This window comes from Alligator mississippiensis, chromosome 4 (genome assembly GCF_030867095.1).
Source record: "Alligator mississippiensis isolate rAllMis1 chromosome 4, rAllMis1, whole genome shotgun sequence".
Taxonomy (NCBI): Eukaryota; Metazoa; Chordata; order Crocodylia; family Alligatoridae; genus Alligator; species Alligator mississippiensis.
The window spans coordinates 94,683,774-95,260,489 of NC_081827.1; the positions used below are offsets into that span (position 1 = coordinate 94,683,774).

The window sequence follows — 576,716 nt, forward strand, 5'->3', positions numbered from 1 at the left end:
ATCTGCAGTGATCCACGAGGGGCAGAACTATTAGCAGGCTTAGCTCCCTAGCAGCTGCTATGCAGTGATTTACTATAAGAAAAAGATCTTTTTTCCTTCGTTCTGCCTTTTAAAAGCAAGGTGTGTATTATAGTCCAGGATGTAATGTACGTAAGAAAACATGGTATATTCCCAGCCAGATTTCAGTGCAATTATCTTTCTGTAAAAAAATAATATAAATGGCATTTTTTTTCCAGAAGAGGAATAACAATATGCGGTTGTAGAATAGGAAGCAGGGCTCCAGATCTGAGACGCAACAGTAACAAAAAAAGGGAGGATAGAGAACATACACTCTGCATCTCAAAACATGTATTTGAAAATAGCTTTTAGAATTAGACATTAGCCTTGTCATAACTGCATCCATTTCAAACTTGGAGATCCATTGTTTATTCCAGAACCATATGGTACAAGGCAAATGTTCATGATAAAACAGCAACATCTGCAGTAGCTGCCACAGTCCCAGATTCAAAACTAGAGGTAGTTAGTGCCAGGGTCTACAAGTTCCCTCAAGTTGAGAGTTTTCCAAAACATGTGGCCCGTCTCTAGCTTTTTTCATTTAGCATTAGATGATTTGACTGCCATACTGCTGCATCATTGTACACATGAATGATTACAACTGTTTTGTTCAGAAAAGTTGAAATACACACTTTATTTTTAAAAATACAGTTCAGACTTGCATACAAGATAAACCACACCCCCTCATCTCTCGGTGCTCACACTGCTGGGGTAGCTCCACCATCCACCAGTTCCATAGTAAACCTGAGAAAAGGAAACAAGCCTCAAAACAAAAAAACCCAAACCTTTTTTTAAACAGTCTTGCTACAATATCCTTTGTCTAGGAGTTGGGGGGGGGGGGGGGGAGCCACACAGATTTCTGATCAAAATGCAGAAGTCTTAATATCTGCAGACCAAAATTCCCTGATATTTTTGGGCCCTCTTGATAAAAGTGTTTTGGTAACTAACCAAAAGGTCTGTATATGTTTGGATTCTACATGGATTCACAGCAAAGTATGCTATAAAACTATGGAAGGCCACCTTCTCTTCATGAGTGTGTAATAATGCAAGTATCAGTTAAAGTCTAAGCATCCTAACAACTTACAAAAGATGTATGTACATTATTTGCATTAAATTACTAAAAATAAGTTTAAATTTATTCCATTTCCTTTCACTATGAAAAATTCTGTACAATATAGAAAGACTTTTTAAAAAGCTCATATGAACAGTAGCAATAAAACTGCAAGAAGATATTCAAGTTCCATGCATACGTTTCAAGATTATACAACAATTCTGATGTTTTTATAAGAAAAATATTTAGTTAATCTTGTAAAAAAATACAGGAGTATCTCCCTGTTAGAAACTGTGTTAAAGATGGTGAAAGATACGTATTTTCAATTATAAAAACAAATGCAAGAGAATGCAAGTAACACACTAAACTTTTTGTTATGGCCTTCTCATTTTCAGAGAAAGGCCAGAATGGATGTAAACATTAGATTTTGTAACTAATGTACTTGAGGTCTTCTCAAGCATCTTCTTTCGTATTGAAATAATGGATGGCATTTCAAATGAGCCAAGTGCCGAGAGGGAGGGGTGAGGACAAGGGAGGAAGAGACAAGGGTGAAACAGATCTCCAGAAAAACTGACTGTAAAAAGGACTTGTGGCAGATGCCTAATTTTGCACATCTTACAGAGGCAAAGTTTCCCCTGCAGGTAAAACTGTGCCCCGTTCAACTCAATGATAACTCCAACTGACATCAGCAGAGCCAGATTATCACTCTAGGTACTTCGCCTCAGTAAGGCTGCAAGAGCAGGACCAACGGCACTGTGCTACTGGACAACAGCCTGTAATGAAGCGACATGTTCACATCAACTTTCAGCTAGGACACCAATATTGATTTGGTATTCAGCACTGTCAAAAGTAAGTTACAGCAGTGGTATAACTGAAAATATCAGTACATACATACAATAATACATTATACAATCAGTTATAGTAGCTAAATGATAAAAAGTATGGGGTAGATATAGCTACAGTCCAATCCTGGCTATGGTGACAACACTGTAGTAGTATTAACGGTTGACTATATTTCCTTACAAAATTTCAAAGCCTATGAGAGTGGCATTCAGTAAAATTAGGTAAATTATTCAGTATGTCATTAAATTATGTAAATATGCAAAAGAGGAAGGCCTCCTCCTTTGAGGAGATTTGAAATAGCTAGAATTGTAACAAAATCTCACCCTGCAACTTAAATACCATTAAAAAAACAAAAGGCAGTGGCAGAAATACAAACTCTTCACAACAAGCATGAGAATGCTTTTATCATGCTTTCCACAACAATAAGCAGGAGAATAACATTACATTACTTATTATTTCTATGAGTGAAACCCAGTTTTACTCGGTATAAGAAGTTACAAGTTTGCAATTTCTAGATAATATTTTGTATTAAAATAATTAGTATCATCAGCGATCCTGTATTTTCCAGCTACTTGGAAGCAAAACTCAATGTCATATTGTAGACAGGGTTCTCCCTTTCACAACAACATTTAAGACTGAAGGAAAAGACCATTACTGACACGACTGTAAAGTAATGGCATTGAACACATCTGACAGTATGTATATAAAAATCTTTCTTACGGAAAATACATTTGTCCTGTTTCCTTTAGTTTATAAAAGGCACTTCATGTATAGCTAAAGCTCTGCTAAAATAATTATGTTAGCTTTCCAGTTAGACAACAGATGTAAAGCCTTGTTACCATGAAGATAGAAGAACACTCTCTACAACTGTTATTACTGCAGATTTATCTATTAAATATTTTAGTTAGGTTTTGCATCATACAATATTTATTTAAAAGAAAGTATTTTTTCTGAATTCAAGAAAACAAAAATAGATCTTCATACGCTACTTCCGTGTTGGAGAGATGATCTCTCAATAGGCTAATATACAAAATATATTATGCTCATACCAACAAAATTAATTTTGTATAGACCTTTCAGAAGTGAGTCCTCAGTCTTTTATTTTCCTCTCGCAGTCTCTCAATTTCAGCTACTAGACTTTCATTTACAGAGTATCTTTCAAGTAAGGCATGCATTTCATTCTAGAGGGAAGGAAAAAGAAAAACAAGTATTCGCCATCATCAACAGCTAACATTTCCTTTCCAATATTTATTCAAAGCATTTTCCCTTTAACTCTTCTGAAAATTCATTTAATGTTGACAAGGTGGTAATATACTCTTTTCCCTTAAAAAAGTGAAGCATTTGATAAGTCACTAGTATGACATTTTAATGCTACTATACAATATTTCCCTCTTTAATTCATTATGCACTAGTACATATTAAACCAAAGTTCATCTTTATTTCACTTTAGAAAGTGAATATATTCTTCATCTGCCATAAAAATGCAATACTGATTACAGATTTTTTTAATCAACCAAGGAGCGAAATCTTTAAAGCTCTGTAAGTTACTTCAACTTTGAAAGTACTTACATGCTGAAACATGATGACACTCCTGAATTTGAAGCTCTCCAAGTCCTTTCCCCCTGCCCCCTCTACCCCAGAATATTTCAACATAACTGTGATAGCATGGGAGAGGGTGCTCTCCAGGGAGCTGGAGAATAGGAATCCCTGAATGCCTCTCAGTCCCCAGAGGTTCCAAGGATAGCAATGGGACGAGGATAGAGCAGAGTATTATGGGATTCTAGAAGACTGATACAGACATTTCAGGAGGCACTTCAAAGATGTTCCTCACTTTTTGCAGGTCATTTTTGAAGCACTTCAGCCATTTTTAAGTGCTTCTTCAGCTGTACACATCTGCACCCTTACTGTTTGGAGCACTTCAAAGTCACTTGGAGTGCTTCAAAACACATCTGTGCAGGGCCTGAGAGGTACGAAACATTCAATTGCAAGATATTTCTTCTATTTGACCCACCAACTCCTCACCACTGTTCAACTTCTCAAAAAAAACCCCACAAACTGCTGACCAAGTCTCCTTCACATATTTGTGGAACATCTACATCTGAAATCTTAGTTGTTTTTAGTTGCATTTTGAATTAAACCAGAGCCTGGTTCAAGGATACCTATCAGTGTATATAATCACAATTCCCAGCAATAATCACTGATGCATATATGATTAAATATTGTAATGATTGTTAAAGAAAACTCCTGCTGGAGAGCCTATCAATCTTTATTAAATATGATCATTACCATCTCTCCCTTCTCCCCTTTCATCTGTTTTTGGCTTTCACTTATTGGATCCAGAACTGTATAACGACCCCACTCTTGCAATTCACTGTACCTGTATAGAGACCTATTGATGTAAAATGGGACTCCACAAAAGGCCGAGGTATACCCAAATAGATCTTAGTCAGATGTAGCCTAAGATTACAAACTCCTCATGGTTATGCCAGCACCTCAGAACACCACCATGTACCTGGCCACTCAAATAACAAAATGCCCCCTCATTCTGATTGTTAATTCTCTCTCTTGATTCTACTCCAGTATAAAGCAGTATAAATGCATCCCGTACCCTACCATGTTCTTGTATGACAACTTCATGCCTGATCACGTACAGAATCTCCCTCCTTTGGTCTGGAAGTTTGTTTCTTTTTGCCCATGAACCCCAAATTAAAAAGGACACGTTGATGGCAAAAGACAATTGCTTGCTTCGCCCCAATCCTCCTTCCTCCCACTCGAAAGATCCCAGTCTAACTGGCAAACTTAACAGATAACACAGAGCCATTAAACAGGTTAGTTCCTCCAAACTGCAGCAGAAAACACTAGGGAAAAAGGTGAAAGAAAAAACAAGTCCTTTTTAGTTTTTTCTTCCTCTTTCATTAATGAGGAGAAACATTACTTTGGGCATGTCTTCACTGAGGTGACAGCCTGTTCGAGAGACTAACTCCAAGCGCACCCTATCCAGCCACCCCCACATGCATGCTCCAAATACACTGGCAAAGGTGCTTTGTGATTGCCCCCAGAGGCTATTCTCAAGCACATCAGAAACTAAGGTCTGAGAACAGCCAGAGTTGCCCCTGGTGCAACCTCACCAGCCTATTTTGGGAGTTGAAACTTGTAAGTAGGAGTGGGTGGGTGGGGAATGCCTGGGACCCTTCTAGCCAGGAGTTGTTAAGATTCAAGACTTGTTTTCACCTATCTGTTCAGAGCAAAAGAGCCAAACTAGTGGTCTGTGAATGTCAAAGTTTAGCCCAGGTGACCTGAATAAAAAGAGGTGGTTATATGTTGTTTATATTATAGTAGTTTATGAGCTTCAATTGTATTCCTAAGCCACAGGCCAGTATTTCTCTTCATGGGAATATAGACATGGTAAGACGCAATTTAAAAAAAAAAGCATAATGCAAAGGCAAACACATTTGCCCCCCACACAAGTGTTTTGCATTACACTGTGCAGTCAGCACTAGCTGAGAGCACAAAAATAGATCTGCTTTTATTAGCACAAAGCACAGCCAGAGAAGGGGAAGGAGAGTGAAAGGAAAAACCAATGCTAGTCAGTTTCTCTTTGGCATCTCATTTATCAAAAAATAATTAGTTAACTTAGTTTGTCTTTTAATAGCTTATTAGATTTCAATATCTAAGGTTTGTTCAGCCTGAGAAAAATCAACACAAACTAATACGCAGGTGTCTTCCCATTCATTTCTCTTGTACATTTCTTTATTTAGGATATAAAGGAATATGCTTGTTTTTGAGTTTTGACCATAAAGTGAATGCCACACTTCACACAAAACACAAAAACTATCATCTAAATACCAATTCACGTTGCTGCTTGTACTTACTAACTGCACATGAAACTGTTTGATCATCTCCACTTGCAAATTCACAATGTCTCGATGGCATGCTTCTCTGGGGAGACAAATAAAAAACCCAAATTATACCTTATCTTCATTGTCAATTTCACAAAGACTAATTCTCTTTTCATTCCGAAGTACATAAGCTGCTCCACTTGATCCCCACCACCGTAGGATATCGTAGAAACAAAAGCGGGGACTCTTACTGTCCCCATTCCTAACTGGTGCAGAAATACCAGAGTTATGAAATAATTCAGTATAGCCTGTATCTGTTCACATCACCCAATTTCAGCAGACCAGTTGTTGTGATATATCACTATTAAACCCTTGGGGGGAAAAAAAAGGCATGCAACAGCAATATAAAACATTTAAAACCTTGTCTCTTTGTTGATTATAGGACAGGGAATGTCAATAAAATACATTTGGTATTTTCATCTGCGCATTACAGGTCTCTCTTAGATTTGTATTGTATTTTTATTCAATTTAAATTTTAAGCTCTGTTGGTCACACAGCACTATGCATAACAGAGATTCTCAATTCAACTGAAGTCTTTCACCTTTAATGGAGTATAAGAAGATTTTCAATATCAATCCATAGTCTGGGAAGGTACCTGCTTATTGCACCAGTGTTTAGAAAACTAATTATGCAACAAGCCATGTCAAATTTGTCTTAAATCTACTGAATATTCCAGATTATGTAAGCATAAACCCAGCACAGATAGTCTAACTGAAAATCCCTTTTACTAGTAAGTAACCTTACTTTTTCTTAGAGCACTCTCAGTGCATATTCCTTATTGCCAGGGCTTTCTCTCTTCAAAAACTGTACTGGGAGATTACTGTGCACAGCCACCAGAGACTCTCATTGTTGGGCCCTAACTGAAGTTATGACTAATTGGAGAAGAAATTAATCCTATGGAATGATGGTGCAAGAGCTTTCCACATGACCCCCAATCCTCAGCACTTGGGAGTTCTTAGCAACAAACTTTGAGCTGGCAAAAACTTAGGAGTTTGGAGGAAAGTACTGGAGCCTGTTGCATCAAAATCTAATGCAAAAAACAGCTACAGTCAATGAAGTATGGATCAAACCAGTCTCCCCTTCCTAGCCTTCCAATCCCTGAGTTAATGGACAGAAAATATGAGACTAGAGAGGGGTTAGGCAAAATACAGCCCATGGGCCAGACCCAACCAACTGATTGGATCTCGCCCACAGCTGCCCTTCTGGTGCTCCGCACGTGGCAAGCCCCGCTCAGGGCAGCCTGCGCCTGCCAGCTCAGCCCTGGCCAGCATGCACAGCTTCTGGTGAGGCTGGTCTTGGTACGGCTGCTGCTCGGCTCCCCTCACCTCCAGAAGTGGCTCCTCCTCCTGCCTCTGTTGCAAAAATATCAGGAATGCAGCCACATCGGGCCACTTATCCACCAGTTTAACTATTACTATGTGGTCAACACTTTAGAGTCCACCTGGCCAAACTAACTCTCAGAGACACCAAACCAATGGCCTCCTTCAGGGATCAGAACTGGCACCTCTTTTTTGACCTGTACATTAATGACCTGCCTGCAACTGGCTCACAAAAATTTGACTGTGCTGATGACAGTGCCTTTGCCACCCAAGCTCATGACTTTTCAAGTATGGAACTCATACTTAATGGAGACATGAGACTGATATCAGAGTACTGCCTAAAGTAGAGCCTCAAACCAAATATCTCAAAGACCGTCTCAAGTGTTTTTCATCTACATAATGCCAGTGCTAATTGTGAACTCACTATCCTGCATTATCAAATTTAGACTCCTGCTATTGCTTGCAACATAGAACCATTCATAAACTATTCAAGTTTGACCTAAAAAGATAGTATCTAACATTTGGTATGTCCAGTAAGTTGGGCTATAAAAATGTCGGGGTATGTCTACATGGCACTATGAAATGCAACACAGATAAACCAAAGCTAGTTCTGAACAAGCCAGTCTGGGTATCTGAAGCAGCAGAGCTATATCTAGGTGATGTTCTGCCTGAGCTGATTAGCCCTGTTCAGTAGGCTATATTAGCCTGGGCTAATTTGGATATACTGCCCTTGGTAGCCAAGCTAACTCATTCAGAGCTAGCTCAACTATTTCTACATGGCACTGTATCATACCACACATACTTATCCAAAAAGACAGAACCAAGGCATGCATGCACTTCCTATACAAAACAGTGATGCTAAGTCTCTCTTGTCTCCAAGTCTCCATCCTCCACAGTAAAATCATAACCTTTCTTTCCCTACTCAAATATATTTCTTTCACTTCCAGTGGTAGGTGGCTAATCCTTACCTACTTGCTAACTCACTTATCTGAAGCAGAAAAAGGTTTCTCTTTAGTTGGTTTAAATTCTAACATGACTCCCTTAGAATTTCCTTGAGGTGGAAGTACAGCCATTTTCATTAAAATTGGGGATAGGATGAGGGAGGGGAAAAAAAAAGATTAAAAAATAGGTTTGGCAAGAAATCAAAAAAGTTACTTTTCTTACGTTATCTTCTCTACATTAAAACAAAATCTACAGCATTTTTTCCTCTTCAATACAAATAAAAGGAAATATTTCTGGGGTAGGTGGAAGAACACCAAGACAGAAAGAAATATTCAGTCTCATGTCATATATAGCTTTTACATGCCACATGAAAAATATTGAGACACACTAAAAAGTGTTTTAAACAAACAACAAAAAAGAAAATAAGAAGATATGGGGTAACTGCATTTTTAATAAGAGGTTAGATTGTGGATTGGTACAGGATGGTTTTGGTGGGTATGATCCTAATCTCAGTAAGGGGGCTGGATTGGATGACCTGTGGAGGTCCCTTCCAGCCCCACGTCTCTATGATTCTATTACTCTATTTATACAGGCTTGCTATAACAGCACCTAGTGTTTGATCACATTGGACCAGGAGTTCTGAGAAGACTACTGCCATCACCTATAAAAAGGGACTGACTGAGAGCTGTTCCATGTTGGTAAGTGCATCAAAACAGCTATTCCAGTGTAGTTATTTCACTGTAAACCCATTTCTGAATAAAAATGCCTTTCTAGATTGTGGGAGGAACAGCAGAGGCAGGTGGGGGAAGGGCTGGAATTCTCTTTGGAAAATTCTTTTCGGGCATATTGATTCATAGATGTTAGGGTCGGAAGGGACCTCAACAGATCATCGAGTTTGACCCCCTGCATAGGCAGGAAAGAGTGCTGGGTTTAGATGACCCCAGCTAGATGCCTATCTAACCTCCTCTTGAAGACCCCCAGGGTAGGGGAGAGCACCACCTCCCTTGGGAGCCCGTTCCAGACTTTGGCCACTCGAACTGTGAAGAAGTTCTTCCTAATGTCCAGTCTAAATCTGCTCTCTGCTAGCTTATGTTCATTATTTCTTGTAACCCCCAGGGGCGCCTTGGTGAGTAAAGCCTCACCAATTCCCTTCTGTGCCCCCGTGATGAACTTATAGGCAGCCACAAGGTCGCCTCTCAACCTTCTCTTGCGGAGGCTGAAGAGGTCCAGGTGCCCTAGTCTCTCCTCATAAAATTGAATCTAATCAATAAAGTTTGTTGTCAGTCCTACCATGTGTTTTTAAAAACCCTACCTCTCCCTTTCTTACATATTTTTGGCCCTGAAATAGTAAACAATCGACAGGATTAAAATAATAATAATAATAACAACAATAATAATAACAACAACAACAACATTTTAAAAATTCAGCAGCCTTACTGGCATCTGAATAACTATCCATTGAAAGAAATGGTGAAGTTCACAGTCTAAGCTATTCCAGTCTCTTTGCAAACAGTTGTCTTGGTTATACTCAGGGTCACCTTGCACTTGCTTAGATAGGACTGTGTGTCATGTTAGCCAACAAATTAAAAAAAAAAACCAAACTATGGAGAAGGCACAGTTTCTTTAAAAATGATTACTGGTCAAAACAATTAAAACTGAGACAGGGGAAACAATTAGACAGGTAGCAGGGGAGAGCTTTCTGACTAGAAGAATCACTGGACTCTTCCAATTTCTCCAAAAGAAAAACAAAGCTGGAAAATGACACCAGACAGTGAAGTACAGGAACTATTTTTTATTGTCATCTAGTCTGTCATCACTTACAAAAATCTAGAATTTCAAGAAATTTAATATATTTGTGGCTCACTTTCCTATATTTTGTGCCAAGCAGCAAAAAGCCATCCCTCTGGCTTGCCTTGGGATGTTTTGCTTCAGTGAAGCAAAAGAACTTTCACTAATGGCTCCACATGCAGGAATAAATCAATGCCAACCAATGTTCTTCATTTTCGATATTGGGTATTTCTTTTTATGTAAAGCTGCTCTTGTAAGATTTCTCTCAATGCTGCAGTCAATAACTGATTCCACAGCATTGTAGTTATCTAGACTTGAGCAAAGCTCAAAGCATTGCCTTAACAACTTACTTCCTTGTAAGTAAAAGAGCCACACTAACAGCTCAATATGTTTTCACCAGAACACAAAAGCAGAAGTGAAGTAGAGAAACTCTGATGGGATCCTGGTCACACCTAACCTGTCACTTAATTTTTTAAAAGTTTCAGATATCATAAGTTCATTAGATTCAACAATTTAAAACTACACATACAGAAATTGTAAAAAGGATAGCACTATAAAGCTTAAGACATATTAGGTCTGATATAACTGCCATGAAGTCTATAGGGCTGGCTGATGTTGTAGTGGTGACAGGCCAGAAAAAATGAGCAAGGCAAAGATTTTTGTGGATGATATCTTTTACTGGACCAACTGTAGAGCTCGGAGGGACACAAATTACACAGGTGGCCCAATAAGAAATAACACTAACAAAAATCCTCACCTTTTGCACTATATCTATACTAGCTTTTACATTTATTTCAGTATGGAATTGCATTGGATCCCTGGGGACACTTTCGCACATGCTCAGAGGAGGGGCTTAATTAGCTCCAAGAGCTGCTCTAATTAATGCCGCACAGCATCTCCTGTAGCAGTGTCCCTGAGCTTCAAAATGATGGTGGGGGCACTTAAACTAAAGCTTGTCAAAGAAGCTTTAGCTCAAGTACACCTGCCACCATTTTGAAGTGTGGGGACACTGCTACACAAGATGTGGAGGCTGGCTGGAGCGCAGTAATTATCATGCTCCAACAGACTTGATTAAATTGAGTCTGCTCACACGCGCTGTAATTACAGCACATCGGGGCAGCCTCCACCCTCATGTACAAGCACCCTAAGGTACCAAAAACCCAATATCCCAGTGATATTCAACCTGATATTCACAGGCTAGATGGGTCATATCCAGCCTGTCCATGGGCTGGATCTGTCCAATAAACTCAGTCTAGCACTCAGGATGGATGGGGCTCAGGCCCATTCCAAGTGTGTGGTGAGCATCCCAGCCCTGACCCAGACATAGTGGGGGAAGGGAGGGGTGTGGTGTGTTCCTATCCAGCCATGCAGCAACAGCCCAGTCCTGTATCAGCTATGTGGGGGGAAGAGGACACAGTCGGGACCTGGTCCATAAATGTGGGGGCAGTCCAGGCCCAACGCAGCTATGCACCAATGGCCCAGCCTAGTCCCTATCTGGCTGCTATAGAGGGGGAAGAAAGAAGGCATCCTGGGCCCAATCCATGTGTATGGCAATGGAATGGCCTGGCCTGCCCACAATCCAGTTGCAGGGTGGGGCAGTGGGAGGAGGCATCTCAGGCCTGATCTGGCCACAAGTGCCTTGTTTATTTTGACAATTGGAGATGGGTGGCAATATTAATTGCCATTGCTCCCCTACTGCCAAGCTTCCCAACCTGTGGGGAGCCCCACAGGCTGTATGCCCTGGCTTCACAGGCTGGATTTAACCTGCAGGTCAGTGGTTAAACACCCCTGCCTTATCCCAAAATGGTTAATCCCCAAAGGAAAAGCTCCTATTCCTAGGCAAGTATTAAAGAATAAAAGATTCCATGGTACATTAAAAACTTCATTAAACTGAAGATCTCAGCTTACCCGAAAAGTACTCAGATAGCAAGCCAAGCAAATAAATTATGTTTCTGAGTTGCTCCCCCGAGTAGAAGCCTCACCCTAATGAAGTAGTGGAGCTACTCTCACAAGATTACATGGATGCTTACAGGTTTGTCACTGACACTATTAGGTTAGGCGATGCATAAACACGACTATTAGACAGCTTGCTGACCAATGAAAGATTCAGACCCCATTTATTGCAATATAAATAAAAAAAATAGAATTATGATCCTCTAGAACAGAACTGTTTGTTCTACAATTCAGAGTTTATATGTAAAGTTACCTTAAACTGTAAAATCTAATTGAAAAACAAGGTCAATGAAAAAGCTGGCTGTACGTGGATTTCAATACCTGAAATCATCCAGAGTTTCCTGTATCATATTTTGAATGAAATTAATTTGAATTGATGTCAAGGGTACATTTGGTCTATTACTTCCAATGGTGTCTGCTATTTTTTCAGATAATGAACTGGCAACTCCAGCAGAAACAGCTGATGTTATCTTTGGACCTGTAAGTAAATTAAGAGTATAAGAATGATTCTGGACAATTGAAAGTTTCTGTTATTCTACAGCGATGGTTCTCAAACTTTTTTGTGCCAGGACCCACTTGTAAACATCAATGGCCAGTCCCAACCCAGTGCCCCACACTCCTGACTTGCTGCCTCCACTCCCAAGCCTCAAACTCTCAGCATGTGGGGCCAGGGGTGGGTATGTGGAGCAGGGTGGGGGGGTGTGGGTATGGGGAGCCCCAAGCAGCCCCTTGCAGGCTGGAAGTCTGCCAGCCTGCAAAGGAAAAGCCAAAAACCCAATATCCACAGTTTCCCACGTTTTTCTCCTGTAAAGGAGAACCCATTTTTAAAGTTTGCTCGTGACTTTTGTATATTCTTGCTAACCACCTTTGGGTTGTAACTCACAGATTGAGAAGTACTGTTCTATAGAACATGCGTGTACTGTTAATATTATGGGTAAAACATTCAAATATATTTAAGTGACCTGGGAATCGAAGGGTCAAAGAGAAAAGTAATTATGTAGCTAGTGATGCCAACAGGTGGCTAGCAGGATATGAAAAGTACTTGTAAGCACTAGGTGCTTAATTCCATTTTCTTTCTTCTTTCAACAGTTTTCAAATCAGGTGTCACAAACAACACTATGTGTATAACTGGAGAGATTCCACCTACTTACTGGTTGAGGTAATACCATTCACCGGCGAGTCATATGTTAGATGTGTCTGAATATTCTTTGCTAGCTTCTCATTTCCCTCAGGAGTCTTGACAACAGTGGATGCTGGTGGAGGGTTTGAATGTCCAGACTCAGCACTTGATGATGAACTAAATTTTAAAAGCTTATATATAAAAAAAGGGGGGAAAAAGCAGTAATTACAACTCCCCAGGTACACTTGATGACTGTTTATATTTTAAGATCTATTACTTCTTTTGTTGTTTTTTTGAATGCCAGTGTCAAATAAATTTGGGGTTTTTTGTTTAAAAAATAAAACAAATAAACAAAAAAACCCCAAGATATTCTCAGGGGTGGCCTTGAGAACTTAACTTTGCATTGGAATTAAAATTATGTAACAGACTTTATGTTCTAAGTAAAGACAGTGGCCACATACAGAGATTTTTCCCCTTCTTGGTTACTATGAGTTAGGCAAGAAATATAATCTAGTGCTCTTTAAAACCAAGAAATGAGAACACTAGACTATTTAGCAACTGACGGATTAGTTTGACTTTAGCGTATAACTTTATACTGAATATTTACTGGTGAAATGAACTCAGGTTCATTAAAGCTTATACTATATATATTATCTTTGATTTAGCTCATCTTTGAGATGCAACTCTATCCTGCCTTCTATACTGCCACAGCCTTCTATAGAAAAGCATGTAAACTTCTATCACATATCCAGAGCACAGGATTATAATTAATTTGTTTTTTTATAAACTGATATGTAAAAGGTAGATCAATAGTTATATCTCTTCTAAAGTTGCATAAATAAAAACTGTAAGCTTAACATGACATTTAAAAGTTAAGTTTTTAGTATCTTGTAGGCCTGCACAAATAAGAAAGTATTCGATTTGGATTCGCCAGTTTGGAGGAGAGTGATTTGAATCACTCTCCTCCGAATCGGCGAATCCAAATCGAATCCCCATTCAATTCAGCTGAAGCAGCTTTGAAAGATTTGGTGCTGATCCGGAGAGATTGGGTGATTTGGATTGGCCAGGGAGCGGCAGGCACAGCCAGGCAGCTGCAGGTTCTCCCACAGCTCCTCCAGCTGTGCCTGCCTCTCTCCAGGTGGGGGGAGCTGCTGGGGAAGCCCCCATGGCTGCCCTGCCTGGCCCCATTCTCCTGGTACTTAAAAAAAAAAAAGCCCCGCGCTCACTAGCTGCAGCAGCAGCAGCAATTAGGGCCTCTGAGGGCTTGTGACAGAACCCTCCCACCCGCACAGCGTGGGGCAGCGGGGATCACCCCCCCTCGCCACACACCCATGTGGCAGCTGCCTCATGACACAGGTGCCGCGTGCTGTCTGGGAGCTGGGACCAGTGAGTGTGGGGCTTTTTTTATTTATTTTTTTTGTACCAGGAGGCTGGGGCCATGCAGGGCAGCCAGGGGGGCTTCCCCCACAGCTCCCACAGCCTGGGGAGAGGCACAGCCAGAGGAGCCACAGGGGAACCCACAGATGCAGAGCTACGCCTGCCTCTCCCCAACTGATCCGAATCTCTGAATCTTTTCCGTATCGATTCAAAGCATCTGAATCGATTCAGAGCTTTTAGCAAGTCTCCCGATTCGATTTGGATTCAGAGATTCGGCCCTCAAATTGGGCTGAATCTCCTTCAAATTGAATTCGTGAGCAAAGCTTCGCACAGCCCTAATATCTTGAACAGTTTGGCAAATTCACCACCAGCAAAATGCTAGTTATAACATATCATAAAGGCTACAGAAAAATACTAAATAAAGGTTACTTGTGACAATTAATGTCTAGTACCTGTTTGAATGATTCTCTAGATTCTTGTATCCCAAGACTTATTTTCTTAACTTCAGCATCTTGATTTGAATGTTCATCTTCTTCTTTAATCGGAGATCCCACAAATACATGCAATGGACTACAATGTGTCCCTGGGGCATTAGAACCCGCAGGGTTTCTTTTTACAGGAAATGTAGTGTTCAATTGCGGGAGGAAATCCAAACCAGAAAGGTAAGATTGAAAATCCAAACCTGAAAGAGAAACAATCTGCTTGCATTGATAATAAATTTATGAATGTTACTAACAAGCATAGAAAGCAAACACACATCCTGAACTGCTGATTACCTAAAGGAATCTTTTTCTTAGAATATTTATGGTGGGACATTTCGTGGTACACCAATTATGCCTGTAGGGCTCCAATTTGTCAATGCATTATACCAGATCTGTAAAAGTGCAGTTATATTAATGTTTGCCCATGTATATTGTTTGCTTTCAGTGAAGTCATACGACTAAATTGATAACAAGTCTTGGAGAACCAGATTTATTTTTAATCTAGGCTATAAACAAATGTACTACAAAACTGCTTACCATCTCCTTTTCCTGGAACATCTTCATTTGCTTTATAAGTAACAACATCTACAAAATATTAGCACAAATAAAATTAATTTAAATAAATACCAAGTAAATATAAATTAATAATAGTTTCTGTATTTCATATTCCTGCTTCTACATTGGTACAGTGCCTGGATTCATGCAGACTCACAGCTTCAAAGGGATTTCACAAATTTGCAGGTCCATGTTAGTGTTGATGCATATGTTTATAGAACTTGGACCAGTAAGCCATAAGCACAGGCTTTAACTTTTCTTCACAAAGATATTCAGTTCTCCGATGACTTTGCCCCCTATTTGATCATTATGTTCACATTTTTTATATGTGCATTTCTAGCAAGTTTAAAAATTAAAGTGGACTTCACACTCCGGACTGCTTGGAAAACTTAGTTCAGGGCTGTGGACATTAGATCCACCTCTAACAGCAATTTTTAAAATGATCATTTTTCTATAGTATTTTCAATAGACATCTGACATGACATCCTTTAATATTTTCTAGATGGAAAAATGCAGTTCTCATTTTTAAAAGCACATGGGAAAAGATTTTCATCTCTATCTGCCTACTAAAACGTCCTGTTTTCTAAAGTATGCTAATATTTAGTATCCTGTGTTGAACGTGCAAGACTAAAGGCATTAATCCCTCTCTGCCTTATTGGAAGAGACGTGGAACACAGGAAAACTGCTGAAGGATAAAGCAAGAACTCATCTCCACATTGTCTTATTGTATTTTCCATATGATCAACTTACCATCTCTAATGGGAGAAAACATGTCACCTAAACTATTTCGTCCCAAATCAAAGTTAGCCATCTCAGCATTCTTCCCTTGATCTGTTTCTCTTGATGGAATTACATCCAGACTGCCACTACGAGGAAAACCTTGAGAGGACAACATTCAATTAGGGATACTGTTCCTCAAATAAATTAGTATTTTTAAGCCTATCTTCCTTTACACCAAGCAGTTAATAGAAATTTACTCTCAATAATTTCACACACACACACACACAGATATTTTACCCTATTGAAGCCAATCCTGCAATAACTCCAAATAGAAAACCAACTTATAACTTCCATCCATACCTTCCTCTACCTGAGATAGTAAACCTATAACCCTCCAGGCACACCCTTGAAAGGAAATAAGATATAGTTTGACTTTAAGAATAGGAAAACTTGTTAATCAATACAAGTGCTGAAACCACACTTTTTCAGTAGTTCTAATGCATTTTCTTCAGGTATCAAAACAAATATTGGGACAAACATGAAATAATAAACATCCCATGCCAGAAACTATTCTCATCAGATTTTATAACAATGCTTATCAATGTTAAAGAGCAAATGGAGCAGTCAGCTCTGATTTTCAGCCATGGAATCCCCTGGCAGATGTTAGAATAATGGCATAATGGGATCTGATCCCCGATTCAAACAACAGTGCACACTGCCACACACACGTGGTTTGCTCTGCAACTCCCTTTGGAGCTGTGGCATAAAGCAACCAATGTGTGGAGCAATGTGCACAGCAAGCCCCGTGGCTTGCCCCAACCTGGAAATTTAAAATCCTTTCCCTACACCTCCCAAGGGAACAAATCTGTACTTAGCTAGGCTATTGGGCAAAGGGGAGGTTTAGAAGTCACCAAAGCAGGAGGGAGCCCCTCACCTGCCCTGGATAGAAGCTCTGCTCCTAACCCCACCTAGGTTGCAAGGTTCCCATTAAAATAATGTTGCAATTGGGATCAGTCCCTGGCCCAAACAATTGCAGGTCCTGACATGCACGCTGGTATGGCACCAGAGAGAAAAGGTAAATCAGATTTTTTTTTTAAACCTGGATAAAACATGCTTTTCCCTCTCGGCTTCAAACAGGTGAACACTGACATGGTATTACAATAATATACACATACAATTTACCATATTTACTTGAATCCAAGATGAGTCATCTCTGTTCCCTTTCCCCAATAGTGAGAAAGAGAAGCCTCCTTTTAAATTTGAGTATGGCCCAGGCCAGATGGCTGTTGTGGCTATAGCTCCAGCCTTGACTGACTCCTGCCCTGGCCCCAGGGAGACCATGCATTGCTGGGAGGACAGGAGCATGGGGAAGATCACAGTGGCATAGGAACTGCATGGGATTGGGCTCTGGCACTGACTTGGAGCTGCTGCAGCTCAAGACTCCAGGATTAGGGCTGGGAATGGAGCTGCTACTATTGCCTGGCCAGGGCCACAGCTGGAGCTGCTGCCTAGGGTAAACACTGGCAGGGGTAGGCACAATGGGAATAGGCACAGGGGTGGGGGCAGTGGGGGAGAGGGTGGCAGGAAAGTGGCAGGAGAAGACAGGCAAACAGGCACTAAGGGGCACAAAGAACAAAGGGCAAGCCGTCTGTCCTTCCCCACTGCATACTCCCATGCCACTGCTTTCTTCACCTTAGCAATGGGAGGGGATGAATTTAAAATAACCCCCCATTAATTAGAAATTTATAATCTTCTATTTATAAAATCATTATAATTGTTCATGTACCAAATCTAATTATTGGGGGTCATCTTACATTCAGAGTTGTCTTGAATGCAGGTAAATGCAGTATATTAAAAAAACCCCAACCCATTAGCAGGTATCTACCATGTAAAATTTCATTCCAAAGAATTGAAGTTTGACAACATAACATGTAACTGAAAATAGTCTCATAACTGAGGGTGTCAGGCCACATTAAGAAGCAGTGCTGTTAGCCCTTCCTATACCATATTTTCTCGAATACAAGACAAGGTTCCCCTCCACCCCCCAATCAGCATGTGAAAGAGTCCCTCATCTTATATTTGCAAGCAAGGAAACCTCATTTAGTACATTGTCTCTTATTAAACTACTGCCAAAAGTAGCATGCACTCAGCAATAGCAACTTATGAAGCTGATTTAATATAGCCAACACTGCATATGACCATAAAACACATGGCCTACACTGGACAAACTGGTGGGAACCTACTGCAAAGACAGGTTAGTGCAGCCTATCTAAACAAAACATATGTTAGTGCCCATTGCACGCACTTCCCCTCAGCACCAACTCTACTGCAAGTCATGGTGAACCACTGCACTGCATCAGATGCAGCTGGTAAACTCAGACTGGTGGGACAGGTGGAGCATCCCATGGGAGCAGAGGGGGGTGACAGGTTTGCAGCCAACCAGGAGCAGGGGGGTGGGGGTGTGCAGCCTCCCTGCTACCAGCCAGAGTGCCCAGCCAGCTGCAAACTCCCCCCCCCCCCCCCAGCTGGCTGCAAACCCCACCCTGCTCTTGGCTGGCTGCAATCCCCCCACCCTCCCATGGGATGCTCCACCTGCCCCCCCCCCCCAGTCTGAGGTATCAGCCATGCCTGCACTGCATATATTTTTACTTCCTCTTCACTTCCACAGCTGAGCTGCCTTCTTTCCCATTTCCAATGATTCATGTTTCTTCACTAGCCTTAAATGTCCGGCAAGCATCACCAGACGGGGTCCCAAACAATTCACCCAGAATTCCTCTGTCACCTCCTCTCTCAGACCATCGCATATGATTGTGGCTCCACTCTCCATGAAGTGGAGCTGGACCAGGTTGCCTTGCATCTCATCTGCATATACATTTTTGGAGGATCCCAGAACTCACAACAAAAGCACCTAGTTCCAGTCATGAGTGTGGGGCTAATTAGCACATGGATCCTTTGTGGCGGGCAGGGGTGGGAGTTATCTGAAATAAACACACATACTGATCAGTGCTGAACTGTGAGGTCACCATGGTTTGAAACAACGTCGACTCTGCTGGGGCCCAGCCTAGTGAACTACAGGCAGTTCTCGACTTACGACATTTCGAGTTACAATGTTTCACACTTACAACATCTATAAATTGGCACCCTGTTTCAACTTTATGACATCAGTTTTGACTTTACAATGCTTGACCCAATGCGACACCACGCGAGTGAACAAGTTAGCTGGGTCGCTCATCTCCCTGGAGAACATCTGTCCAAACTTCCTTGGACACTTTCTTTAAGAAAGCAGACAAGACTCCTGATAAGACTCCAGCCAAGAACCCTTCAAAAAGTCCAACCAAGAGCCCTTCAAGAAGTCCAGCAATCACCCCAAAGAAGTCTTTCCAAATCAATATGCTTGCTATTTACAATATAGATACATTAATGTAGCTATATTACTCAACTATAATTAATTGAGTACAAAATTCTGGGATATTTTTGGTGAAAATAGGGTAGCGGGCCTTGGTTCAGGAACCAATCCCCCATTTATAACATTGTTTCTTATTAGAAAATTGGTTCCAAGTTACAATGTTTTGACTTAAGATGCGGTTTTCAGGAACCAAATGCGTCGCAAGTCCGAGGACTGCCTGTATGTGGTAAATCATGAGTCTTTTGTCTTTAGACTAATATCATGCATAGTTTATACAAGTAGGTACAAATGCACTGCTTAAAAGTGTGTTTATGGGGTACCTGTGCTAAAAATTGCAGCAGTTTCAAAAAAGGCAAAAATGCATCAGTTCTAAGTCTATGCATACCTATAATAATTTTATACGTATTATTACAAGTATTTTTATTTCAAAGTCAGTGTTTTCACACTGCCCCTACTTCCATGCCCACAGAGACAGCACGGACTACCAGTAAGGAGGTGAAGAATTTGGGGGGAAAGGGGGGAGGGCAGAGGGGGATACCTGATTCCCCGGATTTATTTTCCCTGCTTTAGCACTGGGAGGGAGACAAATTCAAGGCAAACTTCCAATAATTAGATTCTATACCTGGAACATTATAACAAATTGATCATTTTCCCCTATACAGAATCTAATTATTGGGGGGTGGGTCATCTTATATTCAAGGTTGTCTGAGATTCAAATGAATACAGTAATTAGCTACTCGGTGTACAAACCAACCTCCCTGAATCTAAAAGAAAAGTTTGATTGATAGTCTGTTGATGAACAGGGCAAAAACAATTCCTAGAGTCTATCTATCTTCAAGCACTTGTATACAAGTGACATTGTATACAGTGATCCAAATGGACTCCACAACTCTGCAGATAACTTTAATCATGTTCACAAGTTTTTGCAGAACCAGGCCCATCCACTGTGTCAGATTCTGATTCAGTTTGACTTAATTTTGGCACAACATGTTCTCTGGCCCCAGATTCTTTTCCTCTCTAAACACATGTATTCCAAAAGTCCACATGTGAGAGATTTCTCCTGCTAATTTAACTCGTATCTTCACCCAAAGAAGTCTCCATTAAATGTAAACAGTTTTTTGGTACATACTCAAAGAAAAATAGGCTACTTCAAAGCATTATCCCATTCCCAACTTCAAGTATTAATTTTCCTTTTAAAAAAAAATGTTTACTTTTATATTATGATTGGTTCTATTTGCGTGCTAGCAGTCAATAAAATATTTAAAATAGGGAAGATAAATGCTTTTAATAAGTGCATGCTGTAACTGAAATCAGATTCTCCAGTCTATGCAGTAATGCTGATTAGTGACACTTCTTGGGTACAATGGAAGGATTCTACTTCACCTCCTGTTTCACTGCATTCCCAAGGGAGGTCATTAGTCTGAGTCCCTATAGACTGCAGTGGCTTATTGCTTAATTAGTGTTGTTAAACATATTTCTCCTCTCTTAAAAAGAGAAAGAGTTTAGTCGCATAAAAGTTGCTTCATTAAAAAGATCTTTTGAGTCTTGAAAGCCCTTGGAATAGTTTCAAGATTTGAGAATATTTTTTCAGACCTAAAATTTACTGAAGTTAAATGCAAGAAGAATCTATATCCTAGACAGTGATGGCATTTATTTCCTTTAAAATTTAGGGTCAGAACTCTTACAAACAACTTGCTAATTAAAAACATTGTGTTTATTTAGCACAATATAATGTCAAACTAACACACGTTAACAAAACATATCCCAACAGCTATATATCTACATGCCATCTAACTATTTCTGTTGTGTAAAAAAATAACTATAAAGAACATCTTGCATTTTTAAGTGCAAACTGCAATTGCTTCTCAGCACAGGTATGGGGCTCAGGTTTAAAAGATTAAACCTTCTCTCCTTCCTACAGTTACTGTGGCCCAAAAGGCATTTGTGGATATAACATTCTTAACAAAGAAAAGGTCAAATACAAAATAATGTCTTAAAAAATCCTAATATGTTGCACAGCAATCTTATTCCTTTGTTTCCTTTATACTGATTTCTGATAAATGGATTCTCAAACAAGAGGCAAAAAAATTCAAAACTCAGAGCCATCTCCCTGGGAGATTTAGTTAGCCCAACTCTTCCCACATTCCCCACCTTTCTTCTTTGGCAAGTCCTAGTGGGTGGGTAGGGAAACAAATCATCATCCATGTCTTACAAAACTGGAAAAAAGACTGAGGTAGAACAAGTCCCTGCTAACAAAAAACAACCATCTCTGAGGAACACCTCTCCAAGGGAGCTCACTAGGTGAAGCTTTATAATTGCAGTTAGAGCCCAAACAGCCCACAGGTGAACTAAGCCCTCTTACCATTCCAAAGCTCAACAGGATCAATTATATACAAAGGATCCTGTGACTGCCAATTACTTCAGGCTATATATAGCTACTCTATGAGAAGCACATGCAGTGTCAGGGTGCAAGGTCAACATTCTGGCGATCAAATTGCAGCTACTCCTAACTTTATGAAACATCGAATAGTTTCATAGTTGTTTTGATTTTAAGTAGACTGGAAACTTTTACATTCTTTTGTTTTAAGATTCGATAATGGTTGTTTCACCAGCGACCTAAGTCAGCAAAATACCTATTTCCTGTACAAGACTAAAACAGAAGTATATTACAATGAAAAGCAGGATGAAAAAGTGCCAAGTCAGTACTTATATTTAGAAAATGCCAGAAGGAAAGCTGCTAATGCGAAGAATTGTTAGAATGTACCTGAACCAAGCACAGAATCCTAGAAAATTAGGTCCAGAACTGGATGTCACCTAGTCCAACCACCTCCTCAAAAAGGAAGAACACCCTTGCCTAAACCATCCTAAAGAACTGTTGACCTAACCCAGCTCATCTACATGTGCTCTATACTGCGGAATTGACAAATCAGCTCCACAGTAAAGTGTCACTGTTTATACATGCACCAGTATTAGGGCACAGTAAATTAATCAACTCCACCATAAGACAGTACTGTCAGGAACAATTACTCTGCTGTAAGATGGTACTAAGTGCAATGAAACACACATGTAGATGGTGACAGGGGATAGCTGGGCATGAGGGTGTTAAAGTGTGGGAGGTGCCTGCCATATGGCTTTGCACTACAGCACTTCCATGCCCCAGCCAGCCCCTCTGTTGCCACCCAAAGCCCAGGGTTGACCCCCTGAACCTGCTGCCAGGCCAGGGCTCCTCTGCTCCAGCTCAAACTGCTGCACTTGGGAGCAGATGACTGCAGATGAAACTGCTCCAGAGTTTATTGCATTGTATTAATTTCACATGTAAATGCACCCACTGACACAAAAATAATTTCCAATAAGAGAGTCCAGTGCTTAACCACTCTCGCAAAGAACATTCTCCCTGATACAAAACTTAAAATATCAATTTAAGTCTATTAGTTCTTGCTCTGTCCCCTGTGAACCCATAAAATAGTCAACTGCCCTCCTCTTTATAACAGCCATTTTGTTTTGAGGATTTATCAAGTCTCCCTCAAGTCTTCTCCTATGAAGAATCCCAATTCTCCAAAGCTTTCCTCAAATGTCGTATTTTCTCCTCTAATCATTCTTGTTCCTCTCCTCTCGATTCTTCAGTTTGTCCAGAATCTTTCTTCAAGTGCAGTGCATGAACTGGACCCAGTTCTCCATGTGAAGACTCACAAGTGTTGAAGAGAGCGGAAGAATCAATTCCCATTTGGATAGAACTCTTCTGTTAACAAATCTCAGTATGCTATCAGCTTCTCCCCCTCCTCCCGCCCCATCATTAACCTATTTACTTGGATACATGCACCCCTTTTCCCAAAAATTAGCTATTAGAAATTGGGGTGCATATCTTAAATGAGAAAATGCAAAGAACAGAAGCTTGAATTTTGTGGAAACAGAACTGCCTGGCTTCACTTCTGCAGCTGGGTGGGTTGCCATCAGTGCCTGCCAAGATGGCCGAGGACCCACGTGGCTCAAAAACTGGGGCTTGGCAGTTCAGTTTCAGAAGGATCCCTCCCCAACCCCACCCCTGACTCAGCAGGCACTGTTGGCTGAGCCAAACTGTCTGGCCCTGCTTCTTTTACCAGGTGGGCAGTCAGCAGTACCCCCTGCATCCTTCAGCTAGGAAGTTAACAAAGCATCCACAGGTTTTTGATCCACCCTGCCCTACTAGAGATAGAGTATTTTCATAGGAAAAACATGGGCAATTATCACTGTTTTCAAAGAAAGATAGTTTCCTCTTCATTCCACCTTCCAAAAAAGCAATATATGCATCTTATTCAGGAGTGTAGGGCACATGAGAAAACAGTGTATGCCATGGATTCAGATTCAGCTTGTGATCCTATATAACCCCCAAGTTTCTGCAGCACTATACCATCACTAGTCATTCTGTACTTGTACATATGATTGTTTCTTACTAAGTATAGTACTTTTACTTGTCTTTACTGAAGTTCATCCTGTCAGACAATTTTACCAATTTATTAGGGTCAGTTTGAGTCCTACTCTTGCTCTCTAAAAGTGCCCCACTCAGCTTGGTGCCAACTGCAGATTAACTAACTGTGTATTCAAGTCAATTCTGCAAGTCATTAATGAAGATACTAATGCAGGACCCAGGGCAGATCCTCAGGGGACCCAATATGATATTGTGCTCAAAGAATAATTATTGATTTTCAATTATGCAATGAGTTATACACTCACCTTATAGCAATTTTATCTAGACCTTAGCTTATTTAAATAAGCATAGGTCTTAAAAATTATTTATAAGACTGTCATGGGGACAATATTAAAAGCTTTACTAAAGTCAAAGTATCACATCCGCTGCTTCTTTTTGATTCACAAAACTAGTCACCTTGTTCTGGAAAGACGACAGGTTGGTAAGGCATGGCTTGCTCTACACAACGTACACTGGCTGTACTTTATCACCTTGTTATATTCTAGGTGCTTTCAAATCAACTGTTTCATGATATACTCTAGAACTTTGCCCATCTTTTTTTAAGGGAAGACCCAGGATAATCTCTATGCACATTTCTCTTCTTCTGTAACTGCTCTTTTTAGCCACTGGGATGTGCTGTGGCACAAGGTGCAGGTACTGGGAGCTGGAACACTTTTCTGTGTTCTCAATGCTCCCCCTGCTGGTAGCCAGGAAGCATAAAGGAGTAGGAAGCTGCCAGACAGAAATGCGAAGGAATAAGGGAAAAGGCATAGGAAGAGATGCCAAATAGGGAAGTCAAAGCAGGAGGACTAGAGGAGAGAGTCAGAACAGCAGAAGAGTTTCTAAGCACTAAACATACTGCTACAGAACATGAAATAAACCCAAAGTTCCTGAATATCAACAGTCAATGAACAGCTCTTTGCCAGTCGGTTTCAGCCAACATCTCCATTCCCTTTCTAGCAGTTAGGCCTATACTCCTAACAGTTGCTCAGTTAATTCAAATGGTAGAGGACTGTGCTGTGGCTCTAGAACCCACTCAGGTCAATCATCAATGGGAAATTAATGTTTTCAAATGACAGAATGAAAAAAAAAAACAAAAAAAACCCTCAAAACAAATTACATCTAGGAGAAAATTAAGCTTGCAAGTTAAGAATCAGAAGTACCAGAACTAAGATTACTTGTGCCATCTAAATTCAGCCTCTTTGTGTATATACACATTAAAGGTGGTCTTTAGCTATGTCCTTTTCTTTTTCGTGTCCTTGTGACAAGGTATTTGGCAGAATTCACAGATGCATCGGAATCTGACAGGCTGTGCGATGAGCACTTCTGCTATGGCCTCAAACTTGTACCCTCTGAGCTGTCAACCTTGCACAGCAACTGCACCTCCCCAGCCCCCTTTAACTTACATGATCCCATACTATTATTTCTGCAGAACCTCTGCCCTACTCACTTAGCAGAACAAGGTAGTCTGAAAATGAATTAAGGTTAGGTAACAAGCGAAGCTGTTGTTTGTAGTCCATTTCCTCATTCATTTCAGCTGTTAGAAGGCATTAAATAAGTCAAGAAAATGTAGGAAGACAGTGAAATGGCCTTTTGGAATGACTTTGCTAGATATATTTACACACCCATATGACTTATTATGAAGTAATGACAAATCCTTTTTCCTCTGAACTTTCCCACTGCAGTGATGGTCAGCATACAAAGTTTTGCTCCAACATCTTTTTCCACAAGCTCAGAATATTCTTAAACAAAGAGGAACTTGATCCTTTACCTGCTTTATCCTGAATGATATCTGCTCCTTTGCTCTCAGCTGTTGAGGTAGGCTGTGGTAAAACTGTAGCTGGTGTATTAGAAGAAGAAGTTTTAATGATCCCAGCATTCTGAATTCCTCCAAGGCTACTACCTGTTTTGACATCTGCTCTTTTGGATGTGGTCTTACTTGAAGCACCTTTACTAAGGCTGGACTGAAAAAAATAAAGAATTAAAAAAATTACTAGTGCTTTCATTTAAATTCTTTCTGCTTAAAATATGGATACATTTCACAAGATATTAAAATATCAAGATTTGTCTAAAATAGATTTAAACCCAAGATGCTGTTTAGAAGTAAGTTTAGAAGATTAAGAAATCTTAAAGCAGTTCTGAAAAGTGTCCTGAACATAGCAATATATGCACCAGTTTAACTGCTTGATATTATTCTAACTACATGGAATTAAAATCAAAAGTCGCTGAGGGGAAAGAAACAGGAAATGAAACAATGCAAGTTAGGATACCTCCAGAAATTAAGACAAGGATTCTTAAAGCGGGAGTCTATTAATTGTCCCCCTGCCTGGCTCCACTCAAAGTAGCAGATATACTTTTTCCCTGGTTCAAGCCTAGAATCAGGGGGGCACTAAGGGTGCGGATAAACATAACACTTGAACTGTTCCAAGAACATGACTGATAGGAAACTGGTACTCAATTGTATCAGGGCAGATGTGTCCACATGTATACTGCTAAGGGCACTGTGGTGCTGTTGAACCACCAATAATGGGGCGCTAGCGAGTACCCAGCCCAACTGCAATTTTCTGCTTCCCCTTCTCACTAGCACTAGGCTCAATAAAGCACTTTACAGAAATCTATGGATGGTACCCTGACTGGGAGTGCCTAGGTTTTTGTGTAAGACAGTGGAACTACCTGGATCCCTGCTCTGAGTTCTTAGGACCTGGCTATGGAGCTGCAAGAGCTTTTATGGCTTTTAAAGAGTACTTTCCACATGCACACATACGTACACACCCACCCACCCCCAAACCCCTGAAGTCACTAATTAATTTACTTCAATTCTTGTAAAACGACCAGGGCAAGTGCATCCCAGGCCAATTTGGAGTGCAGGCTCTGGGAGGCTGCCCAAGGACTCCGTTGCCACCAGTGGAAAGAAATGGGCCAGCTCTTTAAAAACAGCAGAAAGCTGCTCCCAGAAGCTCCAGCTAGGGACACTGCAGGCAACAGAGACTGGTGTAGTAGAGCTCTGGCTGTGTACCAAAGTTGCCAGTTGCTGAGCAGGAGTTGAGGGGAGGCGAGGAGCAGTGCAGCGTGGGATGCCTGGAGGACTGACCACACACTAACTGCAGAAAGCCTAGTGATCTCGCATAACACTAAAACGGTTCACAGAGAACCAATTAAAAATAATACTTAATTATCCGGGTATATTTTGAAACAGTTCAGGAGGCATAAACAGTTCTAAGCTGGCTTGTATGTCTGGACACGTGAGAGTTAAACTGTATCTAAACTGATTGAAGTGCTATGTCGATCTGCACCATAAACAGTTAAAGACTCCAGTCTAGAGAGAAAATAGGGGACTGAGCAGCAGCTGAAGCTGGAAGCAAGTCTCTGATAGAAGAAAAGAGATAGCCAAAGGGGCTAAGTCTTCCAATCCAAAAAGATAAGTGGCTAGGCTGAGGGGAACTTATTCAAAACCTGCAAAAGATTCTAACGTTCATACATGTAGGCCTTCCTTGTTTTGACCAGTACCTCTAGCTACTGTGCTCCTGTTGACCATTAAATCCTACTTTGTCATGAAGAGACTGAACTGTGCCATTGCAAACTTCCTGGTTAAGCTCCCAAGACAAAAGATTCCAGCAAGGGCCAAGTCAAATTGGCACTGGAAAAAACAAACCCATGGGTGCTAAAGTCTAGGGATCGGTCCAAATGGTAAAGCCATGAGAAACTCCTAGGAAAGATGTACTTAAAAGAAACTGCAAACTGATACAAAGCATGACATGTTCTGATCTGTGACAGTAATATAGGCACACACAAGAAGTTGAAAACTAAATTACACTAGCTTTACCATTTGAGAACTAGAAAAGCAGAGAACAGTTTCCTGTAAAAACAAACAAACAAACAAACAAACAAACAAAAAACCCAAAGGAAAAAAAAAAACCCCAGAAAAATAACCCACCCCTGATTACTGAAACTGCACTAAAAACACATTCTGGACACTGTCCAATTGCTTCAGTTCCTCTTGCTATATCAATTCCCATTTTTGGCATCCATTATATATGCAAAATTAAAAGTATAAACATTTCTTTTGTAGGTTCTAAGGATGTGATTCCTTTTTATTACCCTAATTAAGAGCCACAAGAAAACAAATGTTTTACCTTAGAAAAAGTACTACTGAACTGCAGGCTTAAACACTTCACAGATGTTTTGTGAGCACCAACTGTTTTTACTGGCGATGTCAACTTCCTTAAATCATAATGGTAGATCTTTCCACGGGAAGATCCAACAGCCAAAGTAGTACCATCAGGCATGAAGTCTATTGCTGTCAGAGGAGCTTCAGCTACTAGAGTTCTCAGCAGTCTTCATAGAGAGAAAAAAAAAAAAAAAAATATATGTGAAGAAACTATAAGCAACTTGCTATTGACATGGTTAAAATAATGGCATTGAAAAAAAATACAGCGAGTTACATACATGCAGGCTTTGGTAATTCAGCTACTAGTCTGTAAATTAACTTCTCTCCTAGGACTTGCTCAAACATCCATTGAAATCAATAAAAAACACCTCGTACTTCAATGGATATTAGAGCAGGCCTCTAGTACATGTATGTATTCCATATTACCAAGATATTGCACTTTTCCTAAATAAAGGGCTATTAATGGAGTATAATCACTCCCTTTCTAGAACATTCTACCCACACATATTCTGGACATGATCTGAATTCAAAACTAACAGCTTCTTTAAATCACTCGATCACAGACTTCTCTGAATTTACAATCTACTGGAGATCCACTGATAAAAAATGTTTATAAACAAGTTACTTGACTCACTTTTTACTTGAAGTATCATAGAGAATGATCCTCTTATCCAAACCTATGGTTATAAATAGCAACTCATTGACTGGAGAAAAGCAGATTTCTGAGCTTGGAGCTTTATGAACGTTTTCAAAATTATGGCAGGGGATTTGACCATTCACATCCCACAAAGTTACAGTTCCACTGTCAGAGACGCTGCCCAATAAGGACTTCTTAAAAGAAGAATATTCCAAGTGTCGAATAGGCTGCAAACACAAATGTACATAATGAAATACAATAATTCTCAAATTCATACTATATATTAAATTAGGGGTAAACAAGTCTAAATTATTAGGCCTTATCTGCTATAGGAGCACAAAAGCAGGGTAGAAATTATTTTCTGGTTGATATGCTGATTGGCTTAGATTCCATTCAGAAAATAAGGGCCAAGGCAGCAACAACAGAAACTCCTGGGAAGAGTTCCTTGATTTTAAGCAAATACTCCTTTATGATGAAAGGGATTTTTTTTTTTAAAGGCTCGTATCTTAAACTTAACCTAAAAAGCATCAGCTCATCCTGGGAGACTGTCTTACACAAGTGAAAAGCAGTACTATTTTACTAACTGCTCTCCAACCAAGACTATGACACTTGTAATTCCCTTTCATTGATTAATAGCTAGATTCCAGGGATGCTGGGTTATTTGGTAAAGCATTATGATGAAGAAGAAATTATAACTACGGGATTATCATGCAGGATTTAGAGCCTTAAAAAGAGAGAAGAGTCAAGTACAGGTTTTACTAGTTATGTTCAATGATATTTACAATGCCCCCATTGTGCCCAAGACAAGAGAAAAATCAAACATCAAAATATAGTCAGTTCTCATATTTTCATTTTGTTTGCAAAGTTTCCCCCTCTGCCACAGGAACCTCAAGGCTGAATGCCTGACTATGAAGAAAGCAGGTGAAGGTCACATGCACCACCTGCTTCAGAATGTATATTAATATGTATATATACTATCTCTAACATTGCGAGATGTTGATTCATTGCTGTTTTGTGTACCTACACCGATGATGGCTGGGCTATCTGTGGAGATTGATTAGTCAAATTAATAGTAGGTTCAAAGGTTAAAAGTACAATAAAGGACATTCCAGATTCAACTATATGGTTTTAATGTTAAAACAAAGAGAAATTAAAATCGGGGGGGGGGGGGGGGGGTCATTAAAAAAGTGTTTGCATTGCAAAGCAAAACATTGAGAAGTAGGAAATACCAAACCTAAGATATGATGCATCAGGGGTTTATCTCCTTTCTAATACTTTCTGTTAACAATAACTAATATGACTTGTTACCCATATAAATGTCTAATCCCCTTCACAGGCTAGCTCAGTTTTTGGCCTCAACAATATCCAGTTACAAAGATATCTACTGTGTAATTACATATTGTGTAAGGGCATTTGTACACACCACAGGAGTTTACTTCGGTTTAATTCTCCCTAAATTGAAGCAGTGGGTCTTTAAAAACACTGCTTCAATTTAGGGAAAAGTAAACCCCCCTGACGTGTCTGGCCTGACCCTTACCTGCCTCTCCAGTGGTGGGGAGGGGAGGACAAGCTGCCAGCAGGCCAAGCAGTCCCTGAGCTGCCTGGGGGGTGCTTCCCTCCGCAGCAGCGCCCCCCAGGCAGCACCTGCCCACAAGCACTCGGCCTAAGTTGCCCCAGAGGGCACCACAGCTGCAGAGGGAAGCACCAGGCCCCTGCACAGGCAGACAGGCTCCAGGGAGGAAAATAAATAAAAAAAAAGGATCAGGCTTGCCGCTTTCTTTTTTTCCCGCCTTCAGTGGAGTCTGCCTGCACAGGCTGCCGCTGCTGTACAGCCCCTTAGATGCATGGGGCCCGGTGCTTCCCTCCATGGCAAACCAAACCACCTAACAGATGTTTTATTTTGCTGCGTCCCAAGTCATTTAACATGCATTACGCCACCGAGACATGCAAACAGTCCACCATTAAAGCGCATTACGCCACCAACAAGTGCAAACAGCTGCACCATTAAGCAGTACAAAAGGACATTAAGCCGCTTTAAAAGGTCAATTTTGTGACGTGTACAAATGGCCTAAGAAAGCACTTCCTTTAGTTGGTTTTGCATTTGCCAATCCTCCCATTACATTAAATGTCTTGTTCTTGTGATCAGAAACAAGGGAGGAGAGAAGCCTCCAACGGACCTTGTCTAATATTTATAATTTTATATAGCCTTTTCAGTTCCTGTCTTACTCATTTCCCTTCTCCCATACACAATTTCAGTCTTTTCCATCTCCCTTTTTCCTACCCATAACCACCCTTTTCTTAACTTTATCCAAGTACATGATCTCCACCCTAAGACAGGGTGTCAAATACCATGCACAGCATTCCAAAAGAGGATGCACTACAGATTTTTATCATGGCACTGGAGAAGACACACTCCAAGCCAAAGTCTTCACTGAATTCGCTAAAATGATGCCCACGTTGGCTTATCAAGGTGGTACAATCGATATTTGGCTCCTTATAGGAGCCTATAAGTCAGGGGTGGGCAATTGTTTGGCTGGAGAGCTGCTTAATGACTTCTAGTAAACTCTCAGGGGCTGCAAGGATAGCCCTGCCCCTTAACAGGTGTCACACCCCTTGCTTGCCATCTTGGGCCTGGAAGTCCCAACTCCTAAACCCTGACCTTTGCAACCGGAAGTCCTTCCTCTGGAGTGCTGGAAGCCTCACGTGGAGGCATGGAGGTTGCCCAACCCAATGACACATGGGACCTGTCTGCAGTGCTGGAAGCCCCACGTGCTGGCACAGAGCTAGCCTAGTCTGTCTCAAAGGCATGTGCCAGTGGCCCGGGCCAAGCAGGCTCCTTGCTGCCACATGCAGCTCCCAAGATTCAGTATGAGCTGTGTGCCACCAGGGGGCTCTGCCTGCCATGAGCCATAAGCACCCTGAAGGCCTGCTGCTTGCTGCTGCTGCTGCCAGTGGGGCCTGTGTACTATGAGGGAGGGAAGATGTGTGGTGGGTGGGGCCACATCCACCTACAAACCACACCACTCCCCACCTGACACCCACATGCACCATCAGGCTGGGCAGGCTCCATGCTGTCATGTGCAACTCCTGGCTCTCCTTCCAGGAGCCGTGCACCAATCAGGCCGGCTGGGCTGGCTCCATGCCAGTACATGGGGCTCCCAGCACTGCAGGCATGAGGTCCCCTCCCCAACTCCACGTCTGTCTAGTCATGTGCCATCACACTCAGTGCCTCCACACGAGGCTCCCAGTTGGAGTGCCAGGAGCCCCGTGGAGATGGAAGCATAGAGCCCACCTGGTCCAATGGCACGCAACCTCTGAAAGTCCACCTCCCGCTGGCTTTCAGAGGGGCAACTGCAGGCTGGCAAACTTGTTTTTGGAGGGGCCCCACAGGCCAGATAGAATGGTCTACCAGGCTGGATCCAGCCCACAGGCTGTATTTTACCCACCCCAGCTATAAGTTATCTAAGCAGGAATTTTTTGTTTCCTATCCAAGGTGTAACAATTTGTGGTGATCAGCAAAGCACTTCATTAACCATCTTGCTGCTCATATTCTTAGATGGTGGCATAGAATGTAAATAATTTTACTATCAAGATTTTAAGAACTGGGACCCCAATTCAGCCCTGATAGTAAAAGGATCTTTCATTCAGGAAGGAAAAGAACTAACAGCTACAAAGAAGGTGTTTTAAGAACAATGGTAATTAGCATTTCAAATAATTTAGTTAGGTATGTGGTGGATTCTCCTCCAGTTGAAATCTTTAAATAAAAATTAAGCATCTATCTAAAAAAGATACACTTGAACTCAACTTAAAACAAGGAGTTGCAGCCTTGATATATTTGCCACATGGCCTAAATCTGTGTGACCTGTTTAATGTAGGAAGTCAGATAAAGTCATACATAATTCCATTGACTTACATGTTAACCATGTGTTTAAGTAGCTTCATATATTTCAGGCCAGATAAGCCTTTTAAGGGGGCTAGCCCCCTTAAGGAGCTTATTGGGCCTGAAATATATGAAGCTACTTAAACACATGGTTAACATGCAAGTCAATGGAATTAATCACAAGCTCAAGGTTTTGCATGTGATAAAATGAAATTGCTGAGTTGAGGGCCAGGTGCTTGTATAGGCTTCTAAAAAATAGGTAAGTAATTTTCACAACTGCTGAGAAACCAGCAGAATAGTTTCTATGTGGAAAGTCATGTTTAGCAACACAATTTTGATACCCAATTCTTTAGGGGAAAAAAAAAGTAAAGGCCTTGTCTGAACTACAATGAATAATAAATAAATAAAGTTTATACTTCGGTGGGCAAAATACGGCCCGTGGGCCAGATCTGGCCACCAACTGATTGGATCCAGTGCGCAGCTGCCCCCACAGCGCTATGCATGGGGCTGAGCCCTGTCCACTCCCACCCACAGAAGCCCACACCACACTTCCTCCCATTCCCACCGATGGCCCCAGCCAGTGTGCACAGCTTCCCAACAGGGCTGCTTCCAGTGTGGATGCAGCTACCCAGGTACTGCCTGGCTCCCCCCTTCTCCAGCAGCAATTCCTCCTGCTCCCAGTGTGGATGCAGCACAACTGCAGACAGCAGGTAGCACTGGGAAGCAGCATCAGTGGCAGTTGTGAGGACACTTGCTGGGCAGCAGATGCCCAGCCACATGGAGTGGCAGGTGTCAAGAAAGCTGCAGCTGGGCAGCTCCTGCCTCAGTGTGTAGGACTCCAGATCCCAGACACATTCCACCCACTCTGTCTGCCCGGTGCGATGAGCAGCCACCCGTGAGCAGCTGAGTGGGTTGAAGATGGTTGATTGGGAGCTGAAGGCCCGTGCACCAAGGCAGGAGCTACTCAGCTGCAGCTTTCCCCCACTTGGCTGGACATTCGATTGCCCTGCACACATCCCCACAGCTTCCCCACGTTACCTGCTGCCAGGAATGGTGCAGCAGGAGGAGGAGAAGCCACTGGAAGTGGGGGAGCAGAGCAGTACCCAGATGGCTGCCACCAGAAGTTATGTGCGCTGGCCACAGCCAGGACTGGGATTGAAATCACAGGATGATGACACAGCCGCGATCTGCTCCTAGCATTAGGGATTGTGACCAACCCAACCCAGGAGGGGGGTAAAGCACAAGTCCGTGAACTGGCCCCCACCCGAGCACAGGCACATACAGGCAGCCTCAGTACAGCACAACTGTGGAGTAGTGATGCCCAGCAGCGCAGGTCAGCCTAACCCTGTCACAGTCTGTCAGAGCTACCCTGAATTATAAAATACCAGAGAGCTTCACCTACCAAACTTTCTGCAGGTAGTATGCATGGGAAGAAAAATGCAAGAACCAAGACTGAAAGCTTAAGTAGCAGTGTCTGGGTAGATGCAACCCCCAACTAACTTGCATGGAAGGCTTGTAGAAATGTATTACTAGTGCAAGGTGCTGGATCAGCAACCATGCACAATGAAATACTCTACAGATATGGTCACTGTGCCATAACTATGACTGAAGCAGACTGTCCCTGTGGAGGAAATGGTCGTTCAAGCCCAAGCATCTGTAACATCCATGCCAAGATGGCTGAACTTGGAACATACCTAATAAAAATGTTGCCTCATGAGCCGCTACAAAAAAAGAATTTAACCACAACACAGACTTTAGTGTACAGATTTAAAAAAACAAACAAACAAACAAAAAACCACATATACCCACCGCTCAAAATTAGCTAGCCTTAGAAGAAAAAAGCAACATACCATATTTACTTGAATAGAAAATCCTGATTACATGACAACCCCCCCTGCAATAATTAGATTCTATGTGTGGAAAATATATACATTTTCCATAATTTTCCAGGTATAGAATCTAATTATTGGAGGTTTGCCTTGAAGTTGTCCCCCTCCCACTGCTACATCAGGCAAAGTAAATGGAGGGAGGGGTCAGGTAGCCCTTCATTTTCTACGTCACCCGAACATTTTCCCCTGGCAGCCCCTTCCCCTCCTTGCTGTCAGACCCTGCTCTCCCTGAGCACATGGAAGTGAGGAGCGTATTTGAAAATAATAACCTTGAAATTAAACATGGCTGTAGCAATTTGCATTTACTATCCAGTAGGGGTGCACCAATAAAGATTCCTGGGTGATGTTGATAGCTAATTATTAACCAGCCATATTGGCCAATACTGATCCCATAACCATTTTACATGAATGCAGCTGGGCAGTGTGGAGATCAGCACCCTGCAGGAAAGTCTGTGGAAGGGAAGGGGAATGGGAAGAGAGAGAATGAGGCCCCCATGGTGGAGGAAGGGAGTGGAGCAGGGGCAGGGGGCACTGCCCAGCCAGGGAGGTGAATGGGACCCGGGGCTGCGGCGGGGAGTGGGAGAGAGCCGTGGGTGGCTCATCCACAGGATCAGTGTCCTGACACTTAGAAATGGCAGCAAGGGCACTTGAACTAAAGCTCACTGAATGAACTTTAGTTCAAGTCCCATCACCACCATATTTAAGCGCAGGGATGCTTCTAACAAGAGCAGAGCTGAGCGGGGCAAGGACAGATGCTGGCTGCTTGCTGTGGGCTCAGGGCTTTCTGCCCTGCTGCCTTTGCCCTGGAGGCTTTGCATCAGCTGCACATCCCCTGCCCGCCCAGCAGCAGAAGGCACAACTTTCTGCCCTTACTGCCACCAGGCGGGCAGGGGGTGTGCAGCCAGCATGGGGCCCCCAGGGCAAAGGCAGTAAAGTGAAGACCCCCCAAGCCCACAGCGGGCAGCCCACATCTGTCCCAGGCATATATCTGGGAGGGCATATGCCTCCCCATCCTTCCCCCGTGGGTGCATGCAGCAGCAGGGAGCCACTCCCCACCTGGCGGCCCCTGAACAAGCCGCCCTGCCCTGCCCCAGGTCCTATTCACTGCCCTGGTTGGGCAGCACCCCCAGGCCCGCTCCCTCCCTCCCTGTGGGGGCCTCGATCTGCCCCCCTCACACCCTTTCCCCTCCACAGACTTACCTGCAGGATACTGCTCTCCATGCTGCCTGGCTGCATTCCTGGCCACGTGCATGCTGCAGTTGCATGCAAGCACGCAGCATCCGGGGCCCCAGGCAGAAGGCACATTATATTTATCAGTAACATTATCAGCTACACCAGCCAAAAAAAGCCAATAGCCGATAATGTTAATTTTCCTTTTATTGGTGCCAATCCAATATGGCACCAATATATCAGTGCACCTCTGCTACACAGGCACTTAGTTCATCCAGAATTGATTCTCATTACCTTTTTTCCCCCCTGAAACTGCTGCAAGTTTTAGCACAGGTAGTCCATATACACACTTTTGAGCACTTTGGCATCTACTTATATGTAGTACAAACTATGCATATTAGTCCAAAGCCAAAGGCTCATGATTTACACATGAGCTCAGCACCAGGAGAGTCAACAGCATTGTAAGTCATGGTGACCCCACAGCTCAGTATGTGTGCATACTTCAAATACCCCCCACAAAGGATACACGTGTTAATTATCCCCATTCATGACTGGAACCACGTGTTCTTGGATCCTCCAAAAATGTATATGCAGATGAGGTGCAGGGCAACCTGGTCCAGCTTCACCTCATGGGAGGCAGGGCCATACTAATCATATACAGCAGACTGAGAGAATGCTAAGAGATGGATTCTGGGTGAATGTTGTGGCTCACCGTGACTGGAAGAAAAGTCAGTGGTGTGGGGGACTATGCCACGCTGTGCTCAATAGGCACTACTATACGTCTGATTCAGAACAACCTATTCTTGCGGTATGTTTCCATCAGTGTGTTTGTCCAATATGGGCCATGTGTTTTACAGTCATGCTCAGTGTTGGCTGCATTTAAATTGACTTCATAGTTGGTTTCCACAATATATTTAGTAAGATTTTGTTGTATGCAATTATAAGACAAGAGGTTTTTTCCCCTACATGCCAACATGGGGGGAACCTCACCTTGTATTCAAGCAAATATAGTAATTTGCAGGATACATGGTGGATAAAAGAAATGAAGACAAAAAAAATCACCTCAAAACCCCAAACAATTCTTAAGTCATTGATTGACCTTACACAATCATACAATACTACTGAATATACTAGCCTTTCATATTCCTTTAGAGATGCTACGAGTCAAAAAAATAAAGTACATTAATTGTGAGCTCTGCAGCCATGGACTTTTTTCACTATATAAAAAGAATGGAAGCCACCACACAGCTTCACAAATTAACCAGCTGTTTAAACAGCTAAACTAAACCCTGTTGCTAGGAGAATAGTCCTAGGCAATCAAGACCTGAACAAACATTTTCTTTCAAAACAGACTGCAATACATTCTCACAACAGCAAACAGATAAAAATCTAGTGGCCTTAATGAAATATTAACAGTAAAGACTTGGGATTAGGCGGTCTACATACAGCCTGGTGCAAGGGCTTAACACTAATAAAGCATATAGATGTGTGAAGTCAAGATCAATTAACAGAAAATAGGACAATTCTCAGATGAAATACAAATTGTTCGTACTATTGAATGATGATGAGAGACTCCATCAAGTCTAGAGCCTGTACACTCACAGAAATAATCTGGCAATGAGACTACATTCCATTATGGTGAATCAGACAAAGACAAGCTGCTTTTATAAGTTTAGTGTGGCCTCACATACTCCAAGCACATTGCTTAGCCAACTGCAAGAAAGATATGACTAAGGATAGGTGACCCTTATAAAGCCGAAGAGCCAGCACCAGGATCAAGAGCACAAACACTGTTTACCTGATAAAGTTTACCCTTACAGGATTGGGCCCTTACAATAAAACCTGTTGAGGTAGGGTCTGTATTTTTTGATCTCTAAAAGCACCACAAAAGCTTTAGGTATCTGTACAAATTAAATTTTCCAAGTCTCTAAATGCCCCAATTAAAAATTCAAACTAAAAATAAAACTAGATAAGTAAGTATATTAGAGCAAACGTATTCTGAAGGATACGAATTATGCAGATAAACTGGAACATTTAAATTGCCATCGTGTTACATAATTCCCAAGCAATTCCATTTTTACATTAAACGCAGCAACCAACGAGAGTACCTCATTAGGAAATTTTATAGCCCCCTTAGCGAGAGAGAATACTAGCTCTATGCAGGCAATTATTTTAATTTAGTACTTGGAACATATCCAGTTATCCTAAAGATACTGTCTGGCCTCACAATAGATATCTTGATTTAATCTATCATGGAGGTTGCTATCCACTATGCTGATCACCCTCAGGCATTCAGTCAGGTTCATCTAGAAAAGCAATATGATCTATCCTCAGTGTAAAATTAAAGTATATTTGAACAAACACCAGCTAAAAGTTTACAGATATGGCATCCATTGAAAAGACTTCTGTACAGTGCAACCAACCTGTAGGTTTTCTAGCAGCCTGTCAGTGACTCAGATCCATGCTTCCCATTTTCATCATTATGGTCCTAACGACAACACATTGTCCATTAATTATCGAAGAAGGCAAGATAGATTTGCACCTTATAGACTAACCAAAAGAGATTGTGCTATTTCTCTCTCTCTCTCTGTGATACACACAGCCACTAAAGCTTGCTTCATCAGATGCATTAATTATTGTCCAATATAACCCCCAAAATGAGCCCCATATATAGCCTAACTACGACAACTATAATTACACAGCTGGATGGCTGTTAAGAGAAAACTGATTGTTGGGGGACAATTTTCCTGCAATTAAGTGACAGATAAATGATGCAAAGGCACGATAGAAACTGAAATGCTCTTATAATTTTACATGCCATTCCTCTAACACAATGCTTAAAAAGACTGTATTTTCCCCTAAAAACACAAACACTTATCCAAAAGATGTTCTTCATTAAATTACACTTGTTTGACAGTAGGCATAAAAGATAAGTTCACTGCCAGCTCAATGCCAGCAGAGAAGACTGAAGTAAGAGTTGCAGCAGCAGAGCTGTCAATGCACAAACTCACTGGTACTTAGGAAATGTGACCCAGGAAGGAGTTACAGCTATAGCAGAAGTGATGATTCTGTCCACTCCCCAGGCAGCCTGTAAATCTACTCAGCACGCATAACATAAGCTGTTTTGTGCTCTAGGAACACCTCATGTCTCTCCTAGCTACTCTAACTCCTGACTATATCCTGAGACTGCCTCCACACTGAGGACTACGATGACACTGGCGAAGGGCCATTTTGGTGCTCACTCCTCACAGAAATTCCTTTTATGACAGAGGGATTCCCTCAAGGAAATTCATCAGCTTTGCAATCTCTGTAACCCTGGAGAAAGGCATCACGAGTCTAGTACTGGAACCCTTCAGTAGTAAATGAGTAGCTTTGTGGTGGCTCTCTGAACAGAAATTAATTTTATCGTAGGTGTATTCAGTCTTAGTTACTCACATTAGTAGCTAAAAGATTTTACTGCTCCCTCTTATTTTATCCTACTTCAATAGGTGCAACATTAGATTTAACTGTAATTGGTTTAAAAACCAGAATAGTTAGGCAAGTTCCAAGTACAGTTATACTCTTTCCACAACTCATAGATTCATAGATGTTAGGGTCGGAAGGGACCTCAGTAGATCATCGAGTCCGACCCCCTGCATAAGCAGGAAAGAGTGCTGGGTCTAGATGACCCCAGCTAGATGCCTATCTAACCTCCTCTTGAAGACCCCCAGGGTAGGGGAGAGCACCTCCTCCCTTGGGAGCCCGTTCCAGACCTTGGCCACTCGAACTGTGAAGAAGTTCTTCCTAATGTCCAATCTAAATCTGCTCTCTGCTAGTTTGTGGCCATTGTTTCTTGTAACCCCCGGGGGCGCCTTGGTAAATAAATACTCACCAATTCCCTTCTGTGCCCCCGTGATGAACTTATAGGCAGCCACAAGGTCGCCTCTCAACCTTCTCTTGCGGAGGCTGAAAAGGTCCAGTATCTCTAGTCTCTCCTCGTAGGGCTTGGTCTGCAGGCCCTTGACCATACCAGTTGCCCTCCTCTGGACCCTCTCCAGGTTATCCGCATCCTTCTTGAAGTGCGGCGCCCAGAATTGCACGCAGTACTCCAACTGCGGTCTGACCAGCGCCCTATAGAGGGGAAGTATCACCTCCCTGGACCTATTCATCATGCATCTGCTGATGCACAATAAAGTGCCATTGGCTTTTCTGATGGCTTCGTCACACTGCCGGCTCATGTTCATCTTGGAGTCCACTAGGACTCCAAGATCCCTTTCCACCTCTATGCCACCCAGCAGGTCATTCCCTAGGCTGTAGGTGTGCTGGACATTTTTCCTCCCTAGGTGCAGCACTTTGCATTTCTCCTTGTTGAACTGCATCCTGTTGTTTTCTGCCCACTTGTCCAACCTATCCAGATCTGCTTGCAGCTGTTCCCTTCCCTCCGGCGTGTCCACTTCTCCCCATAGCTTTGTGTCATCTGCAAACTTGGACAGAGTACATTTGACTCCCTCGTCCAAGTCGCTGATGAAGCCATTAAAGAGTATCGGTCCAAGGACCGAGCCCTGCGGGACCCCACTGCCCACACCCTTCCAGGTCGAGACCGACCCATCCACCACGACTCTTTGGGTGCGGTCCTCTAGCCAATTCGCCACCCACCGGACTGTGCAGTCATCCACATCACAGCCTCTTAGCTTGTTCACCAGTATGGGGTGGGATACCGTATCGAAGGCCTTCCTGAAGTCCAGGTATACAACATCCACCCCTCCTCCTGTGTCCAGGCGTTTCGTAACCTGGTCATAGAAAGACACTAGATTGGTCAGGCACGATCTGCCTGCCACAAACCCGTGCTGGCTTCCCCTCAGCATAATTTGCCCTGCCGGGCTCTCACAAATGTGAGCCTTGATAATTTTTTCAAAGACTTTACCAAGGATGGAGGTGAGACTGACTGGCCTATAGTTGCCTGGGTCCTTCTTCCTCCCCTTTATGAAAATGGGGACCACATTAGCTCTTTTTCCAGTCCTCTGGGACTTGGCCCGTGTGCCACGAGCGTTCGAATATTCCTGCCAGTGGCTCTGCAATGATGTCGGCCAGTGCCTTCAGCACCCTCGGATGGAGCCCATCCGGGCCTGCTGACTTAAAGGCATCCAGTTCTTCCAAATGACTCTGCACCACCGCAGGATCTACGTATGGAAGTCTGGCGCCTTGCTGCTGCCTCTCTACAACCCCAGTGAGAGACTTGTCGTGCCCCTCACTTAGGAACACTGAGGCAAAGAACTCATTGAGGAGTTCAGCCTTGTCCCCCCTGTCTGTCACCAATTGTTTCTGCCCATTTAGCAGTGGTCCTATTCCTCCCTGGGCCTTCCTTTTACTCCCAATATATCTAAAAAACAATTTCTTGTTGTCTTTTACTTGGGTTGCCATCCTCAGCTCCATGGTAGCTTTGGCCCGCCTAACTGCCTCCCTACAAGCACGAGCAGAGGAGGTATATTCATCTTTAGCGATCTCACCCTGTTTCCACTTTTTATGTGCTCCCCTTTTGGCCCTTAGGCTGCCCTGGATTTCTCTGGTCAGCCAGGGAAGCCTCCTGGCCCCTTTCCCTTTTTTGCCTCGCTCGGGGATTGTCATGCTTTGTGCCTGAAGGATCGTTTCCTTTAGGCACAGCCACCCTTCTTGGGCTCCCATCCCTTCAAAACTCCTACTCTGCAGTGCTTCCTTGACTAATCGCCTGAGTGCATTGAGATCAGCTTTCCTAAAGTCTAGCACTTTCACCCTACTAGTTACCTTACCCACTCGCCGTCTTATGTTGAATTCTATTATTAGGTGATCACTGTCTCCCAAATGGCTACCGATCTGGAGGTCCCCTATCATGACATCCCCTGTTGCCAATACCAGATCCAGTATGGCATTCCCCCTAGTGGGACCATGCACCTCCTGTGTCAGGTGGAGGTCCTGTATACAGGTTAGAAACCTGCGTGAGCGATGGGACCTTGCTGTCTGCGTCTCCCAGCAGATGTCCGGGTAGTTTAGGTCCCCCATGACTACCGCCTCTTTAGCTTTTATGGTCTCCGAGAGTTGCCTCAGGAGCCCCGCATCTATTTCTTCCCCTTGGTGTGGGGGTCTGTAGCAGACCCCTACCACCAAATCCCTTTCTCCCTGTCCCCCATGTAGCCTAACCCACAATCCTTCTACTTCCTCAACCTCGGATTCTTGATGAGGGTTGATGTATATTGCTCACTGACAAAGTGCAATCCCCCCTCCCCCCTTTCTTCCCTGACCTGTCCTTTCTATACAATCTATAGCCCTCAATATGTACTGCCCAGTCATGGGATGAATCCCACCAGGTCTCTGTTAGCCCCACTAAGTCATAGGTACAGCTCCTTTCAAAATAACTTGGTTGCACAGAAGTTAATGGATGTAGAACCTGGCCTATGAAATCTTCAGTGCTTGTGATGCTAGGCCAGAAGGTAGCAAGATCATAACTGAATATTTAACAACTTGGATTATACAGGTGACAGTTTTTCCTACAAGCATTAAAAACTAAGCAATTCTGATTTTGAAATAATGGAATCAATCTAGAAGCCCATCATTGTTTTAGAACTAATACACAAGTAAAAGCTTCCTTTCTCTTTCCTACAAACACATTTTTAAACCCAAAAGACAATAACTGGGTATTAACCTTTTAAAAGGCTACTGAAGACTGCTGATTAACGAACAGATTAAGTATGAGAGACAGATTTTAGATTTATATTTAATTTACCAATGTAAAGCTTTACAAAACAAGAGTTTATTAGCTTAAAATAATTTAAAATAAAACATTTAACATTAAATAAAATGTTATGCTCCATAAACAACATGTTATGCTCCAACCCCCTTGAAAAAATACTATTCTGCACACATACTGTACCTGACTGCCACCATGACCAAAGGGAGTGCTGGATAAATTGGTAGTTACACTGTGTAGAATAATTTCACCGCTCAGAGATCCAGAAGCTATATAGCAGTCATTCCAATTAAATTTAACACAAGTTACTTCATCTTTGTGATCCTGAAAGAGAAAAGAAACACTAACTAAAATACAGTGCTGCAAAACATTCTAGCAGAGAAAAGATTTTCTTCTATGCTTCTAGAGAGATTTCAGCTTCAAGCTTTCCTTTTCCAATATCTATAAGAAAAGAAAGCTTTAATCCTGAAATACTGATAGCTCTTTGTAACTTCAGTATCCAAAAATCAAGCACATGTACAATTGCATCTTTACACTACAGTAACAAAAACTGAAGACTAGTAGCATATACTCATTTTGGCATGCCAAACAAATGCTTACATTTTTCAGGAGATTGCATTATAATCTAATTAAGAATAGGTTCAAATTATAATGTTAAACCAATTGAACTATAAACACATCCAACAGTTGAAAAATATATTCCAAATGTAATTTTTTTCAGAGACTTTTGGGTGCTTTATCTACTACTGCCAATTTCTCCCACTAATGCCTTCATTATCAAATCATTACTTCTTTGTAAATCAGGCTAATGTGTTAAGGTGTTACATCTATGATTCTATGATCTTCAGCCCCAAAAGAAGTTTAAAATCTGCATCAATTACTTAGTAAAAGCTGCCCCCCATACTGCAATTAAAAAATAATTAGGTAAATCCAAAATTAGAACATAAGCCTTGCTTTAAGATACATCTCTCATTAAGATCTTAGTCTGGCAAACACTTACACAATAGCAGTGAATAGCAACTTCCTTTGTAGTAATCCTCTTTACTTCAAAGGGACCTCTCTAACATACTTCAAATTGGGCGCCTCCTTCAGTGCTTTAGGATCAGTGGTGTAATATGGCACAAAACATCTGGCATGCAGTTCTCAAACTGGTTTGTTTTATGATTTGACTGTTAGTTTCTCCCAGTGTCAAAAATTTTACTTCAAATATTTTGAAATCAAAGTTTGCTATACAGACCTCAACAATGCAAGAGACTTGTACACATGAGCAGTCCCACTAATTTTAACATAACTGCGTAGACTGCGTAAAGTTAAGCATTCATGCAAGCCTACAAGATCATGACTTTAAATCAGTGTAAGCAAACAAGGCGTCAGCTAGAAAAACTAAATGTTCACAACCAACAGTGAAACCTAAAATCTGGACGTCTATATTTTTTCCTGTGAAGTACCAGATAAATAATAGGAATAAAAAAAAGTATTACCTTAAGGCATCGATGTAGTCTTTTGAATTTTAAATCCCAGATATTAACAGTATTATCAAGGCCTCCACTTGCAATATACATAGAACTGGAATTTAAGCACACGCATGTCTGTTGTGCCTGATAAAAAAATAAATTCAGAGGAAGAAAGAGCAAGGAATTGTGTCAGTTTATATAAGCATCCTTATAACATATAACCTCAACTCTTAACCTATATAGGCCTATATGATTTCAGCGAGGCAGCTGGTATATTTACCAGACCAGTATGCTAATGAACAAATATTAAACCTCGCTCCCTGTTATTCCCTCTTTCAATTGCAAGCTATTGTTCATGCTGTTTCCCTTTATTTCAAAATCTTTTTTTCCTTATGCTCCTATAGTATAGCTCAGAAGCATCAAAGATCTGGCCTGGGACCACACCCAGCCCACAGAGTCTTATCATCCAGCCTGTGGTGCTGCCTCTAGGTCTCTGGCGGCTCACACGTGCAACACATACTGGCCCTGCCCCTGTGTACTGCATATGGCTCACAGAGTCCATCTGGTGCAGTCTGTACATGGTGCAAGGCCAGTCTGGGGTGTGCGCTACATGCACCACCTATGCCAGACTGGCCCTGCATATTGGATCTGGGGCTGGTCTGGATTGGGCCTACAGAATGGCCACCCATGCAGGATCCACTGTGATCCCTACATTCAATGCATACCCCAGAGCAGACCCACAGACTATGTGTGGGACTGGGCTGGCATGTGCTATATGTGGTACATGGGGCTGGAGTTGGCATGCGTGCTGCAGGCAGCCACATGCTGTTGGTCCATGGCATATGCTGCACGCAGCACTTGCATCAGACCAGCCTCACAGGCTAAATCCAGTACATGGGGCCAAGTCTATGGGCATGATACAGCCTATGTCCCTCATCCAGCCCACAGTTTGACACCACAGTGTAACTTCCCAAGATTATATCATATACTTCTATTCAGGTGCAAGACTTTTCTTTTATATTTCATAGATTTCATAGATATTAGGGCTGGAAGGCACCTCGGAAGATCATCGAGTCCAGCCCCCTGCCCAAAGGGCAGGAAGTCAGCTGGGGTCATAGGATCCCAGCAAGATAAGCATCCAGTTTCCTCTTGAAGGTGTTCAAGGAAGGCGCTTGAACCACCTCTGGTGGCAGGCTGTTCCAGACCTTGGGGGCTCGGACAGTAAAGAAATTCTTCCTTATGTCCAGCCTGAAACGGTCTTGTAGTAGTTTGTGACCATTCGACCTAGTCGTCATCCCTTGGGGCGCTCTGGCGAACAAACGTTCCCCCAGATACTGGTGGTCACCCCTGATAAACTTGTAGGTGGCCATCAGATCACCCCTGAGCCTGCGCTTTTCCAGGCTAAACAGCCCCAGGGCTCTCAGCCTGTCATCGTAGGGTCTGCTTCCCTGACCTCTGATCATGCGCGTGGCTCTTCTCTGGACTCTCTCAAGCTTCTCCACATCCTTTTTGAATTGTGGAGCCCAAAACTGGACACAGTACTCCAGCTGCGGCCTCACTAAGGCCGAGTACAAGGAGAGAATGACGTCCCGGGATTTGCTTGAGAAGCATCTATGGATGCAAGCCAGCGTTTTGGTCGCTTTACTAGCCGCAGCATCGCATTGCAGGCTCATGTTCATCTTGTGGTCAATGATGACCCCCAAGTCTCTTTCTTCCATAGAGCTAGCCAACATAGCACTGCCGAGCCTATAAGGATGCTGCGGGTTTTTTTTCCCCCAAGATGGAGAACCTTACATTTATCGGCGTTGAACACCATCAGATTCTCGTCCGCCCACTTGCTGAGCCTGTCCAGGTCAGCCTGGATCACCCGCCTGTCTTCTGGTGTGGATGCTTTGCCCCAAAGTTTGGTGTCATCGGCGAACTTGGCCAGTCCGCTTCTGACTCCAGTGTCCACATCATTAATGAAGATGTTGAACAGTATGGGTCCAAGGACAGAGCCCTGGGGGACCCCACTGGTCACAGGACACCATGATGAGTGACTTCCATCAATTACTACCCTCTGGGTCCAACCCCAGAGCCAATTTTCCAGCCAGCGGATCGTGGAGGACCCAAGGCGACAATTGGCCAGTTTCTCCAAGAGGCGATTATGGGAAACCATATCGAAGGCTTTTTTGAAGTCAAGATATATGACATCAATCTCTTCTTCCTTGTCCAGGTGATAGGTCACCTGGTCGTAGAAGGAAATGAGATTGGTCAAGCAAGACCTACCCGCAACAAACCCGTGCTGGCTATCCCTTAAGATGTTGATGTTGGCCAGTCCATTAAGGATGGCCTCTTTAATAATCTTGTCTAAGATCTTCCCCGGGATAGAAGTCAGGCTGATGGGCCTATAGTTAGCCGGATCCACTTTCCTCCCTTTCTTGAAGATAGGCACCACATTGGCCTTCTTCCAGTCTTCGGGCACTACACCGGAGCGCCAAGAGTTTTCAAAGATCCGTGCTAGAGGCTAGGCTATGATGCTCGCCAGCTCCTTGAGTACCCTGGGGTGAAGATTGTCAGGGCCGGCTGACTTGAAGGTATCCAGCTTCTCAAGATGTTCCTTCACAAAGTCAGCATTAATGGAGGGCAGGGGATCACCCTCACCCGGACTTCCTGGCCCTGTAGCGGGCATGGGCGTCCCATGGGGCTGATGAAAGACTGACGCAAAGTACCTATTTAATAGGTTGGCTTTTTCCTGGGCGTCAGTTGTCAGTTGCCCCATCTGGTTCAGCAGGGGTCCAATGTTGCCCCTGCTTTTCCTCCGGCTCCCCACATATCTGAAAAAGGACTTTTTATTGTCCTTGATGCTCAAAGCTAGCTGGAGTTCAGTTGCAGCCCTGGCTTTCCTGGTCTGCTCCCTACAGAACCGGACCAGTGCAGAATAATCCTCCTTGGAGGTGACTCCCGTCCTCCATCCTTTGTAGGCCTTTCTTTTTAGCCTCAGGAGGTCTGCTAGGTCCCTGGAGAGCCAGGGGAGCTGCTGTGCCCTCTTGCTGCCTTTCCTCCGAGATGGAATAGACTGTGTTTGTGCATTGAGGATCGCTCCCTTAAGGAGCAACCACTCTTCTTGAACTCCCCTCTCCCTGTGGTCACGGTCCCTTAGGGCCTCACTGACAAGCCTCCTGAGCTTGTCAAAGTCGGCTTTCCTGAAGTCAAGGACTTGCATGTTGCTGACTCGCTTGCCAGCTTTTCGGTGGATGGTGAAGGTGATCAGCTCGTGGTCGCTGTCGCCCAGCTTCCCATCGATCACTAAGGTTGCCGACTAGGTCATCCCCAGTAGCCAGTACCAGATCGAGCAGCGCCTCTCGTTGGCCCATAGACTTCTTGAGTCAGGTAGAGGTCATCCACGCACGAGAGGAAGCTCTGCGACCGCTCAGATTTTGCTGAGCGATCCTCCCACGAGATGTCGGGGTAATTGAAGTCACCCATGACAACCATGGTCCTGGAGCAAGCTGCCTCAGCCAGTTCCTGGGCAAACTCCTGGTCAAGCTCAGGACTTTGGGTGGGAGGTCTGTAATAGACTCCCACCATTGTGTCCCCTGTACCGTGTTCCCCACGGATTTTAACCCAGAGGGTCTCCAGCCATCCACCCTGGTCGCCAATATTGGCTTGCAGGGACGTGTAGCTTTCCTTAACATAGAGAGCTACACCCCCGCCCCTTTTCTCTACACGATCCCTCCTGTACAGGGTATAACCATCTATCCCCGTGGTCCAGTCATGGGTAGAGTCCCACCAGGTCTCCGTTATCCCTATGACATCGTAATTGTTTGCACTGAGCAGGAGGACGAGCTCCTCCTGCTTATTCCCCAAGCTCCTGGCATTAGTGTACAGGCAGGCAAGTGCCCCCTGGGGGGCTCCTTCCTTGCCCACAGATTTTACCAGGGCTGGGGCAGGGGTGGGCTCCCTTAAGTGCCTTGACCAGCTGGCTTTGCAAGGATTGCTCAGCGGGCCAGCAGTGGCGGTAGTGCCCCCGTCCCCCAGCGGGCTTAGTTTAAAGCCTGGTGGAGCAGGTCAGCCAGTCTATAAATCAAAATGTGTGTGAGAGAGTGTGTGTGTGTGTGTGTGAGAGAGTGTGTGTGTGTGTGTGAGAGAGTGTGTGTATATATATATATAAATATAGATATCCATCCCTAAATGAATGCTGCAATGCTATCTTTCCAAATTGATATTCTTTAAACATTATACAGAATATTATAGTAGCAAGCATTATCCCAGGTCCACAAAGTGCTACTTTTAAAAAATAAGTGCTACAGCGCTGAGCTTGGAAAAAATGTCACTCAATGACAGATCTACATGAATTTATGATTCAGTATTACCACCTTCCAGATTCTCTTTGTACTTCTTGGGACTGGTAAAAGTGTCCATTTATTTACCAGCATATTAATCCAATCAATAGCATCATAAAATTAAAAAGGATTACATTTGCATATATAAGATACCTTGAATATGACAAACAACAGACATTCATACAAATATTTCGAAATTACATACTTGGGTACCAATAACTCAGTTTTTACACACTTCCTAGATATTCAGGGTCCCATGAGCCTTACAAAAGTTACTGTAGTGGAGGACTCAAATAGAATATACCTTATTCAACAGTCACCCAAGTCAAGGTTAGGATATTCCTCTAATTGGGTCCCACTACCCAAGAAAGTAAATTTTAGTGTATATACATACATACATACATATTTAAATAATTAAAAAGTAATTAAACAAATTCTCAAAGTTGTCCTACTGAAACCAAGATATTATTGGCTGCTTGCAGTCAGTAAGTGCTATATTCCAACTTAAGCACAGACAATACGGTGGCGGTGAATACCAACCTCAACAACATTAAATATAACTGGAATTAAAATACAATTGTAAGATGGTGTAACATCTGCTTTGCACTCTAAGACATAATGCATATTAGTGTGGGGAAGAGAGGGGAAGCCAACACAGTTTTAACACTTACCCCTTCAGCTAGTTCAAAGAGTGGAACAGGTTTACCCTTACAGCTTGAGACTACTATTTTATCACCACCATCAGATGCCGTGACCAGAAAATTATCTGAAACAGGAGTTACGGACAACAAAATACAAATCATGGAACTTCATACCGCTGCCAGCAAACAAGTACACAAGTATAATAACAATCAGTGTAACTGTGCAAAAGGTTACTTAAAAGTCAAGTTACTATACCATTAAATACACTTTCAATTGGAAACATTTTCTGATTTGCTTTTGGAACAGGGAAAAATATAAAGGATAGAGCACTTCTCATGCTAATGCTCTTTTATGGAATTTCATTAAGCAACTGTTGCATAACTAAGTTAGTCTGTTTTAGGAAAAAAGTTGTCTTGTATATCCCCCCAACAAAACAAGGCAAGAGGAGGGGAGGAGGAGCATATCTGGAAATGCACCCAAAGACATGGTCCTTTCTGCCTCCCCAGCAACTCTAGCTACCGTTAAGGTTCAAAATGTTTTGTTTTTATTAGTAGTATATCTATAACTCTAACAGAAAAGCCCCATGCAAAATAGTCCGACAGTTTCTAGAACATGCAAGATTAATTTCTATTTTTTTAGGGCATCTCCTTCTGGATAGTAAACTGTATACCTTTAATAAACTATTCTGTGCTTAGAATTCTGTAGCTTAATGTTTTAGATAGCTTTTGATGCAAGTCATTAAGTAGCATCAGATTAGAGCGCAAGTACTGCAATGGGAATTTGTCATTATCCCACTGCCAATTTTAACATGTAATAAATTTTGACTAACCTTTTGAGTCTAGAGAAATAGCAGAGATCTTTAGTTTGAACTAACTAACATTAGAGTACATTAGCAACTGTTTCAATATCCATGACCCCTATGCCAATGTGTTTTTCACCTACAATCACTCATTAAGGGAAAAAAAATATGATCTGGAGCCAATGATGTGGTAGTGACTGGGATGAAAATGTAGCTTCTCCATTAGCAATATTGTAACACTCCTTTTAGAAGCGCAAACCTAAAAAATAGCAAAATGGCCTTTGACAGTTCTTAACAAGTTGAGAGATACAAACTTGATAGAACAAGAGCATAAAGTTATATGCCATCTTGTCTGTCTTACCAGTAGATATAGGCAGACAAGGTTCCTTGGGTGAATTTGATATCTTTTATTAGACCAACCCAAATGGTTGGAGAATAGTTACTGAGCAAGCTTTCGGGTTCAAAAACCCTTCGTCAGGCTAAGGAAGCTGCAGCAGTTGGTGTGTGCTCTTCCTGGATGGAATGAAAAGTAAAGAAGCCAGGGCTGGGGAGTCAGTTGCCAGGCAGATTGTAATGTATCAAAAATCCAATGTCTGTGTTTAGTCCCTGATCTCTAGTATCCAGCAGGTTGATGAAATGGAGCTCATAGGCTCGTCTCTGGGATGTGTTGTGTAAATTTCCCTTGAGGATCAGGACTGAGAGATTGGAGAGAGAGTGGCCCTCCTGTGAGAAATGTGCCCCCACCGGTAATTGGGTGTTTCTGTCTTTGATGGATTTCCGGTGTGCGTTCATTCTGGTGCGCAGTTGTTGTCTGGTCTCTCCTACATATCCTCCATCAGGGCATTTGGTGCATTGGATGAGGTATACTACATTCCTGGAGGTGCAGCTGTGAGATCCTGGGATGCTGATGGCTCTGTTGTGGGGTGTAGTAATAGTGGAGGTAGTGGAGATGTGGGGGCAGGTTTTGCATTTCTTGTCATGGCACAGTCTGGATCCTTTTGGTGTGTTCTGGGGTTGAGGAAGTTTGCTTCTGGTGATGAGGTTGGCGAGGTTCGGGGCTTGTCTGAAGGCTAGGATGGGTGGCTCTGGGAAGATCTTTTTAAGAATAGGGTCTTTTTCTAATACAGGTTGCAATTTTTTGAGGATTTTCTGTACAGGTTCAAGGGATGGGTGATAGGTCATAACCAGCAGTGTGCAATTTGTGGGTGTTTTTCTTCTGTACTGCAGCAGTTCTTCACGTGGTATCCAGGTGGCTCTTTCAAACGTGCAATCTACATCTCTGGAGGAGTGTCCTTGCTGGGTGAAAGCCTTTTTAAGATTGGTGAGGTGGCAATCCCGGGTGTTCTCTTCAGTACAGATGCGGTGGTATCTGAGGGCTTCACTGTATATCACAGCTTTTTTAGTGTGTTTCGGGTGATTGCTGGTTCTGTGCAGATATGTATGTTGGTCTGTGGGTTTCTTGTATAACTACAGACCTTGATCCCTCGCTATATTGTTGAATTTTTTGGTGAAAAGGGGAGTAGGATCTTCTTGTAGTTCTTTGTAGTAGGTGGGGTAAACCAGCAGATAAAGGAGGAGCCATAGTCATCCTAAACCGTGAGGATTACATAAAGGAAGCCAACAGACAGCTCTCTGACACCACCTACTACAAAGAACTACAAGAAGATCCTACTCCCCTTTTCACCAAAAAACTCAACAATACCATCAAATCATTTCCACCAAGATTACAAGAAAAACTACAGACCTTGATCCCCCTGCTACCTAACCCGGGGACTTTTTACATGCTCCCTAAAATCCACAAACAAGGGAACCCTGGCAGACCTATCATATCCAACCGTGGGACCCTAAATGAGGAAATATCACGTTTTGTTGAATCCATCCTAAAACCGCTTGTCACCCACAGAGCAAGTTTTGTCCAAGACACCACAGACTTGCTACGGAAACTTAAAAACATAGACCACCTTCCCAGCAACACACTCCTAGCCACCATGGACATTACCAGCCTATACACCAACATCCCACACCAGGATGGCATCCATGCCTGCCTTACATATCTACAGGAACAAGATTACAACCCAGAATACAGACCCAAAGATATCACTGAGCTTATACACTTCATCCTCACACACAACAATTTCACTTTTAATAATCAACACTTCCTCCAGATGATGGGAACAGCTATGGGCACTAAAATGGCCCCACAGTATGCCAACCTTTTTATGAGCCACCTGGAAGAAGACTTCCTCAAGAACTGCGCTATCAAACCCTCGCTGTACTTACGATATATCAATGACATCTTCATCATTTGGAGTGAGAACCTGGAATCTCTAATTGAGTTCCACCAGAAACTCAACAGTCACCATCCCTCCATCCGACTTTCTTTAGAATACTCCAACACCAACATCCCCTTTTTAGACACAAGGATCAGTATCCAGAAGGGTAAAATACAGACCACAGTATACAAGAAACCCACAGACCAACATACATATCTGCACAGAACCAGCAATCACCCGAAACACACCAAAAAAGCTGTGATATACAGCCAAGCCCTCAGATACCACCACATCTGTACTGAAGAGAACACCTGGGATTGCCACCTCACCAAACTTGCTCTGTGGGTGACAAGTGGTTTTAGGATGGATTCAACAAAACGTGATATTTCCTCAGTTAGAGTCCCATGGTTGGATATGATAGGTCTGCCAGGGTTCCCTTGTTTGTGGATTTTAGGGAGCATGTAAAAAGTCCCCGGGTTAGGTAGCAGGGGGATCAAGGTCTGTAGTTTTTCTTGTAATCTTGGTGGAAATGATTTGATGGTATTGTTGAGTTTTTTGGTGAAAAGGGGAGTAGGATCTTCTTGTAGTTCTTTGTAGTAGGTGGTGTCAGAGAGCTGTCTGTTGGCTTCCTTTATGTAATCCTCACGGTTTAGGATGACTATGGCTCCTCCTTTATCTGCTGGTTTACCCCACCTACTACAAAGAACTACAAGAAGATCCTACTCCCCTTTTCACCAAAAAATTCAACAATATAGCAGGGGATCAAGGTCTGTAGTTATACAAGAAACCCACAGACCAACATACATATCTGCACAGAACCAGCAATCACCCGAAACACACCAAAAAAGCTGTGATATACAGCGAAGCCCTCAGATACCACCGCATCTGTACTGAAGAGAACATCCGGGATTGCCACCTCACCAATCTTAAAAAGGCTTTCACCCAGCAAGGACACTCCTCCAGAGATGTAGATCGCACGTTTGAAAGAGCCACCTGGATACCACGTGAAGAACTGCTGCAGTACAGAAGAAAAACACCCACAAATTGCACACTGCTGGTTATGACCTATCACCCATCCCTTGAACCTGTACAGAAAATCCTCAAAAAATTGCAACCTGTATTAGAAAAAGACCCTATTCTTAAAAAGATCTTCCCAGAGCCACCCATCCTAGCCTTCAGACAAGCCCCGAACCTCGCCAACCTCATCACCAGAAGCAAACTTCCTCAACCCCAGAACACACCAAAAGGATCCAGACCGTGCCATGACAAGAAATGCAAAACCTGCCCCCACATCTCCACCACCTCCACTATTACTATACCCCACAACAGAGCCATCAGCATCCCAGGATCTCACAGCTGCACCTCCAGGAATGTAGTATACCTCATCCAATGCACCAAATGCCCTGATGGAGGATATGTAGGAGAGACCAGACAACAACTGCGCACCAGAATGAACGCACACCGGAAATCCATCAAAGACAGAAACACCCAATTACCGGTGGCAGCACATTTCTCACAGGAGGGCCACTCTCTCTCCAACCTCTCAGTTCTGATCCTCAAGGGAAATTTACACAACACATCCCAGAGACGAGCCTATGAGCTCCATTTCATCAACCTGCTGGATACTAGAGATCAGGGACTAAACATAGACATTGGATTTTTGATACATTACAGTCTGCCTGGCAACTGACTCCCCAGCCCAGCCCCTGGCTTCTTTACTTTTCATTCCATCCAGGAAGAGCACACAGCAACTGCTGCAGCTTCCTTAGCCTGATGAAGAGTTTTTGAACCCGAAAGCTTGCTCAGTAACTATTCTCCAACCATTTGGGTTGGTCTAATAAAAGATATCAAATTCACCCAAGGAACCTTGTCTGCCTATATCCTTAGACCAACACGGCTACAACCTAAAACCCTACCAGTAGATAAGCTTTCATACAAAATCAAAAGGAGTGGAAGCAGAATACATACAGAACTGTTCTCACCCCATTTATTAGAGCAGATTATTATTCACTGCCCAGATCTACAGTTGCTAGAGTAACCATTCCCTTTGAGACAGACCTGTCTTATAACCATTATGGGACACAGGATAGGGATTGGTATTTTAAGAAAACAAAAATAAATCTAGAAGACCTCTCTACTGTTATGGTAAAAACAGACTCATGTTGGAATTTTCCCTGCCAATCTACTGTCAAACTTCATTTTAGATTAAAGGATATTATAAAAGGGGAAAAATAAATATTCTCCACCACCCATCCCTCCCTGCCTCTCTCCCTCCCCCCCCATTTTTGTTTGTTTGTATGTTTGACAGAACTTTAATAGTCAATTCCCTGATTTCTTAGTCAGCTTTCCTTTTTGTTTGTGTTGATCTTTTACATAAAAGCAGGAGAACATTTATTAAGAAAGCTTGTTTGTAAAAACACAAATTGGCAAGGGACTCACAAGCAGCAGAGGATTTGAATGAACTTTCATGGGTTTTTTTGCAGGACAGGAGGCGAGGAAAATGCAGAAAAATGAAGCAGCGCTATTTAGACTTCAAGTCAACTACGGCACTTTAAAGCTCTGAATTAGTATTTGTATCATATTAAATCAGTCCTTTCTTCAACATCTGCACTGCTAAATGCTGTATTTAACCTTGATGATTATAACCATTGCCTCATCTCTATCCCTGCCATACTTCATCTCAGAGGTCAGACACATTTAGAACTTTGGGGAAGTAATTATAACTTGCCAGCCCACTATTTTTTGACATCCATATCATATATCAATCTCTTCCCAACACAGTGATGCCATGAAACTAGCTGATCTGTTGGAGCTATTAGTATTTTAGAGAAAATTCTCATACAGACCTTCCTAAATATACCTAATCTACCTATGTATACCCTTCCAACATAATCAAGGCTACATATAGTCCCACCTATCACAAAAGGAGTCTGAAACAAATGTGAAAGGGACTACCCAAAATAGACCTGAAACCCTGCGTGTACAATGAAGGAGTGATCTGTGGTAACATTCTCTGAGGAAGAAACTTGCATCTCAGGAACCTAACAAATACTTGAGACTTGTCTGCAAATTGCAGATCTTTCACTTAAGAAGGCTTTAAAATTAAATTTCCTACTGGACAGAAAGTTTTCGGTTTCCATTAAATACAGTGACAGCCAAAGATCATTTCTAATACCCACAGCCTGGCTTGAAAGATTAACATTTGGAAGCCAAAGCAAGTGTTCTATAATCAACTTCATATTACTTACAGATTTTTTCTGCTACCAGTAGGTTCTGTCAGCTTATTTATCACTGAAAACTACTGCACTTATTTTCAAGGCAAACAATTAAAAAACCCTTAAATTTCTACACTTGCGAGGTGACTCAAACATAGTATCAGTATTAAAAATAGATTTTCCCCAGGATCGTTAAGAAATTATTCAGAGGAATCCACCAGTATAGTTTGTTTTTTTCTGTAGCAGCTAAGCCGTTTGGCCTTATATTTAATTTGGTAGTTTATTCCCAACCCTTAATATTTCTGCCTAAGCATGCAAAAAAATATTTGCTTAAAAAGATAAAAGCAGTTCTTCCAATCAACACTAAATGAAAACTGACACCTACAAAGTGCTTCAAACCAAAAAGTTCAATAAAATTTTGCAGAACTCCCCAGACACCGTATCAAACCGATAGAGCAAAGGATATTATTACTGCCCCAACAAAGTGAGCTGACTGTAGGTGAGGAAGAATGGGGGTTGAACTGCTCCACCACTGTGATAGATGAAGAATCCCATATTTTAACATCGTCTCCTGCTGAAGCGAAGCGGATGCTTTCCTGCATGGCTGCACCTACAGGCATAAACAGAAGCGTAAAGAAAATAAGATCAGCAACAGTTCCTTGTGCTGGTTAAGATTTCTATCTGCAATCGCTAGCATAATTTTCATGATAAAATGACAAGACAGTGAGCTGAAGACATTAACTCTTATGCTCTAGATGCATCTTATTTAGTCTGTAAGGTGCATCTCTACCCTGCAAACTAACAAGTGAACTAACACAGCTAACTACCATTATGCAACCAATCTAAACAAATGGAATTTGTTGCCCCAAAGGTTAAAATACATTTCAGATGCAGTTACTTTCTATGGTACCATACCTAAACTTTTTGTATATTGCATGTACGTTGTATATGCTGAGCCTGTCAACATACTGTATCCCCCAAGTAAAACAATCGCTGTTTTAGGAAGTCAGAACCAAGAAGGAAAAAATTTTTTCCTCTTAAGCAAAGTGTTCAGAATCAGTGTCCTCATTTGAGAGACACATCCCAACCTTTGAGTATTAACTTTCAAGGGTGGAGGGAAGCGAGTGTGACATGTGAATAAATAAGTTATTAGCAAACAAAAGGTCACGAGTCTATGAAGCTACCTGGTTACCATCTGAAAACTCTTCCTCGGGCAGGTTGGGTCATTACTACAGACAGCTTCCCCATCCTTCCTTGCTTTGACCAAATGAGCAGCGGGGAGAAATACTGCTCCTTTGGTGGCTTCACACCAAGCCATGACGACTCGAGCCCCACAACAGCACATGGCACCAACCAGGCTAGAGCCCAAACCAACCCTCCAGGACAGGACACTTGGACCCTGGGGGGGGTCCTTTTTCCTCCACCTTCAGTCACATGATGTGGAGGGAGTGGGGGGAAGAAGTCCCCCCGTTTTGGTGGGGAGGTCCGGGGCACCGAACCCAGTCAGCGAGCTCTTGTCAGACGGCCCACAGGTGTGAAAGGTTGGTGACCGGGGAGTGGCGGTGATGTTATCCGCCACTTGCCTACTGCCCCGTTTCTGGGCTGGGGGGGCTGGAAGACGTGGCCCCGCGTGCTCGGCTGTGCGGCGCACGGCTAGCAGGTGGCATCGCACTGGCACGGACCAGGGCCAGGCACTGAGGTGGAGGAGACCCGGCGGGCGTCACGCGCGGGTGCCACCCAGGGGCCGCCAGCCCCGCCCTGGCAGCTGCTGCGGGATCGCCCCCCAGTCGGGCCGGGCGGGACGTACCACTTCCTTCCCCCGCCCGCTAGCACAGTTGGAAACAACCCTCCCCCCCTCCCGGGGCGCGCTTTGGAACCGCCCGAGGCGGCCGGCGGGCAGTACGGACCAGAGAGGGGACCAGGTCCGGGACACCCACCCGCACCCGAGACCCGCCAGGCCCGGCCTCCGCTACAGCGCCCGCCTCATGCCGGCAGCCCAGAGGCGCCGTGGACTTTCCGCGCCTCTTGCAACTTAACAGTCAGTCCCAACAGCCACCGCAGCGCCCTTTTCCCGTCCGGCGGCTCCGGCTACGGCGGCCCGGAGGGGCCACAAGGCGCGCGATTGCGTTCGGTTTCCTCGGGCGGTGGGGGTGGGGCTTCGTGCGCACTGGGGGCGTAGACTTGCCCTGTACAATGTCAGACGAGACTCGGGCCGCGGCCCCACGTAGCGCTGAGGCCAGGCTGGGATTAGGGGGCAAAATCCTTTTGGGATCGCCCCGCCGTCGTCCCACCCAGGGATAAGGGCCCGACTGCCGCCTCGTGCTGTTCTGCCAGCGCTGGGCCGGGCGCGAGGGGAGGCTTTCCCGCAGTGACAGTCAGGCCTGAGGAAGGTCTTGCATTGGCAGCGTGTCCGCCTTGATCCCAGCCACGCGGTCGGTCCAATTAAAGCCGGAGCCGGCCCTAAAAAATCCTTGCGTCTCGCCTCATGTCGGGACCCTTGCGGCTACACCACCACTGCGGGAATAAATTAGTCACCGGCGCATGAAGGCGGGGTAAAGTGGCACTGCAGAGGAGTAGTTCTCCACTTTTCTAGAGGCCAGGCGCTCTCCTCAGACTCCGGGGCCCCCAGAAAGTGGGAGCTCTGAGCTTTCCCTTATTTAAAAAAAAATTGACTATGGGAAAAATACTAGAGCCAAACTCGTGTGGCAAAGAACAGCTTGGGTGCTGCAGGTTCCCCTTTGACCCCGTGGTGAGGCACCCTTGAAAGGGGCTCAAAGCACTAAGAGTCGCCACAGGCTGGGGCTTGTTGCCCCTTGCGCTGCAAGCCGCACACGTGTCTGAGCACTAGCTAGCATTTGGCGCAGTCGGACTACAGGCCAGCAGGACCCCCTCCAATTCCCAGCTTCCCTCCTGCCCTCCTCCCGCTGGTAGCTGCCAGCACTGTCTGTCGCAGGGGAGCAGACAGGGAAACATTAACCGGCCTGCCCAGATGCCACTGCTGGCTGCTGATCTTCTGGCTGAGCCCACTCACAGAGCAGCAACAGTGGCTGGTTAACCTTTCCCTGCCTGCTCCCCAGGACAGACGGGGGAGGCAGCCACAAGTAAGCAGGGATCTGGGAAGGGCAGGGTGGGACAGGAGGAGCAATGGGCCTGATCTGGGCCCAGTTGGAAAGGGGGACAGGTGGGGTGTTTACACTAAGGTGTACCCTAGAGGGGTTGCACCTTAATGTAACACACAAGCTGGGCAGCACTCGCATGGATCAGAAAGAAACCACACACCTGGAGTGGTGTACCTTTGAGCCACTTAACAAGTGCTGAAAACCAGTTTCAGGCATTAATGTTTGGACAGTCCAGGTGTTGAGCGCTCCAAAAGTCACCCAAAATTACCATGCAACAACGCCCTTGGAGTCTGACTCAGAGAAGCATAAGCTTCCACAAGCATCAGCCTACTTCCTCAGATGCTGTCTCCTATGAAATCTTGCACCTCTCCAAACCAGCTAGACTAAGGCCTGCCTATCTTCAGCAAAAAATAAAATCTCAAACTTAAGTCTTGGTCTTAACTTTGCCATTTAGAACCATTTTTAATCATCCTATTTTCAGGATTATGAATAGGAACTGCAGGCAGCATATTATTTCCAATAACCAATCATGTAACAGACTTTCTTTGTATACCCTGACACTGGTGATCAATGTTTCATTGCCATTGGCTTTTACAAGATAAAAATTTTATTTGGTAAACTGACAGCTGCCAATTCCTCACATGAAATGCTTCATGAAATGCTTCAGTTTTAATATTGCCTTTGCTTTCTAGCTATAAGCGGTATATTCTGTAGGAAGAATGTCAGGAAGACTGCCACTGCAAGGCCATTAAATATAAAAAAGGAGCAAAACTAAATGTTGAACATTCATTTAGACCTTAGCTTCCTTGCCTATGGCTTTGCTTTCAAATAAGTCTTTCCCTTATAAATGATCCTCAACATTGTTAAGTATAAAATATGCCTGTTGACTCTTGCTGATGAAATGCTGATTTATCTGGTTCATTTCTTTTTTCCTAGTCTGTGTAAGAGAGCCAAGGTAAAAAAACAAACAAAACATAGCCCCCCCCAATCATATTACCAGTATAAAAAATGCCATTATTTTTCCTGACAGTTTTTAGCAAATGTGTCTTTATTCCTTACATCCATCATCATCACTGATCATTGTTCATGTTTTATATCCTGTCCTGGTAGATCTTCTCAAGGGAATCCTGTAGCATTAATCAAAGATATTTTACTTTGTTTAGGATAAAGGCCTGATTATTCTGTTTCATTGATGTAAACAAAGAGTAACTCTAAGTCAGTGGAGTTACACAGATGCAAACAACCTGGATACCTAACTCAGATGTTTAGCATTTTGGTCAGGATAAGGTTGGCGAATACTTACACTCTCAGAAGTGCCCCATCCTCAGACTTGAACCAGTCCATAGCATCACTTGAATAGATGGTATGGAAAAGGTTCCCTAGGGAGCTTGTGCTTGCAAGAGGTTGTTAACATAAGAATTGCCATTTACTGGGTCAGATGATGGGTCCATCTTGCCCAGTGTCCTGTCACACAGGAGCAAAGTGGATGCTGAAAAGGAGAGTGAACTGGGTATGACCAGTGTTTTTTCCTTTTGTTACTCTTACCATCTGTGGCTGCCAAGGGGCATTGAATCCATTACTACTAGTGCCAGATTTTGTTTTGCACCATCTTCCACAAAAATTTCAAATTACTACATTGTGTTCCTTTTGTGGAGCCTCTAAGACAATGGTCTCCAACCTTTTTAAGTAGCAGATCACCTTTGGCATTTAAAAGCAACCCAAGATCTACTGTGTGCTACCATCACCCCTCCCCCGCAGGTAAATCTGTGGGAAGGGAAGGTAGGGAGCAGGTCAAGGCAGAGGGAGGAGAAATTATTTGAGGGCGTGCCTCCCCAGCAGGTAAGTTCCAGCAGGCCAGAACCCCACTCAACTTACCCCTGCTCCTGCCTCTGCAGCACTGTCCTTCACCGCAGGGGGCCTCGATCTAGGTCCCGCCCCTTCCCTTCCCCACAGACTGACCTGCTGGGCTGGGGCGCACCCGTGCATGCACGCAGGCACTCAACCCCCCACCCAGGCCTCAGATTGACTCCGAGAGGCTCTAAGATCTACCGCAAGAGGTTCCGAGATCGAGATCTGCTGGTTGGTGACCACTGCTCTAAGAAATCAATGGAAGCTGACCGCTTATTTCTACTGATGATATATTAACCCCACAACATGCTGTTTTATTACATGCCAGCACTGTCCCAACTTTGAGGGTTTTTTGAGTGCTATGTCGCTGCCTTAAAAGGAGCCGGTGGACACAGTTATTTAGCATAAAATAAAAGGCAATGAAGTCAACCTTTTCTTTCATTAAGGCAGTACATTCAAACTATAGGTAGCAATATATCATGGCTTATATAGTATATATTCCATACCTGCCTGGTAGCCATTCCCCATCAGGGTAGCCATGAGTGCTAATGTATAATGCTGTTGGCAGTGGTGACATGTAGGGGGTGCAGGTGCACCCCCAAGAGCATTTGTGCAACCCCTGACAGCCAGCATTCCCCGCTTAGGTGATGGGCAGGGGGGGCAGGCAAGAGTGCTGGTGTCCCCCTTGAGAGTGCTGGCCGGGGAGTGGGAGCACCAGGAGAGGCGATCCCCACGGTCCATCTGTGACTGATCGCACTGACCCAGATGTACTGTGCTGTGCCACACTGCTGGCGGTTCTGGGTTGGTGTGACACTTCCGGGTCCATGCAATCGGCCGTGCTCTCCCTCTTCCCTCAATTGCTGACTGGTTGCTGGTGGGGCAAGTTCCCCCCCGCCCCAACTTAGGAGGCACCTGTTGCCCATGGCTGTCAGCTCCATTTTGATGCCTGCAATATCCTGCAGTATGCTTTATCATATTAAATTATTCACCAATAGAACATTCTGCCCACTTGATTTTTGTCTACTATTAACGTAACAGTAAAGACCCTTGAGGAAGAGCAGTAGTAACCATAACAATCCACACTAATAGTGTCCTGTGTAATCTGAGTCAATAGAAACAAATTTGAAACAAGTGTGAATCTGCCATTCATCTTTGAAGGCACTACAAATCAAGACTTCTAATATTTTACACTTATCTCGATTATAGGAATTAATGGAAGCAGATCTTTTGCTGATATAAATGACTTCATTATAGATGCCAAGCTGAACCTAATTTTAAAAAGAGCATGATAATTGGTATTTTTTTTTAACAGTTCATTGTTTCAGGTAGGAAATTTAGGACAAAACTAATAGTTTTAAAGTGATTTAAATACTTTACTTAAAGATAAATACTTTACAATTTTGCAATTTTTGAAAGCTCAATTATTAAATTTTATGTTGGCACTCACAGTTATTCATATTTTTAAATAATAAACATTTTTTAAATATTTACATCGCTCTTTCAATATTATATCCATGGCCAGTTCAGCTTCTATATGAAGTGATGTTTATCTAAAAATCTTCTTATCTAAAAATCACTTTCAACAGGCACCTTTTTCCCCTCTCTGGAGCTGGTAATTCTCTCTTCTCCCTCTGTCAGAGAAATGTCACTTCTGCTTAGAGCTCAGATATGAGTGAACTTTTTAAAGTTCAGAATTCTTTCTCTACTTACTTCCTTCTCAATAACTTAATCCTCCCACTATGTTTAATGACTGGGAATATGTAAGGCTTACAAAATGTTTAAAACCCCTTTTATTTGTAAACTGAGCCCTTTTGAAATCTCTGAGATAATCAAGACACCTCTCTTCTTATTTCATTCTTACTAATTATTATTTGTATTATGGTAGCACCTATGAATTCTAGCCAAAGATCTGGGCTGCAACATGTCAAGCAACATGTACATATAAGGAGAAAGAAGCAGAGTGCCCCAGAGGGCTCACAAAGTATAGGACAAAATCAATGGATATACCAGGTGCTTTGATAAATCACAGTAGATAAGTATCTGCATTTTAGGCACCTAAATGCCTTAATAAATGTGATCCAAAGTTCTTAAGACCTTGGTATGTAAGCTTTGTCCCTCAAGCACAACAGAATTGTCTCCAGCAAGAATGAAGCTCATATATACAAGAAATATCTTTTCCAGTAATTGGGCCAAAACTGCAGAGCAATCTCCTGTGGGAAATAAGAATCTCCACTACTGCTCTAAGCACAAGGTACATTTCTTCAACCTTGCTTTTGGCCATGTAAACACATAGCACAATGTGCATACACTACATTTTAAAATAGAAATAAAAGATTCTACCCAATTTCCCCTGGGCAGAGGAAAAGGAAGAGGAAGAATTGCATATAAAATATGCTAGTTACCTGGGATTGAAGCCAGAAATGAGCTGCTCCCTCCCTGGGCCAGTACTTGAATCCAAAATAAGGGTTTCCACCCCTCACTCCCTGCTGCTGATTTAGGGGTGCGGGGGAACCTTGTTTTGGATTCAGGTAAATACAGTAATCACTGGATATGTTACTGGAAGATACTCAGAAAATAGGGGAATTGGAGTAGGACAAGAACCTGGAATAAACAGAACAGAATGTGTATGCATTCACACGCACACATGCACAAGTAGATGTGCACTCAACTTGAGCTCATCTTAGTCCCTAGAGCCTCCCATTGAAAATCAATGCAGAGATTAAATGCTGTAGTGTATTAACTAATGTGCAAAGCTTTCACCTCTGGAATTCTGTGTTCATTATTTACATCATAATTGGAAAATAAACTGTATCTGCCTATTATGGTCTCTCAGGAATGTTTGTCCACATGACTAAACAAGATCTGGGCAGGCTATGCCATGTCAGGAGGGCAAAATAAATCTGTTGATGTCTGTGCAATTATAACTTGACTTCTAAACAGCTCTATGTTGTGTGGTGGGATTGAGAGAATATGATAAAGACACGTCATGTGCAAACTGCAGTTTTATTTACCAAGAGTTTTCATTTCTTACTCTGTAAGAAATTGCACCAATGGCTGTGAGATCTATGTTGATGTCCTGGTCCCTGCTGCAGGTACATTATACTGCTCACAGAGCTGGCAGACACTTAACATACTCAGTATATGCGATACAGAGCTACAATAATAGTTCCTACATCAACCCTATTACTTACCTGTTGAGCAGAAGGCATGGCCTAAGAAAAAGACTTGTAGTTGGGGCATGCCTATGCTTTGGCAGCGTTGTGTATTGAAATGACTCTTTGAACTGTGGCAACTGGCCAGAAATTAGACAAGCCTTGAAGCAGCACTAACTTTCTTGGGGTTGACCCCTAGCATAAAGGCCACATTTACCCACCCTCAACCTTTATACAAGAAACAGCTTAACCAAGGAAATCTGCCTCCACCACCTTGTAATGACATAGGCCAGGTATAGCACACAGAAAGCACTCTAGAGCCGTAACCAAACAGGCAGAGCACATAGAGCATGGTAAAAATGGTAGGTCCTGCTCTAAGATAACCCTGGATGGTTGTGGTATCAGACTTCAGCACCGTAGGTTAGAGCGCTGTAACGAACATATGTACCACATCCCATTGCGACTCGCTGTAGGTCACATTCCACTGACATCCCATGGAGCACTGCAGCACCTTGCTCACCCCCCTTCGCAGGGTGACAATCTAGCTTAGGCCAGAGCTCATCTGCTCTGTCTGAGCATTAGTCTGGTTCTGCCCCTGGGCTATTGCTGACAGGGGTCACTGAAGCCCGTTTCCAACCTTATCACTCAGTGTGCAGATTCCATCGACCCCATCTAGCCATTTGTAAAGATTGCAGCTTTCGATTAAGCGACACTGGTCAGGCCACAGCTAGAATACTGTGTCCAGTTCTGGGCACCCCACTTCAAGAGGGATGTGGACAACATTGAGAGGGTCCAGAGGAGGGCCACCCGCATGATACGGGGACAGCAGGGCAGACCCTACAATGAGAGGCTACGGGACCTGAACCTGTTCAGCCTTCACAAGAGAAGGCTGAGGGGGGACCTTGTGACCGTCTATAAACTCACTAGGGGGGGACCAGAAGGGTTTGGGGGAGACCTTGTTTCCCCCAGCGCCCCCCAGGAAAACAAGAAATAACGGCCACAAGTTGTTGGAGAGTAGGTTCAGATTAGATATCCGTAAGAACTACTTCACAGTTAGGGCGGCTAGGATCTGGAACCAACTTCCAAGGGAAGTGGTGCTGGCTCCTACCCTGGGGGACTTTAAGAAGTGGCTCGATGCCTACATGGCTGGGGTCACTTGAGCCCAGTTTCTCTCCTGCCCAGGCAGGGGGTTGGACTTGAAGATCTACAAGGTCCCTTCCGACCCTACTTCTATGATTCTATGATTCTATGAAGTGCTGTGCTCTTTGCTGGACACCGCGTTTGCACAGGGGCTGTCCAAGATGTTTATCTTGTACAGTGTTGTTTTGAAGTGTTTGTATCCAGATCTGTCTGTTCAGCTTGACCCATGCCTCTCTGTCAAGATCATGCCCAATGGGAGACATGTTTGGTGCTGGTATCAAATGCTGTAGGAATAGACTTCAGAGTGGATTACTCACAATGATCATTTCATTTTCATTCACCCCACCCCTTATCTAAATTTAGCACAATGCACAAGGCCACAGTACCCAGCCTACTGGGCTCTCCACAGGCTCAGAAACTTGGCAGCAGGGGAGCGATTAGGATCTGTCTTGCGTCACTTGGTCTAATGCCCTAGAGTGCAGGGAATACATCTTATGTGTGCAGCCTGTTTTGAGTGTCTGCACACTGTGAAACACTGTCGAGGTTTTTAGTGTGACAACCATACAAGAGCACAGTAATCTGCTGGGACATATGGCATTGCAAACGTGGTGGTTCTGAGTACTCTCAAGTTGGCACCCCACATTGTGCTGGCTAAATGGCTTAAGGCAGCTACCCATGCAAAAACTTTACTACTGACCTTCCAAATGTGATGTGTATAGGCAAATGAACGGTCTAATATCACTTCTTCATAAATTGAGGTATGTTCATGGAGAAAGATATAGTTGCCTACCCAAATATTCAGTGTGCTCTTGGCACAACAGTTGTCCAGGTGGAACACTGATGATACTGATCTATTGATGCTCCCCACTAACCTCATGCCTTTGAAACACCCCCACCCAACCCCAATGCCACTGGCCCAGAAGGGAGCAGAGGCGCCAGGGTTGGTACCCCAACCTGTTGCTGGGGACTTATCAGTCTGTGTTAATGTACATTGAGTGGAACAATAAATCTAGTTAATTGAAAACTGGCTGCCCCATCCCTCAATATCATGTTGCTTTCCTGAGAAAGGCCAGCATGTTTACACAGATCCACCTGTGCAAACCCACACCCAAACATACCCCAAAAGACACTAAAAGCTTTTTTCAAGTCCCACAGCTGAAGTGTAACCAACAGTCGCAACTGTGGGTTTTTGCTGGCACACTTCCAGGCACTGTGGCAGAGCATCTACATATGAGCACCGCTGCAGTTAAGGTGCAGCAGGAATGGGAAAAATTCCCCCTAGCAAACCCCTCCCCCAATCTCTCCCTCTTCTCCCAGAGAAGGCTCATCCCTGTAGGCCCAGACACTTGGGTTCCCAACCCTCCCAGCAGGGAGATAAAACCCAGATGCCCAGGTTTCCCCAGCTGAGAGACAGAACATAGTCTCTGACACGATCAGTGCTGGCACTGGCAATGTGTAGGGGGTGTACACGGGTGCACATGCACCCCCTGAGAGAAGTGCTGCCAGCGACATCTGTGGGTGGTCACTGACCACCTGTCAGCACTCGCCACCCTCCTCCACTGCCACCGACACCGCTGTGACTGCCTGCGGAAGCTCCCCACTCACCTCCACCATGACTATCGCCACCACCACCTGTAGGCAGTTGCCGTGCCCCCCCAGGGGTCACACTTGGTACATGAGTGCTGGGTAATGAGCAGCTGCATGGCTTCCAGCCCCGGGCGGGGGAAGGTTCCAGACAGGGGACTCACCATAGGTTCCTCAGTGTCTCCCTTGTCTGCAGACTCTGCATTTGTGCACAGGAGGCCCGGTTGTGGAGCCCAAGTTGCTGGATCTAGGATAGTCGCCCAGGCACATGCAGAGCGCTGGAGACATGTGTAGATGGTGCCAGCAAAATGAGGACCAAATGGGACCCTCGATGTGGGGGGTTGGAATGGACAAGTTGGTGACTGCTTGCATCCATGCTGCCACAGTATTTGAATGAGCTGTCCAGACCCAGGAATGCAGTGCAAAGACCCAAGAACGAGGTCTACAGATAGCCACCTGCTGTCTGAGGGCAGTCACCTATACTGCTAGAGCACCCAGAGAGGTGCAACACCAGGATAAGGAGTTTATGCACAGGGCCAAAGACCACTTGGGATCCAGCTACAATGCCCCTAAGTGATGTCAGTGCCACCTCGCTGAGAGATGATAGTCCTCTTGGGCAGGAGTGATGGGAGAGGCTGCCCTCCCTACCCCCCTGGCACGGAGAGCCCCACACTAGAGATTCTTGACTGGGGCAACAGGAATGGGGGTCCCATGGGGGCCAGCCCTGGATGGCAGCCAAGGGGGAACACTCCACACTGTGCATTGATTGGGAGCCTCGGGACAGGATATATGGCATGTGGGAGCCACTGATGCACGGTCCAAAGAGCCAGGAAGGTGTCTGGCAAGGTCTACTCTGGGGAGCAGCAGAGTAGGAGGTGAGGGGGACCAGGCTGCCCAAGACCCAATGCCAGGGCCGGCAGTGACCCAGCCCACCTTCCAGGGCCAGCTCACTAGCCCTGGCCACTGGCATCACTGGTGTAGGTGCAGGCTCCCAAAAATGTTCCAGGCCAGTCCCAGAAGGATGTAGGAATGATCAGAACAGGGTGGGGAGGTACGAGACCCCCGATCCCACGGGGCCAGGCCACTCTGACCCTGGGTCCTGCTGAGGGGGAGCAGTACCATCTCTGCAAGGATACACAGCTCCCTGGGCTTGGGTCCAAGTTTTAGAGTGGGAAATGGTCCACAGTTTTTCTTTATTATGCACACAAAAAGTTTGGCAGCTGCAAAATTTAAAGAGGGGCATCATTTTCTCATGCTACATTCCCCCAGCCACCCCAAGGTTTCATGTTTGTTCAGTTGAGCCCTCATGGCTTTCCACACCCATCCTCACCTCAATGTCATAACCACCTGGTACAGCCAGGGAATTGCTCCACTCTATGTTAACTGAGAAAAAGTTTCCAAGTTCTGGAGCAGGCAACACTCCACAGGTTTTGTTTAATAAACACTAAAATTTTGGCAGGTTCAACATTTGATTAAAATGAGGCAAGTCTCTTCCTCAGGCCACATTCTCCCTCAGTCCCAGTGTGTGCCCCAGTGGAGGTTGGGGAGGGAGAGGGAAGGGGGACAGTGCCCAGCCAGCCTGGGTTGTGGACAGTGGTGCCCGTGATGCAGGAGCACAGGAGCCTGGGCCTGGAGACCCACAGCCCAGTGCCAGTGCAGGGGCACTCAAAGCCCTCCAGCCATACTCATCTGAAGAAGGCTGCTAGTCCACAAAGGTGAGGAGCTATGCAGCGAGGGCTTCACTGCTGCTGTGCAGGGCCAGTGCCACCAACGTAAGTGAGGAGGCTGGGAATATAGGCATCCGACACACACATGGAATACAGATATCTGGGACACACACACAGGAAACCCAAGTGTCTAGGACACTCGCATGCCCCCTCCCCCGAACCCAGGTGTTCAGGACATACAACCCCCACAAGTGTCCGACACGCACACACTTGGCAGGCATGGTGCACTGGGAGGTCACGTGCAGACAGCTGGCTGGTGGCACAAGACCATAAGGGTATGTGCCATGATGAGTCACTACCACATTAGGTCCAGGTGGGTGGTTGCAATATCCCCGCCAGTGAATCAGAGGTGGCTCAGCCATTCAGCTCTGCTTGGGAGTCTTTGGCAGCCCGGAGAACCCACAGGCATTCTGGGTGGTGTGCAAGAGCCCCTTTGCCTGATGGGCTCAGGCTGTGCAGGCAAGTTCCAAGCCCCCCACTCCATACAGGCTAAGGTGTTCTGCTTGCTCCCAATCTAACCTTGGATGGTTGGAGTAAAGCTGCAAAATTAGAGCACTTCTGCCTCAGGCTTCTTGAATATCTGCACTTGGCCGCAGTCATTAGGATAGTCAACCTCATTTCAGTCTGCATTAAGATTTTTGCTGTAATTTAATTCAATACTCATTATAATTTTTTCTCTGATCTTTCCATAGAATTATGAATTAGACTGACCAGAGATACGAGTGAAAATATCCCTAGTTATCTTTGGTATTCCAAAGTTGAAAATTAAAATCAGTAAATATTTGACTTCAGTATTTGCCTCTGGACCCTTTCACCCCATCTCTATCTTATTTCTATTTTAAAGAATGACCTATATCATACATTTCTCTCCTTTCATTAGATGACGTATTTAAGAAGCTTAAGTCAAAAAGCATATTTAACAAACACAAATGGAACTCTTTGTTATCCTAATTCATTTGGTGTATTAGCTTGTAATTCTCCAAATTAATTCTAGCTTTATCATCATTCTACTTGAGAAAAAAAAAATTCTTCTTTTGACTGAAAAGAGGATTAGGCAATAAATAATTATCTCTTAATATTGTCTCTTGATATAATAAGAATTTGTAGCATCCTTTATTGAAGGATCTGACTACACATTTCAGATGTTAGTGAAGTAAGTCTCAGAGTACCTCTGTAAGTTAGGGAAGTATATTTATCCACATTTGAAGATGAAGAAACTGAGACACAGGGAGACTAAAAGATTGACTGTCCCAAAAGATCATCTTTTCTCCAAGTACTACATGTGATCATGAAGTTGGAATCAAAAATGTAATTCTTATACAACAATCACATACACTTGAATAAAGCAGCATGAAACTACTAATTTCCATATTAAAAATGCACTAAATGACTCCAGAAATACTGGCAAGAAGCTAAATATTTGTGTGTGGGGGGCATATTCTATACATGCCTTGTCCCCTGAACATGATATATATATATAGATATATTACTTACAAGAAAACTATATTAACACTACACATACAAAACTGAGTGTTCAAAATTCCAGATATGTTAAAATAAAGCTTGTTGTTCAATATTAATCTGGCCCTCATGTACGTTTTACAATACGGTTGTTAATTACAAGATCATACCTTTTTTTTTTTTAGGATCCCTGCTTTGTTCATCACAGTATAGACAGTGCTCAAGGAAGAAAGCAATTGTTCAATGTTTCTTTTTATCCTTTTCATTCAACGTTCATTTACTTCCTTCATTTACTGTGCATCGTCCAAGGTTTTTACTGAATATGGAATATTTGATTTCCTCAGGGATTTCAAAGGTTACCTCTCCCAAGTAATTGGGTATTGACTGACCACAAGATGAATATGAACCAACAATGCGATGTTGTGGCTGGCAAAGCGAGCAAAACTCTGGTGTGCATCCACCCATGCATCTCAAGCAAAACCAGGGAAGTCATCCTCCCACTTTATTTGGCTCTGATGAGACCACTGCTGGAGTACTGCATCCAGTATTGGGCCCCCCACTTCAGGAAGGATGTGAAGAAGCTTGAGAGTCCAGAAGACAGACACTCATATGATCCAAGGCCTGGAGGGAAGGCAGTGCGAGGAGAGGCTATGGGACCTGGTACTCTGCAATCTGGAGAGGAGAAGGTTCAGGGGGGACTTGGTGACAGCCTACAACTTCATCAGAGGGGTACATCAGGACCTGGGAGAACAGCTGTTCACTAGAGCTCCCCAAGGTATAACAAGGTCTAACGGCCATAAACTTCAGGAAGGCCGATTTAGACTGGATATAAGAAAAAAATTCTTTATGGTGCATGTGTCCAGGGTCTGGAACAAACTGCCCCCGAAGGTGGTGCAAGCACCTACTCTGGACTCCTTCAAAAAAACAGCTGGATTTATTTCTTGCTGGGGTCGCTTTATCCCAGCTGACTTCCCGCCTATGGCGGGGGGGAGGGGGGAGAGGGGGAGCTGGACTCAATGATCTCATGAGGTCCCTTCCAGCCCCTAATGTCTATGAAATCTATAAAAATGAATTTATCCTTACAACACTCCTTTGAGATAGGGAAGTATTATTAACCCCATTTTACAGACTGACAGCGGAGGTACAGAACTGTTTCGGCCAAAAATTCCAGTGTGTCCCTAATTTTAAGAGCCTCAGTAAGTGGGCATCCAAGGTGAAATATCCAGGGTGTAATGATAATGGAAGTAGATACTCCCTCTATACTTAAGAAGCTGAAGAATCAAGCCAGACACCCTTCTCCCAAGCTCCAAGATTCTGAAGAAATTGGAGAAGGAGAGCATATTGCAGAAATTTAACTGTGTGTGGTTCTGAAAGAGATTTATCCTAACCTACTAAACTGTAAATTCCAGTCTCCGTGAGGTAGGGAGAAAAACACCCAAAAAACAAGCAATACAAAAAACAAGTAGTAGTTTACTTTGCAATTAATTTTATACTTTATCCTCTGCAATTATTGAAGACGTATTTAAATATGAGTTTTTTTCTTTACAAGCAGATTTTTAACTAAAGAGTTTAATTACAAACTAAAGAAAAATGTTGTCTCCGATGTTTCCTTCTGGAACCTGCATTGAATTCTTAATCCCATGTTTATGACAGTAAAATCTGCTGCTATGGATACAGTGATGTCAACATTTCAGCATTATCATTTTACTGCAGTGTTAAAAGGAGAAGGTAGGACAACAATTTTATTTCAACAAAAGTATCTTTAAAAGCAGAAGATATTTTAAAATGAATGTGCAAAGAATCCTATTGAATATTTCTTTTTTAAAAATAAATTTAGTAGCTGTGACAGGGTCTGGAATGGCAGCAGTGAACACCAATTTGCTCAGGAATAAAACTTTTTACTTATCCAGCAATTTTCATCTGATGCTGTCAAAGTGCTTTACAAATATTAATTATGCCTCACAAAAATCTTCTGATACACTTCAAGATGACCTCAAACATTTTTTGCTTTTATGAAGCATAAAGAAGCCTGAAAGGCTTTTTTAAAAAAGCTGTTTTTTTCCATTTTTAGAAATATGAGAAATGTCAATTTTTATTTTTTCTGTATTTGTTGAAGGGCTTGGTGGAGGACTGTAGTACTGCAGATGGAGTATTCACAACCTCTAACTGAGAGATAGCATTCTAGAATCTTTCCTCTAGACCATTTATTTTAGACTTTTGAAACAAACATGACAGCGTTATAATGGAGCTTTAAGCATTTGCACTAAAAATACCTTTCCTGTTTGTAGTTCAGGTCTTCCTTTCTTGTTATTTCTGATGTCATGATCCTACTAGTTCTCCTCTTATCTTTTGCATTACCGGATCAAACAGGGTATACACAATACAAATTTAAGGTAAAAGCACCACATCATTTTTTTAAAGCAATTCATAACACTCCATAACACTTGCATTAATGAAACTAAAAGGTGTATCAGCCTTTGAGGATCACCTTTAATTATCCTTATTATACCTGATCTGGAGCAGAGACTTGCACCTGTTTCCCACATCCTACAGGAGTGCCCTAACCACCAATGTCTCTCTAAGATTCAGTCTACACATACTTGTGCCACAGCACTGGGCGCTTTTAAAAGCCTATGACGCTGCGGCACATTCATTTGTGTAAACAGCAAAATGCACAACAGGGCTGATAAAATGGCAGTGGCACGCTTTTCAACTACAACGCATTTAAGGTGTTTTAGTTCAAAAGTGCACCACTGCCATTTTCTGTGCACTGACGTACATTTTGCCACTTGCGCACTGCACTGTGTTGCATGCAGTTGTGTATCAGCTCGCAAGCGGAGCAGGTCAATTAATCAAGTCTGCTCCGACACATCGGATCTCCAGGGCATCACAGCGCGAAAAGGTATGTGTATAAATACCCTATACAAGGAAGTTAGCACACAGTGAATTAGGGTGTGATTTTCAGCATTCTAGCTACTGTGCGCTAACTGCCTGGGTAGACATTTTTAATGTGCTGTACAAGCAAGGTAGCTTACTCCACAAAATAATTCCACCACAGAGGGTGCATCTACATGTGCATTTAAGCACAAGTAAATTTAATGCTCATTAAGCTAATGCACATTAAGTAATTTTTGGCAGATGTCTACACTTGTAGGGGCTTGGCACTAAAGTTAGTGCCAAGTCCCTGCAGCCAGGTCCGGTCCAAGGGTAATTGGCACCCCCACCACTTCCAGTGTAGAGGAAAATAAGAAAGCTGCAAGATGATATAGGAGATGGGGTTCATCTTTTAGGATGACGTTGCTAGCGGTATGCTCTTGTCGTAAGTCTGCTTGAGAGCTGAAAAGGTAGAAGTTGCGATTCTAGTGATCTTTCTTCTGAGATCTTTTCAGAGGTCTTTCTCCCCTTACCGAACCAAAGGTTTTAGACCAAGGAGGAACCGTAGCCAGTCAGGGTTGTTATTTAGAATGATGTTCCTGTTATCTTATTCTCCATATAATTTCAGCGCCCATCAAAATTTTGGTACCCTAGGTAACCACCTAGTTTGCCTAATGGTTGGACTGGCCCTGCCTGCAGCCCTGCCATGTGCTCCTAGTGGCTGGGCAGACCTGGCACTAAACTTAGTGCCAGGTCACATCTACATGTGTGTTAATGCATTTTAACTCATGTTGCCTACATTTGATACCTGCATTTGCCCTCAGTTTCTCCTGTTGGTGATGTTTTGTTTTACACAAATAACCAGCTATTCATTGAGCCAAGTCTTCTAGTATCTCTCACCATCTTCCCTCATTCAACCTTAAGAAGCCTTCCAAAATACACATATACATTTCTATGAGTTCAACTTTAGAAGTAGCTGATTTTTCTGACAAAAATCATCTCATAAAAACATGTCAACCTGTTCTAATCATTGTATCTATAATATCACTTAAGCACACTTAAATAACAAATTTGTGCCGCTGCTTTTTGCCCTGGTGCACACACCTGCATATGGGGTAGTGTGAGGAAAAATGCTTTGGGTGGGCCGGGGGGGCCAGGGCCAGCAGCTGGTGTCCCAGGGGAGCTGGGACACCGAAGAAACCCCGGGGCAGCAAGGAGGCTTACTTACCTCCTGCAGGTCTGGAAGAGCCGGGGGAGATGCGCACGCCAAAGACGCCGGCGCGGGCAATCAGCCGGGCCTTTATCCGGCTGCGGCTGAGCAGCGGGGGCGGAGGACGCATCCCGGAGGGAATAAGGAGCAGCCCTGCTGGGACTGCGGGGTGGTTGCTGAGGGGAGACCCCGAGAGGGAATCCCAGTGTGGAGGAGAGCAACCGCTGCTCTCGGCTGCTCCGAGAACGAGGGGCGGAGCCAGGGCAGGCTCCGAGGAAGCCGGCAACGGAACCGGCAGCAGGCTTGATTGCGGAGCCGGCTACAACGCCGGCAGTGAAATTGACGACGGTGCACGCCATAGGGCCAGTGAAGGAGCCGGCGGTGTCTGGGGCACCGAAGCCTCCAGAGGAAATTGACGGCAGGGAATGCTGCCGAGCTAGCAAAGGAGCCGGCGGCATTTGGAGCGGCAGAGCCAGTGAAGGAACTGGCTGCGCCACATGTAGCGGCGCCGGTGAAGGAACCAGCGGCAGCTGGAACAATAGTACCGGGGAAGGAACCAGAGGCATCCCGGGCAGCAAGGCCGGTGGAGTAACCGGCTACTTCGGGAGTAGGAGGACCAGGGCCGGGAAGAGCGGCCAGATTCAGGGAGGAGCCAAGGGAGAAGGTCTGAGGCAGCGACCCCGGCAGACGCCATAGTGGGCCGGAGACTTGTACGTAAGCAGGCAGGTTGGAGGTGAGACAGCGGCAGGCCGAGGGCAGCGGTGAGGCCAAAACAGGACAGAACCACAGGTGGTGAGTGGCTGGGGTGTAGGGGAGGACGCAGCCCCAAGACCACCCGCTAGGGACCGCGCCAACTCTGGTGGCTACCCCAAGGGAGGACCCCCCCACTGAGATTACATTCAAAGTCATGGCAGGCGAGTTCAGGGGTCCTCCCGACCTCAACAGAGGTAGCCTTCAGGACCCATCTGTAAGCCCGGGGTCCATAAAATCTAGGAACCGGGCGATGGCGGCGCGGGAGCACCTGCTAGAGCGGAGGCGGGTACACCTGGGTTGGCCCCAGCAGCCTTACCTGGAGTCCTAGGGGCCCCCCAGCATTCCAGCGGTGGTGATCCAGGCATGGTGAACCAGGAGCCTGGCCAGCAGCCAGAGAATGGCTCTGGCATGTGCAACACCCCGCTTCTTTTCCGCACACTTTTTTTATACTCAGATTTCCTGATATCTAAATTTGGTTTTGTATTGCAAATATGAAGCATAGTAAATGAAGTCATGTGTGCAGGGTGCATTTTACAGTGCCTCAAAAGCCTTTGGGGTGCTGCAAAATGCACATGCACACCCATGAAGACATGGCCAGAGAATCTAAGGGCCAAATCCTCCAAGTGATGCCTAACTGCTGCTTGATTTCAAAGGGAACTTAAGGTACCTAAAAATAACTTTGCAGATCTGGGCCTAAGTTTCTCGCTGAAGTCAACAAGAGTTTTGCCATTGACATCAATGGGGACAGGACTGCACTCTTATTATTCATATTTATGGGGGGGTTGAAGAAAACTAGAATCCATGATTTCTGATGCCCATTTCCAAGCCTCTTAGCATGACCAGACACAATACAGCCAATACCAGCACAGATCTTCCCCCATGCTGCCACCTACTTCTTCTGTTTCATTTGCTGCTTGTAGCTGAAACTAGTCATTGTGAGCACTTTTAAATGTGCTCTGGGGGTGGGGGTGACACTTTAATTAGAGCAGCTCCAAGAGCCACTCTAATTAAAGCACCACAGCATCTCCTGTATCAATGTCTCCGCACTTCATAATGGGAGCAGGGGCACTTGAACTAAAGCTCGTTCAACAAGCTTTAGTTCAAGTGCCCCCACTGCCATGTTGAAGCATAGGGACACTGATACACGAGATGCAGGAAGTCGCTGGGGCACAATAATTACCACGCTCCAGCAGACTTGATTAACTGTATTTGCTCCGACACACTGGAATTACAGTGCGTTGGAGCAGCCTCTGTGCTTGTGTATAAGCACTCTGTAATTGCAATGGTTTTTAGAGACAGAATAATCTTATGGCTTGAACAAAGGCTAGGAGTCACCAACTCCTAAATCACAATCTTAGATCTCACAGTCATTTGCTACATGGCCTTGGTTAACTGATTTTACCTTTCCATGTCTGTCTCCCTATATGTAGAGTTGGGATAATAATATTTGCCTCAATGCTGCCCCACAGAGGTCTTCTTAGCATTCTTTAAAGTTTCTTCAGCCCTTTAAAAAAAACAATATTAGCATTTATTTATATTTTCAATCTTTTTGTTAAGCAATTTAGAATGTTGTATGAAAGACACTGTATACAATACCTTTGTATTATACTTATGTTGTTTTTAAATTAGCTTATTTACAGATCAACCCCTCAACAGTGTATGGAAACATCCAATTACATGGCTTTAGGAACACTCCATTTCACCTTCAACAATATTTAAAAGTTTCACTGTTTAACAAAGATAAACAAGCCTGAAATTGTATCTAAAAACAGTTAAAAATGCAAGGATTCCAGAGCAGTAACTTGAGAGAGTTTTCTCTGTGTCAAGCTCAGAAACAGAACACCCATAGGTAATTACAAAATAGTTAAAAGTGTGCTGCTAAGGTAAAGTTTCATTGAAAGTTTTATGGAAAAATCAATAGTGTAAAGCTGAATGCTAAATAGCTACAAGGGCAAACAGGGCTTTTTGTGCTTATTAACATTTTCTAATCAATATGAAGTTTTTGAAAATCTGGAGAAATCCCAACAGAACACAGACTCTCTTATTCATAGATAAAACTGAATAGCCAACATTTAAAGTCTTTTTACTACAAAAAGTTCATATGAGAACATTATTTCTTGAAAAAGGAGATCACTTAGTTTAAGCAGCATAGAAAAGCAGGAAAAAAATCTTTTTATTTATTTTTAAGTATATTGGTATTTCTTGAAACATAAATGAAAAAAAGCCCAAATCATTTGGGGCCAACTTGGTCCCTGTGCTAAAATCAATAGCAAACTTATTCTTTGTTTCAGTAGGACCAGGGCTTAACTTGAAAACATGTGAAATTCAGTATTTGATTAAGTTACTAAAGAAAGAAAATTCAAGGAAAGAGAGATATAATCCAATTGAAAAGGCTTCCTCCCATTATCACACTTCCATTAGCAGGATCAAACATTGTCTCCAGATTCATTATTGACTGCAATGTTATGTCAAATGGAACCTGGCAAAAGACAGAGAAAACATTTATTTAACAGTTTGATAATGTTATAGATGGCAAAAACATATTTGTCAAAAATCAGATTTCCCAGCTACAACTAAGGGATGCATTTCCTATATTCATTTCCCATAAAAAGCATTGGACCCAATGGCACCCGTCCGGTAAAACCTGTGGAAGGTACTTGATTTATTTACTAGGAAAAAAAGAGAGAGAAAGAGAAATTGAGACATGATAGTCATTCTCTAGTATATAGAGTATTTCTTAGTTCTCTATTTCCATTTGAGGTAGAACAAGAAGCAAGCAGTGGAATTTGCTGCAAGTATTCTTCTAGTTAGATATTAGTGCAATCTTTTTAACCAACTGTAGAGTAGCAGGCTACTTAGAATCATAGAAAATTAGGGTTGGAAAGGACCTCAGAAGGTCATCTAGTCCAACCCCCCGCTCAAAGCAGGACCATCCGCAGCTAGATTGTCCCAGCCAAGGCTTTGTCTGGCCGGTTCTTAAAAACCTCCAAGGATGAAGAGCCCACCACCTCTCCAGGTAACCCGTTCTAGTGCTTCACCACCCTCCTAAGTGAGAAGGCTTTTCCTAATATCCAACCTAAACTTCCCTTGCTTCAACTTGAGAACACTGCTCCTTTTTCTGTCATCTGCCACCATTGAGAAATAGCTCCATCCTCTTTTGAACTGCCCTTCAGGTACTTGAAGGCTGCAATTAAATCCCCTCTCAGTCTTTCTTCTCCAGACTAAATAAGACCAGTTCCCTCAACCTCTCCTCACAAGTCATGTGCCCCCATCCCTTAATCATATTTGTTCCGCTCCGCTGGACACTCTCCAATTTGTCCACATCCTTTTTGTTGCCGGAGGCTCAAAACTGAATGCAGCACTCTAGATGTGGCCTCGATAGTACCGAACAGAAGAGAAGAATCACTTCCCTCAGTCTCCTGGCAATGCTCCTACTAATGCAGCCCACTATGCCGTTAGCTTTCTTCACACCAAAGGCACACTGTTGACTCATATTCAATTTATTGTGCACTGTAACCCTCAGGTCCTTTTCTGCAGAGCTGCTGCTTAGTCAGTTGGTCCCAAGTCTATAATGGTACACAGGATTTTTCTGTCCTAAGTGCAGGACTTCACACTTGTCCTTGTTGAATCTCATGAGATTTCTTTTGGTCCAACCCTGCAAACCTACCCTCCAGCATATCTATCACTCCCCACAACTTGGTGTCATCTGCAAACTTGCTGAGAGCGCACTCTATCCCATCTTCTAGGTTATTGATGAAAATATTGAACAAAACTGGCCCCAGGACTAACCCCTTGTACACTCTATTTGATACCATCTGCCAGCTAGACATTGAGCCTGATGATCCAGCCAGTTTGCTATCTATCTTACAGTCCATTCATACAACCTGTACTTTTTTAGCTTTCTTGTGAGAACATTGTGGGAGACCATATCTAAAGCCTTGCTAAAGTCAAGGTATATCAGATCCACTTCCCACATCCAGAGAGCCAGTCATCTCATCATAGAAAGCAATCAGGTTGGTCAGGCATGACTTGGCCCTGGGTGAATCCACACTCACTATTCCTAATCACCTTCTTCTCCTCCAAGTGCTAAGAAATGCATTTCTTGAGGACCTGCTCTGTGATTTTTCCAGGGACTGAGGTGAGACTGACAGTTCTGTAATTCCCCTGATCCACCTTCTCTTTCTTAAAGATGGGCACTATATTTGCCCTTTTCCAATCATCCAGGACCTCTCCTCATCGCCATAAGTTTTCAAATATGATGCCTAGCAGCTGTGCAATCACACAGTCAACTCTCTCAGCACCCTTGGGTGCATCCCATCTGGGCCCATGGACTTGTATATAGCCAGCTTTTCTAAATAATTCCTAATCTGCTCTTTTGCCACTGTTGGCTGCCCACCTCCTTCCCCAAGTGTGCTGCCAGATGCAGTAGTCTAGATGCTGACCTTGCTTGTGAAGACTGAGATGAAAAAGGCTTTGAGTACTTCAGCCTCGTCTGCATCCTCTGTCACTAGGTTGCCTCCCCCATTTAGTAAAGGACTCACACTTTCCATAATCCTCCTCTTGTTGCTGACATACTTGTAGAAACCCTTCTTGTTATTCTTCATGTCCCTTGCTAGCTACAACTCCAATTGCACTTTGGCCTTCCTGACTTCATCCCTGCATGTCCGAGCAATGCTCTTACATTCTTCCCTAGTTGTTTGTCCAAGTTTCCACTTCTCATACGCTTATTTTTTGTGTTTTAGCTTACTGAAGAGTTCCCTGCTAAGCCAAGTATGGTCTTCTACCATACTTACTAGCCTTCCTGCACATCAGGATGGCTTGTTCCTGAGCCATCAGTAAGGATTCTTTAAAGTCCAGCCAACTCCCTTAGACTTCTCTCCCTCTCAGACTGGCCCCACAAGGGACCCTGCCCATCAGTTCCCTGAGTGAGTCAAAGTTTGCTTTCTTAAGCCCAGGGTCTGTACTCTGCTGCTCTCCTTCCTCCGTTTCCTCAGGATCCTCAACTCAATCATTTTGTGATCACTGCTGTCCAAGTTGCCATTCACCACTACATTCCCCACCAGGATTATGAACGGTCCTTTCATAGAAGGATTATGGAATCCCTTTTCATTGGTGGTGTATGAGAACAGGATAGGCAAACATCTGCTAGGGATGATCTAGGTATATTTGATGGTGCCTTAGAGCAGGGGAAAGGATTTTATGACCTTACAAGGACCCTCTTCATCTCACCTGTCCTTGACTGTATTGGGGATGTGCCCTATAAATCTAGGGATCTTCACATACCAGTAGGAAATAGACCACAAAAGAAGGATCTGTTAATTTATTTAACATAATATATTCAATGCACAGTGACTACAGGACATTTCAAAATTATATTGTCTAGATAAAATCCTTCCGTTAAAAACAATCTTTCGAATGAAGGTTGTATTAGAGTGATTTTGTAGCCATGACAGTCTATGAATTATGTGAGAAGCAAGGATTTTTTGGGAGTGATATCTTTTATTGGACCAACTGCCTCTCTTTTGAATGAATGGAATTTTTAATCAATAAAGCATCTGCTCACAGGCCTCATTCAAGTCAGTGCACCAGCTGGTCCCTCTCTCCATAATTCATTACCATAGGAAAAGGAGCCACATTGCCAGGAAATCCCACTGGCAACAGTTCCCCACAAAGTTCCAGTGCCAAACTCTTAGGGGGCTCTCCCATGGGATTACTCTCAAGACAGTATTACCTTTCCAAAATAATATCAGTGGGAGTTGTGAGAGGATAACACTTTCCCCAGCCAATGTGAGACCACCCACTCCTCATTAGTCTTTTAAAACTAGATCAGCTTTAAAGCTACTGTTTAAAAATTGCATGCACCCACAAGATTATTTTTAACCATACAGTTTACATAGACATTAACTTTTGAAATTTATAACTGAATGTCCTTGGTGTTCTGCATCATTTCCCATGGACACCCAGCTATTTATGGAATGCATTACTTTTAAACAAATGAACTGATCCATCTTTTATTCTCAAAAGATGAACACTCATTTAATCCAAAATGAGTGAGTCAATGAAAATGGTCTTTGTTCTAATAAAAAAAACCTAATCCAATGCTGAAGCAAATGAACAAAGAAACAGAAGTTAAAAAAAGGAAGACTGGAAACCTCGATGAGTATCAAAATGTGACTTGACAGAAAAAAGGTTGGGGGGTTTTTTGTTTTTTTTTAAGCCAACTATCAGATGATCTCTCTCTTGTAAACCAGCATCAAAACTGCTTTGCTAGTACAAGGAGCTGTGGAACTATATTTCTGAGATGAGATTCAATGCTCTGGCTTTAGTTATGAGAAGAACTAGATACCTAGTTTAAAAAGAGGGTAAGGATAAGAGGTCAATTATTCACATAGAGAAAAAGAGGGGGATGCCTCCTCCATTAGTCATTAAGATGAGAGCAGATGCTGGACAAAGTCTTTGAGGATTAGTGGTGAGCTGGCTGGGTTTGGATGGATTTAAAGCTTCTTCTCTGATTTCTCAGCTATAACAACTGTGGTCTCTTTATTACCACCTGAGATCCACTTCAGATGTAAGTGGAATCAGTAAGCTTCTACCAGACAGACTTGAGAAACTGTAAAGTTCTGATCAGGCTATTGATAGTTTGGTAAGGTTTTATAGTGGCTTTTGGCTTTCTACTATGTTTCTTAGCCAGCTCATTGCCATGGCTGTAAGTTTACAGGAAACCTGAAAAAAAAATTAAGCAAGGAATGAGATCCCTAAAGAAAGGCAGAACACAGCTGGCTGCTGAAGTATTATGCCAAATCTGGCTGACAATTTTTTTTTAAGGCGGTACCCAATTTGTTTTTATTCAAGTTAATATGGCTGAAGACTTTAAAACTGGTAATAAGATTACAATCGCTATGCAGATGTCTTTTGGAGAAAAGGATCACTGCAAGTGGGTAATAGCTTGAGCACAATAATATCATAGACAGAAAAATGACAATCGTCCTCCCCAAGAATTCTAGTAGATAGGACAAGAAGGAGCCATAGAGAACATGAGGAAAACTTGAATGACTGGTAGGGCACAAAGTTAAATGTAAAGATATATGAATCTATTGTACTAAAGAGTGCTAGAAATTTAGTGGAGCCTGTGGTACGGATGTAGCTCTTGAAAAGGAAGGAGAAGGGAAAGATTAGGCAACTGTATTGCAAAGATGATGCTGTTTTTAGTTGTCTGATTTTTCTGTTGCATAGCAGCAGGGGGTCGTCGCTCACATATTGACACTATGTAGCTTTAAATCATGCAAATGTATATCTATTCTGGTTGTACAGATCACTAGTTAAAAGCAACAACAGGAGAGAAAATAGAAATACAAGCATCACTATAATTTGTATTTCAGTTGCTCAAAGAATTATGGTTCATTAAAAGGGGTTTCTGGTTTTGTTTTTTTTCAAATCAGCATATCATACCTCAGTAAGTGGCTGCAATAGATCTGGAACACCAGACAGCAAAGCTTTTACTTCACACAAACATTGCTTAACCATTTCCTAATGGTACAAAATAAAAAAATCAATGCTGTATGTTCAGTTTTCTTTGATGAACTACAATATAGTAGATTCTTTAAAAATCTTATTCAGTGTATCCAATTATTGAATTACTGCCTGCTAGGACAAAATGTTACAAATGTTTATGTTCTACTTGTTAACAGAGGAGAGACAACACAGAGCAATGGTTCCCAAACTCAGGGTTGCATGGCTTTACAAGACAGCAAGCCCCACAGAACCCCAAATATTCCCAAGCCCACAATTATCTAGAGCACCCTTAATTAACAAGTGCAACACCTCAGCTTCTCCATGGTGCTTGTTCCAATTTCCCTGTAGCATGTGAAAGCTTAACTTGTTTGTTCAGGGATAAGCTACCCCAGTCTAGCTTTCACCACAGGGCAAAATCAAGCACAGAGACAATTACAATAGAGTAGCTCAGGCATGGTAAAGTTTGGTCTCCATGAACAGTTGCTATTATTTTGATAAGTCACTGTCTCCTGATAATTTAGGACATAAGACTTTTCTCTTTAATTAACAGGGGCAGATATTTACTTTCCCTCAGCTGCTCTGCAGTAATGTTCCCTGTACTCTTTATTACCACACAGGGGGCACATCTACATGCCATTTACTGCGGAGTCACCTAATTAGCTTTGCAGTAAAAGTCTTAGCATCTACATGTGTGGTCCTATTAGGCCATAGTAAATTGATAAATGCCACCATAGGTTAGTACTTGGAAATACAAGCATTATCCTGCAGCAGCATTATTTAGTGTGCCACAATGCACATGTAGATGCTGATGGGGCTGGCTGGGGCATTAAGGTGCTTCAGTGTGGCTGCCTGTCAGCTAGCCCCACACTGGAGCACCCTTGTGCCCCAGCCAGCCCCTATGCAGCATGTTGAGCTAGGCCAGGGCAGCCCCGGGCTGGCAGGCTGATCCCCTGGACTCCCTGCCAGCCAGGGCTGTTCCAACCCAGCTCAGTGTACTGCAGTCCCAGGCACACATGTAAATGCGGCACCTGGGAGCAATAAACTTCAGTGCAAACTATGATGGTGTTATTCGATTGCATTAATAGCATATGTAGACATGCACAGAAAGAGCTAAACCAGGGAAGTTTACCACTGAATGAAGCAGTGAGAAACTGTCCCAGTTTAGGTTTCACTTAGCTCAGGTTAATGACCAGCAAAAGGAAAAAGTAATGTGCCGGTAACAGTGGGTAGACAAGATTCTTTGGGTCTAATAAAAGATATCACATTTACCAACTAAATAGTTGGAAAAATTGTTCTTTGCAAGCTTTCTGGCACAAACCCTTTTTCAGACATAGGGAGAGTCTGCTGGTGCTTTGCGTGCTCTCCTGGGTGGAATAGAAGCCAAAATGCAAAATGCAGGTCTGTGAAAATACAAATGCATGGCAGTGAGGATCAGAGGGAGTGGGAGACAATAGGTGTGAGACAGGTAGGTGTGGGGAGAAAGAGAGGAATTTTGAACTGGTGACAGAATGTAGCTGGTAAAATGCAGACAGGTTACCTGGGGTTAACAGATGGCAAGCAGGTTATAATGTGCCATAAATTCAATATCTATATTTAGCCCATGATTTTGTATCCAGGAGATTTATGAAGCAAAGTTCATAGGTTCATCTATAAAAGGTGTTTTGTAAATTCCTTTTGAGGATTAGAACTGAGACATTGGAGAGAGAGTGGTTGTCCTGTGAGAAGTGTGCACCACAGGTACTTGGTAGGGCTGTGCAAAGCTTCAGTATCTGATTCAATTTGGAGGAGATTCAGCCCAATTTGGTGGCCGAATCTCTGAATCAGGAGACCCATTAATCTCTCCGAATCGAATCAGAAGCCTCCAAATTAATTTGGAGAGATTCAGACATTTGGCCATAGGACTGTACAGGCAGGCACTAACTAGCCAGTGCCCGCAGAAGTAGCTGGGGGAGTAGCTTGACCAAGCAGCCCCGGGAGAAGCTGTGGCTTGTTCAGCTGCTCCCCTGGCTGCCTCCCCGCTCCTCCACCTGTGCAAGGCAGGCAGTCCTGGAAGAAGCTGCAGGGAAAGATGGGGAATGACTGCGGACCTGGGGGAATGATTGGGAGCTGGGGGATTGAACCAGGAACTGGGGAATCCAACCGGGAGCTGGGAGGGAATGGTCGGGGGCTGGGTTCGATTCCCCAACTCCCAATCATTCCCCCCACCCCCATGGCTTCTCCTGGGGCTGCCAGAACTGCCTGCCTCACCCCAGGGGAGGGCAGGAGGCAGCTAGGGGTGCAGCTGGATGAGCTGCAGCTTGAGCTGGCAGCCCCAGGAGAAGCCGCGGGGAGCTGTGGGAAATTGAACCAGGAGCTGGGGAATTGAACTGGGAGCTGGGGGAAAGCCCTTATTTCCCCAGCTCCTGATCATTCCCCCCAGCTCCCCAATCATTTCTCCCAGTTCCCAATCATTCCCTTCTGCCCCTGTCCTGGGGCTGCCAGCACTGCCTGCCTTGCCCCAGTGTGGGGGCAGCTGGGGGAGCAGCTGGACGAGCCGCAGCTTGAGCCGGCAGTCCCAGAAGCCACAAGGGCTGAGGGGAATGATTGAGGAGTTGGAAGAATGATTGGGGAGCTGTGAGGAATGATCAGGGGCTGGGGAAATGAACAGGGGCTCCCCCCCAGCTCCCGTTTTGATTCTCTAGTTCCCAGTTTGATCCCCCAGTTCCTTGATGATTCCCCCCAGCACCCACAGCTTCTCCTGGGGCTGCCAGAACTGTCTGCCTTGCCCTGGCAAGGGAGCAGCCAGTGGAGCACCCGGCCCAGCCACAGCTTCTTCTGGGGCTGCTGGCTCAAGCCAGGACTAGTCCAGCTGCTTTCCCAGCTGCTCTCACCAGCACTGCCAGCCTGTATAGTCTACGACCAGATAAGATTCAGCGCCGAATATCTTTGGATTTGGCTGAATCGAATCGGAACATTGATTCAAATCACCAAATTGAATCACTGTCCCTCTGAATTGCCAAATCCGAATCCGAAGCAAATACTTCCCACTTTGTACAGGCCTAGTAATTGGGTATTTTTGTCCTCAATAGATTTGCAGTGTGTGTTCATTCTGGTACGCAGTTGTTGTTTGATTTGTCCTACATATTTTCCATCATGGCGTTTCGTGCACTGGATGACATATATTCCATTTATGGAGATGCAGGTGTAAGATCCAGGAATGGTGCTGGTTCTGTTGTGGGATGTGGTTATTCTGGGAATGTTGGAGATGTGTTGGCAGGTTTTGCATTTCCTGTCATGGCATGGTCTGGATCTATTCAGTATGTAAGAAGTTTGATTCTGGTGATGATGTTGGTAAGGTTCAGTGCTTGTTTAAAAGCTAGGATGGGTGGTTCTGGAAAGATCTCTTTAAGAACTGGATCTTCTTCTAGTATAGGTTGCAACTGTTTGAGGATTTTCCATATAGATTCCAGGGAAGGATAGTATGTCATAACTAACGGTGTGCAATTCATGGGAAGAATATATATATAAATATTTTTTTTTTTTTTAATTTTTCATGTTGTATCTGGGTGGCTTTTTTAAAAGTGTGATCTCTCTCTCTGGAGGAGTGTTCTCTTTGAGTGAAAGCTGCCTCACACCTACTGTCTCCTATCTCCTCTGATCCTCACTGCTATGCATTTGTATTTTCACACACCTGCATTTTGCATTTTGGCTTCTATTCTACCCAGGAGAGCACACAAAACACCAGTACACTCTCCCTATGCCTGAAGAAGTACGTTTGTGTCCAAAAGCTTGCAAAAAACAAATTTGTCCAAATATTTAATTGGTCTAATAAAAGATATCACATTTACCTGAAGAATCTTGCCTGCCTATGGCTTTATACCAACATGACTACAACCAACAACACAGTAACAGTGGGTGAAACTTATCCCTTAGCAGCTTTTCAGTATCGGTTCATGTGTTCTCTACTCATGATAAGTGATTGCTCAATCAGGAGAATGTTTTAGCCCTGTTTAAATGATGGGTAAGCATCTTGACAGTAGCAGTAATAGTGCAGTTAGAGTAGACAGAGGAGATGGTCACTATGGAACAACTGTGGTATGGTAAAATTCTGCTTCCTGTTGACGATATAGGCTAAGTACAGACATCTGGAGGCATTTCCCAGCTCCCCCCTCCCTCACACCATGCCACAAGAGCAGCATCTGGGAACTTTTTTTAAGTCCCCAAATCAACTAACTGTCCCCTGCCCCCGTTTTCAGCGCCCCTTCCCTCCCTCCCCCTCCATGCTCAATAGTATGTATGTCCCCTTCCCTCCCCTGCCCACTGCTGCTATTCCTAGCTGCTCCAGGGACAGGGGAATGCCAGACCCACTCCTGCCCCATTCCAGCTCTGATGCACAGGAAGCTGGGCCCAGCAGCAGCAGTGTGTGGCTTCCCCGTTCCTGAGCCTGCTCCTGGGCTGGCAGGGAATAGGGACAGGGAGGAGGAACCTGCCTGCACTGCTGCTGCTGTCCCCTTATGAGCCCAGCTGGAGTGGGGTAAGAGCAGCTCTGGAGCATTCCCCACCACTGGGGTGGCCAGAGACAGCAGGGAGTGTGGTAGCAGTGGGCAGGGTGGGGGAGTGAATTAGAGGGGTGGGGACATGCCACTGAGCATGGAAGGCAAGTGAAACATGGATTATTACCTGCTTGGAGGACTTTAAAAATTCCCTGGCTGCTGCTCCTGTGCCATAGTCTGAAAGGGGAATGTCACTGTACCACTCCACCCCATCTAGATCTACCCCTATAAGTAGCATAGCAACTAGGAAAAGTTTGGGAACAGCTGGTTTAGTCATTCTTATATTTATAATGTGCCACATTCATAGGCCCCCTCCAGACATTATCACATGATTAACATATTAACTGTAACATTTCACAAGTTCAAGCAATTTAGCTTGTGATAAAAATGGTGAACCAGCCACAAAGGTGTTATTTGTTAAATGTGGAACACCCTGGTGGTTGGTTTGTATCATGCTTTAATCAAAATGTGTGGCATGCTAGTTTAAAGCATGCATGAGCAGACCTTGGATTTGGGATCCACTTCCTTGTGCCAACTTCCCACGCACCCTTTAAACTTGTCAGCATGCAGTGAACTCTGAACTGGTTCTCCAGTCTGGGGCTGCATATGTGCTCTTTAAATTTACAGGCACACAGGGAGCATCTCCCTGATACCAGGTTCCCCATGGGCCAGCAGATGTGGGATGGATGTGAGGGGTTTTATCCTGGTTCCCAACAGTAACATGTCCTGCCATGCCCAACCTTGAACATCTGGGATAAAATTTCTTAGATCCCATGATAAAATTAACACATGGAGGGGCTTTAGTTCCCAGAATCTTTAAGGGACTTTTTATAGCAACCCAAAACCCAATCTTTCAGTCCTTGCTTGGGCAAAACTCCCACTGGCTTCAGGAATGACTTCCAATAAATGCAATTCTGAGGCACGTGTATTGAAGATATTATAATTTAACAAGATATTTATCTAGTATAACCTATGAAAGAAGCACCTCTACATATTAGCATTCCAGACTGAGTAGTTCAGATCACTGGCTTATATACTAATGAAAGTTTGAACAAAACCCTTCAGCTAATCAGAAATAGTCACTAAAAGACAGCTCTGTCTACCTTCTAAAAACACTGTATTCTATGATTGGTTGAAACAGCATTTGTTCTCCAAGCCAGTTAGAATACAGCTTTTCAATAATGGCACACTGAGCAACTGTCACTGCTTCAGAGCATCCATCAGGCAAAATGACAGCATCTGCATCATTAATCATTTCATATAATAGATATAAAGAGAGCACTGTCACATGATAAATGTCTCCCATTTTGAAAATAAACGTCTACTTTGCCTTGGCATTTATCAAGCAGCAGTTATGCAGTGGCAACATTCTATTCCATTGACATTATCTCAGAGGCCCCACGTGGAAAATTCTGAAATTGCCTCTTTTGTATTTTTTTATTTTTTTTTTGGTTGCAGAACCATATTCATCCTTGCTAATAAAAAAGAATGAGCAACGTGACATACAGAAAATGAAAATTAATTCCTTGCCAGTTTTATCCTTACTCAAATAGAGTTATTTGATAGTTCTCTTTTTAGAAACCAAGCATTGGCCATTCTAACTTGAAGACGTAGTTATTTTTTGAAAATAACTTTTGTTTAGATCTACATGCCAGCATAATACAGTGGCCAACATTTGCAAACAGGTGCCTAACTTTTAGCCACCTATTACTGGATTTAGATGTCTGACAGTATCATCTTTATTTTGATGTGTGGCAAGCATCTTTGATATGCTTGTAAATTGCTAGATGCACATGTTTGTGGGACAGGGGCTGTAAAAATTATTAAATTAAAATTAAATGGCAGGGTGAAAATATTTCAACATTCCTTGAAATAAGTAAGGGAGGTCTGGTGTTTTTATGCCTACTTTACAACTTCCTTTCCATTTCCCCAAAAGTAAACATCCTAAGACAGTGACTCACAACCATGGTGCTGTAGAACCCCAAGATCTTTTTAAGGGTGCTGCGAGGTGCTGCTTAATGTTAGCACTGTTAGGTGTGCAAAAACCTACATGTGATTCACAAAGATAAAGCCAAAAAGTTTCAAATAGGAATCCATTCAGATAGGGAAACATTCTAACCTGTTGTGGTTTTTCTGGGTTCTTTCCAACAGCAGAATTGTTCTCTTATTCTTCTATAGTAAAATGACAACTGAAAGCTAAGAGCTGGGATTTTTCAAGCAATGCCTTGAATCTAACCAGAGGTGCCTTGAGTTTTAATAGGTTGAAAACCACTGTCCTGAGACATTAGCTGTATTTAGAGTCCTAAATATGCATCATTTGTCCTCACTTACTTGTGTTTTTTCATCCAGTTGCATTTTTGTATTATTAATTTTATTTTGTGTTGGAGCCATTTTTTTCTGGTTTTCATTTTGTATTTGTAAAGGGAAACTGGTAGATGCTTGCAAACAACTTTCAATTTGCTCCTTCAGATTAGATACTTTATCCTGTAAAGAAATAATTCTAAACAAAGAACATAACTTGTATCTGTTACCAATGAAAATATATAAGACTTTTATATTTGACACATGTATGTCGTTATAGTTGTTTCTATTAATAATTAAACTAACAAGGGTCAGGATTTTTTTTTCCAGTTTTTTCGGGTAGTTTCTTTAATTTCAAGTTTCATGCTGTATTTTGCACAACTGAAATTCTGAATGCAGTGGAAATAGGGGATGTGAAGCAATGCAGTACAAGGTCCTATGCAACTTACAAGAGGAACGGGAAGAGGTGATATTTTGAAAATAATTTGTAATTCCTTTTGCACAGCATATTCCATTGTTATTCTGCTGTCTTTTTGCTAGGTTGTGCATGCATGATCATAGACTAAAATGTACTAATTAAATTTAACTTTGTGATAATCTGGATTGGATTTAAAAGAATACCAGAAACGTTATTTTGGCTTGTGTAATAAAACTAGGAAATTCCTGGACTTTACAGAGCAGGTGATACTCTCTTCCTCTGGAACAGTTCTCCTCCAGTGCTTGATTTAATCAAATTCAATCTCTCAAACAATGGTGCTTCCATCATTTTCCCTGAACAACTATCCACAGCCTGATAAATTAATAGTTTCCTGATATTCAGCCTAATATCTATATGTATATACATTTTTTACTTTATTTCATCTTGTTAATCCGAGCTATTGTCCCTTGTAGGACCCAAAATAACAGACCACCCTTTTTAGTATTTATAGCTCTTAAATACTGATGAATGGTTGCTATATTTCCCTAGCAGTCACCTGGCCCAGCCACAAATTATATACTGTATACATTACACACACAATATAGCATGCAGTAACAGGACAAGGTCTGTGATTAATCACCTTGTCAGTGGAATCCACAAGTGGCCTGAAAATACATTGGCTGAATTGAAAGTCCTGATGTTGATGACCTTAACTTGCTTTGTATTATAAGCATAGAGCAGCAAAACCTGTGAAAAAAAGGAAATGTGTAACCTATAATGTAGTAGTGGTAGAGAAGACATTTAATTATTTATTTATACAATTTATTTGACAAAGTATTTCATTGTGACTATTCATGTGCGTAAGTTAAATCGATGCAAGTAAATTAAGTCTAAGTGACTGTAGAATTGAGGCCTTGGGGCAGCACTGGTTTCTTTTCATTACTTTTTCATAGAATCCATTCTATTGTAGGTGCTACCAGGTACATAAGTAAATAATTCCTGTGGTTTTGGAAGGTAATCATGCTACATAATGACTCCTTCCTCCTGGTTCCACAGTTACATTCTGACCCCATTCAAATTCCAAAGTTTACAGAGTCCAAGTATTAGAAGCCACATGACATGTACAGACATCCGGTCCATGGTATAATACAATCAAAGCATATCAAAAGAAGTGAGGGTACATACAGACATTCAGGGAGGTTAGGGGGCAGTTAAATCAAGTTTAAAATGGCCACCTAATCTAAGGCAAACTGGGATAGGGGGACTAGGAACAGTCAGCATGGATTCACCAAGAGCAAGTCATGCCTGACCAATCTGATTGCCTTCTGTGATGTGGTGACTGGCTTTGTGGATGCAGGGAGACTGATGGATGTGGTGTACCTTGATTTTAGCAAGACTTTTGATACAGTCTCCCACAGCATTCTTGCAGGCAAGCTAAGGAAGTATGGGCTGGATGAATGGACTCTAAGGTGGATAGAAAACTGGCTGGAGCATCAGGCTCAGAGTGTAGTAATCAATGGCTTGATGTCTAGTTGGCAGCTGGTATCAAGTGGAGTGCCCCAGGGGTTGGTCCTGAGGCTGGTTTTGTTTAATGTCTTCATCAATGACGTGGAAGATGGCATAGAGTGTACCTTCAGCAAGTTTGCAGATGACACCAAGCTGGGGGGAGTAGTAGATACACTGGAGGGTAGGGATAGGATTCAGAGTGACCTAGACAAATTGGAGGATTGGGCCAAGAGAAATCTCATGAGGTTCAACAGGGACAAGTGCAAACTCCTGCACTTAGGACAGAACAAGCCCATGCACCAGTACAGGTTGGGGGCTGACTGGCTGGGCAGCAGCTCTGCAGAAAAGGACCTGGGGGTTACAGTGGGCAATAAACTGAATATGAGCCAACAGCCTTCCCTCGTGGCAAAGAAAGCTAACGGCATACTGGGCTGAATTGGTTGGTGTGTTGCCAGTAGGTCAAAGAAAGTAATTATTCCCCTTTATTCAGCACTGGTAATGCCACATCTGGAGTACTGTGTTCAGTTTTGGGCCCCCACTACAAAAAGGATGCAGACAAATTGGAGAGAGTCCAGCAGAGGGTGACAAAATGGTGAGGAGACTGGGGCACATGACTTATGAGGACAGACTGGAAGAACTGGGCTTATTTAGTCTAGAGAAAAGGAGACTGAGAGGAGACTTAATAGTAGTCTTCAAGTACCTAAAGGGCACTTTAACTAAAGTTTGTTTGATGAACTTTAGTTAAAGCGCCTCCACTGCCATTTTTCAGTGCAAGGACCCTGATACACATGACGTTCCAGGCTCTTTACTTAGAGTGGCTCTTGGAGCCGTTCTAATTAAAGATCCCTCCTCACCCCCCCAACTCTCGGAACACATGTACGAACACCCTCAGAGAGCAATCTTTGCTTTGGTGGTTGCAAAGCTATTTCCCAGCAGTAAATGAACATTTTTGTTGAAGGTATAAGAAATGCTGAGAAATAGGGATCAGGCACTGTTATGTACTACATATGTAATTTCTGAAGTAGCACTGGTTATTGCAGTTGAATACACTTCATTTTTTTAAAAAGAAAAACAATTCTAATATAACTCCTCTTTCATTTAACAATACCATCATTTCCTTTTCGTTTGAAGATTTCTCCAGAAATGGAAGGTACCACTGAATACAAAGCTCCTTGTTTGGCGCATTAGTTGCCTTGATGTTTGTTGTACTCTCTTTGTCTATATCTGTGCTAAAGGAAACGGTGGATGATATTCTCACTATTGGCACTTTTTGTGGAGTTCCATCAGCTTCCACAGACATCTGAAAAAAATGAAACAAGAATGAGAATTTATAACTTATAATTTTTCCACCCAACATAAAATGTACTAAGCTAGAAGTTAACTGCACTCAACCTACATTGTTTTAAGTGCTACTGTCACTTCTGTCCCTCATATACTTATTAAGAAGTTCACATTCATTTTGCTCAACAGAGCTTTCTTAAAGTTCATATGTTGAGACATTTCCTATCATGAATAAACTAAGGAGTATTTGAAATTGAAATAAATCATTAAGACCCATGGGCTTCTTTAAATGCAATGGGAGGGAAGCCGTAATATGCACTGAGCTGCAGTACACTAAATACTGAGCATTAGATGGTCCACCAGAGCCATGTCCACACAGACAGCTGGCTCTTGTTGCAATCTGAATAGCTTCTTCCTAATGGTGAGGACTTTCTGGGCAGTTACCCCTGCTCCCTTATTCTGGGGCTGGATCTGTTACATAGTGGCATGTGTTTTTTCCCTCTGGCACATTCTGGGATACAAAGTAGAAGCCGGCTGAGACCAACAGGAATTATAGGTCTTGGGCTCAGACATTAAAAAGTGCCTTAATTCCTTTTATAGAACAATGATGCCAAGATTTTTCTGGCCAGCCAAAGTCATTTTCAAACTATTCCTGGCCAGTATGAACAAAACAGTGATAAAGGTCATCTTGCATGTGTGGCGGCTTGAGGTGAATTTAATATCTTATGCTGGGTGGCTGTGGCTATGCAAGTCAGCTGCTAGATTACTAAAACACCATTTAGTAGCAGGGTCAACAGCAGCGAGAGGATAAGGAAGAGGAGAACATTAACCAACTCCTTGTGGAAAAGCCTTTCTTGAATCACTTTCACTCAGTATGACACTATCCAGTCATGAAACAAGCACTGACTGTCAGAAGAGGATTTGCTGAAGGGCTAAAATGACTAGCGGTGGCTTCAGAATTTGAAGATGACAAGGGCTCTCTTGGAGAGCTATGCAGAACTCAACCCAGAGGTGGATAACCATATGAGAACTCCCTTAGGCATTCCGAAGTGTGTGGCTATCATCATCTGAAAATTCACCATGCCTAAGTGGTATGATTCAGTATAAGCAGATTATATTGGGAGTGCTGGGATGGAGATGTGCACTGCTCCTAAAAAGATATTGTTGGCATGGATAATAAGGCTTGCCAGTGTTCAGCAGGTTATAAATGGCTTTCACACATGGGGCTATCAAATTGTACCAGGGCAACTGAGGAGAGCCACGTTCTCCTTCATTGCTTCTTGTGTCCAGACTCTAATTTCAGAAAAAGAAACAAGCGCTTCTCCATTATGATCCAAGTTCTGGTTCATCATTGTGGTAGTTTTATCAACATTAAAGAAGAGTGGCCTGGAAAGGTTTGGGATGCAAGACTCTTCAGGAACTCAAACCTCTTGCATTTAATTTAAAAAAGATAGAAATGCTATCACTATGAATATTAATGATGTTGATTAATGGTGTTATTAAAATTAACAAGCAGGATTAACAAATAGGATTGTTCCTTGTTCAGTTCTTTGGCAAACAATCTTGTTTTCTTTTCAATTTAGAGATGTTTTCAAGGCCTCTTTTCAGTAATAGCACAAAGATGGCACACCACTTGCTCTTTCTGTGCCTTGGAACCTTTATATGTTGTCCTGGGAAGTCAGGGTGTTTCAGGTTGGCTAAAGGGTCTGATGATCTTCTGTTGCTTTTCATAGCATGTCAATGAGTTGATAGGTAGGACTGTCAGAGATGATGGTGGGATGGGCTGATTGTCTATTTGTAGAAGCAAGTTAGACATTAAATAACCTCTACTACAGGTAGTCCTTATAATAAAGAATAAAATCATCAGTTACATGTGTCACAACCCAAAGTTGTGATTTTTTGTTTGTGTGTGTGCTTCGGCACTGCTAAATTATTTCCTGCCAAATTTGTCGCTTTCTTTGCACGGTAGAGTTCTCTGCTGTTAGAGAACTCTGGTGCAACGGGGGATTTCCCGCTGAATTGCAGCTTCTTTGCAGGGTGCATCTCTTTCTTTCACTGTAGTGATGCACGTTGCAAAGAAGTTCCCGCCATTTGTATTAGGGTCCATGCCATGTTATTGGCCGACTCCTAATTTAGGCACACGTGGCGGCTAGCGATTAGCTTGCTAGCCGTATAAAAGGCTTGGGTAGTTTCCGCCCAAGCCGGAGGAGGCAGGAGAGAGAGAGATTCTATGTGAAGATCTCCAAGCGCTGTGGACCCTCGCGGACCCAGCGCGCCTCCCCTAAGCAGGCAAGAGAGGCAATGGAACCGAGCCTACGGAGCTTTCGCTTCTCGCCTCTCCCCGTCGCCAAGCGCAATCCTAGACGTATCCCTTTCCTGTAATTTCGGACCCCGCGGAGCCTAGCAAACTCCGGGGAAAACTTATCGGACCTGCGGAGCCTGAAGAACTCCGGGGAAACTTTCGAACCCAACTTAACCGGACCCGCGGAGCCTAGCAAACTCCGTGGGAGCAATTGTTTTGTCAGAGTCCTCCAACGAGGGTTCAAGCGGGAGCTGTGCCTGGAAACATATCCAGCCTACACCGATACCATCTTTGGGTGTAAGTAAACAATCTTTTCAATCAACCATTACACCTCCGTGACTAATTCTAACTCACGTGCGCAAGCCGCTTCGTGGTTTTCTCCCACCCCGCGTGCCCGGGCTGACGGCCACAGCCCGCGTGCACCGAAGACGGGTCCGGTACGACCCCAGTTCGCCCCCGGCTTGCCCATGGTGGCCAGAATGGGATCGGAATCACCGCCGCGCATGGCAACGAGGGCGGGATCGGGGCCCGGCCCGCACAACATGGACAAATATGACATGCTGCGGAAGGTGGCTCTTTTCCAGGTCTTGCTGAACCTCTGTCTCTTTCAAGCAGGTAAACAGATCCAGGATTTCTTCATAGCTCCACAGGCATGATATACTGTTTGTGTAAAGTAATTTTAGCTATAGTACACGTCTGTGATTCCAGAAGCATGTAACTGCAAATGGCCCAAGCCTGACTGTGAATAAGCATTTAAACCTCTGGTCAACACTAAGGTCACCCTCTGAGCAGTAGAGGGTAAACAGATCAACAGACCAGTCAATCCTTATGGAATGCAAAGTAGTGAGAGATAGCGGATGAAGAACTGTCAACTTAGTGTAAAGTACAGATGCACACATGAGAACACAAGTCCGAACTAACCTAGCATACAATAAACTCAACAGACTTTCAAAAAGAATAGATTATGCATTATCTTGCTAGTTAGTATTCACTAAGAATTGCTTTGTGTGGATACATGCTATTTCAATTCACATATATTAAGCTTAGTGTTAGCTATGCCATCCCCAGTATAGAAATCATGTTCTTCTAGGGTCCCTCTTGCTAAAAAATAATATTTGACATGCCAGTCATATGGGAATTTAGTGTTGAGACAGTAAACCAATTTCCTTAAAAGTTAATAAGTACAGTAGTGAATTTACTGCTAGACTAATGCTGCATATAATATTTAACTGCTTTACTTTTGCACTGGTTGCAGACTTGGAGATGACACTTTTTCACAAATAAAATAATTTAATTAGGGCAATTTGCTGCTCAGTCTTCAATTTTAGTAGGTTCCTCCCATAATAGGCTGAGGGGCCAGCAAGAAAACCACTCCCTGATCAAACATCATTCATGAATCAAAGCCACTTTTTAATTGTAAAGTACCGGTACTTGATTTAAAAGAGTGCAAAAGCACTTTGTTCAAGGATTATGTAGATCCATAGTTGGAAAGCCAAACAGTGAAGTCTTTCAGAATGCTAAAGCCTATTGGAAATGTTACCACCTCTGGACTTTAACAATGGGGAAAGCCTTTGGAATTTTAACATTTTTAATCCCAAGAAGTAGAATTCCGTCAGTATTTATACATATCAAGAATTTTTTAAGATATCTCTCTGTATTGAACACAAGTTTCTCAGTCTCACTTTATGAGGCCAAATCCTTGCCTAAACACAAAAGAATGGAAGTGCAGATAAAAGGGAAAAGGATACCAAAGTTATGCATGGTAGGAGTGTGATACGTCTGACACAGAAAGATACTCGAGCAGTGGACCAGGCCGTGAAGAGGGTCTGGCTCCAGTCAGTGCATCCATGCCCACACAAATCCTGTTTGCCAAAAATCACAGGCAATTTTGACTTCTATATCTATACAATTTTGCAATACCTAGAGTCCAGGCTATACAGCATGTACAGCTTAATTATGGACCTATAACACTTTATAAACCTTTTATAATGTGTAGTTTTACTGTATCACACAGGGCTGCTTGGCCTAGTTTGTTTTTAACTGTACTGCATCTTCTCTTCTTGTTTACATCCCATTAAACTTCTCTAAGAAATGACACCAGAGCTCCTCCTGTCAAACTGAAGTATTGGATGACATACATTAATATTTATCTACTCAACTTTCTCAAAATGCTGCAAACAACAAACTACTGTGTCTTTTAAATACTTCTAGTTCTATACACCGTCACTAAGCGAAATAAATTGTGAGCATGAAAAATGCAGTAGTGGGCATAATTTTAATTATAGTCTTTTTTTAAATTTTAATGCAATTTGTCTGTATTCTTTGTTCAATAAAGCTGAAAAACCTTCAACAGATAAAAAAAAAGTTACACAGATATACATAAGTGAAGACATCCTGTACATAACAATGCTCCTTTCAAAAAGTTGCCAACCTATTTGTACTTAAAAAAAAAAAAGGTATGGGTATCCAATTACAGGAGTAATTTTTAAAAAATAACTCATACAGTCTAGCAAATGATTAAAGCTTCTAAAAATGTTGTTATAAAAATCAATGAAGCTTAGAGTTGATAAAAAAAAATCAAAAAGCTTTATGCTTGTTAGCTATCTACAATAGTGATGCTAACACATGATTATGCTGCTTGCACCTGTCATGAACATGACAGTGATCTCTAGAGCTTATTATTCTAAGATAGTGTAATACTAATTATATCAAAAGAAGAGCCGACAGAGTGAAATAATTTTTGATATACGATGGCTGTTATAAATGTCACATACCATATATTTACAATTTATTCAGTGGCACAGTTAGCATTTTGTTGGGAACTGAGTAATGATGTGCTGTCCAACACTGTAAGAAAGTTCACCAACTCTAGAAAAGCTATATTCACAGAAGCAGTTTAAATCAGAAGGATAAGACAACACCTTCTTCCAGGCATTTAAGAATACACTGAACATGGGTAGTAAAAATAACCCATAAAGAATTACCTGTCATTTAGTGTTATAATGATAATTGTTATTCATGTTCAGGTGAGCAATGGGATGGGACTACTGGGAGGAAAATGATGATTAATTTTATATTGAGCCTTCAAGAACTGTAAAATTCCACAGGCATGTTACTATTATTATAGACCCTGCACTGACAAGTGTTCAAGTTTGCTATGGGTGGTATGAGTACACAGCTTTATTTATATTTGAGGCCCAGAGTGGATTAAGTACCATGTTTGTTTGCAGTCTTCAGGCTAAAAAGATTGACTGTAAAACCACCAACTCAGTTAAACTAATAAATATATCAGCAATTGTAACATATCTTTTAAAGGATGCTATGAAGGATTTTTAGATAAAAATATATACTACCTTTAATTTTTTTTTCTTTGAAAAACATGTTTCAGAATATTATTTGCCATATACCCAAGTCCAACAGGATAGGAAGTTTGTATGTTTTAATAACGTACTTGCATTTTATGGCATTTTGCTGCATGAGGTTTTGACAAAAGGATAAGACAGAAGTACTGGTCTTACCAAATAATATGGGCAATTTTTTAATCACATTTTTCCATTAAGACATAATCCTATATAACTACTGCTCTTTTTCAGCACTCAGTAAATAATGTGCATTCAATGTAAATCATTCTGGGGCAGTGTTGACTTCTAATCATCACTTAAATCCCTACACTACATATATGGACTTTAAGTGCTGCACAGGCCTTGTGAATTTCACCCTTATAGAAGAACTTGTAAGAAATAGCATACCAGAGTGCCCACAGATCTGAATTATTAGGACAGGAAAGTGCTACATCTGTTTCATGGAACTACATATTTAAAAATTACCTTTACAGGATCAGCCAAACTAACAACTGGTTTTTCCAAACACCGCAGCTCTTTTGGAAAATCATCAAGACAACATGTTGAATATAAAGGTAAGTGTTTTTTGAGGAAAAGATGCATTTCTGTCAAGCGCAGAACAATTCCTGTATCAAACACAGAGGTGAAGAATGCATCTCTTGCAGGTAATGATCCAGGTCCTGATTCAGAGACAGATTCGGGAAAATAGAGTCTTTATTAACTTGTCATTTGTCACTTAGAAATATAAAGCTTTCTATCACTGCTTCATAAGTATATAAACCAAAAAATATGTAATCCATTATTTAAAAATATTTGAATACAAATGTGTAAAAATACTCAGAGCCATGCTTGTATTATTTTCAGACCACATGTGAGGTTCTTGACAAGTCCCTCCTCCATTAGTGCACGCAGAACAAGTGCAAGGGTATCTCAGCCTGGCACTGTGTTGCTGCCATACAAACATAATGCAATGACCATATGCAGCTCATCAGCCCAAGCTTATTGCACAAGCACAGTGCCCTACTGATGCAACTTCAGTTCTGGATCTAGCATGATTGCAGCCCCAGTAATAGTGTAGCCTGTGTAGTTGCATTGGGCACATCACCCAAATTGCAGCTTCATGAGTATACCTTTCAAAAATGTATACTTAATTATTATTGTATTATATAATAGAGTATTAGTGTCTGAGGTCCACTAAAGGACCAGATCACTGTTGCACTGGTACAAACATAACCAAAGTACCATAATGGCCTTTCAGTTCCGTGACAGCATACAGCGCTTATCTTCCCTTCAGTGCTACAACAATAAAATAATCAACAACTAAAGAGGCATTTAAGAGCTGCTCAATGGGAAAAAGAATCCACCCCAAGGAGTTAGGTAGGGGCACAGACCGAGACAACAGTTGGGGATAACGAAGACCAACACTGGAGTCTGGGAGGTTATATCTCATCTGACCTTGAATATCAAATCACTGCTGATGCCTCCATAATTACAAATAGTTTTAGTGTCTAACATGACTATGTAAATAGTCATAAGAATTCAAATTTCAAAAGCCACTTTTAGTAGCAAGGCTAATATGCGGTAACACAAAAAAGAATCACAACATGGCAAAGCCTGATTCCATGTTCATTTACAGTGGCTTTAAACTGTCATATATCCACTGACTTCAGTGAAATCCTCCAAGCTTCTAGAAATAAGAAAAATGGACCATCTCATACCAAATGCAGGGCTTGTGCTGTTCAGTTGTTTTAAGTAATTATGGTAGCGAACTAAATGGACCCATGTTATAATTGGTTTGCTCTGCCTGCCTGTGGAGGCACCGCATTGTGTTGCTTCATTTTCTGTTTGATCCTTTTCACGTTGCATGTTTTCTTCTCTTTTGACAGAAGAGGCCAGAAGGTTTTTATAGACAACGTCATAGCCATCTGCAAATTCAAAAACAATTAAACCTAACTACAACCATCTTATTCAAACAAAAGTCTGCAAATTTATAAACTAAGAAGCCTGTCTCAAAATAAATAAATTACAATGCACACATGAAAGGGACTTTTGCATTATAATAGCTATTTCTGAATCTTAGACTGGAATTGGTTATCTATATGGGAAAATGTCACCTGTGACCCCAGCAGTATAGGTTTCAAGGGGAAAGGCAGCAAAGCCATTTCCAACATTGACTTAACACTCTGAAGAAAAATATTCTAACATCAAGGAACAGATTCTGTCTGGTCCTTGTGAATTCGGGCGGGGGAAGGGGTAGAATGGATGGAATGGAGCTCTGAGCTGGGGTTTGCCCAGCCTGCACTGGAGGGCAGGTGGGGGGATTGGAGCCCTCACTTGGGCAAACCCCACCCCAGAGCTCCATCCCATCCTTTCTACCCTCTCTCATTGTGCAGACAGCACCAGAGCTGGGGGGATTTAGGGGGCTAGGGGAGAGAGGCTGCAGACATGCAGCTCCTCCTAGATCGGCTCCAAAGTGGAGCTCAATCCCTCACCCCCCCAGCCTAACAGGGAACATCTGTTGGGTTGGGGCAAGGTTTGCTCTAACTCATGGCACTTTCTGTAAAGCACCATGAGTTACAGTGGGAAGCTGTGTGTCTGTCAGCACCCAAAGGTTTAGGGGAGCCACCCTTTTCTGTGCCAGCACAAAAACCAGGGGAATGGGCTATATTCAGTAAAGGAGTAATAGGAAATGGAATGCCTCTGCAGCTGAAAAATGTCTACTGCAAGCAGGCTTCCCATTTTTCCCTGGAGCAGTGTGACTCTCTGCCTTAGGCTGTACTTAACAGACACAAACCAATCCTAAGCCTTAAAGATAAATGCTGTCCTGCTCTGTATGCCATGAAGTACATCAACTTGATAAGGATTAAGACTAAAACACCCTTAACTCAGCATGTCTACACATGCTTATTAATGTGCAGCAATAAACTCAGGAACTCCCAGGCATGGGAGCTAATTAGTCTACATCTCGTGTAGACATGCCCACTGTGTCTCAAAATTATTAAGCATGATGCCATCCAAATGCGGGTTACTATTTGTTGATATGCTTTTAATTTAATCTTGCAATTTTATGTTATGTAATTTATATAGTACATTTTTATTAATCTCTTTACCTTATCTTTCATAGTTTGACCAAGCATATTTGAAGATCCTATTTATCTACAAATGTATTTAATTTATTTTCTCTTTTCTCATTCCAAAGGGGCCAATTTCTACACTTCTTGATCTAATGAAGCTACCATTGGCCTTTATAGCACGTTTTCACTGTCCAAGGCGTTGTTCCAAGACTTGTTGCAATATATTTGCTGCTCAGTAACGTACTATGTTTTCTGTTAACAGTTTCCCTCTCTGGAAAGCTCTGTCATTCCCCATATGATTTTTCCATTCTGATATTTTTAGCTAAACTTCTATTATCTTGGTTCCTTCTTTTCTGGGGCCCTGATCCTGCAGCTGAAGGCACATAGGCAGATTACTGGACATACATGAAATCCTGAAGTCAGTAGCCCTAAGGGGACCCAGCACTCCACCTGTTTGGTCAGAAGCAAGATAAGATCCTGACTTTTCATTCTCATTGGGCAGTATATTTTTTTGCAGTTCTTTATAAAAATATATCTTTAATAATTCTAACTCCATTTTCTTTTAAAATTTGATTAACCATTTGTTTCAGTTAAACAAAGCCTGGTATCATTCTGGTCTTTATGATGCACTGCTCATCAAATTAGATTAGCCAGCCCTGAAAAGTCATAAGCACATTGGAATCTTTAATAAAGTCCCAGATTACTTGTACAAATTAAACATGTCTAACACTTCTTATCTAAATGATCCTGAAAGATCTCTTCCTACAAAACTCAAATAAAATGGACAGGAGTTATGCCTGTAGTGTGCTTGCAAGACCAGACTCCTTACTTATTGTTTCAATCCTGAACATTTGACAAACAACTGCTGAAGAGTCTCCGGCAAGCTCCTGACAGCTCCTTTGCCAACCTCAATAAGAAAGTAACTGGTTGCCAACTGACAATTCAGATGGCAGCATCTGTACTCAGAAGGGAGTGGGGCAGAATGATCAGAAGGAGGATGGGCCTGTGCTCTGCTGCCATGGAGGCTAAACCATTAAAAACTTTAAGAGCTAGCTTCACCAGTCTTGAGATAACAAACTGGGACCCAGGAGTGAGAAAATCATGCACAGGTGGTACCTTTAGGGAAGTTATTACCAACACAAAGTCCTCAGATAGCACTGAAGTGTTTGTAATCCACACTGTGGAACACTGGAGACTGTGCAGTGAATTATACCCTAGTATTTTTGAGCATAATGGGGATCCTTGCAGCTGCAGATCTGGAAGCATATCTGAACTATTCTTGATTTTAGCAACATAGTTTTACTTTCTATTTCAAAAAGATATTTATTTCTGTAGAATTCCTGAGAGTTGGCAGATAAAACTATGAAAGATGGCCCTCCTAATTCTACTGAGAGAAAATGATTCCTTGTCAGCTGTGACCCAGTTTTTGTTAGACCTCACCACTACAACGTCTGTCAACCTGTTTTAGTATTAATTCTTAATGGTAATCTCCCAGACAAAAGTTTACATAAATTATCTGCGCATACAGAAAAATATGTAATGCCTCCATTACTCCTATTTTCATTTTTAAGGTCTTTTTACTGTCAATTGTAAACACAGAATGTATTTAAAATGTTCAGATTGCACATAAGTGCAAATGTAACCATTTCCTTCATTAGTGCCTCCTAAGCCAGTACTTTGCATGTTGTGTTGATTGTTTTAATTTCAATTCTCTCTAATATTTTGGCTTAGTATTTCCTTTGTGCATCTTCCATTTTCCTTGGCATTCCCTCTCTAAACCATCAGAACAAGCACCTGCAACACTTGCTAAAAGAAAAATGATCAGCTATTATAACCAAATGGAAGTGGTGCCAGATAATCAGATTAATGGAAGACAGTAGCATACAGCACATGTTTTTGATAAACCAATTATTATACATCTCTTCACCACTGGTACAGCAAACAGTCATTGCTCCACTTCACCAGCCTCTATTACACAAAATAATTCAATCTATGTCATTCACTGGTATAACTGAAATTAGGTCATTGGAACAGAATTTTATCAAACATCAAGGTTTCCTGTTTTAAAACATCCCTGTTTTGCCTTTGTATTCCTCAGCATCTGGAAAAAACATGATTCTACAATATCTTATTTCAAAAGTCTTTTCTTAAATTAAAAAAAAATGCCATTTTATCATTTTTAATGAACCTTGTTGTTTGTAAAATTATTTTAGAGGTTGGGAAAAAAAAACACTCCTATTGCTTTATCCCATATGATTTAGCAAACACAGGTGTTTTTAAACTTTATTTCTCAAGTGGAACTTGACTGTGAAAAGTTTGCTTGTATATTTCACCATTAGATTGATCCTAAGATCAGCAGTTACATGAGAACAATTCTATCCTGCCTAAACTGGAGGCTTGGACTAACTGACCATCTGCAGTTCTTCCCAGCATTAGTTTTCTATGATTCTAAGAAACAACCAATACAAAATCAAGACACATGATTTTTATGTAAGACTATGCCAAAAATTTACTAGACATGTATACATTTGTCTGGCCTCAAAACATAATGGTGGCTTTCTAACATACTGACCTCCAGGTAATGGGTCAGATTCTATTCCACATATTAACGGACTTAGGGCGTGTGTGACTAGGGACCCAGTGAACAGGGACTGCCAACACGGGAGCAGTTTTCAAGCAGTTGCTGGAGGCAAGAGGAGGGAAGAAAGAGGAGAGAAGCCAGGCCAGGCACCACATCCTGCCCAAGAAAGGTAAGTGATCCAGCTGCCTGTACCTTTGGTTTAGCTGACTGTTTGTTTGTTTGGGGGGGGGGGTGCTCTGAGAAGCTGGGAGTGAGTGCTAACTGCTGAGTGACTGTTGATTGTTGTGGGATTGCTGCCTAGGCCTGAGTCAGCCCCCAGGCCCAGAAGGGTATGAAAGGAAACTCTCCAGATGATCAGGGAGTCAGCAAACAAGAACTGCCAACAGGAGAGCAGTTTGCAGGCAGTTCACAGGCCAGTTCATGGGTAGGAGTACACACTGTGTAGGAGTACATGGTAGCTTCTGACAGAGACTTCAGGTAAGTGAATGAAGAGGGAGGCTACTATGGGGGTGGTGACATGGAGTGCAGCCAGGGACCCTGCCCTGCTGCTGCCTTTGGCCCGGAGCTCCTGTGAAGCCTCCACCCAGACAGGCCCCTTGGATGGTCAGCAGTGCCCTGGCTCCCTGTCTGAGGGAGCTGCCTGGCAGGACCTCTGAGGCCTGGGGGTAACGTGGGGGCCTGGGGTTCCCTGACCTGTCCCACATGTGCCTGGACTAAGGCCCTGGAGGGGCATGTGAGGAAACTCCAAGCAGAGATAAGTAGGCTGTGGGGGATGAGATTGATGGATACTTTCATTCTCTGCAGGACCAGACACCTAACACAGAGACATCATGGGAGAGTCCCAGGACAGCTGAATGGAGGATGGTTGCCTCCAGAGCTAGACAGCATGCGGCTGTGATTGCTTCCCCAGTGCAACTGGGGAACAGATACAAAGCCCTGGCAGCACTGTAGGATGATGCAGCAGAGGAAGCTGCAGGGGAAGACATGTCTGCAACAAACACCAGGCAGGCTGAGTGAAAACCAAGCAACTGGAGGAAGAGACACCAGGTCATCGTGGTGGGTGACTTCCTCCTGAGAGGCACAGAGGGGCCTATCTGTTGACTGGATCCCACAGCACGGGAGCCAAGATCCAGGACATCACTGCAAGGATTCCCAACCTCATCCAACCCTCTGACTACTATCCCATGGTCCTCATCCATGTGGGCATGAATGATGCGGCCAGTAATCCAGACCATGTCATGAGTGACTACAGGGCTCTGGGGGCCAGGCTTTGGAAGTTGGGGGCACAGGTGGTCTTCTTATCCATCATTCTGGTCAGCGGTCGCTGTCAGCATCAGGATACCTGCATCAGGGAAGTCAACCTGAGGCTCTGGAGCTGGTTCCATCATGTGGGTTTTGGCTTCTACAACCACGATCTGCATTTCTATGAGACAGGGCATCCTGGGACAAGATGGTCCTCATCTCTCTTCTAATGGTTAAAGTCCGTTCTCTTACAGGTTGGCTGATCTCCGAAGGGCTTTTAACTGGGTTCATCAGGGGATGGGGAAGCAGAGGATAAGGAGAACCTAGGATCAGCCCAGGTAAGGACTAAGGTAAGCACTAAGGGGCCCAACAGACATCAGGACAGGAGGGTACCAAGGGCACCCATCGAGCAGACTTAAATGTCTCTACACTAATGCTAGAAGCATGGGGAACAAGCAGGAGGAACGTGCACATCCCGTGATGTCTCTGCTGCTTGCAAGCAACAACTTCGACCTGGTTGGACTAATTGAAACCTGGTGGGACCCTACTCACAATCAGGCAGTAGGCAATGAGGGTTACAGGTTGTATAGATGGGATAGAGTGGGGAAAAAAGTGGTGGGTGTTGCTCTCTATGTTAAGGAACAATATACATCCTCTATAATCGAGATGGGATCAAAGGAGGGCCAAACCAAGGTACTGTGGGTCAGAATACAAGGGAATTGCGGGGAAAGGGACTAGGTAGTGGGGGTCTGCTATAGACCGCCACATCAGGAGGATGAGCTAGACTTGGAATTCTCCAGACAGCTCTCAGAGGCCATATGGTCAAGAGATACGGTTGTCATGGGTGACCTAAACTACCTTGACATCTACTAGGAGGAACAGTCAGCCAAATCTAACCACTCACGTAGGTTCTTAACCTGCATACAGGACCTCCATCTAATGCAGGCGGTATATGATCCCACTACGGGAAATGCCTTAATAGACTTAGTGTTAGCTACAGGGTATGACCTGGGGGCGTATCTGCAGGTACAAAGTAACCTAGGGGATAGTGACCATCAATTGATTGAATTCACTTTCCGGCAAAGGGTGGGTAAACTAACCAGCAGGGCTGAAGTGCTAGACTTCAGAAAGGCTAACTTCAGTGTGCTCAGGAGATTAGTTAGTGAGGCGTTAAAGCTCAAGAGCATTGGCAAAATGGGGGTCCAGGAAGGGTGGTCATTCTTCAAGGGAGGAATGCTATGGGCACAGGAGACAATCCCATTGCACATAAAAGGGGGCAAAGGGAACAAGAAGCCCTTTTTGGCTGAACAAAGAAGTCCAGGAAAACCTAAGGGCAAAGAAAGAGGTATACAGGCTGTGGAAACAGGGGGTAGCTACCAAGGAGTAGTATACTTTCCTGGCTTGCACTTGCAGGGAATCAGTTAGGAAGACCAAAGCAGGCCAAAGCAGGATAGTCCTCCAGTCATGTCTCAGAGAACTGGAAAAGGGGCAATGTGGTCCCTGTTTTCAAGAAAGGGAGGAGGGAGGAATCAGGAAACTATAGGCCAGTTAGTCTCACCTCTATCCTTAGGAAAGCTCTGGAAAAAATCATTAAGGATCACATTTGTGGGAGCCCAGCAGGAGAAATAATGCTGAAAGGAAATCACTATGGACTTTGCAGGTACATCCTGCCTGACTAACCTTGTTTCTTTTTATGTCCCCGTCACAAAATGCTTAGACGCAGGAGTTGAGGTAGATGTCATCTACCTAGACCTTAAGAAGGCCTTCGATACAGTATCTCATTCTGTTCTCATAAGTAAATTGACAGGCTGTGATGTAGACGATTACATGGTCAGGTGGGTGGTAAATTGGCTTAGGGGTCGCAACCAGAGAGTGGTGGTGGACAGGTTGATATCGACCTAGAAAGATGTGGGCAGTGGAGTCCCACAAGGCTAAGTCCTTGGACCAGTGCTATTCAATATCTTCATCAGTGACAGTGACTTGGATGAGGGCATGGAGAGCACCCAGACCAAGTTCACACATGATCCCAAATTATGGAGCAAAGTTAACACACCAGAGGGTAGGAAACAGATCCAGGTGGATCTGGACAGGTTAGAAAAATGGACAGAATGAAATAGGATGCTGTTCAACAAAGACAAGTGCAAAGTGCTGCACCTGGGCAAAAAGAACCACCAACACACTTAACGGCTGGGGGATGACCTTGTCAGCAGCACAAGCAGCAGAAAGGGATCTTAGAGTCATAGTTGACTCCAAGATGAACCTGAAGCATAAATGTGACCAAGTGATCAACAAGGCTAACCGCACTATCATGCGTTAGCAGATGCGTGACGAACAGGCCCAGGGAGATGATGCTTCCCCTCTATGCGGCACTGGTCAGGTCGCAGTTGGAGTATTGCGTCCAGTTTTGGGCACCGCACTTCAAGAGGGATGCGGAGAATCTTGAGGGGCTTAACAGGAGGACCACTCATATGGTCAGAGGCCTGCAGGCCCCACAAGGAGAGACAGAGGGACCTAGATCTCTTCAGCTTTCACAAGAGAAGGTTGAGAGGTGATCTTGTGGCTGCCTATAAATTCATCAAGGGAGGGCAGCAGGGAATAGGAGATGCTTTATTAACTAGGGCACTCCCTGGAGTAACTAGGAACAATGGCCACAAATTGAGACAGCAGATTTAGGTTGGACATTAGAATTAACTTCTTCATAGTAAGGGTTACCAGAGTCTGGAATGGGCTTCCAAGGGAGGTAGTGCTCTATCGGTGACTGGGCCCTCCTGTTATGGGGCAACCACCCGCTTTATCACCTGCCACGCCTTGATCTTAATTAATTAATGCATGTTAATTAGCGAGAAGCTGCCCATTTATTGCCTCGGTGCCAGGGGGCGCTATCTGGGGCTCCTTTTCCTCCCCTACACCGCAGCCCAAGCCTCGCAGGTGATACGGATGTGGTTTAATCTGGGCCTCGTTATAATTTGGCTCTCCCCTTGTCCTCCCTGGGCTTTCCACAGCCCTGTCTCGCTGCCCCCGCTCTCTGGGGCTGGGGTTCCCACACTGCTGCGGGTCCCCTATGAGGCCTCCTCCATCCCCTATTAGCCTCAACCAAACTGCCGGTTCAAACAGCAAACACACAAAACACAAGCCCCTCCGCTATAACAAAAATCCAAACTGCCCGGCTAAAACATCTTTCAGCTAATACATCATTCAATCCCTACCGGGGGATACTCCGCCCCTTAAAAGCATCAGGAGCTGGTCGAGCAGTCAGGCCTCTCCCCTTCGCTTGTCCGGCAGAGCTCCCTTCTGCCTTGGCTGCCAGCAGGGAACTGCCCTCCTGGCCTCAGACCTGGGATTTATGTGGGAGCCAGGCCCTGCCCCTTCTGGTCAGCTGACCAGGCGCAGGTGCGGCCAATTCCCTCCTTAACCGGTTGTCCCGGCAACCGGCACCTGAGTTCCTGCCTCTGCTCTGAGAGTAGCAGGCACCTTAGTGTCCTGCTACAGGTGTGCAAACACCGAAACCATTAAAGCAGTGCAAAAGCATTTAGCCCACTTTAAAAAGTGTTGTGTACACACACCCCTCGTTTTGTCTACACACAGCCCTAGCTGCTAATGTGTTATTCCATTCCACCCTGTTTGAGCCCCTGTAAAAACTGTTAATGCAGGAATTGTGTAGGTCCTCACCTTCTTGATTCTTTTTTGTGACTCAATCGTAAGGATAAGATGACGGTGGGTTAAGAAATGTCCTAACTAGGTTCTCCACATCCCTGTCTTACTATGGTTACTATGTAGCTCTGACTCACAGTGAGTACTGTGGCATTAGGAGAAAACATTAAGAGTCTAACTTGTCCTGCTCCTACAAGAATGGGCTGGGTCAGTATATGTGCTCATCTTCATGTCCTATTTACCATTATGTCAGGCAATCTTGCAAATAATTGCAAGACGGAATGAGATACACTTTCTACCAAAAATCATATGCGCTTAGATAGTAGATTAACTATTTAATTTGTAGATTTTTTCATTCCTTATTAAATGCTTTAAACTTGTTAGATATAAAGGAATACCAGACAAAAAGTCTTCGTATGAGGCAAGAAGATCCAAAGAAGCAAATTCTGGAATTCTCTGTTGGACTACATCCTTCACTTCATGTCCTTTAACAGTGTTCCTTCCAATTAATAGCTGAGAAGCAACAGTAGCTTCACTGACCTAAAATTAATATTGATTTTATTTAGCATCAGTTCACTGTAATATTTACACATATTTTAAAATGTGAGGTAAGCCCACTAAGAATGAAAAACTGAAACACTCAATATAGAATAATTTTAACAGAGATGGAAGGGAAATAGTCCATTTCTATCTGACATACAGTGCATATCACAGTTAAATAAATCATTACTGTCGACATCTTAATTACCACACAAGTGATTTCAAATCAGGCACCTTCACCTGGATGCTGCTGATGTCTACACATACATCAAATATATGTGCACACATCAGACACTGCAATTCTATATTTGCACTAAAGCGAAGTAGAAACAAACAGTGTCAGCTCTGGACAGTAGAGATTAAAAGCACTGTTCACACTGTGTACATTTTAGCTGTTCCAAAAGATTCTTGGCAGACGTCCCAGGATATTTAAATTCTTGTATCTCCTGTATTGTGTTGTCTTGACATCTGGTAGAAGTAGAATCTGATAAAATCAAGGACATAAAATTTCCCAAAATATCACACTAACCTGCATGGCTGCTCTTATTGCAATCCAGGCCTGTGCTTTGTACACTTCAAATATATGTGGAATTTTCTCAGTAGAAAGGTATTCTTTAGTAAGAGGCTAAAATTTAGGAACAATTTATAATCAGGTTGATAGGTTCATCATGTTAATATATATTTAGGCATGGAATCCTCATGGAATTATGATAACAAAGTTGTAGAAATTATCAACAATTATAAAGTCACAGATAATTTTATAGAAACAACCCAACTAATATTAACTGTCTCCTTTTTTATTATAAAATATTTGCCCACAACTCATGATTTTTTTTACATAGTTTTCATGTACATTTTTCTATTTTTCTCAGCCACCTTGAAGTTTTAGAAGGCAACTTCTCTCTGTTTTTTCCCCTGTACTTACTTGTCCTATGCTGCCCTGATAGTCTCATGTATGTGGCTACCATGCATTATGCTTGCATCATGCGTCTGTTCCATGCTGTCACTTATATATACACATCGAGAAATTACAGTCTGGTATACAGACATATATGCTTAAAATTCAACTGATAATCTCTGGCTTGGTCTCAGAATCACTACTTAATCAGTAAACAATCTGAAACTAAGATATGCTTTTGGGGTCTTTTGACCTTTATGTTTTCCTGATGGTTTTAAATCACTTTTACATATAACATCCACACTTCCAAAAATGCCACAAACCAAGTTAGCCAAAATATAATTCTGCTGTTCTACTGTTTATTAGTATTGCTTATTTGTTATTCATATTGCAGTAAGGTACACCACGTGCTAGAATAAACCATGTTTCCTGCTCTGAGGATGTTACTACTGAAAATATGCATTACATACCTTTATTTTGGATGTTCTGTTAACTTTCTGTGAATCCTCTTCCTTACATTTAGCCAGATGAAAATACAATAGTGCTATCTCCAGGTATGATTTCCTTATCAGCCTGAAAAAATGAGAGAGATTGAGTCACAGATTTTAAGATAAGCAGGAACCATTATGACTACTTCATCTAATTTTTAGAGGTGCACCAATATATCAGTCCAATATTGGATCGGTACCAATACAAAGAATATTGTCTATATCAGGTATTAGCCCAATGGGGCCAATAATTTGGCCAATAAATGCCTTGCTGTGTGCAACCAGAGCAGACCCAGCAGTGTGGAGAGCTGCCTTCAGCTGGTAAATCAGAAGGGGAGGGGTGAGGGAAGGGGTGTGGGAAGGGAAATCAACACCCCTCACAGGAAAGGGGCAGGGGCAGGCACTACCCAGTCGGGGCCAGAGGGAAGGCAAGGTATGGGACGGTGGTGTGGCTCGTGGGGTGGGGGCAGCTCCTGCCACTGCTTGCACACCAGGAGGGCGGGGGGAAATATGTGCCCACAGATCTGCATGGCACGGCATGGGCTGGACCTGTGGGGTGGAGCCAGAGCCAGATCCAGTGCTGCGTGGGGCATTTCTCAGCGGGGGCTGAGCTCGGAGTGGGCTCTGGCAGCACTGGGAGGAGGCTGCAGCCTCCCCAAATTTCGCCACAGCTCCGCTCCCAGCCCTGTGCTGCCATTCACTGGCTGGCGCAGCCCTGGCTTTTCCTGGTGTTTAGGTGGAGGCAGCGTGTTCAGCTGGGACTGCACCAGCTGGCAGGTGGCGGTACAGGGGCTGGGAGCAGAGCTGCAGTGAAATTTGGGATGGCTGCAGCCTCCTCCCACTGCTGCTGGAGCCCACTCCGAGCCCAGCCCCCACTGAGAACAGCCTAGTGCAGAACTGGCTCGAGCTGGCAGCTGCAGCCTGCCCTGTGCCGCACAGATCCGGTGGCACGTGCCCCCACTCATTATATGCGTGCTTTCTTTCCTCCTCTGTCATTTCTCAGCTTCCTGAGCAAGATGGTTCACTTTGAAGTGGACTGCAGCTTCATGTATGGTGCAGCACCATTGAAACCTGTTGCCAGCCAGCACTTCCCAGTTTGTAAGGTTGATACCACCCTTCTTAAGGTATGCTTTCACGGTGTCCTTGTAGCGCTTCCTCTGTCCTCCATGGGTCCTCTTACCATGACTGAGTTGAGAGAAGAGGACTTGCTTCATGCGATGAGTGTCAGCCATCTGCGCACAGTGGCTTGCCCAGCGGAGTTAATGTTTCATGATCTTTGCTTCAATGCTGGTTATATTGGCTACAGAAAGGATGCTGGCACTGGCATGGTTGTCTTCTTATCTAACATGAAGGATCTTCCTGAGGCATCGCTGATGGAACTATTCCATGGGCTTAAGATGGCTTTGATATGTCACCCACATCTCACACCCGTAGAGGAGCGTGGGGATAATCACTGCATTGTAGACCAGGATCTTAGTTTCCATCTGTAGATTTCAGTTGGCAAAGAAACTTACCAAAGGATACAGGACAGTGAATCCAATGCTCGATTTCTACATCAAGACTGGGAGAGGTGGCTGCCAAGGTATGAGAAATGCTCAACGTTTTCCAGAGGTTCTCCACCAATGGCAATTTGTAAGGGGAGAAGGACAGCTTGTGCTGGCGGAGCACCTTGGTCTTCCCAATATTAAGGGAGAGTCCAGGCTATGATAGGCACCTGAAAAAAGGTCAAGGGTGGTCTGCAGATAGATCTCAGTGTGCACAAGGATAACACAGTCCTCAGTGTACTGAAGCTCAGTGATACCAGTCTTGGTAACTTTTGTTTTGTTGTCAAGGCACTGCAGGTTGAAAAGCTAACTGTCCATTCAATACTCAAACCCAATTCCAGGAGGAAGGCAGTCATGGATGAGAATCAAAATCACAGCAAGATAGATGGAGAAAAGGGTTGGGGCAATGACACAGCTCTGCTTGACACCAGTACAGATGGTAAATGGGTCCATCTCCGATTCATTGCAAAGGACTGTGGTGGTCATCCCACCACAGAGTAGCTTGAGGATGCTGATGAACTTCAGTGGACAACCAAACCTAGCCAGCACCTTCCATAAGGCTTCACAATAGATGGTGTCAAAGGCCTTGGTTAGGTCAATGAATGCCATAAACAGCTCCTGGTGTTGCCCTCTCCTGGATCTATGATGCAACAAAAATCATGTCAGTGGTACCCCGTGATAGTCTAAAGCCACACTGGGATTCTGGAAGGACATCTTTGGCAAGGGGGAGGAGGTGATTCAGAAGGATGGGAGTAAGAATGTTTTCAGCAATGGAGAGGAAGGCAATGCCTTCATAGTTTCCACACACTGACTTGTCCCCTTTCTTGAAGATGGTCACCACATTCGCATTCTTTAATCGGGTGGAGCTTCCTCATTAACCCATATTTTGATAAGTTGGTGAAGTTTTTGCACTAGTGCTATTCCACCAGCTTCGGAGATCTCTGTGGGAATGCCATCTGGTCCTGGCACCTTATTGTTCCTGGTCTGAGTGATGGCACACCAGATTTCCTTGAAGGATGGGGAGGATCAGCAAGAGATTCTATTACTGGGTGTTGAGGGATGGACTTGATGATGGCATATGAGACATGAGATTCACATTTGAGTAGAATATTGAAGTGCTCCTTATAGCATTGTTTGATGGATACAATATCTGTGAGAAGGGTGGAGTCATCTGGGTATCACAAGGGGGTTGGGACACTGGAACATGGCCTGTGGATGACTTTTATTACTTAAAAAAAGCTTCTCATGTCATGTTGATTGGTGAAACTCTGGATTTCCATGGCCTTCACTTGCCACCACTGGTTCTTGATATCCTGTAGGCTCCTCTGAACAACTCTGAACAGTGAGTGATAAGCCTCTTGTTTTTGCTGGTTGGAGAGTTCATTTTGCCAACTGCAGAATCTGGTTCTCTTCTGATGGATAAGTGCTAGGATATCCTCATTATTCTGGTCAAACCAATCTTAGTGACTGTAAGTGGATGTATCATGTGCCTTGCAAATAACATTCTTACATTCTTCCCAATGTGCGCAGATGTCCTTGATGTTGTCACGTAGGTCAGAGAACCTCTCAGTCAGGCATTGCTGAAGAGACTCATGTCTACCTTGGTCTTGGAGTGCCTTGATGCTAAATCTCTTCCACATTCCTTTCAGTTGTTTACAGTGTTGTTGTGCAAGTTGCATGTCCATGATTGATCTGACTAAATGGTGGTCTGTCCAACAGTCATCTGCACCTCTCAGGACTTGGGTGTTATGGACATTGGTATGATCATGAGCTCTGACAATAATATAGTCAAGAAGGTGCCAGTCATTGGAGTGTTGGTCTTTCCAAGTGGTCTTATATCTGTCACTGTCTGAAGATAGTATTTTCTGATGACCAAGTCATGCGCTGCACATTTGCTGAGGAAGAGGATACCATTGGAATGGATTTTCCCCACCCCCTCTTTCCCAATCATGCCACTCCAAAGTTCAGAAAGTCGCCCAACTCTTGCGGTGAAGTCATCCATGGGGCTGAGCTTGTCTTCCTTGACAGAGGCAGTCAGGACTTTGTCAAGAGTGCAGCAAAACTGTTCCTTGTTGGCTTCTACATCATCAAGTAGAACTCTGGTGGGACCCCACCCATGACTGGGCGGTGGGCATTCAGGGATACACCCTATATAGAAGTGACAGAACAGAGAGGAAAAGTGGGGGGGGGTGGTCACGTTGTATGTCAAAGAGCACCTCACAACATCAAGGATCAGCTTCAGGTTAGAGGAGGGTCGGGCGGAGACACTGTGGGTCAAACTACAAGCGGGGCATGGCAAAAGGGACCTTGCAGTGGGTGTCAACTACAGACCAACCAACCAGGGGGAAGAGCTGGACCGGGACTTCTCCAGTCAGCTTATGGAGGCGGTTAGGTCAAGGGATGTTATTGTCATGGGTGACCTAAAATACCCAGACATTTACTAAGAGGAGCAGACAGTCAGGACTGACCGCTCGTGTAGGTTCCTGGCTGTATTACAGGACCTTCACCTTATCCAGGAGGTGCACAGCCCCACTAAAGGTAATGCCTTGCTGGACCTGGTCCTGGCCACAGGGAATGACCTGGTGAGGGGACTGCAGGTCCTTGACCACCAAGCGCAATAGCAATCATTGCCTGCTGGAATTCACTATCCAGTGGAAGGTGTCAAGGGCTTAGAGCAAGACTAAAGCCCTTGACTTCAGAAGGGCCAACTTCAGTGAGCTTTGGATATTAGTGGGGGAGGCACTGAGGGCCCAGAAGGTAGAGGACGTGGGAGTCCATGAGGGATGGTCGTACCTTAAGGGGATGATCTTCCAGGCCCAAAGGGTAACAGTCCCTGAGAGAAGCAAGGGGGGTAAGAGTGCTCAGAAATCGCCTTGGCTCAGCAAAGACATTCAGGAATGCCTGAGGACTAAAAGGGTGGCATACAACCAGTGGAAGGGAGGAGCTATCACCAAGGAGGAGTACTCCTCCTCTGCTTGGGAGTGTAGGAGGGCTATTAGGAAGGCCAAGGTAGAGATGGAACTCAGGCTAGCATCCAGGATTAAGGACAACAAAAAGTCCTTTTTCAAGTACATTGGGAGCAAGAAGAGGGCACCAGGCAATGTATGGTCCCTGCAAGACTCAAATGGTAATCTTGCAGCTACGCCAGACGAGAAAGCTGATATTTTTAACAGTTTCTTTGCCTCTGTTTTCTTGAACAGGGACCAGGACATCCCACCTACCAGAGGTAGGGACAATCTTGGGGATAGCTCTGTCAGGCCTTTGGTCAACGCAGATGTAGTTAGGGATCTTCTGGAAGGGATGGACATTTTTAAATCTTCAGGTCCAGATGCCCTGCATGCAAGGGTGTTGAGGGAGCTGGCAGGGGTTATCGCGGAGCCTTTGGCCTGGCTGTATGAGCATTCGTGGTCATCTGGCCAGGTGCCAAAGGATTGGAAAGTAGCTAATGTGGTCCCAATTTTTAAGAAAGGAAGGAAGGAGGACCCAAGTAACTATAGGCCCGTAAGCTTCACCTCGGTGCTCGTGAAGATCTCAGACAGAATCATCACGGAGCACATCTGTAGGGGGCCATCAGGGGAGATCATGCTCAGGGGCAATCAGCATGGCTTCACCAAAGGCAGGTCCTGCCTGACCAACCTGATTGCCTTTTATGACCAAGTAATTAAATCCTTGGATGATGGTGTCGCTGTGGACGTAGTCTTTCTAGACTTTAAGAAGGCCTTTGATACTGTCTCTTACCCCATCCTCATCAATAAATTAAGTGACTGCGGCATTGATGCCTGCACAGTTGGATGGGTAAAAAATTGGCTGATGGGGCGCACCCAGAGAGTAGTGGTGGACGGGTTGTACTCAACCTGGCGAGATGTGAGCAGTGGGGTACCCCAGGGCTCAGTCCTTGGGCCCGCACTGTTTAACATCTTCATCAGCAACTTGGACGAGGGGGTTTGTTACGCCTCAGCTCTGTATTCTTGGGCAACCCTAGCACAGGATGCAGTCTGTCTGACTCACAAGGACTCACCCCCCTCCCTCCCCTCCTCTACCTAAACGAAACTGATTAAGATGCAGCGAGAGACGCACCTAAGAACCTCACCAGATAAGGGTGATAAGAGTGAAACAACTGCCCTTGGTCTCATTTGCATCCGAGATGGAACCAGATGACCATTCATTTACATGAGAGATGGAGAACAGAAAGCCTGAAGCAGAGACTGCAGTGAATTCTGGGACCAGAGAAGCAGGAGAGCACTGCATGATGGGGAATCTGTGCTTCCAATGTTAATCAACCCATGTTCACACACACCCAGCTCAGCATTTAACAGACCAGTTCTAATCTGGATTTGCTAAGGACTTTCCCCCCCCAAGACACACACACACAGCTCTAAGTTTAATAGGCATCTCGGGCCGTACATTCCCCGGTCCCACTATGGGAGGCCTATTTAAACTTGATTGACTAAAACTCGGTTGCCGGGTTAGGGAATGCTGAGGCAAGAGACCGAGTCAGAGGGGTATGGGCAACATTTGAACAATGGTTAAGGGTTCATCACAGCATCCAGCCTGCTGGAGCCCTAATCACAGGTGTTGTCATATCTTTCCCGAGACGACTGGTGGGAGTCCTCTCCACAAAAGGTTATGAGCACCCCAATAATTGCTTTAAGTCTGTTAAAAGACTATAGTAAGATCTGGAAAAGTCATGCTAAGCTGAGGCTTGTGCACAACAAGTAAAAATCCAAAATCCTGATGCTGCAAGCTATCTATTGTTCCTGAAGAAACCATGAGACATCCCATCAGTATATCTGCCATCCATAGGAATCTCAAGCTGGCTCCCAAGTATTTGGGTTACTCCCTAATCTTAAGTGTTTCCTGATTACCAATCAGTTTCCTGAGATGGTCCAAACCAGATAACCCCTTGTCAATAGAAAAGACAATGATTTACACTACTGAGGGTGCTTCAAAGCAGCTGAACTGAGGGTATAAAAATCTGTAAGTGTGTGTGCTTAAAGAAAGAAAGAAAAAGAAGCAGCAGGAGGAAAGAGGGAGAAAAGGAAAGAAGAAGAAAACTCCTGTGCTGACACCATCCCCTGTCATTCTTGGGACGCTGGAAGAACAGATCATCTCTCTCTTCAAGGATTGTGCTACGGACTGTGCCTGTCAGCTTTGCAGCCTGAGTACCGTGGACTAGGTGAGACCCCAGCGTTCTCTCTCTTCTGTCTAGGCATAAACTTCTGAACCTGAACTGTATTAGTTAAGCTTGAGCTAAGTTTCCCCAAATACTTAGTGAAACCAGAGTAGTATTGTCATTGTTTGTGTTTATTTTTCTTTTGCATGTCTATTACTACTAGTACTATTATATATTTCATATGCTTAGCAATAAATAACTTTTATAGGCAAACTGGTAGTAATTGGGTATATTTTTCCTTCTCTGCTTCTTTTGCCTCCCGTGCTCTGCAGCAACGCTTCTTTTACCTATGCTAAAGATCCCTGTGAAGCCTAAATTATTGTGGGGTCTGCTCATCCAGAGGCCAAAGATTGGGACGTGCTGAGTTTGAAACACATAAGGGGATCAGCTTGTACAGGCTGATTGACCCAGTTTGACTCAGACGTGCCCTTATGAACTGAATGCTGGCCCATGAGGGTGTCAGCTGGACACCCAGCCGGATTCAGAGGGATTCTGTTTACCTGTGTGCTTGTGTTTGACTGCATTTTATTGTTGCTCTGATGAACTGATTCTTGGCATATGAGGGTGTCAGCCTGTCCATGCTGATCAGCCCGGCCAGGTCAGGTGTGTCACGTTAATTTGTGTGTGTTTGTGTGTATGATTGATTTGGTGACTGGAGGAACCCAATCCCATTGAGATTGAGTCCTGCAAGATAGCTCCACTGGGGGTGAGGGCTTGCAGAAGGGAGAAACACAGCTCCGTATAGTAACACAAGCAGCACATTGACAGAATCACCAAGACCCTAGAAACTATCCCTAATAAATGAGCACACCCCAAAGTAATGGGCAAATTTGGTAACAGGTTGAAAGCACATTGTCCAAGTTTGCTGACACTAAGTTGTGGGGTGAGGTGGACACACTTGAAGGGAGAGAGAGGCTGCAACTAGATTTAGACAGACTACAAAAGTGGGCAGATAACAGAATAGGGTTCAACACAGACAAATGCAGGGTGCTGCACCTTGGGAGAAGGAATCCACAGCATACATACAGGCTGGGGAGTTCCCCTCTTGAAAGCACAGAGGCGGAAAGGGATCTTGGAGTCATTATTGACTCCAAGATGAACATGAGCCGCCAATGCCAGACCGCAGCCAGCAAGGCCAGCTATACCTTGTCATGCATCCGAAGATGCATCTTAAGACAGTCCAGAGAGGTGATACTCCCCCTTTATGCGACATTGGTCAGGCCGCAATTGGAGTACTGTGTCCAGTTCTGGGCGCCACACTTTAAAAAGGATGTGGCCAGCTTGGAGAGAGTTCAGAGGAGGGCCACCCACTTGGTGAGAGGGCAGCAGGACAGGCCCTATGAGGAGAGACTGAGGGACCTGAACCTATTCAGCCTCGGCAAGAGGAGGCTGAGGGGGGATGTGGTGGCTGCCTACAAACTCATCAGAGGAGATCATCAGCAAATAGGAAGAGCCCTATTCTTCCCAGCACCACCTGGGGTGATGAGGAACAATGGTCATAAGCTGATGGAGAATAGGTTTAGGTTAGAGATCAGAAGGCAATATTTTACAGTTAGGGTGGCCAGAATCTGGAACCAACTTCTTAGGAAAGTGGTCCTCGCCCCTACCTTGGGCAAATTCAAGAGGAGGTTGGATGATCACCTGTCTGGGGTCTTGTGAACCCAGCATTCATTCCTGCCCGTGGCTGGGGGCCAGGCTAGATGATCTGATCAGGACCCTCCTGACCCTAGCTACTATGAAACTATGAAACTACAAGTGTGGGGGTGTATGCATTGATGACTGTAGCATACTGGCTGTTACAGAGCATGGGGAAGAGAGTCATAAGGTATTTGTTAATGCTCACAGGGAGTTCTGAAAGCTGACTAACAGTCTTGTTCTTGATGGCAAAGCCAACCCCGTGAATGCACCACTCTTCAAGCGACTTTCCTCTCCTTTCCTTCCACCTCCTTTTTTCTTTCAGCTGGCCTTCACCTGCCTAGTGGGTCTCACTTCAGGCAGCAATATTGACGTCAAGTTCTTTAACTACTACAGCAGTTTCTTTCAGGACACTCACTGTCCAGGGAGTCCATGAGAGTGCGGACATTCCATGTGGCAAATTTCAGTACTTTATTTTGTTGGTTTCTGCTGCAGGTAGAGTGATCCCACTGGATGCAGCAATCCAGCCAGGGGAAGGTTGAGACAGCCTATGTTTAGGGCACCTTTTCTGGCCTCTTCCCAATTCAGGATGAGTAGAGGGGATCCTAAAGAGAACTGCACAGTTATGGCCACAGCTGCCAAACTGTACTTCTGTCACAGTAAGAGCAAAACAACGATCACACAACCATTGCCAACATGAAAATTTGTGACTAGTTACTCCCAGAGATCACTGATCCTGTCCCTACCACCACTCATTCATTGGTGCAGGACTTGGTTTCTGGGAGATGTTAACATCCTTGGGAGAGGCCTGCGCATGACATCTTTCAATGTGGGGAAGTTAGTGCCCAAGTGACAAACTTGACAGGAAGAAGCCCTGAATCAAGTGGCAAGGATGTCCAAGACAATTGGAGACCTCCATCCCACTGCAGCCCTCATCTGCCTTCACAGCTGCAGAGAACCATCAGGCCCTCAAGTACACCTATTCCACCTTTGGCGTCTTCAGGAGTTAGTCTGGAACCTCACCTCAAACCTGTTCATCAGGGGAGATCCTACCAGGAACACAAGACTCAAGACGACATAGCTGTGAGGGTCACTGGAACACAAGCCTCTCCACCATGACAGGGTTACAGCCCAAGGAAAGGACAAAGGTACATTGTTCTGTATTGGATAATTCATTCTATACAAAAATGTACGTTAAAGCCCTTAAAACATTTGTTTTCATACATTAAACTGTATCAGTATTTCTTTAATATTGAAATAGAAGAAAAATCTCCAAAATGTGGAGAAGTTTTTCCTTTGTATATGAAAAGCAGAAAATTATGAAAACTCATATACACAGTTACTTACTCAAAGTTTTGATCATTTTGCAGGCTCACTTTTATGGCATGCAACAGGGTCTTAGCAGCCAGTGGTGACTTATTGCTACCTGCTTCAATAATCTGTCGTTCTACCCTGCCTAAAAAAAAGAAGATACAGATACATAGATAAAGCATTTTTTGCAATAAGTTATTATTTTCTCTACATGACAACTTGTATTTTCCTACAGGAAAGTAAATTAATGTAAAGCCTTTGCCTTGCTGAAGAGAAAATAATGAGCAGATACTCAGTTCATTGAGGGAATAGTCCAATTCCAATGCACTTTTACAACAAATTGTTTCTTAAGGCCTTCTTAAGACATAAAAATATGTTGGAAATGTAGTCAAGTTATGCAACCAGGATTTTGCCCACCTTTCTGGAAAAAAATTTCAGCTTCCAGATCTAATTCTCTTGTTACAGATGTTGTACAAAGCTCCAACGCTGCTTCTAAATGCCTGAGAGCAGGTAACCATTGTAATGGATCTTCTCTTTTAGATGTGCAAGCTACTTCTTGAACTAACACATGTCCTAGAAAGAAAAATTTTAGACAGTACAATGTTTTACCAAAAATCAAGAACATTTTTTCTAAAAGGGAATTCATCCTTGCAATAAGGACTGTTATATAATATTGAATCACAAAAATCTAAATGGCTCATGGATACAAATACGTTTAATGCTATATAAAGAGCTGAGAAATCTTGGAGGCCTTTCAACACAATATAATGTTAACAGAAGCAAATCTAGGGGTCAGTCCAGTGGCTCAGCTGTACCCTCCCTTTGGTTCTGAAGCCAAAGTTTAAAACAAACAGTCTTGTATTGACAGCAATATTTCTATTCAGGCAGCAGTGACAGAAACAACTGACTTTATTGCTCACTATCTGATTCCTTCTAAATTATTCATTCCACAGGTGTTAACAAACCTCTCTTCTTTTTTAATGGTCTTAATGTTGCCCTAATAAAGCTAGTCTCTCTTCTGCAGTTCTGCTATCTGAGCTGCTCCTGATGAAGTAGCTGCTATTTCACAGCCCTGCAGACTGTTTTCAAAAGCATTAACTCAGGTGTGGAAATATTAACTCAGGTGAACGTAAGGTCAGGTGTGGAAATAACTTCCAGTGAAGCAATGGATGCACTGTCAAGATGCTCAAGAAGACATGATTTTATTTTATGAATTTGAAAAAGATATACATGTAATTCTAATTACTACAGGACTAAAGAAATAACATCTTTTGATTATTTTGCCTAGTTTCTTGTTTTCTAATATGTAATATATGATATAGCACTAGAATGCATATTCCATTCCCATAAAGTTGTATTTATTTTCTGCTTCAATCTTAAACTGAAAAATATAGACCTAAGCCCCCACCATATTAGTAAAGCTTCTGGTTTCTTTTTACTTGGAGAAAAATGTGTTGTACTATATGCAATGATACACCACACCATCTGCCCCCTGTTTTCAAAATCATAGATGGGCCAATGAATGTTAACTAGATTTGCACAAACCATCTTGAGTGGCTTAGTTTACTTGGGAAACATGAATGAGGCAAAACCTATTCTCTAGTTCTATATAAAGGCCAATCTTCCAAGAACCTCCAAACCATAATGTCCCTTCAGATTTGAAGACTTCTTTGATATTTCCCCATGATTTACTCAGCACTCTACAAGGCTCACCTGGTCTCCTGCTCATAATATTGATTCAGAAGGAAAAAACTGATCAAATTAAATAATTTTTGCTACATAATTTAAACGGTGTCAGCTGTGAAAGATTTTGGTGGGTAAGTCATTAGATGTTGGGTTTTTAACTTCAGTGGCCGCATCTACACAAGATGCTGTGGCACCGTAGCATCTGTTGGCAAAAACTGTGATGCTGCCACTACGATACCGTAGCAATGCACTCCCTTGTTATAACACGTTGCTATGGCAATGTAGAGTCCAAAAATAACCATGCGCAGCCAGCACAGTGCAGTACAGGCTGTTACTGTGATGTCTTTTAGTACTTCCAAAAGGAAACACTAAATGACGGTGCAGGAACAAAGGCCCAGTATGGCCACATGTAAACACGACCAGTTTTGCTTCTTCTAAATATCCACAGAAGAACCTTTGGGATGCAGTTTTTATGAAGAAAAAGAAAAAGAAAGCTAGAGCTCCTTGGATTATATCAGCTTCATTTCACATTGTCAACACAAAAATATACATTTAGCCCTAAGAACAATATTTAGTATCACACACCGGCAGTTAAACCACCAAATACCTCTTGAATCAACAAGACTACATTTTTTCTCTCCCAAAGTGCAGAAACAGTATAATTTCTTAGACATAATACCACTGTGAGTAAAAGAAAAGACTTTGATTTATCCTCACTACAAACCGTATACAAGTTTCCCTCGCTTTATGTGGGTTCTGTATGTGCGAATTTGCCCTTATGCGATGACCCTTTTTATACCAAAAATCTGTTGTATGTGAGGTAAATTCACTCTTATGCGATTGGTGTGGTGGAAGCCTGCAGTCAGCTGCTTTGTGCAGTGCATTGTGGGAGTGATGTGCACCAGAATAGAGTCTCCTGTGTGGATCTGTGCTCCTTGCTTGTTGTCTGCGACACGTCTCTGTAGTTACTATCCCCATTATGGTAACGCTCAAGACCACCCTGTGCTTCCATGTACTGTCTGCTGTTGGTGAATACCAAAATTGTCTTCTAAAAGTGGTAGAAATGGGTCTGGGGGTTAGTACAGTCAAGGTCTTGGAACATATCCCTATCTGTTACATTGTAAAGTGGGTTCCCTTTATGTGAATTCAAGTTTTCCAGGAACGCATGTACAGCATAAAGCAAGGGAAAACCTGTACTGATATTTCTAGTCTATTATGATTCAGACACAATACTATAAGAAGATTAATAGGAAGGATAGAGAAATAACTTTGTTTAAAAGTAACTATGAATATCTTGACTTTTAAATATGTGGGTGTTTTTGTGCAACAAAAATGGTCTAATCATATAATTTCAACTTAATTTGAACTTTAAACGGATATTAACATTTTTTGTCTGAGAATACCCAGCACATTTCCAAATAATTTACAAACTATAAACTACATTAGCTAAAAGAGAAATTTTTGAGAAAATTAATCAGGAGCACATCTGCAATGGGCCAGCAGGGGACTTTATGCTTTGGGGCAATCAACATGGGTTCATTAGAGGCAGGCCTGTCAGACCAACCTGGTGGCCTTCTATGACCAGGTCACAAAAGCCTTGGATGCAGGTGTCGCGGTGGACATAGTCTTTCTGGACTTTAGGAAGGCCTTTGACACTGTCTCTCACCCCATCCTCATTAAAAAATTAGGCGTCTGTGGTGTCAACGCCTACACAGTCAGATGGGTCGCAAAATTGGCTGGAGGGCCGCACCCAGAGAGTGGTGGTGGACAGGTCATTTTCGGCCTGGAGAGATGTGGGCAGTGAGGTTCCCCAGGGCTCGGTCCTCGGGCCTGCACTGTTCAATATCTTCATCGGCGATTTGGACGAGGGGGTGAAAAGCACCTTGTTCAAGTTCGCAGATGACACTAAGATGTGGGGAGAAGTGAGCATGCTAGAAGAGAGCGAAAGGCTACAACCAGATTGACAGGTTACAGAGGTGGGCAGAGGTGAGAACAGGATGGGTTTCAATACAGACGAGTGCAAGATGCTGCACCTGGGGAGGAAGAACCAGCAGCATACCTACAGGCTGGGAAACTCCCTTCTCATCAGCACAGAGGCAGAAAAGGATCTTGGAATCACCAAGATGAACATGGGCCACCAATGTGGGGACGCGGTCAGGAAGGCTAACCACATCTTGTCATGCATCCACAGATGCATCATGAGCAGGTCCAAGGAGATGATCCTCCCCCTCTATGCAACATTGGTCAGGCTGCAGCTGGAGTACTGCACCCAGTTCTGGGCACCACACTTCAGGAGGGATGTGGACAGCATTGAGAGAGTCCAGAGGAGGGCCACTCACATTATCAGGGGGCAGCAGGGCAGGCCCTATGAGGAGAGGCTATGGGACCTGAACCTGCTCAGCCTCCACAAAAGAAGGCTGAGAGGGGATTTGATGGCTGCCTATAAACTTATTAGGGGAGGTCAATGGGGAATAGGGGAAGCGCTGTTTACTAAGGCGCCCCAGGGAGTGACTAGGAACAATGAATGTAAACTAGTTGAGGGTGGATTTAGGTTAGATATTAGGAAGAAATTTTTCACAGTAAGGGTGGCCAGGATCTGGAATGGGCTTCAAAGAGAGGTGGTGCTATCACCTAGCTTGGAGGTCTTCAAGAGGAGGCTAGATAGTCACCTGGCTGGGGTCATCTGACCTCAGTCCTCTTTCCTGCCAGGGGCAGGGGTTGGACACGATGATCCATTGTGGTCCCTTCCGACTCTACAATCTATGAATCTATGAAACTTGCTAAGGGGGACCAGCAGGCAATGGGAGAGTCCCTGTTCCCCTGAGCACTACCAGGGGTAACAAGGAACAACGGCCATGAGTTGACAGATTAGATTCAGGCTAAATATCAGGATACACTACTTCAATGTCAGGGCAGCTAGGAACTGGAACCAACTTCCAAGGGAAGTGGTGCTTGCCCCTACCCTGGGGATCTTCAAAAGGAGGCTAGACATCCACTTAGCTGGGGTCATTTGACCCCAGCTTCCTTTCCTGCCCATGGCAGGGGGTCAGACTAGATGATCTGCTTAGGTTCCTTCCGACCCTACCAACTATGAAACCAACTATGAAAGTAAAAGAACTTATTTTTTCATTAATAGCTCATACACAGCATTGGACATGGACATTATAACATATAACTGAGAGGGAGAACAACCTGGTCAATATTATTCCCTGCTCTTTGATATATTTGCTTAGTTATAGTATTTGTTCTCAGAGATTACTGCTCAGAGGGTTTTACACCCTAGAGACTAGGAACAAACATAGTCAATTCTCATAAAATCAGTACTATGCATGTCACTCAGCAGGGTATTGTCAACTTCTACTTGGAAAGAATATAACATTAATTTAAAAATTACACATTACACTAGGTAATGCTATACACAGTACTCAGCAAAGCAAAATAAATGGATATGTGGAAGCAAATTATATGGAATGCAGTAACATGAATTGTATAAAAATATAAGGTTCGTGTAACAAATGAATGTGTTTAAATTGTTATAACCATGGTACCTTGCTTGGGTAGTCTTTTTTGTTTGTTTGTTTTGCTGTCTGCAACATCTGTATCTATTGAAGATTTCAGAAGGAAATATTTCTCTTACATTTTTACAACCTCTTAATGAAAAAAATTGATACAATTCACACATTTCCAGCATATTTCTATTAGTTGGAAATTATTTTTTTTCAAATATTCATCAGAAATGTTACTGAAACAATGCACTTGATTTTTCTTACCAATTCTCATTTTGACTTTTGCTAGTAAGTTGATATGTGGCAAGAACAAATTTTTCAGAGGTAGCACTGGACTTGTCAATATAGTATCATCATGCTGCTGTTCCACTGATTCTCCAAGGGTGAACATCTATTAAAAGCATGTTTTATAAATCAAATTATTCACCAATAAAGCTAACCACACACATTCATTTTATGCACACCCCAAAAGTCCCCATTCTGTACATTGTGAAGCCAAGCCCTTACATGCCCTAGGAGCCCCACTGACTTCTTTAGTATTCTTTCATAAGAAACGCTGAAAGGCTTAATACTCCTGAACTGCTGGCTTAATTTTGACTGTTCTCTCTATAGATAAACAGGGACTTTTATGTCAGGTACTCAATGGCTGAGGGAAAAGCTGAAGAGTTCCTAATCATGCCTGGAAAACTTGGGCTCTGAAACCGGATAATGGCTATGGAGGCAAAATCCCACAAATGAGGAAGTCATCAAGAGACAGAACCCATTTGCTGCTCTGCTTCTGGAGATGGATCACTGATGCTTTTAAGTGATTTTTAAAAAACTCTTAAAGCCAATGAGAGGCCAAAGAGGAAAGCACAAAACTGCCATAAAGACAAAGCAAAGGGAACATACAGTTAACTGTAGGTCTACTGAGGTGTAACGAGTAGGAAAGCTAAAAGGAAGAAGTGATCCATGTCATCTTTGACACCCTTGGGGACATAAAAAATCTAAAAGTTTCAGCTTCTGCATGCCTGCAAGGAAGGAAGGAATTTCATCTGCAAATGCTTCATTTTCAATCCTATCCAAGAAAATGGCAGAAAACACTAAAGGACATATCTGCTTCCAGATGACAAAGAAAACAAATAGTATACTGTAAACTTCTGTGCCAAGTTGTATGTCTTTAGATGATTTTGATTGTATTTATGTTGAAATTCTTATGTTGGACCATTATCTTTACAAAGTATGATCTTGCAAATACCTATAGCTACTAAGTACTGCTATTTCATACAGATGTCCTGATTTAAGCAATCTCAAATTAAGAACCCAAATTGACATTTTCAAACCTGTCTACTTTAAGTTGGGCACCTAAATCTATCATTAGGTACCTAATGAGATGGCTCAGAAGCGTTTAGGACTAACATTTTTACTTCCATGCCCACCATGCAAGTTCAGCACTCTGAATACCAAACTTAACACTTCAGTCCAAGCACTTAGTCACTCCAGAATGCAAATGGGTATTAGAAAAAGCAGACTATTTCAGTCAATATCTTATCTTTGAGGACTCTGTTGGGCTAGGTACAGACATTCAAAAAGCCTGAGCCTGAATTGATTCAATCTTTGCAGGTTAGTTTAACCTGCAAAGCTTGAACCAATTTGGAAATGGATAGACAAGTCCCTTTCCATTCAAGAAATGCAGTTCATGCACCTGTTGATGATGCTGAGCTTTTCAATATCCCTCTCCCTGTCTGCAAACCTGATAGGACTGCAAACCAGCAAGGGGGCTGATAAAACCACAGTGTTATCAGCCCATTAGCAAACCATTGTGTTACCAGCTAAACAGCAAAACAAAAGCCTCTTGCGTTAGTTCAAGCTCTTCTTAAACAGCTTTTTCCCAGGAAGCTGCTCTATTGATTAGCTCCAAAACGCCCTAAGCATATACTGTTCTGTCTGCCTTTGTCCTGTCTGCCTGTCCCAGTGAAATTGGAGACACATACACAGATACCTCTCAGCATTAGCTAGCATACCACATGCCTAGGGTCAGTGGGGCTGGGGTCCATGCTGTGGGAGAGGGGAAGGAGGGAGAGGGAAATCCCTGCTTGAGTAGAGAGCGGCAAGGGAAGCCAGGCAGACCTTATTATGCCTTCAGTCTCCCCTGGAGCTTACGCTAGGGAGGAGAGGGACAGGGTTAGCCTGTTCTTTGGAGGAGACAGCACAGCCTAGCCCAGCCCAGTTGCAAAGCATATGGGTTGCTGGGGGACTCTGGTTTAACTTAAACCAGGAAGGGGTCTGGGACAGACGTTGCATACCCGGGTTTGACCCAAATCAGTTAAGTCTGAAACTACATTCAACTAGGTTTATCTTAAACCAGTTTCAGCCATTTTGAAACTGGTTTATGTGCACTGAACTTATGTTCTGTTACAGGTTTAAACCAGTTTCTGATCACTTAAACTGGTTTATGTGTAATGTCTGTCCCTAGTCTTGGAGATCAGTGAGAAAGGCCAATTCTAGCTACTGTGTAATCTGAGAGAAGCTCAATAGATAGTTTAACAAGCATGCCCACTACTTATGAGCTGTTAAAATAGTTTTCATAATGTGACAAATGAAAAGAGCACAAAGGGTTTGCAAATGCTGTGAAACGAATGTAACTCATCAACATAGCACTCACCTGCTTAACAGTAAGTTTGTGTGCCAGAATTAACAAATTTAATGGTTCATTTGTGGAAGAGTGATACTCTTTGTCATCCTCTGTATGTACTGCCAGTATGTCAGCAAGCAGAATCATACTTCTCACAAGTGTTAAAGCAGCTTGAGGGGAAATCAATGTTTCCTTTTGGAGCAAACTGATTATGTCCTATTTGAACACATATAATGTAAACCAAGTTAACCAACGTTATAGTTCATTTATAAGGACTCTTAATAAAGAATACAAATGTATGCTTACAGTCACAGGATTTAAGAGGCATTAGATTATTTTAAGCTTATTCAGTTGCCAATCCTCCAAAATTAACCTTACACCCCTTCCCTCCCAGACCTCTCCGATCCCATTCATGATCCTTTGGCCACAAAGCTTCAAGAGTCACCTATACATCCCCAGTCTTCTTTCACTTCATAAATCCTCTTCATACCACATGAACCCTAAATTCCCAGTCATCCTGGCAACTATTTCATTTGCACAAATGAAAAAAAAGAGTTAATAAAACTGATTCTTTGTTTGTATTCAAACCTGCAAACGAGGCTTAATGTCTGCCACTGGACGTCTTTCATGCAGGTCAAGTATAACAGCTTGCATCATCATTTCAGCTTGCGTATTGATGTCACCGAAGGCCTCAGCCTCTATTATTACTTCATTTATCAGGCTTACACATTGACTCATGTCATTTGCTAAAAGAAGGAAGGAGATTAATAATAAAAATAAAATAAAAAACAATTTTACAGTACCATTTCCTTCCATTGTTAAAGGTCACTGTGAAAAATTCCTGTAGAAGTGGCATAAAGGGATTCCATGTTTATTGTTTCACAGTTTTTCTTTTAATCAAATTTGTTCAGTTCACAAGAAAAAACATTTTGACTTCAAACAGTATTGCAAGTACACTCAACTGAGCTGTAGACTAGGGAGGTATCAATCCAAAGAATACAGATACTACAATTCAATGATATTCTCAATCATACCTGTGTAATACCATTATCATCTTCAAAATATGCTCTCAAAAGTATTACTTAGAGCAGAATTAGGCTCAGAAGCCCATGATGGCAACAATTATATTTAAATTAGAAATACCCCATTTCAGAGTTGATGTTGGGCTTGTAAGACTATAAGTAAGAACAACATCTTTTTATCTGTAAACTGAGCAAATTCAATCTGGATCAATGTTACAAGCCCTTGACAATATTTGTATAACTATTTTTCAGGGTGGAAGCAGAGGTTAATATACACTTGTTAAATTCCTAATTTTAACTTGTACATGTATATATAAAGCAACATTAACAGTAATACACATCATAATAGCGTAACCAAAGAAATATTAACTAACAAGCTCATCTATAAAACATAGGAAATCTGTGCAATTAGCAGCATCAAGTATTGTTATAGTTTCATAGTTGGTAGGGTCGGAAGGGACCTGAGCAGATCATCAAGTCCGACCCCCTGTCATGGGCAGGAAAGAATGCTGTGGTCAAATGACCCTGGCTAGGTAATCATCTAGCCTCCTTCTGAAGACCCCCAGGGTAAGAGCAAGCACCACTTCCCTTGGAAGTTGGTTCCAGATCCTAGCCACCCTGACTGTGAAGTAGTGCATCCTGATGTCTAGCCTGAACATTCTCTCAGTCAACTTATGGCCATTATTCCTAGTTACTCCTGGTAGTGCTCAGGGGAACAGGGACTCTCCCGTTCCCCGCTGGTCCCCCCTGGTAAATTTATAGACAGCCACCAGATCCCCTCTCAGCCTTCTTTTGTGGAGGCTGAACAGGTTCAGGTCCTGTAGCCTCTCTTCATAGGGCCTGCCCTCCTGCCCCCTGATAATGCAAGTGGCCCTCCTCTGGACCCTCTCGATGCTGTCCACATCCCTCCTGAGTGTGGCACCCAGAACTGGGCACAGTACTCCAACTGCGGCCTGACCAATGTTGCATAGAGGGGGAGGATCACCCCCTTGGACCTGCTCGTGAAGCATCTGTGGATGCATGACAAGGTGCAGTTAGCCTTACTGACTGCATACTCACATTGGAGGCCCATGTTCATCTTAGAATCAATAATGACACCAAGATCCTTTTCTGCCTTTGTGCTGACTAGAAGGGAGTTCCCCAGCCTATAAGTATGCTGCTGGTTCTTTCTCCCTAGGTGCGGTACCTTGCACTTGTTAGTATTGAATCCCATCCTATTCTCCCCTCCCTTCCATCGGGTGTATGCCTCCTTTTTAGCTTTCAGACATTCCTGAATGCCTTTGGTGAGCCATGGGGGCTTTTGAGCACTCTTGCCCCCACTGACTCACGTTGCGACTGTCACCCTTTGGGCTCAGAGGATCATCTCCTTAAGGAACAACACTCATCTTACCCCACCAACTCCCCTGCCCTCCAGGACCTCAGTGCCCTCCCAACTAATCTCCTTAACTCATTGAAATTGCCCCTCCTGAAGTCCAGGGCTGCTGCCTTACAGCAGGCCTTTGACACCCTCTGCTGGATGGTGAATTCCAGTAGACAATGATGGTTGAGAACCCGCAGTCCCCTCACCAGGTCATTGCCTGTGGCCAGGACCAGGTCCAGCAAGGCATTTCCCCTGGTGGGACTGCATACCTCCTGGGTTAGGTGGAAGTCCTGTACCTATATGAGAGGTCAGACCTAGTTGACTGCTCCTCCCAGCAGATGTCCGGGTAGTTTAGGTCACCCATGATGACCATGTCCCTTGACCTAACTGCCTCCGCATGCTGACCTGAGAATTCCCAGTCCAGCTCTTCCCCCGGTTGGGTGGTCGATAGTAGACACCCACCGTTAAGTCCCTTTCCCCTCGACCCCCTTGTATTCTAACCCAGATCACTTCAGTCTGCCCCTCCTCTGACCCCGTGCTGTTTGTTGAGGATGTGCATTATGCTCAAACACATGGAAATAAAAGAAACAGGATGAGAATGTTTTTATTTATGAACAACATATACTATCAGCAAGGCAAAGTATTTGAGCTTTGTTAAAAACAGAGATATGCAGCAGCAATAATCTTTTAATGATAAACATTCCTATTCAATTTATATGTATTAAAATATATCAATTTTTATAGCATACTTGATTCATCAAAATGTAATGACCATTACACGTAAGCATTTGTTTAATGGCTTGTGATTTATATCCTATAGGGATGACTGAACTCAGAATGTTTTCTTGGATTTACTGGATTAATTCAATGTAAATGCTTGTTTACTGATAATGTTGCAGGGGTTTGGGTTGTAGCCATGTTGGTCTAAGGACATAGGCAGACAAGGTTCCTTGGGTGAATTTGATATCTTTTATTAGACCAACCCAAATGGTTGGAGAATAGTTATTAAGCAAGCTTTCGGGTTCAAAAACCCTTCGTCAGGCTAAGGAAGTTTCAGCTGCTGAAACTTGCTTAGCCTGACGAAGGGTTTTTGAACCCGAAAGCTTGCTTAATAACTATTCTCCAACCATTTGGGTTGGTCTAATAAAAGATATCAAATTCACCCAAGGAACCCTGTCTGCCTATGTTTACTGATAATCAATTATAAGTTTGAACACAAATATTTTTGTATTTGTATTGCAATACTGCCCAAAGGTCCCAAATTGGTATCATTTTCCCAATCAAAATCTCTAAAAGCAAAGACAACAGTACCTTTCACATCACTAATGCCACGTATCTGTGCCATTACTGCAGTCACTAACGCCATGCGGCATTTCAACCACAGATGCGCATTCAGGTGCTCTCGTGCCACCATGCCATCAGGAAGCTGAGTATCTTTACCATAATAATCCTAATAGTTTCCAAAAAAGAAATTAAAATGTTAATGTATAAATAAACTACTTTAATATAAACAATGCAGAACAGTTTGTATTTAAGCTGATATATTTGTTAATATGATAGAAATTAAAATAATACGAACATAATAAAAAAGCCAGCATAGTTATGAGCAGGGATCTGGGTTCTCCATTTCCCATGTAAAAACAGAGTAACCCATGGATTTTACCTTTAACAGGAGGCAAACGCAGATTTTTCGTTTTGCCATTTTGCAACAAGCTCCCTGCAGACTGGTAGAGTTCCAGCCTGCAGGGAGCCGGGAAGGAGCAGAAGGAGGGTGGTCAGGCAAGGGGCACCACATGTTTGGTCATGCACATGGCCCCAAGCAGACCAAGAGCAGCTCCCACAGGTAAGTGTGGGGGTGGGGGGAAGGGGGATTGAGGCCCCTGTAGGGAAGGGAGCAGGAGCTGGGCAGGGCTGAGGCTGCTGCCCAGCCAGGTGGTGCCTGGGGCCCAAGGCCGGAATGTGAGGCTGCAGGGCCCCAGCAGGGAGTGGGATGGGGCTGTGGTTGGCTCATCCAGGGGAGGGGGAGGGCCGGCTCCCTACTGCTGTGTGCACTCCAGCGGGGGTAGGGGGACCTGTGCCCCCCAGATCTGTACACAGGGTAGGCGCAAACTATGAGCACGGGCTCCCACCCTACTTCCCTCCCACGTGGCCTCCGCAACTCAGCAGGCATGGAAAAGTGGAGCTGTGTGTGGATCTCTTTGCCACTACAAACTGTGTGCTGCCCTAGCAATGTGCCTCCTGCGCATGCCACTGCTTTGAGGAGCACAACCCCATGTCACTGCTCTCACTCCAGCCCCACGTGCAGAAGGTGCATTGCCACAGCAGTGTGGAGCTCGCAGCAGTGAGCAGCTTCTCCATGCAGCTCCACTCTTTTCTGCTGCGCTGGGTCATGCCCACCAGGCTGTGGAGGCCCTGGGGTAGGGAAGCAGGGTGGCAGGGAACAGTGAAGCTGTATGGAGAAGCTGCTCGCCGCTGAGAGCTCTGCACTGCCCTGGCAACACACCTCTTGAGCGCGGGGCAGGAGTGGAGCTTGTAGCAGCAAACAGCATCTCTGTGCAGCTCCACTCTTCCCTGCTGTGCTGGGTCATGCCCACTTGGCTGCGGAGGCCCCAGGGGAAGGAAGCAGAGCGGAAGCCCATGCCTGAAGCCTGAGCCTGCCCACATACATTTCTGGGGGGGCACAGGTTCCCTCTGCCCCCCAGGAGCATACGTGGTGGGGAGCCACCCCCTAACCAGAGACCGCAACAGGGGGCAGTTGGGATAGGGGGCTGCGGACCTAGGTCCACAGCCCTGGCAGCTGGGGGCCCCTTTCGGCAGGGCTGGGGGAGCAGGGCCTATGGGTGGGGGGCAAGGGGCACCAGCAAGGCTGTGGGGTGGAGTGAGAGGCATGAGAAGGGCCAGGGAGCTGGGGGGGGGGGGGAGACAGTGAGGGGCTGCAGCAGGACCAGGAGGGGTGTGGGGGGCCTTTAATTTTAATCACAGATTTGGGAGCTTTTATTAGAAAATTTGTGATTTTTATTGGAGAATTTGAGACTTTATCAGGGAAAACCAGGATCCCCTGGTTAATTAAAAGCTTAACTGGAGGTTTAAAAGAAACATTTTAAAATTACAGGTCTCTTTTTAAATTAGAATTTCAAACTAATGAAATGTAGCAAATAGAAATTAAACAGGTAGTTTGTGAGAAAGTATACAAATACGTGATATGGCTGCAAAATATGTAATGATGAAAAGTACATAATAAACCAAAGAACTATGTGATGAATAACATTTGTTACATATCTGTGATCGCCTCTCATGTATTCTAACTTCTGCTGGCCACAGAAGTGTTAGCAGTCATTATCTGTACCAATTACTGCAAGGCACCTTACATCTTTTTGTTGTTTAGTCACTGCTAGAGCAATAATATGTTGGATTCTGTCAAGCCACTGAAAGGTCACAACCACAGTATTGACCATTTTTAGAACCGAGAATTGGGAGTATTTATCAACTCCTTATGAAGTAACAATGGTCATGTACAAGCGTTCATTTCTAGTGGCAGAAACTTTTCACCATGAGAAATGATTCCAGGAGAGGGAATGGTACAAGCATTCAGCCTGCAAGTGGCCCCTTCTCCCCTGCAATCTACATTTGGGGAAAGCATAGGCTTCTCTAACCCTCCTCATCTCAGTGTAAGAAGCAGGAAGCAGGCTTGTGGCACCATTCCTTCTGCTCAGCTTCCAATACCTAGAAGCCAAGTGGACGGGGCAGCAGGGCAAAGCCTCCTGCCCACTACTCATACCAAGGATTCCGGGTGACTGAGAAACCAGAGAGGAGCAGCTGACACCTCCATGATTTCTCCAGATAGAGAAAATCTCCCTTGGAAGCAGTATACCCAGGAGTGACTTCTATCTAACTGAAGTCAGGTTATTTTTCTCCTGGAACCACGAATTTTGCTCTGGGAGAAAAAGCTGGAACATCTGTACACTTGTGGTCTCTACCAGAACAGCAATTCTTTTGGTAGAAACATAGCACTGTATGTGGTCAATGTGTACTGGTTTCTCTGGCTCTTTCAGAAAGATATTTAATACTTATTGTTTGCACCTAGATGACTTGCCTGTAGTGATATGAAACACTTGTTTATCTTGCAGAAACTAAATGTATGCTAAAAACTTGACAACAATTTAGTTTAAATGAAAAAACTTGGTTTTCTTTACTGTAATATGATTACTGTGAGCTACTGATATTAGATGAGATAGCATTAAGTTAATAAAACAAAGTTTTCTTCTGGCAAAACTTCCCTTTTTGAAAGGTTTAAAAGTAAAGGAAAACAATGATGCTGAGGTTTAGCACATGAAAATAGTATTCTAATTTAATGTATAATTGTCCTCATAGCATATTAAGTACAACTGTAGCTATTAAAACACAATATTTATTAAAAGTAACAATATAGACATATTGAATATACCTCAGTTTTCTCTTATGCTAAATCCAGAAGGTAATTGCAATTTGTCAGAACCACAGAAATTGTGTAGTAACCAGAGTTAATTTCTGACAGTTTAATAGTGATTGCTGCACTGCTCTGTTTTTCTGAGAGATCCAGTACCGTGATGAATTTATCGTTTTGAGGCAAGTCTTTATACAATAAGCAATCATTTTAAAAGTAGAATCTTTATCAATGTATACCAAATACCCTGTTACCTGTTTGCCTGGCTGAAAGTGTGTCATCTTTTTCTTGAAAATATTTGCATCTTGAAAAAGTCGAATTGCAGAAAAAGCCAAAGCAGCACTATGATAGGGAACATAATAAAAATCAAGAATTATATTAGCTATTTTATATTTTCATGTAATCATTTAATAATGTCTCTTCTATTTCTGACTGAAAATAAGATGAATGATGATCCAGATTTTGCTTAATAGCAAAAATTGCACAAAGAGCTAATGTTAAATGTACAGGAGATGCAATATAAATGGGAGTGAATACTGCAGAGTCTAACTTAAGACTGACATATCCTGATAAAACTGCATAACTCAGCAAGCAGAGTCAACAGCTCAAGTAACCAAACTCCCAATTTCAGGTCCCCCACTATTTGTTCTGTTTCAGTATTATCAATCAGGGCTGGCCCACAATTTTTTGGGGCCCCCTGCAAGGCATAGCTTTGGGGCCCCCTGACATGAAGAAGGCATTGGAGGCGGTGGGGGGAGCGAGTGCAGAGGTGGATTAAGGTGTACTGGGGCCCTGGGCAAGCACAAAATTGGAGGCCCCTTCCCCCCCATGGGAGCTGGGCTTCAGGAGCTGACCCCTTTCCCCTCCTAGTGCTGGTAGGAGAGGCTGGGTGGACCCTGCCAGGCTGGGGGGCACATACCCGCCACTTCTCCCCACTCCCCATCCCTGCTACGGCCAAAGGTACACATACACATGGCAGACAAGGTTCTTTGGGTAAATCTGATATCTTTTATTACACCAAGTAGCTGGAAACATTTTTCTAGCATGCTTTTGGGTTTAAAAGCCCTTGGTCAGACTGAGAAAGATCTGCAGTTGGTGTGTGCTCTTCCTGGATGGAACAAATAGTAAAGAAGCCAGAGGCTGGACTTCATGCAACCCAGTCAGTGAAAATGTAAATTGAGGAGTCTGGGTGAGAGTCAGTGGGTTTCGTGGAATCAATCCTTAAACCACTTGTTACCGAAAGACAGAGTTTTGTCCAAGGCACTAGATACTCTCTACGAAAGCTTAAAAACACAGACGACCTTCCCACCAACACTCTCCTAGCCACCATGGATGTTACTAACTTATATACCAACATCCCACACCAGGGTAGCATCCAAGCCTTCCTTACATACCTACAAGAGCAAAATGACAACTCTGAGTATAAATCCAAAGATATTACTGAAATTATATGCTTCATCCTCTCACACAACAATTTCACTTTTAATAACCAACACTTCCTCCAGATCATAGGCACAGCTATGGGCACCAAAATGGCCCCTCAGTATGCCAACCTTTTTATGAGCCACCTGGAAGAAGAATTCCTCAAGACTGCACCATTAAACCCTTGCTATACTTAAGATATATCAATGACATCTTCATCATTTGAACTGAAAACCTGCAATCTCTGATTGAGTTCCACCAGAAATTCAGCAATTATCACCCCTCCATCTGACTATCTCATGAGTACTCCAGCACCAACATCTCCTTTTTAGACACAATGATCAGCATCCAGAATGGTAAAATACAGACAACGTTATACAAGAAACCCACAGACCAACATACGTATCTGCACAGAACCAGCAATCACCCTAAACACACCGAGAAACCTGATACACAGCCAAGCCCTCAGATCCCACCAATTTTGAACTGAGAACACCCAGGATTGCTACCTCACAAATCTTAAAAAGGCTTTCACACAACAAGGACACTCCTCCAGAGATAGATGCACATTTGAAAGAGCCACCTGAATACCACGTGAAGAATTGCTGCAGTGCAGAAGGAAAACCCTCACGAATCGCACATGGCTGGTTATGACATATCACCCCTCCCTCAAACCTATATGGAAAATCCTCAAACTATTGCAACCCATACTAGAAAAGACCCAATTCTTGAAGAAATCTTCCCAGATCCACCCATCCTAGCCTTCAAACAAGCACCGAACCTTGCTAACCTCATCACCAAAAGCAAACTTCCTATGGCCCACAACACACCGAATGGATCCAGGCCATGCCATGAAAAGAAATGCAAAACCTGCCAAGATATTTCCACCAGTCCCACAATTACCACACCCCACAACAGAACCATCACCATTCCTGGATCTTACAGCTGTACCTCCAGAAATGTTATATATCTCATCCAGTGCACCAAATGCCCTGAAGGAAAATACGTAGGAGAGACCAAACAACTGCACACCAGAATGAACGCACACTGGAAATCTATTAAAAACCAGAATACACAATTACTGGTGGGGGCACATTTCTCACAAGAAAACCACTCTCTCTCCAATCTCTCAGTATTAATCCTCTAAGGGAATTCACAAAACACTTTTCACAGACGAGCCTATGAACTTCACTTCTTCAACCTCCTGGATACAAAAAAATCATGAACTAAATATAGAAGAAATACAAAAACAGAGAACTCTTGGTTCCAAAATTATACCTTTTATTAAACCAACTGGGAAATCACGAGAAAATTGTCCTTTTTTGCAAGCTTTTGGACCCAAAGACCCTTCATCAGGCTCTGAGAAAAGTATAGATGGTAAAAAGTCCCCATAGGTAGGAAATTTCATTTTTGCACAGAGAGAGCTGGAGATGGAAAGCTGTCCCCCTGGGTCCAGCTTTTACTTGTGATTTCCCAGTTGGTCTAATAAAAAGTATCATTTTGGAACCAAGAGTTCTACATTTTTATATTTCTTCTCATCTCAGACCAACACAGCTACCAAGTACATCCTTGAAACATGGAAGATGCTGAATTTTAGCTGATTTTGGATTTTAAACTTCATTTCAGAACAACAAGAAAGATTTTTACCTCCCCACCTGCCATCTGACACCTCCCCGAAATAAATTTTACCTAATCTAGCATACCAAAGAGCAACTCAGCACAACTATCAAAGATATAGCTACTACTGGTCCACTTGTGGGTCTGCTGCTGAGCATACCGGGGACCCCCCTCCCTCCCACACGTTCCTGTGGGACACTCCATCTTCCCCAGCATCTCAGCATTCACAAGCTGCCTGGTACATTGAGGTAGGTAGAAAAAACATTTAAAGCTGTGTGCATGTCCGAACTGTCAAATCGTTCCAAATGAATCAGTTTCCAGATTCGATCTGGAGATTCAGCCACCGAATCGGGCCGAATCGAATCAGGGACCAAAGCTTTGCACAGCCCTACTACTTACCCGTGCCTTCAATCTCCACTGTTATCCCAATCCATTCCTTTCAAACTATTCTTCTCCCAAAAACCTTCTTATTTGTTCTTGTTAGTCTGTCTTGATTATTTTCCTCCACAAAAAGAAATCTCTGTTTTCCCTGACAGTGTGCCATCACTGTGCAGGAAAGCACAACATATATTACACACACACACACACACACCTTTTGCAGCACACCGAACATTATGAAGTGTGTTGGAAATGCAGGTGTCATGTCTTCTGGGAGGGGAGGGAAACAGGGCAGAGGGAGAGCTGCAAGTTCCCCCTGCCTCAAACATAGATGCGCCCTCTTTCTTGGCAGCGAAGAGTTTTCTGTTGCTAGTGGGAGCAAGGAGGTGGTAGCAGTGCCTGCACCTGCACCACCACCACTAACACCACTAACCAGCAGCAGCATGACATTCTCCACCCCAATTTCAGTTCCCAGCATGAGCCTTCCAGTGCCAGAGGAGGAGCTGGATCTGGAAGCAGAGGAGCTGAGGGCCATAGCAAAGGAAATTCTGGGGAAAAAGGGGGAATCTGAGTTTGTGCTCCACACCCCTCAAAGTTCCTCTAGAGGCAGGTCAGATTCTCTGAAAGGCACTTTGGAGGAGGTTGTGGGGGCAGGTGGCTCAGCTCCTCCTGTTGTTATGTCTCTGCCTGGTGAGGAACAGGATAAGGCAGGATCCCCACCCTCAACCCAGAAGCAGGTGGGTAGCGTAGTGTGGGATCATTCTGAGGTGGCAGATGATCCCAGGTATACTACCTGCCAGCACTGCTGAAGACAGATCAGCTGGGGCAAGGACGTAAAACACTTGGCCACCACGGCAATGCTGCTGCATCTCAAGAAGCAGCACCCCCTTGCCCTTCTTCCTCCTCAGCCTGGCACCAGTGGGAGTGTGCCCAAAGGGAAGTCCCCTGCTTTCTCAAAGCCCCCATCCCTCCAAAGCAGAGGCAGGCCACCCTGGAGTGGTGGGGGAAAGCCCCAGATAAAGGGGGGGCATGTTGCAAGGGCAACCGAGGTCACCCAGAGCATTGGAGAGATGCTTGCTCTGGATGGCCAGCCCTTCTCCTTCGTTGATCATCCAGGGTTCAAGCGGTTCATGGCGCTCGTGGCCCCATCATACCAAGTGCCCGCAAGCACCATCTTTAGCAGGACAGTGGTGCCCTCCCTGTATGAGGCATGCAGGGAGTACTTGAGGGAAGAGCTGCACAAGGCAGGGCCACAGGTAGCCTTGCACTTCCATCCAACATCTGGATCAGCCAGGGGAGATATTACACCTACCTCTCCCTCACAGGGCACTGGTGCAATCAGTCAGGGTTTCGGTGGGCCCTCCTTCAAGTGGAGGTGATTGATGAGTTCCGCATGGCAAGGAAGATCATGGTGACCATGAACCGCATGGTGCAGGGGTGTTTTGTTGGGCAGGACAAGCTCACCCGTGGGTTCATGTTCACTGACAATGGGGCCAATATGGTCAAGGTGATGTGTGATGCCAACTTTGTTGACATCCGCTGTGTGGCACACAGGTTCCACCTCGTAGTCAGGAATGCCTTGGAAGGGGACAGGGCTCCTGGTGACGGCACGGTCACTACCAACCAGCTCATTTTTAAATGCAGGAAGATGTGGGCTACTTCCACTGGAGCATCAAGGGGGGAAAGATGCTGCAGGATAAACAGGCAGTGCTGAGTATCCCGCAGCACAAAATCATGCAGGATGTGGCGACTCAGTGGAACTCCACATACCTGATGCTGGAAAGGCTGGTTGAGCAACAGAAGGCCATTCATGAGATGGCCTTGGTCAGGGAGATTGGGATCAGTGGCCCGCTTAACAAAACAGAGTGGAGTACCATCTCCCAGATCTTGGTAGTCATCAAGCCATTCCTCGAGGCCACCAAGAGCCTCAGCTCTGGCGATGCCCTCCTTAGTCAAGTGATCCCCATAGTGAAGGAGCTTGAAATTGAAATGGAAACATTCCAGGGGATCAATGTTCCTGGCTGGGAGTATCAAAAAACGGCTGGATCCATTGCAGTCCAGTACAGTCCACGTGCTGGCGGGCATGTGTGACCCAAGAGTAAAGAGAGCATCTGCAGCAGCAAAACCCTCAATCATTGAATGGAGGTGCTGATGAACAGAGTCAGGGAAGAATAAGGGCAGAGGAAGAGGGACATGGAAGAGGGGGATCCATCTTCCCATGCCACCACTCCAACCACAAGCTGATCTCTTCCACCACAGCCATTGCCAATGTGGGCCAAGGGCCTGGCTTCAATGTTGAGGTCCAGAGGCACCAGACCCCACCATCAGACAAGTAGCATGGAGGCCTCGTGGCTACCTATCTCGCCAAGGATGTGGAGCTGCTGCACTGTGACCCCTGGGCCTATTGGGTAACCCACAGCCAGGTGTGGCAGGATCTGACCACGGTTGCCTGGGAACACCTGTCCTGTCCACCAACCAGTGCTCCAAGCGAGAAGGTGTTCAGCATTGCTGGTGATGTTGTGACACCCCACTGTACCTCCTTGGATTCTGGTTTGGTGGAGCAGCTGGTGTTTTTGAAGGTGAACCTCCCGCTGCTGGGGTTCTCCAAGCTCCACGTGCAGGCAGAGTGAGTGCTACCCTCCTCACTCCATACCTATTTTCTTTTTTTATTTGCTTTCAGAATCTTGATGTGCACTTTCACAGAAACCCCTGCACCACTCTGCCTGAAACCTGGCAGGCCTCATGCCCACACAAGAGGCTACCATCCCTACTGCATTCATGCCGCTTTGCCTTAACACACACACAAGTGATATGAGTTTTGCTTTCAATAGTTTGAGGTGCACTTTCACAGAAACCCCTGCACCTATCTCCTTGAATCTTGGCAGGCTTCATGCCTCATAAGGGGCTACCATCCCTGCTGTTTTCATTTGAATCTGAAAAAAAAGGACAAAGTTAAAGGTATTTTAGTGATCCCCCATTATAGTCTATGGCTGAGTCTCTGATTTGGCACCGAATCTCCAAATCCAAATAGGCCAAATTGAAAATCGGGACAGTGATTTGAATCACTGAATCAAATCACTGAATTTGCTTTGGCCAAATCCAAAGCAAATACTTGCTGCTTCGCATTGGCCTACTACCTAGCGGTGACTTAAATCCTTCCATAAGGAGTTAGAAGGCTGATCTTAGGGTCATATACCAGGACTAAACCAGGGAAAGTCTCTAGTAGTCACAGTTATGTGATGCTTGGGTCAGCTGCATCATCAGTTCATCCCCCTGGAGAGTCTGAGACCCCATAAACTTTTGGTCTTAAAATGCCAGAATGTCAGGTCCACGGCATGGTTACTATGGTCCAATGGCCAGAACTGAGTCCAGTGGTGGCCAGGGCTTCTGCAAGGTGTGGACCAATCTGAACTAAGAGTATAATAAAGCACTGAGCCACATATATGTGAGGACGAGTTATCCTATCTGTGTGTGCGGGTGATTGTAAGTGTGAGTTATCACATACAGGCACACTATATTGCATACATGCACTCCAAGACCTAGTATATAGGTCTATAAAAAAAAAACAAGCCCAATTGTTAAAAAATGAGTCTGGTCCCCAAATACCATGAGATTTTTATTTATTTTTTTTGAATAGTGAGTGTTAAGCTCTTTTTCTTTCTGAGCCTCTAGGCTGCATTTGAATCATGTTTCCAAGCTTTCCTCTACAATCACAATGGCTATAAAACTTACTTTTATAAAATGAAAGCTGAGATTCCTGTGCAGCAGTTGGACTATAAGGAGAACTCAATCTAAATTAGTATACCACAGGAGGTACATCATCTTAGATTGGGTGCACCATTTTTTTACCAAATTAAACTCTCCAAATGCCTGCACAGGTAGACATTTAGATCAGCCTAACCCCAGTCAACATAACCCCTAAGTTTAGCAGCTATATGTACACACTGATACCTTACGGTTGAAAAGAAATTTCTAACAACTGTTAGCATAGAAATTCCACATTTTGTATATAAAATGGTTTTTAGAACAAGGGAAAAAAATGAAAATAATTTAGGAGGGAAAATCTTTTCTAAAAAGATTCTTAGCCCCCATAGAATGTGCTCCTTTCAACAGCCATCTCCAGTTTTCTTCTGCATTGAAGTTATAAGCAACTTTACCACTAGTGCCATATTTTCACATTATGAGTTGAATATTTTTCCAGCCTCTGCTTTCAGTATTTTTTCAGCTTTCAAAAACTTCCTGAATTTTCACTACTTTTCCGTGATGATGCATCTTTTCTGCTCATGGAAACAAAACAACCTAACAATGGAAAAAAGCTTCAGTGCTACCATCGGTCAATGGTAAAGGCACAATTTCTTGTTGGAAGTCACAAAACTATTCCATGCATTAATTGTTTAAAAATTATGAGCCGGATTATTTATTAGCACTAGGGCCTCTTTTAATATTTCTGGCAATGTAAAGCTGCTTTAAAGTGAGAATACGTGTAATTTACAGCTACTTCAAGGCTTCTTTATACCACCGAAGCACTGCAGAGCCGTAACCTGAATGGGAATCATGCTCTAGGTGAATTTACTGCTTTTGAAAAGTGTTAGATTAACAGTCTTGGAGGACAAAGTCCTGGATTTATGCACAAAACAGACAGCACAGACTGCAGAAGTCTAAAATTATTCACATCTTCTTGCCAATGTCTGCCTACTTTGCATTGGACGGATAACTGGGAGAGGTGAGAAATTGAATTGGGTGCCTTTCAGACCTTGGCCTTTTATCTCTTGTGGTTCTGATTTTTGTGAGTGGAAATCTATCTACTTAGGAATTAGATGCTCCATTAAAGCAGTACGCAGTGAATCACAAAAAGTTATGACAAAAAAGATTCTTGTTGTAGAGCAGAGCTATCTAACAAATTGGGCCCTGAGTGCCTGGCATTGCCCTCTCTTGGATCTGCACACCAAGGTTAGCCTTAGATTAGCCCCCACCCAATTTCTAGTACCCAGGGGCCTGGTACCATATTTCCTTGGCCCTGCATGCTGGGATCAGGCACCCAATCCAGTGTGCTAGGTTCAGGTCTCCCCACAAGTGTGGAAATTTGACAGCACGGGATTGGTACCCCTGCTTGCCCATTGCCAAATTTCCAGGCCTGTGAGGAGCTGGATTTAGGCCATGGGCCAGGAGTTGAGCATCTCTGAGTCAGATGTTATGGTCAACATGTTGAAATTAAAATAAATAGGCTTAGGCAAAAAAAAAAAAAAAAAATCCATAAAAAGAAGTTGCAGAGAAAACGTGTTAAATTTACAGGAGACGCAAGATAAGTGCAACAGAATACTGCAGAAACTTTTTAAAAAGATTTATAACCAGTATCAGTGCATAAGATAGCAAACAGAACCATCTAAAATCTATACATATGCACTTAAGTAAAAGCAGCCTACTTTTCAGAATTGCTGAGTATCCACAATGTCAGTTAACTTCAGCTGTGAGCAAGCAGCATTTCTGAAAACTAGGCTACTCTACCTTAGAAGTTTAAATATTGATTTAGAATATATTTAGTCAACAAGCCTAGAATTTTTTATTTATGCCAGTTAGCTCTAATCATTTCATACAGGGTCAGATACCAATCCAAATCCGGATCAAAGGGATCCTCAAAAGCCCCTCTGGATTCATCTCTGGCACCAGGGTGAGCAGCAGTGGTGGCAGGTCCAGGGGCATTATGTCATCTCAGGGAGCCAACAGGGATTAACACAGCCATCACTTACACCCCTGCCACCTAAATGCATCCCAAGTGGGACCCTGTACCCTGGATTTCAAGGGTTATATCTCGCTTTCCAAACCCCCAAATTCCAAGTTAACCTGTGAGCCAGATGACACAGTTCCACAAGGCAGATTCAGCACATGGGCTGGATATTTGACTTCCCTGCACATGGTCTTCTTCTGTCCCCATCATCCTTGCAGCTTTGGCTGCTCAGTGGCTCAGCTCCAGCAGAAGACATGGAGGCACCTTCCTATTCTATGACCTAGTGTTTAAAGAACTGAACCTCTTCTGAATGAGCTGGCAGGACAGGGGTGGGGGGAGAGGAATCAAGTCTCCCACTTCCTGTGCAAATGCTCTAATAATCTGGATTTTGTGTCAAAGGTGTGCACTGTTAGAACCTTGTTCAGTTAGAAGAGGGCTCAGGCACTTGAGTTCCAGAGAGAAGTGTGAGTTAACATGGGCTAACACCTCTGGGCTTACTTTTTCCTGTTGTCTAGTTCTAATACCTTCTTCCTCAGCATCTGGGCTCTCTGAATTGTCCTTTGTGATTTCTAACTCTCCCAGTAGACTGTATAAGGAGACTATGGGCACCTGTACACATGCTGGACATCTGCTCGAAAACATGCTAATTAGCAAGTGTTGGAACAGACTTAATTAATTGAGTCTGCTGAAGCGTGCTAATTAGCATGCTCCAGCAGCCTCTGTGTCATGTGTATTCAGCATCCCCGTGCTTCAATATGACAGTGGGGGGTGCTTTAACTAAAGGTCAGTGAATGGCTTTCAAAGGCACTCTAATTAAAGCAACTGCCCCCCCACCCACTCCACCCCAGAGCACGTGTGATAACGTCCTATATGCCTAAACCTATTTCTTTGAATCACTCCCCTGAGGCCAGGCACCTACTTTTTAGATGCTGCCATGTACAAGTGCCTAAGGAGCAAATCGGAATATTATCTGTAGATAGACAAGATCTTTAACTAGGAAACAGAGGTGGCTGCCATGTTTGCCTGAGATCAAGCAAAGGTAAGGCAGAGTAGCACCTTAGAAGCAAACTGGTTCAGAAAGACGAGCTTTTCTAGCATCTTCCTCATACCATCTGACAAAACAAGCTGTTGCTTACAAAAGCCCATGCTTCTCTAAACCAGTGAATCTCAAAACCTGCCACCCTGCCTTACCTTCTACCTAGCTAGGAAATACGAAACTTCACATAATGGGAGTTCAATGGATTGCTTTTGCGGATAAAGTTTCTCACAGGCATAAAGGTTTTGCAGAGAAACTGTAAAGTGGAAGTTTCTCCAGATGAAATTTTTGTGACTCATTTTTCCTGTCAACAAGAGTAATGTGTCTATATATTTCCCTTGACAAAATACCTACATCACTGTATCAGCACTATTAGAAAATGACAAGATGATCAAAATCTGGAAACACAATTGCCTCTAACAATTTCACCACTGCTCAAACATTGCACTAGATGCATTTCTATAAAATCATGAAAAGTTTCGATTTCCAGTCAGGCAGGAAACATTCAGCTTTCCTGAGGAAATAATCAAAATATTCATTGATGCTGGCAGACAAACAGACAGACATGGAAAAAAAACCCAGTGCTTTACCAGAAGAGGAAGCATGTTGGTTTGACTCAGCTCGCCTAATGCTTGTATAGATCACACACTTCAGCAGGGTTTTTCAGTGCTTTTATTTAATAGCTGATTCAATCAGCTATTAGTTAAAAGCATCAAAAAGACCCGCTGAAGCATGCAGACGTTGGGTGGGCCAGGTCAAACTGGCATCGTGACGCCTCTTCTGGCCATGTGTTGCGCTCGGCATGGGGGCGCACCGAGCTGAAAGTAAAGTGTTGTTTCCCCCGCCCCATATCTGTAAGCAGCCAAAATGATCAAAATCTGGAAACACAACTGCCTCTAACACTTTCACTGCTGCTCAAACATTCAAATATTGCACCAGACACATTTCTATAAAATCATGAATAGTTTTGATTTCCAGTTGGGCAGGAAACATTCAACTTTCCTGAGGCAATAATCAAAATATTCATTTGTACTTGTGGCAGATACCAACAGTTCTCATGGACGGCAAAGAAAAAAAGGACTTCCTGCCTGCCTGACTACTCAAATGGACAACTGAAGCTTTGATATCTAAGTTCCACTAAACACTCATCACCATGTATGGGAGCCCAGAAGACAGCCCATGAAATGGATATGATAAACAAGGACTTTTAAGAGACTGTAAAAAGGGCTGTATATCTGAAGCAAGATGTAAGCAAAGAGAGACACCACACTTAGAATATGTTTACATAGCAAAGTGCAGTGCAGTGGAAAGATTTCCAAGCTAGCTCAGCTACTGAAGTAGTATAGCTGCATTAGCATTAACCCAAGAAGTAGGAGTTTTGTCTGAACAAAGTGCCATACTAATGCAGATGTACTACTTCTGATATTTAAACTAGCTTGCTTAGATTACCTTGCACAGTCTTAGCAGACTGACAAAAGCTTCATAAAATCAACATATCAATCAAAAGCATGGAGAGGTCATTGCCCACTGGTTTTTTTTTTTCTCTTGGAGAAAATTACAGCAGCATTAATCTGCCTTGACAGGACTAGCAAACCACACGGATTTCAGAAGAAGAAACGTAGGACTGTAGGCAATCCTCCGGTTCTCATTTCCTATCTTTACTAATTGCCTTATTAAACCCGATACAACGTAATCATAGCCCTAATGCCTTGATTTTAAGGAAACCTCCATTGTCTTTTAAATAAGCCAAAGAAAATTCAGCTGAAAAGCCATGCAGCAGTGCTATCCTAATGCCTTCAGTTAATTAGTGAATGTCTGTACAGTATTCTGAAGATGGAGTGTTAGATGAGTACATAGTACAATCAGTATTATTCTATATATTGAGGCAACAACTGTGCTCTTGGCAGGCTGCGACTAAACTGCATGAGAATATAGCTGGACGGTAGGCAAGTGTCAGAATACTAGGAAGGTGAGTCGCATGACCAGTATGATGATACTGGAGAGAATGGAAAAATAAAGTAGAATACTGGAGATAAGTCTACAAATGGTTAATCTGCTAAATTTAAGCCTCTACTCAGCAACCTACTCCACCTCAAGTATTCTTAGATTTTTCTATTAGACAATTGTGTTAAATTATAACATAAATTATACATTATAATAAACTGAAGATTGTATTAGACAAAAATACTGTAATAGCATTATAATTCCTATAAAAATAGATTCATCTATATGATTTCATACTATCAATTATAATAAACAAGAACATTCTCCCAAATGAACCATTAGCATCATATATAGAAGAATATACAGAAATGTCTATAATGAATTAATACATTTAGTATGTACCATATATTTCAAGTGCAGCAGAACTATTTTATGCAGATTTATAAATTCAGGAGTAATGTGAAAAATCTAAATTCCACACATTTTTATTAATTCATTTAAAAAATATATAAGTATATAGTAATGCAATTAATACCCAATGCAACTTACTGAAATGTATTGAAGGTTAAATTAGTACAAAGATATTTATATATAAAATAAAGTACTAAAGTTAAAATTAGTGAAAAATGTTCTCTTAGTTCAATGACACAGACACTTTAAAATTAAACAAGGTTCTATACTGCCAAGAGTATACAGCATATATTAGAAGCATATCAAATGTAGGAAGATACTTTCTATAGTGCCTAGAGTATCCTGCATACATGAGAAGTACACCAAATGTAGGGAGGCATTTGCTAAAATTTTCAGATCCTTATTTCAACAAACACTGAAGACCTGACTTTTTAAAAAATACTATGCAATACAACATCACAAACATGCTGAACAGGGCAACTGCTGTATGATTTTTTTAAATAAACAAACCAAAAAATAAAAAAAAGTAGGCTCCAAAATGCAGGCTGCCATACACACAGTAAATTACTGTTCTTACTTTTGGTCAGTTTCTAAGGTTTGAAATATTTGAGCATCTTTGAAAGCAGAGGTGATTGAAAATAAGGGCTGTTGGGCTTGAGTTTTTTTAATCTTACATGCTACAAGCTGCAATGAATTCTGGTCATGATGTTATTTACCTGAAAGCTGCTTGATGTCTCTGCTGAGAGATAGCTGCAACTTCAAGCTTTGCCTCAACAACAATTTCTAATTCTACAGCAGAAAACTGAGAAATCTTCCTGTCATATTCATTCTGTATGTTTGTTACAAGATGGTTAAGCTTTTTCTCAGCTTCTGTCAATAAAAAACACTAAGAGCAGAATATCACAGTATGTAATTTCAAGAAATAATGCAGATGAAAAGTTACTTAAAAAGTATTCTACTCTGCTATCATCTGCTGTTTTCCATATTTTGAAATACATAATCATGAATACAGTATTCTATTTCTATAAGCAATTTCCTTTTTTGCAGTTATAAATTCAATATACTAAATGCAACACTACATATTTTTCTATGCTTGGTGCTATTATAAATTATGACTACACACATTACATCTTGCAAAACACATTCTACTAAATAGCATAACAGTATTAGAGAAATCAGTTAAACATTTTATTCCTTTCTTTATATAATAGTCTTTATATACTAGTATAATAGGTTAGAAATCTTCAATTGTAAAGAAAATGAAATTATTTTTCATGTTGGAAGAAACCTTCTATTATATTCTAACTTTTCTGAAATGTATGCCTATGGCTAAGTTGTTCAAAAAGTCCCTGGTGGAAGAGCTGTATCGTGCTTTACTTAAAGCGCTATAAGTTAGAGCATCAGCAACCCAAACAGACATTCACTGTTCAATCAGTGGGGGCTCAGGGCCTGCCCACAGTGGCCACTGGGGGCACTCCCGCACACCTCCCAGGAGGCGGCTGGAGTAGCCCCTCTCTCCAGTTGCAGCCCCACCTGACCTCCAAGCTGGTGACTGTCAGCAGCGGCTGGAGGAAGAGAGACTTCTGACCCCTCTCTCCACAGCCCTCCCACTTGGGCTGCGCTTTGGAATGACCCGAGAGTGGCAGCTGTAGAGAGAGACCCCAGGGGCCCTTCTACTGCAGCCCTCCCCAACCCTCACCACCAAGCAGCAGTGGTCTGGGCAGCTGTGGGGAGAGAGACTCCAGAGCTCTTCACCCACAACCCACCCCCTGCCAAGCTGTAGTGCACTATGGGGTAAGGGCAGCTGCGAGGACAGAAACCTCCTTTCCCCACACCTTTGTTCCCATCTCTCCCCTGCTCTCTGACCAAGCTGCAGACTGGGCTGGAATCAGAAGCTGTTACTGATTAGGGTCAATGACACTGGAGGAGGAAGAGCCAAGTTAGGTTCAGGCACAGCAAATTAGCTCTGCCCAAGGCTACAGCAGAGACCTACATAATGGTACCTGGGATGGCAGTGATCATGCTCTAAGTTAACCTATGATGGGATCTGAACAGAAGTTCAATAAAGTTCTCCAACAGAAAGCATTTTAGATTTGTACACAATCATCAAGGGTTAACTTAAAGTGCAATCCACCATTTTTAAAGTGCTCTAAGAGCCATGAACATGTGTTCAGTTATAGCTTTAAAGTGCTTTCTGCCTGCTGAATGTGCATTATATATAATGTCTGTACCTAGCCTATAGTATGTATCCTGAAAGTTCAAAAGTGGTCTATAGGCCCCCAGAAATAGAGCTGCAGGAGCTTGGAAAAAACAGATTCAAAAAATTTATTTTTAAACAAACAACTTGTGAACCCTAAAATTTTAGGAAGAGTTCAGTTAAAAGTCAAACACTCAAAATATGCAATGAATTTCTAAGATGAACTCCGCAAATCAACACAACAGTCTCCTACTAAAAAATCTATTCAAATGGAAATAGTGCAAGATTCAGAATTGTCTTATGAAATTTAAATGTTGTGCAGACTCTGAAAAGAAAAGCCCAGATGTAACTCATCTGAAGTTTATATATGGCATATTTTTCAGTATGTATCTACAATACTATGGCTTAGTATTGTATAAAATGCTATGATTTAGTACAACTTGGGAACGCAAATGTTGCTTAACTGGTTTACCACCCCAGTTCTATCTTATACCAAATGCTTCTAAAAAAACATAGTTAGTATATGTGGGATAATCTCTCTTTACATTGGTGTTTATTCTAGGTTAAACCTGAAGCATGAAGTATTTAACATGCAAGATAAGTGACTGGCAATTAGAGAAGCTAATTAACAGTAGCCTGATTTTCAGAATAAAGGGCTTTATGAAGAAGATAAAAAAAGTGCAATGAAAGAATAACCCCCTGACACTTTCACTAGAATGACAACTCATCTTTATCCATTATTCTAGCTTTTTTTATTGAGTTAGCTGTATTCAAGCAGGCAGCATTTATGGTAAATGGATGTCAAGGACTCAGTAAATTATATTAGAAAATGTGAAACCTTTTTTTACCTAGTCATATTCCTTATGTTGTAACTTCTCCAAATGATGATGGAATTATTCTTGCTAATGCCAGGTGCTACAGAATTAATTTCTGTTTATCCATGGAACATATTGTGCCTTAAGCATGCTCAACAGAGTGAGTCTCTGAGAATGGATTCAACCCACAAATCCAAGCCAGTCCTTAATCTCTTTGTTGGAAAAATCATTTTAGTATCTGGTTGTAACAGTATTTTCTTATGTTGTGGACATATGTTTTGCAGGAAGGAAACTGTCACCACCAAAAATCATTCAACAGAGCAAACTGAACATCTTTGATTTTACTTACGATCACTAGCAACTTGGATCAGATTAGAACCACTGACCTAGAAAAGATTTTTGAACAAATTTCCAGTTCTGCAAGTGATCTAATCCCTTCTAGTAAAATGTCTGCAACAATGAAAATATTTGTTATATTTTATGAATTATTTCCTAAGTTTATTTTTCTAATAAAAATTACCTTGAGCATGGCCATGTTTAATTCATCTTTACATCTAACAAGTTGCACAGTTGTGATGTTTTGTTCCTGTTTTCGTGAATTCAGTTCAGCATTAACTGGCAAATGAGATTTGTAAAAGCAAAAGGTGACAATTAAATTACAAGTGAAGCTTCAAATGACACAGGAGTACAATTAAGCAAATTACTCTCAATAATATGAAGAGTGTATTCTCTTTTCCTTTTCATTCAATATCTAATAAGTAATCAACAATTTTCATATTGATTCAATATGAAACAATTTTCATATTTATTCTATTACCATGTCAAACTTTTTGCATTTCATACCTATGAGTTGCACTTATAGGTCTCTAAGTCTGGAGGTTCACGGACTTAGGGAAAACTGTTGTCTTAAGAGGAGAAGTGTTAAATGCAACTGATGGATTTAAATACCTTATCTCATCCTAGGGAATGGACATTAATGATGCTCAGTGCTGACTGTATTCTTTATGACAGAGACTTGGGTTCTAATGAAGAGGGACTTGAGCCAGTTGTAAGCAACAGAAATGTGTGTTTTATGGAAAACTGCTGGTAAATCAAGGAGATTTGAAATGAGGCATGACTGCCTAAAATGGCAAACTAAATTGCAAAAGCTAGACGATACAAATAGGAAGATGAAGGAACACATGAAAAGGAGAGACAAGGACAGGACACAATATGGAATACTGAGGATGTATACTGAAGTAAAAGTCTGCTGGAAAGACCACAAAAGATGAGAAGACAGGTTGCAGAAGGATATTATTATAAGAGATTGCTCCTGGGAGGAAAGTGATGCAGAAATCTGGTAAGGAAGAGATGAGTGATAGTAATATATTGCCAGTCACAGAAAGATGCTGGATCTGGCAGTTAATGATAATGATGATGATGATGATGATGGATGGGGGGCTGGAAATAGGCAAGATTAAACCCTCCCTCATGTAAAGAACCACTCCTGTGATGAAAATAACAAGTCCGTGTCAACAAGGGAAATTCGGAATACTACATATATTTAAAAATCAAACTGAGGCAAACAACCCAGGAACAAACATCTGACTTTGTCCATGCTATTGTTCATGTATGTAACCCCTTCTTTATATTAATCTATATAAAGATTATCCATATAATCTGTGTAATCTCTATACTCATTTATATAACGTTGTCTTTGAGCCACAAGTTGTTTTTTGTGTTTAGAAAGGCTCTAACAAATTTTGAGGACTACCACAACACACATAATTAAAAGAACCAATAACTGAAGCAACCTAAATATGTAGAAAAAAGTACAAGACTTATTGAGCATTATCAGGTACATGTTTAGTGTTGAGGTATTCAGAGAGAGCCATTCATTTCCCTAGACGGAAAACGGATATCATTTAGATGAAAGTGATTGAGACATGTTAAAACAGTACGAAGCATTAAAAACCATAAGAAAAAGAAATAAAAACCATTAACAGAAGTATGAAAACATATAATAAAAATGAAAACTAATTTGAATAAAATCAAAATATGAATTTTAATTTTAAAGTTTGAAACCTAAATGTTTGAATTTTCTAAAATAAAATATTAAGCAATTTTCATTTTCAGCACAATGAAATATGAGTACTGTTTAAAATATGTCAATATAATGCAGATACAGCTGTTAAAAGTGATAAACATGTACATATAACAAACTGAATGACGAATGATGGGCAAACTTTTCACCTCTTATTCCTGAGTCTGTGCTTCTGCCTGGCTTTTTACAACTGGTATTATCTATAACATAGGTTGTTTTCATCACTTCTTCAGGAATACTATTTATTGTTGCAGAAAGACGAATGATGAAATGCATTTTGGCCAATGTTAATTTATTCATGAGATTCTTGTTGCACATTGAAATCATGGCTGGAGGTAGGTTCCAATTGAAAATGTCTTCTAGCACCTACAGCAAAATTAATAAATTGAATTAACATGAAATTACATGGTATTTGCATTTGAAAACAGAAATGCCATAACTCTATTTATAATGATGTCTGTGAAGATACAAACAGATATGACTAGAACAGAGTAATAAGATGTTTGCCACTTTGGAAAAATTGTTATTTCTTTTCCCTAACATAATATGCCCCATGGAAGCATATGCCAGAGCTTTGCAGGCCAGTTTCCAACTGGAGGAAAAATGAGTGAGTCTAGGTATACTCTACTAGGGACAGACATTTAAAAAGCCCAAGGCCAAGTTGATTCAATCTTTCCAGGTTAGTCAACTAAAAGTGAATACAAAAGTGAATGCTCTCCCCAGGACACCATAACAGGGGCCGCTGCCCCATCAGGGTCCTTCTCCCCTCGCTGCTCCAGCAGTAGGGGAAGGGGTGTGGCCAGACATCAGCCTGCATGGCCCCCTGAGGCAAAGGGGCCAGGGAGGCAGTTTACTGCCCCCCTCCCTCCCCTTTCCTCCCAGTGAACCCCTGCCAGGGTCTGCGTAGCTGGGGGCAAGTGACAGAGGCAGTGGCCAGGGCTACCAGACCCCAGCTGTGGTCCCTTGGTGGGAGAGGGGATGGAGAGGGAAATAAACCCCCTCCCTGCTCCCTTCACCTCAGGGGGCCACACCGGGCTGGCATCTGGCCACCCCCAAGAGAGCGGCGGTAGGGAAGCTGCAGGCACAGTACGGCCCTGTATACCAGGTACCAGGCGCTACCCCTACAGCTTCCCCACCACTACTGCCTGCCCAGTGGCTAGCTGCAGTTTGGCAGCACCTACCAGTATAGCCAGGGCAGCAGTGGGGAAGGCATACAGGTAACACCCTGTGCCTGGTACATGGGGCCATGCTGTGTCTGGGTAGGAGAAGAGCGAGCATAGCATGCCCAGGTCAGCACCCAGCAGCCTGCAAGATGCAGGTAGTAGCGCTTGGGAGTAAGGTGGCAAATCTGTACCGGGTGTGCTGCTGCAAGGGCCAGGGCCAGCCCAGGCGCTGTACTCCAGTGGGTAGAAGGAGCCACAGGCCAGAAGCTGCTCCTCCAGCTGCATGCTCAGCTCTGCCCCAGGCTAGTGCAGACACACTTGAGCCGCTTTTCCCATCTCCCCCTAGCCTGGGTCCCTCTGTTTGGCAGGGCTCGCATCCAGGATGGAGCCACCACCGCCGCAATCCCTCTGCATGTCCCCACCTGGGCTTGGCGCCGTTTTGCTCCCTTCCCTCCCCCACGGTCTGGTCTTTGCTCGTGGGCTGCCCCAAGCGAAACGCCAGCCCCAGTAGCTGGGAAGGTACAGCAGGATTGCCCCCTGGCTGAGAGGGAGGCTCTGGGGGTCCCGGGCTGTGCTGAGCCATGAACAGGGGGGAAAAGCTTGACATACCCTGGCTGGGTTCCATGCCAGTGGGACGGGAGAGGGAGGGGGGAATTAAACCCCTCTCCATCCGTGTTCGCTTGAGGCTGCTGCCAGGGCTGGCCACACCCCGCTGCTGCTCCAGGGGCAGGGGAGGGGGAGGGGAATGCTTTACAGGGGCTGTTCCACCCTGGTCAGGCAGACCCCAGCTGGCGTCCTCCAGGGGAAGAAGGGAGGGAGGGGGGAAATAAACCCCTTCCCCGCCCCCTTTGCCTCAGGGGGCCATTCTGGGCCACCTGGCCTTGCTCCCACCCCTGCTTCAGCTACAGAGCAGAGGGGCAGGGCCAGCTCTGGTCTCTGGAGCAGACAAGCTTTTCTGGGCTGAAAAGCATGCTGGGATGCTGGGGGTCTCTGATTTATCTTAAACCAGCAAGGGGTCTGGGACAGACATTCCATAAACCGGTTTGACCCAAATCAATTAAGTCTGATACTACATTCAACCAGGTTTATCTTAAACCAGTTTTGGTCATTTTGAAACTGGTTTATGTGCACTGAACTTGTGTCCTGTTACAGGTTTAAACCAGTTTCTATTACAGGTTTAAATTAGTTTTAAACTGGTTTATGTGTAACTTCTGTCCCTAGCCTTAGTGTTACTTTGTTATCACTACTACTACTATTATTATTATTAACACTGCATACAGCAGTCTTTTGAACAAAGGTGATCACAAATAACCTTTATTTCAGAAATCTCAGCCCCAAATCTAAACTCTGCCCACAAAAGTGACCCTCCTTAGAAAGGTTAAGGCATGAAACAAACTGCTATAATTTGCACCATGTCTACCTGATCCCCCTCCTCAAGAGAAAGCCCCAAACTAAACCTGCAGCACAAAACTAATAATAGAAATGTTCTTCCCACAGGATAGACAATAACTCCTCATCTGTAAATGATTCTTTTTTATTATTCATAATAATAATAATTTGTAAGCATCCCCCCTCACAAGCCATGGCCCTCTGAAGTGAAAGAATTATTATCATCCCTGCTTCTCAGATAGGAAAATGGACACAGAAAAGTTGTGACAGAGAAAAGTGATGACTTGACTGCAGCAGAAGAATGCCCATGGAATCAGAGGGTCCCTTCCGAGATCTGCTTACTAACACTCTACAATGCTTATATATGGTTTAAAAAGCAATGTATAACAGCTCTGTCTGTTGACCTCATAAAATAACATTTCTGCACAATACATTAACACTAGGGATCAGCAGAAAGCTGTCCAATAGAGAGGTGAATTCCTGATCTCATTTAAGTCAATGGCAAACTTCCATTGCCTTAAAAAGATGGGTGAAACCCTGGTTCCATTAAACACCTACTTCTCATCTACAAAGAAAGAAAAACACAAAGATACTTTTTGGGGGCAATTATATAGCCCTTTCTTCAAGGGCTACACACTGAATAGAAATAGTTTAACTGAAGTCACAAAACACTCAAGTAATTTAACAGCCTCATACTAGATGAACCTTAGAAGCAGGAAAGCTTAAATGCCTTCCAAAAAATCATATACCACAGCACAGCAGACCCAAGAAAGGAGAGATCTTGAGCCAGTGTTTCAATTATCAATTGAAGATTGCACATGTACCTTCAAACTGACATAAAACATTTTTAAATAAGCTTTTTAAGGAAGGGAAGCTGGCCAGTTAGAAATCTCACTTCTGTCTGCTACACTTTGATTATTACAAACAACACACAAACTAACTGTAAATCAATTAAATCATGGGGGGAAATAGTTTTTTTCTCTCCTCAGTTTGTTTACAGTACATTTTTTATAATCAGTCTGCTTCATTATTTCTCCTGCACATTCAGTTAGTCATTTTCCCCTGTGATCTGTGTAGGTCTTTCATATAGCAGTAGGGAGACAAAGTAAAAAAAAAAAAAAGTAGAAAATGAATCAACAGTTAGCATGCATCTTTCATTAATATTAGGCATGACTATTCATTAAGTAGATTATAGATTTTGTGACCTTTCCTTTTTTTTCCCCCCACAATAGATTTCAGCTGCCATTCTGCCATTAAAAAATCTTCTGAAATAGTATTGAAAGGAATAACAAAACTAGAGGAAGTTCTCAGTAGCATAAGGAGGTATATATGCTAGAAATCAGATCTCATAATGGAACCTAAGGGGGTAGTCATCTACTTTGGTCAACTCACAATCTTTCTATGTCACAATGAAAAAAAAGTGGGTGATTATAGCACTAACTTATTTCCTGAGCAGTCTGTTGTGAAGTTTAATATTAAAGTGCTAGAGAATGTCCCTTATTATAATAATAAAGGGAAGCTTTTACAGTGAATATAATAGAAAATGCAAGGTCATATAGAAACTATATATTACAAAATAAACTAAGCCCTACAGTTCCTGAAATGTTTAACTGATGCCATAAAGGTACACAGTCATGCTCTGTTTTAGCATTTTAGCTCTATGAACATATCAAGCTGCCCTGTATGCACTGCCTCGACCAGAAGAATTGTAACAACATCTGCATAGCTCTGTTATGTGAGTGTTAATAACCCCACCCTGACTAGGCTACCTGCAGTATCAAGTGGGCATGGCTCCATTCCTTCTGGTTTAGGAGGCAGAGGAGCATGGTGTGCTTCAGAGACAAAACTTTAGAGGGGAAGGTGTTTTCTTACCTGTAAATTTACACTGGACAAGAGTGATTTTGATGGATCAAATTTCTGAAAGACCTGTAATTAAACAAAATGTAACAATGAATAATATGTGAACTGCTACTTAATGTAAAGGGTGGGGGAAGAAAACTGATGTAGCATTATTGTGTTAATATAGTATGTTGTTAGGCAGGAATTCAGGAAAGCAATTAAGTCTTAACACTTAAATGAGGCTTAAGTGCATGTACAAGGCCTGTCCTGAATTGAGATGATTTTCAGAATGAGAGCAAAAAATACTACTATATAGCAATGATTTTCTTTAAAAAGTGTATATGTATTATGTTTGTGCCCTCTAGGAAGTAACAGTAGTATATTATGCTTGAAGGAAATTCAGTCTGTTAACCCATAACCCCATGGAGTTTGTGTGAAGGAGTCATTAGCACCCTTCTAAACTCTACTGCCTAGGGTGTGGTACTATCTAGAAGCAGGCAGGACTCTGCCAGCACCAGGATTGGGGTTGCAGTGGCAGGAGCATGGAGCTGGGAGGTGCAGAGCCATGCAGGCATGTGGGCTATGACTTCCTTCTGTAGGCCTCTACATTTCCACCCTGGGGAAGCAGGTGGGGAAAGAGGGCTGCTCTGTGGGGCTGGAGTCAGGTCAACAGTGGTGGAGGGCTCTACCCCTCCCCTCCACCCCTGGATGGTGGTCTGCAAAGGAAAGCCACAGCCCCTATGCCTCTTCACCTCCCAGCTCCAAGCTCCTGCTGCTGCAGACCACGTCTTCCAGCCCCCTCCCTGCTAACCAGAGCAGGGATAGAGCCCAAGTGCCCTGTCTCCTAGCTGCACCCCTGCTTGCCAGCCTTCTAATGGTAAATCAGAACTGTGCAGACAAGAAACGGTATTAACCCTTAACATGAGACTGCTCATTCTAACTTTAGTACCACTTAACTTTCCACATATTTAGTATGGTCTAGGTGTAACATGCAACTTTACCCTTACTTTGCATCCTACTTAGTCCATTTCACTTCTTTGCAATCACTCTCTTCCCACTATAGCTTGTATGAGTTTTTCACATTGCAACCAGGGAAGAAAACACTTTAGAACAAGAGGACTGTCATATTACTATAAAACTTGCAGGGAACTCAGAGCCACTTTGGTATATAAAACTATTTTTTACTCATCTCTTGGGACTAACCAAATTTCAGATGAAAACAGTCCTTCTAAAGGGCTACAAGCTTCTCCTGTAGTACAACTGCAAAAAATTGTTGTATTCAAGAAAATACACTGTGTCTACATACGGTACATATACAGTATATATTACACACACATAGATATACATATATATGGAAGCTTTGCAAGTGACTAACTTAAAAGAAAGTTAAAATTACAAATAAAATATTCCACAATCAGAAAATGACAAAATCAATTTTGTGTACACATTTTTCACTCTGCTGGCTTTATAAAGAAGGGTGAAAACTGGGCCCCACAACAGAATTTTGACTTAAATACAATTAGGATTTCACTAAGAGTCTTTAATTATATGATCACATATTATTCTTCTATATCACGTCTGCTGTACTCATTGCATAGGCTTCATAACACAAAGTAACTGAATAAATGATTCAATATTTACCTTGGACTTTAGAATATCTTCGTATTCATAGATTGTAAGGCTAGAAGGGACCTCAGAAGATCATTGGGTCTAGCTCCCTGCACCAAGCAGAAAAAATAACTGGGGGTCAGGTGACCCCAGCAGGGTGACTGTCAAGTCTCCTTTTGAAGATTTCCAGGGTAAGTGATTGCACCATCTCTGGAGGGAACTTACTCCACAGTCTGGACACCCTGAATGTGAAGAAGTTTTTCCTAATGTTGAGCTTGAATTGGTCTTATAGGAGTTTGTGGCCATTACTCCTAGTTTTTCCCCTCCCGTGCCCTGGTCAATAGTTGCTCACTGAGCCCTTGATGTACTCCCCTAGTGTAGCAAAGCTGCTACCAGGTCCCGTCTCAGCCTTCTTTTCTTCAGGCTGAAGAGTCCCAAATCACTCTGCCTTTCCTCCTATGGCTTGCCATGTAAGACTCTGATCATACGGGTGGCTCTTCTTTGGACTCTCTCAAGTTTGTCCACGTCCATGTTAAAATGTGGTGCCCAGAACTAGATGCAGTACTCCAGCTGTGGTCTGATCAGTGCTGAGCAGAGCAGAATAATCACCTCCTTGGTTTTGCTGGAGATGCATCAATTGATGCATGCCAGAGTATTATTTGTCCTACTGGCTACAGCATCGCACTGCCAGCTCATATTCATACTGTGGTATATTATTACCCCCAGGTCCATTTCATTCATGGTGCTAGTCAATTTGGTGCTGTCAAGCCTGTAACTGTGTTGAGGGTTGCTCGTCCCGAGGTGGAGCACTTTACATTTCTCAACGTTGAACTTCATCAGATTCCAATTCGCCCAACTTGCTGGCCTGTCTAGGTCTGCCTGTATCTGTAGTCTATCTTTAAGCGTGACCATGCTTGTTGGTGTTGTCCACGAACTTGGCCAGTGAACTTTTCACCCCCACATCCAAATCGTTAATAAAGATGTTGAAAAGTACTGGACCAACCACTGACCCCTTCGGGACACCGCTGCCCACTTCTCACCAAGATGACACAGATCCATTCACTACAACTCTCTGGGTCCTATCCTGCAGCCAGTTTCTCACCCACCTGACTGTCTTGGAGTTAAGCCCACAATCCTCCAATTTTTTTACAAGGACATTGTGGAATACTAGATCAAAGTCCTTTTGGAAGTCTAGATATACTGACCCTACTGACCATTTCTGACCCTACTGCACAGTAGTTCATTGATACTGTGCAGGGGCATAGGTCGGCATGGTGACATAGTGTCTTGTGTAGACATGCCTAATGTGGTGTACTAATTGGTACTTTCTGTAGCAACAGTACACAAGGGAGCAATGCAACCAGCATCACATCTAGCCATCTTTGACTCCCCAGCCTAAATGGCCAAACAACGAGGTCTGCTGGAGCCAGCTTTTACCATGAATCTAGAGCAAAGCTCTCTCAATAACACAATGAAATGACTTTACCATTCTCCCTCTACACCCCACATGCAGAGAGGTAATACAATGAAATATATATATTACATAATGTATTATAATATATTACAAATTGCTTGTATGTAATAGATATAAAAAGATCTCTGTCTCATTCAATGCCAGATATCTAAACTGCACACTGAAAGAGGCAAGGACATTAGAAGCTTTTAGGAAGTAGAAATGGCTATGCTGCATGTGAAAATTTTGGATCTTTTTAATTTTAAGAAAGAGAACCAAATGCTATAGATTAGTAGCATAAAAAGGTGTAGATCATTTAAAATGTATGTATATTACCATATTTTTCCCCAAAGGTCTGCAGCCTGTAGGTAGTTTCCAGGGAGTTCTTTCTCCATGATTAAGCAGACTCAGTTCGTTTAAGGCCTCCGTAAAAAATCCTGAATCTGTAAGTACTTTAAACTGTAAAGAATAAAGAGACTAAGTTTTAGATTTGGGGATTTTTCTAAGCTATTCCTTTTATTCACATTAAAATATATTAAGTGAAACTGCCAAGTAGATTTGATCCTTTAAGAATGACAAAATTAATGGAGAATGTTTTCTGGTAGAGAGCAATCCTGTATGTCTTAAGGCCTTGTTACACATTGCACTTTGAACTGCTCAAATGCTGACTGATGTTAGTGCTAGCTCAACTTTGGAGCAGGCATATCTAAAGTATAAACTTCTTCTCTGACAGTCTCCCACCTGCACAGCTGTGACTTGTCACTAGAAGACTGTGTAGTGGGGGCTGGAGTCAAGCACCTGCTCCAGACCCATAGCGCCAGCCAAGGCAGCAAGGGACTTACTGGGGTGGGCCTGGAATAGCAGCCTGTTCCCAATGCACTGGAAAAGGGTTCAGGAGGGGAAACAGGAGATGGGACAGGCCCCAGAGGCACGGGACCAGGTGCCCCAGGGAGCCTGTTCTGATTGGCTCGGAAGGTGGACCAGGCCATTTAAAGAAGAGGCCAGATGGGGGCTCTCAGTTAAGAGAAACCAGCAAAACCAGGAGCTGCATAGATTGGAGAAAAAAGAAGATCTAGGCAGCTGAACTGGTGGGAGCCACCAAGGCCCAAACGAGCTCTGAATGAGGATCCAAAGCTCCTCGGGAAAAGATAAGTAAAGCAGACAGCAGGCAGTGTGGGTCTCTATGGCCACACTAAAGACAAGGCAAAAAGGGAGACATTCCCCAGAACAGCCAGCAGAAACCAGTAGAGTGAGGGAGGATGGGACCCAGTGGGACTGGTGCCAAGGCAAGGGAGAGATTTGCCCAGTAAGCATGAGGAGAAGTGAAAGAAGAATTCAGGACTGATTTATGCAGCCTAACTAAATGGCGATACAGTACTCAAAGAAAAAGTGATTATTTTATGAAATTTGAATGAATTTGAGTCCGTGATTAAGAAATAAGCCATGATTTATTTTATCAGTGTGAATGAATTATAGTTGAGAAGGAGAGGCACAGAGGAGACTGACTAGTGATTAGGAACAGCCGCACAGCCTTTACCTCAGCATCTCCAAGGGAACTGATTTTGTAAAGCCTGAAGTAAGGTGGAGGGGAAGGCCAGGGGAATAATAAATAAATTGATCTAAGGACTACTTAAATGAGTTTCTAAGTTTCATAAGGGAAAGCATTCAGCAAGAGAAGAAGCGCCAGTGAGCAAAAGACTAAAAAGATCCAGGAGTTCAGAGACTGGACCCTGATAGGCATCCCCATTACAGATGAACTGGGAATTTCCATCACAGGCCTAAGAGGAAAGGGGCAGGGTATACGAGGAGAGAGGCAGGGTATAGGGAAAGTGAAGCCCTGTGATGGCTTAAAAAGGGTATTTAAAGGTTTGCTTTTTGGGAATTGGCTTATGGGGGGGGTGTATGTATATATATATATATAAAAGCAAATTGCCCGTCAAGAATGATGGGCGGGGCAGTGGGGGGGACAGAGCCCTGTGTCCACCTCCCTCCTTCATCCAGGCCTGTTTAACACATTCCCACCCACCACTTGGGGTTTGGCTCTGCTCCCCACCTCCCCAGCTGTGTCAGGTCTGGGCCCACTCCTCCTCTCATCCCCCACTGGGTCAGGCCCAGACCTGCTCCTCCCCTCCCCCCGCAGCACATCAGCCCCGGGCCCACTCCTCCCCCCCCGGCCACGTCGAGCCTGGGCCTGGGCCTGCTCTTCCCTTCCCCCACAACCATGTCGGGCCCAGGGCAGCTCCCTGCCCCACCACCACTTGGTGTCTGGGCCCTTTCCACCTGCCACCGCCACCTCCAAGAAGAAGGGGGGGGGCAAGGCCAGCAGTGCTGGCCTCACCCTCAGCTCTGTGGCGGCGCTCTACCACTGCCTCCTGTCCAGAACGCTCTTGGAGTACTTTGACTGGTTGTTTCAGACAACCAATCAGAGTGCAAATGAAGTGTTATGGACAGACAGACTACGGGTTTTATAATATTATAGATAGATATAGATATATATCTATATATATCCATGCATTAGAATGGTTTAGGATGGGCAGCAGGGGTTAATTGATTTTTAAAAGCTTGGGTCTCACACACACAGGTTACTTCAACCTTCAGAAGCCAACAGCCTGTCTAACACAACAAGACCAATGGATATACACGCAGCCTGAGAAAGTGGGGGCATTTACCACACTGTTCCATAACATGAGATGCTGTGGCACCAACGCACAAGGCCAGAGAGGGGGGCCTAAAATTCCTGTTTTGGGAAGGGTGTGCATGTGATGAGCTTGGAATGTGTGGATGAAACAGTGTGATGACCACAGAGAGACTGTGGGAGCACACCTCCCACACTCCTGGAAGGTCCCAAGCAGGGACCAGCAAGAAGAAAGCTGTCAAACCCCAACGAGAAATGGTTGGCCCAGGAAGGGCCACAGGAGCTGCTCACCAGCAGAAGGACGGCTCAGCAATATCAGAAGAATGGCAGATGAGTCCCACATAGCCTCCAGCATGCTTTAAAAACACGTGCTGGCTGTGTGTGCGGGTACAGCTAGCTGCTTCTGGTTTAACTGGAAGTGGCAAGCCAGCTTTAAAAGAAAACTGGCAAATAGCTGTGAGGAGGGAAGCCAAGGAAGACCACCAGCAGAGCAACAAGCCGAGGAAGACCGGCGAAGGCAACCATGCCCCCATGCCAGGGAAGACTGGCACCAGAAGAGCCACACCAGGGAAGACTGGTATCAGGGCAAGCAAACCGGGGAAGACCGGCACAAACTTGGGAGTCAAGAAAAGGAAAGCAGCTGGCTGTGGGACCAAGATTGGCCTGGCGTAGGCAGTCTACCCCAGAGAGTGGACAGACGCCAAGCAGGAGAAGGGACTGGCAAACAGGACACTGGAGCAGGACCCAGACTATGACGTTGCTGAGAAAGTCACATAACCAGGAATAAAGATATGGTACCAGAAAATGTTGAATCATGAGTTCATTAATAACACCATTTCCTTGATAAATTGCAATAAGACTTTATTAAGTTAACTGACTGATTATTAGGATTGACACAGAATTGACATAAAAGGACTTTGAGCTTTTATGAGGTAACATCTGGTTGGTGAATGGCTAGGATGAAAGAGGAGGTAGGAGCCCTGAGGAAACAGCCATTACTCTCACCTGATGAATTTAACCTGGGGAAGCCTCCCAGTCAAAATAAATAAAATCCAAGTTGTGGCAGGAGAGAACGTAGGCCAGCAAACAGGCATATCAAGATAAATACTGGCTGTAGAACAAGACCTCAGAGGCAAGGACTAAAATCGTAGTGTGCTTAGTTACATACTGCCAAATGAGCACTGGTACATAGTGGTGCATTGGCAAGTGTACAGGGCAAGACATTAATAGATAAAATACAGGCACATCTTTAGAAGCCCAGCAAATACAGGCCACATAATAGCAGGCTTGGATCCAACGTAGTGCTGCTGATTTCCGAATGCCAAAAATGACTTGGGATGAGAATCCAGAGTTGTACACAGAGACCTTTGAGAGGGCTGCAGTGCAGATGGGCCTAGAGAGATCACTATGGGTGAGTCAGCTAGGGCCCTGGTCATAGGGAAAGCCCAGGCAACTTACCAAGCCTTCCCCAGAAAAGAGAGGCAGGGGATTACACAAGAGTTAAAGCAGCCATATTGTACTGCCTTGAGATAACTCCAGAACATTATAGTAATTTATTTAGATCAAAAAAACAGAAGGAAGATAAAAGGCCCAGAATACTTTTACAATTACTTAGAGACTTAATGAATAAATGGCTTAACCCGGAGATCTATGATAGAGAGAAGGTAGCATATCAGAATGTATTAGAACAGCTTTTAAAAGATCTGGAGGAAAATACCCAGAATTGGGTGAGGAGACACCTCCTGCAAAACTGCAAGGAAGCTTTGAAGTTGGCAGAAGCCTTTGCATTTTCTGAAAATGAGTCTACTAGGGAAAGGATTTTAACAACTATGGGAACTCCTTAAATTGGAACAAGGGAAGGAAACAGGAGCCTAGTAAAGGGATATCCAAAGAAGTCACATACTATAGATGGAGACAGAGTGGACACGTATCCAGAGATTGTGGATATGGGAATACTATAAAGGGAAGGTCTAACAACCTACATAAAGAACCCCGCAACCATAATAGAGAGTTTGAGGAGAAAGAGGCCATGGATTGTAGCTATGGGGCCTGTGAAGAAATAGCAAAATGGGAAAAACTGGTGGTTGCAGTGTCAGTGGGAGGAAAACCTATAAAGGCCACACCAGACAGAGGATGCACTCAAACCATGCTTTGAGCCAATCTGCTCCCACATCATTTACTCCAGAGGGTATGGCCAGTGAAGGTGAAATGCACACATGGGGAATCACAAGAATATCGACAATATATACTCCCCATAAATATATTAGGATTTCAGAGTAGGGGTAACCTCTGACTAGTTTGTGACATGACTATAGGATGGAATTGGAATCCAGTACATGAGAGTAAAATGAAAAGTAAGACAGTGAAATGAAAGACCGGAGGAAGAAGGCTGGTTAGAGGAAGAAGAGATAAAATCATCTGAAGAAGGGGATGTGAACTTCAAAGAAGTGGCAAGCAGGGCCCAGTTTCAGGAAGCCCAGTCTAAGGAGGAAGAATTCCAACAGATTATGAGTAAGGAAGTGGCCAAGATAGACAGGGAGGAAGCAAGACTCAAAAAGATGCCAATTAGAACCTTATTATAAGGTGAGAAATGGTTGCTTTATCGGGTAAAGAAAAAGCAAGGGGAGGAAATAGAACCACAGCAATTGAAGGTTCCTAAAGTATTTAAGGAGGCTGTGTGGAAGATGGCCCACATAATTCCCATGGTGGGGGGAGCAGCATATGGGTAATGATAAAACAATAGCATGTATATCCTGTTGGGGTTTTTTTTGCCAGGTTTATATGAGGAGATAGCTAAACGATGCACCTCATGCAGGGACTGCCAACTAGCTAGTGATGCCAGGCCACCTAGGGCACCTTTGCAATCTACGCCCCTCATCCATAGCTATACTCTCAAAAGAGGTTTTTATATCATGGGACCATTACCAAAAAGCAGGACAGGATACCAATATATCCTCGTCATAATTGACTGTGCCACTAGATAACCTGACGCAGTTGTATGTGGCTACAGGGACTCACATGAGGGAAGAACTCCTCAAATGGATATCCTGGGTTGGGATTCCTAAGGAAGCGGTGACTAATCCAGGCACCAACGTCATGGGTAAAATCTTATAGGACACTTATAAAGTCCTTGGAATTAAAAGACTGCAGACCTCTATTTATCATCCGCAAACAAACGGATTAATAGAGAGGTTAAATGGGATTATTAAAAAAATGCTTTGTAGATATGCTCAAAAGGACCCATGTAGATGGGGCTTGTGGATTGAGAGACGTAGCACAAGCCACCACAAAATTTTCACCTTTTGAATTGGTCTGTGGTCACAAACCAAGGAGACTGATGACAGCCTTAAAGGCAAGCTGGGAACAGCCCCCTTCGTAAGCTACAGAAGCTAGGGCACACTGTCAGGACTTGCAAACATGCCTACAATGGCCCAGGCAGGTAGCTCTTGAGAATTTGCAGGAAGCCCAACTAAACAAGAAGATAATTACGATAGGACTACTAAGGAGCGTGAATTCCAAGTAGGTGACTGGGTGCTGGTGATGTAACCTATCTCAGCCAGTAAATAGTTAACTAAATGGCAAGGCCCCTTTGAGATAATCAGAAGGGCAGGGCTTGTAGATTATGACGACCAGGACATTCGCGTAGGTATTACGACCAGGACATTCGCGAGAAAGACAAATCTTTCATGTAAATCTGTTAAAAGTCTAGAAGGGAGTAGAGGGCTGGTGGGCAGAGACAGAAGAGGAAAATATTGAGCTAGGACCAGAAATAACTCAGAAAAACAAAAAGGGCCCATCAGAGAAGGAAGTAAAAGTTGAAGAAAGCTTAGAGAATGGACAGAAAGGGGAAATAGTTCAGCTTTTACAAGCTTTCAAAGATGTGTTTCGGGAGGAACCCAGGAAAGCAAGGGGAGTAGACCACCATATTCACATTTCCCCAGGAACTATAATTCGAGAACAATGGAAACCAGACCCCATCATTTATGTGGGGTGCATGACAAGAATTAAAGAAAATGCATGAAAAAGGGATAATAGTGCCTTCTAAGAGTCTATGGTGAAGTCCTTTAGTAACCGTACCCAAACCAGATAGGACTTTACATCTCTGTATAGATTTTAGGAACAAGGCATCTGGGTCCTAAATCCAGAGCCAACACCCTGCAGAACTGTGACCCTACCAGACAGACCTTCACCCAAAGAGTCATCTAACCTCCCCAACAGAATCAAATCATCAAGTCATGTCAGGAAAGCAACAGAGGTCAGTGATAGTCCAGCACAGTGGTAGATATAAAGTTCAGGCCTGGTCACAGGCTGGTAAGCAGGGGCTTAACAAGGAGCTACAGCTATAAATTGCCACTACATTGCTGGTGAGCCAGGACAGGCTTCTATTCCTGCTCAAGGTGGAGCTATGCGACAGATGGTTTGGGGTGTGGGGGGCAGGAACATGAAGCTGTAAAACAAAGAGTTAATGGGATTGGGGTGAGTAATAAAGTGGAAGGTAGACAGGAAAAGGGGTGAGGGAAGGGTGGTAAAATGAAGAACATCACTGAAGGATAAAATAAAAAGAGGTAAAAAAAGATAATTTAAAAAGAAATGAAGAGGAAGTAAACTAAAGAAGGTCTCATGTTTCAAAAAATTGGGATCTGAGATTAGGGCGTGGAGGTGCTAACTGTGCTTCCCAGGATGGATGGAAGGTGGGAGCAGTGAGGGAAGGCACTTTTTTGGGGAGCTACTGCCCTTTCCTCAGGGGGACCTGATCCAGCCCCCTACCTTTCCCCCTACCCATCCCTCCCTAGACCTGATTCCTGGACCTGTTCATGCCCTCCAGCCTGGCTAGCTGACATGTGCTTTGCAGGCTGTTTGCAGAGACTTGCACCCTTTAGAGTGGGAAGGTCATACCCCTGGGGGCAGGAGAGGGAGTTGGCTTGATGTTGGAACCACTTCCTGGGCAGCATAGATCAGGGGGTGGAAAGTTTATCTACGTGAAACAGAAGGACAGGGGAGGGGACACTGCATCCTGGGATGCTAGAGGTCTGCAACTTGGGCAGCTCATCTGTGGAGAGGGGCCACACATTGCTGGAACATGAACTGGGTAACATGGACCAGAGATAACCCTGCCCTGGAATGGCTTAATTTTAAGCCACCTAAAGTGTGCATAAAACTAGTGTTAGGTGTTAGTGTGTGGACAATCCAGGGATTAAGAGCTCCAGGAGCCATCTACAATTAGTGTGTAACAACACCCTTACACTGAGTGACACCCCAAATGTTAAGGATTTCACAAAAAAAATGAACAAATTTACTCTAAACCTGAAAAATATCTGAGTTCGAATTTGGTCTGGTTAGAACTTTGGTGGATAGTTCAAATCAAGTCAAGCCAATTGTTATTTCAATTTCAATTTACTGATCCCATCCCCCTAATTGTTATTACAATTTCCTTGAATCATCCAGGACCAACAACTATTAGCTTTCACTTACAAATATAGTTGTTTTTAAAAATCCACTCATCTCCAAGACTAAAAAAACTAAAAAGGGAATTTTAGTGAAATGGCAAACAAATGTATTACCAAAGCTGTGTCAACCTGATGGAATTACTGGTGTTGATGATAAATGAGGACATAAACAAGACAGAATAAATATATTCACATTCATATATTTATATTCATATATGAGCCATATTTTTTTTAATGTTAAAAAGAACAAGAGAGGAGTAACACAATTTTTGTCAAAGAGGAAGCTAAGAGCAGAAGGGAAAATGTTATATTCATATTTTTAAGAGGGTGCTAGCCAGCTGGGGAATTGCTTATTCATTCTTTGTTTACAGTCTTTGTTTCCCTGGGACAAACTCTCTACCCACAGGAATCAATGTAAAGAGTCAGCAAAACAAATATACAAATAACCCTGGGTCTTTTTCCAGACCCAGAGAGAGAGCCCAGGCTTCCCTTTCTTTCTCAAGTCCCACCAGCAAACTCATGATCTCCCAGCTTTCCTCATGGTCCTTTCTGTAACCCCCTGAAGAAAGGCAACCCTGGCGTGGTGCTTGGGGCTTGTCCAGGAGCCAGCCCTCCTGATTTCTCCTCCTAGCTGTATGCACTGTCTGATGCAGGGATAGTACTCTGGTTTGGACTTTTGCCTCCAGCCCTGCAGCCTTCCTCTCTTGCTCTCTGGTCTCTCCCTAGCAGCTTTTTAACTCCCTTTTAAAAATCATCACTGTCAGCTGACCCACTCTATACAGGCAGGCTTGTAATCACCCTCTGCCTGCTTCCAACTGAGCTGCAGCCCCTCAAGGTATACAGTCTGCTACAAGGGTGTTCTTAACAATGGTGCATAAAATAGATATAATAAATAACAACAATGAATAACAATTACACTCATAAAGTACTCTAGCTCCAACAAGATGCATATAGAGATAAGTAATAATGGACAACAGCTCAACTATAAGATTTTCTTTTCCAGTTCATAGCACCATGAGACATACTGAGCAAAGTTAAATCAAATTAATTTAACAATAAAGTTATATAAAAGGGTTATTCAAAATATAATGCATTAGCCAGAAAGTCTGTTTGATTACCTTGAGGATTCTTCCTTCAATACATTTAACTGGGTCCCGACAAATTTCGGAAACAAAGTATTGATACAACGTGAACAATGGCAAAACCTGGAGAAAAATTATAGGTCAAGTCATAAATGCCAAAAAGCATGCAAGTACAGAGATACAGGACTGCAAAACTGTTCATTACACAAAAACAAACATATGATGCACAGCTGGTCATTCAGCTGCAGCAGTGGAGGGGATGAATTAAAGAGAACCCCTTAATAATTTATAATTTTTCCACATATAGAATCTAATTACGGGGGGGTCATCTTAAATTTGAGTAAATGTGGTAATCCTTCAATTCCTAGAGCACTCTCTTCCATCTAACCGAGGGGTGTCAAGCTCACCCTGTGCCCTGAGAGAATTGAGGCAACAGGGCTCCCTGTGAGCCAGATCTGTGGGGCAAAAAACAGCTATGGGAGGACCTACAGAGACCAGTGGCTGTGCAGCTGCACTCTCACCAATGAAGCTGGATGAGTGACTGTGGCAGGCAGAGAAAGTGGCCATAAGGCTAGGTAGCAGTAGGGCAATTAGATTTTGTCAACATGGCCCTTGCTGTCCCTTCCTGTTGCCAACAACCATGTCCAAAGGGGCACTGGGCCCCAGATTCTGCAGGGGGCTCTGCCCCCTGCTAATCCCATTCCCGTATTCCCTAGTCTGCCAATAGCCCAGGGGGACTGGATGGAACAGCTCTGTAGGCCAGATCCAGCCCAAGGGCCATATGTTCAACACCCCTGCTTTAACCCAGTAGCAGAATTCAAGATTTCCCTGAAATTGTCCTCTTAAGCTTGGCAGTGTTTGCTCTGCTAGAGGAAAGTACACCTGCTTGAAGGATCAAGTTGATCCTTCATAACAATTTTACATTGAACGTGATGGCTTACAATTCATTCTTGTACATTTTTAGTGGTACTCACCATTAGATTTTGCTTTGAGCAATGCAATTCAAACATAAGAAAGTACAGACTTGCAACTACACTGGGTACATCAGCTCTATAGCGATCAGAGAACAAGTCAACGCCAGGGATAAGTTTGTTTATTTCATACTGTGCAAAGTTGCAGTCAGCTGTCGGATGTGGAAGTGATGCATTGAACAGGGTCTGAAAATAATAAAAATGAAGTATTTTTTTAAATATACATCCAGTCATGAAACACAAGAAAGGAATGAACAACCCCCAAAATTCAGTCAATGTCTGTTGATATAGCTGGTTCTAAACAAAACCTTGCAAAGTCTTACAGGAATTATGAATGTTTATAAATCAGAACTTTGATAAGGGAAGATGTCTAGTGTCAAAGAAATAGTGGGGAGCATCAGAAATCATAGTGGAAAGAAGAGAAGCAAATTTAAATCTGAAAAAAGAACCCACAAAGTATCTGTTTGTCTAGACATTAAGCAAACAAAATTATATTCATACTTAATGCTAATCTGTTTTGCTTGGTCAAGAAACCATGGAAGTGGTATTCTCCCCCATCGCTTGCTCTGACAAGCAGGATGACTCATCATAATCTAAGATTTGCCTATTCTTTAATTATGTTTTCTCATCCACAACTTTCTGATAACCTATACTGCCTCTGAGCAGATTTGTACAAAAATACTTTTGCATGGTACTGGAACAGAGATTGGTATTTTCAGTTATCTTTTAAACTCACAGATAGATGGAGAGAAGTTACCCCCCCACAAAAAAATCAACCATCCAGATATCAGTTAAGAGATGCAATTGATGAATTTCCCCCAGCCCTCTGTTCCTTTTTTTTCTTTAAACTCTGTTCTAGTTAGGAGAATAAAACCTGCTAAGCAAGGCCAAGAAAATGGACTTCCTGTGAACTGCTTAAGGAAGCATCAAACTGGACAAGCTGAGGACAGAGACCTACACAATGAGAAAACCATGAATAGTGATTACCAGGAATTTTGGTTTTCTCTGTTTAAAAATCCAAAATTCTCTGATCCCCCCCGCTCCCAAATTCTATAATTTTAAAACCCCAAATCCATGTTTTTCCATGATTAAAATGAAACGCCATTTTATATATTCCATTGTGTATGTATACATATATGTATGTATGTATAGGTATCAGTTCAACACAGTGTTTTATTGATATATTTACAATTTTAAAGCAATGCGAAAGCCTACCAGTGCTTCAAGCATAATGATAAAATAAATTCTAAATACCTATATATTTTGGCATTTGGATTTTTTTTTTTTAATCATAGAAAATCAGAATTCTCCCTGCCCCCTTCACTCACGAGGATGCAGGTCCAGTTGCAGGTGCCCCCCTACTCTTTTGTGGTGCTGAGTAGCCCCGATATGCCAGTGCCCCTTGCTTCCAACCCACAGCCCCCCAGCCCTGCTGCTGCCCCTCACTCCTGACCTGCAACCCCCTGGCCTTGCTGGTGCCCCTCACTCCCAACCAGCAGACCTTCATCCCCGCCAGTGCTCCTCACTCCTGACCCACAGCTCCCCACCTCTCCACCTCCCACAGCCCTGCTGGTGGCCCTCACTCCCACCCCTCTGCCCCCTACCCCCAGACCCCATCCCCCAATGTGTGGGGAAGGGGGTAGGTGCATGGAGCAGAGTAGGGATGTGTAGGGCAGGGGCAGTATGGGGCAGAGTGGGTGCCAGGCCACAGGCAACACCATAGGCGATGCATCGGAGGGCATGGGGGAGCATGTACTCTACCTGATCTGGGCACCCACACTGAGGCACAGGGCTTCAGCCTGGCTGGACCCGCACTGAGAAGGAGCCACCTCTGCAGCTCAGCAGGCAGAACCTGGCAGGGGAGGACAGAGCAGGGCTGTGAGACTCATTACTGCTGCCACCACTACCGCTGGGACCCCTGCACCAGCTGCACCACCACCATCATAAGGAGTAATAGACTGAGGGGGCATGCTGCCCTCACTTTCTCCTGCTGCCAGCCACTTGCATGCTGGGGTGCAGCTCTACCCCGGAAGGGAGGTGTGGGGGACAGCATGAGCAGCTTGAGGGGAGCAGCGGCAGTGGCCATGGCAGCAGGCCATGGCAGCAGGGTACAGCAACAGCCCAGCATGCAAGCTGCTCCGCGGTGGGAGGAGGTGAGGGCAGCACAGCTCCCAGCTCCATTACTCTGCATTGCTGGCAGTGCAGCTGGTGTGGGAGTCCTGGTGGTGGCAGCAATGAATCTCACCACCTTGCTCTGTCCTCCCACACTGGTTTCTGCCCACTGGGCCACAAAGGCAGCTCCTGCCCGGTGCTGATCCAGCCAGGCTGCAGCCCCATGTCACGGTGTGGGCACACAAATCTTGGGGGTCATGTGCCCCCCACAGCCCTCTGATGCATTCTCTCTGGCACCTGACCCTTCCCCAGGACTGTGCACAGTGGTAGGGAGCCAACCCCCACACCAGCCTGCCTCCCAGATGAGCCGCTCATGGCTCCATCCTGCTCCCTGGCTGGGCCCCACAGCTGTGCATTCCCACGCCGGCCCTGGTCACTTCGCACTGCCCCAGCTGGGCAGAGCTCCCAGTCTCAGCCAAAGGCACCAACCCTGGCTCCATTACCTCCCTTACTGTAGGGGCTCAACATGAGCTGCCACCACTGCCTCAATTTGTCCCCCCTCCTCCCACATGTTGCCTATGCCCCCCACCCCACCATGCACTGCCTATGCCCCTTCCATAGACTTACCTACAGGTAACTGGGGGAGCTGCTCTCCATGATGCTGCCTGGCTATATTGCTGGCCACGTGCATGTGTGCAAACTCACACATGCATGTGGCATCCCCTGAATCCAACTGGCCTCCTCCCACTCCCCCCAACCCCAAGCAAGGGAAAACCCACAGTTTCCAATGTTTTTCTCCTTGAAAGGAGAAAATCTGCTTCTTTTCCATGGTGAGAACCTGAACCCTTGGTGATGACCTACATCCTGTTTGTCAACATCTTTGCTGCCATGGATTGAACTGCAAAATAGTATTGTTTATGACAAATCCCTTCTGAAGTGTTTATGATGCCATAATTAGGCTAGAAAATGTCCATCTACACATCCATTTACTCACTACTGAAGTACACAAAATAGTTCATATAAAACTGGGACAATCATTAGGGTAAAGAATAAGAAAGAAGATGCAAAATAAGGTTATAAAATAATCTCCCAAACCAAGAGAGTAATTATGAGCTTTTTACCTGGTCAGCTACAGTGACAATGCACTGATTATACTTTGCAACACACTTCCAACAAGCAGCATCCATCCCAACTAGAAAGGCTGCATCTCAGCCATACACAATGATTGACATTATAATACTGTAATAAACTGATTACTGTTATTGCTTTCTAACAGATGGAATCATGTGTTAAGCTTTCCATCACAGGTGCTAATAACTACAAGAAAGTCTCATTAATTTAAATGTTAGGAACTGGTTTCTACTTTTGCTGATGTTAGTTAACAGGGTTGTGCATGGGGCCTACCTATGCGGAAAAGTTATAGAATCTGGGCTTTAGGTCATTAAAATAATGCTGCAAATTTTCTTTTCTTTTTTTTGCTTTGAAGTAAGCAAGGTTCTTGAGGCTGCATTGGGCTGCATTAGCATAAACCCCTGTGGAGTCCAGTTGACAGCATAATTGAGATTCTTCTTTAAAGATCGCTTTTGTTAGTGATGATTCAAATCTCCATTCCTTAAGTAAATAGAGACACTATTTCTCCTGGTTTTATCTCCAAAGGCTTGCAAGCTTAATTTAAGGCTATTTTCTTTGTGAATAAAATCTGAATCATTTTGAATATTCCTGTGTCCTTTAAGAGAAACTTCTAATAAAGTTGAAATTTTAGCACTGACAGACAGTATTTTATACCACCAGAAAAAAAACATTCTGCAATGATTTTTTTAAAACTTTCTGTGCTTCTACTTAAAAATTTATGGCAATCTACGAAGACTGTGACAAGGGGCACCCTGCTGAGATTGATGGCATAAGTTCTTCCTGAGCAGAACATTTCAAGTGAAAAAAATCCATTTGACTGGCAAATATTTTAGATAAAATCCATTTGACTAGCAAGTATTTTATCTTCACTTTTCAATATTTCATTACTTCCCTGGGAGACCAACCTCTTCTTGAAATGTTAATTTTTAGGACTAAAACACATGAATGCTATTTATAAAACAAATAATGAATACAACTTAATGCACGTAAACTACTATCTGCTTCCAGTCTCAACCCTAAAGCCCCCCTTCATAATTTTACACAAGAATATTTTTACATTGTAGGCTATTTGCTGAGCTTTGAATCTTGAAAATAGTATACTATGTAACAACCCATGCATCTTGGAAACAAAAACATATCTTTACCTTAAAGAGTAAAGCAGAGAAAATGCAGCATTTTGTTCTCATTCTCAAATTTGATGGCAACATGTACCTGAGTAAGTACAACAAATAAATAAGAAATCTGAATGTACCCACTAATTTAATTAACAAGTGTTTCCCACTATTATCATAGCAGTATCTCTAGTAGCTCTTCAAATCTGAAAATAATTAGGCACATCATTTACTGCACTACTGGAGGGCACTTAGGTAATATGGTAATAAAGGTGCTATAATAGCTGTCAGAAAAAAGATAAATAGAAACAGAAACAGGTATGTGGCTATATAGTCTACATACATAGCTATGTACTTCACAAAAGATTAAAAACACAGCAGTAGTTCACTATTCTATGCACAGTATGTGAAAGATGCTTTAATCTTCTGCATCTTATGCAGAGGGACCCTCCCCATGACTCTACCCCATTATTCTGAGTAAAAGGGCCAGAGCAGTATAAAGGGGATGTAGAAGCTGTGGAGAGATCCCCCAGTATACACACAGAAAGGCAGCTGTAAGGCTCCCTCAAAACTTCTAGCATGAGGTATGCAGGCTGATTTAGGGATAGGGTGCTAGAACACAGTGCTACATACATTCCACTGGGACAGACTGCTGTCTATATTATATCTGGGACTGAAAAGGAAGGCCAGATTGGAAAGGCACAAAGATGGTTTAAAGCCACCTTAAACCACATAGCCTTTTTCCCTCTGGCTTGCTAGTTCTGCAAAGCACCTTTTTAGGCTAAACCTATACTGCAGGTTTGTACCCAAAAGTGCACACCACATAGTTTTTGTGAACAATACAACCCAGACTGAATGGGCAAATCTGTGCTGCATTTGGCACTAACTCTTGGCAGTGCCAATTATCCCATCCTGGGTATTATATAGATTCAGCTACATTGCTGGTCTAGGCAGTTACAAGTAAGAACTAAATCCTATTTCACTTTATGTGCCTCAATGCCGACTACATAGACCCATAACTGCAGTTCTTGGCCCATGCATGCAGTTTATGTTTCAGTCCTGAGTTTTAGCATACTCAGCAGAGCTGCACTCTTGCTGAGCAAGCTTGTAGCATTTGAGTATGCAAGTAAAGCACACGAGCCTACAAAATGTAGCCAGCCAGCTGCTTCCCACCTACAGGTTCGGCATTACCCAAACACTGTTCTAGCCTTCCTCTTGCAGGTGGTCCACTGGGCAGCCAAGAGAGGGGGATACCTGGGAGTCTATAAATGTCCCTAGGGGCAGAGTAAAGAATCATTGTCTTTTAATGCCTTGCAAATGTAGGTAACTGGACTGAAATATTTACAGTGTTTCATACTTCAGTTCAAATTTTATTTGATCTATGAATAATAAGAAAAGCAAGCATTTTATCCACTGATTCTGCCCCCAAAGATAAGGTCATAGTTCACATAGGAAAAACTAGAGAATTTTGAGATATCTATTGAAAATGAATATGGATGCAAATTTATTCAACCTGCAGCTTGTCATTTGTTTATGATATGTCTACAGCTTCTCCACATACCGTACAGAAGCAGTTAAGATCAGAAGGAGATGCTTCAGAGAGGAGGCTACCAATAAAGCATTCCCCTAGTGGGACACTTTCCTTTAGAGAGTATGCCTCCCACCAAGGTCCAAAATATCTTGAACCTTCTAGATATGCTACAAAACCACCTGACTGAACAGGTAGGAAGGCTGAACCAGTTAAAAGATTAATTTCGGGCTGGGGAGGACCAGTGTCATGAGGGATAGGAACTTTAACTGATATTAGACCTGGTGACCATTAATTATCAGGAGACAGTTGGATGAGAGAAGGAATGTCACTGCTTTGTCTGATTCTCCTCCGTAATATGTTTTTAAATTTATGTCAATGGCACTCAGAGCCCTGGATGGGGATTTATTGTGTAGTTTTAACATCTAAAGATATAAGTTAAAATATAAAAATACTTACTGAGCTATCTTAGCTGATAAAACTGCTGCATGCAAACACCCCCAAACTCCAGCCTCAGAAATAAATTTCTTGCTTAACGCTCTAAAACTTCCATCTGTAAACTCTCCAGTAACATTTTTTGAAAAATCACCTAACTTTTGCCAGTTGTTAAGTACATCAACTACGTTGAGTGTTTCATCAAGGGCTTGACACCAATATTTAAAAGCAGCTCTGTAACATAAAAAGGCATCCATCATATTGCTGACATTTTCCACAGTGGAAGATAAGAACAGTTATTTTGCCTTAGTTCCATCAGCTACAAATAATTCTAATTGAGTCAGAAATCTAGTTTCTAAGACATAATAAATACATTTTTGATCAAACCACAGGAATACATACTCCTGAGGTTAAATAGGGCTGTGGTAAGTGTTGCTTCCTAACAAAAAGTAAGCATGATTGATTTTGCAATTAGATAGTAGAGGTATATATACTGTTTAAAAAAAGAATTAAAAATATAAATAAGAAAGAAATAAGATGAATGAAACAGTGGGAATTAACACAGCAGAACTTATAAAAGAATTGCAGATAAAAACAGAGCACAAAAAATAAAAACAAAGCCACTCCATTTTCATATCTGCTATTTATCCAGTGAATAAGTACTTCTTGTTTCCAGCATAAACATGAAGATTTCCAAGTTCATGTAGAGCCTGCACCTTGAGGTCTCGCTGATTATTTATTTGGAGGACTTCTGTTTTATAGAAACAATTAGAAAAAAAATCTGTTATAATCTTAAAACAATTACACTTTTAAACAATTAACTTTGCTTCAGAAGTTTACTTACATTAGACCTGGTGACCATTAATTATCAGGAAACATGGTCAAGGTAAGAGAAAGAATGTCACACGGAGAGGATATGGCAGAACAATATTGGAATAATTTTGTTAAAAGTGAATCAGGATTGGAGAGATTTTAACTTTGAAAGTGTGACTTTGGTTCCTATTTTGTTTCCAATACTTCCAAATGAAAAAAGAGCATGTCATTTGGACAAACCTATTACAGATCTTCTAAACAGATAGGGCTCTCTTGAAAATAAGTACCATATTTACTCAAATACAAGAGGAGTTCCTCCTGCCCCCAACATGGGGGGGAAAAAGCCTTGTTTTAGATTTGAGTACCAGCCTGGGACAGGCAGTGACTCAGCTCCCACTGAGGCCCCCGAGCCTGGGACCAAAGACAGAGCTATGTCATTGCCTGGCCCAGGCTGGAGTGGCTCATTCAGCACAGGAGAGGGCTTGTAGCGAGGGGAGCACAAGGGGAGGGGGAGTGATGAGGGTGTGTACAGGGGATACTGTGCGTTTAGAGGGGGAGTGCACACAGGACACCATGCTGGGGTGGGATATGCAGGGGAGATGGCATGGTTGGGGAGCAAAAAGGAGGGGTCCCTTACCCACCACCACTGCTTTCCCTGCTACAGTAGTAGTGGGGATGAATAAAGGAAGATTCTCCAATAATTAGATTCTCTACATGGAAAACTAACAAAGTTATAATTTTTGATGTAGAGAATCTAATTATTAGGGAGTTCATCTTAAATTAGAACTCACCTTGCATTCTGGTAAATACAGCATTTTCACTACAAATGCAATTTTCTATCTAGTTCCTACTGGCTGAATACAGAAGTTTCTATGGGTTCTGAGAATTTTAAGTCAGATGGCTTCCTGGGAAAGACTAACAAAAAATTAAAAGGATATCAGTGTGGAAAAAGCATGGGCTGAATTCTCAATGGGTATAAATCAGTAAATTTGTTTTGGACAATACTTAGGAAATTATTTTCTTTAGGGGGAATGAGAGGAAGACACAGAGATGTAGATGAAGAACACCCTCTGAGAAGACCATCTGACATGGGAAAGAGAATAAAAAGGTATGAAAAAAGATATGGACACAGCTCTCTGGTCTACAGCTCTGAAGACTGGTGGAGGCTGTTTGTATTAGCTATAATAAAAAATTATATAAATGTCTTACCGACTGTCTTTTCATATGAGGAGATAACTATTGGGAGTTGTGACTGTGGTAACGGCCTGCTTTCAAGCATGCTGGGAAAATTAAACATTTCTTGAGAAAGGTCAGGTGGGGTTGGTAGAAATGTTAGTTCAGCTCCCTCACCAAATCGCACTTTTCTATTTGAAAAGCTCTGACTGGGTAGTCTGCCAAGGGGATCTAGGTCAAAAAAGAAATTTATATACCGAATATAGTTTGCCACACACAAATGTTTTTGCACCGCATCAGCCAATCAAACAATGTTTCCAAAGCATGATATGTACTTTTTCCTGTTTTTATATAAGCAGGTTAAAAGAACAGTTGGAATGGCAGCCTGAAATTAGAAGTGAATAAACACAACAGCAGGAAATGTCCTTTAACCCCCCCATTGTCCCAAAAAATCTCTTTCTGCAATATATTATTAATTAGCTCTAAATAAACTGAGGACTGCTGTTATGCTGGATTTAGTCTACATGCACACCAAGTAAGTTTTAATAGTATTAGGATTTGCCACATATTCCGTTCAAAGAGAAAATTTTCCTGAAACAAGAAGTTAGCAAATGAACACAACGCTAATCCAGAGGTCTACCGCAGATGTGAAATTGTCATCTCATTGTAATGTACATAGTGATGGGAGTTGGCCTCATTCCAAAGTTGATGTTCTATAGTCCCAGGAAGAGAAAAATGGTTACGTAATGTTGAAAAGCTGCCATTCTTCAAGACATGCTGTCATATGCATTCACATTTGGTGCATGCATGCACAAATGCAGATTCCTTTGGCTAGCAGTGTTGTTTGGGAGCTATAGCTCTTTCTCCGTGCCACTATGTTTCAAATGAAGACATTTAGGGTGTGGTGACCCCAACAAACCCTCAATTTCTTCACCAATATAAGCTATAGATGTTATCTTATATTCCACAGAAGTGTTTGTGGAGTGTCTGTCACTTTCTAGTTTGACGAGAAACTGTTCAGAAATTCTATTACACAAAAATCAGTATTTGCGATGGAAAAAAATTATTGAAATGTTCCTGATCAGTTTAATTGGTTTTAGCAGTAAACAAATCCCATTCCTCAAACAGCTGACCTGCAATTATTGTCTGCATTCATTTAAATCAAAAGGACTTCTTCATGGCTATGGAAATGGCTGACTCAGAGAAACATAAGACTTAAATTACTTTCTGTTGTCATGTGGAATTGTGTCCATGAATTTCGACAGTGTCCCAATCCATATAATCATATCTGTTGTTAAGTCTGGTCACTGATAAATCTCATCTGCAAAGTGGCTGAAGAATAGTTTTTGCAGCCAAATAAATCCATAGTTTCTTAAGCTGGCGGAGACAAATTTTGGTGGTCTCTGTATTGACACTGGATTTGGACCCAGCACCTATAACTTTGTTTTGGGCAGGCACAACCCTCAGACTGACCACAACACCTTCCAGTTCATAATAGGTGAATTTATTGATACAGAGTAATAACAGAAAAGCAACAATACAAACAATCAAACAATTCTATATCTACCAATCCTAGTGCTGTCATCAAAGTACATCTGGTCAGGATGCAGGCTCCACCCTGAGGCTCTTTCTCTTAGGTGTCAGCAATCTGAAGGTGAGATGCTTAGGCCCATAGCCACCCTCCAGTGGGGTGCATGAGACAGGCTGCTGGTATGCCCTTGCTCCATGGTGGCCTCGGGGACCCTTCCCAGGGAATGGAGATGGGGACAGGGACCCTTCCCAAGGAAGAGAAGGAGGGACAGGGAGGGATGCGACAAAGGGAGGGACCAGGAAGAAGAGAAGGAGGGATGGGTGGGACTCTTTGTTAATCTCAAGTCTCTGTTTTTGTATTCTCCTGCTGCCTTGATGACTCCTGATAACTCTTCATCCGTGGCTATCTCTGGTTTGTTGTCTCTTTGTGGTCACATGTCCACGTATCCTTCTGGTCCTTCTCCTAATTTGGTCTGTTCCCCAAAACCAGGATTTAGGCCCCCCTGCTCTCTGAGGCTTTGCTGCTGGTGTCACTTATCTTGTGTTATGGGACAGTATGGTACATATTTCTTTGGTTCCTAGGCTGTGTCCTTGTTGTGTTAGACAACTTGTCTGCCTTGAAGGCTGTGATCTTGTGTTATGACATGCCCCCTTCATTCTCAGGCTGTGTCCCCATTCATTGGCCTTGTTGTGCTAGACAGCCTGTCTTCTTTCAGGGCGATGAGAAGTAGTGTGTGCATGTCCCAAGCTCTTCAGAAATCCATTTAACCCCTGCTAACCATCTTGAACTCTTATAATGCATATATCTATACCTATAAGCCAATTCCCCAAAAACAGGCCTTTAAAATGCCATTTCTAAGCCAACGCCTGTTGCTTGGTTCTTGCATGGAAAGCAGTCAGTATTAGTCACCCTGAAATAGGACGCACAGGGAATTGCTTATATCCCAAGGAGAGGACTCACTATTACCAATTTTCCCATTTCAATGGAGGCACCATTTTCAGTCAGAAGGGCTTAGCTAGCTCTAATATATATCTGTTACTGTAGTTAACTATCCAGGCAGAGATATATGCAAAATGTCTCAAAAATTCTGGGATCTCTCCTGGACCATTTCCACTAAGATTTTGAGAATGTCTGCTGATCAGAACAGCAGTTTTCAAACATTTTATAATCATCAAGCTGAAGAAGAAGAAACAAGTGTAAGTATGACCTATGTATCAGCCTGCAGCTCCTCTATCTCAGGGCCCTGTTCTTTCAGAAGGACACCTAGGACACAGACATGGCTCCCAATGAATACTGCTGGCCAAAAGAATCTGAACTCAAGAGCACAGAGTGTACATACACCAAACATGGAATATATATGGACAAGTAATCAAAGAAAATGATATATTGCGCATGCTCTTGTTATCAGTTTTAAGATGAGGCATCCTTTTAAGGATGCCAGTTTTAAGATGTAAGCATCCTTACTTTAACAGATACTGCAGGAACATGTGCATACCTTAGTTACTCATGGAAGAGAGAAAGAAAAAAAAAATTTCCATTTAAGTGTACATTAGGATGGAAACTAGGGTGTTGTTAAATGTGATTTCTGCACTCAACTCCCTTTGGGTTTTTTTCACAATCCTCGGACACTTCCACTGTATTTTTTCCACATTTTTAAAGAACTGTTTCCTCTTATTATTGTTTGTAATCCCTTGGAAATGTCTTGAAATGGAAATTTGTTTCCTTCCTATTTGTTCTTTTTGTGTCTTTCTACAATGGCTTAAAACCAGTACTGAAAGAAATATAAGGATTCATTAAATTAAAGACTTCCCTGAGACTGACTGCAAAATGCAGGGCTAAGGAAACTGGTTGTAGCTGGGTGCATATGTCTGTATACGAGTTGAGCATGAAGTCAGCAAAAAACAAGAGAAGTAGTTGTATGTATGGCTCTGAGTTAAAGCTGAGAGGCAGAGCTTTTTTTGCAGTACAGTATATGCTAGAAATTTGTTAGATTTCTAAGTAATAAAAATGTTTGAGGTTGTTTGTTTCTACTGTGGACTTTGGGCATAGTCTCCATAAATGAACAGGACTCTATCACAGAAATACTTGCTTATATATTCAATGGCTGTGTCTACATGAGAAGTTACTGCACAGTAGCAATGGGGGGCCCTAACTGTGATGAGATGCTACTGCGCAGTAGTGTTGGAAAAAAAAACACATGCAGGGATGCTTCTGCGCAACAACAAGAGTTACTGCGCAGTCATTTAGTACTGGGTTATGCAAGTACTAAATGACTGCACAGTCCACCGCTGGTGTAGACACAGACAGTATTTCTTTGTAACAGGGAGCCAGAAAGCAGGCTCACTGATAGTAAACAGACAAATTTCTAGCCAGCTTCCAACATTAAGATACATTGGAGGCAGACATCTGGGCTGCTCAGGGGTCAAGAGCTGCAAACAGCTCAGCTAAGCAGCAGCAAGGGGAGGCAGGGTGGTCATTAGACCCAGAATAGAAACCCCTGTGTGTGGCTGCAGAGTCACCTGATCAGAAGGGGCAGGGCTTAGGAGGCACACAAAGCCAGTACCTGAGACCAGCCAGTCAGTCTGGCCCTGTAGACTTCAGGGTGAAGAACTCTGCAGCGAGATGGCTGTAGCAGGGTGACTAACAGAGATCCTGCTTTACCTGGGAACTGCAAGGAAAGAACTGAGAGCTTGCAGGGGACTAGGATCCAGGATGAATAGGATTTTGTTATACATCCAGTGGATTAAGAGTTTGTTACAGTCAGTGTGCTTATGTTTTCATTTGAGCTTTATTGGTGTACCCTTGTGACTATTGGGAAAGAGAAGATCAAATAGTGCCAGAGGGCACAAGAGAGCTTGAGCCTGCCAGGGGCAGGGGCCCAAACTGCAGGATGCCCAAGGGGTAGAAGGGTGTTTTGACAGGCTCAAGACAGGCAGGCAGAGGCCAAGAAGGCCAAAGCCTAGGTGAGAGAAACAGGAGAGGTGACCTGAGGCCAAGAAGGCCAGAGGCACACAGCCCAAGAGGGGCAGAGACTAGGGTCAGGGCCCCACAGCCCAAGAGGGCAAGGCAAAGGCTAGAGCTCAAAAGCCAGATCCAATACCATGGGTCTAAGCTAAAGGGCCCAGCCAGAGGAAAGGGGAGGAGGCCAAGAAGGCTGAGGCCCCAACAAGGGCACTGAGGCCTTAGGAGGCCTGATATTGGGCTGGGGCCAAGTGCCCACTGAAATGATTAATAGCTAAGACGAGTAAGGCATGGATCTAGCTGTAGGAGAAGTTGAAGACCACACATAGTCTTAAGGCTGCAGGTGCCCTTGGGCACAGATGGGCCAAGAGGGTTTACTTAACACTTGAGAGACAGAATTGGGACCAGCAGGCTCTGGGAGAGACCTGCTTGCCTGAAAGACAAATGGAGGCTTAATCTGGAACCCAAGGGCAGCTTCTCTATTACCCATCAACCAATTACATCAAGGCATGGCAGGCGGGAAGAAAAGGGGAGAGTTCCCAGGGAGCCAGAACAAACCAGTAGCCAGGTGGCCAACCAAGGGGTAGCACTATCACCCCAGGAGCCCGGTCCTGTTACACTCCTCTGAACATGAATGACCCAGCTTTGCAGCCAGAGTGCTTAGGTCAATAAGAAGCAACACATATCTATGAGAATAGAACTGATAAGATACAGAAGGGGAAAAAAAGCTAAGTTAAATTTTGGCTTTGCAATTATTTAGAATTTTTCTTAAATAACTTAAATGACTATTATCTTAAGCTCACCAGCAATTGTAACTGGATTTTAAAATGGATTCTTCTCACTATTTAATACTATCAATAGGTAATACAAGAAGTTACTTATTACAGAGGTCACCTGGAGTCATAAACATTCAGCTGTTGCAAAGAAAGGCAATGTAAGAATTTACCTTACCTTGTGTGTGCACAAGAAATAACGAGAGCAATTTTCTGCTGTGTCTAAGTGCTCTGCTGTGGTATTTAGATTTTTCTAGGGTTTCTCTAAAACATTTCAAGGTGTCTTTGACATCAAGAGGAACACAAACAAGGGCTTTTGCTTGACTGTCACCTAAAAAGTAAGTAATAGTTATGAACAATTTTACAACATGCTTTAGTTTATATCTAAGAATATAATGTAATATGATAATTTTGTTAGCTTATGAACACAGATCTAAAGCAACTTTACTTTTAAGCACTTAGAAGCAGTGCTTCTAAACTTAAACATTTTTTTTAACTTACAGGTGGCACTAAGTTAAGATTCCCTTACATTTGCCATTATAAGACTTTGTTTTCAGTTGCTTATAACTTTGGTAAAATATGACCATCTGAGATTAAATATACCATTCTGGAAATACACCTCCAGCTAAATATTTGGGGAAATAATGCTCTCAACCAAGATGGCTCAGTAATTTCTTAGAATTGAGCTACAGATCTGAGAGCAGACAGACATTCTTTACTGTATACTTAACATTATCTTCTGTTAGTGATTTTACCCAACTGGCTGAATTTCACATACACCCTACCACGTATGTCAAGTGAAAAAAAATCTGTTGTCTTTTTCTTTCACAATCAACTGCCAAAAATTACAAGCCTCCGCTACCTATTTCACCAAACTGCCTTAATTCTGATCCATGGGTAAGAGAGGTTATTTTCACTTTGGGTTTTTTTTCTGTTGTGACTGCCAACAAGAGTGCTTCTTAGTCTCAACTCTTGGAGAGGTTTTTGTTCTACGCAAACTTTTCTGCAGGAAACTGAACCAACACCATCATACTCACAACACATACTGTCATGCTACCAAATATGCAGATAACAACTGCTTTTCTTTCCTATCCTGGTCCACTTTAAATAGACCGAAAAGACTCTTAATAACATCACAACCAATGTGGAACATATCACCTTCTTAGCCTTAAACTGAGTCAGAAAAAAGCACTGAAGAGGTAGGGAACCCACCCACCTTTTTCATTAACTGGTTTTTCAGGGACTTGCATAGGGTGAAATAGAATCACACTTGGGTGTCTAAGTCCATTTACACACCTAATAGGTGGACTAGAATCTAGCCCATCAAGGCCAAGTAAAAAATTAATAAGAAGCAAAGTAAGAGTTTAGAGAAAGGAAGGATTCAATCGTGATGGAATCTATATCTAACCTGCATAAATAATTTTCACCTCAGGATCTGAATGGTCTTCAGGCAATGCCACTTTATTAACTGAAGTGATAACATGTGACTGTTTCGCAATGTAGTTTCTGCAATTTATCTGAAAAAGAAGGTTTATCAAATAATCACTCAATAATACATATAAATACAAAATTTTTAAACTTTGCTAGCTAACGTATAATTAGATGACTAAATAAAGAAGGCCTGATTTTCAAAGGTATAGAGCACCTACAACTATTATTAAAGTCAAAAGAAGGTACTCTCAGATTGCTTAGGCTAGGTACAGACATTCAAGAAAGCCTGAGGTGGAATCAATCTAAGTTATGCGGTTTTCTGTAAGCAGCACAGTTTAGATCAGTAGCAAAAAACCCCACACATTCGCCCTTTGGTGGGGGGGAAGGGCAAATCTCAAATTGGGTTCTGCCATTTCTAAACCATTCTATGTGTGCTGAACTTCTGTTGTGTTACAGCTATAAATAGATTTCTGATCACGTATACCAGTAAAAGTGTAATGTCTGTACCTGATCTTAAAGAACTATCTAAATGTGGAATAGTGGCCCTAATGTTAGGCATCCAAGTTTGAAAATGTAGGCCCAAGATTTTTTACTTAGTTAAATCTACATCTCATTTCTCATGAAGAGCTCTACATTGGCATGCTATATACATTTTGATATCACAGCATTCAATCTCTTTCATAAACCATTGAACTTATTGTTTCTAAGAACAGCTTCACTGTTCACAACTGAACTTGACCATAAAAAGTCCATTATTTCAAGTGGGCCAGACCCCCAGCTGGTGTAAAACAGAGAAGGTTTATTAAATATATCAGCTTACACATCCTGAAGACATGAACCAATATGCATTGGTAAAGAACCTAGCACGATGAGTCTCTAACTTGGTTGAGGCTTCATTGAACAAATGCGATAACAAGCGTTATTTTAAAATTAGTCTTTGTTATGCTAGATATTCTTTGATATTTCAAAAGCACCATTACTTTTATACTTCTTTTTCTGAAACATATTTACAAATTACTGTATATCTGATTTTAACACACTAAGTTTAGTTTTAAAAAAGTGTTTAGTTTGCGGGTGGGGGGGAAGGGTTAATTTTTTGCTACCCTGTGAGGTTTTTTGCAACCACCTACACTGGCAACTTCTGTATTTGCCAAATAAACAGAATCATAGCTTTGAGTGGAAGAAATCTGACCACCTGTATGTATGAGGTCTTATCTATGAGCAGATTTCTCAGTTCTTTTATTGGTGATTTAAGTATTCAAGATTTCCCGTTTGAAGTTTTTAGAGGCTAGGTACTCAGTTATATGGCAATGAAGCAACCAGGGTACACGCAGACATTCGAGGAGGTTAGGAGGGAAGTTAGTTTGTGTTAAAAATGGTTAGTCGATATAACTTAGCCTAGGTGCAGACTTTACAGTTAGATTCCTAGTTAGGCCAATCTAAGTGCAAACTATACTGAAAGGTTTGATTGGTCTAAAATTGACCAACCCAATCTTAGTTAACCATACCTCGGAGGTAGTCAAACTTAGGTCAGGTCCAGAGAGACTGATTTAATTGAATTTCTGTACAGTTCCCAGCGCAGATCCAGGACTTGGAAAGCCGGGGCTACACTTTTCCTACCCCCACCAGCATTGGGCTATTTTTAGCCCCTGGCCCCTCACCTCACTCCCAGACAGACACCCCCCACAGTCCAGATAGTCCCTCCCCCTGAGCCCACCAAAACCCTCATCCCATAAGCCATTCCCAGTGCCAGCCTTCCTGGCATTCACCAGTGCTGGGAGCCAAGGAAGGAAATAAGTCAGGTTGAGACAAACAACAGGCAGGAGCAGAGGGGATGGTTTGCCAGGTGAAGCGAGGCTGTTCATCTGGGGGTGGGGGGATTCAGGGGGCTAAAAATAGGCCCTGGTCCAGGGAAGGAGAAAGAACCCCCCCATCCGGACAACCACCAGCCCCCTCCCCCAGATCTGTCTGCGCCTCCCCCCACCCCAACTTACTTCAATCAGGCTCCCAGGATTGTCAGTAAAACCGGTTTGAGTGGTTTGTGAGACCAGGAGCAGTTTGGCAACATTGGGGGGGGAGGGGGAGGGCTGGTGGGGAGAGCCTCTCTATTCCTGCCAACCCCCCCAAGCCTGCCCATAGACTTTGTTAGCCCCCCTGATCCTGTCAAAGCCTCATGGAACCCAGCAACCTAGCTGGGGTCCATGCCTCCTGATCCCCACAACCCCCTCCACAGACACTGCTTATCCCCCGATCCCCCCCAAGCCCTCCCACAGACCCCACTTGCCCCGCTAATCCCACCAAATCCTCCAAGACTCCACCAAACCTCCTGTGGATCCTGTTTGCCCACCCCCCAGCACACTGCTTTCACCCCCAATTTGCCACAAGCCCCACCACTAGCCCCCCACATCCCAACTTACCCTAGATCAGGTGGCCATTCATTCCATCTAACCTCCATGAATGTCTGTACATACCCTTTATGGGCAAGGTTTAATTAATCAAACAAAGGTACAATACCAATACATACTGTCAGTTTAAAAGGATAGTAATAAGCATCTAAATTATGGTATTTTTTAATAACTCAGGACAGGACCTCCTTGTTCACAAGTACTGTACTATAACATCGCGTTATAATTTTCATTTTTTTCCATAACTTTCACATTGAAAATTACTGTTTGTTGTAAAAGAACATTAGTAAAAAAATATTTCTAATCTACTAAAACACAGTGAATGAAGCACTTTTTTTAGATTTAATTCACATTGGGCGTGTTTACACATGGCCATTTAAAATGGATTAGCCCAATTTAAGCCATATTAGGGGCGCGTATCCACACATGAATACCCTTAATGTGCCTTAAAATGGCAATTTTAGACTATGTGAGCCTAAATTTGATATCTGCCCAAACCAAGTATCAAATTTAAGTGGGATTACTTAATGCAGATTAATGCATGTGTAGACACATGACTCTCATTAAGGCAGGGAATTGAGTCCTGGGTCTGCCCAGGCACTAGGGGGCCAGCTAGAGCCTAGCCACATGGCTCCTGGCTTGGTGCCTCTCCCCACCCAGGGCTAGTTTGCCACTTGTAGGCAGGTTTTTTATTATTGGTGGGTTGGGAGGGTGGTGGAGGGGCACTGTTTGTTGAAGGAGAAGGAATGGGGGAGTGTGAGGGTAATAAAGTTTTTCTGTTTCAACCATGTGCATGTCCTGACAGTGATGCTGGGAGTGGACAGGGGGTGGGAGGGTGGGCAGTGGGGCAGGCTGTCTGGAGCAGGAAGTGCAGGGAAGGGGGTCATTCAGGGACTCCTGCAGCCAGTGCCCTGGCCCCTGCTGGTAGATGCACAGCTCTCCTAGGGCCTGGGCAAGGGTGGTTGGAAGAGGGGAGGGTGCTTGTTGGGACCAGCAGGGCCAGCACCATGGCCAGCAGGAGCATGGCATGCTGGTCATTGCTGGCAGGGGCTCGGCTGAAACAGCGGTGTACTGGGTGTCGCTGGCAGGGGCAGGGCGGGGGGTGGGTGCAGGGAGGCAGGGTGGGCAAGGAGGGAGCTGGCGAATGCTGCCCCCATGCTGGGTACGCAGATTCTGAGCAGGGAAGGGGCTGGTCAGGGATCAGAGGGCAGGGGTATGTTTCCAAGATGGCTGCTAAATGCTGGCACCTGGCTCTGGCTTCAGCATGGCTGCCAGGTGCTGGCAGTCACTGTCTGGAGGCTGGAGCTCCCCCTGGTGGCCGCAGGGGCACATGGCAAGGCTCAAGCAACCTGGAATTAAAGTTAGTCCCAAGCCCCACCACATGTAGACATCTGCCAAAACCCACTTAATTTGCATTAGTTTAACGCGCATTAAATTTAAGCCTGTTTAAATTTATGTGTAGACACACACAGTGAGAGTCAGCACCTAAAAACATAAACCGTTTACCTTGTCCAAATTATCAGTCCAATTTTTTATAAAATAAGGTTCAGGGCTATTTGGATCCCTGAACTGCTGTATTCTTTCCAAGAGCTGTCTTTGTGCATATACCAGCAGTGGAGTAACTTGTTCTGTATATCTCTCACTAAAAAACAACAAGTATTGTTAGAAGTCAAATTACAAATAATTTAAATGCAGGATCTAGCTTTCTTCTTTTCATAAGCCCCTAACTGTTACTTACTGTGTAATAATATTAAACTGCATGGCTATATGTACCAGGGCTTCCCATTTCTTCATTTTGTATAATAGTTCTATAGTTTTAAGTATCAGGTGACATATCCATTTCAAGTCAATCACATTCACATCATCAAGTGGAGAGTGAAGAGTAAAATCAGAGCCACCTTCTTCATCAGCAATGCCTCCTACACAACTTGGAACACAGAAATCTCCTTCAGGCTCAACAATCTATAAATTGAAAACATAATACACTCTATAAAACAATCATAACAAATGACTGAAAGCTGATTAAATTAACTAGTCCAGTGAATAGTTGCCCATTTTAAAGCATGCATACTTTCCATTCTGTCCATTTTTTTTTGTTAGGGGGTGAGGGTTGAGGGGCATGTAGACTTTTCCTCCCTTGGTCATTGGACATAGTACTTTTTAAACAATACTTTGTAAGACACTCCAGACAAATAATCTGTAGCAGGCACTTGAACTCTTTAGGAATATTATTATGAATCTGCTTTGTTAATTTAATGCTGATTTGCCAGAAAGTGTATACATTTTTTTTAGGGGTGTAGGTTGTAGCTGTGTTGGTCTAAGGACATAGGAAGACAAGGTTCCTTGGGTGAATTTGATATCTTTTATTAGACCAACCCAAGTAGTTGGAGAATAGTTATTAAGCAAGCTTTCGGGTTCAAAAACCCTTCGTCAGGCTAAGGAAGTTTCAGCAGTTGGTGTGTGCTCTTCCTGGATGGAATGAAAAGTAAAGAAGCCAGGGGCTGGGCTGGGGAGTCAGTTGTCAGGCAGATTATAATGTATCAAAAATCCAATATCTATATTTAGTCCATGATTTTTAGTATCCAGGAGGTTGATGAAATGGAGTTCATAGGCTCGTCTCTGGGAAGTGTTGTGTAAGTTTCCCTTGAGCATCAGGACTGAGAGATTGGAGAGAGAGTGGTTTTCTTGTGAGAAATGTGCCCCCACAGGTAATTGGATGTTTCTGTCTTTGATAGATTTCTGGTGTGCGTTCATTCTGGTGTGCAGTTGTTGTTTGGTCTCTCCTACATATTTTCCATCAGGGCATTTGGTGCATTGGATGAGGTATATTACATTTCTGGAGGTGCAGCTGTAAGATCCTGGGATGCTGATGGTCCTGTTGTGGGGTGTAGTAATAGTGGGGGTGGTGGAGATGTGTTGGCAGGTTTTGCATTTCTTGTCATGGCATGGTCTGGATCCTTTTGGTGTGTTCTGGGCTTGAGGAAGTTTGCTTCTGGTGATGAGGTTAGCGAGGTTCGGTGCTCGTTTGAAGGCTAGGATGGGTGGCTCTGGGAAGATCTTTTTGAGAATAGGGTCTCTTTCTAGTATGGGTTGCAATTGTTTGAGGATTTTTTGTACAGGTTCAAGGGAGGGGTGATATGTCATAACCAGCGGTGTGCGATTTGTGGGGGGGGATTTCTGTACTGCAGCAGTTCTTCACATGGTGTCCGGGTGGCTCTTTCAAACATGCGATCTGTCTTTCTGGAGGAGTGTCCCTGTTAGGTGAAAGCCTTTTTAAGATTGGTAAGGTGGCAATCCCGGGTGTTCTCTTCAGTACAAATGCGGTGGTATCTGAGGGTTTGGCTGTATGTCACAGCTTTTTTGGTGTTTAGGGTGATTGCTAGTTCTGTGCAGATATGTATGTTGGTCTGTGGTCTTGCTATACTTAAGATATATCGATGACATCTTCATGATTTGGACTGAAAACCTACAATCTGTGATTGAGTTCCATCAGAAATTCAACAATCACCATCCCTCCATCCAACTTTCTCTAGAATACTCCAGCACCAGCATCTCCTTTTCAGACATGATGATCAGTATCCAAAATGATAAAATACAGACCATGTTATACAAGAAACCCACAGACCAACATACATATCTGCACAGAACCAGCAATCACCCGAAACACACCAAAAAAGCTGTGATATACAGCCAAGCCCTCAGATACCACCGCATTTGTAGTGAAGAGAACACCCAAGATTGCCACCTCACCAATCTTAAAAAGGCTTTCACCCAAAAGGACACTCCTCCAGAGAGAGAGATCGCATGTTTGAAAGAGCCACCCAGACACCACGTGAAGAACTGCTGCAGTACAGAACCCCCCCCCCCACACACACACACACAAATCGCACACCGCTGGTTATGACGTATCACCCCTCCCGTGAACCTGTACAAAAAATCCTCAAACAATTGCAACCCATACTAGAAAGAGACCCTATTCTCAAAAAGATCTTCCCAGAGCCACCCATCCTAGCCTTCAAACGAGCACCGAACCTCGCTAACCTCATCACCAGAAGCAAACTTCCTCAAGCCCAGAACACACCAAAAGGATCCAGACCATGCCATGACAAGAAATGCAAAACCTGCCAACACATCTCCACCACCCCCACTATTACTACACCCCACAACAGGACCATCAGCATCCCAGGATCTTACAGCTGCACCTCCAGAAATGTGATATACCTCATCCAATGCACCAAATGCCCTGATGGAAAATATGTAGGAGAGACCAAACAACAACTGCGCACCAGAATGAACACACACCAGAAATCTATCAAAGACAGAAACATCCAATTACCTGTGGGGGCACATTTCTCACAAGAAAACCACTCTCTCTCCAATCTCTCAGTCCTGATGCTCAAGGGAAACTTACACAACACTTCCCAGAGACGAGCCTATGAACTCCATTTCATCAACCTCCTGGATACTAAAAATCATGGACTAAATATAGATATTGGATTTTTGATACATTATAATCTGCCTGACAACTGACTCCCCAGCCCAGCCCCTGGCTTCTTTACTTTTCATTCCATCCAGGAAGAGCACACACCAACTGCTGAAACTTCCTTAGCCTGACGAAGGGTTTTTGAACCCGAAAGTTTGCTTAATAACTATTCTCCAACTACTTGGGTTGGTCTAATAAAAGATATCAGATTCACCCAAGGAACCTTGTCTACATTTTTTCTAAAGTGTTGATTTCCATGAAATCTTTCAAAATATATATTCTTTAACAACAATCTTAGAAATGGTCAATCGATCTTACTCCAGCATTTCAAAGTTCCTCTTTTGTTCAAAACATCTTTTTGTTTGAAAAAATTAATATACAATAAAAATGTAACCAAAAACTGTCAAATATCAAAACATTTTAATTGACCCAACATAATTTTTTTTTTGCATTTCTGTTTGCATAATTTTTCACTTTTCAGTTTGGGTCAGGATAGCAACATAATATTCTTGATCTCAAAATTGCTTGCACAACGGTAAATCATTTCCCACCGAGCCCTAGTGAAAACAAAAACTGAAAGGAAAAAAAACTTGCAAGACTGATACAGACACTTATGAGAATCATTTAGCTCAGTGTCTTTTTAAGGTGCTTTTAGAAGTTAAAAAATACATTTCTCTAAAAGCAATTCTATTGGCAGTAGTTTGAAGAAACCAAAGCCAGTATAAGTGCAAGAAAGTATTCCCTAATGGACATACTATAACAATGTACACACATTTACCTTAAGAGAATTACCAGTTTGCAGTTCGTTCATCATATCAAGAATCGTATCTGATGCCAAATAAAATGGAAACCATATGGTGTTGATAAGAATACCTCTGGTAATTGGAAATGCAAGTGGGAGAGAATTTGAATGTCTGGCAATTACTTCTACTTCTTGGGTATAGTTCCAAAGTTCTCGGCAAGCATTTTGAAGCAATGTCCAATGGCCACCACGATGAGCAAGAACCTATACATAATTTTTCAAAATATAATTGTATTTTAGAAAAACAAAATTAAAGATCAGAGATTCATTCCTGTTAAAAAGCTTATCTTGAAGTGACCCTTTAAAATATGAGGTTTTGATAAAACTACTCAATAAACTAATAAATGCTAATATATTACTAATACTATTAAAATGCAAATAAATAATAATTAGCAATATTATAGAACTTTCTATGAACTTCAAAAAAAAAGAAATCAAGTAATTGAGCTTCACAGTGAAGCATAGAACTGATAAATCTCAATACACCGTCTTAACTTTTGAAGAAGCAGAGGCACAAGCCAATTTATAAGTTATAAGATTTTTTTCCCCAGCTAGATCTGAAAATTGAACCAAGGATCAGATTATATATGACTTTTTTCTGAATCTGACACCACCAATAATGAAGACTGACGCTCATTTGCACGTGGAATTTAAATAGTTCAGTTGATGTGTACAGCAAAATAGAAATAGCAGCTAAATAAGATTGGACTTGAGACGCATCAATCATTTTATGAGGTACCAACTGAAATCCTGGCAGAAAAAAGGAAAGCCTTTCCAATGAAAACTAACTTCTGCCATTGGTTCAAGTTTTGCTTCCAGCTACTTGGCCACAGAGCAGGGCTGCGAGCAAAGGTAAAAGCCCCTGTCATGGAGCACAGCTGAAGCTCCAATTCTGCAAGCCAGATCCAGCCCACAGACCATTTGGTTGTTGACCCCTGATATACAGTATATGAATGTTTTCCTTAGGATGAAAAATCATTGGACTTTCCCTATTTAAATGCTTTTAAGGAAATGGGGGATGTATTTATTCATTTTTTCAAAAGCTGTAGCATAATAGAAAACATCTTAATTCAAAGTTGTATCTTACCACTGCTCTTCTTAAATACAGAAAGGTTTTTGTGAAATGCTCTAACAAACTGGCACTGGATGCAGATTGGTCAAATTCTTTGGTGGAAATTGGAAGAGATAATTCTGAATTTGTCATTTGAGTTCGAGGAGTATCTACTTCATTCATTTTAACACTGTTCTCAGAAAATTTACCATGATCTGAAGGTGAAAAGTTCATTGGAAAATTAAAATTGAGTTATAGTTCTCAAAAAACATATGAAAATCCTGATTACCAAAGAGTTAAAGTTTTGTTGCACTTAAATGGTCAGAAGTGAGGAAATGGTAAAGCTAACGAGATAGTAGTTAGAACACCAGAATACGTTTTCACTGGGGTGGGGATGGAAGAACTGGTTTAAACAAAATAGTAGTATGCCCAAGACTTTCTTTGGGCTCCTAATCAAACTCACTTTTTTCTTCAGTTCATGAGCCTTCCTTCCCTGAAGAGCTGAAGCTTTTAGGAAAATGGCCTTTCATCGGCTTCCCAAAATTCCTCTGGTGGCAATTCGAGGGGAAGTGAGGGGAAAGGATTTATTTTTCCCTTTGTGTAAAGTTTAAATGTGTTAACAGAGAACCTGGTGGTTGATGCCTCAATCCAGCAAAATTAAGACTAAGATTAAGGAAATGCCAGGGGTGGACTGAACGAGCCAAAACATTTTCTAGAAGTGACTTCCAAGCCAACTCATATATCTTATATATTGTGATATCAAGTTGGATATTCTCTGAGATGCTTTAGGTTCCTTTTTAATCCTCCTAAAATAAGCCACAAAGAGTGGTAAAGATACCTAATTCCACCAAGATGGATCTCAACATAAACCAAAGGTACGTATGCCTCCCAGTTGCATATATTCAGCGTGTGCACTTTGTTATGGTTTTCTCTGTGTTGTGGTTTTGAGAAAAATACAGGAAAATAAATGGGTCAATTAACATGAAACTGTAAGATTATCTAATTAAGGGAGAAATTTTAGGTATAGAAACATGGAAATACTGTCCTTAGGAATGACAAATGTAAGGACGCTTTGTCATCATGGTAGATATTTGACTCACCTTCTAAGATGAAGGACATCACCACAGAGATGCGGAAAGGGACATGCAGTGATAGGCTCAAAGGCTGCTTACAGACATAAAAAATCATGCTTAACTTTAAACTCTGCACACCCCAGCACCAAACCCAGCACCTGCCCAGAACAGGAATTAGTTGGACCTGGTCTGCACAACGTCTGCATAGATCGGGCACTTCAACAGAGCTTTTTGGCACTTTTATCTAATAGATGATGAAATCAACTTTGGATAAAAGCACCAAAAAGCCCTGCTGAAGTGCCCAATCTATACAGACGCTGCAGAGCCAGGTACAACTAACGTGCTGTTTCTTCTGGTAAAGCACATTTTTCCCCTGCATCTGTCACCCATAAAATTAGAGAGAATGAGGTTTCATTGATTTATTTATACGCCACCCTTCCCAACAAAGGGTCAGAGAAGCTTACACTGAAGGCAAAATAATTTATAAAACAGTAGAATGAGCGATAAAACAGAACAACTTAAAAGAGAACTAGAGTATCAACATGAAACAGAAATACCCTAAACAATATCCCAGCCTAGCTTTGTTTGCTAAACACTTGCAGGGTCAAACTCTGGTGGACTTCAAAGAGGAGGGAGTTCCAGAGCTGAGGAGCAACTGCTGAGAATCATCTCCCATGTGTTTTCTTTTAAGTCCTATAACGGGGCAGGTTCCCTAACAGGATTGCAGTAACCTTTACAACTCCTTTGACTATGGGGTGAAAGAATACAAAGAAGTTTTAGTGCCCTGGCAGTATTAATTTAATTGTACAATGGGAGCGGAGGAATTTTATCCTGGATCACAGTAAACTGCATGTCCTGCAGTGCCAGACATACATGGCAGGACATGTGATTTTTGAGATCCAGGACAAAGCTCCCCAAATACTACTGCAGGTCAGCCAATACAGGGGAAGCCCCAGATCAAGGACCCAGTTCCCAATCCATGGCTCTGCTGGTACCTAGAATTTTAAAGATTCTCCAGGCAGCCCAGCACTGGGGAACTGGTTCCCCAATACCAGGCTACATGGTACGCCTCTCAAATTGCCAGACTACACAGAGCCTGGGATCACAATTTCAGACACCCTGCTGCTGATGCACCCTGGCACTGGAGAACCCCATGCTGGACTTCATGGCATGCTTTTCAAAGGGTAGGATATGGCTGTGTCCTGGATCCAGGGGTTGCCTGTTGACTACTTGTGTTCCTGCACACACGAAGCCCAAGATCAAGAGGGCAGCTTCTTGATCTCAGATACCCCAACTACCAGCATGTTCAGAGGCCATGTGTTCAGCCCAGCTACATGTATGCCTTTTGAACATGCTAGGGGAAGAGTCCCAGATCAGGGAGCAGCTCCCCAATCTCAGGCTCCCCCAATCCATCTGGCATGTTCAAAGGACACATATGCAACAGAGTTGCACATGGGCACAGGGAGCCCGAGGTCAGAGAGCAGCTCCCCAATCTCAGGTACCTGTCCCAGCATGCTCATGCCACCTATTCAAATTAAAGTATGATACAAACCAGCCACAAGGAACATCTTTGTGACCAATTTGCGATTTTATAACACCACAAATTGCACGCACATATGAGATTACTATTTATGCTACGATTAAAAGCATTAATGGAAGCAAAGGGAGAAACTCTTGCACTTTGAGAGGGAAGTGCATCTTGTAGAAGGCTCTTTTATTATTTATAAATGATAGTTGAGTTCCATCAACTACTCATCACTGACCACAAATCATCTGTTCAGGTTGTCTACTGACATGTCCTCTATACCAAAATGCGTTTTCAAAATTCCCCACAGTTCTGCAATAGATCACTGAAGGTTCAAGAGACTGGGCTGGGAAGCAATGCACCACAATTGCCAAGCTCAGTCGTCTGCCTTTATGTCAGTCTTTAGGATAGGATAGGGGTTCCACAGCAACATAAGTGATATGAAAGTGTTCTGTGACATTAAAATTTTGAAAAATATGGATCTATACCAAGAAAGTAAATTACAGCTGTTGTACTGTCTGATATCACGTGAACAACGTGTCTTGTATAGACAGACCTTTTATGCATTTTGAATGGCACTTCATTTCAATATACGTAGGTGTGATAAGCCTATGCTTGGCTGGTCCAGTTTCAGGCCTCAGCTACAAATTATCAGAGCTCAGGCTGAGTCATCCCTAAGGGGTACAGGTACAGGGCCCTGTCCACTTAGGCTTTATAAGCCCACAATGGACAACAACAAGCTGTTCAAGGAACAGATTTGTGCTCTTTGCCTGAAACTCCTCTAAGTCAACTTCAGCACTTGATCCTGACTTTGACTTCAGCTCTGCAACCCTGGCTTGTGACATCTGGCTCTGACCACTGGTCTTGGATCCTCCTACCTGTTATGGATTGCTTCTGTTGCAGACTGCTTCTGTTCCTGCCTCCTGCCTGTTACGGATTGCTCCTGTTCCTCTCTCTTGCCTGCTTCTGTTTGCTTTTGTTCTGGATTGCTTCTATTCTTGCCTCAGACCTCTCAGCTTGACCAAAGGCTTGCTCTGACTATGATCTCATCTCAACCTTTGACTTGATATCTTGGATTCTGACTGATACTTTACTTCTTTCAAATGCAGAATTCTCCCTGTTTGAAGAGGTAAGTCCTTTATTTTACAAAGGACCATCAGAAATTGGACCTCCTTTTGAAATACGCTCTTGTTAAAAGAGTCTTTAAATAGAGATGGGAATGGGTATATGGGTGTGTAACAAAAAATAGTATTATATAACCCTTTCTCCGTGATCTTTAACATCCAATGTTCTGAAATTATTTTGGACCAGGCATGTTGGAAATAAGTTAACCAATGGCTAGCCAATGGTCAAAGATAAGAATATGAAAAGCAGTCCTGAAGAAAGAGGTGAGTTGATGATGCACAGAAAGTCAAATTTTCTGGTTGGGAGATCATGGGATTTGATAGCTGTGGATGAAAAATGCTTCATCTTGAAGAGACTATGCCCCTTTGCTACAAGCTCTGGTCCCCTGTATTGGTATTATGAAGGTTGCCTTAAGTACATGTGTAGCCTGATGTGCTTTTTCAGAAGCCTTGAGATAAAAACTCCTAAAGATCTGAACATTGCTTTCAGGTTTTTAAGGGAGTCTTACTGCACCAGCACTTTATTATAAAGTACATTACAGCTTTAAAATGGCAAATCGTGTCAGTGGGAGTGCCCATAAAGCTAATCAGGAGGAAAAGACATAGTGGTTACAAATACAATTGCCCTAAAATCTGCTGTCCATGTAAAAAGAAGTCTTTGAGACAGGCTGGCCTTCAGCTAAGGTAAATGTAACTGATGTCTCTACTCCATTAGTCATTCATCAAAATGATAGTGCAGGGCACTCCAGTTTACATAGGCCTATTTGCTAGCATTTCTTTAACATCAGTGATTCTTGTCCACTGGTTCAGTGTTTAAATTTCTGCTGAAGAGATTCAGACAGTCGAGCTCCTTGTCTTTAGGAGCAGATTTTTGCCAGCTTTGTCAAGGCCTCTCATTAGTGGCTAACTACAAGGGATCGTGGTACTGGGTAAATGGAAAAATCAATCAATCAAAGCCAGGTGACAATGCTCAATGCCACTTATCTGCATGATTAAGATGGTATTAATGAGCCTGGCATCTATTTTACAATCAAGTCAAGGTCTAATAATTGTTTATTTATCAGATTTGCTAACTGGTTCACTACCAATGTGTGCAGAAAATGCAGAAGCTTGTACAGTCTTTCCTGTACCTTCTCAGTGGGAATTTTGTGAGTTGCTGCTACTTTCCACAGTAAATCCTGAAAAACTTTATAATCATCAGGAATTCAAGAAATTAGCTTAGGTATCACCACCTCATTTGGAAATAACAATGAAATATTACCTGAAGCAGGTTGTTCCATTTCATAAATCCCTTGAAGAAGTAGTGAAAGACCCTGTCTTTGATCTTATTTGATAATCCCTACCTAAAGTGCTATGAGGAAGTTAATATGAGAAAAAAAATAAGTGAGCAATCAAGTCCCCTATGATAAAGTCCCCCCCCCACATACAAAATGGATCTTGAAAGTTATAAAATGCCAGCAGCCAAAAATGAATGTTGATCGTAATCTAGATGATGCTTATATGAGCCAGTACCTTGTTCATGGTGTGCACACAATTGAGTGCCTTTTCCTGAGGTAAGAACAGAGGAAAAAGGGTCCTGGGATCTTATTGACCACAGTTGTTCCTCAGATTCAGAGGATGCCACAGAATAGTAGTATAGGAAGGGAGGTGCTGATTGGCTTCTCACTGATGGTACTTCTGTGCTTGGTATCATAAAATTAGACTGTGCTGGTGCTGAAAATGGGAAACTCAAAGGAATGAGTGGTGAGTATTGTATCAATTCCATGAAAAAAATCTTGTGGGATCCCAGTACAAAAGTGCAAGCAAAGCTATAGAAAGCAGGAAAGCCAACATGCAGAATTTTGGTACCAATCAGTGTGATTTTGTTAAAGCCTGTGCCAAAGATGAAGATACTTGTGGCTGGATGGACATTGGTACCAACAAAGAGCTGAATGCTGGTACCAGTACCAAAGACACATGCTGTTGAAGAGTGTGTACTACAGAAATTAAAATGGCATAAACAACACCTGGAGATAGCTGAATCAAATGCAACTAGACCAATACTGAAGGTAGTGCTCACTGCTGCCTTCTGATGTGGCTTCAACTGTGGGCTGGCAAAAGATAATCCACATTTTGGTGTGGTCCCCTCTCCCCCTTAGCAGATCTATGCTTCGTTCTATATTGATTTAGTAGGAGATTTCAGATATCAATAGGACATGCAAACATCACAATGTTTGTGGATGTGACCTTCCCAGAGTCAAAATAAAAATCTCATGTGACCATCATTCAGGAATAGCACAATGGTACAAGTATAGGACTGAAGGAACAACTCTGTGTTCCGGGTCATGGCAATGAATAGGGCAACACCAGTTATATGTGCGTGTCCTCCCCCCCTCTCCACCTCCCAAAAGCAGCAGCCCCAGTCACCCCCTTCAGTTATACTACTGGGCAGAAGATAGGCAATGCTTAAGCCTGCGACACCTGTGATCAGACATTAGGACCAGTCAGAACTGAATGGAAATTCAGAGAAATAAAAATAAATAAGATTCCTATGTTCCTATGTATTCTCCCCATAATTTTCCTGTCAAGATCTCAGCTCAGTGCTAAGAACTTCTCTTAACAAAGACTGTGGAAGACTATGAAGAGAAAATTCTACTGGCCAGTACTGCTACAAGTCCCCATTATTAGGAGGAAAAAAATCATTACTTTTGACCTCTGGGAAAACTAGGGGATCTCACCCAAACATCTCTGTAAGGAAGTAGAAGTGATTTGCTTGTGTTACATAATGAATCAGTAAAGAAGCCAGAAATAGAATCCAGGGTTCTTCTGACTTCCAATCCATTCAAACCGTACCATATTCATCCATATTTCTACCTATATGAGCTGGTTTGTAAATCCAGGCTTGTTAAATAGAGTAATAAAGAAAGCTAGGTTAAACAGATTCAGTTTCTTTATCCATTCCTAATTCTTACCAGTTATTCCTTTGGTGATTTCTGAATGTGATTTTTTAAGCAGTGGATAACTTGGTGCTCTTAAGTTTACATCTTGTCTTTCCCGTACCACTATGATACCAGAATTATTTAATGAGAAAATTTCAGGGTCTAGAACATCATAACTGCAGGTCATAATAAAAAAAAAAAAAGATTAAAAAAGCTCTAGGTACTGTGTTACAGCAGACTGACTGACTTACTTTCTTAGCTGATTTAAATGATACCCTACCCAGCAAAGGTTCATGGCAGCTTACAGTCAGTAGGGATCTACCCAAATCAAAGATGTGGGCAGCCGATTTTGCACACAGATCACAAGACCAGCCACCATTTTCATGGGCTTATTGCAGTGTCCCCCACCCCCACACACACCTCTGATTGGCCAAGGGGCCCCACTCGCCCTGCCCCTCACTATTGATTGGTTACAAGGACTGTCCATCATGTGGTCCTGCCCCTCACCACCTATTGGTGGAGAGGAGGAAAGGAGTGGGACTGCATTATACGCATCCCTCAGCTAATCAGTGGCAAGGGGCAGGGGCAGCAGCCATCTTGCCTGCTCCCCTTCATGCTCACTGGGGAGGCAGCATTTTATTTTTAGTAGGGGTTTTGTTTGGGGGTTTTTTTGCAGGTTTCATGGACATTGCCCGACTTCACAGACAATGCCTGATTTCACGATTTCTGTGAAATCCACAAAATCACGAACTGAGTAGGTCCCTAACAATTAGAGACAAAATCATTATGAAAGCAGGTAAAAATAAGATAAATAATAACTTCCAAATAAATATCCAAAAAATTAATTCTACCAAAATTTAATTTTGATCAGTCATTTGCATACAGGAAAAGAGCTGTCATGTAACCAAACTGACTATGCCATTGTAACTCATATTAAAAATATGAGTTAGGTGTTAATCATGCAGTCAATATTTTAAACATTACTGTATATATAATATTATACCTGTTCAAATGTTGTAAACTGCAAACTCCAATATTATGTTGATCTTCCAGCTTCTTCTTAAACAAACAGAACTGTGTAATTGCCAGATAAATATTCATCTGAGACCTCCAGGGCATCTCCTCAAGACATGCTTGATGGAATTTTTTTCGTTTTAAGTGATTACTAACAACTGGATTCAATAGTGTTACCAGGGTGTGAAAAGCTACTTTTTGTAACTCCTCTTGCATTTTCCTAAACAAAAATATGTTAACAGTGTTGTACGTTACCAGAGCTAGACCAGGGCTTTAAAGCAGTGCAGGAAGAGAAAATGATGTGACATGTGTACACACCGTTGCATATCAACAGCCTTCCACTACCTCATAAACATATTATGCCTTTCTACAGATTGTATAATACTGAACCAAGGCAGGCTACATTTTTCTTTTGCAAATACATTTACATCCTGATATATTCTACACTAGGGGTTCTCAAACTGTGGTATGCAGACCCCTGGGGGGTACGCAAGATATCTGTGGGGGGCACACAGGAGAAAATGTGTAATGACAGATTTTATTTTCATTATAATAATTGGCATTTAAGTGGTAAAATATAAAACATATGCTGGTAGGTGTACATGGGCAGGTAGTAAGTCTGGAAGGGGGTGTGCAATAAGAAAAAGTTTGAGAACCTCTGTTCTATAGCACACTAATCAAATCCTTCCATCTCATCTCATTCGTTACTCATTTTTACAAGTTTTGCTTGAGAATTTTGCTTTGTATTTGGAGCTACTTGCACCTCTGTAATTAAAATAGACCATAACAAAAATTATTATACATAAAAAGGAATCAGGATACACTAGATTTTCTTTATATCTAATACCAGTGGATTTTGGAATGTCATAAGCTCCTACCAAATTAAGGGTAGTGTCTCAAAACTAAAAAATAGGGCAGTCAAATCTATCAATATTTGGGCAACCTACTTAAAAATAGACACATGTAGAAGTTCTCATTATTTGAAAAAATAAGTTTTCAAAGCACAATACTGAAACTCACTGAAGTTATCATTCATGGACTGAGGAGGAGTCAAAATACCAAATTTGGTATTTATAAAATCTTTTTAAAGTATGATGTATAAGATACTTTTATAAGCCATGTTTCTTTGACTGATTTTGTATCTAAACTCCACAAGTAAAGGGCTTGTGTCTGCAGTTACGTGTAGAGAGGCTAATTCCAAAAGACGTTTTCCTGACAGAAGTTTTTTGAAAGAGGCATTAGGAGGGTTAACTCCTGATGTTGGTCCTAAAGTAGGACCATGGGCCTAGAAAGGTCATTGAGTCTAGTCCCGTCTTCTCATAGGCAACCATATCATATAATACCTTCCATAAATGAATTAGAAAAGCTCCTAAATGCAGTCAGAGGTGTTGATGTCAAAAAATACATAATTTGGCTGACTGTTCTATTGTGTCCCCCACAAACGATTAGAAACCTTCTCTGAAGCTCCAGTCTGAAGTTATTTAGGGCAACATGGGTAAAGAATAGGAAAACTTTTCCCAAGTTTCTCTGTAAATAAGGTAATGATACACTATAATAGAATCAAATAATTCTTCTTCCTATTCATCATCTTGCTAATTTTCATGGAATTATTTTATACAAAGATCTAATGATTTGAAGGTATCAGCCTCCTGTTTAAGAATACTAAATTTACATGAGTCTTACTGATCATAGTCTCATATATTTTAAGGCCAGAAGGAACCATTACATCATCTAGTTTGATCTCGTAGGCCTTTATATTTCACCCGGTTACCCCTTAACTGAGCCCAATAACTAAATTATGTCTGACTAACATAACTTGCAGAATGACATCCATTATTGATGGGACAACATAAGGAAATAGAGGATTTACTGTTTTCCTTAATAGTTTGTTCCAATTGCTAATCACCCCCACCATTAAAAAAAAAGTATCTTATTTCCAATTTGAAAGCGTCAAGCTGTAGCTTTCATCCATCATTCATATTATGTATTTTTTCCTAGATTAAAGAACCCTTCAGTACCTGCTATTTTCTCCATGTGAAGATGCTTTTATCCTTTAACAATGTCATCTCTCAATATTTCTGATGGCAAGCAGAAGAGACTGAACATTGAATGATGGAAATTACAGAAATTCTCTCCCTAGACTCTTGAAAACCTAAGCTTTCCAGTGCAACTTCAAAAATATTAGCCTTCACCTAAACAAGGCTTTCTGTTGTGATAAACTAATTTGATTGAGTTAACACAAGTGAAAAAATACTACTCTTCTGAACCATCAGGCAAGGCCTCCAAACATTCTCTGAATTTTACAATATTATTATCAGGATCCTAAAGCAGTTTTTTTCATAGGCTCTGAAGCACATATTACACCATTCAAGAGTCTCAGAGAAAAAGGTAATCTGTGATTTTGCTGTTATAGAAAACCCTTTCTGGATCTTGTTCATTTTTACATGAATTTAGAAACAACATACTTATTTATAAAATAAAACTTCTGTTAAAATTAATTATGCTTCTGTGGAATGAGCTCAGGGAATTATCAATCTGCAAATTTACCTTTGTGCTTCTGGAGACTTCCCTCGGATACTGCGGCGTTTCACATAATATTGTCTGAGAGTGTCCTTTCTTCTAGCAGGGGTAACTATTTCCTTTCTTGGGTTCTTCAAAGTTGGGGTTTCCGATTTCTTTAAAATAACATAAATATAAGGTCAGGATTCCAAGATTAACTCTGGGTGCTGACAGATGTACAGCTCCCCAGTCTAACTCATGGCACTTCACAGAAAACGCCATGAGTTAGACTGCCCCCTCCCCCTCAACCCAACAGATGTTCCCTGTTGGGTTGCAGTGAGGGGGAATAGAGCTTCACTTTGGAGCCAATCCAGCTGAGGAGCTGCCTGCCTGTAGCCTGTCTCCCCTAGCCCCACCCTCTCTCAGCTCCTGTGCTACCTGCAGGATGGCAGGGGGAGAAGGGGGAGAAGGGAAGGGGAGGGAGCGGAATGGGGTGTGCCAAGCCTGAGCTGGAGTGGGGATGAGTGGAGTCCCTCTGAGATGGGATGACTCCAATCTACCTGCCCCTGCTCCAGCTCAGGCTGGGCACATCCCAGCCTGCAGCTCCCTCCCATCTTGCAGACAGCCCTGGGGGTGCAGCTGGGTTGCATCAGCCTAGCCCTGCTCATGCTCAAAGACTTACAGAATTTAATGAAGGTACTCCACTTTGGAGTGCCTTCATCTGAACCCTCACTTAATGAGGATTAATTTATTGTGCAATTGGGCACTTTTAAAGCACTCTGAAGCCATGTACTTCTGTCAGAGCATGGCTGTAAAGTGCTTTCAAGGCACTGATCACATGACAAATGCCACTTCTATCAGCTCCCACAATTTCACTTATCGATATATTTCAATCACTGAAATCATCATTCTTTCTCCATCACTGTAAACATGAGAAGACCCACGATTAAGATGCCACCGGTGCTGACCCTCAGATGATGGTGCAGATTGGGGTGAGGCTACAGCTCCTAGGCCAGCAGGTGACACCAGAGGGAGGGGAGACCAGGCAGAGGTTCGAAAGAGCCTAGACCAGGGCAGAGGAAGCCCTGAGGCTCCCCCTGCCCCGGTACCCAGAGAAGCCAGACAATGGTGGCATATGGGTCCCTCTTTCCTGCCATTTCCCTGCCCAGCCCCATCAAGTGTCCCCCAGTGGTCAGAATCCTCCAGTTGTGGGGAGCAGCTGTACAGGCAGCCCCCTCCCTGTGCCTGCTCCCTGCATGCCCCCACCCCTTCCTATATGAGGACAACTGGGAACAGGAGCAGGAAGAGGGAACTTGCCTGTTGCTGTCTCTGTTCCCAGTCAAGCCTGGCACCCCACATAGCTGGAACAAAGTAGAAAGGGCTCAGGGGCTCCCCTCCCATTCTACACCTAGGTCATCCAGGGACAGCAATGGTGCCAGATAGATTTACCCAGAGGCGTAATGAGCAGGATTTGCACTCTCAATAAAAGCTGTGGAATGGGGGTGGAGAGAGGACAAGGTCCTACCTACTCCATGAATTCAAAACCAGTCCCTAGGTGTTGCTGCTGCTGCCATGGTGGAGTCTACCTGCAGGGAAGTTTGGACAAGATCCCCTGGTTTTCCACGGGGCCAAAAGTAATGATTGAGGTCCTCTTTTACAATATCTGGATGCTGCTGCTGCTGGACTCTGCAGGGGCGAGGGAGCCATTCTGGTGCCCAAACTAGGTTGGCACCAGGGCTGGTACCTTGCCTGCTCCCCAAATTATGGTACTGGGTTCATCCTTCCTGTGTCTGCTCCCCATCCAATACCACCCCATCCCCAGCTGTCCCTGCCAGGCCAGTGCTTCCTGCCATGCCTCACCCTCCCATCCCTGTCATTGTCTGATATCAGTACCTGCCTGGACTTTTCCAGAGACCCAGGCATCTGGGGCTATGGAGAACAGGAGCCACTGACATGCCTTCCACAAGATGGCAGTGCAAGGGAGATGCAACTGCACCACTGTAACCCCCTGGATCCACCTCAATTGTAAATTATTAATTTTGGTACTGTAAAATTTCAGACTTTATTTCTTTATTTAAATTGCAATAAATAAGAAAAAAAATAAAAAATTCAGTAAGATTGTACCAAGATAAGAAATTTCTAAAGAAAACCTATGAACACTGAGGGCCCTTGCAGTCCTATATTTCTAAAGAATCAGTTACATAAATCCCTTTTAAATACAGCAGGATGTAGACATTTTGGGACACAAACAGATATTTTTCAAAGACCACTAAAATTCCAATGAGAATATCTTAGCTGTTCACATTGTGGGAAGATAATGTCTTACAGGCTTTCACTTCTTTCTTTTTTTTTCACTATACACTAGCATTTGGAACCTCATTACAGTATCCATAAGTGATTTTTTTTTTTTTTTTTACAAATTGCTTGAAGATATGTAAGACAGACTTTAATTAAGCTATGGGAATATGTTCTTTCAAGAGACTACTCTATGGATGGTTGGGTAGAAACATATAATGATCTCTTATCTTTAACTATCAATACAGTGGACATTAGGGCCCCCTCTACACATGCAGGTAAAGGCGCAATGGGATCTAACGAGCAATTCTCACAATAGCACCTCCTGCCATGCCACATGTGTATGGCAGGAGGTGCAATTGTAAGATCATACATTAGAATACATTGTACCTTATTACTGGTGCAAGGGGACCCAATTTTGGGCTCCACCTGAACTAGCAGAAACAAGCTCCCACAGCGGGCAGCCCCATGCACCCCAGGTGAGGGGCTCCAAGGTGCGGGGGCATTCCACAGAGCCCCAGGGCTGGAGGATTGCCACTGCAGAGATCTCCCTGCCCCAGGGGTACAGGAAATCCCCAGGGCTGGAGGATAGCTGCTAAGTGATCCTCCAACCCTGAGGGTCTAGGAAATCCCTGAGGCCAGAGGATCACTACAATCCTCCAGCCTCAGGGTGCAGAGAGCCCTAGGGATTGCAGCTACTGCATGGAAACCCCCACACCCTGAGGATTGTAGCTGCCATGCTGGGCATGGTGCATCCAGCAGCAGGAAAGTCCCTGCTACACATGGAAATTCAGGCTTGATAGCAACCAGCTCTAAAGTGAGTACACATTTTCAAGGTCTAATTTTATAGCTGGTTGGAGCTTTTTATCTTGTGATAGTTACTTTCCACATGTAGCTGGTCTCCACTTAATTGTGTAATACCTGTAACATGTACAGTGGACCTAAAAGTCTTCTTCCACAGCTCCATCCTCACATATTAACATGATTTATAGATGACCTGCAACAACTAATTACGATAGGATTTTGTACTGAAAAAGTTAATTCTGGCTGTATTCCTGTGTAAATTTAGCTAATTTGAAGTAAAAACATCAATGATGGGAATTAATCAGGAATAGCTTTCCCTGTGAACAAGCCTTCAGAGTGGAACACAAGATGTACTGATGTATAAAGACCTATATGGGACAAACTGCTCTGTTTGGAAAATAATTTATTTCTGTGTACAAGGCTGCCATGAAAATGATTCATACCAGAAACTTGTCTTTTTGTAAAAAAGCTGATGACAGGATAGCCTTCAAAAACTTTGAAATTCACTACCCTGCCTTGTCTAAAATTGGCTTTTAGGGCATTAGAAAAGCCTAACTCTTTCCCCAGGCTTTTCTGGAGAAAAGGGCATGTTAAGAGTTAGAATTTGTGCCCCAAAGGCTAGAAATTGTTTCTTTCAATTTTTCATTTTCAGTTTGCTGTGTTTATTATTGTTGGTTTTATTGTGCTTACATTGTTCCTATACAGTAAAGATATATAGCGCTTAATAAAAGTACAACTCACTTTTTGAAACTCCACTACTGCTGTAGTGTACCGTTTTGTATCTTCAGATACGCTGAGCCCATCTCCTTCCTTCCCCGAAGTTCCTTTGATACCAAGAAGTTGGTGATTCCTCCTAATAAACATGTATTAATAATAAATCTTAGTAAGATAACAATTAAAGTATGTGGGAAAAACTAAAGCCCATGCAGTTCTTACTAACATCAAAGACAGTTGAGGGTGTTCAGCATCTCAAAGGAGCCCATTATGCTTTCTTAAAGATAGTTATCCTTTATAAGTCTTTGTGGATGCTATTTTTATATAAAGATTTATAGATATCTGAATTAATCCAAACATAATTTCTAATCTTCTATCTGAATTTAAGATTTAGGTTCTCATTAAATAAAGGGTGACTGAATGAGGCAATAGCCCATGGAAAAAATATATGATCATGAAATAATTAAAAAAAAATTTACCATACTGCATACACACGACAGGACTGAATTAAGTCACATATCTACCATATATATCAGCATTTTGAGTGCTTGATTTTGAAACCATATTAATGTTCTTTAACATGGGTTTATGCATGCAAATTAGCTATATCTGTAGATACAGACAGCCTTCTAGTAAGCCTCGAAATGTCATCCCATTATGTGAGGCCAAAAAGGCAAAAAAACAGTCGAATATAAACATCTGTGAAGCAGCTTGGTGAAAAATACATACATGCAAATGAAACTCTTACTGCACACTCATTGTAATTTCCTGCTCTGGCAACTCAAAATAGTTCCTTTGCTGCACTTTTCCTTTAAATTTGACCCTGCTTGACCAACAGTAGTGACCCATAGAAACTACTGGCTTATCACTATCACTGCCAAAACCATAATGGCTACATTGCTGGATATACCTGCTCAAACTGACACACTTGGGCAACTATTTGCGACAGAAGTGAGCTTTACTAAGACACTATCAAAGTAGAAGAATCTTCATACGTCCTCACAGTACAGAATAATTTCTGCAGCTGTGTAGTCTTCCATACCTCATGGGACTTACCATATTTACCCAAATCCAAGATGATTTGGAAAGCAAGATGACCACCCCACCAATAATTAGACTCTCTATATGGAAAATTATACACGTTTATAATTATCTATGAATAGAATCTAATTAGCAGAAGGTCAGCCAGAGAAAAGGGGCTGGGGTGTAGCTCTCTATGTTAAGGAAAGCTACACGTCCCTGCAAGCCGATATTGGCAACCAGGGTGGATGGCTGGAGACCCTCTGGGTTAAAATCCGTGGGGAACATGGCACAGGGGACACAATGGTGGGAGTCTATTACAGACCTCCCACCCAAAGTCCTGAGCTTGACCAGGAGTTTGCCCAGGAACTGGCTGAGGCAGCTTGCTCCAGGACCATGGTTGTCATGGGTGACTTCAATTACCCCGACATCTCGTGGGAGGATCGCTCAGCAAAATCTGAGCGGTTGCAGAGCTTCCTCTCGTGCGTGGATGACCTCTACCTGACTCAAGAAGTCTATGGGCCAACGAGAGGCGCTGCTCGATCTGGTACTGGCTACTGGGGATGACCTAGTCGGCAACCTAGTGATCGATGGGAAGCTGGGCGACAGCGACCACGAGCTGATCACCTTCACCATCCACCGAAAAGCTGGCAAGCCAGTCAGCAACATGCAAGTCCTTGACTTCAGGAAAGCCGACTTTGACAAACTCAGGAGGCTTGTCAGTGAGGCCCTAAGGGACCGTGACCACAGGGAGAGGGGAGTTCAAGAAGAGTGGTTGCTCCTTAAGGGAGCGATCCTCAATACACAAACACAGTCTATTCCATCTCGGAGGAAAGGCAGCAAGAGGGCACAGCAGCCCCCCTGGCTCTCCAGGGACCTAGCAGACCTCCTGAGGCTAAAAAGAAAGGCCTACAAAGGATGGAGGATGGGAGTCACCTCCAAGGAGGATTATTCTGCACTGGTCCGGTCCTGTAGGGAGCAGACCAGGAAAGCCAAGGCTGCAACTGAACTCCAGCTAGCTTTGAGCATCAAGGACAATAAAAAGTCCTTTTTCAGATATGTGGGGAGCCAGAGGAAAAGCAGGGGCAACAGTGGACCCCTGCTGAACCAGATGGGGCAACTGACAACTGACGCCCAGGAAAAAGCCAACCTATTAAATAGGTACTTTGCGTCAGTCTTTCATCAGCCCCATGGGACGCCCATGCCTGCTACAGGGCCGGGAAGTCCGGGTGAGGGTGATCCCCTGCCCTCCATTAATGCTGACTTTGTGAAGGAACATCTTGAGAAGCTGGATACCTTCAAGTCAGCCGGCCCTGAAAATCTTCACCCCAGGGTACTCAAGGAGCTGGCGAGCATCATAGCCCAGCCTCTAGCACGGATCTTTGAAAACTCTTGGCGCTCCGGTGTAGTGTCCGAAGACTGGAAGAAGGCCAATGTGGTACCTATCTCCAAGAAAGGGAGGAAAGTGGATCCGGCTAACTATAGGCCCATTAGCCTGACTTCTATCCCGGGGAAGATCTTAGAAAAGTTTATTAAAGAGGCCATCCTTAAAGGACTGGCCGACGTCAACATCTTAAGGGATAGCCAGCACGGGTTTGTTGCAGGTAGGTCTTGCTTGACCAATCTCATTTCCTTCTATGACCAGGTGACCTATCACCTGGACAAGGGAGAAGAGATTGATGTCATATATCTTGACTTCAAAAAAGCCTTCGATCTGGTGTCCCATGATCGCCTCTTGGAGAAGCTGGCCAATTGTCACCTTGGGTCCTCCACGATCCACTGGCTGGAAAATTGGCTCCGGGGTCGGACCCAGAGGGTAGTAATTGATGGAAGTCACTCATCGTGGTGTCCTGTGACCAGTGGGGTCCCCCAAGGTTCTGTCCTTGGACCCATACTGTTCAACATCTTCATTAATGATGTGGACACTGGAGTCAGAAGCGGACTGGCCAAGTTCGCCGATGACACCAAACTTTGGGGCAAAGCATCCACACCAGAAGACAGGCGGGTGATCCAGGCTGACCTGGACAGGCTCAGCAAGTGGGCGGACGAGAATCTGATGGTGTTCAACGCTGATAAATGCAAGGTTCTCCACCTTGGGAAGAAAAACCTGCAGCATCCTTATAGGCTCGGCAGTGCTATGTTGGCTAGCAATATGAAAGAAAGAAACTTGGGGGTCATCATTGACCACAAGATGAACATGAGCCTGCAATGCGATGCTGCGGCTAGTAAAGCGACCAAAACACTGGCTTGCATCCATAGATGCTTCTCAAGCAAATGCCGGGACGTCATTCTCCCCTTGTACTCGGCCTTAGTGAGGCCGCAACTGGAGTACTGTGTCCAGTTTTGGGCTCCACAATTCAAAAAGGATGTGGAGAAGCTTGAGAGAGTCCAGAGAAGAGCCATGCGCATGATCAGAGGTCAGGGAAGCAGACCCTACGATGACAGGCTGAGAGCCCTGGGGCTCTTTAGCCTGGAAAAGCACAGGCTCAGGGGTGATCTGATGGCCACCTACAAGTTTATCAGGGGTGACCACCAGTATCTGGGGGAACGTTTGTTCACCAGAGCGCCCCAAGGGATGACGAGGTTGAATGGTCACAAACTACTACAAGACCGTTTCAGGCTGGACATAAGGAAGAATTTCTTTACTGTCCGAGCCCCCAAAGTCTGGAACAGCCTGCCACCAGAGGTGGTTCAAGCGCCTTCATTGAACATCTTCAAGAGGAAACTGGATGCTTATCTTGCTGGGATCCTATGACCCCAGCTGACTTCCTGCCCTTTGGGCAGGGGGCTGGACTCGATGATCTTCCGAGGTCCCTTCCAGCCCTAATGTCTATGAAATCTATGAATCCTAAATTCTTCCTTTCCAGTGCTGAGCTGGGAAAAGCAGTAGTGTGGGGTAAGAGACCAAACCTCCACTCCTTTGTCCCCCCCTGTGCCTGCCCCATGTTATGTGCCCATTTACCATCTGCCCCTTGGTGCCTGTGCCTACTACCCCATCCCCTGTCCCCCACATAGCCTTCTCTCCTACCCCTTGCTCCTCACCCCCTACTCACACACCCTCCTTACCTTCTACTGCAGCTCTGCACCTCTGGGGCATTCAGCAGCAGCAGCAGCATAGCCCCAGCCTGGCCTCAACCCAGCCCAGCGAAGAAGTGGTGGCAGCTCCCAGCCAGGCCAGGACAGGGCTGGAGACCAGAGCCAAAGCAGAAGGCAAGTTGGGGGGTGGGGGGGGAGAGAGGAGAGGCAGTCACAGGCACAGGGGCAGGCTCCAGGCTCCCCCGCACGTACTCCACACTCCCCCCAGTCACTTGTCCCCTCTCCTAGCATTCTGGCCCAGGGCAAAAAGCTACCTTTTTAAGGAATCTTGCACATAGCCTGCCCACTCCAATACTCGCTGAAACTTCTCTTCATTCAGTGTTTGGTGTAAAACTTGAACAAAGAACTCCAGAAAACGAGGTTTCTTTTTGAATTTCAAAACTGCATTAAAGATAAAATAATACATAGTTATTACACATTTGCATTAATACTGCAGAAGTAAGGCAGCATGACACCTTAGAGACAAAATAATTCAGAGAGGCATGAGCTTTCAACCGCAACAGCCTACTCCATCAGATACTATAAAGCGATCAACTCTCCATTCAAAGCATCTGGTAGGTTTTTGCCTTGCCCCACCTTCTGTCTAACTTCAGATTAATACAGCTAACTACCTTTTTGTATCAATGTTGTGACTGTTTTCTGAATTCAGGTTGGTTACTGAATTATTACTACTTATGAGATCTCCCATAATCAAATGTATATGATGAAGTACATTGAAAAAGAAAAGAAATATGCTGGTACTGAAAATGGAATGTTTAATAGCATTCAATATATAATTCAGAAACTATTTTACTACCCAATTATAGATTAGCAGTAGCAAAACCTCATTAGGGGCCAGTTCAGTATCGATCACTCACGTGGCTCTATTTCTGTATAGCAGTGCCTAAAAATTAGGTGTCCAGTCCGAGGAGGGCAATCTAAATATACAAGTTCAGCCTCCTAGGTTCTTGGTACAGAAAATGGACAGATTTGAGCATCTCTGAAAGGTCATTCTCAAAAATGGAGGTTTCTAGAGGTAGCCAAGAGAAAATGCTATTATCTGAATTTCTACCTGTCTCTGGAACTTAGGCCCCATCCCTACCTCACAGGTACTGCACAGTTAACTGATTGTGCAATTACCAGAAGACCAGCTACACCTGCAAAGTAGCTATGACACAACAAAAAGCTCCAACCAGCTGTCAAGTTAAACCTTGAAAATGTATCCTAACTTTATAGCTGGTTAGTTCCGAGCTTTACTTTGCACATGTAGCAGCATCTCCCTTGCTGCTGAGGCCCCATCAGCTGACAGGGCACCCAGCTGCAAAGGTGCACCATGTCTAGTGAAAAATCCCTGAGCCCTAGGAATTGCAAAATCACAATCCCCAGTATTATGGTGTTCATGCATCCAGGGCTCCTATGACTCCAGGGTGTGGGGAAACCCCTGGGGCCAGAGGATCACCACAGGTCAATCCCCATATCCCAGGGGTGTGGGAAACCCTTAGGATCAGAGGACTGTTGAGATTTTCTGGCCCAAGGTTTCCTGCACCCCCAGGGTGGCAGGATCCCCCCCCTGCAGTGATCCTTCTGCCCCAGGAGTTTCCTCCAGCCCTGGGGGCTTCTTCACTGCACCCCTGAGGTGGGGAGACTGCTGCAGTGGCAATCCTCCAGCCCCAGGGGTTTCCCAGAACAGGGAGATCACTGCAACAGGTGTTAACAATCATCTCCCCTTTTTAATGGTCATTCCACTAATCAAGCTAACCTATTTTAGGGCAATCTTGCTGTCTTCTAGGACTTCTTATTTTATAGTTCCTGCTTCTCTGCCTCCTTGCCCTGTGCCTGGGACACTCACATTAATTTTCACTGGCCAACTGGGACCAGCCTCCAAAATCTGGAACTGTCCCAACCAAACCAGGATGTATGGTCACCCTGCGCAAAAGGTTCCTCACCGTTTCTTGGATCTACCACTTGGTATGTGTGTTGTGCCAAACAATGCTACTCTGGACTCCTTTAAGAGTCAATTAGACATTTATCTTGCTGGGATCCTGTGACCCTAGCTGACTTCCTGCCCCTGGGGCAGAGGGCTGGACTCTATGATCTTCTGAGGTCCCTTCCAGCCCTAATGTCTATGAAATCTATGAAATCTATTAAATTAAATAAATTAAATGTACTTTAAGAAAGTCCAAACAATTTACTTAAATTCCACTTAAGTTTTGTTTAGGCACCTAAAGAACCAAACTGGATAAGGCCCTAAATGACTACAAGACCTTTTGTGAACTTTTGTGGATTTAAATATAAATTTGAATTTTGTGAGTTAGTGAACAAGTGACATAAAAACATTGATAAAGCAGTACAAATGCATATGTATTTACTGAATGAGTAAATCACATGAATGATTCCTGCAATGAGAATAGTGGTAGCGTAGGGACCTACTCGCACAATTCTTATTCCAGATTTCAATTATGTTTTGTAAACTCTATATCAGTTTTATTATTGTGAGGTTTGACCTAGAAACTACTATGCAAAGCCCAAGCAAAAGTGAATGTTATGTGACAAATGCCCATGTGCAATGATAAGGAGGAGACAGTCTTAGATAAAGGAGGCTTGAAAACAAAAGCAGAATCAGAGAACTGGGTCAAAGAGCTCATTAAAATACTAAAAATCACGCCCCTAGGTGGGGAGAAAGTATGCTAATGAAACATACATGTATGTTAATGAGATATATAGCTAAAACACAGGTATAGAGACATGCTCAGTAAAGAACTCCTTGCGTCACTCCTTTATAACCAATTAGCAAACAAGGATGCTTATGAAGGTCTAAAATCCCTGTATGAAAGGGGCTTAGAATTAGAAATCTGGTGTGCTTGTTCTGTGAAATTATTCCGCTTGCACCTTTTACTGCTAGCAATAAATCTTCTTTATACTTTCACCCCTGGTATCTTTATTGGCCTTTGCATACCGGGCACAAACCCAGACTTGGGCTGGGGCACAACATTATCATTTGTCAGCAAGTTGTAACATTGCCACCTAGAAATTAAAAGCCAAAGAAACTACTAATCCTTATTTATGAAGTATTAAGAATGCAATGAATTATGTTACTTTATAGTTGTGCCTTACTCAATTCCTTGAATTCTACTTCTTTAAGAATAAAAAAGTAGCATAAACCAGATTTTATACCCTCAAATTTTAACTTTAAAAATATAATCAAACTTGATCTTCTTAATTAAATTCTTGTTTTATTAAAAAATGGCCTCGCTCACTTGGAAGTCATATTTTGCACTACCAAAAGGACTCTCTAGAAGAAAAATTCAGAAAACTTATACACTGCATCAAAATATTCATGTTCATGAGCTAATGAAAAAAGATTTATATTTTTAGCTAAAGTCATAATTTGTTGCAAATATTATATGGATTTCAGATACGAAGATATGAGGGACATTCAAAACTACTTTAGCTTCAAATAATAAACAGACAAAATGTTGGGGGGAAAAAAATCACATGCCCAAGAGCTTATTACAAACATTGAAGAAATAGAAATGAAATAAAATCAAAAGCGATCGCTAAGCTGCATGCAGACCCATGTGGACATTTGGTTCCCCAGAGACAATTAGCGGTGGTGCACCTTGTGCTGCTGCTAGTTTTCGCTGGGGGAATGCCTGTGCCACGCGTACTCTGGCACACAGCAAGTATCCCATGTGGCGTGGGAAGAGGGTGGGCCCGGCACTGGTCTGACCCCAGCAGCCTTACCTGGGATCCTGGGGGCCTTCTGGGGCTGCAGCCACATAGCTCCTGCCACGTGGAGCCTGGCCGACAGCAGAGTATGGCTCCGGCCGGCCAGGCTCCAGCTTTGCATGCTACTACTGCATGCTCCACTCTGCTTTTTTTTCCAGCTGTTTTTTGTACCCCTGTGTGGCGGAGCACAGGGTGCTCCTGCCACTTTAAGGGCCTGGAGCTGGCAGCCTCCAGGTGCCTGATTGCGGCACCCATTTTGAGGCCTATATAAACCAGGCAGTTTGGCTGCAGGAGGTCAGGCAGCAACATCGCCTGGCCTTAGGGCTGCTGTGTACGACCCGGAGGTAAGGGGGAGCTGCAAGGGGATGGTAGGAGGCTCCTGGTCCTGGGCATGACCTGAAACCGCACCCTGCCGGGAGTGGGTGGTCTGGTGGGGCTCTCAGTGGCGTGGGAGCCCCCAGGAAATGCCAGGCCAGTTACCACCCCGGTGAAAGGCGGGTCGGGGCGCCTTAATCCCTAGCTCCCACCACCACCGGGTGGGTGACCCCTGAGCTGGATGAGGGCCGAGAGGGCCAGTGTTATGAGGGCCGAGAGGACCAATGTTTGTGAGGGGCCCAGAGAGGGCGGACCCCGAGAGTGGGAGTAAGGTGGGCGAGGTGCCGCGGTTGCTCCTAGGAGGAAGGGAGTAGTGGCACGGTGAGGCCCAAGGAGTAGAGTGAGTGGCTAGAAAGACCCAGCCCGAAGGGGAGAGTCCCCTCGACTGGCCCATGCTGGGGCCAGGACCAGTGAGGGTCAAAAGAGCCGGGGGCCCACCGCGAGGGATGCCCAAGAGCCGGGGGCCTGGGGTCCCGACTGGCCTTGAGGTGGGCCAGGGCTAGGTAGCCGAAGGTTCCGGGGGAACCACACCCGAGAGGGGAACAAGGCTTCGGGTGGGTGAGGTAGCCCAGTTGGCGGCGGAGTGGCCGCCTGAGTAGAGAAGACCATAGTGGGGTCTTGCATAGAAGATTCTGGGGCCCAGTGCGGGGGCCGGTGAGGAAGAACACCATGATGCCATCTGCGAGGCTTGGGCTGCGGTAGTAGGGGAGGTCGGAGCCGCAGAGCGCCCCTGGGCATCGGGGCAGTCGAAGGGCAGCCTCCCGCTCAATTATCATCATAATTGAACTTATTATCATCAAAGGCGTGGCGGGCGAGATGAGCGGGCAGTTGCCCAGAGACAGGTGGGCGGGCCATGAGGAGCTTGGCCCTGAGTAGGCCTGCTGTCACGGTGACAGGCGGGCGGGCCATAGAGTTCGGCCCCGGGAGGCCCCCCTGTCACACCCTGGTTGGGGGTTTTTTTGCAGCACAGAGAACTGAATGTGTGGTATGTGGCACCGCAGCTGTGTCTGCCACACCGCATACAGCACAGCCACACACGTCTGGACGCGGTCTAAGACTTTTAAAGAAAAGATTTTAGAATTAAATCCAGTTGTCCTACCTTCTTTATAGGCATTCTTTGTTGACCAACAAGAAATTAAAGGATACAGCAAAAAAGGATCTTCTTGTCCTGTGAGATCAGATCCAGTACCTAGATTGATGATCAAATCAAATCCAAACCATCAGGACAGCAAGTAACAAAACTATATAAACTATTTCTTACTACTGAAGACTGTAAGACATCTTCTGTAAGCACATAATTTCTCACTATCAGAAGTGCTTTCAAACTTTAAAGTACCAAATATTTAAGAAAGACAATTGTTCTTTCCTTCTAATTTTTTCAGGAAAAGAGAAACAAATGTCCAGCTACAGATGAAAAAGGCTAAGGGCCAAATCCTAATCGTTTCTAAGTCTTTCTCAAAAGCTTGTACAAAATTTGCATGTCCTACCTTGGAGTGAAATGCAAATTTATTCAAGGAGATGCATAGCTCTCCTCTTCCTGCAATGTGCAGCCTAGTGTACCATACAAGGCCAAATCTAATCTACCCTGATGTAGTTCTCCTATTTTGGCCAACGGCAACCTTTCTAAATCCAGCCCGGAAAGAATATAGCTCTCTCCTATTCTTTCAGTAGGGCCCCCATACACAGCTGCATTGATATTCTAAAGCTAACTCTGAGGGTGATACCTACATGATATATTTCAGCCAAACAGCTCAATGATTAGGGCACTTATCCAGGAATGGGAGACCCAGATTACAGGTCTTCCTCTTTAAAACTACATTTCCCACTTCCTAAGAAAGCATCCTAATCACCAGGACACAATCTAGGAAGGGTCCAGAGAACCCTCTATCTCTCTTATTGGAGCTGGTCTACTCAGTAGCCAAGAGGGAAATAGTTATGCAGCCAAAAGGGAGTGTGGTTCTGTGGCTGAGAATCCATTGGTATGGATTCTGGCTCCTGCTCTTACTCTGTGCTCCCAAGTTGTTTAAATATGTTTCCTACTCATGGAAGCAACAGTTATGCTAGGTCACTGAGATCAGTAGTGGAATGGTCATATCAATGATCACAAGGCTAGGAGCCATGATAACAATGTCTGTCTTATCCTGGAAAAGAAGGTGGAGTTATGGAAATGTTCCAGCATTTTGCCTGCCCATCCACCAGTGACATGAGATGTGTGTGTGTGTGTGTGAAATTAAAAAAGATGAAGGATTTTTTAAAGGGATACAGAGCAAGGCATAACTAATGGAGATATAGCAAGAAAGCAATATGTAATTATTCCAGCCACTTTTTTGTTATTAAAAAGACTCAAATTTTTAGAGGCTAAATACATTATATGGCCAAAAAGGTCATATATAACAATCATTTCATAGTAACAAAAAATAAATAAGACAGAACTAGGAATGTATGGAAAGAATAAGAGGAAAGAAGTGGGAGTGCAAGGAAAGAAGAAAAAGCACAAAGAAAGAAGAAAAAGACATAAAGGTTTCAGGTGTTACAATACAAATCTCTTCCATGTATGACTATAAACTGGGTCTTGTTTAGTAGTTCCTATTAATTCAATTAAATTACTGTCTTTGTACTATGACTGCAAGCTCTTTAAGTCAGTCAACAGAAGACTGCATCTGATTCTCATCATCTTAAAAATGTCCATTCATCCATTAAAATAAAAGCTATAAGAATTTCAGTATGTTGACTGAAAGCACCAACCCTCTTAATACATTTGCCTACACTGTCCAAATGACTGAAGAAAATTAGTGCCCACCACTGATGAGAGCTCTTTAAATATACTGCTTTGGTTATTACATTTTGTACCTATAGAAAAAGGAATAGAAAAGATTGCCTTTCGGTTTTTTACCCCTATTTGCTAAATTTGAGGAGATGAGCTTTGAATAAGCATTTGGGATCTAATACTGGTTACATAAAATTTTAATTTGAGAAAATCTTCAAGAAAGCCTGAATCATTCTTTGTGCTAACCTAGATGGTTTCCCAGGTTTCCAGTTAATCAGGCAAACTCTACTCTTTTCCTCATTTCCCTCTTAGACAGTCATCAATGGGATGCTGCAAGTGTTGATCCACCCATAAGAATTTCTCACAAAGTGGCTTTTGTCACTATATTTGTTAATAACATGCTGTAGTGGTGAATATATTGTGCTAAACCACTTATCTATATTTGTTAACATAGCTGTGATCCTGGCATCTAGTATTTGTTATTAATGCAGTCAACAGGGACTCTTCTAGCACTTTGTATCATGTCCTTCATTCTAAGTCACCCTATCGAGGATTTTTAAATGCTTTTCATTTTCATCTTTTCTGATGAAAATTTTCTGTATTTCAATTTTTTTTCAGAAACACCCCCCTAATTTACTGACAAGCACTATATTTCAATACTAACCTAACAATCAAGCATTTACGGCACATACCATGGCTGATGAAAATGCATTCTACTGTAACTGACTCATCCACTAATTTAATTTTCCAAGGAGTTTATATGGTACAGTATCTTTTGAAATGAACAATTTAATTTTCAATTAACTTACAAAACTCATTAAGATCTTGCAACTTGTTCTGCATGAGCACAGGCATCTACATCTACAGAACAAGTTACAGGATCAGGGTGTAGATGAGCTACATGTATTTAATTGGATCTCTGCACTTAACTTTTACATTTGCTACAGAGCTATTTTCATGCATACTATATATTTGCTGCCACAGATATGGAAGGGGAAGACTACTAACTAATGGCGAACCATCAGTACAGATTCTATACTTAAAGCTTGACTCAGATTTCCATTTCAAAACCTTCTCTTAATCTTATAAAAATTTGGAAAACAAAAACATACACTTTAAGCCTGAAGATGTTCATGTTTCATCCACATTTTTTTTTTATTGATCTACCTATTTTTAAGTTGCATGGCATTGAAATGTTAAAATATATCTGTAACTCTTTCAAAAATACTTCAACTCTCCGGGGAACTTCCCTTCAGCGCCACAAAGATTCCCAACTGCGATGATAGTAGCTTCTTAGCAGCCTAGGCAGAGCCAGCCTTAGAGGTGGGCAGGTGATCATCCATGATGCCATGGTCAGGGGTACACCAAACATACACACAAGTGTGTGTGTGTGTGTGTGTGTGTGTGGGCAGCCAGTGCTCACAGCAGCACTCTCCCACCATCCTGCCTTGCCCCATACAGGAGGAGCAGTGTCCTGCCCAGCCCGCCCCCTGCCTCCAGCCACTGCTCAGGAAGAGCCAGGCTGGACACTCGTGGGCCAGATGGTGCCTGCTCCAGTCTGCCTGCCTTGCTCCCACACAGCAGCAGTGGTGCCTGCCCACCTGCCTGCTGACCTGGCATATCATGTTCCTCCACCTCCCTGCCCGACTGTGCCCCACATCCCTGCCCACCTGCCTCTGCCTGCAGCAGCACCACTGACTGGGGAAAAGGTGCCAAAATACAAGTTCGCCCAGAGCACCATATTCCCAAGGCCAACTCTGAGCCCAGACATTTACCAGCCGGTCTGTTAGGTCTGACCTTGGTCAGGAACCTCGATCTGACCTTGGTCCTCTTTCCTGCCAGGGGCAGGGGGTCGGACACGATGATCCATTGTGGTCCCTTCCGACTCATTTTCCCAAGGCCAACTCTGAGCCCAGACATTTACCAGTGATTTTAGATGGTCTGTTCGGTCCGACTTTGGTCAGGACCTCGATCTGACCTCAGTCCTCTTTCCTGCCAGGGGCAGGGGGTCGGACACGATGATCCACTGTGGTCCCTTCCAACTCTACAATTTATGAATCTATGTTGTCCAATCCTGCTCTGAACTACTGTCCAACTTCTGAGTGGCCACAGGCTGCAGGGCCTCCAGGCTGCACAGTACAACAGCCTCCACGTCGTTACACTGCTCCCTTCCCCCTTCCTCCCACTGAGCTTTGCGTTCCAGGTGCCCCCTGCACTGTGCTGCGCTGCATGAAGAGCCACCTGTGGCCCTACAGAATTCAAGGTCAGCCCTGGCAGGGGATTATTCTCTTTAGGAGTATAGTAGGCCTAGTACAGAGAAACTCTGCATACTGAGCTTTTCAATTTTTTTGTACTTGAGTGGACAGCAACTGTCAGATAATTTCTATGCTCCCATCCCCAAAGAAGAGTTTTGATATGCAGCTGAAAAGAGAAGGAAATGAAAATGTGACTTGTGTGTGCTTCCCTAGTTTCAGAGCCTCTCCAAAGAGGGGATTTTCCTACTCCAATATAGAGTAGTAGATTGCTTTCCCTATGCACGCATTTACCCTTTAAATAAAAAGAAAAGCAGTAGGCACAGGAAATGTTTGATACACAAAGAAAGGAATATTCAAATATGGCAGAAACATACTTTCAATTCAAGCAAGAGAGAGAGAAAATCCATACTTAATCTGATCCAGGATATGAAGTAGCTATATGTTTCAGATAATAATGACCAAACTTTCAATGATTCAAGTTTTCTAATGAACTCTGAAAGATTGTATCTTTAAAATTTAATATCTATATTGCCTCAATCCACAAAATTTTCTGCAACAGCATTTCTAAAAATAGTAGTTATAATGTCAAATGGGTAATAAGATCATTTCAGAAGGGTAAGGAGCACTTGCTGGTTTTAAATTTCTAATAATCATACAGGCTTGGGGTCATAAATAAGTGTGGTCCAAATAAAACTGAGAACTGTTGTTAGACATACCTCTACATGCGCTCGTCTGCTCCTTCAAGAAAGTAAGGGTCAGGAGAAACAGTTCATTATATTCTCAAACTAGATTGTACTGTAAATACCATGCAGAGAGTTAATGGCAGAGACTCTTTTAAAGGGATGCCTTGAAAACTTGTGGGGTCCTACGCAATGTTTGTACCATTAGGTGTGCAAATATGATTCACAAGCTAAACCTAAAGATTTCAAACACTAAGGAATCGATAGTGTTAAAAACATTCTGACCTGTCTTTCTAAGTTCTTTGCAACAGAAGAATTGCTTTGTTATTTTTCTATAGTAAAAACAAACAAACAAACAAACAAGTGGAAAACCAAGTGCTGGCCTTTTCCGAGGGGTGCTGTGAGCCTATCTAAGGGTGCCTTAAACCTAAAAAACTTGAGAACCATTGGTTTAAGGATGCAGCATAGAATTCCACTGTAACCAATAAAGAGAATGTTGAAACTTGTCTGAATCTTTTTTTAATCAGGAACGAGCTAATATTGGTGGAAATGTTAAAGCAATGCCATGTGTTACTGGAAGGTAAATAAGATGGCAAAAATCATGTTTTGTTCATTATGTCCCTTAATTTTCCTCTCAAAAAGAAACAAACAACCCACAAGTACTATTTGGGAAAAGCATTCTTTGCAGCAAGCCATAAGAAATCATAGAAAAGATAGAAATATTTTGTTAAAATATCTACCAGGTTTTGTCAGTTTGAGAAGATTGGATTCCAGAGCAGTTAAGTTTTCAGTTGCCTTTTCAACTGCGACGGCTTGTGATGTTTTCTTACAAGCACTCTAAGAATAACAAGTAATAAATGATTAGTATCTATTATTTATGGTTCATCCCTGGCAAAATTCCACTGAAGCCAACAAAATTACATAGAAGATGGATTTTTTTTTCCACCTCAGCCTTGAGAATTAACTATGGAATAACATTATATGTAATTGTGATTTACAGGGCTTTACAGACTATGCACTGAATTAGTTGAGTATAATAAAAATTTAACCAAAAGGAAAAACTAAAATGGTTTATGATCTTGTCAGAGTTGAAATCCCAGTCTGAGAGCCTGAATACATGGCAGCCTGTGCTACCTAAACTTGCTGCAGAAAAAAATCATATAACAAAACATTACTGAATGGCCTGATAGAAATAAATTCCCATGGGCTTCAAATTCTTCCTCACTGTCTGAGGACACATGCTCTAGACAGTCTGTTGTGGCTCACTCAGGTGGTTCCCCTGTTGGAAGGAAACTGATCTGTATTTGTTTGGGAACTGAAAGGAACAAGGACAGATCTTCTACCCATCTGTCAAGTTCTGATAGGGTGGCAAGCTGCTTATATTATATCTGTTCAGCAGCTGGCTGGCTCCTCACGGTTTGCTGAAATGGCCTATTCTCATCTATAAGAAGCGTTTTTATAAGGCTAAGTGGGCAGTTTTAAGGGTGTTCCCCTCCCTGCCTTAAATCCACTTCAGAGCTTAGTAATGTAATGGTTTGGCACTTTAAGTTTCTTCCCTGGCTGAGTGACACTCAGTTGCCTAGAAAAGAACCCATTCCCATCTCCTTCATGACAGCAAAGAGGTCACTAACTGACATATTCAAAAAGTCACCAGTGTCCCACAGAAAGCAGCCATCTTTCAAGAAAAAAAAAACCAACCTGGAAACCTGATTTTTCATTGAAAATAGTTTTGCTGGAAGTTTGTGAACTATGCAGGGGAGATCCCAGGAGTGGGGACGTTAAAGCCAGTGTAACCCTCCTCCTTCACGCAGCAACATGTAGATGGGAAAGATATGCTAGGATCCAGAAACCCATTTGGGAACAACAGAAAAAAGCAACTGAAGCAGCAGGACCACCTGGACGTTGATGTCACCAGTGTTTGACCAGTTTGTACACTAATCACTCAAAATACTCATCTCCCTGTGCCGACTGGGTGCTTGTTTGTACTCCTTCCTGCTTTCCTTCCACTTCTTTATTTCTGTTTCATTCCACCCTGCTCTACATGCTCCCCTTCTCTTTCTTTTATATGTTTCTATTACCTTATTTTTTCTCTTTTCAGTTAATTTCCGCCCAAAAAGCCCACATAAAGTTTAAAATAAAGAGAAAAACAAACAAAGAGCAAAATGTGGGAGAACTAACATGACATTTATATATCATTACATTGTTCATTCTGCTTCTGTGCTGCCTCTAATGTCTTCTGTATTTAAACTGTATGTTGTTCAGGGCTGGGACTTCAACTTGTTTATGTTTGTACCAACCATAAAGGAAGCCTGATTTCTATTGGGATCCTGAGGCACTACTATAATACTATTATTAATATTAATAGTATGCAGCTACAAATGAGGAATTATCCCTCAAATATCCCTGCACAGGCTAATTCAAGCAGAATTAACATTTAAAGTACCAACTGCTGTTCTGTCCAATAGAAATATTTTCTGTAAGGAATAACTTCAAGTATGAAAATTCATGCCATCATTCCAAATTTGCAGCACTGAACATAGGAGACAGCATCACTGGTGCAGGGAAAAGTGCTGACAAGAGTTTTTCTGGACCAGGGGTTGGCAGCATACAGCCCACAGGCTCTGCCTGGGGCTGGGCAAGCTGGAAGCTGCATCCACATCATTGCCATTTCTCCTGCCACCTGGCTACAGCCTGGTGCAGCTACCAGCCAGTGGGGAACTAAGTCAGGACTGGGCAGCCTCCAGCTGCACCCTTGCTGTAGGGAAGGGGGTGGGGGCAGAAAAAGGACAAGAGAAATGGCAGTGGCAGCGGTGTGGTCACAGTTCCCAGCTGCCCACTCCCAGCTCAGTTCCCCACCAGCTGGAAGCTGCTGCCCAGCTGCAGCATGGGTACAGGGGGCAGGAAGAAGCAGTGGCAGTGTCAATGCACTCCCAGCTGCCTGGCCTCAACCTGGGTGCAGACAAACCCTTCACACTGATGACATGCCGCCAAAGCCACCTGGCCCAGGCCAAACTGGAATCGGGGTTGTTCCAGGCCCTGGCTCAAAAAGGTTGCCAGCCCCTGCTCTGCACTGCGGAGCAGCAGCAACAGGATGCAAAGCTTTTCTAGCTCTATACACTTGGGATAATTTCATTTTCTTGAACTCAGCAGTTATTTCAATTTTTAATTTCCCAGTTCTCTGGATCATTCCTGAAGGTGAAATGTGAAAGCCAGTATACAACTATGCCAATTGTTTGGGTAAAATGAATTTCAACTTTTGGTGGATAAAAGTGATCCTCAGTGGATAGCCTCCCTGATGTGTTAAACTATATCCATAAATGACTTCAAGGGCCAGAGTCAAATTCTTCTCATAGGCACCTCATTGCAAACCTAAAAATTAGGTGTTCTGCCCCAGGAGGGTGATCCAAAGAGATTTATGAACCTAGGATCCCTACACAATGCTGAGAATTAGGTGCTTCCAAAGGCCAATGCAGAGTACCTAGATGCTGAGTAGGAAGGTGTCCACAGTCAAACAATAGGAAATACTATAGGCAAAGGGAGAGAGGGGTCTGAATTACTGCTGCTCCTAAGGCATCTAACTCAGGGCCTCCCAGAGGAGAGCTGTCAAGATCCCAAAAGAGAAACTTGAATAAGATGAAGTTTCAGCTCTAAAGAAACACTCTCCTCCTTCATTGCTGAGTTGGGTCACAGTTAAGTCAAAAGTGCAAGAGTCATGGAGCCAAAGCAAGAACAAATAAGAGGGAGCCTGACTGCACAACCTGAACATTTTAAATCAAGTAGTTGGTTAAAAACATAACACCAGCAACTGGGAAAAAGAACCCTAAATCTAGAGATCATACAAAGAAATTATTAGGAAGAAGGTTTAAAACATACATGGTGTGAACAAGAACTTTCTTTTGTATGTGAGAACAACTTTTGAAACTCATTGCCACAAGATGCTGTATAGGCTGATAATTTAACCAAGTTCAAAAGAGAATGGGAGAAATTGATAGAGGATAGGTCCACCAATGGGTATTAAACATTACAGTTAAAGGGTACAACCGTTATAGTTAAGGGTGCAGATTAGAACTTCCTAGGCCTCTGAATGCGGGAAGCTGTAAAGGAAGAGGGGAAGACAATAGATAAGCCTAGACAGCTATGTATAAAATATTCTTTCTATAAGATACGGGAGACTGGGCTAAATGGACCTGTGGTCTCACCTAGTATGACTGTTCTTATGTGCTTAACCCAGTATTACTCTCTCCCAGCATCATACTTTCACCACTAGGCTACATAGACAAATTTTCTCTTGCTTACTCTCCTTCTGGCATCATGACTATGACAGCCTTAGCTGTCCAATGGCCCAGCTTCCACAGGAGAAATGGAAGGTACCTCACTTTATTGCCTAAAGTCATACTTCTGGGAAGTAGCAGATGTCAGTTTGGGCCCTCTCAAGCTGAGGAAGTCTTAAAACCCAGGTCTCTAACTACAAGGCTATTGTGTGAAAGGTTTGAGAGTGGCTGTGAATGCCATGTTCAATGTTGTTGATATCAATCAAGTGCTAGGTATGCATTATAGATACTACATGGCTCAGGAACATTGACATTTTAAAGGTCTCTCATATTACCTGGATTGCAACACACATTAGGTGGGATTTAGGTTCTTAGATGCCTGATTTGGACAGCTTTTGTACATTCCAGGGATCTAGGGAAATTTTCAAGGCAAAATGGAGGCACCTAATGAATCTACCTACCTAAAGGTTTTTGTAGGTGTTGAAGCAGAGTTGCCTTGGAACACTTTTTGGAACCTAGGTGGCTACATTCCACCTAAATCCCAATTAGGATCCCATGAGAACAATAAGGAATTGGTCTTAAATTACTGCAGCCCTATATACAGCTTTTCATATCTGAATTATTGTGATAGGGTGCTCTTATACGAAAGAAAGTGATTACCTCATCTTCTGCATCTGTGTCAATGTGCATTTCTTCACCATCTAGAACTCCAGAGTGATCACGGGATGTTGTTTGTGAAGAATCCAACAACTTTTTCCCATAGTTAGTAATAATTATTGCTAGTTCATATTCTTGCCATGAACGTAGCACCTGTTAAACATCCATTCGTTAAAATATTTTTACATAATATATAACATTTAGACACTGTCCATCATTATTTATGACTGTCAAAATACATTAAAATTACAGGGTTAGTACCCAATTATTAAAATTCAGTATCTGTATATCTAATAATTAAGAAAAAGAGGTTACTTACCTGCGCAACAACTGACGTTCTTCCAAATGTGTTGTCTACATATTCTATTTCTGGTACGCATTTACCCTATTCACTGGAGATCAGAGAACTTAAGCCAACAGTATCCACTGGTAGCTCTTGCACCCTCCATGCCCTTGAAACGCCCAGTCTGAGGGTATGAAGCAGGGGGGGCAGGTCTGCACAACCAGCTGACCCTCCGTTCTTTCTCCAGTACTATATCCACATACAAAAGACTCAGCAGTAATGGGGAAAGGAGGATCGGTTGTGGAACAGCACATTTCTAAGCACTATGGTTATTGTACTGGAAAGTTACTTCTTTTTCTTCCTAGAGTGGCTGTCTATATCTGATTCATGTTCCCAAACCATAGTCAATCAGTGGAGGAGGACACTGTGAGCCTAACTAAATGAAGACTGCCAACAGCTCTGCTAAAATGAGTTTCAGATTAAGATGCCTGCAGGATGGAATAATGTTGGTTGTATCAATTTCAAAGCACCTGCCTTACATACATCAGAGCTTTAAGGACAAATCTGAAGGAAGGTGCAGAAACTTCCAGTGCCTTGTGAAATATAAAATAATCTGCCTCAGGTATTCTAGATTAGCTAATTTATAACACTTCAGTAAAACCAACATCCACTTAGAAATTCTGAGCCAAGTCTGCCCAAGTTCATCTAAAATATTTAAAATTGCTATACCATTGGATGAAAGAGTTTTTAGGGAAAAATAAGGAACTGTGTTGAGTTTAGATCAGAGTAGAATCTAGACAACAGGGCTAGTAGCAGTCACAGCAGGGCCAGTGGCTGCAGTGGGGCAGCAGCAGGGCAAATGGCAGTAGGCCAATCAATTATATACCATGTCAAAAGCAGCATTAGCAGTTGTGCAACCAGCAGCAGGGCAAGCACGGCTGTGTGAGCACAGCCTATGCTCCTCCCCTGGCACTGAGAGCCATGTCCAATGAAGTCCAGTGGCCCTCAATTCTGTGGCTAATTCCGGCCTCCAGCTAACAATGCCCTGAGATTTACTGGCTAGCAAGTACCCTAATGGTTTGGATGGAATGGCTCCATGGGCCAGATCTGGCCCATGGACTGGAGGTTTGACATTCTTGGTTTGGATAAAAATCTGATACTGCTTTCAAGAAAAACACAGTATTCCTAAGTACATAGGAACTGCCATTCACTGGGTCAGATCATCAGTCCACCATGCCCAGTATCCTGTGTCACAGTGGTAGAGGGTGAATGCTAAAAGGAAAAGTGAACAGGGTATGAACAGGGATTTTCTACTATTCCTCTCTCACTTGCAGTCTCCAAGTTTTAAATTATAGGAAGTTCTAATTCAGAGGCTGTATCCTTAACTCCCATGCTCAATAGCTACTGATGCCCCTTTCCTCCAAGAATTTGTCTAATCCTTTTTTAAATGTGGCTAAACTATCAGGTTCCACAACAGCTACTGGCAACGTGTTCCACATTTTAATTACATACTGTGTGAAAAATAATTTCCTTTTGTTAGCTTTAAACTTATTACCTACTAGTTTCATTTTGTGACCCTTAGTTCTTATATTGTGAGACATGGTAAATAATAAATCCCTATTTACTTTCTCTTCCCCTCTCAATCATCTATTTTCTAAACTGAATAGACCTAGTCTCTTTAGTCTCTCTTTACTGTCACCTGGCCATCTAAGACCAATGACTTAAAATGTTGTCTAGAATCTGGCAGAATCTTGTATAGAATTTCCAAAGATCTATGCCAATCAAAATAATCATAAGAAGAGAGAAGAACTTGATATTTCACTATGCAATGCTGCAAGCTTGCAGATGAATAGCCCTTTCTACTTACTAAATCCAGTCTTCTTTGGTTCTTTGTTCTTCAGAGTAATCTTTAAAGCCTGCTGCTTAGTTCTTTCCTGTGCCACAGTGGCAAATACAGAATTTGGAGCCAGATGAGAATAAACGTTCATATCTCACCGAAATAACTTGTTATCTTGTCTTTTTTCTTCATGTTGGTAGCATCAAGACTGGAGTTTGCCCTAGAGTTGCACTAATTATGATCCATCATTCATGGGTATAGTTAGTGGAATGGACTGAAAGTTTTATTGTGAAATTTCTGTGCTAACTGTGTTCATGTTGATACAACACTATATGACTCCGTTTATTTTGGGGGGGTTTATTAATATGTTTCCTGTTCCAGGTCAAATCAGCTAAATCAGTTCCAAATCATATTGATTAAGCAAAATGCAATAGTTCCAAAAACCATATTGATTGAGCAGGCAGAACTTAAATCATTCTAAACATTATGTATGGTGCAACAACTGGTGAGCATCCTCCATCCCAGGCTCTCACCCTGGGACTTCAGATACTCCCAAATCCACTGGCAGGCATCTATGTGCACAAACAAGCTCAGAGGTCCTGGGATTCAGATCCCCCCAGATGCTACAGGCAAGCATCCTCCATTCCAGACACTTTAGTCTGGGACTTCAGATACTTCCTACACTCAATCTTACCCCACAAGAGGTATGACTCAGTATACTTCATTAGCCTGTGCACAGAGAATGAAGGGTTAAGTGTTAAGCCCCATGGAGGATGAGACAAATTGGTCCCTTAGCATCAACAGGATCTTGAGTGGCTTTGTTGACAACAAAGGGGAGATTCAGGACACCCAGGAGCTGCCCAAAGGATATAAACATGTCAATGAAAGAGCAGACTGAAAAAAGGGTATCTTGGCAGTTCCTGGCCAGAAGAATCTGGGACTGAGATAAGTGCCTCCACTTGTTTTGGGGAGCTAGAAGACTAGATATGAAACAGCTGAGTATCTTTGGGGGTGCTCAGGGCTCTGTGAGCTGGATTGGAGACAGAGGGATGGCTTAACACCATTGGTAGGGACAGAAAAACTGGCTGGCTAGCCTTTGATCCAATCAGTGCCTTTACTGAAAAGACTGTCTGCTGTGCTGCTTAGAACTATGGGTTGCATTATGTCACCCCAACAGGAGGTGAGGCCTCTTTGTCAAGTGCGGAACTGGATGCTTGCTCCCCATGTCAGAGCCATGGACAACCTGGGAAGGTGAGAAACCAAAAGGCCAAGGTCTCAGAGCAGGAAGGAGCCTGGCCTTCCCCACTGTTCTAGAAGTCAAGCCTGGGCTGGCTTCAGGGGACTCTCTCAGAGACCAGACAAGGTGGAGAAGCACTGGGAGTGCAGCTGTTTTATCCAGTGATGAGGATGCTATGTGGGTTGGAGTGATTTCAGAATTTGATGATGGGGCGGATGTATTTTTTTCATAGATTCATAGACTTTCGGGGCTGAAAGGGTCCTCCCAAAATCATCGAGTCCAGCTCCCCTGCCACAGGCAGGAAGTCCGCTGGGGTCAAACAACTCCCACAAGATAAGCATCCAAATGCCATTTGAATGAGTCCAGAGTAGGTGCTTGCACCACCTCTGGGGGGAGTCTGTTCCAGACACTGGACACTCGGACCGTAAAGAAGTTTTTCCTCATGTCCAGTCTAAATCGGCCTCCCAGAAGTTTGTGGCCATTATACTTTGTTATCCTTTGGAGAGCATTGGTGAAAAACTGTTCTCCCAGATCTTTGTGCACCCCCCATTACATACTTATAGGCTGCCACCAAGTCCCCCCTGAGCCTTCTCTTCTCTAGACTGACGAGTCCTATGTCCCTCAACCTCTCCTCATAAAGCTTGCTCTCTTGGCCTTTGATCATGCAGGTGGCTCTCCTCTGAACTCTTTCAAGCTTATCCACATCCCTCCTGAAGTGGGGGACCCAAAACTGGATGCAGTACTCCAGCTGCGGCCTCACTAAGGCTGAGTAGAGCAGGAGGATGACATCCCTGGTTTTGCTTGAGATTCATCAGTGAATGCACACTAGAGTTTGGTTTGCTTTGCCAGCCATGGCATTGCACTGGTGGCTTATGTTCATCTTGTGGTCAAATCAAGAACCCCAAGTCTATTTAGGTAATGGTGCTAGCAAGCATAGCACTGCCAAGCCTATAAGTATGATGCTGGTTTGTCCTCCCAAGGTGCATTTCTCTGCATTAAAGGCTATCAGGTTTTGGTCTGCCCACCTTGCGAGCCTGTCCAGGTTGACCTGTATACCCAACCTGTTCTCCAGTGTCACTGCCTTCCCCATAGCTTAGTGTCATCTGCGAACTTTGCCAGTCTGCATCTGATGCCCAAATCTAGATCATTAATGAAAATATTGAAGAGTACTGGCTGGAATACTGAACCCTGAGGGACACCACTAGTCACCTCATGCATGGTTGATTTGCTCCCATCAACCACTACTCTTTGGGTCCAACCCTGGAGCCAGTTCCCCAGCCATTGGACAGTGAGATGGTCAAGGCCACAGTTTTCCAGCTTAGCCATGAGGACATCATGGGAGACCAAATCAAAGGCCTTCTTGAAATCGAGATATATGACATTAACCTTGTCTCCCTTGTCCAGGCAATGCATCACCTGGTCATAGAAGGAGACAAGGTTGGTCAGGCAAGACCTTCCAGCAATAAAGCCGTGCTGGCTGGCACTCAAAGTTATCTTCTGTTCGCCTGCTGCTGATGGAACCCTTGATAATTTTCTTCAGGATCTTTCCAGGGATGGATGTCAGACTAATTGGTCTGTAATTCCCTGGGTCTTCCTTCCTTCCTTTCTTGAAGATTGGGACCACGTTGGCTCTTTTCCAATCCTCTGGTACCTCTCCCAAGTACCATGAATTCTCAAATATCTTTGCCATAGGGCATGTTATGATGTCCGCTAGCTCCTAAAGGACTCTCGGGTGCATACCGTCCAGGCCCATGGACTTGTGGATGTCGACTCTTACGAGGTGTTCCCTCACTTGATCCCCATCAATTGTAGGCCCATCTTCTGCCCCCTGGATGCTTTGTATCCTATCTGACAGGGTGACCCCTTTCGACAGATGGAAAACTGATGCAAAGTAATCATTTAGGAGATTTACCTTTTCCTGACAGTCAGTCATCAGCTGCCCCATTTGATTTAGCAGGGGTCCAATGTTGCCTTTGTTCTTCCTCTGATTTCCCACATACCAAAAGAAGGATTTTTTGTTGTCCTTGATTCCCGTGGCTAGCCTGAATTCAGTGTCTGCGTTGGCTTTTCTGGTCCGCTCTCTACAGGTGCAGGCTAGTGCTGTGTAGTCCTCCTTGGTGATGACCCCCATTTTCCATCTGGGGTAAGCTTCTCTTTTTAGCTTCAGGAAGTCCAAGTTCCCTACTGAGCCAAGGGGACACCCTAGCCCACTGACTGCACTTCCTTTGGGATAAGATAGACTTTCCTTGTGCTTCGAGGATTACGTTCTTAAGGAAAAACCATTCCTCATGGACTCCCCTTCCTAAAGTGCCATGGTCTCCAAGTACCTGGTTGACCAGTCTCCTGAGTTTTTGAAAGTCGGCCTTCCCAAAATTGAGGATTTCTGTTTTACTGAGGCACCTGCCTACCCTGCGTTGAACAGAGAAAGTGATCAGTTCATGGTCACTGTCACCAAGTTTCCCCTCAAGTCTCAGATCATCCACCAAATCATCCCCTTTGACCAGAACCAGATCCAGCAGTGCCTCTCCCCTAGTTGGCCTGTAGACCTTTTGTGTTACGTAGAGGTCATCAATGCATGTGAGGAAAGCTACAATGACTGGTCAGATTTGGCCATGTCTTCTTTCCATGAGATACCAGGGAGGTTGAAGTCCCCCCTGACAACCAGACATCCGGAGTTTGCAGCCTCAGCCAGTTCCCTATTGAATTCTCAGTCCAGCTTTTCCTCCTGGTTGGGAGGTCTGTAATAGACTCCTACAATTATGTCCCCTTCCCCTTGCTCCCTCTGTATTTTAACTCAGAGGGAGCAAGCAACCAAGGGAACCCTCCTTGGTTGCTAAACTCAGTTTGAAGGGAAGTGTATTGCTCCTTCACGTAGAGCACTACACCCCCCCATCCCTCTTCCCAACATGGTCTCTCCTGTACAAGGTATAGCCTTCTATACCTACAGACCAGTCATAGGTGGAGTCCCACCAGGTCTCTGTTATCCCTACAAGATCATAATCATGGTCATTCAGGAGTAGGGCCAGTTCCTCTTGCTTATTCCCCAAACTCCTGGCATTTGTGTACAGGTAGCTGAGCCTGCTGTGAGAAGCCCTGGGCTTCCCTGTGCGCTGGGACATGACTTTTCCTTGGGCTGTGTTCAGAGTGGATTCCCTTGGGCTACCTGGTCTGTTACTACTGTGGCTGTCGCGACCTGGACTAGAACTGTTAATTGATTGCCCATCCCCCGACGATATTAGTTTAAAGCCCTGTCAAGTAGGTCAGCTATCCTGGCCAAAAAGAGCTTCTTCCCTTTCAGGGTGAGGTAGAGGCCATCCCTCTCCAACAAGCCACTGCTTCTCTCCCTAAAGTGTGGACCGTGGTCAAAGAAGCCAAACCCCTTGCAATGGCACCATCACCAGAACCTCCTGTTGACCTTTCCGATACATCTCTCCTTCTGAGGCCTGTGACTGGGAGGATCAAGGAAAAAAAAAAAAACTGTGTGCCCCCCCAGAGCCCTATAGTCACTCATGACCCAGCCAGGATTGTTCTGAGCCGCATCATTTGTGCCCACATGGATGAGTAGCATGGAGTGATGGCTGCAGGGCTGGATGAGTTTGGGGATCCTCTCAGTTACATCCCGGACATGAGCCCCAGGAGGCAGCAGACCTCATGGGCTAAGGGGTCAGGGCAGCAATCACTCCTTCAGTCCCCCTCAGGAGGGAGTCACCCACCACGATTACTCTGCGTCATCCTCTGGGCACAGTTACTGCTGGCCCTCCATCCTCACATGCTGAAGCCAGTGGCCCAGCTGACTCTGCTGATGTGAGGGGTTCAAAACAGTTGTGCAGCTCCAGGGGAATGGTCACCCTGGTGCAGTGCCTCCTAGGGCTGGTGACTACCTTTGTCCAGGCAACCCCTGGCTGAACTCCATAGCGGTTCTTCACGTCTGCCATGGAGTTGTCAGCCATCTGGTGGAGAACCTGGAAGCCATCCAGGGGCTCCCTGTCGCTTTTTCAGGCTCTGGGGCCCAGGAGCATGGCCACCTCCCCTTGTGGGGTCTGCTCCCTTTTGGGGTCTCTGGCGTGCCAGCTGGAGGAGCTCCAGGCCACAGTCCAGAGACTATGCACCATCAAGGACTATGAGCAGGAGATCAACTCCTACTAGGAGGCCCTTCTCCCCCGGGAGGCAGAGGGTAGACCACAGTCTCCCTCCAGGACAAGGGAGGACTTGAGGACCTCCCTCACTGTCCAGCCCAGGGCTTGGACCAAGGTGGCCAAGGGCCCCAAGGCCTGCCACTCCAAGGCCCCTGCCCTGCTGGAGCTTTGCAACAGGTACGAACCTCTTGCAGCCCCAGCAGAGCCTGCTGAGTTGCCAGCTCCTGCAGGCAACACAGGCACTACTGTAGCTACCACCCCCATTCTCCCCACGACAAAACACAGTGTTTGTCGTGGGAAACTCCATCCCCAACTCCTTAGCCCAGGAAGTTTGCTGCTTCCCGGGAGCCCGTATCCGAGACATTGCGGAGAAGATCCCTAAACTCCTCCAGCCCACTGACCACTACCCTATGCTCCTCATCCATGTGGGCACCAATGACATGGCTCAGAGCGCTCCCAGTTGGGTCATGAGACACTACTGGGATTTGGGAGTGAACCAAAGACTACGGCGCTGGTGTCATTGGGAAGGCTTTGGCTTCCATGACCACAATCCACTCTTTGGTGAGAGAGACAGTGAGCTGCTGGGAAGGGACGGCCTCCACCTCTCTCTGCTGGGGAGGAGGCTCTTCTCAGCCAGACTGGCTGACCTGCTCCACCGGGCTTTAAACTAAGCCCCCCGGGGGATGTGGGGTTACTGCCACTGCTGGCCCACTTGGCAACCCTTGCAAAGCCAGCAGGCCAGGGCACGTAAAGGAACCCACCCCTGCCCCAGCCCTGGAATGAACTGTAGGCAAGGCCAGGGCCCCCAAGGGGACACTTGCCTTGCCTATACACAAATGCCAGCAGTTTGGGCAACAAACAGGAGGAACCTGTCCTCCTGTTGAACGCAAATAACTATGTCATAAGGATAATGGAGACCTGGTGGGACTCCACCCATTACTGCGCCACAGGTACAGACAGCTATACCCTGTATAGGAGGGATCAAACGGACAAAAGGGTATAGCTCTCTATCAAGGAAAGTTACACATCCCTGCAAGCTGACATTGGCACCCATGGTGGAAGACTTAAGACCCTCTGGGTTAAAATCCATGGGGAACACAGCACAGGGATACTATGGCAGGAGTCTACTACAGACCCCCTACCCAGGGTCAAGACCTTGACCAGGGAATTGGCCGAGGCCACGTGCTCCCAATGTATGGTTGTCATGGGAGACTTTAACTACCCAGACATCTCGTGGGAGGAATGCTCAGCCAAATCCGAGTGGTTACAAACCTCTCTCTCATGCATGGATTACCTCTATCTGATGCAGGAAGTTTACGGCCTGATGAGAGGTAAAGCACTGCTCGATCTGGTACTGGCAACCAGGGATGACCTAATCAGCGACCTAAAGATCAAAGGGAAGCTGAGTGACAGCAATCACGAGCTGATCACCTTCACTATTCGCCATAAAGCTGGCAAGTCAGTCAGTAATACAGACGTCCTCGACTTCAGGAAAGCTGACTTTGACAAGCTAGCTAAGGAGGCCTGTCAGTGAGGCCCTAAAGGGCCACAACCTAAAGGGGAGGGGAGTTCAGGACGAGTGGTTGCTCCTCAAGGAAGTGAGTCTGGATGCACAAGCAAAGTCTATCCCATCTCAAAGGAAAGGCAGCAAAAGGGTACAGTAGCCCCCTTGGCTCTCCAGGGAACTAGGAGACCTCCTGCGTCTTAAAAGGAAGACCTACAAAGGATGGAGGACTGGAACCACCACCAAGGAGGAATACTCTGCACTGGTCCGGACCTGCAGAGAGCAAACCAGAAAAGCCAAGGCTGCGATGGAACTCCAGCTAGCTACAAATATCAAGGACAATAAAAAGTCCTTTTTTAGATTTGTGGGGAGCCGGAGGTAAAGCAAGGGCAACATTGGACCCCTGCTTAACCAGATGGGACAACTGACAACTGATGCCCATGAAAAAGCAAACTTACTAAATGGGTACTTTGCGTCAGTTTTTCACCAGTCCCATGGACGCCCCTGCCCACTACGGGACATGGAGGCCAGGGTGAGGGAGATTCCTTACCCTCCATCAGTGCTGACCTCATGAAGGAACACCTTGACAGGCTGGATACCTTCAAGTCAGCTGGCCCTGACAGTTTACACACAAGGGTACTCAAGTTGCTGGCTAGCACTAGAGCTCAGCCACCTGGCACAGATCTTTGAGAACTCCTGGTGCTCTGGTGAAGTGCCTGAAGATTGAAAGAAGGCCAATGTTGTGCCTATCTTCAAGAAAGGGAGGAAAGTAGATCTGGCAAACTACAGGCCCATCAGCCTGACCTCTATCCTGAGGAAGGTCTTGGAAAAGATTATCAAAGAGGCCATCCTTAACAGACTAGCTGATGGCAATTTCCTGAGGGATACCCAGCACGGGTTTAATGCAGGTAGGTCTTGCTTGACCAATCTCATTTCCTTTTACGACCAGGTGACCTATCCCCTGGACACGGGGGAAGAGATTGATGTCATATATCTTGACTTTAAAAAAGCCTTCAATCTGATATCCCATGATCACCTCTTGGCAAAACTGGCTAACTGCGGCCTCGACCTCACCACAATCTGCTGGCTGGGAAATTGGCTCCGCGGCAGGACCCAGAGGGTGGTGGTTAATGGATGTCAATGATCGTGGTGCCCTGTGACCAGTGGGGTCCCTCAAGGCTCTGTCCTAGGGCCTATACTCTTTAACATCTTCGTCAATGATGTAGACATTGGTGTTAGCAGTGGGCTGGCCAAGTTCGCCAATGACACCAAACTCTGGGGTACAGCATCCACACCTGAAGACAGGAGGGTGATCCAGGCTGACCTTGACAGGCTCATGAAATGGGCAGATGAGAACCTGATGGTGTTTAACACTGAAAAATGCAAGGTTCTCCACCTTGGGAGGAAAAAACCTGCAGCATCCTTATAGGCTTGGCAGTGCTACGCTGGTCAGCACTACAGATGAAAGGGACTTGGGTGTCATGATTGACCACAAGATGAACATGAGCCTTCAATGTGATGCTGTGGCTAGTAAAGCAAGCAAAACACTGGCTTGCATCCATAGATGTTTCTCAAGCAAATCCCAGGACATCATTCTCCCCTTGTACTCGGCCTTGGTGAGGCCACAGCCGGAGTACTGCATCCAGTTTTGGGCTCCACAATTCAAAAAGGATGTGGAGAAGCTTGAGAGAGTCCAGAGGAGAGCTACATGGATGATCAGGGGTCAGGAAAACAGACCTTATGATGAGAGGCTGAGAGCCATGGGACTCTTCAGCCTAGAAAAGCACAGGCTCAGGGGTGATCTGGTAGCCACCTACAAGCTTATCAGGGGTATTCACCAGGATCTGGGGGAATGTCTGTTCACCAGAGCACCCCAAGGGATGACAAGATTGAACGGTCACAAATTCCACTGCGACCAATTCAGGCTGGACATAAGGAAGAACTTCTTTACTGTCCGAGCCCCCAAGGTTTGAAATAGACTGCCGCCGGAGGTGGTTCAAGCACCCACTTTGAACGCCTTCAAGACATTTGGATGTTTATCTTGCTAGGATCCTATGATCCCTGCTGATTTTTTGCCCCTGGGGCAGGGTGCTGGACTCAATGATTCTTTAGAGTCCCTTCCAGCCCAAATGTCTATGAAATCTATGAAGTAGGCATCCAGTTCCTGCTCTCCCTCTCTAATGGTGCACAGCCACTGCACTGTTGCCTGGAGCTCCTTAATCTGGCAATCCAGGTCCTCCACTAAAGAAAAAAAAATGGAGAACGTGCAGTCTCAAGAAAAGAAATAGGATGTTTCCGCTGCTACTGCTCAATAATGGATGCTTTTTAAGGGGAAAGTGATCTGAGAAGATCAAATATGCAGAGGATGTAGCAGACTTCCATTTAAGCCCAAGAGTTATGTTCATAAAGCTAAGGGTGGGGGTGAGACTATAGAAGAAGATACCATACCAGTGGTCCTACCCAAAAAATAAACTGTTTATAACTATCACAGGCCTACCTGCATGCTCCTTTTCCAATGCATACAAGGTCATACAATGGTATTTTTCAGAAGTAAGATGGCAAATTCCCTTTCCAAACACTAAAGTCTGAAGACTGGCTCCTGCAGAAGTTGGGAAGACTTTATTGGAGCTTGAAATTATATATTGGGGCAGGCTTTCTAACTAATATTGCAGAAGTTGTCTGCATTGACTTTGAGGCACTGATTAAACCAAAAAGCAATGATACAGGCACAGCAGAAATAGTTACATCTCCCATGTGATAAATATTGGTTCTGCTCCAAGGACTGAGAGAGCTGGTACAGGGAATGTCAGTGTCAAAAAGCACTAGTCCTGAGGTCGAGGGCTTAGCCACTACTACTATTTATAACCCTTTGAATAGTACTAAAGAATTGGACAATGTTCTTAGCAGGTTCTAGGAGACGCAGGACTTGGTAGTGTAATACTTCTTTACCAAGAAATAGAAAAGAAATTTCTTTGACCTGTGGTAGAGGGGATCTGGTCCTTTGAGGAGAATTGCAGAAATTGACTTCTGCCAAACTGGGATAAGGGAACACTAGTTTAAGTGAATCAAAGCAGCAGCAACATTCCAGGAAACCAAAAGGGAGTCTGTTAAGGCACTTTAAGCTAAAGACAGCTCAGCACTAGAAGAAGCCTGCCTTCTCTCAGAGTCACAGAAAGACCTCAGACTTATCAGAAAAACACATTTTTAATCTAGCATCTCTAGATTGGCAGTTCTTAAAGAGAGAAAAAAGTCCTACAAGCACTACATTATTCTTTAATATATGTATATAGCCTGAGTACCTGCAGCTCCAATGAAATGAAAAAAAATGCAGATGTGAATGATCTCTGAAAATCAGGACACTTGAATCATGGCCTTAAATATAAATGAGTGAGTGACATGAGGCACTTGCATTTATAACTTTGGTGCTAAATAAGTTCAGTTAGAAAAGAATTTAAATTAGGGCTGATGTCAGTTATTTATATGCAAAACAGTTGATCTTCTAACATAGTAGAACCAGAGGATGTACCACTGTCATTTCCATGCCAAGTTTTGTGTTTCTTATTAGGCACTCCTTTTTTATTAGCACTATCAAAAAATTAACACCCCATTTTATGATCACAATTAAGGTATTTTAAATGTATATTTCAATTAATTATAAAATGGAAGGTGCATGAAATCTAAGTATCACACAGTATAAATTAAAACAGGTCACTGATTTCATCTAGTAAGAAATAAACAAGATGACCCCATTCCTCAATAAACTACTTAACAAAACTTCTGATTTGAAAAATATAACAATGTGAAAACAGCAGCACTAATATGTCCAGAAATATTTTCAGAACACTGTTTAAGTCATGTTCAAGAATGCCAAACTTCCTGTTAGTATTTTTAAGTACAGTTTAGCACGATGAAGTTTTATGTAAAGATTTCTAGTGTTATCTACTGGCACTGTAGTCCATAGTCATAAGTATAATAAAATAAATACCTTGGCTGTGTAAAAGGAAGAACATGCTATCATATGCTGAATACTCTCATAACACCCTGCTTGTTTCCTTTGTAAGGTACTAATTGGGAGCTCTTGAAGAACTGTCAGGCATTTAATGAGAATCTGAAAATACAAGGATTACAATATCATGTCCTAAATCTACATACCCTTTCCAGAATCAGTGCCCAGCAATGTAACTCTTTACTATAACATTTTTAAACAGTTTACAACGTACATGGAGTGAAATCCTAGCCCTGCTAGAATCAATTGTATGGCCTGGATTTCAGCCATTAACTTTTAGTAATAAATAGTGAGTTCTGCCTGAAGTAGTATATACACAATTAAAGATGCATGGTAGGAGTCCTTTAGTGTTTTAATTAGCCAGAAATAAAAGACTTTACAGTGCGACGATGAGTAGATGATACGGATAAACAAATCTACTTAAAATTGTTTTTGAGCTGGTCACAAATGTAAATGAAAAACAAAAACAAGTTTAAATACTTTTCAGATTAGTTTTCTTTTCTACTTGATTCTAAATATCAAAGACGCATTTTTCTGTCTTGTTTAACAGATATGGAAACCAAATTACTATCCATTTGAATGGGGATCTGAACATGAAAAGCAGTTTCCAATTGTTGCCTGTGCTTTTTTTAAGGTATCATAGCAAATAACTGCTTAACCAAGAGCTCATCACAAGTAATGTAATGAAATCTATTTTGCTTTTCCTAATTGTTTCCATCCTCTCTCGGATTTGAACACAATAATCATTCCTGACTGCTTTAAACTATGTAAATTGGTCCTTAATATAAAATCCATGTTTTCTATTTGTTGGTCATGAATTTGAAAGTCTTTGGATATTGCCACAATATATTTTGCTGAAGACCTGATGGGATTTTAATAGTATTACTACTAAAAACAGAAATAGAGGGAAGGTACATAGTCTTTTATAGGAAATATGCAAACTCTTGGAAAGAAATGTATTTTTAAAAGGAAACATTTCTCCATTGAAAACTGAAGGGTATTCTTGAAAAATAAAATCAACTTCAGCCCCAGAAGGGAAAGGACCACCTAAATATCAGAGACAAACACTTAAAAAAGAACTCTGCAAACACTCCCTTTTGTTCCTTCACAAGTGGTATTTGTAAACACAATATGGTTGGAAGTTATGGCCAAGATTCTGTCATAGTTAGACATATATTACAGCACTCATCTCAGTGCAGTTACTCTTCACTGATATTAGTATACCTGAAAACACTGTCCAGATACATGGATTTATAACTTTATGGGAGTGCTCAGAAGTTATAGAAATATTAATAACTTCCCTTTTGGTAGCTCATCTTTAGTTCATTTTTTGTACACAGTTATAAATTTGATTGTACCCCTACATTCAGGCTAGGTGCAGACATTCAAAAAGCTGGAGGCAGAATTGATCTAAATTATGCAGTTTTCTGTAAGCAAGGTAGCGAAAAGAACACACATTTGCCATTGGGGAGGAGGAGCAAATCTTAAACTGGGTTCACCATTTTTAAACCAGTCTATGTGTACCAAACTTCTGTTCTGTTACAAGTATAGACCACTTGTGTGCCGAGTGTCTGTTCTGTTAGGTTATCTTCTCTTCAGCAACACCTTACAAAAATCAGTCGAAAATGATTGTCTTCCATGACTATCTTATCCGTGTGTCCAAAGATGGCTGATGAGGCCTATCCAAGATCGACAGACTCTACTACATCTCAGACATGTGTTTCCACATGGGGTGGGTGATGCTAGATTTTTGATTTGGTCTGCAACATGCGGTTTCTGCCACTCCTACTTTTTTACCTCCTGTTGTTGTCATGAGGTTTCAAAGTACTGAGATCCCTACAAAAAACTCTTCCTCCATTTGGGCCAGTCCTGGGCAATAGTCTCCTATGAGTTAACATTGATGTTGCATTGTTTTTAGTTGGCCTTGAGAAGATCACCTGAAGCTACACCTGAAGCACTTTCTCTGCCCTCCTCTTAAACATACACCTTGCTGAGCTAGGAAAATAAAAGTTGCTTTTGGAGCCTGGAGTCAAACATCCAAATGACATGGCTGACCAATGAATGTCAGATGATCCTCACCTCAGTACTTGTAGTGTTTGCTTGCAGAAGGATGCTAATGTTGGTGCATCTGTTTTCCCACTGGATTCAAAAGACCTTCCACAGACAGCATTGATGGTACTTCTCCAATGACTTAAGACGTCTCCTGTACACTGTCCATGTCTCAGCTCTGTACAGCAAAGTGGGATCACGACTGCTTGATAAACCATGAGCTGGTTTTTGCTTCTGATGTCAGAATCTTTAAACACCCATTTCTTTAGGCATCCAAAGGCTGCACTTGCATATTTGAGGCAATGTTGGATTTCTTTGTCCATGACACCCTTTTGAGAGAGATGGCTTCCAAGGTAAAGGAAATACTCAATGTTCTCCAGAGTCTCACTGTGGATTTAGATTGCCAGAGCTGGGGACTGTTCCTTAGGAGTGTGTTGGTATTTTAGTCTTCTGGATGTTAACTGTCAGTCCCATTTTCTTGTATGCCTCAGTAAAGACAATGATGATTGCCTGACGATCTGCTTCTAAGTAAGCACACGCTACAGCATCACCAGCATACTGGAGCTCAATGACTGAGGTTGAGCTGGCCTTGGTTTTGGCTCTCAGTTGAAATTAAACAGCTTACCATCCATTTGGTAATTTAGCTCCACTTCAGCTGGAAGCTTGTTGGTGGTCAGATGTAGCATCATGACAAGGAATATTGAGAAGAGTGTTGGAGTGATGACACAGCCATCTTAACTCCCATCTTAACCTCAAAGAGTTCTGTGATAGATCCATTACTGAGAACCACTGTTTACATACTATCATGGAGCAGGCAAGGAATACTACTAAATTTCAGTGGGCATCCATACTTCACAAGGATCCTCCACATCACTTCTAGGCTAATAGAGTCGAAACCTCTCATGAGGTCAAATAAAGGCCATGTAGAGAGGCTTATGTTGTTCCCAGACTTTCTCCTGGTGCTGGAAAGCTGTGAAGATCATTGTCAGTTGTGCCTCTTGGTGCCTTAAACCCACATTGACATTCTGGGAAGAACTCTTCAGCAAGTGCAAGGAGACAGCTCAGGCAAGTTCTTGCAATGATCTTTCCTGAGGTGGACAGCAAGATGATTCCTCTATAGTTTCCACAGCCAGACCTGTCTCCTTTCTTGAAGATTGTCATAATCATGGTGTCCCTGAGATCATCGGGGATTTTCTCATCATTCCAGATCCTTAAGATGAGGGCATGAAGCTGTGATGTGAGCAACTCTCCCCATTACTTAAAGATTTCCATGGAGATTCCATCTGCTCCAGATGCCTTGTCCTTCTTCATCTGCTTGATGATTTTCCTCACCTTGTCAAGGGTTGAAGGGATTCCGAGATCATCTCTGACTGGGTGTTGCAGGATGGAGTTGAGAACACCCTCATCAACAATAATCTTGATTGAAAAGTCCTTCAAAATGTTTCTTCTAATGCACACTGATGGCTCCGCTTTTCTCAATCAGGTCTTCTCCATCCTTAGCTCTCAAGGGAGTTGGTCCCTGAGTGCTCAGACCATAGACAGTTTTGGTGGCACTGAAGAAACCACATATTGTGGATGTCAGTGAGATGTTGAATCCCCTTAGCCTCGTCTTCCCACCATTTGTTCTTCATATCACGGGTCCTCCTTTGGAACTCTGCTTTGCCTTACTGGAGGTTCAGTTTCTTTTGCTCGGAGGTGATGCTGTTTTGCTAAGCACAAAGGGCATTGCACTTGAGATCAATCAATTCTTGGATCTCCCAGTCAATCTCATCAAACCAATCTTGACGTTTCCTGGTAGAGACTCCAAGTGTCTCTTCACAGATGCTAATGATGGTGGTCTTGAGGGCACCCCACACACTGCTGACATTCTCCCATTGTTTTTGATTGGAATTTACCAGTTTTTCATTGAGGAACTGGTGGAAGAAGACTTGCTTGCTTGGATCCCCGAGTCTTTCAATATTGACCTTTTGTCAGCATTGCTTCTGCTTCAGCTGTCATTTGCTGCAGCAGTTTGAGTGACATATATACCAGTTTAGTTATGTATATACAGTTTATATACCCATTTATATATATAGGCCAGTTTCCAATTGTGTATACTGGTAAAAGTATACTTCACCTGGGCACAATGTTGGTCTATCTTTTGTTTACCCACTCAGAGAATTTGAATTCAACTATTTCTTTTCAAATGATTTTACCTGAACCACTGGCACTGAAGAAATCTTGTGGTAGATAATTGGAGCAAGGAGACTATAACATTGAACAACAGCTTGCAGGGCATAATTTGCGTCATTTAACCAATTACTGAGCTCAATTGCCACAAGCATTCTCTTACATTCAACTAATCTAGCGACCTGCAAAAGAATAAAATGTGTATTCAGTTATAACTTTAAATTACCTATCCCAGAAGGTGGAAGAAGAAAGTTATTTCTATAGTTTAAATGGCAGTATAATGGTATAGTAAATACGATGTCTGAATTTAGAATAAAGCTTACAGCAATCCTTAGAAGGAGTGTATAAACAAATACAGCATTGTTCATGACATCAAAGAAAATTGTAGCTTTAACCTAATTTTATCCCTTGAGTCTATTAGTCTATGATGTCAAAAAACTTGTACTTCAAACACAGAACCACTTTAAACAGAGCAAGAAGAAACCATATCATGAAAAATCAGTAAAATTGTAAAGTCACATGCCATCCACTCATAGCTAATTAGTGGGAGAAAGCATTAACCTTTTCTTGTTTTGACATTTTAGGTCCCATTCCTCCAGCCTTTGCATGAGTAGACCCAGTGAGTGAAGTGAAACTAAAATTGAAGTGAAAGTTTTATAGTTTCTCAAAGGAGCAGAGTTGATAAATCTTTGTGTTATTACCTTCAAGAAGCAATACCTCACTCTTTGTTAGGGTTGGATAGGCAGGAATGAACTCAGGCTATTATACCCACGACATTCTATTAGAAGTCTAATACTGAAGAAAAAGCACAAGTGACAAAAATGTTTATAGCAAAAAAATCCAGCAGTACCCACATACCATAAATTAAATGGTGATTTTGCATATTTTAGGACTTGATCCAAACGCTGTTGGAGTCAATGGGCATGTCCACACATGCAGGCACATGCACTTGCAGCAGCCCAAATAGCAACAGCACAAATTTGTGCCAGAGATTTGTGCCTCAGCACGTGTGCCTGAACATGCACTTTAGTGTCGGGCAAATTGTGCCACTTGGGGCAAACTGTCCCTGTCCAGCTCCTCCTGGATCTTCAGCCAAGGGGAGCTAGAGGCTCCCCAGCAGTATAAAAAAGCTGCATGGTGAGTAGCTCAAGGCTATTTGCTCTCAGGAACTTCTGGGAGACCTCCTGATCAACCTCCTCCTGGCCCTGACCAAGTGGGCCCTGTACGTGACCAAGGAGGCTCTGGCCAGGAAGGTGCCCGGAGACTGCAGGGCCGCTTTCCTCTCACTTGTCTGTGCACGTCTCTGGGCAGAGCACCAGTGGGCGGTGTCCACTGGCTCCTCGGATGCCTTTGACGACCAGTGGGTGCGGCCCAGGGGGCTCTGCTCTGTGTCCCCCTCAGGCACACTTATTTTCACATTTTGACCCTTTGACAACACTCCTAACCTGTTTTTTTTTCATTAGTTGTCCCAAGTATTTTGTTGCAACATTCACCCATTAGTCCCCATACAATAGGGGCTACTTGTCAGCCAGGTGGGCCTTAGGGCCCACAGTATTTGAATGTTACAAATAGACAGAAGCTTCTGGAAGAGGAGCCTCTTGGAGGAAGTTGGCCATGCCCCTTCCTGTCCCAGGCTGCTGCTGCTGCTGCAAGCTTGGTCACAGAAGCTTCTGGGGAGAAGATGGCCAGGCCTGTTCCTGCCTTTGGCTACTGCTAGCTTGTTCTCAGAGCTTTTGGGGGTAAGTTGGCCGCACCCCTTCCTGCCTGGGGCTGCTGCTGTTCCTGCCCCACAGTGGCAGGGGGCAGGGTCCTCTGCTGGATACCACTAACCCCCGGGGGGAGGGGGCACCACACTGCACCACAACCCAGCACCACACCTCAGCTTCTGCACTCCTGTTCCAGCCTGCTGCCCAGCCCGCCACCAAGCTGCAGTCACGGGACAGCCTGGGAAGGAAGCCTGCACTGCCTATGGGCCTCCCCACCACCATCACTGCCAGAGCCTAAAGGTGCCTTCCTTGGCAGGCCAGCCCCCGCGCCTTCACCTCCACTTTCATCTGAAGCACACCCTGACTGGCTGAAATGGACAACTACTACCACCGGTGCTGCTGCTGTCATCTGTTCTGCTGCTGCCCCTTCTCAGACCTCACAGACCCAGACGGGGACTGCATGGCCACCCAGGCTATGGTAAAGGCACTGAAACAGAGCCTCCTGCACTTCTGGGCCAGCTGCTAGTGGGCCATGTCTGCACAGATGGCCTTCAGGCAGAAGAATTGTTGTCATGTCTTCTGGTGCCCCTGCTCTGGCATCTGGGCAGCTATCACCCAAAAGATGTGCTCACTGCGGCAAGTGGCTTTGAATTGTCAAGTCATGTCCTCTTGGCCCAAATGGCCAAGTCAGCCACCTCATCTGCCCTCCAGCTATGTCCTCAGTGCTGGCATTGGGCAGGCTCCTCTGCTCAGGTCTCACCAAGAAAGATCCTGGTGTTCCCCGTTTAAAAATTGCACATATTCTGATAACAACCTAAATTATCGCATTAAAATACTACAAATTAATGTTCTTCCAACTCAACTGGGGGCGGGCAGGAGTTCCCCGTGGCAAAAACTTACCAGCCGGTGAATGGCCACGCTGCTCCCAAAAGCAGCTGCGGCACTCCCAGAAGTGGCCACAGGGCTTCCGGAAACAACTGTGGCCTACATCTGGTGCTTGCACTCCCCAGCCAGCGCTCATAGGGGGGGCACCAGCGCTCCTGCCTGCCCCCCCACCCATCACCTGAGCGGGGAGCGTGGCCTGACAGGGGGTGCACCGGTGCTCTCAGGGGGTGCACGTGCACCCCCTATGCATCCCCACTGATAGATCAGTTGGGCAATGTTTTATTGATATATTTACAATATTAAAACAATTTGGAAGACTACCAGTGCCTCTATCGTCATAATAAAACAAATTCTAAATATCTACAGGTTTCCCTCACTTTATGCTATACATGCATTCCTGGAAAACAGCGCACAACTTGAATTTGCATAAAGGGAATCCACTTTACAATGTAACAAATAGAGATACATCCCAAGACCGACTCTACTGACCCCCAGACCTATTTCTACCACTTTTAAAAGACAATTTTGGTACTCACCAACAGTAGACAGTGCACACAAGCACAGGGCACTATCATAATGGGGATGGCAACTACATAAACACATGTCACTGACAATGAGCGCGGAGCACAGATCCACACAGGAGACTGTATTTTGGTGCATGTCACTCCCACAATGCACCGCACAAAGCAGCTGACTGTGGACTTCCACCACACTGATCACATAAGAGTGAATTTACCTTACATATAACGAATTTTTGGTATAAAAAGAGTCATCACATAAGAGCAAATTCGCACTTACAGAACCCACATAAAGCAAGGGAAATTTGTATGTACTTTGCCATTTACTTTTGGTTTTTTATCACAGAAAAATCAGAGTTGCCCCTGCCTCCTTCTCTCACCAAGATATAGGGTGTTGAGCAGCACTGATATGCCAGTGCCCTGCCCCTGCCCCTCACTCCCAACCCACAGCCCTCCCTTCGCCACCCCAGTGCCCCTCACTCCTAACCTGCAGCTCCTGCCTGCTCCCACTAGCTCTCTCCCAGCAACAGCTTTGTCCCAACACCAGGACATGTATCCAGCTGCTGCTTTGTGGCTCTGACCAGTGAAAGCCCTTGCTGTTCTGCCCCATGCACCTGTGTCCAGGCCCCAACGATCTCCACGTCATTTCTGGGAAGCCCTCGACTGGGGCTCAGGGACTGGGCTGGGCAAGCCCCTTTCCTTCCAGGCTAGCCTACCCCTGCACAGGCTGCTCTAGCAGGGCAGAAGGGCTCTAAGCCTGGCTCTGACAACCTCTCCTACCCAGACTGCTCCCCCACCCCCAACCCCCATCTCTCTCTCTCTTCCTCATACACACCCCTGCTGCCACATCAACCCCTCCCCCCCAGCCCATCACACACCCAAGTGGTTCCTGGGACCAGGAGCACCCCCAGGCTGGAACCACATGTTCCAGTGCCAGTGTGAGCACGGGGCAGGGATGCAGTGTGGCAGTTACCCCTGCAGCTGAAGCTCCTGCCAGCAGGTCCTGTCCCATCTGGTGGTTGGGGATGCAGGGTATGAGATTTGTTGGGGTGAGGTGGGGTTTGGGCGGGGGGGAAGGTGTGTGAGGGTGTGTATAGGGTTTCTGGGGGTGAGGTTTGTGGGAGGTATGGGGTTTGTGAGTGGGTACGTGGGTGTGGTTTGAGGGTGTGGGGTTTCTGGATGGATTATGGGGGTTGTTTGTGGGGGTGGAGGATTGTGTGGGTCTGGGGAGGATTGTGTGTGGGGGGACTGTGGGGTTGGCAGAGGAGGGGAGTGCTTGGGAGGAGTGGGTCCCTTGTCCCCCCCCCCACACAGTGCACAGGCCCCCCACTTTCCCCCTCCCACCACTGCAGCAGCAGCCATCCAGGCACTCAGGGCCTGCTAGGGGCAGAGCCCCCCCCGTAGTGCGGTGCAGCCCCAGCTGGAGACCCGAAGCCACCTGTGCCACATGAAGCCAGCCCAGCCTGGGGGCACATGCCTTGAGGCAGGATCAGGCCACTCTTGCTGTCACCCAGGGTCCCAGCACTGCACACAGAAGCCCAGCACACTCGGGCTGGGCTGGGTCCTGCATTCAAGTGCCCTGCATGTCATCGGGCCAGGCTGGCTCCATGGAGCAGGACCTGGCCTGGCCCAAGGGCATACAACTCTTGTGTGCTGTGCTGGGACCCCAGGTGACAACAAGAGAAGCCTGGCCCTGCCCAAAGGTACATGGCCTTGGGCCGGACTAGCTCCATGTGGCCAGATGGTGTCAGGTCTCAGGCAGCTGGAGCTGCACCATGCCAGAGGGGGGCTCTGCCAGTAGCAGGTCCTGAGCACCTGGACGGCTGCTGCTGTTTCAGTCAGCGGGGGGGGGGGGGGGACGACGACTGTGCGCTGTGCAGGGGTGGGGGGCAGCTGGGGGACCCACCCCTCCCAAGCAGCTCCCCCCACCCCCACAGTCCCCTCTACCCCCATGTCCCTACTTAACAAGGACAAAGCCTGGGTCTGAGCCACTGCTGCAGCCTTACCCCACTTCTATTTGCCAGTAGGGGCATGGGGAAGCCATAGAGATGCTCTGGCCAGGTGCCAGAGCATCTCTGTGGAGGACCCAGCCTCTGGTTGCTTCGGAGCTCCAGGAGCATGCCCTGTGCTGCTTTTTCCCAGCGTGTTTCCCGGTATCAAAATTAGAGTCCTTGCTGAAATTTTTTTGTTCTCAGTGTGCCGTTTGCGGTATTTCAAACTGCTTTGAGAAACTGCAACAGGCACAGGCTTGCTCATCTGGACGCAGCAAATGAGTCTTTCCATTTGCTTCAGTTGGCTTTGGATCAAGCTATGAACGAGAGAAAATCGATTAAGAAAAAGCCTATAGACCAAAGCTATATAAACATCTGCTAGCATTAACATAATTTAGAAGAGTGTTTCTGATGACTATCAACTTAGGGAAAACTGTATCAACTTAAACTGCAGTGCAACAGTCATCTTGGAATTTCGAGATCAAGCTGGTCAAATCAAGAAAATAAAATCAAGCTCCACATATTTTCTAAGCCATACATACTTGTTCATTGTACAGTATCTCACTGAAACGAATGGAATCACAGAAGAGTGCTCCTTCCTTAACATGAATGTCATTAAGGATAAATATGTTCCTCAGAAACAGGTGCAAGAAGAATGGGGAAGCCTGAGATACAGCATCAAGAAATAACCTACAAAATGTAAAAAAAGGTAAAATAATGGTAAAGCTACATAATAATAATAATATAGCTATTCCATATACAACGTGTATAACTTGAGAAAATACAAAATCCAAATATGACATCACCATTCACAAGGATTAGACAGCTGCTACCAGAAAGGAAATTAAATTTACGTAGCCCTCCCTCTGTTGCTAGCACTCAAATAGAAAGTAAAAATCTCCTGCTTGGGTTTATATCTGGCTTCTAGTATCTTGCAGACTTTTCTGGGCATTTTTCCCCTTTGAACATAATAATACCACTGTCGTATTATCTTTTGAGGAACTGAAAGTTATTTCAAAGATCTGAGGGGTTGTTTTATCATCATCATCATCATTTTGCAGCAGTTCCTAATGATTCTACTAAAGAATCAGAATAGTTCTGGGCTAGATACCACACACACACACACACACACACACACACAAACACACAAACAAACACACACACACACACACACACACTCCCATCTCCTGAAGAGCTAAGTTCTCCTAATAGATTCTTTTTTCTTAGTGTTGTTCAGTTCCCAACACAGTGTTTTTGTATTTCCTCCAGATACATGTTTTCATGGTGTTTCTGGAGGAATTGTCTTGTTTTCAATCCTTTGCCTTGTAACCTCCAAAGTCTGCATCTTTGTTCTCTAGGAAGTACATCATCAGTTTCCCTTCCTTCATTACGCCTCCTAAAAGAAGACTGAAAGTCCAGGAAGAATGTGTGTAGGCATGTTCACATAGTCAGCCTTACAATGACACCACCAGGGATTTTAGTACAGGGAGCAGCTGTTCTCCTCTCCTTCCAATTTCCACTGCAGTCCCCATTAGCCATTACTATTTGTAGGCAGTCCCAATTAGATTGCCTGAGACCTACCAGTAAACAAATTGAAAATGGTCTCCATGATTTAAGGGACTGATCCAATTCCTGCTGAAGTCCATGGACAACTTTACATTAACTTTAATGGGAGATGGATCTGGACTTAACTGAAAAAAAAGAAAATCTCTAGAAAAATTCTAAGCAGCTGTTCCAAACTGCAATCTTCATTTGATTCATACAAATCAAATATGAATAGGTCTTATCTTCAGAACAAACAACCTTAGGGTGACTATAGATGTGGGCTGACATGTTCTAATAAGAATGTTCCAGCATAGCCTCACCACATGTATTAAGCCCCCTGTTTCAAAATTGTCACAGGGGTGCTTTAACTAAACCTCTTTGAATGGGCTTTAGTTAAAGTGCCCCTGCAGCCATTTTGACATGCGGGGGGCTTAATACACATGACAGTGAGCTGTTTTCAATTAGAGGGGGATCCTGGACAGCTGCTCTAATTAAATGGCCCCTCCCCCCATCCAAGCATGTGTATCAGCAGCCAATATGGTTTGAAACAAAAATATGCAACATACATAAAACAGATAAATAGGGACAAAAGATGAATGAAAAAATTTATACAAATAAATAAAGTAATAAATTAACACCTAAAACCTATAGAAGTAAAAAAATCTAACCACATTTAAAATGTGGCTTCAAAAGTTTATGAATGGTATTATATGACAAAGTTGCTTGCAACAGGAGAAAAGCAGTCTCTGTTCCAGAAGGTATCTTTCAATCCTACGTCTTGTGTGCATTTTTAAAGTTATTCAGACACCTAATTCTCATACAAGTTAGACACCCAAGAGAGTTAGGTGTCTGAATATCTTTAAAATTTGGCCTTATGCTCTTGTCTTTAAATGGGAATTTTTTCATTTATTTCTATGGATTTAGGAATAGGTCTGGTTTGATGTGGAAGCGGTAATATAGCAGTTATAATATAAAGAAAGACGAGTAATACAAAACTTGAGGGAAGATTTTTTTTCAGAAAATAGTTTTTGTTTTAACAACACTATTCAAAATTGAACAAAAACACACTGGTTGTTTGTGATATGCTCTGGATTCAAACCAATAAACCTTCAAAGTTCTGCAGCATTTCTGCAAACTCCAAACTTATAGATTTTAAAACTACTTTATTTCTCCTCTACAGTCATGCCAATATTTTCCTATTAACACAATTAATAAAAAGAGTTCATCTAATGAAGATGATGATGTAAAATTCAGATGTTTTGGATTACTGAATATTGACAAACTATTAATATATTTTAACCTAACTGCATTTCTTTTCTATTACCTTATATATATATATGTATGCCAAACACAATTTGTCTTTTTTTATCTTGCAAATAATTGTTTTTATTTCCTTTTGTGTTCTTTCCATGAAGTTTTAGTAGACTTCCTTACAAGGCTGAGTTAAAACCTCTATAATGTTAAAAAGTGTAAAATATCAGTCTGTTTTCCTTTACCATTTTGGAGAGGCTATAAACACTAGAGACATTACTGAGACCCTGTTCCTTCTAATAATGTCAAGAACATCAAGAAGTGACAATTCTGGTGTTGTATATTCTATACAGGAAAATAAGGCAATCAAATTTTTCTTGGGAAAAATTTTGCCCAGTTGTCTTATCTGAGAAAACATCATTATAAATAATAGTAGAGGTAATAGCTATAATGAAAACTCTGTTATTTTGATCATATATATTTTTATGACAACATTAACAATTGTCAGCATTCAGACTGAGAGCATAAATAATAATTTATAACCTGTTACTTTATAAAATAAAATAGTGCACATTTACAATTAATTGTTATTAAAAAAAATCCTTTTACCAGTTACCTGTTCAGAGATATAGTAAAATTGTTACTGGAAAAAATAACTGCTGAATCAGCAGATGGTAGAGATGGAGACGAGACAAAATAATTCCACGCTGGTGAGAAAGCTTTCTTGGCTAATGTATAGCTGCCAGTCTGATAGGCAATCTACAAAATATAACGTAGGTTTGAAATTATATACTTTTCATAATGAAGTTGTTACATTCATGATTATAATGCTTACTAATAATAGTTAATTAAATAAAACTATTGATCTTGGGTGTTTTTATATAGTGAAGCCAACTATGACAGCAGTAACAAGAAAGTCTTTAGAATGTATAATCTTTTGTCTTTCCAACACTTCAGGGATGTTTATACTATCTTAAAATATTCTCAGAATCATATCTGAGCAACATACATCTAAAACTCATCTGATTCTATAGGACTTGCAGAGCCTTTGGCTCCTGACAGATGTTACACTTAAAGTATGATTAACTGGTTAATCACATCTTAAATAGTGACCTAATCATGTTCATTCAATTAATGGTGTGATAAAACAAGCAATAAGCCACAAAATGCATTTAATAACTCCACAGTGTTATTACACAAAATATATGTAATAATGTTGGGGCTGGATCCCATTATGACTAATTGAATATGCAACCAGTACTCCCACCCTTCTGAGCACGCTGGAGTCCTTCAAGACTCCCATGTGCTACAGAGGCTGGAAATTCTGGTCAGGTGACTGGGGGCTCCCAGCTAAGGGAGCTCATGGAAGCCCTTAGCTCTTATGTGCTCCCCTAGCTAGGAGCACCCATCAGCTGATTAGGGCTCCCAGCAAGGGGAGCACAATCAACAAATGGGCTCTCCCAGTTGAGTGAGCACATTGGATCAAGGGCGCACTCTCATCCTGGGCTCCCCCTGCACTAGCAATATGGCACAATGCGATCTGATGTTCAATCCCATAATTGCACCTCCGGCCATGTATGTGTGGTATAGCAGGAAGTGCAATTGCTGGGATTATGCATCAGATCTCACTGCACCTTTAATGTTGATAAGTAGCATTTGATTCAGAACTAGAATAAAAAATGGTGTGATAGAATGTTGGCCATTCCTCTTTGCAAAGTCTGTGTGAAAGTCACTGTGGGTGGTACTAATCCACCCTGACTCTATTAATCCACCCTGAATTTCCTCAGTAGCTGCTATGACTGCAGGAGCCAGGTCAACAAGGATGAGGGGATGCAAATTGGACCACACAAATGGACAGCAATTCACAGGGATAGTTCTAACCTCTGCAAATCTTGGACAACCTCTCTCACAGCTTCCCAGGTTCCGTGGGGCTGGAAGGATTCACCCTTTCCCCATTATGCAGCTGCTTCTTCTAACTCTTTCTTTTTGAAGATAGAATTTATAAAAGACATAATGAAAGGAGTCTCTCAAAGTATTTGTAATTCTGAGAGCTCTGGTTTTGTTTCAGTATTGGATATATCCCCTGCAAAAGTTAATCAGATCTTTTGCCCCAATTGCCAATGCCCATTAAAATGATCTCCAACTGTCTCCCAAAGACCAAAAAAAACCTGGATGAGAAGAGGGAAAAAAAAAAAGAAAAGGAAGAGCTTACTAAACGGAGAGTGGCAGATTGGAAAAAAGGACAAGAGGAGTGGCCCAGAAAAAGATTTTCCTTAAGCTGGTATTACACATAAAGTGAGAATTAAGTTGGCTACTACACTTTTTCATTGTTTATTTTAAATTGTGCTTGTTGGCGACTCCAGAAAATTTATGTTGGGTCCTGATTAAAAAAAAATGTTTTGGAATCTTCATTAAAAAGGAAAAAACAAATATAACAAACAAATTAAACCATGCATCTATTGATTAAAATTTACCTGAGTCAAATATGCTCGAGCAGTAGTAGCAGAAAGAGGTGGATATGCAAGTATGGGTTTAGTTGTTTCCCCAATAGCATCACCAATAAGCTTTCCATCTGAGGAATATGCTGCAACTGCAAATATGTACTTTTCATTTGGATTTAAGCCTTTTATTTCCAAAAGGCTTTTCCCATCAGCTGGTATCTGTTAATAAGAAATACATCTACTTCTATGTATTGTACATACAAAAAAGGAAGTCACAGAGTAAATTTTATTGTGGTTAAGTGCAGACATTTGGAGAGGTTAGGGGGAGGTTAGAGCAGGTTAAAAATGGCTACCCAGTCTCACTTAGTTTGCCCTGGTGTGAACCTTACCCAACCTAAATGATTGGAAATCAATCTAAACCTGGAACTGTCAGAAGTTCTGTGCACATAGACTCATCTAAAAATGGTAGAATGCAGTCTAAAATAGACCTGGATCAATGTACGCTCAAATTTAATTGACCTAGGTTAGACCAATGAATGGGATTTCTACATGGTTACCCACACAGCCTCAGGGCTGGGAAACCCTAGCTGCCAGCTCCAGCCATGGGGCTGCACTTTTCCTACCTGTCTCTCTGGCACTGGGTTATGTTTAGGCCAGGGGTGGGCAAAATGCGGCCCACGGGCCAGATGCGGCCCACCAGGCCATTCTATCTGGCCTGTGGGGCCCCTAAAAAATTTAGAAAAAGTATATTTGTTTGTCCCTGGCTGCCTGTCATGTGTCCCTTGATGGCTTGCCAAAACTCAGTAAGCGGCCCTCCACCTGAAATAATTGCCTGCCCCTGGTTTAGGCCCTCCCAGCCCTTCAGCCCTCTCCCAACCCCCCATCCCACAAGTCACTCCCCATGCTTGTTTTATCACTGCAGCAGCTAGCCAAGAAAGTAAATATTGGTGGGGGGAGGGACAGGAGGGACGAAAGGTAGGTTCACTGGGGTGGGGGGGGAGCCTAAAAATAGCCCTAGTTCCTCAAAGTTTCCCTGTGAACCCCACAAGCCCCTCTCATCCCAGAAACCCTCCCAAGCTAAGTACAGACAGACAAAAAGCCCAAGGCAGAATAGATTCAATCTAGACAACTTCCTCTAAGCTGATAACCAACTGAACTGACGTTCAGCTTTTAATTGGGGAAGGGGGGGGGGGAGGGCAGCACTGACCAGCACCTGGACAAACGGGGGACAAACACCTGCAGAGGAAGGGGAAAATTTCCCTTTCCTCAGAGGCTGCCCTGGGCTGTCCCTGATACTCGCAGTGGCTAAGGCAAGCAACTGCGGGGTTCAGGAAGGGAAGAATTCCCCTCAGCTCCTTGGAGTTACCCCAGGCTGGGGAACCCTGGCCTGGGATGGAGGGAAGCCCTCCAAGGCAGCAGCTCCCTGGTGCCCCCATGCTGGGCTGCACAGGCAGGCACCCAGCCTAGAGGATTCCTTCTCCTTCCCTCCTGTGGCAGCGGCTGAAGCAATCAGCAGCTGGGAAGGGGGTTGGGGGGAAATTCCCCTCAGTTCCCCAAGGCTGCCCAGCTAGGGGACCTGTGGCCAAAGAGGAAGAAGCCCCCAAGGCAGGGGCTCCCTGGTGCCCACACCCCCACGGCCTTGGGAACTCCTTCCCCCTCCCTCCTGTGCCAGCAGCTAAGGGAAGCAGCTGTGCAGGGCAGGGGGAGGCGCAAAATTCTCCCAGCTCCCCACCACCAAAGGGGCTTCCCCCCTCCCCATGAGCTGTGTAGACCTGGGCTAAGGTGGTCTGGGGGTCTGTTCCCCGGCCCCCCCCCACCCCCCATGCGCTGACCGCAGGCAGGAAGCAAGCTATGGAGCAGAGGGGTGAGGTAGTCCCTGCTCCAATACAGCAGACAGCACAGCCCAAGGCTGCAAAGCATCCTGGGATGCTGGGGGACTGTGAATTAACTTGAACTGGGAAGGGGTCTGGGACAGAAGTCCCATAAACCAGTTTGTGCTATTCAGGTTCTCTTAAACCTGTTTCAACCATTTTGAAGGGATTTATGTGCACTGAACTTCCATTTAAACTGATTTCCAATCACTTAAACTGGTTTATGTGTAACTTCTGCCCCTGGCCCCAGGCCCCAGCAACCCCCCAGAGACCCAACCTTCCCCCCACCCCCAATTCCTTTGATAACGCCCATGGATGCCACCTGTCCCCTAATCACTCCTGTGGATGCTGACTGTCCCCACACTCCCCAATCCCTCCTGTGGACATTGCCTGTCCCACTATCACTCTTATGGTTCCTGCTTGACTTCTCCCGTTTGCCTGTTTGCCCCCAACCCCACCACTAGCCACCCCATCCCATCTTATCTTAGATTGGGTGGCCATTTTTAACACAATCTAACCTCCCACTAACCCTCTCCTTCCCCCCGCAATGTCTGTACTTAGCATGCGAGACCTTTTACTTATTTTTGGAGGTATTTCTTTGAAATAATGTTATAATCCACCCATTTAACTAATGCAGAAAACATACACATATCTGTGCCATTCCCAAGGCAAGTACCATGGAATATTAGGTTACTCTGGAATTGCACTGGGAGAGAATAGTAAGGCAGTTAAATCTGCAAGCTTCAACAAAGAAAAAACTCTCAGGCTACCTATAGAGTGGCTGAACATGTAGACAGGGCTAGATACAAAACAAAAAAGGGTTCAGTTATCTTTACACAAAAGCATATATGCAATCAAGTTGGATTGTGAAGACTATTAGGGTGCAATACTTTGATATATCAAGGAATGAGTCATAGATAAACCCAAGGTAAGGTGCTTCAGAAAACAAAATAGTTGATGGTTATAGCTCCTCCTCTATTTTTACTGAATAAAAATATCAAAAGAACCAGCACATTTGTTTTTTAATTCTGCTTAAAATTTCCTTTTCGCCATTTCTCCATTCTTCTATGTAGCCTTGTAATGGTGGTGTAATCTATAAACAAATATCATACTTCTACCCCTTTTTTTCGTTACCTTATGGAAACATCTTTAAAAAACTGATATAATAAAAGAAATAGAGTCCACCTTAAACCGACCATCTTTGAAGCACTCTACTCATTATTCAAGAAAGAAGTTCTGGGAGAATGCCTTGAGCCCAGCAGAATTTCAAACACTTGAAATAAAGATCAAAGGGCTCTCTAAAGGTTTGGCCAGCTAGCTGATTACACAGAGATGGAGGAGTGGGAGGGAAAGGTGTCAGATGCATTTACTCAGTGAAAGCTCAATAGAGAGAGCCTTTTAGAGAGGGAGTATGGCATACATAGGTTTCCCTTACCTCTTCTCCTGCATTTGGAAGGTGATGATTATTTAACCTTACTTTTGTATTGCTTCCTGCTGCTACACAACCAAAAATTCTGTACCAGGAAACCTTTAAAAAAAGAACAGAAGTTAAATATTTGTTACTTACCATCATCTTTAATATATTAACTTTTACATCAAGAAAAAAAATATTGTCTGATGAAGAACATATGCCACTGCTGAAAAAGGTCTTCACAACAAATTTGATAAAATAATGGTGTTAAAAAATAATTGTTTAGTTTGGCCAAAAGCTAAATCTCCCTCTCTACTGTCCCACTAATACGGCTCAAACATAACCCAAAGGAACTATCTTTATAGGTCACCATGCTCACTGAATTCAGTTTTTGTACTCCACCAGAAATTGCTATTCCTGATACTTACTTTCATGACATGGAGAGTTGAGGCCTGATCCAGTAATGTGCTTAGTTCATACTTTTAAATGTGCTGTATAAGAAATGCAACACCCGAGTTATTAACTCCCCTTAAAATAAATAGAATTTTGGTGCCAATAAGCTTTGTAAACTCCCACTATGCATCATTCAGTGCTTAAGTACCTTTAAAAATCTGGCCTTTAAGCAAGAAATCAAGCAAGCAAGCAAACAAGTAGCCCCGCTGGGCATTATTCTGCAGAAGGGAAACATAGAAACTATCATGAATTCCAGTACCTGCTAGATTGGGTCTACTGACTTAAAAAAAAAACTATACACATGCTTAAAATTTAAATATGTACAACTTAAATTTAAGTAGAGCAGTGTTAAGTGCTCTACTAGATCAGAACCACTAGGAACTTGGATAAATTTAATTTATATGCAGTAGACTTCTGAACAACCTTATCTAGGAAAAGTCATGACTGAATTCAAATTCATAATCTAAACATGAAGGACCACATTTTAGAGAGCCCTAAAATTATGGAGACATCACTCAGATTTCTTTTGTTTCTCTACATTTTACAACACTTGTTCCACAAAAATAACAAGAGAACTTCTGGAAGGAAATACTATATGACAAAAAGTGAAAAACAACAAAGAGCAAGATCCAGATCCCTTTATTTCTGTTGAATGGTGCATGGCAGGAGGTGTGCTTTTGGGATCAGGGATCAGATCCCAATATGCCCTTTCTACTTATCAGTGCAAGGGGAGATCCCAGACTCTCCCTGCACCCACAAGTTGAAAAACAAGTGCTCACAGCCAAGTGTGGTCCCAGGACTGGGGCTGACAATCCAGTCATTGTCAGCTCCAGCCCCAGAACAGCACCATAGCTAGTTTGAGACTGGTGCAATTCTGGGACCAGGGCCAAGAATCATCTGATTGCCAACCCAAGCTCTGGGGCAGCCCTGGACATGGAACACATTCAACACAAGGCAGCATGCAAGCCAGGCACCATGCAAACCAGCCATAAAAAATGATTAACATTGTTGTGGCTGGTCTGCTACTTTACAACATCTTATATTGGGTTCATGTGTAGCACCCTTGCCATTTGTGCTGTGATTAAAATGTTATTCATGGCATAAACTTAACATATAGAGGGGTCCTATGAAACTGCTCAATATGAAGGAGGGTCTCAGAAAATAGATCTGAATATTACAGCTTTATGAAACTTGACAGTTTTCCTGAAATTTCACAGGAAATAGTACCCTATTGTTTTGGATTTCTGTCACATCTTTAAGTACAAACTCTAACAAAATTAATAGTTTTGGTTATAATGTAAACATGTAAATAAATATACAACATACAAAGTAAAATCCTGAACAGCTGAAATGTTACCTTTCCTTGCACTTTTTTGCTTACACTTGAGTTAACTGTCACTAAAAGCTAGATGGATTTTCAAGCAATAAATAGTGTAGTATGATAGCTTTTTTCCCCCCATAAAATGAAACCTTTTATAATTCATAAGGTAGTAGGAGAAACTCGTATTTTGAGATGTTTTGACTTCCACCATAAAAAATGTATGCAACTCAATTTAAATGAAATCAAATTTCATTGTAGCATGCACTTTTTAATGAAGAGAAGGATTTTATAAAAAGTAGTAGATATATCTGAGATATCAATTCCATGAGTCCATGTACCTGTAGATAAAAATTCTCCAGGAAAACAAATTTCTCAAACAAATGAAAAAATAAACACATTGCACCATCTAGTGGAGAAAACCCTATAAAATCTGTAAAAATTCACTGTACCATACATTAAATGTGGATAAGTATGTATTACATGGTGTTAGACTACTGAGCTTTAAATTAGTTTAATTTTTTTAACCTTTTAAATTGTTAAGAGGGTATAAATGGGAATATATGGTCTCCAAAGTAATTCAAGTTTGCAATTCAATCAATAGGCCGAATTGTTTTCAGAATTTTGCTTGTAACACTAACCAGCAATTGAGTTCCCACTGTTTCTATCTACACTGTGAACATACTATTATTTAAGGTTGTTGGAACAAATTTATTACTAAAATTAATCTCTTGAGAAAATGGCAGACTGGTTATTTTGTATACCCATTTGAAGAGAGCATAGCATGCATTCAGCAGAAGGATGAGTTTTTGACAGGTAGGATAAAGGGATGATATATAGTAGGAACAGAGAGAACAAGCTGCATGAGAAAAAATAAGTCACAGGTAAATGAAGATCACAACAGTGAGTCACCGGTGACTCACTCAGATAAGAATTTATAATTTATTCAGTCAAGAGAATATAATCTGCCTGAGAATGATAAAGAGCACTGTGATGAATATAGTATTGATGAAACAACCTTCCTCACTGCCACTTATAATTTAATATACTTCTTACAGAGTCATTATGAAAAGCATTACCTGAACATCTGAAGTGAATGGAGCTGGTTTAAATGTCATGGAACAATGTGATCTGGAAACCAATATAGGAGGTGGGGGAACTCTGTTTTTCTCAGTACTCGTAGACTGTTTGAGATTGAAGTACAATATATTTTGCTCTGCTTCAACCTTCTGAATTAGAGTTAACGCTTCCTACAGTTAACAGTTAAAACAGAAGATAAAAATCAAGGTGAGCTAGATACATGCAATAATTACAAGATGCCCTCAAAATGAATGTTATAATCTAATATGTTGAAATTCTCCAAAAAATAGTAGTCTTTGCACAGAATGCACCTCATATGTGCAAATTAAGGATTAGTGGGATTTAAACTGTCAGTGGAATCTTGTATAAACTCTCCATGCAAACAAGAATTGCACAATGTACAACAACAGTAATGCTGAATTCTCTGGGGAAGAGGGCATCACCTCAAATACAGGTTCACCGTCCAACCTTAGATTAAGAGGTAAAATGTTTACTGTTGACAGTTGATTAAAATAATGGTGGCTTACTGTTAATTAAAATAATGGTGGCCAGTTACATATTCTGGCTCCAACCAAGACGGAGAAGTGGCAGAGGTCCCTCTCACAGAGGGAACTAGAGCCAAGTCAGCAGAGATTCTGAAGGAAAGCTCCAAGAACAGCCAAGTTTGGGGGGTTAGGACAATAGTGGGATACACAGTCCTGAAAGGAGAGAGAGTTCATGATGGGCAATACAAGGTAAGATTCCTCCTCCACAAACTTTCTACCTCCCTTTGCCCAGACAAAAAGCTGAGAAATGACTAGCCCTAGGCTACTTCAGTAATTTAAACTTCTTACAGGGTTTGGAAGGGCTCCTGCCCTTTAGCTTTTCCAACTTCCATCCCTTTCCTTTAGTAGTAATAACATACAGAAAATGTTTTTGACTCCAGACTCTGACTAATCACCTGCTTTAGAAAGGGGAAGGAATTTTGGCAAAGTAAGTTTTGGGGGTTTTTTGTTTTGTTTCATCTTTTTCACAGAATCAAGGAAGCATATTGAGCAGAGCTCAGTCATTCACGTCTGTGTGGTGCTACCACTGGTAAGTATCTTGCCTCCCAGATTTTTCAGTCTGGGACTTCAGATATTACCAAATCCGTGGCAGGTATCCTATGGGTAAGCCCCAAGCCCAAAGGCCTTAGAGTTCAGATGCCTCCTAGTCTTGCTTGCCGCTAACCAAAAGGATACAGGAGAAAGCTAGAGGGAGAGCTGAAAGCACTCCTCCAGTACCATGAAATGTATAGCAAAGATCCTCCCATTGGGCTATACTAGATTCTCGCAGGGGTCAGCCTGCCTACAGTGCAATGGACAGGTCTCCACCCTGAATTACACCAAGTCATTCAAGGCTGAGAAGAGGATCGCCCCTGCCAGGTACAGTAAAACCACCTTGGCCAACACCATCATCACGGTGTCTCCCTTGACAGGTAAGTATTAGAATTTTATAGTAATGCTTAGTTCATCACATATTGCAGCTGGAATGAGTGCTTCTCCCCAGCGATAACTCAAGAAAGGTAAGCCTCTCCAAGATGTTAATAAACTTGAGGCCTGCCATTTAGATCCATTACTGTTTCTGTCTTCATTCGGCAACATATTCAGTAAGCTTTATGATGTGCCAGAGTGCCAGGATGGCTCATCCCCAGGAAAGGGATGAGTTTTGGACATATGGTCTGTGAAGAAAGAATAGGAACTCACAACATCCACACTCATACAGGGTGTGTGTATACCTCCTTGCTGAATCTGGGATTGCCACCAAGAATCAACTCCCACCTTGCTCCCACTCTACGTGTACCCAAACTCAGCAGCTAGACAGATCAGATGACTTAGCCTTAGAGAGATCCTGGGTTTATGCCCCAGCACACTCAGAACCCCTCTATGACATTTACTCTGCCTAACTGCTGGGCTTGATTGCCTTACTAAGTGAAGTGAGTGGGTAGGGCCTGATTCTCAGGATCTGTCCCAAGCTCAGGAGGTAGGTGGTATAAATATAGCCATAATTATGTGCATTACTAAGGGACTGAGAAGACAGTTTACAAACAACTTATTGCATTCAAAAGCTTGTCTAAGTCTACTCTACTCTACTCAGTCTAAGTCTACTGGACTAACTGCAAGTCTACATGCAGTTAGTCCAGTAAAAGGTAATTACCCCCAAAAATCCTTGCCTCTCACAAGCATTTACTGCTTCCTTAAAATTGAAAATAGTCACATAGCAAAGAGTTTGATAATGGACTTAACTCTCAACAGCTACATGTGTAAGTAATTTTACAGTACTAAAACATTCCTTAGAATTCAAAACCTGTTCTCAAAAAAGAAAAGTCCCCACAGATGATGATTGCAAAAAATTTACAGTATTAGATAAACATTAGATAAACAATGGCACTTGCTAATGAGAGACATCACAAGCACAAGGACATCCTGACAATGCCATTTACATTTTGACTGTCTAACTCTTTCCAGTATAAAAAGATTCTTGCAATCTTTTTGAAAAGTTCTAACACTAGTTTGCATCATGCTTTGAATTCCAGCTGCAAGGAAGCCCTGGGGCTAGAAAAGTGACTTTGCTTTGCTCAAGAAGTTCCATTCAGGTTTGATTATAAACTTTTGAAAGTTTCCATTCATCTGTTACTTGTCAGCAACATTTTGGCTGACTGTAAATACTGTAATCCAGGGGCGGGCAAAATGCAGCCCGTGGGCAAGATGTGGCCTACCAGGCCATTCTACCTGGCCCATGAGGTGCCTAAAAAATTTAGAAAACGAATATTTATCTGCCCCTGGCTGCCTGTCATGTGGTCCTCAATGGCTTGCCAAAACTCAGTAAGCGGCCCTCCACCCAAAATAATTGCCCGCCCCTGCTGTAATCTAATCTAAGATTTGTCCCAGGCTGCCTCAAAAGCAGCAACAACAGACACAGCACTTGGAACTTTGAAAACAGATAACCTCTTCAGCAGACAGGTAGAGAGAGCCAGGTCATGCCAGGGTGGGACTTATTTCATGCATCTCTTCTAAAATTTATGCAGATCAACAAAATTTGGTGCTGGAACTAAATCCCATTACAAAAGAGGTCAAACATTTCTTTCCCTTTCCTTCCTTTTCTCTCTTCTCTCTGCCACAGAAAGTTTCAAGAAGAATTTGGCAAGAGAAATGTTCATATTTACTTAGTCTGTTTTAAAGGTGACATTTCACAGGATTTGTGGAATTGTCCCAAAAAAGATAATTCCTGTTACCTCAAGTAGCTGCTTTTGGGGGGCACTTCCCAGCTCTTTAGGGTACATCTGTGCAGCCTTCTGCATCAAGAAGATAGCTTTGGATAATTTATTCTTTTTTACTTTATTCATGACATCTGTTTCTGTAAAATAAATATTTTTAAAGCGTATTTATATAGTTTGTAGTAATAGTGCACCACACTTTTTAATCTAATTAATATACATTACCTGTTAAATGAAAGCAATTTACATCTTTCTCATGAGACTTGGTAGCCCTGAAATTTTTGCCATCCATTTGAACATCTATGAGAAAAGGAAGGATTAAGTTACTTTACTTATTGTGGTGTCCCTATTGAAAAAGTACTCTAACATGGTTTTTAAGTAGGTCTGCATTCAACATTAGCAATGCTGGTCTTCCCTGTTCTTGTTTGGCTCAATGGCATTTCTTTGAGTGACCATACAAACAAACATAATCTATCCCTCCCTGTTCTTATATAGGAACACAAAAGGGGCGTCCCAGGCCATAAATCCATCTCCGTGGGGCAAACAATTTGTCCAGAAGAGCACACAGCAACTGTATTTCAGTCCGTCTTACCTACCACAGCCACAAAAGCATGCTACATAAAATGCCTACATAATGTGCCACATGTGACAAACAGTAGGAAAAAAAAAACCCAGCAAGTGCAGCGGCAGGAAAGTAGCAAGATCAAAATGTGCTCAGATGAGCAGAGGAGCACATCTTCCATTGGAGAAGTGGGAAGGGTGGAATTCCTTAATGGTCCTCGCCAGTTTTTGCTGAAAATTTCCTCTCTGATCCTAAATCTAGTGATTGACCATGCACACATGTAGTAGACACTGCAATAGGCACCCGAAAGACTTGTAATTACCATTAGGAAAACCAGTGCCCCCAAGTCAGACTCTGACTTCTAGATATGACAAATATCTGGTGCTTCAGAGAAAAGCAACACACCTTTTTCTTTGTATGTGGAATGTATAAAGTGCCTTCAATTTACTGTATTTAACAAGCACTGCTAAGACTTTATGACTTAGGCTGAATTACAAAAATATAATAAAACCACATACTTATCAATCTGTATTAGTTATTTAGCTTTACTGTACCTTACCTTGCGTTAGTTTAAAAAGCTTCACAGCTATTCGATGTTGAGCCTGAATGAGCTCTAAATGTAAATCCATCACAAAATTATTTCCTGTGGCTGCTTTATCATTGTCATGTGCTAAAGCATCACATAGATTTTGACTATTTGGGTCCATCTGATCAAAGAATAGTAGTAATTAAGTAAACCTTGATTTCCATCAAATATTTTAGTACATTTATTTTTTAAATTATTAGATTGCTCAGTATGTTAAAGAATTTGCAGAAACTTGTCATTGAAGTATAGAAGACTACATCATACTAAGAAATTAATTTTCTCCATAACAGTCAAAAGTAAAATTAAAATTAATTATAATACACAGATACAGGTAATAACCATATAAAAAAGTTTTCTGACTCTTACAATCAAAGAAAAATCACAAAAATACATTACAAAAATCAAAAGCAAAATAGTGATACCAGAACTTATTCAATAATATGTGCTATTTACACCAGTGAAATTATCATTTTCTATCCTTTTCAGGTGGGAGGGGTGAAAAATACACATTTAGCAGAAATTCGAAGCGTAAACATAACTAAAATTTCCAACATTATTCATATATTTTGCTCTAATATATACTTTGAAGCCTTACCTTTGTACAACAGTGATCAAATATTGACTTTCCATCTGGTGAAAGGGTCATTAAGCGAGACATGTTCATTCCATTAATTGCTTTTTCAAGACTTTCATAAGCAAAATGCAACTGTTCTGCAGGACTTTTCTGAAATGAATTTATATACAATCAACTTATAGTAGTAATGAAAGCTACAGTACAGGGTATAAAGGCCAGAGAGCTGGCATTACTGGTTGTTATTAAGACACTCAGGTACCCTGGATAGACTATTCTTCTTTACAGGCTAATTTTAAAGACCTGAAGTTCAACCATTTTTTAGTGAAGGATAAATATGTATATGCACAAACAAACTCAAATAACCAAGAACACAAGTGAAGAAAAAATTCTGAAATTTCTAAAAATATTCACTTAAAGGAAAGTTTTTCTAGATAAATTTACAACAGAGAAGTCTCAGCCTCAAGTACAGCATTTCCTACAAAAGGTTTTACAAATGTCCATCCAAAAACTTAAGAAATTATAAAGGTTCCAAAGGCAAGCACATTAAAAGTTTGGATATTCCAAAATTAAGGTGCATATGCACCCTATGGCCATGTCCAGATGAGCACAGATGTTTGGTTCCCCGGGGACAAGTAGCAGCGGCACACCATGCACCCAGGGAACGCCCATGCCATGTGTGGTTTGGTGTGCGGCAAGTTACCCTGGGGGTAGTAGGGGAAGCTGGGGCCACAAGCCTTGCCAGTGGTCCTGGGGTCCTCCCTGGCCTGCAGCAATGGTAATTCTGCCAGGAAAAGCCTGGCTGGCAGCCGCAGCACAGCTCCAGGCAGCCCAGCTCCACTTTCCAGCAGCGTGTGCTGCCTGTGCCTGCGCTGTTCCATTTTTTTCCCCCTGTGGGTTTTTTTGACCCCTGGAGCCTTTGGAAGAAAAAAAAACAGAGCAGCGCACGCACAGGCAGCATGCCCTTGCAGCACAAAGAACACCTGATTGTGCAGTATGTGGTGCTACAGAAGTGTTTGCAGCGCCACATAGCTGCACTCATCTGGACATGCCATATGTCTGTACATTAAAACAGTTTTTAAACTACCTCATGAGACAGTGTTTCTCAAACACCACAGCATAATAAAATACAGCTTTTTTTCCTATGGTGATTTGTGCCGAAAGCCCCAAGTTCCATTTACACAGATTTAATGTTTCAATGAAACTTCCTAGTTTTGTTTTAAACATATACAAATAATATCTTTTAAACAAATCTAGCATTTAAGCATATGTAAGACATGCAAATGAGACAGAGCTTCCCTGTGTGCGGGCCGGGTCAGACCCCGGGCCCTTTTCGTCGCTCTGCACGCAGGCTGTGGCCGGCAGCCCGGGCAGGTCGGGTCGGAGAGGGAGGTCGCCAAGCTAGAATTAGGCACAGACACGTAACGGTTGATTTTAAGATTGTTTACTTACACCGAGATGGTCGCAGTGCAGGCTGAGAACTTGCTTGAGTTGCGGTTACAACAGAAAACACGAACACACGTGGAGTTTGCTAGGCTCCGCGCAGACAGAACACGAACAATCACGTGGAGTTTGCTAGGCTCCACGCAGACAGAACTCCGGATGTCCAGGACAAGCACGCATAAAACTCATCGGTACGTCTTATAGTAGGCTCCGTTCGAAGACGGGAAGAGGTGGGCGGTGGATCAGGCCGCCAAACTCCTCTGGGCAACACACAGGGTTTCTATTACCCTGCCACGCACACCCAGAGTCCCCACGAGATGGATGCGGAGTCCTCTTCGGCTTGGGCGGAAACTGCTCAAGCCTCTTATACGGCTAACAGGCCAATCGCTAGCTGCCACGTGTGAATAATTTAGCACTAGCCAATTGCGGGGCACGAATTTGCATATGACGAGAGGGAACTCTTTGCACCATGCATTTCTGTGTTGCAAAGGGAAATGCACCCTGCAAAGACAGCTGCAAAGTGGCGGGAACACTCCTTTGCATGCGGGTTCTCTGCGCAGCAGAACTCCACTGTGCAATGAAGCTGTAAACCCACGGGGATAATTCTTAGTACCGAAGCACACACAAAAAATCAGACCTTTGGGTCATGACACCCTGAAGCCTTTACTTTATTTAGTGTGCGCTAGGGCAGTGTGCAGCTTCAGTTGGTGATGCAATTCAGAGAAGATTTGGGCTGATTCGGCAGCTGAATCTCCAGATACGAATCAAATCGGGAGACCAATAAAAAGGTCCGAATTGATTCAAAGCCTACAAATCAATTCAGATTCGCAAAAGCTTTGGATTTGGGCAGTCCCTGCTCACTGCCACGGGCAGCTGGACCCAGGCTCTGTGCTGCTAAATGCAGGGGAGACTATGGCCAGGTCCCATCCCCTGCCTGCTCCCCCAGCCCTCCTGAGTGTCCCCCAACCCCTGCCCCGCTCTCCCAGCCCTGTCAATGGCTGCCCCACCCAGCCCAAGTGTACCATCACTTAAAAAAAAGTCCCACACTCACCAGCTGCTGCAGTGGCCATCAGGGCCTTTGGGTGCTCATGGCAGAGCCGCCCCATGCAGCATGGGCCAGTGGGGGGCAGTGGGGATCGCCCTCCCTCCCCCGCTGGCAAGAGGTTTTTTGTTTGTTTGTTTGTTTTTAAGTGCCGGGACACTGGGGCCAGGCAGGGCAGCCATTGATGGGGCTGGGAGAGCAGGCGGGGATTGGGGCCTGTTTGATTCAGAGATTCGGCCGATTCAGCAGTGGCTGAATCTCCGAATCAGATTCGGCCAAATCAATTTCGGACAGTGATTCGAATCATCGAATCGAATCACTGTCCCCAGTATCAGCCAAACCCGAATCCAAAGCAAATACTAGCCACTTTGCACAGGCCTAGTGTGCCCCATGTAAAGACCAATATATTCTGAAAGTGCAGTTGTACATTTTATATATGTGATATGTTGGTCTTCACATAGTGTACTCTAAACAAAGCAAATTCTCCAGTGAAGTTGTCTCATTTGCACATGGCTTACATATGCTTAAATCCTTAAATGATCATTTAAGTTCATTACAGAGGGTCTCGCTAAATGAAGCAAAGTTTCTCTAATAGCCATTCTATCAAATCATGTTTGTTAGATCTGTGAAAGATCCCAAAAGAACCCTATTATTAACCCTTCTCAACATTGTAAGACTAGTCCTGTGCATTTGGATCACACTACTACATGCAAAAATCAGTTACATATGAAAAAGCACCCAAAGCATGATTTGCAAATCCATCCAGAATGCTAAAGCCTGCTTTGACTACAGCACAAAAAAATATAATGGAAAAAACAGAAACATGCTATAAAGGAAAAACTAGATTTAGCATAAAATACATTCATATCAGAAGAGACTATAAAAGGTCAAAAAAGGCTAAATTCTCTGGGTTTCCCTATGAAGATTTAAGAAATACGTTTGCACTAATGCAACTGTACAAAAACAATTCAACTTCAAAAAACTAAAATGCTAAATTTTAAAAGGATGTTTACCAAGTGGAAAAACATTTAAGAAAATGTTTTTCACAAATATTATGCCAATGGCAAAGGAATATATTTTACCTTCAGTATTTCAGGAATGTCAAAGATTTGAGTTTCTGTCAGTAATTCCGATTCATTTCTCTCTCCTTTTGTATAAGAAAAAAATAGAGATGAAAATCAACTATACTGAATGAATAACACCAATAATATTTAAATAATCTATTAGTAACCGAAGACTTTGGCAACCATATAGAATTGCTTTGTACTGGCTTTGAGAACTAATTGCATAGTTTCAATTATTGCACAACTTTTTATGGTTCTAACCCAAGGGATAAAGATAAAGATGGACAATTACCTTTAGGATTATGCTTTGGCAAATAAAAATATGGCAGTTTAAATATTCACCATTTGTCAAACTAGATAATGTCAGGCAAAGTGTATGAACATAAGGAATCATATAAGGCCAGAAGAAGACATTGCCAAATGAAGCAGAGCAGCTGTGCTGGGATGTGCTGGCACAGCTGACTTGTTTCATTTGGCAAAACACATGTCATCTGTTGCCCTGCCTGTTGATCTTGTGGGACAACAGGTGACATGAACCACATTTCCAGAGATGGACCCCTGGAAATCCCAGGGAACATCTCAGGAAGCGGGAAAAGCTGAATAGGTACTCCCAGGGCTTAAGGGGCCCAATCCTGTGCAGAAAATCCTGGAGTACAGAGGACCAAGCTCCTTAAACCCAGATAGACAGCTCCTACCCAGGGTAGCTAGAGAATGGTCACAGATCTGGGTTGCCCACATTCTCCTCATAAAGGAAATAAGATTTCCACTGCAATAAAGTGGCACAAATTATTACTACCTTTTGTTGCAGCCACAAACGTGGGCATTTGTGGTGTGACAAAGGATCTGGACATCTATATAATTTTGCTTTGTGAAAAATATTTATGGCGGCACAAAGGTGATGTCCGATCATGTAAGGTGATGTCCGTTTCCACCCTTAGTTCACAGTCTTATTGTAATATTTATAGCAGTGTTAGAGGGATGTCATAACCATGATGGTCCACAGTGACCTGTACAAGAAAGCTTTGCATTCAAAAACTTACCTAAGCTTATCCCAACTATACAGTTGGTCCAATAAAAGATATCACCCCAAAAAATCCCTGCCTCTGTAATATTTATTTATTTTTCATTCTTGAAAGCAAATTTTATCTGATTGACCATCAGATTTTTTAAGTAATTTATACAGGTATTTAAAAAATATCTGAATTAATTTTTATAAAACAGTAATTTTCCATTAAAAGGTATTGCTATTCCGATTTGTGGCCTAAGTCGTAAACTAATATTCAAGATCTTAACTGTTTCCAAAAGAAGAGGAAATCAGCAAGAGCGAAATTCCGTTAACGTAAACTTGTTTTATTATAAAGAACGTACACAGAATCCCATTCCCCAACAAAAGAAAGCCATTCCTTTTCCTTACAGATCCAAGCTCCTTTCCAACCAGCTATATGTCCAAAAAGCCTCCCTCTCTTGCTACTCGTTCATTTGCTATATGTTCTGTTTTTTGGCTGCTTTTCTCTGGCATCCTGGTAGCTCTGATCACAAAATGGCATATCTATATCCAATAATACCGAGCAAAACCCATCAGTTCACAAAGACCTTTTTGTGAGCAAACTTGCATAAGGCCTGCATTATGGTTTGTGTCTCTTATTGTTTTAGCTATCTTATTTGAAAAAGCAGAATAACCTATTTCTTACATTTACCCTGAATGCAGAATGGTTGTAACTGCTAGAAGCCTCAATGAAGTTTCACCCAACTTTCATCACTGCGGTGTGATTTTCATCAAATTAAGAGAAAATGTTTTTCCAAAGCACTAACACATATTCTATGGTCTATGATTTAGCACTATATGCTATTTCAAAGAAATAATAGAGTAGCATTATTTCCTACTATACTTAATGTTCACAATTGTTGATTTAGGCCATGTATTTTAAACACATTCAGTGAAAATTCCTCCTCACTGAAGTCAATGATAACATTTCTACTTATTTAAATGGAGCTAGGATTTAACTCACTGAGTCTCTTAACTCTGCTTTATGATTCTTGTAGAATAAGAATGAAAAATAAGATTCATATCTTGAAATCCTATGGCCAGAATACTGGAGACCATTTTAAAACCCAATTTAAAAGAAAAATGTTTAGAAAATGTATTGCATATTTATTATCTGCTTTCATTAATACTCTCATTAAATACTTTACCTGTTTTTTTCCCAGATTTATTTGCACAATCAGCTACGTTTTCCAATATTGCAGAAAGACGTAATGTAACCTCTGCTAGCATCGCGTTAGTGTCTCCCATGTTACTGTTCTGAATAACTTCATTTATTATCCAATGGATATGAATCCACTAAAAAGAACACATATAAAAAAGAACCTTAAATCAGTATGAAAACCCTAATCTAAAAGTATTCATACTTATATATTCCTAAAATAGTTAAGAGGTGAGGGGTTGTACTCAGAAATGTTTAGAAATGCATGAGGAACTGTTCCCACTTAATGAACTATAACTCTATTTGGACTAGTGTAAATGGGAGCAAGAGATACAACCATCTTGATATTCTAAAGTACAACATTGAGCCCTTTTGCTGTTCCCTCATTCCTCATACACTTCATGAAATGACAAGCATCTTCTTCTTTTCTTTCTTTCTTTTTGATTTTCTAAATGTTCTCCACTGGACAACATGGTGTATATCACCATGCCAAGCTCAGCAGAAACTTCCATCAAGGACACAGAATTTGGACACAAAATCATCATAAATTGTCATGCACACAAGTCATGGAAGCATGATGTCCAATTTTAGTTGTGACCCTGAGTGAGTCTTATATAACCTGAGAAACCTCCTTTTACTAAGCTACTTATGGCAGGTACAAGAGATGGAATTGTGTAAAAGAGGCCTATATAATCCCCAATTCCAGCTTGAAGAAAATTTGCCTACCCCAGGCACAGCAGAAAGTAACTATAAAGCTGCTTTTTGAGGACACTCTTACTAAACTTGGCATGGGGATATGCCAGGGCGCAACCACAGGATGCAATGCTGTAGAGATTGCAGGCCCTACTGCTGCTGTAAGACATCCCAGTAATTTATAAAGAACCTCCGAAGCCTACATTACACTGAGAGTCTCCAGTCTCCGGAATATCCAGAGATACAAATGGTTCAACAAGTGGCTTTAAATGATTTTTTCCTTTCAAATCTCTTCCCTTGCACTGCCAGTTTGCCGCTATTTTCATCCATTGTGTTTGGGAGACTTCCCTGAATTATACAGCTTTTCCCTTAGCAGAGAAATGGAACAGAACTATTTTGTTGTCTATTTTAAAGGCATTATGGGATGACGGGGTTTTTCTCTCCACCATAAAAACATTTCCTACAAATGTTTTTATCCAAATTCAGCACACAACTCCCTTTTGAAACTACTGAGGATTTAGGCATGTTTATCAAAAAGGAAATGTATTACTTAGACTTCAGAAATACATTTTATCTTAGGTTAACCATAATAGAATGCATTTACATGAAAGGAAACATGATATGAAAAAGGAATACTTTATAAACTTTGTATTTGTGGATGTATTTTAAGTAGTCACTTCCACTTGTTTGGATCCGCTGAACTCCTACTTTGCACTTCTGCCACAAAAACATTATTACATCGACAAGTATTTCTCTATCTGGCTGGAAATTCTGGGGGGAAAAAAAAAAGACAGGAACTGCAAAAACACATGCTAGCAAAATATGTTGTAATAAAATAAGTAAACCAGTGTAGATTTTGTCACAGTTTATATTTTTATAAAGGATATGACCAACATGAATTGTAGTGAATTTAAAAAATGTATATATTTTAAAAATCAGTTTAATTAAGACATATGACCTTTACCTTTCCTGCCATTTGTTTCCCTAAGAGTAATACACTGAAAGGAATTGGATTTCTGACCTTGATTATTAGTAAACTCACTAGGTGTCCAAAATGGACTTAATACATATTAAATAATTTTAGTAGTAGAAGTAGCTTAACTATACAGCATCAATCATAATAAAAAGTAAATAAAAACAAATAAAAATAAATCATGGATAAGTTCATTACAGTTCATGTGAGTTCAGTAATTTCATTTAGGTTTGGGGGTTTTTGTCTTTAACATTTTGCCAACACAATCACTTCCTCCCAACAAAACAATCACTTCCTCCAATCTGGACTTGCATAAAGCAATTCAATATTAAGTTCTTCATTCAGAAAGTCTCCACCATTATATTATACCTGTTTAGATGTGCATATGCAGGAAAGCACTGTTGTTGCCAAAATGACAAGATCATCAGCAGACTCTCCAGGCTTTAAGGATCCTTCTACAAATCAACCATATAGAAAAAGAAGAAAAAGTAAAACAAAAAATAAAAGAAAAAAATATCACCAATTATGCACTTCGTAAAAGCATAATGACTTCAATGGATCTATACCAATTTGTTTCAGATGGCAATACAACACAGTAAATATAATGGAAAAGCACATTCCCTCCGCACCTTCTCCGAAAAATACACATTACCATTTTGTAAACGAAAATGTTTTCAGGATTCAATTTTGTGGATGACAGAAGAGATTTATATGACAGTGCCATTTAACAAGTTCTTTTTGTTTAAATGACAAGAAATTTCAGATACGTAAGCCACAATAAAGGGCAAAATAAAGGCACATATCTTTGCATCCATGGGTCTTTTTTGGAAAACTGTCTGGAAATATTAATCAGACTGTTTTACATTTAAGGGAAATGACAATATGTCAAGTTTTGACAAGTAAAAGGAAATAAGACACAGTTCAGTACATTGTAATCTCTCAATTCTTGGCTATTGTGGCAGACAAATGTTATACTGTAAATTAAAGAACTTTTCCATAGCAAACACCACAGCTTAACTGCTGAAAAATAAATCTGAAATGCAATTAGTTTAACTACCAGCTGTAAACACACACCTCGAAGTGCAGTTGTTTTTCTTCCAGAATTACGAGTCATTGCAACTTCCCTGATATTTTCCTGAACAGAAAGACCATGTTTAGATCTTCTTGCAGACACTACTGGTTGCATCGCAATAAGAAGTCTGAGTTCCATTTCTGCCTTCTTCCATACTGGATCATCTTGATCCTACCAAATTTGCACAGAAAAAAAGCAATGTAAGTTTGCCCCACTAATTTTCAAACACAAAAACATGTTAACACCTTCATTTGTTCTGTACCATGTATTTGGATTACCTGAAGAAAACTAAAAACCAGTCCGATAGTGGAATCAAATGCATCCCACTCTTCATAGCTAAAAGCTAACTTTATAAATTTCACAGCAGCGTCTCCAGACACACCATTTTTCCCTACAGAGGTGGCAAAAGAAAATACGTTTTTATTTTTAAACAATAAACAACATAGCAAACAACAAATAACATAACAAATAGGCTACAAAACTAGCCAAAGTAGATGCTTTAGAGGGAAAGCAATGAACTGGGTATACGTCGTAGAGTGATCTATCTATCCCCTGATCATTATCCTCCTTGGCATCCATCATTATTGATTTAGAGATGCCAGAGGATAAATCTCTGACTGTTTTGGTTTATTGCTATTAATAGATCTATCATCCATGCATTTGTCTAGCCAGAGCTTAGGTAGCTAGTAGATGCTTAGGTAATAAAACTAGATCATTTCTGGATCTGGAGAGAAGTCCAAGGATATGAGCTTAGGAAACTTTGGGCGTGTCTACACATGCGGCAGACTGAGCAGTTATTGCTACGCAGTCCTGGCGTTGCAGGAGTCATTTCCAACGCTACTGTGCAGTAGCATCAACATCACAGTTTGCGCCCACTGACACTATGTCGCTGTAGTTCATTGCTATGGCAACATAGCATTTCATGTAGACATGCCCTTTCAATCCAAAATAGACTGCAATGCCTAAACTTGGGTACCTACTATATATTGTGTTCGCTGGAGTAAGGCCAAACTGAAATTTTTTTTGGAATGTAGAAGTGCCTATACACATGCTCCAAATTACCCTAATTAGAACGTGTCAGAGAGTCTGCTGGAGCGGTCTAACTAGAATGCAGAATAGTGCAGCATCACATGTATTCAGTGTCCTGTGTTTCAAAAAGGTGGCAGGGGTGCTTTAACCAAAACTCATTGAGTGAGCTTTACTTAAAGTGCCCCCGTGGCCATTTTGAAACATGGGACGCTGAATATACATGATGCTGCAGTGTTTTAATTTGGGCAGCTCTCCTGGAGCTGGTCTAATTAAAACACCCCCAAACCTCACCCCAGAGCATGTGCATAAACACACTATAGGCATGTCCCCATGAGTGCACACACGCAGTTTGCGGCACCACAGACCTGTCTGTGGCCCTGCAAACCACATGTGCTGTGTTCACTAGTTTGCAGTGTGGTGGAGCTTTTTTGACACCGGGAGATCCCAGTGTCAAAAAAAACACACACCAAAAAAAAATGAGGCAGCACATGTGGCAGCAGCATGAACCACCCAAAGCCAGCCAGAACCAGCTAGAGCCATGCTCCAGCTGCTGGCCAGACTCCACTTGATGGACCCCCAGGAGGCCCCCAAGACTGCTGGCCCCAGCCTCCCCTACCCCACCTGGGGCAGCTTGCTACACATCAGAGCACATGTGCACAGGTGTTCCCTGGGGACAACCAGCAATGTGCCTCTGCTAGTTGTCCCCAAGGATCACACATTCCTGCTCCTGGGAACATGCCCTATGTCTAAATACAACCTCAGTCATTTTTAGGCACCTCTAAACTCAAATCAGATTAGCTATTATTTCTAACTGCTTCAGAAATGACTTCAAAGTGCGTATACACACATGCAACCATAGTTCCCCAAATCCCCCTCTCAACATATACAAAATACTACTTTTAAGAACATTAAGAATTTGTGCTAAGGCAGGTAAACACTTTTCATTCTTGCATCTGCAAACACACATACAGTAAATTAAGGAGCTTCTGCTCCCTTCCCCTTCAACAGCACTGAAACTGAAGCTAGGCAGAATGCAGTTTCATGAACTCCCTAAAATCCTAGACATAGTCTTTAGCTATACCTTCAGCAGGGATCAGTCCAGGGGTGCAAAATTATCAGTAAGCACCAAAGTACTACCTTGGTAGAAGGTGCTGGGTGTGTTAAGTTAGTGTTTGGTTGCAGGTTTTTTTTTTTAAGGCTATATCATCCTGACCCCCACAAAAAAGGAGCGGTTGCGTAGAACCATTCAACCACTTTGATCTACTCGCCTCCCATAAACACATCTCATAAATACAACATCAGAATTTAGCTTAGTGTGTGTAAACATTTTAATATCTCTGAAAGAGCATGCCATTTAAGTTCAAAATGGTAATACTGTATTAATATTATAATGCCTGCATATTTACAAGCTATTACTTCAGTAATGCTTGTAATAGCACTAGTTTAAATTAAAATAGGATCTATATGTAATTATCAGATCCAAATGTCATAGTACTCCACATATATTTTACTAGAAGGAGGCAGAAACTTGTGAACTCTGTACCAATGCAAGTATTAGTAATATGAATGGAAATCAGCATATTTAGAATGCGTGCGATTGAGTCCAAAGCACTTTGAAAGCTTAAACTAATTTACCTGTTAATATCAGCTGCAGAAGAGTTGAAGACGCATTTATTACACCAGAAGGGTCAATATAATGACTGTCTTGTGTACTGGTACTGCTGCCTCCACCTTTAAAATAGATCATTGATCATTATACAATTTATTTCATCTGGTATTTTTTATTTAAGTAAAAAACAGTTATGTAGCGTTTAAGTACAGTTTACCCTGAACATGGTATTTTGTTACTAAAACATCCTCCACTCTATGGCTTTAGTTCTGACCTTATTTATATACAACCCAGTTGTTCTAAATGAAGAGATACAGAATGTTAAGCAGTTCAGAATTTGGCCCCTCACTTGTATTACTGAACATCTGTTTTATCTGATAAATATTCCTTGATAGATTCTCTACTCATTTATACTTATGCAACTGGGATGTAGGGGTGTGACTAAAGAGAGAAAATAGTCTCTTCTTTCTACCCAAAGATGAAAATAAACTTTAAGCAATGTCATGTCCTATCCAAGAATCAGGGACTCGGGTACTATTTTGAAATTTTATAGGCAGACATGTTATAATGACTAATTTAGAATTTGGCTGTTAAAGATCTAGCCTCATGACAAGTTTTTCATGCAAAATCCACAGCACATCCCAAGAAGACTATGGAGCCATTGGTTACAATCTTAATACAACATTTATGTTGGAGTGATTGGACACAAGTAAGAACATATCCAGTAGCTCTAACCATGGGTAATCACAAAGACCATTTTTGTACTGTCCTGTGCAGAGAAGGTATAGGCATTATATGATGCACGTGGAGTTACTCCAGGTTTATACAAGTATAACAAAGAACAGAATTTCGCTCAATGTTTTATGTACCTATGTCAGATTTTGTGAAGACAAAAATTATTCTATTTAATTATTTTAGCGCTGTTATTGTAACTGAAACATATACTTCTAAAGGTGATTTCTTTTATTTTGAAGAAGGAAGGAACATTTATGTTCAGGGTTCTTAACAAGCATATTTTTATGCCCTTACCTGAGAGGATTTCCATGCCTGCAAAAAAAAGCTCTGAAATTACATCACGAATCTCAGGTTCCTCAGGAAGAGGTGGTGCAGTGTGCAACAATTGCCTATTACTATCAGATAATGCTTCTATAATGGCAAGGAACTGAGCTGAAGTACCATCAAACATTTCTGTCAGCAGCCGTTCTGTAACAGTACGAGGCCATGGCAGCTAAACAAGAGATAAGTACTTGTTAGGTCTTCTAATATTTCTAATGAATTATAACAAAGAAACAGTTCTTGCAAAACAGCACCCCATGGTAAGTTAAGTAAAAGTTTAACAGAAGAAATTATAGGCTATAATTAGGGACCTACCAAAATCACGATTTTGCAATTTTTGCGGATACCGTGATTTCAGGTGGGACCCACAAGAAAACGCGGGCTCTGTGCTTTTGGCAAGCTCCCTGAAAAAAAATTACTGAAAATAAAATACTGGCTCCCTCTGAGGAGCCAAACAGTCCTTGTAGCCACTGCACCCCATTTGGGGGAAGGGGAGAGAGGGTTGCCAGCATGGCAATATGACTGCCACCCTCACCCCTCACTGTTGACTGGTTGAAAGGAACAGGGCTGCATGACAGATAGCGCTTGCAGCCAATCAGTGGCAAGGTGCTGGGCCACTGGGGCCTGAATATGAGACGACCTCCCCCACCCCCAATAATTAGATTCTATATGTGAACAATATATACATTAGTTAGAATTTTCCAGGTATAGAATCAAATTATTGAAGATTTGCTTTGAATTTGTCCTCCTCTAGCCACTAAAGCAAGGAAAATAAATCTGAGGGAGTTAAGTGGCCCCCTTCCCTCCTCCCCTCTTGCTGTCAGACCCTGTCCTTTTTGAGCACATGGAAGTGATGGGCAAAGGTGACCTTGAAATAAACATAATTACCTGTAGTAATTTACCATGTTGGCAAATTACTACAGGTACCCATACATTTAGTTCATTCAGAATTGAGGCATTTTATCTTTTTTGAAACCGATGCGAGTTTTAGCAAAGGCACTCCATAAAACATTTTTAAGAAGCACTTCTGTATCTATTTATATATAGTACAAATGATGCATCACATTAGTCCAAAGCCAAAAGGCTCATGATACTCCATATAGTTCACTGAGCTGGGCCCCAACAGAGTCAACAAGTAGTTCAAGCCACGGTAACCCCACAGCTTAACACTGCTCAGTATGTGCGTGTACTCCAAATGCTCCCCATCAAAGGAGCTATGGGCTAATTAGTCCCCCCGCCCCCCGCCCCCATGACTGGAAACAGGTGTTCTCATCACAAGTCCTGGGATCCTACAAAAATGTGTATACAGGTGAGGCACAGGGCAACCTGGTCTGGCTCCACCTCATGGAGGGCAGGGCCACACTAATCATATGCAACAGACAGAGAGGGGACAACACAGAGATTTTGGGTGAACTGTTTGGGACCCTGTTTGGCGATGTTTGCCAGACATTTTAGGCTGATGAAGAAACAAGAATCATTGGAAATGGGCGAGAAAGGCACAGCTATGCTGCAGGAGTGATGAGAAAGTCAAAATACATGCAATCTAGTGGCTCACCATAACTTGAAAAAGAGTCTTCTCATGGTAGGTTCCCATCAGAATGTTTTGCCACATGGACCATGTGTTTTATAGTCATGCTCAGTGTTGGCTGCATTTCATCAGCTTCATAGTTGGTTTCCATTTACTGAGTACATATTGCTTTTGGCAGCAGTTTAATAATAGACAATGTATTTAATGAGGTTTCCTTGTATGCAAATAGAAGACTAGGGACATTTTTCCACCATGCTACTTGCAGAAAAAAACCTGTCTTCTGTTTCTGTAAATATGGTGTTAGAGAATTTTCTTCCTGTGTTGGACCCACATCTTTTATTTTAACTTTCAAATTAGGCATTTTAATTCTGGCAAGCTTAGGTGTATATCTGACCAAAGAGAGAATGATTTGTGCCAGATACAACAGAATTTAGGCTAGATGATAACAGGCTGGATTCCTTAAAAGTAAATTATATATGCATGTCTTTTCAGCCAGGCCAACTCATTAGTTTAGCTACTTATCCTTTCAAAAGAAAGACAATCATTCTTACAGGGAGGGTGGTAATAAAGAACATATAGAAGCTCTGGGAAGGGTGCATATTGTTGACAGCTCCAAACAGAAGAAATATTTCTGTTAAATTCCTTATAATTATGTCCACAGGGTTAATATTTCCAAAGTACATTATCTTTAATTTAAAAACACACCTTTTCAATACATTATTATTTCCCTAATTTTTCTTTCCACTGTTCTTGGGAAATGACTGAAGTCCCAATCCTGCAATCAAATCCATTAAAATACAATCCTACATTGATGATTAGCCCTTGGAAATTTTAGTTCAAAATGCTAGTGCCATTTAAATAAGTACATAAATAACTTGAAGAGCAGGAGTGGAGGTAGAGCTCAACTTGGTAGTAACAACAAGTATTTTAAAATGTACAATTTGCAAAAATTGAAAAAATTGAAAACAAAGGAAAAAATTATACAAACTAAAGTAAAACCAATTTGCCAATGTTCATTTTCCAGTATAAATTAAGTGCAAAAATAATCTAAATTTATAAAAGCATTTAGAAACAAAAAATATAAAAATACAATACCTCTTCTTCCTAGGGCCAAGAAAATAGTCATAGCAAGTGGTGGAAACAAAAAACATACTGTAACATAGTTATAAAAAAAACTTAATTACTAACAATCAGGCATTTTTAGAGCCAGATATTGAATAATGCCAGGTACTGTACAGTTACGCAAAACCTTTCAGAGTTGCATTATTAACTCAACTATTCCCTGACTCTAAGCACAGACTAGCAAGCCAACAGAGTCAAAACCCCAACTGGAGACCACAGAGGCTTCATGAAAATCTGCTGGTTTATTAGGACTAGAAGGCCGTCACTTAAAAGCACCTAACTTTTATTGAGCTCAATAGCCTTAGGAAATTTAGCTGGTAGTCTTTACATATGCAATTTATACCTAACTGAAAACACTTAGGGTTAGGACCTTGTTTTGGGTAATGTGGAATTTCAGATAAGTGAATTTTGGATCAGCTGTATTATGCCATCTACATTGTAGTTTAGCATTATAGTATTTGTGACTAAAATTACCAGGTATTTGACATTAAGGCTCTTGATATGCTTTAATATTAATGCATTATATATGTATCATTAACAATGTGATTTATAGGTTTGCTATTAAACATAAACAACATCAAGTGAACACTTCCATGCATTCATAATGTTCTCTTAATATCTGCACCCAATTTTTAATAATGATTAATATCCATTACAGATCTTTTTCTATTAGTACAGAAGAAATAATAAGTTGTGTGTGTTATTAATATTTAATAGAAGATTATTTAACACAAAAAAAAATCTCATTTTAACTCTGAATTAATTTGGGATTTTTACCCTATACAGTGCTTTTATACCCAGATTACAGATTATTCTACAGTACTTTATGATGATGTGCAAACACATCTTAGCAACCATTCTCTCAGCTCTGTATGTTTGAATCTACTATTATAAATTTCAACAAAGATACAGCCCTTTCTCTTTTAAAAGATGCAATGAGATTTCTAACTTTGGCCTTGAAGGTCTTATTCAGATTGAAAGGACCTTTGTCTGTCATCCCATCTAAAGGTTGCTACTGTAACATTTAACCATGGTCTTTGATGATATAATGTTTGCCAAGAGCAAGAATTGAATTCATAAAATGAAAAATTAATCACAGAGCTATGACAGTATAATCTCTAACATAGGTTCAGAGCATAAAGCCCTCCATCAGAAGAGTCTGCAAAATGACTGAAATCTCTCTTACCATAGAGAGGGCTATGAGGTGCCAAAGAAACCCAGTACATGGAAATATTGATCAGCAAGGAAACATACGGAGAGAGTGGCAGTTATCACCACTCCTCAGTGGCTTCTATTATCAGAGCTCCTACTGGGCTGTATCAAGAAATAAATTTGCCTCAATCCCAGTTGACATCATAAGGTAAGCAGCAGAATTACCATCTGCTCTTTTTGAAGTGAATAATGACTGGAGTATAAGGGACTTTTCTGGTCCTCTTTGCACCAGCTATAGGGAATCTTGCCTTTAGGAAAGGTCTTGAACTCAATGACCTTTTGACATAAAAGCAAGAGTAACTGTCCAAGTTACATGGGAGAATCATTGTGAATATATATAGTAGTATGAAAATAAGTGTAGTTACTAAAGTTAATAAATTGGGTCTGGATGCTGTCCAAAGCAAGCAAGTATGCAGAAAAAATTAATAAGTGTTTCTCTAAACCAAAGTAGGGTTGTTGCTTGTAGTCGTGTTGATCTAAGGACACAGGCAAGGCTCTTTGGGTAAATGTGATATCTTTTATTAGACCAACTAACTAGTTGGAAAAATTGCTCTTTGCAAGCTTTTGGGCACAAATTCTTCCCTCTCTAATTTGTAATTCCTCTCCTAATGGATCACTTGACTCTGACAGTTAAAATGTTGGCCATGCAGGGCAAACTGGGAAAAATAATTATTTCCCTCAAAGGCTAGTTCATACTTTGCACTAATTTCTCTAGGCCATGGAATCCTATGGAGGCACAAGCAATCGCTGAAAAATATATTTATCAAGGTTTCAGAAGAGTTATGCAATGCAAATGCAAAAATCTGCTGTAGCTTTTGTTGGATGTAGAACTGAATCTTTAATGTAATTAAACACAGGAGGGGTATATTCAAGGGCCCTACACCTGGGATGAACTGAACAAGGGTAGGTTTTTTTAATTATTTAGATTATCTTTAAATACTGTAGAGTTGTTGCTCTTTTACAAAAACCATTTATCCTGCATAAATAACTCACAAAATCACTAACGAGAAACAACCCTAAATAATCCAATATGGAATATATTTCCTATTAAAGTACCACATTTACTCAAATCCAAGATGACTTTGTATTTAATAAACCCCCCATGTATACTTAGATTCTATACATGGAAAATTATAAATTTGTTATCATTTACCACGTACAGAATCTAGTGGAAGATCATCTTAAATTTGACCCCCCCCGACCCCCCGCTATGACAGGAAAAGTAGAGGCAGGGACAAAGGGAAGACCCCCTTCCCTTGCTCCCCCATCTCCCTCTGCCATATGCCCCCCCACCCAGTACCTAAACCCTGCTGCCTGCACCCTCATGTCAGTGCCTGCCCTCTGCCCCCCACCCGCCTCTGCTCCCTGCTGCAGTCTGCCCCCACCATTTCCTTGCTTGTGCCTGCCGCCTGCACCTGTCACCTCCCCACCCTGCTTATCTTCCACTCCAGCTCCAGGGCAGTCAGCAGGAGTAGCAGCCCCAGCCTAACCCAGGCTAGCCACAGAGAAGGGGTAGTGGCTCCCAGCAAGGCTGGAAGGACCAGAGCTGGAGCAGAAGGTAAGTGGGCAGGGAGCAGTTGTGGTAGGGGAGGCTGCATGGTCTCCCCTGTGCTCTCCCTGAGCCACACACACAGGTCTCCCCCTTTCCCCTCCCACACTGTGGTCTCCCCCACACTCCCCTGACTGCAGGCCCCCTTTCTCACCAAACAAGTGAGAGCTGAAGCCAGAGTTGAACCCCTGCCTGCCACAGACTGGTACTTGAAATCAAGACAGAGCTTTATTTTCCCTCTACTGAGGGGGGAAAAAAAACCTCATCCTGGATTCGAGTACATACAGTAATTATTATGAGTCCTCTCCCTCAAAACCCTTCCGAGTTTAACTTTAATACTAAAATTCATAATTTATCTATGAGGCAGAAAAGGGGAAAAATATTTTGTTTTTGAATAATGAATGCTATGTGCCCACATAAGAACTGTAACATATTTAAAAATAATAAATAGATAAAAAGGAAGAGAGTCATAAAAATTCTAAACTTACATGTTGTGCTTCTTTTAGGTTAACTCTTAACTTTGGTCGAAAATAAACTTTGGGTTTTCTCCTGGATTCATATACCAACCGCTTGAAAACCATTACTGCCATCTGAATCAGAGAAGTATCTAAGTAAATAACTATTACATATTCTGCTTGTTCTGCTTTTTGTACTGCAATTTTTATAAACTGTTAAAAGTTTGTACCTTAATAGTGGCCTCTCTAAATATGTTTTTTGTTTCTGAAGTTTGTGGTGAAGAACTCGCACTTTCCAGTTGCTTTAGTTCGTCAATTTTACTCAGACCTCGACGAGCAAATACCTTACAAAGTAAAAATGAATAAAAAGCTGATTTATCCATATCAATATTATGGCTGTTGCCTTACTTACCTTAAATTTTGTTGCCTATTTACCAAATGTACTTGAATTCAACATGGGGAGCGCATTGTGGATTCAAATACAAAGGTGGGCAGGGGGTGGCAGGGCCAGCAACTGCTGTGGCTCTGACTCCAGCCCTGAGCCCAGCAACCACTTGTCCCCCAACTCCACCTTCCCCTAACAGCCCCTGACCTTCCACCACTACCACTTACCATCAGGTGTGGCTCTGGCTCCATTTCCTCCCAGGCACAGAGCACATGGGAGCACCAGCCCCTGCCTGACTATGAGCGGTATCCTGTGGCCAAAACCACACATGCTCCATGCACAAAAGGGAATGGAGTCAGAGCTATGTCTGACAGTAAGCAGTGGGGGATAGGAAGGGACAGAGGATGAAGGAGGGCGGGGGGCAGCGGCTAAGAGAGGCAGACAGGGGACAAAGGCTGCAGGGAGCAGAGGCTGGAGGAAGGGGCAGAGGCATAGGCAGTGTGGAGACTGAATATTTAAATAATTAATCCTTTTGTCATTTGATTGAAAATTCAAGTGTAAGAGTGATAAATAAGGCTACCTCTCCATGGATGCTGGCTCGGCAGTCATAGTAACACTGACAAACTGCTGTGTAAAGAGTGGTTCTCCAGGTCAAATAATGTACAGATAGAAGTGGGACTGATGATTCCATGCATACACTGGCCCATAATAAATATTCCAGAACCTGTGTTGAGGGAAACCAATTACAATTAAACATTATAAAGAAACCAGTTAAATGCATTAACTATGTAAACATCAAGCTATTTTGGAAAGCTGATCAAAGCAAGTGCTGATATGCAGTTCCTACTAAGGCCATGGACAGCTGTTACACATGTAGTGCTACAGGAGGGGTCACATGTAATGCTACAGGAGCCTTTGTACCACTACAAGTTGCTAGCATGCAGATTCCGGGGGGTATGTCTCTGTTAAACAGGTGTTCCCAGGACTTGAAGGGCCCAATTTTGTATGGGAATTCCCACAATATGCAGGACCAGACCCCTCAAGCCCTGGGAGATCATGCTGCCCTTGGTCCCACAGCAACAATAGGCAATGTGTGTTTCACCCAGTAAAGCAGATCAGCCATGCCAGGACATGTCCCATCACTTGGCAACATCAATTTCTAGCCTCTGTATAGTTAGTTACATGTAGCACTACAGGAGGTTCCTTAGACACCCAACATCCCAGGGACTGAAGGAAGGACGAAATAGGAAATTGATCATTCCAATTCATGGAAAAATATACATTGATTTGAACACTGAGAGAACAAGTCCTTTATGACCAATCCAACAAAGTACTGCACAGTTCTTAAGAAGTAATGAACACACTGCATTCCACTATCCGAAATATAGCAGAGATCCAGGCCTTTCTCTTGACCTAAGTAGTTCTACTAAACTTTTTTTTTAGCTTGATTTCTACAGAATGACACCTCAGTATTTAACTACATTTTTCCCTTGCATTCACTTTGAAGTACTGAAAAAAATTTGGCCCCAAATAAAGTCAATTCACAGAACTGGATGCTTCTATTATTAGCCTGACAGTGTTTCTTCAAGAAGTCAGGAAGAAAAGTCCATGTGTAATATAAGCGACATTGGCATAGGAAAGTAGAAATAGGTATGAGGTTGCTTCTGATTTCAGTACTAGTATGTTCATATCTCTGCTACTTTACAATTATTAACAGGCATGGATTTATTCTTAATTACAGACTGAAATAAACTAGTAATTGGATCCAGGTGGATTCAGGAACTGTTCTATTGAAAGTTGAGCAAAAACTCAATGCTATTAAAATACTCAATGTAGTCAGTAAAAATTAAATGTCCAAAGAATAACTTCTGAAATATTCATGAGAAATGAACTTTCAGCAATAAAACATCAAACCACTGGGTGTCACTGAAGCTCTACTTTAAAAGCAGCAAAAGGATAAATTCCTTTCATATAAACAAATAGCTGTAAATGCGGGTTTATGTCCTAATTTAGATAGCAGACCTAATTTAGATAGCATATAATAAACTATCCAAACAGCAGCTTGTCTTTAGGAGTGTAGCTGGGATTACTGTTATTTCCTCAATTACTAAACACAGTTACAATGTATAGTTTGGTTTGGAGGGCAGCAGGTAGCGGGGAGTGGAGGTGGGGGTAGGGAAATGTTGTTCACAGGGATGGTACAAACATCTGTGTAAAAAAATCTGGTTTTGTTTTTTTTAATTTATGACTAAGTATTATTAAATGATGGATATTTTAAATATACTTCTATCAATATAAACCCAAAAGGCCATATTCTCAGCTAGTGTAATGCAAAGTAAAGCTATAAGGTAGAGCTACAAAAGCTACAACAGTTTACATGGTGTGGAAGATTGGCTGAGTCCTCCCAAAGTAAAACTGCCACCTCTCCTGTTGGACTGGAAAATCTCCTTAAACTCACCCGCCATGACTTTGATGGAAACAGGAAGGAACCAAAAGGTAAATACACTCCTATGAAATGAGGTTGGCATTAGTTCTGTAACTCACAAGGCTGGCTCCACTTTGCAGGGCTCCACCATCCCCATACCCTGCCCACACCCACCAGGTGTTAGGATTTCACTTGTATCAGTTCTCCACTGTGGGAGTCTCAGTCCCTGGGCTCACCTGATCTATCTCTAGGTGATTGGTTTCTTTTGCTCGGTCGCTTGCCCCATTCTTCCCTGCACAGCTCCCAAGCCAACCATCTTGCAGTTCATCCCAACCTTTATCTTTCAGGGTTGAGTAAAATTGGGGCAACGCCCCAAGCTCACATAAGCACTTGGCTCATTCTCTTCTTCCCTCTAGACCCCTGGAATGGCTGCCTGCATCTACTGGACTTGGACTTGCTGGCTTGGACGTCATAGCTGTTTCATCTCCCTGCTTCTGCAGGCAAGTCAGTCTTCAGGACTCTCTCCTGAGACCCCTTAGTCGTCTCCCTGTGTTCACTCAGGTTTCTTCTGGGGTAGTTTCCCCACTTCGATTGACACTAACTGCCTAGTCAGCTTCCTTTTAAATCCCCGCACCAATCAGCTGCGAGGCCAGTTGCAGTATTCCATTCACGCCTGACTGGCTCTCCCAGGTGATTGTGCTAATTACCATGCAGGGCTCTCAGCGTGGCTTTTCCCTGGGTTGGGCTCTTTGGAACGGTAAATATCTCTTTGTTCTTTTGGCGGCGCATGGCAGAGTGGACTTCTTGCCCTGTCACACACCTTCCTCCTAGTGAAAAATCACCTTGTGGAATCCTAGCTGCAGCTGGACCATCACTCTCATAGATTCATAGATTATAGAGTTGGAAGGGACCCAATGGATCAACGTGTCCAACCCCCTGCCCCTGGCAGCAAAGAGGACCAAGGTCAGATGACCCCAGCCAGGTGACTGTCAAGCCTCCTCTTGAAGACCTCCAAGTTAGGTGATAGCACCAACTCTCTTGGAAGTCCATTCCAGACTTTGACCACCCTTACTGTAAAAAAAATTCTTCCTAATGTCTAACCTAAATCTACTCTCCACTAGTTTGCACCCATTATTCCTAGTTACTCCCTGGGGCGCTCTGGTAAATAGCGTATCCCCAATTCCCTGCTGTCCTCCCCTGATAAACTTGTAGGCAGCTACAAGGTCACCCCTCAGCCATCTTTTGTAAAGGCTGAAGAGATCTAGATCCCTCAACCAACAAGCAGACCTGGACAGGTTGGACATATGGGCAGAAAACAACAGAATGCAATTCAACAAGGAGAAATGCAAAGTGCTGCACCTAGGGAGGAAAAATGTCCAGCATACCTACTGCCTAGGAAATGACCTGCTTGGTGGCACGGAAGCGGAAAGGGATCTTGGAGTCCTAGTGGACTCCAAGATGAACATAAGTCGTCAGTGCGACTCTATATGACTTCGCGCAAAGTCTTTCCATTAGGTTGGATCCAGTGTTCTATAGCATCTTTCAATATCTGGGCCAGGATCCTGGGATGTTTTTTGTCCTGCTTCTTAGGGGTGCAGAAATGCTGTCTGTAAAGCTCGGGTCATATTTCCAGCCTATATAAGATGATGACCTTCTTCACTGCTGCATAATCATTGGCCTCAGCTCAAGAGGGCACCCTATATGCTGCTTGGGACTCAATCAATCAGTAAGGGTCCCAGCAAGGAGACCCACCTGGCCAGATCCCATCTGGACGCAATAGCTGTTCTCTCAAAAGCCTCTAGGTAGTCCTCAATGTCATCCTCCGCCATCATCTTGGGGACCCGGAACTTCTCAGAAGCACCCAGCACTGCTGCTTGTTGAGCTCCTATTTTTTCGCTCAGTTCTTGTTGTCAGCTGAGTACTGACATTCTCACTTCCACCTCCTGTGTCCTGACCTGGACTAACTCCTCTGGTTGTACTTGCTGGGCCTACATTATTTGCACCATGACTTGGTGGGCCTGTGGGCAGTCTTTCAGGACAGCTAACCCCAGGCAAGTCAAGGTGCCCTCAATTCTTGTACTTTCAGTTAGGGTGGGGTACTCTGTACCTGGCCAGCTCTCTTAGTTCCCAGCCAGTAAACCACTCTGGAAGACTGGCCATGTCCTCCCAAAGTAAAATTGCCCCCTCTCATGTTAGACCAGATACTCTCCTTAAACTCGCCCACCACAACTTGGATGGAAACAGGAAGGAACCAAAGGTGAATACACTCCTATGAGATGAGGTTGGCATTAGTTCTGTAACTCAGAAGGTTGGCTCCCCTACGCAGGGCTCCACCATCCCATACTCTGCCCACACCCACCAGATGTTAGGATTTCACTTGTATCAGTTCTCCACTGTGGGAGTCTCAGTCCCTGGGCTGACTTGATCCATCTCTAGGTGACTGGTTTCTTTTACCCCAGTCACTTGCCTCATTCTTCTCTGCACGGGTCCCAAGCCAACCATCTCACAGTTCATCCCAACCTTTATCTTTCAGGATTGAGTCAAACTGGGGCAATGCCCCAAGCTCACATAACCACTTGGCTCTGTTTCTTCTTCCCTCCAGATCCCTGGAATGGCTGCTTGCACCCGCCGGAGTCAGACTCACAGGCTTGGACGCCACAGCTGTCTTGTCTCCCCACTTCTGCAGGTAAGTCAGTCTTCAGGACTCTCTCCTGAGTCCCCTTGGTTGATCCCTCATGGTAGTCTCCCCGTGTTCACTTGGGTTCCCTCTGAGGTAGTTTCCCGACTCCGAATGACACTGACTGCCTGGTCGGCTTCCTTTTAAATCCCCAATGCTGATCAGCTGTGAGGCCGGCTGCAGTATTCCGTTCACTGCCTGGCCAGCTCTCCCGGCTCGTTGTGCTAATTACCATCTGGGGCTCTTGGCGTGGCTTGTCCCCGGGTCGGGCTCTTCAGCATGGTAAGTATCCCTTTGTTCTTTCAGCAGCGCGTGACAGGGTGGATTTCTCACCCTGTCTCACACAGCCTGAGGATCTGACACAAAATATTCCGTAGTGTACACAACTGAAATGATTCCTCATCTGGGCTGTCCAATGAAGGCCTTGAAAACTACAGACTCAACCCTCTGTCCTCCTTACAAGGCCATTGTAGGAAGCTTGTTCTAGCATTTTATGGTCACTGACTATTTTGGGATGAATGCCTAATAGCAAAATAAATAGGAACTAAAGTTTGGTACAGCAATCATTAACTCATTTTAACAATTCTTTTCTTTGGATAGGAATAGTTCATTAAATGTAAAACAAATTAAAATAAAAACTTCTACAATGTCAAATTTAATTGAGCCAAATCCTAAAGGGACTTGGAAAAAATCTTACTCTAACAGATGGATACTTCATGGCAGCCTGACCCATCAAGCCATAACAGTAGGGATGCACATCCATAGTTTTAATCTGCAAAGGGCCATTAGGGAATACTAGTCAGTTGTTTCAGGCCTTCTACACTGGTCCCTCTGGATCCCAAACTTTTTCTTCCCATTGTGCAGGGACTGTAGGTGCTATTCCTGTTAGGGCTAACAGAGGAGGTAACATGGAATTTACAAATTACAACAAAATACAAATACATTTCCTGTTCTTCAGTAAAATTACATTACTGTAAGCAGAATAATTTTTAACTACAACACTGTAGGCACATTAACCACAAAAAAACTTCCAGGTTGTCTTGCCATACCTTAACAGACTGACCTATGCTCATCAAATGTCTGCATATGGTATAAATATAAATTGTACCTATAAAAATAAGATAAAATTAATATATACAAAAATGCACAATTCCAATATTTCAAAATGAAAAATCACCATAAACATAGTTTTAAAATAAGAATTTTAACATAATTATACTTAAAACAGATTAAACCACTCAAATTTTTGTGCAATAATAACCTCAACAGTAAAATACATAGCAAAACAGATTCATAAGAAATAATATATTTCTGAAGTCTAAAATGAATATATTGACTATTCTAGGCTAAATGAAAAACTGAATTTTAGCATATTTAAAGTATCTAAGTGACTTAGAAACTGAAGTCCTACTGATAAACAATGGGACTTGTCCTCTTCAATCACAAAGGTGCATCTGAAAACCTCACCCAAGAAGTGTAGCAAATGACTTGTGTACTAAAGCTTTGAATACCAAAGACTTAGACAAGCAATTAACACTCCAAGGTTTATATTACTCTACAGAAAGGGACTTCAATTGCACAGTGAGGCATCACATTGAAAAAAATCAACATATCTAGAAGGGCTTTATTATCCAAATAAGCTTCAATTTAGTATATGTTAGTGGAGTACTGATCTGCACCTCAAATGTGTAATGAAGCATAAATACTTATTGGCAATGGAGCTGTAAAAGGGGCAGGTATCTAGAAGGAATTATGCTAGAGTCCAGGTTTCCTCCTAAAGTGTTTCCCTCCAGTTGGAAAGAGCAGTTGTTGGCTGAAGCTGTGCTAAGGAGATGGACCTATCGGCCCCAAGCATAGTCAGTGAGACCAAGAATAGAAGACACATATACAATTTAATGTATTGATTATATTTTGACAGCTAAGACTGAGAAATGTGGTTTGCAGTGGCCCCAGCAGATGTGAGATGTCGGAATAGTAAGCCTATTTACATGCCTAAAAGATGAGGAAGATTTCAGCACATCACCACCATCAATTAAAAAAACCTTTTCTTATAAGTAATTTTATATGATGGGATGGGGTAGCATAGGTGCTAAGGAATGTATACAGTTGGCAGCCCAGAGATCAGAGAAGTGCTCACAGTGGGCCTGTCAGATTCAATCAATCCGCTAATTCTGCTAAATACCTTGTCACAAGGAAGGAAGGAATTTTATATTCCAACAATTTATGACAGCAGCAGCAGAGAACTATCCATTAATGCTGACTTCGTGAAGGAACATCTTGAGAAGCTGGATACCTTCAAGTTAGCCAGCCCTGACAATCTTCACCCCAGGGTACTCAAGGAGCTGGAAAGCATCATAGCCCAGCCTCTAGCGCGGATCTTTGAAAACTCTTGGCGCTCTGGTGTAGTGCCCGAAGACTGGAAGAAGGCCAATGTGGTGCCTATCTTCAAGAAAGGGAGGAAAGTGGATCCGTCTAACTATAGGCCCATTAGCCTGACTTCTATCCCGGGGAAGATCTTAGAAAAGTTTATTAAAGAGGCCATCCTTAATGGACTGGCCGACGCCAACATCTTAAGGGATAGCCAGCACGGGTTTGTTGCAGGTAGGTCTTGCTTGACCAATCTCATTTCCTTCTATGACCAGGTGACCTATCACCTGGACAAGGGAGAAGAGATTGATGTCATATATCTTGATTTCAAAAAAGCCTTCGATCTGGTTTCTCATGATCACCTCTTGGAGAAACTAGTCAATTGTCGCCTTGGGTCCTCCACGATCCACTGGCTGGAAAATTGGCTCCGTGGTCGGACCCAGAGGGTAGTAATTAATGGAAGTCATTCATCATGGTGTCCTGTGACCAGTGGGGTCCCCCAAGGTTCTGTCCTTGGACCCATACTGTTCAACATCTTCATTAATGATGTGGACACTGGAGTCAGAAGCGGACTGGCCAAGTTCGCTGATGACACCAAACTTTGGGGCAAAGCATCCACACCAGAAGACAGGCGGGTGATCCAGGCTGACCTGGACAGGCTCAGCAAGTGGGCGGACGAGAATCTGATGGTGTTCAACGCCGATAAATGCAAGGTTCTCCACCTTGGGAAGAAAAACGCGCAGCATCCTTATAGGCTCGGCAGTGCTATGTTGGCTAGCACTATGGAAGAAAGAGACTTGGGGGTCATCATTGACCACAAGATGAACACAAGCCTGCAGTGCAATGCTGTGGCTAGTAAAGCGACCAAAACGCTGGCTTGCATCCATAGATGCTCTTCAAGCAAATCCCAGGATGTCATTCTCCCCATGTACTCGGCCTTAGTGAGGCCGCAGCTGAAGTACTGCGTCCAGTTTTGGGCTCCACAATTCAAAAAGGATGTGGAGAAGCTTGAGAGAGTCCAGAGAAGAGCCACGCGCATGATCAGAGGTCAGGGAAGCAGACCCTACGATGACAGGCTGAGAGCCCTGGGGCTCTTTAGCCTGGAAAAGCGCAGGCTCAGGGGTGATCTGATGGCCACCTACAAGTTTATCAAGGGTGACCACCAGTATCTGGGGGAACGTTTGTTCACCAGAGCGCCCCAAAGGATGACGAGGTCGAATGGTCATAAACTACTACAAGACCGTTTCAGGCTGGACATAAGGAAGAATTTCTTTACTGTCCGAGCCCCCAAGGTCTGGAACAGCCTGCCACCGGAGGTCGTTCAAGCGCCTTCATTGAACAACTTCAAGAGGAAACTGGATGCTTATCTTGCTGGGATCCTATGACCCCAGCTGACTTGCTGCTCTTTGGGCAGGGGGCTGGACTCGATGATCTTCCGAGGTCCCTTCCAGCCCTAATGTCTATGAATCTATGAATCTATGCTTTGGAGTGGGAGAAACAGAATTTGTACTCCTTTTAAAACAAGTGTGTAATATTTTGCTTCATGAAATAAGAATCCTTAATACAACTATCTATATATTTCCATTCATGTGATTTAAATACAGTCAGTATGTACCCCAAATTTAAAACTGGATACATATGGAATCAAATGCTTGATCTATAATGATTTCCATTTTTAATGGAATTTTAATTATTAAATTCAAAACTGAAGAATCCTATAAAAATATACAAACTTTTTATAAATTCAAACATTTGTAAGTTCATTTCTCATTTCCCACACTTCAGAACTACAATCCCATTGTGCAAAAAATCCTTATATACAGGAACATTTTTAAGTAAAAAAAAAACCTACATGTGATTCTCATATCAGTATTTAACTAGAAGTGCTTTCCTTATAGTCTGTCAGAATTCATTGTATAAGTAAACTCAAAACACTCTGAAAAGACTATTTCTTTTATACAGGTCTATCACAAAAATGCAAGCTCATGAAAAATGTGAAACCAAGTCAGCATGAATTTCAAAATATCATTTCACTGAGAAAAAAATACTTTTACAATTAAAAAGTAACTAGAACTATCACTCAGATGTTTTGTTGCTGTTGCAGGAGTATGAAATTTCATTTCAAAGGCATACTTTACAAAGAAAATGTAAACAAAACATCTGACATACCATTATAGATAAGCCAACACAAAGACTCTTGAGGTAAAGCCACCTGCATAATAAGCCGTAGGGAGGACAAGAGAATGAAACATGTCTGCAGGGATTCTTGATTCTGGAGATTTCTATCACTGCTGCATACCATCTGATAAATGCAAATATTCCTTTCTTGCAAAGCATGGAACTAAAATATATGGGAACAGTTATAAAATACAAATTAAATACGTATTTTTAAAAATAAGCTATCAGCTTTTGCCTTAATAAACAACAACAAACCATTAATGAGAAAAGATGAAGTATACTATAATGCGACCATTACAGGTACAAGAAAACTGAAAAGATGCTCTTGTATTGAATGACTTACTATTGTGTTGTGACAACAGTTGCTTATACATATGCTCGGAAATGGGGGGGTAGGGGGGCGACCTCATTTTCATAACAGTGGTCCCTGGAGAGCTGCTCTAATTAAAATGGCTCAGCGCCACATGTATTAAGCCCACCCACATTTCAAAATGGCTGCGGGATGTTTTAACTAAAGCTCATTTGACAAGCTCATTCTGGAAAATTTGCAGTACCAAAAATCCTAGCAAGAGCAAAAAAATACAGTCGTTCTAACTTGCAGCTGACCCCTCTCTCCTGCCCCCCCCCCCGCCTCCCCCAACAATCCCAGATCTGAGCAACCCGGGACTTCTAAAGGGGGTGGGCAGCTGCTGATCCATTCCTCCCAGTCATCAGAGAAGTGGAGCAGCCTCTGTTCCCCACAAATTCCCTAGCCTAGACCATGGTCACCTCAGTCTGGAAAAGGTTTAAGGTGCCTTTCCACGCATCACAACAGCCGATCCCAGGAATGGCACAGTTGCTGCTTCCCCACCTCCCCCAGACAGTGGTCACCCCGGTCTATAGAAGGCTGGGAGAGAGCAGCAGCAGCTGGATCCCTCCCAAGCACAGAAACAGTCCAGTTGTAGGGGAAAGCCCTCAAGACCACATGTCCCTCTAATCTGAGAAGAGTGCAAGAGAAGCTTTAGCTGGACTCTTTCTGTGTTCAGAGGAGTCCACCTGCTGCTCCTTTTCGAGTCTTTCCCCAGATCAGAGTCCCCCTTTCTCAGGAAGGCTCAGGGGCAGGGCAGAAGTAGCTCAACTTCTCCCCTGATCAAGAAAAGTCAAACAGTGTGGAAGTGCCACCATCTTCCCCAAACCACAGGGGAGATCTTCCATGTGTCAAGGTAGAAGATCTTTCTCATGGATGGGGCAGGTTTCCTCTGGGAGAAAATGAATGAATAAATGAATGAATGAATGAATGAATACCTATACACTGGCAATTTTTTTTACCCAGAGAGCGGCAATTCTCCCAGTAGAAACGCAACATCTGCCCATGGCCATGTGAGCCCAGATGACTCCATTGCCACAAAGTTAGGAAACCACAGAGAGGAAGAATGGTTTAGTATACACCAGCCTTGTGAGAAATCCACTAAAATAATGATATCTGAAACTATTAACTTTTTCATTGGGCCACTCTGTACTGCCAACCCCTCTCCTTCTGACACTGCACTAATGCCATATTCACAAGGAATGGGAAGAGCCACAAAAAGCTGGCAGGGCACAAACACAAGACCTCGATATACATTGTTTCACTTTAACATTGCCCCTTACTAATGTAAAGTCTAGTAAACTTAAGTTCTATGTTAAGGAATTCACTTCCACATCTGAGCACTCAAGGGAACATAAGGGCCAATCAGTATACTGCAATATGGAACAGGCTTCTAAATTAGGCACTCTTCATTATAAAACCAGGACAAATGACAGATGTAAGGGAGATGGACAGAAACTCAGCCAAAGTCCCAGGTTAAGCAAAGGAAACTTTTTTCAGAACTTCAGATGCATTTTAAAAGTATAAAACCAAACCAAAAACAGGCTAAGGAAGTTTCTGACCCCATTCCTTTCAGGAGGCTGAACAATCTTTAAAACACAAAAACAAATCATATAAACAGTAACTCTTCTGTCACCAGAGTTTCTATCCTAACTTGTAAGCAACTTGCCCCCTGAAAAATTCTATTTAGTGCAATAAGGAAATACCCCAAACTAGCTCTGGAATCAAAGGTAATGTAGGCGTGTGAGCCCAGTGCTGTGTCAGGGCTAATAAGGCCTGTTCTTCAGCAAGGGAATCCACTTTACAATGTAACAAATAAGGATACGTTCCAAGACCTCAACTGTACTGACCCCCAGACCCACTTCTACCACTTTTACAAGACAATTTTGGTACTCACCAACACCAGACAGTACCTGTGCTTATGTGTACTATCATAATAGAGATGGCAACTACAGAAACATGTGTCACAGACATCGAGCAAGGAGCACAGATTTACACAGGAGACTATATTTTGGTGCATGTCACTCCCACAATGCACTGCTCAAAGCAGCTGACTGTAGGCTTCTGCCACACCAATCTCATAAGAGTGAGAGCAGAAGAACCAAGGAGGTGATTCTTCTGCTCTACTCAGCACTAGTGAGACTGCAGCTGGAGTACTGCGTCCAGTCCTGGGCACCACACTTTAACAAGGATATGGACAAGCTTGAGAGAGTCCAATGAAGAGTCATCCATATAATCAGTCTTACACGGCAAGCCATACAAGGAAAGGCTGAGGGATCTGGGACTCTTCAGCCAGAAGAAAAGAAGGCTGAGGGGGGACCTGGTAGCAGCTTTCCGCTACACTAGGGGAGTACATCAAGGGTTCAGTGAGCAACTGTTCACCAGGGCACCTGAGGGGAAAACTAAGAGTAATGGCCATAAACTCCTGGAAGACTGATTCAGGCTCAACATTAGGAAAATCTTCTTCATAGTCAGAGTGTCCAGATTGTGGAATAAGCTTCCTCCGGAGATGATGTAATCACCTACCCTGGAAATCTTCAAGAGACTAGACAGTCACCTTGCTGGGGTCACCTGACCCCCAGTTATCTTTCCTGCTTGGTGCAGGGGACTGGACCCAACGATCTTCCAAGGTCCCTTCCAGCCTTACAGTCTATGAATCTATGAATTTACCTAGCATATAACAAATTTTTGGTATAAAAAGCAAAATCACACATACAGAGCCTGCATAAAGCGAGGGAAACCTGTAATGTGCATGCAACACCAAATTAACACAGCTATTTACTTCTGGTTCAACAGTGATCACATGCAGAGCTGACTTGAAAACCTCTGCATGGCACTGCCTTACACAATATATATATTATTGTGTAATACTCACACACACACACTAAAGCTATTACCTTTAGGAATTATCAGTCATCATCTGTACCTGATGATCTCAAATGCAAGTAGAAAAGCTGCAGCTTTCCCAGTTATCCTGAAGCCCAGGCAGAAAAAAAATATGCTGGCACTTAATCCCAAAGTACCCATATCATTATCTTGTTTAGCAGAGCCTCTCAATAGAACCGCAGAGACAAAATCCATTACATTTATAATACCTTCTCCTACCCCTATATATAATTTCTTCCCCTTCTACATTGATCTGAAAGAATCTGTCAGAAACTTTTTTTTGCCTAGAGAGATTAATGCAGGAAACATGTTTACATGCTCTGGAGGTCATCTGGCTTCCTCACAACCTTTCATCATTTACAGGTGTATTATCATTATTGTTTTTACTCATTTATTTTTATATATCACCCAGAAAATAATGTGTTGATACAAGTGCCAGGTTGCTTTGTTATGTGTGATCAGGCAGTTAACATGCAGCCTTTTTACAAAAAAATACTACACAAAGTGCAGTGCAATGTTCTGTGTTGGCTGTCATATTTTCATAGTTTAGCCATAAACAAACTCTTACACTGAATCAGATGAGTCATCAACTTTAGTCCATAAACTCTTTCAAGAGTGGCTGATACCAGGAAAAACCCTACTGCAGGGGGTAATGGAGTAGTCTGCCTACAGTAAAATTATCTTCCTAATCTCAATTAGTGAGACATTGCTTTATCCCCCAAAGCATTAGCTTTAATATGCTTTCCCAAACACTCTCTCTCTCTCTCTCTCTCTCTAATCCTTACTGTTATAAGTTTGGATGTTCTCATCATTCATTATACTGTCAAATTTATTTCTGAATTGTATTAAGTTTTAAGTCTCAATAACATTATGGCAGAAGTATTTGTCAAAGACCACCTATTTTGAAACTATAACGTATCTGCTAAAACTCTTGCTTAAGCACCTACCGTAAGTACAGCATTTTGATCTCTAAACCCGCTTGGAAAAAAGATGGACTTAAATTGATTCACATCTGCTATAACCTCATCAATGTTTATACAGCTGAACTGCTGAAGATACCGTCCATAGCACTGCAGGAGGGCCAATTTATATTCCTGAAAATGAAAGTAAACATATTAGTCATTCATTTTGCATTTTATATTTTTATGCAATTGTAAAATGTGCATTATACTTTACTATATTTATTTAACAAATATCAAAATGGCACAATAGCTTGTGATAAAGCAGGCGCATCCAAAACAGCGTTCAAGAAGTGGCATGCAAATGTTTTGTATTGCAATGTAGCTTTAAATGCTAAAAGTTAACCAAAGAGGAGTTAGTTTTGTTTTGTTTTGGGTCCCACCCCATCCTCCTTCCCACCTCAAGAAACTTGAAAAAAATCAGACAGTAGCCCTAAAGTATGATCCCAGGACAATGCAATGAATTCAGACTTCCTAGATTTCATAGACTTTCATAGATTTCATAGACATTAGGGCTGGAAGGGACCTCGGAAGATCATCGAGTCCAGCCCCCCGCCCAAAGGGCAGGAAGTCAGCTGGGGTCATAGGATCCCAGCAAGATAAGCATCCAGTTTCATCTTGAAGGTGTTCAATGAAGGCGCTTGAACGACCTCTGGTGGCAGGCTGTTCCAGACCTTGGGGGCTCGGACAGTAAAGAAATTCTTCCTTATGTCCAGCCTGAAATGATCTTGTAGTAGTTTGTGACCATTAAATGTCCTACAGCCTGGGAAGGAAATGATAATGATGTTACAGTTCTCAGAAAAGCATTTCAGAATAAAATATATGTAAGATATGTAAGATAAATGTATGCTTCTCTCTCCCCCCCAGCCCTTTTCAGTGGTTACCCTTTTCTCAAAAAGAGCAAACTTTAAGAGTTTACAACAAAAAGTACAATACCCTATTTACTAAAATCCAAGACACAGTTTCCCCCCACATTTAACATAGGGGGGAAACCCCTCATCTTGGATTTAATTATGAGGCTGTGGGTGGGAATGGCAACTGCTCTGGCCCCATATCCAGCCCCAGTCCCCGGCCAGGGAGCGGGGCTGGGGCTGCCCCCTGCACCCCAACCTCTCCTCTCCCTGCAGTCTCTGCCCTACCCCACATAGCCTTGCTCTCCCCTTCCCCTCTAACACGGCTTTGCACCGGTAGAGGGGATGAATTTAAGATGACCCTTTAATAATTATATTCTATACATCAAAAATTATAACAAATTTATAAATTTTCCATGCATAGCTAATTATTTGGGGGTTATATTAAATTCACTGTTGTCTTGGACTCATGCAAGTACAGTACTTTAGAATAAAAAGGGATGACAATGAATACAACTGAACCAGGAAATAGCATTTAGATACCAGAACTGGCTAAGAAATCAAGTTGATAAACTGAAAAATATGTAGTCCTCACAGGCAAGACAGGCAAGACTCTGAGCTGTAGGTTTCATTCAAAAGAAAGTGTTTTGGTTATATGATGATCCCTTTTATACCATTTTGGTTCGGTACTGATTCAGATATTTGAGTGACACTTACAGCATCAAGAATTCTTTAGGTATCTCCCATGTTCCTTGACTCGGAGATTATGGGCCAAGGTTTTTCAAACAACATGATATATACAGGCATCTTTAACATCTTTAATGTTTTCTCTCCCCCATTTCCTCATATATAATTTTAAAGTACAGGCTACAATCAATCCCATTAAATCTTAAAGTAATTTATTATTTGTTATAGTTTACTTTGAATTAAATATTAAAATAAAGTACTCCCTTCCATAAGTGTTTTATACAGGCTATTTTAACAAATGGAATCTGAAGGTTTTTTCCAGAATTCTGACAGCTGCAGTCACAGGACTTGTACAAATAGGACTTGTGCTGAATAGGAAACGAGTAGAAAATGGATTTGCTATTTTATCAGGGAGTTCAACTGCCAATCATACTGTGAAATCATCATAAGATGAACATGGGGGTGTGGCGCTTTATGTCAAAGAGCAATTCACATCCTCTGCCAGCAAAATGGGGTTGGAGGAGGGGCAAGCTGAAGTGCTTTGGGTCAAGATACAAGGGGGTTGTGGGGAGAGGGAAGTAACGGTGGGGGTCTACTACAGACCCCCCAACCAAGGGGAGGAGCTGGACTGGGAATTTTCGGGCCAGCTTGCAGAAGCACTTAAGGCAAGGGATGGAGTTGTCATGGGTGATCTAAATTACCCCGACATCTGCTGGGAGGAGCAGTCAGCCAGGTCAGACCGATCCAGGAGGTTCCTGGCCAAGATACAGGACCTCCACTTAACCCAGGAGGTGCACAGTCCCACCAGAGGAAATGCCCTGTTGGACCTGGTCCTGGCCACAGGCGATGATCTGGTAAGGGGCCTCCAGGTCCTTGACCACCTGGGTGATAGCGATCATCGCTTGCTGGAATTCATCATCCAGCGCAGAGTGACAAGGGCCTGCAGTAAGGTGGTAGCCCTAGACTTCAAGAGGGCCAACTTCAAGAAGTTGAGATTGGTGGGAGAGGCGCTGGGGTTCTTAAGGGCAGGGGAACTCAGTGCCCAAGATGAGTGGTCATTCCTTAAGGAGACAATACTCAGGGCCCAAGAGGTGACGATTCCAACTAGAAGCAAGGGGGGCAAGAGTGCCCAAAAGCCTCCCTGGCTCGCCAAGGATGTCCAGGAATGCCTGGTTGCCAAAAAGGCAGCATACACCCGGTGGAAAGGGGGGGCGATCTCCAAAGAGGAGTATACCTCCACTGCTCGGGCCTGTAGGGGGGCTGTTAGGAAAGCTAAGGCGGACATAGAGCTAGGACTAGCATCCAAGATCAAAGATAATAAAAAGTCCTTTTCCAAATATATAGGGAGGATGAAGAAGGCTCCAGGAAATGTGGGGCCCCTGCAAGATGCGCTGGGCAATCTGGTGGTCATGACAGAGGAGAAGGCAGACATCTTTAACAAATTCTTCACCTCCGTTTTCTTGTGCAGGGACAGGGACTCCCCCACCGTGATTCAAGATGGACTCAAGGGGAATGCCTCAAGACCTAAGGTTGAGGAGGACCGGGTTAGAGTGCTACTGGAGGGGCTGGACATATTCAAATCAGCAAGTCCAGATGCTCTCCACCCCTGGGTGTTGAGGGAGCTAGCAGGGGTTATTGCAAGGCCCTTGGCACGGCTTTACGAGCGCTCGTGGTGCTCGGGCCAGGTGCCAGATGATTGGAAGATAGCCAATGTGGTCCCCATCTTTAAAAAAGGGAGGAGGAAGGACCCGGGCAACTATAGGCCCGTCAGTCTTACCTCAATCCTGGGGAAACTCTTTGAGAAGATCATCAAGGAGCACATCTGTGACAGGCCGCCATCAGGGATGATGCTCACGGGCAACCAGCATGGTTTCATTAAGGGCAGGTCATGTCAGACCAACCTGATTGCCTTTTACAATTAGGTCACAAAAGCATTGGATGCAGGTGTCGCCGTGGATGTAGCCTTTCTGGATTTCAGCAAGGCCTTTGACACTGCTGACCACCCCATCCTCATTAAAAAACTAGGTGACTGTGGCATCGATGCCTACATGGTCAGATGGATTGCTAATTGGCTGAAGGGTCGTACGCAGAGGGTGGTGGTGGACGGGTCATATTCGACCTGGGGGGAAGTGGGCAGCGGAGTCCCCTAGGGCTCGGTCCTTGGGCCTGCGCTGTTCAATTTATCAGCGATTTGGATGACAGGGTGAAAAGCAACCTGTTCAAATTTGCTGATGATACCAAAATATGGGGAGAAGAGGGCACATTAGCAGGGAGGAAGAGACTGCAGAAAGACCTGGATAGGTTGCAGGAGTGGGCTAACAAAAACAGGATGTGTTTCAATACTGACAAGTGCAGGGTGCTGCACTTGGGCAGTAGTAACCAGCAGCACACTTATAAGATGGGGAACTCCCTTCTTGAGAGCATGGAGGCAGAAAGGGATCTTGGAGTCATTACTGACTCCAAGATGAACATGGGCCGACAATGCGAGGTCACGGTCGGCAGGGCTAACCAGACCTTATCGTGCATCCACAGGTGCATCTCAAGTAGGGCCAAGGAGGTGATCCTCCCCTTCTACGCAACACTGGTCAGGCCACAGCTGGAGTACTGTGTCCAGTTCTGGCCACCCCACTTCAAGAGGAATGTGGACAACATTGAGAGGGTCCAGAGGAGGGCCACCCGCATGATCCAGGGACTGCAGGGCAGACCGTACAACGAGAGGTTACGGGACCTGAATCTGTTCAGCCTTCACAAGAGAAGGCTGAGGGAGGACCTGGTGACCGTCTATAAACTCACTAGGGGGGACCAGAAGCGTTTGGGGGAGACCTTGTTTCCCCTAGTGCCCCCCGGGATAACAAGAAATAACGGCCACAAGTTGTTGGAGAGTAGGTTTAGATTAGACATCCGTAAGAACTACTTCACAGTTAGGTCGGCTAGGATCTGGAACCAATTTCCAAGGGAAGTGGTGCTGGCTCCTACCCTGGGGGTCTTTAAGAAGCGGCTTGATGCCTACCTGGCTGGGGTCATTTGAGCCCAGTTTTCTTCCTGCCCAGGCAGGGGGTTGGACCTGAAGATCTGCAAGGTCCCTTCCAACCCTACTTCTATGATTCTATGAAATAGCATGTTTTGCCTGATGACAGCATTTTTTGCAACTGAATCTTTGTTCATTACTTTTATAAATAACAATTAAAGGCAATATACTGTGTTATAGTTAGCATTCATCACATTGAATAGTTAAAGGTCATAATATGTTGATGGTGCAGGTATGATCCCACTGTATTTGGCACTCTACCATGACATAATAAAGCAATGCTCCATGCCCCAAACAGTTTACAAGCTTAGTACAGCACAAGAGATCATCAGTAGACAGAAACAGAGACTAAGTACAGACATTCAAAAACCCTGAGGCAGAATTAATCTAATTTACGTGGTTTTCTGTAAGTGGTGTAGTTTAGATTAGTAGCAAACAGAACACACATTCACCCTTTGATGCAGGGTTGTGGGAAGAAGGGGAACAAATCTAAAACCAGGTTCCACCATTTTTAAACAAATCTACACATGCTGAATTTCTGTTCTGTTATGAGTATAAGCCAGTTTCCGATCATGTCATAGATTTCATAGACATTAGGGGCTGGAATGGACCTCATGAGATCATCGGGTTCAGCGCCGAAACCCCCCCCTCCCCCCCCCACCATAGGCGGGAAGTCAGCTGGAATCAAGTGACCCCAGCAAGACATAAATCCAGCAGTTTTTTGAAGGAGTCCAGAGTAGGTGCTTGCACCACCTCTGGGGGGAATTTGTTCCAGACCCTGGGCACATGCACCATAAAGAACTTTTTTCTTATATCCAGTCTAAATTGGCCTTCCTAGAGCTTATGGCCGTTAGATCTTGTTATCCCTTGGGGAGCTCTGGTGAACACGTGTTCTCCCAAGTCCTGATGTGCCCCTCTTATGAAGTTGTAGGCTGCCACCAAGTCCTCCCTGAGCCTTCTCTCCAAGCCTTGGATCATATGAGTGGCTCTCCTCCAGACTCTCTCAAACTTCTCCACATCCTTCCTGAAGTGGAGGGCCCAATACTGGGCACAATACTCCAGCTGCAGTCTCACCAGGGCCAAGTAAAGTGGGAGAATGACTTCCCTGGTTTTGCTTGAGATGTATCAGTGGATGCACTCCACAGTTCAGTTAGCCTTGCCCGTCACCACATCACATTGGTGGTTCATATTCATCTTGTGGTCAATCAAGACCCCTAAGTCCCTTTTGGTCATGGTGCTAGCAAGTGTAACACTGCCAAGTCTGTAAGTATGCTGAGGGTTCTTCCTACCGAGGGTAGCACCTTGCACTTCTCTGTATTAAAGGCCATCCCGTTTTGGTCTGCCCACCATGAGAGTGTGTCCAAGTTGGCCTGTATTCCCAGCCTGTCCTGCGTTGTGACAGCCCTCCCCCATAATTTATCATCCACAAACTTGGCCAGTTCACATCTGACTCCCAAATCTGGATCGTTGATGAAAATTTTAAAGAGTACTGGACCAAGTACCAAGCCCTGAGGAACTCCACTGGTAACCCTGCGCCACGTTGATTTGCTCCCTTCAACTAGTACTCTTTGGGTTCGACCCCGTAGCCAGTTGCCTAGCTATTGGACTGTATGATGAGCAAGAACACAGTTCCCCATCTTAACCATGAGGACATCATGAGGAACTAAGTCAAAGGCCTTCTTGAAGTCCAGCTATATGACGTCCACATCATCTCCCTTGTCCAGGGCATATGTTACCTGGTCATAGAAGGAGATGAGGTTGCTCAGGCAAGACCTTCCAGTAATAAAACCATGTTGGCTGGCATTCAGAAGCTTGCCTTCCATTAGTCTGGCATTGATGGATCCCTTACACCAGTAAAAAGTGTTATGTCTATACCTGGTCAGAGAGAGAGAGAATATAGAAGGTAATAACACTGTTTGGGCAGTATAATGGGGGAAGTCTTATCACACCAGCTAATTAATTATTAATAAGAATGTTGCCTTATTTCTAAATCTGGAATCTAGGTTCTAGGAGCTGGAAGCTTCTTGGATGTTGGGAGCATATGGGCAGATAATGGGAACTTTTCGACAAAGGAGCAGCATGAAGGTTTGAAGCTGCCAGAACAGGTAAAATGCTGGTGCTTTTCTGGAATGGGGAGCTGGTAGCAGCACAGAGGAAAGAAGCTTAAAATAGTCAGTAAGAACTGATATAATTGACTACAGGAGTCAAGAAAATGCTATTCTAGTGGAAAAAAAGTCTGATATTCTATATTCCTTAATCTGCCCCTCAATAAACTCTTTTCTGCCTAGGTTATTATACCACACTCATCACAGCTAAGCACCTTTCAGCTGTTCACCAAACAAAGCAACTAGCATCTGTCACTTGTTTGTTCTTTCATACTGTCCCCAGGGAGAAGAACACGTGCAATGGAATGGTTTGTCTTGGCAAGCTCACAGAAATGTGACTTGCTCTTGAAATGGAAGGTCTTTAGCTCATGTGTGAGTTCATTACACAATTTTAAGCTAACCACTAAAATAGCTCTCTCTCTGATATAGGAGGTTTCACCCTCATTACAAAACATACCATTTGTGTCAAAGGAAAAATATTTGCCAGGTACAAACATTACACTTTTACATGTAAAAATGATTGGAAGATGGTCTATACCTGTAACAGAACAGAATTTTGGCACTCAACACTGGTCTATGCCCATAACAGAAGTTCAGCACACATTGACTGGTTTTAAAATGATGGAACCCAGTCAATATTTGCGCCCCTCCAAAGGGTGAGCATGTGTTCTGTTTGCTACTAATCTAAACTACACCGGTTACAGAAAACTGCATAACTTGGATCAATTCCACCTCAGGTTTTTTGAATTGTCAACACTGTGGGTTTCAGCAGGTATGCCATCCAGTCTAGTAACGTTGTTGTTCTTGGTCTCCTTGATAGCATGCCAGACTTCTTCTAGGATAAGAGGGCTGACAAGAGATCCTATGTTCTTTGACATCATTGTCAGCATCAAGCACTGGGGCATACACGAAGACAGTAGCATACCAGTTGTTGCTCAGTTTAAGATGGATGGTCAGAAGATGTTCATTAACATCCACAAGAAGCTCAATAAGTTGACTGATGACTTGATTCTTGATGGCAAAGCTGATGCCATATCCTGGGCTGGTTTCCCCTTCCAGGTGTAGCTTCCACCCTCTTCTGTCACCTGACCTTTATCCGGTTGTCTTGTTTCACTCAGATCTGTGATGTCAATGTTGTTTCTCACTAGTTCCCTGCATTGTGGTCCTTCTTTCTGGTCATTCATTGTCTTGGTTATCCATCAAGGTGTGAACATTTGATGTTGCAAAAACCATTGTCTTCATATGATGTTTTCAACTGCAGAGAGAGTCATCTACTGAATGCAAATATCCTGCCAGGATCAGATAAGATAGCCTGTGTTTATGGCACCTTTTCTGGCCCCTTCCGCATGTGGGGTGAGCAGAGGGGATCTTGAATAGGAGTGCTCAGTCATGGTAGCAGCTGCTGAACTGCATCCCTGTCTCAACCCAAGTGCAAGACACCCATCAGGCTACCACTGCCTGCATGCGTATTCGTAACTGGAGACTCCTGGATTCACTAGCCCTGTCTCCACCACTACTTAACCTATCACTGCAGGGCTTCTGGAGGTACCAACAGGAAAGCATGTTGTTTCCTGTGGGAGAAGTCTGCATGTGACTTTGTTTAACGTGAAGAAGCTGGTGAATGGAAACAGCAATCACATGATCTTGACAAGGTGGACATCTGAGCCCAATGACAAGGGACAACCCTAAACAAGAGGAGACCTCCATCTTGCTGCAGCCTTCTTCCATTTTTACAGCTGTTAAGATCCTGACCATCTTTCACCTGATCTGCCATTGAGGATTCTGGGTTTAGACTGTGATTTGTCTAGACCAGGGGCCAAAAAATGGCAGATCCAGCCAGCATCCAGACTCCATTTCCCAGCAGCCCCTGCCTGCATCGTTGTGTCCCGTTTCCAAGGAGACCCCAGTAGCAGTGGCGCTGTAACAGTATGGGGCCAGAGTTTCCATGAGGACTGGCCACAGCAGAACTGGCAAGGCATGCAGTTGGGCAGCGAGCTGCTCCAGAGCCAGGGGCTGGGATCTTGCAGTGGCAACAGAGCAGTCCAGAGCTGGGGCAGATCCACAATCCACTGCCTGCATGTCCCTGCCTGAGGCATGCGGGCAACAGATTGCAGCTCTGCCTCGGCTTCGGACCATGCTGTCACCACTGCAAGATCCCAGCCCCAGAGCTGCTCCCCATCCAGCTGCATGCCCTGCCAGTGCTGCTGCAGCTGGAGACTCCATGGAAACCCTGGCTCTGCACTGTTACCACCTGTACTGGCCCTGGGTGCCACCTCTCCTAGGGACTCCATGGAAAGTGACCACAGTGACACAGGCAGGGGCTGCTTGGAAATGGAGTCCACTGCAGGCTCAATCCAGCCCATGGGCCAGACTTTGCCAACCCCTGGTCTAGACACTCCCCTCAGGCCTGCTCACTATGGGTGACCCTGCCAGGAGTGTGAGACTCCAGATAATCAGTGGGACACATGTGGGGACACACATCTCTTCACCACTACAAGGTCTCAGTCTGTAGAAAGGAATCATACTACAGATATTCCCAGAACAAGTGCATACTTATTCTCAAACATGTGTGCATGAGTGCATGCATGTGTGTCCCCTTGTTGCAGACCTATGATAAAACATAGAAGTTCACTGAGGGTTTAGATCTGACCACAAAAACCATCCTCTCCAGGTAGCATTTTATTGGAGGGGCCAATTAGGCAACAATGTTCTAGCTACTTTCTTCTAATGCACTTACAGCAAATATTTATTGTGAGAAAATGAACTATATATGATAGCTGATAGTTTCTAGTCATGTAATATCAAGTCTCCATCCTGAAACCTTTCACAACCACCCCACATCTAAGAACAACATTGCCTTCTTTTAAAGGACTGATCTAAGACCAGCTAATTACCATATTTACTTGAATCCGAGATTAGGTTTTTTTCTATCAATCAGCATGGGAAAGGGGAGCCTCATCTTGGATTTGAGTACCAACGCAGAGCAGGAGTCAGCTTAGCCCCAGCTTTGGTCCCCTTGCTTGAGGCTGAAGCTGAACCACTGCCTGCTCCAGGACAGAATGGCACATTTGGTAAGGAGCAGGAGAGGCATGTGACCGGGGGGGGGGGGGGGGGGGAGACTACAGGGGGGGGGGGACCCTGCAGCCTAAGCCCCTATCCCTTATCCCTCAGCTGCCTGTGCTACTTACCTCTCAACCCCATCTCCTCTACTCCCCCCTGAAGCATGCCCTTGCCATTCCTTGCTCCCCCACCCCCAACTCAGCTGCCCCGTCCTCCCTTACCTTCTGCTCTGGCTCCAGTCCCTCCAGCCCTGAGTCAGCCCGGCCAGGAGCTGCCACTGCTTCTCCATGGCTAAGTTGGGCTGAGGCTGAGCTAGGGCTCCAGAGGAGCAGAGCTGCAGCAAAAGATAAGTAAGATGCAGGAAAGGCACAGTGGAGCAAGGGAGTGGAGACAAGGCAGCAGAGGGCAGGCACAGAGGACTGCAGCAGGTGGGAGTGGGACATGAGGCAGTGGGGGCAAGCACAGGGGGACAAGGGGCAGCAGAACAAAGGATGTGCTCCTCTGCTCCTCATCCCCTGCCAATGTTTTCCCTGCCCCAGCAGTGGGGTGGGGGGTGAATTTAAGATGACTTTCCACTAATTAGGTTTTATACATGGAGATTTATAACAAGTTTATAATTTTTGATATATAGAATCTAATTACAGGGGGAGGTTGCATTGAATTCAAAGTCATCTTTAATTTGGGTAAATACAGTAGTTCCTGCACTATATCTCCAAACTGCCTCTGAATCTTGCCTGGGAATTAATTCTTAAAATTCCAGATAACTCCTTTGGCTGGTGAGGCTCCTAAAAGCATAACTGAAGTAAGAGTGGCAAAAAATTATCTTCTAGTAGGCCCCAGACCTGTACCCACCATCACCAGGCCATTATTAGTCATCTGTATTGAAGTCTATGGGCCCCAGTCAGAGACTACAGGCCCACTGTGCTATTTTTATGCACATATAATGAAAAAGACTTTGAATTCCTGAGCAAGATGAGATATCATGTGGAAGCTGTCACGACCCAGTGATTTTGGTGCCTCAGCACTATGGAATTTTCTTGTCACATGACAGTCTCTTGCACAGCAAGGGTTTTTGCTGCATAAAGAACCCGCGTGCAGGAGAGAGTTCCCGCCAATTTGCAGCTGTCTTTGCAGGATGCATTTTCTCTTTGCAGCACAGAAGTGCACGGTGCAAAGAGTTCCCACCATTCGGATGTAAATTTGTGTCCCGCTATTGGCTAGTGCTAAATTATTCACACGTGGCGGCCGGTAATTGGCTTGCTGGCCGTTTAAAAATTAGCGCGACTTCCGCCCAAGTCGAAGAGCTTTGAGCACGCTGCAGAGTGTCTCTAAGAGATCTGACTTGCAGCTAGCTGGTCGATAGACTGATCACCTATCGATCCTTCTTCCCGTCGCCGAACGCAATCCCAGACGTACCCTTTTCCCGCCGGCTTGAGTTACGGACGGATTTACTGGTATTGGCCTCGCCAGCTGCAGCAACTCACATTGCTGTCCAGACGACTGAACCATTTCCGTTGCAGTCACCCGCGACGTAAGTAAAGTTTTTTACAACCATTAAACCTTGTCAGCCTCTCCATTCACCAGCCTGCCCTGATGAACGAGTAATTTCTGAATCACCTCGAGTCGGTTCAGCCCGGCCGAGACATGGCGACGAGGATGGGATTAAAGGGCACGGTGATAGAGAAGAACTTAATTGGGTGCTGCTCCTGGCGCACCGGGAACCGCCACGTAGAGAACGCTAACGATCTATGGGCGCATATCGCTTACCACCAGGCAGTCGAAGGGGAGGAAAGAAGTATTGATGGTTACTTCTCCGTAAAAAAAGAAGCCGTGGTGAAAGAATGGAGAACAAAGCTAATCCTAGGGGAGTTCGGATGCATAATGGGGAGCGACCGGATTTACTATCGGCCCCCGGAGGAAGCATCAACAATATCCCTAGCCGGGGTGAAAGCGCGGAAGGCAGAAAAGCTGACCCCCGCTCAGGAGTTCGCCCAATGCACCTGATACTTAAAGGAGGGGGGGGGAACCCACCCCCGCAGACTGGTTCAACTGTCCGGATTTGGTGCCTGAGTCGCGGGGCCACGAGCTCCTCGTTCAGCTACGGGAGGATTTGGAAACTAAGGGCCATCACAAGCCAAAGTGGGGTCTAATTAAATGGAAAAAGGGAAAGATGATAAATGTGCTGTTCCGTGCAGTAACGGGCCTATTAAGGGAATACGCGAATTTGGAGGCTCAGATGCATACTGCAGGAAAGGAGTCGCCGGAGAGGACAGCAAAGGGCTCTGGAGCAGCGTTTGTTAACAGTGCCAGCCGCATGATGCTGCTAGCAGAAAATGGCGCCGAAAGAAGCGCTAGCTACCTGGGGAACCCGGAAAGGAGGGGCGGAGTTTTGGAAGACCCGGCGGGGATTCCCCTGGTGACTCCACCTCCTGAGGTGATGTCATTCCCTGCAATCACGCCTCTTTACCACGGGGAGGGGGCAATGGGAGGAGGGATATACCCAATGCTCCCAGATACAGAATTTAACCCTCTCTCTGCCGCAGCTTACCCGATAGCTGTGACAAAGCATGTTGAGGATGAAGAAGGTACCACGTGTACCACTGTTATCTCTCGCACAAGCACCAGACAAGAGATTCAAGAGCTTTGCAAAGAATCTAAAATAAGGCCAGAAGAAACCTTGGCCACGTGGTTAGGAAGACTGATAGTGGAATTTGGATCCGACACTCTGGATAAAGAAGAAGCGAGTGCCCTGACACGACAAGCAGCGTGGAGCGGAGGGCGCACTACTGATTTGAATGTGGTCACGGACAGTGCCCACTGGCCCATCCTGCTCCCGGGGCCTTGGTAGGACAGGTAACCCACAAATTTCACACCTGGCATGAGGGTTGCCCGAAGAAGGCTACAGCAGAACAACTTCTCCTGGCTATAGTTGGAGTGTCGTATCTCTCATGGAGCCCAAGAACAAATCCAATGGGACTAACAGCAGTCCAGCGTAAAGAGAGATGGGCTCATCGTCACCTATCGGACCCTGGGGCAATTCCAACGCCCTTGGAAGCCATAGATGCCTGCGTGGAGGTATACGGAGGAGCGAATGCTGTTACACTCCGACTCTTCTTTAACCCGATGGCAGGTCAACCAGTGGGAAATCTTTTAGGCCATCTCCCACGATTGCAGGCACTTATGAAGCAAGGTGAGGAAGCTTCTAATGACACAAGGGATCGACCTTCAGCGTACCTGGCTGCAACACTGAGGCCTAGGCGTCAAGAGTATACCCCTCGGCGAGAGCCATGGGGGTCACCTCCAAGGACCCCAAAAGAAAGAACCTCAAAGGAAAGAACTCTGAAGGAAAGAACCATGTTCGGATTTCTTCTTGCTCACTTCGGACTAACAAAGGCTTGAGACTTTTGGGAGACAAGGCCCAGGCCAGTATGGCTGAAGCACTGGGATTTAATTTTGAGGATCCGTCAAAAAACGAGTAATGGCCGGCGGCTCTGCCGGCGGCCTTCCCCAACTCAGACCTGATCCTACTGATTCTCGACCATACGCTGAACTCACTGTTTACAACCCTACCGATCCGGATAACCAACAACAGGTATTCTTTCTTCTCGATACTGGAGCTCAGAACAATGTGATTACCTCAATGATACCTCATCAAAAGACCACCAAGACGATCAAGGTACAAGGGCTTAACGTTATCGCTGTCACAACGAAGGTCAAGTTTTGGGTTCAGGATCACCGATATCCCCTAGAGGCTGTTCTAGGGGGCATCAACATTTTAGGAATCCTGGGGATAAAAGTGCTTGACCTTAAGGAACAAGTGCTACAGGCATTACCCGTAATTATCCCAGAGCAGGACTGGCATCGACCAACGCTTCGTGACACTTCCACCTGGCGATATCGGCCAATCCCAAATAAGGATTCTCTAAAACAGTCCCTTACTAACCTTCTGCAGCAACTCGAGCGACGAGGCTGTATTAAGACTGTAACAGCCAGCACCTACCTATCATCAGGATGGGGAGTTGCGAAACCTGGGAAGCCTAATGAAGCCTGGTTGGTCGTGGACTATCGAGAAGTCAATAGAAGGTGTCAGGTACTTCAACAACCTAATCCGTCTACTCTGCCACAGTGTATGTTTGAGATGGCACAGTTCCAGCAAAGTCCGTGGGTCGGAGTTACATTAGATCTGAAAAATATGTTCTTTTCTATCCCAATAACTGACCCGGAAGGAATACTGAATATGTGTATTGATGGCATCATGTACAGGTGGACAGTTTGTCCGCAAGGATATCGCAACGCTCCATCATTAGCCACTGGTGCCATGAATAACACCCTGAAGAATTTTCGAGCCTTGCACTCTCTTCCCCCAGAAAAAGAATTAAAAATTTGGAGTTATGTGGATGATATTGCCATCATGGGTCACGATAGCTCTGTAGTTGCCAGTGTAGTAAACCAACTAGTTGCTCACCTTCAAAGTGAGGGATGGACCATCAACGAGGAAAAGTCAAGCCTACATCCTGTAGATGACATTACGTTCCTTGGCACTCGATATACCGGTTCCATCCACCACGGAGTATCGCATGAGGGTCCTAACATCGATCCGCTAAAAACATTCCACCCTGTCACTAAGAGGCATTTTCAACAGCTGATGGGTCATTTAAATTGGTATCGACATTATGTTGAACCCAGCGATTTGGCACTCCTCACTAAATTACAGCAACAGATTCGTGACAAGTCCTGAAGGTCCACGCCCTGGACGGAAGGAGATCAGCAGAATCTGCTTCGCCTGCTAACCATGGTTAAAGGTACACAACTCCATGCCATCGATCTGGGTGAGTCACTAACCGTAACCCTTGGATTCACCACCAACCACGTGTGGGCTGTCGTGCATAACCCCCACGATGAGTTGGTATATACGGTCCATAAAACGCTTCAAGCGGCGCAACATTGATATGGAGCTATAGGAAAGATTCTCCTAGCCGAACAACTGGTGGAGCTGTTAGCAAGGGGGCATGGGACGTTACGCGCTCTTGGTGCCACATTGTTACCCTTGCTACACGCGGGAAGAATCGACCCACATTTTCAAGGGGAGTCTAAGACCTGGAATACGCTAGTACTAACCCACCATTATAATTGGCATTGTTGGAGGTTGGAAGGCACGGTACCTGATCCAAGCCCAGAAGATGAGGAAAAGGTTCCTACGCTGTATGGAACTTCAGCCCCAGCGTGGATGGCCTCAGATGGAACCTCCCAACATGAAGGAGGCTATGGATACTACTGTAAAGCTTGTCATGATAAGGGAATTTTCCAAGCCGACCCAGATGATAATTCATCCCAAAAATGTGAATTATTAGGATTCCTGAAGGTACTAGAACATTGTTTGATGTATCATAACGATACACTCCCAGTTCCGATCATCGCAATTTATTCGCAGTATATCTATAAAATTCTTACGGGCATAGCTTTTCCCTCCGAAAATTTGAATGATTGGCGAGACATCTGGAGGACGTTAACTAGATTTGTACGCCTTCCGTTGATTAGGCACACTAAGTCCCATCGTCCAGATACTGATCCAGTGCATGAGATTATTGATAAGCTCTTGGAGGATCCACTCCGGACCGACATAGCCTTGCCTGTCACATGTACCACTGATCCTGAAGCAAATCCATTCCTCACGTGGCTTCACGAAAATTGGGGTCACCCAGGACCACGGGCTTGTCATCAACGTTGGTGCCGAACCATTACAGAGCTGGCCTCATATGGAGCTCGGCGGGATTGGGAAAAGGTAGCTCAGGCCTGTGAAACGTGTGCTAAAGAGAAGTGTCATAAAACCAAGCATCAGATCGGAGCTTTCGATTCTTCACAGTTTCAGGCAGGAAAAGTTTGGCAGGTAGATTTACTGGGACCCCTCCCAGGGTCTAAACCGCCAAATAAAGGACTAGTTGTGGTTGATTTGGGGACCAGACAGTTACAGGTTATTCCCTTATGAAAAAGCAATGCCACTGCTGTTATTGCTGCCTTAACTGCTGTGTTTGCCGCCTGGCAACCCCCTCATGAAATTCAGTCTGATGGAGGACCTCCGTTTAACTCTAATGCTCTGGATAAATTTGCTCGTCTTCACAATGTGGCATGGCATCTTCATCTGCCATACCACCCGCAGTCCAACGGCGTTGTGGAGAGACACATAGGTCTATACAAGGAGCAGCTTCGCCTTAGAGGAGGAGGGACGTTTAAAAATTGGACTAAATTTAATCACGATGTCCTTATTTCACTAAACACTGCTAAGCTGTTATGGGACGAAGCTAATGTCCAAAAACCCCCACCTTGGGAGCCCAAGTTCCAACCTGACGAGTTAGTGTGGATTTCAATACCTCACCCTCATCAGTCTCATCCACAAGTTCACAAAGGGACAGTTCAATGGCCAGGACAATACCCCAATACCTATTCTGTCCAACTGGAAGAGAATCCTGATTGTCCCCCTATTATTGTTCATCACAACTGGATGACTCGCTGTTCCGATGTTCACCCAGTATCCTTACAGTGAAGCCAGTTATGATTCTTTCTCGCTGGGTTTTGTCTTGTTAATCTGTTTTCTTCACAGGTTTGACCCCAGCAAAAGCGGTAATCCACAACCACCTGATTATGAGACCAGACTGCAGTCCATTCGAAGCCAGAAAGTGATAGTTGCGAGGGAGGCACTGAGACGGCAAAGAACCCATCTGCTCAGGACTTGTTATGGCACTATTTTCATCTGTTGGGTGTTTACTGACATTGTCTGTTATAGGAGAAGACGGACTGAAGCGGCTGTTCTCCAATCAGATGATGATCAACCGTTGTTCTTATGTGTTCAAAGTTATTTGTTTATGTTATATATATATATATATATATATATATATATATATATATATATATATATATATATTGGTTGTGAAGGCTTTGCCAAGTCAGTGAATCCTCTAACAAAGATGCCGTATGATGTACTCACATGTCGAAAATTCCAGTTGTGCCGTCAGCAAGGGGGCATGTCATGACCCAGTGATTTTGGTGCCTCGGCACTATGGAATTTTTTTGTCACATGAGAGTCTCTTGCACAGCAAGGGTTTTTGCTGCATAAAGAACCCGCGTGCAGGAGAGAGTTCCCGCCAATTTGCAGCTATCTTTGCAGGATGCATTTTCTCTTTGCAGCACAGAAGTGCACGGTGCAAAGAGTTCCCGCCATTCGGATGTAAATTTGTGTCCCGCTATTGGCTAGTGCTAAATTATTCACACGTGGCGGCCGGTAATTGGCTTGCTGGCCATTTAAAAATTAGCGCGACTTCCGCCCAAGTCGAAGAGCTTTGAGCACGCCGCAGAGTGTCTCTAAGAGATCTGACTTGCGGCTAGCTGGTCGATAGACTGATCACCTATCGATCCTTCTTCCCGTTGCCGAACGCAATCCCAGACGTACCCTTTTCCCGCCGGCTTGAGTTACGGACGGATTTACTGGCATTGGCCTCGCCAGCTGCAGCAACTCACATTGCTGTCCAGACGACCGAACCGTTTCCGTCGCAGCCACCCGCGACGTAAGTAAAGTTTTTTACAACCATTAAACCTTGTCAGCCTCTCCATTCACCAGCCCGCCCTGACAAACGAGTAATTTCTGAATCACCTCGAGTCGGTTCAGTCTGGCCGAGACAGAAGCCACAAACAGATGGGGGGAACACAATGAAAAAGTGAGACTGTGTGTATTACCATAAGTGTGATAAGCAACAGACACAATACACCAGCTGTCACTAGTTATTCTTGTTAATTTATCTCACATTCAAAACAGTTTCCAGTAAACTATAATTAAAAAAGCTAAAACTGCACAGAAACACACAATGAAACAAACAAATTAAGTATAGAACCTTTTTTTATTTTATATGGACTTACCTTGATCTGAATAAGCAAATCACCAACTTTAAGAAGTTTTTCATTGTAAATCCAATCTGGCAGTTGAGGCTTATATTTGATCCAAATATCAAACAACATATTTGCTCTAAATAGAAACAATGAGATAAAGGTTACAGATTAAACTGACATCAGATTGTCATACCAAGTAAACAAATAATAAAAACTTCATATTATGTTTATCATTAAAGATCCCTTTCTTCCAAATGCATACAGAGCACAATGATTTCAAAAGAGGTAATTATTAGTAGTGAATTGAACAAGAAACTCAGCCAAGGCATTTCAGGGTTTCAATCTGCTACACCTTTTATCACGATGGATTTACATTAGGATAAGTTACCATGTAAGTAATTGACATGTTCCAAGATGAATTATTTTGAAAATGTTCAAACAAGATCATAAGAGGTGCAAAATTCATCCTACTTTCTAACTAGTATAAAAAATATTGAAAATTATTGGAATATAATCACTCTGAAGAAACTTTGCTATTTTAAATAAACTCAATTGATTAATGGTGAGAGAAATGATTTGACTAGAACCAAGGAATGCAAAGGCCAGAACAGAAAAATGACAGGCAGTAGTAAACTAATAAGTTGCTGGACAAATATCAACAGATAATATTCATACTAAAGCAGGAGTGGGCCAAACATGGCCCATGAGCCGGGTCCAGCCCACCAAGGGATTGTTTGGCCCACAGAAGGTTCCTTGGCCTGTGGCAGGTACCTCGGTCCTGCCCAGCCTAGGCACAGGGGGCATCCTGGACTCTGGTGTCTGCCACCAGTCATAGCATTGCCTCAGGTCCCGACCCCATGCTGTCACCATTCCATAACCCCACCCCATAATCCCAGCTTTACCTATCCATTCCACTCCCAAACACTGCTCCCCACCCGCTGTGGCAACATCCCACATAGGGAGTTTTGGTGAGCTGTTGCGTGGGGAGTGGTGCTGACCTGGCCCATGTCAGTCTCACCTCCATCCTTGGTAAAGTCTTTGAAAAAATTATCAAGGCTCACATTTGTGAGAGCCCAGCAGGGCAAATTATGCTGAGGGGAAACCAGCACGGGTTTGTGGCGGGCAGATCGTGCCTGACCAATCTAGTCTCCTTCTATGACCAGGTTACGAAACGCCTGGACACAGGAGGAGGGGTGGATGTCGTATACTTAGACTTCAGGAAGGCCTTCGATACGGTATCCCACCCCATACTGGTGAACAAGTTAACAGGCTGTGACGTGGATGACTACACAGTCCGGTGGGTGGCGAATTGGCAAGAGGGCCGCACCCAGAGAGTCGTGGTGGATGGGTCGGTCTCGACCTAGAAGGGTGTGGGCAGTGGGGTCCCGCAGGGCTCGGTCCTTGGACCGATACTCTTTAATGTCTTCATCAGTGACTTGGACGAGGGAGTGAAATGTACTCTGTCCAAGTTTGCAGATGACACAAAGCTATGGGGAGAAGTGGACACGCCGGAGGGCAGGGAACAGCTGCAGGCAGACCTGGATAGGTTGGACAAGTGGGCAGAAAACAACAGGATGCATTTCAACAAGGAGAAATGCAAAGTGCTGCACCTAGGGAAGAAAAATGTCCAGCACACCTACAGCCTAGGGAATGACCTGCTGGGTGGCACAGAGGTGGAAAGGGATCTTGGAGTCCTAGTGGACTCCAAGATGAACATGAGCCGGCAGTGTGATGAAGCCATCAAAAAAGTCAATGGCACTTTATTGTGCATCAGCAGATGCATGACGAATAGGTCCAAGGAGGTGACACTTCCCCTCTATCGGGCGCTGGTCAGACCGCAGTTGGAGTACTGCGTGCAATTATGGGCGCCACACTTCAAGAAGGATGCAGATAACCTGGAGAGGGTCCAGAGAAGGGCAACTCGTATGGTCAAGGGCCTGCAGACCAAGCCCTACGAGGAGACACTAGAGAAACTGGACCTTTTCAGCCTCCGCAAGAGAAGGTTGAGAGGCAACCTTGTGGCTGCCTTTAAGTTCATCACGGGGGCACAGAAGGGAATTGGTGAGTATTTATTCACCAAGGCGCCCCCGGGGGTTACAAGAAACAATGGCCACAAGCTAGCAGACAGCAGATTTAGATTGGACATTAGGAAGAACTTCTTCACAGTTCGAGTGGCCAAGGTCTGGAACGGGCTCCCAAGGGAGGTGGTGCTCTCCCCTACCCTGGGGGTCTTCAAGAGGAGGTTGGATAAGCATCTAGCTGGGGTCATCTAGACCCAGCACTCTTTCCTGCTTATGCAGGGGGTCGGACTCGATGATCTATTGAGGTCCCTTCCGACCCTAACAGCTATGAATCTATGACAGCCAAGCAAAACTCCCTAAGTGGCCTGTAGGCCCAAATAATATCCTACTCCTGTACTACACCGTATATCAGAGGAAGAAACAGAAAAAATAACTGCAAATCCTCTAACATTAAATGAAATATACACAGGGGTTTTCAACCTTTTTTAACCTTTTTATCACTCTGAAAGCTCCAGCTCAGATACCACTTTATATTTTTTTCGTTTTTAAGGGGCGGCACAAGCAGCTCTTCCTGGGGGTGCAGGGAGGGGGTCGCAGCTCCCACTGGTGCACGCACCCCCGGAGGGCATGGGTCCCCAGATCTGCATGTGGGGTAAGGGCAGGCTGGCCAAGTGGTAGGGGAGGAAGTGGGATTGGGGCAGGGGCAGAGGCTGCCCAGCCAGGGTCGGGCACAGGACTGAGCTGTGCCAGGGGTGGCTCCTGCAGGTACATGCACCTGCAAGAAAGCATGGGGGTGTGTGCAGCCAGATCTGCACGGGGGAGGGTAGGCTGCTGCTGTGGGCTGGGGCCAGTCCCGGGCTGTTCCAGGTGGGGGATGGGCCAGGCTGTGTTCAGGGCAGGCAGCGGCGGCACTGAAATCCATGTGCCCCCAGATCTGTGCACAGGGTGGGGCACATTGCAGCTACGGGCTGGGCCAGTGCCAGGCTGTTCCCAGTAGGGGCTGGGCTGGGCTGCACTGGGGGTAGGCGGCAGTGGTGCTGGGAGGGGGCTATCGGGAGAGCTACAACAAATTATGGGGTGGCTACAGCCCATCCCATACGTCCCTCCCAGCATTGCTGTCACCCACCCAGAGCACAGCCCAGCCCCTCCCGGGAAGAGCCTAGCATGGCCCCGGCCCCAGCCCTCATCGGCATCCCGCCCTGCCCCGTGCAGATCCAGGGGCACACATCCCCCATACCCTCTCAGGGTACACGTGGCTCAGTCCGGCCCCCCACCCCAGCTGGGCAGCCCCTGCCCCTGCCCCATGCCCCACTCCCTCCCCCATCACTGGGGCCTTAATCTGCCACACCCCTCCCCTGGCCCCTTCAGTCATAACACACTTAACAGCTGGACCCGGCTGCTCTCCAGGCTGCCTGCATGCTGCGCTGCAGCTGTGCACACATACACAGCATTTAATCGGCCACATGAGGTCTGCATACCCCCTAGGACCTTTTTAAGTAGCCCTAGGGGTATGTGTACTCCCAGTTGACAAACGCTAAAATATAGTATCATGAAATATACAAGACAATATCATGACATATACAATTAACTTACATGCATCAGTGTAAGAATATATCTGAGCTTCCTGGCCAAAAGTGGAAGCAGAAATTTTCTGTTGCTGCTACACTCCTGATTGCAAATGCATAGCTTCCAGCAGCAGCCATTTTTTTTGCTCCCCCGCTCCTAAGTCAATACTTGGGGTGGTTGCCCCTATCGTACCCTCTCCCCCCAGTTATGCCACCAAATACGTTAGTTGTAATATACCAGGTATGGGACAGGAGAAAACTAAGGAATTATCTAACTGAAGAACTATTCTATCAATATCAGGCAAAATGTGCTTTCTTACATTTATGACACATTCCAGGCTATGGTCATATACTACCCTGTCATCAATGATAACTTGGTGCAACAAACTCCCATTTCTGAGGCTATGTCTACACTTGCAATGCTTGGCACCCTCAAGCATGCTGCATTGTTCTATGCAGTGCTGTCCCTCCTAAATCAGAGGCAGTGTAGCCACACAGTGGATAAGCTAATTATCTTGGGAGCAAGATAACGGGTCCTGACACTGGCGATGTTAACAGGGCCCCTTAAAAACCATGGAAATGTGGTGGCACCACTCCCCTGCTGCCAAAATTCTGGACCTGTGGGAAGTCCCAGGTGCCAGATAGCACAGACCGGTGCATTAGATCAGGTGCACAAGGAAGCATGGAGCTAATCCCAGCATGCAGGGCTGGGTGGCAGTGGCTTGGGGCCCCAGGGCCCAAACCTGCCACGTGGGACCCAATCCCAGCATACAGGGCTGGTAGGGAGCAACATGGAGCTCTAGAGCCCAATTTCAGTGCCTGGGAGCCAGCTAAGGCTACATGGGGCCTGATCTGGGAAGGCAGGGCCGGGCAGAGGCAGTGCAGGGCCTGATCCAGCCCACAGATCAGACCTGCACCACTCATCTGGCCTAAGTGATCCAAGGGTTTCTTACAAACTATGATTGATCTTCAAAAGCATCCTGCCTGCTAAATTGAATGAACTAACTATATTATACCAATACTCTCACCTCTATAAGTAGCTGCTATTTGAATAAATGGCCCCTTGCCTGTAAAATCTAAAACAGCTATAACCTACTTGCCTTTGACTTTTATTTTTAAAAGACATAGTCAAATAGGGTTAAAATAGTTAATAATAGCTTATGGAGCTAGTACTAATAGGGACAGGCACTTTTCTCCATTGTAGAATAGTCTTGCAAATGTATGAAGGCATCTCTTTTTGACAGTATTCTCTAAAATAACATCTTCAAAACAGCTTTGATGATGTGCCCCTGGAGAAGCAATGATGATCTATCTGTAAGTAATAAGTTATAAGTGAGGAAAAGATAAGAAGGAGGCAAAGGAAAAGGAGAATGAAAAGGAGAAGCTATTCTTTGAAAATGGCCTGGCAAAATGACTTCTGGGTTTTATGGTTCCTAGGGTGAAACAAACAGAACTATCCAAGGCCCAAGGACCTCTTAAAGCTAGCAGTAGTGGGTCAGAGTGTGAAAAAATGTCCTCAACTGGTCTCTTGACATTCAGGATCTTTAAATCAAGCCTAGCGATCTTCCAGGTAGCTCCCGGTTTTAGCAACAAGATACCTGACAAAAAAAATGTGTCAAATACTTTTAAATTAATAAAAAAAATAAAAAATAATTTTCACAATTAGAAAAATACTAAGAGCAAAATGTAAAGCTATAAGTGACAAATTAGAAAGGGAAATACATGTCCAAATGAGAGACCTACCAGAACAATCTCTCCCCATCAGAAACATCACCAGATTCATAATCTTTCTCTAAAGATTAGAGGCTCACTGATGGAAATTTTTTGGGCCAATACTAATGGCCAATTTTTAAGGAGCCATATTGGCCAATACCAATCTGATTGCCGATATGCGGCAACTTGAAGAGCAATATCCAGCTGGTAAGTCTGTTGTGGGGGAAGGGGTGTGGGGAGGGAAGGAGTAGAGCAGATCAAGGCCCCCATGGTTAAGGACGGAGTGGAGCTGGGGCAGGGGCAGGCACAGGTGCTGCACAGCCAGGGCACAGGACAGAGCTGCAAGCAGCTCATTGGGGGGCAGGGGGGCGCAGCTCCCATCACTGCACACACCTGGGGAGAGCATGGGGATGTGTGCCCCCAGATCTGTGCATGGGGCATATGGGCTGGGGCTGGGGGCAGCACCAGGCTCTTCTGAACAGAGGGGGCTGGGCTCGGGCTATACATGGGGCAGACAGCAGAAGCGCTGGGGGCAGGGCATTGTGGGCCTGGGTCCCTGGCCCTGTAGCCCTGGCAACTGGGAGCCCCCTCTAGCAGGACTGGGGGGGGCGGGAGGCTCTGGGTGGGGCATGAGGGGCATCAGCAGGGCTGGGGGAAGCTGTGGGGGGGAGTGAGGGGCACAAGCAAGGCCAGGGGGCTGTGGGAGGAGTAAGGAGCCTTTCATTTTAAATCACAGATTTGAGGGGTTTTAATCAGTGAACTAGCCCATTGCCCATCAAGAGTGACAGGGGGAGGGGGCGGGGGAAGGGGAGGGGGCTGGGATGGAGTGCCACCACCTAACGCTTCATGCTACCACTGTTCTGCCCCCTGTCTAGTCCCACAGCTTCGGAATCATGGCAGTGCTCCTCCATGCTTGGAGCACTCTGATTGGCTGTTTCCATCAGCCAATCAGAGTGCAAATAAAGCGTTACAGACAGACAGACTTAGATTTTTATAACATTAGAATATGCCATTTTTTGCCAGGGAAAACCAAGATCCATGATGATCACTTTGTCCAAGGAACTGATGTCAAATGAATAAAAATGTGGGTGGACATTCTAAAGGTTTTAGCTTCAATGGGAAACCATAAGATCTTATGATAACAAGCAAATAGTAAAGGCCTCACAAGAATGAGCGTGGAAGGAATGCCAGCAGGAGAATAGCCTTGTTAATTTTGTCACCTTGGACAAGAATTTTGTACGACTCCCCTGAACTTTCTTACCATTACAGAAGTTGTTATACAGTAGATTAAATGCTAGAGTCTACAGCTCGCCCATTCTGTGCACTGAAGTCACCATCCCAGGAAAAAATGCCTTCCCTTTAAGACACTTAAGCTCACAAGTACTGAATGGCCAAAATCAACCTTCATCAACTTTTTTAGAACCACATTATAGATTCATAGATGTTAGGGTCGGAAGGGACCTCAATAGATCATCGAGTCTGACCCCCTGCAGAAGCAGGAAAGAGTGCTGGGTCTAGATGACCCCAGCTAGATACTCATCTAACCTCCTCTTGAAGACCCCCAGGGTAGGGGAGAGCACCACCTCCCTTGGGAGCCCGTTCCAGACCTTGGCCACTCGAACTGTGAAGAAGTTCTTCCTAATGTTCAATCTAAATCTGCTGTCTGCTAGCTTGTGGCCATTGTTTCTTGTAACCCCTGGGGGCTCCTTGGTGAATAAATACTCACCAATTCCCTTCTGTGCCCCCGTGATGAACTTATAGGCAGCCACAAGGTCGCCTCTCAACCTTCTCTTGCGGAGGCTGAAAAGGTCCAGTTTCTCTAGTCTCTCCTCGTAGGGCTTGGTCTGCAGGCCCTTAACCATACGAGTGGCCCTTCTCTGGACCCTCTCCAGGTTGTCCACATCCTTCTTGAAGTGTGGCACCCATAATTGCACGCAGTACTCCAAATGCGGTCTGACCAGCGCCCGATAGAGGGGAAGTATCACCTCCTTGGACCTATTCGTCATGCATCTGCTGATGCACAATAAAGTGCCATTGGCTTTTTTGATGGCTTCGTCACACTGCCGACTCATGTTCATCTTGGAGTCCACTACGACTCCAAGATCCCTTTCCACCTCTGTGCCACCCAGCAGGTCATTCCCTAGGCTGTAGGTGTGCTGGACATTTTTCTTCCCTAGGTGCAGCACTTTGCATTTCTCCTTGTTCAACTGCATTCTGTTGTTTTCTGCCCACTTGTCCAACCTATCCAGGTCTGCCTGCAGCTGTCCCCTGCCCTCCGGTGTGTCCACTTCTCCCCATAGCTTTGTGTCATCTGCAAACTTGGACAAAGTACATTTCACTCCCTCGTCCAAGTCACTGATGAAGACATTAAAGAGTATCGGTCCAAGGACCGAGCCCTGCGGGACCCCACTGCCCACACCCTTCTAGGTCGAGACCGACCCATCCACCACGACTCTCTGGGTGCGACCCTCCAGCCAATTCGCCACCCACCGGACTGTGTAGTCATCCAAGTCACAGCCTCTTAACTTGTTTACCAGTATGGGGTGGGATACCGTAACGAAGGCCTTCCTGAAGTCTAAGTATACGACATCCACCCCTCCTCCTGTGTCCAGGCGTTTCGTAACCTGGTCATAAAAAGAGACTAGATTGGTCAGGCACAATCTGCCCGCCACGAACCTGTGCTGGTTTCCCCATTAATATCCCATGACTCAGGGGTTCTTAAGAGGAGGTTCCAGAAGTGAAAAGCTTCGTACACATTTAATATCAAGGGGCTGCAAACACAATGACCTATCTTTATCCAAGTAGAGATAGGTCAAAATGCTGTCCGATTAACACAGATAAAATTAGTCCTTAATCTATACTAAGATCAGTCAAGGAGATAGTCAAGTAATTTAAAATAGAACAGCCTATTTAAATAGGTAAAGGGGTTGATCTGGGCCCATGTGCATCAAACTGTAAACCTCTTCAATTTGTAATTAAGTCCTTTTGATTGGTGGCTTTTGTAAGACTCCAATGACATGATCCATCTACCCAGAAACTTTGTTTATGACGCTTTAATCTGTAGTTAAGCAACAGGAAATAGTTTTTATGATTGGGAATGAATGACCATCAGAATCCAGACTCCCCATTTTGACCATATATAAGACGATTGTGTGAGCTAGTATGATGCTATCAGAATTATCAAACTTAAGGTATCATTAGGAAAATATGTATAAAGTCCCCTTTCCCAGTGGATGAAGATGGTATTGAAACAGATTTGGAATTGCACTGTTATTTATAAACACTGTACACTAAATTGGTTTATTAATATACTGGTTTGGTTAAACAAGATGTAGGAAAGAAAAGAATGGCTCGAGATAGGATACATGTCAACAAGAACATAAGACTCGTTAAAAAAAGATGCCAGAATGGGAACAGGCATGTGAACACATACAATCTTTATTTCTGCAGGATTAAAAATGCCCACTCTCAGGAGAATGAAGTGGTTGTTCAGTAGAGCCATACTGAGACAGGACTTGCTGGAAATACCTCCCAATGTTATTTTGAAGGATGGTAACAACTTAGTCAAAAATGCTGCTTTAAAATTCTCTGCCTCAAATTGGTTTGTACCTACTGCTAAAACAAGGAATATGTGGATTGTAAAAGACTATCTGATGACTGTATGCAACTACTGGTCATAGATACATAAAGGGAAGAAACCAAGATGATCAGATTTAGTTGTACCTGCTGGGTGAGACTGTTGTAAACAGGCCTGAAGCGTTTACAGAATTCCTCAGTACATCCTGCATCAGTGCAGCTTGAGATCATCAAAGAGAAACTAAGAGTGCCTTGGCCAGGGCTGGAGCTTCAAGCATGCAAAGATCTTCAGTTGTGTTGAGAGATCTGATATCTCCCAAAGCAAGGCAAGAGAAACAGTAATGAAGTTCCTGAGGCAACCTGACAGCTATTTATAATACAATGCCGAAATACTCTGAATTCTAACTTTCATCTCCCTTTACTGAACCTGAAGGGGAAAAGGAGGCTGGAAGTTTTCTTGCAAAGCTACTTAAAGCTAGAGAACTGGTACTGGCCTTGAGCCCCTGACATTTTAGAGGAAAGCATTCTCTCCCCCTTGCCCCTCAACAATCCCCATTTTCTGATCTCTCTTATTCAAAACTGGTCATAGATCTGAGCATCTGCAGGCCTCTGAAGAGTGGTGTCCTGATAATACACCTACGCTTATTAGCAATTCTAGGGTAAAAGAGCCATAAAAACAAACATTTAATAAACTGAAAGATAGGAAGGTCTACAAAAAAAAAAGAAAGAAAAAAAAAAGACAGAGAAAATAAACATTGGATTGCAGATCCTGAGTACACCAATTAGAAAGGTATTGCTTGCAGGGAATTTTTAGCTGTACTCAGCGAACAAGAGTAGACTGAAAGGGTCAGAGGGCAGCAGTTAGAATTAGGTAACCGATTTACCCACCAATGCACCAGTGTTGACCTTTTAAAGAAAAATGCTAAGAGTTTGAGAAGTTCCGTTTCTTTTATATTAGGCACGTGGGAACTGGAAGTGTGAACACCATCCAGGTGATTACTTTAGATCGCTGGTTTTCAGACTTTTTTCCATCTGCGAACCCCTAAAAAACTTCACATGGAGGTATGGGCCCCTTTAGAAATTTTGAATGGAGGTGCAAAACCCTTTGCATTGTAAGCATGGGTATTCATATGCTTTTGTTTGGTCATAGTCATCTTTCACAGGCCCTTAGACATAATCTGCAGACTACCAGGGGTCTGCAGACCACAGGTTGAAAATAGATGCTTTAGAGCAGCATTTCTCAACCTGTAGGTCGGGACTCAAAAGTGGCTCACAAGAATATATGAAAGGGTTGCGAACAAACTTTAAAAATGGATTCTCCTTTAAAGGAGAAAAGCATAGGAAACCATGGTTTTTCCCTTGCAAGCTGTCAGAGTTCCAGCCTGCGAGGGGCTGCTTGGGGCTCCCCATGCTCCCCCACCCCATACACCTACCCCATGCCCCACACACTGGGGGCCTGGCGGCATTGACTCAGGACTGACCGTTGATTTTTACAAATAGGTTCTGGTACAAAATGAGAACCACTGCTTTAGAAAATTAGCTGTTCCTCTTGAAGGACACAGCCATGGCAGGGTAGCAGCCGATGGGACTCCCAGTACCAGGACACAACAGGCTTCCCTGCAGCTGAGAGCTCTGTCAGCTGTAGGTACCCTTGGATGCCCCGAAATCCTTTCAAGGGTACCACACAACATTAGTACTGTTAGGTGTGTAAACAGGATTCACATGAGCAAAGCTAACTGCACTTTATCAAGCATCAGCAGGTGCATGACAAACAGAACCTAGGTGATATTTCCCCCTCTATCGGGCACTGGTTAGACCGCAGTTGGAGTACTGCGTCCAGTTTTGGAAGCCACACTTCAAGAGAGATGTGGATAACCTGAAGAGGGTCCAGAGAAGGGCTTGCAGGCCAAGCCAAAGTATGGTTAAGGGCTTGCAGGCCAAGCCCTATGAGGAGAGACTAGGGCACCTGGACCTCTTCAGTCACCGCAAGAGAAGGTTGAGAGGTGACCTTGTGGCCACCTATAAATTCATCGTGGGCGTGCAGAGGGGAATTGGTGAGGCTCTACTCACCAAGGCGCCCCTGGGAGTCACAAGAAATACTAGCCATAAGCTAGCAGACAGCAGATTTAGACTGGACATTAGGAAGAACTTCTTCACAGTTAGAGTGGCCAAAGTCAGGAATGTGCTCCCAAGGGAGGTAGTGCTCTCCCCTACCCTGGGGGTCTTCAAGAGGAGGTTAGATAGGCATCTGGCTGGGGTCATCTGAACCCAGCACTCTTTCCTGCCTATGCAGGGGGTCAGACTCGATGATCTATTGAGGTCCCTTCCGGCCCTAACATCTACGATTTCAAAAAGTTCAAACCTCTGACCTGATGTGGACTTTCTGAGCTCTTCGCAACAGAAGCACTGCTGTGTTATTTTTACAGAGTCAAAAAACCAAAGGAAAGCAAAGAGCTGGCACGGCCCCAGAGGGGCCCTGGAGTCTAAAAAGCTTGGGAACCAGTGGTGCGGACCCACGCGTATTCACCACAGTGCGCGCCACACTTGTCACCCACCAGCGCCCAGGCAGAGAGAACCGAATTCTGGAAGAAAACTCAAGGCGGTTAACGTGAACGAGCTGCCACCTCACCCGCTACCCTCCAGACGTGCCATCACGTAGCCATGCCGCTACGCCCATTGGCAGCACATAGTGAGTGCATGTGAGTGCACGTGCACCCCCTCAGATTGGTGGTGCACCCCCTACGAAATGCTCACCACCCCCCTCCCCATCAACCCCACTATGGGAGGTCCCTGCCCACAGCCCGTGCCAACACCGCCACCACCTGCAGGAGCTTGCCATGCCCCCCCAGCCTTCGGGAGCACACAGCGTTCACGCTTACGCCAATCCCCAGAGGTCACAGCCAGTCCAGGGTAACAGCTGGCGAGCATGAACCCGGACAGGACAAAACCCAAACCCTGAGCCAAAGAATCCACCTGTCAGAGAATCTAGGGGTTGGAAACCAGCAGCAAACCCCGCAGGGTAGGGCACGGCAGGGCGGGCCACTGTCTCCCTGGGCCCTGATGCCCCGATGCGAGGCGGGCGCCGAGGAAGCCCGACGGGGAGGGGAGCCAGAGGCGAGGCGGTTAGGGAGGCAGAGCGGGGGCGAGACGCGTGCCCGCCCCGGGCCTACCCGCGCCGGTGCCGCCCGGGCTCCTCCGCGCCCCGCCGCCGCAGCAAGCCCAGCGCGTCCCGCAGCTCGGCCTCCAGCGCCTCGGCCAGGGGCTCGCCCGCGCCCCGCGCCCCCAGTGCAGCAGCCGGGGGCGGCAGCCGGGCGCGGGCGGGGACCTCCTCCGCCATGCTGCCCGCGCGGCTCGTACACACGGCGGCTGCCTGGCAACCGCGGCCGGGCCCGCCCCCACCTGGGAGCTGCGGCATCCCCGCGCCTCGGCAACCCCCTCCCCTCCCCTCCCTTATCCCCGGAGGCAGGGGCGCCCCTCGGCTCCTGCGCCGCCCAAGCTCCGGAGCAGCGTTTCCAGCCCGGCAGCGCTGGAAACAGGCTCACTGTCACCCCTCAGCGCTTCTCCCTCCCCCCAGGGGTTTGGGCCTCTCCTCTGTCCGCGTTGTGCCGTGGGGCTCCCGCGTGCCAGGCCCCTAGTTTAGGTCGTTTTTCACTTTTCCAAGGAGGCAAAACCTCCTCTCGCTCCTGTCTCAAAAGAAATCGTCCCTGGCAGCGCGGCCAGCCCTCGGGGCTCCCCGGCGTCTCCAGGAATTCGGGCTGCATCTCCCAGGGCTGCGGGGAGCCCCCAGAGAAACCAGCGGGCGTTGGTTAGAATAAGTACAGGAGGTTCTTTGGGCGATGGCTTTTATTAGACCAAGTTAAATAGTTGGGAAAGAAATTTTTAGCAAGCTTTTGGGTTTAAAAACCCATCGTGGGGCTGAGGAGGCCTCTGCAGTTGGTGTGTGCTCTTCCTGGGTGGAGTGAAATAAGTAGTAAATGTGAATCTGATTTATACAGTTGTCCAGTGGGTTTTTAAAATGTAAATGTGCATTTGCCTTCTTGATTGTAAAGGCATGAAAGTCATTACATCACGTGGTGAAACCTCCCAGAATAGATTCAGAGCTGGCAACCCTAGTCCTTGGCCTATTGGGAAAGGTTCTAGTTTATTTTTTAGATGGGGGGGGGAATAACATGGGCAGCTGTGTTATTTTCTATGTGACGCTACATCTCGCCATTCCCCCCCACGTTTGAAAACTCTAGATCTGCCCATGCCCAGAGAGGGGGCTGGAACCATACAGCAGCTAGATGTTTAATGGTCTAAATCTAAATCATCTTCCAACGTCTAAATCAGCATTTCTCAACCCATGGGTCACAACTCAGAAGTGGGTCACAAGAATATACAAAAGGTTGCAAATGAACTTTAAAAATGGATTCTCCTTTAAAGGAAAAAAGCGTGTCGTTGCCCTTGCAGGCTGGCAGAGTTCCAGCTGCAACAGGCTGCTTGGGCCCCTGATGCCCCACATACACCACCCCCTGCCTCACACACTGGGAGGCTGGGGCCTGGGGGTGGGAGGCAGCAAGTCAGGAGTGAAAAGCACTGGGTAGGGACCGGCCAGCGATGTTTACAAGTGAGTCCTGGTACAAAATGATTGAGAACCATTATCTAAATGCTGTAGAAAGGTTGATTCTTAAATGAAATCGTGGGGGAAAAAACAGGTGGAGGGGCAGAGTTCTGAGCAGCTTAAAACAGAGCAGTAACATTTTGATGGCTTCAGTAAGGAAAGATTTGTTGTTCTGAAATAACTTTTGTTTTGAAGTGGGAGGGGGAGGCCTTGAAAGTGAAGATGAGTAGTTTACTTTCAGTGCAATGGAAAAAGGGAGCCAGCAGAGGGCATACAGGAAAATGATTTTTGCAGATGTTCAGAGCAAAGCAAATTTGCATTTGCATTTGGCAGGCTATCGGAAAGGATGCTGCAGTGAACCGAGACGTTATGGAGAACGGTGGGAAATTTCTTAATTTGTATTTCATTAAAAAAAATTGTTCCCTGGTTTGCCCCCTCATGTTGTGTTGTTACTTACTGATGGTTGACTGGGCAGCCTTTATTCTGCGCTGGTAAGCCGGACATAGTATTTTTGTCATATAGCTGCTTGAGAATGGTTTATGATGCAACCATCAAAAACTGCACTTGGAAGAAGGATAGTCTGTAAAGGCAATGGCTGGAAACAAGAGATTAATTAAAGCTGGTAGAGGAGAGTTTCTCAAATTTCTCTGCAGGAAGTGGACAACAGGAAAACCCCAGAAGAGATCAGGGAAGGCCAGTGCATGATGAGGCTTTTTGAGTAACACTGGACACAGGAAAGATAAAATTCCAGAACATGACATGTTGGGCAGTTATTCTTGCTTCTTTGGACTGTTTTCAGTTTAATTTTGGCTTGATTAAATTAACCTCAGAAATCTGCATGCTTTCTGTATTTGTTGAATGAAATAAGTCTTGGAAAGGCTACCTTCATCCCTTCAAACACTTCTGCAGAAAGTACATGCCATAGCAGGTCCGGTGTTGGGGCAGCAAAGTCACTTCTCTGGCATTTGCTTAGACCCCACTTTGCTTGCCCCCTCTGGCCTTGAGGGTCCCACCTTGTTGTCTTTCCTGCAATGCCTTGATGTTATGATTGGACAGGGAGGCTGCTCCTAGAACAGAGGTTCCCAACCCCCGGGCCCCCGAAAGGTTGGCTGCCGGTCCAAAGGAGGGTTGGCTGCCGGACTGGAAGTCTGGAAGTGACTGTTATACTACGGAGCAGCAGCTAACCCTTTTTTATACTCAGTATTAAGTATATTTTAATTTATATTTTAATACTGAGTATAAAAAAGGGTTGGCTGCCACCCCGCTGTATACTAGTCACTTCCGGACTGCAGTTTGCTGGTCCTCATTTTGCCAGTCCATGGTCAGTTCTGGTCTGTGGTTTGCCAGTCTGCAATCTAAAAAAGTTAGGAACCCCTGTCCTGGGGGTAGGGGGGTTTGGGGTACTAGGCCCTTCTCTGGGCTGAGCCCCCCTGGCCTTGGCCCACTTTACTCTGGCTGGGCCCCTCTGCATGAAGTCTATGGTCTGAGGATCAGGACTGTGGGCTTCAGGGCCCTTGGTCTCACCCTTGTGGGCTCTGGGCCCCTCAGCTCCTGGTCTCGCCCTCGTGGGATCTGGGCCCCTTGGCCCCAGTCTTTGCTTCTGACACCACACTGCTTCAACTAATAACAGCACTAAACCCTTCAAAGGGTCTAGGACAGTGGTGCTCAGCCTATTTGCCATAGTGGGCCACACCTGCAGCTCTCAATGTTATGTGGGCTGCACCTACACAACTTCCTGTGTATCCATTTTAAAAGTGTTTTGTATGTGGTAGTAATTCACTACAAATCAATATTCTGTAATATCTCTCTACACTGTCAAATGTCTTTACTTTGTTTTTTTAACAGGATGTCACATAGGCCTCAGCAGTGTGCTGATTGGGCCACATGCAGCCTGTGGGCCAAGAACCACTGGTCTAGGACCTGAGGTGCCTCTGGCACCCTTCTCAGTGGCTTCCTGTGCCCCTACAGCCACAACCTAGTGCTCCAGTATTTAAACACAAACTAAAAGACTGAGCATCTGCTCTCCAACAAAAGGTTCCCCATTCTGAGTTAACACCACACTGTGCAAAAGTATGATGCAGAGGCCCAAAATACTTGATTTTGTCTGCTTAGTGGTGCAGGGACTTCCAACAGTTTCCCTGCAGCCTGGAGTCCTTCCTTCTTTTCCAGTCAGGCCTTGCTCCTCCATGGAGCTCTGCAGCTTGCAGTACCTGACTGTCCCCCTTGTTTATGTCCTAAGCTTATATGTCTCTCTCTGGGTCATTTGACTCACTACTTCCACTTCAGGATTGTCAATTACTGGCTGCACCTGGGGCAGGTGGCTATTTTATTCAAGGGTCCTCTGCCACTATCAGCTTGTCCAGGAGGCTGGAGCCAGGCAGCTGATCCTTGGCTCCCTTGCTCCTTCAGTAATGGGGTAAGGCCCCTATACTCCCCTTTGAGATCAATTCTCTAACCAAGGTTCTGCTACTTTGGACTCAGTGGATGAGCCACAAAGGCCCCATCCAAAGGCTTAGTCTTGGAGTTGAAGGAACCATTGGCTTGCCCTTGCCCTTGAAGGACTAACTTCAGCCTTTTCAATTTCTGAGTAACATCTGAAGTCCTGATTAAAGCCTTGTGGCCTCCAAACTACCACTTACAGCCACTAGTAAAATTCATCAAGCTCTGGACTAAAGCTCTAACACCTTCACCTCCAAGTCAATAGAAACCTATACCCTCATGGGTGAACAAAAATTATCCTGAATTTTTTTGAGGCACATTCGCCCACTGAGAGAGGCTTCTCTATCTACTAGCAGTCACTCCTTCAGTCTCTTCCTCCCTCATGGGCCACTGCGAGAACATTTCTTTCTCACTGAAACTTTAAACCACAGTGTTCCTTCTTTCCTGGAGTCAGTTTATAGCTGACCCAGCTCCACCTGTGCTGGTCAGCTGAATCTTAACTCCTAGCTCTGGCCCAGGTGTTTCCTGTTATCCCCTTTGTGGGCACATTCACCTCCAATTAGCTCTGCCAGAAGCAGACCCACACCTGGGATCAGTTTCTCTCCCATCAGCAGCTTCTGCAATAGCTGGAAGTCTGTAGTTCAGTCTTAGTCTGAAACTCAGCTTCTGTGCTGCTTCTGGTTACTCAGCTTGTCTCTCTATTACCTGGCTCCTGCTATAGTTTCTCCCTTTCTCCCTCCTCTGACTGGTATTTTTTTCTCTACAGGGTCTAGGGCTAAGTTGCTTTCCCTGCTCTGTAGCAGAGTCTCCCTTGTTTAAGCCTTTGCCTCTCTGAGCCACAAAAGTCTGTTTTTTAAAGGGCCCTCATTGATTTTTCCTGCCCATCCTTCCTCTGTCACAGACAGATAGTAGGATGCTGTATGCAGCACTAGTACCTTGAGTTTGTGACCTCAGCCAGAGGAACAAATTGAGGCAAAGAAAATTACAGAGAAAACAGAGTATAATCGATTGCCTAACAGGAAAATGTAAAGCTATGCAAAGGGAAAGATTTAACCAATAAGAAGCTAACCAAGTTACAGCCAGTCATACAGTTCAAGAAGTATGCCCATGCACCAGTTAAAGAAAGACAAGGTTCCAATAGCCACCCAATTCGCCAGCAGAGAGGAGAGTCCAAAAAGGACCACTGTACTGCACACGACAGCCAAAGCAATATTCAGGTTTAATTACGGTACAGTTCCCCAGCTCAAGATTGGAAGCAGCACAGCCTGAGGCTGAACATAAAAGAGCTTCAGATAGAGAAACTGAAGTTGGAGGCAGAACTCCAGAAATCATACAATCTGGAAAAGGAATTGGAACACAAGGAAATGAGAACTAAATAACAGAAGGCTACATAGAAAGGTATCTAGTAAGAAACAATAGGATGTCAACTCAGCACTCTGGGTTAAATTAATAGCTCAGTTTACACTGGGCAGGTTCTTGGTGTCTGCCTCCATGTCTTAGAGAAGATTTATTTATGCAAGCCAACTGGCAGATGAATTTGTGGACAATAGACTTCTCTGTTCTTAAGAAGAGGGACTCTCTCAAGCCAGAGTTCCACAAAGGGGAATGACACAGGAGCTCACACAGGGTAGATCATCCACCCTATAAACATGAGATGTAATATCTGTACAGCATAAATAAGTAAACTGCCTGAAAAAGGCCATGAAAAAGGTCATGGGGTTTGCTCAAGACCCACAAAACATTACAATATTTATTGCCAACCCAGAGGTGATTCCTTGCTAATTCTATCTCATATTTACATTTGTGAGTTCAACTTTTAGGCCCACATATACCAAATGCACAGTGTTATTGAAGGAGGCAGAGGAGTGCAACTATGATATTGTCTCCATAGGTAGCCCTCAGATCAATGAGCTAGCAGAGAGATTTATGAGGAGTATTAAAATATTCAAATGATCTTCATGGCCTAGCATATGCAGGACTGAGATAAACACTTAACCAATCTGCTGTTTGCTTATCAAAAATTTCCTCAGGAATCCATAGGATTCTCACTCATGGAGCTGCAGAATGGAAGAAGAGTATGCAAATTTGATAAGGGCTGAATGAGAGGGAAGTTATCTTCTGAGTAGTGTATGTGTTGATCTCTATATTTATGAATTTGGCCAGGAAAAGTATAGCCAAGGCCCAAGATCAAAAAATGTTCTGAGCTGGCTGTACTGTGCTGTCCCATCAAAAGATACAGGGGAACAATTTATGGTGCTGATCCCAATACAGCAAAATAAGTTCCAGGCTGCCTGGGGTGGGACCTTTAATATTACCAAAGAGCCAACAAAGGTGAACTGTGTTGAAATGTCAAATAGTTCTTGTTGTCACAGTGTACCTTTATGATGAAATCATACACTTACAGTGAAATCTAGGTCTTGACAGTGTGGGGACAATAGAGAGAAAAAGAAGACACCATAGTATAGTGAGCTCTCTGCCAGATTAAACACTTCTCTGAGCATGTAGTTCCTACACAGGAAGCAGAGATGAGAGACCTGTTGCAAAGTAGGTATTGTTTAGTAAATTTTAATGCTGTAGCATAGCTGTCCACTCTGTGGAGACAGGAACCAAATCTCTCATTAAATGTTCCCGTTTCAGTCACTAGGAAAGCAGCCCAAGACCTGGAAAAGAAAGTCATAAATATGATGGAATTCAGGACATTCAGCCATAAATTAGGACTCACTTTGGCTGTAGCACTAGTATCTAAGGATGAGATGATCAGATTCTGTGTCGATTATATAAACCTTAATGATAGCCAGTATCTGGCTTATATCCCAGAACTAAGACCAATGAGATACTAGGCAAATTTGGGGGTGCAGGTTGCCTGACTGCCATAGACCCCACTAAGAGTGAGAGGCACTTGATTCTGGGTTCCAATACTAGTGTTAAATTTGCCTTTACTACCCAGTAAGGCTTTTTGCATCCTTGGATTCACCTTTTGGCATGAAGGAAGGGTGTACCTGTCACCATTCAATGTCTGGTAGGTCAGGTACTAAGGAAATGGAGGAATATACCCTAGCATGTATTAATGGTTTGTATTTTTAGGCAAACCCAGAATAAATGTGTGCCCCAGTTTAGTAAAGAACTCAGCTGCCTTAAAACATGTGGGACTTATCGTTAAGATGGAAAAATGTAAAGTATGGATAACAGGAGTGGTTTCTTTCGGACACAAGGTAGTTAGCCAATTGCATAGAATCCAAACCAGCAAAGATGAAGTATAAAAAGGACTGTCCCTCTCACCAGCTATGAAGTAAGCCCAATCAGAGGTGTAACCGGGCAGCTGAGTGCCTGGGGCAAAAGCAATGCACAGGGACAGTTGTGACTTCCAGCGCATATTGCTACCAACACGGTTGAATGGATGGAGCAGCAGCTGTTATTTTCCCACCCTACCCCTCAAGTCCGCCCAGGAGAGCTTCCCCAGTTGTCCTACCTTAGTCATGCTATTGGGTCAAATCCTTTCTAAGGATGTTGGAGTATTACAATAACTTCATACTCTATTTTAGCTCCCAGGCTGTTCACATCAGAGAGTAGTATATAAAGCTGAAGAGTAGCAAAGCATAGTCTAGACAGAATAGTATCAAAAGACTTTCTGTATACAAAAAGAAGCACTCAGCAAAGATCCAGTGCTAGTGAAACCCCTGTGCTGACAATTTAAGATATTCATAGACATCTCAGAGCCAGATCTAATGCTAAACAGAAGAGACATTCAGTTTTATAGCAGAGTAAAAAATGTTAAGGGTTGGGGGTCTTGGGCAAACCATATAAATCTATGCCAAGTATAAGGTAATAAAAGTCTAGACAAGAACTTAAGTTGTGTGAATGCATAGAAAAAGCTGTTTCTTAGAGATGTCATGCAAAAGGAATCTGCAAATCTTAGATATTGTATGGATTATAGGACACAGAGAGAAGATGTTTTGAAGAAAATGACATTGTCTAGACTTTCAGTTTTTCCTGAGAGAGTTGCTGGTCTCCCATGAGAAACCATGAGTATACAGATGTTTAGGCTTTCTCTCCCAGGGTAAAAATGGCCACTGCAGGAGAAAAATAACATGGGAACAACCAGGGTTAAGTCACTCCCAGGAGAGTTTCTCCTGGGATAGGGAATATCTATACATTCAATGGCTTCTCTCAGAAGCATTCATAGTCTTCCAACGTCTCCCCAGGGAGACAGTAAGTCACTCACTGGACTCTGCTGCTCTGGAACACTCCCCCTTCACAAGCCCCACATTGTGCTGTAAGAAAACACAGACTGACTGACAGTTTGAGTCAGCCAATCAGGGCTGCCCTTTGCACTGCTGCAATCTATCACCAGGCAGACTAAGGAAGCCTGCAGAGCATGCTGAGATGTGTACACAGGGCCTTCACCTTGGCTGCACAGTGTCAGAATTGCAAGCTTTCCACTCTTTAGGGCTTCAGCATTCAAATGACTGTACCTGTGGCTCTGGGTAGTTTCTGTTGTCAGAGAGCAAACCTGAGAAAATTCTCCCAGGTTATCTGAATGTGTGTACACAGCCAATATCAGGCCTAAATGACTGGGAGAATGATGGTACTGTCCACGATGTTTGAAAGGGAGTAGGCAGGAGGACTTGGGAGGAGTGGAAACTAAGGCTGTTTACAGACATTGTTTCTACTGGGGGAATCACCATTCTCCAGGTAGAAATCGAAAATCTGCAGATGTTCAGGTCTCTTCTCCTGGAGCAAAAATAGTCATTGCAGGAGAAAAATAACCTGGCAACAACCATGTAGACATCACATCCAGGAGTGTTTCTCCCAAGAAACTGAACATCTGCACAATTTTCCCTGGTTTAATTTTATTCCATGGTCAGATTGTGAAATAGATTGTGGGGGGTTCTGCTCTGTCCACTTGGCTCCCAGGCACCAGGAGCTGAGTGGAGGGAGCAGCACAGTAAGCCCTCTGATTGCTGCTCACATCAGAGACCCTGGCGTGAGAAGCAGGCAGGGGCTTTGTTCTGTTGCTCTGGTCACCTAGGAATCAGAAAGCTGGAATAGTCCACACTTTCCCTAGACTGGGATCACCCCAGTTGGGGGAAGGAGCAAGGGAGACAAGGCAGTTGTAAACTGAATGTCTATACTGCTCCCTCTCAAAAAATCATTTCTACTGCTAAAAATTTTACACCACTAAAATGAATGTTTGCATATGGCCTAAGAGTTTTGTTTCAGCCATTTTGCGCATGAGCTGATGGCTTCAACAGGTGATGTCAGAATGACAGGCTGAGATTATCATCAGAAAGGAGATATATTGGAAATAGAGAAGTAGGTTTGTGATTTGTCTTCACACAAATGATAGCTGAATTTGTATTTCAGTGATAAGGACCAGGAGAACATGACCAAAAATAGAATCCTGTAGAATCCCCACACAAAGTTCAAGGACAGATAACGAGGATCTTCCAAACAACATGTTGAAGGAAACATAAGTGAAACAGAAGGAAAATCAGGAAAGGACAGAGACATGGAAGCCAAGGAGGGCAAAATGCAAGAAGCATGTTGTTAACAATATTGAAAGAAGCTGATAATCAAGGAGAAATGGGGCTGGGTTTCTGATTCTGCAGTTTGTCTAGGAAGAGGTCATTAGGGACTTTGTGAAAGTGGAGTACAAAAGGCAAAAGCTGGATTGAAGGGTCCAGGATGAAACTGGAGTAGAGGACCTCCAGGCAAATTTTATAAATGTTACATTCAGTGAGCTTAGAGATGGGTGGATGGAGAAGCAAACCACTCTAACTCAGTCCAACTGTAGAAAGTAACCCATTGTGCCTGGGGAATCATAGTAGAGAGACATCATGCTAACCACATCACTCTTCTGTACCTTTGGTTACAGCAACTGGAAGCCTTAACCATGCCTAATGGATGCCTTAACCACGCTTAATAAGTTGACTTTGGCTTTCTTTGCCTTCCACATCCTAGGTGAGTGCTCTAACCACTGAACTATTGAAAAAAAGAGGAAAGAGACAGCATCAATACTACTATCATCAGACATGTTTTGTCCAGAGTCCAATCCCATAGCCATGTTCTGAGGATGCCTATGAGATCAAGACCCACAGGTGAGACAGGTGAAAGAATTCCTAGTCTACGAATCCTGGTGAGACTTGTGTGCGAGACAGATATCAAGCTGCTCAGCATTGTTAAGGCTCAGGCATTTCTGGCAAGCACGAAGGCAATCTCTAGGATCTTGAATATCAGGAGCTTAGATGCCTATGAACTTCAAGTGCCTTGAGGCTTAGGCAGAAGCTGAATGGAGGGTTTGTGGAGCTGAATGTTGAACTCAGGTGCCTAAAGTGAATCTAGCCTTATGTCAGTGCAGTTGTAGGGAGATGTTTTGTCTACAACATTTGTGCATTTTCTTCATTTGATAAAAACACTCGAAGACAAACTTTCAACCTAGGAAAGTATAGCATATTTCAAGAAACAAATTAGTCTTGAAGTCTTTTCTAAAATAATTTCTCACAGGCAAACATGCCAGTGTAATCTTGTCCAAATTCTCAAACAGTCCTATTGTTGCTGTACAGTATTTGTAACAGCTAAGAAGAATTATTTTAAATTCAACCTGTTTCAAGGAATTAACACGGTATTTTTTCACATGGTAGTCTTCCTTCAAAATTGTCTTTGTCAGAACTATAAGTTGTTTGTATATTCAGCCTGTACATAGCCAAATGCATCCTTATCATAGTACTTTTTCTACTATGTACTTATTTGGGGCAATCAGAGAGTCAGAATAAACTCTTCTATGAATTAATCATTGGCAGCAAACAAAGAGAAAGCTAAAATAAGGTGTTGATGACCTGCAATATTTTTAGTTCAATGATTTGCTGTTCAGGCTATATCTGACTGGTTTACACTATGCATTTTGAAAATCTATATATATTGGGAACATCTCTTCCTTTTATTTATTCATATAACTCTATTATCCATTTGCCAGAATGCTTCACTTTAAGGTCAAGGTATCTCTTGATTTAAGTTTGTTCCAGCAGCTGATAGAGATTGTTTTGAGCAATAGCCTGACCTTGGAATAGGAGTCCTTGCATCATTTTATAGTTCAGGCATCCGAGCTGCTCTACAGAGCAATAGGTATTTGTGGCTTACTAAGCCTTTTATGCACAAAAGTTGAAGTATCCTTATCTTCAAATATTTTGTTTGTCTCTTCATAATTTGTAATAATATATTTATCATTATTCTGATTAACTGTATTTTCTAGGCCAGTCTTTCCATTAATTCATATTAGAATTAGTAGTGTGATCTTTTCCTGACCCCTTTTAGAACACTTTTTTACCGTGATGAATTTAATATGTTTTATTCCATGTTCTCCATGCATACATGTGTATGGTTCCTGGAACAGCGGTATTGGGATTCCTAGGCAGTATAGCAAAACAAATAAAAATAAGAACAAATTTTGTCCTTTCACACTGGTTGATGCTGATGGATGATAATATTCCTACCATTTCTCTATATGAACAGTCGTTTCTGTATTTGTAAATGTGTATATAACTAGGTAAACTAAAATAGAAACTGTAACATCAAGCAACATAATGTCAGGAAGGAAGGGTAAGCATTTTGTATTAAGAAGATTAAAATCCCTGTCCAATAACCAGCAGCTAGCACAAATGGGTGAATGTGCAGGTATTCCCCAAAGGAAAGCTGACAAGCTTTTTTGGTAGCAAGCAGAAGACTACCCGAGAAGCTTTATGCAGAAGCTTGCAGAAACTGATTTGGAAAGAAGAAGGTTCTGAGCATCCCTGTTACCTGCTAAATTGGTGGGAGAGTGAGATAGTTCTCTTTTCTCCAAAAGTTACTATAGGAACTATGGTTGAACCAAGACTTTCTCTGTTTTATCTTTGAAAGGCCAAAACATCTTTTTCCAGGCCTGTTTTTTAAACAAAACAAAAAGCAACCCCTCCCCAGTGCAGATACTCAATGGATACAGAACCCCTTTCTTGGCAAAATATGGTTCTTGGTGTGTTATATTATGTGAACTGTATGCAGTATGTTTTTCTATTTCTTGATATAATAAATCTGGAAAGTCTGACACTTTTAATTTTTTTTCATTTCCTGTGCCAGCTCTGTTTACTAAGGTCTTTTTCAGTTTGTATTTTCTGGTTTTAATCTCCAGAAGGATAGACTATTTGTTGTATTTTTTTTCTTTCTAGGTTTGGGGTCGGTAACACCTCTACTTTTTTTCTGAGAATAATCTGTGTCTCTAGTCAAATACTACTTTATTACTAAACTATAACATGTCAATAGATTAAGTCTCTCTTAGAGATAAGTTGGAAAAAATGAAATTTTATTGTAAAAGATTATCAGGAAAAAGGCTTCTGCACAGCAAAGTAAACTTATTTCACTTACCAGATCAGGTGAGTCCCATTAGCTCTCCTCCATGATAAGTATTTGAACAAAGTCACGCTCAGGTCAAACTTTATTCTGAAAGCTCACTTTTGTTCAGTGAATAACAAAAGAAATCTCTAAGAAGGAGATGTGGGGGTGTGTGCATGCATGTGCAAATGCATAGATACTAAGGTCAGAAAAGCAACTGAATTTTTACTTATTTGTCATATAGTGGAAAAAGTTTATATGTATAAACATACATGCAGACCTGTATCTAATATAAAATGTAACAATAGCAAAATGAGTCAGATACAGTAAAAGCGTATTATAATTAAATTAATATAATCAGTATATAAGCAAGCACTTAAAAAATGGGCAGCAATTTTGAAGTGTTACATGACTTAGGTTTATTATAATGAAAAATTGAGACTCAAGTACCTCATTGGTGTAAGCACGCAGAAATATGTACTATGTAAAATAGGATATGATAGGTAGATAGATAGATAGATAGATAGATAGATAGATAGATAGATAGATAGATAGATAGATAGATAGATAGATAGATATAGTTTGTTGTAAAATGAGCTAATAAATACTAATCCTTGCAGATTTACCACCCAATTCAAACTTTCAGTCTATAAGGAGACAACTTTTTTCACAATATCTATTTTCGACTAGTTAGGAGGCCTTTGCTATTCAGTGTCTAAAATAGGTCCTGAACCCCCATAATTATCTTCCAGTGGATGTCAGTATCAACAGTCTATCCCCTCGTTTTCTAATATGGCACTGTAACATGCTGGAGAATAGTATAGGATACTATACTATGTTCTTTGCATACATATTTTGAGTCCAAGAGATATTCTAAATAGAACTACAATCTTTACTGTGTTCTTCCTTAGACCTTCTCATAGATTCATAGATTCATAGATGTTAGGGTCGGAAGGGACCTCAATAGATAATCAAGTCCGACCCCCTGCATAGGCAGGAAAGAGTGCTGGGTTCAGATTACCCCAGCCAGATGCCCATCTAACCTCCTCTTGAAGACCGCCAGGTTAGGGGAGAGCACCACCTACCTTGGGAGCCCATTCCAGATTTTGGCCACTCTAACTGTGAAGAAGTTCCTCCTAATGTCCAGTCTAAGTCTGCGCTCTGCTAGCTTATGGACATTATTTCTTGTGACCCCCAGGGGCGCCTTGGTGAGTAGAGCCTCACCAATTCCCTTCTGCACCCCCATGATGAATTTATAGGTGGCCACAAGGTCGCCTCTCAACCTTCTCTTGCGGAGGCTGAAGAGGTCCAGGTGCCCCAGTCTCTCCTCGTAGGGCTTGGCCTGCAAGCCCTTAACCATATGAGTGGCCCTTCTCTGGACCCTCTCCAGGTTATCCACATCCCTCTTGAAGTGTGGCACCCAAAACTGCATGCAGTATTCCAACTGCAGTCTGACCAGAGCCTGATAGAGAGGCAGTATCACCTCCTTGGCTCTATTTGTCATGCACCTGCTGATGTATGATAAAGTGCAGTTAGCTTTTCTGATGACTTCATCACACTGACAACTCATGTTCATCTTGGAGTCCACTAGGACTCCAAGATCCCTTTCTGCTTCCGTGCTACCAAGCAGGTCATTTCCTAGGCAATAGGTGTGCTGGACATTTTTCCTCCCTAGGTGCAGCACTTTGCATTTCTCCTTGTTCAACTGCATTCTGTTGTTTTCTGCCCACTTGTCCAACCTGTCCAGGTCTGCTTGTAGTTGTTCCCTGCCCTCCGGTGTGTCCACTTCTCCCCACAGTTTTGTATCATCCGCAAACTTGGACAGAGTACACTTCACTCCCTTGTCCAAGTCACCGATGAAGACATTGAAGAGTATCAGTCCAAGGACCAAGCCCTGCGGGACCCCACTGCTCATGTCCTTCCAGGTTGATAGCGAACTATCCACCACCACTCTCTGGGTTCGACCCTCTAGCCAATTTGCCACCCACCGGACTGTGTAATCATCCAAGTCACAGCCTCTTAACTTGTTCACCAGTATGGGGTGGGATACCGTATCGAAGGCCTTCCTGAAGTCTAAGTAGATGATGTCAACCCCTCCTCCTGAGTCCAGGTGTTTTGTAACCTGGTCATAAAAAGAGACTAGATTAATCAGGCATGATCTACCTGCTACGAACCTGTGCTGGTTTCCCCTCAGCATAATTTTTCCTGCTGGGCTCTCACATATATGAGCCTTAATAATCTTTTCAAAGACTTTGCCAAGGATGGAAGTGAGACTGACTGGCCTATAGTTGCCTGGATCCTCCTTCCTCCCCTTCTTGAAAATAGGGACCGCACTGGCCCTTTTCCAGTCCTCCGGGACCTGGCCCGTGTGCCACGAGTGTTCAAATATTCTTGCCAGTGGCTGTGCAATGACATCAGCCAGTGCCTTCAGTACCCTCAGATGGAGCTCATCCTGGCTTGCCAACTTAAACACATTCAGTTCTTCCAAGTGACTCTGCACCATCTCAGGGTCTACGCTTGGTAGTCTGGCGCCCTGCTGTTGTCTCTCTACAATCCCATTGTGAGACTTGTCTTGCCCTTCATTTAGGAACACTGAGGCAAAGAACTCATTGAGGAATTAAGCCTTGTCCCCCCTGTCTGTCACCAATTGCTTTTGCCCATTCAGTAGCGGTCCTATTCTGCCCTGGGCCTTTCTTTTAATCCCTATATAGCTGAAAAACAATTTTTTGTTATCCTTAACTTGGGATGCCATCCTCATCTCCATGGTAGCTTTGGCCTGTCTAACTGCCTCCCTACAGCTGCGAGCTGAGGTGGTATACTCCTCTTTAGTAATCTCTCTGTGTTTCCACTGATTATATGCCCCCCTTTTTGCCCTTAGGCTGCTCTGGATTTCTCTGGTCAGCCAGGGAAGCCTCTTGGCCCCTTTCCCCCCTTTCTTCCGCATTGGGATCGTCTCCCTCTGTGCCTGAAGGATAGTTTCCTTAAGGCACAGCCACCCTTCCTGGGCTGCCATCTCACTAAATCTCTTACTCTGCAGTGTGTCATAGACTAAACGCCTGAGTTTGCTGAAGTCAGCCTTCCTAAAGTCTAGCACTTCCACCCTACTAGTTACCTTACCCACTCTACACCTTATGATGAATTCTATTATTTGGTGGTCACTGTCCCCCAGGTGACCGCTGATCTGTAGGTCCCCTACCATGTCGTCCCCTGTTGCCAGTACTAGGTCTAGTAAGGCATTCCCCCTAGTGGGACCATGTACCTCCTGCGTCAGGTGGAGATCCTGTACACAGGATAGGAACCTGTGTGAACGGTGGGAATTTGCCGTCTGCATCTCCCAGCAGATGTCAGGATAGTTTAGGTCCCCCATGACTACCGCCTCCCTAGCCTTTATGGTCTCTGAGAGCTGCCTCAGGAGTTTTGAATCTAGTTCTTCCCCTTGGTGTGGGGGTCTGTAACAGACCCCTACCATCAAATCTCTTTCCCTTTGTCCTCCATGTATCCTAACCCACAATCCTTCTACTTTCTCCTCCTCCGAATCCATTTTGATAAGGGTCGATGTATACCGCTCCTTGACATAGAGCGCAACCCCTCCCCCTCTCCTCCCTACTCTGTCCTTTCTGTACAGTTTATAGCCCTCAATGTGTACTGCCCAGTCGTGGGTAGAGGCCCGCCCAGGTTTCTGTTAGCCCCACTAAGTCGTAAGTGTTTTCTGCAAGCAGGAGTGCTAATACATCCTGCTTGTTCCCCATGCTCCTAGCATTGGTGTATAGGCACTTGAGCCCTGTGACTGGCGCCTTTGTTGCCCCCCTGGCTCTGATGCCCAATGGGCCCCCTATTGCTTACCTGCTTATTGCTTACCTGTGCTGTACTGCTGGCTGTCCCATGGATTGCATGGATTCTTATTTGTACGGTTAAATTATAACCTTGACTACAGCAGAGAATGTTTTCAGTTTTCCACGAGAACTACTAGTATTATCCATGTCTAATTGATATGGCTTTGCAAGAGTTTTCAAAGATACAGTTGAAATTATGATAGCAGTGCTAGCAATCTTTGCTAAACTGCATTGATTCTCATTCCAGTTTGTTAATGATTATGTTAAAATTATCCTTTCTTTGTATATTTCTGTATTCAATCATTAAGGCAATTATATCATAATTGAATAGTATTCAATCATATCTTCTTTCTTTAAAGGAAAAAACATGGCTTTACTTCTGCAAAGCCAATAAAAATTGAACAGTATCAATGTATAAATGCAGCATCTATTCCTTAGATGCATCATCATCATCGTCACCAACAGAATTATTTATCAGTTCAGTTACAGGATAACATTTTGTTCAGTTATATCTGTTTAATTCAGTTGAAAAGAATGGGCTGAGTCCATCCATGGAAGAAGGATACAACCTCACTAAAATGAAGCAACTCAGGTCTGACTTTGCATACATGTGATCCAAGAATTTAGTTTGTAGAACCATAATTAAAAGGCATGATAGAGGAGTGATAAAGGATACAGGTTGACTTTCAAGTCCCAGGTTGTATTGCTTGTCAGGGCTGTGCGAAATTTCTCCAGCCATTTCATTTCAACACTGTTTTGACTCATTTCGAGGTCGAAACAGCAAAATTGAAATGAAACAAAGGGCTTCAAAACAGCCTCGAAACAAAACGAGGCTAGTCAAAATGTGTCAGAAGTCGAAACGTTTTGACTATAGTGCTGGGGATGGGAAGTCAGTCCAGCTGGGCTGACTTCCCATCCCCAGTGCTAGATTGGGCCAAGGGCAGGGGGTCAGCCCAGCTGGGCTGTCTTCCCGCCCCCAGCCCAATCTAGCGAAAGGTCAAAACAGCATCAAAACAGAATCACTGTTTCGATGAAGTAAAACGGAACAGCTGTTTCGAATCGAAATGAAATTTGAAACGGAACACTGTTCCATCAAAACCTTGAAACTCAAGGTGAAATGGGATGGTGCTGTTTTGCACAGCCCTACTGCTTGTTAATAAACTGAGGAAATGTTTAAAGGAATCTAAGAGGCATTATATATGGATCCTTTTATGCCACTTCTAGAAAAGTGCTTTTCCTAGAGCACCTATGGTATATTTTTAGATGTAAATATGGCTTTTTAATGAAGCAAGTGTTAGCAGAATGGTAGAAAAGGGAGGAGTGTGGAATGAGAGATACAACAAACCTAACATGCTTTCTGGCTTGTCACATTAAAACCCAAATCTCCCCATTTCAAAGAGCTAAACAAAGGAACATTTAAAGGGGTTCTTAAATTATCTTCAGTAATGCTGAATACAGTTAAAATGAGTAGTGTGGCAAATGATATGAGATCACTTTCAAGGTGAAGGTTTACAAATAGCTTCTGCCCCTGGATTGCAGTTTTGGTCACATGGCCCAGGTAAGCACAGAGTATATTATCCTATACTATTCTCCAGCTACAGATTACAGACATTTTTTCTTCATGATTCATTTCCTAAAAATAATATAATAACATTGTGTCCTTTCCATCTGACCCGAGGCAAGAGCCTATCCACTCCCTTCCTGATTATACGCCACTGGCCATATACATGGGAGTCATATATAAACAGGATATCCTTAACCTAGACTCATAGCTTCAACTGGGAGGCAGCAGGTCAGTCGCAAGTAGAGCTAGGCCCAGGTATGTAAGAAGTGGTAATAATAACTAGAGGATTCCCCAGCACATGGAGTAGTATTAGCAGTAGCTCCGTTCTTCTCCAGAGTTGGCTGTCAATGAGTGAGGAAGTGGTGACAGCCTGTGCAAGCTTGCAAGCAGGGAGTGACAGCATGGCTCAAGAGTTTGCTGGTTGTGCCGTCAGCAGCTTGGCCTCTGGTGGTGCTGCTGCTGCTGCTTCAGCTTTTTCTGCTCAGCAAGGAAGGACAGAACCTCAGCTTGGTCTGGTTGCTGCCCAGGGAGAAGTGAGAGGAAACACTGCTGAAGGGAGGGGGATGACAGAAGCTGAAGGGGACTGAAGCAGCAAGTTTCTTTTCCGTCTCTGCCATGGTGTAGTACAGTTAGGTGAAGAGATGGTGAGAGCGCAGCTGTTTTTCAGATGGAGTGCATAAACTGCTGAGCAGTCAAAGGGAGTTCTGCAGTGACCACTCATGGACTGGGAATGGGGGCACCTGTGAAAGGAATATGTTGCATACCTCAGGTGGCCATGCCACACAAGGGGCTGGTGAGTACAAGTTGTTCAGGCGTTAGAGTGTCCAGTGGACACCCCCATGGCATGGCTAGTTTTGGAAGTTGCTGTTGGGGAGGGAATAGCTGGAAAGCTCTTGCCAGTTGCTGGTGTTAGGAGGAAGCAGTAATGTATCCTTGGACAAGAAGGTAGTAGAGATTCAGATTGCATAAATATATTGTGGAGATACCCATGGTTCATGCTGCTGGCAGCACAACATGGAACAGAAAGAGGGAATATAAATACAGACACTTGGGTAGCAGCATGAAGTGAAGCATGTTAAGGTGAAGAGATATCAGCAGGTGATCAGAGTGCAATTGTTTCTGAGATGGTGTGCATAGAACGACATCACTCAAAGAAATGGTTGAATAATCTCCATTATGGGACTTCTAGTGCATGTTTCTGAGATTTCTAAGGCATGTGGAACTGCCTGGACAAAAGAGGGAAAAGATGTTGCAGGCTCAGTTCAGAGCATTGTGGGTCCCCAAAGCAAGGAGAGATTACTGGTGGCCATTTCTTTACGAATCCAGCAGCTGGAGACACCGAAGTAGCATTGGGAGAAAAGATGTAGTGGGGGAACTGCATCTCAGAATGGTGATGCTTTCTCTTTCTGTCTCAAGCCAGGGATGGCTGGATGGAGAATACAGTGAGTGGCTTGAGATGACAGAAGGATGAATTAGATGAAAAAGAAAAAGAGGCAAGGGTATTTGGTCTGTGGTCTTCTCTCCTGCATTGCAGATCATGAATCCACCGGGAAGCAGACAGAAGGGTGAAGTCAGTTCATCAATGCACTTCAGCAAGGGGATGAGGATGCTGATAGTGTTGGCAGATGGCATAGGATGGTGTATGGTGTGCAATTTGTGCAGGGTGGGAGCTCATATAGACTAACTAATCTCTGAGAGATTTCTCATTGCCCTAAGAAAAAGGGTTTGTTCGCACAGGATGGGAGCCCCTACTCATTTACTTCCAAACTGATGATTCTGGCAGGGAATTTTAATTTCCAGGTCAAGGACAGAACCGAAGGAGAAGAGTAAAAGGGGTACAGGCCTGAAAAGACCAGATGTGAAGATGTTGTAACAGCTCACCGGGAAGAAAGGCATGCACTTTTGTAAGCCAGCAAGTACTGTTAATGGCCTATAATGCTAAATCCTCTTTGAAGAAAAGAAGTGGCCTCTTGTCATGTAAAACCAATTCACCTTTTCTTCAAAGGGGCTGAAGGTCCAGTATTAATAGGATCTACATACAAGCGTGAAGGGTATAACATGCAGGTTTTCCTCATTGCCTATGGAAATCTCAGACTCCTCTACTACTTTTGGACACATATATAGAAGCTGAACCCAGGACTGCTGGATGGAAGTCAGGACAGTGCCAGGGCCTTTGCCTTCCTGTCAGAATTCAGAGATACAAAAAATGTTGGGGGCCTTCTCTGCTAGTCATATATAAACAAAAGAAGTGGGAACAAAAGAAGACACAGACAAGAGCTTTGCTTTTTAAATGTTGCAGACTGGTTCAAGATGGGCCAGGGACATACAAAAAGCAGCAGAGGATATTACAAACTCTCTTCAGGTAGCATTTGGAGGGGAGCAATGAAAGTAGAAGCATGGAGCAAATGATCCTTATCTTGAAAGATACTATAAAACATCACTAGAGAGAGAAATTAAAAATCCTTAAGGAAGGGATGAAGTACAGAAATGTTTCATAGAGTAGAGGGTTTGGTTTGGAAAGAAAGAATCAAACTCTATGTTATAAAAAGACTGCCAACTTTGTCAAATCTGCTACTGAATAGAGCAATTGGAGAATTGCTTGGTATGACCTTCTTTAGTGATAAAGACCAAGGGCACTTGTACACACCATTACCATGTACACATGACAAAAATGTTACTTTGTGCGGCTTAATGGCATCACAGCGTACATATGCAAGAGTTTGAGGGGGTTTAAATGAGTTTACATCCCAATGTAGTTTAGTTTCCAATGTTGGAAATTGCAACAATGCAGCTGTCAGCTCATTCCCTGGCTGTAGGAGCTGTGGGCAGGCTCTGCAGAAAAAAAGGACCAGGCCCCTCACTGCTTCTGCCTTCAGCAGGCTTCTGCGGCTGGCAGGATACCTGGGGCCACCCGTGAGCGGGCTGGCTTGCCCCTGGGGCAGCGCAGTAAAGTGGCAGGAGGGAGGCTAGGTTTGCTGGCAGCTGGAGAAAGTGGCAGGGACAGTGCACGGGGCACTGGAAGCACAGGTGAGCTGCTAGCTGGCCAGGTGCTGTCCCAGTTTGGAGGCGCCCAATCCAATGCTTCCCTGAGCCTACCCAGTCTTCCAGCTCTCCGTGCACCATCCCCACCATCTTCTCTGGCCACCAACACACCCAGCTACCCTCCTGCTGCCTCCCTGCACTGGCCCAGGGGCAAGCTGGGCGTGCTGGTGGCCAGAGAAGGCAGCAGGGATGGTGCACAGGGTGCTGGAAGCCCAGGCAGGCTTGGGAAAGCATTAGATTGGACACCTTCGAACTGAGGCAGCACCCAGCCAGCTAGTAGTCCACCTGGGTGATTCTGTACCCCATGCACTGTCCGTTGCCTTCTCTAGCCACCAGCAAACCCAGCCACTCTCCTGCCACCTTCCTGTGCTGCCCCAGGGTCAAGCCAGCCCATTCCTGGGTGGCCTCAGGTGTCCTGCTGGCCTCAGGAGCCTGGTGAAGGCAAGAGCAGTGAGGGGCCTGATCCTTTTTTTTGCGGATCCTGCCCACCTCACCTGCAGCTGGGGAATAAGCTGCCAGTCAACAGTGGCAGAACCCCCTGGTGCTGCCCAGGCATGCTGCTAGCAAGCCAGGTGGTGCCCCAGCTTGGAGTTGGGGAGACTCCAGAGCCTGCTGCTCTTCACTCTGCCTCTCCTTCTCCCTTCTATTCAACAGTGGGGAAAGGAGAAGATGGGATGTCAGTGGTAACAAAGCACAGAGCCTCAGGAGCTGTGTGAAAGCAGGGACTGCATGTTGCTCCTGGCTGCATTTCCTCTCCTTTCCCCTAATGCTGAAATCAGGGTCCAGGAGAAGAAGGGAGGACAAGAGCAAAGAGAAGCAGGGACTTCAGGCAGAATCCATGCTGACCATCAGCAAGCTCATACAGCACATGCAGAGCTCCTAACAGGAACTGCACTGACATGCAAGTGAGCTGTAAGAAAGGGTGGTGCAACCATGCTACTGCAGCACCCGTGGATCCACCTTTGGCCTAGTTTATAAGTTCAGGTCCTTCATTTGGGCTTTCGTTGCTCAATGCTTTGCAATCTGTAGCAGTTTTATCTATTCCCCTTCAGTTCCTTCTTATCCTATTTGAGCGTCCTGGGTTCTCTGGCACTGCCTTAACCATGGATGTGGATCTTACTGGCTAGGACTTAGACTTAGTTTTGACCTCTTGTGCAGCCCTAGCCCCTGGCTTAGATTAACCTGTGACTCAGGTACTTGTCTACTTCTCTTCTGTTCCAGACTGCCTACAACCCAGTCCGTACAAATATGTCTTATGCTCTTGGAGTATCTTAGGATGAAATTGAGACTTTTTCCTTGGTTTGTACTAATTACCCTGTACTGAAAAGGCCCTTAGGCTGTAGATCCAACATCTTAGGTCTGCAGTTTGGATATCCTGAAGGGTTTTATTTTTGGTGACTTTATTTGTTGTTTTTTGTATGGGTCAAACAATTTTTAATATTTCAGCAGAAGGTGTGCAGTTCCCTGTTGCAGCTCATACAGTTCTCAATGTTTAAAGCACTCTCAGAAAAGGCAATTGAGATGGAGGAGAATGGATCTGGAATGATGTGTAGATGAGGTAGTTTCTTTATGTATGCGATGTATTTCCCGCATACTTTTTCATTCATATTACCTCAGATGGAGAATTCAGAGATGTTGAAAGCAACACGCAGCCCTTTGATGGTCAGGATTCATCAGCAAATGGGGTGATGGAGTCCCTTGGGGAAGCAGGAGGAAGATGGTAGCAAGGATCAGTAATAAGAAGGGAAACTTCCAGGCTACATATTGACTGTATAAATATCTACAGACCTAGAGAATACAGTGGGAGTAAGCACAGGATCTGCCAAGCCAAAGCATGTGTTTTACCAGCAGGTGCTGGAACATTGAGTCTCTGAACTACTTTAGCTGACAGGATGCCCAGATGACATCCTCCTCTCTGAGGCTCTTAAGATCCAAAAGAATGCCACTTAAATATTCTAGTGCATGGTCCATGCAAAGTTCACAGTCAGTGGTACAGAAAACCCTTCACCTTGGAATGGTGAAAATAGCAAGATATTGCCTCATGTACTTTCCGTGGATACGAATGTTCTCCAAACAGCTCCCTGTGGGCTCTTAGAGACTTCTTAGTTTGACATTCTAGCAACAGAATAGGGAGAATTTAGTTTTTGACCAATGTTCTTAGACATATTTTCTCCCCTTTAGGGAAGGCATGGTGTGATATAATGCTGGGCACGTGCATGCTCACTCAGGTCAGTAGATGTTGTCTGTAGCGTTTGAAACACCCTTTCTTAATTGAAAAAAAAGGAGTGAGAGCAAAAGGTACATTATTGGTAAAGGAAAATAGGATTCTAGGTCATAATGTTAGCCAACCGCATGAAGAGAGGGCCATTTTACCTGGTTGGTTTCTTAATATTCTGGAATGGCTCTATTACTGGAGGGTAGAGTAGACTATAAACTAAATACGAGCCAAGTGTACTCTCCTGGCAAGAAAGACCAAGTAAACTGCTTTAGCAGGATCATCACTAGCAAGTCAAGAGAAATGATCTTTCTGCTCTATTTGGCACTTGTGAGCCCTTACCTGGAGTACTGTGTCCAGTTTTGGGCACTGCACTTCAAGAAAGATGTGGACAAAATAGCAAGAGCCTAGTGGAGAACAATAAAAATTATTAGAGCTCTAGGAAACATGACTTATGAGGAAAGGCTAAAATAACTAGGGTTATTTAGCCTGAAGAAAAGAATATTGAAAATAGAATATTTACAATTGGGAGTAAAGAAAATACAAAACAATGGTTAGATTATAAAGTAGATTAAATATAAAAACCTATCCAAATATAAAAACCTTTGGAATTCACAGACATTTGTATTCTTCAATAAATTGGAGCTTCTGTCAGACAGATCTCCAGTGCTCCAGCTGCTTCCCCCTCCCCAGTGGGACTCAAGGAGGTTTTGTAATACACTCAGTGCCATAGTGCTGAAGTTTGGCACCTGGAGCAAAGCCTGCAGTAGCAGCCTGCCCGTGCCCTGCACACAGATCCAGGGGCACACGCCCCCCCCCATACTTGCCCAGGAGTGCATGTAGCAGCAGGAGCTGCCCTTTTCTTGTCCCTGCACACCCCTGCAAATGAGCCACTTGCGGCTCTGTCCTGTGTCCTGCCCCAGCTGGGCAGTGCCCATTGGAGCCCCTTTGCTTCGGCACCCTGGGGTGGTTGCCCCACTCGCTCCCCTCTTGCTACAGCCCTGAATACACTGGTCCATAACTCTGCTTTGTATAAGCTCACTCCATGAGTGCGAGACATCCATCTTCTTCTGCAGTCTGTCCTAGCACTAGCCAGTGCTATATTCATATTTTATGTAGCACCCATCATGGCTGTAGGTGATTATACAGGGGTCATTCCAGTGAATGCTCATGTCACCCTAGAATATTTTGGGGCTTCAGAGATTAGATTCATTGCACACTAGAAGAAGTTAGGGAGAAATAGGAAATATAAAAAAAAAATTAGCATGTGAATACTTGTTACCACACTAGTTTGAAGGAGTCACAGAGAGAATACTGCATATGTACAGAGAGTAACTTGAGTTCTCAGTGACCTCATACCGCAAAACATCTTCACAATTAAAATAAATAAATAAAATGAAGGCTCTTCTTTCCCAAACTGTTTTCTTGATATCACTAGCTTTCACATACATGCTGCTGTCACTGCAGCCCACATACTCTCTGTTGCTAAGTGCTTTTGCAATATGCTCCCAAGGCGCCCCATTTCTCTCAAATCTCAAAATGTGCTATCATTTGATTACACAATGTCTAGGTTTGTCGGACAAGGTAAGAAAAAAAGATAAGATGAAACTATAAATTACAGTTGGCCAAAGAAATCCGTACCTGATAATGTGTCTTGAATACTGTGTGCTGTTGCAGTATACTTGACTACATTATATTTTCAATTTAGACCTGCATATGAGAGGAGAAGAATGGGAGCACATAATGTCTCTTAGGAACAATTGTTCCTAAACTATAAGCAACATATTAGTATGGCAGTGCAAAATATAGGCTGTCCATAGAGGTTCTAGTCAGAATCAGGCTGACCCTTAATACCAAGTACTTCACAACTACAGAAGTAGATAAGATCCTGCTGTAAAGATTTCACAATAAAAGAAAATCGGTACCACAGGATGAGAAAATATATTTCTGATTTTTTTCTATGTTATACATTTTTGCAACATTAATAAATGTTAACTTTACATACCTGTTTCCCACCATAGTTGTTTAAATGCTGGCTGGTTTCATGTGACCATCACAATAGTCTTAAAGCATTCACAAGTGAAGAAAATAGTCGTCATGATTATAAATATAGCTGCAAGTGTTTGCTCAAACATGGTTTATTTTGACCCATTCTTCTTCCCTTCCTGCTTATTTTTTCCTTACAGACTCTTAGTAAACTAAGCCAATATATTGATATAGTTTGCTCCCCAATAAAAATGCCATCTTATAGTATTTATCATTTATTGTAACTCCCATTCCCTCACAGCATTACCCTTGTGGATCACTTCAGGGAAAACACTGCATGCATAAGAAATAGAAAAAGCAGTTTTGTAGGAAGAGCAGATATGCACATATAGTCTGGCATCACTGCCGGAGCAAGGAGCATGGAGGTAACACAGCAAGAGAGAAGAAGGGGTAAGAGGGTCAGAGTCATAAATGGCTTTGAAGATTAGGGTAAGAAGCTTAACAGTTATATAGTGGAAGAGAGGTGCCTACCAAAAGGATTAAAGAGGGAGATGCAGTGAGAGTAATGGATGATGATGGTAATATTACCAACAGTTATAGCAAATGGAATGGAACGATCAAAGAAAAAATAAAGTTTGGTATGAAGCCTTTCATCTCCAGGTTACCATTCTGAATCCACCTGACATTGGCTAAAAGTCTTTGCCAGCTAATAGTTGTTTCTGTGTGAAACAATCTGAGGGGCTGACTCTACCTTCTTTAGAGCCTGTGTCCAATTAGAGAGAAAAGAAACCCCAAAACACCATAACTGACATCAGTTTTACAACATTTTTTGAAAGTCTCCTCCAGAGACTAAGAATTAACTGGTCATAAAATCCGACTGCTTGAGGCAGCCCGTCCAGAAAGTGTCAAGTCCTGGTGCAGTTCAGCCACCTACACCACGGACTATAGACAAATCTATAGTGTATGAGGCTGTCAATTCAAAACCTTTACCATAACAAAATTCTATTTCAGTAAGGACAGCCTATATAGAGCACTGTGTGATATCATAATTCCCTTCACTCTATTCTTGGTATGTTACTAAGATACGACTGTTTCTATGGAGAATTCATCAGTGAGCAAACTAGACTGTTTTAATTAATTATGATAAAAGAGAAATTAACATTGGCAAAATATTGCATTATAATTCAAATGTCACAAAATGTATACATAGCTCAGATACATCCTTCTGTTTCTTATTGTGTTTAGTTGTTGTTATTGTATCTCCTCCTTCTTAATTTTAATCAGATATTTGACTTAAATTCTGTAGTCTTTCTAAATTGCCCTAAATGCATATCTATACTGTAAATTAAGTAACTCTTGGGAAAAAATTGGTTTTGTTACTCTACAAAAGTTCCAATACAGTGGTTTTTTTAAAAGGCAAATATAATTGTAATTGCAATTTATGGTTATTGTGGGTTATGAATATCTCCATAGCCATTAAATATGCTGTAAGATGTGAAGTAAATAACAGAGCTTTAAGATGAGAACAGGAAATGGGCAGAAATAAAGAACAAATATATACGTTAAATTCAATTCAGCATTTAATTTCGACATACGTTTATGGCCATACAGCCAGAATCTATAACTGACAAGTAATACTGATAGATATGTGGGGGCTGCTGGTATTCCTACTTCTTTCTTGGTTTTTAGCTCTAATTATCTTACACTGTGCAGAAACAGACCTTGAAAAATGTTGTGCTCAGTTTAAATAACAGTTTAGTTGACAAATCAACAATTTGGCAAAGCTAAATAAAAAGAAACTGCACAAAGAAATCATGGAGGAATTCTACCGTTACACAAATTGGAATCTGCATGGGTGATTTTTTTCCCCCTTAACACCTGTAGGAATTATTTGTGTTTTTAAGACACCCTTTATTATTTACAGTAGATCAGATTCATAAGTATTCCATATGTTTCAAATTAATATAATCAATTTTCTTTTATTGCCAATATATGTAATTACTATACTTACTCATCTTTTGTTCTTCAGAGGCATTTCACCAACAATACATTTGGAAAGGAAAGAATGTGTTGTTAGACTTCCTACATTATTGAATAATAAGGAATAGGGTGAGACCTTAATGTGAAGAGATCACATTAAGCACCCACAGTCCAAGCATACAGAAATTGTCTGTAGGATTCCCAAAAATCATGATTGCTTAAAACTCATGAAATTTTAAACCAGAAAAGGGGCAGGCTTTTTCTGTTTTTATTTTTAGTTTGCCTTCCATTAAGGGAAAAATCCAGCTTTTTCCCAGAATATGCAAGATCATTTCAGGTTCAGCTTTCAGCTGTAAGCATTAAGCAATGATGCAGAAATGTAGTTTCTGATTGGTTGCTCAAAGAGGCTTCTCCTCATCGATAAGCTGAAAGAAGGTACCATTTATTTCCTTCTTCTAATGCTATCACCTCTCTCCCCCATTCTACACTACAGAGACTTCCCTCCCACTCTTGGCTATTCCTCATTTTCCTGTATTCTCTCAATCTCTCTCCAGTACAGTCTGCACATTCTCACCCTCTCTCTTGTACCCCTCAGTCTCCTTATGCCTCCATCTCTCCTTGCTCCTTTTATCTTCCACCTTTTCCATATATTGCCATTTCTACATAGTTTCCTGTTTAGCTATAACACCAGAAAATGACAACCAACTTGATGTCAACCTGGCTTCAGTTTCACTGACAACTCTACAAGGGAAAGTCTCATTTTCAAAAATAGAATCATAAAATCATAGAAAGTTAGGGTTGAAAGAGACCTCAGGAGGTAATCTAGTCCAACCTCCTGCTCAAAGCAGGTCCAGCCCCAAATAGATCATCCTAGTTAAGGCTTTGTCTAGCCAAATTTTGAAAACCCCCAAGGATGGAGCTTCTACCACCTCTCTGGGTAATGCTATAGGAAAATGGAAGGCTTCCTACCTAAGAGCAGTTTCACTTCAGGCCCAGTAAAAGAGGAGATAGTGGTCATTTTTTTTAAGAAATGAAAAATTCACAAGATTGACATTAGCTGTTGTGAGACCAGGAGAAATTCTTCTTAAAAAGCAGCATGAGTCCGGTTCAAAACATTTTTGCTGTAACCAGCTCAAGGTGTTTCCAAATGGTGTAAAATGTAAAGGCTGCAGTTTTGTGTGCAATAATTTACTTGTGAAGAAAGAAAAAAGATTTGTGAGGGACACCCTTCTACATCCCTGTTTTTGTGTCTCTCTCCCCGCTTTCCGGCTCCCTGTAATAGGATAAGTGAAAAGTGAAATAGGATAAGTGAGAGAATAACTGCTCTTTGTCTCTTCCATTTTATCTCCCTACACCAGACTATGTATGCCCCCTGAGGAGATTTAGGAAAAGGACATGCAGGCAGCTAACTGTTTGCATGCAAAGCAACCCACCTGGTTCCCCAGCTCAGGCAGGGCTGACTGCCCCACCCAAGTCCCTTTAATGGCACCATTTCTGTTTCAGAGTAAAACTTAGAGAGAAAAAAAAATCAAGGAAAATAGCTTCTTTGCCCCAAGGCACCTCACCTCCTCTTTAATTCTACTGCAGGGGCCTGCCTTTTTTATCAGTTATTTTCTAAAGAACACCAGACCAACTTTCCAGCTGGGTGTGAGAATTGTGCAAGGCCAGCTAGCCCTAGGCCTCTGGTTCTTACAGGGATAGGTTTCCCTGTCACAGTGCAGCATATCATACCTGTTATTTCAACAGCAGAGATTGGGGAGACTTTATATAATAGCCATCTGTTTGCCCAGTGGGTTAGACATGTGAGGAACAGCCTCTCTCAGGCCTCCGTCAACAAAAATTCCATCCAGCTCAAGCAAGTGAAAAGACCTTACTGATAGTAATGGTGGCTAGATTGGACTCTGCAGGACAGATGAAGGATTTAAGCTTCTCATTGCTGTTCCACCCTCTTCTCACCCTCCACAAACCGCTACAAACTGCCAATATCAACAGATATCCACTCCAAAAAAAATCTTCATTCAAGGAAAAGAGAATGAGTGCAATAGATATAGCTACAAACAGAAATAACTCAGTTGCCATAATGAAAAACACAACATACAATGTACAGGAACAATAAATAATGCCAATGGCAACTAACGTAATTAGGAATCCTATCTTTGATTTTGCATTTGACTGTGATTTGTGAAGTTACTGAAATGAGAACATGACAATCAATATAAAAAAGTAGAAGGAAGAAGGGAGTACAATGTACAAATATGAAGGGCCAGATCCTATTCCTGTTAGATGCCTCAGTGTGATTCTATTTTACCCTGCTTGAATTCCTGAGAAAGAGTTAAGGCAGAAGGTGGATGGGTCCCCCTCCTTGCTGCTTTTTTTACTTAAGTCTTGAGGGTAAGATGATGGCATGTTCAGGGCTGGATTATGACATGCTGGTGCCCTAAACTAGGGGTTCCCAGCCTTTCTATGCTGTGGTCCGGCAAACTGTGGACCACCACATGGAGCCCCGCGGCCAAAATTTCTGGCTGGAACACAAATAAAGATACTTCCACTCCTGGGCAGGGGGGTGGGCCCAAATCTCAACTGCAGCTGCCACGGGCCCTGCAGGAGGAGTTGTGGCCTCTGCCTGGCTCTGCGGGGCCATGGTTTGCCATTCTCTGGTCACTTTCGATCTGGCAGTCAACCCTTCGCAGCCCGGGGGTTGGTTTAGAGGCCTCTCATAATGTGAGACCCTAAACTGAAGCTTACTTAGCTTATGCCTAAATCCAGCACTGGGCATATTACAAAAGTGGGTACTTCAATGCTTTTTCAAGGACTTGAAGGGCTGGAATAGAATCATACTTGGGCACCTAAGTCTTCTTAAGAATTTCTAGACTAGGATTTGGGCGCAAGACAGTTAAAGAAAAAAAGAAAGAGTCAAATAATGACAGTGCCATACCATCAGTTACTGAATCAGGGCTAAATACTGATATACAAGGTCATATACTTTGTAGAAACTACCCAGAAAGGGGGTAGTTATTCAGCCTTTTATTTCTTGCAAGGGCAATCTTCATGTTACTTTTTCCCGCTTCCCTTAATTCAAATAGGAAGGGTCTTGGTCTTTTAATGACATAAGAGAATCTTTTAAAGAATTAACTTTTTAAGTCTAGAGGTTCATAAATCTCTTTGAATTAAGTCCAAGAAATCTTGAAAAATAATACTTGGTATGCACAAGAAAGTAAGAAATGAACTTAGTTTCATTATTATAAAATGAATTACAATTTTACGTAGGTGAAAGACTAGCATTATAAAAAAGAGTGTTCTACAGAGCAACATATAAATAGCTCTTGCTGAGAGCAGAACAATAGCTGTTTCTTCTATAAGAGCAGAGGTGCAATTAGTTAAAGGACACTGCATTCTTTCACTGTTTTTGGCATCTATTAGAAAAAAACAATTACATTTGAAAACAAAATGTTGTATTTGAAACTCATTTCCTCCTTTACTTACCTGCCAAGACTTAGGTTCCCCCCCTCAACTGAGCCTTACACTAAAGCACAATGCTTTCTCATGCTGTATTAGATGTCTGTGAAGTCACCAGTTCCTGTTGTTGAATCACAGAATCCTGAACTTGGATCTTGGCAGGAAAGTAACTGCTTTTCACATGTATTGTTTTAAAATGTATATGAATATGGTTTTGTAATGTTTAAGTCCACTTGCATATGACTACTGATTGAAGGTCCCGATCACTTATTTTTATTGTCATATGATAATGATATCCTAGTGCTCTATAAATTGTGTGCCAAAGCCAAGAGATTGATATTCAAAGCAGGAAACCTCAGTCCTATGAATAGAATCAATGCAGTATTCCTATGACTATTTATAATATGGCCAATAAGTGATATAGAATTAATCATTTTATCTAGTAATAGCCAATAAGTGAATAGTCTGACTATAAACCAGTTTTTAAAGAAATAATTGTTAGCCACACAAAAATACCTTTGACTTATATGCTACTTAATTTACAGAATTCTCAGATGTTTAGGGCTGGAAGGGACTGGGAGATCATCAGGTCCAGCCCCCCTGCTCTAGGCAGGAAAGACTTCTGGGGTCAAATAATCCCAGCAAGGTGTGTGTTCAGTCTCCTTTTGAAGACATCCAGGGTAGGTGCTTGCACTACCCCCTTTAGGAGTATATTCCAGAGTCTGGTCACATGAACCTTGAAGAAGTTTTTCCTTATAATATTTTAATAATAATTCTATAAGAGGTCAATAATTCATCAGAGGTCAATAATTCATCAGAGGTGCCTCTGATGGCCTTATAATATTTATAATAATTTTCCTTTTTCCTTAAAAATAAACAAAGCAACCAATAGAATTACAGAAAAGTAGGGCTAGAAGGAATCTTTAGAGGTCATCTAGTCTAGCCCTCTGCTTGAGACAGGATCAGCCATATCCAAACCATTCTGCTATCCAAGTACATTGTCTAACCTGTTAACAAAATTACACAGTCAACCCTGACACAGCCACAAGACATAACACCCTAACCTGCCACAGGTAAAGTAGGAAGATCACAGTGACCAACATCTTATTGCTGCAAAGTTTTTAAAATATGCTCGAGAGATCCAAGGAAAAAGGCCATGTCCCCAGCTACAAAGGAAGGCAAAAAAACCCCACAATCTGTACCAGTCTCATCATAGGATAAAATTCTTTCCTGACATCTTCTTTCCTGACACCAAATATGGTGATCAGTCTGTCCCTGAGTGGCAGGGCAAGACCCTCTAGCCAGGAACCTCTAGCTTTAAGTCCCAGCAGGATCACTGGTACATCCCAATCAAAATACCCACCTTAACAGTAGTCAACACCCAATGCTTCTGAGGAAGGCTTACAAAAAACCCTGATATGTAAGCAGAAGGTGGGGAAAAATATTTCCCAGCCCCATGTGGCAACCAGCAAAGGCTAGAAGCATAGGAAAAGCCCGTAACAGAACATAGATACATACCTATTTCTACATCATCCCTGACCACCTTTTTGAACACCTCCAATGATGGTAATTCTATAACTTCCCTAGGCAGTCTATTCTAACTGTGAAAAAGTTTTTCCTGATATCCAAGGGAGAAGAGGAGGAGGAGTTGCACTTTATGTAAAAGCCATACGATTGCTCAGAGCTTCAGTATGAAGCTGGAGATAGACCTGTTGAGCATCTCTGGGTTAGGGTCAGAGGGGAAAACAACAAGGATGATGTTGTGGTGTGGGTCTGCTATAGACCACCAGACCAGGAGGAAGTGGTCAATGAGGCTTTCTTCAGACTGCTGGCAGAAGTTTCCCAATCACCTTGACACCTGCTGGGAGGGCAATACAGCAGTATGCAGGCAATCCAGGAAGGTTTTTGGAGAGTATTAGGGACAACTTCCTGGTGCAAGTGCTGGAGTGGCCAACTAGAGACCATGCTCTTCTTGGCCTGCTGCTTACGAACAGGGAAGAATTGGTGGGGGAATGTAGTAGTGTAGCGGTTCCCAAATTCCAACAGATTGCACATCACCAATTTAAAATGATACAACCTTAAGTACCACCAGCACATTTTTCAGTTCAACCTTAAGTATCACCAGCAAATTTTTGTCATATAAAGTAATTATAATAAATCTGTTAATGTGTACCAGTGACAGGTTGTCTGCATACCCATACCACAGATTGGGAACCGCTGTGTTAGTGGATGGCAACTTGGGCAGCGGTGACCACGAGATGATTGAGTTCAGGATGCTGAAGAAAGGAAGGATAGAGAGCAGCAGAATAAGGACCTGGTCTTCAGAAAAGCAAACTTCAACTCACTCAGGGAACTCATGGGCAGGATCCACTAGGAAGCAAGATGGAGGGGGAGAGGAGTCTGGAATAGTTGACTGTATTTTAAAGAAGACTTACTGAGAGTGCAGGAACAAACCATCCCAATGAGCAGAAAGACTAGCAAGTATGGCAGAAGACCAGCTGGGCTTAGCAAGGAACTCTTCAGTAAGCTAAAGCACAAAAAGGAAGTTTATAAGAAGCAGAAACTTGCAGAAATAACTAGGGAAGAATATAAGAGCATTGCTTGGGCATGCAGGGATGAAGTCAGGAAGGCCAACGCTCAATTGGAGTTCCAGCTAGCAAGGGATATGAAGGGGAACAAGAAGGGTTTCTACAAGTATGTTGGTAGCAAGAGGAGGATGAGGGAAAGTGTGTCTCCCTTACTGAATGGGGGAGGCAACCTTGTGACAGAGGATGCAGAAAAGGCTGAAATGTTCAATGTCTTTTTTGCCTCAGTCTTCACAGGCAAGGTCAGCTCCCAGAACTGCAGTAGGCAGCACAGTTTGAGGAGGAGGTGAGCAGCCCTCGGTGGTGAAAGAACAGGTTAGGGACTACTTAGAAAAGCTGAATGTGTTCAAGTCCATGGGGCTGGATGGGATGCACCCGAGGGTACTGAGGGATTGGCTGATGAGATTGCAGGGCCATTGCCCATCATCTTTGAAAATTCATGGTGATCAGGAGAGGTCCTGGATAACTGGAAAAAGGCAAACATAATGCCCATATTTAAGAAAGGGAAAAAGGAGGATCCAGGGAACTACAGACCAGTCAGCTTCACCTCAGTCCCTGGAAAAATCATGGAGCAAATCCTCAAGGAATCCATTTCTAAGCACTTGGAGGAGAAAAAGTTCATTAGGAGCAGTCATCATGGATTCACCAGGGGCAAGTCATGCCTGATCAATCTGATTGCCTTCTACGATGAGATGACTCACTCTGTGGATGTGGGGAGATTGGTGGATGTGGTGTATCTTGATTTTAGCAAGGCTTTTGATATGGTCTTCCCATAGGTGGTGGCAGGGGGGGCTAATTGGGCTTAGCCCCCCAAATTCAGGGCAGCAGGTAGGGCTGTAGGGCAGCCCAGCTGCAGGCTGCTGCAGCATGGGGGGAGGGGCAGGCACACTCAGATACCCTGCACACTCGCAGCCAGGATCACAGCCAGCCCCACTGCAGGCAGGTAAGTTTCTTTCAATCTTTCTTTATCACTGTGTGGGCTTGGGGAGCGGAGGGCAGATCGAGACCCCCACAGTACAGGAGAGAGTGAGGTAGGGGCAGGGCAAATCATTCACCCCTACCCCACTCCCTCCTGCAGTGTGGGGATTGTCCCATGACCCAGTTCAGCTAGGGTCCCATTCACAATGAATGGGGCTCTTGGACAATTGGAGTCCAGCAGCTCGTCCAGAGCCAGCACAGTGTTGGGGAGCCAGTGCACCCCCCCCCCGTGCTCCCCCCAGTCTTTGCAAAGGGCAAGGGCCAGCCACAGCTCTGAGCTGGGCGCAGCCTCTGTTCCCTGCCTCTGCGTCTCGCTGCTGCCACTGCTTTGAAAGTGGCATGGTATGATGCCAAATGCCTCACTGCCTGGCCTGCCCAGGTGGGATGCACCTGGTGCTGCGCCATGCTGCTTTTAAAGCAGCAGCAGCAGCAGCAAGACACAGAGACAGGGAGCAGAGGCTGATCCCAGCTCATAGCTGTGGCCCACCCTTGCCCTGTGCAAAGAGCGGGTGGGGGGCTTTGTGCCATCCCCCTTTGGCTCCCCAGTGCCACGCTGGTTCTGGACAAGCCACCGGGCTCCAGTTGTCCCACAACCTGGCCTGGCTGGGGCCCCATTCACCGTGAATGGGGACCTGGCCAGGCCAGGTCATGGGACAATCAGAGCCCAGCGGCTCGTTGAACGCTGTGGCATGGGAGAACCAAAGGCGGGAACTTCCCCTTGCCCCTTGGCTCCCCGTGGTGCATGCAGTGGCGGGAGCCACCCGCCCATGCCCCTAGACGAGCCACCGGGCTCCAATTGCTCCACAGCTCAGCCAGGCCAGGGCCCCATTCAAGGTGAATCGGGCCCCGGTCGGGCCAGGTTGTGCGGCAATAGGAGCCCAGCAGCTCTTCTAGGGGCACGGCACTGGGGAGCCAAGCAGCGGCAGTGAGACATGGAGGCATAGAGCAGAGGCTGAGCCCAGCCTGCAACTGCAGCCCACCTTTGCCCCATGCAAAAATCGGGGGGGGGGAGGGGGAAGGCACATGTCCCCCCACTTGGTTCCCTCACACCATACCTCTGGGGGAGCCATTGGGCTGCACCAGGCTCTTCCTGCACATGACTCGGGGTGGGCACAGGAGTCCTGGGAGCTATGGCCTGGTAGTGCAGCCAAGGCTGGCCCTGCTTTGGTCCCCGGCTTTGGGCTCCCCTGGGTGTGGGGCTGGGGCCGGTGCATGGCTGGGAGGCGGTGGTTCATGGGGCCCACCGGTGCTGGGAAATGACCCTGGGCATAGGGGAAGGAGTGGCTGCATGGGCACAGCAGGTCCCGGCCCCGATCCAGCTCTGCTCCGCCCCCCCGATCCCTGCCCAGCCCCACTTCTCCCCCCCCCCGCAGCCCTTTCTCTCCCACTGCTCCTTCTCCCACAGACTTTCCTAGGGGGGGTTGGGCTATGCGCACATGCATGCACATGCTCAAGTTGCAGCAAGGGAAGTTTAGGTTAGATATTAGGAAGAATTTTCTCACTAGGAGGGTAGTAAAACACTGGAACAGGTTACCCAGAGAGGTTTTCCATCCTTGGAGGTTTTCCATCCTTGGAGATTTTCCAAACCCAGCTAGACAAAGTTTTGGCTGGGATGATCTAGTTGGGGCTGGTCCTGCTTTGAGCTGGGGGTTGGACTAAATGACCTCCTGAGGTCCCTTCCAACCCTAACTTACTATGATTCTATGAATATAGTTATGATAAAAAGAAAAGCAATCTCATGGTATGTATTAATTAAAATCTGCTCTTCACTTTAACTGTCTTATTTTTTTCTCTCTCTTTTCTCTACATGCCAAATGCTTCATTATAACTATGCAGATTTTGTGAAAAGGCATTTCTTACCATCTTCTGTGTTCAAAAGTAGATCATTCAAAACAATTCATAGGAGCAATAAATGTTATTAATTATTAATAAACAGAAGCAGTTAAACTACTGTCAGTATCACAGACTTCATTCAATGTGAGAAGAGCTTTGCATTTCGAAGTTAAGTTTTGCACAGTAGCAGTGTTTAGTTGCACTTTTTGGGTTTGATAGTTTGTGTTTCAGTTTTAAAGTTACTTCTGTGTCTTACTGATTTCAGAGAGACATCCATATTTTTATTTAAGAATACAAGCTTATATATTTTATTCCCAGTGTGAAAAAATATAGCTTATATTAAAAGTAACCTCCAAAGGATTTTTTTAGAAATAGTGTGATTTAAATAAGCCTGAAAGGTCTTTGTTTGCTTTCAAACTATTTTTTCTATTTATTTTTAAGCATAGAATCTTAAAATACCTTAAAATATCAAGTGTAGAATGCCTTGATTTGTGGTTTAGGTCTTGTGTGTTGTAGGTTCTCACATCGTAATTAAAAGTATAGATTTTTAACTGTTACAAAAACAACCTTCTCCTAGATATATGTCAGATATTTGGGTTAAAAACACACACACAAAATGAGGTCGAGTAGAATGGTTTTAAAATCTTTTCTTCTCTTAGTTGTATAATCAGCAGTCTTCTGTATGATCTTTGTGATCCTGTGGTATCCATATCTGTGTTCAGTCTTTCATTGCATGTCAACTATATTCTGGCTAAGCTGAGTGCTGTAAATACTAAGTATTTGTTAAAGATCTCAGATCTGAGTGAAATCCTGCCCCCCTGGAGGTCAATGGCAACACTCCAGTTGATTTCAGTTGGGGGACATTTTCATGGCCTCTGGCTCTAGCACGTGGTCCCAACATCATTCTCCATAGCTATGTTCAAATGCCAAACTTTTCAGGATACCAGGTACCCGACCTCTTCTACGGGTTTTAACTGTTACAGAATCCTCTCCTACAGACACTCTCCAAGTCAGGAATGGAAGAGCAGCAGAATCACTAAACTGTCCCCAGCTCACTCATCAATGGCTGGTGGATTCTTCACAGTTGTTCATTTTGCAGTTTCTTTTCTTTCTTATTATATTTTGCCTGTCACAGTGGAGATTTCAGAGGAAAAAAGTATAAGTGGAAAACAAATGAGCAAAGCAGGGGCTTACTCCCTCACTATTTTCAATTGTATTTATATTTTGAGGCATTAAAAAATATAACACGAGCTCTTTACTCCATCTCCACTCATCGTTCATCTAGAATACCATTTCCTCAAGTATTATAATTTAATTTGTTCATAGTTGTGTAGTCTAAAAGAGGGCTTGTTTTGTAAAACATTTATCCAGCATTATACATCTATACAGTTATTTACTTATATAGAAAGATTCCTTCCCAGAAGAGTTTGTAAACTGAGGAAGATAAGGCAAACACTGGTCACCATCATAAATTAGAAGATCCAGCAACAACAGATCTGAGTCAGCTTTTAGGTGGGCCCTGAGCTCTGGCAAAGAGCTGTGGAAGAAATACCCTGGCACAGAGCTTGCAGTCACACATTTTTTCAATAGTGCAATGGGTGATAACCTATTGCTTAGACCTGAGATCAGCAATATTTTTGCCTCTAGGCATTTCTTCTGCACTCCCAAATAGGGTGGTATTTTACTTTGTGTCCTGAACTGCTGTGCATTTACCTGAGAGATTGCAGTGTTTCATTAATGAGCCAAAGGAATCATATGTATTCTGTATTTCATGGTCCAGCTCTTACACTCTTTATGGGCACCTGCCAATCACTTTCCTTTGTTGTGGGGGCAGATTTTCTTTTATATTCTGGTTTATTTGTGCTGCTGCTGGGATGTAGCTGAATATGGCCAGCAGCAGGGGGGCTGATTCTCAGCTGGCACTGAGCCTGGGAACCCAACTCCTGGGTCACCCCGTATTGCCTCCTTTTGGAGAGGGGTTCTAGTCAGAATATATTATGAACTGGAGTCAGATGGTATAAGCAGAGCAGACCCAATCTATAACTGTGCTCAGAATAGCACAGATCCCTCAGAAAATCAGCCTCCCAATTTCCTCCCGACATTCAAAGCAGAAGCCTGGTGAAGCAAAGACCCTGAGCCTACCAGTTTTCACCTAAGGAGAATATGATTTGGCCTAGCACATACAGTCACTTACTGAAGTCTGTAAAATGCCTTGAGATATTTTGACGAAAGGTGCAGTAATAGCTGCACTGAACTTGGGCCAATAAAAAGAGAGAAGACAAGAAATTAGAAAACAAATATTTTTCAAAAAACAAAAAAATGGCAACGTGCTAAATTCTGCTTTAGGTGACATCAGTGCGACCCTATCTACAGGTTCAGGGCCTTGTATTGATAATGTCAATAACTTGAAATGCAGTGTGGTATTTTCATGAAATGTCATTCCCTCTGTGGAAGAACATTAAAAAGAGGCGGCTAGAAAAACAGACAGCCTACACTTCTAATCTATGGCCCTTAGAAACCCCCAAGGGGCGGAACCACAAAGGTTGCAAGAGATACAGGGACAGAAACTTGTCAGAGAGAAGCACTGCTTCTGAGAAGACAACCAATATAAATGTGGCAGAGAGGAGGAGAGAGCAGTGAAGCTCCATGAGTATGGAGACAGAAAAATACAGAAAAAAGAAAAGGGGACAGAGGCTGAGCGAAGTAGAGAAAGGGGAAAGGAACACTTTGGGTAGTAAGATGAGAAGTATGTTCTTGCAAGCAACCACCCTGTACTCCCATTCTTCAACCTGTAGAAAGGGCAGAGCGCTCACAGGTAGGGCAAAGCAGTGGTTCTCAACCTTTTTTGTACCAGGACTCATTTGTAAACATCAATGGACAGTCCCGACCCAGTGCCCCTCATTCCTGACCCACTGTCCCCTGCCCCAGGTCCTCAGTGCGTGGGGCAGAGGGTGGGTGTGTGGGGCATGGGGGGCCCCAAGTAGCCCTAAGCAGCCCCTTGCAGGCTGGAACTCTGCCAACTGCAAGGAAAAAAAACAGTGTTTCCCACATTTTTCTCTTTTAAAGGAAAATCCATTTTTAAAGTTTGTTTGCGACCCTTTCATATATTCTTGTGACCCACTTTTGGGTCATGACCCATGGGTTGAGAAACGCTGGGTAAGAGCACCATACAGCCATCGGAGGGAAGTATTCCCAGTGCCTCACTTATTACTAGACAGGGTCAAACAAGCTGAAGTAGCAAATTCTTACTCCTTCAATGCACACCCTCCCCCAACAGACATGCACACAGGCCTCTACAAGACTTACTGAGGAGACGGGGGCCTGTGTGTGCTGCTGCATGGCAGCCAGAGCCTGCGGCCAGGGAGAGCCACCCATGCCAAGTTTGGGGACAGAGCCAGGGTGGCCAGCAACCCCCTTGGAGCATGGTGCATGTGGCCTTTTGGCTAAGGGCAAGCAAGACAGGGGGCATCTGAACCCCAAGGCCTCTGGGCCTGGGGCTCGCACCTTGGACTCCTGCTTGGATTTGGGAAATATCCAAAGCCCCAAACCAGGAGTAGGCAACCCCTGGCATGGGTACCAGAGCACACAAAGGTATTTTGGGGCAGGTGGCAGGGAAGAGGCCGGCCCTGTGCTGCCACAACAATGATCGGGCCCTTGCCACCACCCCCACGTCTTACAAGTGGATATTGTGGGTGACGTTTTGGCACCCTGCCCAAAAATGTTGCTGACATCTGCCCCAGATGGATGGGTCTGGGAGGGAGGATATTTGCCTGGTGGTCATGGGTGACTGGTGCCAACTTAGTCGGGGGGGAGCACGTACCCCCCTGAGCAACCAGTGAGTGACTGGGGGGGGTCCCCCCCCCCCGTCCAGTCTTGCTGACTGGGTCAGGGGTCCCCCCAGCGGCCCATCATGCTGACTGGGAAGTGGCTGCGCTGCTCCCAGAAGTGGTCCCAGCACTTCATCCAGGTGCTTGCACTCCCCAGCTTGCCCTTCGCCTAGTGGGGACCACGTGTGGCCTGTCTGGGGGGTGCACCGGTGCTCTCAGGGGGTGTACGTGCACCCCCGTGCACCCCCTATGCGTCACCCCTGCTGGTGGTACAGCCACTAGAGTGGCCATCATAGAGGACATTCTGGTTTTCTGCTACTCTGTCTTCTACTGATATGAAACCAGATGCCTTTATGTCCTCTGTTTATAAAATTAGAGGACATAAAGGTGTCAGGTTTCATATCAGTAGAGGACAGAGGACAACCGGACTGGCCCCTACGATGGCCACCGTAACAGCCACGCAGGCTTGAGGACCGTGTTGTGCACAGACGGATTTGGGAACCTGTCCGTTGGGCTGGAACTGCCCGTGGCCTTGAGGAAGAGGAAAAGAGAAAGAAAGCGTGCTACAGCGCTTGAAAACAGAAGACATTGTGCTAGGGGAGGGGGCGAGTGAGCGAGCGCCCTTCCCGGGTGGGAGCCCGTCTAGTCAGGGGACACCGCTTGGGGCGGGGAAAGCCTCCCCGGGCCCGAGGCGGAGATCCGCCCCTGGCGGGTTTCCGAGGGGCGGGGAGCCCGGGCCGGGGTGTGGCGGCAGCGCCGGGGAGGGGTGGAGGAAGCGCGGCGCGCAGGGCACGGCCTGTCCCGCCCAGGCGGCGCTGCTTGCTCCCAGCCGGGCCGGGCTCCGCTCCGCAGCCGCTAGGGGTCGCCCTGGCGCCGGCCTCCCCCGCAGCCCCTCCCGGGCTCCGGCTGCCGGCGGGGCAGTCTCAGTGCGAAGCTTGGCGCTGGCAGCAGGCGGCCGCCCGATCGCAGCCCCTCGCTCCCCGCCCGGCGCCTCTCGCTCGGCCCCCGCGGCTCGACCCGGCCCATCCCATCCCGCGGCAGCGGCCCGGGGAGCAGCCATGTTGGGGCGGCGAATGAAGTGAGGGTCCCCGCGGCTCGAGACGGGGGAAGAGCCGGTCCCGGCGCTGCTGGTGAGTCGCGGCCGCGCGTTGTTCCGGGCCCGGGCCGGCCGCGTTTCCGGGCTGTGCCGTGCCGGGCCGGGCCCTGCCCCCCTTCCCTCCCCCACGCGCGTTTCCGCGGCCCCTTTCTGCCCCCGCGCGCGCCGCCCCCGCACCGCTTCCCCTGGCAGCTCCTCGCGCCCACGCGTGACATCCGTCGTGTCGCAGCCGCATTTCCGAGGGGTTTTTTCCTCCCTCTCCCCCCCACCCCCGGTGCCTTTTCCCTGCGCTGCGGGGTTGGGGGGCGGCGGGGGATGAACGTGTCTTGATCCTGAACTGCTGTGACCTCCCCCGCGCGTCACGGCTACAGTGGGTGGGGGAGAGGGGAGGTGGGGGAGCCCCGAGGGGTCACTTGGGTGAGGGGGCAGCTGGACCCTGCCTCTTGCAGGGGGCCGCTCCCTCCCTCCCCCCCCTCCCCGCCTCTGGCACTGCTGCAGATCTGAATTGGCCCCTTTGCCCCCCTCTCTGTGCCACATTTTTGGTAGCTGGAGAGAACTTAATCCTCCTCCACACTCGGTGCTGCCCCTGGTATCTGGCTTAGGACAGCTAACAGCTTTCCCAGGAGGAAGGGCAGGCTGCACAGGTTTCCCTTCAGAAACTCCCTGGTTTTACTCCTGGTTAGTTGCCCCTTCCCTCTCCGCACACTTCTCAAACAAGCAAGCAAACAAGCCCCCACCAGCCCCTTTTCAGGTATGGGTTTGGGTCTGTATGTTGGTGGGGGGATAAGGGCTTGCTTGGTTTTTTAAATTGCGCCCATTGCACTGGAGAGCCGCTTGCCCTGAAATGGGAGGTTAAGCGCTTGGGAGGCTTTTGAGCAGATTAAAAACATTGAGGGGAACTAGGGCTGGCTGCTACGTTCAGATTTGTTTTTTATTAACTGGTGCTGCAGGTGAAGCAGATGGCCTGAAGTTGGGCTTGAGGTTTTTAGAGGCGTTCGGTTATAGATAATCCCACTTGGGTTTGAGATTTTAGAGACGTTGCGTCACAGAAATCCCACATTTTGCTTTTTGGGATGTGCATCTTTGACTTGAGACACACACACAGTAGCTGTGCCTTTTAGATCTTGAAAAGGTCAATACAGTCTTTAGTGGGGTTTTTTCCTTGACTTCAAGTTACAAATGCAATGTAGAGAAGCTTGTAAAAGGTCACTTGGATGTAAAAGATGAAAATCTAAGTTTTATTAACGTATAACTGTTTAAGTAACTTTTTTCCCGCGCTAAGAATCGTGGATTACAGCATCCTTAATAAGGAGAATACAATTAATCTTTGGGTACCTGTCCTGTGCAGGTGAGCACATAGCCCTGAACAAAACCCTGCTGAAAGTAATGGGGCCTAGCCTGGTGTAGGGTGTTTGCCTGGCATAGTTTGCAGAAGCAGGGTCTGTGTTTAGACAGAATTATGACTAGAAAGTATTTCAGCTGTGACTTCTCTCTGGGTTAAATGTGTGGGGTTTTCATTGCCTGTTTAATATACAAAGTAGTGAATACAATGTATCTGCTGATAGTAATAAGGAAATACCTTCAAAATATTCAGAAATAGTTCATATATAGTTCACTTCCTAGTGATAACTGGAGAGCCCCGCTCTTCTTTTTTGTTACCTGCTCTTGCTTTCATTTCTCCCTAAATCTTGATTCTCTAAAAGTATGATTGTTGTTTACAATAGAAATGTTAGGAGTTAGAGGTTTTTGTGTTTGCATTGTTCAAAGTTGATACATTTACAGTGAAATCGTGCAGTTTTCTCTTAAATGGATCGAAATTAAAAATGCTTATTTTTTGAAAATTAATACATGTTGGTAAAAGTGAGGCTTTTAGTCCAGCATTCTAACTTAATCTCATCTATTTCAACTATCCTAATAAAGCTAGGTTCAGTTTAGTGTATTTAAACAGGCCAACACGGAAAGCATACCTTTTTGAGATGGAAAATAAATGATGCATTGAGGAAAAACACTAAACTGGAGGACTGTTCAATAAATTCACTATATTAAGTTTGGTTATACAAATACTTTTTTTTTTCTTGTTTTTAGTCTTTGGTGAGAGTGTTGAAAACCATGGATATGTCATATACCCAGCTTCTGCTTGAGAACAGCAAAAGAATAAACTTTTTTTTTTTTTTTTTAAAGCATACAGCTATTACGTCTAAGATTTAAAATCCACATAGTTTTATGCAGAAAAGGGCTCTCTAGGGAAATGCTGTTTGTATCTTAGTTTGTCGAGTTACTGTATAAATACTAGGTATTATTTGTGTGGTACATCATAAAAATATTTGTATTCATTTGTTTTGTTACCATAGTTAACCATAGTTATCTTTTCCTCTCTCTACACCAAAGCTTCTTTACACTTATTAATTAAAGATGTTTACATTAGAATTGAATCTTGAGTGCTTCATTGTATGCATTTTGCACTCGCACCTTTCCACATCAAACTCTTGGTATGTAATTAGTGACATAATCTAACACCACTTGATTCTGTGGCACTTTGGTCCTTCTGTAAACCAGCTCCTGTCCCTAGGACTTTAAATGTATTATAAACATTTGCTGTCTTTAAAAACATGGTGTAAAATGCATTTGGCCAAGAATTTGGGTGTATTTTTCCTTCCACTTACAGTGTGTCATATTTTGCTTTACTTTTTAAAGTCACTGGTGCTCTTGAATTGCTACTGCAGTACAAATAAATAAGTTGAGGTGGAAGGTTTACAATTCTTTCAGAGTTGGCTGCTGTTAAAACATTCTTGCACAACGGTGTTTTTAAATCTGGGCTAGAGTCTGTTTTACCTTTTACACGTGCTTTGACAATAATTTCTTTAGTTATACTTACATTTTTTTAAATTAAACCAAGGTGAGACAAACTTATGAAAATGCATTCTAGTCCCACAGCTTCAAGAGGTTTGGTAACAATCCTGTCCTTAGTGATGAGCAGGCAGCTGCTCCTTCCAAAGTGTATGTACCATCATTATTGTAGCAGTCTGAGTGGCTGAGTGGTAGTGACTCAAGAGGTGATACAGACTGCTTGCTTTTTTTCCTGGACTTGTGGAACATGTATGATATGTTCTTAGTTATCACCTATCTGAAGAGTAAGTGTTGATTCCACTTTAACCCTTCTCTCTGTCTCTGGCTTTTTTTTTTTTTTTTAAAGAAACTATAACTAGTCCTCTGAGTTTAAATAAATATATATGCCGTCTGGACTAAACCGAACAGTGTTTCTAACAGATATTAGTTTCCTCAATTCACCTTAGTGGAGCAGATAAGTGATTTCAAATAGACTTAGAAGTTATATGGGAAGAGTTCTAAACAGGAAGCTAAACATGAAACGTAACTATTGGTGTTGACTTTTTATAGTGGAAAAACCAAGGCCAAAATTGGATCCAGCCTGCCAGTTCAGTATATAAGAATGCAAAAATGAATTTTAATGTCTGTACTTTGAGATTTATTGGATGTGTAGTTTAGGAAAGTCTCCTCAAAATAGCCTTGAAAACTGATTCATTTTTTTAATTTTTCAGAAAATAATTTATTTTGTAAATTCAAGAAATCAAAGTAGTGCTAAACAAACTGATAAGTATTAGTCATCTAATAGAGGTGGTTGTATAATTAAAGAAGGAACAGAGCTGTGTTTTGATGCACTTAGTGTAGGAAGATAGGAACGGTCTGAAAACAGGACATTTCCTCAAAAAGATGTTTTCTAATAATAGTTCTCTGCCACAATTAGGGGTTTGAATTCTAATATAGTTTTTAAAAATACTAGATAATATACTGTTCCATATTGAACCAAGTTACCATATACCTCTCTTGGCCTTTAAAAATGACAGAGGAGTTTGGAATAATTGATTTCAGCAAAAGTTAAAACAACTGTGAGTGGGTAGTGTGGACAAGCAACACCTGGGCCTGAGGCAGGGGAGAAGAAGAGAAATGATTGGCTGCCATAGAGTCAAAAGTGAAAATACCAGTTATGAACGCAAGCACTATTAATCATACTATCATGGCATTATGCAAGGGAATATCTAAACATTAGAAAAAATTCTTAACAGATCTCTTGGGGACTGACCATACTAGAGAACTATGACCCATTTATGATACTCTTTCAGTTCCTTGTTGCCACTGTTCATAGTAAATGCTGTATTTTAACTATGCTGTTGGGGGGAATAGGATAACTAGAATTCATTCTGTTCCTTGAATATTGCCTTGTTCTACTCAATAAACACAATCTCTCTTTTTTTTTAAGTGAAACAAATCTTGTTCTTGTTTTCTTTGTTTCCTTACAAAAAAAAATGTGAACAAGGTTAACTTGTTATCAGAAAAAAGAATTGCAAAATAAAAAGGCTGTCGCTTTGCCGTTTTAAGGTTTATCCTTTTTTTTCTTTTTTCTTTGTACTGTAAATAGTCTTTAATAGATGTTGCAGTTTGGAGAGTTTTCTTTCATATAATTGGGAGGAACTGATTAAGTAAAATACTTACTTCTGGCCTCTCTTGCTTTCAGACTTTGGCAGAGAAATATTATAGGCCCCAATCCTAAGTGTATATAATAGAGACATGCTGAAAACATGAATGATTGTTACACCTGTAAAGGTCTTTTTTTTTTTTTTGGCAGGTGTGATGCAAATTAAACCCCACACCATCACAAGTGGCATTCTGATCCTCTTACTGTGCATGCTCTGCTGCTCTGCTTTGTGCTCCCCACACTATCTACCACTGTGCTGCTTGCCCCTTCCTATGCCACACAGAGGTTGCCCATGCCACTTGTGGCACTCCTGCTACAGATGGCTACCCTTGCCAAAAGATCATGGTCTTCTGGGGACATAGTGTTTAGAAATTTTGCAATGATTTAATTATGGTGATAAGGTTACCTCACAAAAATGTCTATCAACTAGAGAGTCTTGTGTTAGAAAGCAATTCTTCAAAACATGTTGTTACTCTCTTCTGAATTCCTTTGTCTGTTTCTGGTATTGTCACTTCCATCTGATATGTGCTTTATGTATGTATTTTAGCTGAAAGCAACAAAGTACTTTAATCTTAAAAAAAAAAAACACAAAACAACTAACAAGTGATAAAATTTCCAATAGTGGCTGCTAGTTGTTGCCTGCTATGTATTGTCAAATTGCACGAGAGAAGGGAATGGTTTGGCTCTTTTAGAAAAACAAGCTATATGTTTACCATATGTAGAAAAACAAGCTATATTAATGTGGAGATCCCTAACCCAAGTTACTTGCTGGCAGTTTCACATGGCAAATAAAAGAATTCCAAAGGTATTTTCCTACAAGAGAAATTTCCAGTTCAGTGTTGCATCCAATATGGGGGATATCTAGATTAGACCTCATCGTGACTGATAAAGAGAAATTGATCACAGAACTGAAAAATTAGCAGTTAGCTAGACATTTGATAGCGTTTGTGATGTGTGAATGGAATTAAATCTAAACATGTATTAAGTACATTTTGTGCTTTTAAAACACATTCCCTTACATTGAAGGCAGTTATGAAGAGAATTAAAGAAGAGAGATATGAATAACTGGGAATGTTTTACCAGATGTTCAAAAAGCTGCAGTCCCGTAAATGAGAAGGCTACACAGGTTAAAATTAGCCTGGAGTAAATGGGAAATGAATATGTGGTAAATTAGAAACTAATGGTTGTAGAAAGGAAAAATAAAGACTAAGAGAAACTTATGGTCAGCGCAGTTAAGAACAGGAGGAGAGGTTACATATGTTGGAACAAAAGGTATCCAAACAACAATAGTGGTCATTTACTAGATGGAAATGACAGAATGGTCGTTGCATTGCAGAAAGGCAGAAGTGTTAATTCAGGGAGTCTTTATGTATGAAAAGCTGGATGTTGGATTCATCTCATATGATGATAAAATGCTTCCATTTCCAGAAGTTACTGAGGAGGAATTTACCAGCAGCTACTAAAGTTAGACAGTTCTGCATATCTGGATAATTTGTATCGAAGAGTTCCTAAAAAATGGTCCCAGAAGCTCTTTAGAACATGAATGTTGATTCTCCTTCTCCCTCCCCCCCCCACTGTCTTGGGGTGGGGGGGGAAGCTTAGGAAAATGAAAGAAAGCTATTTTTTCTGCCTCTGTTTCCATAAAATGAAAGTGAACCAGAGTCTTGTGAAGTCTATCAGCCTGACATCAATTCCAGACAAAATAACAGAATGACTGATATTGGATTTTATTGATTAAAGCTTAAGGGGGGAAATATGTTATACTAATCAGCATGTATGTATGTAAATCTAATCTGGTCAAACTTCTCTTTTTGTTTAGTTTGCAAGTTTGGAAGATAAAGGTAAATTTATTCATATAATAGACTCCTGTAAAGCATATTTCTTGGTGCTATATATGACATTTTGTGTAAAAAAGCTGGAATGATTCAGACTTAAGATGGTACACATTAAATAGATTGAAAACCTACTGATTATAACTCAATATACCATATTTACCTGAATCCAAGACGACTCTGAATTTAAGATGACTCAATTATTGGATTCTGTACATGGAAAATGTTTTAATTTGTTGTAATTTTCTACATATACAGTCAACCCTCCTGTCCCTGCAGTAGGGTAGTCAAGTGGTCTGACCCCTGCATCGGGTTCCCATACTGCTCCTCTTCCCTTCACCATCTGCCTTGTAACTGCTGCTTACCCTGTGGGTCCAGATCTGGAGCACAGAGCACATGGTTGTCCCAGCCCCAGCTCATCCATGAAGCAGTTGCAGCAGCCCTGGCCCCAGCCCTGGCTGCTGCTTGTCTTGACTGGGGCTGGAGCAACCATGTACTCTGGGCCAGTTAGAAGGTAAGTGGTGATAGTGGGGCAGAGGCAGCAGGAGGGGTGGGCAGTGGCTTCAGGGCCGGAGTCAGGGCTGCACCAGCTACCTGCTCCCCTGACTTGCACTTGAATCCCAGATGAGGGGCTTTTTTCTATATGTTTTATGGGGTGGGGGAGAGGAATTCTTGTCTTGGATTCCAATAAACATGGTAATTGTAAATGGGGAATCATCACTGGGGAAGATTTGTGATTGGAGCCTACTAGGGTGGCTTTTGGCCCTATGCTATTTAACACCTTCATTAATCTTGTGGAAAAAAAATGCACAAATCAGGTTTCCAGACTACATAAAAATTGAGAAAGTAGTAAATAATTAAGGAAGTGGGTAACTGCTGCAGAGCAGTCTGGATCACTTGATAAATTGGATCCAGGTGAATGAGACATGCATGAATTTACATTTGGCTGTATTGAATATACGCCCTGTAGAAAAGATGTTAAACTCCTGAGGAGAAGGGCCTCAAAAACAAACAAACAAAAAAACCCCATGATGGTCATGGTCTCATAAGTTCCTGGTGTAGCGTTAGTCAAAAAGTCTAACACCAGGTTTGTCAACCATTTGGCACTGTGGGCATTTGCTTATGTGCCACCCCCTGCCCTGGGCCGCAGCCCCATACCTTCAGTGATCAGCAGATGTTGCAAGGGGAATAGAAAAGGGCAGGCTCTAGGAGGCTGGGGATGCTTCCTCTGCTGCCATGACTGAAGCATACTGCTGATTATCTGAGTTGGAATGGGCTAGATCCACTCTCTTCACAGGTCTGATCCAGTCTATGGGCCATAGGTTGCTGAGCCCAGGTCTAATATACTGGCTTTGGATGAATAAGCAGGGGAATACCAATTGGCAGTACAGAGGTTATGTTATCCCCAGGGATCTGAAAAAACTAATAAAAACATGGATTTTCCCCTGTAAAGTAGAAAAATGTGGCCTCTCCCCTTCAAAGTCAGGTTTCCCCTTTTGCAAATAGCTCTCTGCAGGCTAGCAGATCCCCAGCCTCCAAGAGCTACTTGCAGAAGGGTGGAAAATCCTAGGTCTTGTCTAGAGGGGTGGGACTGAGACCTGAGAATCTGATTTGGCCTTGGCTGGCTCAGACTCACTTTCCCTCCTGCAGCATTTGGGGTAAGTAGAGCTTTTGGGAGCTGGGCACCTGGGGGCCTACTCTGGAAGGGCTGGGAGGGGCGCTGTGGGTCGGGTGAGGGTCTTGCTGCCAGGAGAGCTGGGATTTGCAAGGAGAGCTGGCAGGTGGGTGGGGCAGAGGTGTGTGGGTGGCAATCGCCCTGTCCTGCGCCAAGGTCAGGCCAGGTGCAGGTTGCCTCGTTCTGCTGTGGCTCATTCCACTTGAGCTCCAGCTCAAGCTGGGGCTGGGGACAGTGCCCAGCTGGGGAACCAGTGGCAGCAGCTCAGTGTGGGAGGAAGGGAGGGAGCGTGTGCTGTGCATCTGCCCGCCAGGCCAGGCACCCCTAGAGCAGGGCCTGGGGATGTTGTCCAGCTGGGGCAGTGCCTGGGGCTGGGGCACTGGGGGTGAGCATTGACCCTTTGCTATGCCAGTGACCACTGCTCGCTGCACCACATCCTGCCAGTCTGGGCGGCTGCTGGCAGCTCTGCCAGGACTAGCACTGCAGGCAGTGGCTGGGGGCTCACTGCGTGGTAGGGTATGGGAAGGAGAGGGGAGGAGCAGCAGGGTTAGCCTGCCTGGCCTGGGACTTTATCAGACTTGCTCACCCGGAGGGGTTCCTGGTTCCAGGAACCACTCAGGGGTTGTGATGGACCAGGGGTGGAGGTGGTAGCAGGGTGTGATGGGCTGGGGGGTGGCAGTGTGGGGGAGATGGGGGAGGTGTGTATATGTGTAAGAGACAGAGATGGGGGTGGGGGGAGTGATCTGGGTAGAAGTGGCCTCCAGAGCCAGACCTGGAGCCCCCTGGCCTGCTAAAACAGCCTGTGCAGTGGGAGGCTGGCCTGGAAGGGAAGAGGCTTGCCCAGCCACAGGCAGACCCAACTCAGTCCCTGAGCCCCACTTCAGGGTATCCCTGGAAGGGCATGGGGACTGCAGGCGGGGGGGAGCAGATCAGGCCGGCTCGCACTGCTCAGAGCCACAGAGCAGCAGGCAGGACAGCTGCAGCTGGATCTGTGGCCTGGTGCAGGAGGGAGGAGCTGCTGCTGGGAAGGAGTGAGTGGGGGCAGTCAGGGCTGGGGGGCTATGGGTTGGGAGTGAGGAGCAGGGGCAGGGCACTGGTGTATAAATGCTGCTTAGCACCACAAAGCAGCTGTGGGAACAGCCGCAGCTAAACCCATGTCCTGGTGAGCGAAGGGGGCAGGGAGAGCTCTGATTTTTGCATGATAAAAAAACCCCACCAAAATATATCGGTATTTAGAATGTATTTTATTGTAGTGATTGACACACTAGTAGGCTTCTAAATTACTTTAAAATTGTAGATATATTAATAAAACGTTGTGTTAATCTGTGTGCGTGCGTGCATGCATGCAGGTTTGGGGGGTTTTTATCAGAGAATTTTGGGTTTTTAAACAGAGAAAACCAGAATCCCTTCTTATTGCTCTCTCTGACATTGATGTCCTTTCCACTTAAATGCTGTGTTTCTTTGGTGTCTAAATTTAGGAACTTTGAAAAACTGGAGGGGATTCAGAAAAGTGTTAAGGAGAATGATTTAAAGGATGGGAAAACTTTCTGTTTACTGAAAGAGGAGCCAAAGGGATGACTTCATCATTCTATAAGCACCTGTAGAGACCCCAGAAATGTGATAAAGGGCTTTTCAACCTAGTGTACAAAAAGGTGACCAGGTCTAAGGGCTGGAAGTTATATCTCAACACATTTGCACTGGAAATGAATGGTTTGTTTATTGGTTTGTTTTGCTTTTTAAAGATAATTAAGCATTGGTACAACTTTCTGAGAGTAATGATGGATTTTCTGTCACTGGAATTAATTTCAAATTTGGATGCTTTTCTAAAGGTTATATGGTAGTTCAAACAGGATTTAATTCAGAGAAGGCTTGTGATCTGTATTATGTGAGGTCACAGTAGATCCGTGTCCCCTCTATCCTTGGCATGCATACCAGCCCAGGCGCTGGCTTCTTTACTATACATTTCGTCCAGGAAGAGCACACACCAACTGCAGAGGCTTCCTCAGCCTGACAAAGAGTTTTTAAATCTGAAAGCTTGTTAAAAAAAATTTTTCCAACTATTTAAGTTGGTCTAATAAAAGATATTAGATTCACCCAAAGAACCTTGTCTGCCTATGTCCTTAGACTAACACAGCTACAACCTGCACCCCTCTTTCCTTATAATTTATAAAAAATAATAAAATACTTGTACTCAGGTCAGACTTTACAAGAGAGTAAGTCAGAGCATTGGTAAAGCCACTTACACTCCTGCCTCTGGGAACAACATACTTTCAACAGCCCACCTTCCAAATGGCTTTTTACAGAATACCTAAAATATTATGCTATTCTGGATGAGAGGAGAGAAAAAGTTTGTGACTCTTAGAAAAAAAAATGCTCATTCAGTTGCCAACTTGTCAGTGCATTAAAAAAGCTTATTCTCTCAGCACAGTCAAAATAGTATTGGCTGCTTTCTTTTTATATTGCATGGCAGGATCATATCCAAGTTGCTGTCCACTGTAATACCTAGCTCAATTGCATAATTCATTGCTAGTTAAAGAGCACTGGGAAGGATTTAACTTTCGTGTTATCCCGCTAGCAGTGTAACTCTCGTTTCCTGCACAGATTTGTACCTAACTCCCTTTGTATATTGTTCCTGTTTACTGTGTTTAATACCTCTTGGTTTAGTATTGTATGTATTGCATAAATATTCTTGGAAGTAGAAGCTGTCTGCTTCTGCTCCAAAAAAACATTCATCCAAACTTTAGTAGGGTCAGAATTTCTCTCCTTCCCTAAGAAAGCCTCCACATATGGGTTGGGAACAAAGTAGGATAAAAAGATACAAGTGCCTGCAGTGCTGTGAGGTGAGGAAGAAAGAAAGTTGATCAAGTGGGGACAGAAAGGAACTTCTGCAACTAAGTTTGAAAAGGAACATTTTTGGCTGGTGTAAATAGTCTTAGTTCCATTGAAGACTATTTAGACCAGGAAGATTCTGCTCCTCGTGTTACTTTTGGGCCAAGGCTGTGTTTAATGCATCTTCTATCTCCCCCACTGCTCGTAGGAATCATATACTTATGTTTGATGTCTTCTAAGGCTTGCTCATGGAAGCTGTAGGATTCCTTTTCGGATGGTATAAAGGGGTAGTTATCTCTAAGCCTTGTTCACTTTTTGAAACTGACTGAGGGCAGTCTACTGCAGTATTTCAGAATACCCTGAATAACTGGCAACCAGAATAGTTGCCAATACTTTAAAAACATTGTAAACCTCTTCATTTCCTGCCCTGTGCTGCTCCCATCCCCCATCCTCCCCCTAATGAGCTCAGCACCTGCTCATTTTTGTGGCTGGGCAAGCAAGGAATTTGTAGAATGGTTTTTGGGGGAACTACCTTGTAAGGAATGCTGCTTAAAGTAAAAAGTAAAGGGGCAGTTTCCTTTAAGGTATGTTAATGTAAAATTGAATATGCATATACAATTAGATGAATATACTATACTAGACAATTGCCCGCCAAAAATTATGAGCGGGAGATGTGGGCAGGGACAGAGGCTTACGTCCGGCTCCCCTTCCCCACTTCGGGGCCAGGCCCACTCCCCTTTTCCCCAACTTAGCCACAGGGCCGGGCCTGGCCTTCCCCACCGACGCCGCTGCTGTTGCGGGGCCAGGCCCGCCCCTTCCCCCACCTCCCCACCACCGTTTCCACCAACCTCCCCACTGCCGTTTCTGGGCTGGGCTGGGCCTGGTGCACCCCCCTCTCCCCCCTCCATTTTGGCGCCCCCCCCACCATTGTGGGGCTGTCTCCCCAAAATGCGCTCAGGATAAAAGCTTTGATTCCTGCTCCACACTGCGGCAGTGGCTACACTGCTATGCAGACAGCTGAGGGAGTCAGTTGACTTAGTGGCTTATTTTTTTTATTCCAGAGGTGTTAATGATTTTCTTCTTTTTAATAGTCTTACAGTTCCATTAATCAAGTTAACTTTTCTTAACACTTTTTCTATCTGAGACCTGCCCTGGGTCTCTCTCTCCCTGTTTCACAGGCTTGGAGACTCTTGTTCTTTTCAAAACCCTAGATCCAGCCTTCAGCAGCAGCTAGGGTTTGTGCTTCAGATAAGTAGAAAAGGGAGGGTGGATCAGCTTAAGATTAGGTTCTGTTCCTGCTCTGTGCAGCCCTAACTCTGGGAAAACTTTTTTTTTCATTTTGAGTTTTTTTCATTTTGCCTTTCAAAAATGGATATAGTCATATATATATATATATATATATATATATATATATATATATATATATATATTTTTTTTTTTTTTTTCCCAGGGGCGTTATATGCAAAAAATATGGTATTTTGTCCATTTCTAAAGAGGTTAATGATATTGCATAATTAAAACATTTAAAGGGTATTTAAGGATATAAACAATTGTGGGAGAGTGAATTTTGTCAAGCAGGCATAGCTTCTTGTATCTGCTATTAAAACACGTATCTTTTAACAAGTGGTTATTTACTTGCAATAAGGATTGAACAATTCATGTGTTGTTCTTTAATAGCCCATCTGCTGATAACCTGGTTTGTAATATACTGGGGGAAGAGGATCAGTTTTGAAACTAAAGTCCATTTGATTCTTTCTCCATCACTGCCAGATTCTTAATATATTAACTTGTCTACCAGAGTGAAGTTAAAGCCTAACTTAAAATGAATAAATAATAATAAAAATCATACAGCCTTATAAAGAGCACAGGAGTCTTATATGTTTAATACAGAAAAATTGTCAACCAGACCATCTTTTATAATACTATAAGTGGAAGAAAAGAGCAATAAATCACTTATTGCTTTTCTCTATATTGGGCTTTAGTTACGATAAAAAGTATTGCCATATTTTAAAAATGTGTAAGAGGGAAGCTGTTTTCTATGCAAAAAAATAAAAATATGCAGTAGATATTTCCCTGTTAGATGATGAAAATTTCTTTTTCATAGGGATTTAGTGTTTTTGAATAAATACAACAGATCAGATAGCAAAAGGCTTTTTTTTGGAGGCATGTCACTAAGCACAGGCCTTGTAGGCTGGATATGGGCACATACTGTTTTCCTCCCCATGAGGCTTTGTAGCTGGGAATTTAGTAGTGGACCTCACCATCATATTCCTAACCCTTGGAGGAGCTCTGTGGATCTAGCCTGAGGGCCTCATGTCTAACATCCCTGCCTTAGACTATGACTTAATCCAACTCTAACAATGTTTAAATTTTTAGCGTCTGTGTGGATTTTGTGTAAATCAAATTAGTCTAGTAAATAGCCTGTGTTGAGCTACCATTCTTGAATTGTGTTAAATATGGCTCCTTAATGCAGTAAGTAACTAAGTGTAGATGGAACTTTTTGGTCTTGGCTCTAGGGTTTGAAGCAAGCCAACCCAGGAACAAGCTTTTTAACTACTTGAACTTTTCTGAAAAACCATAGAAGTAGGGTCGGAAGGGACCTTGTAGATCTTCAAGTCCGACCCCCTGCCTGGGCAGGAGGGAAACTGGGCTCAAGTGACCCTGGCCAGGTAGGCATTGAGTTGCTTCTTAAAGACCCCCAGGGTAGGAGCCAGCACCACTTCCCTTGGAAGTTGGTTCCAGATCCTAGCCGCCCTAACTGTGAAGTAGTTCCTACGGATGTCTAATCTAAACCTACTCTCCAACAACTTGTGGCGGTTACTCCTTGTTATCCCGGGGGGCGCTAGGGGAAACAAGGTCTCCCCCAAACGCTTCTGGTCCCCCCTAGTGAGTTTATAGACGGTCACAAGGTCCCCCCTCAGCCTTCTCTTGTGAAGGCTGAACAGGTTCAGGTCCCGTAGCCTCTCATTGTAGGGTCTGCCCTGCTGTCCCCGGATCATGCGGGTGGCCCTCCTCTGGACCCTCTCAATGTTGTCCACATTCCTCTTGAAGTGAGGTGGCCAGAACTGGACACAGTACTCCAGCTGTGGCCTGACCAGTGTCGCATAGATGGGGAGGATCACCTCCTTGGCCCTACTTGAGATGCACCTGTGGATGCACGATTGGGTCCGGTTAGCCCTGCCGACCGTGACCTCGCATTGTTGGCCCATGTTCATCTTAGAGTCAATGATGACTCCAAGATCCCTTTCTGCCTCCATGCTCTCAAGAAGGGAGTTTCCCATCTTATAAGTGTGCTGCTGGTTACTACTGCCCAAGTGCAGCACCCTGCACTTGTCTGTATTGAAACGCATCCTGTTTTTGTTAGCCCACCCTTGCAACCTATCCAGGCCTTTCTGCAGTCTTTCCCACCCTACTAGCATGCCCACCTCACCCCATATTTTAGTATCATCAGCAAATTTGAACAGGTTGCTTTTCACCCTGTCGTCCAAATCGCTGATAAAGAAATTGAACAGCGCGGGCCCAAGGACCGAGCCCTGGGGGACTCTGCTGCCCATTTCCCCCCAGGTCGAATATGACCTGTCCACCACCACCCTCTGAGTACGACCCTTCAGCCAATTAGCAATCCATCTGACCGTGTAGGCATCGATGCCACAGTCACCTAGTTTTTTAATGAGGATGGGGTGGTCAGCAGTGTCAAAGGCCTTGCTGAAATCCAGAAAGGCTACATCCACGGCGACACCTGCATCCAGTGCTTTTGTGACCTGATTGTAAAAGGCAATCAGGTTGGTCAGACATGACCTGCCCCTAATGAAACTGTGCTGGTTGCCCGTGAGCATCATCCCTGATGCTGGCCCATCACAGATGTGCTCCTTGATGATCTTCTCAAAGAGTTTCCCCAGGATTGAGGTAAGACTGACAGGCCTATAGTTGCCCGGGTCCTCCCTTTCTTAAAGATGGGGACCACATTGGCTATCTTCCAATCATCTGGCACCTGGCCTGAGCACCACGAGCGCTCGTAAAGCTGTGCCAAGGGCGCTGCAATAACCCCTGCTAGCTCCCTCAACACCCTGTGGTGGAGAGCATCTGGCCCTGCTGACTTGAACACATCCAGCCCCTCCAGAAGCACTCTAACCCAGTCCTTCTCAACCTTAGGTCTTGAGGCATTCCCCTCAAGTCCGTCTTGAATCACGGTGGGGGAGTCCCTGTCCCTGCACAAGAAAACGGAGGTGAAGAATTTGTTAAAGATGTCTGCCTTCTACTCTGGCGCAACCACCAGATTGCCTAGTGCATCTTGCAGGGGCCCCACATTTCCCGGTGCCTTTTTCATCCTCCCTATATATTTGAAAAAGGACTTTTTATTATCTTTGATCTTGGACGCTAGTCCTACTATGTCCGCCTTAGCTTTCCTAACAGCCCCCGTACAGGCCCGAGCAGTGGAGGTATACTCTTCTTTGGAGATAGCCCCTCCCTTCCACCGGGTGTACGCCGCATTTTTGGCAACCAGGCATTCCCGGACTTCCTTGGTGAGCCAAAATGCATTGATTTTTTTTTTTTTTTCCTTTTCTCTGTTGTTGATTTTTTTTTTTTTAAATAATGATTTTTGTTTTATTTTCTAAATGTAACAATATAAGCCATGGAAGAAGAAACAAGTCTGTTCTTGTTTAATTATAAGTCTCATGGAAAGCCAGGAGGACTATTAGGCTGCGTAATTATGGTAAATGTGACAAGGAGGTATTCACCATATTCCCAGTATTTACATAATATAAATATCTTACTGCTCTTAAAAGTCCAAAAATGAACAGTAAAACTGTAGTTCAGTTTCTTGTTTTGACCCCAGATTAGAGGGAACATTAAAAATGTTGTAAATGTTGAGTTATGGTAAACAAAATGAACCATATCCACCATAGTTTATGTAGTTGACCTTTTTTGAATCTAGTTGACCTTTGTTTCAATAGCTCGTAATTGAATACATTTACAAGCGTCCAGATATTTCTTGAATGCTCATGGCAAATGGCAGACAAGTTTCCTCGGGTGAATTGGTAAATGGCAACACTTAAGTAAATTAATTTAGCTCTGTAGTCTGAACTCTTTTGAACTATATTGTACATGTTCCTTGACATACACAGTATTAGGGATGGACTCCCTTCCTCTACCTCTTAGTGTTTCCTAATCATGACTTCTGGAATCTTCTTTTTGTAGACATTAGGTAATTAAGATTTAGAGCTTGACTCCTTGGCTTCTTAGCGTATGTTTGCACAGTAAAATTTAAAAAGTGTTTATCATGGGTAGGGGTGGATTTGTTGGTGGGGGAGGCGGGGGCACATTTGCACTCACTCCACTTTGATTCGTGCTCCACTCGAAGTTTAAAACCAACTGCCTGGCAGTGGCAGCAGCTTTTCTGCTCAGGCAGTGCTGAGGGAGTCCATTAACTTCATGGCTTGTTATAATCTACCTGAGCCCTTCTAAACTCTTCCTTCTACAGGTGTTAACAGCCTTTTTAATAGTCTATGCATCAAGCTATCCTGTGTTCTGCCATGTTGGTCTCTCTTCACTGCTTCTGGTAATGAAACTCTTATTTCACAGCCCTGCAGGTTGTTTTAAGCTTATTCTAGCAATGTTTATATTTGTTTTTGCTTCCATCTCAAACTGAATAATTCAGTCCTAGATAACTAGTTTATTAGTATAGCTTCCAGATTATTTTTAACTAGAGAGAAAAGTGTTGTTTTATGTGACACTTACCCTCACCATCTCCGCTCCCCTTTTCAAAATTCTAGATCTGCCTGTGATCACTGGGTAGATGTGCCACCTAGATTACTCAGCATAGGCATAAGTGACAGTAGCAGTGAGGCTGTGGTGGCCTGAGCTTTGACATAGGCTTCAATACATTACAAAAACTAATATACAAGCTTGCTAGGGATCCGGGCCATGTATACTCAGATTGCTATCCTGTACCATGACATTTTCACTCCTATTGTTAACCTTTCCTGACTGAATTAAAGATGGCATGGGTGTGCCTGATTACACCACAACTGCACCTGTATTTTGTTGTGTAGGCCTGTCCTTTGAGGTGGCAAATTAGTGCCAACAAGAGTGGTGACTTCTGTTAGGTGAATGATCACAAATGATGAACTCAGAAGCATTTATCTATTTTTACACAGGTTGCTTAGTATTTGTCAGATGGTCTATTGACTGTAAGCAGTGAAAGATGAGGGTTTCATAATCCTTTGTTTTGTATTTGGGAAAGAAATCCACTGTTACGCACTCTCTAATATTATGCATTGCTAGAGCTGAGTTGGATTTCCTAGTTACATTGACTTAAGCATTTCTGATATCAAGCCTAAATGTTGTTAACCTTTTATAATGTAATGCATGTGTAGCAGAAAGCCCCCTTTTCGTCTTGCCTGCATTTGCTCTCCCCTCTTTGGATATGTTTCTCTTTTTCTACCTTTTCTTCCTTCCTCTCTCTTTCACTTTAAGATAAGGAATTGTGTTTTAAAATTTGTGTGTGCGCATTTTGTATCTCCCCTTGTAGTTTGGTATTTTTATCTATTTGTGTGCCATGTCGTTTGTAGCTTATATTTTATACTCCTCACCTTTCAACTTTCAACTGAATGTGTTTAGTTTCATAAGTAAATTATACATTGTAACAATGTTAACAAGGGCAGGAATCAAACTGCCCTTCCCTGTATCAGGCTGGCCTCTGAAAGAGCGAGTGAATCAGTGATTGAATGTGTAACGTGATTGAATGTGTAACACAGTAGCAGGCAGCAATTAACACCTGGGAAGCTGCAGATCAACCAACGGAAGAACTCAATAGAAGACAATGTAACAACCGGAAATCTCTAAACATCACTGATCAAGGGCTAGAAGCCCTGGCCTGAGTTAATCAACACCAGGGACCAACTTTTGGGCTGAATATCTCCAGATCAACTGCTCCCAGAGCCCTATTCAAAATTCATCAATGGACTCCCAAACCTGCACGTACATGCGGACGACCCCTGGGGCTGACAGATGCCATCCAGTAGCCACCGAGGGGGGGAAGTCCCACGAGGGTCAATGACCCCCCTGGATTGGGCAAACCTGAAAACTGGGGAGTCACCAAAGTCTGCCAAGGACAGATAAAAGGCAGTGAAAAGTGACCCTCATTGGCACCCTCTTGATCTCCAACTCGACCAGACCTGTCCAGCCAGAAGGACCAGCCGGCGACCTCCTTCTGGAAGATAACACCACGCTGAAAGAAGCCTCAACGACAGACTCCAGCGCTTGTAGGATAGGTATACCTGACTCTGTAGCCTGCTACTGTGGGTGTGTGTATGTGTGTGCGTGTGTGTGTGTGTGGGGGGACCAGCCCCAAGGTTTATGATTACAGTGTTTCAATCCGCCTAATAAACTAGAATTTTAAGGATCCCGAGTTGGACATTTGTAGCCAACACATGATATTACATGACTGATGACACGACAAAGCTGTCACTCGTCTACTATGAAATTCTGCAAAGGAACTGTCCAGAATGTCTTTAGATAAGAAAAGTGAAGAAGTAAATTATTAAAATTTTGCTGTGTGGAAGATAAACGGGGTATATGTTGAATAAAATCTTCCTGTATCATTTCTACTTCCCCCCCTGAGTCCCTGTTCTTTTACTGTATTTCTTAAATGCTTTCTATTCCCTTTAAACCTTATCCAATGCATTGCTACAAAAAAACATGTAAACACATGTACACATAATAAAAACTCAAGGAGTGGGAAACCAGCTTGGTCAGTTATCAAGAAACTGAATAATAAAATACAGGTCTTGAAACCCCTATTTGAAAGCTTTTTAATGTTACTTTAAAATAAAGTTTGTATTTGATTATTCCAACTTCTACCACTTCTCTAAGGTAATTAAAGATTTGGTGATGGAGGGAAGGTAACTTGGTCCATAGGTATTGAGAAAGAAATTAAAGCCCCAATTTTGCAGAGATTTATGTGCAGTTTTAAGCATAATCTTTGCAGGAGTAAGGCATGACAGGTAATATGATTGTTGTGAGAAATACTTCAAAGGGTGGGTCTAATGAAGCTGAGTGTCTTACCTTCCTTGGTGATTAATAGCATCTAAAACCAAAAGGCCAGTAGCTGGAACTGATAGGAGTATAAGGAATTCGGAAGAAATTTCTTGAATTTGAATAGAATACAGTAAGTGAACAGTTTAAGCTGCTGGTATGGACATGTTTTAAAATACTATAATGAATAACATGGGCAGTGTAATATTTGTTGCATTCAAATAAATAATTAGCTGTAGAGCATGCTTCAGGAAACCTTTCAGTTTTCAGTTTTTACAAGCCAGAAGTTTAGATCTTAATAATAATATTTTCCAAGTGCTTTTCAAAAATGATATGCTTTCAGACATGAGGTACAATAAGCTTCAGGTAGAAGTAAAATTTCAGGAATAAATTCTAAACTTCTTGATATTTTTTGTGGGATTTCCTTATATTTGTCCACAGGGCTGCATGTTTTAAAGGCAAATATTTTAAAGCTTATGCTATTTACCTTGAGGATTAAACAAGATAAACAGCTTATACTGTTCCCATTCCCACAAGTCAGTATTTTTAAACCTGCTGCTTGTAATGCTGCATTATGTCAGAGAATGCAGTTTGCCTTTTTTTAGGAATGGGCTAACTTAAATGTAATCTTATCATTTGGTTATAGAAAAATGGTAATGGCCTGGAAAATCATCCAAAACCAGAGTACTTAGTCACTGAATATTAAACTTTTTTTTAAAATTTTCAACATGGAAGAGGAAGCATGAATATGAGTAATTTGGCCCTGTAGATTAATGTCTTTAACATTTGTGTAGCTTAACATTTTTTTGGAACAATACCAAGTAAATTATGATAAATACAAATATGGCATTGATATTCTTATTACAGTTTGCTTTACAGTTCAGAAAGCTTTCATTGTAATTGAAGGTGGGCCATTGTGTAGAAAGGAATGCAGAGGTCCTTAACTTAGAAGAACAAGTAAGGAGCCTGATTCTGTATGAAAGTACTTTCCTGGGTAAGAGGGGATCCTGGGTTGCCCTTGTTTAGCTGTTGATAGTGTTATCCCATGACTATTTAATGTACAGTGGTTCTACTACCAGGGAGTTACTACATTTGGGTGACAGTGTCAGGTGTTCCCTCTTGTACTCTTTTTTGACTAGTGGGCAAACTGCAGCAAGAGATAGAGACTGCCTGTGGTCTAGCTTCTAAGTCTGTCACTTGGGCATTCTCTTGACTGGTGTGAGATATAGATTTGTATCTTCTCAAGCCATAGAGAGAATTTTAACCAATGTCTCCTATCCCGTGGTGGTCAACTTTGTCATGCTTGCCACACATTAGCCCTGCACTCCCTCGCATGCCACTCTGAACCCTTTCTTCTGCCTGATCTGCTGCTCTGCTTCCTGCCCTGTCCAATCTTCTGCTTTGCTTCCTGTTTCCTGCTGTGTGCTCCTTGTCTGATCTGTTACTTTGCTTTCTGCTCCCAACCCTATTTGCAGCTGTGCTCCCTGTCCTTTCCCCAATCCGTTGCATACCACACACACAGGCTACCTGTGCCACTTGTGGCATGCGTGCTGCAAGTTGGCCACCCTGGATTTAGATTGTTATGCAAAAAGTAACCACCAGCCCCACCTTTTGGTGAGTCAGTTACCTATAGATGAAGAAATTATTTGGATGGCCATGTACAGTAGTGGATTTCAGGCTGTGACTCCCAGTTTTACGTAAGGACTTAACTCAGGGATGCAAGGGAGCCCCGAAGTCTGAGAGAGGGGCAGGATTTTATACCCATCCCTATCTCCAGCATCTATTGATGGGGACCTACCTAAATCACAGTACACTGTGCAGCACTGTGTGGTCCTTTAATCTTGCTCTTTTTGCCATGTACCCATCCCATGCTGATTGGCAAAGGGGCCCCAGTGGTCCCACCACTTGTTGCTAATCGGCCAGGAGGCAAAACTTGCAGTTTTAAATGTACCACAATTTTTGCCACCCACTGCTGTGACTTGGCGAGGGGCCTCGGCAACCCTGCTGTTTGTCACTGATCTGCCAGGGGTCAGAAACTGCAGCATATTTAAAACTGCATTTGGCTTTCTGGATTCCATTCTTGGATCCAAGTGTCTACTGTTTAGATAAGGGAATTCTCAGCATCTCACTTAAGTCTTTTTTAAAAATCTTGTTGGTTTTTATAGGATTTGGGTCCTCAATTATCAAATATTAGGACACGCTGACTTATTGCTTCTTTCTTCTTTACTCCCAGCTTATTGATGCTAAAAGGAGTAAGCATTACAATAAATAATTTTGAAGTGAAGGGCTTATTATTTGAACAGTTTTTCTCTACCACTTTCTAATCTATAGGAAGTAATGTTTTATATCTACCCACTAACTTAAAAAATTAAGGTTGCAGTGTTTGACACAAGTGACCAGTCTTTAGAGCATTGGTTCTCAATGCTTGTTAGACTAAAGGCACCCCTCATTACACTCAAGGCACCCTTCAGAAAATGCCAACTTCTTAGCTTCCAGTTTCTGAGTATGGACACATTTGTAGAGCAATTCTTCTGTTACAAAGAACTCTGAAAGACCACAACAGATCAGAAAGTTTTTGACACTATGGATTCCTGTTTGAAATCTCTGAGTGCAGTCTCTCATGAATCATGTAGGTAGGTGCCTGTACACCTCACAGTGCTAATATTGCACAGCAATTTGTTGCACACTTAAAAAGATTTCATCATCCCCAGGGTGCTGCAGCACCTCGGTTGAGTTATCACTGTTTTAGAAAAACCAGCTCCTAAGTCTTAATTTAAATTTTCTCTACTTAGAAACTTGAGAAAATATAGGGTTTGGGGTTTTTTTGAGAACTTAAGCATATGCTTAACCTTATTCTGTCAATGACTTCTGAAGGATATACAGAAAGCTAAGCATGTGAACTAGTCCTTGTACGTTCATAATATAGACTTTGGTAACTTTGAAATTATTTTATTTTTCACAGTAGAGCCTTGTTTGGCAGTCTAAATGAAAGTATTCTTTACCCCTTTACTATTAAAGAATGGTTGGTTGAGAGGGGATTTCATATTGATTCCAGCCAATTATTTTTCATTTCAGATGCAACAATGATTACTTTTTTGGTTTAATGTTCAGGATCAAAAGTTGACCAACTATGGCTAAGGTTCATAGATTCATAGATGTTAGGGTTGGAAGGGACCTTAGCAGATCATCAAGTCCAACTCCCTGCCCTGGACAGGAAAGAGTGCTAGGGTTAGATGACCCTAGCCAGGTGCCCGTCTAGCTTTCTCTTAAAGACCCCCAAGGTGTAGAGGAGAGCACCGCCTCCCTTGGAAGCCCATTCGAGATTTTGGCAATCTTTACCGTGAAGTTCTTCCTGACGTCTAACCTAAATCTGCTCTCTGTCAGTTTGTGGCCCTTGTTCCTAGTTACTCCAAGGGGTGCCCTGGTAAACAGAGCATCTCCTATTCCTTGACCCCCGCTACCATGATGAATTTGTAGGCGGCCACAAGATCACCTCTCGGCCTTCTCTTGAGGAGGCTGAAGAGATCCAGGGCCCTCAATCTCTCCTGGTAGGGCTTTACCTGTAGGCCCCTAACCATACAAGTGGCCCTCCTCTGAATCCTGTCGAGGTTGTCCACATCCCTCTTGAACTGTGGTGCCCAAAACTGGATGTAGTACTCCAACTAGAGCCTGACCAATGCCGCATAAAGGGGAAGTATCATCTCCTTGGACCTGTTTGTCATGAACCTGCTAATGTATGATAGAGTGCGGTTAGCTTTACAGACATACAAAGAACTAGAACTCTTGGTTCCAAAATAATACCTTTTTATTAGACCAACTGGAAAATGACAAGAAAATTGTCCTTTTCTGGAAGCTTTCGGGATCAAAGTCCCTTCGTCAGGCTCTGGGAAAAGTGTAGATGGTACAAGATGATAAAAAGTCCCCATAGGTAGGAAATAAACTTAATTTTTGCACAGAGGGAGCTCAAGATGGAAGTCTGTCCCTCTGGGTCCATGAGAGTGTCTTTGTGAGCTGTGTTGAGTAGTTCTTTGATGTGTTGATCAGGTAGAATTCCTTCCCTGGAGGTATCAGATGGCAGGCAGGGAGGCAAAAAAACTTCCTTGTTGTTCTGCAATGAAGTTTAAAATCCAAAATTTAGCTTTACAGATCACTTTGTCACATTGATGACTCATGTTCATCTTGGAGTCAACAGTGACTTCAAGATCCCTTTCTGCTGCTGTGCTGCTGAGGAGGTCCTCCCCCAGCCTGTAAGTGTACTGGTGATTCCTTCTTCCTAGATGCAGCATCTTGCACTTGTCCTTATTGAACTGAATCCTATTCTGTTCCACCCACTTTTACAACCTGTCTAGATCTGCCTGGATTTATTATTTAGAAGTAGCTATTTGTGTTTATTTATTTTAGTAATCTTAATTTTCATTTACCCACCTTCATAATCCTTGAAAGTACTTGCTTTTTTCATAAGGTGATTGTGAATCTTCTGGAATTTTCTCAACTTTTTGGCAGCTATAGTTGAGGTAAAATCACCCATCACTTCTGAATCTCTCCTTTTTGGGTTTTAGAAACTCAGCTCCACTTTTGAGAAGTTATTATATTGGATCAAAAGTGTACAAATAAATATGACTCTCCTAAATAACAGTTTTGGAAGTGTACGTTGGTTATATAAGTTCTTCCTAATAAAGATTATGCAATATATCTGGCTTTTATGTTTAACTACACTGGAAAGTTGCACTAAAGTATATCAGTATAGTGAAAGTGATCCAGCTCTCTGTGTCTAGAAGTAGTTATGCCATTATAAAGATTAGTTACACCAGAATAGCTATTCTTGCATAGGACCGGGAATAAATTGCATTTAGTCTGATGTATGCCTTTCTATTGTAAGACTTACTAGTGTAAAAGCTACTGGCATAAGTGCAGTGTTAAGAAAAATAGATTAACCGAATAGTTATAAGGGTAACATTTGCCAAGTATAGACCAGAGCTAACTGAAACCCATACAAACCTTACTGTCATCAAAGTTTACACAGGTATAATTGGCCCAACCTCAAGTAACTTTGGAAAAAATTTAGTAACATTTTTCTTGATTATGCACAATAAAGAATAGAATCAAAAGTATTCTTTCTTGAGTAAGTTGGCTTTAGTGGCCTGTCAGGAGTATAGTAGCAGAAACCAATTTTTGTCACTTTAAAAACAGCCAATATGCGAGTCTGCATACAGGAAGCAAAACTGTTGACTAAGAAACCCACTAGTCACCTTGGGAGGTGTGGTTCTGTTCAAAGGACTACATTTAACAGTAGATACTAATCACATAATATATTTATATTTTATTTTCAGAATTTAAAGGGATATCGGACCAGAATTTTCTAACGTATACTGGAAGGGGTTTTGGTTTTTTTCCGTCTGCCATATCTGCCACCTTAGTTTGTTTTTTGCTTTGTTTACAAGTAACTTGTTTTGCTTTTTTCCTTACAGCAAAGAGCTGCTGTGTAATTTTAATTTTTGTTTTGCTAAAAATTCAGGTAAGTCCGTTTTGTGCTGAAAAGTGAGTAAGACATCATCGACGTGGTATCTTGTTTAGCCTGTGCTTGCTCAAATCCTATTTTCTGAGGTTAGGCGTTGTGTTGTTTTAGCTGGACTTCATTATCATAGAGGTTCATGACTTTGTAGATGCAGATGGTTCCTTAGTTATACCAGGCCAATGTACCAGAGGTATTTTATGAGGGAAAGCAGAATGTCTATTGGGGTACATTTAGTAGATAAACAAGAATGTTTATAATTTCTTACACTGATTTTTGTTTTTTGAGGCAAAATTGTGTTAATTTTTTTATTTTTAAACTCATATTATGAATTGTTTACAGAAACAAGCACCTTGGAATTGTTCAATGAAATTAAAACAAAGAAGTCTTATTTTAAATATAATCTCTTATTCCATGGTATCTTTGGCACTGAAAGATGACAGCTGTGCTCTTTGTTTCTTAAACAATTCAAGCAGAAGCACAGCAATTGTAATGGTGCCTTCTTGCATTCTGTTAACAAATTGATCGCTCTGTTGTGATGAGCTACAGAGGGCTTTTTTTATTTCTTTAAAAAAGTACACTTCCTCACATACCACATGCCCCCAGATAAGATACACCACTTGCTTTTGGAAGGCACAATGATGGGAAAAAGATTTGCCAGTTATGGTTAAGAGCTGACTGCATGCTGCAGCTTACTCCCTCAACCAGCTCACTGGCTGGTTCAGACAAAAGTTGCAGTTTTAATCCTCTCACAGTCCCTGCCAAATTGGCAACAGCTGTGAGACAGTTAACAGTGGACACTTTCCACCTCCCCTCTTCCCCACCACCCTCCAGCCTTGCCCCTACCGGTTGTTGGCATGAAGAGAAGCGGTGGCAATTTTGACAGCCTTTACAGCATGGGGTTTCCAAGATTTTATTCTTCCATGCTTCCCCGCTTAAGATCTGTACCTCAGTTTTGGAGGCCTGATTTTTTTTTTTTTTTTTTTTGTGGGCGGGGGGGGGTGGAGTAAAGTTGCATGCAGTATGCAAGTAAATACAGTAATAAGACGTTTGTTGCTTGTTAGGCTATGAAGGGACTGCCTAACATACTACTTGGCATTGAGGCTACATATTTATATACCAGGATTATGACAGAAATGTTACAGAAATGCAAGGTGATTTACTGTTGGTTGCTCCACTGTTTGATATTTATAGTAATGTAACATAATCACAAGCAGCATAGTTAATTGTATAGGCATATAAAGCAAATTAATAGATGTAACATAATTTGACAAAAGAAATGATTGAGAACCGTGTAGAAACAAAATGAGACTATTCATATACAGAAATCTTTTGAATTTTTTTCTGATTGAATGGCATAAAATTATCCTTATGTAGTGTTATGGCCCCTGCCTTGGTAAGTCTGTATAAAAATGTAGCTGACAACCAGCTTGGTAGCTTCCCTTTTTTTTATATTAGTAATTTTTGATAATGCAAAATTTCTAATAGTAAATATACATGGTGCATTCTACACCAATGCCCAATATCTGTATATCTGGTAGATCAGAGTTTATTTCAGTGAGGTACTGAATTCTTTATTCAAATTGAGAAATACAGTAACATTCTAAAAGTAGATAAAATTCTAATAAGGATAGCAACATTTGTTATTTGGTGCTTCCGCTCAACTCTTCCAATCCTAAATTGAATTGAAACTGATGTAATAAAATTGAATTGAAGCTAAGCAAGCAATGTTTCAGATGCTATAAACAATTGTATTCTAGTGTTTTTAAACATTACTAACTTATTTATTCTATACCTTGATGTCATTTTTCCCCTTCTTTCTTTTGCCTAGCATTTCAGTTGAACTCTGGTTCATTTCTCTGCGTCCTTTCTTAGAGACATAAAATCTTCTTAAGGTTATTCTGCATAGTGATAATTCTTAATGCTTTGGAATTTAACACTAAATGTAGATGGGTTTGTTTTTCTTGTTTGTCTTATGACATAATGTTATCGGCTGGTTCCGTGCTCTGGTTTAGAACATGCCCTCAATCTTTGGTATTAGAATTATTACCAAGGTTTTCAATAAAATAATTCTAAAATTCTGGAAGGCAGGATGAAGTTTCTGTTTTTAACATACTTGCCTGTCAGCATCTTGTGAAAGGCCCCTTTTCTCTTAAAATCTGATAGTTATAACTGAGAATTCCAGAGTATGCTGTGATTGTTATCTTTTTTGTTCACATCAAGACACTTCTGGAGTGAAAATCCATCTTTATCAGTAGATTTGTTTCGAATGATCTATCTGCTACCAGCTTAAATAATGGCATTTAGATCTTTAGATAAGAGGATCTAAAAGCATTGTAGAGCAATGGTTTAAATTTCATTAGTTCTGCTTTGCAGATGGGGAAACTGAGGGTTTAGAGTGCAACTTGCTTACTTGACCACCTAGGCTGTGTTTAGATAAACGCGGTTGTGCAGTATGTGGCACCACAGACACGTTTGCAGTGCCACACATCGCACGTTCCGTTGTTTTCCATATGGCAGCATTGTGCACTGCCCAAAGCCAGAGCATGGCCAGCTGGAGTCACACACTGCTGCCAGCCAGGCTTTTTGCAGCCAGATCGCTGCAGCTGCAGACTCAGGAGGCTCCCAGGACCCCAAGTAAGGCTGCTGGGGCCAGCGCAATGCTGGCCCCAGCCCCCTTACCCCACCTGAGGTAACTTGCCGCACGCTAGTGTGAGCGTGGCACAGGCATTCCCCAGAGACGATTAGTGGCAGCACAAGGTGCACCGCTGCTAGTTGTCCCCGGGGAACCAAACGTCCACGCATGTCTGGATGCACCTCTAGCTGCTAATGACTGAGCTGAGCCCAGGAGCAGAGGCCTCCTAAGTCCCAGTTCAGTGCCACCTTTCATAAGGCATTCTCTATAGTGGTATGAAATACACAATTTAATCTTGCCACCCTGCCAGACTCCTGATGCTGCTGCTGCTTTGGGGAATTTTCAGTACAGTAAACCAGAAATGTGGGACTGTGTTTCTGGAATGTTTCAGGGGATGCTGAAAATATGTTAGATAGGTCTCTATTTATAAAGTGAAATTATTTCCCGAAATGAATTGGTGGTCAAAAGCAGATGAAATCCATTCCTATCAAATGGATAAAAATATATGAAAAATGGGCCTGGGTGAATTCAATTTCTGATTTTTCTTTTTGTGCAATTTCATTCTTGCTTTGTGGTCAATTAGGGAGTTACTAACAATTCAGGGGTTGCAGATGGTTAAAATATATACCTGCTAATCTTCTGCATTTTGACTAAGCCAACACAGAATTTCTTGTGGATGAGAGTGAAAATAGCCCCTTTCTGAACACAGTTTGAAAGCATGCTTTTGTGTGTCCTCTGAATGAAGACTGGTGCAAAGCTAACTTGTTCTTTTTGCCATAGTTATTCTTTCCTATACACGCTAATCGGGAACCTCTCCATCCCAAGAAACACTGGGATGGGGACATTTATATGTATTGTGTAGCATGGTAGTCATATTGCAACAACAGGAAAACTGCCTTTAGGTTATATTGATATAGCACAGCTTCAGATTTGGCAGATAAACTTTAAATGCGTAAGTGCTTCTAATAGCAGTACCTATTGTGTATTCTAGAATGCAACTTGAAGTATACAAGGGTAGGACTATTATATTATCTCTTTTATGGATGGTGGTAGAAGTTTTACCCATGTGCATTTGTAACGCCGGGGGGGAGCATTTTTCATCTGAACAGCATTTTTTTTAATTGCTAAGCTGAATATTGAGATTTCCATCATCTGTATCACTTCTTTTAGCTCAAAGGTATTGGAAACATGCCCTATTGAATATTTTTCAGAAACAGCTCATCATTGATGCTGAGTACCATACCTGCCGGGTTTCAAGTAGCCGCTCTCTTGTAGCTCAGGACCGGTGGCTCCTGTCCTGCCTCTGATTTTCCTCAGGTGCTATTGCTGTTCGTGCGGCAGCTCCCCAGGGAGACCCCTGATACTCACCTGCCATGACTAGTTGTTCTATTCCAATCGGGGAGGCTCTCCCTGGGTTGGGATTTATTGGGAGATGCCCCCAGCGAATATTCTTGGGGCTCCACCTCCCCTACAGCCCTTCCATGCACCAGCCAGCACTGTTCGCTTGGATATTAGTCAGCCTGGATGCTTCAGTCGTCAGGTCTCTTGGCATGACCCTGACCTGTACTTCTAGTGTGGCAGTCCAAATGTGGTGTTGAACTAGCATGCTTATATCTGTGAAGGGATCCTGTGATCTGGGTCCATTGAGGCAGGCCTGGGTTATGCTTGGCTGGCCTGTCCCTGACTAGGGATTAGGTTTTCTGTGGACCTGTTTGGCTTGTTAGGATCTGTCCTGAGGTCTCTGAGGGCCCCTCAATCCTCAGCTCCAGGGATACAGCAAGTGATCGCCTTCTGCCCTTAGGGTCAACTTGAAAACATAACAAGGAAACCAAAATACCAGGAAGGGATGGCGTCGCCTACCCACTCGTGTGTCCTGTGCTGTGGTGATCCATCCCTCAGTGTCCTTCCCGGTCTGGGTTCCGTTCGTTGTCTGCGCCATGGGGTGGATCCCTCTCCAGGATCCTGTCCTGGGTCATCCTGTTGGGGGGAGCTCCTGTCATGCTGGAGCGAGCACCCAGCTGCCTTGCAGCTGGAGCTCCCCTGGCTTTCTGTCAGTTGCTGTCTTTTATTAGAAGGCCAGCGTCCTTCCTCAATGACGTCACCACCTTGTGCTGGCCCGAGCCGCATAAACAAGCGGCTGGTGAACCGTGCATGTAGTTTGCCCATCTGCTGCTGCTCGGTGCACTTCCTAGGGATAAACCCAGGGGGTTTTCCTGGTGCCATGGGGCTTCTCCGCTGCAGCACCAGCTCTGGGGAAGGGGTCTCCACCCCTCTTCCCTCATCACCCCAGGACAAGTACCTTTTTAACTTTACAGTTGTTATTAAACAGTCTAACCTGAAATTGAACTTAAAACGTACGCACCAGTATTTAATTTTTTTAGTTTAACATATTTAATGTTAAATACAAAGTCAGCTAGGTGCCCTTAACACTTAAAATGGATGACTACCTAGGTAAAAATTGGAGGTAATAAAAATAGTAGTGAGAGAGAATGCTTTTTTAGTTTAATTTCATATTTTCATACAACTAAACACACATATATCTTTTAGTAAACTTAGTCTGCTTTCAGTTTCTTAATTAACAATTTGGAGTGTTTAAAAACTTACACAATGAGGCTTTGGAATTCGCTTTGTTGCAAAGCTGCATGAACTCTTCCAGATACTTATTTCCTGAAAGTAAGATACAGATGCATTGAAAAAACAGAAAACTGTAATTTTGGGGGCTGAATGAAACTTGAAACAAATGAGAAGTAAAGAAAATGTAATTTTTTTCCTTTGCAAGAGTTCATTCTATGAACTATTTCTGACATTATTTTCACGGCACAACTTTCTCATGATTTGTTAATGCACATTGGGAATGTTATGAATGCATGTCCAGAGAGTCAGCATATGATTTATACTGTGTAAATCATGAATACTTTATTCAGTATTTTCACTGCTCATTACACAGAATCTTCTGGCAGCACTTGAGATGGGAAGCGAATCCCCTACAGATCCAACTGCTGTCGTCAGCAGTCTCTCCTCATTAATGCTGTCTGCACCAAAAGCTGCACTTGGACTGCTTGCTTTTTTAAATAATAAATCCACTGTGTGAAATAAAGAATACTCTGCTTTTTTAGTCTTTTCTTAAACTAAGCCTTTGTTAAGCTAGAAGCAGAGGTAAATGTTAAGTTGGTGTAGCATTTTCTTCTGTCATCTCAAATACTTACAACACGTTTAAGAAATCTAGCCATTTTATCTCAAAACAGCAATGTTAATATTTGAATGCCTTTTCAATATTTCTTTTGCACAGTTTTGGGAGCTTTGATTCTTTGATCAAATTTGCATGTAAAAATGAAAATGTCTAACAAGAACAGTAAAAAAGTGTAACAGTAACAAACTGTTTACTGAAATGATGGGGGCTTATGGGAAAACAGGCTTCAACTAGGATGGCTTAGTGATTGCTTGACAACATTGGGAGTATTTTTGTCTGTGCTACTAAATCAAAGTGGACCAAAACGATTTGAAAACATCTGTTAGATTTCCTCTAATATCCTTATTTGGAAAAAAAAAACCCCCAACAACCCAAAAATCCCCCGAAAAACAAGAGTTGCAAGTGAGCAGTTAGTGTGTTTATATTAAGTAAATCTGGATATTATTGATCTGGCTGGATTCTAGGCATGCTGCTTGGGATATGCTCCTAGAAAGTCTGTATAGTGTTTAGAAGCAATTCTGGGGCTGTTGAAATAGGATGGCTATTTTTCTCTTTCTTCTACCTCCTACCTACTGGTGTCTATTTTTAATTTAAGGTCAACTTTCTGGAACATGGAAGATCTGAATAAACTTCCTGACATAGTGTATAACTGTCATCTTCAAGTCACCTCATTTGTGCCTCAGTTTTCCATCTGGAGAATGGGAATAATACTTCAAGTACTTGTCCACAGAGATTTCATTGTGCCCTGTGAGTGGAAGATTGGACACCTTTTGAATAGTAGGATTCTTTGGAGCTATGCTCAGCCCTCCATCCCCACTTCTACTCCCCCAGTCCCTTCTTCCAGGCTACAGTAGTTGAGAGAGGAAGTGCAGGGGGTGGGCACTGCATTTTTCCCTTCTTGCTACCCATAGTGCAACACGGAGCATCAGCACAATTCTCCCTTCTGCAATTCAGTTTTCACATTTGTGGGAATGTTATCTAGGTTTTAGATTTTTCTATTGATTAACTTTTTTATGACCATTATCTCCACCTGTCCTACATTAAAAAAATAAAAAAATAAATAAAAATAATAAAAGAAAAGCATAACCACTTAGAACAAGAAAGCACAACTTAATTTTATCGAGGACTGTTTACAAGGCACACTTTCCAGTGAAGAGCTGCCACAAGTGACCTCTGCTCTGTTCAGATGTAAGCTCTCAAAGTTTTTAAGTGTGGCGACAACTGCAGAGCCAGGCTCAGATACAGACTAACAAATCACACTGCATCTGGCCACCTGGAAGGAAGGGAAGAAGGCTTTTCTTTCTCATTCTTCCCGGAGTGCAGAGTATATCCTTCCCTTCTTCCTCCATTCTGCACTACAAATGTCACGGAAGAATCCAGGAAGGAAAACTGAAGGAGTGCAAGAGGTGACTGAGGAGCAGTCATTGGGCTACTTCTTTGTTGTCAGAAACCTCTGAAACTTATCAGTCTGGTCATATTGGTTTTCCTGGGGATGAATCCTTACTTTGGCAATTCTTCATTGACAGTATTAAGGCAAAGGTCTCCATTTGTGAGGAGATGACAACTTGCTTTACTTCCTGAAGAAGGGCAAAGAGTACTTCACTGGCAAGCTTATGTTTCTGCTTCCTGTGGAGCTCTCTTAAGGATAAAAAAATTTAATGAAAAATGGGTTAAGAACGTTCCTGTGATAGTACCTATTGATAGTTATTTAAGAAATCGGAGCTTGTATGTACACATCTGCTTTGCTAATAACTATTTTTGCATGTTGTGTTTGCAACTGTAATTTGCTGAACTGTTATTTCAAAGAGGAGGAAGGTTATACTTTTTTAATGGCTTCAAGCTGTAATTTAGAGTATTCTAGTAGGTTAACTGGTGGCTTGCATTTGTGAATTAATTGATTAATTATGGCCTGATTTTTAAAATAATACTATTCTTGGAGATTTAGAGACTGACAGCAAACTTTCAAGAAGTTTTGTGTCATATAAAAAAGCTGTATCTGTTAACAGAAGAAGCAAAATAGTGGAGAGGGGACAAAACTGAAGGGAGTGTTTGGCGCAACAGTCTGTAAAGAGTTCAAGATTATAAAGAGTATTAGGTGAAAGAGTAACTTTTAATTTATTTTACTAGCATACTCGTGTAGTATTCTACTGCTGTACTATTTAATACATTGGATAAGAATCCATAACATGTTTAGAATTCAAATTTAGTTCTACAGACATTTTACTCTGAGAGCAGTGTGTGTGTGCATACATGTGCATGTGCGTGCAGAAGTCAGTGACATTTTACATAACAGTGGAGTACTATTTAGGGTGTGAGGGAATTTTTTCTGTAATTAAGGCTACACATCTATCCAATAGAGAATGCGTAGTTTTCTAAACCTCTTGTCTTTGTATGTGTAAAGATATGGAATGGGAAATTGAACAAAGAATTTTGCTACAGGGGGTGTATAGCTGAAGACTCATTTTTGATATTGGATGTTTGGGGTATCCATCTGTGAAATTAAGATAATTACTTATGATCAGTTTAGGAAATAAGGTTTGAAATAATTCCTTGTTCTTTAAAAGATCAGCATGCTAATATTGGACAACTCAGGCTGAAGGTCTAAGAAGGTCAAGATTTACTTTACACTGTATTCTGTAGATTGCAACAATATAATATTTCTCTTAACTCACTGCTCGGGGTATAGCATGATTATAATATAATCATTGAAGGTTAGATGGATTAATTTATCCTAGTTAATGGTTCTTTTACAGCAAATTTATAATAGGGTTCCTGGACTGAAAATGCCTCTTACCTGTTCTCCAAGTCAGTGGGGAACTAAAAAGCTAGCTCATTTGTTACGAATTGGAATAGATTTGATTTTCCAATCCCAGGCTGGTTTGTAGCTGAGCAAACATCAGAAACACTGAACTGTTTCTTCTGAAATAAAGAGTGTATGGATTAAATACTTCTTGGTTCTATGGGCAGGAAAACATATAGGTCTTTATATAGAGGGGAGAGTACAGAGAAGTAGATTGGAGAGTGGCTGTACATGATGCAGTTTTCCTTTCCTTGTTCTCCTAAAGAGTTCATAAGGCTGATCTGGGAGAGGGCTTTTTCATTGTCTTCTGTTCCAGAGTGGGTCTTCCTTATCTGCACACTTCATTTGAGAAATATACCTAGGAGGAATGAAAAGGAGTACAGTCTTCAGAGTATTTGGCATTTCTCATTGTAGTTTTTGCATTGGTGTTTTCTCTGCATTCTGACTTAGTTGACATCTATGGTTGCAGCGTAAGAGGTAGAATTCTCTTTTTATATAAGCTTGATGGGTGATTCGCTCCTCACTCTTGCCTTTAGGTTCTTCTCTGTTGTTGATTTTTTTTCTACCATAGGTGTCAGGCTGATATGCTTTTCTAGTTTAACTTGACGTTCCCTGAGCATACACATTCCAGATAGCCGCAAGTTTTTGACTCAGAGTCCCTAACATACGGTATTTTCTCACATTTAACACACCCCTGAATTGTTTTTGAAAGGCAAAATGAAGAAAATAAGATTTTTCTAGAGCAGAGGTAGGCAATATTTTTGGCCGGAGTGCTGAAAAAACCACAATGTCTACTTGTAAGGTGCTGGAGTGCTGGCATGCCAGAAAAATAAAACTGGGGTGGAGGGTATATTGCAGGATGCACTGCATATTAATATAGTTATTAATCATAACTTGCTTTTTTTTTTACAGTAAATACCAGGTTTTCTAAAAATTTTAAACCTGGTAACAATAAATAAAACTTCTTTTGCTGTGTATTATTTTTTTGTTAAGCATGTTGTGATGAGAGAGAGAAAAAGGAGAAGAAAGGGAAAAGGGGAGAGAAAGAAAGAAGAGGGGGGAAATAAGGAGAAAGATGGGGACTTGCCAAATTCACGGGGGAGGTGGGCCGCTTGGTAGCACCTTTAATCTTGCTGGTTAGTGGAGGGGCTGCACTTGCAGCTTACTTTTGATCATCAGAGATGCAAAAACTGCAGTTTTAAACTTGGTGTCATTTTTGTCTCCTGTCACTAATGGCCAAGGGGCCCCAACAGCCCTGCTGGTTGCCGCTGACTAGTGGGAAGGCAAAAACAGTGCCATGTTTAAAACCATGGTTTTTACTTCCCTGATGATTCATCAGGGAAATGCCTGCAGTTGGTGGGAGGGAGGAGGGGGTTTATTACACAATTTTATCCTGGTTTGACAAGCACACCCTCAGGCTGGCAGCACCAAGGCAGGGTGAATCCATGGGACTGGGCTCTGCAGTGCACAATGGAGTCGGAGGGTGGAAGGAGCTGGAAGGAGGTGCTCGTGCCCTGCTCAGCTGTGCCCTGGCCGGCAGCTGGCCCTGGTGGGGCCGGCAGTTGCAGCAGCAGCCAGCAGTCCTATAGGTCTGCCTGCCTGCTGCATTGCTTCTGGAGTGCTCAAGCCATGATGCTGGGCAGGCAGGCTGCCAGCCACCCCAACACTTCTGGCATGGAAACCTAGCAGAATTAACGCTGGGGGGCAGGGTGTTTCTAGTGTGGCCAGTAGGCTCCAGAAAAGGAGGCATCCTCTTACCACCCCCACAATGTCCTGCAGCTCTCAGGGAGCGCAGCACTGTCCCCTACCCGCCTCTTCCAGTGCAGGCTCCTGCCCCCAGAGGGCTCCAGGTCTCCCACATCTGCCTGCATGCAGGCTCCCTCACTGCAGTGAGCACCAGCTTCCCATAGCAGGCAGCTCTCCCCCACTCCTTTCAGCTCCACTTGCCCAGGGCCTAGGGTGTCATCCCCCCCGGGGCCAGCCCACCCTGTTCACAGTCCACAGGAACTGTATTTCATCCTCAGTTCATCAGAATGCAGAAAACATAGTGCTGTTTTTGCCTCCCCACTGGTCAGCAGCAAGCAGTAGGGCTGCTGGAGCTCCTTGGACAATCAGCGGCAGGGAGACAAAAACAGTGCCAAGTTTAAAACTGCAGTTTTCGCCTCCCTGCGGATCAGAGCCTCAAGCACAGCCCCTCCACAGTTGGCTGGGGCACACAGGGGAACCTGCAAGATTAAAGGTGCAGTCTGTGTTCTGCTTACCTTGCCCTCAGTACCTGTGGGGGAGCTTGTGAAGTGCTCAGCACCATCACAGACATAGAGGTGGTGTCTGTGTTCTTGCCTGTGTTCTGGCCCTTCCCCCGGTGCCCGCTGCAGCACTGGGACTTATGATTGCTCTGGAGAGCCTGGAGCAGCAACTTAAAAAAAAATATATATATTTTTAAACATTTTCCTCAGCACACCTCCTCACATGCTAAGGAAATGTGTCCACATGTTACTACTTGGCATGTGTGCCGGGGTTGCCTATCCATGTTCTAGAGGTATGGCTGGACAGAACAGGTACATAGCTTAATCTTCAGCTGACCCACGCTCCCTTTCCTATTAACTAAAGTGCAAACCCTAGGTGCTGCTGTAGATTAGTCTTCATGGATTGATCTAGAGTTTTGGAAAGAGCTAAAGAGTCTCCAAGACTGAAACAGGAGGGGAGAAACCAGGAGCAGCTAACAGACAGCAAAATTGCCCCAAGAAAGGTTAACTTGATTAGTGGAACATCAAGACTATTAAAAAGGACAGACGGTCATTAACACCTTTGAAGTAAAGAGCAAGCCATTAAGCTGCCCAATTAGCAATGCAACAGCTGCTGCAATGTGGAGCAGGAATCAAAGCAGGGGTTTTCTAGTCCAGGCAGAAAATGAGCTTCCCTATTCAATGCATGCACCCCAGTTTGGGGGGTGCTTATTTTGGAGGAAAAACCTGCGTGTTGTTTGTAAAAAAAAATATGGTAATTCCCTAAGATACTTTGAATAGTGCAGTGTTTAAATGACTCTGCATCTCTTTAATTAAAATCAGATAATTTGAATACAGGAAAACTTAATGCATTCACTGAAAACTTAATTTGTTCCCAGAGAGGTTTTCTGGTGGAACTGTTATATCAGAAAGATGCTAGGGTCGGAAGGGACCTCAACAGATCACTGAGTTTAACCCCCTGCCTGGGCAGGAAAGAGTGTTGGGGTCAGATCACCCCAGCCAGATGCCTATCCAGCCTTCTCTTAAAGATCCCCAAGGTAGGGGAGAGCACCACTTCCTTTGGAAGCCCACCCTAAATTTTGGGCATCCTTACCATGAAGTTTTTCCTGATGTCTAGCCTGAATCTGCTCTTTGTCAGTTTGTGACCATTGTTCCTTGTTACCTCAAGAGGCGCCCTGGTGAACAGAACATCTCCGATCCCTTGCTGTGCCCCCTAATGAATTTGTAGGTGGCCACAAGATAACCTCTCACCCTTCCCTTGCAGAGGCTGAAGAGGTCCAGGTCCCTCAGTCCTTTATCATCTTAAATTTTCTGTTATTCTTCATGATTTGGTCTTGCTAACAATTAGAACAGCATAACATTAAAACACACGGAACTTGTCTAATAAACAGGTTATGAAATTTAATGTTTTATTAACTCTGTAAAATTTGAATACCAAACAGTATTGCTGAATATTTGGAAATATGGGGCTATATTAAATAATAATACTGTAATCTGTCTGCCTTTTAAAAATACATTGTTTAAGGATCTACAAATACTATACTGAATAGTATATACTGTATTCATTATTGTATTTCCCCCCCCCCGCCGCCTCACGCTTACCCTTGCTCTGCTTGGGCAGGCTCTGGCCTCACTGCAGCCTGGGGACAGGAGCACAATCCCAGTCTGGCCAGGAAGCAGAGGCCTCCCTGCTGTTGTTTCCCTGCTGCAGCAATGTGCATGTGTGTGGTGGGGGGAGGGGGGCATGAACTTAAGATGACCCTCCAATAATTACATTCTCTACATGGAAAATTATAATAAATACAGTATAACCTCATAAATCCGGACCTGCCAGATATTTCAAAATGCCTGATTTTTGAAACCAGAGTGGCTGGTTATGGAGCTGGGGAGTGGGAAATGGCCGCTGGCCCTGGAGCAGTGGCCACACACAGAACAGCGACGCAGGGTGGTGGATGGTGGCAGCAGCCACTGTGTACAGACTTCCCCCTCTGTGTCCAGTGAGTCGGGGGAGAGTGGCGGCCAGTCCCGGAGCAGTGTCGGATTTTTTGAGAATTCCGAAGTTTTGAGATCCAGATTTATGAAGTTATACTGTATATACATTTTCCATGTATAGAATCTAAATATTGGGGGTCACTTTAAATTCTGGGTCATCTGGTATTCGAGTAAATACAGGCAAGTGTGTGCATGTGTGTTGACTTTTTAAACCTTTATTTTTAAAAAGTATTAAAAAGCAAACACTTGAAATTGCAAAAGTATGTGGCCCTCCCAAGGGATGAGCATAAGGCACTTGTCAGCAACAGAAACACATATCATCAGAGATTGAAACCCCTCCCTACCATGTTCCCTCCTCTCCCCACAACCAAGTAAATACACTTCACTTAGGACTAGTTGTCCATCTGCTTTGTAGAGTGCCCCCTCAGTGACATATTGTGTCTCAGAATGGTCCACACTTTGTTGCAAAGTGAAGTGTCCAATCTCAAATGTGACATATATGCCATAGACCAAAAAAATGGAAGAGTTGGATGGTTTCCATTTTTGCCTGGCCTTGCAGGATATTGGCCAGGCAGAACATGTTCCCTTCGGGTGCTCAGTGCGGGATAGAGAAAATGTACACAATCTTGGAGGAATCTCCAGTCCAGCATGCCAAAGAAGGCACTAAGGGCAACAAAGAGTGTCTGCAGCCAGAGGCAGTCTAGGAAGGCATGGAAGAGAGTTTTTGCTACCGCCTCCTTACAGAAAGCGCAGGTCACTGGCATCAGTGGCTAATGCATCAGACAAAAGTTCCCATGGACAGGGCTCTGTGCAGCAGCCACCACTGGAGGTTACCAGTTTTCTTGGTGTTGCACAGCTTGTACAGGGTGCATCAGACTGGGAGGGCTTGTTTTGGTGTTGCTGCTACTAGGCACCGCCTCTAGGTTATATCAGGGTAGTTGGTGAGTACACAGGCATGATACACTTTGACTATCCATATGTACAGTGCCTTCCCAGATCACATCTCAAAGTATGTCCCACCTCTTCTTTCATTGGACTTGAGGAGGTATGCAGGGTACTGGACCTTCCACTCTCATTGCTGTCTATGGCTGGAGAAATAGGCAGCAAGTAGAGTGGAAGATATCTGTTTAGTGTACTGCCATTAGAGAGGGCTTGTGTGTGATGTGGACTGCCAGAGCAGCAAGTGCGTCTGCAGGGAGGACAGATTTCACTTCAGGCAAGAGGTGTGAAGCAAAGTGGATAGAGTACAGGTCTAGCCAGTCAGCCAGTGTTTTACCAAGAGCCAGGTGGACCAAGTTGAGGTGAGGAGGTGGGTCAGTTTACTTGACTTGACCAAGGAAGTGATGAGGCTTTTGGAGTACAATGACATCAGGTATTACTTCTTAACTTTTTGGGGAATATTGTACCACAGGAATCTGCAGCCTTATTTGCTGATATCTTCACTGATTTGAACAAGAAAGAAACTTATTTTAGACTGGATCAGCACAATGGGCACCTGTACACAACACGGGTTTTAATCCTCATTAAATTAAATAGGTTTATAAAATTTAAACTTGTTTATTTTGGAGTATTGCATCTGTTTGCACGCACTAGATTTTAAACAAATTAAGCCTTGGAGCATCGCATCTGTGTTTACATGCACTAGGTTTTCAAATGAATTAAGCCCAGTCCCTGGCCAGTGCTGCAGGAGAGCAGGATGGTCCAGCACTACCCCCTGTCTCGGGGGGCCTCCACCCACCACGTGTCCATGCCCTGCCATGCAGCTATGGAAGCAGGGAGTCGGCATACCACACAAGGGAAAAAACCCCCAAAAATGAAAGTAATTCAAAAGGGTGAACAACAAAAAAGTTGCAATGCCATCTGCTGGACAAAGAGGCTCATTATACATCTTTGAGTGCCATTGTGTTTGCACACAACAAATCCATGGACACAACACTTTAATTCTCGATGCGCCAAACAAAACTATGTCCAAGCAGTTTTAATGCACCAGGAAGTCTTTTAAACCATCCAAAAAACCTGCTCATGCCAGCAGTCATACAGTTGTAACACAAGAAAGGACAAAAAATGTGGCATGTACAAAGGCCCAATGTAGGTATTTGGACCTCTTGCTAGTTCCAAGAAAAAAACTGGTAAATTTGTATACTCATGTAAAATTCAGGATTTCTATTGCACACTTGAGTACTCATAATGTTATATATTCTCTCTAACAAGAAGGTTTAACCTTGTGTATGTTGAGTATATAGACTAAAACATAGAGGAAGAAATGTTACCAGTCTAAAGTGTTCAGAAAGCCCTTGGAAATCATGAAATTTAAAAACAAAACAAAACATTTGTGCTGATTTTGATTTGTTTTCTTATTTTAAAGGACTCGAGTTTCCAAAATTTTTCTCTGGAACCATGACCATAGGGTGACTCAAGTTGTAAATTGTATTTTAAGCACAAAGCTTATGCAGATAGAAACAAAACAACCCTCCCTCCCGCCCCCCTAAAGCCCCAAGAATCTGAGACTTGAAATAAGGTTGTGAATGTTGGCAGCACTTCACAGCATCGTGACTTCCCTTTTGTCTCAAACTGTAGCATTAGACAACCTCTTACATTACTCTGGTTCCCAAAGTATAAAAAAAAAAAAAAAAAAAAAAAAGAAAAAAATTTAGAGATGGGGCTGTTAATTTGGAGGAATTACTCTTCTGCTTGATTGGGATAAAGGGACTTGCATTGCATTTTGTTACTGTCCTGCTGATATTTTTCTTTCAGGTGGAGACATTCAAAAAACAGTTTCATTTCCGAAAGCATAGGTATGAAACTTTCTCTTTTCTTTAGTTCTGATCCTGCGACAACATGCATGTGGGCAGACCTTTTTAAATCTTCAGGGTCAAGTTAGATGAGCAGTAATCCTCCTCTTTTTTTTTTTTATGAATACAGTTGAATGGCCTGGTTATTAGAGTATCTTCTGTATGAGTACCTTAGTTTAACGTAGCAGGAATGTGTCTGGAGAAATGAGCAAGATGGAAAATAATAGTTCAGATAATTCTGAAAGCATTTGCTGATGGTTTACTCATTTAAAGGTTAAGGACACAACCTTTGTCTCTGAGGACTTGGTCTCATTCTGTTATCCTTACAGACCTGGTTTTGACCAGATGGATCAAAGCATAAAAAAGAAAAGAACCAATTATAGAAGGGGTTAAAAATGTTTCTCTTGAGGTGTAGTAATTTTGGGGACCTGTCTAGATTAACCACCACTATGGCATGTAGGCAAGATGAATGTGGACATTAGACTATTCTGAAGTCGTTATTTTTAAAAATTTGTTCTTAGTGCTAAAATAATCTATTTTAAGTTTTTAAGAATTTTTGGTCATCGTGTTTCAGGGGTGTTGGTTGTAGCCATGTTGGTCTAAGCATATAGACAGATAAGGCTCTTTGGGTAAATGTGATATCTTTTATTAGGACAACTAAATAGTTGGAAAAATTGTTCTTTGCAAGCTTTGGGGCACAAGCACCCTTCAGGCAAAGGGAAAGTCTACTGGTGTTTTGTGTTCTCCTGGATGGAAAGAAGCCAATATGCAAAATGCAGGTCTGTGAAAATGCAAATATGTGGCAGTGAGGATCAGAGGCCATGGGAGACGATAAGTGTGAGACAGGTAGGTGGGTCGGGGAGGGTCATAGTGTTTGCTACTGGTCTCATATCTTCAAGCAGAAGAATTATAAATGCTGAAACTTGATCAACCAGAATTAGTTGACAGTTGATTCACAGGTAATTGCTGTCCAGAGCCCAGTCCTAAGTAGGAGAAATAAATTCCACCCCATAGTAGGTAAAAGTATAAAGCCTGACACTCGGATCAAAAACAGAGCAGACTAACCCTGCAGCCATCACATGCATGTATTGTTTTTGTTTTATCTTATTCTTGTTTTTGAATGATGATTCTTCTATATAAGTACATTTTTATTCAGACTAACTGTCATTAGATACTTTACTACTTGGCTCTCTTGTGCATGTCTCATGCTCTTGACACTTGAAAGATAAATGAGATCTGACAGAGAAAAAAGGCCATCTGGTTTGTATAACTGTGTAACACGTAGAGAACTTGTATAGAGCAAGAGCAGGCCAAACAAATGTTAGTACCCAGAGTTGGAGTCTTTTTTGCCTTGTAAATCAACTTGTAATCTTAGTGCTTCAATGTCATCTTTTTTTAATACTTTATATATGAATTAGGGCTGTGCGCAGCTTCTGTCCCTGATTCGATTTGGTGGAGATTCGTCCCAATTTGGTAGCCAAATCTCCAAATCCTATTCGAATGAGGAGACCCTTTAATCTTTCTGAATTGAATCGGAACCCTCCAAATCCATTTGGAGAGATTTGGATGTAGACACAGCTTTAAATGTTTTTTCTACACACCTCAAGGTACCAGGAGGCTTTGTGAATGCTGCCATGGTGGGGCGGATGGAGCGTCCCACAGGAGCATGTGGGGATCCCCAGTGCACTCGGAAGCACTTCTGGTCCACTTCTGGGTCTGCTGAGGCGTGCACAGGGGGGCCCCTCCTGCATCCTCCCGGCTCAGCCGCTGGTGCCTCCTGGGTCTGGGCGGCAACTGGGGGGTCCCCCCGTGGCCGATCGTTGAGGCGAGGGGCCCCCCCTGCGCTTCTCTGGGATGCTTCATCCACCCCCAGCATTGCAGTGTTCATGATTCGCACCTGGTACCTTGAGGTATGTAGAAAAAACATTTAAAGTTGTGTCTGTGGCTGAATTGCTGATTCTCTGAATCAGCATCAAATCTTCAGATTCGGATTCGGCCAAATCGAATTGGGGACAGTGATCCAAATCAACTAATTGAATTACTGTCCCTGATTCGGGCCAAATCCAAATCGAATACGTCCCATTTCGCATACCCCTAATGTGAATACATAAGTAGTGTTGTTTTTAAACAGCCTGCATGCTTGTGTTTTTTAAACAGCAACAAATGGCAGGCTGTTTTTTTCTAAAGAGTATGGTCCAGAGAAGGGCTATGAAGCTTTTTACTGTGAACCTGTACTTTGGAGTGTCCAGGGGATGAGAGGAGAATTTGGCACAGGGAACAGAATTAATAGCATCTTGTGAAGTTTGATCAGTTGCATTCTCTGGACTCTTGTGAGTATATTAATGTGAAAGAGCACAGTATTTTTACAGTATTCCATATAGAGGCCCCACACTTTGTTTTTCTAAGTATGGTGGTATTTAATTTAAGCAGACTTAAATCCAGCTCCATCTCAAGCTTACGTAGGCCAGGATGTAGAAAGTTGCAATATTTTAACTCTAAAAGTTGTAATTATAGCATATTTATATGCATGTGCGCATGCACACATTAAACCATGTATATGGTTATATAGCTGCTAATGGTTTAATATGGACTTTAATGTATGTGTGGGTATGTGATGTACATATAAACATACACTCTTAAACAATACCTGCTAACATGATCTTGGAAATTTCCAGGGATGGAGATTATGCAGTTTCTCCAAGTTAGCCTGTTCCAGTGCTTGACCACCCTCATAGTCAGAAAATTCCTCCTAATCTCTAACCTAAATTTATCCTGGTGCAACTTGAAGCCAATAGTCCTGTCCCCTAAGCCACAGAAAAACCCATCTCCATCCTTGCTATAATCACCCTTCAGATATTTGAAGACTGTTATCAATTTCTCCCTCCGTTTTCTCTTTTTCAGACTAAGTAACCCAACTTGTTTCAGCCTTTCCTTGTAAATCTTGCTTTCTAGGCCCCTAATCATTTTTGTTGTTCTCCATTGGACTTCTTCCAAGCTGTCTCCGTCCTTTTGAAGTGTGTAGCCCAAAACTGGACACAGCATTCCAGGTAAAGCACACCAGTGCTGAATAAAGCACAAGAATCACTTCCCTTGATTTGCAAGTGACATGCCAGTTAATACCACTCAGTATGCTGTTGGCTTTTGCAAGAATAGCTCATATTCAGCTTCGATACATTGTAGTAGTGTGGGGCCAGTCCATGGGCTGAGTCACTGAAAATGAGCTTTGGATCAAATGGGATCATCCCAGCCAATACTTTGTCTAACCGGGTCTTAAAAATCTTCAAGGATGCAGATTCCACAAGCTCTCTTGCTAGCCTTTTCCAGTGCTTTATTACCTTCTGGTGAGACAGTTTTCCCTACTGTCTAACTTAAACTTCCCTTGCTGCAACTTGAGATTGAGACCATTGCTCCTTTTTCTGTTATTTGCTACCACTGAGAACAGTCTAGCTCCATCCTCTTGTAACTGCCCTTCAGGTAGTTGAAGGCTGCTATTAAATCCCCCCTCAGTCTTCTCTTCTCTAGACTAAATAAGCCCAGTTTCCCCAGTCTTTCCTCATAAGTAATGTCAAGATTTTTGTTGTCCTCCACTGGTCTGTCTCCAATGTGTCCACATCCTTTCTGTAGCGGGGGGCCCAAAACTGTACACAGTACTCCCAATGTGACCTCACCAGTGCCAAATAGAGGGGAAGAATCACTTCCCTCGATCTGCTGGCAGTGTCCCTACTAATTCAGTCCAGTATGCCATTAGCCTTCTTTGCTACAAGGGCACACTGTTGGCTCATATTCAGCTTATTGTCCACTGTAACCCCCCAGGTCCTTTTCTGCCAAACTGCTGCTTAGCCAGTTAGTCCCCAGCCTGTATCAGTGCATGGAATTTTTCTGTCATAAGTGCAGAACTTTGCACTTCTCATTGAACTGCTTGAGATTTCTTTTGGTTCAATCCTGCAATTTGTTGAGGTCTCTCTGAATCCTAGCCCTACCCTCTAGTGTATTTACTATTCCCTGGAGCTGGGTGTCATGTGCAAACTTGTGGAGGGTGCACTCCATCCCATTTCTCAGGTCATTGATGAAACTTGAATAAAACCAGCCCCAGGACCCCAATCCCTGGGGCTCTCCACTTGATACTAGTTGCCAACTAGACATCAAGCCACTGATTACTGCCCTTTGAGCCTGATGATCTAGCCAGTTTTCTGTCCATCTTACAGTCCATTCATTCAACCTTATACATCCTTAACTTGCTTGTGAGAATGTTGTGGGAGACCATATCAAAAGTTTTGCTGAAGTCAAGATGCATCACATCCACTACTCTCCCTGCATCTGCAGAGCCAGTCATCTAGTCATAGAAAGCAATTAGGTTGGTCAGGCATGACTCGCCCTGTGTGAATCCTTGCTAACTGTTCCAAATCACCTTCTTCTCCAAGTGCTTAGAAATGGATTCCTTGGGGACCTGTTTCATGATTTTTCCAAGGACTGACGTGAGGCTGACCAGTCTGTAGTTTCCCAGATCCTCCTCCTTTCTTTTCTTAAAGATTACCCTTTTCCAATCATCCAGGACTTCTCCCAGTTGCCATGAGTTTTCAAAAATAATGACCAGCAGCTCTGCAATCACGTTAGCCAATTTCCTCAGCACCTTTGGGTGCATTCCCTCTTACCCTGTGGACTTGTACACATCCAGCTTTTCTAAACAGTTCCTAACCTGTTCTTTTGCAGTGTCCTCATCGGGGGCTCACAAGGGAGTGTGAGGCCCCGGTGCCAGTGAGGGCGCGCTAGGCCATGAGAGTTGCAGGGCAGAGTCGTGGGGTCAGGTTAGCTCAGAGAGGAGCGGCTGAGCCTCATAGGTACCTCATAGGTGCCTCAACGGGACCCCAGAGGGGTGGGGTGCCCCAGTGCCAGTGAGGGCACGGCCTAGCGCCAGGAGGGCACATCATTCTCATAGCGCCAGTGAAGGCGCAGCTTGCACGCCAGTGCAGGAGCAACTGGTGGCAAGAAGCGCAACCAGTGGGTTGCGGGCGCAACCAGTAGGTTGCAGACGGGGGACATAGACCCCGGATCGCGTGCGGGGTACATAGACCCCAGCCCCAGAGAGAGGGGCGATTTTATTTGGAAGCCCAAGGGGGGCACGGCGAGCCCCAAAGAGGGGGAGTGCCATATCGCATTATTGAGAAGCCCAGGGTGGGCACGGCAAGCCCCAAAGAGGGGGAGTGCCATATTGCATTATTGGGAAGCCCAGTGTGGGCATGGCGAGCCCCGAAGAGGGGGAGCGCCATATTAGGGAGCCCGGGACGGGCACAGCAGAGGCCAGCAAGGGCATCACTTGCGGGGTACATAGACCCCAGCCCTAGAGTGGGGCGACATTGAGGAGCCCTAGAGCGGGGCGACATTGAGGAGCCTGAGGCGGGCACAGTGAGCCCGGCCGCAGGCCAGTGCGGCAACACCCCTCAGACCGAGGCAAGGCGCTGCGGTTGCCCCCGAGAAGACAGGGAGTAGCAGCGCGGGGAGCCGGGGTCAGAGAGGGTACCCGTGCAGTTGGCCTGAAGGACCAGAGGCCCGCTAGAGAGCCCCTGAGCAGGACCACACCGTCAGGGAAGGCCCAGAGTGGGCTGGTTGAGAGTCCCAGTGAGAGGCTGGGTATTGGAGAGAGCCCAGAGTGGGCTAGACTACAGGGGAGGCCCAGGAGTGGGCGAGATTACAGAGGAGGCCCAGGAGAAGGGGCGTGGTATTCTGACGGACCAACGTCCGGAACATCTGCAAGGCTTGGGGCGTGGTATCAGGGGAGGTAGGAGCCATGCATAGCCCATAAGGCTGGGGTGCCTAGGAAGCACCCATTGTATCGGGAGACCCCCAGGGGGTCCGGGAGAACCGCAGGGACAGAGGTTCCGAGTAGCCGTGCCCAGGGAGTCATAGGCAGCCTCCCAACCTTATATTTACCTACAAGACGTGGCGGGCGAGAATAAGAGGGTGCCTTGGGCCGGCCTGACATGGAGCGAGGGACCTCGAGGAGATCACGGCCCTCCGCGAGGACCCCGCCGTGACAGTTATATAAGACTTTCATGTGTGTGAGAGGTAAGGTTGAGAATGTAGATAAATTACCTGAGGGATGTCTGCACGTACCTTCAGTGTTCTCAAGCATTTAAAGGGGAATCACTTGACTTCACTTAATTTACTTGGGATCAAGCCACCTGTTAATGACTTTATGGAGTCTTTCTTCTGTTTATAGCAACAGAATGTAAACAATTTGTCTTGGTTTAATCTTTTTTAATTCATAAAAGTACTAAAAGCTAAAAATATTTTAATAAAATATAATTTAAGTGTAAAATTTAATAATTAAAAAATAAAAATTAAAGAGGTTGTTGGGGGGCCTGGAAAATGTTAAAACCAATTTCCTCTTTTATGCTTTGATATCAGTATATATTTTTTTAAATTACAGTCAAGATAGATTATGCACAGTGGTTTATTTTGGGAATGCATTTTTGTATTTGTGAAATATTGACAGATTAATTTTTTTTAGTGATATGCTGCGTAGTCTGAACAGATTCCAAGTTTCTATTTTAAACTATTCACCTGAATTGTTGGTTCTAATCTTTGTATACTGTGTGACTGGTCACGTAGGTAAAAAACATTTTGATGGTTTCTAGACCTATAAGGCTTTGAAGATAACCATGAAAATTTGTCTGGAGTGAAAACTCTGCTCTGTCCCTGAATATTCTGATAGAGTTTTATTTGTATACATGCTTGTGAGAAGTAAATAAAGATAATGAATCCATGTTTGTTCATTTAATAAATTTGTGAATATATTTCTTGAAATATTTGCCCAGCTCTAGTTGAAATTAGGAGAAGAGCTGTCCTGAGGGGCAAAAGCGTCAAATGCTTCAGTCATACAAGAGAGCTTGTATTACTGTAATTTTTCTTCATTCTTTGTTAGAAGTCTTTTGTCTAGCCATCTGTAGCTGTTATCATGCAATCGAATATAGCAAACAGTAAATAAATGTATCCTCACTGATGCATTCATTAACCTAGTATCTGTAATTTTATTTTATCACTTGTTCTGCATTACTGCTGGCACACGTAAAACCGATTGAGAATTTAAGCCTTTTTATCATAGGGTAAACATTGATAAAAGGTTCCAAAGATAAACAGTGATCTGCAGTTAAAGGTTATACAAAGATCAAAATATATTTATGATAAAGAAAATCCCTTCTCCCCAAAAATCAGTTTTCTTGCTACTACTTAAAGGCTTAGGTGCTGCACAGTTTGCAGTTCCTAGTATATTCCATTTATATATTTTTTGAATTCTGACAATAATAATGTGTTAGAATGATAGTAATTGATTCAAACCGCATTTGAAATGTTAGATATAATTGCTCTGTAAACAAAAATGAGTGTGCTTTCGGAACACTAAATTACACAAGTCTGACATTTTTAGCATATAAGCCTGCCTGAGTCATTTTATTTTCTTCAGCTATTTTTCGCCTAAAGTGTTTTTTTTTTTTTTTACTTAAAGAAACTGTTATGTGGAGTACAAGATAATTGGAAATAATAGCAGGCCTTTGTATCTGTTGCTTGAATAATACAAGCTGTATGAATTTTAAATTGGGCATTTCAATTTGAGGGGCTGTACATAGATGACAAGTAATGGCTACTTACATTCTCATGTTTTAAGAAATGTCCCACATTTTGTGGGTGAGGGAGATAAAATTTAAAAAATATATAGATTCATAGAATTCTTTACATTTTTCTTAAGCAAATAGCCTAAAACATCAGACTGTATTGTAAAAACAATATAAAATGAAGCATTTTCCTAGTAGAAATGAACTGTTAATTTATTATTTGATTTGGCTTTTGGGGTTATTTTAATGGATTGTTTTCCTCAATGCATTTATTAAACTAGTTACTGTTATCTGCTGGTAAAGTGCAGACAAATTTTGGAAATGGTGCACTTGTACTGCATCAGCAGAGAGCATGCATACTCTCTTCTGTCATTCATTATGTGCAAAGGGTTATTTATTTGTCAGTGAACTGCCTGCATGTGAATAATTGAATTTGAGTCTCTTGCAGCTGCTTGAAAAGTATAACAATTGCCCACCGGAGATAAGTGAATCAATTCGGTTAAAGAATTACTCTCCAAATCCTACGTTATCGCTGAATAAAATAAGAATTTCTTTTCAGGCTCCGATTCCTTCAGATAAGATAAGTCTCTTCCAAACTCTGGTTCCTATTCTTCTGGTCATTGTGGCTGCCTTCTATGCTTCTTACATTCTTGAAGATTGAGATAACTAAATCAGCAGCCCTCCAAGGTTGAGAGCTGGCCAGCCAACCTAAAGTGTTCAAGGAAGCAGATTGTTTCTGTGGCCCTAGATACACATCATTCTATTAAGTTAGTGATTCTCACCCAGGGTGTAGTGAGATCCTTTTAAGTGTGACACACAGTATTGGCATGAGTAGTGTGCAAACACCCACACATGATACATGAGATTAAACTGAGAGATTTCAAATAGGAATGTGTAGTGTCAAAAACATTGACCTGTTGTGGTCACTTTGTGGTCCATGAGTTCTTTGTGACAGGAGACTTGCTTTTATTTTTCCATAGTCAAAAACAAGTGAAAGCCAAGAGCTGATATTTTCTGAGGGGTGCCTTGAGTCTAACAAAGTTGAAAACTACTGCAGTAGGCAAATCTGTGGTTGTGGAGCACTCTTTTGGGTTCTTTGGATGCTTGGTAGACCAGTTAATGCCAGGCTGAGGCTTTCTTATTAGAATTTCTTATTAGAAGAGCATGGATTTCCATTTGAAATCTCTGGCCGCCTTCACATGTGGTGTGGATGTTTGGTTCCCCGGAAACAGCTGGCAGCAGCGCACCTTGTGCCACCGCTAGTTGTCCCTGGGGAATGCCCATGCCACTTACCCCGGGGTGTTAGGGGAGGCTGGGGCCAGCACTGGGCTGGCCCCAGCAGCCTTATTTGGGGTCCCAGGGGCCTCCAGGGGCTGCAGCAGCAGCGATTCTGTGGCACAGACCCTGGCCAGCAGCTGCAGCACCGCTTCAGACTACTCAGCTCTGCTTTTGAGCAGTGTGCGCACTGCTCTGCTTTTTTTCTCTGCTGGTTTTTTTTGACCCCAACTGAACATGCAGTATGTGGCGCTGTAGTCGTGTCTGCAGTGCACCATACTTCACAACCATGCTCATCTGGCCACCGCCTCTGTGTTTGTCTTATGAATCATGCATAGGTGTTTGGACACCTAAAAGCATTAACATTGCTTGACAACCTGCAGCACCCTTAGATGGATTTTGTGGCACTTCAAGGTTCTGTTCTCTGATTGAGAATCATTGGTCTATCTTCTAGTAGACTTCACTAGAAGAAAAAGAGGAATGTGAAGTATGATATTAAAGGTAAAAAGTCACAAGATGCATTTTTGAAAACTAGAATCCATTCTTTACCCTGCCACAAACTTCTCCGCTGTTTTTTGATGTCCCTTTTGCTCTTTAGAAGTGAGAAAAAATGAAACACAAAATGGGCATAATACTGTAGTGTTCTAGAAGGGTGATGTGGTGAAGGACATTGGAAATCAAGAAAAGATTTTTATGTGTTTAATAAGAACATGTGCCTCTATGTTGCCTAATCACTAATTTCAATAAGCACCTGGAAGTAAGAAATATTTGGGTGTATTTGCATGGTTTGCAAGAACAGTTCGCTTAAATTAACATTATGATTTTGAATTAAAAATGTTCCCTGCTCACATGCTGCTTTCAATCTGGGTAATAGGGAGGTTTAGCTCCATTATGGAGGGCTTGTTCAAGTATATGGTATTTTTCCTGGCCAGAGTCGAGTTGTTGTGGTTTACACTATTCTATGTTTATTATTTTATCATCATGTTACTGACACTTAAATTGCAAGTGGCCTGTCAGGAACAAAGGGGCATTTTGTATTATATGGATTTACAGCTAGACTATTTTGAGAGAAAGACATAAGGGTTTTTGCAGTCCTTCATTACTATACCATACGAGTATTCTCTTGTTTTAAAGAAACTCATTAATTTCATGTATCTATTGATTCTTAATAGTCTTTTTCTTATCTAGGCATTCACTACTCCACTCTTCTACTTTTTGTTTGGAAAAATTCTTAACTTCAAATGGAAAGGATTTTTTTTTTTGGTATTATCTTTTATTGGACCAAGTGTATTGTTAGAAGACTTGTTGAACAACCTGTTGGGCATAAAGTGCCCTTAGGTCCTGAGGCAATAGTGATTACTTTTGGTTTTATTTATTTTTTTTGAAAATACCATCTTAAAATGGGTTTTAGATTACTAAATCTAGACATGGGGAATTATTTCATCCTAAAGGCATTAGTCTGTGTCTTGAAAGATTTTCTATGTAGTTACATTGCAATATTAACTTTTGTTTACATGATATATATATTTCATAGTCACTGTTCTCAGCAATAGCAGTTTTTGCAGACTGCTTCTGGCAAACAACTTCTAAATGTTGTAAATACATGATGCGACTTTTTTCTTACAGGGGTTGAAACATTAATGAGCCACTAAGCAATTCTCAAGTAGCGTGCTATAAAATCCTTTCAATAGTGCTGTGAGGTGCCATACATTATCAGCACTTGGGTATACAGATGCCTATACATGATTCACAAGGTGATATACTCAGAAATTCAAATTGGAATTCACAGTGTCCAAAACATTCTGACCCGCTGTCTTTTTGAGTTCTTTGCAACAGAAGAATTGCTCTTCCATAGTCAAAAAAATGACTGAAATTAGTATTTGAAATGGGGTATCACTACGATCGGGAAAAGTTATAGAGGGATTCCTTGTGTCTAAAAGTGTTGAGAACCACTGTACTAAGTATTTAAAATAGCTAACACTGTTTGATTTGTTTCCTAGTTCTGTACAACAGTAGAAATTTCAGTCGCATTTTAGTAGCTTCATGCATTTTAAGGTCTGCACAATTTGTGGATTTGTATATTACAGTGGAAATGCAAGACCAATTTGTGAATTAGTATTTATCAGGATATTTTATGTGGTGCCTGGCAGTCTCTGTAGATTAAAATTTGGTCCAATTAACAACATGATTAATTTAAGTAATTCATTTGTGGTTTATTGATCTCTTACCTTGGATATGTTTGAAAAGTCATGGTAAAAAACAAAACCCAGTATTTTATTGTTCTTGAAGTCAGAAAGAAAATACTTTGAACAGATTTCAAATGTATATATCTGTTGTGCTTTTCATATGCTTCTATTTTCAATGAAATGGCTGAAATGCAATAAAAGAGACTTATGGCCTGATAATGTTTGGCATTTTATCCTTCTTGTGGATAGCCACAGTGAGAAACTTTCATTTTGGTGCTCTTCATTTATCTCATCTCCTCTCCTTTTCATTGCTCTTTCCCTCTCCATTACAAAATGTAGCCAGTAAAACCCTGCTTTCCGCCAGCAGAATTAGAGTTTCTGTTTGCCATTTGGCAGAAGACATGTGTACACACTCCCTTGTCTTCTACTGGGTGTTGTAATCCATCATTACCTGGTGCCTTCCCAGGGTGCACTTGTACTGCTGATGCGTGGGTGCTGCAGTGTCACTGGTCAGAGCTGCAAAAAGTGACTAGTTATAAATGCACTTTGGGATGTTGGCTGCTGTCTTTCACCAGAACTTCTATAAACAGTGTCAGAGTTCGCCTGAAAGGTAGCTGTATTTTATAGCTACGGCCCTTTAGTTTTGGGTGATTTTTATCTAAATCATTCATGTGATGCATTTTTGCCTTGTGAAATCATTTAACCACTTATTAAATAAAAATTTGAAGAATCCTGTGGTCTTGGCCAAAACTTTTAAATTTGGCAACTATAATGGCATACTAAACTTGGTACTGTCACCATTTTGAGGGGAAGTGCCTGTAGTTGCTTTACAATTATGTCAAGATTAAATACTTAAGTAATAGTAGTACAGTTTCCATTATTGTAATACTTGAGTTAAATTGAAGGATTCAAAGATTTATTAAGGTCTAATATCACCTGTTTCTACCAGAATTGCTTAGGATTATGCAGGGAATTACTGGAAAAGTTGGAGATGGAGACCAAGATTGAAAACCATAGTTGCACTGAAGATGATGGCAAAACTCCAGGGTGGATAAAAATCAATTTTTTTTTTAAATCAAATGTTTTTTATTTAAATCAGATTTTTTTTTATTTAGTTGTATTTTCTGATTTTTTTTTTTTAGATCTTTTTTTTTTAAAAAGATACACCTCTGTAAAGATAGATTTAATTTAAGATGTGTTAAAGCTCAAAGATATCACAGAATAGGGAATATAACTTCTAATTATATACTATTTGAGACAATATATTTATGTAACTTTTTTAGAAAATATAAATAGTTTACAACAGACTGTGGATTATATTAGGGGCCCAATCTTTTGAGGTTCCCAGAGGCTCCTCTAGTAAAGATTAAAGAAAACCACTCTATTCAGTGGGACTCTGCTCAGTCTAGAACAGGGGTTGGCAACCCCTGGCATGCGTGCCAAGCGAGGCCATTTTGCTTTGCACACTGCAGCCAGCTCCAGCTCTGGGTAGCTGCTGCCAGCAACGGAGCCCGGGCTGCTCCCAGCAGGGCTTGCAGCATCCCAGCTGCCTGCTGGTGGCAGCCCGGGACCCCAACTGGCAGCAGCTCCCCAGAGCCAGGGCCGGCTGCAGCTGGGAGGCTCCAAACAGCTGTGCCAGACTCCGACATCAGCTCCACACTGGCACGTGCAGGCGCACCTTGGAGCGGGCAGTGGGGGAGGGTCCTGAGGCAGCACAGCCCTGGTCAGAGGTGATGAACCCAGCACAGCTGTTTGTAGCCAGCCCAGGCTCTGGGTAGCTGCAGCAAGCAGTGGGCAGAGTGCAAACAGCTGTGCTGTGCTGCACAGCTCCAACATCAGCTCTGTGCTGGTGGCGACTCTGTGTGTACCTCAGGGCGGACAGTGGGACAGTGCAGCCTGCTCCGAGGTACCCGTGCACCAGCATGAAGCTGATGCCGGAGCTGTGCAGCCTGGCACAACTGTTTGGAGCCTCTTGGCTGCAGCTGGCCCCGGCTCTGGGGAGCTGCTGCCAGCCGGGATCCCAGGCTGCTCCCAGCAGGCAGCTGGGACACTGCAAGCCCTGCTGGCAGCAGCTCAGGCTCCAGTAGCTACCCAGAGCCGGGGTAACTGCTGGCAGCCACAGAGCCCAGGCTGGGGGGCAGGGGCTTTGGGTGAGAGGCAAGGGGCACAAGCAGGGCATCCTGCCATGTAACCCTTGCCCTCATTTTGTTTTTCTGCCATGCCGGAACTCCGGCACCTTCCGAGGTAGGCATTGTGGTATTTTTCAGCGCTCCAGCCAAAAAACATTGCCTACCCCTAGTCTAGAAGCATCTCTGTGATGCTTAGTTTCAGTTCTCAAACTGTGGATTTGTGTCTCCAGAGATAACATCCTTGTTAACAGCAGTATATGTAGATGAGCGATAGTAGACCTGATTACCTGCTTATTAGCCCTGTTGTCTCTGCAGGTTTGTGTACACAGAGTCAAGCCCTTACCTCTCTCTAAAAGTGCCAAGTTTCAAGGAGTTAGAGGATCATTGGGGGTGGAGTAGATCTGGGCAAGGAGGAGTCGTCGAGATAAATGCAAGGAGGGGAGGGGCAGTAGAAACAAAAGAGAAACTTTTTGAGCAGAAGATTCCAGAAGTCTTGAGGGATAAGTTTCTCAGTATAACCTCTCCATAGATTTGAGATGTAGTGAGGGAATGGTATGGTAGAAGGTAAAAACCTATCGTGGCAGCAGGCTTGTCAGGACATAAAAGAGAAAAGAAATCAAAGATGAGAAGAAATCTAGAAGAAAGTGAAGAAAGCCCTAAACTAATAACATATGTGTCCAGTGATCATTTGATGTCCTAATAAATCATGGCAAAAATATCCCCCAAATATCTGTGATTAATGTAGTGCAAGGGTTTTCAACCTTCTTAAAGGAGTGTACCCCTTCTGGTAGGTACCCCTCTTGGACTCTACCCCCCTGGGCAAGCGGAGGGGGGCGCAGCAGCCGGACGCTGAGCTTCCAAAGTACTTCTGGCATGCTTCCCAGGTATGCAGTGGCAGCGTGGACGAGGAGGGGTACTTGGGAAGCGCACTGCCACGCACCATGCCGCACTTGCCAAGTACATCCGCATCTCCGCACCACCGCGTACACCCTGGGGCCTTCCTAAGTAGCCCTGGTTGACGACCCCTGATCTAGTGAATTAGAGAGAGTTCACCTCTCAGTGACTTCACAAGTATCTGCTTCAGTTAGCTTTGGTAAATTAAATAACCAAATTATAATTCAGTTTTCTGATATAGCTGCAAAATTAATCTGCAAAAATATCAAAATAACTGCTTTAAAATATACTGTGTACTTTCTAAAAATGAAACCTACATTGATCTCAGAGTTGTGAATAATAGTATTACGGTTATGTCAAACAACAAGACAAGTACACATTTTTTGTAGAAAACAGTGATTAAGTAAAGGCTTCCTGACCAGTGATTTAAATTGTGGTTTAAATTTATTTGATTTCAATCAAATTCACCCTGCAGAAATTCTCGTTGTTTTCATTAAGGCAGGTCATCATACCTAGACCTCTGGTATTCTGGACCATATTCCTCTTTAACAGGCAACATTAAACACGGATATAGAGTCAGCTCTTGAATAAATATTTGCTGCTTGTATTTTGAAAGGTATTTGCAAATACTGAATGGCACGTTCTTAGTATATCCCATTTGGTTCAGAATATAAGGCTTAATTCAAGTTGTTAAGTACTGAGTGAAATAATATTTGGTTGCCCCTAAAGAAAACAATTATTATGACTTAATGTTTTTTAAAAAAGTTAAGATTTTTTAAATTAAAAATTTCACTCTGGTCTTAAATTTTTGTACAGAAATAATAGTTAATAAAAATTATATGCAATAAGTATATGACATTTATCTAAGTATCGTACCTCATTTTAAAGGCTATTTCTCGAGTGTCTGTCAGATAATATGGCCAGTGCAAGGTGGATACATATCTTTCTCTCCAGTGTTAACTAATACTTTAAATCTAAAACTGTGAAAATGCAACGTGAAAAAGATGATGCTGGGTTAGTATCTATATAAAATCTTATTGGTGAGTCAGGTGTTAGTTTGGCACCAGTATGTAGGTCACTGACAACAGTAGCAACACCAGACTAGGGATATAATTATGATTCAGAAAGTTAATTACTTTGCAGTGGAAAATATTGGCCAACTCTTGGCTCTTGGCAAGGTGAACCGGTATAAGGAGCAGGTTCTAGTGACATAAGATAGCATTATTAATAATTCAGAAGAAATTACCGTGCAGCATTTCACTTCTTGTCTCTGCTGGAGAAAGATTAAAGAGTTATGGGCCTGCTTGCCCCGACTGAGCCATTCAGCTGTATCAAGAACAGTGTTCTGTAATGGCTTGTGTAGACAATGTGAACCCAATGCTCTGTCCTTCCAGAGGTGGCTGATGTAAGTATTCAGCTGTCTCACCCACAAAGTACAGTGCTTGTCTTGCCTTTCTCAGAGCTGTTTGAGGATGCTAGTTCCAAATAGCCTTTCCTGCACTTGAACTGTACTTCCCCAAAAGGGTGAGAGCTCCTTTGGGCTTCAAGCAGTGATTTGTGAAAAGGCCCCCAAAAGATCCACAATTTTCTAACGCACTACTTTGTTTGGAACTTGCAGTAAACTGCCTACAGTAGGCAGAGAACGGCGGCAATAATCTTACTTGCGTGTTTAAATGACTCCTACTAATACCTTTTAAGAGACATTAGCTGTCTTTTAGTTGCTGTTTACTAACTGTTCATACTCTGGCTTATTGCCATTGATTGACACTAATTGCCATTATTTTAGTGTTTTTATTATGTGCTAATTCTGTGTTACTGACCCATCATTTATTTACTGACAGCTATTTTTCTACTTGATGGTTGTTTATTGATTCAAACTGGCAAAATGTCAGCTAAAATTCTGTATGACTTTTCACCATCCTACACTGTCCTTTTCATGTTGAAAAGCTTCAACGCCTTTGTTTGGAGGGTTAACCCTTCTAGCAAGAGGTAAATATGAAAGAGAAATTGTTCTGTAATATGCTATGCTCAGTCCAAAGAAATTCTGCCTATTTCTCCCAAAGACTGAGTAGCCAGAATTGTTCACATTGTATGGCCAAAGTCTATAATCTGGTCTTTTTGTCAAGAGTCCAGGGTAGGGAACCAGATCAGTAAGTGTCAAGTGGCTGAAGAAAGATGCATCTAGGGGATCAGGTGTTCTTTGTAACAAAGAGTTGAAAGAGAGAGAAGGAAAGAGTGACCAGTGGTGTGGGTAAGCACTAATCTTAAAACGTATGGATCTCTAAAGTTGGTCTAATAAAAGATATCAGATTCACCCAAAGAACCTTGTCCGCCTATGTCCTTATATAACCTACACCCCTGGATCTCTAAAGAAAGTCAACGTTCTTTGAGTAGATGTGGTATCTTTTATTAGACCAACTGAATAGTTGGGGAAAAATAATTTTGGCAAGTTTGTGGGCTCAGTCATCCTTTGTCAGGCATGGGGAGTCTCTGCTGTTCTGAGATTCCCAGAAATGAAAGATGCTAGAAGTGTGGCAGGATGTCAGTGAAAATGTAAATAGGTAGAATTAGAAAGACAAAAGGTGAGGCAGAGAGGTGAATCAGTAAATAGGTGGAATTAGAATGTGAATAGGTGGAGTTAGATAAAAGGTGGGGCAGAGAGGTGAAGCAGAGGTAGGCTGGGGAAGAGAGCAGGGGAAAAAAAGGTTGAAGGGGAGACAGCACAGGGATAGAGAACAAGTTATAAAAGAGGCTGTCAGGCAGGTACCTGGTGAATCAGATATCAGGCAGGTTGTGATGCATCATAAAGCCAATGTCTATATTGAGTCCATGATTTTTTGTATCTAGTAGATTTATAAAGTGAAGTTTGTAGGCTCATCTACGGAGGGAGCTAGGTAGGTTCCCTTTGAGGATTAGAACTGAGAGATTGGAAAGGGAGTGACTGTCCTGTGAGAAGTGTGCACCCACATGTAGTTGGGTATTCTTGTCTTCGATAGATTTTCGGTGTGCATTCATTCTGATGCACAGTTGTTGTTTGGTTCCTCCAGTATATTTTCCCTCAGGGCATTGGATGAGATGTATAACATTTCTGGAGGTGTAGCTGTATGATCCAGGAGTGGTGATGGTTCTGTTGTGGGACATAGTTATAGTGGGGGTGATGGAGATATGTTGGCAGGTTTTGCATTTCTTGTCCTAACATGGTCTGGATCCATTTGTCGATGTGGTTTGGGTCATGGGGAGTTTGCTTCTGATGATGAGGTTAGCAAGGTTCGCTTGTTTGATGGCTAGGATGGGTAGTTCTGGGAAGATCTCTTAAGAATTGGGTCATCTTCTAGTATGGGTTGCAGTTGTCTGAGGATTTTCCATGTAGGTTCCAGGGAAGGGTGATATGTCATAACTAATGGTGTGCAATTTGTGAGGATTTTCTTTTTATACTGCAGTAAATCTTCATGTGGTATTCAGGTGGCTCTTTGAAAAGTGTGATTTATCTCTCTGGAGAAGTGTCCTTATCGGCTGAAGGGCCTTTTGAGATTAGTGAAGTTGCGGTCACGGGTATTCTCCTCGCTGTAGATTTGATGGTATTGGAGAGCTTGGCTGTATATTACAGGTTTTTTGGTGTGTTTGGGGTGATTGCTGGTTTTGTGTAGAGAGATAATGTTGTTCTGTGGGTTTCTTATATATAGTGGTTTGAATTTTACCATCTTGGATATTGATCATAGTGTCCAAAAAGGAAATGCTGGTGTTAGAGTATTCAAGTGATAGTCTGATGGAGGGGTGATGATTGTTGAATTCTTGGTGGAAACCTATCAGAGACTGCAGGGTTCCAGTCCAAATGATGAAGATGTCATCTATGCATCTCGGGTATATTAAGGGTTTGATGGATCTCTAAATGCAGTCTCTAAAAATTAAGACCAGGAAAGGAAAAGAAGAGCATTCATCTGGTCTAATCTGTTTTTATACCCTTAAATAGGGAGACATTTTAATGTTAGCCTGCTTTTCATTGATAAAGAATGTCATTGTATTATGTTAATAGTTTTGGTAAAATTCACCAAGGCGTGTAAAGCATCACTTTGGATAGGTCCCTTCTAACAAAATCCAGAGTTGGCTCTTATCTGGTAAGAAACTATATTCTTGAGAAGGTAGACGGTATGAGGGTTTCTTCCCAAGGAATGTGTTTTGTATTAGTCTCTGGCTAAAGAATGCCTTTATAATAGTATCTTGGGTGAATCTGATATCTTTTATTAGACCAACTTAAATAGTTGGAAAAAACGTGGATAATCAGATTCATCCAAAGAACTTTGTCTGCCTATGTCCTTAGACCAACACAGCTATAACCTACACACCTTTATAATGGTATCTGAACTTCCTCTCCTTATCCCATTGCTCCCAGGAAGGGAAAATGGGACCTTTGAGTCTTTCACACTCAAGAAATTCTTGGCTGCTTTAGGGACCAGGGTATTCCCACTTCCATCGTAAAAAAATGAAGATTCTGTGAAGATTAGGCAAGAATGCTGTACTACTCTATATGCAAGCCTGCCTTTGTTTGAGTCATTTCTATTTGTAAACCCATTTCCTCACTCTGCTGCTACTTGTAGGTTCCAAAGCAGCAACATCAAATGCTTTCACTGCTGCTGCAGAATTCTGAAGAACAGTGCTGGGACTGATGATCAGGCTCTTGGCTTTACTCTGCTGCTTTTTGCAAAGCTTTCAGAAGGATCAAAGGGTACTGGACTTGTCTGTAAATCTGTGAAGAAACATGATGTTCGTTTACATTCATTCCACGTTTGAAAGGTCATTGAGAGCAGTTGCCTACTATCATTGACAACCATGTCCTCTAATCCTGTTTATAAACTTACCCAGCTCCTCATTAACATTAGGTAGTTTGTCCTCACTACTCCAGTTAGAAGGCTGTTTCAGATTGTCATTCCTCTGATGGTTAGAAACATTCTTCCAGTGTCCAGACAAAATTTATTCATGGCCAGTTTATACCCATTTATTCTTGTGCCAATATTGTCCTTCAGCTTAAATAGCTCTTTTCCCTCCCTGATATATTTAGAGAGCAGTTGTGTTCTCTCTTAGCCTTTTTGTTATGCTAAAAAAGCCAAGCTTGTTGAGGGTGTACCTTCCTAAGCAAGCAACTTGGAAGAGCCATAAACCACTGACTCCCTGACTTCCTATGTGGACTAAGCTAAACCTCTGAAAGGCAATCTTAGTGAAGAGTAAGAGTATTTTAAGACTATTCTGGTTTTTTTTAAAGTTTACTTAATTTAAGTAACTTCTCTGTGTGGGTCAACCCTGAGTCTCATCTAGGAGAGCTGACTATTTTTTCATGGTCTCCCATGCTGCCTTCTCATTATTCCTCTCTGTTACTATTTATCTGAGTACTTTCATCAGTTCCATTAGTTTCTTCCTCTTTATTCTTCTACCACTTCTAGGTGGATTACTCATAGATTCAAGCCTGACTTCTCAGAGTTTGACTCTTGCTTCTGGGAATAGCTCTATTTTCTTTTATTAATTTATGTAACATGCCAAAAAATGGCCAATACTGTCTTTTTGTCATGTTCTGCCCCTAACAATTATACTATTCTTTGTTTCCTAAATTTACACTTGTGATGTTACCTTTGATTCTTCAGTCTGGTTCTTGCAAATTACTGTTGTTTCTTCCTGGATTACATCCTTTGATTTGACTGAATTCCTCAGTTTCCCCATTGTCTAAACCTTGAATCATGTCTCATTGCTTTCATGAGCTACTGTCCCCTTTTCCTAACCTACATTCTCAGTTCTCCGTTCTTCCCTTCCAGTCTTTAAAAAAAAGTCTTATTACTTAATATTCTTTCTTTCTTGCCAGGCTGACCATGTCATCTTGCCTACCACACTGCCTTCTGACTTATTGTGTGGCTTTCTGTCTTGAACATGAAGTTTAACCCAATACAAGTTTGTATGCGGTTTTGTTCCCTTTGTTGTACCCTTCGTCTTACCCTTAGCCATTAATCGGAACAGAAGCTGCTCCCCACCCCTTTCTTTTAAATGTTAGCAAAAGTTGGAACAGCCCCCCCCAACACTCGCACTCACACTTACACACTCACCCCCCTCCCCCCCATACAACATAGGACCGCCTTCAACATCACTTCAGTTAGCTTCAAGGCAAGAATTTTTGTGGATGTTTTATCTTTAATACCAACTGCATGTTTGGAATAGACTTAGACAGGCTTTCCTGTATCAAACTATTCTTCCTGAGACCTGGGGGAGAATACTGTGATATCTGAAAGCTTGTCTAAGTCTATCTCAACTATACAGTTGGTTCAATAAGAGAAATCCTTGCCCCTCATATTTCCTGGATCATGATGGCTGTAACACCAAGTCAGGTAGCTTTGTCACTAATAGCAGCTCTGATACTAGTTGTAAACTATTCCTATTCTCCTATTTAAAAAAAAACAACTGATCAGTTGACAGTCTATATTGTATTAAGGGCAAAGTCTTTTTGCTTATGAAGTGCCATGTGCACTATTTGTTCTACCATGTATAGGAGTGTATATCTGAATCTGTGGTCATTTTCATATATTTTTATAGCATCAAATATTAAAGTATCAGTGGGCATGTCTACACATGTGCTTTAATGTACAGTATGCTGTTTTAGTGCACGTTAGAGCATCAAGGCAAAACCCATGCTAATATGCTAGTGCGCAGTAGAATTATGCTACTGTCCATTGTGTCACTAAAAAGAAAAAGTGTGTGCTTTTGCTGCTGTGCATTAGGGCAGCCTAATGCTCACTTAGGTAGTACCTTACATTATAGGTACTAAATTTAAAATGTTGTAGCAAAAGCTCATTAATGAACTTGTAGATGCACCCAATATAATTTTTCACCAGTTGGAGATCTTCCATTTAAAAAAAACTAGGTGTAGCTATGTAAGTGAAGGATTAAGTAGAGGTTAGTAACAGATGGTGCTTCTTGAGGTGTCCTGGGTGTTAGTTAATATCTTTTAATTCTCAGTTAACATTTTCAAGAAACATGGCAATGAAATCCAATATACTATCTTTTAATATTAGCGTTTTTCAAGACTTTATTTTTTCAAGAAAGAGCAAATTGAATAAGATAAAAATAGCATTAGTGGTTCCCTGCTCAACAGACGATACTTGAGATCAAACTACATTTGCTGTTGTCTGAGGTAAGAACAATAATAAACTGTCTCTTCCAAAAGCAGCTTGGGTTCTGCAGTGTTCCTTCTGCCAATTCTATTCCAATTCAGAGTCTGGGAAGAATTTTGAGTATTCTCTTGAAGCTGGCTGGCATAATGCAACTTCCTCAGTTGCCAAAAGCTTACCCCATACATCTGAAAGGCCTTCTCTCATCCCAAGGCAGCTATTGCTATCTTGGTTTCAGCCCAGAAGAGAAGCTGTTTTGCTCTTGCTTCTTTGTTTGCTCTCTGTTGTAAAAATATAGTGGTCACTACCATAATGCTGCCAAAGCAACATTAATTTCATGTGACCTGACATACACATTTATGTTCTGTTCAAAGTAAGTTTTACCAAGCCTTTCATTTAAAACCTAGATTGGATCATTTGAAAAACTTCAGTTATGTTAAATTAAAATGCTTGCTTCATAGAAATGTTAGAGTAAAATGTTCACTACTTGTGCACTGATAAAAGCTATAGATACTTGTAGAATAAAATGACATTAAACTTTTTCATAATTTTATGAACAGCTCATATTTCTTGTCCTGTCTCTTCCTTTTGCAAAGATCAGTGGCATTTTAAAATGCCTTATATAATGTATCTCTCTTCATTTTTTTTTTTCTAGTTAAAAGCATGGTAGTTTGTGGGAAAGCAGTCAGTTTTGCTTTAGTATGCAAATCGAACACTCTTAAGTGGACATCCGTGCTAGCATTCTCTAGGGAAACGTGGATGACATGCTTACAGCCATATAAAAGTATAGCCAAGTTAGTTTTATGTAGGAATTGAAAATTTAAAGTTGAATATACTTTTATAGGGAAATCCATTAAATTTGTACAATTGTGTTTTGTGGAAAAGTGTAATTTACACTCGCATACATTTGAAATGGATTTTTATTCTAATGGTTTGCTACAAAAATATCAACATTTTGTTTTTTGGAAAATATGTTTTTGAGGATAATGGATAAGTTGGTACTTTTTTGTATCATTGCAGTTATTTGTATTTAAAAATATTGTATATTGTATGTTGTATGTTTGTTAATTCAACCGAACCAAAAGACTGTTCAGTTGCTGCTATTGGTTTGCTCTTGGTCACACCTGAAGACAGGAGGGTGATCCAGGCTGACTTTGACAGGCTCAGGAAATGGGTGGACGAGACCCACCTTGGAAAGAAAAACCTGCAGCATCCTTATAGGCTCGGCAGTGCTACGCTGGCTAGCACTATGGCTGAAAGGGACTTGGGGGTCGTGATTGACCACAAGATGAATATGAGTCTGCAATGCGATACTGCTGCTAGTAAAACAAGCAAAATACTTGCTTGCATCCACAGATGCTTCTCAAGTAAATCCCAGGACGTTATCCTCCTGTTGTACTCGGCCTTGGTGAGGCCACGGCTGGAGTACTGCGTCCAGTTTTGGGCTCCATAATTCAAAAAGGATGTGGAGAAGCTTGAGAGGGCACAGAAGAAAGCCACGTGCATGATCAGAGGTCAGGAATGCAGACCTTATGAAGAGAGACTGAGAGCCATGGGACTTCTTAGCCTGGAAAAGCGCAGGCTCAGGGGTGACCTGGTGGCCACATGTAAGTTCATCAGGGGTGTTCACCAGGATCTGGGGGAATGTTTGTTCACCAGAGCACCCCAAGGGATGACAAGGTCGAAGGGTCACAGGCTCTTCCATGACCATTTCAGGCTGGACATAAGGAAGAACTTCTTTATTGTCTGAGCCCCCAAGGTTTGGAATAGATTGCCGCCAGAGGTGGTTCAGGCACCTATTCTGAACGCCTTCAAAAGACATCTGGATGTTTATCTTGCTGGGAACCTATGATCCCCGCTGACTTCCTGCCCCTGGGGCAGGGGGCTGAACTTGATGATCTTCTGAGGTCCCTTCCAGCCCTAATGTCTATGAAACCTATGATATCTACAGCTTTATTGGGAATTATTTTAAAAATATTTGTAGTGCATGTTTTAAAATGTAATCCCCTGAACTGGTTATCTTGTAATCTGACAGAACTTTTCAGTTACTACTAACTTCGTTCATCAAAAGTATTTTTTGCTGTATCAGAAAAGCATCCATGAAATGATTAGTGTGGAGCCTGTGACTCGCTCCGCCTGGCCTATCGGGGTGTTGCCCCTCCCCTCAACTCGCCTGCCACGACTTGGATGTAATCAATTACCTTCAGAGGGGTCTACAGTGGAGATCTTTATCCTGGGTGGGGCCTTCCGATAGACGGTGTTACTCACGGTTGTCTGACGCGGTGGTCCACGGGGCTCTGCCTCCCCTACACCCCGTCCACACGCCAACCGCTGGGTGATGCGTTCCAGATGTTTCCAGGCCCAGTATGACGGCCTCAGACCGGTTCCCCGGTTCCCAGTTGTTCTCCCTCCTGCTGGGAGTGATTCCTCCTTTCTCCTCTCTTACAGAAAATACTCCTCTGAATCAGGAGGAGTTGATGGGTGCTCCCCCTGGTTCCAGCTCCCTCCTGGAGCCTCCGCTGTCTCCCCACTCCTACCATCAGCAGAGCGCTCCCCTGCCTCCTGAGTGTCAGCCGCTTCAGGATACTGAGAGAGTGCCTCGGCTTGCACTCTCTGACTGCCTTTCACTGTGCTGTTCGCGAAAGGCTTACAGCTCTCGGCTAAGCTGCCTGCTTGAGACCCGCAGGCTGGGTCCTCTCCGCTCTGTGCGTGAGCCTGCAGCACGGGCAGCACACCCGTGCTCTCTCTCCCTGTCCTGCCGGCGTTTTTAAACCTTCCCGCCGCGGCTGCTACGGCCACTGGGATTGGCTCAGCTGTTCGCCGCGCCGGGAACAGCTGTTGCCAGAGCCGGCGTAATGGCGGTTCGTGCGGCTGCAGCCGCGGATGCGGCTCCTCCTCCCGCTGCTCTTCAGCCGGTACGTATGCCCCTCTGGGGGCTTGCTCTCGGGGTCTGGGGTCTGTGGGTCCTCCCTTCTCTCCCTCACTAGCCTCTGGGGGCACTTTGCTGCCACAATTAGCATATGTAAATATGCATTTAACCTGTTTAGCATATTATTTTCTGAAATGTTCTGGTGCATCATTATTTAAATACCATATTGTCTCACTTGTAACACTCCCTGATTATATGCACATCCTGTTTTTGAAAGACAGCACGAAGAGAAAAAATTATTTACCTTAGGTAAATAATTGAATATTAGCAGCTAAAGGAATGGGCAAGGGGATGACTTCCTCTTAAACTTCCATGGCAGCATCTAGCTCTGTACAGCTGGAAAGGGAAACCACTCATGAAGACAGCCACTCATTCCCTTTTCACCCTACTCTGTCTCCTTTACCATCACCTTGCCCAGAAGTCTGGGGCTTTAGGTTGCTCTGTCTGCCTCCTCTCGAGCTGTGGAGGCTCGGGACCTGAGGTTAGGCAAGCAGAGGCAGCTGCAGCTTGGCAGAGGTAGCTGCAGCTCCTTCTGCCGGCAAAGGGGTGGGTTGGGTCCAGCTGAAGACTGACTTGGCATACACCAGGTCTGTGGGCCCGTGTCGGGTTGGACCTGGCTCATGGCTCCAGCCCTGGAGTGGCAGAGCTTGGGCCATGTGCCAGGTCCAGGGCTGCGTGCTGGGTCCAGGCATGGATGCCCCTGGACGCTAGCCTGATTCAGAACATAGGGCCATGTGATTTGGCAGCAGGGAAGCAGTGGCAGCTAGGGCTGTGTGAAGCTGTGGCTGCTTCTGAGGAGATTCAGCCCAAATCTGAATTGAATCAGGGGACGAATAAAAAGATCTGAATCGATTCAAAGCTCTCTTTGCTGGGTCTCATCCCCTGCCTGCTCCCCTAGCCCCCCCCGAGCGTCCCCCCCATGGCTGTTCCGCCCACCCCAGCTCCTGACCCTTTAAAAAAAAGCTCCCATTCACTGGGTGATCCCCGCTGCCCCCCACTGTCCCATGCTGCATGGGGGAGCTGTCAAGAGCCCCCTGACCCCACCCGCCCCAGCTCCATCCCCTAAGAAAAACAAAAAAATCCCCCCGGGCTCACCACCTCTTGCATCAGCTTCGGGGCGTCAGGGGCACTCTGCACAATCCCCAACTCAGCACAGGGCAGCGGGGATCGTCCCCCGCGGGGCAGGATCCAGTGAGCCAGGGCTTTTCCTTAAAGGGCCATAGCTGGGGTGGGCAGGGCAGCCATGGGGGGGCTGGGGAAGTGGGCAGGAGTCAGGAGGCTCATGGCAGAGCCCCCCCATGTGGCGAGGGGCAGTGGGATCACCCCCCACTGGGCAGCAACCAGTGAGCAGGGGGCTTTTCTTTTTCAAAGTGCCAGGAGCTGGGGTGGGGGGGACAGCCATTGCCGAGGCTGGGAGAGCGGGCAGGGGATGGGCCTGTGTGATTTGGAGATTCGGCAGCATTGGAATCTCTGAATCAGATTCAGTCAAATTCAGTCACTGTCCCCCGAATTAGCCGAATCCAAAGCGAGTACTAGCTGCTTCGCACAGGCCCTAGTGGCAGTATTCTGCCACCACATTTCTGGACCCCTGGGCATCTGTACCTCTTGTATATAATGTGCACCCCAATTTCCCGTAGCTGGTTTTGGGAACAAATGTATGTGTTTTATGCAAGAAAAGATGATTTGTTTTTGTAGGACTTTTTTTATAACAGATAGTGCCCATATTGCTTATAGTTCTCTGTTCTGTCTGTTCACATTAACAAAGGAAGATGTACCTATATAATCTGGTCGTTTTGTGTCACGTGTTCTGAACTGGATTTATTCTTTATTCTATTTTAAAACTAGCAGGTGACACCTGAGACATGAACTGGTTCAGGGAGGCATGAGCTTTCATAGGCAGCAACCTATTTCATCAGACATTAGCATCTGAAGAAATAGCTTTCTGCTGATGGAAGTTCATGCCTCTCTGAATCAGCTGGTCTTTAAGGTTGCCCTACCTTCTGCCTGACTTCAGGTGAATGCAACTAAACACATATTTTAAAATTGGGTTGCTAATTGGTGTAACTTCCTACAACTGGCAGTTTTTCCCTCTGTCAGCATATACTTCCACCTTTATTCTTTTTGAAATACCTTGTCAAAACATGTCAGGATCATTATTAAGACACTTTTGGTTTTCACCATTGCGTTTTGATATGTATCTCGTCTTTGTGTGTTGTAAAAAGTTGTAAGAATATTATAAGTATTTATTCAGGTCAACTTACTAAATGCATCAGTTTTTTCTGTTATTTTTAAATATGTGTGGGCATGTGAGCATGTACATGAGGTCATAGTTTCATAGTAGCTAGGATCAGGAGGGGCCCGAACAGATCATCTAGCCTGACCCCCTGCCACAGGCAGGAATGAATGCTGGGTTCACAAGACCCCAGACAGGTGATCATCCAGCTTCCTCTTGAATTTGCCCAAGGTAGGGGCGAGAACCACTTCCCTGGGAAGCTGGTTCCAGATTTTGGCCACCCTAACTATAAAATATTGCCTTCTGATCTCTAACCTAGACCTGTTTTCCATCAGTTTATTACCATTGTTCCTTGTCACCCCAGGTGGTGCTGGGGAGAAAAGAGCTCTGCCTATTTGCTGTTGATCCCCCTTGATGAGTTTGTAGGCAGCCACCAGGTCCCCCCTCAGCCTCCTCTTGCTGAGACTGACCAGGTTCAGGTCCTTCAGTCTCTCCTTGTAGGGCCTGTCCTGCTGCCCTCTGACCAAGCGGGTGGCCCTCCTCTGAACCTTCTCCAGGCTGGCCACATCCCTTTTGAAGTGAGGCGCCCAGTACTGGACGCAGTACTCCAACTGCGGCCTGACCAAAGTCGCATGGGGGGGAGTATCACTTCTCTGGACCGGCTTGAGATGCACCTTTGGATGCATGACAAGGTATGGCTGGCCTTGCTGGCTGCGGTCTGGCATTGGCGGCTCATGTTCATCTTGGAGTCAATAATGACTCCAAGATCCCTTTCCGCCTCTGTGCTTTCAAGAGGGGAACTCCCCAGCCTGTATGTATGCTGTGGATTCCTTCTCCCAAGGTGCAGCACCCTGCATTTGTCTGTGTTGATCCCTATTCTGTTCTTATCTGCCCACTTTTGTAGTCTGTCTAAATCTAGTTGCAGCTTCTCTCTCCCTTCAAGTGTGTCCACCTCACCCCACATCTTAGTGTCATCAGCAGATTTGGACAGCACGCTTTCCACCCCCTCATCAAAGTAGCTGATGATGTTAAACAGTGTGGGCCCGAGGACCGAGCCCTGGGGTACCCCACTGCTCACATCTCACCAGGTTGAGTACAACCCGTCCACCACTACTCTCTGGGTGTGCCCCATCAGCCAATTTTTTACCCATCCAGCTGTGCAGGCATCAATGCCACAGTCACTTAATTTATTGATGAGGATGGAATGAGAGACAGTGTCAAAGGCCTTCTTAAAGTCTAGAAAGACTACGTCCACAGCGACACCATCATCTAAGGATTTAGTTACTTGGTCATAAAAGGCAATCAGGTTGGTCAGGCAGGACCTGCCTTTGATGAACCTATGCTGATTGCCCCTGAGCATGATCTCCCCTGCAGGGCCCCCACAGATATGCTCTTTGATGATTCTCTCCAAGATCTTCCCCAGCACCGAGGTGAGGCTTACAGTAGGCTTATAGTTACTTGGGTCCTCCTTCCTCCCCTTCTTGAAAATTGGGACCACATTAGCTAGTTTCCAATCCCCCGGCACCTGGCCAGATGACCACGAATGCTCATACAGCTGGGCCAAGGGCTCCGCAATGACCCCTGCCAGCTCCCTCAACACCCTTGGGTGGAGGGCATCTGAACCTGCAGATTTAAAAATGTCTAGCCCTTCCAGAAGATCCCTAACTACATCTGTGCTGACTGAAGGCTTGATAGAGCTAGCCCCAAGATTGTTTCTACCTCTGGTAGGTGGGATATCCCGGTCCCTGTTCAAAAAAAAAGAGGCAAAGAAACTGTTAAAAATATCCATGGCCATGCACATGGAAGTGTTTGATTTGGGTGTGTTCTCTTACTAGGTTGTAAGGTTCCTGCATTATGCTTAACCTCTGTTTCCTTTGTTACGTGTGTTGTGTGGTCAGGGCTCTACTGAGTTCTGCTGTGAACTACAGGAAGAACTAAAATTCCTAAGTAAAGTGTGCACGCACTTCTTACATTATTTGGCCAATGAAAATCCATTTGGAGTGTGTATTTTGTTTTTGCTGTTTTTTATCTTGGCTTCATATCCCATTCCGGTATTTCCAGGACTGCTTACCTGGACTAAACATTGTCTCTTTAGTTGATAGAGGAGGATTTATTAATAGGGAAAAATAAGAGAGGCCTTCCAATTGAATTTTGGTCTAAAAATATCCTTGCTGTTCTCAGGTTGAATAGAAATGATTCTGAATTGACTGCTACACTAGTTTTATTAGTGCAGTTAAATTAGGGGACCTGTACTTCTTGCCACATTCACAGCTTTCTGTTCATCTTTGGAGGACTTTGACTGAGTTCCTAAAACAGGATGATTAACTACATACAATTGTTTAAATAGGAAAAGTTGAGTATTACTAAAACAGCTCTTCCACATGAAAGCTTTAAATGTCCTCCGTTCAATTCTCCCTCTTTTTGGGATCTTTTGAGAAATAGGTAGGATTTGTAACAAGCTGACAATCAGAAAACATGGGATACTATATGAAAGAAACTAAAATGCTATCTTTTTGGGTTTTTTGTTTCTTAAAGTTTGTGCTTTGGTTTCTCAGTAGTTTTCTAATGTGGTTAGACTGGAAAGTATCCACTGTTTGGCACTTTATAGTACAAAACTTCTATTTTTTTTTAAATTAAAAGCTAAAATGAATTATGTTTGTATACCTGACCCTTTCCCCCCCTCATTTCAATTAATAAAAGAATAAAAAATATTGTAATATGACTAGCATAACTGGAATTTAACAGCTAAACAACTTTCAAGAGATTGAAATAATTTGTACTTTAATTCTCTTTTTGCTCTGTTTTTTAAAAAATTTTAAGTCTGATGTTTTTAGTATGGATCTGTGAGTACCCCAGTTATTTCAACCTATTACACAAGGGCCAAACCCTTTATCCAGTGGTTCTCCACCTTGTTAGACTCAAGGCAGCCCTCAGGAAATGCCAGTTTTTTATCTTTTACTTATTTTTTTTGACTACAGAAAAATAAGAGTGTTATTCTGTTGCAAACAACTCAGAAAGACCATGGCATGTCACAATGGTTTGGATGCTGTGGATTCCTATTTAGAATCTCTGGCTTTATCTTGTGAATTGTGTATGTGTTTGCACACCTGTCAGTGTTGATAGTGTGCAGTACCTTGCAACACCCTTAGAAGGATCCATGATACCCTGGTTGAGAATCACTGACCTAATGATTTGTACTTACTTACTTAAGTAATTTTTTTTTAAATGTTTCCGCTGATTTTACTGGTGGATGTCCTGGATATTATCAGTTGCCTGATGCTGATAATTGAATACACTGACTATACATAAAACTTTCAATTTTTTTATAAAATTATCTTTACATACATAAACTGGAATGTTTTTTACTGATGGCAAGATGCTTCCATGAATATTTCCACTTAAAAAAATTTGAATGGAAAGCATAATAAGAATTTATTGGAAGCTGTTAATTATCTTTGGAGGTCTCTGGTCCGTATTTCTAATAATGCTGAATGCCTGTACACACAACATGTAATGTATTGGTGTCTCAGGAAATAAGCAGGTACCATTTACAGCCACTGAGAAATAGGTTCTGTTACATTTCCCTGTGATTAGGAGCTTTTGTGTAGCATTCTGTTCTTAGGGCTAATGCTGACAATTTGAGTTACAGTTAAATTCTATAAGTGTCAACCTGTGGTTCTTCCATGAGAAGGATACAATTCAGTACAGGAATTTCTTAGTTTATTCCAAGAAGTCTTTGAAAGGGACATTGTGAATCGTTCCCCATGATTTAGTGTTGGCATGGGGACAGTCTTTCATCCTATTGCATATTCTGTTAGCCAAGACCAGGTAGCATGTTGGCATTTTAATAAAATATTTTAGTGCCTTTTTTTTACACCACTGGAAATAATTGCAGTATTCCTACTGTATCATTAAATTTATAAAAACAAAAATAAATGGCAAATGCAGCTTCATACTAAGTGCATTTAAACTCTTGACCTGTCTGGCTATATATCCAAACAACTTGCATAAATTTGGAGGTAACATAGTGTAGTTTCACACATTTCTTTGAGGGTTTCTGCATTCCCCTGGCATTGTGCTATGGAGCCACTTTAAAAGCTATGCCCATTTGGGCACAAACAGTATGTGTAGGGGTAGTGATATTGCCATATCATTATTGCTCTACTTGTCACAATTCCTTCAGTCCTGCTACATAGAATAAATGGATCTAGCCTTTGTGCCCTAATCAGTGTTTCTGCAACCATTACAATGTGATACTAGAAACTGGGTCTAAGATGAAATAACCAGCAATGGGCTTGTCCTCTGAAAACTGAGTCTTTCTGTTTTGGGGTTCTAAATATTCTTCTTCTAATGATATTCATATTTAATAGTCTCGCTTTCTAAGTAATTTTTCCCCTAATTGTCATCATTGTGAACTCAGAGTTGACAAGAGGGTTCTTTCCTTCTTTCATCATTAATAATTTTATTTTCTAGGTCTTATTTAGGGCTCTCGGTTATATTTATGCAAATCTGATGTTTTGGTCTTACCCAACATAAATGATCGGAACTTTATGATGAGTTCTTCTGATGACACTAGAAGAGTAGAATCTAGCGCAGTCTTTTATATCTGGCTATGCAGGATAGCTGGAGTAAAATACAATAACATTTTATTTATGTCTATGGGGTAAGCAGATGTTAGTTGGAATAAACAAAAAGCACAGATGTGTTGAATAAAAAAGTACCATGTTTATGGTCCTGTTTTACAGAAGAGAACAGCAATTGGAAGGAAGTAATACTGCATTAGATGTAAAGTGAAATGACACTAAAAGTTTTTGTCTTATTGTAAGCCTAGATAGACATGACGTTGCTAATTCTTCAATGCAAATAATAGTACTGTTTTGGGTAGGTAAGATTTTATGATTGAATAATTAATTTATTTGGGGGGGGAGTAGATTGTTTACTGTCTAAATTACCTAGCTTATTAAATGAAAATCCTATGAAAAGCTTTATTTCTTTATAGATTTTTTTTAATCAGACAGATGTCCCTGCCAGGTGTTTCCTGTTCCTGTTTTAGAAAGTAATCTGTTGTGGATACAGTTGACACCTATTACTCTGGTAATTTAGGAACAAATATATCCAGATGGTTGATTTTTATTAAATTAATACAAATTATTATTTTATTATGTGATTGGATATTTGTGCAGTGTGAAATTAAGTATTGAAGTAGTTGGCATAATTGAGGTTCAGTGGAGTGTGAGAAGGTAAACCATTCAGATCGTAGAATAAAAGATTAAGCAAACTAGATCAGGGCGCTTTGGAATTTTTTGTTACTTGAGAGAGCATTTGAGGACTGTTGTCACTGATGTTCCCAGTGATATGGACCACTTCACATTTGATATCAGCAAGTTGAACATTTTTGCCACTGCCTTTGGTACGTGATATAACTGCCCTACTCTGCTGTCTCCTGCCTCAACTTGTTAGCCTATCCTTCCTGGTCCACCAGTTTGTCAGAATTTCAGTCTTCTATGTTTTCTAATACAGCTCCATGTGCATGGTTTAATTTGTATTAAACTCATCTGCAAGACCTATCCTCTTGTCCACTTGTAAGTGAATGCTGAATTACATTTTCTTGTATGTATTTATTTCTCTTATCCCTTTTTAATTTGCTCCAGACTTAGAAAAAAACTTGTAAATCTGGAACAAGAGCTGAATGTGTGGAAAGCTCCTAACATCTGCTACCAATAAATGTTAATAAAGTAGCATTCATACTACTCTACCTAAATTGAAAAGTAACATAAATGTTACATGCACCTTGCATAAATATTACATGCAGTTTAGCAGTCTGAAATGCTATAGTTAGCACCCTGAGTCTGATCCAAAGCTATGCTTCCTTGGCTGGGAGGAGTCCCCGTCAAGGGCTTCACTGCACCCACCGGTTGGGAGCTCTTGTCGGCTGATCCATCCTCCAGCTGGGAGCTCCATCAGCTGACTGGGGAGCTTGCTGGTTCAGGATCAGAATGCCAGGTTCCCCGTGCAGCAGCAATATAGTGTGATGGGATCTGATGCTTGATCCCACACACCCTCCTGCCCATGCACGTGTGGCATAGCAGGAACTGCGCTTATGTGGATCGCACATTAGGTCCCATTGTGCCTTTAACTGCATGTCTGCCCAGGGTGGCCTCAGTGACTTGGTTATTTTAAATATTGTTCCCAACCTGTTGAAGCAATTTATGTCAAGCCGCAAATATTTTTTTTTAGAAATGGAGGATTTAAGTATTCCTTTCATCACCATTCCTTTATCACCATAAGATTGTCATGACCCAAAGGTCTGATTTTTTGTGTGTGCTTCAGCACTAAGAATTATCCCCGTGGGTTTACAGCTTCATTGCACAGAGGAGTTCTGCTGCGCAGAGAACCCGTGTGCAAAGGAGAGTTCCCGCCACTTTGCAGCGGTCTTTGCAGGGTGCATTTCCCTTTGCAACGCAGAAATGCACGGTGCAAAGAGGTCCCACTCGTCGTATGCAAATTTGTGCCCCGCAATTGGCTAGTGCTAAATTATTCACACGTGGTGGCTAGCGATTGGCCTGCTAGCCGTATAAGAGGCTTGAGCAGTTTCCGCCCAAGCCAAAGAGGACTCCGCATCCATCTCGTGGGGACTCTGGGTGTACGCGGCAGGGTAATAGAAACCCTGTGTGTTGCTCAGAGGAGTTTGGCGGCCTGATCCACCGCCCACCTCTTCCCGTCTTCAAACGGAGCCTACTATAAGACTTATCGACGAGTTTTATGCGCTTGTCCTGTACATCCAGAGTTCTGTCTGCGTGGAGCCTAGCAACCTCCACGTGTGTTCGTGTTTTCTGTTTGTAACCTCAACTCAAGCAAGTTCTCAGCCTACACCACGACCATCTCGGTGTAAGTAAACAATCTTAAAATCAACCGTTACGTGTCTGTGCCTAATTCTAGCTCGGCGACCTCCCTCTCCGACCCAGCCTGCCCGGGCTGCCGGCCACAGCCCGCGTGCAGAGCGACGAAAAGGGCCCGGGGCCTGACCTGGCCCGCACAAAGATCTTGAGGGTTGTTTTTTGTTTTTTAATCACGAGTCTCCTTTTCAACACTCCATTTCATTCAGCAGACCCTTATAGGTTAGAAACAGATGTCACCAAGTGAAGCAGATTGGTGTGCTGGGATGTGTCCTGGCACAGCTGATGTGCTTTGTTGAGGAAAACGCACATCACCTGTTTTTCCACCTGTTGTGGGGCAACAGGCAACATGTTCTCTGCTTCCAGAAATGTGCCCCCAGCAATCTCCAAAGCATGTTTTTGGAAGCGGGGGACCTCAACTTTCTCTGCCTCCAGAGATGCACCCTGGAGATCCTGGGGACATATCACTGGAAGTGGGGAAAGCTGGACAGGTTCTCCTGAAGGCTGAGAGGCCCAATCCTAAATAGGAATTCCTTGATCAAGGTCCAAGCTTGCCTGCCTGGGGCATTTGGAGAGTTCAGACAGCCTGAAGCTATAAAACAAATAGACATTTGGCACAATGAAGTACCACAAATTGTTGCTACCTTTTGTCAAGACAGTGTTTTTGGAGCAACAAAGGGTATGGATGTCTATTTGCTTTCATAGTAACATAGAATCATAGAGAAGTAAGGCTGGAAGAGATGTCCAGCGGTCATCTAGTGCCCACCCCCTGCTTGAGGCAGGATCATCCCTATCCAAACCACCCTATACAAATCTGTTGTCTAAGCTTTTGGCAAAAAAGCTTGTAGCAGTTAACTCTTACACAGTGCAAGACTGAACATGCTGTGTGCCTCCATAAAAAAAGTTTATGGCTGCACAAAGGCAATGTCTGCTTCCACTCATAGAGTCCACGTAAGTGGTCTTATATTAAGGTCAAACTGTCCAGGTCTTGTTAACACCATGAATACATGTTAAGAGGTAAGATCACCTTGCTGTTACCTATATTACTATATGGAAGAGTGGCTCCATACTGTTATTAGAAACCCAGGGAGAGAAGATGGTTTTGGTTTAGAAAAGAGGACCCTGGTATGAAAATGTTAAAAATCATTGATTTTACTTATGGCTAAGCTCAGTTTCAGAATGATATAAAGTATAGTTTATTTCAGTGTGTACTATAAGCAACAACTGGAGGTGGTCAGGGAAGAGACAAGAACTAGGTAGTGTAGTCTAGTTTTACATGCATATTTAACTGTGGATTAAGGGATGGAATCAATATTTTTCTCCCATTTTGAAAAAAGTGGTGTCCTGCATTGTGTAAATTCAGCAGTGTGACTATCTTTTCAGTAACATTATTTCTGAGCAAAATGTAAAATCAATCTTATACATCATCAGTTTGGAAATGATTCACAGGAAGTAGTGATTCCTTTTAAACTAGTGGTGCTTGTTTTAGTTCATATTGGCATATAGCCGGAACAAGTGTCTCTGCCAGTTTTACTTTGCTGTATCAGATAGTAGTTTGTCCTCATTCTGTCTACAAAAAGGTAGGATTCCTATTAGTTACATCCAAGTGTATGTTCCTTGTATCTTCTGTGGTACTGTAAAACTGTTTGTTCAGTATAGATTTAAAGTATTTTCTGCATTTTAAAAATTGGAACAGTCATATATATTATACTCTGCTCTAAACTAAAAAATAAAAATGACAATGCAGATTCTTCTCACAGTTGGCACGGGCTCAAGGGAAAAGCTCAGCAGTCTTGTTGCATTTACTCATGGCTATTCATTGCATATTGGAATATAAAGTTAACTTAGTTTTCAGTTTAAGATTATCTATTGTTTCATAGACGAACAAGTGTTTACCTTTTGAAATTGGCAGAAAAGGGAAATGTTGAACAGCAGTAAAAAAAATCCCTGCAAATGTTCTTTGGGCTGAGTGAATCTGGACTGTTCCTCAGCAGTTTTGTAAACTTTGAGATGCATATATTGTAGTACTCTTAGAACATACATTTTTGTAGTTTTCTTTGAACCTTAATTTCCACATATCTAGGACTGCCTTACTTTACTTAATTTGTGCTTAAATGAAAGTGTGTTCATTTTATGCATCAGGCCATACTTGTGGTCACTACATCTTACAGTGGCAAGAAGAAATAATATTCCAGCTATGTAACTGGCAGGTCTTAGAACCTGGACAGACTGACACATACACCAGTGTAACTTCTAGAGGGATCAGGTGTGTGCCAGCATAAATTACATTAGATTTAATGACGAACAAAAATGCAGTGTCTCAGGTAACTACCCTGTAGTTCACACAATGGATAGCTATTACTGTTCCTTCCTGCTAGGCAGCAGGCGCGTAGGATACCCTATTTCTTTTAGTTACCCAGGGATGGATGCAAATGGGTGAAACCTAAATTGGTGTAACTTAATGTTAGTACAGTTTTACTCCTGGTTATTTCTGAGGTAGTTGTTCACTAGGTTAGGCAAAATGAATCTGGTTAGGGGCTTACATCATCTTTCCAGTTGTTTTACACTAATGTAATGCTGATTATCCCATTTTGTCTAAGTGCTTTACCTTATCCTTTTGAGTTATTTTGAGGAGACTCATACCTTGTGACAAGGCATTCTAAGAAGAACATTTGAGGCATCTCTCTTTAGATTTAAGATACTCCAAGGTTTAACCTGCTAGCCTGGGGCTTCTCTGACTGGGCTCAGTGTACTGTGGAGGGGCTAGCTGGGGTACGAAGGTGCTTCACACAGCCCTGTCAGTGTCTACATATGTGTTGTGACAGAGTAAATAATTCTGCCATAGGATAGTACTTGTGTCTGGTAGTAGTATCTTATGGCGGAGTTAATTAGTTTACTCCTTCCTAATAGTACCACATGTGTAGGCAATGACGTTTTACTGCAGAGTCAATTAGTCAACTCTGCAATAAACATCTTGTGTAGATGAACCCTAATTGAGAATCATTGCTAGAGTATCAGAATGCTTATAGCCAACAATGATGAAGGCTCTTAATACTGTTTCATAATTGTACTTGCCTGGTAATAGTGTTTTCTGAGATAGCAATACTGTCTTATCTGATAGAACTTTGTGCAGAAAATTCTTCATTCATTAGGCACCCTGCTCTGAAGGTACACTCTGCTCCTTCCAGGTTCTCAGTATAATGGTGGTATTCCTAGTATTGTAATAGTTGATAATGAGAAAATGTTTCTCACAATCTTCTGAAAAGTGGGAAAATTAATTGGACCATCTTGCCTGTTCAAGCAAATTGTTTAGTGTAGTACTTTATCAGTTGGATAGAGTTGTATATGTGAAGGATTAAGGCGCAATTTAGCCGGAGACATTCCTGTAAGAAGTTACCTTTACTCTGTTGTTTGCTTAAGTGGAAGACTTTTCTGGCTGTCAGCAGGCATGTCTACACAAGATGTTTACTGCGGAGCTAATTAGTTAGCTCCGCAGTGAAGTCTCTGCATTTATACATGCAGCCCTATTAGGCTGCAGTTAGCTAATAACCTCCACCGCAGGTTAGTATTTGTAAGTACAAGTACTATCCTGCTGCAGTTTTTTAGTGCACAACACGTGTAGATGCTGACAGGGCTGGCTGAGGCACGAGGGTTTTTGAGTTGTGGGGGGTGCCTGGCAGCCCCGTGTTAGAGCACCCTGGTGCCCCAGCCAACCCTTCTGCACCACATTGAGCCAGACTGACTTCCTTGGTCCCCTGCCAGCCGGAGATGCTCTGGCCCGGCTCAACATGCTACAGTCTCAGGCGCATATTCAAACAGCGTGCCTGGGAGCAATAAACTGCAGTGCGATTTGTGCCATATTTTATCATTGCACGCTAATAACACGAGTAGACATGCCCCGCTTGTCTTAAAATATTACCCACATAGGATTTCTTTAGATCCATTTACAAGCTTTCTGTTATCTTGACAAGAGCACATTTTGGGAAATACAGACTTCAGACAGCATATTGGAGGAGAAGTGACCAAACTTTCTAAATCTCCTAGCTGCAAACCAAAATCCTGACATGGCTGAGACCCAGAGGGGACACCAGCTTTTGAAATGAAACTTGCACTGGTGTTAGTGATCACTACACAGTGCCTCAGCTCATAATTTCCCTTTATGTTACTTTAAATAAATAATAAACAAGACTGGAAGAAAATAAAAATAGAAAATAATAAACAAAAGATGAAAATGCATTTAGTGAACTACCTCTCTTCCTTCAGTAGTCTCACTTAAACTGTCTGAATATGGTTGAAGAGCTACAGTTTGGTTAAAGTGGACTAAAGACACACACATCTAGTTGTTGAGAGGGGGGGGTTGGTTATTTTAAGAGAAGAAAGAAAATCTTTGTGTTTAGAAAACGGAAGGGGAATTTAGGCTATTGTTTTGGAGAGCAAAAAATTAAACACAGAAATGTATATTTCCAGGCCTTTTTTTAAATGGAATGACCAGGGCTTTTTAATGGAATGAGTTCTAAATATTAAATATAAATGCTTTCAGTGAAACATTCTCTTGTCTCATCTTTTTTCTAATTCACTTTCTCAAAATGAGAATTCTGCTCTCAAATAACAAGGACTAACAGCTGATACAGCAACATTTTGTCCACTTTTCACCATGTGCTGTTTGAAGTGCTCCAAGTGGCTTTGAAGCACTGTAAACAGTGAGGGTGGCAGTATTCACAGCTGAAGAAGTATTTAAAGATGACCAAAGAACCTCAAAAATTACTGGGGGGTGGGGGAGGAGGGGGACGGGACGGGACAGGACACGACACGACACTGAAGAGCTTCATTTTGATAACGTGCCCATGGGGTAGAGGTGCAGAACAGGCAGACAGCAGTGATTGCACTGGACATGAGGACCTCCAGAGGGTGAGAGGCATTCAGCAATTCCTGCTTTCCAAATCTATGACTGGAGAGCCCATACTATTGCATGGGTTTATGGCCATTTTGAAGTGCTCATGATAGTGGGGTATAGGGCATATGTAAAATGTGCTCAATTTGAAGTGCTTTGGGATTTGGAGCATTTCAAATGCATGTCTGTGCATACCGTAATTATGGGTTGTCCTGAGTAGAAATAGCAAACAGTGGTGTGATTTCAATGCATATAAGTTTAGACAAAGGTAAGAAAAACTGTGTTCCTGTAAATTCTGGTGGAACTGTATCTTAATACTGATCTTGGCATCCTTTTTCCCCACTTACTGCTGGATTCCTGTTTCCTATTTCCCTTTAACAGGCTCTTTATTTGCAAATGACTCACTACTGTATTTCACCCTCTCAGACTTCTGGGCTCAAGTCCCAGAGGTCCTCACTTAATCAATCTTTAAGCATACTTTAACAGAGTGTGCTATCTAGCCTCTCTGTTCGTTGAGAACATATGCATGACTCCTTTCATGAGTGTGTTCTCCCACCACTACCACCCACTTCCATCTGATTCTCCCCTTTTGTTTAGAATGTTCTCAATAGGCAGGACAAAGAGTGAGTCAGCTGAACACTTTAAGAGGAATTTTAAAGGGATATCATTAGTCTAAAAATCATAATTGTAAATGTTGTGAACTTGAGTAAATCTGTTAAGTGAATACAGATTTTTTTTTTAATTGTTTTACTTTTTTGCATTTCTCTGCTTGAGGGGAAAAAAACTGAAGTGTTTCACATTTTTACTTAATTTTTCTCTCTTGTGTATGCTACCCTGCTACTGTGTGAAAGACCAGTAGATGTGTGGACATACAAACTAGTGGAGTAAAGGCCTGCTATGCCTGTGTGTCTGTAAGTAGCACTGGCTAAGCTGTGCCTTTCTCTTGCTGCCTCTTCCTATTCACAAGTTTCTTCTTGTTCCTGTCCACAAACTGATCTAACTAAAGAAGAGAAAAATCCACTATAAGCACTGTCACAGTCCCTGCTTCCAGACATGCCTGCCATGCCATCCGGTTTTACATCAGGAGTGTTTGGGGATTACTTTAGTGCTTGTTGCTTTTTCGTTCCTTGTCTTTTCTATTTTTGTGAAAATGGTGAAGTAAAAACTCCCAGTAGTTTGTCCTACTTACTATATATACAAAAGGCTCGGAGAGTGAGAGGTTTCTCTAGTACTTAGTACTCAAGCTTCTCTTGGGGGATCACAACACTTTTCTACTAGTCCCAGCACCTATGGAAAACACTGCTCCACAGGGTTGGGGAAAGTACCTCCAACCTTTCCTTCCTTCCTGGCTTCTGCTTTTTTGCTGCTCTTTGTTCTTGCAGATGGGAATGCTTCTGTGTTTGCTGGCACCAACACTGAATGATTGCACAGGGTTCCCATCTCCTCTTCCATGAGTCTTGGGAAAGTATGTGTTTGTGTTGCAGGTATTTTCCCATACCTTTCACTCTGGATTGCCTTCTGTCTTCTACCCAAGCCCTGCCATTGTGCTTTCTTTTATTGTCTTATCTTACTTCTGTGCCTGATGGTGGGGCAGGGGATGGGACACCTGTTAGATCCTGGACTGATGTAACATTTACAGCGCTGCAGATGGCTTTGTTCTGTTTTGTTTTGTAGCTATACAAATGTCGAAGGAACAGACATTTACACCCCTGATGGTGCTACAAAAATGGTGCCAGTGCTAGGGAAATGTTCCTGTTCAAAACACTATGTTTTGTGGCACCACAAGTAACATCTGTACAATTGCATGTAGTGCTATGGGGCGAGGGGGGCTTTAACAGTGCTCCTGTCTCTCCCTCTCCCCTCCAACAGGGGAGAGAGAGAGCTGGGGTTTCCATGAGAGCCTGCTGTGATGAGCCAACTGACATTACCTGCTGCTGCTCCAGTGACCAAACCAGTTGTAGCTGTTCTCACTGCCCAGCCTGGGCGGGCAGTGAGCCGGTAGACAGCCCACTGTTGTTCTAGGACTCCTGACATAGCTCAGACAGGCACCCCTGGGAGCAGATGGAGCAACAAAACAGTTACTTTTAAACTGCAAATGAGCATTTAGTGTCAATTTAGGTGCCATGGGGCAGTGCAGAGGGTTTGGAATTGAAAGGGTCTTCCACTTATTCTGCCTAGTTATTCTGCCTAGTTCCCAGTGCTGGGATTGGCCCAAATACCAAAAAAGCAGCTTCAGTCAAGTTGTGCTGAGAGAGTATAAGACATGTGAAGTACTACAAAATACTTTCTTTTTCAGCATAATCCCCTGGCTAGCGTGCTAAAAAGTTGCCAGAGAGGCATGCTCTCCACCTAGGGAGCAATGGGGTCTGTTCCCTTGTTCCATCTGCTTTATGCGTGGTAGTGCTTAAGATACGATGTGGAAAACTCACCTTCAGTGAATCAGTGATGTTGACTCTGCCAAATACATTAAATAACATGCCGGAAGAAGAAAAAAAAATCATTTTGTGAATTTCCTTATTAAATTATTGCTATTTAATTCATTAAACAAAATTAAATTTCAGATGGAAATAGGTTTAAATTGACATCCTTTTCTTAAAAAAAAAAAAAAAAAAAGTTCTCTTCAGAATTGAATAGATTGTGAAGTGTAACTTTTTTGTCTTATAAAAACTTCTATTTAAAAATGTCAGGTCACATTTAAGTTGCATCTTGTAATGTGTTTGAACCAAGTATTATCTTTTTTGTTTCACATTTTAGAGTAAATTTTTGGCTCTAAACTTAAATCATGATCTGTTAATACAGAGTCAATGAAGCAAACTTAGAATCAAACCATAATTTAAGGAAAAAAAAAAAGAAAAGTTCCACCATTAAAATTCAACATTAGTAGAAATGTCTCCCTAAATAATAATTATAATACAGAGATTAAAAAAAATAAAATTAAAGGAGACCTGAACTATCCAAGAATCTCTAGTGATCATTTTCTGATGAAATTATTAATACAAAAATGTAGATTTCTTCACATAATTTAAGGATTTTTTAAACATTTTTATATGAAATGTGTTATAGGAGTTGATAAAATACTAAAATTACTTTTTAGAGTTTTAAAAACCCTAAAATATGATTTCCTTTATTTTAGATTTCCTTTGTGTTGATTGAACTCCAATAAAAATACTTTAAAACAAAAAAAAGAAAGAAAGAAAAGAAAAGGCCAGAGTATCACTTACGTGCAAGCTAAATTATCCAAATTTTCCTGCATTTTTTTGTAACTAAACTTGTGTGTGTGTTAGATTATAACAGTACGCACGGGAATTAATTTCTATGCATTTTTCTTCTTTTTTCTTTTTCTTTTAATAATGAAAAAATCCTTTTTTTTTTTCTCTCCAGGCTTGCTTAAGCCAGACTTCTCATCGATAGAATGAAAAAGTTTAAGAGGAGACTTTCCCTAACGCTGCGTGGAAGCCAGACCATTGATGAATCTCTGTCTGAGCTGGCTGAACAAATGACAATTGAAGAGAACAGTAGCAAAGATAATGGTAAATATATTTGCCTTCCTTTTTTTAAACTGAGGGGAAACTCCTAGGTGAGCACTTCTTTCTCTAAAAACATTCCATTGTTTATAATATTTTAGCAATTTCCTGGGATTTCCTTTCTCATTTGAGTAATACAAAATTGTTTTCTTGAAATAGCACCTTGTATAATTCAGTTGAATATTAAATTTGGACAGCAAACGTTATCAAATATATAAATATATTTTAATGTGCTGGTTGAAACTGCTGTAAGGTGGATACATACGTGGTTGGATCTTGAGAGTCAAAGAGTAGTTATCAATGGCTCAATGTCTAAATGGGAGGAAGTATCATGAGGGCTTCCCATGGGTCTGTCCTTGGTGTGATAACTGTTCAGTACCTTTATAAAGAACTCAGAAACTTGGACTGAGCGCACATGTGGCATACTTGCAGATGACACCAAGGTGGGTGCAGTTGTAGACACTTGGGAGGATAGGATTAGTGTTTGTGATGGTTTGGAATATTTTTGGACCTTTTTCCAGGGTATCAAATAAAATTCAGTAAGGATAAGTGCAAAGTCCTGTGCTTGGAAAGGAACAATGAGATACACAAGTGTAAATTGGGGAATGACTGACTAGGCTGCAGTACTGCCGAAAAAGAACTGGTATGTGCAGTGGATCACAAGCTGAGTATGAATCAACAGTGTGCCATTGTTGCAAAAAAACAAATAACATGCTAAATTGTGTTGTCATCTACAAGCCAAGAGACACTATTATTCTACTCTGTTCAGCACTGAGAAGGCCCCATTTGGAGTACTGTGTCCAGTTTTGGGTACCACACTTCAAGAAAGGTGCGGACAATTTGGGAAGAGCCCAAAGAAGAGCAGAAAGAGTTATTAGAAGGCTGGTCTGTTCTGATCGGTCTGAAATATGATCGATAAGGAAAGGCAGGAGAATACGTGACTGGGAGAGGATTTGCTGTCTTCAAATACGTGAAGGGTAGTTATAAAGAAAGTGTTGATAAACTCTTCTCTGGTTGTAGCAGATAGGATGAGAAGCAACAATCTTGAATTATAGTAAGGGAAACTTAGACTGGATATTAGGATGAACTTTTCTAGCTACTGGGGTAGCTGAGCACTGAAATAGATTACCCAGAGAGGTTGTGGAGTCTCCATCATGGAAAATTTTCCCCAGTTAGGCACTTGCCTAGGATGGTTTAGATATGGATGATCCTGTTTTAAGCAGGGGTTAAGCTAGATAATCTCCTGAGGTCTCTGCCAGCCCTTTTTTTCTTTTATTCGACAAATGTCTTAAATAACAAGTATTGGTGATACCTTTTTTTTTAATCTCACCCTTTAAAATATCATTGGTTTGAACTGCTTTAAATCTCTTCAGTTTTCAAGAATTTGTTATTTGGTGATATACAGATAACAGGAATTCTAGTAGTACAATTAAAATTGCTGCTTCTCTTATGTAGTTTTCAGAGAGAAGTAATCAAGGTCTCCTATAATCTGTTCATCTCTGAATGATGCATTCTGGAGCTTCTCAGGCATCTGGAGTCAGCCACATTGGGCTGCAATAACTGAGCAGATATATGCGCACACATATGGAGAAATATGGAGAGATATATGGAGAAATCTTTGGTCTCATGCATTTTGGCTGTTGCAACAACTTAAGAGATTCTTCCCTCTGCTGTTTTTATGGTTTGTCCTTCCCCTCCCCACTGCATATTTCTAGTTCTTACCTCCACTACTGACAGTTATAGTTTTCTGAAGTAGCAACAGAACTGTTACAGGTCTGATTCTTGTCAGTTTTACAGCTGCTTGCGTGCCTGAGTAATGGCAATTAAAACTCACAAATCTGGACAGTAGTAGAAATGTTGGAATGTGCTCTACAGACGTTTAAGCTCTACCCATGTGATATTGCTTATCAAACTTGTGAAAGGTGATCTCGGTTTCAGAAAAATTATAACATTTGATCATCAGGTCCAGCCCCCTGCACCAAGCAGGAAAGACAGCTGGGGTCAGGTGACCCCAGCAAGGTGACTGTCTAGTCTCCTCCTGAAGATTTCCAGGGTAGGTGATTGCACCACCTCTGGAAGGAGCTTATTCTACAATCTGGACACCCTGACTGTGAAGACGTTTTTCCTAATGTTGAGCCTGAATCTATTTTCCAGGAGTTTGTGGCCATTACTCCTGGATTTCCCCTTGGGTGCCCTGGTGAACAGTTGCTAACCAAGCCCTTGATGTACTCCCCTAGCGTAGCGGTAAGCTGCTACCAGGTCGCCTCTTAGCCGCCTTTTCCTCAGGGTGAAGAGTCCCAGATCCCTCAGCCTTTCCTCATATGGCTTGCCGTGTAAGACTGATTACATGGGACTCTTTCAAGTTTGTCAATGAATGTGATCCAGCTGAATAGTAAGAGGGAAAACAAAATGATGGGTGGTTTCTGAACCAGAATTAGACTGCTGCAGTTGGAGAACTGCTGGGCTAGCTGTCTCCAAAGGTAAATTTAATGATTGGGCATATATAGTAATTCTCAGGTCCTTTGACCTAATTACTATAATTACAGACTTAGAAGGAAGTATTTTTAGTTTGAATTTTAGGAATTAAGTTTGCTAATGTGATACTGCTTAAGTCTTCATTTGGTAGTTTGACTTTCTAGACTTCTCTTAAATGGAATGCTAATAACTTTCTAACATTACATGCCTAATGTTTTTGACAAGACTACTCTTACAGCTAATTGTTGTATCCAAGATAACTGTAGTTTTATAATTTTGTCAGAGTTGGGGAAAGGTCTGTGACAGTGCTAGATTCATGTTAGCTACTAAATAAATTCAGGAAGATGAAGGTACACTATGTGCAACCAAAGATTAAATAGAAGCAGTAAATACTATTTTTTTCCTCTGAAACTTGATGTCAGATATATTGGGAGAGAAAGGGGAGCAGGAAAAAACACCTGCACTGAATGGGACAAAAATCAAATGAAGAAACCTGTAGTACACATTTCTCCATTATTCAGGGTTTATATCCTTTTCTTCCTGTCAACACAGATGTAGAAGTTGAAGGTCCCCTCTTAGTTTAGAAGTCTGTGATGAAATAGTGGTTAGAAGTAATTTTACCATCTGTGATTTCTTTTGAAGCCTGCCTATAGTTCACAGACAGACTTTACTATGGCTGTTCTTGCCTTTGTCCTATTGAGGCCTGATTACTGTAATGTGTTTCTAATAAGTTTCCCTTGAAAATGACCCAGAAGCTGTAAATATGTAACACAGCTACTCACTTACACTTTAGAAGCAAAGCTAAGGAGCTGGTTATACCAGTCTCCTGACATTTCTCCTGTATGGCAAAGGATGCATTTCAAGGTCTTGGTATATCAGTGACTTCTTAAGATCGGTGTAATTCATTGCCTCATGCCCTTGTTCCTGTCTGGTATGTATGTATATTTCTCCTGGGAGAATGCTTGCCTGCTGCTTGACGATTCCTGGGAACCAGAAGCTGAGCGGTCTTTGGAAAAAATGGGAGTCTTTCCTAGCCAGAGTCACTCTGGTTGTCATGGGGGCTTTGGGGATCCCTCCCATAGTCTGGAAGGGGAGAGGAGGAGCAGCTGCTGACTGCCCCCTGCCTGTTCCTCACTGCAGGGTCCATGGTGAGAGAGGTGTCCAGTTCTGCTCAGTCTGTTTGGCCCCTGGAAGCTGAGAAGCGAGGAGTGCTACAAGCCCTCTGGCCATTCCTCACGTTAGAGTCCCCTGTGAGAGGAGCTGATGGGGAGCAGCAGTTTGTTGCTCCTCCCCTCCCAGTCAATGAGGTCTCCTTTCCCAGGTTATGGTGCCCAGGAGCTGAGTGGAGTGAGCAACACTAAAAGCCTCTTGTCTGGTCCTCACATCAGAGTCCCAGGTGGGAGGGCCAGGCAGGCAGCTTTGTCCTGTTGCTTCATTCCCCCTAAGAACAGAGGAGGACTAGAATAGCTGCTGCTCCCCATGCTGTCCCCAGATCAGCACAAAAGGCACAAGGAGTAAGAGAAGAGGGGGCATTTGCAGGCTGAATGCCTCCACTGCTCCCTCTTATGGAATCATTTCTAGAGGAGGAAATTTTCCACCACTAGAAATGAATGCTTATACATGGCCAGAGGGGCCCATCCTAGAATACCTAGTAGCCCAATGCTTAGAGTACTCCTTAAATCAGACCAGGAACTTGAACCTGGGTCCCCTATATCTTACTCCCTGAATTTTTACAATTTATTTACAGAAAATTTAATTCTGTACCAGAGATCTTTTTGACAAAATTATTTTCTCAGAAAGAGTCCAACCTGAGCCATGTGATAGTAATAATCTGTAGATTTTTTGATAATGTTTTTTGCCTTTGCAGTACTACCATGTATACATCATACATCTTATGGCCCAAATGGGTAACAGGCATTTTGGAAACAATCTGCTTCCCTTGTAGTCTCATTTAAGTCAATAGGAAAAAAAGTAAAATCTCATATTTTATAGGAAAAAAATCTGACTCTTTGCAAACATCATTTTAAAATCTGGACAGTGAAATCTGAAATCCGTCTATGTTTCTAGTCATACAGATAAGCCATCTGTAGGAGATGCATTTTTTTGTAAACTGGATAAGTTTGTAATACTAAAAATCCATACAATGTACTTTAAAGTGCATTTAAATTTATAATGGGAACATTAATATATTTTCTTCTTCCTCTGATCCACCAACTGTGTTGATGTGTGAGAGGCAATCAGTTTTCTAAGGCCTGGCGTAGAAATGCCAAATGCTTCCACAGTGTCTCTGGCAGGCTGATCAGGGGAGTCCAGTGAGCACCAATCCAAGAGAATAAATCAATTTGGTCAGTTGCTAAAGCAGAGGTACAAGGGGCAGAAACAGAGGTGTACAGAGAATTAATCTAGAAGCTACCAAACATGGGAGTGAGCTCATGGTTTGCTGTCTTTTTAATAATAAGTGAAAGACCAAAGAGTTTTGGTCACACTCTGCAGGTTAGGGGAGGACATAGTGTGCAAGGAATAAGGTAGGAAGAGCAGATGCTTGCACTTGGTTATGTGTTCTCTATGACCTTTCAATCTGAAAAACACAACCAGGTAGAAAATAATTTATGAATGCTGTTGATAGCTGAGGTTTACCTTGGCATACCTTCTGCATAGTGCCCAGTTTGGTGCAATAGGAAGGATGTTGTGGTTTCAGCAGTTCCAGCTGGTGGGGAAGTCCCTATTAATTTTAGAGCAGTGGTTCTTAACCTTGCTAAACTGATAAGGGCAGGCTCTCCATGCCTGGCCACTCACCCACCTCCATTGTTTGGCCCTTTTGTAAGGAGGTAAGTACTGTAATAAATTAACTAGTTTTTTCAAATGAGGTGATGCTCAATTCACAAAAAGTTATGGAGGGATACCCGAGTCTAGAAAGGTTGATAATCACTGCTTTATGCTCTGGTGAGCTTTCATGGAGAGGAGCTAAATGGCTTCTTTAAGCAGCCTTGGGAAGAGGGGCAGTCAGTCAGTCAGCCTACCTTAGGATGCTGGAGGAGCTGGCCAAATACTATCATCTTTTGTGTGACCTGCCACAAATACTAATTAAAGCTTGATAGAAACCAGCTACAAAAATGTTCTACATCTTTCAAGCAGCATCTTTGCAGCTGTTTTGCCACTTTAATTATGTGATAATTGCTTAGCCCATGTAGCATGTCTAAATTTATTGTGTATTTAGCCAGTTAATTGTACAATAAAGGTAACCAGTGTCAGGAGCCTTTAGATGAATTCTTCTGTTGCAAAGAACTAAGAAAAACTGTAAGAGGTCAGGGTGTTTTTGGATTCTTGTGGATTTCTATTTGAAAACCCTGGGTGTATCTATCTTATGGCATAACATTGCATGACACTCTGTGGCAATCTTAAAAGGTTGTTATGGTACCCCAGAGTAGTGGAAACCTAGTTGTGAATCACTGTTTTAGGGCTGTGTATTTCATTTCTAAACAAAGTATTTTTTATGGAGAATTCAAGATAATAAGAAGTGTTGGAGAGTATTAGACTTAGCCTGTGTACATCAGTGCGATCAGCTGCCGGGGGATGATCCCACCAACCCCCCTCCTGGTCGCTGACTCAAAAGGCACCAGTCCCTCATGGCTGCTCTAATCCTCCTGTTCTGGGGAGTTTGGAGCATCAGGAGGGAGCTCCCTGCCCGCTTCTCTAGAGTTCTAGAATTTGGTGTTCTGTCAGTAACAAGACCAATGACAATAAAGGAATGAGAGAACCTCAGGGAGATGATCCAAGCCAAACCACAGTGGTAGCTGTTATCTGTCTGCTTGTGATCTTAAAGCTGCCATTCTGGTTTAACCTGGATCATCTCCTTGAGGTGTTCTTATTACTCTGTTTTCATTAGTCTAAATTGTTACATAATACTTAATTATTACATACATGTGAATTCAAGTTGAATTCAAAATGACACTGGGGACTTGGTCTGAGAAGAAGGTAGGGCGGGGATGGGCAATTATTTCAGCTGGAGGGCTGCTTAATGGGTTTTGGTGAGCTGATCAGGGCTGCAAGGGTAGCTCTGCCCAGAGCTCTGCAGAGGGTGTGGAGGGGTGGTAGGGTATGGAGGGGTGAGTATGGAGTTTATGGGGGGCTGTGGGAGTGTGGGAGAGAGTGTGGATGTGTGGGGATTGTGGGAGGGTATGGGTGGCTGGGTGGGTATGGAGTTTGTGGGGGGTTGTGGGTGTGTATGTGGGGTTTGGGGAGGGGTGTGGCTAGGGGTGTGTGGGTACATGTGTATGATGGGGGGTGTGTGTGGGGCCACCCTTACAAACATGCCCCCCATTGCACACAGCCCCTGCCACCAGTGGCAGCAGCAGGCGGCAGGCCCTTGGGGCACTTGCAGCCCATGGCAGATAGAACCCCCCTGGTAGTGCATGGTCCTGGCGAGCCCCAGGACTGCACACGGCTGAGCTGCTGGCTCCATAGCATGACGCTCACATGCAGTTCCTGGGTTCTCTGCCTGTGCCCCACTCCACTGTGGGGGTGCTCTGCACTATGAAGCTAACAGTGCAGATCATGGGGCTCAGCCACAGTGGCAGAGAGAGGTTTGGAGCCAACCTGGCTCCATAGCATGGAGCTCGCAGCCATTCCCCATGACCCGCATGTGGCAGTGTGCAGGGCTGGGCCTCTGACTCTATCATGTGGGGCTCCCCCAAGAGGCCCATGGCTCTGGGGGAGGACCCAGGAACTGCATATGAGCCCTGGTGAGCCCAGTGCAATGGAGCCAGGTAGACACCGTGCCCCTGCCGGCCCGGGCTCCATGCTCCTGACTCCTCACCCTGGGACCCTGCTGGCTCCAACCCCCGGGCACTGGTGCGGGCCCTGTGCTCCCTCCTGAAACTGCTTCCCCTACTTGCCTGCCTCTGCTGCCCCACCCACTGCCACCGCTTCCTACCTGCTGCTGGCACCCGTACCTGCCTGCCCATTGCTGCCACTTCTCCCACGCCTGCCACTACTGTCCTTCCCCCAGCCACCACTGCTACTTCCCTACCTGTGAGGCCAGGGTTACGATCATCCTGCCGGTGAGGGTTGAGCACAGTGTGTGCTGCCCCTGCAGGGGTGAATGAGGCTCAACTACCATGCAAGCACAGCAGGGGCAGCCCAGGGCCAGGCTGGATACAGTGAATTGATAGGCCCCTGCCTGCAGGCCAGATGAGATTGCCTGGTGGGCTGTATTCTGTGTGTCCCTGAGATAGGGGGATTGCAGTGTTGCTTCCTCTGCTCAGCTCCCAGTGAAAGGAGCAATGGGGCAAAGCCTCCTAGCTGCCTCTCAAACTGGGGCTTTGGTGTGTGAAGAGCCAGCAGGAGCAGCTGGTGGTTGCTCCTTCACTCTTCCCTCAGTCTATGGGAGGGGAGAGAGCTGCTGCCTCCCCACACCTTCTCCAGACTAGGGTCACCCTAGTCTCTGCAAGGCACAGGGGCCTTTCCTTATGGCTCTGCTACTTCTGGTCCTTGGCAGGAGTTAAAGCTATGGAAAAGTGTACAAATGTTCATCCTCCCTGGAGAATCTCTCCTGGGAATGACTGATGCCTGGTTGGAGTAGAGTTATTTTTTCTCCCAGAAACTGCCATTTTTGTTTTGTGAGAAGAAGCAGAATATATGTTCACTTGTGGTTTCTATTGGGAGCCCAGCAATTCTCTGTAGAAGCAGAGCATTTGCATGTGGTCTTGGTGTGAATCTACTTTTTTTCAGTTCTTTTTTATTAAATTTTACTGGTAATGTGAGCCCTAAAAAAAAGGTCCTTTACATATTCTAGAAAGTTCTCTTTCTGTATTGTTTTATTTAAGGTGGTTCATTATGTTTTTTTGTTTTAAATACTATTTGAATAATAATAAAAAAAGAGTTCTCTGAAGACATCTTGTATGTCTGTCTGTGGACCCAGGGGCTTTATACCGTTGGTCAGGGAAGCCAACTAATTGTGGTTGAAGCAAGAGAACTAAAATGTAGGTCAATTAACTAGGCAAGATTATAATGGTGACTCAGTGATAATTAACCTTTTTAAACTCAAAGCCCCCTACATAACAATTTTGAAGTTAGGTGAACCCCATTTCAAAAACAGAGCAAATTCTTCTGTTGCAAAGAACTCAGACTGCAACAGGTCAGAGTATTTCTGGCACTATGGGTTCCCATTTGAAATCTCTGGGCTTATCCTGTGAATCGTGTAGGCATTTGGACACCTGTCGGTGCTGAGATTGTGTAGCACCCCACTGTGCCCTTAAAAAGACTCATAGCACCCCAGTGTACTGTGCTACCCTGGTTGAGAACCACTGCTCTAAATAAAAGGTGAATAAACACCTAATCCTTTATGAGCTCTTAAAGCTTTTAGCTTGATTACACCACTTTGTGTGCAAGGCACCAATTATAAGAGGCTGCTGACACTGATTGGGCAGTGAGTTAATAGAGTCTTCTCCCCCTGCCCTCCTCTTTCTGCCCCTCCCTCCCCCTCAAACTGCTTCAGTGTAGCAAAGGAAACCATTGTTGTTTCAGATTTTTCAGGATTTGTTTTTTCACAGATGACCCCCGAAATTTAGATAGATATTTCTTTACCAAATAGCCCATTAAAACGTTATTTCACAGATTCCACTAACAAAATGTAACCCTACTCTTCCTTCAAAGTGACTCTTTAATAAGCATTTACTTTTTTCCACAGAAACATTGACATTTGTTCTGCAGTTGCCAGTATCTTACAGAGCCTCAACTAAAGTCTGTTAAGTCAGTGGATGTCTTTCTGTTGACTTCTCTGGCATTTGGATGAGATTCCATGTTTTGTCTATCGCTTTTGTTGAGGCAGATTTCTGTATCTTCTTTTTTGTCCTTTTCTCTTTCTCTTTTCTCATTTTTTTCCTAATTTATTGGGAACTGTATTAGACTAATATGACTGCAAGAGCAGTTACATTAACTATTACAGCTGTCAAGCAACATAAGCATGATATCTACAGTGTAAAATAAAATGCAAGAGAAAACATGAAGTGCACAGCCTCACTAATCTGCTGTGGTCTCCTGCTGCCATTGCTGAGTCTTCCAGAGCGTGCTAGAACTAAGTAGTGACTTTTCCCTTCTCTTATGTCCCACGACATCATTAACCCTAAGCATTGTTTTGGTAGTCAATATAAAATTTGACTCTTCTGCTCTATTACAGTATAATAACAGCAGCCTCACCGGTTTACTAAACACGTGTGCACTCCTAGTTTCAACCGTAAGAGTAGCAACTGTCCTGATTAAAACATAATGCTTGTGTATGGCCAGTGTCTTTTGAAGCATCTGGTGTAAGTCATAGTCTGAGACAAGCTTCTAGATTAGATGGGCTAATGGTGTTCTGTAGCATGGCAGATTTGTTAAGGAAAATTAAAAAACCTAATAAATGTATGTATTTGTAAGTGAGAATTTGCCACCTCCCTATTATAGGGTTTGTTTTGTTATAGTCATAATTGCTGTTATGTATGAACAGCTGAATACAGTGACAATAGTATACCAAAAAGTTTTCATTTGAAAGATATAGGCAGGCACAATGCATTGTTTCCTAAAGTGTGAGTGTGTAATCTGTCAGTAGGATTGCTTGACTGGGGTAGTTTAGTTGAGGACAGTCCATCCTTGAGCAGGTGGTTGGTTTAGGTGACCGCTTGAGGATCCCTTCCAACCCTACTGTTCTGTGATTCTAAGTTTGGTGCTCTCTGTTGAGAAATTTCTTAAATATAGACATGGAGGTAATGTTGAGATTACAGTATAGTCTTTGACTGGATAACTTTTTAAAGGTAATATCATCATGTACAATATTTTGCAGTTAATATAAAATTGTAAGGCAGTGATGGGTTAATAGACATCTAGCTACTTTGAAAGATAGAGATGCAGGTTCTGATATGGATGAGGTATGTTTTAGTGGTCATGCAAACATACTATATATAATGACACTTTCTAAAAAAATGACAAGGGTCTTCATTTGCTGTAAATAGTCAGTACAGTGTAAATGTACAAAGTTAATTTAGTGTTCTATCAGTAACAATTAAGAGTATTGAAAATAAAGGAATTGGAGAACCTCAGGGAGATGATCCAAGCTAAATCAGAGTGGTATGTGTTATCTGTCTGCCTGTCTGTCTGTGATCTTAAAGCTGACATTCTTGTTTAACCTGGATCATCTCCTTGGTGTTCTCATTCCTGTATTTTCATTAGTCTTAATTGAAGACTATGTAACAATACATTTCATTGTTACATATATATGAATTGAAGTTGAATTCAAGATGACTTAGCTCTACACATCTGATGTACACTGGTTTCCACACTTGAAACTCCCACTAGGGAAGAATACTTAGGCTCATGGTATGGATGTGGCAATTAAATCTGTCTCATCTATATATCAGCATTAAAACAAAACGGTGGTTCTCAGCCTTCTTAGATTCAGGACACTCCTTGTTAGATGCAAGACATTTTCTGCGGAGTGCCAGTTTTTAGCTTTCGCTTGTTTTTGGACTACAGTAAAATAATAGATCAATTATTCTGTTGCAAATAATTTGGAAAGACCACAACAGGTCAGAATGCTATAGATTCCTATTTGAGATCTCTGGGTTTGTCTTGTGAATCATGTGTAGGTGTTTGCACACCTAAGTGCTAATATTGTGTGGTAGCCCATAACTCCCTTGAAAGGATGTCACAGCATCCCTGGCTGCCGCAGCACCAAGAGTTTGGTTTCAGTAGATTCCTTTATCTCTATATATTGTTTGTTTGTTTATTTTTAATTTTTAAGAGGTAGTTGTCATTCTTCATTGAAATAATGTTTAGTGTGCAGTAGAAAACTGTCACACTAGCAATTGGAAGATTATAGTGATTCAATCAAATTCAACTCTTTTATTCTTTGATAGTGTTAATTTAAACTTTTAAAAATGACCTGAAACATTAATGATAAAAAAATTAACAACTGATAGGCTTTTACATCAGTCTGAGAATATATTGCATCAAGAATGAGTGCAGTGACATCCTTATTTTTAGGATAGCAAAATAAAAAGGAGTTAAATAAAACACATATTGTTGTGTAAAAAATAATCCACGGATGCAAAGAAGTATAGCTGAGTAGTAAAGCAAGAACCAATTTGCAGTTTTATGTAATGAAGGAAACATAAATTATTAAAAAAAAAAGCAAATATGATGAGCAAGAAGACAGATTTATTCCTCAGTCTTTATTCCTATTCTCTCATACACACCAAGTTCCCACCAACAATGATTGCAATTGTATTACCTCTCTGACATCTTGTAATTTAATCAGTCAGAAAGGTTAATATCCTGCAAAATGAAATTCTTGAAATGAACACAGATATCACAACCTGAAAACAATAAACTATTTATTGGACTTTCTCTGGGATCCTAAGGCAGATGGAGTTGGATTTTTATCTTTAGAAATCAATTACTTTACATTACATATTTTATTAACACCAAGTAAATTAAGTAGATGTTGAACAGTTTTATGAGCTATATTCCAGCAATAACTTGCTTGAGGGTCACTTTGGAATCTCTTCAAATTTTTAAGTATGGTGGTAATTTGGGACGTTGCAAGAGAGTTCAACAATACACAGCAAAAATTGTATTCTGCATCCTCACAGCCTATTGCAGCATAAGCCAAGTATAATAAAATTATTTCTGCAAGCCTGAAAAGAATCAGTATTTATGATGAAGAGAGAGAATTGCAAATTTTAAGGTAGTCTCCCTTTATGCAGAAATAAATAAATGCATATTAGAATTTTTAATGTTTAATCGAATACTTTTAATATTAAAGCATCATCAGAGATGTGCTAATAAATATCATTAGATAATTCTTCTAGCCTTCATTCAACTAGCTGCTAGCATTTAGGCTAATGAATTGCTTCATAATGTAAATTACTGAAGTTGAATTTTATAATGGTTTAAAAAAAATTAGGGTAGTACTTGGGAAAATGCAGAAAAGTAAAAACTATGTAAGGTAATTGGTGTTTAATTGGATCTTAATTTTTTAAACAGTATGCACTTAACATTTTCTATGTATTTACTTTTTTCATTTATTTTCATCATGCTGTCCTTGTCCAGTAATATGTTCTGTGCCTATTCTTATCTTTACCATATAAGAACTTAGAAAAAGGACTTTTTTTTTTTTAGTTTGTAAAATATGCAGCTATAAAATACTGTATGAATCTATCAGTTGCCCTGAGAACAAGAAATTCTGAAGTAACCTTATCCATTCATTAAACCATTTCATATCGGTAATGACTCTTAAAAACTTCACCTTTATTCTTAGCTATTTAGTATTTTCATCAACTCTTTTTCTGTACTACAAAGTCTGTGGAGAAAGATGTATCCTAGCTGTTCATGATTAGACAGATATCATATGAAAGGAAGTTGTTTTCACCTGTACACAGAATAGTCCCTTTGTAGCTAATTATACATTTCATCTTTAAAGAGAGCAAGTGCTCGCTACAAACCTCAGACCAAGATCCTGAAATTGAAAATTGCATGGGGATAGTAGCTTAATCTGGCATAGGGTGATCACTGATGCATCCCCAGAATACAGGACATCACCTGAGTGAGGGACGGTCCTCTTGGCCAATCAGCAGTGAGGGGTGGAGCCGCTATCTTCTCAGCCAGTCAGCAGCAAGGTATGGGGCCACTGAACCCCTTGACCAATCAGCAGCAAGGGGCAGGGCACCGCAAAAAGGCCTACCTCCCCACCCTAGCTGGGAACCCTGATCTCCTTGGTTGTATGCTGCCCTAGGTCTAGGCATAGCCAATAGAGTCATGAGGATAAGTGATTGACATGTATCTGAGACATGTATTTAGGCAACCAGTTAAAACTAATGATTTGTGATTCACATTTTCAGTAACTAAGTCGCAGTCTGTATCAGTACAGTGTGTACTTACAATTTAAAGTTAAAATGGAAAGTAGAAGCCTAATGACCCAAGCAACTTCTGTGCACTTTCATAATATTCGAGTGTTCTGAGGGGTTGTTTTTTTTTCTTGCTTCCTTTCTTTTTTTTCCTTAAAGGAATGGGAGACTTAGCTGGATTTTCAGGATTGCTAACTAGGTGTGTGGGAGTTGGGGGCTGAAGCCAAACCCTAAAGGAGTATTTGGTACTTCCAGAATTTTGTTGCATCTTAGTTTTAAGGGTGAGAAAGCAGTTGTATTTTTCAGTCCTAACTTGAAAGGCGCCTCCTCCATCTTGAGCCCAGTGCAGTCCGAGAGCCATATGTAATCCATTCCTTCCCCCTCTGCATGTGCCAAATCCCTGAAATGAGGCAAGGGAGTTATTTTAGTATTGAATATGCACCCCAAACCTCCCTTTGGCTCCATCTTTGGCTTATTGGTAGTTTAGTTATACTTTGTGTTAACTAACCTTTTGTTTTTAAATTAGTTTAAGAAACAGTTGAAATAAGAGAAAACGATGCATTTAATATTGGATCTATTAAAAGTGCCCATTCAAGTTCTGTGCATGTGTAAGAATAATAAACTTAGAACAAAAAGTATTCTCAATATTAAGGCTTTCAAAAATTTCCCCTCTAATGGCTTACACCCACCATAAATAAAGACAACCAGCCATCACTAATCATTCAACTCATTCCATCCAGCAAACCATTATCAGAATTAGTATCTGTTCTAATATTATAAAAGCCTTAGTCTGTCTTTCTGTCCATAACACTTTATTCTCACTCTCATTGGTTGTCTGAAGCAACCAATCAGAGTGCTCAGAGAGCGTTCCAGACAAGTGGCGGTGACGTGGCAGAGCACTGTCATGACAGCAGTAATGGAGCAGATGAAGCGGGGAGGGCGAAGGCCAGCATTGCTGGCCTCACTTTCTCCCCACCCCCCCAGCCCTGCTCCCTGGAGGTGACAGTGGCATGGGGTGCTGGCTGAGGGGGGATGGCAGGGCAAGCTAACTCCTGGGAGGTGGCAGCATGAGGAGCTGGCAGTGCAGTGCTGGTCTCGCAGCCTTCCTCCCGTGCTCTGGCCTTTCTGCCACCGGGCCCCGACAAAAGCCAGCAGAGGGGGGAAGGAGGGAGGGGGGGCACAGTGACAGTGAGGCATATGCTTTCAGAAGCAATAGGCTACTTTGTAGTATCTGATAAAGTAAGCTATAACTTTTGTGTTTCTGAATGAGTTGGTCTGTAAGGTGCCACTCTGCATTGTATAAAGTGCAAACGTTTAGTCCCAAGTCGATCTAAAAGATGGGAGAAATGGGAGATGAAAATTCAGAAAACTTCTCTTTTTAAAAATTAATTCAGTGATGGCATTATACTAACATGGTTTAATGTTTCTAGGATTTATGGAATAAGTAGGCTTTAATATTAATTTGATTGAAGAAAAGGGATTGTAAAAAGATGAATGAGTGTTGAGTGGTAGGCTGACATCATCAGTGGAACAAGAGGGTTGAAAGCATCTGATGAGGAACAAGGGTAAAGATTTAGGTAGGACAGCCTCCACTTTAGCGTTTTACACATTTCTCTCTCTCTCTCTCTCTCTCTCACACACACACACACACACACACACACACACACACACACACACACACACACACACACACACACACACACACACACACCCCTCTCTACACTCATTCATTGTCTGTATTTATGGGGGATGCCAAAAGAGGAAAATTGTGGGAAGGCTTACAGCAGTGGTGACATCTTTTCAGATTCTGTTTCCTGCCTGAAGCATCTATTTAGACAATTTTTTTCTACAGCAGCTACTTGGAAGCCCTTATACTCTTCTTGTAGAAATGCAAGCATTTCTTAATTTCATTTTTTTTAATTCATAGGCAAGTACTTGCCCAGTTCTATTCATGTACTTCTTTTTTTGATTCCATTAAACCAGTTGGAACCTCATGTTCCAAAGTCATTTGTCTCCAAAACGTTGCTTGAATTTGGTTGCAGAGTTTTTGCTATGTTGTATGCGTGCACATGTATGTGCACATCTGAAATTCTGTTTTCTGTAATATACGTTTTTCTGGCTCTTCAGTTTACGAATTTGCTGTTTTGTCAAAAGTGCTTTCCTCCAGAACTGAGATCGGAATCAGTTTCTAGGATAACAAAGCAACATCACAGGTGGTCTCATCACAGTACACATAGAAAAACTTTTCTAGTGGTCCCTGCTGTTGGTACAGAGAATAAAGTTTCCACAGATTGCTTTCAGGCTTCTCTTTCCCATTTGGGAACACAGTACTCCAGTTGCTGAATGAGTACGTGTAATGTCTTTCTTTAATCTGATTTACTCCTCTTAGTACTGTATTTACAGCTGCCATAACTGGACCAAGTTAAGGGAAAATGAAGTGTGGTAGAATCTATAAATAGACTAGCCTACTTAAATTGAATGTTTGGCTTCTCACTCTATAATATCTAACTGTATATGTTGATGTGCATCTACTTGGTGATCTTGGGCAAATTACTTTAGTTCTGTGTACCTCTATTTTCCTGTCAGTCAATGAATACAGTGATACATACCACCCCTGGAAAGCTGAATATTTAGCAATATGAAGAAAGTGTGTTGAAGAACTGGCTTATTTTTGTGAAAATTTGAGTATTTTTTTATATTGGAAATGATTGAATAATGAAGTAAAGATCATATACATAGACATTAGGGCCAGAAGGAACCTCAAGATTGAGTCCAGCCCTCTGCCCAAGGGGTGGGAAGTCAGCTAGGGTCAAAGGATCCTAGCAATATAGGTGTCCAAATGTTTCTTAAAAGAGTCCAGAGTAGGTGCTTGCACCATCTCTGGAGAGAGTCTATTCCAGGCCTTGGGAGCTTGGACAGTAAAGAAGTTTTTTCTCATGTCCAGCCTAAAATGGTTTTGGAGGAGTTTTGTGATCATTTGACCTAGTCATCTCTTGGGATGCTCTGGTGAACAGGCATTTCCCCAGATGCTGATGTACACCCCTCATGTACTTATAGGCAGTAATAAACTTATAGGCAGGCAATATACTTATATGATTTACAATACATATATATATGTATATGTATTGTAAATCAGTGGATTTATATATTACTAGAAATAAAAACTTTTTATGTGCGCAGTATTTCTCCATTAATTCGGTGCGCTAATTTGAATTATTTGAGTTTTTAATGGGGGTTTTGTTATAATCTGTTGTATAACGATATAGTGAATGACTATTCCAGGGCACATCCAGAAAAAAACAGGTTTGTTTACAGTACAGTGTACAGTATTGCAGAAATACTTGAGCTAGCTTTAAATGGACTCTCCAGTACCAGAAGCAGTCTGTCTGTGACAGCAGAGACCTGCATAGGCTAATTTACTCTGCCATCTAAGGCAGTGGTTCTCATCCAGGGTGCCAGGAGGCATGTACAACTGTCCTGTCTGCTTCTGTTTCTGAGAGCATCATAGGGGAGGCCCAACCAGGAAGGACTAGACAGTATAAGGCAACTTTTCTGCCAGCTCTATGCTGATTAGAGAGCCCCAGTGCAGGAGGAGCTGGCTATGCAACCCTTTTTGGGCTGGCTGTGCAGCAGGCACATGGGACATTTTCATTTGGAGGCAGCAGATCCCAACTGAAAACAGTGGTTTTCATCCAAGGGTGTCACTGCATTCAAATAAGTGATGGTGGGATGCCATGATCCCGAAGAAGTTGGGAGCCCGTGGTCTAGGGTCAGTCTGTAGTGTTAACATACCCATAAAGTCAAGATTGAGAGAAACATTCCTTTTATTTTTCCTAGCATTTGTGTATTAATTTTCAATTGTTGAAATTATTTTGTTTCCTGAAAATTAAAATGAAAGGAAATGTAAAATGAAGGTAAAAAGTAGGCATCGGGTTATCCGATGATAAAAATCCTTGCAAAAATAGTTCTGTTACTAAAAGTTCTACATTCACATCTGGTAATCCCATTTAAAAAGTCAAAATAAACAATGAAACCTGATCAGTTGAGCCTAATATTACTAGGGGTCTACCAGAGTAGAGGCGGCTGCCAGCAGATTTAGTGGGTTGGGTAGCCATTTTTGCAGGAGAAATGCAGCTGACCTCTCACCACTGTTTGGCTCTGAGCACTGCCTGTTTTGCGGACCCACTTCTCCCTGCTGATTGGCGAGGGACAGGGCCATACGACACATAGCCATTGCATCCAATGGGGGGGGGAGGGGGGTGGCAGCCATCTTGTTGTGCCAGCAGCCCCCCACGCCACTCCTGCCCCAGTGGGCTGCACAGCTGGGCTACAGCAGCCACAAGGACTGTTGGGTACTCAGGGAGCCAGCATTTTATTTTCGGTAAGTTTGGGTTTTTTTCAGGGAGCCTGCCAAAAGCAGAGACCCCATACTTTTTTGCAAAGCCTGCTTGAAATCGTGATTTCCACAAAAATTGCAAAGTTGCTATTTCAGTAGTTCCATAGATCTGTCTACTTAAATGGACCAGCTTCCAGTATTGCTGTTGAGTATGAGAATGTTAGAGTAAATTCAACCAAGGGCTTCCAACAGTGAGGCCTCCGTCTGACCTCTGCTAAAATGAACTTATGTGCTTGTGCAGGAAGACTGACAAGTCTCTGCAGGTTCTCTGGTGAGTTTCCCCTCGTGCAAATTAGGAACCATGAGTTTCAAATAAGTAATCATGGGGAAGCTGCGGTCATCACTGTGAAGTAAATTCAAGGGAAAGAAATATTTGGTATTGTATGGCCTCTAATCAGCTTTTGGTGATTTGGGCTTTTTTAGGGGGACTGTTTTCTGTAGAAAACACTTGACTCAGCTACTGATCCAACTTCAGAGCATATGTATCTTAATAAATGAGACTCATGAACACTCTGACATGTTTAATATTTTGTTTTTTATTGGGGTTATAGTAGAAGAATCACAGTAATATTGCATATTTCATCTGTTTCTAATATTGAAAAAATAATGCATTCATAAAGTGGCAATTACCATTCCTAGTAACAATTTTCTTTTTCTTTTTTTTTCTTCCTGCCATGTTCCTGAATTGCTCACTTGCTTGTGGGAATGAATATTTTGGCCTTTGCGAATTATAGAGCCTATCGTGAAGAATGGCAGGCCTCCAACATCTCACAGTATGCACTCATTTCTCCACCAATACACAGGATCTTTCAAGAAGCCGCCTTTACGGCGACCACACAGCGTTATTGGCGGCAGTCTTGGCTCCTTCATGGCAATGCCTAGGAATGGAAGCAGATTAGGTAATTTATTATTTTGGTTATTTAACTTCATACTGTCTATATTGATTCTTCTTAACAGATGTAGTTGTTCTGATACTTTAGTTCTAAATTTGCTGTGGGAATGCAACACTATTGCTATGGTTGTCATAGAAACACAAGTTGAAATTGTTGAACATCTCATTTAAGCTTTTAAAGAAGGAAACTGATAAAGGACTATAGAGTGTTATTTCACGGAAATCGCCTACACAGGCTTCTGATGACATGTATAACAGTTACAAAACACTTTTCTTTTAGTAAGTTCTAAAGTGCCTATTTGACCACAGCATTTGAGCACTGCTTGAAGATACAGGAATTCAGGAATGGCAAAAATTCATAACTATATCTTTATTTCAAGGATTTGAACAATGGCACATTGCTAGAATTTTCATTAATCTAAGCAGAGAACTATCACTTAAATATTTTAATCATTTTTGCAATTGTATAAAGCTACTTTTTTTTTAATACTCTTTGCCAGTCTTGGTTCTTAGGAACAAATAATGATTTGCTAAAAAAATCATAGAAAATTAGGGTTGGAAGGGACCTCAGGAGGTCATCTAGTTCAATCCCTTGCTCAAAGCAGGACCATCTGCAACTAGATCCTTCCAGCCAGTGGTTTGTTGAGCTGGGCCTTAAAAACCTCCAGGAATGGAGATTCCACCACCTTTCTAGGTAACCTCTTCTGTTGTTTCACCACCCTTCTAATGAGAGTTTTTCCTAATATTCAACCTAACTTTCCCTTGCTGCAACTTGGGACCATTGCTCTTTAAGTGTTTTTTACATTGCCCACACCCACCATTCATTTTGTGTGCTGGCTAATAATGCTAATTGATATCAATCATTGTAATATTTTTAATTACTTTTCCTGCCCCATGCCCTTCCTCCAACCAATTTCTTAGTACTAGAAGGCAGGAACAGTTGCGGGTTAAATTACATTTAATTTGATTTAGCTTTTTACCCCTCTACTTCTAAGGAAGCTTCTACTCTACTGCTAAATGAAAGTGGAATTTAGGCAAATTCCTCCAAGGCTAAAAATGTGTAACTTTTGAGGTGATTGTTGAACTATCTACATTCTGGTCTATTCTGTGATGTCACATATTCTCTTTCTCATGGAGGAGTGCAGGCTGTGTTGTACATGTTCTCCAGGGACTTCCACTTGACTTCACCTAAAGGTCCCAAGTACCTATTTTGTTTGTGCAGTCAGGCTTTGCTTGAGTTGGATGAGAAGCAGCCTCAGGCACTGAATGGAAGATGAATTTTAAGTATTTAATTTTATTCATATAATTAATTTATATAGCAAGATGCAAAGAAATCTAACTGCTTTAATTCTGTGTTCTGTATTATACGTATATGTTACAAATGACATAACATGACACACATTCCACATATAGTAACAGTTTTAACATATATTTTTGCATGTTAAGCTTAAAATATGATACTTGTAAAATTGTAGATTTTTCACTACGTGTGAATTATGAGTAAATAACATGTTCTTCAAACTTTTCACTAACAATGTTACAGTAGGGTTCAGGTGTCATGTTGGTTCAGGAAATATTTGTAGTGCAAAGGTTTTTTGTGGGGGGAAGACATATCTTATAGGATCAACTGTACTATTGAAAGATATGATAGACAAGCTTTTGGGCACAAAAGTACCCATCCTCAGGTCTGAAAGTGCTCTTGCCCTATATAGTTGGTCCAAAAAAAATATCAACAACCAACCCTGTTTCTTGCACTAAAAATGTTAATTGGTTTTATAAATTGTTTATAAAATGTATTTTTACCTTAAATGATTTTTACACTTATTTAGAACTGCTATTTCCTGCTTCAAAACATGTTGTTAGTAGTATATACAAGTATTGTGAGTGAAAGTTAAGTCTTTGTCTCTCTTTTCAAGGCTGTTGGCTTTCTATTTAAAGATGAAATTCAAAATCTGAAAGCCCTGAACTCTGTGGTGAGGCCGTTGTTTTAGAAAACGTGTTGCCATACCCATTTCATATTGAGTTTTGCAGCTCCACCAGAGCAGTAGATTTGATTTAAAATGTAAATACACGCTTTGGTGTTTTTGCTAGTGCTTTATGAAAACCTGCTTTTAATTGTTATTAAGAAGAAACTTCCCATGCCAACGTTTTGCCCACCATCTTTTGACCCTCTCCGGTAACAACATACGACAGTTCTCAGCAACATTACAGTGTTCAGTTTACCTGTATGGTGATACTACCAATACATCTATTTTTAGGATAGTTATCTTGCATTTTGTAATTAGCACTTTATAGACTTTGTAACTTTGCTACTAGCCTTCCCTTTATGTTTTGCTGCCAATGCAGCATTCTTTGGATTTTTAAATTAAGTTTTCTGACATGGTAGACAGGTGGGAAAAATTATTTGTTGAAAAATAAAATGGCGTATTGGTACATAGTAGCAAGACCCAGGAGAGTATAATTGCTGTTATTCATTCTCTACTACTTCACATGTCTCTACTTTTTGCTGCTGTCACATGGATATACTTATTATTCAATAGGGTCACATCTTCTCCATTGAGATTATCATGTCAGATATAAATTATTCAAGCATTCTTACCATCTCTTTCTTCTGTTTTTTGTCCTTTTTCTATCCGTTTACTTCTCTGTCCCACTAGTGGGATTGCAGAATCGGAGAGAAGTTCTTGGTGCAATACTGCACAAAGTGGAAGGATTTAAAGAAATATGTACTTTGATTATAAATAAGCTATAGAATTAGGAGTAATATATAAATGTACAATATGGGTACGTATCACTTTTCCAAGACGTACCCTATTTATACATTTACAGGCTGCTTGCTTATGACTGAAATAATAATCAGTATTTGGTGGAGCTGCATTGAATTTTTTTTCCTTGAATTCAGGCACTCATACTGCAATGTTAAGGTTGCAGACATAAGATAATTTGTATCCAAAATGTGTTCCCTTTAGTAACTTCCCTGTTGTCTCTGTAGTTTTGTAAAAACCCTTTTTCTCTAAATATGAATCTGACATGGAAGTGTCCTTTTATTTATCTTCATAATATTTTATATATTGGCGGCCATTTTTGTTTGGTTTTCAAATCACATGAGGTTTATAAATATTGAAGAATCCTGCTGCTTCACTGGTTTCCATTCACATGCAGCGTAGTAATATTTCCTCACAATGCATTTGATTCTGAATCAGAGTGAACTTGGTTTCAGTTCAGTTTTACAATGGGAGGAGTGCATTATCTTGGAAATTTGAATAATGGAAAGAACTGCTTACCTCTTATATTCAGTCACCATAACTCCTCATCTTACTTTGTGGTGATATCCATTTTAATGTCTAAATTTCAACAACAGAGAAATAATAAATGTGGTTTACAAGTTCATCTTGAAAGAATCAAACCTGGAAACCAAGGTGACTTTCAGCAATAGGAATGAAGAGCCAATAATTGGCAGCCTGACAGATGGCACTCCTGTAACTTACTGTTGGCTAACAACAGATATTATTTTAGCTCAGTTGAGAGAGCTTTTATTTTGTAGGCCAGAGTTTCCCAGTTTGAAATGTTTTGCTAGATAGATTCCTTGTAAATGAAATGAGGGTATCCCCTCTTTTAACAGTAATTCCTTGGTTCGTTTTGGGATACAACATTACATGATTAGTATGTGCTTATGAAGAATGTCTTGCACTCAAAAGCTTGTCTAACTTTATTGCAACCATGCAGTTGGTCCAGTAAAAGATATCACCCCAAAAATCCCTGCCTCTTGTAACATTTTTTATGAAGTTAGACATTTTAAATGTAATACTTCATTTGCACATTTATAATAAGGTATGTAGATAAAGTGAAACAGCAAAGTAGAGAAATCCTATGGCAATCACTGATCTCAGTTCAATAAAAAACTATATTGGGACTATAAAAGCTTCAGGCCAACCTACTCAGAGAAAAGTTTAGCCCACATGGAGTACTATTTGTCTAATGCTGTCTGATCACCTAATAAAACCCTGCCATAATGTACATATGAAAAAGTGCCAATTAAGGTTGCTGGGTAAACCCCTACTATTCTTGGGTTTTGTGGTTTTTAGAGCATCAAATGTAAGGTTGAACAGATGTATCTTTATATGCATAAAACATATAAAGTACTTTTTTGCTAATACATGTTTATACCATACTAGCACTAAGCACTAGCACTTTCAAAAGTGGGAGGTAAAAAATACTTATCTGGGTACCTGCCAGATCTTTATAACAGCTCTGAATCCTTGAGGTCATTGGGAGATACAAAGTCCCAAGTAATCAAAGGTCTGCCTGGACCCAGTGGTTTATTGAGCTAGTGTGATTGAAGGAAACTATTTCCCACTCTGTCTTTGGTTATAGAAATGAGTGGTTAGTATTCCATCCAACTTTATTTGACTCCCTATCTCAAATAACCATTTACAGTGAATTAGCTGGGCAAATCCTGTGGCATGAGTCCAGACTAAGGGTTTGAACTCATGCCTTCTGGAGCTGGAAATTTTAAATTACTGTCTACTATGTCCTGGCATTGGATACTCAACACTTCTAAAATGTAGGCATCCTCATCAATATGGATGTTGAAGCCAAAGTTTAATCTTCTCTTCAAAAGTTCTTGGATAAAACAATTTTATATGCAATTATTACTACCAGTTATGGATCATAGTAAGTGTGATATACTCATCTTCATCTTGTGTAGATTATCAGATTTGGAAAGCCTGAAATGGATCAGGTTTTTTTATATTCTTTCCCTAGGTTGGTATTGGGGTGTTATCTTCTTGAAATAATGTTATCTGTTCAAATTACATATTTTTATGATTAGTAAGCCAGTCTATTGACTGGTCAAATAACACCAGTTTACCAGTTAATTCACTGTACTATTTATTTGACAATGATAAAATATTTTACCAAACCAAGAATGCCCTTATGCAAACAGTGGATAACTTCCACACACAGTTCTGCACGCTTTGTTCTTCACTTCCAGGGCCAAGGCTTTTCTGCTGATGATTCAGCATGTAACCTTATAGTAGACATGGCAAATCATAAAACAAGAAACATTCCATCCAAGTGTGAAAAAGGTGGGGACTGCAGACTCAGCAGGCCAATCCAAAGAGCTTGTTTCTGCATCATGGTGAAAAGGATAGTCTGCTTTGTACCATGTGGTAGAAGAAATGTCCATGTGCTACTACATGCACAGAATTCATTGGTCAATTTAGAGAATCATTTATTGAAAAAATAAGAAATAGGCTGAAAAACGTAACTGCTGTGAAGTTGGTGATGATGTATCACAGTGTTAGGATCAAAGAAGAGAATGGCCAGTAAATAATTGACTCACATTTAGAGGAAGCAGAAGACTGGTACTAACAAATGTAATAATGATGAGAAACACCTAGATAAAGCAGTTGAAGCTGCTAAATAAAAAGACAGTACTATACAAAAGGCTTGTGTGACCCTGGTTACCTGCCTAGCAAAATGGCATTCAATTTTTTTTCCCTTTAAAGTTGCAATGTTTGTTTTATTTGTTTTGGTTTCTTTTTTTCCTTCTTTTTTTTTCTTGTTACTCATGTTAGTCTTTAAATGTCAACCTAACCATACTAAAAAAAGTTCTAATTATTCTTTATCTACTTTTTTCAATATAACTTTATTATGGTGCTCTCTTGAGTTAAAATTACTCAGTAACCTGGTCTTTGTAATCAGACAAAAGTTGGCAATCTTTCTGTCATTACTGATACTCTTCTAATAAATTAATGCTTTTACTTGACTTAAATATAGTAACATTGTCTACATCAAACATTGTCAATTCATTGATTTGTTAGTTATTTTTTGACCAGTTAAGTGGGCTATTCTACATACTTTTTATTTTACTAGGTTTGAAGAACACTTTGAGTGTAGACAAACATGCACTTGGAGTGGTTTCAAAACAGCAGAAAAGCTGCTGATCTGGATCATGCAATAGCTTTTACACCATGGAGAGAAGTTGAAAACCCTGCTTTATTCAAGAGTTAAAGTTGGGGCAGCTGAACTCACTTGTATTGTTTATGCACACACAGCAGTTGGAGCAGGTCTGGGCAATTATTCGCCTGGAGGCAACAAGTTTTGGCGAGCTGTCAAGGGCCTCAAGGATACACCCGTTGTCAAACTGCTAAGCTCCATCCCTTGACAGGTGCACTAGCCCCAGTTGCCATTTTGTGTCCAGAAGTCCTACCCCCGCCTTTGACCCTTGAAGTCTGTCCCCTTGCCGCCTAAGTACTCTGGGAGCGGGGGCATTGCCCCATTGGAACCAGAAGTCCTGTCACATGGTCCATGCCATAAGAAGGCCAACCCATCTGATGCCAAACCTTGCTCTGCTCACCATCATGTTGGTCCCAGAATCCCCTGCCCCCATCAGATGGTCCCTGACATCAGAAGGTCCACCCCTTGACTGGAAAACACTGCCCCTCCGCAGGGCCCACCCTCATGGAGTATGGCTTGCTCCTGGGGGCCCAGCAAGAGAAGTTTAGGTTAGATAATGGGGAAGAACTTTCTTACTAGGAGGTTAGTAAAATGCTGGAACAGGTTACCCAGAGAGCTTGTGGGATCTCCATCCTTGGAGGTTTTTAAGACCCAGCTAGACAAAGCCTTGGCTGGGATGATTTAGTTGAGGGTGGCTCTGCTTTGAACAGGTGTTTGGACTAGATGACCTCCTGAGGTCCCTTCCAACCCTCATTTTCTATGATTTTAAGTTCTGCCCTCCAGGCCACGAAGCACAGGCACAACCTATCAGGTAGTGAAGGATTTTGACCTCCTCTAACAACCTGTCCCATCACCCTCAACCAAGTGGGGCTTTGAGGGGCGTTGGAGCTCCCCAAGAAAGGTGCCAAACCAATCAAATTGAGGGCCGCACACACAAAACCTTTCAGAAGAAATCATTTTAACAAAGTATAGATTAAAAGAACAAATCATATACTGAAAATCAAATATCTACTGTGACATTTTAATTTTATTTCAAAAATGTTTTTGTCCTGATTTCTGTATTGGAGTCATGCATATAAAGATGATTGCATAATAGCTCAAAATAGTCTTACTCTTTTCTATATTGGTTGGGGGTGTGTGCTGGGCTGTGGGTATGGTGGTGGGTGGGGTGTTTGGTGGGCGTGGGTATGGCAGGGAGTGGGGTGTGTGTGGGTATGATGGGGGTGGGGTGTGGTGTGGGTTCCTGGAGGGGCCACCATCCATCCATCCAGCTGCCCACAGGAGGCTACTGATTGTGGCAGACAGGTGGAATTGGATAGAAGGTGGCCGGGGGTTGGAGCTCTGCACACTAGGGCAGGAGCCACTCAGCTTTCTCCCTGCCTGCTTTTTGTGACTTGGCTGAGCCGAGCCCCTCCATAGGCAGGGGGTAGGAAGGAGTCTGCACTGCCTACCTGGTTCACAGCACGCTGCAAAAGAGGTGGGGGCGGGGGGGGGGGGGGGGAGGCAGCCAAGCCTGGTGCTGCCCACTCCCTTGGCTTCTGTCCCACGCCTGCCCAGCAGAGCTGCAGCTGAGCCCACTCTGGCTCTTGCTGCTGCTGTTGCACCCATCTCACCTGCGTGTCTTGTGTAGCCATGTGCCAGGCTCTCAACCCCTCTTGCTTTGTGAGGCAGTCAGACTCCTCTATACACCTCCCCCCTAGCCCCCAAGCCACGCATGAGTGGGACCAAAGCAAAGGGTCCCATCCCCATGTTTCTTGTGCCTCTGAGGAGCGGCTCTTCTGCCTCCAGCTGTAGAAACAACTCCATGGCTGACTGGAGGGTGGTGAGCTGCAGGCAAAGTACCCCCACCTTCTCCCAGCAATGCTGCTGCTTCCCCTCCCTGTCTGCTGCCTACAGCACTGCAGCAGAGACAGGAGGACGGGCTACTGAAAGGAGAGGAAGCCAAGCAGTTCCCTGGGGCGGCTGCAGCAGCAGCAGCAGCCCCATCTGGACACTGAATGCTGGCTGGGGCTGGGCCCTAGGGCAGTGTTTCTCAACCTTTTAAGTATCAAGTACCCCCTAACTTCTGAAAATTTTAATAAGTACCCCAACACTCAATTTTCCAGGGGGTTTTATATATACAGACTAATGTGTACTATATGCTGGAAGAAGGGCTGTGTATATAAGGCTGTGATATGACAGATGTCTGATCTGGTGAGAGTAGGGTTGCCACCTTTTACACCAGGGATGCACAACTCAAGTATGTACCTGGGCTAGAGGTGATGTTGGCCAGAGCTAGGAGGGCTGAACCCAGTGCTGCGCAGAACACGGTACACCAGATTATTATTGGGGAATTTAAAGCACCGCACAATGTGCGGCACACCACATTTTTTGCCATAGTTTTGAGAGGAAAAGAGGATGAGAGAGAGTATTGGGGTACCTGCATACCCCATGCCTGTCTCACGTACCCCCAGGGGTACATGTACCACAGATTGAGAAACTATGCCCTAGAGGTAAGGATGGGAGCACTGTGCGCTGGCCTGGGCAGGAGTGCGGTGGGGCTTAGCCCCATTACACGTACACCAGGTACAGCCGGGGGCTGAGTCTGATGCAGTTAACTGGTAGGTGTCCACCTGCGGGCTGGATCCAATCAGCTGGTGGATCTGGCCCATGGGGCATATTTTGCTCACCCCTGAGTTAAGGTATAACAGCTGCTGTGCATTCCTGAACAGCAGCTCCCCCTCTCCTTTTGAAAATACTCCAGGGGTACATTTGTCCATGTTCTTAGATATTTATTGATATGTTTTTCCCTTTTTGTAGGCAACTTAGGCTGTGGACAGGCGTTACATTTTGTGCTGGGTAAAATGGGTTTCTCTTGGCACAAAATGAGAGCAAGGGGGTTTGTTTGTTTTTTGCAGAAGTTAACCGGCTCTTCTGTTAAAAATAAAAAAAGAGAGAGAGCTCTTCTTACCCGAAAGAACTCTCTTCTCTGGCAACAGCTTGAGGCTGACTTTTAATCAGTGGAATGCTGGGGGTATCCCAGTATGGGGTTAATTGGTATGCTTAACTCAATGCTGGGATACCCCCAGCATTCCGCAATCCTCTGATATCCCATGAAGTGGGAGTGAGATCTGTGGCTTCCTGATGGCACACCCAGAGTGAGCTGTCAGTGAGCCCTGTAGACACTGTGTTGCTGCTTAAACATTCTGGGGACTGTGCTCTAGGGACTGGAGGATATTCCACAGATGCATCCATCTTGGACCTGGGTGGCTTCTCATTCCATACATGGTTCCAGGGTGACCTGTAGTCAGGCATAGGGTGGCCTAGCAGCATCCACTTTGCTTCCTACCCTTTGCATATGTGGGGGTGGTCCTTATCTGTGAAAGAGGCAGGCAGCAGAGGCAGCACAGCTACTGCCAGCTGATTCCCAGATGGCATCAGCTGGAACAAGTCTGTCTGCTGTGGAGATGGAAGTAATGAAGAAACAGCTCCCTATTGCCACCTCACTGGAGAGCTCACCTTGGAACAACTTTTTCTCTCTCTGGTCAGGCAACTGGAACACCCCCTTGGCTTGCCATGTTTTCTAGTGCTACAAATTTCAGAGATTTGAATGCCTGTCCCTAGTCTTAGTTAAGTGTAGTATATGCCCAGAGGCATAGATTTGTGCCAGTAAGTCAATCAATGGTGCATAAATGTGGTTCATGTTATCAGCCATAACCTGCAATCACACGGTCCATTTCCTGTATGCATCAGTATCTCTCAAAATCATGACATAACTATTAAAATATTCCAAGAATTAACTACAGTTAAGAAATAATTATTAGTCATTGTACTGAGTTCACAAAACAAATGTGCCTTTTCTTTTTAAAAAGAAAATCAGCTTTTGGGCTGTATAAATAGACTTCTGCAAACATAAGCAAAATCAGCCCAGTGAACAACAGCAGTCATTATACTTAACTTTTACAGAACTAGAAGCTTCAGAGCAATATTTGCCAACATAGATGCCATTGCTCACAGAAGGCTCTTTTGTTTTATAAAACAGCTGAAAAACTGCATGTGCTGTTGTCCAATTAAAAGTTTTGAGACCAACACTTACGGTGAAGATAGTATTTTCAGTAATGTTTTTAGATCCACCAAAATATTTTTTCATGTAACTTCTTGTGGATAGTTTTAAACACAGTAGCTATTAAATAGCATAACAAGTAGTGAACATTTTTTTTTTAGAGACTCAAAGGGGAAGAGTAATGAGCTGGAGTGTTTGCTCATCAGTTCAGAAAATATGTACAATTATTTGGGTGCCTCATTGTGTAAATGAGGCTGACTTTTAATCACCCATTTCTGAAAATCTTGTCTTACTGCTTTAGCTCACAGCAAAGTGCCTCCAGTTTTTAAAATGAGGTAAACATTTTCAATGCTTCCTTCAAGGAAGAAAAAGGTACTTTTCTTTCAGCAGGCCAAAACTTGTGAGACAAACTGTAAGCATGTTAAAGTAGCTTGGGTTTTTATTTCCATAAACTTAATTCTAGGTCTTTAGACTTTTCTACATGGATCCAGCCATAAGCTTGAGGCAAAATTACTGTTTAGTTTAACTCTACCCAAGTTCATCAGTTTCACTTAGCTATAGAAATAAGGACATAGTTACATCAAGTCATCTGCTAAGTCTACTTATTCATCCTAAGTCTGTATTTAGGCACCATAAATAGAGGTTCTGATTCTCTTAACTTCCCATGTTTAGCATCTCTGAAAATGAGGCCACCTGGTTTTTTAGCTGTCTAAATATGGATTTTTGTCCCTAACGCTAGGTACGTACATATGAAAATTTTTGCCCTAGGCATCAGACATTTTAAGTAGCCCTCACATTTTTCTGTGAACTCTCAGGTTTCCTTAGCAAACATAGTTTTCCTGTTCTAAGAGCAGAAAAAGGAGGCGAGGAAGTGAAGGAATTCAAGGTTTTTAAGGATTGGAGGAAAATATTTTATAAAAATATGGATTTGGGGGCTGAGATTCTATTGTTTTTGGAATACACACAGTATGTGAAGCTACTGCAGCATAATTAAGAATAATGGAATGTTTATGTGGTATTTTTATTGGTTAATCCTTTTTAACTTTTATTTTTGCCTTTTTTACCTCATAAGGAATGTATTATAATAATGCCTCAGGCTCTCATGTAAAGCAGTGTGCAACAAAGATATAGAATGTCTTCACTTATGAGACCTATTTACAAAAATAATCAACTTTTTTACTTAGATATTGTACACGAAAATCTGAAAATGGGATCAGATGGTGAAAGTGACCAAGCCTCTGGGACATCCTCTGATGAAGTTCAGTCTCCTACAGGTGTTTGCCTCAGAAACCGGATACACAGACGGATCTCGATGGAGGTAATCAGTTTTCCCATAAGGACCCAATAAATTAAGAAGAGATTTGGGGATCTGTTAAATTGCTGTATTGAATTGTTTGTTTTCCTCCCAGTTTACTTGGAGGCAGATTTGTTTATATTCAGTATAGAATGATTTTGTTATGATGCAAGCGGATCATTACACTAATTTCTATTTCTAGCAGTCAGTCTTCAGAATTTAGTTATTACTGGCAGTGTTTATAATCTGTTCAGCATGAAAAGCCAGTTATTGTTTTGAAAGTATTTGATTCCTAAATGCAAGCAAGCAAAGAATTTATCAGGCTTTCTGGAATATTAAAGGCTAAACTCTTAGTGCAGTATTGATGCTGGGTGTCACGTTAAAATAGCTTTTTTGCAGTAAGTATAGGCATGCAGGAAGGAAATGAGGTGCTGGGTAACCCAGTCAAGGAAACGTTCACATGTTCTGTGAGTTTTTCTGTATCTGTTGAAAAAGACTTCATGCTCACTTGTTCATATAATACTTTCTAATCCGTGTAAAACTTCTGGAAGTAAATACAATAGAGATGGTCTTGACTGCTCCTGCCTTTCTCTCTCTTCCTGTTTTTTAATGAACGGAACCTCACAGGACTGTAAACAAAAGGAGGAAAAAGTATTTTATGAAGAACTATGAACATGATTTCCTTTATTTATGAGATTCATTATGAATACAAACCACCCTTGCACTTGCTTTGTTGTTTCCCCCAGCAAAAGAACAGAACTTTTCCCTGTTTCTTAATTCTAATAGTTTTGATTCAGATGTGCCATTTTGGCAGTAATCTGTTAAATTCTGTGGTAGGTTGCATATATAGGTATGTACTGGAGGTTAAAATCTGCTACATGAAAATTGTTTTAAGTGTAACAAAATGCAGGGCTTTGGAAAATGCTTCTGGATTATTTGGTACTTGAAATTTATCTGCCAAAATGAGAACTACAAGGTATGTTTCTATGCTCATGTAATTAAAAAACATTGTTGATTAATCCATTAATCCCTTAATCACTGTACACTCATTTGGGGGATGGGGAGATGTTATTTTGGTTCAAAAAATCCTAAATCTATTTTTTGGTTTTTATATGCTAAATGCCTGATCCTTAACCCTTTGAAGTTGCACCACCATTTTAGATACTTTAGGATTAAGTCCATTGAGTTATGCACAGTAAAAGAAGTCCTGCTTCAAGAATTTACATGTAAAAGACATAGGAAAACTTGACAGATTTCTTCTGCCCCCTCCCTCCCCCCCTACTTTTTAAATAGGAATTTCCCGCATATCATCTGTATCTGCTAAATATTATTGCATTCTCTTTGAGTTGACAAAATAATGCATAGGTATGCAAACCTATTAATCAAAAAGTAACCATTTACAAATGACTCTTTAAGCGTATAAAACAGCTGTAATATCCAACTGTTAGTAGCTCTGAAAGTATTTCTCATCTTAGTTTGTCAGTTTTATTTAACAAATATCCATTTCTTTATCTTTGCTTAATTCCAAATGTTTGTTTCTAAGCAGCTGAAATCAACATGATATGGTTTGTTTCTTTGTCTGTTGACTGGTACTGTACAATCAGCGAGGTCATGATAGTTCTGGCATCTGTTTCTGTGCATCCTGTGAATAATGAGGCTTTCCTCCCAAAATGTTTCAGTAGTGATGTAGTGATTTTTAAAGATAAGGGATTTTTTTAAGTGATTTTTACCACAGCTAAAGAACTGGTTCTGAATTTTCAGAGTAGCTGTAGCTACTGGATTTTTTTTTCCTTAATGGATATATGAAGCTTATTTGTTAAAAGTATTATTGGTAGGATTTTTACATTCGTGTTTGTGCAGCACCCAGCAAAAGGGGAACCTTCTAAGCTATTCTGATAATTTGTGGTACCAGTTGAAACAAATACACCCAGACAGGGAAAGTCGGTTACAATGATATGCTTTGTTATTGTTTGGCCTTTGGCAGGCTGCAGTGAAGGCTTTGATTGAGATCCGCTGCTGATGCTCCCCTCCCTGCCAGTGAAATATGAACTTGTTTTTCATTCCAGCTTGAATTTACCATTTTTGTTTGCTTGATATTTGGTCTATCTTTTGAGATTGTACCTAATCTTTCACATATGGGACTACTTGAAAAAAAGATTTATTTAAAAAAAACGATATCTAGAGCTATTCTTTTTAAGGCTGAGAGTTGGGACTGGCAAGCTGATGGGTCTTTTTTTTAAGGCTGGAATGTAACCAGATTTTTTTAATTTTAACTGAATTATCTCTAAAATTTTGTATACCCATTTGTTTGCAAATTAACAATCTATCAGAAGAAAAAAAATACAATTTTCTATGCACATGTACAGGAAAGCTTGTGTACTCCTATTCCAAAGCTGAACTCTGTTTACTGTTAATGTTAATTAACATTTCTCAGATGTTTTCCCCATCCAAGCTTAAATATTGGCTTAAAGTGTCTTTTAGCAAATTCCTTTTTGTGCAGAATACTAGAAGTTTCACTGATTGTGGAGTTAAGCAAGGTGACCATCAGAGCTCTAAAGAAGACAAGCTTGCTACAATAGGTTTTGCTTTGTTCAAAGTAGTATCAGTATAAATAGGTTGTGAATATGATTTCAATTAATACTCAGTATCAGAATTCAGATATCTCCCTTTGAATGATAGTAGTCTTTGATTGTCTTTGATTGTGGCTGTAGTAATGAATCATATGAAACCATAAGTATGGTTTTGACATATTTGGAGATCTGATGATGCAGATTCTCTTTCCCATAGTATCTGAGAAACTGAGTTCAGCTGGGTAAAGGTTTAATTTTATTTCAGTATATTTCTTTTATGTACAGATCGGCCTAAAACAGGGATCAGCAACCACCAGCGCATGTGCCAGAGCATGGCACGCCATGGCCGGCCCAGGCTCTGGGCAGTTGCTGCTGGCCACAGAGCCCAGGCTTCTCACAGCAGGTGGCTGGGAGGCTGCAAGCCCTCCTGGAAGTGGCCTGAGCTCCACAGTTGGCAGCAGCTATCCAGGGCTTGGGCTGGCTGCAGGAGTGGCACCAGCCTCTTCCTAGTGTGGGGGCTCAGGGAAGCCTGTGCTGCAGGCAGAAGTGGAGCAGGCTCAGCTGCATGGGGGCCAGCTGTAGCCCAGGTGGCACTGGAGGGATGGTTATGGAGGGCTAAGGTGAAGTTTTGGGGTGTCTGTAGCCCCCCATACCCTCCCTAGTGCTGCCCCTGTGGGCTCCAGAGCCCCAACTGAGCTTTGCACCAGCACACCCCTCTGGGCAGATGGCAGGGGAGGGACCAGTAGAAACCATGAGTCCACAGATATTCAGGATTTTCTCTCAGAGCAAAAATGGCCACTTTAAGAGAAAAATAACCCAGGAACAGCCAGGGTTAAATGGCTTCTGGGAGGGTTTCTCCTGGAAAAGGTAATCTGTGTACACATTCTCTTCTGAGAGTATCAATGTCAGTCCTCCAACTTCCCAGAGTGTTTTTCCCCACTTCCCCAGTCCAGAGCACTGTATTGCTTGCTGGATCTACTGTTCCAGCTGAGCAAGTAACATAACATGCTCCTTCACAATCCCCACATTGTACGGCAGGGAGATGGGGCAGGGAGACCCTGAGCAGTCTATTAGCCAATCAAGGCTGCCCTGTGCCCTGCTGCCATTTCCAGGTATGCTGAGATGTGAGCACTGGGCCTTCCTGGCTGTGCAGTGTCATCTCTGAAAGCTCTCTGTTCTTCAGGAGCTCAGCATTTGAATGTCTGTTTATAGATAGCTCCAGGTAAGTTTTTCTACCTGGAGAACAAATCTGGGAGAATTCTTACAGATTATTTGAATGTGTATACACAGCCCCAGAGATTCTTTTGAAAGCAAGCAGCATCTATATGGCAGATGACCCATAGGCTTTTTCACAATCCAAGGATAGTCTTTAATTCCTTGCACTTTCCTCAACATTGTAATTATTACAAAAGTGCCCTTTCTGAAAGAGAGTATTAATTCAGGGGGGTTCCACATTCAAAACACTGGACCTATTTGAGAATATCAGCTGCATGTGAATACTCTAGAGACCAGTGCTTCAAAGACCATGTATCCCACAAAGTTATATGGTTCAAAATGAAGTTCAGGCCATCACAATTTACACTTGCGTTCCCTACCTGCCTCCAAAAAAGGCAAGGAAACGCTCTGCTTTTGACCTAGGTTTTTTGTCTCCTGTTACTGTAAAGCATTGTAAACTTTTGTCCCACAGGGCATTCTTAGTCATCATACATCTGGAAGGGAAAGAACACAGTTCCAAAGGGACCAAGTGAATTCTTTCATAGATCCTCCTGACTATTCTCTAGATGAGGAAGTTCATAGATCAGACCTTTATTTCAGTGAAAGTTCTAACTATTGCATGCTACTGCCATGGTAAGGTGTTGGTTGTACTCTTGTCGCCTGTTCTTTACCCATGGCACATTAAGGCTTTTTAATAGGTGCTTTGTGGTTGTGGTGTTAGAGTACATGTTCTTGTGATTGCTTTAGGATAACTGGTCACTTGTGAATACCTGGACTAAACTTGATGGCCCAGCAGGCCTCTCTTTCAGGCCTGTGTTCATAACTTGATCTTTGACTCCTGGCTTAAAAAAAATGTTTTAGCCAGGAACAAAAATGTCTCCTGCTCTAGGGGTTTAGATTTTTGATACATTACAATCTGCCTGGCAACTGACTCCCCAGCCCAGCCCAGCCCAGCCCCTGGCTTGTTTACTTTTCATTCCATCCAGGAAGAGCACACACCAACTGCTGCAGCTTCCTTAGCCTGACGAAGGGTTTTTGAACCCGAAAGCTTGCTTAATAACTATTCTCCAACCATTTGGGTTGGTCTAATAAAAGATATCAAATTCACCCAAGGAACCTTGTCTCCTGCTCTAGGGCACTTTAAAGACTCCGTTGGCAAAGAACCCTTCCTCCAAATGGAGAAGGAAGCTCCTGTATGTCATCCTACAATTTCCTATGAATTCCAGAGTTCTAGGGCAGAGATTCCCAAACTTTTTCTTATTGCATATCCCCTTCCAAATTTACCAGCTGCCCACGTATCCTACCAGCAGACATTTAAGGGATTAAAATATAAAGCGTCAATGATTATTATAATGAAAATTAAATCCACCGTTACACAGTTTCTTCTGCATACCCCCCAGAGATGTTTTGTGTACCTCCAGTGGTGAGCCGACCACAGTTTGGGATCCCTTGTTCTAGGGAGACCGTATTCAGTGGTCCTAACAGTACCATACTGGTCCAGGCAGATATCACTTTCATCTCATGTTGACTCTGTGTTGGTCCTATCTGGTCTGATCCAGTCGTACAGCACTGCTCAGAATCAAAATTAGGTCACCTAATTCTTTCTTTGCCAGCCTTCACGATCCATAGCATGGTACATCTAAACATATGGCTGCGAGGCCATCTATCAGAAGGAGGGGTTTTTTTCTTCTTTCTAACCTGAAAAAAAATGTCACTTATTCAGTCAGGGCATCTTACAGTGTTTCACCACCTTCTTCATCTTAGTCTCTCTTAAGTCCTAATATTTGGCAGCTACTTCAGTTTCTTCATATGCCACTTGAAGATATTGTTTTTGGAGCTTTCTTTCATCTGATTGGTCTCGGACTTTTATTTATAGGGCTTTTTAACAGAGGAACTTATCTGCTGTATCAGTGGTCTCATTTTTTTTTTAAACTGTCTGAATTTGTGAGCTATCTTATATCAAATAATATTTTCTTAGTGGCAGTGACTGCAGTTTGCCAGATAAACAAGCTTCCAGTTCTAAGGCCACACTTTTTACTGGATTTTGTAAGGGTTATGCATTAGGGCTGTGCATAGCTTCAGGTGCTGATTCAATTCGCAGGAGATTCGGTCCAATTCAGTGTCCAAATCTCTAAATCCAAATTGAATCAGGGACCAGTTAATAGGTTTAAATTGATTCAAAGCTCTCCAAATTTATTCAGAAAAGATTCAGAGCTTCAGCGATTTGGGCAGTCTCTGTTGGCTGCCATAGGGAGCTGGATCTGGACTCCATGCTGGTAAGTAGGGGGCAGGGGAGGGGACTATGGAGGGACCCCTGCCAGGCCCCATCCTATGCCTGCTCTCCCAGCCCTCCTGAGTGACCCTGGCGTCCACCTGCTTTCCCAGCTCCCCCCTCCCACCCCCATCCCCCCATGGCTGCCCTGCTCAGCCCCAGCTCCCGGTTGTTTAAGAAAAGCTCCCCCCCACCCAACTGCTGCTGCCAGGCTGGGGGAGTGATCCCCACTGCTCCGTACTGTGTGGGAGGCTCTGTCATGAGCCCCCCAACCCCTGCCTGCTTTCCCAGCCCCGCCCCATGGCTGCCTCACCCGCACCAGCTCCTGTTCCTTTAAAAAAAAACAACAACAGAAAAACCCTGACTCACCAGCTGCTGCAGCAGCCTCAGGGCTTTGGGGGTATTTTGGCAGAGCCCCCCACATGGCATGGGAGCAGCAGGGATGCCGCGCCCCCCCCCCCACCTGGCAGGAGCCTGAGAGTCGGGGCTTTTTTTTAAGGGCAGGGAGCTGGGGCCAGGCAGGGTAGCCATGGGGGCGGGGGGGGGGGTCTGGGATGGTGGGTGGGAGTCAGGGGGCTCATGAAAGAGGCCTCCATGCAGCGTGGGGTATTGGGGATTTCCCCCCTCACCCGGCAGCAGCCAGTGAATGGGGGCTTTTTTTTTTTTTTTTTCTTCAAAGAGCCAGGAGCTAGGGCCAGGCAGGGCTGGGAGAGGCAAGGGATGGGGCCTCTGTGATTCGGAGATTTGGCTGATTTAGCAGCAGCCAAATCTCTGAATCAGAGTTGGCCGAGTCAATTTGGGACAGTAATACCAATCACCGAATCGAATCACTGTCCTTCAAATCGGCCAAATCCAAAGCAAATACTAGCCTCTTCTGACAGGCCTATTATGCATATCATCATGTAAGCCTCCTCTCCAAGGTCATGTTGTAAGTGAGATACAGTGAGTTTGTCTTCTTCCAGTATTTGTCACACTTACCTGTTCCAAGGAGGGTCGTCTTATGCTGTATGCTGAAAGTATCTTTGCACTTCCACTTGCCGATGCTAGATCTCTTAAAAATACCACTCAATTTAGGGTTTCATTTTTTATGACTACACTCTCTTCAATACTTTTTCTATAAGCTTTATGTCCAAATGGGATAGCTAATTGCCTGTCACTTTGCTGTGACCTGACAGACCTAAAACAAGAAGGCTGTATTTAAGGCTTTCTCAGTTTAAAGACCAAACTGCCATCAGCCTTCCTCAGGGATGCTTCAGTCACAGACATCTGTTAAGAAGTGGTCTGTCATACAAAGTAATTCAATTAATACAGAGTATTAATACTTAGGTGCAATTCCGGGGAGGAATACTGTTTCATACTCCATTTTGCAGAAATTTCTTCCAAGTTTAAGTCAGACTCTTTCCTGTTGAGGCATTACTCATTTTGAATTGGACAGTTTCACCATGCAGTTCTTCTCTGTTGTTTTGCTTCTGTTGAATTGAATATTGTATTTAATGATCATTAGCGTTATTAAGAGACATTGTGAGCACAGACAGAAGTTATGCTTGTTGCGTGATTGGCCCCCTGAAAATGCTCTATAGCTGTGCTGTGACACATTGCATGGCTGCATAATACTTTTAAAGTGCCTGATCACACAACAGATTATCTCAGGGATCAGATGAAGATGCTCCACTTCAGAGCACTGTAGAGAACTTTTGTTCCTTAGAGTTAATTTGTGCTGAGATGGCTGCTGGCAGGATGGGAGGAGGGAAGGGGAGCGAGCTGTTCTGCTTGGTTTAAGCTGGAGGTGGGGCAGGTGGTTTGGAGACCCCTGCCTTGTGGGCCCTCCTCCTTTCCAGTTCCCCTCCAGCCCAGGCCTGACAAAACCCAGCTGGCAGCTCACACCTCTCTCCCCCTCCCTTTCTGCAGACAGGCATGGAGCTCGGAGCGGGGGCTGGGGGAGACGGGCAGCTCCTTGGGCTCCTGCAGGTAAGTTTGATTCCCCCTTCCCCTCCCCCCCCAATCTCCCAACAGGTGAACGTCTGTTGGGGGGGTGGGGGGGGTGCTCTAAGTCATAGCGCTTTATGTAAAGCGCCATGAGTTAGAGCAGGGACTTGCATGTCTATCAGCACCCTATAGGAAACTGCTCATGTTGGCATTGGAATTGCTGTTGCTTAAGCTGCAGTTTCTTTTGAATTTTTTTGGGGGTGGGGATCTCTGTCCTTAGTTTTTTGTACTCCAGGAGCGAGAATTCTTAACAGATGGTATCTTTAAGGAAGAGAGATGTATGTACCTTGTAATTCTTTCAGAATATTTGCTTGCTCAGCCACCTCTTTTTAGTGTTGGGGGGGGGAGAGGGTTTCCTCTCTGAGGCATATTTTTATCTTAAGCTCATCCTCTTGCCTTGTCTTTTTCTTTATGTGAGTTTTGCCTCCCACACAATCAAAGGAAGTGATTGGAACATTCAGAAACCAGCACTTAAACCCAGTGGGGGGTGGCACGTGACACATGGCTTGTTTTTACCCTGCTAACACAGCCCTCAAGGGCCAGCAGTCCCCAAAGAGCTTAAGAGAATTCAGCCTGAAGCGTGATAAGGAGCCTAATACTCAGTAATTCTTAAGAATGAGAACATTGCGTAGTCAAAGACAGAACTACGAGGTTTTTTTTTTTCCTTTTCCCATTCTCTTCAAATTCCATCTCTCTCTGAGCTTCATGAAATGCTGAACAGTAACCATAAAAAACAGTTCAAGGCATACATCAGAACTCCTCTGACCACAAGTTATAACACAAGTTTAGTGTGAATATATATGCATTTCTTACATTTAAACTGACACTTCATAATTGAGGATTTATTGCATACGTTTTATCAGAGTTCTGGTGTTCTTGTAGAAAACACCAGAACTCTGACATATAGCTATATTTCTCACTTTGATTTAAGTTTATTGAAATAGTTGTGGAAACCTTGTGCATCTGGAATTCAGTTACTGAATCCTGCAATTGTTGAAAGCAGTTCTAGCCATAATACAAGTGTGTTGTATAATACAGTATGTAAAACCATAGAAGAAAAGAAAAACTTCTGTCTTTTCCCTGGAAGCATTATAAAAAGCATAATTCTTATTAATTTGTTCTTGGATAGCTAATACAGCATATCTATAGAGTTTAAATTCTACTAAATCTATTTCTAAAACAGATATTCAAAATACATATTTTTGGCTGCTTATGCAAAATGAGCCATAATGAGAAATTGTTTTCTGAGTTGTTGGTTTTTTTAAATACTATTAAACATTATTTTTGGAGAGATGCCAGATTAGTTTTGTTGCAAGGTTTTTCCCATGTTCAGATAATTAAACCTAAACCTTGCATTCTTAATTTTTGGCTTGCACTTTATAGTGTTCTCTTCTACATAGACATAGCCACTGTAAAATTTTAAAGTAACACCTCCTTATATTCTTGTCAGTGATGAATTTGCTTTGTTGATTACTAGAAATAGATTTTGTGCCAGGAAAATCTGACTCCGAGTGTTAAAATTAGAAATTAAGACTTCTAGTTCTTAATATCAGTATCAAAAAGACCGTTGATATTTACTGCGTAAGTTAGACAGTCCCTCTTTTCTTAATACCTCCTTACCCAAAAGTCTAGAAAAATAATGGTTTATAAATGTCATGGGGTGGGGGAGAAAATGTGTTTTCTCTAATTGCTCCGAAGTAATTTCACATCTGATAGTTATTTGTGGACTCTGAGGCTGGATGGCAAATTTCCTGGAAAAATGATTTGTCAAGCACTGACTTTTATTTGTACAGTTGAAAACCAGAAGTCATGATGGAAATGGTTTTTCCAATCTTTTGATTAGTTAGGTCCTGATTTACAAAGGTTATCCTGATTCAGGGAGGGCATATCTAAATGCATCCTAAAAGTAAATGCCTCCTGGGTTTGACGCTGTAGTTTAACTAACTTATCAGAAAACTGATCGGTACACGGACAGGAAATTATGATCCTATGTAATGTATTTTCTTAATTAAATTAATTTTGGAAATGACTGCAAAAATCTGATGAAATCTATTTGAGGTTCACATTTTTGAATTGTGTTTTAATAACTGCTACTTTAAAGAGGTTTCTTACTATAGATTCATAGATTGTAAGGCTGGAAGGGACCTCAGAAGATCACCAGATCCAACCCCCTGCACCAGGCAGAAAAATGTAGTTTTATTCCAGTTTGAGGAGTCATCAATTGACTATATGTTAGTTAGTGCTGTCAGTAAAGGAAAGTCATATATAAGTTATAAAACAATTAGTTGTAAACCAGTCTCTGTAGAACATTTCCTATATGATGAAAGTGTTAGTCACTACCTTTTTGCTTGGGAGTGTGCCTGATGCAGGATGTTGATGTAGCAAGCCAATAAATCATGTAATATGATTCACATTTAAACATTGCCTGTGGCTTAAGGATAGGTAAGTATTGCATAATAACCCATTAGGTACTTTTAAAATATTGAAATCTATTAAAGGCAATATTTTCTCTCATTCTGAGTGAGAACTATAATCTGGATGTTAGCAACTGACAGATTTTTTTTAATTATGAAGTGTTCATTTTTATTATCTTAATGTCTCCCAGTAAAAAGTAAAATGCTGTACTTCAAAATTATTCTTATTCTTATTGTTATTGTTTATTATTATTGCAGTGCCTAAAGGCATTCTTGTACCAGACCAGTGACTCTCAACCTTTTTGGAGTCTGGGTGCTCCTCCAAAATTTTTCGAATTTGGCAACAGCCCTGATTGAGAACCACTATTGCACTGCCTCAGCAGATCTCAACCAGGCTGCTGCCATGTACTACCTGTATGAGGGTTTTCTGATAAACCTAGAGCAGTCAAGAGCAGAGATGTAAGTAATGAGTTTTGTGCACTTTACAAAACTCCTCTGTGCCCCCAGAAAGCATGAGGAAAGGAAGGTAGTCTTATCTGCCTTAGTTGTCCTTGTACCCAGCTCTTCTTGATGGTCAATGCACAGGACTGCTCCAGCCAAGCCTGTCTCCTGCAGGGCAGTGCAGAGGGCCACGGCTCGATCATGAGTTCTTGCCACAGCCCTTCCAGGCCAACCCCACATGTTTCTCCCAGAAACAGAGGGATGCAGGACGGTCTCAAAACCTCTGTTTCCAGGAGGAGCTTGCGAGCTTGGACTGGTAAGGCCTACAGGGAGAGCAGGAGCCATAGTTGCTTCCTGTCCTGGCTCAGCAGAAGGAATGTGAGGAAGTTCTTTCTACCTGCCTGCAGTGACATCGCTGGCAGGATCTTGAGAACCACTGTAACAGACACTGTTCAGACACATAACAAAAAGACTTCCTACGCACATAACTGCATATTAATGGTGAGACTTTTTTATCTTGCAAAAGCTCAAGGTAGAAAGGCTGGACATGATGATAAGATAAATGCATACAAATAGGAAAGCAACTTAAACAGTCAATATTACAATATTAAATAAATGTAATTGGCAAAAATGCCTATTAGTCGAGGTTTGTTTAAAAATAAAGTAACTAACTTTGTACGTTGTTAAGAATTAATGGGGTTCTTGGTATGTGTAGATTTGGGTTTCTCATTCTCCCAGCAGCAAAGTATTTATAGTCTAACCAAATAATAATGGTGATGAGGATAAACACTTGGTTTTAGTCCTTTCTACAGACTTCTGCCTCGAGCAAACTTGTTACATCAGAATTCTTCAGAGAATCCAGTTGGCTCTAAGTATGCCGTTTCTGTTATGTTACAAAAATGTAATGAGGCAGCTTTCAAAAAAACAACTGAACACCATGTAGGATCCTCAGAAAGTATATAAGTACAAACTAATCCTGTTGACTTGCACATTAGTTCTTCAGTTATCTGTTATAAACAAAAGCTTTCTTTGTAATAATTTTCATGATATTAAGATACTAAGAGATTATGCACATTTTTATTTGTGAGTGCATGTGTGAAAATGTATATAATGCAAATAACTAGGGTCTTTTAGGATAAACATGACAATATTGAGCCATGTAGAATAGACAGCATTATGATGTGGTTTGTTTGATTTCATTAAGTATTCTTTGGTAAACAAAAGTACCATGACTTACTAGTGAGCAGCTTGTGGCTGCAGCTGACATGTCTTGCTAATGCTAGCCGTAACTGGTGTGATGACTGATTCAGGCTGATACTTACTCACACCAGAGAACAAATCATTTTGATTTGACCTATAGCAGATTATTTGGGCAATCAGACTGACATCTGTAGACTTGAAGGTACAGTTCTCTTCCTTGGGTTGACTTGAAAAAACCTTAGTGACCGTATCCGAAAGTCCATTTTGAAATGTGACCTGACATTTCATGTATTCGCTGTTTTGTTCCAACATGTACAACCAAGAAAGATACTCATGCTAACGGTTTGGAAATTAAATGTCTTGTATGCCTGAATACAACTCAGTTAATCAGGGAATCTAAAAAAATCATCAGTGTTTGACACCAGATGGTTTGGAGATGTTATATTTTTTCTTCTAATAGTACTACAGTGCTACTTTCATTTTCACCATCTCCTATGTCACTGACAGAAAAAATTCAATATTCTTTCTTTAATTGCACTTGTGAGTGTGGGAAACAGAAAATGAAGAGAACAGCCTTAAAGAAATGCTGTGCCATTCTAGCAAACGACAGATAGACAGCATTTTGTAGCCCAGTTTTCCAGGGGAAAATATTAATTGTTGCTTTCTATTGCCACTATAACAGAAAGCAACAATTTGCAAGTTGGCACATTAGTGGAAGATAAAATGAAAGTAGGCTTGGTTTTCCTTTCTCCCTCTTCCTACTTGAGGTGATATATATTGTAGCACAGTGGGAGCTGGAATCAAATGTTGTGACAGATCCTTCCTGAGGGTGCTGCTCTTTTGTTATTGCTTATAACTTTTTATTTTTGAGTATTGGCATTGTTGTTTGCATTGCACAAAATGCTACCATTATTTTAACTTTCATAATACACATGAATCAAACACTCAATGAACTGAGTGATGAGAAGATAGAGTTATCATGAACAGCTTATGTTTTTAAAAAGTACTTTTCCTTGGTACTATTTCTTAATCCATATCTGTCAAAGCATTGTGTGTGGCTGAGTAATTGGTATCCTTACTTACAAATAGAGAACTGAGGTGCGTGGCAAACCTTAGCTGAGACTACACAGTAAACTGGGGGACGTTGGTTTATTTAGAACTTCTAACCCTATGCTTGCAAAAATGTAAGCAATGCATCTTTGGCAGAGGAAAGTAGATAAAAGTGCACATTGCCACAAATTCTAGGAGTTCAGTGATAGGGAGGAAGTACAACCCACAAGGTAAAAATATGGGCCTTTCCAGTATAAAGGGCAATGTGAAAAAACATTTACAGATCAAAAGAGGAACATACAAAGAGAGGAGTAGTTGGGAGATTTGTGATGAGCTAGGGCAAGGAGAGTAGTTATAAAACTACAGTGAAAAACAGTAAAATTATGTTGAGTCAAATTAGAGAAATAAAAAATTTGATAGAGAAGGAAACAAGTTGCCAGTGATAGCACTCTTAAAAATTGGGGTGGCATAAGTGGACCTAGTGGATGAGGAAGCTGATGTTCACAACATTATTTCAGAATGGCTGAAATAAGTACAAAATATGAGAGAACCAGAAACAACGGTAGTCTTCCTTTTCTTTTCCTGACTTGTATGAAACAACAGGAGCTGTAATTTTGATATTGCCTTGACATCACTGCAGCTCTTGGAAACTCAGTAGGATCAGAAAGCATTTATCAGCTTCCCACGCAAAATAAAGTACTTTGGGATAGATGTATAATGCCACAGCAAACCTAGTTTGACAGTACCAAGAGTCAGAAAAGGCTTGGTATGGGGAATTCACTACGTGGTTTTTTGCCAGAACATACGGTGTAGAAAACCTGATAGAAAGAAGTGTGTTCAAATAAAGCATTCTAACCTACGTGTCTGTTTTTCTTCCATAAACATCAAAATGATAAGTCTTTCTGAGCAGTCAGGATGAGAACAAATGTAAATGTGGCTCCCAAGCAGGTGTTAAAAAGAGTTTGTAATTTATTATCAGGATTCTGTACCATTGATCAAGCATGATTGAGAATACAGATAACACACAAAAGAAGAATATGCAAGGTAAACTGTGAGGGGAGGAAGTGCCTCTTTGTCATTTTGGATACGTTTATGTAACTGGCACAAAATGTTTGAGGTAAATTAGAAGAAGGATGCATAAAGCAGCACAGGGTTTTTCATGTGCGATTTTAATCTCTCTCTCTCTGTCGTGTGGGTGGTATTTTACCATTAAAAAAATTAATTGATATCTTTTTGGTAATTGCCTAGCTTTTAAAAAAAGTTTGGGGTGAGGGGGGGTACTATCAGTCAATAGTGAAAGCTTATTGTTTCCTTTTCTCTGTGGTCACCCAACATTTCTGAATATATCATTTGGAAGAACGGCCCCCATAATTATTTATTAAGAAAATAAAAATAGGGCTCTAAATATTTGATGTCTATAGCAATGCCAAAGTGGAACATCAGCTTGATACAGGATCAAGCTACATATTTATTTGTTACATATATTTTTCCTGCTCTGCAGGAAAATATGATTAACCTGAATTTTGCCAAAAAATTTAAATAAAAGTAACTAACTGTTGTAATGCCAGCTGTTTAGATGGGCAGTGCTGGGAATTAAGACTGCTGAAACATACTCAATATTCTTTAAGTCTCAAAACATCATTGTCAAATAGATTAACTAAATTCTTCACAGCCCACCTGTTTTCAAACTGGCCAGCGTGACTTGTCCATTGACAAAATATCCCTACAGGCAGTTGCAGAACAATCAAACGGAAAAAAAAAATTAGTCTAAAAAAACCCAGCAGTAGCTTTGTCTTGCAGATTGCTTCAGTTGGTAAAATAAGTTAAAGACAACTGCACAGGAAAATGCAGTTACTTTAACTTCCATGAAGGCTGCTCGTTTTGCATACAGTATTCATAATCTACTTGTCTGTAAAATCTGAGATTTTGAATACAGTACTACTGATGACTGTCAGAGTTGGAAATAAAATTGTTGAGAATCTGTCTGCACACGTTAGAGTACATGTGTACTCTGAGGACATCTGAGTCTTGGTTTTTAAATGAATCCTTTTGTCCAACCTGAATGGCAGTGTCTAATCCTAGTTGCTTTACCATTAAAAATAAAAGTTTAAAAGATTCAGCGAAGGCACGTAATATCAATTAGAGAGAGTGGCATTTGATGGGAGATATGTTGTGTAATATAGGAAAAGTTCAAGGAGTATAACTGGAGGTGTTCAAAATTAACAGCACCAAACTATGCATGTTAGGGAGCTACTTAAGGGCTAGTATGTGGAGAGGTAAGATAACCAAACTGGGTTTCCCATAATCTCAGACTTCATCCCAAAACTGTATGTTACTTTTTTCCTTGGATGCAAAAAAACCCCAAACCCTAGTGAATCAAGTTTAAAAAAATTAATGTTGTAAAAATGTATCATTTAGATTGCAGTCAGTTATTCACAGTAGAAAACACCAGATTTTACAACTCCCGGTGCCATCCTAATTTGGTTTCTTTTGTGAATTTACATCATAATACAATCTGTACTGATGGCATTACATTTTTTTCTGTTAGATCCTCACTTCATTCAGTGCAGAAGCTGGCAAATTAAGGCATATATGCAATGGAAAAATTGGCAGCTTCTTGCATATGAGTGTTTGTCTTGCAATCCAAGTAACTTTTTTACTGTTCCTTTCTAATATAATTAGGTAAAATTGATAATAGAAGAGGGCTATTTAGAGGGCTACTCTAAATATTTATTTCATAGAATATTGGTGGCATAAAAAGCTTCTGATTCTGGTGAGAATAAAACATATTTTTTTTCTTAAACAGCTGGTGGGTTTCTAGATTTGAGATGAGAAAGATGATTTTTGTTATCGTTGTTCCTGAAAAAGGTTTAACAGATTGAGCAGGGTGTATCTTAATGTTATTACCTTATGGCTGCTTGTAGACAGTAAAAAAACCCTAAAACCATGCTTTGCCAGAAGAAACAGTGCATTACTTCAACTTGGCTCTGCAGCATCTGTAAAGATCAAGCACTTCAGCAGGGCTTTTTGGCACTTTTAGATAAAAATGATTCAATCAGCTGTTAGATAAAAGTGCCAAAAAAAGCCCCACTAAAAGCACCCAATCTTTACAGACTTCGAGTAAGCCAGGTTGAAGTAACAATGCTGCCTCTTCTGGGCATGCACTGGGCTCAGCTGAGTTTAAAATGAAGCACCGTTTTGTTTTGGTTTTTTTGTCTTCAAGCACTCTATACGACAGCATTACATGATAGCATTATGGGATGTCTATATTTTCTTAACAGAGAATGAAAAAACAACAATAAAGGATTTTTCACACCCTCCCTCCCAGTTGTTTGTGTTGATACAATACAGATTTGTTTTTATAAAATCCATGTGTGTAGATAAAAAGCTGCACTCCTAAAAATATAAACAGTGGCATCCCTTTATGGGGGGGGGGGGGAGAAGGGGTCATCTGTTTTCTCTTCTTGGTAAAAAATGCTGTTTAGAGAATCAAGTATATAAAATAGGTCATGGGACTTTGGGTTTTTTTGGCAGGGGGGGTGGGTTCTGGCTGGGTCACTCTGTGGCCTTCACATAAGTAATTAGTTACATACTTGCACTCCCTGAACTATGGACTATGGGCAGAGTAGACAAAAATTTAAAGTTCAGAGCTCAATGAGCCAAACTGATATTATGTCACATAGCTCCCTACAGCAAAGGGGGATGGGAGGAGGAACTTAAAAATCTCTCTTGTAACTGAAATATTTTTGTCTCCACCTCGGACAGTAACCTCCACCTCTGATTCTTACCTTTTCTGCACCCTGCCAGATAAACAAGTATACCACAATCCCTTAGGTTAGCAAAAGAAAAACTAGACTAGGATTTGTTGTCTGATCTGTATACTCACTCACTCACTCACTCACTCACTCACTCACTCACTCACTCACTCACTCACTCACTCACTCACTCACTTATTAATAACTAGGCCTTGAGTGTTAAAATGACAGTATTTGGGATCCAAAAGGTGTTAAGAGAAATAACATAAAGTGTGAATGTTCCCTTCCTTCCACATAACACTTACAGGTCTGCAATGGCAGGCTTCAAGATTGCAGAATTATCTGTGAAGAAAGCACCATCTTGATTGTGTCTGTCCTGCCTCAGTGACCAGTCCAAGGGAGGACAGGCTGATGCACATCAGACCCAGAAATTTGTGCCCCAGTTTCATCCCTGGTGGTCACTGAGGCCTAATGGCAAACTTCTGTGCTTATCAATTTAGGTACATGGAGCATAGTTGGCTCCATCCTGGCCAAGGACACTTTTTTGCCCTGGTATGGACAAACATTGTGTCTGTAGAGGAGTCTTTCAGAAGGGTGGAAGGGAGTTGCTCTGGGTGGAGTTAAGATTGAGTAGGAAGCAGAGAGTGTTTTCTGTTTCCTGACTAAATTTCTCTGGAGTCATTTTTCGGCATTTTATTCCTTTCCCCTTAGTCAGTGGTACCTAACCAATCGGTAGAATACTTTCCAGCATCAGCCTCTGAAATGTGCCCCACCAGTTGAGAAGACCTGTTTTACAGAGTCAGTTAAAAATGTACTGTCCAACAAACAACATGAAATAGGAAACGGTCATAATTGTGTGCTTGGATATAATAATGCATAATCTTAATTTCATAAAGCTTTTAACTACTTCAGAAGCCTCCTGCCAAACCTGCTTCTTTTAAACACTATAATGAACTACTGTCTTTTAAATGATTACAAGAGGTCTTGAAAAACCTAAATTCAGAGAATAGTAGTACTTCTGAAAGATAACAGTTTGAAGCAGTTGGAAAATTAAATGTCAAGGAGGCTTTCTATGAATTTTCAGAAGACAGCAGGGGCCTGAGTCACACACCAACCTATTTACATACTGCTATGAGGAGAGATATAAAAGCTTGATACTTCTTATGATAAGTTAGGCAGAGATGTTATCGTTTGCATAGGCAAAATTGTAGATTAGAAATACAGGTGTTGAACACCTCTAAAAAAAAAAAAAAAAAAAAATCACAACCTCCAAACAAACAAACTAGACTTAATGATTTGCTGCATTAATCCATTGAATAAGATGACCTTTCCATTGTTTGTTTTATTTTACTAAGCTTGATTATATTAAAAAACTGGTAAGGGAAACATGTTGTTGCATAATGCATCAGTAGCATGAATTAAACCTTGAGGCTAAGTACAGACCATCAAAAAAGCCCAAGGCTGAATAAATTCTATCTTTGTAGGTTACTTGAAGCTCTGTTGATTGAACCAATAAACGAGTGAGCAGACATTCACTTTTGATTCTGGAAATGTAGCTATGTGCCTGCAGTGGCTCAGGCCAGAAGCCTGGGGGCTCTAGATCATGCCTTCCTGCTTGGCAGACAGCTTGGGCCAAGGCTAGGCCACAAATACTGTGGGGGGTGGGGGAGTTGCAAAGCATCCTGGGATGTTGGGGGACTGAGTTAACTTGAATTTGCAGTGGATCTGGGACAGAAGTTCAATAAGCTGATTTAACCCAGTTCCATTAAGTCTGATACTACATCCATCCAGGTTTATCTTAAACCAGTTTTGGCCATTTTGAAAGCAATTTATGTGCATTGAACTAATGTTGTGTTACAGATTTGAATCTGTTTCCACTCACTTATACTGGTTTATGTGTAGTTTCTGTTCCTAGCCTGAGTGCTTCAGCATGATTTCAGCTGATTGAGCTACTGGAGTAGCTCTGTTGGTGGGCAGTGGGGAAAAGCTGTTACTCTAAAAGGGCATGGGCTACTAGTGGCATGTGCTTAGGTCTTTGAAGAAGTCCACTTAAGTGCGCTCTACCTCTGCTAGCCTGGACACTGAGAAGCTGTATTATTAAGGATTTGGGCAATACAGTGATATACAGTGGTCATGTCCTGGGGCCATCATGTGTCATCCGTAGCTGATGGAAGACCAATTTTTTTTCATCAGTACAGCCTTGAATTCACAACAGAACAAAACCTTCTTTCCTTTCCAGAGAGAGGAAACATATCTCTGGCTTCTCCCCAGCATAGCAACCTGCTCTCAGTACTCTCTTAGAGGTCTTAACCCCCTTTCTGGCTCCACCCTCGTTATCTGGTCATCATCACTTCCAGCTGGCCTCCAGCTTCCCAATCACAAGGACAATTATCCACTGACCAGCTGCATGTGGATCTGAGCCCTCGTGGGGCTGAGCACCTTTATACTGCCAAATTGCTATTTTTTAAAAGTGAACCTTGAAATATTAGTAAAACTTTCCATCTTTTTTTCATTGTGTAGATGTTCAACAGCACTTCCTTTATGACAAGCTGTGCACTCAATTTCATACCAAATATAAAATAAAGTTCATAGCATCATATCACTCTAGGATGTGTGGAGACTGAAAGGAAGAGAGGTCATCTGGTTGTGAGCCAACTGACAGCACTTCAGACCTCAATGGCATATCGCCAAAAATGTTTGCAAATCATTGGCTATAATATATAGGCTATTTACAAATGTCAGTCTGACTCAGGGGCATAATGTGGTACACCCATCCTTGTGCGAAACTCCACCTGCCAAATTCCATTGGACTTCTTGTATGTATTTATTTCAAAGTGATAATATTTGTTTAGCCATTATTTTAGGTACATGTACAGTTAATTCTCCCTGATAATTCGCATATAACACCATGTTTAAATTCTTGTCAAGACAACTAGTCCGTAAAACTTCAACACTTAGGCTAGGGACAGAAATCACACACAAACCAGTATAAGTGATCAAATCTGTAACACAGCAGAAGTTCAGTGCACATAAACCACTTTCAGAATGGTTGCAACTGGTTTAAGTTGAACCTGGATGGATGTAATATTTAGGTTAAATCAGTTTATAGAACTTCTGTCCCAGATCCCCTCCAAATTCAAGTTAACTCTTAGTCCTCCAGCATCCCAAGATGCTTTGCACCTCCCCTGCAAACCTCCTAGGGTGGGCAGGCGGGCTAGCTTTGGCCCAAGCTGTCTGCTCCAGCAGAGCAGGGAGGCATGCTCTAGCACCCTCTAGGTTCTGGCCTGAGCTACGGCAGGCATGCAAATGCCTTTCTGGAATCAAAAGTGAATGTCTGTTTGCTTGCTTATTGTTTCAATCTATGCAGCTCAGACTAAGCTGGGAAGATTGAATCAATTCAGTGTCAGGGTTTTTGACCATCTGTACTTAGCCTTACAGAGTCTGAGAGAACAGGTAGGTCTTGCAACCTGTCCTAAAGGTCAAAAACTCTTTCCCCCCTTTGTTGAATTAAGGGGAGGAACAAATTCCAGTCAAGAATTCTTCAGTCAGAATTATCCAGCTGCCAACAGCTTCATTTCTGCTTTAAACCTGGGACCCATTAGCCTTAGTGTCTTACCCTGTGTTCACTACTATGGAAATATAGGGGAGGTGAAGAGGTCTTTAGATGCCCAAGTTGGAAATAATCAGGAGTCGTTCTCTGCTCATCCAAGAGCACTAATACTAGAGTAGTGTGTGCATAGGGGAATATACTGCCAGGTACTAGACACATTTGTTTTTTAACTACTTATTTTGATAACATGGTGAGCTTGGCCTCATTGCTGTGTATCTTGGTTGTGTGTTTTACATACATCTGCGATAGCAACTGACCCCAAAAGAGAATATTTGCTGTCTCAACTCCTGATATCCTTTAAATCAAAGATAAAATGCAAATGACCAGTAGAAAATCTATAGACCAAATGCCATATTTACTCGATTATAAGACAACCCCCTTCCCATTATTACAGTCTATATTTGGAAAATTTACAAATTTGATATAATTTTCCAGGTATAGAATCTAAATATTGGAGGTATGTCTTGAATATTTCCCTCCCCCCCCCTCCCCCCGGGAAAGCAGTGACTGGGGGTGGGGGTCAGGTGGCCCTCTTGCCCTTTGCCCCACTCTCTCCCTACAGCCTTCCTGCCACCTGTACCCCAGCTCCCCCCCAGTCTCTGCCTCTTCCTCCCTCTGCCTCCCCTCTTAAAGTCAGATGCTGCTTGGGATGCTTTTTCCCACAGCACAGCACATGGAAGCTCAGCCATTGCCTGGCCATGCAGCAGTGTCAGCACTGTTGATTGGCCAGGCAGGGAAAGGAATTCTGTGCTGCATGTCCAAGAGAGACCCTAGCCCGAGCCAGAGCCAAGCTGGGCCTGACAGTATGGGGGAGGGAGGAGGCAGAAGCTACACAGTGTGGGGCACAGGGCCAAAATCAGAGCCATGGCAACTGCCTGCTCCCCTCTACACTTTGTATGCAAATATAGGACAAGGGGCTTTTCCGCCATGCTGATTAAGGGGGGAAACCTCATCTTATATTCAAGTAAATACAGTATGTTATTTGTTTCTGCTTACGTCTGCCAAAAGTTAAGTAATTTTCGCTGTAGTATACCTGGTTTACAATGTACTTTTTGTTGTTGAGCAAAATTTAATGAAGAATGTAATTAAACAGAAAACCTCACATATTTTACTCAGCTCAGCTTTCTAGCCAGCGGTGCCCAAACTTCCAGCCCTGTGGGCTGAACTAGGAGCACAGGGTTGGTCTACAGGGTGGGTCAGATCCCGCACTGGGCTGGCACACGGGGTCAGTCTACAAGTATGATCTAATGTACTGGCCTGACCCTGCGTGCCATATCCAGATGGGCACTTACCTAATACGTAAGTCCATGGATTTGGAAATGTGGCAGCAAGAAAGTTGGCAATTAATGCAGCCACCATTCCCCAACTACAAAATTTCCAGACCACAGGGAGCCCCACAGGCCAAACAGCATGGCTCCACTGGCCAGATCTGGCTCGCAGGCCAGGGGTTGATCCACCACCATTCTAAAAGTTCACATAGTAGGAAGTACTTGAAACAGTAAATATGTCAAAAAAATAAATTTTACATTTTAAATTGTTAAGTATTTGATTCTTTTGATGGAGAAAGCCCTCTTGCTTAAATAATTTCATTTCTGGCACTACAAGGTGGAAACTGAATGTGTGTGATTAAACCTATTTCCAACTTATTTTAATAATTACATTTTAAAAAACAGAGGCAGGTTACAAAGTCTGAGATACCTTTATTCTTCAGAGAAAACACTATGATTTCATTGTTTGTATCCAAAGTGATTTCTTTGTCAATCTCAGATTCGCTTTTTTTTCTGCATTATAGATTATTGAAACAAAGTATTTTTAAAAGTTAACATGCTTTTACCATTTTTTTGGTATTTCATTCAACTTATTCTATTAAAATAGTCATTTTTCATGTACCTGAACTATCTTTATCTTCCATTTTAGCAATTTGCTGAAGCATGTGTGTCATATATGTGATAGGAGAATGTAGCTTCCTGAAAAATAGTTCCCCCAAATTATTTTTAATTATAGAATAATCTTTTTAAACATTTGCTTTATTAACCTGAATTTCATTTCTGAATTGATATTTTCTTCTAATAATGTTCACTTTAGGATCTGAACAAACGTTTGTCGCTGCCTGCAGACATCAGAATACCTGATGGATATCTAGAAAAGCTGCAGATAAATAGCCCACCATTTGATCAGCCGATGAGTCGACGCTCTCGTAGAGCATCACTAGTAAGTTTTATATTATCTTGCCAAATAAACTTCTTCTCTTTTAGAAAGTCCCAATTCCATTCACATCTTCACATACCATGCATGTATATTATATGTTTTTCTTACTTCCATTGGATTGAAGGCTTGATCATGCGCGTTCTTGAGTATCTTTGACTCTGTGTTGAAATTAATGGAAAAGCTCAGCACCATACTGGCTAAAACTATATTTTTCCCTTTCAGTTTCCTTTTTTCTTTCTTTCTCTCTCTCCTTCCCTCTGTCTCTTTTGTGGACTTTTCTTCCCTTCATTTATTATTAAGGCCATCTATTGAAGTCAGAGACAAAAATCACATTGGCTTCCATGTTACCAGCTCCAACTGTAAGCTCTTCAGACCAGATTGTTTCCGTGCTATGTGTTGTACAGTACCAAGTCTATGATGTTCCTAGGTACTATGACACTAATAATATTTTGTACCCAAGTCATCACAGACCAAAAGAAATTTGTACTTGGATTTTTTTACCACGTCAAGTTTTTGCTGTTCTTGCTGTTGTTTTGACATTGGTATTCTAGATATGCGCTTCGGTTAAAAGCAAAGGAAAAAAAAAGAGGCCTATTTAGGTACTAAATAATATTAGTTAATAAAAATGAAATACCATATAAAATTAGATTGAGTTAATTGTATTTTTATTTAAAAGGTTTTTGTGGAGAGGTGTGCATGTCTAATTGTGGTATAAATATGGTAAATCTTACTATTTTCTATTCCACTTGTTATAGTACCTCCTGTCTTAAGTAATAGGAAATAGACTATTAGCTCATTTCACATAGGTCATCAAATATATTAATTTTTAGAGGTGTACAAAAAGGGCCGTATTCGATTCGGATTTGGCCCAAATCAGGGGCAGCGATTTGATTCGTGGATTTGGATCACTGTCCCCGATTCGGCCAAATCTGAATCTGAAGATTCAATGCTGATTCAGAGAATCAGCGATTCAGCCATAGACACAGATTTAAATGTTTTTTCTACATATCTTGATGTATAACAGTCGTAGCTCTGAATACTGTAATGCTAGGATGGATGGAGTGTCCCACAGGAGCATGAGGGGGCCACCACGTGCTTGGCAGTGAAAGCAGAAGTGGACCGGAAGTACTTCTGGTCCACTTCTGGGTCTGCTGCCAAGCGTGCTGGGGAGCCCCCCCGCGCTCCTGTGGGACGCTCCATCCACCTCAGCATCTCGGCATTCACAAGCCACCTGGTACCTTGAGGTATATAGAAAAAACATTTAAAGCTGTGTTGATGTCTGAATTGCCAAATCTTTCCGAATCTCTCTTAATCGATTTGGAGAGATTAAAGGGTCTCCTTATTCGATTCGGATTCAGAGATTCGGCCACTGAATCGGGCCGAATCTCCACTGAATCGAATCAGGGACTGAAGCTTCACACAGCCCCAGTAATTTTGCATTTGTTACTGATCTAATTTCAACTCTTACTGTAGAACCAGATCCAGAGAGCCTAATATCAACTCTCTGTGTCAGTTGTCAGGAGTGCTTCTTGATGTAAAAACATAAACTGGACAGCTTTATAAAATCTAACTTCTTGATTTACCCTGACAATATTCTAGTTTCCTAGGTGTCAAATAAATAGGTACTTGTGAAACTATATAAAATATGCATGCTGGATTGATTTTAATTAGTTGTGCTGTATCTTTGTTTTAACTGTAAATATTGTCTTTCCAAATAAATAATATCCATAACCAAGCAATGAGTGCAGTAACATAGTTTTCCCCGCTAGAGATTAAAGCTCTGTGGTACATTTTACTTGTATGCTGCCAGTATTCAGCCAAAAAAAGATCAATCTAAGTATTGGTGGCATACAGACTATTGAAAACACTGAGGCACTTTGTTTAAATAAATGGTTGTTTGACTACTTTGTAGATTATTGACCACAATCATTTGAATAGTATGGTATTAGTGACATGCTAGCAATGACCAGTACAGTGCCTTAGGATCTTTCTCTTTTCTGATTTAATAGTGTACTCAAGTAACCTCTCTAGGTTTAGATTATAATATTTAGTTTGATTTTTCTTTTTCTTTGCATCTGCATACTATACTCATTACATGCAAGTTGTAAAGCTCTCTAGGCTTAGTGCTGTCTTCTTTAGAATTAAACTAAGAAAAACAGTGCCCTCTAATGAACAGAGAGCACACATTTGGAATGGCATTTCTGTTGCAAGGTTTTCTTTGTGTTTTTGTTTTGTTTTTGTTGTTCTTCTATATTTTAAAGATGTGTTGGGTGCTTGTGAGTCTAACATGAGAGATGCTAGCTGCATTTGGTTTACAGGCATGCAAGTGCTGCATTTTCCTTCCCTTCTGTCAGTCTGCATTGCTTTTTAAAAATGTACAAGTATTTTGTTTTCAGGAAGTTCAGTATTCTGGGCTTGTGATTGAAAGTTTACCTTGCTTGCAGAGTAGTAATTTTTTTCAAGGTTTAGTAGAAATTAAAAATTAAATGATGAAGAGTGGTTACCTTTTAGACTGAATTCTGTCCTCTTTCAAACATAAAACTGAGATTACTGCAAAATGTTAATAGTCGTGTATAATAGTTCATTTACTGCTTTGACATGTACTAACAAGTGCAGTGTTTTATATGCAGTTGTGTAACATCTTGGGCACTTCTAGTGACTCATCAGGTATAAATGGAATTTCCAGTCGTGTATAGAAGTCCTAAGGTTAGACTTGTATTGCAGCATGTAAACTAATTTTATGATTGGTAGATAGTGTAAGCACCCTTTGAAAATAAAATGAAAACTGGCTTTGTCTAGTAATTTAGGGAGTTTGACATAGTTTTCTTCAGGGAGTGGTCTTCAGGTAAAAAAAAAAATAAAAAAAAAAAATATATATATATATATATATATATATCACGGTGCAAAAATTTGAAAGCAGCAAGTCCTGACTGTTACAGAATATCTGCCCTGGTATAGATGCATCTTTCAGCCTACCAAACGGTTGATTTCCAATAATGTTAGAGAAAATTTGTATTCGTCTGAAATGCTCTACAAGCTTTTGGTTGGAATGCACAGCAGCTTGCTGTCAAACTGTTTTTCAGAATCAGTTTAATGTAATATTAAATTGGGTAGCTAATGATGCATGTTAATATATCTTCACAACTGTTAGAACAACTACATTTCCCTGATGCAGTGCTAATTCAGACATGCTTTGCAGGGAATGGAAAAAATGGGACAAGGTAAATCAATGTTCCATGGTTCTTCATCCTGCTTATGCCTGACCTCCACTGTAGCAACATTCATGTCCTCTGGACACTGTTGTAATATAAATGACAAATGTACCCCCAGTTTTGTTTTCTGCATTTGCAAGATTGTTGACTACTCCGGACTTAATTCTCAGAATAAATGAGAGAGAAAATATACAGTAAAAATTCTAAAATGAGCCAAAGCGTATTCAAACTCCTCACCTGGATTCTAGCACAGCTACTAAACCCCCAGGATTTTTGATGAATTATCTTTTCTGAGTGTTTTAGGAACTTTCCAGGGACCCTAGCACAAGTAATTGGGATTCATTTTTTTTCTGCTGAAACAAAACTGGTGTTCTGAAGATTCACTCTCTTGTATATAAAAAGAGCCTCCCCAAAATGTAGTTCCTGTGCAAACTTAAGAAAAACATACATTGAGTTTATAAAGGAAACCTATATGCGACCTTAAATGCTGATGTTCAGTGTCTCTGTACTGAATGCAATGTATAATGTTCTTATGATTGAGTGGGCAAATGGAACACTGAAAATAGGTGCTGAAGCTGGTCTCATCGTTCAACACGTGGTAAGGCTATAACACTGTAGGAAACACCCTTCAGGTAGGAGTACAAAAGGGGAAAAGCACACTGGAAGAAGAAAGTTAAGTCTGACATGGAGAGCCACCTTGATTAGAAATGGAAAAAGCAGCCGGACCTTGAGAGATGGTCTGGTTTAGACTCTTTAGTCTTACTGTTTGTTTGATTATTTATAAAGTCAAAACCCTGGAAATGGGTATGTTTTGATCCTATGCAGGCTGCGTGCATTGTGCGAAGCTGATTTAAAATGGTAATATATGAAAATTACCCAACAGTCACCCCAGATCATTACTTTTAAGTATCAAATGTGTGAGTAGCAGAGGGGGATAGAAAGAAGGCAGGAGAAAACAAGCCAAGGGATCAGGGCCTGCTATAAGCCCAAAAAGAGAAGAACAGATCTTAAAATGTTTTTGAGAAAAACAGCAGTTAGAGACACTGAGCAGGAAAGAGGTGTAGAACATTCTAAGATCATGCCACCATACAGAATATGCTGTCAACAGTGATAAAATTTAAATAATTGAAACAATTTGGGAGGGGAAGGGTGGTAAGGTATTCTGAATTTTTCCTGCTTCAACTTAATATCCAGACCTCCAAAGGTGGGTGATGGGTTGAAAGACTGAGCTGTAGGATTTGGCATGGTATGACAAGTCCTTAAAATGATGTGCTAAAACAATTTTCGAAGTTGTATAACATTGTAAATTCACTTTATGGTTCAATGCTTTAAGATTTTCTGCGAAACAAAGTTTTGATTGTTGAATAGGTGAAATGTAAGTGAGATGTCACTCATTATTTTTATGTATTTATTGAATGTATCATCTCTTGCTTTTATTGCAGTCAGAAATTGGATTTGGGAAAATGGAAACTTATATCAAATTGGAAAAACTTGGAGAGGTTTGTATAATTTTCTTTAGGAGTCGCCTGTCTATAGTGCTGCTGAGAATATATGCTTTATTTACTTCAAACTTAAAAATTAAAAAAATTACCTTTTAAAATTTGTCCCTATAAATCCCCACTACATCTATGTCTCTATGAGTAAACTAAATATAAAATAATGTGCAAATTGCTCTTATACACACTGTATATTTGTAGATATTTTTTGTGTATGTAGATATTACAAATAAGGAGAGCATTGGAGCTTGAGCACAACAAAAAAACAGACTCCCTTACAAATTCTTTTTGGACAGTTGCTATCATGATCTGCAGTGTACAGTAAATAGATGCTATGTTCATAGCTGCTGTGAAAAGAAAGAATGGGGAAAATATTGTGTTACTTGATATTGCAATAATGAATCCTCTTTTTCTCAGATGTAATGTTTCACTCATTTCCAAATGCATCTGGTTTAATTTGCCCCTTTTGTATATTAGATGGCTCTGTTATATGGTGTAATGTTATGCATCTCTGGGGAAAATAAGTGTCATTATCAGCACTGGTACAGATGTATGTTATCCCATTTGTATTACTGACTAGCGCAATGAACAATGCAAGTTGCAGACTATTACCCACAGTTGAAAATGCAGCATGGTTTATATTATGTATCAGTGATTTCAGTGTTCTGTTGACGAAGGAAACCCCCTTATAATAATGCAAGATTATTTTTTAGGAATCTTTGAAATTTACAAGCAAATACAAAAAGGTGTGTCAGGAAAAATAATTTCTTACTTTATTTTGTGTTCCATAACTATTTTCATGCAAAATTGAGTTGTAGGGTGAAAATATCTTCATTCTGTTAGATGGTCTGTTCTGCACATCCCTAAAAGCAGTCTTAATGTTGGAAGATACCCAAGCTGGCTTTTAAATCAAATTTGTCTTCTTGACAGGGTAAATTATCCTGCTCCAGCTGCTAGATTACTACCAGTTCACAACCTAGTTAATTTAAAACTGCCTTGGGTATTAGTACTCTATACTGAAGTCATTTACATACTCTCAGAATCTTTTAACCTGATTTTCAGAGTTGGAAAAAGCAAAATGTGGCACCAGTTATGAGCCTGTCTGGTTTTTTTTTGTGTTTTTTTTTGCTTAGTAGGTTTTTTTTCTAATTGGACTTTCTGTAAATGGAAAAGTTTCATGTGTGTGTTTTCTCCCCCTATTACTACCCAGGGTACTTATGCAACAGTATATAAGGGAAGAAGTAAATTGACAGAGAACTTAGTAGCTCTAAAAGAAATCCGACTGGAACATGAGGAAGGGGCACCATGCACAGCCATAAGAGAAGGTAAGGAAAAGTGAAGTACAGTCTTCTCCACAGTGTGCCTTTAATAAGTATAGTTTTGGACATTTACCTGCTTGTATGCAAGGCTAACTGTGGTATGAGATCTTACATTCTGAAAGGTAGTTCTTTGAATTACAAAAGAGTCTAAACAAAAAGCTTGTAAATTTGAATTATTTAATAATCAATTTGCTATTTAGTATTTTCTGATCCCATTCTTAAGTTCTAATTCTATTTTTTTTTCTTTTGCAGTGTCATTATTAAAAGACCTAAAGCATGCAAATATTGTTACATTGCATGATATTGTTCACACAGACAAATCTTTGACTCTTGTTTTTGAGTATCTGGTAAGTATTAATACAATAATCAAGCTTTATATTTAGTGTATCTATTTAGAAAGTGTTAATTTTCTTAATGTAGAAACACAAACATAATTCTATAATTTTTCTTTAAAATACAAGACTTAGTAGTCTTGCTGCCATGCTTTTTCTTTTTCTTTTTTTTTTGCATATGCTGCATTAAGTCTGGAAAACAAATATTTTCTTAACCAAAAGTTAATTATATCATAATATGCAAAATTAGAAACATGGGATTGGAATGGTCTGACTCTAGTCCCTTGTATACACAGGAAACAGTTTATCCAAAGAGTCCTAAGCATTATCCATTCCTGTACCTCATGCAGCAGCATCACAAGGCACATAATGAAAACGCATGCAAGCCACCCTATGGTCTGTCAGACAGAGGAAGAAAGACTGGCACATCACCAGTGTCCTGCCACTCCAATGGCAGGAAAGTTATATGGGTAATGTGTGCTCAAATCCCAAGAAGAGAACCAGACTTCACACCCAGGCCTCAAACCAGCCCCAACCCTTCCTCACAACAATTTACTAATCTGACTTTGGGAGAGAAATTTCCTCCCACTCCCCAAATCTGGCAATCAGTTCCTTTTTGACAGAACAAGATACTCTGCCAGGAGCACCAGCATGCTTACAGTCAAAACGCCCGCCTTTCACTGTGTTTGGAAAAAAAAAGAAAAGAGAGAGAGAGAGAGTGCCTTCCAGGCCACTACAATTGATCAGTAGAAGTCTCTGAAGTGTGGGATTGTTTAGGCCCCTCCTAAACAAATAGTTCATTTTCAGTTTTAACATGACATTTGTAAATACTTCCAGTCTACATATCACAACTGCCTACTACTGATCCAAGAAAACACCTGTCCAAACATGTTTTGTCAAATTCTGAATTGTTTGGCGTTTGATCTTTTGTTTTCAAAGTTGCACTGTAAGTAATTTAATGCCATCTAATTTAGGAAATGCTCACCTGCATGAAGGACATGAACTGTAGGAAACAGTTGGCTGAGAATATAACAGTTATGCACCAAAGCACTTGTATACATAATCAAAGTCATGACACGTGTGCCATTTTAGCCTTTTTCATTCCACATTACAGATACATTTACTGAGCATAATCTAACTATATCTTTGTACTGTGTATGGAATCGATTCAGGTAATTAAAAAAAATCATAAAAACTTGGTAGTTTTCCAGGTAACTTGAAAAGGAAATAAACTTCAACTTAATTACCAACTTTGGAGGAGGAAGAATGAATTTAAAATGCAGTATAATTAACAGAAATAGCTGGAGTTTTCCATGTTTAGGTATTTAATATTGTGATAAAATATCTCAAAATTTTCTGCAGAACAAGGAGTCTTTTTAGGAAAAAAAAGAAAAACGTAAGATATCTGACAAAATTTTTGTCCATATGCAGATAAGATAGTCACAAAAATTATATTAAGCAGTGGTGACTGTTTGGTTTCTTTTTTGGACAGGACAAGGACCTAAAGCAGTACATGGATGATTGTGGTAACATCATGAGTATGCACAATGTAAAAGTGAGTGTTTTGATAACTGTTTGATTTTTTCAGAATTTTTTTCTGATCATGTAGAAGTTACTTTCTACATTTTAAGGTTTTAAAATTTGTTTTTCACTTAAGGATAAAAAAACCCACTTGTTTCTTTGCATGTTTGGGCCTATTTTATTTAAATGGGAAGTTGGATCAAGCCCTTAGGTCAGTTTAGCTTGGTTTTGAATTCTGAACAACAGAGATATCAAGCCAATTATTTTGCTGAATAGGGCTTTCATTCACTTATAACTTTTTCTTTTATAGAGGAAATTAGATCACTCTAGCTAAAATTACTGCACATTTGTCTGCTATTTATTTTTGCTCTTCTTGAAATAGGAAAATAAAATGTACAACTGCTGCTCTCATCTGACTTCCCAGAGTTTCCCACTGGTGTTTGTTGTATTCATTTGTTGAGACAAGATTGTACATTCTTTGCGACTTGAGTTCTCTTGTAATATACTTGTGTAAGACATAGACCAGGGGTGGGCAAAATACAGCCTGTGGGCCTGATGTGGCCTGCCAGCTGATTGTATCTAGCCTGGGGGTCATGAACTCGGGGGATCTGGCCTGCAGGCAGCTGGAGTCTCCAGCTTTGGCCACCGGATGGTGCCAGGCGAACCGACCTGTTTCCACCACACCAGGTGGGAGGGCAGGGCTGCTGGTGACATCAGCTGTGGAACTGGGCAAATGCCCCATTCCCCACCCAGAATCTGCCAGCTGTTTCCACAGCTGATGCCAGCACCTGCCCAGGGCTGCTTCCAGCACATTGGGTGGGGGGTGGCGTAAACTGTGGACGTAGCCAGCAGGTGAGGATTGGAGCATGCTACAGCTCCGGACAGGGTGGGGGTTGGGGCATGCTTCAGTTCTGGGTGGGCTGGGGATCAGAGCGTTCTGCAGCTCCAAGCAGTGTGATCAGGTGGTGTGGAAATAGGGGCAAGAAAGAGAGAGAAGTGTGGACCTCAAGGGGATACTGAAACTTAAGTGGCCCTCCAGCCAAAATAATTGCTACCCCTGACTTAAAGGGGTGCAGGGTTGAGTGCTACCGAAGTATCTCTGGACTTCCAGTTCAAATCATCTGGCCTATATGAAGTACCAGTAATTTAGGGTAGCCTCCAGTTACAAGTACTGCCTGTCAGATATTTTGTTATTCAACAATTTTCACCCCATTCCTCATGCTTTAAATGTTACAGTTAAGGAAAAAGAATATTCATGTCTTCCTTTATTTGGACATGTAGTTGATCAGAGGAAACTCTTATTAAGCCAGAACTCTGCTCTAAACCTGTACATGTGGCTGGGCCTCATGGTGAACCATGAGAAATAATCCTTTATTTCATCACAGACATTAGAGTTAATAGAAGCAAAATAGACGATAAACAAACTCATAACTTCAAGACAGATAAAAGACTCCCTTTTAATTTCAGTCCGGATAAATGGGACATCCCTTTGCTAGACAATGATGCTAGAGATTTATCTGGGATGGAGTGCTTTGTGCACCTGCCCTTCAGATGTTTTTTCAGCACTCCAGCAGGATGTATAGCGATGGACATTTGTCATCAGTATGCTACAAAAACAAACCAGGGTACTCAGTCTTCTCCTATATGTAACAAAGCAATCAAGTTGTAGAACTGACACTGCCTACAGGCTGCTACTCTTTAGCCCTGCACCTAATACAAGTCAGCAATGAGTTGGCAGTTTTTCTGAGAATCCAAAATCTTTAAACAGCTATGATCAGTGTCAGCACTGATTCCATATTCTGTCAGTGGAGGTATCTGTTAATAGATATGTTTCTACCAGACCTAGTGCAAAGTGTCTGAATTTTCCTGCTCGGACAAGCATGAGCCCAGGTTCCACCTTCTTGCTACAGTGAAGTTGAGTAAAAAATTAATTGAATATGAAAACTTCCTTTCTCATATCAGTATTCTTTGGATCTTCCTGATTTCTCATACATTTTGGCCATATTCACACTTATCCTTCCTACAGCATAAAAGGTTTAAATGCATGTATGATTGCCATGGAACTAGCTACGTTGGCGACTGCTGTTTCATCGCAGAGATTAAAGCAATAACTCATCATGTTGCACAATGTTATCCGCTTCTGGCTATAACTCTTGCACATTAAAGCTTGCTCGAGCAAAATCTTTAGTCTGTTTCCATTGTTCCAGTTTCTAGGATCTGCACAGCTACAATAAGGAGACAGACTCTTACAACTGTAAAGCATTATTATAGCATGAATAACGGGTTGCGTCCAAACAAGAGCACATGTGCATTTCCCCAGGGAAAATAGCAGCAGCATATATTTGTGAGGCTGCTATTTGTCCCCAGAGAATGTCCCTGCATGTGTGCTCTGGTGCGGAGCAAATTGTCCTGGGTGCTGGCCCCAGTAGCCTTACTTGGGATCTTGGAGGCCTCCCAGAGCTCCAGCAGCTGCAGTCTCAGCACATGGACCCTGGCCAGCAGTCAGAGCATGGCTCTGTCTGACCAGGCTACAGTTTTGGGCAACATGCTGCTGCCACATGTGCTACGCTACTTTCTGTTGGTGCACTTTTATTTTTTATACCAGGATTTCCCAGTATCTAAATTTGTCTCCATGCTGTAAATATGCAGCGTGGAGAACCAAACCATGTGCACAGAGTGCATTTTGCACCAACTCAAAAACCTTTGAGGCTCCGTAAAGCACCCATGCACACTCATGTGGATGCCCCCAAAGAGTTGAAAGGGACTTCAACTAGGCCAACCTCCTCCACAAATTCAGGCTTTGTTATTCCTAAGCCATTCCTAGCTGTTTATTGAAAACCTCTAGTAAAGGACACTGCAGCTTCCAAGGCAGCTTGCTCCATTTTCTTGTTGTTAGTTGAGGAAGTTTTTCCCCGGCTTTTACTTAAGTCTGTTTTGCTGCAGTTCAAACCCGTTGCCTATCATGATCCAGATTTGTCTGTGACTCCTAGCGCCATATATTAGAGAGCAGTGCTCCTGTCTCTGTTTAACTGATTTTCTTAGCGGTCATTCCTGCAATCCTGAAAACACTGCTTGCCAGTCACCCACAATGGAATCAAAATCTTCATGGATTTTTTTTCTAAGAAAAAGGGTTATTTACTGTAACAGGGCAGTTTGCTCCTTGAAGGGTCAGTTGGAAGGCCATCCTGCTCAATTAGCAGTCCTACCTTGAAAACTAACAAGTAATTTTAAAATGAAATGAGTGGCTCAACTGAATAAAAGGTTCAGGTATGACACTGGCCCTTGCAGTAGTCCTTGAAGTAGAGAGCTGATAGTGTTAGCCTAGGATGGACAGAGGAACTGTTCTGTATGTTTTGACTAGTTTTACACTGAAGAAACAAATTGTAATGGGATGAAGAAAAGGCTTAGATTGGGACAGTGAGACTATTCTGTGCTGGGAAACCACCTCAGCTGCTTTACGTGGAAGGACACAGCCAGTTACGCTTACCTTACAATTGTAGTTCTTTAAGATGCTGTACTCAGTGTTGATCCTATGACCTAACTCTCCCCCACAGCATTCAGATTCCCCACCTAATGTGGGCCTTATGTTGTAAGAGTTGGGAGCAGCTGGGACCCTGCCCTCAGTTCTATGCAATTCATATAGGAGCTTGAGGAAGTACAGGATGTGGCCCAGTGGATATTGCTCTTCAAAAGATTTTAATCTTATGTGTAAAGGGTATGTGCATGTGGGACCTGTTGTGACTTCCTAGGTCATTGAGTCAGTCCCCTGCTGTTGCAGGCAACCAGGCCATAGAATCCCTTGCATAACTTAAATCACTTCCATCTAAAGGCAGTTAGGTCTTTGCCCCATTGCTTCCACTAAAAGGCTTGATCCACACTAACTGTTACATATATCAAAGAAGCACATTTACTGAAGGGTCAGTAACAGTTGTCTTGTGCACTGAGATGACATGTCTGTCTCCAAGGAAGAGTGCTTCCTACATCACTTGAGGTGCCTTTAGTGGCCACCTGACTGCCAGCCCTGGGACAGCTGCTAAGAATAAACCTCACCCTTGTTTTGGTTTGTGTGTGCCAAAGGCTGGCAGTTATGTAGATTAAATGGCTCGAGAGGTCCCAGTTTGTGCAGCCCAGAACAGCAGAACACAGCTCTCAAGGTCTCTCATACCTGAAGACCGTGTTGGGTATTGGAACACTTGCTCAGGATCCCTCTATAGCACTAGCTAATTGTTGGGCTTGGGTACACATGGACAAGGTGTGATTAAGCAGGGCTTGTTTTCCTGATTGTGGCAAGGAGGAAGACAGTATAAATGTATGCTTACAGTCGTGTAACAATATGGGTGTGAGTAGGTGGTGCAAGGCATATTGCTGCATAACCTGCATTTTTAACAAAGGTGATCCCAGTTCCTCTGGTTCTAGGGCTCGTAAATCCCATTGTCATACAAGCAAAATAAGATAAATAGATATAAACAGCAGTGCAAGTGTGTCTGTGTTATGTGAGGAATGTACTGGTGCTGTCATCTGCTACAAAAATAATTTGACATGATAAAAATGTTTATAACAGTTTCCCAGTGTATCTCCCTCCGAAGGTTGTGGACAAATGTACCTTTAACCACATTAAAAGTGGGGGAAGAACATGTCCGCTGTTATAACTGTTATGCCTGTACGCTCCTGTAGCAAAAGAAGTCAATTAAATCACTGTGATGTTTACCCATGTTTCATTCAGGATGAAGCTGGAGCAGTGTTGCTACATTTTTATCAGTAGAGAAATATGCAGATGTAACTATTACAGTGTAACAGCATGTATCACTATAATTTGATGCCCATAATTATAATGTCTCTATACTGAAAGTGCCTAATTCACAACGAATCTGCTCTACAGAAGTATCTTTTCTGTATTTCCAGATCAACTACCTGCTGTCCACTATAACTAGCCAGAAGCATCAAGGGTGGGTCTCTCCTTTACCCCCATACATATGCAGGGGTAATTGTAGAGCAGTAATTATTTATAAAATTCCATAGTGCACCGAGTAGGCTGCTTAACACTAGACTCTTTTCATTGTGCAGCTGCTCTTTATGTAAAGCACTAATACTCATTAACTTGTAGCTGCTGGTTGTGGTTTGCCAGCTTGAAGGAACAGGAAAAGGTAGAGCATGACTGCATCTTCATTGAGTTATTAATGCAAAGGGAAAAGGCCAAAATTAGACTGGAAACTATAAAGTTAGATAATGATACTAATATTCCCCATTGATAGTTCTCTGATGTTTAGAGGTAAAATCAAATTGTATCTTCTGGTTTTCTCTTCTACTGCCTTAGAATAAAATAATTGCCATAGCTTTGCACAGTGGAATAGAAGAACAGAGTTGCATTTAAAAAGAGATCTAGGGCAGAAGGAAAGTTCAGATTGGTCAGAGAGCATCGTGTGGAAAAGCATTAGTGTCGTTAGGTATGCTAGTAAATGCTTATTTAAACAGCTCCTTGATTCTCTTCTGTGAAACAAAATAAATCTCTCTTGAGATTTTTGAGTTTAGTGTTGCATTATAATGTTATATTATCTGGGTGGCATAAATAGGCCTTACATCTGTAAACAATAGTTATGATATTCAGAATACATTAGCATGGGAAAGTGACTTGCTATTTAAGAAGGCTTTTGTCTCGCTTGCAGTAGAGCAACATAATTGCTCTTCAGTGGCCAAAAACCTGCTCTTGTGGTCAGTGTAACATGCAGCATTGTACATTTATCCATTAACCTCTTTAAAAATCTAATTTGTATTAATGTTTTCTTTGTTAGCTCTTTTTATATCAGATTCTGCGGGGTTTGGCATACTGTCATAGGCGGAAGGTGCTACATCGAGACCTAAAGCCACAGAATCTACTCATTAATGAGAAAGGAGAATTAAAGCTAGCAGACTTTGGTATGGACTGAAATTCTTGCTTTATTTAATATTTTCTTTGAGTTACAGTATTAGGAAAACCTTGGAAAAGAAGGTATTTTATCTGGGATTCTGCAAGGTTGCAAGTGCGTTTGTTCACATAGGGAACAGAAAGCTAACCACTGAAAGCACATAATGACATTGCTCCTTTGTGTATCTTCAGACTGTAAATGAAGCCAAGATAGTGTTGTTCTGACTAGCTTTATATGGCTGGCAAGATCCTGCCTTTGTTGTTATTGCTTGGGTACTGAGGAATGGAAAACCATACTTTATCAATAGACAAGCTCCCTTCTGCCACTGGAGTTTGTGACAGCTCTGATACCTTTAGTATACTGTATCCCTGATCTGTCCCTGAAAATGGAAACTCCTGGAAAAAAAAAAAAAACACATTTGGTGTGAATGCCCCTGTTAGCCAAGCCCCTGGGAGCAGTTAATACATGTGTTTAAAGTTATGGGAATATTTTTGTTTTTCCAGACTTGTCATTTGACTTTTTGAAAGTCATCTAGCTACTTCTGTTTGCTTCACTTCCCTTAGTTAACAGTTCTGTTGTTTAACTGCAGTGGGTTTTTGTTTGTTTCCAGCTAAACACTTCCTTAAACATTGAGAGTTTATTCTGTGCCTTTGTTAGCCACTGTATTATGGTCTCCTCCATCTTTCCCTCTCTGACACAAATTAATTATCTTAATATTAAGAAAGTTGGGGAGGAGGGTGCACAAACAATGTATTTGGTTGTATTAACTCTCACAGCCATTTGAATATGTTCTATTTGCCATTCGAGTTTTGTGTATCATTTTTTTGTAGCCTTCTCCCCACTCAGAGCTGACAACGGCTCTTGTACCTGCTTTATACTCTTTCAGTTGATATTTTAAATTAAGGAACTTTTTCCTATCTGATATGTCACCATATATGTCCACTTCCAATCGTTGTGGGTTTTTTTTTAATTTGTCCCAGGTAACTTATACCATATTTTCAGAATGAAGTGGTTTGGTTATAACTCAGTCTTTTCTTCTCTTTCTTTGCCCCCCCTCCCATGCATTCTCAACAGTGGCAGCCATTATTAATGCATTTTTTAACAGTAATCAAGCACTTCTAACACCAACTTTCCATATGTAGGATATGATCAGAATTCTACCCTTCACATTTTTATGGATTTCTCTAGATATTGATTAGTCCTGTATGAATTCAGTGTTGGGCATCAAGAAATATTCCACAAACCACTGTTTAACCAATGATGGTTCATCTAGAGAGGCAAATGGCCAGGGGTTGAATGCAGTTATATATTTGTGCTGCAGATAGACTGGTTTCTGTGTCTTGAACTGGAATACATATTTTGGCTGATACAGGTGGTTCATGGTCATCAAAATGGGAGCAAATGTTCATGGAGAATGTATAAAGTTGAGATTTAAGAGTAACTTTATTAGTGTTTTTGTAGCTGGTACTACAGTCTTTATAGGACAGATAGCTGCCTTCAGCTTAGGGCCCAAGAAACTCCAATAAATTAATCTTGCAGAGTTGTCTGATAGATCACTGTTGTGTTGTTTGAGGAGTGTTACCTATATCCTGAATTGCCAAGCAAATGGGGCCTTTTTAAGCTATTGCTATTTGAAGGGTATAGCTAGATGGAACAATTATCATTATAAACTGTTCCAACCTGTTATGCCAGTTTAAGCAGAGTTAAACCCCTGGAACATGGTTTTATATATAACTATCCAGAGATCAGCTAGATGAGAACTTTCATCTGTATGTATTTATATGTTGATGTCAAAATGTTTGTTTACAAGGTTAGAACAAGGTATCCTATTATCTGGGTTCTCATTGTTTGAGTAGACTTGACTTTGAATGATTCAGTAGTTTAAAATGCTATACTTAAGTAGTACAAAATAATTCACATTACAGAATGACTGCACAGTTGCGATACTGAATATATAAATCTAACTTGACATGATAGTATTGTATTGTATCAGTCCATTATAATTTAATGTTCCTTCTTAAAGTCTTGGTTGAACCCTATTTAAATAATTTAGTATAAGCTATCATTCAAGGGTTGTGCTGATAATTCATTTATAGTCTGTTGCCTGGGTTCATAAACCATTCTTCTGTTATAATTTACAGTATCTTTCTGTATTGTATTTTCAAGATTCTAAAGAGAAAATAATTTTTTGCAAACCATAAGGATTTAAAAATAAGGAAAAGTATACTAAGCACCATCATAACTCACACTGGCCAAAATACTCTATACTCAGGAAAAAATGCTTACCTCATATTTTATCAGTATTATTTCAGTATTTTATCAGTATTATTTCATTCAAAGTTAAGGTTGGTGTGTTGTGAATGGCCAATGTTATTCCATTCATGTAGAAAATCTTTGTTTTGCATCCCTTAAAACTGCTTAGCTAAAAAGAAAAAAACAAAAAGAAGCAGAAATAAAAGTGTGTAGAAGTAAACATAATTAGGAGAATTGCATAACTACATTTTGTTGTTTTTATGAAGGTTTGGCTAGAGCAAAGTCTGTTCCTACAAAGACCTACTCCAATGAAGTTGTCACATTATGGTACAGGCCACCTGATGTTCTTCTTGGATCTTCAGAATATTCAACTCAAATTGATATGTGGTATGTTTAGTTTTATAATTTTAATTTTTGCTTCTAGTTAAGTAAAGTATTATACATGTCTGCAAATTCCTGTAGCTCAGTATTATTGTATCACTACTCAGAAGCTTCAGATGACTTCTATAGGGTTACATTTAAAATATGTAGTCAGTGGGGAGTATTGGTCCTACTTTTTGAAGACTAATGAAAGTACCTTAGGCTTCTGCATGGGAGGGGGGTACGAGACATAGCCTTCCTTATGTTTTTGCTGACTAAAATGCCCAGCAGTGATACTGAATATTTGCATCTATTGTGACATGGTTGTATTATATTGATTAAAAATTTACTTCAGATGTCAAGTTTACCAGGCATTCCCTGGCTTTATGTGCATATTTTGCTTAATCTAGGTATTGCAGAGGTTTTGTTCAGTAATTGTCAGCCCTTGGTTTTACTTTTAATCTCTTACAATGTTTGCAACAGAGAAATATGTTTAATGGCAAAGCTGAAAGTTTAAAGAGAGTTTATTTTTCACTAATTTATCTTTCTTTTTTCTTTGTGTTCATAAAGGGGTGTTGGATGCATATTTTTCGAAATGGCTTCAGGAAGACCTCTCTTTCCTGGTTCAACTGTTGAAGATGAATTGCACTTAATTTTTAGACTCCTTGGTAAATTTAATATTTTTAACAGTAACATTACTCTTCTGAAAATGAATTTTTTACTATAAAGGACAAGTCTCCTCTTTAATGAGGGGAAGTTATTTTGCATTACATGTAGCTGAATGAAGATGTATAAACATACTGTTGCTTATTTTGTACACAATTGAATCTGTACAGCAAAACAAATTGACATAAGTTTTTCTCTTCTTTATTTTATGTTACAAGGTCAAATGCTAATTTCCAACCTGTATTTATAATATAATCTGTATGGATTCGGTTTCTTCTTTGAATACAGGGACTCCATGTCAAGAAACATGGCCAGGAATCTCTTCCAATGATGAATTTAGGAACTACAACTTTCCCAAATACAAGCCACAGCCTCTAATCAACCATGCACCAAGGTAATTATGATTCATTATTAAAACTTTTGCACCTGCAGTGGCTACATGCATTTGTACATGTGAATAAGTTTCCATATGTACTTCACTGTTATATGTTAAATTATGTCCTTTAAAAGATCACTCGTCTTTCTGTAAACTGATATTAATAATGGCTTCTGGCTGAGATTAATAATGTGAAATACGCCATCAATGAATATCTGATAGTTTTGCTTGCTACTGTTAAAGAAAATGAGATTCAGTTGCTAATACCTTCCTAAAGGAATATTCATACAGCCAAGTACATATGGCTGTGTCAGGCGATAGAGAAACAATCCAAGGGTTAGGGTATTTTTGTCCATTAATTTGCCATTTATAACTTGTACAAACTATGTATTTACAGCAGGTCTTTGAGATACTGGGATGTCCTGTATCCAGGTACCTTTTACACACACACACACACACACACACACACACACTCCATATGATTTCGTTAATTCTTAATTACATTCTTGTTTTGAGATCAGTATCATTTATGCAATTGACAGCATTTTAACTTTGCCTTTATAAATATTTCCATTGTTTTTTTGTTGTTGTTATTTTTAGGCTAGACTCCGAAGGAATTGAATTGATAGCAAAGTTTCTTCAAGTAAGATGCCTTTTATGTTTTAAAATTCTTTAAATCCATATTTGTGGTTTCTTAATGAGTTATCAAAACCACAAAATCAATCTATACAGAACTGTACAATGGATGATGGGTTAATTATGGGTGGCTGAAAAAGTGACGGATAGATTCCAAAAATTTGGGGACTGATGTCTGAATAGTTTCATTTTTCTCTTCCATGCTTTTATAAAGTAATGTTTAAATCCAGATGGGTAATTCTCACATGGATTGATGGTTAAAGCTGAGCTTAGAAGACTTACACTTGATAAATGTAAAGAATATAAATAATGAGTCAGACTAAAGACTTAGAGAAATTGAATGTATGAGAGAATATTTAGGTAACAAATTACCTTTCCATATAGGTTATGCATATGGCTTTGCATGTACAATTCACTAAGTAATGTCTGTGGCTGTGAATACACTGTTTAGACTCTGTCCCTGAGTTCAGGGAGCAAAATGGATTGCATGTGCAGCATCATAGGAATCTATTTTAGGAGTGAGCTGAGTTCTTAAGTTAGGTTGCTGAAGGGTCTGTTCCAAGTTGTTAGTTCTAAGGCAGGACGTTATAAACTGCCTGCTGTGTAAGACAGTGGGCAGATATTATTCCTGCTTAATTACATCCTGTAACTCAGAAATCCATACCAGCCTGTCCCTGGTTTTTTCACCTGCATATACTGAACAGATAGTATTTGGTGCCCATGCTTGACGATTTTTCTTGCTTGCTCAACAAATTTTCTTGGTGAAGTAAACACTTCCTTGTTGTTGTTGTTTAAAAAATTACAAAGAAAATCTGGCGACCACACTGTTGTGGATTAAGATCATAGTAAGCAGGGCTCCTGATTTTCTCTGTTTAAAAATAAAAAATTATCTGATTAAAACCCCCCAAACCCGCGTTTTAATTTTTTGATTAAACCCCCCAAATCCTCACCAGGACCCCTGCACCAGCCGTGTCACCATGGAGTATAACACTACACTGCCAGCAGCACAAGTAATAGACCATGGGGGGCCATGCTGCCCTCACCTCCTCCAGCTGCTTGTGTGCTGGGCCACAGCTCTACCCAAGAGGGGAAGTGGAACAGGGGCAGCATGGATAGCCTGAGGGTAGCTGTAGCTAGGCCATGGTGGTGGTGTAGAGTCCCAGCCTGAAAATGAAAAAAGTAGTGGCTTGTGGCAGGAGGAAGTGAAGAAAACATGCCCTCTCCCTGCCCCCTCCCCCCCCCCGGTCCATTATTTCTCACTCTGGTGGTGGTGTGGTGTGGCCTTACTCCATGGCAGCACAGTTGGCGAGGGGATCCTGGCAGCGATTGCAGTGGTGGCAGCACTAGCGAGTCTCGCTGCCCTACTCCGCCCTCCCCTGCCAAGTCCCACCCACTAGGCTGCTGAGGCAGCTCAATGCCAGACCAGCCAGGCTGCAGCCCCATGCCCTGCTGTGGGCACACAAATCTGGGGGGTATGTGCCCCCCCCACGCCCCTCTAAGACTTCACCTATGGCACCTGAGCCTTCCCCAGGAGTACACACAGCAGTGGGGAGCCAGCCCCATTCCCCTTCTCTCTCTCTCCCCCCGCCCCCAAGCTGCCGTGGTTCCTCCCTGCTCCCTGACTGGGCCATAGGACTGTGGACTTCCACACCACTCCTGGGCCCTGCACACTGTCCCAGCTAGGCAGCACCCCCAGCCCCATCTGCCCCACTCTCTCCCTCACTATGTGGGATCAGCATGAGTCACCACCACTGCCTCAATCTGCCCCCCCCCCCCCCCCGGTGTGCCACCTATGCCCCACACACACTGACTTGCCTGCAGGCAGTTGGAGGAGTTGGTTTCCACCACGCTGTCTAGGGCTGTATTGCTGGCTGTGTGCATGTGTGCACATGCACGTGGTGCCCTCTGCATCTTTTCAGCTTCTTCCCACTCCCCCCAGCCCCAGGCAGCCCCTTGCAGGCTGGAACTCTGCTAGCCTGCAAGGGGAATCCTGCAGTTCCCTGCGTTTTACTCCTTTAAAAGAGAAAATCCATGTTTTTCTGTGGCAAAGGGAAAACCCAGATCCCTGATAATAAATGTCATACTGGGTCAGACTAGTGGTCCATCCCTGACTTGTCTTCAACAATGGCAAAAATAGATGCTTTAGAGCAAGGGTTTTCGACCTTTTTTAGTCTGTGTACCCAGTGGCTGAATGCCAAGCGGGGGTGGGGGAGGAATAGCATGCGTCCAAATCCCAAGTGGGGGTGGGGGGATGGCACGCAGCTGGACATGGAGCAGGGAGGCGGGGATGGGGTGCTACCGCTTCCCACAAGCAGGGCTGGGGCAAGGCAGGGTGAGGGCAGCGGCGGCCATCATGTGCGAGCTTCCCCGCCCTGCAGAGGGGCGCCACTGCCCTCATCCCACCCCAGCCCTGCTCCTCAGAGGCAGCAGCAGTCCATCCCTGCCCGCTCGTGCATACCCCCTAAGGCCAGTCCAAGTACCCCCAGGGGTACGCATACCCCTGTTTGACAACTCCTGCTTTAGAGGGAGAACATTGAACAACGTACATCTAGAGTAATCTATTCCCTATTCATTACCCTTCCTTCCAACTGTATACCATCATTAGTTTAGAGATGCCAGAGTAATATCTCCAACTGTTCTGTGTAGGATATTGTATGAAATTCCCTTTCACAGAAAGGGATAATGCATCTGGATAAAGCATAATGCCTTCATTTGTAACTTTTAAAAAAATCTCCATGTATAAGAATAGATGTCATCTCACCTCATGACTGATACTGGCATGTGAAATAACCAAATTTCAGTCTTTTAGTTATTGTCACTAGAAAACGTATAAGAAAATTACATTATATTTTTTATGTAATCCATGTCAGGCAGGCAAAAATAAGAGTTGTATAAGGTTTTTAAAATGTCTGTAAGTTCATAATGCTGGCCTCAGTAACATGTTAGAATATGTGAATAAAATTCAGAAAAAGTACCATTTTGGTGGGAATGATCTAATAAAACTGCTTTTTCTTAAGGGTAAGTCACCTGGATGCAAAAAACTATCTAAAAAATACTCCTTTTGTTTTAACAGTATGAATCTAAAAAAAGAATTTCAGCAGAAGAAGCCATGAAACATGCATACTTCAGAAGTCTTGGAACAAGGATACATACTTTACCTGAAAGTAAGAAGAATAAAGTAGCAGTGTACCATCTTGTTGGATAAAAAAAAAATGTTATCATGAACTAGCATGAAGCATGAGCTGTGGTTGAACTCTTAAATATGACAAAAGATCTTTTGCAACAGGACCTTCTTCTTTAAATGGACTGAAAAATGTTCCATCACAAGATGGTTAACTTTCTTAAGCAAAACTCTCAAAGACTCATCTGATACATAAGTGCAGTGGTTTGAATATTTGCACAAGGTGTCGAAGATGCTTTTATTTTTTTAGCAGAGAAGCATCTATTCTAATAAGCAGTTGGACAAAATTCTTTTGACAATAAAAAAAATGTTAAAAAATATGGGTTAGGCTTTCGTGAAATTAATGGAAAATGTAATATGAATTAGCTGAGTGGTTTTGGCTAAATTTTTTTTTTTCAGGGAAGATTCATAACACTGGTGGTGTGGTTCTTCCCCAAGATTTGATGTACCAAATTTCAGTTTGTAACTTTTGGCTAGGGAGATTTGAACCACATCTTGGCCTATGTTGTTTACTTTATATGTGTATATAGGTATATATGTGTGTGTCAGTTATAGGAAAAATTGACAGCACTTCCTCAGAATATTTTATTGCTTATTGTGTGTATAGGTGCACGCACACTTAGTAAAAATACACTAAGTAGTACAGTATTCTGAGGGAGTGTTGTCAGTCTTCCCTAATAAGTGATACTGTTCCTCTCTGAATCATTAACTGGAGCAGGTTTAGCCATGTGAATACAAATTAATCTTGTTTTCTTGTTACAGGTGTCTCAATATTCAGTCTGAAAGAGATTCAACTGCAGAAGGACCCTGGCTTTCGAAATTCCTCTTACCCTGAGACAGGTATAGAAACATGGATATTTTTTTCTCATGTTTGCACTGAACGAGAGCACTATACACCGAAAAGTATTGTGTTAATGATGAATTGGCATGAATGAACATAGGCAAATATCAGGAAATGTCCCACTCCATTTCCTTCCCCCCAGCCCTCCTCAGAGGCCTCGGGGGCCCATAACCACCTTGGCTGCTTGCAGACATTAGAAAAAACAAAACAAAACCATGCTTTACTAAAAGAAGCAGCATGTTATTTTGACCTGGCTCTGCAGCATCCGTTTAAGTTGGGTACTTCAGCGGGGCTTTTTGGCAATTAAATAGCTGATTGAATCAGCTATTAAATAAAAGTGCCCAAAAAGCCTTACTAAAGCATCCAATCTATATAGTTGTTGAGCAAGTGAGTCCAACTAATGCACTGCATCTTCTGGGCATGCGCTGGGCTCAGTGCAGGAGCACACTGAGTTTAAAGTAAAGCGTGATTTTGGGGGGTTTTGTTGCTTTTTCTTTTTTTTTTTTAAATGCCTGCAAGCAGCCCTTAACTACAGACTTCTATCTCCTTCCACCTTGTCATATCTTTACTTATCACTTCCAGATCAGTTTTTATGTTATCTTCCCATTCTTGCCTTGATCTGCCTTATACCCTCCACCTCAGCTTCCAAGATCTGTTTCACATGCCTTCTCTCATTAGTTCTCACAATATGCCCTGCCCACTTGAGTGCAGCTCCGTGCCACTGCCCAGGTCACATCTGCAGCTCACAGGTCACATGTGCAGAACCATTGCATCCTGCCCACTAGTAAAGTACACCCCATCAGCTCTGCACTACTGCATGCCCCTGGCACTGCAGACTGGCCAGAGATCTGTGCTCCTCTGGGCAGTGGCACAGAGCTGCACTCAAGTGGCAGCTCAGAGCTCTGGCCAGTAAGCAGTGCTAGGGGCATGTGGCAGTGCGAAGCCAAAGGCGTATGGTGACACAGCCATGTTTGGGTGGTGGCATGAAGCTGGGGGGCTGCCCCCCCCATAGTCCATGTCTGTGCTGCGAGACTAAATACACAATCTCATCCAGAATCTCAGTATCACAGGAAGATAAGGATAGGGAGTGGCAATGTGGAAAAGGTAGAGAAGTTTAAATATTAAGGAACAATAATCACTGAGGACAATCAAATAGCTGAAGAAATCAAAGTGAGAATTTGTAGCACTGATATATGCCTCTTGCATTTGGATAAAATAATGTCATCAAAGAAAACTGTAAGAAACCTTAAAATCCATCTTTATAGTAAAGTTGCTCAGCTTGTCTTTTATATGGATGAGAATCCTAGATGCGGAAGAAGGCTGCGAGTATTTGAAAACAAAGTGCTATTTGCTCAGGTTGTGCTAAAATCCCTGCAGAGTCAAATCTGGATCTTTCATATCCAGCTTGTTCACGACCCATTTGGTTCACAGCAGGCAGCTGAATTAATCGTGAGCTGTTCATCTGATTGCTGTACCTGCACTGCTTTTCTCATCAGCTGGAGCTCATCAGCAGTCTTGCACAGCTGATTAGAGAAGTAGCACCCTTTGAAATAAAAGCAAAGAGCTGGGGCAGCTTAGTGGTCCTGTACAGCTGTTTGCTGCAGTTAAATATGCTCCCAGCTCATTCACAAATCCTCATGTTAACAGGGGAAAAGAAGCCTAACCCTATGGAGAAACTGGGTTCTGCTGTACATTAGACATACAGAGAAATGTGTTACTAGAGTTAGGCCAGATAGCATGGAAAATGTCTGCAATCCAAAACAGTCAGTATCTGAATGCTGGATGTCTTACCTGATTTTCAGCAGAAGAAACACCAAGCACATCATATCAAAGGACAGTGAATGCTGTGGGCTGCAGCAGCAGCAAAGTGAATCTGTGATTAGGTAAAACAGGAAAGGACGTGTTAAGTGTGTGGACACATGTAACAATTGAACTGTTCCAGTGTGTCACTGATTGGGAACTGGTTTGCAGTTGTCATGGGCCAGGGTGTAGGCACATGTACCACGCACTGGCATTCCAGGTAGAACTGTCACCTATTAGGCACTGAAGTGTTGTGGCTCTGAAATCATAAGATGGGAGCGAACACCCAATCCAGCATGCTTTGTGAGGGGCAAATCGAGGAGGAAAAGTGATTGCACTCATGCTTTGAGGGGTCCCAGTGAGTGGATGGCCTGTGGTTAGGGGCATTTTCACTTTTCTGCTTTGCCTTCTTGTCTAAACATGAATTCAGTAAAGTTCATAACTTCCAGTTGACCAAAATTTGCAGTGTGCTTGCCTGACTTTGGGTAGCTAAGGAATGGAAGAGTGTTTGGGCGCATGGTTTTAGAGGGAGGTGGCGGGACAATGTGGGGCCACAGTTGAGTAAAGAGTGAAGATACTGCTGGTTATTAGGAAGATAGCTTTGATTGAAAAAGGAGTACAGGGGAACACATGATAAATAATGCCAACAAAAGGGGAAAAAAGAGGGCACTATAATTCTGGCCACATACCAAAGTAGCCAGTGTTTGGGGGTGCGGAACAGTGTGGTTTAGGACAGTGTTTCTCAACACCAAGGTTGTGACCCAAAAGTGGATCACAAGAATATGAGAGAGGGTTGCGAACAAACTTTAAAAATGGATAAACAAACTTTACAAAATGGGTTCTCCTGTAAAGGAGAAAAATGGGGGAAACTGTGGCTTTTCCTTTGCAGGCTGGCAGAGTTGCAGCCTGCGAGAGGCTGCTTGGGGCCCCCCATTCCCCACATACACGCCACCCTGCCCCACATACTGGAGGGCTGGGGGTGGAGGCAGTGGGTTGGGAGTGAGGGGCACTGGGTTGGGACTGGTCATTGATGTTTGCAAGTGAGTTCTGGTACAAAAAAGGTTGAGAACTACTGATTTAGGAGAGCTAGACGTTCACAGTAAATCAGTGCAAAAGAGTACTTGATTTTCCTAGTAGACTTTTGAACTCTTTCTCTGTTCTAGGAGTCTTTAAACAGGTTTTGTAGACTTGTAAGACTGGCTGCTTCAGGTTTAAACTGCATTTAAACCAGCTCAGATGTTACATGTGTCCATACTGTATGTAGGTAACTATCCTGATGTAGAAATTTTGGGTGGTATACAGTAAAAATGTGCCTGTTTGTTAACAAACTTAAATCTTCTGTTTCAGGGCATGGGAAGAACAGAAGGCAGAGCATGCTTTTTTAAAGCTGGCGATACAGATTCAAGCCCAAGCCTATCTTTATCAATCAAGGACTCAGATCTGAAGGCAGTTCTTTCTTTTGGTGGACTTGGAATCTGTTTGTCTGCGCTGTTCTCTTCACAGTGGAGTCTTTTTATTTCCAACCTGCAGATTATGTTTTTATATTTGTTGTCACAGTGTGACAATTTTTTGTACAGTTGGTTTTAAGGTCTCCTCTGCCATTAGAGCCAGTAGGTTACAGCTGTTGATGTAACTGTAGCTGCAATTTTTGTGCAGGACTGAGAAACACAGTGCATTATTTATTGCGGAATCATTGCTGCTAAATAACTACTGTCTGTATAGTTAACACAACAGTTCAATGCCTGAAGAAGTTGCAATGGCTTTATAATATGTGAATGCATCTGTTTCTCTTCATAAACTGTTTTACTGCTGCAGTTTTTTGTATTTTTAAACTGCAGTGTTTCCTGGAATGTAAACATAGCTTTGCTTGACTATAGGTGAACCATCTTTAACGCTCTAAGTTCATGGCACTTAATTCCTTATTTAACATTGGAAATACAGTAGTTGAAATATTACGAAGCATATGATGTTTTTCAAAAGCACCTGATGAGAGAGTTGATTCAAACAAGTGAATCGTTAGTTATTATTTGCATTTTAATCTTGTATCTGTTACTGGTAAATTAAAGCACAGAGACTGAATGATCAGTTTTGTCAGAATTCCTCCGATACAAGATATTTGCATATGATTGTGCATCTCTCTCCAGATGCAACAAGGTTTTTTACCTTCTTTTTAATGTAATTAGAAATATGAATAGCAAAAGATCAATCACATGGCATCTCTGTTTTACTTTTGGAACTGAGCTTTGATTTTATTTTATTTTTCTTTACAAAATAACAAGATGACTAATTACAAGAGCATGGGGACCAACGTCGTATTTTCCCCCTCTTGTGGATTTCTCATTACTACATTATTCACTTGAAATCAACTGGAAAGATGCAAGTTCATACTTGATAAGAACTCAGTATACATTACAGACCTTTTGAAAATGGGAACTTAGAGGGTTTTTAAGATCTTAGATGTTATCTGTTTACCAACGATAGTAAACATGTTACTACTATGCTTATGCATCTCAATGAGTATCATAAGTACACCCTTGGTGATGGTAACAGTATTTTTAAGCATTTGTGTTCACCTTTATAAACCTATTTGTTTAGTGCATCTTAAAGAGACTGTAAATCTTTTATTGGTATATTTTGAAATGGTCATGTAAATCTTTGGCTGGTATATCATGAAAATAGTCATAGATAACTTAAATTTTTTCCTGACATTCACTGTAAAACATTCAGGGGTCCTATCATTTCTGTTCAGGAAATCTTGTAGTTTATTGTTATTTAACAGTATTAAGTGAATTTTTGTATATTTCATTTTAACTTTATTTGTGAATAGTGATTGTGGCATGTTTGGGGGTGTTTTATTAATATTTCATGATACTGGTAAATTGAACTGGGACTTTTTTTTATTTTCTGAAAAGAGAGAAGTTCATGTGTTATGGTGAATCTTGGACCACTACTGCTTTTCAGCATTTGTAAGCCGGTTTTACCTTACAGAAACCCTTATAGACCTAACAAAACTGCTGTTATTTCTAACTGACAGACCTGTATTAATATTGTACTTTTGAAAGTATAAATATTATGTGGAATTCCTTGGTTTTGTTTTGAAGTTTATAACAACAAGGCTCTGTGTTAAAATACAAATTTGGTGATCTAGTTTTTCAAGAAGTTACATTTTTTAATCAGCTCTATATGTTGCAGGAGTGACTGATCTCAAATTTGCCCTGTTTCTGACTCATATAACATTGAAGCAGTAGCAGCAGCAAAGACCTGACTTTTGTGCACCTGATACTGTAAGTGTATTAAATTTGGCATGTCCCATGAATGTCAGTAATTGTTGCATCAGAAATCGAGAGCATAATACGTTCTTCTGATGGATGTTGTTTCCACTCGTATCAATGAAATAGCTGCGCCTCTGTCCTAGAGCTAAATTTGCCCTTGGGGAAGAAGTGAAAGATTGATCCTAAAGAATGGTTTAGATTTTTTGTACACACAGTACTGGAACCTGAGCTAGACAACGCGTTGTGACAAACTTTGTGGGTCTGGGAGGGGAACTGAAATGTCAATGTTAAGATGCAGGTACCAAAAAAAATATCTAGTTTTTCATATAAGAAGTAGAGATATAGAGCACAATGCTCATGAATACAATAGAAACTAAGTTTAATATTTTATATTGTGTACTAATTGCAAATATAAGAAGAAAACAAAATGTGGCATTCTTTGATGATTCAAGGGGCTTTCTATGAATATTTTACGAGTAAAATGAGGTACGTATAAAAGTATAGAAAGCTCTTTATAGAAGAGCCAATTGCAGCTCCGTGGTTAAGGATAAGTAGATTTTTCCACTTAAAGAAAGACTCCAACATTTCTGCCAAAGATCTGTGCTTCACTTTCTTTAAGAACAATGAGAGAGGTAGTGGCCATTTTGAAAGAAGGTGGCATTGTCATCTGTCCTGTTGAAGCAAAAGAATTGTTTTATAGAGGGCAGGTTTTGCATAGATTTCTGGGGATAGTCAGCTTAATCTAATCTGAGACCACAAATACCATGTTTACCCAAATCCAAGACAACTTCAGATTTAAGACCGCCCCTAATAATTAGATTCTATATGTGGAAGATTTTAAATGTGTTATAATTTTCTGTCTAATTATTGGAGGGTTGTCTTGAATTCATCCCCTTGTCCCCATTTCCATGCCCCCGGTGCCTGCCACCCTGCAAGGTGGGGGTCTCCCTAGCACTGCCCCCTCACCATGTAGTCTCCTCTACCATACTCCCGTGTCCTCTCCCCTGCTGTTCAAGCCACCCTAGCCTGCCATCACCTCAGCAGCTGCCTGCCCCAAGCTCCTACTTGAATCTAAAGCAATGGTCGAATGGGGAAGAAACCTCTTTGCATTTCAGTATCATAATTCTTTTGTGTTGAATTTTAACTCTGAATTTCTTGGTTGGTTTTGAAATGGTGTCACCATCTTTGTGAAGTAGTATCTTCCTTTAAATTTTTGATAGGTATTCTTGGCCTTACAGTTTTACATAACTTTTTTGTAGAGAAAAAATTCAGGGCTCTATAATTTTAGACACAAGGCTGGATAGATTTGCACCTTTATAAACTAGCTAAATCAGAGATGCATAGCTTAAGCTTTTGTATGCAAAAGGCTTGCTTCATCAGAGGCTGTGATATAAAGTTTTAGCCAACTTAAAAAACTTTAAAAGGTCCAGAACACATCGCTTTAGCACAGTACATAGTCACAGGATTTACTACACCTTCTAGAATCATTTAAGAAAATATTTAGGCTTTCTTGCCTTGATAGCTTTCATAATGGAACCAGTAAAATCTTGGTCTTATTCAGTTTATGTGGAGGGCATGGAAACAAATCTGCAGAGGAACTCTGAACCCTCTCCAATTGTTCTAATGGGATGTTATTTAAATACCCCCATTGTTATCTAAACACTTGGAAAAGTGTTTATCATTTCCTTGTTTCTGGTATTCTCTTGTAGATCCCTGTTGAGAGTACCAGTCTGCTGGACTGAAAAAGAATATGAATGTGCCCATACACCTATACAGTAATGCTATTAGCTTGATTATCACAACCTTAATTTCTCTTTGTTCTCTGAGGGTGCAGTGCCTTCTGGATTTGGAAGGGCGTGGGGTAGCGTTGGGTTTGATTTTTAAGGATAGTAGAGGGGTTGTTTTAGCTATATATGCAATTCTTATGAAGTGAGCATGAAACAATCTGAGCTTAACTGCTGGGAAAAAGCAATTATATTATAGCTAGGAATTGAGAACCCTTGCCTACAAGATGCCATTTCTCTGATTTCTCCTGAAGAAGGCTGGCTGCTTCAGAATGCTTAACCAAGGTTTGTTCTCCTTTTTTTATTGTAATCAACATAAAGTGTTTTTTGGTGTCTTCCAGTGCTTTTCACCCTAACGTAGGAAGTCTGGACTTCATAAGTGGGGCTTTCTAGCATTACTTAGCCAAGCCAGCTTTTTTGGGGAAGTCCTTGTTAAAAGCTTAGTATTTTAATGAAGAAGGTTAATGAAACTGAAGCTTCCCTCCTCATATGGCTCAGGAGTAGGCACCATCATAAGTTAAAGAATACCTTTTCTTCTGGATTCATGTTTATTCGAATATATAGGATATATAGTAGCATCAGAGACAGAGAAGAAGAAAGAATCCTATCTATAATGTGGTAGATCTGTTCATTTCTTTTTGAAGCAAAATGAGGTCGACTTGGTGGCTTCCTCACACGTGTTCTATAACCATGATATCCTGCAATCTTTGTTTATGTCCTTTTTGTAAAAACGGTATGCAATTTGTCGTATGTACCAATTTTCCTCTTATAGTCTCCCTTTTACTACATGCTGCTTCTCAGAAGTTGTCTCAGGCTGGCCTGTGTTCATTGCATGAGAGAGTACAATTTTGCTTTATCTCTTAATTGGTATTCTCTTCGAGCAGACATCTGCCAAATGGGATTTTCTCTCTTTTATCTCTTATCATTCATCAATGCATTCCAGCTTTAGAAGTGTTCTCTCCATCTGAAAGCACGGCACTCTGTATCTCCTATAGAGCAGGCCTGGAATCCACGAAAGAAAATATACATATGTGCACAACTGTCTCCTGGCTGAGATTCCCAGGTGCTTGTTGCCATTGTGGTGGATATTCCTTCCACTGGTATATCAGTTAAAAAGTAAAATGAAACTATCTCCTAATCCTGGACCCAAAATAGCCTATAAAAGAAAGCAAAGTTCCTTAGTTTAAAAACAAAACTACTTTTGCTCCTGAAGTTGGAATACGTGTGTAAACTTAAATAAAAACCGTGCTTCCAGTCCATCAACTTTGCTAATAAAATCAAAGGGAAGGAACTTCAAGCTGGTTTCCTTTTTGATGGGAACAACACTGCCTGCTAGAAGTAATCTTGGAACCACCCACTGTGACCTTTCATGGAAATATTGACACTTCCGAGCATTTATTTGTTAAAGTTTATTTGTTTTTATTTATTTAAAGTAGTTAATAACATTCAACAGAAATTCAGAATTTTTCGTAAAGCACAAAGAGGTAACAGCTAATAGGTTAGACAAGTGTGAAACTATACTCCAAAAAATAACCTGTTTGGGAAGTGTACATGACTTGATGTCCTTTCAGAGAAGGTTGGTGGTGTCGGGTCATTAGTAAATCCAGTATCTGTGAGGAAATGCAATCTTAAAAGAATCTGGATTTCTTTTTCTTTCACAGGGATCTGTTCTGGTTTGTGACATGAGTCAGTAACAGTACAGCTCCTCTCCCAGTCTTACTTGTCTTTTTTGCTGTTTGGAATTTAAGAGCACTTTTAATACTCATCTGTGTTATGTTCCATCTATTACTTTCAGTGAGTATCTTTACTATATAAACTAGAAAGGAGATGTATCTTCTTCACTGATGCTTAAATCTCCCCTGAGCTATGCCAGAAAAAAATCAGAAATAATTCCATTGAAGAAGGTGGTTACATTAGTGTACAGTAAGGAAAGAATTGATTCCAGTATTTCCAGAACATAGAGATTGTGTATTTATAATTTAAAAGTCCTTTGTACTTGAGACCACGTGTATTTAAAAAAAGAACATGTTAAATGTACAAGAATTTGACCTGCAAGCTCTTGTCCACTGCTTCCACTTGGATTATTCATGTGTCTGACCCAGCAATCCAGGCTGGTAGTTGTGTGACCATCTTTGTCCCATTATCTGGAGATTTTGCATGAGACACTCCTCCTTGTCATGGTCCATCATTGAAGCACATCTCCCTTTCTGGCTATACATGTAGAAGAGCATGATAAGATTTTTCTCTTTCACCTACTCTTAGAGCTTTGCTCATATCACTGGTGCTAGTGCAGGTTTTATCCATTTAATTAGACTACTTGAACCTGAAGAGTGTCTTCTGATTGCATAGTCAAGGATCCTAAGGAAAATGCCTACTTGCTTTTTTATGAATAAATATCCCCAAAAAGGCTCTCAACAATCACAACTGCATTAATAAAATGTTTATTTAGCACCTTTCAACGTGAAGGATCCAAAAGCACATTACATTTAACTACACACATCATCACTGAATTGCATCCAGGCAAATAATCAGCACAAAACTCACTGCATAAAACTCAAGAGTTAGGAGTTTTGGCTAGTTGCAAGGGGCAAACCCCCCAGTATTTTGCATTAAAAAAGTGTTATGGGCTTTTTAATGACCAGATGTAGCTGACAAGATCCTGACTTTAAGGTCTCATGTGAAAGATCCACATGGTAAACTCTCACAACCTAATTTATCTACCTCAGATGACTGAATGTTTGCATCAGCCCTGCCAAGATTGGAGTCGGTGGTGCCAGAGTGTCTAGCCTAGTTCTGACCTGACATTTAGATGACTAAACCATCACCTAAAGCCAGAGGGCATACTTAATAAAGTAATATTTTGGTTGCATGTAGATAGCAATACAGCGTTATTTATGAATCCACTGTTCTCAAAGACTTTAGATATTTGTATATGTACAGGTCTATGTATACAATAGGTCTCTTCACAAGCACCAGAAGTTAATTTAACATTCTGCAATTTCTGTTGAGGGAAAACTTGACTGACAGAGCTAAGCAGCTGGAATATTCTTCTGAGTGAAGTGGTAGAAGGCACTTGGCAAAAGTGAACACCATAGGAAACAATCCTGCATCAGCCACAAGGATGGAGGCTGCCTAAGGTCTTACCAGCTATCATTGCTACAATTCATAAGAAATAATAAATACTGCATAAGGCCTCCTTGTCTGCAGACCAGCTTTCAAAAATTTGGAATGTTTTATGAACACGTAAAGCCCAATTCCTCGCTAATGTACCTGCAGTGATTTCAGTGGAGTTACACTAGGGAGGAACTTGGGGCAGCATTGTGTCAATATGGCTTAGTTACTGCTAAACGCATTTCCTGGATATAAAATTTATTATGGTCTCTCAATTCAGCAAAGAAAATTTATAAGGCTATTTTTATACAAATTGAAAGCACTTAATACAAAGTTACATGAATATACTGTGTCGTATGGCCTATCTGTGGAAAAAATACTGAAATACTACCATAGGGTGGTTGTTCAATACTAGTTTCATCTTTCAACTTTTTATCTTAATACTAGAAAATATATAAATCATTTACATAACATTATGCAAAAAGAAGGCACAGCCGGTTATAGTTTACACAAGCACAATACATAATATGCAGAAAAAAGGGATTAAAAAAGCTTCACATCCTTATTAGATATATTGTTGAAATCCATTAAAAGTACTTCATCAACAACAGTGTTCAACACTTGAGAGCTAGGATATAAAAAAAATTATAATTCATTTAATGCAAAACAGATTTTTATATATATATATATATATATATATATATATATATATATAAAAATCATTGCTTAAAAATGCTAACATAAAGTAGATGATCCATGTAATGAAAAGTGCAAACCAACCAATGTAATTGAGGGTTTCACAATGTCCTTCTCATGACACAGGAAAAAATAACCCATGGGAATGAATGTGTTAAAACAGTTAATGTGTCCTTAAAACATGAGGAGACATCATCAGGACTTGTGAGCAGTTGGAGAAAGCAGTACTGGAGAAGAGCCCCCATCCAAACTGGGGATTGGCACCGGTATGTGACCATTCAGGAGAGTTGGAAACTGCAAGAAGGCAAAAGATAAAATGTGTTTATTTCAAAGCATTAGCCCCAGTCCAGTACCTGTTAAATACTGACCGTTCCACATGGTGTCAGCTTTGCAAAGGTTGGTTCATAGATAAGAAGACAGGCACTAATGTTCTACTTCAAATAGTAAGAGTAAAACGTATTACTGAAAGACTGAAAACAGCAGGTTTTATAATGTCCAAAGAAGAAGAATATAGTTGACTACAATGAATAAGTAATTCACATAAGATAACTATCATCATCTATAGAGCACTGTCTGTCAGCTATCAGGGACATAGGATTATAAAACACTAGCCAACTGCCTGTCAGGAATGACGGGGGGGGGGGGGGGGAGGCGGAGGTTGGTGGAGGCGGAGCACTGCCACCCAGTGCCCTGTGGTGTCACCATTCTGTGTCTGGGCCCCATGTGTCTCCTCCCCCACCGGCTCCCAGCTTGCATGCAGCAGCAGCCGCTGACACCCAGTACCCCGCACTGCCATCAGTCCATGTCATAGTTTCATAGTTCGTAGGGTCGGAAGGGACCTGAGCAGATCATCAAATCCGACCCCCTGCCATGGCAGGAAAGAGTACTGGCGTCAAACGACCCCAACAAGGTGTTAGTCTAACCTCCTCTTAAAGACCCCCAGGGTAGGAGCGAGCACCACTTAGCTTGGAAGTTGGTTCCAGATCCTAGCCGCCCTGACAGTGCAGTAGCGCCTCCTGATATCTAGCCTGAATCTACTCTTTGCCAGCTTGTGACCGTTATTTCTAGTCACTCCTGGTAGTGCTCGGGGGAACAGGGACTCTCCCAATGCCTGCTGGTCTCCCCTGACTAGTTTGGAACAGGTCACTAGATGCCCCCTCAGCCTTCTCTTGTGGAGGCTGAACAGGTTCAGGTCCCTTACCCTCGCCTCGTAAGGCCTGCCCTGCTGCCCCCTGATCATGCGGGTGGCCCTCCTCTGGACCCTCTCAATGCTGTCCACATCCCTCCTGAAGTGCAGTGCCCAGAACTGGATGCAGTATTCCAACTGCGGGCTGACCAATGCTGCATAGAGGGGGAGGATCACCTCCTTGGCTGCTGGTTCTTCCTCCCCAAGTGCAGTACCTTGCACTAGGCAGTGTTGAAACCCATCCTGTACTCATCCGCCCACCCCTGTAATCTGTCTAGGTCCAACTGCAGCCTATTCTTCCCTTCTAGCATGCCCACTTCTCCCCACATCGTAGTGTCATCTGCAAATTTGAATAGGGTGCTTTTACCCCCTCGTCCAAGTCGCTGATGAAGATGTTGAACAGCGCGGGTCCAAGGACCAAGTCCTGGGGGACCCTACTGCCCACATCCCTCCAGGTCGAAAATGACCCATCCACCACCACTCTCTGGTTGCGGCCCTCCAGCCAGTTAGCGACCCATTTGACTGTGTAGGTGTCGATGCCACAATCACCTAGTTTTTTAATGAGAATGGGGTGGGAGACAGATTCAAAGATTCATAGATTCATAGATGTTAGGGTCGGAAGGGACCTCAATAGATCATCGAGTCCGACCCCCTGCAGAAGCAGGAAAGAGTGCTGGGTCTAGATGACCCCAGCTAGATACTCATCTAACCTCCTCTTGAAGACCCCCAGGGTAGGGGAGAGCACCACCTCCCTTGGGAGCCCGTTCCAGACCTTGGCCACTCGAACTGTGAAGAAGTTCTTCCTAATGTCCAATCTAAATCTGCTCTCTGCTAGCTTGTGGCCATTGTTTCTTGTGACCCCCGGGGGCGCCTTGGTGAATAAATACTCACCAATTCCCTTCTGTGCCCCCGTGATGAACTTAAAGGCAGCCACAAGGTCGCCTCTCAACCTTCTCTTGCGGAGGCTGAAAAGGTCCAGTTTCTCTAGTCTCTCCTCGTAGGGCTTGGTCTGCAGGCCCTTGACCATACGAGTTGCCCTTCTCTGGACCCTCTCCAGGTTATCCGCATCCTTCTTGAAGTGTGGCGCCCAGAATTGCACGCAGTACTCCAACTGCGGTCTGACCAACGCCCGATAGAGGGGAAGTATCACCTCCCTGGACCTATTCGTCATGCATCTGCTGATGCACGATAAAGTGCCATTGGCTTTTCTGATGGCTTCGTCACACTGCCGGCTCATGTTCATCTTGGAGTCCACTAGGACTCCAAGATCCCTTTCCACCTCTGTGCCACCCAGCAGGTCATTCCCTAGGCTGTAGGTGTGCTGGACATTTTTCCTCCCTAGGTGCAGCACTTTGCATTTCTCCTTGTTGAACTGCATCCTGTTGTTTTCTGCCCACTTGTCCAACCTATCCAGGTCTGCTTGCAGCTGTTCCCTGCCCTCCGGCGTGTCCACTTCTCCCCATAGCTTTGTGTCATCTGCAAACTTGGATAGAGTACATTTCACTCCCTCGTCCAAGTCACTGATGAAGACATTAAAGAGTATCGGTCCAAGGACCAAGCCCTGCGGGACCCCACTGCCCATACCCTTCCAGGTTGAGACCGACCCATCCACCACAACTCTCTGGGTGCGACCCTCTAGCCAATTCGCCACCCACCGGACTGTGCAGTCATCCACATCACAGCCTCTTAACTTGTTCACCAGTATGGGGTGGGATACCGTATCGAAGGCCTTCCTGAAGTCTAAGTATACGACATCCACCCCTCCTCCTGTGTCCAGGCGTTTCGTAACCTGGTCATAGAAGGAGACTAGATTGGTCAGGCACGATCTGCCCGCCACAAACCCGTGCTGGTTTCTCCTCAGCATAATTTGCCCTGCCGGGCTCTCACAAATGTGAGTCTTGATAATTTTTTCAAAGACTTTACCAAGGATGGAGGTGAGACTGACTGGCCTATAGTTGCCTGGGTCCTCCTTCCTCCCCTTCTTGAAAATGGGGACCACGTTAGCCCTTTTCCAATCCTCTGGGACTTGGCCCGTGCGCCATGAGCGTTCGAATATTCCCGCCAGTGGCTCTGCAATGATGTCGGCCAGTGCCTTCAGCACCCTCGGATGGAGCCCATCCGGGCCTGCTGACTTAAAGGCATCCAGTTCTTCCAAGTGACTCCGCACCACCTCAGGATCTACGTATGGAAGTCTGGCACCTTGCTGCTGCCTCTCTACAACCCCAGTGAGAGACTTGTCTTGCCCCTCGCTTAGGAACACTGAGGCAAAGAACTCATTGAGTTCAGCCTTGTCCCCCCTGTCTGTCACCAATTGTTTCTGCCCATTTAGCAGAGGTCCTATTCCTCCCTGGGCCTTCCTTTTACTCCCTATATATCTAAAAAACAATTTCTTGTTGTCTTTTACTTGGGTTGCCATCCTCAGCTCCATGGTAGCTTTGGCCTGCCTAACTGCCTCCCTACAAGCACGAGCAGAGGAGGTATATTCATCTTTAGTGATCTCACCCTGTTTCCACTTTTTATGTGCTCCCCTTTTGGCCCTTAGGCTGCCCTGGATTTCTCTGGTCAGCCATGGAAGCCTCCTGGCCCCTTTCCCTTTTTTGCCTCGCTCGGGGATCGTCTTGCTTTGTGCCCGAAGGATTGTTTCCTTAAGGCACAGCCACCCTTCTTGGGCTCCCATCCCTTCAAAACTCCTACTCTGCAGTGCGTCCTTGACTAATCGCCTGAGTGCATTGAGATCAGCTTTCCTAAAGTCTAGCACTTTCACCCTACTAGTTACCTTACCCACTCGCTGTCTTATGTTGAATTCTATTATTAGGTGATCACTGTCTCCCAAATGGCTACCGATCTGGAGGTCCCCTATCATGTCATCCCGTTGCCAATACCAGATCCAGTATGGCATTCCCCCTAGTGGGACCATGCACCTCCTGTGTCAGGTGGAGGTCCTGTACACAGGTTAGAAACCTGCGTGAGTGATGGGACCTTGCTGTCTGCGTCTCCCAGCAGATGTCCGGGTAGTTTAGGTCCCCCATGACTACCGCCTCTTTAGCTTTTATGGTCTCCGAGAGTTGCCTCAGGAGTCCCGCATCTATTTCTTCCCCTTGGTGTGGGGATCTGTAGCAGACCCCTACCACCAAATCCCTTTCTCCTTGCCCCTCATGTAGCCTAACCCACAATCCTTCTACTTCCTCAACCTCGGATTCTGTCTTGATGAGGGTTGATGTATATTGCTCACTGACATAAAGTGCAACCCCCCCCCCCTTTCTTCCCCGACCTGTCCTTTCTGTACAATCTATAGCCCTCAATATGTACCGCCCAGTCATGGGATGAATCCCACCAGGTCTCTGTTAGCCCCACTAAGTCATAGGTGTTTAGTGCAAGCAGGAGCGCTAGTTCATCCTGTTTGTTCCCCATGCTCCTAGCATTAGTATATAGGCACTTGAAGTGTCGAAGGCCTTCCTGAAGTCCAGAAAGACTACGTCCACTGCTACCCTTGCGTCTGAGGATTTTGTGACCTGGTCACAGAAGGCTTCCAGGTTGGTCTGACAGGACCTGCCTCTAATGAACCCACGTTGGTTGCCCCTAAGCATAACCTCCCCTGCTGGCTCCTCGTGGACATGCGCCAGGATAATTCTCTCCAAAAGCTTACCCAGGATCGAGGTAAGACTAACTGGCCTATAGTTTCCTGGGTCCTCCTTCCTCCCTTTTTTGAAAGTGGGAACCATAATTGCCCTTTTCCAGTCCTCTGGCACTATACCAGAGCACCACAAGTGCTCGTAAAGCCATGCCAGGGGTCCCGCAATGACCTCTGCTAATTCCCTCAGCACTCTGGGGTGGAGGTCGTCAGGACCAGCTGATTTAAATACGTCCAGTCCCTCCAAAAGTTCCCTGACTAGATCCTCACTGACCCTAGGCCTGGGTGCGCCTCCCCTGGTGCCTGAGGGGGTCCTGGCGGGCGGGCTGATCTGGTCCCTGCTCAGGAAAATGGAGGCAAAGAAATCGTTAAATAGGTTAACCTAATATGTCCAGCTGCATCCAACATCCCTCTAGTCTCCGACTCCCCTCCCTCTGCTGCTGCTACTGGAAATTTCCCTATTTCCCGTCTCGCTCCCCTCTTCCTCTCCCTTGCTCCCCTCTTCCCTGCTACCTGCCCCTCTCTGCCAGGGGAAGGGCAGGGATGGAGCACCACTACCCCTATTTTGCACCACCGCCACTTGCCAGGAGTCGGGGGGTAAAGCTTGTCCTGCTGTCCCCAGCACCCCAGCTGCCTCTCAGAATAGGGGGGAGTGGGGAAGCTTGCCCCACCATCCCCTGCATCCCCCTCAGCCAGCACCCTGTGCCACTGCCGCCTCCAAGGAGCAGGGCCGAGGGAGAGGGGGGTCAAGGGGCAGGTGCGGCGCTGACCTAGCCCCCTCTCCCCCTCTCCATCCCCGCCATCATGGTGGCATGCTGCCGCCAACATCTGTCCAGAATGTACTCTGATTGCCTGCCGAGACAATCAACCAGAGTATGAATAAAGTGTTACGGACAGACTGACAAAGGCTTTTATAATATTTGAATTCTTTAAGACTGTATTTGTCAACCTGTGGGTCGCAAGAATATATGAAAGGGTTGCAAACAAACTTAAAAAACGGATTCTCCTTTAAAAGAGAAAAATGTGGGAAACCATGGCTCTTCCCTTGCAGGCTGGCAAAGTTCCAGCAAGCAAAGTAATGTGCCCTCTCTGCTGCATGTAGAGCTATGTTATAGGTGAAAGGATGTGCCCAGAGCCCCAGTGAGGACATGGATGAGGACACAAGTGTTTGATTGCCATAGTTCCAGCTCTCTGACTGCTGTATAACATAGCCACCCTCCCTGCCATTCTCTAGGGGTTCAGAGCTGAGGTGTCTATGACAGAGTTCCAGCCTGCAAGAGGCTGCTTGGGGCCTCCCATGCCACACACCCCCCCAACCTGCCCCACACACTGCAGGGCTGGGGGTGGAGGCAGCAGGTTGGGAGTGAAGGGCACCAAGTTGGGACTGGTCATTGATGTTTACAAATGGGTTTTGGTATAAAAGACCTTGAGAACCACAGCTTTAATACACTAATTAGTAGTTCTGCATTTTAATTTCTCTTCAAGAAATAAGCAGTAAAGATCCTTAAGAAACTGAAAGTTTAAGCTCAAGGTGTTTCAGTTATAATAGAACAATGCAAGTCATCAGCAGCTCGAGTTGTCTGCAGATGCTAATAAATCCACTGCCATGATTCCCCACCTTTTTAAGTAGGGGTTGGACCACTGGAACTGGCAAATTAAAATTTCTCAAAACATAACGCTTGTGGTAGACTGAAGGGGGCTAGAGACTAAAATGTAGGCTGCTGTTACCTGCATAACTGATGCTTTGCACTGCTACTCTGTAGATGTGACCTAACTTACCTTGTTTGCCACCATTGTCTAGAGGCCTGAGCACTCTTCCTGGTGCTTTTTACCCTTAAAATGTGCTCTGCTTATACATATTTTACAACACCCTGTGACACGTGAAAGTCCTATTATTTTATGGATGAGAAATTTGGGTTCAGAGGGATTAAGCAACTTGCACCAAAATGGACATGTATTTTATGGCAGAACTGGGAACTGACCCCAGATTGCTTCAGTGATCTTAAAAGAACTAAAGAATCCATGTACCGTCTTCCATACCTGGTCATCTTATTTTTTTCCCAAGGCTTTTCCCAGGGTTTTCCTATCAGGTTGAGCGGCTTTCAGAGCTTTTGAGGTTTCAGTTGTTCTCAGGGGGTTATCGCTTTCCTTCTCCCCCCTGCAATATTTACTATTGTTCTTGTTCCATAAGAAACATTGCCCACTAGGTCTTGATAGTGCTGCAGGTGGTCAAACTCTGCCTACAAACTAGTGCATGTCTCTCTCAAATAGCACTTGTTATCTTAATTAACTTATTTTGAAAACCCACAGTACAGGCCACATACTGATGGCCTTTCAGTATGTGGAACAGAGTGCCACCTCTTCACAAATGAAGAACATACCTGGAACAAAGTGTTTGGTCCTTGCAGCCTGGCAGGACTCAAAGGAGCTACAGGACTAAGACTGCTCCAAAAATGAATGCTGGACAGCAGTGGACTTGGGGTCAACAATAATCCATTTGGGGTCTGCAAGACAAAACACACCAATTTCAAGTTTTAAGGTGGAAGGCAACATGGTCACAGTTCATGCCCATCAATGTTTCATCACTGTAGCAGTGAGCTACGTCACCATAGCTTAATGCTATGGCAATGTAGCATCTCATGTAGACGTGCCCAGTGTTACAATACTGTGTACACCTTGTTTTAAATACTAACTATAAACCCAACCTCATTTATTTCAGAGTAATGTTTTTCATTGTAGATTAAGAACTATCCCAACCAGCTGTAACTTTTGACTGATTAAGCCAATCATGTTTTAGTCATGTGATATGCAGCTAAGCTTTGAAGTTCACTTCCATTGCTGCCCCTCTCCCACTCTTCTTGGAAGCAGGTTCAACAAAATGGAATTGCAGAGGCTTATATACTGAAAGGTGGCTTTGTGACAGGATTCCAGATGCAGCCAGACACCTAATAACGATTATCTGTATAAAGAAGGGAGCAAACTGAAGAAGGAGAGAATAAAGGAGGTGATCAGAGAGCTTTTGTTGAGTCTGAATTAATTCAAGTCAGCAGTGCTGGATGAACTTCATCCCAGAGTACTGAAGGAACTGCCAGAGGAGATCTCTCAGCCCTTGACAGTGATCTTCATGAAGTTGTGGGAGACAGGCCAGGTACCAGAGGACTGGAAAAGGACCAATGTAGTACTACCTCTCTTTAAAAAAGGCAAAAAGGAAGACCCAGGTGATGACTAGAAAATGATATTTAGTGGTTTGATTTTGGGAACTGGCTTGTAGGTAAAGTAGAGATGCATTAAAACAATGGTCCAGAGCAATGGTAAGGGTTAATTGATTTCTAAAAAGCCTGTTTGTGAAAAAGTTTCCTTCAAGGACCACTTTGTCTGACACAGGCAAGCAGACACACAGGCTAGGAAACTGAAGACATGTACCACACTTCCATAACATGAGATAAGGGACTCTGCCATGTAGGCCAGGTCACGGTGCCTAACTGCAGGGCCCTATAGATTTCCAGTTCTGGTAGATAGACCAAATTAGGAGAAACTGGAAAGAACCAACTTAGGATGTGTGCATGTGATGGGTTTGTGAAACAAAAGAATATACTGACAGGACAGAACATGGACAGTATGACAACCACAGGAAGACCAATCAACAATGCCCAGAAATGAAGTCATCAGAAGGGGGAAAAAGAATATAAAAGGAGGGATTTCAGACCAGCAAAGAGTCCCCAAGAGGGGAACCAGAGGCCACCATGGACATAGGGTATATCAGTAGCCAGTCTCATCTACCCCACCCACTGTGTGTTTGTATGGTGGGGGGGAAGGTGGGCTTGGCCTCCGACCTCCAGGCTGCTGACATGTGACAATGATGAGAGAACCTGAGTGAAGCTCGCATAGTGGCCAGATGTACCCTGACTCTGTGAACCCTGGGACTGGTAGAGAAAGAATTGTTTGCAATATTCTTATCTGCTATCACTGTGTATCAATACAGTTCACCTATTATTGGGTAGAGTGGTTGTGGTCAATCTGCGGGTTTTGGGTCTGCCCGGAACAAGGTATCTGGGTCATAAATTCAGTGCCAACACTGGAAAACTACAGACCAGTTAGCTTCACTTCAGTTACTGGAGCATATCCTAAAAAAGACCATTTGCAAGTATCTAGAGAAGGAAAGGCTGCTCACAAACAGCCAGCATGGATTTATGACAAATCATATCAAGCCAACTTGATCTCCATCTTTGACAAATTAACTACTTGGATGGATGAAGGGAAGGCCATGAATACAGTGTATCTGGACTTCAGAAAGGTTTTTGACAAGGTTCTGCATGACCTCATAAATAAATGAGAGAACTACTACAAGGTGGACACAACTGGCTCGGTAGCTAGAAACAAAGGGTAATTATAAATAGGTCCATGTCAAACTGGCACGAGGTTTTGAGTGGAGTCCCACAGGGGTCTGTCCTAGGCCTGGTGCCATTCAATGTGTTTGTTAACAATTTGGATACTAGCATAAAAAGCTTTCTGAGCAAGTTTGTAGATGACATGAAAATTGGAAGGACTGCAAACTGTTGGAGGATGCAAGTACAATTCAGAAGGACCTTGATAGATTGGAAAGTTGGGCTAGAGCTATCAGGATGAAGTTAAATGCAGAAAAAAGCAAGGTGCTACAATAATCAAATACAGTCAAATCAGATGTTTAATCAAAACACAAATATAAAATGGGTGACACTTGGTTGGACGGCAGTCCTATAGGAAAGGACTTGGGGGCCTTGGTAGATCACAGACTCAATATCAGTCGGCAATGTGACAGCCGCACAAAAGGCAAATGCAGTTTTGGGCTGCATCAACAGAAGCAATTAGGTGCAAGACACAGAAGGTGCCTCTCTACTCAGCACTGGTTAGGCCTCACCTGAAGTAGTGTACGCTGTTCTGGGCTCCACATTTTAAAAAGGACATGGAGAAGTTAGGGTCTAGAGGTAGGCAACAAAGATGATAACAGGGTTGGAAAGCAAGTCATATGAGGAGAGGCTGAAGGAGCTAGTCTTGTTCAGTTTATGGAAAGAGTACTTATGAGGGGACATGGTTGGAGTCTTCAAATACCTGAAGGGCTACCATAAAGAAGAGGGAAATGACGTTTTGTCTCTTGGTGCAGAGAGGAAGATGCGGACAAATGGCTTGAATTTGCAACAAAGTAAGTTTAGATTGGATTGTCACTGTTAGAATAGTGAGGCAGTGGAATAGACTGCCTAGGAAAGTTGTGGACTCTATCACTGGTGGTGTTCAAGAACAGGCTGGACAGCCACTGGTTGGGGATGATTTACATGTAGCTATGCCTGTGTTCTACTATGGGTATTTCCCATGCATCTGGGCTTTGCTGCTGTTTTCCTCCTCCCCCCACCCCTTTTTCTGCTACATGTTTCAGGATGTTTTTAAGCCTTTCTCAGAGGCACTGGATGTTGGCTACAGCCAAGGTTGGGACTTTGGGGTATGCCAATGCTTCTGCTGGGACCAAAGCCAGAGGATCTTGTCCCTCTGCTCAGGATCAGACTGATCGCCATATTTAGGATCTGAAAGGAATTTTACCCCACGGTCAGATTGGTACAGACTCTGGGGAGTTTTACTTTCTTCTGTTGCGGGAGGCATGGCCCTCTACCCAGGATCTCTTGAGCATATAATGACAACATTGGACCAAAAGAAATCTCATGAAGTTCAATAAGGAGAAATGCAAAGTCCTCTACTTAGGATGGAACAATCCCATGCACTGGTACAGGCTGGGGACCAACTGGCTAAGCAGCAGCTCTGCAGAAAAGGACCTGGGCTTACAGTGGCAATAAACTGAATATGAACCAATAGTGTAGCCTTGTGAAGAAAGCTAACAGCATACCGGGCTCCAATAGTAGAAATGTTGCCAGCAGATTGAGAAAAGTGATTATTTCCCTCTATTTGGCACTGATAAGGCCCCATTGGAGTTCTGTGTCCAGTTTTGGGCCCCCCACTATAGAAAGGATGTGGACAAGTTGGAAAGAATCCAGTGGAGGGCAACAAAAATGGCTAGGAGGCTGGGGGACATGACTTATGAGGAGAGGCTGAGGGAACTGGGCTTATTTAATCTAGAGAAGAGAAGACTGAGGGGGGATTTAATAGCGGCCTTCAACTACCTGAAGGGTGGTTACAAAGAGGATGAAGCTAGACTGTCTCAGTGGCGGCAGATGCTAGAACAAGGAGCAATGGTCTCCAGTTGCAGCAAAGTAAGTTGAGGTTAGATATTAGAAAAAACTTTCTCACAAGAAGAGTAGTAAAGCAATGGAACAGGTTACCTAGAGAGGTGGTGGGATCTCCATTCTTGAAGGTTTTTGACCTGGCTAGACAAAGCTTTGGCTGGAATGATCTAGTTGGGGATGGTCCTGCTTTGAGTAGGGAGTTGGTCTCAATGACCTCCTGAGGTCCCTTCCAATCCTAATTTTCTATGAGCATTTCACAGAAGCAGGACCTTGGCTGCCATCATTCCTCTGCTTTACCAGTGGCAGGCTAGGATGTTAGGTCTGTGTTGCGTCAGGGTTGATGGTAGTCTTATCTAGAATTTACATTGTGGTTTGGATGAGATACTTCGGATAAGAATGATCTTTTCTCAAGCAGGAGGTTTGGACTAGATGACATCTGGAGGTCCCTTTGAGCCCTAATTTTCTGTGATTGTGATTTTATGAATGCAGCTAATTCTGTACTGTAGAAAGAATCTAAATCCAGAGGGCTAAGAATTTATGGATTTTCTATGCCCCAAAATTGTAATTTCCAATCTCATTATTCATGGTAAGTTTCTTGTAGCAGTTTTAAAGTACCAGTTGGTTGCAGTTAAAATCAGGTGGTTTCAGTTAAAATCAGAGACATCCCAGTGTTTAAAGAAAAATAGCCCAACATCATGCTTACCATATTCTGTATTTCCAGACAAGAAAATGATTGACAGGACAAGTTTTGAGTGCACACTGGAATTAATCTCTCTCAAATTCTAGGCGCCAGTTAGCAAATCACTTGTATTTAGTAAAGCACTTGTGTCCTGGTGGCTTTAAGGGATCCAAGCGTATGACTTAATATTGAAGTACTGCAGCACTATTTTGCCTGTTCATATTTACAGACTTGAGGGGAAGGAGAAGAAGCTCTTGATTTGTTGGGGAATTAACATATCTCACAAAGGGTTTACTCAATCCTGTGTCACAAAGTTGTGGCTGAGCTCCTGTTCACTGTAAGCCGATTGTTTACACCTGTCTCCTTAAAGAGTCTTATTTGAATTTATTCAATCTATTCTTCATCACATAGGATGGATATATTTTTTCTATTACAGTAGTGCCTAAAAGGTATAGTCAGGATCCAAGGACTATTATTCAGGGCACTGTACAAACGCACAGGAAGATGCAGTCCTGCCCTGACGTGCCTGCAATCTAATTCAAACCAAGACACAAAAGGTTAGTTTAGTAAAACAACAGAAGGGAATAAGGAAAGATTGAAATAAGGTCACACAGTGACCACCTCTTCCCAGTTATTGGAAAGGTCATTCTTAAAAAAAAAGAAAACTTAATTGCTATTAAGTAGCTGACTGCTTGCAGGAATCAACAGCAGTGGGGCTAGTGAAGAGATCTAAAGGAGAAATTATTGGTCTTCCAGAATATGCCTAAAGATCAGAATGGAGGAAGGTGCACAGATGTTTGTGGGAAAAGTGAGCAAATAGGGATTCTTTAAGGTGGCATCACAGGCAGAGAAAGGAGGATGCCTAAAAAAAGTAGATGAATATGGAAACATAAAGTTGGAAAAGGGCTTTGAAAGATGGTAACACTTGGGTTTGATGCACTGGAAAACCTGTACTTTGGAGAATGATGGACCAGATGGTATTTGTAGCTGTGTGGGAACAGCTGATACGAATGTTAGGAGGACTAGTTAGGAAGGAGAAGTATGTGTCGTGAAATAATGAAGGCCTAAATCAGATTGTAACGTCCTGAATAAAGCATAGGTGAGGTTTTGGGAGTGACACAGAAGTAGCAGTGGAATTTGAATACAGGGAAGGAAACGTAAAAGAGTATAAAATGCAGTAGCATAATTTTGTGTTGTGGGGGGGGGGGAGCGTGCAGGGCAATTAACCCAAGGAGCTGCCTTGTGTGCATGAGGGGAGGCTGCAGTGCTGGCTGACCACATTGCCACTAATGGCACTGCCTAAAAGGGCTGTGCAAAGCTTCGGTAGCTGACTCAATTCAGAAGAGATTCGGTCTGATTCAAAGACTGAATCTATTAATCCAAATTGAATCGAGAGACCAAGTAAAAGCTCCAAATTGGTTCAGAAAAGCTTCAGAAAAAGATTCGTCCGATTCAGAGATTTGGCCATAGACTAAACAGGCAGCTGACAGCTGCCTCCAGCTGGTAAATCTATTGGGGTTGGAGGGAGGGAAGGAGCATGGGGGAGGGAGGGATTGGGGCTGGGGATGGGACAAGCTGCCCAGATGGGGCAGGGGACATGTTCCTTGGGGAATGGGGGTGTGGGATGTGGGCACGGCAGCACTGGGGGCAGGGGCTCTTCCCTGCTTCTGCTTGCCCAGCCGGGGGGGGGGCGGGGGGGGGCAGGATGCGGGCATGGATCACTCCACATGGAAGGGGGCAAGTGGCAGCAGGGCATAGCCCCTGCTCCCAGCGCTGCCACGCCTGCATCCATCACCTCCCATGCCGACTGGGCAAGTGGTGGCAGGGCAGAGCTCCTGTGGCTCCCCGTACTGGAGCAGAGGCAGGCACAGCTGAGAAGCCCCCATGACTGTGCTGCCCAGCCCCAACCCCTGCCTAACCCAGCCTCCAGCACTTAAAAAAAAAAAAAAAAAAAAAAGGAAAAAAAGCCCCGTACTCAATAGCTGCAGGAGCAGTGGTGGGGTCTCTGGGTGATCATGGTAGGGCCCCAGCATGTAGCAGGGGGTAGTCGGGCTCCCCCCCCCCGGCACCCATGCAGCTCAGTAGGGCGCCACATGCTGTCTGGGAGCTGGGGTGGCTCCCCGTGTCGGCTAGAGCTCCCGGTTTCCCCAGCTCTCTAATCATTCCCCCAGCTCTTCCCAGGGGGCACCGCCCCTGGATCTGTGCACAGGGTTTCAGCAGGCTGCCGCTGCTGGCTTGGGAAATAGCCCAGAGCCATCACCATCACCAGCTAGCAGCAGCAGCCTGCTGTCATCCCGCATCATCCGGGGGCCTGCACCCCCCAGAAAGAGCTGGGGGAAGCAATTGGAGAGCTAGGGGAAAGATCGGGGAGCTGGGAAATCAAACCGAGAACTGGGGGAATGTTCAGGGACCTAAACATTTCCCCAGGCCTAAACAATTCTCCAGCCCCCGGCTTGATTCCCCAGCTCCTGGTTTGATATGCCTGGGAGCTGGGGCAGCTCCACGTCAGCCAGAGCCTGGCAGTGCTCAGCCCCAGCAGCCCCAGCTCCCAGACAGTGTACAGCACCCTGCTGAGCCACAGTGCACCCATGCCGTGGGGTAGCTGCTGCACAGGTGCCAGGCAGGGACGATCCCCTGCCCCGTGCTACACAGGGGAGCTCTGCCACAGGCACCCAGAAGCCCCAGTTGCCACTGCTGCAGCTGGTTAGTGCATGAATTTTTTTTGTCTTTTTTAAGTGCCAGGACTAGGCTAGGGCCAGGCAGGGCAGCCATGCGGACTTCTCCTGCAGCTCCCCCTACCTGGGGAGAGGCAGAATAGCCAGAGGAGCCGTGGGAGAACCTGCAGCTGCCTGGCTGTGCCTGCCTTTCCCCAGCTGATCTGAATTGCCGAATCTCCGAATTGAATCACTGTCCTCTGAATCAGCTGAATCTGCATCAAATACTTACCTATTTGCACAGGCCTACTGCCTATGCACTGTGACTTCCCAGGATGCAGAGTTGCCCTGCTAACTTTTGCTAAGATGGCTCTCAAGTTATTGTGCCCAAGTAATAACAATAGCAGTGTCAACTGGGACAAAGAATTTGGAAGTGTCAGTGAGACCTCAGGACCACATAAGTTCACAATTTACTATTTCTTTCATCAACCTTTTTATCAACTTCAAGGATCCAGAACTGACCTTATGTTATCTAGGAAGAACCAGAGACCAAGGTAGAGAGGGTTTTATTAGAATTGGGCCCAGAGACCTATCAAGAAGGCAGGAAAGTCCTGTTTTTCTGAAGAATCTCCTCAAAGAAAAGTAAATGTTTAAAGAGAGATGAGATCTGAAACTGAACTATAACCTGGCTGGGGTAATCAGTACCTTAGGATTCCTGACAACTGTACTAAAGTCCACATACTAGTAATTTACACGCTTAGCTGAAGCCAGCCACAGTAAGCCTCTATCTTAGTTAACATTTAATGCAAAAAGTACACAGTGCACTCCAGGCTTCAAGTCAATGAAGCCAGAAGACAGTATCAGAACCATCAAAGGAGCTGAAAGTATAACCAACAAAGCAGTCGGGAATGTTCTTAAATTACATGGGAAAACCCATATATCACCCCACACGCTGCCCTCTGGAGCTCTACATAAATTACTATATTTTAAACCTGTGGGACTCTGCTATCTAAAATCCATCATTAACCACAGTAATCTAGATGGAGCAAGGTTAGAGTTGTAGGAGCACTGCTTTAAAAATACTCAAATTAATGTTCAATATACAAAAAGAGCTCTTCTTGGCACTTGGATCTGCTTTCTCAAAGAAGCCAGAGTAAGTCTATAATCCTTGCTAGCACAGTGTGTGTTGCATAATTCTAGAGGACAAAGCCTACTTTTGCTTCCGAACAGAAGTTACTCCTTTACCTCCTGTGGTAGAAGTTTTGTACTGTGAGGCTAAAGACCTAAATCCAGCTGATGACATGTGAAGGGGGATGCAGTTGCACCTACGCTCATTTCATAGCCAAGGCATCAGTGCATTAGAGACAGTTGCAAACTCCGAAACAAACGTCTAAAGAAAAGTTTGATATAAATAAGTTTCTTTCATTTGGTCAGAGAAGGGCAGCAGTGCCAGTAGAACCAAAAAATAATTAATTAGCACATGAGCAAGCACTGAGCTCCAAGCAAGCAAAGCAAAATACTCCATGGCATTGTTGAAATAAGCCTGTTTTCAAGTTCACTAAAACAAAACAAAACATGCAAATATGTTTTCACTCTTGGTAATAAAAATTCTTGTCATCTTCAGGTTGCTTTTGCCATTTTGAAATTGAGTTGAACCCAACTGGTTACAAAAGTCCTTTATAGCTATTTGGCTACTATAAGCCTTCTGCTCACAGGATCAGAACGTAAATTGGAAGCTATTTTGAATGACTCTCTCAGAGAGAGAGGCTGCATTTGTTAAGCTCTCTCTGAATCATTCAAATTCAAGTTTTGAACATTTGTAAAACAAGAGTGCATGTATTCTTGATGGTTTATATCAGAATTCTGTAAATCACATGTAGGATGATATGTAAGACCTACAATTCCCTGCAAGTCTTCTTTTAATTACTTGGTGTCATAACTTGACTGTTACTCAAACATGGTGGCTGTATTTTCTTTATGTTATTATAAGGTTCATTAAGTTAAGCTTTTAAAGCAGGGGGTTAACATGCGGCTCCTGGGCTCCCACTTGCTGCAGTTCCTCCTATCACTCTGATGTGGGTCAGCCTCCTGCACTCCTTCCTCTGCCTTCTGCTTTCTGCCCCTGCCCCAAGGGATAGGGCTAGACAGTGCGCGGTACAGAGGGAGCCCACAGTCGGGGCACTGTGAGTGGAGGATGGGGCACCTTCTCAGCATGGTACAGCAAGGACCTGTGGCCTATGCTGGTGTGGCCCCCACTGTGTGTGGTCCCTGTTGGTGGAACCCTGACTGCTAGAAGTTGAACAGGCCTGTTTTAAGGGACACAGGATGCTTTTTAAACCAAATTGTTCATACATAGGAGGGAGCTGTGGTGCTCCAGCTATGCTACCAGATGTCTTCAGGGTACTTGGCCTAAAATGCTACATGACACGTTGATATAATCAATTCCTTCTGAGATAGGATAGGATATACTTGAAAATTATTTGCTAAGGCACAAATAGACCAATGGATAACATTGGTGGATTTGGTAACCATCCTTCAAGAGCAGGCCTGTAATCAACTAAAAAACAAATCACGTCCTTCTAATTTTCCCACTAAAATTTTCATACAACACACTACTTTAAATATAAAGGGAATGAGGAGCCCAAAGAAATGGTGAATAAATAAATTAATCAAAGAGGAAACAAATGAAACTGTACTGGCTTTGGGGTGGCACTAGATTCCAGGAGACTTCCAATAAACTTTTGCTTTCAGCTTCTTTAATTCTGGGCCTGGTATGAATTATTTCTAAGCTTTGTCCACAGCAAGTAAAATATTTACCATGATTATTACCAGAGTTAGACACTATGCAAGCTTCTCAATGCACCTTAAATTTTGTCTTACCACGCTCCAAGTCTACCTGCCAAAAGTATTTATTAATTTGAAAGCTTTATAATGTGCACAAATGGCAGAGACCAACCAGCAAACTGATCTTCACTTGGGGCCTCAAATCATCCCCTTGTGCTACATACTGTAGAGCTCTATCAACAAGAAAGGCATCACTATGGTGAATTCCTGATAAAACTTGAATGTCAACCCCAGATTTCCTAGTTTTTGTGAGTTAGATGCCCTAACATCTATGATCTTATGTATTTGAGTTTATTCAGTACATTTCACCTAATAGTTTCTGTCTCAACTTTAATCCTGTATTCTCCAATCTTGGATGTTTTTACAATAGATGTCCTGTCTAAATTGGTATGGTGCAGTCAGACATAAATTATATAGGGTGATGCATTAAATCATCTGCTTCCAGGTGACTGCTGTTTAACAGCCTTTGTTGTTAGTTAACTCTGTCTTGAAAAAAATCTAGTTCAATGCTGACACTCACACAATGATGTAATTAATAAACATCCACTTTATAGGGAACAAAAACAAAATGGTTATATATTACATCCATGCAGAAATGATTGTTATGAACCTGTAAAGCTTTTTGAAATTAAAATTGACTTAGGAGACATTTCTTATAGCTTTCAAAGTAGATCAAAATGATTGGTCTAATGAGAATGTCACAGTTTATGAATGGGTACAGCATGTGGTGTTAAACTCAACCAAGCATCTCAAGATGTATATGTACATATTTTAACCCAGTAACTTCTTGTATCGTTACTTGGTCTTTCCCTCCTTGTTCTACATACAGGCAACCCTTGCCATTCGTGGGGGATGCATTCTCGTAATCCCCGTGAATGGCGAAAACCGCAAATAAGGCACTACGTTCATGAACACAGTACCCCCAGCGGCTAGGTGGGACACGGCTCCAGCAGTAGCAGGAGCACAGTGGCGGGAGCCCAGCAGCAGCAAGTGCAGAGCTCCCGAGGGGCTCCTGGAAGTCTATGAAGTGTATTTAAAATCTGGGTTCGGCATTCACAAATATTTGAAACCGCGAATATCGAACCCACAAATAACAAGGGTTTCCTGTACTTTGAAACTGGTTTTCATGCTAATTCATGCTAACAGCTGCCCCAAATGAACTTCTCATTATCTTTCAAACCACCCCATGAATGACAATTGCTTTTCTCCACACTGCCATAGATGCTTTGGGAGTAAACAAGGACTCTACCTTCCACCTTTTACATAAGACATTTGTTACAGGTTTGTTTTGCCTTCTTCCTTATATACTTTTTTCCTCACTGAGAGTTATGGGCTTGTACAGTACTGAGCTTTCATAGTTACCCGCATTGGTAACTATTTGCCCAAAGAGGGCACTATTTCATATAGTAAGTTTTACCTGTGCAGTGAAGAAAGCTGGAGTTAGGGATCCTGAAGGAAGTGCTGGGCTGTTGAGGGCAATGGAACCAATATCGGTGCTGGAAAGAACCATGGGAGGGGCGGAGATTTCCAAGCCTTTGGGTTTCTTAGCCTTTGGGGGAAGAGATGGAGATTTTGTCTTGGAACCTGAAGAGAGGTTCAGAGGCTCAAGAGAATCTGAGTCATGGCAACTGGACTCGAGGAAGAAGCTCCTGTGTTCTGAAGGGAGGGGTGAGTTAGGAGACAGAGATGGGGACCGTGATGAGGATGGTGAAGTAGATGAAATGCTAGCTGCATTTGGCAGCATTAAAGAAGATATTTTAGCTGACACTGAAGAAGCAAGAAAAGCAGAGGCAGCTGCTGCTTCAGAAGTAGATGGCAGCGACACCATGGGCCTCATCACTTGTTTGTCTGTTTTATTCGTCACAAATCTTATAACAGTCCTGACTTCTTCCACTGGTGTGTTTCCTTCTGACTTTTCTTCCAGTTTTTCTGTTTTGATTGGCTTGAAAGTGTCTGGCTGATTCTGTAGAGAGTTGATGGTGAAAGATGAGTACAAGCCAGAATGGATATATTCATTACGGCTTGTGCTTTTTAGCACAGACAAGCTCTGCTTGTGCTGTTCTCGGCCCTCAGAAGGTATCTTACAGTCGCTGTCCTGCAGCAAAAGGCTCTCTCTGCTGATTTCTATGGCGTGTGGATCCATTTTTAAGATTTCAGGAAATGAGACAAACTTGTACACAAACTTTTGTCCAATCACTTTCTTGATGATGTTCTGTGAATACAAAAAGTAGATGCTAAAAAATTAGTGTTTTGAATACATAAAGAGTAATGACACTTATGATTCATATGAGTAGACTAACATTGCTCCATGCTCAAAGTAAATAAGACTGTAAGAAATTTAACATTTCCCTGCCCCCACCCCTTTAGGCTCAATCCCAACCCCCTATATTTAAACATGAATGATGTTCTTCCTCCTCATACTTGAGGGCCTAAGTCAATTGTCTCTACAACGTAAATGAACAGTAGGCTCCTTCATCTTCTTCTGAGGCTGCCTAGCAACCTTTCCTTGTCAGTGAGAAAAAAAGCATTCCAATCACCTTTTGGGTTGAAATCCCTTCCTCTTTAGAAAAGCTTCTAGAGCAAAGGAAACACTCCAACTTACCCTCTATAATTCTAAAGCCATTATCCTTTAGATTTAAGCATTTCCTTTGCAACATTTGCCAATTATAAAACAGCTCCCCAACTCCATTTAGGAGCATGAAACCTCTCTGCTTCGCCCAGAACATTTTGTATCAGCGTAAGGGGCTCCGGCCTCTAGAATCTTGCCAATGCTTGAGTATGATAACACATCCCTCAGCAGGTATGAACTAATTTATGACAAACTGCCGTTTGCACAGGGTGGGATGTCACAAACCTGGGAATTCTGGCTGTCCACATGCCTCAGCAGCACATGATGTGTGGCTAGGGAAGCAAACAAACTCCAACAGCAATAATAAAATCCCACTGTGTAAATTGCTGTTACTATCAGCACTTATTTTTCTGTACATTTGGCCTAATAAAAGTGTCTTTATAATTCAATCTAGTGCCCTCTGAAGTCACTGAGAATATGGCCACTTACTTCAGTGGCATTTGGTTCAAGCCCTACATCTCATAATGCACAAGTGTGCATTTATTGCCTACGAGGTCCCTCAGTTGGCTCATACACTTGTTTACATTATGGGAACAGATGCTACATAGTATGAGCTCATGAAAAGGAAGACAGCATTTAACATCCATGCCAGGTACAGTAAAAGGGAGCTGCCAATACATGTGCTTAGAGGAGGGGTGGGGAGGACTGTTTTAATTAGAGTGGTTTCCCGCATGAATGATTCATGACCCCCGCAGCTGTGGGAGCACAGCTGTGGTAAGCAGAGGAGCTCCTGCAGATGCTGGTGCTGGTGTCCAGCGGGATCACGGACCACCCTCAGACGCCGTGGGCAGTGTCGTGGCAAGCAGCAACCTCCCACAGGCACCACCAACAGTGTCGGCAGTGCCTTTTTGTAGGCAGTGCACCGCCATGCTCTGGGGGTTCACGTGCACCTGCATGTACCCGCTACATATCACCCCTGGTCCCCAGGGAGCTGCTCTTAATTAAAATGCTTCACTGTCATGTGCATTAAGACTCTGCTGATTTAAAAATGGCCATGGGATGCTTTACCTAAACCTTATTCAATGAGGTTTAAATACAGTACCCCCATGGCCATTTTTGAACCCATGGGGTTATACTCGTGGTGGTGAGGCCATGCTGAAGTGTTCTAATTAGAACGTGGAGCAGACTCAGTTAATCTAATTTGCTCTGACACGTTCTAATTGGAACGTGAACTAGCACTTGTACAGGCAGCCTGTGTTTCCAGATGGTTGGGTAGTGATTCTTGTTTCAAAGAGTTTCACAATGAGGCTGGTGACTAAGGTTTCTGTCCTTGAATGCCTTTCTGAGGAGTACTCCTCTCTGGTGCAGGGCTTCTCCTCGTAGGTAACATTCTCCTTGCAAATATTTGTTCTGTTCTTAGTAAGGCTTGCATAAGCAGCTGCATTATTCCTGCAAACTTAATTTCTTCTTCAGTCAGGCAACAGTCTGAGACCTCTGCTTTCTTATATGGACTATTTGATCTGCTTGTCTTGTGGTTTTCTGGTGTTTTTTTTAAGAAGTCTCAATTCCTATCTATACATCTGTGTTCTTATACAGATCCCATCAATGTACTATTTGAGATCCTGCAAGACATGAATGGATTTATCAAAACACATGAGAAGGAAGGAAGTGCTGTTATCTTTGCTTTATAGATGGGGGAACTGAGAGACACAGAAAGTAGCTTGCTCACATTCATAGAAGGAATTTATGATTGAGCTGAGAACGCAATCCAGGTCTCTTGAGTCTCTCAGTCCAGCCCTTTCACTATCCTTCCTTCATCCTGAGTTGTACATATATCTATGTAACTGGATGAAAATGATCACACAAAGACTATGATTATATTTCTAAAGCCTCAGGACATATTTAGCAAGTGGAATCAAAGTACGTGTTTGTTTTAATTCCTCTGGCTTCATTTTAGAACTTGGCCTATATTTTTTTCTGCTCTGATGTAGGTGAAACATTGGATGGACTCAGTTTTACTCCTCCCTGACTCATTTATAAACCACACACTCATTTTAAAATTATCAAACATAAAAGTCAAAGCTATTCACATAACAGAGATAGTGTTTTTGTTCAATATTTTAATTTGAAAAAAAAATTCACTTCTGGTGCCTGAGGGTTTGTTGCATCCAGCACTGGCAAGTGATGTGCTTAGAACATCCGACTCCAAGCAGGAAAAGATTAAATAAATTTGAGAGGCTCTTTTACATCAGAGCAAGCTTGAAATAAGGGAATTCCTCTATAAAAAGCAATCTAACTGGCTGGTGATTTGATGCTTCCTTCACTATTATTAAATGTATTTGTGTTTTAACAAGGACTCTCAGCGCAGTATGAGCCTGCAGCAAAGACCTAATTAATGATGGGTGAAGCTTAAAAGATTCAGTTCAGATATGCCTCAAGTGTTTTGGATGTTGCTCTTAAATACTAAGCATAAGAAGACACCATCAAAGCATGAGCAAAAATAAGAATGCAATTTAATTAGTAATTTCTGAAACACTGCTGTCAGATTTGTATCCAGAAAGGGACAGATTAGCTTCAATAAAAAGCTTTAATTTCCTTCACTTGCAAGTTTCTTTGTTTTCATGGGTCCATGGATGGATCTAGGATTTTGAAAAGGGGGGTGCAGATGTGGTACATCATATCATGTAACACAATACATACTTTTATCAGGTTAAAAAGAAGCTAGAAGCTTTACTAATAGGCTAATGGCCTAGGGTTCTATTATTCAGTTCAAGGTTGGAACAAAAGCAAGTATAAATTTGCTGTGTTATACGTTTATATATAAAAAACCCACAACCAACTAGACAAAAATAATTAAAAGTGCTGTATAATTAAAACATATTGGTTCATTAGTCCTGTAGTCATTAGAATTAAATGGACAGCTCTTTTTCAGATTCATAAACTGAAATCCAGCCTTCTTGAGCATCTTGATAGTGCATTCAATACTTCACTGAAAAGTTATCTCCACTGAGTTGATGTTTTTCGCTAGTTAAAAACAGCCTGTAGGGCTGTGAAATAAGAGCTACATAACCAGGAGCAGGAAAGAGACAACAGAATTGCAGAAGAAAGAATACCTTAAGTGGAACATTAAGACTGTTAAAAAAGAAGAAAGGTTCATTAACACCTGTGGAATGAGGAGTTTAGAAGGAATCCAGTGGAGTTTAATGAGCCACAAAGCCAACTGTCTCCTTCACTGCTGCTTGAATAGAAATGCTGCTGCCACTGCCAAGCCTGTTGCTTTTAAACTTTGGGTTGAGTAAGAATCAAAGGAGGTGCAACTGCAGTACTGCCTTTCCCTCCCTCCTCACCTCCCCCATCCCCCACCCCACCCCACCCCCCCCCCCCCCCCCTGGCCCCAAGATCCACCCCTGCACTGGTCATATCCCATTCAGAACTATGAAAGATATTTCAGATGAGACCACACAGCAGTAGACTTAGCTCCAAATGTTGGCTAAACAATTTTCTCCCAATATCTGATAGCAAAGAATGTTTCATTTATGCTTATGACAATTACTGCAGAGCAAGTTAACTGTTCACTATACTGTCAAAAAACCACACATGCACATGTATATGTTCAAACTTACTGTTTAAATGATGAGAAACTACCCTAGCAAGTAATCTTGCTTTTATTTACGTCTACTGGCCTGTCCAGAATGGTACATTAATGCTACAGAAGGGGCAGTAGTGGATAGGGATGACTACTATATTGTTGCAGATGGAAGAGGAGAAAACTAGTTCACTGAAAGCATCAGGGCCTCCGCTTTATCAGTTTAAAAATTGCCTGCAGTTCTTACCAGGAGACAGCAAACTCTGTAGTATTTGGTGCATAGACTGGGAATTGGGAAATGAGAGTTCTAATCTCAGTTCTTCAGCTGGCTTCTTGAGCAACTTTCATCAAATGACTTAAACTTTGTGCTGCCTTGTCTTAACTTGCAGTACAGGAATTATACCGTTTACCCACCTTTGTAAAGTCCTACGAGCTTACTATTATTACCTGTGTCTATGACTACTATTATTACCCAGATCTATACTAGAATTGCAACGATAGGGAATGCTTAAAATGTGGTTGTTCCTTAACTATGTTGTCACGTGGCTTGCTTTTTCCTGTGTAGACCCACCCATATCACTTCAGCTGAAAGGCTTGTAGAGATGGATAGGGAATACCTATCCAACTGCATCTGAATTTTTTCCTATAGATAGCAAAAGTTTTTCAAAGAGCAAAAGGACAATTCAATTTTGATATGAATGTTGATCGGTTGATGTCTGGATTTTCTCCTTGTTTTTGTTTGTTCTTTTATTCCAACAGATGAATGAATGAGGGAACATTGTAGCAGTAATTTCTTATCAATTAAACCTTAATTGATTAGAAATTACTGCTACAATGTTCCCTCATTTTCTTCATTTTCAGGATGGAGAAAAATGCCACTGTAAATTACATATTGACTGCCTGGAGTTTTCTGATCAAGAATATGTTGAGTGTGTGTCAGCAGAATGTATCTACATGCCAGTAAATAACCATACTTTTGTATTTATCAAACTGTAGGCAGAATTCCTTCTGATTGTATCTTTGGAATGAGCTGATGATGTGCAAGATTTTTACTTGCCTGAACTTAGACAAGGAATGAATACATAACACTGACCTCACTCAACCTTCACTGTCAAGAAATCTTGCATGAACAAATTAAGATAATGGTTGCAGTCATGGATACATGTGAGAATGGAATCTGCGAGTGTTTGTAATACTGCTGTTATTGTCTCCAGCTTGCAAGTCACCTTGTACGGCAATCCAAACCACCAACATTCAAAATGAAGATTTTTCACTGAGTGTCCACAAAATGAAATAGCTAGAACAGGCACATTTTTGTAAGGTACTGATTCCATCAGTTTCCTTTCTTAATGGCAGTAGCAGAGTAAGAGAGATGCAACTGAAGTAACAAGGTACTTCCACATTGTATCTTTGGCTGTTTTTCCAAATACCGGTGGCAAAAATATTATAGGGTGCATCTACACGTCGTCCTTGGTGACGTAGCAACACACCATGTCGCTGTACATGCTATGGTGAAGTAGCGCTCATGTGGGTCTACAAGTGATTGGCAGCTACATCGCTGTAGTGGTGAGCTCCCCAGTTTAGCACACCACTACAGCAATGTAACGGCAAAATCTAGCCATGTGCTGCACACACGGCGCAGTACAGGCAGTTACTTCCAAAAGGAAGTACTAAAGCACAACGCTGTAGCAACATCATCATATGGCGACATGTAGATGCACCCTTAGCACTCCTGTCCTGTCTGAGAATATACAGTAATGATTGTCAGTGTCCTAAATATGAGGCAATGCAATTCTAGAAAAGAATTCTGGCTTTGAAAGAGCTATCACCACAACAGGCAACATCACCACCGCAACACTGCTTTGAAAGAGATTATCCTATTTTATTTAATGTTCTTGTATGCTTTACAGTAGCATCTATGAATTCCGACTGTGGAGCAGAACCACACCTGTGCTGTACAAACACAAAAAACAGTCTGTCCTGCAAAGAGCTTAAAATGTAAGTATAAAACATAAGATTAAGGGATACAAACTCTTGCTTCTCTATGTCCTGCTGCTCCTGGAATATCTAATCCAGCTATTCTCAACCAGGGTGCTATGATACCCTGGAGTGCGTTGAGATCCTTTCAAGGGTGCTGCAGGGTGGCACACATTGTTACTGCTGTTAGATGTATAAACATGATTCACAAGATAAACCCAGAATTTTCAAATAGGAAGCCACAGTGTCAAAAATATTCTGACCAGTTGTGGCCTTTCTGAGTTCTTTGCTCTATTATTTTTCTGTAGTCAAAAAACGAGTAAAAAGTAAGAGCTTGCATTTTCCACAGGGTGCCTTTATCTAAAACAGTTGAGAGCCACTGACCTAAAAGAATCACAGTCATTTACCAGCTCTTCATCCAACTTTATGCCAGCTAGCTTGTGTACCTATGCATGACACTGCATATGCAGTGTAGACGTACCATTATGTTGTCTTCCTGTTTCCTCCTCCTCCAACTCTTTTCTCCCATCACAGCTGCAGCTCATCTGTGCCCTTCTCACCCTTTTACTTGCTCCAGGGATCCCATATGTATCCCATTTCTTCTCCTTTGTGCTTTTCTTAACCCATCAGTTCCCTTCTTAACCTCCCATTCTTTTCTAATTCATGCTTTAGTCTCTCCCATCTTAAAAAAACCCATTCTTGACTATCTTTGATTTTCTCTCTCATATCCCTCTTCTCTCCTCTGTTTCCCTTCCAAGCTAATTGACTGTATTGTTTACAGTCACTGCCATGTGCTCTTCTCCTTCAGTTCTATCCTAAAATCTATACTATCTGTCGGTCACACAGGTCACTCAAAGAGCTTCCATTCCTTGCATCCCACTGAAGGCACATCCAGCACAGTCTCTAATGAACCCTTCCTAGTCTTGCTAAATTCCAGAATCTACATCTCCCTTGACCTGACAACAGTAGAGTAAAAGCCATGGCCACAATAATGTTTAAGAGCCTGGAGGGCAAACCTTATGAAGAAAGACTAAGGGATCTGGGACTGTTCAGGCTGAGGGGGCCTTGGTGGCCATCTATAAATATGTAAGAGGTGAATATCAGGAGCCAGGAGAAAAACTGTTCACTAGGATGCCCCAGGAGAGGACAAGGAGCAATGGTCATAAACTGTTAGAGGATGGTTTCAGGTTGGATGTAAAGAAGAAGTTCTTTATGGTAAGGGTGACCAGAATCTGGAATAGGCTTCCCAAGGAGGTGGCGAAGTCCTCAAGAGAAGATTGGACAGACACCTTGCCGAGATCTCAGCAGTATTCCGGCCCAGAGCAGGGGAGTTGGACTCAATCTTTCAAGGTCCCTTCCAGCCCTTAATTTCTCTGATTCTAAAGCAAGGGAAGGTATTTCCTGCTTTGCCAGCCCCTGACCACTGAAGTTTGCTTTCCATTATTGATTTGCCCTGAAAAACCAGAATGGTTTAACCTAGTATTACTATTCTACAAAGCCTGCAGCAGTACCCTGCCTCTTCTGCAACCTTCCAGCAATCTACCTTTCCCCATTGCTTTTGTATTAGTGTAACACAGCATGTTACATTATCTCCTGTTAGCCTCTGGCAGGTCCATATAGAAAGTAACATTCTTCTACTGCTGCCAGTTAATTGAGTTAGTCCTTTAATTTACACAGCATGGTTTTGGTCCTGGGTTTGACCTGGGCTGATGACACATGGGGAAGGCAGGTTCACAACACTGGCATCTTTGAGGAGATTGACAAGAGATTCAGAAGCTCCCCACAGAATTTCTGCATTTAAAATGTTAGAAGAGAGCAAGCAGCAAGGAAGAAAGGGAGAATGGACTGACTTGAAATGGTAACAGCTTCAAATACCAGGAATGGAGGCAAAAGAAGAAGGAATGCACATCATGGAGCAGTATCAAGTAAGGATTAAAGAAGAAAAAAAGCAGAATTCAGAGAGATCTCAGGTCAAATGATTTGTCTTTTATTTTTACACATAAATTTGGCATTAACCCAATGGCTTTATACTTCAGTTTGGAATCTCCTAAGCAGTGCAGGGGCCACATTAGCAGGGTGCATTCCCCAGCAGGTTCTCTTTTTGCACTGATCCCAGACCAGTTTGTAAGCAAAAAGGTTGGAATTGGATAATGACATGTGGAGCAGAGACCTTTTACTGCTTAGTGAGGGGGAAATGACCATGCTGAGCGACAAGAATATCAGCTTCACTATTAACTAATAGTCCTTTTGTGCTTGCCATCCCTAGCCACTTTTGAAAGGTCTTAAGGAGAGAAACCTGAAGCAAGCCTGCATACTTATTGCTGATATACAACCATAAATATTACTATAATAAGCTGTTAGTAAAATACAGCACCGAAGGTGTATCAATACTGTGCTAGAACAAAAATTCCTTCAGATGCCTTGTTTATGTAGCAACGCCAGTCTATCAAACTCTGCTTAATAAATAGAAACAAATAGGACTTCAGATGCAGCAAACATATTTTAGTTGCTTTGTTAAGACTAGTTGGATAGCACCTGGCACAAGAGGACCCCTTGGAGGTAAGTGTATTACAAATAATGGATGACAACTATATTTGTGCTCAGGTTAGCAACAAATAAATCTGGTTTACCCTGCCTTGTTTGATAAGCACACCTGTCAAAACTAAGCTGAATTTACAGGGTATAATCTCATCTTATTTACTTCCCTTATCTAAAAAAGCATAAAAAAACTGTAAGAATACTTAGCATTAGTGCATTATTTTAAAAAGCCTATAATTTTAGTCATATAAAGAATAATAAACCTGAAACAGTCCCAATAATCCAAATGGAGCTGGAAAAAACAGTGTGGAGACTCCTTGAATATGGTAATCTAATAACCAGATAGGGGAACTTTACTATAAAATGTAATGTTGTCAGTGTGGTGTTCTTCAATTACCTTTCTTGTATTTCACCATATCTAGGAGAATTTTCCCGCAAGCAATCTCCTGTCTGCTGTCCCCAGTCTACTGAAACAAATTGTATGTTACTCATTGTTCTCTTTTTCTCTGTATAGTCCATCCTCCCATTGCCACATCTAACTGCAGAAAGTAGATGATTAGACTGGATGCCAACTTGAAAGGCCACAGAAGCTCCTCCTATGGTATGGTTTACCTACAATGAGGACCTGATGACTTTCCCAGTGCTGGTCTGATTTTTACAGCTGCTAAGCACTCTTAGCTCCAACTGACTTAACCTAGATTGGTGAGTGCTCAAAACTTCTGAAAATCAGGCCAACATTGTGCCTATCTGATTAGGAATATTCTAAATATCTACACAAAACAATATCCAAGATGCTGCTATTTAGGGTTTCAGTTCAGCACCACGTGGTTGAAAACACCTTCATAGGATGGTATCAAATAGATATTTCAGCCCATTAGAATAAGTTAACAGCACTGCACCAACCCTCTGCTTGTATTCTCTGTGTGAAGCTTACCACCTAAGATAGCGTGATTCAGAATGGCACTAATTTATACAACGTCATCTGGATTTTCTGCTTGATAAACTAGAAACTAATTTACAGCCCAAAGACACTCATCAAAATTTAAGTCACACATAAGTAGATGCTGCAGTCACACCAGTAAATCTCCAGGCCACATCCAACACTCTCGCAAATGATGCAAGTTGTTACATGAATGTGAATGAGGACATGAGGTCAAATGTCACAGTTTGGACTTATTTCGCATTGTGTAATTGTGGAGAACAGCATAATTCATTTATAATGGTGGAATAAGAGGGAAAGCATCTACAGTGCAAAGCATACAGTTAAGCTACAGACACAAGGTGGAAGTCCTGAGGTTCTGTGTATGGACACAGGGCTCTTCTGTTAATCCACCTTATTAGTAAGAATTTGTGACCTGCATAAAAATGCAATGTCATTACTACTTACTTATTGGGCATGGTTAATTCTCCCAGAATGGCTCTGATTCTGCTCAGAATGAAATAGGGGCAGAGATGGAGAACTCTTACTAGAAGTCATACAAACATCTGACTTTAGGAGGGACTGTGCACTCAAGTTATACTCTGTCATTACTATTCAAGATAACCCCAGGACTGGGAGTAAGTTTTTCACTCTGTGGCCTGAAATGTCTTTGTGAAGGGGCTAGGGGAGAACAACGCCTGCTTTTAGATGATCATGTGCACCCCTGCCCTGACACCATCCTATCAACTGCTTTTCTTGCTACAGGTTATATTTGTTCTATGCACCTATTAAAATTTCAGAAAGGTGCATAACAACATACCCTTCCACATTCTGACAAAGTACATCAATGTGTAATCTACACCATTATTTAAAGCAAGATAGATTTCTTCACAAGTATCGATACATACTTAAGTATAAGTGAGCATTAACAAGTGATCAGTTACAGAGAAATTCCTGTGGAGTAATATTGGAAAGCGACAGGATTTCTAAAAATGATTCGGAGATTAACATTCACTACATGGCATACCAGAAAGAATCAGAGCCTCATATCAAGTCCATTCAACTGAAGCATTCTCATTGAATACAATGGCCAGTTAGTTGCACCCTTAAAGACTTGTCATTTACTCCAGACTATCAGTGACACTTCCTAAACTACTAAGGCAGTACATACATTTCATAGGAACAATTGGTTGCAGTTGCCAAAATACTGGCCAAATATTGTCTCAGTCGTGTGGATCCTGCAGAATGCTTTGAAGATCTCAAGATTGGGAATTTAATTGGCTTCTTTTGTTCACTTTTTCTATTGTGAGTGGACAGCCTGGCAGTTAGGTCACTATTGTAACTATCACAATTACAGCATTCCTGTTCTCTACTATAGTTCTTCGTTTGAGGTCTTAAATATGCTGTAATAACCAAACAGTCACTCTCCATTACAAATAGTTATTTTATTGTCATCAAAATTTACAAAAGGTCTTATGTGGTCATGTATATACGCACATCCAAGCATCAGTAAGAGTAATCCTTGGCCAAAATTCCCTTCCACCCACAGTCCACTGAAGTGTTGTGTAGAGTTTTACTGTGTGCCGTTTAGCTGTCGTTATGCCACAAAGGTGGCTGCTTTCAGTGGTGCCCTGTGTTTACAGTTTAGAGATCTTTAAGAATGGAAGGTACTTAATATATGAAGATAAAATAATATTGGCATTTCTAAATTAGTCTATTGCTTCTATTTTCTTAGTCTGTTTTAGAATAACAAACGTTACCTTGTCATAATAGTATCTGAGTGCTCGGCTCAGTTTGTCATAATTCATATTTGTTTTGTTTTTTCTGAGCCCCCACAGCTTAGCCACTTCCTCTGCCTTAAGTAGCTTGAATTCGCCATCATTGGATGTCCAACAGATCAGGTGCTCATGTTTCTGGTCCAGCAACAACTGCAAAAGGAACTGCCACAACGTGATTGCACTCTCCATACCTGTGACAGAGGAGAGAGGTCAGTGTAAAAACTTTGCATGGCACAGACTTAGGCTCTGGTTTTATCTCAACATTAACTTTTCTGTAGGATTAATTTTCCCCAGTTTAGCAAAGGAAAGTGTCAAGTGGTACAAGACCAGGGGTGCTCAACCCCCTGCCCATGGGTCAAATCCAGCTCATAGAGCTCTCCATGGGTCTAGAAATTCTGCTACCAGACTTCCAGACCTGTGGGGAGCCCTGGGCCCCATGCACTCAATCAGGCATCCAATCCCAGCTCATAGGGCCAGGCAGGAGTGGTATCAGGCCCCAGTGCAGAGAGCTAGGAGGGTGCAGTGCCAGGCCCCTGGGATTCAGTCCTGGCACACAGGGGCAGGAAGGGATGACTCCAGGCTTCCAAGGCTCAATCCTGGCTGGAGGGGTGGAAAGAGGTAGCGCTAGGCTCCCAAGGCCCAATCCCAGGACACAGTCGTGGAAGAGATGCAAAATCAGGCTCCCGAGCCTAATCCTGGTGAGCATGGACCAGCTCCAGGCCATTCAACTGGCCTACGGGACCAAAAGCTTGAGCACTACTGTATCATACCATTCAAGCACAAAACTACCAACCCCTCTCCCCCCACCAAAAAAACCCCCAAACAGTCTTATGTCACAATTCTAGTTGTAATATTCTTATTTTTCTCCCCATTATATTTGGGGGTGGGTGATAAACCAGAGTAAAGAATAGGTAAAATAATGTACATTTGGTTCACAAAAACTCAGTTTCCATTTCCAGACCCTTAGCAACCCATCTCTTCCTGCAAAGACCACTCACTCCCTCCCTCCTGCTTCCTTGCACCCTATTGCCCACTTACAGTCCATAAAAATCATCAGAATTAAAAATCATCATTGTCCATTATTCTGACCATGACACACTCTCACCATCTCCCCTATAACTACAACATCCAGTTTAAGTATAGCTTCTCAATGCATGACCATGCTGGCCTTAACACTACATCTGCTCGCCTCTCCACTGGCTGTCCCCATGTAGGTCCCCGCCCAAGGAATGCACTCTAAAACCTGGTAAAGTAGGTTGTTATCCTCCCTCCAGTAAAACCAGTAATTGTGCATGTCTTCACTCAGTAACTGCAAAATTGTATCACTGCAATACCTCTTCTTTCTCCCCTATTCCCTTTCACTGCTATTCTGTCACCTCTTGTTACTTTGTGTCTTAATTTATACTGTTCGTAGTTTCGGCCAGTAACTAAATCATTAATTTGTGAGGTGCTTAAGTTACATTTATTCCACATTTCCACTAATGTCAAAATGATGTATTACTGTATTTTACTGCTTATGTCTGTTTCCTAATCAAATTACATTAATATGTGATGAATATTACAGTTTAAATTAATAAATAAATAAAGATTTTGTCACAAGATGACTTTCTATAAACTTTCAATGCTACTTACAAATAAATGGGCATTAATTAAACATCAGTTACAATGAAATTCCTATGGAGCTGTGCAATTCCTTGCATAGCTACAGAAATTCTAGAAGTGGTTCAAGAGATCAGTGTTCATTTTATTGCAAACAAAAGAATTAAGAGCCCAATCTAATATCCACTGAAGTCACTTGAAAAACCCCAATTTGTAGAAATGGGTTAATCTTCATTATACTTTGGGCATTGTAAAATACCTTCCAGAATGTGACTGAATTGGAATATTTTGTTAGTTGTATAACAGTTGTATATTTTGTTGTTTCCTTTCAGGATTGTAGGCAGAGCTGACATTTAGGACTATACTTTTCAAAAGTGCTGGACTCCCATATTTAAAAGTGATTTAAGCACATCTGAAAAAAACTCCCTCCACCTGCAATTAATATTCCCTAATACTCCCCATACATGTTTCAACTGCTTGCACAATTATTGAAGAACCTGGAACCTTAAAAGAGGCTGTATTGTAATTTAGCATATACAAACCCAAGTTAAGATTCAGGATTGTTAGCACTAAAGGTGAGGCAATTACTACTATCAAAAATTCAGTTTCAATTGATCTTTTAAACTAGAAAATTCATTTTTATTTTTTTTTCTCATTTTCAATCATTTTAAAATGTATCAATGTACAATAGAGTACCTAACAGCTTAGTGCTGGTCATTCTGTCTTTTGAGACTCCAGATGTCTAAATCCAGTAATTAGTTGCTAACCTCAAATCAGAAGAGAAGAACATTTATAACAGTAACTAAATCAATATTTTTTTTAGCCCTTTAATTAAGATCAAGATTTAATTCTGACCTTGTCCTGTGTCTAATCTGGACATGAAAATCCCAGTATTATCAGGTTAACTTGTTTTTTATGGATATCTACTGCTAATCAAATAAAGATTCATTGCCTACATCTGAGTCTAGAAAAGTGGAATTTATCCCAGGAACAAAATGAATAGGGTTAGGTCAGGTTCACTAAGATCCTTGTATCATTTTATAAGATGGGCAGAACATATAATAAATTTAAGGCTCTATATTTCTGTTTGGTTTGTCGGCCACAGGAGGGCGCAAAGCTTCTAACTATTCAGCTATGTGAAACTATCTGCACAAGCTGCTCCTTGGACTCCAGGTTTTCCGCTTTGATCATATTCTTCAGGATATTAAAGAATTAATGCTAGTTTATTTTTACTCATAAACAAACTACTGGATCCCACTTTAAGTACAACTGAATTTTTTAAAATAAAGTTTTAATGATAAACATAAGTCAGTTAATCTGAAGTAAAAAATAATATGTCAGCTGAAGACATTGGAGTACTTAGTTAAAATTTTTAGTGGAAAAGCAAATTGAAATGGGAAGGAACTTGTTTTGTTCAAAATTATTTAAAAACACACTTGGAAAATGGGGTTTGCTAAATTAGTCATAGTTTTCTTTTCCCTGTACACGTTTCATTCTTCCACTGTATTCGGATTTGCAGAATAAATGCAAAAAATAGGAATATATATTCCCAGCTGAGTCATATAATAATTATAAAATCTATGACAGTGCAGAAGTTCATGGGGAGCCGTTCTGATCTTCTGAATAAACCTGTATTTAAGATCATACAGAATACATATTTAAAATTGGCCTATATATATAGGAAATATCAAAGGCACCACATTGACTTACTAAAATAATGTAAAATGTAAGTACAAATCATTTTTTTGTTTTACCGAAGTGTAGGGTGTGAGAAGTTGTGAGACTATAAATAGATATATTGAAAATTATACTGTATATGCTATGAACACCACCATTACAGCAGACATATTTTATTGGCTAAATGAGTACTTATCATTCCATGGTGAAGTATTTATCTAAAACATCATGCTTAACCAGGTAATTCTAATTCTATACATGTATGTACACACACACACACACACACAGTAGCTGGTGAGTCAAAAAGGTTTACTCTATTTTTTCACAGAGAGTGGGTATATAGAATCACATTGCTAAAAAAACAGTATAGCTTAGAGTAGAAATTCAAACACAATAATATGTTACAAAGAAAAGCCTTGCACAATTTCAGTTTATATCTGATGCTTTTTTTAAATGACAAGACATCCAAAATCACTATTTTTCACTCTGGGAAATTAAATAATGCTTAAAATAATTTGTTTTAGTTTTGTAACATAAATCCCCTGGGCCAAGACCTCATAGCTAGAATTTCAGCAGAAGAGATTTAAAAGGGCAAGGGGTTACGAAAACACCAACACAACCTTCACAAGCATGACACAAATCATACTGCTATAAGAGTTCAGAGATGCACTGCACATTTCTTTGCTTCTAAATCTAGATCAGCGGTTCCCAAACTCTGACCGATTGTGCACCACCAATTTAAAACCATACAACCTTAAGTACCACTAGCAAATTTTTGTCATAGGAAGGAATTATAATAAATCTGTTAACACGTACCGCTGACAGCTGGTCTGTGTACCACTGGTGGTACGCGTACCACAGATTGGGAACTGCTGATCTAGACTACATCTTCCTCGGGCATATCAGAGGATAGCTTAATTAGACCATAATTAATTTAGGAGCATGTTCTATGACAGCACTTATCATCTCCACTCAGCCCTTTTGAACAACTTTAGTGGTAACACCTTCAGCTAAGAGTTTCCCAACTCTCCATTATCAGATGCTGTTTTCAGCTGCTCACAACTTTGCCAAAATTAAACTGTTTGGATGGAAATGTCCTACATTAGGTGGCTAACTCAGAATAATTTTTGCAGGGAAAATGATTTGGGCATTTGCAAGAACAATGTTAAGGAAAAATACATGGAGCTGTAGACTGTGGGGAGGAAAGGGGAAGGGCTAGGAGCCAGGAAGAGAATAAGGCAGGAGGAGACAGAAAGAGGAAAGGAGAACTATTTTTGGAGGGTCTGTAACCAGTAGGCATGCTCTGCTGAGAACTTCGAATTTAACCCTTTTTTTCTGAGGCATTGGGCAGGGGTGGCTAACAAGGGTGAAAGAGGGGCAGGCATGGTGGGTGGGGGTTACAAGCAGCAGAGGAGGCATATGGTAGGGGCAACAGATGGCAGGGGGCAAAGGTCTAGCTGTTTGACCCCCTGCCTGCCCACCACCTTCCCCCTCTACTGCCTTCTACCCCACTGCCTGCCACCCTTCCAGTGCTTTCCCCACTGTACCAGTGTGGAGGGAGCAAATTTAAGATGACCCTCCAATAATTAGATTTTGTTCATGAAAAATTATACCAAATTTACATATCGTCCGTATACAGAATCTAGTTATTGGAGGGTTGTCTTAAATCCAAAGTCATCTTGGATTTGGATAAATACAGGAATTAACATTATAAGTAATTAAGACAAAAAAGCCCATTTTGTATGAGAAAAAAATAGAAATGGTAGACAATTTTCCAATTAAAAATGTAGTTTCCACAGTATTAGCTTTCACAAGGACATCTTGATTTTGCCAAAATAATTTCATTTTCTTCCAGAAGAATGTAAATATTTAATTTTGGAATAATTCAACCCAAATTAGAATGTTTCATTTTTCTGAATGGAAGAAAAACATTTAATTTTAGAATTAAATCAATAGAACATAAAAGTATGTTTCCCTATTAGTATGCTGCTTTATGGGAATATTACTTTGGATCCACATAGTTTCAGCAAGGAGAATATCTCCCTATTATGCAATGAGGCCTCTCCTCTAACTGAACTGAGTGATGCTTCATGGAAATCAAATGACTGAGTGCATTAGAGAGGATGTAGTTCAATCAGGGATTACAGCATCCACTGGGCTCCCAACCTGCAACTGCCATGAAGCAATAAATAACTCTTGGAAAATACAGTTTAATATTGGACTAGCTTAAAATAAAACAGGTTGACAAATTCTGAACTGGATAAATGTCACGATACTTTGTTTAGACTGAAAATATTGAAACGCTTTGTTTGAAAAGGACCATATCAGAACATGTTCAGATTTCTCATTCCCCATTATTTTTAATTTTCAACTTTTAATCGCAATTTGGGATGAAAACAAATGTTAGGATGCTGACATTTTCCAGGGGATGGGACACTCCAAATTTCATTCAACTCTATTAATATTTAATTAACATTCAAGATATTAATTCTATACTCAATATAAGGTTTGGAAGGTGTGCTGTAAACACAGAGACTACATACTGAATGATGGAAATAAAAGAAAAATTAATATCCACTCATCCAAGGAGTAACATCCAACCTAAGATCCAACCTAGACTAAGACAAAGATCCCACAGAAAAATTAAAAAGCAGCCAAGCTATTAAAATGCTACATCATCATAATATATATACCAAAGGAGGAAGAAATTAAGTTTGTACAAGTAACTTTTATTCTGGCTTTTCCTAACTTCTAAGTGTTCCACCTTCCAATCTTAACATTCTTTAATTAGAGGGAATTTTATACAAATTATACGACAGACTTCGACAACAATGTGTTATCTAATTTCTTACACTGACAGGAAATGAGCTGAACAGTCTAAAATATTTCCCTCATCTCCACTAATATAAACAATTACTGTTATAATAAATGCTAAAAATTATACTTGGAAACACAGTATTACATGGGAAAGGAATCATGTAAGCCACTTCTCTCACAACTGTAACAATGTGCAGATTAAGATCTCAGCTGCACCAACCAATGTCCATTCTTCTTCCATTCAAACATGCTACTCCATACCAGGGGCTCACAATAGTATAAGTAAAAGAGACATGAGAAGTAGCAGTGCCCTAGGATCCACAATTGAGGTTCAACATCAACATTTTCCTCCCTCTGTTAGAGTTCAGGTGCTAATAATATGTGACAGCAAATGGGAGCATAGGACTTCATTAATAGAGGCATAATTAGCAATTTTGGGAAGTCCGGTGGGGTGGGTAGGAATGCCCTCTAAATTGGTGCTAACCTTACTCGCCACACCCTAGTTAGACTACTATTTGTTATTCTAATCTAGATACTATTAATGGTGTCCATTCCTAAAAATAAAACAGCAATGGCAATTACTATTTGCATGCACACGCACACTGTTGCTTTATATTGCTGTGGTTCATTGAGGATAATTTGTATGAATCTCTAGACAAAAAATGTAAGTAAATTGATAGGCTTAACCTGAGGGTAGGGGAAACCATCCTAAATCCAGGAAGTTCAGAGTTGAGGTTAAGCTGAACAGAAGCCTTATCTTTGCTTAAATGGTTATGATGAACTGGGAAGCTGGAAGCAGAATACTCTGGAGATACTATGATCTGTGAGAGGCCTTGGGACAGGGAGAACTAGACCTGGGAGGCAGGATGCAGGAAAGTAGTTCCTGTGGCGTCCAGGAGTTCTGCAATAGTCTTTGGTTTCCCAGGTAATATTCCTAACTCTGCCCCACTCCAAAATTTTTTCTGTTCCTTCAAATTCCACACCTTCTTCCCTCCTCTCTGAGGCTTCTGCCTCAAAGGCCTTGCTAAAGTCTTAGGGAGTGCTACAAACCTTACCAAGAACTCGTGTAAGCTTTAAAGTCTTTGGACAGGGTTTCTGCATATTCATTATGACTAAGAAACCTCCTCTTGATTTTAGAAAGCCCACAGAGGTAAACCTGAGATTAAGAACAGTAATCAAGGTGTGGAACCTGGGGGAACAGAGAAATTGTCTGGAAAGCTCCACAGTCTGTATAATTTGCTGGAAATCAGTTAAATCTGCAAAGTTTAGGAGGCAGTCACAGGCATTCTCAGCTAGCAGTAGCCCTGGAAAGCTGGAATTCCTGGTGACGATCAAATATGCACATGAAAAGGATTAGAGCAGAGGCCTGGCCAGAGCAGAAAAATCAATTTCACTAAATATATTAAGAAATGACCAAATAATTCCTTTTGTAACAAAGACGGCTGCAAAAAGATACAACTACGTCACACATGTGCCCCACGACCATGCATGCACGTGCATGTGTATCTTTTACAGGAAAAGTACTTGTTTTGCAGACACTTAACATTTGTCTTTAACCAGATGTCTGTTTTCTTTTCCACCAATCTAGAAACCTGTGTGTATTTTTTGCGCGTTCGTTTACTGTCTTTGTATCCTAAGTCTGGCTAACAGCACGTTTCTCTGAGCAAAATGACGTTGTGTATTGTTAGGTTTTCATTCACACTAGCATTCAGCTTCCTCTATTTCTGCAGGTTGCAGGCAGGAAACTGGAAAATGGGCCACAGGAAACCTGGCCTCCTACATCTGTCCCAGTTTGAAATCGCAGCTCTGGTTTTATTTTGCTAAATGTCTCAGGTTTGTTTTAACCCTTGAGATGACTACTTCATTCACTTATAAAACAACATTAAAGTTCATTATTTTGGTGATATTTATTTTCTAAATTGTTACTGATTGCAAGAAATAATGAGAAATTTGAATGGATATCACTAATTTTTTTTAATAGAATAATGTTGAGAAGACAGCAGATCATTTTGCAAGTTGGAAAGGAATGCATTTTTCACTGAAATAACCAGAATCATTCAATGTATTGCAAAACTACTCAAGGCTTGAAGTAAACTAATATGGAGAAAAGTATGTACAGATGTCATATCTAGCTGTTTCAGCATATCTCTGTATTTTAACATAGTTCTATGGTGCATATATTTATGGAAAGTTCAACTTTCAAATGTCCTGCTTGTGCCATTTTTTTTCTTCTTTATTATGTAATTCCAAACCTAAGACAAGACACACACACTTTGTAAAGAGAAGAAATTAATGTTAGTATTCTCAAGATCAACATTTTGGGGTGCATTTGTTTTACAGTTGATGCCCAAAGTAAACTTGAGATGATTTTGATTTTAGATAGAACTCATTTCTAGATGTGACGGGGGGGGGGCCTCCCAGGGCCGAACTCTGTGGCCCGCCCGCCTGTCACCGTGACAGCAGGCCTACTCAGGGCCGAGCTCTTCATGACCCGCCCACCTGTCTCTGGGCAACCGCCCGCTCATCTCGCCCGCCACGCCTTTGATGATAATCTGTTCAATTATGATGATAATTAAGTGGGAGACTGCCCTGATGCCCAGGGGCGCTCTGCGGCTCCGACCTCCCCTAATACCGCAGCCCAAGCCTCGCAGATGGCATCATGGTGTTCTTCCTCACCGGCCCCCGCCCTGGGCCCCAAAATCTTCTGTGCAAGACCCCCCTATGGTCTTCTCTACTCAGGCGGCCACTCCGCCGCCAACTGGGCTACCTCACCCACCCGAAGCCTTGTTCCCCTCTCGGGTGTGGTTCCCCCGGAACCTTCGGCTACCTAGCCCTGGCCCACCTCAAGGCCAGGCGGGACCCCAGGCCCCCGGCTCTTGGGCATCCCTCGCGGTGGGCCCCCGGCCCTTTTGACCCTCACTGGTCCTGGCCCCAGCATGGGCCAGTCGAGGGGACTCTCCCCTTCAGGCTGGGTCTCTCTAGCCACTCTCTACTCCTCGGGCCTCACCGTGCCACTACTCCCTTCCTCCTAGGAGCAACCGCGGCACCTCGCCCACCTTACTCCCACTCTCGGGGTCCGCCCTCTCTGGGCCCCTCACACACACGGACCCTCTCGGCCCTCATCCAACTCAGGGGTCACCCACCCGGTGGTGGTGGGAGCTAGGGGTTAAGGCGCCCCAACCCGCCTTTCACTGGGGTGATCACTGGCCTGGCATTTCCTGGGGGCTCCCGCGCCACTGAGAGCCCCACCAGACCACCCACTCCCGGCAGGGTGCAGTTTCAGGTCATGCCCAGGACCAGGAGCCTCCTACCATCCCCTTGCAGCTCCCCCTTACCTCCGGTTCATTCACAGCAGCCCTAAGGCCAGGCAATGTTGCTGCCTGCCCTCCTGCAGCCAAACTGCCTGGTTTATATAGGCCCCAAAATGGCTGCCCTAATCAGGCACCTGGAGGCTGCCAGCTCCAGGCCCTTAAAGTGGCAGGAGCACCCTGTGCTCCGCCACACTCCTCCCCTCCTTAAATCACCGCCCCCTCTCTGGGGCCTCTCATCACCACCCCCTCACACTGGGGCTCCCCATATTCGAGCCTCTGGTCTTATAGGCCCCACGCACTACCGACCTCCCAACTGGGCTCACCGTCCTGCTCTCTCCCTTCCCGAAGCTATCTTCCCCTCTCGGGTGTGGTTCCCCCGGAACCTTCGGCCTCTTGCCCTGGCCCACCTCAAGGCCAGTCGGGACCCCAGGCCCCCGGCTCTTGGGCGTCCCTCGCGGTGGGCGCCTGGCCCTTTTGACCAACCTGGTCCTGGCCCCAGCATGGGCCAGTCGAGGGTACTCTCCCCTTTGGGCTGCTACCACAGGACCCAGCCCCCTCAAGGCCTATCAATGTGCCGGCCTTTCACCAGGCTCGATGTACCGCCCCTCTCGGGCTCCTCATCGGTGGCCCCCTTCCCACCAGGGCCTCTTACCACCACCCCCTCGCACCGGGGCTACGCAACCCACTGGTTGCAAGTGGCAGGAGCACCCTGTGCTCCGCCACACTCCTCCCCTCCTTAAATCACCGCCCCCTCTCTGGGGCCTCTCATCCCCGCCCCCTCACACCGGGGCTACGCAACCCACTGGTTGCAAGTGGCAGGAGCACCCTGTGCTCCGCCACACTAGAATAATCAGTAAAATTATTATGGCTACATTTTCCTCTTGATATTGGTCTGTGTAACAACTGATTTACTCTGCTAGCTTTAAAGACGGTAGCCAATACTATTCAAATGCCTACAAAAGAACATTTTTCAATAGCAAGGCAAAAGTCTGAGTCAGTCTTCAAATTATATTTCTCAACAGAGATGTTTCAAGGATGATAAATAGGATGTGGTTGGTGAAAAGTTAGCAATTCAGCCAAAATGGTTGTCAAATATTCAGCAAAGGAGATTTTACTACTAATTGAATTGCCCTTGAAAAAAGTTTGCAACTGTGTAAATACCCATGTATTAGTTTGATGCAGAACTTCCATTACTAAATGTCAATAAATCTAAGAAATGCTGCAGTAAGTTCCCACACCAATTTAGGGATTTAATACATGATAAAGTGTGTTGGTAATTTTTCCGTATCCAGCAACTGTAACATTTCCTGTCAGACCATCCTCAGAGTTTTCTATTGTGTTGAAACTGCAAAAACTTTCTAAATCAGGACTTCCTCCTATTATATTTTAGAGGCGTCTTTCTGGGAAATGCAGATTCAAGTCAAAAGGTAGGAATTCCTGCAGCACCACCCAGTGGAAACATTAGAAAAAGTTGAAGACGGCCCCCCACATAGAAGTTCTAAGATGGTTTAAAAGAACAGTAATATTACCATACATGAAAGATGTTTAAGAATGCCTGCTCTGCTTGGCCACATTACAGCAGTTAAATATGCTAGACCACTTGTGTGGAATCAAATCTTAACTCTTACTTTTTGTGATCCTTTAAAAGTAATTTTCCCCAAATGAGTGTTTTTCCTCCAAATAGACAGGGATTAAACCAACAGAACATGAACAACATAGACAACAGCAATACAAAATTACATTTTAAATGGCAAAAAGAATGTATTAATTAAGAGAGAAGTGTTCATATACAGGGCCAACAGCAGTTCCAAAGGAAAAACACTATCTTCAATAGGGCTTTGCTTAAAAAAGAAAGAATGGATTGATGCAGGTGCAGAGGGGAGGAATTCCACAACCTACAAATGAATGTGGTGAAGGACTGGTCCCTTCCAAAAACTGAGGGATGATGCCAGAACTTTTAAACTGTGAGGGGGTCTCAAAAGGATGAGGATCAAGAAGTTCCCTTAACAAGAATGCAATCTAAAATGCTTATCAGTAGTGCATGTGGCTAGTTGCCTTCCTGCTAAGGATTTTGTTTAAACAACTATTTCTATGGCTAGCCATAAACAGAAGTACATAAATCTATAATGGTTCCAAAATTTCACCTTGGGATATTTCCTTCATCTACTCATGTGGTGTACATCTGTGGCATCCTGGCAATGCACCCAGCTTCAGTCTGAGGGACTTCCAGGTTCAAAGCCAATACTGTAGCTTTATTAGGTACATATGCATTTCTTTGTTACATTTTTGTCTGTCAGTGGGACACAGTTATAATTACATTGCCACTTTATATTAAATCTGTTGTGGTCCTCTTTCTTCAAATTTGAAGAAAATAAAGTAGTAAATGTTGAAGGCATAGCAGTTTAAGAGCAATATCCAGGTATTTGTAGGAACAGTTATTTTTAAGAAATTTACTTAACATATGGAATGATGATTACTCCAAAAAATACTTTTCTACTATTGTTCCTATTCTTTGCCTACTGTTTAAAGCTTCCAATTTTGTGACAAAGCAATGAAACAGAACTTTAATATCTAACACTGATGGCTATAAAGAGGAAATGAATGCTTAATGAGTGCATCAATACTATCAGTACATCATTATTCCTTCTTACATGTTTACATTTTAGAATCTTTAAATAAATCTTCCAGTTTTAACTGATTTTTCCTTTAGGTAAATGA

The 576,716-nt window shown here is 42.8% G+C and overlaps 4 protein-coding genes across 10 annotated transcripts in view; 1 reads left to right on the plus strand and 3 right to left on the minus strand.

Moving 5' to 3' along the window:
• Positions 1-658: 658 nt before the first annotated feature.
• On the minus strand, positions 659-57,215 carry NEDD1 (NEDD1 gamma-tubulin ring complex targeting factor). Its single transcript, XM_059726341.1, has 15 exons — positions 57,143-57,215; positions 55,569-55,715; positions 48,848-48,939; positions 43,879-43,995; positions 42,581-42,721; positions 28,756-28,985; positions 28,087-28,288; positions 25,725-25,917; positions 16,134-16,262; positions 15,366-15,413; positions 14,799-15,028; positions 13,001-13,160; positions 12,171-12,327; positions 5,821-5,887; positions 659-3,129 (listed from the first exon to the last, which is right to left on the minus strand). The coding sequence occupies exons 2-15, from the start codon at positions 55,705-55,707 to the stop codon at positions 3,025-3,027; spliced, it is 2,010 nt and encodes a 669-aa protein (XP_059582324.1). The 5' UTR covers positions 55,708-55,715; positions 57,143-57,215; the 3' UTR covers positions 659-3,024.
• Positions 57,216-76,124: 18,909 nt separating this feature from the next.
• CFAP54 (cilia and flagella associated protein 54) lies at positions 76,125-326,378 on the minus strand. Of its 6 annotated transcripts, XM_019480934.2 has the most exons (70): positions 326,239-326,378; positions 314,224-314,329; positions 296,573-296,719; positions 292,385-292,556; positions 288,898-288,956; positions 283,327-283,470; positions 282,592-282,705; positions 282,395-282,496; positions 276,469-276,667; positions 275,466-275,561; positions 273,080-273,192; positions 272,804-272,972; positions 272,099-272,184; positions 271,393-271,527; positions 270,053-270,200; positions 267,878-267,942; positions 264,335-264,463; positions 263,713-263,860; positions 262,817-262,891; positions 262,610-262,731; positions 259,356-259,526; positions 256,530-256,622; positions 253,257-253,442; positions 251,399-251,541; positions 248,529-248,676; positions 242,913-243,068; positions 238,648-238,770; positions 225,669-225,818; positions 221,478-221,574; positions 216,135-216,224; positions 211,207-211,333; positions 206,864-206,975; positions 203,072-203,199; positions 200,514-200,744; positions 199,544-199,686; positions 198,105-198,305; positions 192,907-193,085; positions 191,796-192,023; positions 188,273-188,496; positions 188,041-188,176; positions 184,107-184,215; positions 182,877-183,029; positions 177,470-177,664; positions 176,111-176,198; positions 175,472-175,681; positions 173,518-173,584; positions 169,133-169,315; positions 168,195-168,281; positions 159,331-159,453; positions 155,967-156,020; positions 151,692-151,908; positions 149,980-150,074; positions 147,164-147,333; positions 134,169-134,256; positions 130,803-130,941; positions 127,698-127,855; positions 127,140-127,325; positions 124,760-124,886; positions 119,721-119,876; positions 119,340-119,448; positions 109,623-109,725; positions 108,784-108,879; positions 108,113-108,254; positions 98,885-99,091; positions 97,653-97,846; positions 91,351-91,542; positions 89,377-89,483; positions 88,349-88,517; positions 81,423-81,500; positions 76,125-76,452 (listed from the first exon to the last, which is right to left on the minus strand). In XM_019480934.2, exons 2-70 carry the CDS (start codon positions 314,320-314,322, stop codon positions 76,333-76,335), a joined length of 9,510 nt encoding a protein of 3,169 aa, XP_019336479.2. In that variant the 5' UTR covers positions 314,323-314,329; positions 326,239-326,378; the 3' UTR covers positions 76,125-76,332. The 6 variants fall into 6 exon arrangements, with proteins under 6 accessions (XP_019336479.2, XP_019336483.2, XP_019336482.2 ...); XM_019480938.2 differs by lacking the exon at positions 198,105-198,305; XM_019480937.2 differs by lacking the exon at positions 81,423-81,500.
• Positions 326,379-366,604: 40,226 nt separating this feature from the next.
• Positions 366,605-528,308, plus strand: CDK17 (cyclin dependent kinase 17). 2 transcript variants are annotated; one of them, XM_006275444.4, is made up of 17 exons: positions 366,605-366,897; positions 448,462-448,610; positions 467,090-467,254; positions 478,435-478,568; positions 501,143-501,268; positions 505,920-505,976; positions 507,184-507,298; positions 507,545-507,639; positions 509,117-509,179; positions 514,935-515,058; positions 517,568-517,688; positions 518,232-518,329; positions 518,616-518,721; positions 519,304-519,346; positions 522,413-522,503; positions 523,283-523,360; positions 526,509-528,308. In XM_006275444.4, exons 2-17 carry the CDS (start codon positions 448,493-448,495, stop codon positions 526,544-526,546), a joined length of 1,572 nt encoding a protein of 523 aa, XP_006275506.1. In that variant the 5' UTR covers positions 366,605-366,897; positions 448,462-448,492; the 3' UTR covers positions 526,547-528,308. The 2 variants fall into 2 exon arrangements, with proteins under 2 accessions (XP_006275506.1, XP_059582325.1); XM_059726342.1 differs by lacking the exon at positions 366,605-366,897 and adding an exon at positions 431,023-431,046.
• Positions 528,309-532,642: 4,334 nt separating this feature from the next.
• Positions 532,643-576,716, minus strand: part of ELK3 (ETS transcription factor ELK3) — a 53,685-nt gene continuing 9,611 nt past the window's right edge. Inside the window, exons 2-5 of the mRNA XM_006275445.4 lie at positions 564,577-564,785; positions 552,645-553,439; positions 541,223-541,345; positions 532,643-534,318 (exon numbers count right to left, since the gene is read on the minus strand). Of these exons, the coding sequence (XP_006275507.1) occupies positions 534,220-534,318; positions 541,223-541,345; positions 552,645-553,439; positions 564,577-564,783 (1,224 nt within the window). The 5' untranslated portion in view covers positions 564,784-564,785 and the 3' untranslated portion in view covers positions 532,643-534,219. The remainder of the gene's footprint in view (positions 534,319-541,222; positions 541,346-552,644; positions 553,440-564,576; positions 564,786-576,716) is intronic.

What these genes read in the sequence shown, in the direction of transcription:
- CFAP54 (XM_019480934.2), bottom strand. Translation starts at nt 314,322, where the DNA reads ATGTTGTTTGATATTTGGATCAAATATAAGCCTCAACTGCCAGATTGG. An exon ending in AAAAACAACTGCACTTCGAG is followed by an intron (nt 272,185 to 272,803) that starts GTGTGTGTTTAC and finishes GTTGATTTGTAG; the next exon opens with AAGGATCCTTAAAGCCTGGA. An exon ending in CATTCACTTCAGATGTTCAG is followed by an intron (nt 256,623 to 259,355) that starts GTAATGCTTTTC and finishes CTTTTTTTAAAG; the next exon opens with GTTTCCTGGTACAGAATTTT.
- CDK17 (XM_006275444.4), top strand. Translation starts at nt 448,493, where the DNA reads ATGAAAAAGTTTAAGAGGAGACTTTCCCTAACGCTGCGTGGAAGCCAG. An exon ending in GAACAGTAGCAAAGATAATG is followed by an intron (nt 448,611 to 467,089) that starts GTAAATATATTT and finishes TGCGAATTATAG; the next exon opens with AGCCTATCGTGAAGAATGGC. An exon ending in ACAGACGGATCTCGATGGAG is followed by an intron (nt 478,569 to 501,142) that starts GTAATCAGTTTT and finishes TGTTCACTTTAG; the next exon opens with GATCTGAACAAACGTTTGTC.
- NEDD1 (XM_059726341.1), bottom strand. Translation starts at nt 55,707, where the DNA reads ATGCAGGAAAGCATCCGCTTCGCTTCAGCAGGAGACGATGTTAAAATA. An exon ending in TCAGTAGTACTTTTTCTAAG is followed by an intron (nt 25,918 to 28,086) that starts GTAAAACATTTG and finishes TATTTTTTTCAG; the next exon opens with TCCAGCCTTAGTAAAGGTGC. An exon ending in CTAGAGAATCATTCAAACAG is followed by an intron (nt 13,161 to 14,798) that starts GTACTAGACATT and finishes TTTATATATAAG; the next exon opens with CTTTTAAAATTTAGTTCATC.